The sequence below is a fragment of the Balaenoptera physalus genome (assembly GCF_965194825.1).
Source record: "Balaenoptera physalus genome assembly, chromosome: 1".
In the NCBI taxonomy this organism is placed as follows: domain Eukaryota; kingdom Metazoa; phylum Chordata; class Mammalia; order Artiodactyla; family Balaenopteridae; genus Balaenoptera; species Balaenoptera physalus.
The window spans coordinates 181,148,601-181,639,427 of record NC_138882.1 but is presented as its reverse complement, the minus strand read 5'-3'; the positions used below and the strand labels follow the sequence as shown (position 1 = coordinate 181,639,427).

Here is a 490,827-nt window from a genome sequence, read left to right as displayed (position 1 = left end):
GGGGCACAGGTTCAATCCCTGGTTGGGGAACTGAGATCCCACAAGCCGCACAGCGTGGCCAAAAAAAAAAAGTGTGCTTCAATATGAGTCTGTGGTTATTTTATAAAGACACCTTCCTAAATGGGCTCAGTCTCTCCCGGAATAGGCACATTCCCAGTATCAGAGATCAGAAATTTAGATAAGCCTCAGGACTGGTGGGAAAATGGCTTCTTGGTTGAAGGTCAGTCTCAACTGACATCACACCCAAACTCCTTAAAAAATGAGGAGGTGGGTGTACACATTCTTTATGTTATTATAAACCCTTACTGGAAGGATGGTCTAAATAATACAAGAGAGACTTACCTGAAAGAGTATTCAACTGATCTCATAAAAGTCCCTTGGGCTTCCCTGGTGGCACAGTGGTTGAGAATCTGCCTGCCAATGCAGGGGACACGGGTTCGAGCCCTGGTCTGGGAAGATCCCACATGCCGCGGAGCGACTAGGCCCGTGAGCCACAACTACTGAGCCTACGCGTCTGGAGCCTGTGCTCCGCAACAAGAGAGGCCGCGACGGTGAGAGGCCCGCGCACCGCGATGAAGAGTGGCCCCCGCTCGCCACAACTAGAGAGGGCCCTCGCAAAGAAACGAAGACCCAACACAGCCAAAAATAAATAAATTAATTAATTTTTTTTTAAAAAGTCCCTAATGGTGGGACTTCCCTGGTGGCGCAGTAGTTAAGAATCCGCCTGCCAATGCAGGGAACACGCGTTCGAGCCCTGATCCAGGAAGATCCCACATGCCGTGGAGCAACGAAGCCCATGCACCACAACTACTGAGCCTGTGCTCTAGAGCCCATGAGCCACAACTGCTGAGCCCGTGTGCCACAACAACTGAAGCCTGCGTGCCTGGAGCCCGTGCTCCGCAACAAGAGAAGCCACCACAATGAGAAGCCCACGCACTGCAACAAAGAGTATCCCCTGCTCACAGCAACTAGAGAAAGCCCATGCACAGCAACAAAGACCCAAAGCAGCCAAATAAATAAATTAATTAAATAAATTTATTGAAAAAAATAAATCCCTAATGGAATAATACTTAAGAATTTCAGAGAAAAGACAGTCTCTTCAGTAAGTGGTGCTGTGAAAACTGGACAGCTACAGGTAAACGAATGAAATTAGAACACTCCCTAACACCATACACAAAAATAAACTTAAAATGGATTAAAGACCTAAATATAAGGCTGGATACTATAAAACTCTTAGAGGAAAACATAGGCAGAACGCTGTGACAGAAATCACAGCAAGATCTTTTTCAATCCACCTCCTAGAGTAATGAAAATTAAAACAAAATAAGCAAATGGGACCTAATCAAACATAAAAGGTGTTGCGCAGCAAAGGAAAACAAACAAAATGAAAAGACAGCCCTCAGAAAGAGAGAAAATATTTGCAAACAAAGCAACCGACAAGGGATTAATCTCCAAAATATACAAACAGCTTATGCAGCTCAATATCAAAAAAACAACCCAATCAAAAAATGGGCAGAACAGGGACTTCCCTGGTGGCGCAGTGGTTAAGAATCCACCTGCCAATGCAGGGGACACGGGTTCGAGCCCTGCCCCGGGAAGATCCCACATGCCGCGGAGCGACTAGGCCCGTGTGCCACAACTACTGAGCCTGTGCTCTAGAGCCCGCGAGCCACGACTACTGAACCCTGTGTGCCTAGAGCCCGTGCTCTGCAACAAGAGAAGCCACCGCAATGAGAAGCCCGCGCACCGCAACAAAGAGTAGCCCCCACTCGCCGCAACTAGAGAAAGCCTGCGCACAGCAACAAAGACCCAACACAGCCAAAAATAAATAAATAAATAAACTTATTAAAAAAAAAAATGGGCAGAACAGAATTCCCTGGTGGTTCAGTGGTTAGGACTCCATGCTTTCACTGCTAAGGTTGTGGGTTCAATCCCTAGTTGGGGAACTAAGATCCGGCAAGCCACGGGGCAAGCACAACCAAAAACAAACAAACAAACAAAAAACAATGGGCTGAAGATCTAAATAGACATTTCTCCAAAGAAAACGTATGGATGGCCAAAAAGCACATGAAAAGATGCTCAACATCACTAATTATTAGAGAAATGCAAATCAAAACTATAATGAGGTTATCACCTCACACTGGTCAGAATGGCCATCATCAAAAAACTACAAACAATAAATGCTGGAGAGGGTATGGAGAAAAGGGAACCCTCCTATACTGTTGCTGGGAATGTAAATTGGTACAGCCACTATGGAGAACAGTATGGCACTTCCTTAAAAACTAAAAATAGAGCTATCATATGATCCAGCAATCCCACTCCTGGGCATACATCCGGAGAAAACCATAATTCGAAAAGATACATGCACCCCAATGTTCATTGCAGCACTATTTACAATAGCCAGGACATGGAAGCAACCTAAATGTCCATCAACAGAGGAATGGATAAAGAAGATATGGTACATATATACAGTGGAATATTACTCAGCCACAAAAAAAGAACAAAATAATGCCATTTGCAGCAACATGGATGGACCTAGAGATTGTCATACTGAGTGAAGTAAGTCAGACAGAGAAAGACAAATATCATATGATATCATTTATGTGTGGAATCTAAAAAAAAAAGGTACAAGTGAACTTATTTACAAATCGAGACACAGATGTAGAAAACAAACTTACAGTTACCAGGAAGTAAGGCGGGGGGCAGGGAGGGATAAACTGGGAGATTGGGATTGACATATATACACTAATATAAGATAGATTACTAATAAGGACCTACTGTATAACACAGGGAACTCTACTCAGTACTCTGTAATGGCCTATATGGGAAAAGAATCTAAAGAAGAGTGGATATATGTATATGTATAACATTCACTTTGCTGTACACCTGATACTAACATGACATTGTAAATCAACTATACTCCAATAAAAATTAAAAAAAAAAAAAAAGAATTTCAACCCTGTGGCCACTAAAAACAGGGTGTGGGAGATCTATATTCCTAATATGGAAAGCTCTCCATGATATGTGACATGATAAAATCAAGTTGCAGAACATTATGTGGTCTGGAGAGATGCAAAACAAATTGTTCAGTGGTTACCTCCAGGAAATAGAGGGTTGAGGAAGGTTTTGAAGGGGAGACTCGCCTTAATTTTTTTGGCATTGTTTAAATTTTTTTTAACTTCTATAATCTTTTAAAATAAAGAACTTAGCAGCAAAAATGGAAGCAGTTCATGCATACAAAGTACCAGTATCTCCATTATTGAAAGGTAGATGGTACTTCTCAGTTTACATTTTACAAAAATAAAAGTGCACAATGTTGTCTACCTTGTTTTAATTATGGAATGATAATTGTCAATTTTTGAATGTTAAGGCAGTTGTTATAAAGAATAGTGTTTTCCAAAACCTATTTGGACTTTGAGTCTGAGTAATCAAAGTTCTTTTATTTTGTTTGTTTATATAAGTACATATACATATAATACCAAAAAGATACCTTTCCTTTTTTTAAATATTTATTTATTTATTTATTTTTGGCTGCGTTGGGTCTTTGTTGCTGCGTGCGGGCTTTCTCTAGTAGCGGGGGCTACTCTTCGTTGCGGTGCACGGGCCTCTCATTGCAGAGGCTTCTCTTGTCGCGGAGCACGGGCTCTAGGCACGCGGGCTTCAGTAGTTGTGGCATGCAGGCTCAGTAGTTGTGGCTTGCGGGCTCTAGAGCGCAGGCTCAGCAGTTGTGGCGCACTGGCCTAGCCGCTCTGCGGCATGTGGGATCTTCCCGGACCAGGGCTTGAACCCGTGTCCCCTGCATTGGCAGGTGGATTCCTAACCACTGCGCCACCAGGGAAGCCCAATACCTTTCTTTTTTTTTTTTTTAAACTTTGGGTTTATTTATTTTATTTATTTATTTATTTTTGGGTGTGTTGGGTCTTCGTTTCTGTGCGAGGGCTTTCTCTAGTTGTGGCAAGTGGGGGCCACTCTTCATCGCGGTGCGTGGGCCTCTTCACTATCGCGGCCTCTCTTGTTGCGGAGCACAGGCTCCAGACGCGCAGGCTCAGTAATTGTGTCTCACGGGCCTAGTTGCTCCGCGGCATGTGGGATCTTCCCAGACCAGGGCTCGAACCCGTGTCCCCTGCATTGGCAGGCAGATTCTCAACCACTGTGCCACCAGGGAAGACCCTCCTTTTTAAAATGGAAATTACGGTACCACGAAGCTCATTTCCCATATTGATCTTATGAGCATTTCTTTTAAGTAGTAAAGCAGGGTTTGTCAGAGCTCCAGGCACACCAGGGAAAGGTGGGTAGGACTATCTCTTGGCATTTCAGTCAATGTAAGAATTCCTTACTGAGTCACCAAAGGCACTGTAGAAACTTAAGAAACTAGGGACAAATGTCCTAAGGCTTCTATGAAGAAGGTATAACCATTTGGGGAACTATTTGTCAAGTAGCAGCTTCATGCTTAAGATTGTGGAGAATTCAGAAGACAGTCTTGACAATCCCTGGGAGACACAAAATGACTGAAGTAATAAAATGCTAGGATACATCATTCAGGAAATTGTGTGGTTAGTAGCCAGGAAACTCGGAGGTCCTTGGTAGCCAAAATCAACAGGGAAGGCTTTATGGAGTTTAGATTTCAGACAAACCAGATTTTGAGAAGGGAAGAAAGCATTCCAAGTAAAGAATATAGAGAAAGACAGATTCATGACTTTAAAACAAAATTTAAATGAACAGAAATCTGTAAATAAGTCTTGGGATAATCCTGATAATTGTAGTTTACATAATATGCTCTTACCAGAAAAGGCAATTTATAAAGGAAGTGAAATTACAAATCTGAAATTTCCAAGCTGAAAGACCTTACAGACCATGTAATCTATGCCCTCACACAAATGGTAAAACACACTCAGAGAGGTTAGGTGACTTGCATTGAAGTCTCTAATACAGATGTTAGGACGTCAGTATTTTTTTTCTATCATACTTTGTTCCAGAAAGGATTTAGGGAATCTCTACAAATACATGATGTTTAAGATGCATCAGTTGAGGGCTTCCCTGGTGGCACAGTGGTTGAGAATCTGCCTGCCAATGCAGGGGACACGGGTTCGAGCCCTGGTCTGGGAAGATCCCACATGCCGCGGAGCAACTAGGCCCGTGAGACACAATTACTGAGCCTGCGCGTCTGGAGCCTGTGCTCCTCAACAAGAGGGGCCGCGATAGTGAGAGGCCCGCGCACCGCGATGAAGAGTGGCCCCCCGCTTGCCACAACTAGAGAAAGCCCTCGCACAGAAACGAAGACCCAACACAGCCATAAAAATAAATTAATTAATTTTAAAAAAAAAAGATGCATCAGTTGAAAAAACAAGTAGCAGAATTAAATAGCATGATGCCGTTAAGAAAGAGTATGTATAGGGAATTCCCTGGAAGTCCAATGGTTAGGACTCAGGGCTTTCACTGCCATGGCCCGGGTTCAATCCCTGGTCAGGGAACTAAGATCCCGCAAGCCATGTGGCATGACCAAGAAATAAAAATTAAAAAAAAAAAAGGAAAGAGTATGTATACAAGAACATTAAGCTTGGACTATCAATGCCCTTACGGGTAATCAATATTAGAACTAGTCCATATTAATTTTTGAATTTTAACTTTTTTTTTTTAATAATGTACATTTTCTATTTAAAATCAAGGAAAAGAAGATTTTTTAAAGTGACTTAAGAGATACAACTATTCCTGATACCAAGACAAGAGGGAAATTTCTCTTTGGTGCTCTGCATAATATGATAAACAATGTCCTTAACAGAATAAATGCAGCACCAAGTTCTAAAATCCATTCCTAAGGATAGGCTATGACAAAATACTGTCCCCTCAAATTCAGCCTAGATGCACAGCTAGTTCTCTGCTGGTCTGGCTTCATCTAGGGATTGACTTGGGAGAAGCTTGAAGAAAAGATGGAATATATATAAAACTGTATTAACTGCACATTAGCCTGCTCACTGAATTTCTTTGCTGGGAGAAGGGGAGCAGGTATCACCACTTTTAAAGTGGTGTTAAATCAATAGGTTATAATTTTAAGAGGATCAGTGGGGCATAACACATTATTTCTTAAACCCCTCTTCCAAAAAAATTATCAAAATTTAAAAAGGCCCTTACTGATCCCGAACATTCTAACCACAATTCTACATTTAATTCACGCACGTTCCCCAATTACTGATTACTGTCCAGAGTCAAATGCTAAGGAGAAATTACAGCAATAGCCACAAACCATTCTACATTATTCCCAACAGGGACTGAGAATCATTAAATACTATTCAGTGGCAAAATTTTACACCAAAAGATCTTGTATGCTGACCAAACTAATAAAAAAATGACATAAAAACTACTGAAGAACTTACTTCTCTAAGTGAAACACTCCAGGAGGCGCCCAAATTAACCTATTTAATGAAGGCAGGGGAAAACACATGGCTCTAGGGATACACACAGAAAAAGACAAGGACAAGAAAACACATCAGACAGGAATTCCTGGCAGTCCAGTTTTCAGTGGTTAGGACTTCTCCCTTCCACTGCAGGCGGCGTGGCCAAAAAAAAGAAAGGGGCTTCCCTGGTGGCGCAGTGGTTGGGAGTCTGCCTGCTGATGCAGGGGACACGGGTTCGAGCCCTGGTCTGGGAAGATCCTGCGTGCTGCGGAGCAACTGGGCCCGTGAGCCACAACTGCTGAGCCTGCGTGTCTGGAGCCTGTTCTCCGCAACGAGAGAGGCCGCGATGGTGAGAGGCTCGCGCACCGCGATGAGGAGTGGCCCCCCCCTTGCCGCAACCGGAGAAGGCCCTCGCACAGAAATGAAGACCCAACACAGCCATAAATAAATAAATTAATTAATTAAAAAAAAAAAAGTAACAAATGTTCAAGTACAATTGGTGTCTTTTAAAAAAAATAAGAAAGAAAGAAAACACATCAGAGATCTGAGAGGAAGCAGTTTCAAAGGCCATGGGTAGAGGCTGAGCATAGCTGGTCAGAAGCAAGTGCTGCTTTGAGATTAAGAAAGGTTGAGAACTAAGAAGACTTAGATTTGACCATGCTGTTAGCATTAGCTATTTTAACTGCCTGCTTTGAGGCAACTTTCAGTAAAATAGTTATGATTAAAGCTGAAATAGAGGGAATTTTATGAAAAGGCAGATAACTTCCCTCCCATCAGCTTGTTCTATCAGATTCTGGCACATACATGGGTAAATGAAAACTAGAATCTAGCAGACTTATTGGGCCGTGTAAGCAGAGCAGGCAGCAAGGTAATAGTTAATGATGCAGCTTGCACACATTTATTTAGGACAGGCAAAATTCCAGCCAGGTTTTCTCAAAACTAGGGCAGAATTTTTTTAAGTTGTACTTATTCCCATCTCTCAGATCACTTTAAACAAAATATGTATGCCTTGAGTCAGGATGAATAGATGCCTATTTTTTCTGGAGATACTCAGATGTTCATTCATTCATTAAAATCAATTTCACAATTTTATTTTAAAGTAAAATTATTCTCACTTCTCTTCCTTCTCTACCATCAGCATATGACCACAGAAAGAAAAAATTTTTTTTAAATAACACAACACATATTAAATTGGCATGTTTCCCAATTAAAATACTGCACTCACTCCATTTCTGCACAGCTTTCTGTCCCCCTCCAATGCAGAAGTAGCCTCAATATGATGTTCCAAAGCCACGAAAAAGGACCTGAACAATGTCATTCGTCACTCACTTTATTCAAACACTTAAACTTATCTCTCTCCCAACAGGGCTCTCTGTACATTTCATTTTTCACAGTAAAGAAAAACGCCATCATTCCCCAAATCCATGAACAAGGGAAAATTTTTAGGACATCTTTAGTTTGTAGCAGAGACAACAGCCCAGCCAATCAACAATGCTACCCACAAGATGCCAGTTTCCTACCCCTACCCTTTTCTCTCTTCTTTTTTTAAAGATTTAAAATCTGCTCATTTTAAGAGAAGTAGAGTAACCCATACATTAATTTATAACTAAAAATAATGAGGTTCTTAAAAAAGACCAACTTTCTCTATCTAGGTTCTAAGATGACTAGACCAGCTTGTGGGCGAAATCAGAGATTATGAGGGACTGTGAAACAGGGAGATTTGCCTTCCTCCCTTGAAATCTCTTCAAGGTTCAGACAATTCAGTAGTATTGAAAAGGCCTCAGCTCCGACATATCTGAGGCGAAAAGCCTGGACGACAATGACCAACAAACCAAGACGGTATTATGCACTTGGCTTTCAATAAACTGAATCTAAGACTGGGTGGCCCACTGATGAATGGGAGCATGAAACGAGAGGCAAGTTTCGACACACACATAGACTCCTCGACCCAAAGTTACTTTGGAGAGAAGCCATGAGAGGCTGCATCAGTCCTCAAACTTCAGCTAAGGATGGCTCTTCTTTCTCCCCAGTGTAAAACAGCAAATGCACCTATAAGGTGGAGCTGTCGATAAGCGTTCCCTCCTGACTTTGAAGCAAGGAGCAGGGAAACAATCAGAAGGCTTTCCAGACACACCGGGAAACAGAAGGCAAACCGACATCAATCTAAACAGGCCTCACAAAAGAGAAAAATCTGTTGCAGGTCTTAAAAAAAACACAACATTCATGGATGGGCACAGAAGGGAAAGGCGATGGCCTTGGGACTCCGGGGGAAAGTCCATCAAGATGCTTTGAGATCTCAGCTGAGAGAGTGAGTTCCGCCTTCATCCACCACCAATGACTCCGCATCTGACGTATCCCAAAAGGAGTCTCCACGAGAGCCCATCTTCTTCCAAAGAGCTCTTAACTGAGATGAGTGTCCAACACACATCCTCCCCTGACCTGTCAAACTGCAGCTGCAGCTTCTTGTCTGACCCCCACTCCCCTGGGCTCTCTGCTCTCCGGCAGTGGGTCTCAGGTCTTTACCGCCAGGCGCGATTCAGGAGTTTCACCTGTGCCAGTCTCTTAGTGATCATGGTGGCAAAGACCAGACCAAAGAGGACGCTGCTGATTAGCACATAGTCATAGTCGTCCTTCAGGACATCAAACTGTTTGGATGGGTAGACTCGAGTTTGGTAAATGTCCAAACCGTAGGCCACAACCTGGAAGGCAGAGGGAATGAGAAATCCGTAAGAAAGGCACCAGTGATCCACCACAACCGCAAACTCCGGTCACAAAGGAAACAGACCCCTCAGCTGTTTTCCCAAGGGTGAAAGAAAGAGCAGATGTCGCACAGGGTGGCTGTGGACGAGTTGGCACAGGCCGGGCTGGGGCTCTACTCACCAAACAAGTGGACTCCAGGCCCGAGGGAGCTGTATAGATACCTCGCATTCGAGAAACTGTCTGGTTATAGTTGATGAACCGCTCTGCGTGGATCTGTACGTCTGGAGAATACGGGATCAGGTTCTCCTCTCTGCAAAACATCAACCAGGACCGGCATTCAAAACTGCTGTAAGGGGATCTCCTGGCTGCCCTGAGCCCTGGGAGGTTTCCAGGCCACGTATCAGCCTCATATCTTCTTCCAAGGTCTGTGTGCATCAGGGAATGTTAGGAAGGGCTGCAAGAAAGAATGCTGTATGGAGAGTAAGACAGATCTGGATTCCTACCTCGTTCTGAATCTAAAAAAAACGAAACCACAGATGACCAGTATTTCACACTAGAGGAAGAAAGGGCCATTTTAAAACCAAAACATCGAGCCAGTAGGCCAGTTCCTGCTCTTCACTCCGGAGTGCCTCAGTCCACCAGCTTTAACCTCCCCCCGCTCCAAACCGTCCTCCCTTCCCTACGTGCAAAGACACATCTACTGCCTCCTTGCCCTGCCCACAGCTCCTCACACCCCTCTGCGAAGAGAATTCGGGATGGAGGCAAGAAAATACGCAGAGATGATGGCTGGAAACACAAGAATGAACACTAGGACTTCCCTGGTGGCACAGTGGTTAAGAATCCACCTGCCAGTGCAGGGGACACGGGTTCGAGCCCTGGTCCAGGAAGATCCCACATGCTGCGGAGCAACTAAGCCCGTGCGCCACAACTGCTGAGCCTGCGCTCTAGAGCCCGCGTGCCACAACTACTCAGCCCGCGTGCCACAACTACTGAGCCCACGCACCTAGAGCCCGTGCTCTGCAACAAAAGAAGCCACTGCAATGAGAAGCCCACGCACCACAACGAAGAGTAACCCCCGCTCACCGCAACTAGAGAAAGCTCGCGCGCAGCAACAAAGACCCAATGCAGCCAAAAAAAAAAAAAAACAAAGAAAACGAACACCGACAGCTATTGGCTTCCCATGTGACCCAGGCCCCAGCACCTCCCTCACCTCATTTCCCACCGTCCCCACCATTGGCTGTTCCAGCCGCAGTGGCCTCCAGCCCTCCCTGTAACTTACCAGACATGATCTCAGGGCACTTGTGAAGGCTGTTCCCTCTGCCTGGAACATTCTCCTTCGATATCCACAAGGCCAGCTTCTTACCTCCCTCAAGTCTTTCCTCAAAAGTCACCTTTTCTGAGGGGCTTTCCCAGGCCACCCTCTCAAGTTGCACCCCTCCACACCCTTCCTAGACCCCACCCCTTCTTAGTTTTTTTCTCCTTGCCATTTACAAGCACACTAATACAGCATTATTTCACTTGTTTATCTTATTTATTATCCACCTCGTCGCCGCCACCGGAATGCAAGCTCCATGAGGGCAGATGTGTTCACTGCCACATCCCCAGCAGAGCAGGACAGTGCACAGCAGACCAAGGACCAGACGTAATCAAGATGCTAAGTTCCTTAAGGTCACAGCCTTCAGCACTACCCACAAGGGTCTCACCTGCTTTGTTCTGTTGGGATCTCAGGCCGGCGGGGATCCAGCAAGGCCTTAGGAAGGGAAAGAATTGCTCCGGAAGGCAGCCCAACTACATACACAGAAACAAGTCAACAGAAGTGAGTGTTCACACTGACCTGATCCCCGATTAGGGCTACTTACAAAAATGTCCTTATCACAGAAACTGAAATAGAGTTTAAAACCAAAAAAATGGGTCACTGAGGCTCCCTTAAATGGCCAGAAACAATAATCCAATACACCTGGGTCTGAATGAAGGTTCCCACTTTTGAAGATATGAGTTTCTTCACATATCATCCTGAGACATCAGAAAATAAAGAGCTAGACTCAAGAACTGGGAAATGATGAAAGAGAAGAGCATGGAAACCCACTTGGATCTCTTCATCCTCCTCCTTTCCTCCAGCAATACCTGCCCCAGCTAAGCAGGTCTCCTTGCTGTCAGCCAAACAGGAGCCTATGGTTGGCTGAAGCAGTGACGCTGGTGGGGGATGGGGGTGGGGGGAGGTGGGGGATGGGGGTGGGGGGAGGGCAGCCGGAGGACCGGGCAACATGAGCTCCCAGTGGTTTCAGGAATGGTGGGAATTAAACTCGGGAAATTACCAAGCAGTCTGTCTTCCTCATATCTGAGAGTAAAATAGTAACAGCAAGTGCCTGTCAAATCTGACAGTCCCAAATGTCTTTGGTAAAACCAACTAGACAGAGCGACCCGTCTAGTTGAGTCCTGAACTTGAACTACATGAAGATGAGACCCTACACCTTGCCAGTTTCTGCAGCCCATCTGCACAGGCTACCTGTTGGGTATGGTATCAGGGCTCAGCTTTCCAAACGAGGTGAAAACAGAACAGAGACATGAAAGTGGTTCATCAGAAACAAGGACGAGGAGGGATGTGTCAGCTCTTTTATGGACGGCAAAGCCAGACTAGGGAACTTTTTCTGCTGATATGAAGCCCTCCTCACTGATCCGGCTCCATCCTTCAGTGCGGCTGCCTGAAGGGACCCGGTCACTCACTGAGCAGGTGTCGGCTGGTGATGCCCCGCTCGGTGATGGTGGCCTCCATGGCGCTGATGGCGGAGGGGAAGATGTAGGACTGCTGGAGGACCTGGGGCAGCTGCGGGCGGTCCAGGGAGCTGAAGGCCGTGGCGTTGTACTGCTCGGTGCCCTCGTAGAGCTCCAGCGCGGTGAACTCGTTGCGCCGGGCCTTGGTGTTCCAGTACTGGTACTGCGGAGAGAAGAGGAGGGGGCTGCTTGGGGCTCAGCTGCTGGTTCAGCTGGAAAGGGGAACGTACATGCAAAGGCACGTCCAGGAAGGAAAGAAACAACCAGCACCCTAGCTTCCTTCCTGCTACCAAGTTTACTAACCTTCAGGGTGGCTGTACCTAGACTATCCAAGTTCACCACAAGACAAAGGAATTCTCAAGATTCTTAGAAGTCAGAAGAATAATAGCTAACATCTGAGCGCTTACTACATGCCAGGCGTTGTTCTAAACTCAACTAGAGGTGACTTGTTACCCCTATTTCATATATAATACAACAGAGAAAGCTTAAGTAACTAGTTCAAGGTTGTACAGTCAGGAAATGGAAGAACAGGCAGTCTGATTCCTGAGCCCAACCCCCTACCCAGCACCCACTGGTGCCAGCCAGGAGTTTTGAATTCTATGAAAACGCAAAGTAGCAGCTGGTTTCTGGAACAATAAGCAAGGAAAGGATTTAGGCTGCAGGGAGACCAGCCACGTACTCTCATGCTACGTCAGGCCCCTGGGGGTGCCCTGAGTTCACGCGCCACGCCTTACCACCACCCAGTTCTCCGCGTGCACGATGTGGACGGGGCCCTTGGCCTTCCTCTGCACGGAGGAGTGGATGATGCGCCCGGTGACGCCGTCCACAAGGAAGATGCCGATGAAGGTGCGCTCGTGGTGAACATCTGTGCTCTGTGTCACTACAGCCAGCAGGTTGGGGTTCAGGCTCTGGGGAGACGGAGAGGAAAGCTCCTTCAGAACCACAGCGGCATATCATGAGCGGCGGGGAGGCAGGCCCAGAGCGCTCTGGCTGACAGAGGAAGAGGGTTTTCTGGTTGGAAGAGTTTCCTGTTTAGAGGGCCTCATTGCTGCACTCGTTCAGTGTCTGCTGGAGGCTGGGGGCCACGCCAGGGACTTTGCCTCCATCATTTCATTGAATCCCGTAAACAACCCTGCAAATAGCTGTCACTATCCACGTTTCACAGATGAAATGTCTTGAAGTAGTTAAGCAACTTGCTCAAGTCACAGGCAAGCAAACGGTAACTCAAGATACAACCCGGGCCGGCCCACTCAGTGATGGAAGGACATGGGTCCAGCAACACGATGACTCCACCAGTGCCCTCCTATCACCACACCAATGGATGGGTCTCAGTTCTCATCTCACTTGAGCGACTAGTACCAGGTGACACAGGTGATCACTCCCTTCTTGAGACACCTTCTCTACCTGGCATCCAGGACACCCGTGCCCTGGTTTTCCTTCTGCCTGTCTCAGCCACTCCTTCTCTGCCCCCTCCGTGGGTCCCTCCTCCACTCCCCAGTCTCTGGACGTTTCTGTCTACACCCGCTCTCATGGTGATCTCAGCCAGTCTCATGGCTTTCACACCATCTACAGGTGCTGGCATCGCCTGAGTTTACATATCCAAGCCAGACCTCTCCCTGAACTCCAGACTTGATTAACGGACCGCCACATCAGTATCACTTCTTCGGTGTCTCATCTCAAACTTGACATGCCCCAAACTGAACTCCTGTTCTACCCCTGATAAAACCTGCTCCCCACAAGGTCTCCCGAGTGTCAGTGTCTTACACCTGGGACCTCTGAGTCGTCCTTGACTCCTTTCTCTGTAACACAGACACAAGCACCCCATCCATCAGCATATCCTATTGGTTCTACCTTCACAAGTATCCAGAATCTGATCCCATCTCACCTCCCCCAACCAACCCAGTTGAAGCTGCCATCACCTCACCTGGATTATCACAGCAGCCTGTCTGCCTGCTCCCCTCCTCGGCCCTCTATAGTCTAGTCTCAACAAAGCAGGCAAAAAATCTCCACAACAAGTATGAATCCAAAAAGCCCTACTCCTGGGAATTCCCTGGCGGTCCAGTGGTTAAGACTCCGCGCTTTCACTGCCAAGGGCGCGGGTTCAATCCCTGGTCAGGGAACTAAGATCCCGCAAGCTGTATGGCGTGGCCAAATTTAAAAAAAAAAAAAAAAAAAGGGAAGTTCAAGAAGCCTAAGCAAGTTTCCCACGATGAACAGCAAGTCTGAACCTGGACCATCCAACTGGAGGCTTGTGCTCTGCCTCACGCTTAGTGAAGCGGCTGCCCTGTTGAGTCCCTTGGTCGTGTTGCCCTGTTCTATTACGCCTCCTCCTCCAACTCAGTCTCTGCTCTGCCAGAGGCTGTAATTCATGTTTGTCACCACAATAATTACATTCCCTCATAGGATAGCTCCGCAACCGACTAGTCACTTCTCCGTCTCCCCGCCCTCACCACTAACTAGAGTGTTGGATCACAGAGATGGAGTTTCTGATGGATCGACTAAGGTTTAACCCCAGAAAGGTCTATCAGTACTACCACTAAAAATAACAGCTAACATCTACTGGGTAGTGGCCATATATGCCTGGCACTATGCTAAGCATGAGTGCCTCATGTGATCATCACAACAATCCTAGAAGAAGGGCATATCATGCCCATTTCACAGACAGTAAATTAAGGCTCAAAGGGATTAAATGACTCACTCAAGGTCCCACAGCCACCAAATCCCAGAGCCAGAATTACACCCCGTGCTTCTCTGCGCTACACCAGACGGCTGGCCGTACCTTGTAGAGCACGCTTCGGTCCCCCATCACTCGGCCCTGCGAGTGAACGTGCTCACTGCTGCGCTTCCCCTTCACCTGGACGATGCGCTGCACCTCCGGGGGAATGGTTAGCTCCCAGCTCAGCTCAGTGGTGAGATCCTGGGGTGGGGCAAAAGAGCCAGCACTGGTCATCAGGAAGGTACCCTTAGACCCGCGACAGCTGTGGCTAGACACGTCCTGCAGTTCAGCTGGGGCCTCTGTGCAGGAGGGAACAGGGATCAGAGCTCCCAGAGAGGCAGCAATACGGATCTACTTTGGGAAGAAGTTTGGAACTCTCAGCTCAAGTAAGAAAACTAGTAAAGCCCAGTGTGCTTCGGCTGCAAACAGCAGCCTCCTGGGCAGTGGAGGCACCAGGTGCTTGTCTGGGCTGCCCGAGGGGACCTGGGAGACGGTCCTCTCCAGTGGACATTCATGTCTGACCTCATGCTGTCCCCAGTCTAGGCTCCAGACAGCCCTGCGAGGTGCCTTTGGAAAGCCCCAGGGCCCAGTGGCCAGCCAAGTCATCATATCCATCTGCACCAAGCTGCAGAACAAGGAGCATGTGACTGAGGCCCAACATGGAGCCAAGTTCAAGTTCCCTGGCTGCCAGAAGATCCACATCTCCAAGAAGCGTGGCTTTACTAAGTGTAATAGAGATGAATTTGAAGACTTGGTGGCTGAAAAGCAGCTCCTCCCGGATGGCTGTGCGGTCAAGTACACCCCTAATCTGTGGCGCCCTGTACACATGGCGGGCCCTGCACTCATGGGAGCCTTGGAGCAGCCCCTCCTCACTCACGTCACCAATAAACCCTACTTCTTGTCAAAAAACGGAAAGATACTAAAGCCAGTGAGAAAGGAGAGGAATATTTAATAGTATCCCATTGTTTATCTGAGTAAGAATAATTCAAAGAAAATTTACCACTTATTACTAAAATCTAAGTTCCCTGTACACTGAGCCAGCAGTGAATTACTAAGCTGGCGGGGACCTCAAAATATTACAAGAAGCGTTCTTTACAGTCAAAAGAAACCAATAAAACTGTGTGGTTAAATGCATTATTACACATCCACACTGTGGAATTACACGGAGCCCTGGGGGGGTGAGGGGGTGGGGGCAGTGACTGGAAAGGGGCACAAGGGCTTCCCAGGGCGCTGGTGCTAAACTGCTTCCTGATGTGACTGCCGTGTACACGAGTGTGTTCCTTTTGTGAAGGGCCACTGAGTAGTAACCTCGGGATTTTGCGCTTTTCTCAGTATTATATTTTAATAAGATACGGGTTTAACAAAATAATGAGGTAGAAGACACATAAAGTGAAAAAAGCAGATTTCCTATTAGTTAAATATAGGTCAATTCCATTTCAGGTAAGAAAGAATATATGTGAAGCGCATGTCTGTGTGGTCTGTAAGCTGTTTATCCAGCACTATAGACACAGAGGCAGAGACAGGACAGGGGAAGGCGTGCAGGCCACTGAAAGGCATTCCATCCAGGGAAGCAGCTGGCAATGGGCCTGAAAGTGCCCGTTCACATCTTGCTCCTGTACCTCTGTATCAGTTTAATCTTATACTATGAGAATGTACTCATGTGTTAAATTTTTTGAAATTTAAATGTTTTTGAAATAATAAAAATTTTTATTAAGAACATATAAGGCTCCATTACCAAGGACACCTGTGAAAACATTAGAATTCACTAAAACCTTCCCAGAGAGCAAGGTCACCAGTGAGCCCACTGGAGGTCAGAGACTGGAAGACCACCCCTCACATGGCTGACTTCCCATGTGAGCTCTGCCTCCTTTGCCGTCCCCCCACCATCTGTACGATGACACCCACACTCCAAGTCATGTCCTTCTATCCACAAAGAACTGTCTCTTTCAAGGTCCCCTTTTCATCAACTCAGAAGGACAGTATTTTTTCACCCACAGGGTAAACAGCACGTTTTCTGGACAGACCATTTCCTATGCTATTTATGCTAAAGAATAGCTGTTACAGAATGTCAGGAAAGGACACTGCATTTTTTAAACAGCAGCAGGTAAAACTTGGATGGCATTTACTGTGTAGCAGGCACTGCTTTATGTGACTTACATAAACCAACTCCCCAACAACAACTCGCCAACTCCTCACAACAACCCTCTGATATAGTACTATTACCATTTTGTTTTACAGACGAGAAAACAGGATCAGAGAGAAGTCATCTGCCCAAGGACACAAAATGGGTAAGTGATAAATAAAACTAGGTTTCCCGCACAAGCAGCCAGGTCCAAGCTCTTAACCTCTATGCTGTGGTGTCCCTCCAAAGGCCTTACAGACAAGATGGGAGGGCCCTCTGGGGAGTACGCCACAAATTACCCCTCTACACAGCCCTGCTATCGGAGCCAAGGCCAGCCCTCGTGAAGCTCAGAGCTGGACTTCAGAGCCAGTGTGAATCACTGTTTGCAAGCACTGGACTCAAGTATGTCAGGGTTGGAGTAAGTCGATCCCATTTCTAGAAATAAAATTCAAAGCGCACATTCAATCAAGAGTGGATCAATAGGGACTTCCCTGGTGGCGCAGTGGTTAAGAATCCGCCTGCCAATGCAGGGGACACGGGTTCGAGCCCTGGTCCGAGAAGATCCCACATGCCGCGGAGCAACTAAGCCCGTGCACCACAACTACTGAGCCTGCGTTCTAGAGCCTGCAAGCCACAACCACTGAGCCCACGTGCCACAACTACTGAAGCCTGCGCTGCCTAGAGCCCGTGCTCTGCAACAAGAGAAGCCACTGCAGTGAGAAGCCCGCGCATCGCAACGAAGAGTAGCTGCCGCTCGCCGCAACTTGAGAAAGCCCGCGCACAGCAACGAAGACCCAACGCAGCCAAAAATAAAAAAAAAGAAAAATGAAAGAAAAAAAAAAGAGTGGATCAATAACACCATCTTCACATAGAAAGTACTATTGTTCAATCACCATTCCCACCTCCCGCCCTTCTAAGAATGGAGAAAACGCCGCTTCTCCCTGCTATAGGAGAGGGATGAGGAATGAAAGCTCCACGGGGGCAGAGACTGTTGTGCGCTGCTCCTTCCACGGCAGCTAGAACCGCGCCTGCCATGGAATAGATGAAAATGACTGCCTTTGACATCAGGATTATGCTCTCTAAGTTTACAACACAATGAATAGCATAATTCACTCCTTAGCCAAATAACGAGGAAACATCTACACCCCTCCCACAAAGGGGCCTGCCAGGATGCCCCCTCCTACCTTTCGAAGTCGATAGCCACACAGCCGTCCCTGGTCCGCGTCCACCAAATAGAAGAAGATGGAAGGGGCGAGCTCGTGGAGCTGTCGCAAGACATTCCGAGTGGCCGGGAAAGCTGTGACCTTGAAAACCCCAGAAAAGAGTTAAGGGAAAAGGAATCTCTAAGCACAGTTTCTCCAGACTCATTACTGTTTCCAGTCAAAGAGGGTCTTAAGAAAAGAAACAGCAAATCTTAAAAGAAATAAAGTCTACTAAACTCAATCAGGCCTTAAATTGAGTTCTGTTAAGAGTCCGAGTTTTCACAAGTGCAGAAAGAACAATCGAGTCGCTTAGAGATGCCCTTCAAGCCCAAATGAGTGCTGACGGCAGACGGCTCCCACCTGGGGCCCTCGAGCCGCTGTCTGAGCACCCCGCTCCCACACCTGGTTGGCTGGGCAGTTCTGCAGCCACTCTGCAGACGGCATACCTTGTACTCATCATCTATCAACAGCAGCACCTTGGCATAGTCTTGATCCATGATGGGGAGAAGCAATGATTGCAAGATGGGGCGCTTCAGCACTGGGGGGGCCACCTGACTCCACTTCCCAAAAATGGGATTGAACACATAGAGCGAACTCATTCCCGTCTCCTGAAATGGGCAAGCAAACGGTCAGCCTCCAGCAACGTGAAAAGAATGCAAATCCTAGGGGTAAACCTGGAACGCTGGGACTTGAGCTCAGCTACGGCAGATTCCCTAGTCTTTGCCCTCCTTGCGGAAAATAAAGTCTTGGCTAAAGGTGAAAGTGTCTGAAGGCTGATGTGTCAAAAGGATAAAAGTTTAACTGCCTCTGGGACTTCCCTGGTGGTGCAGTGGTTAAGAATCAGCCTGCCAATGCAGGGGACACGGGTTCAAGCCCCGGTCTGGGAAGATCCCACATGCCACGGAGCAACAAAGCCCGTGTGTCACAACTACTGAGCCTGTGCTCTAGAGCCCACAAGCCACAACTACTGAGCCCACGTGCCATAACTACTGAAGCCTGTGTGCCTAGAGCCTGTGCCCCGTGACAAGAGAAGCCACCGCAATAAGAAGCCCGCGCACCGCAACGAAGAGTAGCCCCCGCTCGCCGCAACTGGAGAAAGTCCGCGTGCAGCAACGAAGACCCAAAGCAGCCAAAAAAATTAATTAATTAATTAATTAATTTAAAAAAAAAAGTTTAACTGCCTCTAGCCCCAAAGCTAAGCAAGAACGGGTCACACTGAGGAATAAACAAAAAAGTCAAGGACCAACTCAGCAACCCCATGGCCGCCATTCCAGAGACTATCTACCAAGTCCCCTTTCTTTTTTTTTTTAAATTTTTATTGGAATATAGTTGCTTTACAATGTTGTGTTAGTTTCTACTGTACGGCAAAGTGAATCAGCTATACGTATACATACATCCCCTCTTTTTCGGATTTCCTTCCCATTTAGGTCACCACAGAGCATTAAGCAGAGTTCCCTGTGCTATACAGTAGGTTCTCATTAGTTATCTATTTTATACATAGTATCAATAGTGTATATATGTCAGCCCCAATCTCCCAATTCATCGCACCCTCCCCGCAAGTCCCCTTTCTGATGATGGCAGAATGAATCTGCAAAAAGCCATCTGCTCCCGGGAGTCAGAGACATAAACAGTTTTGTGTCCTGCCCTCCACCACCTGGAGAAGAGCAAACAGCCATCCAGGTACCAATAGCCACCCATGTCTGGGAAGAAGCGGAGCTGGCTTACTAGGGACCTGGTGACATCACACCTACCCTACAGTCACTTCCACATGGGCCCTGGACAGTCCTTCACTCGGGCAAAAAACTGGAAGAAACAGAGCTCTAAGCCCTGACTACCTGCCTTTAACTCTCAGAGAATTCCAAAGGCCTAGGAGGAACTTAAGTTACAAAACACCAAAAACCACACCCACGTTGGCTCAGATGAGAGGTAGCGGCCTCACCTTGTCCTTCACCAGGAGGGTGCACTGCGGGGGGTGGGGGAAATGGGCAGTAGTCCTCTGGACCATCAGTTTAAAGGAGGAGTCTGGCTTGACGCTGGGGAGATACTGTTTCCACAGGATGGTGCCAGAGCTGCTCTCAATGCCAAAAAGCTGCAAAATAAATACCTGGCTCACTACTAGAAAGGTAAACCCCAAAACTAGTTCTATCCTTGAAAACTAGAACCGGCGCGATCCCCTTCCAAAGGCTTTTTGTTCCCCACTGCCAAAACTTCAGAAGGTTTGGCTTAAGCCCCTCTCACCTTGCCTGAGGCCGTCACCATCACCATCATCTTCTGCAGGTTGAATTCATCCCTGGCCAGGGTGTCAATGTTGATCTCATTCTTAATCTGACTCCGGGGCTTCCGAGCATCGTAAAACATTTTCCAGAGGTGGGAGGTCCATGCCTGCAGCAGGATGAGCTGGGACGAGAGGCGTTTCAGGAACATGCCCAATAAGCCGTCTGGTGTCAAGGGAAAGGTAACGCAGCTGAGGCTCACTCCTCATCAGACCAGGTGTTTCCAGCGAGGGGGCACCTCCTCTTCCTAAGGAGGGCCCTCTCCCTCTGTGGAGCACTCGAGTCACCCACGCCGCAGGCCACAAGCCCCAGGGGCGGTCCTGTGGCGACGCCAACGGTCTCACACTCAGACACAGCCATGCAGGAACCCAAAACCTACTCACCTCGCTCTCAGCACTTCACCGGCCTGAAATCTTGGAATAGGAGACTAAGAGGGCAGGGGTCAGCCATGCAGGATGCAGCCATGCTGTGAATGACTCCACCACAACCCCACGTGTAGAACGGCCAGAGGGAGGCTTCCAGGCACCATGACAAAGCCGGAAGAGGGCGGGGTGCGGGGGTACCAGGGTGCAGGTGTGTGTGTGTCACGGACAGGCACTTCCATTTCCCGCTGCTTTAGGCCTACGCTGTCAACGGTTTAGTCTGCACCCATCTAACCTACTTTCAACCCATTCCCAGGGCTCTCTTTCACTCCACCCCTTCCTCCATCCATGAGGCTACCACCCTCAATTCTCCTCCAGAGACTAGACTGGTCCCCAGAGCAAGGTAGCATGGTAAAAAGCATGGCCCCTGGAGTCTGGCAGACCTGGATTAAAATCCCAGCTCCACTTCTTACCACCTGGATGACCTGGAGAAATGTACTTAACCTTTTAGCCTCTGGTTCCTCATCTGTAAAATGGCAAGTAACCCATCGGGCTGTTGCCAAGATTAGATCACATGATGTACATACAGGATTTCCCAAGGGGTGGGGTACAGGGTAAGTGCTCCCTGAAAAGGAGCGGTGCCTTTGCTTATCCGCTTTTCCATTAACCTCAGCTCAAGGAAGGGAAGTGAGAGGCAAACAGGATGAGTCACAGGCATAGCAGTCCACACACACACGGCATATACCTCATTCATGCAAGTCAGGGAAAATAAATAATTAACCAAAAGCTAGCCGTGTGGGCAGGCAATGAGCAAAAAGCCAGCAGGAAGCAGGTTTTACCTTGAATGGCTGGATCCAGGCAGCGGAAATAAATAGTAAAGTCAAATTAATCCTTGGTTTAAGAAAACCTGCAGTGCCTAGCAGGGTGCCTGGCCCAGAGCAGGCCCTCAGTAAACACCACCTGGCTAGCTAGACGAACGGATGGAGGGAGGAGGGGACAGGACTCAATCAGAGGAGAGTGAACCGAGTTCATCCTGGGTGCTGGGACCATGGCTGGTCTCAGAGGGCACTGGCCTATTACCACAGTAACTGACCAGCCTGGTCACGCTCTCTGGAAAGGTGTGGCTGTTGCTTTGGGGACAACGGGTATACAGTGCCTGACATGGTGCCTGGCAGATCTTAGGTACCCAAACAAGGGTAGCTATTACTACACTAAGTTAAGATTCTTTTTCATCAGGATCTTTCCCTAGAGGGAGTCACAGGTCACTCCTTTCAGATAGAAGAACGGTTACATAAACCATAGGGCCACAAACACACCAGAAACTGGTCACAGAGCTAGTTCAGAACAGACCGGCAAAACAGGTGAGTCCAGGAAGCCAGGGACACGTGAGACAGCATCTCCTGTGGTGCGACTACCAAGCCCAGTCCCAGAGCACCCGCACCGGCAGCTCTGCTTCCCAGCCCCCTCAGTTCGTACCTGCCTTCTTGCCAAATTCCCCTTCCAGCTCGGCCTGCGCCCCCGTCAGGGGGAGGTCCACCATCTCCAGGCACACCGCCTCGGCCAGGGACTCCTCGCGGCTCCACAACACCACCCTCCCTGCTGCAGAAACCAAGGTTACAAAAGTCAGGCCCACCTCCCTCGTCCCCTGAAGGGACTCTTCTCGGTGACTCACGGACCACCACACCTCTTGTGCCAAAAAGAGAAATGGCAGGGCAAGGGGCTGGAATCAGGAGGTCAAGTGAGGGAAGTTCTGTCTCCCAAGAATGCTAAGGAATTTTTCAAAGGCAGGTGACATATGGCTCTGGAAAAAAATATTCAGGATACACTCCGCTTGATTCTTTCCCAGAAGCCTGTCCACAGCCCCAAATAAAGAGTCTGAATGGAACTCATGGGCAGGCCTAAAAAAAAATGGGTTGATGAGGTCCGCTCACCCAGCTGCTGCAGGAAAAGTAGCAGGTGATCCTCCGTCTGTACCAAGGCCCGGTAGCCCACGGAGTCATCCTTCTTCAGGAAGACCTGGATGTACATCTATAAACCAAACAGTCAAGCCCCCTGCAGTCAGCAAGAATCCAGATGCCTCTCAGAGCACCAGACCCCAAGATTCAAAGCATGAGGAGCTGTCAGAAGTCTAGGTCACGGCATTACTGGATGTCCGAACAATACAGCTCTGACCCGGACTCCAATTAGACATCACGTATTCTTAGGAGCTGACACAGCAACAGTGCTAGGCGCTAGCTCAGGCCCCCTCCATGAAGGAACCTGAGTACTTCTCGGCTACCACATCATTCATCTTGCACCGAAAACACCCCACAAAGCGAGCAGCAGGCCCGGATTAGACTTTCCGTTTTAGAGACGAAGAAGCCACAGCCCAGAGAGGCTGAGGAACACCACTGAACGTGCACAGAGGCAATGTCGGGCAGCGACTCTGGATAGGGTCCTAAATCTCACCAGGCACACTTTCCTCGCTTATAAAACGAGGGCAGTAATAACCACATGGCTGTTGAGAGGGTTAAATCAAGCAGTGCATAAGTAAAAAAGCGTAGCGCGGAGCCCGGCTCACTGACGACTTGGCTTAAATGGTACCTGCTTTTACTGTTATTCACAGTCAGTGGCTCAGATAGAACTAGAGTCCACGTCCAGAGAATCCTACTCTGGGACCCATCGCTGTGAAGTGACCCCAACGAAAGCAAGCCCCAGGCTGAGAAGCCCACAAGCCCCGACTCACCCGCTCTGGCCGAGTGCCGTTCTGTTCCAGGCTAAAGGTGATGGTGGTGTCGAGCAGCCGCCGACCTGTCTCCATTAAGTAGAGGTTAATGGTGTAGGTCTGGTTGAAGCAAGCCAGCGAGTCCTAGGGTACAGACAGCAAGGGTCAACTACAGGGATCCCCCAAAAGGAAGTCCAAGAATCTGGGTGAGGGGGGGGGGGAGCAAATACCCTGGAGAAGGACCCAGGCCAGGAGAGGAAACGTACGCAAAGGGACATAAAATAGAAAAGCTAAGTCTTAGGGCAGAAATAAGGTGTCTGAGTAAATAAAAAAAATTGTAACCGCTATACATACTTGTTCCAGAAGGAAGCCAGTACAGTGTAGCAGAGACTTCCCAAAGAGTTAGTAAGACTGTAGGCAGGGAAATCACAACCCCCTTGGGAAACACTTAGGAGATGGAAGCCACAGCAGAAACTGGAGCCTCTGGCCAGGGTCCCACACTCTGCTTCAGTGCAACTGCTCAGACTACCACTCAACTCCACCAGCCAGGACCCCACAAGACATGGAGAGATGGAGGCCAGAGGAGAAAGTAGTTAAGAACAGATTCTAGGGATTCTACTTTCTAATCTCCCAACTAAAAATGATCAAGAGAAACATGGTTTAATTTACTGAACTCAGAAAAGCCCATTTGAGGCTGAGAACTCCAGGAGACCAGCTCACAGCCCTGGTTGCTCCCTCAGCTTCACTGGGGGGCCTCCTGTGTCTCTGGTCTGGCACGCTGCCCAACGCCACACCCTACCTGTGGACCAGACTTCTCCGAAAAGCTCCCCATTGACCCATCTTCAGAACTGCTAGGCTTCTGCTAGGGAAAAGAGAAGGAAAAAAGGAGAAAATTCAGCCAAAGGGTCACTTCCTGGTCACCAAAATGAAGCTTTCACTTCTATGTCTTCTCAGCCCTTGGAAGAAGGCAAATCCCATTTCCCATTTCTGCCCACAAAGCCTACACAACCCTGAACAGTCCCAGATGAACATGAGGTCGTCCCATTCCTGGGGACAAAGGTGTGCAGAAAGCCCTACAGATGAGGTGAGATATTGCTCAACAGCCTCCTGCCCCCGGGTTCAAACTGACTAGGTGAATATGCCCAGACTTTTGGTTCTCAGGGCTCCTAGCAAAGATAAGGAAGGACAACCCCACGTGCTGTTATTCCCGATACTCACCGCCTCATTCCGACAGGTCATGACTGCAGCCACCGTCTTCTCCCCGGTCGTGGCAAAGCTCACTAGGGCAGCCTGCGGATAAAACAAGGTGTCAGATCCTACATAGGGCCTGTCCTAGCCAGCAGCCTTCTCTAAGTCACCTCCACAGGAAGGACCCTTGGCCTTGGAGTTGAAAATACTCCCAACTTTGGAGCATAACGGCCAGGGCATTTGAGAGCAAGGGCGCCCCACTGCAGCCACAGCTGAACACAGCCCTCTCGCCGACCTCCAACACAGGCACAGGTGAATCCTGCATCCCATGCTGCTCTTAGTATCTATAGGCAAACTCTGATTAACGTGGCCACTCTCCTGTGGACTTAGGAAGGCACCAGTTTTACTCTAAAAATCCTCTGTAACTCTCAGAAAAAAAAAAGAAAAAATTCCACTTCTGCTCTAAGGCTAACCCCTCTCAAACCACTCATGGAAAGATGTCTTCTTGCTTGAGCAAATATCTCCAGATTCAAAGGCAGGGATTTCTAGCATCCATATCTCAGCTAGATCCTCCTGAATCCTAGCAAACCATGCTGCCTCCAGTTACCTGTGGGAAGTTTTTGAGCAGACTCAGGACGCCGTGGTGGTAGTGCAGCAGCGCATAGTGGCTTGGAGACAGCTGCAGGAAGAACTGGGCCCGAGTAGGATCCACTGGGTTGGGCTGTGTAGGCAGGACCCGGGGTTGGAATTCACTTGCAAATTCTAGGTCAAGAGACTGGGAGACAAGAAGAAAAAGGATAAGAGCCAGAAGCAGACAAGTCACTGATCGTCCCAGGCTGGTAGCCTCTGCCCCACTTTGCCAGTGAGGGTAACGAGGCCACGGCATGTGGCTCCAGAAGCTCCCATTCAGGTTATCCAAAGAGGAGAGTGGCCCATTTCTTCTCATACCAGTTCAGCCAGAGGCCTGACCTCCCAAGGGCTGCCAAGCCTCAGGAAGGAAGCAGCGACACTGGGAGAAAGGCTTTTCTAAGCAGCAAAAGCAATGCCTCGCACCAGGGGACGCGTCCTCTCACCTGCAGCGGGATCTGCCTCAACTCCCACTCCGTCTCCAGGGCCAAGGTCTGGAGGGACCGTGAGCTCGGGTCAGGGCATACCAGGACTGCCTCATCCACCACACCGCAGGCTCTGGTGAGACTTTGCAGCCAGGGAGTCGACACCCTGACCTGCAGGAAAGACATCAGAACAGGAGGCTCATGGGGATTTTCACATTTCCCTCTCAGCTCATAAGCTACGTCAGCACTGGATCCCACTGGGGGGCCTAAGCTCAGAGGTTCTTCCTGGTGGGTTCCGAAGGAGTTCTCCCCATCCCACCCAGCCTCCCAAGAGCTCCGAAGCTGGAGACAATCAGGATTGGCTTTCTGGTCATTTGAAAAATATACCAGATCCTTTTTAATACTTGACATTTCAGATAAGCATTTCTCTGCTACAATTGTCATACATGGCTTCCTATTATTACCTTACAGTATTATCTTATAAGATACTTGCAGGCAATGAACAGATCTATGCAATTTTTTTAGCCACCCCAGGATAGCACCATGTGCAAATGTGAGGGCTTTAAATAAATGCTTGATGAGCCGAAGGCAGCCTCCAAGTGCCCAGAATCAGGGACCATGAATGGCTTTTGCATCTACCCAGCCGAGTTCCCTGGTCCCCAGGGCAAAGAAGGACTCTATTCCCCTCCACAATTCACGAGGCTCCTCGAGCCAGACCATACCTGCTGAACAATCTCTCCATCTTCCACGTTAAACTTGACAATGTTCACATGGCTGAAGGGAACAACTCCGAGGGCCCACACTACCCCAGAGCCGTAGGAATACACCATCTGGTAATGGATGCTGTCACTGAGAGAGGGAAGGAAACGCAGGGAGAAACAGCTTTAGCCACAGGACAGGGGTATCCTCAGGGGTCTTCCAAAACCAGGCCACCAGGATGTCACAAACTAGCAGTCCCAAATCGGTTTTGTTTGGCTCACAGCTTTTTTTTTAAAATTTGAATTCATTGTCAACATTTAGACCTGATATTTAACATGTAAGAACAAGATTTCTAGTTTTTTCTTAAAAAGTGAGACATAGTAACACTAGGCCTACTTACGTTCCTACAGAGCACCAATCAGCTGAGTAAGGCTGCCCCCTCGAGGTAGGCCAGGCACACTGCAGCTCCCCATAATCCCCACAGGGCCTGCTTTGCTCATGATTGCTATACACCTGGCCCCATAGTAATTTTTTTTTTTTTTTGGCTGCATTGGGTCTTTGCTGCTGCGCTAAGCTTTCTCTAGCTGTGGTGCGTGGGGGCTACTCTTTGTTGTGGCACACGGGCTTCTCATTGCGGTGGCTTCTCTTGTTGTGAAGCATGGGGTCTAGGTGCACGGGCTTCAGTAGTTGTGGCGCATGGGCTTAGTTGCTCCGCGGCATGTGGGATCTTCCCGGAGCAGGGCTCGAACCTGTGTCCCCTGCATTGGCAGGCATATTCTTAACCAATGTGCCACCAGGGAAGTCCCCCCATAGGAATTTGAGTTTGGGGTCCCTGCCAAAGTGAGTGAGCAAATGAGCCACTCGCCTTGCTTGACTGGCTCTCATGCCCAGATGGAGAGTTTTCTCCTCACTGCAAAGGAAACTCCAGAGGCAGCCACAGCCTTGGAATTCAGGCCTAGAGCTAGTGAGGCCAACACGCTACACAGGATGCCAACTTAAGGTAAGCCTGAGCCAAAGCAAACGCTTCAAGCCCCAAAGAGAAAGGCGGGCTTGTAGAGAGCAGGAGGTAGCCGTCACCTGGGGGGAAGGCAGCCTTACCTTTCCGGGAGATGTTCCACCCACTTTAGGTGCCCACTGGAGAGGTGATGGAGGGCAAGAGTGGTCTTCTTCAGGACCGCAATGTACCTCACCGACTCCTGCAGGCCTACCAGCCCAAACGCCTGGAAACTGAGCACAGGGACGGGGTGAGCGCTGCCCAGAGCCTCCTGAGCCTCAGGCTGGACAATCTGGAACACAACCACCATAGCTCGGTAGGTAATGAAACAGGTTTTGGGGTCAAATGCATCTGGATCCTAATCTTGGCTCTGCTTTCCACTAGCTGACTTGAGAGACGGTACTTTCAGCCACTTGGCTGTACTGTTTCCCTGAAACCCCTGTGAATCTCCTAAGGGTTGTTCCCTCCTTCCCCTGGGACCTCACAGCAACCAGGCCTACCCTCTACCGTGGCAGCCATCAGAGATTTCTGTCATTAGCGGGCTGCATGCCCGCCTCACCCAACTGATGATGAGTTCCTTGATGATGGAAACTATCTCACATTCACAAGTGGGTTCCCACTGCCTGGGGGCTCCCCAAGTACTTACCAAATGAATTAGTACCAGAAGATGTATAAGCTAATGCAAGTAAACCCTATAATTTAAACAACTTTAGCAAAGATGTAACAGTAGCTCCAACTGTTCTTAAACATAAAATTAAAACACTAGATGTGTTATATCACGTCCTTATACCTAGAACACTGCAAAGCTCTTGTGTCATGGTGAGATTAGGAAAAGCAGTCAATACAAGAATGAACACTGCACCCAGCACAGAGCTCTGCATCTAACAGGTGCTCAGTAAATGCTGGCTGAGTAAGCACATGTGTCCCATAACCTCAAGAACATCAAAAACTGGGTGTTTGATGCTCTCTGGCTCTTCAGTGGTTTTTCCCCCTGGGAAAAAAGCCAAAAGGCCCAGAGTTGCCATCTATGCAGATCTGTGTTCCAGCAAAGCCTTTAACCAAACCAAGATGAAATTCAGCTTCTTCCCCTCTACCTGCCACTGTCTAAGGTAATCTCCCAGTTCAGGCCCCCGATGTTAGTCTCCCAGGAGCGCATGATCCGGCCTCCATTGGACACAGTGATTGCATCTGGAAGAGAAAAAACCACGTGAGATCATCTCCCAAACTGATGCTCTGTCTGTAGCCTCCTAGGGTCTGTGAGCAGTGGCCTCACCTCTAATGTATAAGTGCAAACAGAAACTATGCCTGTCCTTTCCTGTTGGGAACACCCCTACTCCATTCACTACCAGACCCTGAACAAAGGAAGGAACCAAGGAAAGAGGAGAGGGAGCCGACGCCATCATAGGGACAAAGCAGGACTCTACCTACCCTGTCCACAGAGCAGCATGGCATCCACTGCCCCTTCCACTGTGCCCTTGTCAACATGGCGCCACACTGAGAGACAGGAGAGTCGACGTTACTATGAACCACAACAAGGCATCCAAGAAGCGACGCAGGAGAGGACCGCAGAGGCCTTCGTTTGCACAGAAGTGCCCAATTTTACTTCAAGGGAGGGAAGGATTACAGTTAACTGGCAATGATCCACTCCCACTCACTGGTTAATGAGGGGAGCCACTAATGTCCCAATCTGAGATCTCCGCACTTCCCATCCCCACCACCACCCCATCAAACATATAAACGGACAATGACAAAATTTACAAAATCCATACGACTCACAAGAAAAGTAGTGACTGTAAATTACATTTCCATGATTTTAATGCCTACAAACATCCATAAAAGCAACATAAGTAATGGGGGGGAGGGGCACATCCAAAACTAGTGCAAAATAGAATAATGCGTTTTTTGCAGCAATATCTTATTTAAGAACAGTCAGGACTTGGGCTGAGGAAATAAACTCAAAGGCCAGTTATAGGAATACATTAAATATTCAAAGCTGACAAGACCAAAAAACAAAAAAAACAAAAAAAAATGATCAGGATCCAGTAAGAGATGCAACCTTTGGCCAACTTGTCCCCAAGTGGGGAATCAGCCACGCAGCCTTCACAAGCCACAGGGCATCCTGGATCTACTACAGGCAGCCACGCCATCCCCGGCTACCCCTCTACACAGTTCACTCACAGATCTCCCCAGTTCGAGAATTCAATGCTGCAATCACATTCTTCTCTGTGGCCACAACCAACTTCTTGGATCCAGGGGAAAATTCCAAGGAGGCAAACTTGAGTTTCCCAACATACTGCTGTCTCCTAAAGGAAAGAGTACAGGGAAATGGAAGGGGCCAAAACCATCACTGCACAAAACGCTCTGGAAAAAGACAACTGCACAAATACATGAGGTTATCACCATCGTAACTATCTCAGGACGCATGAGAAATGTTTGTTAACGAAGAGATCTGACCAAAAGCAAGATTTCCAGGCAATGGGAAGAAGAAGAGAGAATACACCCTAATCGATGAGAAATACAACAGTCTTCCTTCTAAATGCAAGCACTTGTTTATCTCAAGATAAGGAACACCCAAAAGAGCCCCTGGCCTAAATCCCACTAGAACAAAATTACAGTCCTCTCTGTACTCATTAATAGTGAGACTAGACACTCACATTACACATGAGAGAAGAGCATACAATCCAACTTTTCCTTCTATTTTCATTGACCTTTGGAGAAAAATTATGCAAATATTCTTACAAAACTTGATAGATCAGGGTCAGGCCTTTGTTCTCTGCAGCCTGTTCTAGCCCACGCTATGTTCAGGATCCATCTGACTCATTACTCCTACTTTCCTTGGAATATACCCCATCGCTTTCAACACTCTAATCTAAGCATAAAGTGAAAGTACTTAGCTTCCTGAGGCATACTACCAAGTACAGAGGAGGTGTGTTGCATATTGCTATTCATGAATTACAACCTCTAGCAAATTAAACACCTGACATTTACACTGAATTTCCCTTGTTATGTTGTTTGGCCTAATTATTTTTAAAAAGAAGAAACTACACTAGTATAGAGAGACAGGTTTATATGACATTTGACAGTTTCTATCTGCATTTCCACATACTTTAATCTCACTGTAGTTACTGAACACTTTATGAAGTACATAGGACAAATAATATCACTCTCATTTTACAGGTGAGTAAACCAAAGTCCGTTGAGGTCAACAAATTACTATCGGAACGAGAATGCAAAATTAAGAACTTCTTAGTCTAAATCCCATGCTCTTTTTTAAAATGCTGTTATCTTTTATCTGGACTATAAAAGTAATGCCTGCTTCTGGTAGAAAACATAAAGGTATAAAAAAAAAGAAAAAATGCCTAAAATACCACCATCCATGAACTTTTTTTCTTCAACCATAAACTTTTCAACATTTTGGTGTATTTCCTTCTGTTTACTTCTCAATTTATAAATTGGATATACCTAGGATTCTGCTAAATTGGAATCACATGCTGTACATATGTAATATATACAGTTAACCCTCGTACAACACAGGTTTGAACTGCACAAGTCCACATATACGCTCGTTGTTTTCTACAGTAAATACTACAAAACTACACAGTCTGTGGTTGGTTGAATCTGCGGATGGAGAACTGCAGATACAGAGGGCTTACCATAGGTTATGCTCAATTTTTGACCGCAGGGAATGTCAGCACCCTCAGCCCCTGCGTTGTTCAAGAGTCAGCTGTACATATTATATTGTGAGCATCTGCCCACATCATTAAAAATGTGACTCATGTTGCATTTGTCACACTGTCTTATATCACATAACTTATATATCTGCCCCCCCTAGACTGAGCTCCTTTCCATCTCTGTGTCCACAGCACCTAGAATGATTGTTGACCCACAACAGGCACTCAACAAACATGCGAATTAATTTGTCTGATACAGAAAAGACTTCACAGAGGAGCTGGGCTTGGAAGGATAAAGTGTTCCCTCAATAGTAATTATTGGTAACAAACTGATTGTACTCAGTGAGCCAGGCACTGTGTTGAGTAATTTAAAAGAATTGTCTTTTTCATCCTTACAACTACTGAAAGAAGTAATGGACTACTAGTAAACCCATTTTACAGATAAAGAAACCAAGGCACAGAGTGGTTAAGTCATTTTCCCAAGATTGCACAATGCTTAAGTGGCAAATTGACATTCAAGCAAAAGTGAGCCAACTCCATGGCCTTAAGGAAGGGGTGGGTGAGTGAATGAATGAGTGAGTGAATGAGCGACTGAATGTGTGAATGAGTGACTGAATAAGAGACTGAATGAAAAGTGAGTGAATGAATGAAAGTTAGTGAATGAAAGAAGAGTGAATGAGTGAGCCAGTGAGTGAGAGAAAGAATGAATGGCACCTCAAGGCTGATGTGAGTCTTGGGTGGTCCTGTTCTGAGCCCATGGCAGGGTTGGGCTAGAGGGGTGGGGAAAGACGGCGTTCACTGAGGGCTGTCGACGTCTGACACCTAGTAGATCAGAAACCTGACAGTCACAGAAATGGAGCCTGATGGAGGAGGAGAAGAGTGACCTGTGACCAGAACTTCAGGCATGCCCGGATGGCAGAGCCCGCTTCACGGGCTTGCGACCTGTACAGTCGCACAGGGACTGGCTCAGAAGGGCCTCCAACTCTCGGTTTAATGCTCTGCCGTCGCCACCTTAAAACTCTTAATTTTTGAACAAGGGGTCTCACATTTCATTTTCCCCTGGGCCCCTCAAGTTATGCAGCCGGCCGTGCTGCATGGTAACCACCACCCATCCTTTTAGACAGAAGACAAGTACTGGGAAAATATTTCCCGAATAGGTCCCCCACGTACGCACCAATCAAACTTGCCCACTTGGTCTTCGTAGACCGCGGCCACAGGGATGAGCAGGGCAGCCCAGAGCCAGAATCGTGAAGCCTCCGCCGCCGCCGCCATGATGGGAGCCCGGGCCCGGCCCGCCGCCGGCCCGGCATGCACTGGGCCGCAGGCTCCGCCTCCGCGGAACCATAGAGTTGGGAACCGCACGCGGAGCTCTCGGTGGGGCGCCCAGGACTCTGGGATCCCCCGCCCGCGCAGGAAGTCGCTCTGGAGACTCGGGAGCGCAGGCGGCGGCCGGGCAGGGAGAGGCGGGCCTCAGAGCAGATTGGGTCAGGCACGCGCAAGGGCAGCCCACGACGGCCGTCCCAGAGGCCCCAGCGCCGCCGAGGTCCTAATAGGCAGCACCGTCTTCCGCCGCACGTGGCTGCAGCGCGATGCCCAAATCCAAGCGCGACAAGAAAGGTGGGCAAAGGGGGTCTTGGGACCCGGTGAGGAATTCGCGGGCTGGCTGTCGCCTGCGGTAGGGGCTTCGCGGGGGAAGCACGGGGGTGGGGGCTGGAGCCGGGTCGGGTCAGGGAGCGGAGACTGCTTTGCCAGGCCTCCAGAGTTTCTCCAAGGCCGGCTGGTCGGGGAACAGCCTCTGAACACCCAGGCTGCGCCCGATCTCGCCTTGGCCCACCTTTTCCTACCTCAGCCCATCTGTCTTAGCTCTCCGCGCTCCCCCCACCCTACCGCCTTTCCCTCAACCCAGATTGATCCCTAAGTATGGTCTTGTGTACTTGAAGTTGCTTCTGTCTGGCATGCTTGTGCTCCGGTTTTCGTATGGCTGGGTCTTTCTCAGTTGGCAGTTCGTAGGATACCTCCTAAGAGAGTATTCCTGACTACTTCTACTATGGTGGGCCTCTCTCACTCCGGCTCTCTAGCACATTCACTCAACAAATTAGAGAGGGGCCTGGCACTCTCTAGGCGTTGAAGGATACAGCAGTTACAACAAGGAAGGTCTAGAGCCCTCATCAAGCTTAATATTTTAGTTATGGGAAGTATATCCTCCCAAGGTACCGAAAATCGAATCAGTAAATTCAGATAGTGATAAGTCCCGTGGAGTAAGAGTGAGAGAAAAAGAAGTTGATATTCTTTTGTGCAGTGTGGCCAGAGAAGGTCTCTGTTGAGATGACAAATGAGCAGGAACTTGAAGAAAGTAAATAAGCAACCCATGGAGTTACCTGGAAGGGTGGTGGTCCCAGGAGAGGGAACACGAAGGGCAAAGGCCCTGAAGCGGGAGCACGTTTGACATGTTCTGGGGCAAGAGGCCAGCGTGGCCAGAGCAGAAAAGGAGGGAGAGGGAATTGGGCAGAGTGTGCGGGGCTTGAAAGACCTTTGCAAGGAATTGGCCTTCACATGAAGGTGAAACGAGAGGAGAGAGCTCGAGCAGAGGAATGATGGGGTTCACCTTTACTTTAAAAAGATCACCCTAGTTGCTTTGTTGAGAATAGACAGGGAAGGTGGGGGCAGTGTGCAGGGGTGGAAGCAGCGAGACTAGCAGTAATCCAAGAGAGCATGGTGCTGGCTAGGTCCACAGTTGTAGCAGTGGAAATGCTGGAAAATGGACAACTGTATTTAGTTTGCCCTCCTGTGCTGCACTTGCCCCTGAATGTTGTGATTACCTTTCTAGATGTGTGCTTCGTGAAGAGGGACTGACTGAGTGCCAGGCAGGATGAATAAGAAGTGGCCTCCTCTTAGGACCCAGGGCTTTGCATTTGATGCTCTGTTAATCGTTTGTGGAATGATTGGGTTCTGTGAGGGAGCCCTGGTCAGATCTGGCAAATGCCAAACCCTTCTGGTTAAGGGGCAAGTTGGGCCCCAGCTGTTGTTAGAGAAGAGGTGCTTGTCCCTCCCCAAAGAGGCGTTGCTGCATCCATGGGTCCAAACTGCAAGACAGCGTGTAGCAGAGGAGATACAGTCCCCAGCCCAGAGCAGCCACAGATGGTCTCTGTGTACCACAGCAGCACAGGGACGCGCCTCAGCCAGCAGCTAGCTCAGCCACAGGCAGGGCCCCCAGAGCCCACACACCTCAGTAGGGGGTTTTCGCTTCGCCTCAGGGGAGCTAAGGAATACCTGGTTTGTCTGAGTAACAGGAAAGGTGGGAAGGGACCTTCAGGCTTGGGAACAGTAGCAAGTAGGCACTCTGGGGACCTGGGAGTAGCCTTGCATGCCAGAAGTGGTGGCCACAAAAGCCGTGCTACCTTTTCTCAGATTGGCTTGGTCCAGCTGGGCTATCAAAGGGGGGAAGAAAGAGTCTCCAGGACATCCAGATTTGTCTCTCATCATCTCCCCTTTTTCTTCTTTGTATTAGTCTCCCTCACCAAAACCGCCAAGAAAGGCTTGGAACTGAAACAGAACTTGATAGAAGAGGTAAGAGCGTGTTCTTTTTATTTTTCCAGACCTTGTATTTAGTTTATAAACGTGGGTGTAGGGCTGTTTGTCAGGGAAACATACTGTTTGGAAAAAAAAAAAAGCCAAGGTGCTGATCCAGCCCTTTTTCCTCCAGCAGCAGCACCAATAAAAACTCCCATAGTGATGGTTTCCAGCTTGATTGAGCCCTTACTCTGCCCTGCACGGCACTGTTTCACATGTGAAGCACCCCTGTGAGGTAGATGCGAGGGGATGTTATCGCTGTTTTGCGGTCCGGTAACTGAAGCTTGCAGAGGTTTGTTAGTCTGCCCGATGTCAGAAAAGCCAGGGAGTTAGCAGGTGTGGGTAAACGCACCAAGCCACTGTCTGCACTGCATCAGGCTGCAGGCTGGGTGAGAGCAGAGTTTCCTCCGGCACAAAGATGCCATTTTCCTTGAGACCACTTCATCGTGGCTGCAGCCAACAACGTGGGCGCCGCAGGGCTGATGAGCCGCCTCCCCTTATGCCTAAATGAGAAGACTTTACATGTTTCCATATAGCAGGAGCCTTCCTAGTGTAGCTAAGCTTCTAGATCGTCAGCAATTACTGGACAAAGCAAAGAGAAGTGGTCGGTTGCACTGGTGGCCACCGTATGTCGGAAACCTGGGGAGACGGTGGGCTCTTGACCCGTGGCTCAGCTTCCCCCGCACTTTGCCATCATGCCTGCTTTGCGTCAGGGCAGCCCCTGTCCTTAGTATCCTGGCTTCAGTAGCAGAGGCAAGGAGGAAACAACCAGGTTAGAGGCTCTAAAAATCCACAGTTGTAAGAGACCTGGAGCAGTCTCTTTCCCACCTGAGGCCAGAGTACTGCCCAACCTCTGCTGCCCCTTGGACTCCAGAGCCCCATGAATTGTCCTGCAGCTTCGGAAATGTGTGGACACATACAAGTACCTCTTCGTCTTCTCCGTGGCCAACATGAGGAACAGCAAGCTGAAGGACGTCCGCAGTGCCTGGAAGCACAGCCGGTGAGTGGGCAGTGGGAGAAGGGCCTGAGTGCGGAGGGGCCAGGCCGCTTGCAAAGCACAGGGGCAGTTAGTGACCTCGGTCACAGGTGGCACCTTAATAAAGACAGAGTGTCACGCCCCCATCCCGCTGAAGGGCGCTTTTTAACTGTTAAAGTTTGTCTCGCGTTGGGGGGGTGGGGGGCGGGATGAGCGGTGACCTCTCCAGGAGAAGGGGCTCCCTGAACCCTGGGGTCTGGTCCCTTAAGGAACATCCCACCCATTCTGGTTCAGACCATTGAACAGGCCTCTTCCACATATCCAGACGCACTCACAGTGCTGAGACAGAATGTGAGTTTCAGGGTCTGTGCAGGAAAATAATGAGAGGGACCCTGGGCTGGCGACAAAGTGAGCAGGGCTGCGTTGAAGAGTGGAGCCTCTGGCCACACCTTCTGCTACAAAACAGCCTGGGCCTTGGCTTGGGCTCCAGGGACTGAAGTTGGTTTGCACTGAAGTGAGGGCAGGGCGGGGCGCTTCCTTCACAGACCCCTCTTTTTCTCTGTAGGATGTTCTTTGGCAAAAACAAAGTGATGATGGTGGCCCTGGGTCGAAGCCCATCTGACGAGTACAAAGACAATCTGCATCAGGTGAGTCTCTGGCCCTCACAGGGAGGGGCCGAGGCCAGGCTGCCTTCTCCGCTGCCGTCACATGATGCACACTGCAGCCATCTGGCCCGGGGTCGGCTTGAAGCTCGGTTCTCCTTTAACCTCCAGACCCAGAGAGTAGTGCTGCCCCCCTCCAGCTGTGACCAAAAATGTCTCCAGGTGTTGCCAGATGAGGGGGGCGGGGCCGGCAAAATCGTCCCCAGTTGAGAACCGCTGCTCTAATGTGACCGACCCCACCCCACTTTGGTTCTGTAGGTCAGCAAGAAGTTGAGGGGTGAAGTTGGTCTCCTTTTCACCAATCGCACTAAGGAGGAAGTGAACGAGTAAGTGCTCTGGAGGAGTGGTGGGAAGGGAAAGGTCGGCGAGGTCTCCGGGGAGGGAATAGCCCAGGACTTTGTACAGTAGAGGCACCGAGTAAAACCTGGTTCCTGGTTCCTGGAATCCTGTTACTGAGTCTCTGTTCTCCCGGGCTCAGAGCTCCAGGCTGAGCTGAGGAGGAAGGGAGGTGAGGCGAGGCCCAGGCGGAAACCTGCCCTCCTGCCCCTTCTCTTTCCCCTCAGGTGGTTCACGAAATACACGGAGGTGGACTACGCCCGAGCTGGGAACAAAGCCACTTTCACCGTGAGCCTGGACCCGGGGCCCCTGGAGCAGTTCCCGCACTCCATGGAGCCACAGCTCAGGCAGCTGGGCCTGCCCACGGCCCTCAAGAAAGGTACAGGGGCGTCCCCAGAGCTGAGAGGTCACAGCTGAGCGGCCGAGAGCGCAGGTTTCCAAGCCAGACAACTCCCCCCCTCAGCCCCAGTTTCCACCAGCCTCCGTTTTCTCATGTGAAAACAGGACTAAGCGCCCGCCTGACAGTTGGGGTGAATGTGCACAGCAACTTACAGCTAGAATACAGCAGTTAGGGGGCACGGAAGGGAGGAGGAGCCGCTGCCCCCCACAAACCCTCCTGGGCGGCTGAATGCTCACTGGTGAACCCCTGCCCTGGTGCTGCTGGAAGCCTGGGGGCGGCCCTGCACAGGCCACTGTGCCAGAGTAACTGCCTGGGGGCCCCCTTCTCTGCAGGTGTGGTGACCCTGCTGTCCGACCACGAGGTGTGCAAGGAGGGCGATGTGCTGACCCCGGAGCAGGCCCGCGTCCTGGTGAGTTCCCCCCGCCCCGGGCGTCCGCAACTGCGGCGGGAGGGGCCGCAGACTCCTCTGACCCCACTCGCTCCTCCTGACCTTTGGGTCCCTTTCCCTCTGGCAGAAGCTTTTCGGGTACGAAATGGCCGAATTCAAGGTGACCATCAAGTACGTGTGGGACGCGCAGTCCGGAAGTTTCCAGCAGATGGGAGATGACTTGCCAGAGAGCGCGCCCGAGTCGGAAGGAGAATCAGAGGAAGACGACGACAGCTGACGTGCACTTGGGACGGGACCTCCGGGCCTGCTCCAGGTCTTGTCTTGACTGGACCGTGTGGGGCTGCCGCTGCCCTCTCGGGGGAGCAGCCGTGTATTTTGCTGTGGATGCACACAAGGGAGGGTGACAGGGACAGACTATTCTTCTATAAATGATGCAACTTTGTCAGCAGGGTGTCTTCTGCAAAAGGGACTTTTCTAGGAAAAAACCCTTGGGTTTGGGCTTTGGTTTGGACCCCCAGGATTCTTAGTTCACCTCAAGCCAGTTTCCAGCACTGGTTGCTGTGTGACCACTGGCTGGGCGGCCCTGGGAGCACAAGAGGAACCGCCTTCTCCTTTACTCTGGCCCTCGGTGCCCCTGGCTTGAAACTGGGATTTGTTTGAGGAAAACAGGCACTCTGCCTGCCGCTCTCCTACCCCTACTCTCTATTCTCTTTCCCACCCCCAACCCCCAAAACCAGGGCCGAGAAACTTGGGGGTGACCAGGAGACAGGAGGTGTTGGCTAAAGCAAGAATAAAGCCACTGCCGAAACTGAATGAATGTAAAAAACATTCCACTGCATCCTGAGAGGTTTTAGTCTTCTGGGTGGTGGCTCCAGGTGGTAGGTTTTTGCCCAGATTGTTCTGTCTATAAGTATTTAATGAGGTAATTCTGAACGAGAGAAAATCTACCTCATGGTGTATGGCCCTCTTTTTCTGTCGCGTGTAGAAGCGTGAGGGCCACCTGCAGCCCCGATGTTGAGAGGTCACACTGGGTTCAGGGCAGGAGGCTGGGAGACCCTCCCACCACCTCTGCCCTTTGAAGACTAATCCCTACTCCTGCCCCCTTCTCACCAAGCCTGTGGGAGGACGAGAAACAGCCTGCAGGCTGCAGAGGAAACAGATTCACCAGGTTCACTGTGGGCCTGGGCTCCAGCCAGGTTAGTGCCTCTTTATTCAGACAGGAAACGCCTGAGTAGATGCAGCCCGGGCCTTTTTACATGATGAAGGCAGCTGGGAGTATTAACAAGAACATAGGAGACAAACAGTCTGTGACCTGGGACTGTGAGGAAAGAACTAGCTACATAAAGCAGCTTAAAGTCAAAACTGACTGGGTGAGAGGATAAAAGACGAGACAGATGAAGTGTGTCCTTTGCCACCCCAAGTCAGGACTAGGCCGAGCGGAAGTAGCTGGGACATTCGTGGGCAGACAGGTGCCAGGCCTGATCAAAGGCCTGCATGACGGCCGGCTCTAGGGGCTCTCCCTCAGCGGCCACCAAGGTCTGTTCTAGCTGCTCCAAGCTGTACATGCCCGGGATGACCACGTCCCCCTGAACGCCCTGCAAGCGGAGATGGCCAGACGTCAACACACTAGTGCACCACAGTGACCCCAGTCACACACACACCCTCCCACCCTGCCCCTGCCAAGACCTGCAATCCAAAGTCTATACCTTATATTATTCTGCACAGAACTTAAATTGCCTTCGAACAGCTCTAAAGCCCTGCTTCCCTAGACGCATGCAGGCAGATCTGAGTTCCCCTCTGCTGCTCAGCAGCTGGGTGGGCTTGGGTTAGTCATGTGACCTCCCTAAGCTTCAGGCTTCCTTTACTTTGCAGGGTGGTTGTGGGATTTTTTTTTTTCTTTTTTTGGCCGTGTCTTGCAGCATGCAGGATCTTGGTTTCCCCAACCAGGGATCGAATCCATGCCCCCTGCAGTGGAAGCGCAGAGCCACTGGACCGCCAGGGAATTCCCTAAAATTTCATAAAGTACTTTGCTTCAGGCCTAGCACTTAACAGGGGCTCAAGAAAGAGGCACCATTAGTATGTGATGCCCAAGTTGGAGGAAGTTGTTGGGAAAGCGTGATGGCAGGGAGAGGGCAGCCCTGCCATGGACACAGAGTTGGCCTCTGCAGAGCAGGCAGCCAGAGACAGATAAATGCTAATGCTGAAAAAATGTAGGTTTCAGCGTCACACATAGCTTCTGCCCTATCTCATGTAGCCACAGTTAGGTGAAGTGGCCTCTGAGCCAGTTTACTCATACGTAAAGTTGGGATAATTATACTTACTAGGGCCAGTAGTGTTTGTAATGTGACACTTAATAAACTTCTCTAAGAACAGGAATACCACCCAAAACACCTGGGCCATGGAGACATTTCAGAAAAGGAAAAGGAGTAATCCAGAAATCACGAAATAATCACGCAGCCCTCTCTTCCACTTCCTCCTTCCTACCTGGAGCTGGGAGTGGTGGTACCTCCACCGGAGGGCAGCCGAGGTCATGCTGGGAGCACTGGTGCCATACGCAGCCTGCAGGGCCTTCCCCACCAAGGCAACAGCCTCGAAGTAGTGCTTCCAGAAGCTGGGTGGGTGGAGAGGGTGGCACGGGTTAGGACGCTGGGATTCCTGCAGGACACTGGTCCCTGAGGCACTGAGGGACCAACATCTCAAATGGAGGTTTTGTTTCCCTGAGCAGCAGAATGCATGTGGGTTTCTGGGCCCCTCACCGGGGTGATTTCAGCCCAGTGGTAGGAGCAGCGGGGATGCAGTGGGCAAGGATCCTTGCATTGAGCGTCCTCACCGGATGCGAACAATACAACTCCCCAAATCAGGACCCAGGAGTGAATACAGCACCACACCTTTGTGCCCCGGGTCACAGACAGGACAAGTCCTGGCTCTGGTCCTAGCTCTGGCCTTGGCTCAGTCACCTGCCTTCGCTTATCTGCTCAGTGAGGAAACACCCCGAGCCAGCCTCACAGGAGTGCAAAATGTAAAGGAGATAATGGACCTGCAGTGCTGTGTCAACTAAGTAGAGCAGAGAAGGTGAAAACCATCAATCAAGATCCTCCAGGGGTGAGGCCTAGGCGCTGGTGGTGTGACAAGCTCCTTGAGACACTGCTTAGGGCAATGGCTCCTAAACCTGGCCAGACAATCAGATACCCTGGCAGGGGACTTCCCTGGTGGTGCAGTGGTTAAGAATCTGCCTGCCAATGCAGGGGACTTCCCTGGTGGTGCAGTGGTTAAGAATCTGCCTGCCAATGCAGGGGACACAGGTTCAATCCCTGGTCCAGGAAGATCCCACATGCCGCGGAGCAACTGGGCCCGTGTGCCACAACTACTGAGCCTGCGCACCTAGAGCCAGTGCTCCACAGCAAGAGAAGCCACCGCAATGAGAAGCCCGAGCACCACAACAAAGAGTAGCCCCCGCTCGCCGCAACTAGAGAAAGCCTACGCGCAGCAACAAAGACCCAACGCAGCCAAAAATTAATTAATTAATTAATTAAAAAAGTCCTGGGCCATTTCAACAAAACTAGCAGTGGAGCCTTGGAAACTCAGCTTCTATAAATCTTGAAAGATTAGGAACTTTCCAGCAGTCCACAGATAATGTCTAAATTTGATAAATTAAGGAATAGCAGTAAAGTGTATGCATCAGAGATCTCACAGTAAACGCCAGAGGGAAGGAAAGCTGTGGGAGTTAAAAAGCATCACCTTGGAGGAGTGTGACTTGGAAAGGGCTTGCTTCTAGCTGTGGGCATGTATTACTTTGATAACTTTTTCAAACTTGCAAAAGTGAAAAAAAGGAAGGGAAGAAGGCTAGTCCCAACAGATGTTCAACTATAACATTAGACGTTGATGACAGTGTTATTGCCAAGAGTTTACAAAACTTAGACTCAGTTGCCCCAGGTGACAGGCCAGCATCAAGCCCCAGGAATCCCAAGATCCAGTCCAAGGTTTCTTCTCCCGCTGTGGGCAGGGGGTAGGCTCTTCCCAGGGAAAAGACATAGTCTTACAGACCTGGTGGAAGGTCCAGAGCTCTACACATTCCCAATCCAGGCCCCCAATCACTCCCCAGAGACACTGGCAAAATTTTAGGGGTAAATTTCTCAGTAAAGCTTGTGGGAATCCAGGGGCAAAGGTCTGAGCACAGGGGGAGGTCCTGGCCCCCAAGGAAGCAGCCCCAGGGACTCCCCATTGCAGACTAAGGGGACCCATGCCACCTCCCACCCTGATGCAGCCCATCCCCAGCTCACCGATTCCTGTAGATCTCTGCCCAATTGGTCCCAAAGAAGTGGCCCACAGGTTGTTTCTCATCCTTGTCCCCATACTTGTACTTGCCAGTCAGCAGGCCCCCTGCAGGAAGGCTGTAATCAGATCCCCTGGCACTGCTCCCAGAGGCTGCTCTGGACCGGAAGTGGGGGTGGTGGTGGGGGACCCAGGAGGGATGGAGAACCCAGCCCAGCCTCCTGTCAAACCCCTCCCTGCTTCCCAGGTCTGGGACCAGGCATCCCCAGGGTCAGGAACAGGCAGAAACATGGCCAGGAAGACCCTTCCACCCCGGGGCGAGCCCGTCCCCACAGCAGCCCATACCCCATACCAGCCAAAGGGTTTTAGGCGTAGAACCTCAGTCCTGAGGCAGGGGAAGAGCTCCGTCTCCACTTGCTGGGTAGTGGCGTTGTACATGCCCTGCAGGCAGAAGGGCCAGCTGGAGAGGGCGCATGGGACCCCAAATTTTCCTGTGGAGAACCTCAGTTCAGACCTTAACAATTAGGCAGATACTTAGTGGTGCTGGTGGAGAGGGCTCATGCCCAAGGAAAATTCATTCCTTCAGCCAACATTTCTGAGCAACACCTGTGGCCTGGATATTGGATTTCCATCCAGAAGACAAAGGACAAAGCTGCTGCGCTCAGAGATTTAATAGTGAGGTAGAGTGTTAACAAACATACTCAACAAAAGAGACAATCATAATACACTAGTAAGTTCTGTGACCAGTGCCTGGCAGCAAGTAGGTGCACAAACATTTGCTGAATGAATGAGGAGGAGAAAAGGAGGACCTGAGATCTCAGGCTCCTCTGGGCTGTCAGTAAAGGCTTCCAGAGGAAGAGGCATCTAAGTGAGACCTGGGCACTCCTTCCAGGGAGAGCAGGGAGGAGTGTTCCAGGCTGACTGCAGAGCGAGAAGCAGGCAGGAAGGGGAGCCAGAGCCGGAGAGAGCAGGCGCCTGTTTGCCAGGCTGAGGGTACCTGGGAGCCATCAGCCTGTAGAGCCGGGGAATGGCTGCTGTGGAGAGGGCACGGGGAGGGGGGAGGCAAGAGGACCCAGGATCAGCAGACACCCAGGAGACAGAGGCCTCTGCAGCCCTGGCCTCACCTGGTACACGGTGGGCAGGATCCAGTTGTTGCTCTTGCACGGGGTACAGATCTCGGCCACTTCCCAGGCGGCATAGTTGGAGAGGCCAAGCTCCACAAACTTGCCCTGCGGGGGAGAGGCCAAGGTCAGAAACCACTGCAGCCCAGAACACCAGGAAGGAGAGACTGGCTGGGGACCCTGGGAGTGGGGTCTGTCCCCAGCTCTGCTCTGGGACAGCCCTGGAGCCTCCACTCTCCTGGGCAACGACAGGCCAAGGAGAGGAGCTGGGGGGCCGCCCTTACCTCCTGGTGCAGCTGGTGGCAGGCACGCAGCGTCTCTTCCATGGGGGTGCCGTGGTCCGGCAGGTGTAGGTAAAAGAGGTCCACTCGGGGGCACTGCAGCTGCTTCAGTGACATCTCCAGCTGGGACCAGAGGCTGTGAGGCTTCAGAGACTTTTCACCCACTGGATTGGCCTTGGTGGTGATTTTCACTTTGGGAGGAGAGAAATGGAAGTCCAAGTCAGTTTACCAAACGCTGGAAAGGATCTAGTGTAATGGTTAAGAGACAGACCTGGGTTCACACCCCAGCTCTGCCAATTCAAGCTCTGTGACCCTAACCAAGTTATTTAACCTCTCTGAGCCTCAATCCCCTCAACTGTAAATTGAGAGTGATATCTTGTCGGGAGGCTCCAAGGATTGATCAGAACTTTGATAGATTTGCTCATTATGAGCTGCTAATGTTATTAAGATGACTATTTACCAGGCAGCTGGGTGTGCCACGCCCGGTGCTAAGGGCTGGATGAGGAAGGCCAGCACTGGATCCCTGCCCTCAAGGGCGCACAGTCTAAGGGGCCACTACAGAGTAAGTGAGGCCGGGGTAAGCACAAGGTGGGAGAGGAGCCCTGGGAGTTCAGGGAAGGCTTTCTTAGGATCTGAATCTCCAAGGGCAGTCTGGGGCCACCCAGAGGCAAGAACGTGGCGTGTGAGGAGCCATGCCTGCGATCCCATGGATCTAGAACACCAGGTCCACGGGGGACACAAGGCAAGAGAAGGGGCCACAGACCAGATGGATACAAAGGGCCCTGAGTGCACCCCTTAGAAGCTGACTTCAGGGGGCCACGGGGAGACTCTGAACACTTTTCAGCCAGCGAGCTAAGTTGTCAGCTTTGCAGTTTTGAAAGATGACTCTGAATGAAGCACAGACAAAAACCTCAGGGACAGGTCTGGAAACAGGGCAAATGGCAAGGAGACTGCGGCAGGAATTCAGGAAAGAGAGCAAGAGGCCTCAACTGGGGCCCCAGGGAAGGAAAGGCAAGATATTTCCATCAGAGAAATAACCCATTGAGAAAAGGCTGGTGTTGTGCCACCTGTGTGAGTCAGGAGTGAGTTAATCAAATACTTTTCTCCCCGCCCCCATTAAGAATCCCAGGTGGGAGCTTCCCTGGTGGCACAGTAGTTGAGAATCCGCCTGCCAATGCAGGGGACATGGACTCGAGCCCTAGTCCGGGAAGATCCCACGTGCCGCGGAGCAACTAAGCCCGTGTGCCACAACTACTGAGCCTGTGGTCTAGAGCCCGCGAGCCACAACTACTGAGCCCACATGGCACAACTACTGAAGTCCGCACGCCTAGAGCCCGAGCTCCGCAACAAGAGAAGCCACCGCAATGAGAAGCCCGCGCACTGCAACGAAGAGCAGCCCCCACTCGCCGCAACTAGAGAAAGCCCGCGCACAGCAACAAAGACCCAATGCAGCCAAAAATAAATAAATAAAATAAATAAATTTATATTAAAAAAAAAAGAATCCCAGGTGGCTGGAGTGATAGGTGAGGGGAAGGTTCTCTGCACGGCTCACACTTGGAGAGTCGCCTCAGCAGGCCAGACCCCTTGAGATGGGAGAGAGCAGGCTGGAGGGTTGGAGGGCTACTCACTGGAATTTTCCCTTCTACCATCTCACCCCCTCAGCCCCCACCCCTTCTTGATGTTAACTTCAGATCTGAGGTTTAAGAACTTTGGCCCAGCTAGTTCCAGCCTGAAGGAGGGAAGAGAAGGAGGAGTTGGAGAAGAAAAAGCAATCAGAAATAAGACCAACCTAAATGTCCATCAACAAATGAATGGATAAAGAAGATGTGGTACATATATGCAATGGAATATTACTCAGCCATAAAAAAGAATGAAATAATGCCATTTACAACAACATGGATGGACCCAGAGACTATCATACTAAGCAAAGTAAGTCAGACAAAGACAAATATGATACCGCTTATATGTGGAATCTAAAAAAAAATGATACAAATGAACTTATTTACAAAACAAATAGACTCACAGACAGAAAACGAACTTATGGTTACCAAAGGGGGAAGGGGTTGGAGTAAATTAGGAGTTTCAGATTAACATATACACACTAATATATATAAAATAGATAACCAGCAAGGACCTACTGTATAGCACAGGGAACTACACTCAATATCTTGTAATAACCTATAATGGAAAGGAATCTGAAAAAGAATATGTATATACATATTTAGTTATACATATATATGTATATGTATAACTAAATCACTTTGCTGTACACCTGAAACTAACACAACATTGTAGAGCAACTAGACTTCAATAAAAATTAAAATTAAATTTATTTTTATTTTATTTTAATTTATGGCTGTGTTGGATCCTCGTTTCTGTGCGAGGGCTTTCTCTAGTTGCGGCAAGTGGGGGCTACTCTTCATCGCGGCGCGCGGGCCTCTCACTATCGCGGCCTCTCCTGTTGCAGAGCACAGGCTCCAGACGCGCAGGCTCAGTAATTGTGGCTCACGGGCCCAGCTGCTCCGCGGCATGTGGGATCCTCCCAGACCAGGGCTCGAACCCGTGTCCCCTGCATTGGCAGGCGGACCCTCAACCACTGAGCCACCAGGGAAGCCCTAAAAATTAAAATTAAAAGAAAGAAAGAAAGAAAGAAGACCAGAGTTGTCACAGAGAGGCATCAGGTGATCTAGATAGCATATGAGATGCATGCATATTCTCATTTTGTTTCAGATCTGTGCTGTGAATCATTTCACTCTGAGGAGCCTCAAAGTAAAAGATGGTACATGGTGCTAATGATACTACTACTACTAATAACAGTAACAGCTAATATTGCTGAGCCCTCACTATGTCCCTGTGAGGCACGTTATAAACACTTCAGATGGCATCAGACTGATGACAGATGTCCCTCTGCCCCCATACACAAACCCTCCACTTAGCAACGTCTGCCTGTTCCAACACCCTCAGCACTGCCAAATCTCATTGTCTTTGCACACACTTTGCACACTCACTGTGCCCACCCGCGCAGCCGGGAATGCCCTTTCTCCTCTTACTCCCCCTGGAAAACTAGCAGTTCTTCAAGGTCTGACGTTCCGTTTTCCGAGTGTTCTTCAGTGTCCCCTCCCAGGAAGTGGTCCCTCTTCTGGGCTCCCCAGCCATCTCTAGACTCTGAGCTCCCTGGAGTGGGTTAGTGTCAATTTCCCTTCTATGGCCTCGGACGGAGGCTGGCACAGAGAGGGCAGTTAGACACCATACCACCCCCCTCTCCCATCCCAGCTACTGCCTATAGCTCCTGCGGCTCCCAGGCGCGGCCACCCTGGTGAAGTGGGAGGCACTGCCAACTGAACGGCGCACCCGGAGCTCCACGGAGCAGTCCACCGCCCAGAGCAACGAGGAAGCAGATCCCCACCGGTTCCAAAGCCTGATCTGGGACTATGCCAGGAAGTGCCAGGGAGATAAGGGCAGGATTCCTGCAGATCAGGACCGCACCGGGCACCTGCGGGGAAGGGGGCAGGGGCTGCACAGCGCCAGACTCCGTTTTCAGTCCCCCCGAGAGGGGCTAGCCAAGTCGTTCCAGGCTAGACCAGGGTTGGGACGCTGCTGAGGGGAGGGAAAAGGAGAGGAAAAGAGTCAAGACAAAGCACTGTCCGGCTGTCCGGGGCTAGATGTGCACGGGGCCTGAGGAGCGGGGTGTTCACAGAGCTGCGGGGTGGCCAGTGGAGGTCGGCGCCCCGGCAGAGGGTGAAGCTGTCGGTCCTGACCTCGGCCGGTGCATGGCTAGGGGGAGGTAAGGGGGACGGGGTCCGGGTGCCAGGAGTTACCTCTGCAGTCGCCACCGCCCAGCCCCAGCCCCAGGCCGCCCAGGATGCTCTCGGACGTACGCTAGGGCCGTGTCTATCTCGGTGTGGCCGCGCTCCCGGAAGAGGCGCACGGCCGCCCCATCTCCATGGTGCCCAGCACGGTATCTGGCCGGCCCAGGGGGACAGAGGCTGCCGGCGGGGTTGACAGCAACCGGGACACTGCGGCGGCGGGGTACCTGCGATGGCCCGGGGGAGCGCACCCGAACATAGCACGAGCCCCTGCGCGCAGTGGGCCCACCGCTTTAAAGAGGGGGTCGGGCCCCGCCCACCGGCGTTGGGGGCGGAGCGCGCGGAGGGCGGGGCAAGGGAAGTACTGCGAAAGGCTGCGCGGCACCCCTGCCCCCCATGCCCGCGGCTCCGCGCCTTCCTCGGCTTGGCTGCTGAGCTGTTCTGGGGTCTACGTAGATGGGGCTTTCCTAAGGGCTAAAGGTCCTAAAATGAGGTCTTGGCCCAGGGGTGGTGCCCTCAGGGGTGTCCCGCCACCTTGCAGGCCCCAGAGGTCGGCTCTGTGGTTCTCTCGTCGGGACTTGCCAAAGGCCCCAGCCCGCGTCAGTATTAAAGTATTGAAAAAGAACTGTCAGCCTCGAATCCTATACCCAAGCGAAAACACCTTTCAAAAAGGAAAGCAAAGTAAAGACTTTGTTCAGACAAAGGTTGGGGAGAATTCATAGTAGCCAGCTCTCACTATAGCAGATACTTAAAAAAATTCTTTAGACGGAAGAAAAGTTGGATTTACACACACAAAAAGTGAAGAGCGCTGGAAACGGTAAACGCGAGGATGAATATAAAAGACTTTCTCATGTTTAACCTTTTAAACAGATAACTGAGTTTTTATAAAGTTAAATATACAATTACTGTATGACTCAGCAAAAACTACACCCCGTTAATCTTCATGAACCTACATATAAAAACGTTTGACCAAGCGAATACAGTGATATATAAAAAGGATAATACATCACTTCTCAGTGAATTTCATCCCAGGAATACAGTGGACTTTATATTTGAAAATCAATCAATATAGTTTACTATACTGACCAAAAAAACCCATATGATCATCGCAATTGATGCAAAAAAAGCATTTAACAAAAATCAATACCTATTCATGAAGAAGGAGGGGGAAAAAAAAAGAAAAAAACTAAGAAGAAAAGGGAATTTCCTCAACCTGATAAAGGGCATATACAAAAAACATATAGCTGACATTATATTTAATAGTGAAAAAACTTTCCCCCTAAGATTGGTAACCAGTCAATGATATCTGCTCTTACCCCTTTTATTCAATGTTGTGCTGGAGATACTAGTTATGCCAACATATTTCAGTGTGCGTGCGTTATAACAGGCAATTTCTTACATAACTACAATGCCATTGTCACACTAAAAAAAATGAACAATTCTTTTGTGTCACTTAATACCACATCCATATTCAAATATCCCTGTTTTAAAAAAAAGTTTCAGTTCGCTTGAATTAGGAACAAACATGGTTTACACATTACATTTGGTTGTTAAATTTCAGAAGTCTATTTTAAACTTCAGCAGTCTCACCCCTTTTTATGCATTTGCTTATGGAAGAGGCCTATTAGTTGGGCTATAGCATGTCCCACATTCTTTTTGCATAGTCATAGTTTCATTTAACTTGTTCCTCATATTTTTTGTCAAATGGAAGGTAGTGCTAACAGCTAGATTATATTCTAGCTCACCTTTTTTTTTTTTTGGTAAGAATGCTGCATCAATGGTACTGTATACTTCCTGATGCATCACATCAGGAAGACACAAACAGCATGGTTGACCCACTCCTAATAATGCTGAGAGCAAGCAGTGGGTTCATGTGGTGTCAACCTGTTCCCCCCACTGTAAAGTTCCCATAGATCTTTCATCTTATGGTTTCATCTATTGATGACCTTTGCCTGAATCAATCAAGATAGAATTTTTAAGTCTCAGATTATGTTGTGTACATCCTAAATACAGATTTTAGGAGTATAAGATTAATATGTATAACCTTCTGACTATAGTTGGCCCTTGAACAACATAGGTTTGAACTGCGCAGGTCCACTTATACGTAGACTTTTTTCAATAGTAAATACTACAATACTGCACAATCCAAGGTTTGTTGAATCTGAGGATGTAGAATCTCTGGTGCAGAAGAGCGAACCATGGATACAGAGGAACCTCATATGCAGAGGGCTGATTATAAGTTATATGCAGATTTTCGACTGTGAGGAGGGTCAGCACCCCAAACCTCCACGTTGTTCAGGGTCAACTGTACTTTTAAATGAGAAGTAAAGTACAGGTATTCCTTTTTTTAATTAAACTTTTTAATTTTTGAGAAAATTTTAGATTCATATGCCATTGTAACAAATAATACAAAGAGATACCTTGTTCCCTTTTCCCAGTTTCCCTCAGTAGCAACATCTTGCAAGATACTATTTTTGTTAGATGGAGTGTCCTATAAATGTTGATTAGATCTGCTGGTTGATGACTCTTGAGTTCTTCTATATCCTTGCTGATTTTCTGGTAGTTGTTCTACCTATTGTTAAGAGATGGGTGTTGAATTCTCCAATTACATTTTTTTTTTAATTTATTTATTTTGGCTGCACCAGGTCTTAGTTGTGGCACATGGGATCTTTAGTTGTGGCACATGGGATCTTTCTTTTAGTTGCAGCATGAGGGATCTAGTTCTCTGACCAGGGATCGAACCCGGGCCCCATGCAATGGGAGCGCAGAGTCTTACCCGCTGGACCACCAGGGAAGTCCCCTCCAATTATAATTGTGGATTTATCTCTTTCTACTTTCAGGTCTATCAATTTTTTCTTCAAATATTTTGGTAGCGCTCTTTGGTGTTTAAACATTTAGGATTGCTATTCCTTGATGGGTTGACTCTTTTCATCTTTATATAACATCCCTCTCTGTCTCTAATAGTTTTCTTTGTTCTGAAGTCTACTTTCTTAGATACCTATATAGCCATGTTGGCTTGCTCTTGATTGATGTTTGCATGATATAACTTTCACCATCCTTTTACTTTCAACCTGCCTATATCATTATATTTTAAGTGAGTTTCTGTAGAAAGCATGTAGTAAGGTCATTTTTTAAAATCCACTCTACTAAGCTCTGTCTTTGAAATGATATATTTAGACCATTTACCATTAATGTAATTATTTACAAGTTAGGGCTTAAGTCTGCCATTTTATTTTTGGTTTTGTTTTATTCTCTTTATTTTTTTTCCCCCCACACCACATGGCTTTAGTTCCCCGACCAGGATTGAACCCAGGCACCCTGCAGTGGAAGCATGGAGTCTTAACCACTGGACCACCAGGGAATTCCTCAGTCTCAGTTTTTTGTTTGTTTCTTTTTTTTTTTTATGCTTTCCTGTAGGTTAACTGAACATTTTTTAAAGAATTATATTTTGATTTAATTACAGTGTTTTTGAGTATTTCTCTTTGTATAGCGTTTTAAAAATAAATTTATTTTATTTATTTATTTTTAGCTGTGTTGGGTCTTGGTTGCTGCGTGCGGGCTTTCTCTAGTTGCAGCAAGCAGGGGCTACTCTTCGTTGTGGTGCACGGGCTCCTCATTGTGGTGGCTTCTCTTGTTGCGGAGCATGGGCTCTAGGCGCGTGGGCTTCAGTAGTTGTGGCTCACAGGCTCTAGGCGTGTGGGCTCAGTAGTTGTGGAACTCGGGCCCAGTAGTTGTGGTGCATGGGCTTAGTTGCTTCGTGACATGTGGGATCTTCCCGGACAGGGAGCAAACCCATGTCCCCTGCATTGGCAGGCGGATTCTTAACCACTGTGCCACCAGGGAAGTACCTGTATCGCTTTTTAAGATTGCTCTAGAGCAACAATCAACTGGTGGCATCATTTTACAAGTTTAAGTGTAGAAACCTTAACTCCCTTTCCATTCCTTCACTCTCCTCTGTTTATAATAGTCTTGAATATTTCTTCTACATGCATTTAGAACCACATTAGTATTATAATTTTTGCTTCAACCATCAAATGTAATTTAGAAAACTTAAGGAAAACCTATTGTATTTACCCATATTTTGCTACCATGTTTTTTCTTCCTTCCTGATGCTCCAAAATTCCTTCTTTCATCATTTTCTATTTGTTTGTTTGTTTAGAGAACTTCCTTTAGCTATTCACTTAGGGTGGATCTGCTGACAACAAAGTTGTAGTTTTTCTTCATCTGAGAATGTCTTGATTCCCCCTTCATTCCAGAAGGATGTATTTGCTGGGTATAGGATTCTGGGTTGATGATTCTTTTCTTTCAGCACTTGAAAAATTGTTGCACCACTTCCTTCTTTTCTCAGTATTTGCTGGCATGGGTGGTAGTAAGGGAGGCCACAGTTTTTATTCTACGATGTTTGGCTGGAATACATTTTTCTGTCTTGCCAGGATGCCCCTTTCCTAGTTCTTTGGCTAGAGAAAGCAGGCTTTTGTTGGGGCTTTTTCTGTCTGTGTCAGTATGCATTTCCAGGTTGTTGGCTTTGTCAGCTTTGAGTTTGGGATATATAAGGAAAAAGAAAACTCAGGAAACTCACCTCTGTCATTCCTTGGGTACTGAGGTCCCTAGCTAGTCTGGGTTCTTCTTTCTGCCTTTCAGAGTCTTCTCATGTTTGTGTTATGCATAGTGTCCAGGGTTTTTATTTGTACTTAGTAGGAGGAATAAGGAAAAGTATGTCTATTTTATCTTCCTGTAAGCAGAGGTCATTTTGGCATGTTAAAAAATAAAGTTACAAATACACTTTACATATGATTTAGCACTCCCACTTCTAGATGTGTACCAAAGAAAAATAACAACATATGTTCAAATACTTACACACAAATGTTTATGTCAGTTCATTCACAAGAGCCCCAAACTGGAAACAACCAATTAACTTGTGGTATACCCAAACAATGGAATATGATATAATCAGCAATAAAAAGGAATGAACTACTGGTATACACAACAACATGGATGAATCTCAGAAATATCATGCTATGGGACTTCGCTGCTGGTCCAGTGGTTAGGACTCCACACTTCCACTGCAGGGGGCACAGGTTTGATCCCTGGTCAGGGAACTAAGATCCTACATGCCACGTGGCAGGGAAAAAAAATCATGCTAAGTGAAAGAATCCAAACACAAAAGACTACGTATTACATGATTCCACTTTTATAAAATTCTAGAAAAGGCAAATTAATACTGACAGAAAGCAGAGTAGTGGTTTCTAGGAGCAGAGTTTGAGGGATGTAACTGACTATAAAGTAGCATAAGTGACCAACTACACACTTAAATTGGTGAATTTTATTGTATGTAAGTTATACCTCAATAAACCTGGTTGTTAAAGATTTATATTATTCCTAAATACAAATTAAAACCACAATGAGATACATTCCCCATGAGAAGAGGTAAAATTAAAATAACTTAAAAAACCAGTTAGTTTACCATCATGGTTGGTGGCTACATTACTCCACTGTTCTGAATCATGCTTTCTTACCCCTGGACAAGTCTTGTACCTAAGGATCCATAGCGCCATTCATCTGGGTAAAGCAGAAGTTGAGATATTCTCTGTCTCTATAGGGTGGACAACTGCTTATTCATGAAAATACCTAAGGACCAGGCTTTGTCCTTGACTGGATCTTCTAATACATCACAATAATTATTTTTTGGACATGACCCAACTTACATGGTTTTGATTCAGAAAGAACTTATTAAGGATGAGAATGTTGAATTAGAGAATTAGAGCTTCCTTTTATTTATTTATTTTATACAGCAAGTAGAGCTTCCTTTTTTTTTTTTTAATAGATTTATTTATTTATTTTTGGCTGCGTTGGGTCTTCGTCGCTGCCCATGGGCTTTCTCTAGTTGCTGCGAGCAGGGGCTACTCTTCGTTGTGATGCACGGGCTTCTCATTGCCGTGGCTTCTGTTTGTTGCGGAGCATGGGCTCTAGGCGCGTGGGCTTCAGTAGTTGTGGTGGGCGGGCTCAGTAGTTGTGGTGCACTGGCTTAGTTGCTCTGCGGCATGTGGGATCTTCCTAGACCAGGGCTCGAACCCGTGTCCCCTGCATTGGCAAGCGGATTCTTAACCACTGTGCCACCAGGGAAGTCCTCACGTATAACTTTTGATCTAGATTATATAATTATTCTTCTCAATTAAATTCGCTCATTTTTCATTCTACGATTTCTTATGCATGTCAGAGGAGTAAAGCAGCAGCTGCTGATGTGTGGTATCAAGAATAGAAATACTTCACAAATAGAAAATAATGCCAGTTTTGTATCAGTGTCAGATACTTCAAATAGAAAATCAGTCAATTCCAATAATAATAAAAAATTTTCCACCCAATTCATGGAATCAAAGTAAAGCTTTTGGAAGTTCGTTTTGTTGAAGGTGACACTACTGTGAATGATATTTTAAATTCAGTTATAAAGTTCAACAATGAAGATAAACATGTTTTTGTAATGGCCATATACTTACAAATCTTCATGCATCACAGTGTTTGTTAAAAATAGTCTTATTAAATTAAAAACCAACAGTGGTTCTCAAACAAGTGTGCATCAGAATTACCTGAAGGGCTGCTTAAAACAAATTGCAGGGCCCCACCCACTAGAGTTTCTGATTTAGTAGGTCAAGCGTGAGGCACAGTAATTTACATTTCTAACAAGTTCCCCAATGATGCTGATGCTGCCGGCTCTGAGACCATATTTTGAGAGCAACTGGCTTACAATTTCACTGTTAGAATCTCTCTATCACTATGTAATTCAGTTCAGACAGTATAGACCAGGAGTCTGCAAACTATCGCCCATGGGCCAAATCTGACTCACTGCCAGTTTTCACAAATAAAGTTTTATTGGAAATTTGGAACAAAGCCATATCTATTTACTTATCATCTGTGGCTGCTTCCTCACTACAAAGGCAGAGTTGAATCACTGCAATAGAGACCATATGGCCTGCTGATATGGACTGAATGTTTGTGGGTTAGTTTAGGGCTAATCCACTAATTGGTTGGGTGGCACTTATAATAGTCACTATACAAATTCACATGTTGATCTAATCACCAAAGTGATGGTATCAGGAGGTGGGGCCTTTGGGAGATTCTTCGGTTATGAGGGTGGAGCCCTCATGAGTGGGATTAGTGCCCTTATAAAAGAAACCCCACAGAGCTCCCTTACCCCTTCTGCCAAATGAGAACACAGCAAGAAGATGGCTGCCTATGAACCAGAAAGCAGGTTCTCACCAGACACCAAATCTGCTGATGCCTTCGTCTTGGACTTCTAGCCTCCAAAACTGAGAAATTTCTATTGTTTATAAGCTACTCAATCTGTCGTATTTTGTTTTAGCAGCACAAATGGACTGACACCCACAAAATATAAAATATTTACTACCTGGCCCTTTACAGAAAAGATTGATGACCTCTGATACAGACCACAGTGGAATTAAGTTTTCCTTATATTATCATGAGACTACAGAATATTGATTTACTTGTATATTCATTGATCATTCTCTACTTCTACAATGCCATTTTCCACTTTGATAACAACCACAAGAAAATTCTTTAACAACTGGTATTTACTATTACTATTAATGTCCCTAGTAAGAGCATTTGTTATCAAGTACAAGTCTCTCCAATATGGAATTGGAAAGATTCTTGGGAAGCAATAAAGATTTTCAAAAAGCTTCTTGTGTGAAAGTTTGGAAAGTCAGGGTTGTTTTATTATACCTAGAAGAGTGCTGAGGCAGAAGCGGTGTTAAAAAAAATTAAAAAATAAAAACCTATGGAGTAGAAATGTATTTTCTCATAAGCAATTAAGGATCTTGACATTCCGACCTTCCTTACTGCTTCTAAAATGTATTCAGAATGCAAATTTGAGACACTGGTGAATTAACCATCACAACCACTAGTAACAAGCAGGCCAGAATGGAGAGGAAGCACATAGGTCAGCCAGATGCCCTCCCTCGAGCCTTTAGCTTCAGGAGTCCCCTTTCTGTCACATCGATTCGAGTACACAAAATCTATACCAACTCATTTTTCCGGTCTTCTATATGGTACACAAGTCTCTAGTTTTTGAGGTTGGTTAAGTATGTTTGTCACTTTCCAACTCTGTTCCTTTGTCTTTTGAAAAAGCTCTTTAGTAGGGACTTCCCTGGTGGTCCAGTGGGTAAGACTCCGTGCTCCCAATGCAGGGAGCCTGGGTTCGATCCCTGGTTGGGGAACTAGATCTCGCGTTCATGCTGCAACTAAGAAGTCTGTATGCCACAACTAAGAAGTCCACATGCCGCAACTAAAGATCTCGTGTGCCGCAACTAAGACCCGGTGCAACCAAAATAAATAAATTAAAAAAAAATAAACATTAAAAAAAAAAAGAAAAAAGGAAAAGCTCTTTAGTAATGAAATGGCTGAATTCAAGTGACCATCAAATATGTGTGAGATACCCTCCCCGAAAGGATCTAACAGACGGGAAATGACCTAGCATATGACGCATCCCTGATGGAGACACTCGGGACTAAAGGTCTCCTGACCAGTCAAGTGGCTCATCTTCTTGACTTGACCACTTAGGACCACTGCTCCCTGAGAAAGAGTTTATCTTCCAAAGATGACCATCTGTTTCTCTCACATCCTCTTTTTACAACATAACTCAGACACTCCTCCATGAGGCAAGAGGGATGCCTGCCCTTGGAAGCTAGCAGCACATGCTGTGGGGAAGCCCAGGCCACATGGAGGGGTCACATGTAAGTGATGACAACAGCTGACAATCAGCATTAATTGTTAGACATGTGAATTAGCCTGCAGGTGATTTTAGCCTCCAGCTGTAATGGTACTTCTCAGACACAGGGGAACAGATGAGTATTCCCCACTGAGCCCTGTCAAAGAGCAGACTTCTGAGCTAAATGACTGTGTGGTTTTTTTTTTAAAAAGAAACAGCTTTAGGACTTCCCTGGTGGCGCAGTGGTTAAGAATCCGCCTGCCAATGCAGGGGACACGGGTTCGAGCCCTGGTCTGGGAAGATCCCACATGCCACGTAGCAACTAAGCTCGTGCGCCACAACTACTGAGCCTGTGTTCTAAGAGAGCTCATGAGCCACAACTACTGAATCCCACGCGTCGAGAGCCCGTGCTCCGCAACAAGAGGAGCCACCACAATGAGAAGCCCGCGCACCACAACGAAGAGTAGCCCCTGCTCGCCACAACTAGAGAAACCCCGTGCGCAACAACGAAGACTCAACACAGCCAAAAATAAATATATATATATATATATATATATATAAAAGCTTTGTTGAGACATAATCTACATTATTATACACCCATTTATGTTATTTTATTTATTTTTATTTTTGGCTGCATTGGGTCTTCGTTGTTGCGCACGGGGTTTCTCTAGTTGCAGTGAGCGGGGGCTACTCTTCATTGTGGTGCGCAGACTTCTCATTGCGGTGGCTTCTCTTGTTGCGGAGCACGGGCTCTAAGCACGCGGGCTTCAGTAGTTGTGGCACGTGGGCTCAGCAGTTGTGGCTCACGGGCTCTAGAGTGCAGGCTCAGTAGTTGTGGCACACGGGCTTAACTGCTCCATGGCATGTGGGATCTTCCTGGATCAGGGATCAAGCCTGTGTCCTCTGCATGGGCAGGTGGATTCTTAACCACTGCGCCACCAGGAAAGTCCCTATACACCCATTTAAAGAGTACAATTCAATGTTTTTTTTTTCTTAGTGTATTCAGCATTGTACAACCATCATAATAAACTTTAGAGCATTTTCATCACCCCCCAAAGAAACCTGTACTCATTAGCAGTTAATCTCCATTTCCTCCCAACACCCCCTCAGCCCTAGGCAACCACTTATCTACTTTCTGTCTCTAATACATTTGCCTATTGCAGACATTTCACGCAAGTCAGATCACACAATATGAGGCCTTTTGGAACTGTCATCTTTCACTTGGGATAACATCTTCAAGGTTCATCCACATTGTAGATGTTTCATTACTTCATTCTTTTTTATCACCAAATAGTAGTCCATGGTATGGATATACCACTTTTTATTTATCCATTTATCAGTTGATGGACATTTGGGCTGTCTCTATTTTTTAGCTATTATGGACTTACCTCTGGACTCTCAATTCTGTTCCATCGATCTATATGTCTACCCTTATGCCAGTCCCATACTGCTTTTATTCTCTAGCTTTGTAGTAAGCTTTGAAATCAGGAATTGGAGGACTTTGTTCTTGTTTAAATTTGTTTTGGCTATTCTGTATCCCTTGAATTTCCATATGAATTTTTAAAAAATTTTGCCAATTTCTGTAAAAAAAAAAAAATCCAGCTGGGGTTTTGATAGGGCTTGCACTGAATCTTATTAGGTCAATTTCAGATTTTGTCATCTTAAGCAACTCAATTTTGGGGTGGCTTGTTGTACAACAATAACTGATACTATTATTAATATGAGTGGGGTAATAACTGGTATTACCCCACTTGGGGAAGCATCCATTTTATTATGGGTGAAGACAAAGGAGGGTGTCTTCATTCTAAATAATAAAACTTCATCTGAAAGCTGTCTCCTTCTAGAAAGCAAGTAGGACTTTCCTTTGAACAAAGAGTCTTTGATTGGCGGTTTTGTCTGCATTTCCAGGTTGAGCCCCTTTCATCACTTGAAGAGACTGGTCCAAATGCTGCCTACTGCTGCTTCCTGGCCCACACCCTACCTCTTGCCCAGGGTGTGATTTTTCTGCCCTGGTAATGTTCAAACAGCAACCACTTGACCTGGGATTTCATTTCTTCTGCAGCCTTGGGTGCCTCTTACTTGGGGTAGGGATTTGCTGAGGGAAATGGGGGTCCTGGCTGCCCACGCCCACTCCCACCAGAAGGAGGCCCAGCAGCAGAGCTGAGAATCTGTGGAAGACCAGAAGACAGGAGGCTTTAGCTAAGAGTAAAGCCACGGCTGAAATGAGTGTGTGTTAAAATGTCCCACAGCATCCTGGAAGGTTTTATTCTTCTTCGTGTGACGCTAACAGTATGTTTTTGCCCAACTTATTCCATTTCTAAGTATTTAATGACGTAATTCTGAATGAGAGAAAATCTACCTCAGGGTATATGACCCTCTTTTCTTCTGTCGCGCGTAGAAGCGTGAGGGCCACCTGCAGCCCCGATGTTGAGAGGTTAGGCTGGGTTCAGGGCAGGAGGCTGGGAGACCCTCCCACCGCCTCTGCCTTTAGACGACTCCAGCTCATGGTTCTACCCCTTTGGCAGGAAGCCCCCAGGCAGGGTGGAAACAAGTCGTAAGCAGTTGAGGAGACAAATTTGTGGGCTTCACTCCGGGCCTGGGCTACAGCCAGGTCAAGTGCCTGCTTTATTCAGACAGGAAATGCATGAATGGGGCTCAGCCCCAGCCTTTACACATTGTGAAGGCAACTGGGAGTGAGGCAGGGATCTAGAAAAATAATGCATGGATCCAGACAATGGAGAAAGACCATGCTAAATCAGCTTAAGGCAAAGACCGGCCAGGGTGAGAGAGCAGAAGAGGTGACAGAAAAGGAAGAAACCTTGGGCAGCTTGAGCTGTGCTGGGGCCTAGCGGAAGTAGCTGGGACATTCATGGGCAACCAGGTGCCAGGCCTGATCAAAGGCCTGCACGATGGCTGGCTCTAGGGGCCCTTCTTCAGTGGCCACCAAGTTCTGTTCCAGCTGCTCCAGGCTGGACATGCCCAGGATGACCGCGTCCCCGTGGGCACCCTGCAAGGGGAGACGGCCAGACGTCAACACACTAGTGCACCACAGTGACCCCAGTCACACACGCTCCCCCCACAGCCTTGCCCCTGCCAAAACTTGGGACCTAATTTTTAAAATTTATACTCTACATAGTTCTAGAGAGCACTTAAGGTACCTTCAACAACTGTAACTATGTGACCCCAAACCCTGTCTTCTTTCCTCCTGCTGCCACACTGCTCATCCTCATTCAGACCTAAGTTCAGAGCCCAGTTCTGCCACTCAGCAGCTGTGTAAACTAGGTTTAGCTATTTAACCCCCCTGAGACTCAAATCTTCTCAATTTTCAGCGTGGTTATGGGAATGAGAAATTATGCAAAGCATTTAGCTCCCATTTATTGAAAACCTACTATATACATGTCAGAGACTATGCAACTATGTAAGGCTGAAGCTGGAGAAAAGTTTTAGCCAGGAAGACAGGGGACACCAAAGAGAGAGGGAAACCCCACCTCCCCCCAGAGGAGCCAGACCAGTGGGTTTTACAGTCAAATCTGTGATAATTTTCTATCCCTTTCACAGCTGTATGAACCCCAGTTTGCTTATCAGTAAAACTGGAATAATCACACTTCATCAGGCCTAGGTAATAATTCAATCCATGTTAGTAAAGCCCTCATTATAGGGCCTGGCACTTGGACAGCTACTCAGAACAACAGAAAGGCTGCCGTGAAAACTGGAACAAAGAGAAATTTCAAGGAGAAAAACTACTTAGGAATCACCTGAAGGTAACGCTGGCTTCCCGAAGAGAGCAGAAGTGGGGCTTCCAGGGACGATGGGTTACCTGGAGCTGGGAGTGGTGGTACATCCACCGGAGGGCGGCTGAGGTCATGCTGGGGGCGCTGGGGCCATACGCAGCCTGCAAGGCCTTCTCCACCAGGGCAATGGCCTTGAAGTGGTGTTCCTTCCAGAAGCTGAGCAGGTGGGGAGGGTAGCACAGGGGTCAGGACCATGGGGTCACACTGGGGGCCACCGCCAAAGAGTCAAACAGGACAGCTGCTCTCACCCCAACCCTGTAGCATGGAGGGGCTGGTATCCCCTCTAGCAATGGGTCTCCTGCTTTACTGAACCACCCAGGATGCTGGCTCCCTCACCAGAGACCTCAATGACATCTTTACCCCTAAGAACGCAAAGTCTGCCCTTACTTTACCTAGGGAAATAGGCAGCAAGTACAGGGGCATGACTCGGCCCCAGGACTGCTGAGCCTCCATCCAGGGCCCTCTCCTTCCCTATTTGCAGGGGATGAGCACTTCTCAGGGAGGAGCTATGACTTGGAAGACCTGGCATAAGGTCCAGGGATCCTCATTCCTCACGGAGGTCCCAAGAAAACAAGAAGAAACCCTATAGAGGGCTTCAGAATTCCTCCAGGAATCAAAAGAGGCAGGTCCAGGCAGCAAGGGATGGTCTAGAGACCCAGGAAAGCAGCCTAGAACTCCTCCATTTCAGATAAAGGGAACCCCCTCCCACTCCACTCATCCTGATGCAACCCATCTCCAGCTCACCGATTCCTGTAGATCTCTGCCCAATTGGTCCCAAAGAAACGGCCCACAGGTTGTTTCCTGTCCTTGTCCTCATACTTGTACTTGCCGGTCAGCAGGCCCCCTGCGGGAAGGCTGTAATCAGATCCCCTGGCACTGCTCCCAGAGGCTGCTCTGGACCGGAAGTGGGGGTGATGGTGGGGGACCCAGGAGGGATGGAGAACCCAGCCCAGCCTCTTGTCAAACCCTTCCCTGCTTCCCAGGTCCGGGGCCGGGCATCTCCCAGGTCAGGAATAGGGAGAAACAGGACCAGAAATGCCCCCCTGGATCTGGGAGGGGAGCCCATCCCCACAGCAGCCCATATCCCATACCAGCCAAAGGGTTGTAGGCGTAGAACCTCAGTCCAAAGTGCCTGATGCAGGGGAAGAGCTCTGTCTCCACCTGCCGGGTGGTGGCGTTGTACATGCCCTGTGGGCAGAAGGGCCAGCTGGAGAGGGTGCATGGGTCAGGGGACCCCAGTCTTCTTTAAAAACCTTCAGTCAAAACCTGCCCAGGACTTCAGCAATGATTTCCAACATCCCTAGTGGTGGCTGGGCGATGGGGAGATGGTGCTGGGCCCCAGGAAAAGACAGTGGACGGGATATGTCATTCCACACATATCTGTAGGCACCAATTGTGGGCTGGACACTGAGTTCCCAAACACCAGCGGATCTAGTAAGGTCTCTGCTTCCAAGAGATGTTAGAGTCGAGTTAAAAACAAAGACAGAGGTCAGGTGATCACATAAAGGTGGGTTCGGTGATCATAGCAGATTCTCCCAAATACTTGCTCAATGTATGAAGATGGGGTTTGGAGATGGGCGGCCCCGCTGGGCTGTTGGGAAAGGCTTCCAGAGGAAGAGGCATCTAAGTGAGACCTGGGCACTCGTTCCCACGAGAAGCGGGGAGGAGTGTTACAGGCTGACTGCAGAGGGAGAAGCAGGCAGGAAGGGGAGCCTGGGCCGGAGAGAGCAGGTGCCTATTGGCTGGGCTGAGGGTACCCGGGAGCCATCTACAGGCTGTGAGCAGGGGAGGCAGGGGAGTGGCTGCTATGGAGAGGGCATGGGGTTGGGGGGGAGATTGCGGGGGGGAGTGGGAGGGGCCAAGAGGACCCGGGACCCAGGACCCAGCAGGCACCCAGGAGACAGAGGTCTCTGCAGCCCTGGTCTCACCTGGTACACGGTGGGCAGGATCCAGTTGTTGCTCTTGCACAGGGTACAGATCTCGGCCACTTCCCAGGAGGCATAGTTGGAGAGGCCAAGCTCCACAAACTTGCCCTGTGGGGGAGAGGCCAAGGTCAGAACCCACTGCAGCCCAGAACACCAGGAAGGAGAGACTGGCTGGGGACCCTGGGAGTGGGGTCTGTCCCCACTCTGCTCTGGGACAGCCCTGGAGCCTCCACTCTCCTGGGCAACGACAGGCCAAGGAGAGGAGCTGGGGGGCCGCCCTCACCTCCTGGTGCAGCTGGTGGCAGGCACGCAGCGTCTCTTCCACGGGGGTGCCGTGGTCCGGTGCATGTAGATAGAAGAGGTCAACCTGGGGACACTGCAGCCGCTTCAGTGACGTCTCCAGCTGGGACCGGAGGCTGTCAGGCTTCAGTGACTTCCCTTCCCAGGGATTGGCCTTGGTAGCGATTTTCACTTTGTGGGAAGAATGTAATGGTTAAGAAACTTATTGTAACCACTTACTAGCCATGTGACCCTGACTAAATTACTTAAGTTCTCTGAGTTTCAGTTCTCTAATCTATAAAGTGGGGATGGTAACAATGGAACTGTCTTCACAGGGAGAGCATGAGGATTGAATAATGTCTCATGTGCGAGTTCCCAATGTTCACTGCTGCTATATTATTAGTCACCAAACTGCTAGCTGTTCCAAGCCCTGTAGTAGAGGCCAAGTGCACAGAGATGAACTAAACACACTCAATTTCTGCCCTCAAGGAGGTCACAAGCCAGAAGGTGATGTTACAATATGTAAGTGCAGTAGAGCCCAGAGGAGAGGTATGTGGCCAACCTGGGAATTCCAGGGAGGGCTTCCTGACCCCGCAATTTGAGTCTCCAAAAAAGCATCCTGGGACTTCCCTGGTGGTCCAGTGGTTAAGACTCTGCACTTCCACTGCAGGGGGCATGGGTTCAATCCCTGTTCGGGGAACTAAGATCCCGCATGCTGCGCGGTGCGGCCAAAAAAATAAAAAAATAAAAAGAGTCCCAGCCAACAAGGAAGGGTGGGAAGCACATTCCAAAGGGTGGGAACTCTTGGACAAAGTCACAAAGGCAAGAAAGCACAGTACGTGAAGGCCACACGTGCAACTCTGAGTTATAAACTCCAGGCAGGGAGCAGTGGTACACGAGACAAGAGAAGGGGGTCCAGACCTAATCCCAGTGGGTTTTCTCAAATACCATCATTCAAAGGTTTTATGAGTGAACTGGTCAGCTGTGTTCGCTCTGGCTGCCGTATAGAGAGAGAAGTCGAGGGGGCAGGCCTGAAGACAGGGGGACAAGTAAAGAGGCTGCTGCAGGAATTCAGGAAAGAGATGCAGCTGCTGAACATAACCACTGGCAGATCCATTTGAGAGAGAGGTAGAAGGCAAAGTGAGCAGACGGCAGTGACAGTTTCCCCCCTCTCCTTCCAGACTCCTGGAAGCGTGCACATCCGCATATCCACTGTAGAGACACACTCTGCCTGAGAACAAGAGAGTGTTCTGCCCTGCAAGCAGCTTGGAAGTGCTATAAAGAATGCTGGCTCTCTGGGGGATTCCCTGGTGGTGCAGTGGTTAAGAATCTGCCTGCCAATCAAAGGGACACAGGTTCGAGCCCTGGCCGGGGAAGATCCCACATGCCGCAGAGTAACTAAGCCCGTGCGCCACAACTACTGAGCCTGAGCTCTAGAGCCCGCGAGCCACAACTACTGAGCCTACGTGCCACAACTACTGAAGCCTGCGTGCTTAGAGCCCGTGCTCCGCAACAAGAGAAGCCACCACAATGAGAAGCCCACGTACCGCAACGAAGAGTAGCCCCCACTCGCTGCAAATAAAGAAAGCCCGCGCACAGCAATAACGACCCAACACAGCCAAAAATAAATAAATAAATAAATTTATATATATATTAAAAAAAAAAAGAACGCTGGCTCTCTGGATTCTGCACTTTCCATACTTGGCAAATGCAACTCAGTAATCCAGAGGGGAGGGAGTCATCAGACCACTTGGATGTTGGAGAGACCAAGTCCCTCAGCTTCTTGTCCAGATTTTTTCCATTCCCCACATTTCTCAAACCCCCTGCATTCTTGGTGTGAACTTTGCCTCAGGTCTGACCTGAGGACTTTGACTCTGTGAGTGCCTGGCCTCAAAGAAGGAAGCAGGGAATGACTGGAGGGGGAGAAACCAATTCAGAAATAAAATCTTCATTAGTCACGAGAGGCACCCAGGTGAACTAGAGAGTGTGGGTCTGAGATGCACATCCCCAAGTCTGTTCCTCCAGATCCACCAAGCTATGAATCTAAGGAGGACCCAGAGGGGGACGCCCCCAACACAAGGGCTGGGAAGAAAGAGCCTCAGGATGGAAAAGAGGAGGCAGAGTGCAGTAGTAATAGTATCAGCTGACTTCACTGGGTCCCACCATGTGCCAGGCACCCTCCTAGGCACTTCCAATGGCATCAGGCTGATGAGGGACCGTCCCTCCACACACACATCCTCCACTCAAGCACACCTGCCTCCTGGCCATCCACACAGCAGTCTTGGCACAGCTATGCCCCCAGCCTCTCATAACACTTTGCCTCATGCTCTGCCCAGCAAACTACTATTGTTCCTTGAAGGCCCAGCCTCAGTGTACTCTGAGCCTTCCCTAGGGCCTCTGCCTGGCCCTATCATGCCTTCCCTAACAGTGCTTCCTCTTCTAGGCTCCTCTGCGATCATTTGCTTCAATCTTCCCCACTAGACTCTGAGCTCCCTGCGGGTGGGTTAGAGACACTTTCCCTCCTATAGCTCCATAAGAAGCTGGCATAGGGCTACAGGAGTGGACAGAAATGCCTTACCCTCTCTCTCACGCCTCTCCACTCTTTACCCCACCACCCCTGCTCCCCCAGCCCGGTCTATGGCAATGCTACAGCTCTCCGTGAGAGAGCCAGGGGTACTGTCAACTGAATAGAGCAAAGTCTAGGGACTGATGAAAGACCTGGATGAGAAAAGGGCTCTCGGGGAGCGCATGGGCATTGAGGACAATGGGGAGAGGGGCATAGGCAGAGCGCCTGGGGACCGGTTATGGGCACCTGGCAGGGTTGGAGGGGGGTACGGCATAGCTCTGGAGACCAGTGCCGCAGAGAGGTGCACTAAGAAAGCAACTGGGGTAGGAAGCCAAGAACTAGATCAGGCTCGGGGGTTACCGAGTTGCAATCCCCAGACGAAGAAGCGGAGGGGAAGGTGGTCAGGATAAAGCGCTGTTCAGCTGTCGGGGCTGGATGTGCAAGGGACTTGAGGAGCGGGGGGTTCACAGAGCTGCGGGATGGCCAGGGGAGGTGGGCGCCCCGGGGGCGGGACGAAGCTGTCGGCCCTGACCGCAGCGTGCGCGTGGCTGGGGTCGGGTCAGCGTCCTGCGGGACGGGTCTGCACTTCACGGTGCAGGGAGAGGACAGGCGGTCGGTGCGCGGGCGCCAGAAGTTACCTTTGCAGTCGCCGCCGCCCAGCCCGAGCCCCAGGCCGCCCAGGATGCTCTCGGACTGGCCGTCGCTGTACATGAAGGCCGTGTCCAGCTCAGTGTGGCCGCGCTCCAGGAAGGCGCGCACTGCCGCGGCGCTGGCGGGCGCGTCCATGCGGCGCCCCACCTCCATGGTGCCCAGCACGGTGGCGGGCCGGATCGGGGAGCCTGAGGTGGCACGCGGGCCCCGGGACATGGCGGCTGCGGTGGCGGCGGTGCGAGCCTCGGGCGGCCTGGGGGTACGAGCGCAGCGGACGGCGGCGCGGGCCACGGCGCGAGACAAGGTGCTCAGCATGAGGTCGGCGCCTGCGCGCTGGATCGCCTCGGGCCCCGCCTCCCTGCCGAGGGGGGAGAAGCGCTGCGCCCCCTCACGCAAGATACGCTCGCTCGCCAGCCACGACTCCCGGAACCTTCCGCCAAGTGCGCGGCGCAAGAGGCGGAGCCGCGCAGCTCCGGGGCGGGGCGGGGCGGGGCGGGGCGGGGTTTCTGGTCAGCTGATGAAGGCAGGAGCTGGAGAAGGCAGGAGCTGGAGAACACAGAAGCCGGGCGGTGGGGAGGCTCTAGACTTGGTAAGCCGAATTTGAGGCTGGGGCTGCTGTTCGGGACTCTGGGCCTTCCCTGCTACATCTTTCCAACACCCTCCTCCAGCCCCTGGATGGTCCTGGGGCTACTGCCCCCACGTCGGCGCGCGAGATCCTGGAGCGAGGCTCTGGGCTGGGATTGGGAGGCCCTCGGCGGGGGCCCAGGTCCCCCTCCTCAAGGGCGACCAGCATGACCCCTCGGGCCGCTCTGACCTAGGACCTGGGGTCTGGGTTCCTTTTTCACCTCTTGTTCTCGGCCGACGGGCCTCTGCGTTTCTGACGACTTTGTTTTCCCCAGGGCGGGCCGGGGGAGGGGGCTTCGCGGCGAATGAGCGCTGACCCCAGCGGCTGCCCTGTTATTATCCCCGCCAAACAGGCGGCCCGTGCTCGGCTGAGTCACTAGGAGGGAGTTGTGACCGAGGACCTGGAGGCCTGGAGTGAGTGGTAGCCCTAAGGCGGGATGCTCCTCCCCTCAGGTGCTCCCCAATTCTGCAGGGAGCCCAGATTGTCCCCTCCCACTCCATGCCTAGGACAGGTTTCCAAGTGTGTACACGGGGAGTCTGTGTTTGGAAGTATGAGGACTGACGCAGTCTTGTCTTTTCAAGGCTTTCTGAAGCTTGCTGTTTGCCAGGAGCCCTGTGGGGGGAGGGGAGAGAGCTGTAGCCAGAACAGAATAATAGCCATCCCCGGTTATTCTACTGAGGGTTTAACCTGTGCCAGGCGCCATTCTAATCCCTCAGCCTAGGTTATCTCATTTAACTCTGCAATAAGCCTAGCAGGTGGATACTTGCATTATTCCCCCGTTTTACAGGTTGGAACTCTGAGACTCAGTCACTTGACCAAGAATTCATTACTAGTAGGCATCAGGCAGGTCAGTTCCAGAGTGCTTTCTCCTCAACCCTAGGCCATCCAAGCTCACAATTAGGTCTCCCATTCTCCCTTCCTTTCTTTGTTTCTCTCTCTCTCTCTCCCTTTCTTCCTTCTTTTCTTTCCTTTCTCTCTCCCTCTCCCCTCCCTCCCTGTCTGTCTCTTGCTGTTTTTTGAACCTTTACTGTGCAGCTGGTGTGTCTGGAGCCTAAGAATAAGTTTACAACTAGGGTGAAGGGAGAGGAGTGGGCTTAAAGGGCAGTAGTGGCTGAGGAGTGCGATGGGCATTCTTCGGGTTTGTGGAGGAGGGTAAGGGAAGAGGTGACAGGTGTTTTCCCGCCAGCTCCTGTGAGGCCCCTCTAAATTGAGATGGCAATTTAGAACTGGGTCTTAGTTTCTCTTTACTATGCCCTCCAGGATGAAAAGGCCAAGCCTAGGGGAAGATACGGCATGGACAGAAGTCAGGAGACCTGGGAATGACCGTCTGACCGTCTGAAGGCCTAGAGGGAGGGACAGGAGATGGGGGGGGAGGGCAGTTCTTGGAGTACCCTGGGGCTCAGTCTCAAGGCATTTGGACTTATCTGGTAGGTAAAGGTGGCCACTTGAGCAGCTTCAGTGGGGAGCATCTCTGTGACTCAGCTTGGGATCTGGAAGAGTTACATGGCTGTGGCAGCCGACGCCATTTCCAGGGCTGCCTTTCTTTTCTTTTTTTTTTTTTTTAATATTTATTTATTTATGTTATGTATTTGGCTGCACCAGGTCTTCGTTGCGGCATGCGGGATCTTTACTTGCGGCATGTGGGCTCTAAGTTGCGGCATGCAGGATCTAGTTCCCTGACCAGGGATTGAACCCGGGCCCCCTGCATTGGGAGTGCAGAGTCTTAGCCACTGGACCACCAGGGAAGTCCCTCCGCCTTTCTTAAAGTGTGGTCACGTGCACAGAATACATGTGGTCAGAATCTACTGGGGGAGCTTCTTAAACCCAAGGTCCCTGATCCCCTGCTCTGACACACTGATCCTGAATTTCAAACATGTGCCCTCCATGATAACAAGGCACCCCTGAATCAACTATATACTTCAATTAAAAAAAAAAAAACAATAAGGCACCCCTGTTGTGGTCTTTGTTACACCTACAGACCTGGTCAACCTTTGTTGCAACCCTGGCCATCCATTTGCTCAGTGCTGTTGCACTAGGAGGTGGGCGCGGTCTCAGAAGCCAGGCCTGGGCCCAGGCTGGGCTGGCTTCCTACTTGGGTAATAACCCATGGGTGACAGGCTCTGTGCACAGTGGCCTTCAGAGGAAAGTGTCTTCTGTTCAGGGCTCAGGTGTGTCTCAAAGTATCCTGAGCTCCGAGCTGCACATGGACAGGGGACCACCCACCCAGGGCCCTGGGCCCTATGAGCCAAGGTACATCCCCCAAGACACCCCGCCCTCCTTCACTGGGCATGTGTCCACTTTCTTTCTTCCCTAACCTGGTGAAAAGAGGGCGTGAGAGTGACCTCAGGGTGCTCGAGATACTGGTCTCTCATTCTCAGTCACTACCATTGTGTCAGGCCCTGGGCTAAGAGCTTTATGTGCATTTTATCTATACAACAACCCTGAGGAGTGAGCGTCATTCTCATTTTATACACAGGCTCTGACTGTTACTTGCACAAGGCCACTCAGCCTTATCTGTGGAATGAGGACAGTTCCCCTCACAGAGAAGTTAACGCGGATGGCGGTACCCGGATGGCGGTACCCTACCGTGCTGACCTGCCGTGGTGTGTTGAGGCTCTACCAGAGGAGGCTTGGCGAAGTGGTCCAGCGGAGGGGTGGCTGGGGAACAAAAGGACTTGATTTGAAATGCCTGAGGCACCACAAAAACCCAGCTCCTACCTGGACTGCGTGTTAACCTGGGGTGGCCTTGCAGCTGCTGGTGGCAGGACAGCAGATAAATGGCTCCAACATCAGCTGTGCTGAAGGTCGGGGGGGGGGGTCACCAAGGTACAGGAAGAGACCTTCAGCCCCCCTTTGCAGAGCCCCAGAGGGACTGCAGTGAACCAAGCAGGCAGTGACCTGGGGTGCCCTTGCCCCCAGCTCTGGGGCTCGCTGTTGAGTCACGTTAGAGCTGAGAGCCTAGAGCTTCCTAAGAAAAGCAGCTGACTCGCTTCCTTTCCCTGCCTGACGCTCCCAGATCGCTGTGGCCTCAGCAGTTCCAAGGGTCCAGCCAGGGTGTCTCAGCCAATTCGGGCCAATGTAACAGAATACCATTTGTCTGGGTGGCTTAGAAACAAGCATTGATTTCTCACAGTTCGGGAGGCTGGGAAGTCCAAGATCAAGGTGCTAGTAGATTCAATGTCTGGTGAGGGTCCACTTCCTAGTTCATAGATGGCTGTCTTCTCGATAAGTCCTCACCTGGCAAAAGGGGCGAAGGAGCTCTCTGGGGTCTTTTTTATAAGGGCACTAATCCCATTCATGAGGGCTCTGCCTTCATGACCTAAATACTCCCCAAAGGCCCCACCTCAAAAATACCATCACATTGGGGGTTAGATTTCAACAGGACAGGAGGGACATAAACATTTGTTCTATGGCATTGTCCGTGGGGCATTGCTTTATGAGGGTCCTGGGTCTTTTGACACAAGCAGAAACTGAAGGTGGCTGGAGAGAGCCTCATCCCAGGTGAGGAAAGCCCCTCTGAGTGCAGTGAGAAAAGGGGAAGCCTGCCTTCTGGCTGCATGAGACCCTGGGCGGCCCTGCCAGACCACAGGAAGGTGCCGCCGTTCCCGGGGACAGAAGCATGGTGGCTATGAGCGCTTCCTGCTTGGGTGGCCCTGGCAAGTCACCTCCCCGGGTCCACGCGGACATATCAGTAGCCCCCACTTCATAGAGTTGATGTGCAGCAAAATGCAGAAAGGCCTACGTAAGGTGCTTTGCACAGGGCTGGTAAAGTGCTCAGCGATCAGGGGCTGTGATGATTCTGCCCAGCAGAGATGCTCCAGCAGCCCCACTTCCTCTCCCTCCTCTGAGACCGTCACACAGGCAGTGACTGCTCTAGGACACCAGGTGGGGACTTCCCTGCCTGCCCCTGCAGCCAGCCAGCTCCTGACTTTGTCGGCAGTGAGAATGGGGAGGTGGCTCCGGACTCTGCCAGCAGGCGTCCTACACAAGCGAGCTGCTGGGAGAATGCGGCTTGAGCACGCCAAGCTTGAATCCCAGCCACGTGTGCAACTCACCTGCTCCTTCTTCGCCACTTGCCTCATCTGACCAATGTACTGGGGGACAGCCATACTTTTTTTTTTTTTTTTTTTTTTGGCCGAGTTGGGTGGCTTGTGAGATCTTAGTTCCCTGACCAGGGATTGAACCCAGTCCCCGGCAGTGAAAGTGCCGAGTCCTAACCACTGGACCACCAGGGGATTCCCAGGATAGCCGTACTTTAAATGAGAGGATGTACTTAGTGGGCCTGGTCTCAGCAGACCCTCGCAGCGTGATTTGCAAGAAGAAAAGATTGGAAACAATCGAAATGTTCAAGAGTTAGGACAAAGGTGGCATTGTTTGAGGGCTCAGTTCTCTACACTAGATTTATGAACTCATTGAACCCTCACAGCTGTATGGGGGAGGCGCTGTTATCGCCCCATCTTGCAGATAAGGAGACTGAGGCACAGCAAGGCTGAGTCACTTGCCCAAAGTCGAGGCGTTAACAGGCAGAGTGGGGATTCAAATGCACCTGTCTCTGACCACACATCCAGTGCCCTCCCTGCATATGTGGTTACTTTGATTTCTGTATTGATCGTGTTCTCTGGTTCAGGGGCTCAGTCCATGCTGGGTGATAAGGCTGGAATGGGCTTAGAGTGGCGGGACCATGACTAGGACCCGGACCTCCCAAGGCTGAAGGCCCCTCTCTTGTTCCCTGTAGAGCCGTCGCCTGCCTCAGCACACCGGCTCCCTCCGTCCCTCCGAAGCCATGGTCTGGAGGAAGTTGGGCTCCAGCAACTTCTCCAGCTGCCCCAATGGCTCCAGCCAGTGGATATGGGACGTGTTTGGCGAGTGTGCCCAGGATGGCTGGGACAAGGCCAGCGTGGGCCTGGGCTTGATCTCCATTTTCTGCTTTGCTGCATCCACCCTCCCGTGAGTAGCATCAGGGTGGTGGGACCAGGGCTGGGTTGCACGGGTGGGGCAAGTGCTCCTGGGGCTGCACCGAAGAGGGGCTCCCTGGCTGGCCTTGGGCCTCTCCAGACTCAAGGCCAAGTGTGCTCCCTCTCCCACCCCCACTCACTGACTTCCAGCCCACCCTGGAGGGCCCTACAGTGAACCTCACTCTAGGCCCCGCCTTATGCTGGACCATGCTGACACACAGGTAATAATAATAACACCTGTTCAGTGAGTGCCCACTGTGTACCTAGCTCATTTCTAAGCACTTGACATGTCTTTACCCTATTTAATCCTCATAACCACTCTGTGAAATAGATACAATCTGTATCCCTACTTTACGAGGAAGTAGAAACCCAGAGAGGTTAACTAACTTGCTGTGAATTGCACAGCTAGCCAGAGAGGAGGCGGAGGAGTGGGAGGGCTGGGGTGCATCGAACTTGGCCTTTGTTCTGTGACAGTCTGGTGGAGGACAAGCAGTGATTACAAAACAGCATGGCCACTGCTGTGATTAGGGAACACGGACACACTGTGACCTAGGCAAGTCCCTTCACTGCTCTGTGCCTCAGTTTTCTCATCTGTAAAATGGGAATGTTTTCCCTACCTCACAGGGTTGCTATGAGGATGGCCTTTACACACCATATGCTCAGTCCCATGGCTGGTCAGAGGAGGGGCCAAAGAGGAGAGATGAGGTCAAAGAGGTCATCCAGGGCCATGTAATGTAAGGGCATTCTCCACTGTTAGGAAATCTTATGCTGTTTCTCCTGAGGGAGAAAGATAACAGTTTAATTGAGAGATAATTCATATACCATTGAGTTAGCCCATTTAAATGTACAAGTCCAAGGTTTTAGTATATGCACAGAGTTGTGTAAGCATTGCCGCAATCAGTTTTAGAACATTTTTGTCACCATAAAAAGAGACCCAGAAAGAAATGAGTCATTCCTCATTTCCCTCTAAATCTCCCGGCCCCAACCACAAATCTACTTTCTGTCTGTAGATTTGCCTATTTTGGACATTTCATATCAATGGATCATACAGTATGTGGCCTTCTGTGACTGGCTTCTTTCACTTAGCATAACATCTTCAAGGTTCATCCACGTCATACGTAGCTAGTGTCAATACTTCATTCTTTTTTACATCCTAATAGTAGTTCGTTGTATGTGTATACATTTTGTTTATTCAGTCGTTCATTGATGGACATTTGGGTGGTTTCTACCTTTTGGCCAGTGTGATTAAGGCTGCTATGTATGTTCATGTACAAGTTTTAGTGGGGACGTGTGTTTACTTCTCCTGGGTATACACCTAAGGGGTGGAATTGCCGGGTCACATGGTAACTCTGTGTTTAATCTTTTGAGGAACTGCCAGACTGTTTTCCAAAGCAGTTGCACCATTTTATATTCCCACCAGCAGCGTATGAAGGTTCCAATTTCTCTAAATCCCCATCAACACTTGTTATTTTCTGTCTTTTTTATTATACCATCCTAGTGGGTGTGAAGTGGTATCTCATAGTTCTGATTTGTATTTCCTTGTTGGCTGGTGATATTAAGTAGCTTTCCACGTGCTTCTTGGCCAAATTATATTCTCTTTGGAAAAAGGTCTATTTAGGTTCTTTGCCCATTTTTCAGTTGGATTATTTGTCTTTTTGTTGTTGCATTATAAGAGTTCTTTATATATTCTAGATATATTTTGCAAATATTTTCTCCCATTCAGTGGGTTGTCTTTTCACTTTCTCAATGGTGTCGCTTGAAGCACAAAAATTCAAAAATTTGTTGATGTCCAATTTTTTTTTTTGGCCGCTCCGTGCAGCATGTGGGATCTTAGTTCCCCGAGCAGGGATCGAACCCGAGCCCCCTGCATGGGAGCTCGGAGTCTTAACCACTGGACCGCCAGGGAAGTCCCTTGATGATGTCCAATTTATGTGTTTTTTTCTTTTGTTACTTGTGCTTTTGATATCATGTCTGGAAACGATAGCTTAACCCAGCTAACAAAGATTCACCCTTATCTTCTAAGAGTTTTATATAGATTTATCCAAGTCTGACACCAATTCTGACACCAATTCTGATGTGTTTTTTTGCCACACCATCAAGTAATCAACCCAATTCTTACACTATCTACACCTGAGACAGCCTCAGATCCCACAGGTTAGGGGCCCAGTCCTACAAGTCCCACAAGAGTGCTCCCTCCTCCCCACTTCTGACACCAATCACAAGTCCAGGTTGTCACCTGTGCTTCTGACCTCCAGCTGTAGATCGGAGATTCCCCCCACCCCTCCTCAGGTTTGATTAGTTTGCTAGAGCAGCTCACAGAACTCAGAGAAATGATTTTTATGGAGGCTTTATTACACAGTCATTGGCCATTAGCGATTGGGCTCAACCTCGAGCCTCTCTCCTCCCCTGAGGTGGGTGAGGGGGGCGGGACAGGGGCCGTGAGACCGAATGTCCCAACCTTCTAATCTTACTGTTGGTTCCCCTGGCAATGAGTCCTTATCCTCAGGTGACCTAAGGGTTTTCCAAAAGTCACCTCATTAACATTACAAAAGACACCTTTTTTTCTCTCTTTCTCTCTCTCACCCCTTAGGACATTCTTAGGAGAGCTCTGTGCAGGGAACAGGGAAGAAGACCAAATATATATATTTCTTATTGTAAATCACAGTATCACAAATTAGCTCTTACATGTAGAGCTTTGATTCAGCTTGAGTTGTATTTTGTATAGGGTGTGAGGTAGGGATCCAACCTCGTTCTTTTGCATGCGGTACCCGGTTGTCCCAGTATCATGTGTTAAAAAGACTACCATTGGGAATTCCCTGGCAGTCCTATGGTTAGGACTCTGTGCTGTCACTGCTGAGGGCCCAGATTCAATCCCTGGTCGGGGAACTAAGATCCCACAAGACGTGCAGCGGCCAAAAAAAAAAAAAAAGACTACCCTTACCTCATCAAGTTCTCCCAACATGCTGTCTAGGGCTTGACATTTTTACTGACTCACCTTGTCCCAGCTGCCATACTAGATGTGGCAGAAGTAAGCAAAACCGACCCCATCCTTGCCTTTGTAGACCTTCTATTAGGGAAGGAGAACTGGAGGGACGGGGGAGAGACTGGAGGCAGGGAGGCTGTGTAAGGCATCCAGCAAGCAATGATGTCTGGGGGATTGGATAGGTGGCCCTTAGTAGGCAAAGCAGACAGGTCTGGGTGATGGGTGGAGGCCAAGGGAAAGAGACTCCCTATCTTGGGGTGAGAGCTTCCCCAGAAGCATGAGGAGCTGGTGGAGCTGGCTGAGGCTTCCCCTTTCCACCAGGGCATAATGCCAGCCCTGCCTGGGCCTGGCTGATTAACCAGGGAGGGGGTGTCAGAGGTCTGGGAGAAGCCCCAGGTGATGGCAGGGAGGGCAACCCCCTTCCTGCTTCTCCTTAGGACTCGGCCTTTCCTGAGTGTGACAAAATCACTTTCCCTGAAATTTATGGAGGCTCTTCAAGTCACAGTATCCTAGAAGGGGGTTCACACAGGGCCACGGGGTAAACCTTAAGGGCCTTCTCCGGGCCAGGCCCATGCTGGGCACTGTCCCTTCCCTCAGGAAGCTTGAGTCCAGGAGGAACTGACCGATGTTGGCAGAGCTCCCTTCTAGGAAGGCCCTGAGGAGGAACTGATATTTCCTGAAAGATACAGAGGAGGGACTGGGTGAGCCGTCTTCTGATGCAGAGTTTGGAGGAAGAGGAGGCAGTCCTGGTGAAGAGGCGGTGGGGGTCAGAGGGACAGGGGACCTGGGGGCCTTGTCGGGATGTGCTCAGGAGGGTGGGGGTCCTTACTGAACAGCAGTGGGAGGCTTTGAAGGATTTTGGCAAGAGAGGGGTTTTAGAGAGATCCTTGAGCGGGAGGATGGAAACAAGGAACACAGGCTTGGGTGGGAGACCTAAAGAGCTGGGGGCGGGGCTCAGCAGGAGATGGAGGTGGAAGGACCACCGTGAAGAACCAGGGCCAGGCCTAGCTTTCCTGGCTTCTGTCTTGGGTGGTAGGTGGGGTGAGGTGCTATTTAGTTACCTTTTACTAATTTAAATACATGCAAATGATTAAAGCGAAATGTAAGCAGCAGATGGCCACTGTGGAATGACTCAGAGCAGGACTGGAACCTCAGGGTCTGGGTGTGAATCCTGGTTCCCTGACTTTTCCATCCCCAAAGAGGCCCATCAAGACTTGACCCCATCCATGGCTTTGTAATCAGACCTCGGGGAGCCACAGCCCCAGGCTTCTCTGTTGCCCTTTGAAGATAACAGGCCCATATTATCATCCATCTCCCCTGGAGATAGGGCAGCGCCCAGGCCTCTGGCCGTAGGGCAACCACCATCCTTCCTTCCAAACATCCCCCCCCACCGCCCCCACCCCCCACCCCCGCTCCTCCATAGAAGAGAGAACCCAGGGTCCCTATGAAGTGGTTCTCAGGGTCTGACACAGAACATCAGGACCCTGTAAAGTCCCCAGGTCCCCACCAAGAGACCGCTGTGGAGGAGAATCTATCAGGCAATGGCTCTCTCTGGAAAGATGCATGTCCCATAGAGCTCCTGGCTTGGAAGGGATCCCCTGGTAAGAATCCCCAAAGGGCAAAGAAAGGCCCATGAGGATCCCGCCGGCGGGAAGGATCAGCTCCCAGGCGACCCCCTGTGCAGACGCTGCCCCGGCCCTGCTATTCCGCGTTGGCTGTTCCCATTTTACCCTCCATGCAGTATCACAGCTGTCGACCCCTTAGCACACGTCTCCCTCCTCCGCCACAGCCAATACATCAAGGCCTGCAAGACGGGCAACATGGACCAGGCCCTGTCCCTGTGGTTCCTCCTGGGCTGGATCGGCGGAGACTCCTGCAATCTCATTGGCTCCTTCCTTGCTGACCAGCTGCCCCTGCAGGTAGGCCAGTCCCCGGGCTGGGTGGGCTGCCAGGGACAGTCTGCAGAGGCTTCCATCTTGTGAGGGCCCCATGCTATAGAGAGAGCCCTCTGCCTGCTGCACAGTGTGACAATGGGCTGTGGGCCTCAGTTCCACCATCTACAAAATGAGCACATCGAACCACAGGATGGCTGGGGTCTTTGACCTCTGAGGTGCTAAGATCCTGACTGAGCTTTCAGGGCATGGGGCCCTGGAGGAGGAAGGTTTTCCCTTGGGAGGCCCAGGTGCCATCATTCTTCTGTGGCTGGGTGGAGCTGGGACTCAAAATCAGGAATCTATTGTCTTCCCAAGGCGGGCTGTAAATTGCCCCTGTATCAGGCCAAATGGTAGTCTCCACTTAACCTCTGAGTTCCATTTTGTCCTGCCTGGTCATGCTAGCCACCGTTTCCTCCCTCTGCCCAGGCGGGCACCTGCCAGGCCCTTGCCTACCTGCTGTCTAGCTCTGCCAGGTAGGAACTGTGATCCCCTCCTTTCCAGATGAGCAAACAGAAGCTCCAGGAGGTGAAGCAACTTGCTCAGGGTCACCCAGCTGGGATGGGGCCGAGCTGCCCGGGTGCTGGGGTGTGGTCCCCGAGCCGGGGACTGCAGCCAGCGCCCTGGGCCCCCTCTTCTCTTGCAGACCTACACAGCCGTGTATTACGTCTTAGCCGACGTGCTGATGCTGTCGCTATACTTTCATTACAAGTTTAAGAAACGCCCCTCTCTGTGTGAGTACGGGGATCCCTCTGTGTCAGGTGCCTGAGGGCAGCCAGGAGGCCTGGAAGCTTGGGAGGAGGAAGGTTTCCCATTGCTGGTGATAAACCAAACCTCAAAAAGGCTTTCTCGGGCCTTATCTGAAAGCTGGGGCCCTGATCCCCTGATGAGCCGAGATAGAGGGCAGTGAGCACATCCGGGCAGGACCACAGGGAGTCCCCTTCACTTAAGTTCTCTCATTCAGCAAACATGGCTTCAGCTGCTCCTCAGTGCCGGGCCCTGGGCTTGGAGCTGAGGAAACAAGGACACAGCACACAGGATTCAGAAGGGGCAGATCCAGGGCTGTACAAGAAACGACCCAGACATCTGGGGGTGGGGCTGTCTCAGCATTTCCACTCTCCATAATCCCCTTCCTGCCCCCACTGCCCTCATCGGTTTACCTTTACAACCTTAGGAGAAGGGTACTCTCATTATACCCATTCTACAGATGAGGAGTGAAAGCTCAGAGAGGTTAGGTCACTTGCCCAAGGTCACACAGCCACTGAGGGACAAGGCCAGGACTCAAAGCCCAGTCTCTCTGCCGCCACTCAGATCCCTAATCTCAGCTTCCCTCCTGCCTCATGTCCAGGGTCTGCCCCCATCAATTCTGTGCTGTTGTTCATCTTGGGGGTGGCGTGTACCGCCCCACTGCTGAGCAGCGCTGGCTCGGTGGCTGCCCCCAGGGAGGTCTTCCGGGGGCGGACGCTCTTGTCTGTGGAGCCGGGCAATAAGGTGAGGTGTGGGCACGTGAGGGTAGAGCGGGGGTGGGGGTCTGGCTCACCCCGAGGGCCCGCCCCTGCGTGACCACGAGGTCAGGGGAATTGCCCTCCAGGAGGGAGCTGGGGCTGTCAAGCTGCACCCCGGCCCTACTGAGCACTGAGCACCCTACTCTGCCCTCTCAGCCCTTCACGCAGCAGGAAACCATTGGCTTCATCATCGGCTCCGTGTCCGGCATGCTGTACCTGCTCTCCCGGCTGCCTCAGATCCGCACCAATGTGAGCCGTGGGCAGGGGCACTGGGGCCAAGGGAAGAGGAGCCGGCTGGCAGCTCGGGCCCCTGGGTTAAGGAGTAGCAGCAGGTCTGGTCCACACTCACTGTTGGCTTGGGTGACTTAATCCACTTCTCCAAGCCTCAGTTTCTGCCTCTGGAAATGGGCATGAGATGCCTGCCATCCAGGGGTACATGTGACCTGCATGTGTCCCAGGGAGGTAGGAGGTCAGGTGAGAGCGAGGGGCTGAGAGCAGAGGAGAAGGTGGGGAGCCAGAGATGGGGGAGCCTTGCTGGGCAGTGAGTCAGCGTAGGGCTGGGGAGCAGGCACCTTGGGGCGAGCAGGGTGGTGCAGCAGCCCTAGTCTCCTGCGACCTGGGCAGGGGGGCCCGGGAGATGATGTTGGGACGGGGATGAGGAGTCAGGCCCTGGAAGGGGCTGGTCTGGGCACCAGGCCCACGTCGGACACTGGTCACACCGTGTGCAGTCTGCTCGGAGCATGCGCAGCGTGACAGGGCAGACGGACACATGGACAGTTACAGCCCAGAGAGACAAGAGGCCCGTTTGAGGTCTCTGACCCTACACCCCTCGCCTCCAGTTCCTGCGGAAGTCGACCCAGGGGATCTCCTACTCGCTGTTCGCCTTGGTGATGCTGGGGAACACGCTGTATGGGCTGAGCGTGCTGCTCAAGAACCCCGAGGTAGGCCAGAGCGAGGGCAGCTATGTGCTGCACCACCTGCCCTGGCTCGTGGGCAGCCTGGGCGTCCTGCTGCTCGACACCATCGTATCCTTCAGGGGGTGGGGGTGGGGGTGGAGGGGTGGGGGGGCCACAGCAGCCTCCACCTGCACGTGGCTTCAGCATCCATCCATCCATCCATCCATCCATCCATCCATTCTTCTATCCATCCATCCATCCATCCTTCCATCCTTCCTTCCATCCATCATCCATCCATCCATCCATCCATCTTTCTATCCATCCATCCATTCTTCTATCCATCCATCCATCCGTCCTTTTATCCATCCTTCCATCCATCCATCCATCCATCCTTCCACCCATCCATCCATCCTTCCATCCATCCTTCTATCCATCCTTCCCTCCAGTCCATCCATCCATCCATCCGTCCGTCCATCCATCCATCCATCCATCCGTCTGTCCATCCATCCATCCATCCATCCATCCAAGAGTCAAACCTCCCATGTGCTGGGCACCCCTCTAGGTACCGGATCTATTTGTGAGCAAGAACAGAATGGTCCTTCCTTCAAGAAGCTCACAGTTCAGTGGGGAGGCAGACAAGATATACATAATCATAAATAATTACTTCATTGTGGTACCACCGAGTAGCACAGAGAAAAACTGCAAGAGTGTGTGACCACGGGGCTGTCTGTCCTGGTTTAGAGGCTCAGCAGAGGCCTCCACTAGTGCCATTGAAAACTTCCCTGAAGAAGAAGTTAGGCACAGGCAAGGGAGGAATGTTTCTGGCACAGCTTGTGCAAAGGGTCTGGGGAACAGGGCATAAATCAGCCCATCCAGGCAGGAGGAAGGAAAGCTGCAATGTGGAGACACACACACGTGAATTAGAGATGGAAAAACTTGAGTTCAAATCCTGGCTCCTGGTGTCCTGTGTGACACAGAGCAAACCGTTAGCCTCTCTGTGCTTCCATGTCTTCATCTTGCTGTCTCACCAAGGTCACGGGGCAATTACATAAGCTAAGGTCTCTGGAAACACCCAGCACCGGATCCAGCACACAGTGAGTGCTCAGTAAATGTTTGCTGGATGGCTGAGCAGGGCATTATTTCCATCTCCTTTGGGAGGAGGTAAACGGGGCCCTTGTTTTGACGTTTGCAGAATTCCTGGTGGGTGCAATGAGAGATGAAGAAAGTTAAGCTCTAGTGCCCCAAAATGGCCCCTGCCACTTGCTGAAACCCCCAGGATGCTGTAGGGTGAGAGGAGGGCAAGATCCTGGGGCTGGGGTCACGGGAGGCTGCCTGGAGAGGAAGACCCAAGCTCTGGACTTGGCAGATAAATGGGGTTTGGCTGGTTGAGGGGTGGGAAGGCAGCAAGAGCAGAGGCCAGGAGGCCATGGCTGACCCTGCCCACCTGGCCGAGTTGCAGGGAGGGAAGAGGGCAGCAGTTCTGGATGGAGCCACAGGCCACCCTGGGGCAGGTCCAACCCAGGCTCTGCTCCGTTTGGCCTTGACGTTGACTCCTTCGGATCTCCATACAGTTCCTGATATACAGGGATGCCGCCACCTCATCAGAGCGCCAGCCACTCCTCCCCAGCTGAGCAGGGCCCAGGCCAAGCCCAGGATGACAGGGACCTGCAGATGCCACACTCAGGAAGGGAGAAGTATGGGCAGTGACGGTGCTGCTGACCCTGGGCTGGGCCGTGGAGGAAGCTGGGGGTGCCTAGAACTCCTGGCCCGACCGCCTACCCCCAACACCTCCGAAACCTCGTGAGCTGACTCTTCCGGAAGCCCTGACTGACGGACTCTTCCAGGAGCAGGTCAGCCCCCAGGGCCAGCCCATGCCGCCTTGGGATTCACCCCCAGGGTCTGAGGCAACTGTCCCTGGAGACTGAAGGGAGGAGCTGCAGCCAAGACCTCAGAAGAGGTCTGGGGACCTTCTGAGCTGCAGCTCAGAAGACAGTGCGGCCGCCCCTCGGCTCACCTACCTCATTCTGCCTGCTTCCCCCACCCAACCGCCTGGGGAGGAGCCCAGCTCAGCCTGGTGCACCCTGGACTATACAGTCGACTGCAGATGGCCTAGTAAACGGTACTCCCAGTGAGGCCTGTTCTGGTGCTCTTTCCCCGAGGGGCCGGGCTCTGGGCTGCTCTGGGGAACAGTGATGGATGGGGATCCGGATCCCACCTACAGGTCCCAGGTGGGGGCCTAAGGGGTCAGGATATGGGAGAGCCAAGCCAGAGGGGACTGTGTCTGCTGGCCCGCCCCTGCCCAGCCTCTTGGGCCTCCGGTTTCTTCAACCTGCTTCTCTGTGACAGGCTCCACACCTGGTGGTGGGGACACAGCAGTGAGAAAGACACTCCTCCAACAGGTTCCCTGCTCCGCGGTGCTCAGCAAGAAGCGGAATAGTTAAGGTTCAGACTTTGGTTCTGCATCTCAACTTCTCTGTGCCACAGTTACCTCATCTGTGCAATGGGATGACAGTATTACCACTTCATACGTCCTTCTAGGGATTAAATAAAATGGTGTGATTATGGATGTTAGCCCTGAAGTCTGGCATGCAGTAGGAGCTCATTGAAGGTTAGCTTTTATCATTTTTAGTTGGAGGAGAAGGACAACCAGATCTCCCTGGAAATCAGGGAGACCTTCCTGGAAGAGATGACATGGCAGAAGGACAGGCAGGAGATAAACAGGGGGAAAGTGCCAGTGTTGCAGGCGGGAAGGGTGGAGAGGAGGGCAGGGCTTAGCCCCAAGCTCTAGTTCCTGTGCCCCAACCTTAGTTTGCCTCCCAGACGCCAACCTGAGTCCACTTTCTTCTTGACCACAACCCCATGGGTGCCTGAGGACAGAGGGGCCAGCTCCCCTCCCTGCTGGCCTGCTGTCTCACCTCCCCCCCACCACACAGCCGGTCCCAGGAGGCCCCCCAGGTCCCAGGAGCCATCGGGGTGGGTGGTGCCAGGTGCGGCTAAGGCTGGTAGGGAGGAGCTGGGCCTCAGTGTGAGCCTCTCTTTTAGAATCTTCCTCTTCCAGCCTCGGAGAAAGGAAGAAGCCCGGCCACAGGGCTGCAGCCTCGGCCGCGAGGAGATGCATGGCCTGGTTTGGTGCCACAAGTATTTGCCAAGCGCATCTCTCCTTCCACCCTGGCCCATGCTGTGCAGGGCGTCTGGGATGGGGGTGACCCAGCTCTGGTCCCTGCCCTCAAGGAGGGGAGACGGTTGCCGGGCCCTAGAGGGAAGGACTGTAACCGGAAGGTACAAAGTGCCGTGGGGATGAGGCGGCTCAACCAGGGAAGGCTTCGTGGAGGAGTGGCCCTGGAGCGGAATCTTGAGAGAGAGGGAAGGGTGTGTGCAAAGGCCTGGAGACGGGAGTCAGGGCTGCTGCCAAGGTGGGGCTGGAGTGAGGACAGGATGGTGGGGGCAGGGCCAGCCGCCAGCGCTCATGGCAGGTGACCTGGTTTGGTTGGGGGAAGCGAAGGAGGGAATGGTCTGGGGGGGGCCAGGGATGGGGGCGCCTCTGAGGTTCAGTTGGGCAGTGGGGCGAGTGGGGTGCGGCGCCTCAGCCCTGTCCTGGGCGGGCCAGCAGAACCCTGGGTGTCACCTGGCCCGCAGCTGATGTTTACTGAGCGCTTGCTGTGTGCGGGGCTGGGCTGTGCCCTCGCTCGGTCCCCACAGCCCCCTCTGAGGTAGGTGGGGCAGGTGCAGTCATCACGGCCATTTTACAGATGGGAAAACAGGCTCTGAGGAACTAAGCAGCTTCCCCGAGTTCCCCCAGCTAGGAGTGACGGCTGTTCTATCCACATTAGGTCCCTCAGCTGCGGGGGGCCATCCCACACCCGGCCCTCGGAGTCCCCTCCCTGCCTCCGCCCTTGGCTGGGGGTCCAGGACTTCAGACCGGGTGCCGTCCAGCCTCACCCTTGTCCTCGGGGGCGGCGCAACCCTGCTGTGCTCAGGGCCCCTCCCCACTGTCCTGAGCGGTGCCTCCCACCCCCAGGGCCCACGCCCGCCCCAGCTGGCTGAGTCCCCTTTGCAGCCAGGATCTGGCTCTACCCAGGGCTGTGACCTGGCTGAGTGCCCTCCCGGCCTGAGGACCTGGGGGCTCAGCTTGGCAGTGTGAACCCAGGTGTGGGCCTGGGCTCGAGCTGGGTGGGGAAGAAAGAACGAGATATCACAGCCCCTGCCCTGGTGGGGGTGATGGGGTGATGGCTCTTGCTTGCAGGCACCACCCAGTCTGCCGAGAGCTGTGGTTCCCTCCTCCTCAGGAAAGCCCCAGTCCGGTGGGGGAGACACGGGCATGCCCTGTCTGATGGAGGACGTCGTGGCAGTGGGTTAACGGGACAGGCCTGCAAGCCTGTCGTGCCGGGTGAAGGCTCATCAGCGTGTCCACCAGTACTGGGACCCTCCCCGTGTTCCTCCCAAATAGCAGAAGTGCCAGTCTGACCATCAGTCAATTCCACTGTCCGGACTGGGCCGTGCTCACCGGCTGGTGGGGTCCCTGAGGTGCAAGGTCCCGGGTGGACTTCCTTTCTCCCCTGGCTGCAGGCAAGCGTTGGTAGGGGCTTCACCTCTAGGTGTGGCCTGAAGGGACCAGAGCCTTCCTCTCGCCTGAAGTGTGGACCTAGCATTTTGGTTTCAGGCCCAGGCTCTGCACTTACCAGTTGCCCTGGTAACTGGTCCAGGAGGATTTCTCCCTCAGGACCCACACGGGGAGCAGGAGGCTGGGCCAGTCATCCCCAAAGATCCCTGCCTTGACAGCTTACATGTTAGCTTTTTTTTTTTTCTTTTTCAATTAATTTATTTATTTGGCTGCATTGGGTCTTTGTTGCTGCAGGCGGGCTTTTCTCTAGTTGTGGCGAGTGGGGGCTAGTCTTCGTTGCGGTGCGCGGGCTTCTCATTGCGGTGGCCTCTCGTTGCAGAGCACGGGCTCTGGGTGTGCGGGCTTCAGTAGTTGTGGCACGTGGGCTCAGCAGTTGTGGCTCACGGGCTGTAGCGTGCAGGCTCAGTAGTTGTGGCACACGGGCTTAGTTGCTCCACGACATGTGGGATCTTCCCGGACCAGGGCTTGAACCCGTGTCCCCTGCATTGGCAGATGGATTCCTAACCACTGTGCCACCAGGGAAGTCCCTTAGCTATTTTTTTTTAAATATTTGTTTATTTATTTATTTATGGCTGTGTTGGGTCTTCGTTTCTGTGCGAGGGCTTTCTCTAGTTGTGGCAAGCGGGGGCCACTCTTCATCGCGGTGTGTGGGCCTCTCACTATCGCGGCCTCTCTTGTTGCGGAGCACAGGCTCCAGACGCGCAGGCTCAGTAATTGTGGCTCACGGGCCCAGCTGCTCCGCAGCACGTGGGATCTTCCCAGACCAGGGCTCGAACCCATGTCCCCTGCACTGGCAGGCAGATTCTCAACCACTGCGCCACCAGGGAAGCCCCCTTAGCTATTTTTTTTTAAATATTTTAATTTTATTGGAGTATAGTTGGCTTACAATGTTGTGTTAGTTTCAGGTGTACAGCAGTGATTGTTATACATGTACATTCTTTTTTTAGATTCTTTTCTCATAGTTTATCACAGAATATTAAAGAGAGTTCCCTGTGCTATACAGTAGGTCCTTGTTGGTTATGTCTTATGTATAGTAGTATGGTGTATGTTCACCCCAAGCTCCTGATTTATTCCTCCCCTTTGGTAACTGTTAAGTTTGTTTTCGATATCTTTAAGTCTGTTTGTTTTGTAAGTAAGTTCATTTGCATCTTTTTTAAAGTTAGATTCCACATGAGTGATAGCATATGGTATTTGTCTGCGTGTTATTGAATGAGATGCCGTCTATGAAAATGCCTGGGGCACCCCAAACCTCAGGGTGGGGGGCAGGCAGGTGGCATCTACAAAGAAGGACTAGCCCACAGACCCATCCTCAGTGCCCGGCCCCAGGCCCTCCCAGCCCAGGGTCCCCTTGGTTACTTAGCGAACCTGCGATTTTTTTTTTTTTTTTTTTGCCACTCGTGGCATGTGGGATCTTAGTTCCATCTTAGTTCCAGGCTGCATATCCCAGTGGGAGCAGGCTGTCTGCCTCTACTTGTTCTGAGGCTTCAGAGCAAAGGCCGCCCCCAGGTCCAGTGTCTGGCTGAGTAGATGCTGGACACAGGTGCCCTTTTTCTTCCAGCCTCTTTAGGGCTCACTGGTTACCAGGAGCAGAAGCCCACTCGCTAAGCAAGCAGCAGAGGCTCTTGGCCGGGTGTGGGCTCACAGGAGGGAGGGTTAAGAGGTGAGCCATCGGTGTCTGGAAGGACAGGCACTACAGCTCCGGGAACCATTCCTGGTGGGAATGAAATGGCACTGTTTCAGCATCAGTCTCTCAAGAGAGAGCATGGTAACTGGCCTACTGTGTGGGTCACCGGTGGGGATGAGGGAACGCCATGGCCACACTGCGCCGAGGCCGCGGGGAGCGGGGTGGCACCAGAGAAGGAAGAGGGGCCGTGAACAGGTCCACAAGGCCTACGCCACCCCTTGGGCGGGTAGGGTCCCACAGAGCAGGAAAAGGACCAGCTGGGAGGTGGCCCCGAGCCAGGGGCACACCTCTTCCGCCACTTGGATCCGCCTGCCCCTCACTGAGGAAACCCGGTCTCAGGGCCCAGTGTCCCTAATCTCACTGGCCTGACTTAGCACCAACAAAAGACAGCAGTGATGGCTCTTCCAGTGATGGAAGATTTTTAGAAGGAAGAGTAAGATCAGGCCTGGCATACGTCACAGTCACAATTTCTGGCTTCCAATTGTTATTTTGGTCACGTGATCGAACACCTGATAAAAATGAACTCATTTATCTGTGCCAAGCACTCTGCTACCACGAGCCCACGAGGATGTCATTTCCATTGTACACGTGTGCAGAAGGGCTCTGGGTCCACTGACAGAGCTCCGGTTTTCACCTGTCCGCCTCCCTCAGCTTCTCCACCTGAAGGTCCTTGAAAGGAACTGCACGCAGGTGTCTCTCCTGTTCCCCGTCTCTATCTCAGGGGTACTCTGCACTCAGTAAAGATGTGCCCCATCTGGGAACTTTCTCATCAGACCACACAGAGAGGAGCTGGCCCCAAGGATTCGGGGACAGGCGTGTCAGGGACCCAGGTACCTCAAACCAGAGGGGCTTCGCCGGGGTGTGGGCCCTACTGCCCTGCCACAGCTGCCCTGGTGTCAGCCTGGAGAGCACGGACTGCAGCTCGGAGGGACCTTGGGCGCGTTAACCCCAACCTGTTTCCCCACGTCACCCAGGGCTGTGAAGATGGCGTGGGACGAGTGCGGACATGCCTGCACAGAGCAGGTGTTTGCTGAAATGAAAGGGGAGGCGGGGGAGAGCCCCCATCCCATCACACCTGATGACGGGACGGCCCCAGCTGTTCAGGACAGGTGGGGCGGGGTCTGCGCGGAGCGGGGGCCCAGAGAAGCGGCTGGGGATTTGCAAGGACCCCCTGCTCGCTCACCACGTGGGCCCCACGCCCCCATTGGGGTCAGCCCTCCCAGCCGAGCTCACACATGGACAGCGAGGCAGGCGAGAAAGAACACAAGGCCAGTGCTAACTGCATCCCAGTTTCTTTTTATTTATTTTGTTCTTTTTTTCTTTTTTTTTTTTTTAAGTATGGAAGCTCAAGTATAAGATGTAGATTTTTTTTTAAGCTTTACAAAAAAACAAAATAAAACAAAAACTCCTTTTGCATTCCATAAAAATTGACAGAAAAGCACCTGGCCAGAAGAGCAGGACGGTCCGCAGGTCCCCGCCCCCCACCGTGTGGTCTCCGCGGGACAGGGGCCAGGCTTGCGGGACGACGCTGAGGGCCACCTCTCCTTTCTCCCAGAGCTGTCCCCTGTCCCCGCCGACCCCCAACCCCAAGCAACTCCCAAACACACGTGGAATCAGATTTCCAGTTTTTCTTCTATCTTTCACACACCACAGTTATTTCATAAAATTTTTTTGTTTTACATTTTTTACACCAATGTAACAAAAGGGTGGGAGGGAAGGGAGGCAGACAGACAGTGTATTTTATGCCTATAAATGGGTGGTGGCGGAGAGACGGGGGGCCGGGGCAAACAGAAAACATGGTTTCTATGGAAATACCGAGTTTTGATAGCAAAATATGGTGGGAAGTAGGCCTCAGAGACAAGAAGGGTGTTTATAGGGTTTATTCTCAGGGAGAGATGGCATTGTGCAGTGGTGATGCAAGTTGTTGTGTGACCTGGGGGGCGGAGGGAAGGGACGAGGGAGGGAGCAGAAAACGAGTTTCTAAGAAAGGAATCTAATGAGCGCACGGCGGCGTGTCCGGTTAGTGGGAAGAAGAGGCTTAACACTGCTGCTTTCTCTTCAAAGCCTCCACCAGGTCATTCTTAAGAGCTTCTTGTTTTGATTTGTCTGCAAAAGTCTGCACAGACCTGCCCGGGGAGAAGAACTGTCATTAGCAGGCTGAACAGGAAGAGTGTAGCCCTGCCCGTGCGTCCAGGGCGAGGGGCTGGGTCACTGGACTGGGTGGCCCCCCCCCCCGCCCCCGATCCTCTGGGAGTGCGAGGTGCAAGCTGTGCGGAAGGGGCCCAGAGCCCGAGGCCGGCCCCGCAGGGGAGGCCACGGCCCACCTCTGCACCAGGCTGGGCGTGACCTGGACGCTGGGCACAGGTCCCAATGTCAGCCTGAACCAGAAGTGGGCCTCCAAGCACGACACAGCAGAGACCGTCTGTGCTTCAGCTCAGCTGTAGACTCAGGCCAGAGGCCAAGAGATAAGGACCCCGTTACAAAGCACGGGGTGCAGGGGCTGGCCACCCAGCGAGCGTTAAGAACCAGCACCTCGGACGTCTGAGCCCGCTGCCTGGGCAGCACCTGCGGGCAGGCACTTTCAGGCTTCTGCGAGGCACCATCAGCTGTTAACTTGGCCAAGAAAATCCCTCAGCCTGAACTTCAAGAGGCAAGAAGGGACAGGTAAGTGGCCCTGGGTCGCTGCTGTCAAATCCTGAATTTGTGGGGAAATGTTCATGGGAGTGCACTTACGCACAGGTTAGAGCGAACAACAGCTAACCTTTGTAGAGGTTGTATAATTTACAGAGTGCTTCTCACGCACACTTCACTCTCACAAGCATCCTGGAGGGGTCTGAGCATTATTCCCAATTTACAGATGAGGAAACTGAGGCTCAGAGAAATGCTCCTGGCAATGACCTTAATGATCACTTTGTCAGATTTCCTCGATGTGTGGGTTAACCAGGAACTTACTATTTATAAACTTCCTAACAGTTTCAAAGCAGTGGAAACAAAGAGTGGAAGGCTGCCTTGCAGGAATGCTGTGGAGCCACGGGAATGTCACGCTTGACACGCACTGGCCGTGAAACAGAATGGGAAGGAGAGACCAAAAAATAATCCCCCAGCGCCGAATATGGGTGAAATACAATGAAGTAGGAGCATCCCACGTGGAATTCTGGCTACTGAGTCCTAGAAACATCATGGGAAGAGTGCCCTCAGGATGGTGAAGAAGGAGGCAGAGACAAGGCTTTGAAAGAGTCTATGTGCAACTACAAAAATTCCCATGAGAAATGCTGACATTTTTGGTTGATGCGGCTGAATACACATTTCTGAGTACTTGCTCTGCTCTGCTCTGTGACGGCCAAAGGAAGGGTCAGGCACCAGCCCTGGTGGCCCTCGGGCTGCAAACCTCAGCCAGCGCACCACGGGCTTCTGGAAAGCTCCCAATGGGAGGCTAACTTGCCCAGTGGGAGGATGCGGTGGGCGAAGTGGTGGCTCCCACGGCACCCCGGCCCGAGTGGGTGCGGGCTCTTCCGGGAAGGAGCACACCAGGCCTGGGCTGTACCCAGCTCCCCGCTACCCCCACAAAGGAGAAATTTCCAGTGTTAGAACCAGGTAAGAAACAGCAGGTTAGGCTTGGAACGGCTGGAGGTGTAAGGAGCAGGGCACTCGTTTAGGGAAAGGAGCTCGGGAAGGTCACTGCCAAGCAACTCGGAACCAAGGCCTGCAGGTGGGAAGGAGGGTCTGTCCTGGACAGAAGGTGCCAGGCTGCCCACTGCTGCAGGGGGTCCATATCAGAAAGCCTCCAGTGGGTGGCCACAGAACTGGCTGAGGTGAGGGATCCAGAAGATTCTAGACCCACCCTAAAAGCTGAGGGGCTGGAGAGAAAACTGCACTACATGGAATGCCTTAAAAGGGGGTTTCTTTTTCTTTTTCTTTTTTTTTTTCCTTTTCTGTGTGACTTATTTCACTTAGAATTGTCGTACCTAAATCCACTCATCATGCTGCTACTAGCCTTATGACATTGATTTCATGGCTGAGTGATATTCCATTGTACATAAGGACCACAACTTCTTTATCCATTAAAAGGGGGTTTCTTAATGCTCTGATGGGCGTGTGACGGTCCGAGCATGAGGCTGGAGGCTGACAGATGCCCCAGGCCTGACGCTGGCACACACGCAGACCAGACTGTGCTGCGGTCCCACGGCTGCAGAAGAGCCGCTCCGCCTGGTTACACAGGTGCCCCACCTCCATCCCCCCCACCGGGCCTCTTCCGGGTCAGGGTCTCCGAGTCCAGCCCCTGGGCCTGGGAAGAAGCCCCTAAGCCCAGGCTCTACAGCCCTGCCCAGCTGGGTTTCCAAACGCCTCTTATTAAAATCAGTTTCCCTCCTCCTCTCCGGGGATGCTGACTGCTTTCACACATCTGTATCTGTCACTAGCTCAACTCATGGTCCTCGGCCATTGTCTACAGCCAGACTACTTCCCCTCCATCGGCGTAAGGCATTTAGGAGGACAGCTGAGCTCGCCAGGGGCAGAGGGTTATGCCGGTCCCGGCGGCTCCAGCGGCACCCGGTCTTGGGGGCACCAGGCCCGGCCCGGGGATTACAGCCCCACTCTGTGTCCCATCCTCAGACTCAGGGCGATACACCGTCCCCTTTTAGGTCGGCTAGCCCCAGTCAATCTCCCACCGAGAAGGGGGCTCATTTGGCTTCTGGGATCCTTGGTGGACAGCTGGCGAAGCCCCGGCTGCATACACAGCAGACAGGCCGCCAAAGCCGCCGGCCGAGCGGGAGGCCACTGGGAGCGGCGCAGGCGAGCGGCTCCTGCCTGAGAGGCGACGGTGATGCCCGGCCGGCCCAGGCTGCTCCGGGGGGCAGAAGCCCAGACGGCCCGCCCTCACACGCAGCCCCGCCCAGAGTGCAAAGCACACACACCGCACGCGTGATGCAGGTCCGTGTAACGCGGGGCGAGTCTGCACGTTAAGGGGGCTGCTCCCAGCCGAGCGGACACGGGGTTAGTGGTGTTTAAGGGTCCGGCGGGGTCTCGGTGGGTTGGTGAGTCCTGTTTAGTGGGGCGGGCGCTCAGGCCTCTCAGGCAGGGTACCTGGAGCGGCTTAATTATCAGGCTGGATGTGGATCTGGCGCTGCGTCAGCACTTGGGAAAGCTCCCTCTGCAGCTGCAGGAACTTGGGGTTGTCGGGGATAACGTCAACAGATCTACAGAGAGTGTGCAGAGGTGAGTGCAGCGGGAGGGGGAGGACGGGACCCAGGAGCACAGGGGGCGACAGCTGAGAGGAAGTGCAGGGGACACACAGGCAGAAGAGAGAGGGGAGTGTCACCAAGGCCGCTGCCGCTCGGGGGCTGTGGTGGGGAGGTTCTGGCCACAGTGCTCTTGCAGGCGGCCGTCACGGTTTTCAGGGGCTCAGACCACCACCCCGCAGGCTCTCTGCAGCTTTCTCTAATTTTTCAGCCACCGCCCGGGGACCCTGCAGGCCAGGCGGGTGCGTGGCTGGCTCAGGGGCCCCAGGCCAGGAAGCTCTGGGCAGAGATGACTTATGAGGCCCCAGGCTCAGCAGCCAGAAGAGAGCAACGCTCTGGGGGTGGAATAAAACCCACCAGGGGCCAGACCACGTTCCCCACAGGCAGGGAGGAAATCAGAAAGATGATGAGTCCAAAGTGGGCCCACTCTTTTAAAACTCTATGAGTGAAAGACTGAAACATCTGTCTCCTGGACAGATTCACAAACCAGAGCTGCTTCCTGCCTCTCCTTGTTCCGAAAGGAGAGATGTGTCCACAGTGGGGGATTAGAGGGCTGGAAGCCAAGGGCAGAGCGGCAGCCCCTGGAGTCGCGTGGTGGTGTAGGGCCGCACGCCGGCCTCCATCCCACCCCCTCCCTTCGGCTGCCCTGCTCCTGGACGGGCGGAGGGCCACTGGGAGGAGTCCCTGGTCGAAGGTCACACGGCTCTGGCTGACAGAGGCTGCATGAGATCCCGGCCTCCCGAATCCAAGGCCCGTCTCGCTCCACAGCGGCCTCCACTGCCCCCAAAGGGGCTCTGGCCTCCTACCCTGCCTACCATGACCCTGAGGACCCGGCGAGCCCCTGAGCCCCCTTCGGCCTTCACTTGGGCCGACGCTGAAGAGCCGAGGGCATAAGACGTGTGGGGAGGGGCAGCCAACAGCCCTGAGAGGACCCCAGGGTGGCGGGTCCCTCTCCAGAAAGCAGCAGGTCGGGGGGCTCTTTCTGTGGGATACTCTGCTGCCCTGGAAACCAGCCAACCAGAAGCCAGTGGTGTCACGCCCTCCTGTGTCTTAGGGTCTGATCTGGAGGTATCCTCAGGCCCAGGAGCCAAAGGGGCCGGGCAGATTCTTTAGGTGGGACTCAGGCTGAGGGACCGAGAGGTGACTCCAGGGACAAGGGCACCGATATTGTTAAGGTGAATGGGCCCCAGGAAAACAAAAATGGTGCAAGTCTACTCTGATTCCCACATCTATCCTGAGTATACACTCTGTATGCCGGGCTTTACCTTGCAAAATCTGCATTAACAACCCTATAAGGAGGATACCTCAGCCCTCGTTTACAAAGGAGGAAACAGAGGCCCAAGGCCATAAGTGACCTAGGATTCAAATCCACATCTGTCTGGTTCCGAAGCCCGTGCTTTGGGGTACATTACCTTAGCCCATTAACGATGTCCTTTGTTTTTCCAAAGTAGATCTCATTCAGCGTACTCCTGATTTTATTTTCCATGTCCTGGAAAAGGAGGCCGGTGAGACTGACGGGAACGCCCTCCCTCCTCCCGCCCAGCACCCCTGCAGTCCCCGCTGTGACCGCAGGGTGGAGGCACGTGAGTGCGCCAAAGCCGGCGAGGGAGCCGCACGGCCAAGACCGCGCGTGTCACGTGTGCTCTGAGCGCCTCCCCATCCTGGCGCCCAGGACGCCAATACCAGGTCCCGGTGTCCCAGGCTGACCCTCACTGGGAGCTGGCCCACCCGGCCCGACCACCCGCCAGCCCTCCCCCCAGCTCTGTGAACAACCCTGTGCAGCTGGAGAGCGCCCCCTTCTTCCAGGTGGCGTGGGGAAGGGGGAGCTGAGGTGCAGCTCAAGCTCCTCCTCCAGAGCCCACTGGTGTTCCCGGGATCTGCTTCCCGTCTGAGCTCAGGTCTCCGCTCGCACCCACTGGACTGGGGGAGACAGGACTTAGGGCCTCCCGAGCTGAGTCTTCTGGGTGCACGTGCTTGGGGGACAGTAGAGGGGGTGCCTCTGGAGCTGGGCCCTGCTTGCGTCCAGATCAGAAGGCTCAGGAAACACGAGGCCAGGGCAAAACATGAGAAATGCGCTGCTGGCTGCTGTGGAGTTGCGAGGGAGCAGCAAGGGAGGCCAGCAGCCGGCAGCCGGGCTCCAGGGGCGAACATCCCGTGCGGTGGAGGTGAACCGCGGCAGCAGGAGGCCCACTCACCTCGACCAGGCGCCCGATGTTGGCTATGTGCGGGGAGCAGTCGCTCACGGTTTCATCCTTCTCCATCTGCAAGAGACAGAAATGTTCCTCTCGGTCAGAGAGCCGGGTGAGGGCGCAGGGCCTGTTCTCCCTGCTGGCAGGGCCGGGGCCAGCTGGCGGGGGTTGAAGGCCACTTTTCCAGTGAGGGAGCCCCAGCACAAAGCAGCCCAAGTTTCAGGTCGCAGACAGTCCAGCCAGCAGAAGCCCCGAGGCCCCGTTTCCAGGGGAGGGTCTTGTTCCGCCCTGTGGAGCACACCCCCCCTCCACTTCCACAGCCCACAGCAGGGAGGGCGCAGGTGGCCACCCCTGCCAGGCACAGGCTCAGCTTGGGGCCTGGTGTCGCAGAGGAGCCCCCAAAGTGCTGTGCCGCTGCCGTGCCTGCGTGGCAGCTACGGAGGGAGGGACCGGCAACCCGGGTGTCAGGAGACTCCGAGGCTCAGACAGATGGGGTGACCCGCCCAAGGTCACACAGGGAGTGACAGCAGAGCCCGGGTCAAAGCCATGCTTACTTCCAAGCCTGCATTCCTTCTACTCTGTGAGGCTGCAGGGCCGGCCGAGTGACCGTGTGGAACTTGAACAAGAGAATCTCAATCCACATCCCTGGTTATGACAGAGGGGGTTTTAGAGGAGGTGGGACCCAGCGAGCCAGTTCTGGCCCAGTGATCAGTACTCTGAGTATTAAAAGGAAAGGGGGCAGGGAGGGGAGAAGGCACTGATGACCCTGACACGAGCACTGAGTCATGACGCACGCAGAGCTCTCCCCCAGCTTCTGCCCTATGTTTAAGGCTTACTTCCCTCACAAGATTATACATTCCTTAAGGGCAGATGTATGTACCGTTTTACACTTCACAGGTGCCTAGCAGAGTGCTAAGTGCATAAACGCTGTTTAAACCGAGTGGAAGCGTAGCTACGGTCACCACTGTTATTTATTTAGAAAGATTTATTTATTATTAATTTATTTAGTTTATTTTTGGCTGCGTCGGGTCTCAGTTGCGGCACGGGCGCTCTTCGTTGCAGCATGCGGGCTTCTCTCTAGTTGTGGCGCGCGCAGGCTCCAGGGTGGGTGGGCTCTGTAGTTAGCGGCACGCAGGCTCTCTAGTTGAGGCACGTGAGCTCAGTAGTTGCAGCGTGCGGGCTTAGTTGCCCCACGGCATATGGGATCTTAGTTCCCTGACAAGGGATTGAACCTGCGTCCCCTGCATTGTAAGGCGGATTCTTTAACACTGGACCACCAGGGAAGTCCCTCACCACTGTTACTGAAATAAAATCTGGAAGCTGAGGCAGTTTGGGGGAGAATGGATACATGTATACGTATGGCTGGGTCGCTTTGCTGTGCACCTGGGACTATCACAACACTGTTAATCAGCTATACTCCAATATGAAATAAAAAGTTTAAAAAAATACAAAAAAAAATCTGGAAGCTGAAATAGGCAATCAAGAAACAGGATGAGAAGACAGGAACTGGATCAGGAAGGCTAGAGCTCAAAATGAATTCAGACTAGTGAAAAAAGCAGAGCAAAGGTGGAAGGTTAACTACCTTCAGAACCGGAAGAACAGGGCAGATGCTTGGGGTGCGTGGTGGTCTGTTCGGAGGCTAAAGGCCTCTGCCCAGTCTCACCTGCTTTTACTTCTCTTACCCATTAGGGAGAGTGACTTCCAGGCTGGGAAAGGTAGAACAGACCCCGTTAGGAGGGAGACAAAGCCGCAGATGGTAGGAGAGAACCAAGTCACTTTGTTTTTTTGTTTTTTTTAATATCTTTTATTTTATTACTTATTTATTTTGGCTGTGTGGGGTTTTCATTGCTGTTGGGCGGGTTTTCTCTAGTTGCGGCGAGCGGGGGCTGCTCTTCGTTGTGGTGAGCGGGCTTCTCATTGCGGTGGCTTCTCTTGTTGCGGAGCACGGGCTCTAGGCGCGCGGGATTCAGTAGTTGTGGCTCGCGGGCTCTAGAGCGCAGGCTCAGTAGTTGTGGCGCACGGACTTAGTTGCTCCGCGGAATGTGGGATCTTCCCGGACCAGGGCTCGAACCCGTGTCCCCTGCGTTGGCAGGCGGATTCTTAACCACTGCGCCACCAGGGACGTCCCCAAGTCACTTTAAATGATTAAGTTTCAGGGTCAAAAAAATCCGATTCTGTGACAGAGACATCCTTGAAAAGTTACGGCACACTTAGAGGTGCCAGAACACTGGGGGAGGGCAGAGGCTGACCCCACTTCCATAACAGAAGGAAGACTGGAGTTGGAAATTAAATACTGGTTTGACACTGATCCAGACAACTATTTTTGATGGGACCGTTAAAAAAAATCATCTGCTGGCACACTTTCACATGAGATACTCCAGGAGCCAGCACGGGCTCGCCATGAACGTGACCTGCTGCGAGACTCTCCAATTTCCTACTGAGAAGGGGATGCTGGGCTGCAGAACAGGGGGCTCCTCTAGGATCACATCACTGTGGCAGGTTCCCATCTAAGATCCTGTGGCCGAGGCTGGACGGCAGCCCGCTCATGTTCCCAAGGTGGCCTCCAGGGCATCTCGCAGGATTCTCTACCTGGCCCTGGGTCTACCTGTTTGTCCAGGACTTAAAGAAAGTTACAGCGCAGAGGGTGCATGGGATCCTACTGCCAGCATCAAGGGTGGAGGTGATGAGAAGGGTCCTTCCAGGACCCGAGACACGGGTCGGCTGCAGACCACAGCACTCCCTGGCGGCAGCCACCTCACTCCGCCTGGTCCTCACGAGAACCACTTTAAACCCGAGGAAACCGAAGCTTAAAGGTGTCAGGTGCTCTGCCCAGATGATAGCCCCGTTCGACCCCGCCACCTCTGCTCCTCCTGCCCCTGTGTGCTGACTACCTTCACCAGGGCAAACGCAAACCACCTACTTTGGCTCAAACATTAATCTCACCGAGAACAAGATGAGGAACAAGCCCAGTGAAGAGACTTGTGGGTTTTAGGTGATTTCAAACTTGACAAGAGTGTGATGGGACCAAAATGAAGCTATATTACTGGGGCCCAGCTCAGGGGCGGCGCGCCCCCCATCATACAACGAAGCTGCAGGGGCGAGGCCGCGTCACTTGCTGAGGGAGGCCCCTCCGTTCCGTCCCAGCCCAGCCACATCCACAGGGCTGGATGCAGTCTGGGTTTTCAGAGAGCCGTGGGCAAACTGGAGTCCTTCTGCTTAAAAGGTCTGAACACCCTGACCCCAAGAAATGGGAAAGAATGTGGATATCTCAGGCCGGGAGGGGAGAGACTCGGGAGGTCCTGGCCATGCTCTGAGGGCCTGCTGTCCAGCAGGGGCGTGTCCGGCAATCCGTGTCATTGCCAAGAGGCGACGGAGCTCTCTGTTATTATATCTGCATCTGCTCACACAGCAATGGGCCCCGGGTCCCTGCAGGTGTCTGGGGAGAAACGGGGTGGCCATGTGTCAAGATGCTACAAGAGGGGGATCCGGAGTAGAGTGATGGTCTGGAACCCACGGCCTTGCAAGGCCCTTTCTAAGTCAGGAGACTAAGTCTGAGAGCGAAGACGCCTGGTCTCTGAGAGTCTCTGAGAGTGAAGACGCCTGGCTCTGGCAAGACCGTCTGGCTGAGGACTGGCCCAACAGGAGAGACTGAGTGAGATGCTAGAATGATCGGCTGCTCTGCCCCCAACACCGGGCCCTGAGCCACCCCGGGCACTCTGGCCAGTGATCCTGAGACTCAGGGGCTGCCACAGAACAGGAGGTGAGCATGCCCACCGACTTCAAAGTGCAGCCACTCCCCACCGTTGCAGGTGGATGGGCACCCCACCCTGGGCGGCGCCGTGGCGTGTGCGGGACGTGCCGGGCCCCGAGCAAAACCCCGCGGCCACGACGACTGGAGCCTGTGCGTGTTGAACAGGGGCTGGGACTGCGCTCCGCCCTGAGGAAGGACGGCGCTTGCCTACCCATTCTTTTTTTTTTTTTTTTTTTTTTTTTTAAAGATTTATTTTTTTTTTATTGATTGATTGATTGATTGATGGATTGATTGCTATGTTGGGTCTTCGTTTCTGTGCCAGGGCTTTCTCCAGTTGCGGCAAGCGGGGGCCACTCTTCATCGCGGTGCGCGGGCCTCTCACCATCGCGGCCTCTCCCGCCGCGGAGCACAGGCTCCAGACGCGCAGGCTCAGCAATTGTGGCTCACGGGCCCAGTCGCTCCGCGGCATGTGGGATCTTCCCAGACCAGGGCGCGAACCCGTGTCCCCTGCATTAGCAGGCAGACTCTCAACCGCTGCGCCACCAGGGAAGCCCCCCTACCCATTCTTAAAAGGCATTTTTGGACACCGACACGCTGGCACTGAGTGTCCTCTCCTCCCACGTGGAAGAGGTTTCTGTGCCCGCCCAGACGGCAGCTCAGGGCTGCTCTTCCGGGCAAGGAGAGGCCTGGGGGGTCTGACCCAAATGAATTACGTCCTCCCACAAACTGGCCTCTCCGCCTCCCCAGCTCCACGCAGACGGCAGACTCCTGGCAACCCCAGGGAAGCAGTGAGGCCCTGAAGCTCAGTGAGGGCCCCATTTTAAACGCGCATCAACCACCCAAAGTTGAGGCCAGAACTGGTGGCAAAGGGCTCAGGGCCATCAGGGAAGCAAAGTCACATCAGATACCCGACCTCTTGGGTGTCACCTCTGCTTCAGAATCAAGAGCCATCCTCCAACAAAGGAAAAGGCTGGAACTGCTGGGCGCTCAAAGATAAAAGAGGTCTGGGCATGGGGGCCAGGGCGGGTGAGCCTCCCCCAGGGAGGACACCAGGGGCCACGAAGCTTGAGGCAGGGAATCTGAGCCCAAGGCAAAGGCCCAGCAGGGCCCGGGGGGAGGGAAGGAAGAAGGTGGGCTGGGGTCGGGGCAGAGGCCCGGCACACAGACACGTCTCCACGGCCCCCCTGCCCGCACCCTTGCCGACTCCCTTCACACCTGGTCAGGGTCAGCTCGCTGGCAAAGCTGACCTGCCAAAAATGGAACTATTTTTGCATTGCAGATATTATTACATCCTTATAAAAGGGGCTGCCAGAGGAAAACATTTTTATGTGCTGTGGTCGCACAGATGTTCCACAAGGTGGTTCCAACCGAGTCTGGAGTCAGAGCCCTGCCCGCCTGTCCCCATCAAGCACCTCGGCTCCTCTCCGTGGCCCGGCGACGTGGAGGACACGGGCGAGTGTGTAGAAAGCAGGCCATTTTCCTCAAAAGGGAAAACGTGAGCATAGTGCCGTGCGGCACTTTCCAGTGAGCAGAGCCCGGAGGGTGGGGACCTGCAGGAAGCCAGCCCCATCTAACGGCTCCTGCTCTGGAGCCCTGGCGGGCGAGGGCCTTCCTTGCCTCTGCACTGTTCTGAAGAACCTAATATGTGCACTAGGCCCAGAACGGCGCCTGGCTGAACGGCAGCTCCGTTCCCGGGACTCTCCCCGGCCTGGTTCCTCCTAGTTACTGGGCTGTGCTCCGGGTCAGAGCGGGGCTGTGAGGCCAGGACTTAACATGCTGTCAAGCCAGAAGACAGTGGTCAGACAGCCTCTCAAGGAAGGTTCGGTTTGCCCAGTTTAGGAAAAATTTAACTGAGCCTAAAACTGTATACATTCTAGAAGATGGAAAAGTCTCTGCTTGCGTGATAGGTGGTAATAGCAGTACACCTATTATTTATTGGGCATGACCCATATGTCAAAATGTTTTTTTATTTCTGCTCTACAACAATCTTGCCAAATGGGCATTATTAAGCTCGACGGTGAAAGTGCTGAATTTCAGAGAAGGGAAGCGGTTCGTCCAGGTCACACAGCTGGAAAGAGACTGGGTTAGGATCTGAACCAAGGTCTGGATGATTCCAAAACCTGTTTTCTTCCAGGAGACTTCTCCATTTTCTCAACTTCATCCACGTTCTTCACTGGAAAACTCAAGGACAAACCGCAGTCCAGGGCTCAGAAATTCCGAGCAGTTTCATCCCTGCCTCACCCGTCTGCCTTCCCCACAACCCTTCCCTTCCTCGGAGCAGCTGCTCCGTTCCTCGCCTGCCCAACCTTCCTAGCGGGGGATGGGCACAGGGAGGCAGCCTCACACCAGCTTTCCCTCTCGACCAGGCTGGGTCATTCCGCCCCAGGTCACCGGACGTAAACCAAAGCATCCCTAGAAGCCACGCCACTCAAGTCTCTCCACCCCTGAACCCAGGAACCTTAGGGAACAAGGGAGCAGCTGGAGCTGGGCCTCTCCGGGTGAGAAAGTCCTCCCTGAACCACCCCGAGTTTGGCCCGGACCCCTCTGTTCCCCACATCTGGAGGGAAGGCCATGGGCTCTTCCCCCTGCAACACGCCGCCTTGCCTGACTGCCAAGCACGAGTCAAAGAGGATTTCCCTGCCTTGACACGCGGGCAAGTGCCTCTGCTGGAGTCTCACTGCTCAAAGACACATCACAAGGGAGCCCGGTGCTGAGCCGGGGGGAGAGCTCGCCTTCCGAGTGTCCGCCCTAATCTCCCAGCTCCACAGGACATTCCACCTCTGTTTCTAAATATTTAGAGTCGGAAAAAAATGTCAAATGAACATCTGCAGGGCCCGGCCCCAGGCTGGAAACCTTGGATCTCTTTCCAGAGATTCACAGTCTTGCCTCTTTCCCACGCCTCCAGCTGTCACATAGAAGTGACCTCTCAGCGCAACTTCCTTTTCAGCACGTTGGTACTTGTCCTGCGGAAAGCAGCCTTCCCACCGGGGCCCAGGTGGCAGCTGCCGCCCTCCTGCCCTCAAGGACTGGCCGTGATGAGCCTCTGCGAAGACGGCCCTCACCTTGCCTCCCACAGCTGCAGGGATCTGCCAAAACACTTTCTCTGCTTGCTTTCCAGGGACGTCCCTAAGAGACATCTTTTGGTGGGGGTGGGGGAACAAAAGGCCGGAGTGGAGGAGATGGGTGAGGGCGCCTTGGTCTGAGCCCCTGGGGCATCTCCACAGCCGGCAGGTCACAACGAGGTGTGAAATGCAGCTCCAGTACATTTACCAAGAGCGGTAAGAAAGTCAGTGACGGGGGGGCTTCCCTGGTGGCGCAGTGGTTAAGAATCTGCCTGCCAACGTAGGGGACACGGGTTCGATCCCTGGTCTGGGAAGATCCCACGTGCCGCGGAGCAATGAAGCCCATGCGCCACAACTGCTGAGCCTGCACTCTAGAGCCCACGAGCCAACTACTGAAGCCCACGTGCCTAGAGCCCGTGCTCCACAACAAGAGAAGCCACCGCAGTGAGAAGCCCGCGCACCGCAACGAAGAGTAGCCCCCGCTCGCCTCACCTACAGAAAGCCCGCGCAGCAACGAAGACCCAACACAGCCAAAAAAAAAAAAAAAAAAGTCGGTGAGGGCGCCTTGAGAGAGGAGAAGATGGAGGCAAAGCCTGGGGAGCCAGGGAAAGGGACTCCTGGGGGAAAATTCCGCCAAGCCCAAGCCATGGCCCTTCCCAGGACAGGCACAGGAAGCAGGAAAGTGGGGGAGCCCTGGGCATCGTGCCAGGGAAGGGTGGCCCCAGCCTATGCAGCTGCGGGGTGGCCAGTATGAGCTGGATGGAAACGGGAGGGCTGGGAGCCCTCGGCCTGGCTGGGTGCTCCCAACCGCTGGCTAGGATGGCTGCCAGGGTCGGGGCCTGGCACTGTGGGCCTGGTGAGATGGCCCCTTCCCTCCTGACACACGTGGGCAAGTGAGTGTGGGGCTGCCACGACGCCTGGGTCACAGCAAGTACCGCTTACTGGAGGAACTCGAGCGAGGAAGACCCACCTGAGCCCAGCGCTCACACCCTGGGGTCACCCCAAGACATCTCCAACCCGTCCCTCCTCTACTCCTCCTGCCTCTGCCCTTCCTCGTTATTTCCTGCCTTGAGGCTCCTTCACTGACCACCCGGCCACAGGCTAGTCACTGCAGCCGCTGCCGGGGCCATCTTTTGAAGACACAAATCTGATCAGATCAGTTAACTACTTAAAAAATCTTAAAGCCCTCCGCACTACCTGTGGTGGTGAAGGCGTCTCATGTGGTCACTTGGGCTCCTGCAAGAGGCACCCAAAGCGTGGCGCTGCGGAACACGCTCCAGGGAGGCCTGGCGCCTCCACTGGACTCCGTGGTTCTGGCCCCGCTTGCGGGGCCTGTTTCTGGGGCCACTGATGCACTGCCGCTGCCCACGCTGCCTGCTCGAGGGGCTGCCAACGGAATGTTCCTGGGCGCGCACAGGGCAGTGTCCTGTTTACACTGAGCCGACTGCTCAATGCATTTCTGTGCAAATGCTTACTGAGCATCTCTTAAATGCCAGGCCTACAGATAGGGGACAGATTAAGACCAAAAAAATGCAGTGTGGCAGAACGCAGCTTTCTTTTTCTTCTAGGCAGACAAACCTGGGTTCACATCCCGGCTCTGCCTGCTACTTAGATAAGTCACCACAGCAAATTACTTAATAGCCTGAACCTCAGTTTCCTCACCTGCTAAATGGGAGTGATAACTCTATGCTGTTGACAACCCAATCAACAGAGACAGCCCACATTACCACACGTGTTCACTCTTGACCACTGATTTGCTCAGCTTTCCCGGAACCCCTTCGCTTCCCATCCAAGAGAACCAGAGATGTTTTCCCAAGGCTCATCTGGGACAAACAGCTAAACCCGCAACCCTCATTTCCCCTGTATGCGCAGAAGCTACGCATCATTAACTTAGATTTGTCACCCTCATTGCTTCCCTGCCCCTCCTTTTGCAGTTACTTACTTTGGAAACCAGCCCCAGATTTAATGCACCTCAGATGAGTTACGCGACCGGCCGCAAGGATGATGACAGAAGCATGAATTTCCTCATGAAAGCCCAAGAGCACAGGCAATCCAAACAGGCCCGCGGGCCAGCGCGGTGCGCTGAGGACAGCCACTCACCAGGCCTGCGTTTGGCTTGGCAGCGGGCGCTGCTCACAGCAAGCCCAGAGCCTGGCCGTGGGCTGACAGCTCTGATTTAAACTATTAGCAAGGCTGAGGATTAAATATTTGTCCAGGTCACTGTAAACCGGGTGGAATTATAAACAGTTCGGAGCGGTAAGTGATGCAGGAAACAGTCTCCGGATACGGGTTTAGGATTTTCCACCACTCCCCAGGTGGCAGGGTGTCGGGGAGGACGGCTGTGAGGGAGCCAGCTGCCTGGGGTTCGGCGGCCCCTCCCTGGTCAGTGGTTCCTGGAAGACAAGGGCCCATTTCCACGCAAAAGGATGGTCTCTGCCCAGTGAGCACTAGCCTCTGGGATGGTGTGGGGACAGCCCTGCCCAGAGGCCAGAGAAGGGGACCCCCGAGATCCCTTGCGGCTCTAGGCCCTGCGACACGGCAGAGGTGGTGCAGGTTCTGCACGGAGAGTGTGTGGCTCCGACACGCGGCCCAGGCACCTGCCTTGCGCTTCTACTGTTCAAGTGCACGGAGATGCTTCTGTGACTGCACTTAAAAAGAGCTACTAAATGTATCCTTTCTGCCACATTTAAAAAAATTAAAGGTTATGAAAAGCGTAATTATTATCTTACTGAAAAAGCCATTTTGATATTAAAAGGAATCCTCATGAAGTCAGGCACTCCCAGGATGAGGATGGTGACGGTCATCTCTGCCAAGGAAGGCTCCCTCCTGAGGCCGTTCTGAGGGACGCTGCGCTGCAGCCAGCACCGGCTTCTCTGAGGCCAAGTCTCAGAGGAGGCTCAGGCCACGCTACCCGCCTGTGCTTCCTCTTCCTGTCACACAGAGGCGCCACTGCCCTGCACCGGCACTGGGTTAAGGCCCTCCCTTCGGGTGGGGCTGTTAAAAGTCCTCAACAGGACTCTTAAACAAGGGTCTTCAACCTGCTCAGAAGCTTCAAGTAGCACGTGAAGCAGAAGTGAAGACAAGTCTGCCCCGGGGGAGGCGGCACCTTCCGGTCCAAGCTCCCAGCTCACCTCACACGCCGGGAAGGGACACCTTGAAGATGGGCTGCTCATGACACCTCAGCCAAAGACGGGCAAGAGAAAGGTACACAGCAGCTGTGATACTGTGATGTATAAGAAATACACAATTTGGTCATTCGGATGACCAAAATACATTTCTCACGTACATCTGGTCTTTATCCATGGTTCCGGGCTCACAGCTCCCAAACCCTTGGAATTTCCTGGGCGATAAGAGCGATGCGAGCATCTTTTGTTATATTTGGTCTCTTGTCCTCAGTTCCTGAAATCAATCGCTTCAGGGCCATAAAGGTGAAATGGGTGCCTTGTCGCTCATAACAAGCCCCTTTCCACCACAACTGGGTTTATGTTAATGAGGTGACTTTTGGAAAGTACCAAAGCATGGGGGCTGGTTGCCAGGGGAACCAACCATAAACAGAGGGGTGGAACTTTTAGTCCTACCTCTGATTTCCAGGCAGGGGAGAAGGGCTGGAGGTTGAATCAATCACCAATTGCCAATGAGTTAATCATCATGCCTATGTAATGAAGTCTCCACAAAACCCCACGAAAGATGGGAATCAGCTTCCAGGCTGGGGAACCAAACTGCTTCCAGGGGCCCCAGAACTCCGTGAGAACGAAGCTCCTTTATTTGAGACCTCGCCCCGCGGATCTCCTCATCTGGCTGTTGATGCGTAACCTTTAAATATCCCTTGGAATAAATCTGCAATCTAATGAGTAAACGGGTTTCCTGCGTTTTGTGAGCAGCTCTAGCAAATTAATCGAACCCAAGTAGGGGGTCATGGGAACCTCTGATTTGTATCCAGTAGGTCAGAAGCACAGGGGACAACCTGGACTTGCCACTAGCGTTGGAAGGTGTGTCTCAGGGGAGGAGGGCAGGCAGTCTTGTGGGACTGAGCCCCGGACCTCTGGGATCTGACGCTATCTCCTCCGGGTAGAGTGTCAGGCTCGTAGGTGAATTGTAGGACACCCTGCTGGTGTCTGGAGTACTGCTTGCTGGTGGCATGGGGAGCCGCCCCCCAAGATAGAATTAGGTGCAGAACCCCAAAGGGTAGCACTCGTCAAATTTTAACGTGCACATAAATTACCTGGAGAATTCTGTGAAATTTAGACCCTGATTTGGTGAGTCTGGGTAGGACCCCACGCTCTCTGCATTTGACAAGCTCTTCCGTGGTGCTGACGCTGGTCCCTCCTGGACTAGACCGTGAGCAGGAAGGTTGCCTCCAGCTGCAGAGCAGAGGCTCTCCGAGAGCCCTCCTGCCTGGCCGGGCTGTTCAGGACCAGAGAGGTGGGAAACAGAGCAAAGCAACGCTCCTCACCACATCAAAGGAGCCTGAAGTGCAGAGACACGCTGAGCGCTGAGGGCGAGGAGAGAGAAGACATGGCCAAGCCTGCGGTCACCTGGTCCTAGCACGGCAGGGAGCCGGCTGGGAAACGGCAGGTGGCGGTCAACCACAGGTGGCTCAAATGGCATCTATCTGGAAATGCGAAGCCCTGCTTAGGCGGTGAATCAGAGCTGGACAAGCTCACCCTGAAGACCAGTGCCCTAGAAAGATGGTTATCAGACTGATGTCTCCCCCCTATGGAAGTCTTTGGTAGCCAGGCTGGAGGGCTCCAAACTTGGCCTTGAACTAATACGAAGACAGAGTCCTCTTAGTTAATGTGCAAGGAAGAAAGCGGAAAGAACAGCTAACACCTGGATGACCAAAACCGAGACTTGACATTATCTGTCCCTGGCAGAATGGACAAACACCAAAACCTGAGTTCACATGTAAAACCTCATTTTAAGAAAAGATCAACTGCACAAGAACAGAAGGGAAATCCCCGACCGTCAGCAGCTCGTGGGAAAAGAGATTGCGGGGAGGGGGGGGGGGAGCGAGTGGGGGGCCATTTAGCCAACTGCACGCCTGTGAGGTGCCAGCAGAGCAGCACGGGGCCCATTCCGGATGCTTCTTTTTATGGAGACTGATGTAAAAGGAACGGGCTATCCCCCAAGGCAGCGAGCTCCCTGGTCCTACCCGAGTAGAGCGGCACAAACTGTCCTGTCATGTTGGGAGATGACCTCTGAACTCTTCCCATGTCAAGACCCTGTGACTCAAGCAGTCTTTGGACTGCTTTGACCAGACATACCCATTTTTTCTGTATGAGGTGAACGAATATTCTGAGTTTTGAAAAGTGCCCTGCTGGGGTGCACAGTGGAGGATGCCGGTGACTATCATTCCGTTGCACCCCTGCATCCCTGGAGCACTGCTGCGGGGGCCAGAGCTGAGCAGAGAGCAGGCGTGTACCACAGGGCACCTGCCTGGGGAGGCCGGTAAACCCGCTTGGATGCTGAAGAGGCTCTCCCTCTTCTGGATCCCTGAAGCTTCTTTTTCAGTCCTTTCTCTCCTTTTTGGGACCCTGGTTACTATCCCCCAGCAGCCTGCTGCCAAGCCCCTAGGCTGACCCCCTGGCTGCCGTCACTCCTCACTGCCCACCCCCATCCACAGATCACGGCCATCCGTTCTCGCTGCAGAAAGCACCTCTCCATTGTCCAGTGGCAGCGGGCTGCCCACACCCAGCCCTCTCGACTGTGAGAAAGCTGCCTGATTTCACTCTAGGAAATCAACACCCACACCCCTGTTCGTCTCCTCGACCATGGGTAGTCACATGACCCTAGCGTCAGGAAGTGATTCTGTCCTGGACAAGTAACCCGACCCGGCAGTGAGACGTTCCTGGGGTTATACGGCAGACCTGCTCTGCGAGAGAGGCTCTCCCCCAGGATGGCCAGAGGCTGCCAGGAGCCCCCGCGTGGAGAGCCAGGGTCCTGCCCACATCATTCGTGTCTTAGACCCGGGTGGGCTGAACGATGTCCGAAGGTCACAATTAGGTGAGCTGATTCATTTCCATTTTCGCTTAAGTCAGTGAGAGTTTCACTTCCGTCACCTGCAACCAAGAGCCCTAATACATCATCTAAGCCACAACCGAGAAATTAATCCATTCTAAAATGTTACCAGCAGTATGCCCTAAACATCACGGGAGCACCTTAACATAAACACACCTTGACCCCAAGTAAAACCTCCTGTGACTGAATGTCGGGAAACACGGACAGGCCTGTGGGGAGATCACGTCAGGCGCAGGGGCTGCCCCAGGACCCTCTGTGGGGCAGCTGCTCACTCATCTCCACACACGGCCAGCCCTGGGGCTGCAGCCGGGGGCACTGACCACCCTACCTGTCTAGTAAGGCTGCCGCCGAGGTTCATGGTGCCAGAGCCGGATTTGTTGGTCTGCAGCCACAGCATCACCGTGGAGGTCAGCTTGTAGTGGGCGGTGCGACCGCTGGACTTCTCCTGCAGGATGAGACAGAGGTCAGAGCCTTGGGCACAACCCTGAGCTGAGGAGAGCCCGAATGGCCCCTGAATTCAGGTCATTCTAACACGTCCCTTCCTAACACGTCACCATGACATGACCTTATAGCATCCCAAATGGTTTTTAAAGGGGCCGAATCTGTGGTCACTGTATCCAAGTTCTTTGGGGATCTTTTTCATCAATGACTACTGCGATCCTGACTTATCTTTATCCACGTGGCTGTGGGCACTTTTAGCAACCAGCAGGGGTTTATACGTCACAACATACCCCCATCAGGAAGCACCTGCTAGGGAACAGGCCGCACCGTTTGGGCTGCCAGCTGCGGGGGGGAGCTGTACCTGCACTTCCACCACGTGGATGGAGTCCCAGCAGCCTTTGATCTTCTTTGATCCATCTCCAGCCTTCTTTATGAGGATCACTCCAGCAAAACCATGATCCAGATCCCAGAGGTAGACAGATGAGACGCCGCCTTCAAAATACCTGCAGGAAACAGGCCCACGTGTCCATGAGATGTTAAGCCCGTCAAATTACAGATCATCATCCCAGGTCCCAGGGGTGGTCGTCTGGCAAAGATGCATCTAATAAATGTCCCTCTGGGATTAACGACGCTCCCTACGGTGGCTCCAGGGTCGATTCTTGCCTGTGTCCTGCTCATTCGCTGGCCAGGGGAGGGGATGGAGCGTCCTTTCGGGTGGGGGGCTCACAGAAAGAACACGGAATTAGGAGTCCAAAAGATGAGTCTGAGTCTGAGCTGCCCTTCCTCTGGCTTTGTGGCCTTTGGCAAGCTGACTCCACTTCTCTGGGCTTCACATTCCTTCCAGACGAAGGATCCAGCAACGTGTGTGACATGTAACAGACCCTCAATGGGGGTCATTACTACTGAGTAATCATTATCGTGTGATACTCCTATCTTTTGGGATGGCTACTTCACAGGCGAAAAACAGAGCAACCACAGTCCAGACTTCTCCCACTGAGAGCAGACAGGGCTCTGTTCCCCCCGGAACGCTCCAGGGCCTGCACACACTGGGGCTTCTGTGGGTTTTTCAGAGCAACCTGCTGCAACACTGTAGCCTGAAACGAAGGGCTAAGGCTGGGACCGAGCTTCCTCCGCAAGTCTGAGGCAATACTGAAAAATTCCTAATTCAGATCAAATGCAGGAGGGAAAGAAAAGGCCAGAGGAGCAAAGGAAATCAGGCAAGGATCCCAAATTCAAGGGCACCAAGGCAGCGGCTGTCCGTACAGGTCCGCGGAGCTCAGAAAGCAGAGGCGGACCACCAGCTCACGTGCAGCACCTCAAATTCTGCTGACGACCAACTACGACTCTGGAAAGATGGCGTCTCTGGTGGCTAATAGCACACTCTACCAGAAAGTCTGTGGCCTCTCTGACCCCATATAACCCTGCATCAATGGTGCGGCAGGTGCACTCCGGGACTCTCCAGGAGGCCCGGGGCCGCGGCCTCGGATGTGAGCAGGCAGGCACCGAGACGCACGGGCTGGGGAGTCAGGCAGGCACGGGTCCCCACGTCCGCCCCGCCAGTCACCAGTTACGTCATGCGCTTATCCGCCCAATGACTACTTATCAAGAGCTACCAGCTGTGCGAACTGGGCCTTAGTTTCTTTATAAAGCAGGGACAGTACTGGGACTTCCCTGGTAGTCCAGCTAAGGTTAAGGCTCCACGCTCCCAATTCAGGGGGCCCGGGTTTGATCCCTGGTCAGGGAACTAGATGTCGCATGCCACGACTAAAAGATCCCACATGCCGCAACTAAAGACCCGGCACAGCCAAATAAATAAATATTTTAAAAAACCAAACAAACAGGGATGGTATCTACTTTCTAGGATTGTTGAAAGACAAAAACTATACAGGAAAGTAGATACCTGACCACAGATGATTATTTTCATAACAAAAACAAGTAATAAAAATAAACACGTATATGAATTACACCTCGATAACGCTGTTACATAATAAAAAATATACATGGTAAATGCTAATATTTAGAGAAATGTAAGCGATGGGTATACCAAGAATTCTTTGTACTCTTTTTTGGATAATTTTGCTGTAAATCAAACTCTTTCAAACTAAAAAGTTTTCGTACAAAGGCCAGTATGTGATATACACCAGGGTGTAACCGAGAGACAATCAGTCGGAAGAGGTAGTCTCTCTTCACGCTGGTGAGCTGCAGGGCCCCGTGGCTGCTTTGTCTCTGGCTCTGACCCACCGCAGGCCCACTAGGCGTGGCGCATGAGGGTCCACACCTAGGCCTGTTCCCCTCGCGTCCTCCCCGCCAGCATTCCTCAGGGAGACTGTCCCCACTGCTCCATCCCGCGCTACCCATTGCGATTAAGCCGTCAAGTGAAATTCACAGCTGTCTCCCCTGGCCAGTCGGCCCCAGAAGGCAGGTGACGGCAGGAGGCTGTATGAGGTGCCAGCCCCGGGGCTAAATGTTGGTCAAAAGAGTGAGGGACTGAGGTTGAGGGATTGAGGGAAAGGAAAGATTGAGGGATTGAGGACTCTGGCTTCCAACCAGGGCAACAGAGCGTAGAACTGCGAGGGGAAAGCACGGGAGAAGGGAGAGACACACCTGCGGGCCCGAGCTCGGCGCCAGCCCAGGGCAACTCCGGGAAACTGGCCAACGCTGGGCACTCGGGGACCCCACTCAGGAAGGCGCTTTCCCTTGTTCTAAATCTCTCCCCAAACCCCAAGTAGGTAAGTGTTCTGGCGTAGAGCCTGAGGCCCCCCCCACTTCCCTCCACAGGGCCACCGTGACCCGGCCCAGCCCTGCAGGGAGCTGGTCGCAAGTCGGGCCACCCTGGAACGCTCCTGGGACATGTGGGGACGCATCAGTCACCTTGGGACCAGACCCCTCGCTCAGGTGAGCGGGTGGCATGGGCTCCGGGGTTTTGGTGCCCCCTCCCCCAATTCCCCGGGAAGCACAGCAGCACTACCGCGGGCGGGAAGGGCAGCCCAGGGCAGACCTGCCAACACCGTCCTTTCGGTGACAGATGGCTGGGTTCCATCGCTTGGTTTTCCCTTTCCGCCTGCTTGTCGGGAGAGCAGCCCCACATCAAAAGGGAAAAAACAACTTTTAAAAATGTGGCTTTTCTTGTGCTGGCAGAAGTGGGCCGCTAATTCCTTCTTTCCTGGAGCGAAGGCGCGAAGCCCAGCGGGCGTGTTCGTCCTTCTGCCCCTCGAAGGCCACGGCCCCCCGCCTCAGGCGCCTTCCAGCCCAGAGTGTTGTTCTTGTCTCTGTGCTGGGACTCGGGGGAGGGCAGGTCAGGCTGCCCTGGGAGGGAACCAGCAGAGGGTCTGGTGGCTTGACAACCCTCCTTGACACCACCTGGCAACCAGTTCAAAAGCACCGGATGGCCTGTGGTTGAGCCCTCTCAGTCCCCTCCCTTAGATTTCTGTTTTCTTCCAGAAAAATAAAACAACAGCATTACCGTTCTGCGGGGCGAAACTGGCCATTTCCACTCCAAAGTCCCACCTCGCGGCCCGGCTCCCCCTCCGGGCAGCTCCTCCCGGCAGCCTCAGCCTCCCTTGTGGGCCACACTGACCAGGCCCAAAGTTACAAAATGTTGGAGACAAAGGAGGTAAAAATGCAAGCTCGACTCTGATGCTCACGTGGGTTACTATTCTTCCCCCAAATTAAAAAATTTATTAGAAGAACATTATTTTAAAAAAAGGAAATTTAAAATTTAGCCCACAACACCATAAATCAGCTTATCCCATAAATCTCATTTTTCCAAATTCCCCTCCGGTCTCTGTCCAGACGCTTACTTTTTATGTAACTGTAGGCACAGCAAGGGGACTGGGCTGGGCTCGGCTTTCCTCACTTGGCCGGAATCACGAGCACCTTTTCCACGGAGCCACGTGACCTCCGTAATTGGTTTCATAGCTGGGACAGTGTCCCGTCGGGTAGTACCCTCACTTACAGGCGGTCTGACTTTCAGTGAAGAGATGAGGGCGGCAGCACCAGAGCGGCCACTGTTCCTCGTGCTGTTCAAGAGCGGACCCACATTCCATTCACCTAAAGGGACCTCTGGGGACGCGTACGGCTGCGAGTCTCAACCTGATGTTCCAGGACAAAGGCACTGGAGGACGCGTGATGAGAAGGGGCCGCTCAGAATCGCCCAGAAGGCCAGCCTCTGTGGCAGAGTGGCCGCGGGGCACGGACAGCCCCCGTCCCACGGTTTATGGCCCTGCTCTGCACGTGAAGCGTTAATTAAAGAGGGACCTCAACAAGTTTTTGGAAATTTATTCTTACCTACTGTACTTTGATCATAATGACATGAAACGGGAAAAAAAATAATTTTTACGTGGTTCACATTTATGAGTTTTTACATAAAGGCTTTTGTGGGTATTTTAAGAATGTGCTAAAATGTTGTCTGAAACCACATAAAGCCATCTGAGGAGTCGCCCGCCAGAACTAACAGCACACACATGGAAGCACTTTAACTGGCCTTTGTATATTTAATGAGTCAAATAGTATTAATACTGTTTAAATGCTAACATGCTATTTCAATAAGGGGGCTCTGCCATCCCTGGCGACTCGCTCTCGGGCCGTGCATGGCAACATGAACGAGGCATCAAGAGTGGCCTGGCGCTGCGAGCGAGCTGCCAACAGGTTCACCCGGCCTCGCCTGTGCTCTGCCCCTGCTCCACAGGGGAGCAAGGGAGGACGGTCCCAGGACCACTGCCATGGCCCAGCTGTGCTGGGCACAAAAGGGAAGGCCCAGAGGTCTCTGGTCAAGGGGGCAGCTTGGGGAACATCTTTACAACGTGGACGCCCAAAGACGAAACCCCTGGGCTCTTCTTAGGCCTGGTACCTTCAGGGAGTGAGGGCTGAAATTCGCACACATGGTGAGGAGGGTGAATGACCTGTTAGCCACAGGGACACAGGGACAGTCTGTGGGGACACTGCAGAGAAGCCGGCTTGGAAAGTCGAACCAGGGAACAGTGGGGCCTTTCAGAGTTCCAGGAACATCAGGAGTAGGGAAACCGATAGACCGACCCAGACCAACCCGAGAACAACGAGAGGAAAACGATGCTCTGATGTCCACCCAAGAGTGAACCCTTTCAACCAAGTGCCATTGGCTCCACAGTTGGTGGCTTTCAAGATCTTCCCAGCAGATTAACATTTTTTTAAGGCAAATGGAACTGCAGAGAATTCAGACAGCTGGCATTAAGGAGATGGGGGCACCTGGATTGGCTCCGTTAAGTCCCACCATCTGAAAAACAGTATGTTGACCACAACCAGGTTTCATAAACTTCAAAAGACCAGGTCACCAGGGCACAGCTCTGCGCTGGATAAGCCAGGAGCCACAGGCAAGCCCCTCGGGTGGGCTGGCTATTTACCCGCACAGCCAATCACACTGAAGCGCCTGGGCGAGTCAGACCCTGAACCTGGATCAGCGAAAAGCCTGGGGTGTCAGTGACTCTCTTTTTCCCAGAGAGCTATGTCGTTTCCCCCTGAAATGCACTCCTCCACTTGACCAAAGTCAGCGTCACACATACAGATTCTATGACCATAACTCTCCAACCTCAGGACTTCTGGGGAGGAGGAGACAAAAGGGAAAACATAATACTTCATACTCAAAATGACCTACTTCACAAAATGGAAAAAAAAAAAAACCCAAACCTATTTCGGCTCCTAAAGCTTTATGGAGTGTTTGAGGCTGAGGTGTGCGTGGAGACCAGGATGGAAGCTTGTCTCAGGAATCTGGGCTGTAACCGGGCTTGGCCAACGCGGGGCTGCGCATGTAACAGGGAAGCTGGGACTGGAATCGGCTTGGAGGTTGGCCCTCCCTCTTTCCCATCAAATCGCCTCCTGGGAGAATAGCTGGACTTGTGGCTCTAATACAGAGGCCCCAACAGGTAATGAGTCACATGCCATGACCCCCACAAAAGAACCACAGCCAGCACAGATCTGCTGGGAGCAGGGTTCATTCAGACGTGGTCCTTTAGCTGAAAGTGGGCTGGGCAGCCTTCCCAGGACTGGGCAGGAGGCCGGAGCGGACGTGGATCTCTGGCAGCATGATGACACCTGCGATTCGGAGGACGGGCAGTCACCCCCAAACCCAGACAAGTCGGTGCGGGGAGGGGGGCAGCACAAGGCCACACCCTTAGGTGCTGGAGTGTGAGCTTCTGCAGTCGGCTTCATTAAACAAAGCCAAGAGGAAGGCAAGGAATATTTATGCAGCACCAATGTGTTTTTCTCATTTGTAAGATGAAAACATTGGCTCTGAGGTTCACTAGGGTCTCTCCCAGCTCTGACACTCCAGGATCAGGTGGCTGCATGAGGGCCGGTGTGAGGCAGACTCTGAGTGCCACAGCGCAGATTCCGAACATCTTAAGTTGACCAAAACTCTGCTTACACACCTCCAGTGACAGCCGTTTCCACCACGGTTTTCGGAACGCGTCCCAGAATCTGCCCACGGACACGGGACAGGTATTCTGTGGACATTCCTTCCAGCACACACAGGTGCAACAACCCCCAGAGCAAACATGCCGATCGGCTTAGGCATGTGCGACTTTAATGCCAGTTGCACTTAGACGTGCACATCTGGACCGTGGCTGCGGCGCTTTACAGCCTCGCTTTACGAGGTTTTTATTTTTTTACTTAAAGAGGAGTAATGAAGGCCTCTCTGGAAACAATGGTTCTGTTGCCGGGGCCGCCGAGCTGGCCTGGCACCTGACCACGCCGTCCGCACTGCATGCCACCCGCGAGCATCCTCTGCCTCTCCGGGCTACCCGTGAACACACTGCCCACCCAGGAGGATGTGGACGGTCAAGGCCTTCTGGAGTCGCCATCACCATCGCCCAAGAGCTGCCGTTTTTGAGAACCCATTCTGTGTCAGGGGCTCTGCATACATTATTCTACAGTTAAGATGGTGGAAACCCAGAGAGCGAAAGGAATGCACCCAAGTCACACAGCTGAGAACTGGGGAGCTGGCTGCCCCAGAGCCACGTCCTGTTCTCATGGCCCTGGTTTAGCCTGTGAGGTTGGACTTAGGTAAATTCTCACACACACACACACACACACACACACACACACACACACACCGCTGTACACAATGCTGCCTCAAGGTACAGGAGAAAGTCAGGGAAGGAAGGAAGGGGTACACCAAGTGGCCAGGAGTCTGGGCAACACCGAGAACCCTGCACTGGGAGTTCTGGAAGGAGGGCCCTCCACTTCAGGGTGGCAGCAGAGGCCTGCTGGCTGAACCGCTGGAAGACCAGCCACCCTCGATCCTTGCACGAAGCAGCTTCCCTGGCAGCACAGGGTGCCCGGCAGGACCAGGGAGCACCACCACCGGAGGAAGCTGGTCCTCGCTTCACCCCAACACGTGCAGCCACACGACCCGAAGCGTGACTGGCTGCCGTGCGGGGACAGAAACCCAGGAATCCTGGAGGAACCAGAGTCCTTGATGCTGACTCGGGGATCATGTTTGTAAATGAGCTTGTTTTCTGCACGCTCCTGTTTTCCATTTAACTTTCTTCCAGCAGATGAAAAGCAGACAGTGCGTGCCAAGGCAAGCAGACCCTGGGCACGGCCTCAGGAGCCTGGCGAAGGGGACCCACGTGGACGCACCATCACTGGCCTCCAGGCTGGGGGGCAACGAGTGGCCTGTCTGGACCCTGAGTGCATGGGCTCTGGGAACCGCGGGAAATGCCCCTGCTTCAGAGCAGGGCTCAGAGCAGCTGAAACTTACACCACGAGAGCAGGAAGCGACTCGACCCAACTCCCCACAAAGCAGACAGGGCTTCTCTCCACGCGTCTCCCACTCGATCAAAACAGAGCAGCTGAGTCGACCCTGGCTTCCCCCTTAGCTGCCTCCAGCACTCTCACACCGGCCCAAGACTGGCAGCCGGAGGCCCACAGCAGGCAGGGCGGGTTCTCAGAGGCCCTCCAAACGCATGGGTGAAGATACAAATAATGTATGTGGAAACCCAAACACTAATTACGCTGCCGACAAGCTCAGAGCCAGACACGACTTCCCCGCCTTTACCCCGCGGTCCCTGGGGCACAGGATGTGTAGCAAGCGGCACTGTGGCAGGGTTCCTCGGGAGACCTTCAGACACGGGAGAGAGGCCCTCCACCTCCGGGCAAGGGGGAAAAGGTTCACACGGCGGGGGCCACCCAGACCTGTGTGAAGGGGCAGGCAGCCAGGCCGATGGCCAATCCCGATGGTCCAGGTCTCACCTGCCCCAGAACCTTCCTGAACGATTCCATCACCTCACGCTTACTCTGCTCAGTGCTTCCACCCATCTCCCAGCTGGGTTCTGACTCTGGACACCAAAGGTAACTTGGCCTGGCTGTTTCTGGTGGTGGGAAACACAGGGTAACCTCAAACCATAGGTGTCGTTCAGCCAGACTAGTGGGAGAGCAGTCAGGACCAAGCAACCAGAATACGAGGAGTCCGGGTCAGGGTCTTCCACCCCAGCCTCCAAACGGCTTCTGGAGGAATCTCTCAGCACGTACAGTCAGAGCTGTCCCACGTACCCCAGGACCCTCCAGACCCTTCCCCAGGCGCTGAGGACTACACCCCAGGCCTGCGCCGGACAAGGGCCCGCGCACCTCTCCCCACGGCTCCTGTCCCCTGGCCACACCAGCGAGCCCCTCCCCACCAGGTTACACGGCTAAGCCTGCCTCCCCACGACCACCCGAGCTTCCAGGATTCGCTAGGAGGACTCACAGGACTCAGAAGAGTCGTGCTCGCAGCCATGAGTTATTCCAGGGAAAGGAGACAGGGCACAAGCCGCTGAGGGAAGGAACCGGGTACAGGCTTCCAAGACCGCCCCCGCCCCGCCCCGGGGAGTCACACCAGGTGCGCCTAATTCCCCAGCGATGGGCCGGGACCACGTGTGAAGTGCTGTCCCCGGGGAGCCCACCACCCCCACCCCGAGCCTCGGTGCCCAGGGTTCTTACTGCTGAGCTCCTCTGCCTGGCACACACCGCAGCTCCAGACTCCAGCACGGAGGCTGCAGTTCTGCATAAACCATAGCGTTTGCGCAACAGTTTCCACATCGTGACTGCTCCTATCAGGGAATGGAACAAAACCTCCCAAATCCAAGTTCCCAGATGCCAGCCAGGCCTGCTCTGACGATGCTCCTCTGCGACAGGGACGGCCGCTCCAGTCAACCCCCGGCCCCTCCCCGGCCACTACTATAGATGCAGCGCCCAGTTTTTGGTCCTTCTCAGCACTTACCAAAGGGTGCGAGTCCTTTGTTCGTTTGTTCACTTCTTTCCCTGTGTACCTCCTCACGCCTGTTGGGCCCAAGGGGCCCGCCTGACCCACCCCCATGGCACCTGCAGTGCTCAGAGCACGGCAGGCTCTCGGGAAGTATTTGTGGCTCCATCCTAAGTACTCTCTCCCGTCACCACAGATGGGAACTACTTCACTCCATTTCTGAAACAGATTTACTCAAGGTCTTGCTGCGGTCTATGGCAGAGCCCCACCAGAACCCGAAGCCTCCTAACGCGGCCTGCTGCCTCGCCATGTGTGCACCAAAACCGCCCCCCAGCCACAATCAAAAACACATCCACACAGGTCGCTGCTGCAAGATGAGGATAATTCTGTCACACTTGAAGGTGCGAGTGGACACCGTGAGTGCAAGGTGAGCCTTGGGAACAGCGCCTGACTGACTGCCCTCACCCCCCACGCCCCCCAAGATGGGCAGTGGCACCTTGCTGACAGATAAGGAAACAGAGGCCAGAAAGTGGACCACTCGCCCCAAGTCAGTGAGTAAGGGCAGAACAGAGCATCAAGGCCAAGTCTCTTTCAAAGCCCAGCGCCTCCCCACTCTGCAGCCTGACCCAGATACAGTGACTTCTGCTGGGAGGTGTCTGTGCCTGCTGCCAGGGTGTCCCCACCGACCACCAGTTATCTGCTTCCCATACGTTGGCTACCTCCATTTCATCAGAAAGCCTCCCACTGCCACCTACGCGTCCCATCAGGACTGAAACACTGAAACTCTCCAGGCCCGATGCTCACATACCAGGAAGGGGTAGCCCCGGGGAGCCCAGGGTAAGAGGTCTGAGAAGGCAGCTGGGAACATGGAGTTTCAAGGACCCAAGAAACCAAGGCAACAAGCTTTTTCCTCACGGGAACATGGATGCCCTGCCCTCGCTGGGCTGGTGTCGCTCAAACGTCATCTGACAGAGGCGCAGAGAATGGAAGGAAGGAGTGGAAACAGCCACAACTGTGACCCGGTCCCAGCGGGGGAGAGGAGGCAGGGAGCCGGGGGAAGGCCCATCTGCCAGCGCCCGGCCGCTGCCGGAGAGGCTTGCGGGCTCTGGGGCTGCCACAGGGACGCCAGCCTTGTTTCACTCTGTAAACGTCTTCCAGACAAGAAGGGCTGATTAGGAAACCTAATTAAGGCTTTTGAAGATTATCTCAGACCCGAAGCAAGGAAGAACACAAAATGCCTTCCCGCCCCGCTCCTCCACCCCCTAGACTCTGGCCTTCGTTAAGCTTTGATTTCAATCAATTGCACACCCACTAAAATTAACTTATAAGGCCAATAAATTGCAACCGCATGTTTGAAGGTATTATCTGCTGCAAGCCAAGAGCCAAGGATCGCAGAGCACGGGGCAAGATGCCTGGCACAGATGGGAGCAATCATCTCTGAAAGAAAGCAGTGCCAGCCCCTTCGGTTAGAACATCTGGTCTCAACAGAACCTGGGCCGACAGAGGACCCAGTGTGAAAGCCAGAGTGGGGAAGGTTTCCCATCTTCTCTGGGAGCCTGAAAACTCAAAGCACTGATCGTGGGGTTCACGGCAGCCAACTGGTGGCTCACACCACAAATAAGATGTTTCTCTGGCAGCTGCAAGTGCTGACCCTCTACTAAGTCTCTCCCAAGAACGATGGCTCACGTAGGTCACGTGATGAGGTTCTGTGACCGACGAGCTACCCCAGGCTTAAGGCCTGAGAAAGCAGGGACAACTCTGCCAAGAAAGCAGTGACCCTGTGAGCCAGCCACCCGAGAGGCGGCCCTTTCTGTGACCTCTCCCTACTCCCCAGGGGCTAACTGAGCCAGCCCATGAATTAGAGCCAGGAAACCATCTTGGGGCTTGGCAGAGAACGAGAGTAGCCTGGATGTCAGCGACCAAGGTGGGAGGGCTTGCGGGGAGAGAAGTGATGACGTCCCAGACGATTGGAGAGCTGATCAGGGCTTCCCCCAGCGCCAGCACTCCAGCAAAACCTGCCCATCATCTCCTGAGCATTTTTGGCAAATGGACTATTTTTAATCTAAAATCAGAGTTGTGCTATCAACGGTTGCTTAACAGTTATTCTCTTGGGGAAAAGTTACCACCACAATCCCTTTCTGTCACTGGTGACAGCAAAGAAGGAAATCAGTAAATGTGGGAGGGATGGGAGGATGGGAGGGTGAGAACGTGGCAGGGACCTGGGAGGAGCAGAGGGGAAGCCAGGAACTGGGGGGCTTCAAAGGAAATCATGCAGGACACACAGCTCACCTCCCTGGGCCCCTACGTGCCACTTGCCCACCTTGGGAAAGGAGTTGTGCTCCAAATTGCTGGCACTTTTAAGCTGTATGGAGAAATGCTGTGCACAGGCAGGAGAGAGGGGGGCCACATCCCCACCGGAGCTGTAAGCCAGAGGGCCTGTTGGTCAGTGTGTCCCTGGCCTGGCCCCTCACTCGGACCATACCAGTTCCATATCCTAATTCCCTACAAAGTCAAAACCTTTACAGCCCCAGGGATCAAAGCCCAGAGCCCGAGGACAGAAGCCAAGGCTTTCCCTCAGGACGCTGGGGAAGAAGCTTTTCTCTCTCACGGCAGAGAGAAGCCTCCGTTGCCTGGCCTGGACTGTGTCTCAGCTGGCTCCATGCTCCCCGAAGTCTCCTTCCACTCATCTTGGTAAGGAGAACATCAGGAGTAAGAACAGGCTGATGGGCCAGGACCAGCCCAGGAGGAAGGGGAACCAGGAAGCTGTCTTCACTACCGTGTCCACAGGTTCAGTCTTAAGGCACAGCCAACAGCTGGGGAGGGGGAGAGGTCCACGCCAGAGGAGGACATGGCAGGAAAGAGCACCTTAGGCCTCTTTTTTTTGTTTTGTTTTTATCCTGTTGGGTTTTTTTTTTTTCCTTTTTTTCCTGTGCCACACAGTTTGTGAGATTTTAGTTCCCCAACCAGGGGGTTGAAGCCGGGCCCTCAGCAGTGAGAGCGCAGAGACCTAACCACTGGACGGCCAGGGAAGTCCCCGTTTTTCTTCTGTCGACCCTCCAGCCCTTCAGAAGCCAACAAATCTCTGTGAGCTGAGTTCAGCGCGGCCTTCCCAGGGTAGAGCGAGGGTCCTTCCTGCCAAGAGTCATGGAACAAGAAGCCCCCGAAGGCTCCTTACAGCAGCTGCTCCACGCAACACAAGGGGTTTCTAATTCTAAGCCCGAGGGCCAGAGTCTGGCAGCTTTCAGTCATTTGAGGGGGGGAGTGGTCGAGAGGCCGGAGCACAAGCCAAACTCAGTCCTAACTCTGCAGTCCATCAGGGTCCCAGAATTCACAAACACCGCGTCGTCAGGAATAAAGTCGGGGTCAGTACAGGGGATGGGCCTGTTCGTCACAGTCCTCAGCCCCCGGGGGGCACAGGCCGAGCCCCACTTCGGAGCAGGGCACCCTGGAGCGGCGGCCGTCCCCATCCAGCCCTCCTGGGAGCGATGGTGTGCCGGTCCTCTCCTGGCAGCGTCCTTTCAGTCACTCTCTCTTCCTTCTGGCAGGGGTGGGGTCTGCCTGAGGCTCCGGCACCCCTTGGCAAGCCCAGGACACAGGCCATCTTCCTGGCTGCTCGGGCGGCAACTCGGCAACCAGAGCCAGCAGACCGTTGAGGCAGTGTCGGGGAGCCTCCCCTCAGAGGAACCGCTGCCTGAGCCCACGTGTCCACGTGAAAGGCAGGCAGGTGGAAGAATCCACAGAGGAGCGCGGTGGCTTCCTTCACTGGGATGACAGCAAAGGAGTCTTCCTTCCTGCGGGAAGAGGTCTATACTGCGGAGGGGCAGGGATGAAGGATAAAGAGGAAGGCATGACCTACTGCCCCTGCCTCCCTTGGAACAATCTGGTCCCTAGAAAACCTGGAGCAACCACTGGCCTGTGCTGCTCAAGGCCTCCGAGCCCCTCGCTAATCTCCGTCTGCTCCAGAACCACAGGGAGAAGAGCTCAGGCTCTGGCCCTGCCAAGGTCACCGACATGGCCACTAACAAGTCACAGGGCACTCTGACGACGGGGACTTCCAGAGGTGAGCAAGGTACTGGGAGGGAGGGGGCAGGGAAGGAGGAAGGGAAAGGAAGGAAAGAAAGAAAAAGGAGACTTGCATTCGTAATTATTAGACCAGAAATGAGTTGGCTCATCAAGTGTGGTCCAGCTGGGAAAACGGTCCTCACGTACGGCCTCAGGAGGGGGCGTCCTCAGGACACTGATAACACAGGGTGCTTTGAAACCGCTGACTCTGGTTGCCCAATGACAGCTCTAGCCAGCCCGGTGGCCTGAGGTTGCTGTGACAGGGAGAACTGGGCCTCCCCTCACATACAAGGGCACGAAGGGCCTCCTGCCCTCCTCTGTGGGCGCCACCCGCAGGCCTTGTACTCTCTCCTCCCCCACAGAAAAGCACACGGATGCCGCTGGGGACAGACGGCATTCTCTGGGCCAGGATTCCACCTCTACAGACCATCCCAGAACCTCCGGGGCTGGCTTGTCCTGTTAGATCTGCCACTGGGTGGAGGAAGCTGTCCTGTCACCCCCCCCCACCCCCGCCAAAGCCCCCGCAGCCCAGCTCACCTTTACAGGAGAGTGCAGGCCCATGCACAGCCCCAGAGAAATACAGGTCATTAAGGCTTAACGCCACCTTCAAAGTGGACGTTCGCCCAGGCAGGGGAGCTTCTCAGGAGGCGGTACAGAGAGTCAGACCTAGGGTATGAGCCCAGCTCCTGCCGTTTCGTAGCGGGTAAACCACCTGGAGGACTTCTCTGAGCAGCGGTTTCATCGTCTGTTAAATGAGGTAACTCCCACTTACCCTACAGAGTCGCTGTAAGGACTGGGGGATCACAGTGAAGACTTTTTAATGGTGATGGGGAAATGCTCACGATGTTAGGCCAGTCAAGACCCCACAGAAGGCACACGTCTAAGACTGACCACGTGTCACTATACACGTGAACCAGCGAGACAGGAGGGAGAAAGGAGTCAGAGACGACACCGGCCTCTTCCCCAGGCCTGGCCCTAAACGGCAGCACAGGGCACCAACACGTCTGCACTGCTTTATTCGGGAAATCACAGCCCAAATGTTTAGCCTCTAAGAAATCAGAACCAGCCTCGTTCTGATCCTTGGAGACGCCGGCACAGGCAGCCCTCTGCCCAGACCGCTCCTTTCCGGCCCAGGCGCCGGCCCTCAGCTCCAGCGTCAGCTCCCGGAGTGGCATTCCCGACCCCCCCCCCCCCAACCCCACCCACTGAAAGCCCGAGTCACTCCCTGTCCCGTCACTGCACCGACTTGTTTGCACTCTATTGTTTGTCCTCCCACAGTGGACGCACCGCGCGGGCAGGGACGTGGTCCTCCGTATTCAAGGCCGGCGCCCCAGGACTTGGCAAGCAAACACTCAAATGTCAGTCAGGTAAATGGATAACTGTTGGACTCCGGAGTTGGATAAGGATGGTTTCATACTGGACCATAACATGCGAAATACGTTACTGGCTGTGTGAAGTTGGGCAAGTGACTTCACCTCCCTGAACCTGTCAACTCATTTGTAAAACAGGGACAATCCTCTTGCACAGGCTGATGTGAAGATCAAACAAGACCGAGAGGCAGTGAACACTGGGCTCGCCCAGCCACTGGCTGGTAACTGCTGTTATCACCACTGCTATCTTATTATCAGTATTGTCACTATCCCATGAAACTGATTCCACTTGGGAATTCTTATTTAGCCGCTGGATAGGCTTCTTGCCAAATGGCCAGGTAAGACCAACTACAAATAAACCAGAGATGACAGCAACGAGGAAATCTCCCAGCATCACTGGAGGAGGAGCTATTCTACCACAGGGCAAAGTTCTAGACATAAGAACTCTTCAATCAGTGAATTCACTCTAATGGTGAAAATCAATAAGTTGTGGAAACTTCAGGCAAATATGGACTCAAGTCCTAGCTCTTCGCCTCTGTGTCCTGTGGTGAGTCATTTAGCCCCTGGGAACCTCAAATCTCATCTGTAAAAAAAGGGAAAATCATCTCCCCCAGAGGTTCTTGAAAGGATTAAAGATAATGTATATACAATACTGGCACATGACAGGTACCGCAGATAAAGCTGAGTCACACAGCGACGCATTCGGGGGCTACCAAAATGTTCAGGGCCATGTGTTCATGGTTTCCTCAGAGCTTCTGCTTGTGTGTTGTGGGTCTTTTTGTCTGTCCGTGTGTCAGACTGAGAAGTGTCACTTTTCCTCCCAAACCAGCTTCTAAAGTAAATTCTTTATTATACGCGTTATATCAAATCCGCTAAAAACTGGAAAACCACGCCAACTGTCTGCAAGATGGAGACCTGAAACTCCTTCTCGAAAGCGTAACAACACCAGCTTTCAGACAATGGTTTCAGCCGTTCAGATGCTTCGTTTCTCTCATTTCCATTTTCTTGCCTATATCCTAGGTCAGGTCAGGGAGGGCACCCTGTAGACCGAAGGCCAATTCCCACCTCCCTCAAGGCTCAAGAGATGGTTTTACATTTTTAAAGGATAATATATACGTAAAAAAGAAAGAACAAAGAAAAAGTGATAGAGACTTGTGTAGCCTGTAAAGCCTAAAATGTTTACTATCTGGCCCTTTACAGAAGGGGATGCCACGCCCTCCCCTAAATGACTGAATTTGTACTGAGGTAGCATTGCATGTATTACAGTGTTGTTACATTCTCAATACAGAACTTAGTTAAAAATGAGATTCTACGGATTAAGAAAAAACGCTTCAGAGGATAACCTGCTTTGGAGCCTTTCCTTGCAAGGCGGATTAATGAAGTGGCCACCTTTCTGGTGGCGAGGAGGGACTGGACGGAAGCAGAAAGCAGACGCAGCGGAAACGCTTCCCAAAGTGCAGGCTGAGGCCCCCAACAACTCGGGAGTCAGCAGACTGTTGGCTCAGAGGTGGCTGCCCAAGGCCCACTGTTTAAGGACCTCGACTCCTCCCGCCCTGGTGACTGGTCTGGGAGCAGGGGCCCTGAGCTCCAGGTAAGAACAGAGGCAGGGCAGGCAGTGCAGTGGAAACCAGAGGGGCCCTCTGGAGACAGACGGAGCCGGGTTTGATTCCCCACTCTGCCTCTTGCCTTGGACGAACACCTTAATCTTTCTGAACTTTGATTTCTTCGTCTGGGAAATGGGGACTAAAACAGTGACCACATTTGTGAGGATTTAAGGATTTACGATGATGTGTATGAAATATCTGGCACTGAGTCTTGCACACAGGAGGTGCTGTCCCAATGGCACCTGCTGTTCCGGAGAGGCACGACGCAGAGTACTGCCCGGGCGAGGCGGCAGCCTCTCACGACTGACCCGATGACCACACTCGGGCCCAGCACCCTGCTGGGGGCGCTCAGAACTTTTACTAGTTAGGCGAGCCAGGCGGCAGGTCTATGGGAGACGACTTGGCCTCGCGTTTCATCTATGAACTACCTATCAAAAGAGCTGCGGGGCAAAGGGCGTCCGTAACTCACAGGTCTCGGTACTGGTCAAAGGCATTATTGGCTTCCACCTCCAGCTTCCTCAGCCGAGCAGAAGGCATGGCCCCGTCTTCCAAAGGGGGGTCATACTTGTTACTCCACGGTGACCTGGCGGGGAGAAGGAGAAGGAGATCACATGAATCGTTCCAGCGAGCCATCGGCCCAAGCCCCAGCTTCTGAAATTCCAGAGCAAAAGCCATTATCCACAGGCCCTGGGCATAGACACGGCTTTCTCAAGGTTTGCAGAGCAACGGCTCAGATTCCATCTGACCTGGGTATGAACCCCAGGCTCCGACTCTCACCAGCTGTGCATCTCCAACAGGTGTCTTGACTTCTCTGAGCCTCCCTTTCCTTATGTGCAAACTGAGACTACTATCTACCCACAGGGCTGCTTTGAGGAGCAAAGGAGAAAAGTATTGATACATCAAGTGCCTAGATTAGAGACGGGCATATAGTAAGTGCTCAACAAATGTGACTTCTTTCTCACCCTTTTTAAAATTTTCCTTTGTTCTCACCATTGTTTTGATCAACAGAGGCCCCTCTCTCCTCCCTGGCCTGCTGGCAGCTCTGGAGAAACTCTTACTCCTCAAAGATCTTCTTACACGATTAAGGATTAAGAAGAGAGCTGTCAGTTATGGAAGCAGCAAGAGAGGCAGAGAGCCAGCCCCATGGGGACAGGCTGACCACACGTAAGAAAGCCTGAGGGACAGAGTTCTCCCCGTGAACAGAGGACGGCCTTCCAGCCTCCAAGGGCTGCGCACACAAAGAAGACTGTGAAGTAATGAGAACCAGTCTCACTTTTTCCAGCCCAAAGTCTTGCTGCATTTTTTAAAATGTATTTTGCCACATCAGGAAAGCATTTAATCACAGAGAGTGCTGGAAGGGGGGTTATAAGGGAAATAGCCACTCATTAATTCCCGCAGGTGGAGTTCACAGAGCTGGGGGTTCAAAGAAAGAGAATTAAAAAGGTGAGGTGCGGGGGCCTGCCTGGTGGCGCAGTGGTTAAGAATCCACCTGCCAATGCAGGGGACATGGGTTCGAGCCCTGGCCCGGGAAGATCCCACATGCCGTGGAGCAACTAGGCCCGTGCGCCACAACTACTGAGCCTGTGCTCTAGAGCCTGCGAGCCACAACTACTGAAGCCCGCGTGCCTAGAGTCCATGCTCCGGAACAAGAGAAGCCACCGCAATGAGAAGCCCGTGCACCGCAACAAAGAGTAGCCTCCACTCGCCGCAACTAGAGAAAGCCTACGCACAGCAACAAAGACCCAACACAGCCAAAAAAAAAAAAAAAAAACAAGGTGAGAGGGTAAAAGAAAGGAGGAGAGGACAATATGGAATTCGGACAAAGTCCTTCACATTGTGGGGCATAAACACCTCGACACGTCCACGGTAAGAAACCCCACTGCCTCTCCCGTGTCCCCCCACTGAAGACACCACTTCACATCACTGAGGACTCCAAAGAACCTTCTGATCTGGGATTGCTGGTAAGGGAAAAAAGGCATCACCGCCTCCTGAAGCCCAGTTTTAGCTAATTCTGTGCACAGACGTCTTTCTTCGCGGTAACTGATGCCTGGCACCTACTGCAGCAGGTCACGTCAAGTCAGCTGGGCGACCTCCGCTCCCAGCCACCCTCAGGCAGGGGTCCCCGCTTTCTTGGCTGCTGGTCCACAAAAGTAAGTGGGGGAAGAGTTGCTGTGCTTGGTGTCCCAAAAGGGCCTCATGCAGCTGCCCAGGCCACCTCAAAGCAGGAGGTGCTTGGTAACCCTTCTTTCCACACCAGCCCCTGACCTCCCTCACCAGTGTCGGGAGAGACTGTGCAGCAGTGGGCTGAGACGCTCCCCACGGCCCCGCGACCAGCAGCCAGCTCTTGTGGTCACACTGGGTTGTGCACAGGCCACAGCAAACCAAGGGCTGTTGGACAAGCCAGGACCCCACCTGGCTCGAGGAGCGGCAGAGAAGCCGGCGCCGGGCACCCTCTCACGCTCCCCGAGGCCTCTCCCTCCCTGGGCAGGGCTGACACGTCCGTTATCGCTGCGTTCACCCCTCAGAACAGTGCTGCCCGACAGAACTTTCCACGACAACAGAAATGTTCTGTATCTGCGCTGTCCAAAACGGTAGCCACGAGCTTCATGTGGCTCCTGAGTGCTTGTGTGACCGAGGAACCGAATTTTAAATTTTACAGAACTTGAATTCGTTTAGACAGCCAACTTTAGAACCTCAGCTCCCAGAGGGCAAGAGCTGTGTCTGTCTTGCTCTCCACTGTTTGCTCAGCGCCTGGAACAGTGCCTGGTGCTCAACCACATGCTCATGAGAAAAAAAAAGGCAGAGGAACGAGTGAATGATTTCACACCCGACACAAAGCAGAAGTGACCACTGCCCCCGCCTGTCCCCGCCTGTCCCCTCACTCCCACAGATGTCGGTTCCTGCAGCGGTCACATCCCCGCCCTTGACAACAAGAGCGCTCCAGGCGGAAGCCTGTGCAGTCTGCCCTCGCGCCCCAGCACCCAACACAAGAGCTCGTGGGCTGAAGCCTTGCAGCGCGGGGTGGGGAGGAAAGGACACCCGGCAATCCTGCTGGTGCTCCTCCAAACCAGCAGAGAGGGAGCAACTTTCTGCTTTTTCTGCTGAGGGACATCTAAGCATTTAAAAAAAAAAAAAAGAAAAAGAAAGAAAAAAGAAAATCAACAAAGACCTCTTGCCAGATCCAGAGACAAAGATGAAGTTGCAGAGTGCTGTCACCACCACTATTTATTTGTAAACTAGGCTTGGTACCTCACCTCCACTCACCAAGGGGAGTGCAGAGGAATCTGAGCGGGAGAATCGAAACTCCCCACCTGCCCTGCGGCTCCTCAAGACCCCAAGACTCTCCTCAGCACACTCCGGGGTCTGACCTTCGTTTCCACGGTTACAGAGCCACTGCTGTCCTGGGGGCCTGGAAGTCCCACCCCTACTGGCTTTCATTTAAAGGCGACCTGATTAGACATAAGAGCCGATCTCTCTTGAAGACTGGGGGTCTGGAATTTTCAAGACACATCTCTCCCTGCTCACAGACGACAGCATTTCAAGCCGTTAGTCCTGGAGCCGGGGTAATTGTAGCTGGGGGAAAAATCATAACATTACCCAGAATATCCTGAGTGGAAGGGGCACTCAGAACACATTTAAGAGCTTAAATGGAGGCCATTTGAAAAAAGACAGATGGACAGGAACGCTTAGATTTCAAAAGTCAGGCCTTTCATTTCCCTCAGAGAATGCTTTTTGTTTCGGCTAACAGGTTTCAAACAGTGCTGCTGCAAACCGTCACACCATAAGGATCTTATTTAAGCAAACGATCAGACACAGGACAGAAATGTGTGGAGAAACTCGGAAGACCTTGAAGTTTTATACCGAGAAGAGAAAAAAAGGAAAGCCCTGTGCCCTGACACCCTGGGCTCCTCTTCAGCTGAAGACCCCCAGGCCCCCTACGGAGCCCCAGGAATGTAGGTGGGAGCCAGCAGGGCGACCTGGAGGTACCACATCCTCGGAAAGCCTGGCCTGGGCATGGACTGGAAATGATTCCAGCCTTCCACAGGCTGCTGGGCAACAGCTGCCTCACACAGCAAGCCCAAATTTTCAGGTGGAAAAAAGAAATACGACGACGATGTTGAAGAAGCAAGACTCAGCTCCAGGCCCCCCTCTTGCAGGGTGCCTCCCCTGAACCCCATGCCTGGTGAAGCCACTCATCCTTTGGCCGTGGGCTCCCTGGCCTGTCAGCCCACGTGGCACCCTCAGGGACCTCTCCCTTGGTGAGGACTAGACCCGGCCCTATGCCCACAACCCGGACAGTGGCTGGCCCTCCCAGGCTGAGCCTGATCTGCCTCAGGGCTTGTCTCACCACGTTGGAGCTGGATGCCCACCTCTGCACCTCCATCTCCACACAGACCTCCGGAAACTCAGACTACCCACAGCCTAGCTGACTCCCCACGTCCACCCGATGGGCATCTGAAGCCTAAAATGCCTCCAAACCAGTCCTTCCTAGAGCCTTCCTCACCTCGATAGTCAGTGACCCCACCTTCCAGCTGCTCATCTGCCCCACCCCCGCACCTGCAAACACTGCTGGCTCTACTTTTAAAACTTGCCTCAAACCCGACTACCTCTCCCCATCTCCGCTCTAGTCTCCAGTCTAGGTTAGACCAAAATACATTCTTTACCTGACCTCCATTTGAAACTAGGAAAGGGACGTGATCACATGACAGTCGTCTAGTCTTGTTTAAATACTATGAATTCTTTGTAATTTCTCCCAAGTTCTGTGCTGTTCAGCCCTTCACACGTGTTATTTCTTTCAACCCCCAAGTGCCCCGAGCCAAGCCCTGTGGCCCTGGCCTTCAAGGCCTCTGGCCTCACCTCCTAGCCCTGGCCTCCCCTCACTGCTGTCTCCCACTTGGGCCTCCCTGCCAGGCTCCATCCTGACAGCTCACCCCACCCAAGGCCTTTAAAGGGGACACTCTTCTCCCAGACCTGCACGGGACTGAACCTTCTCACCCTTAAGTCTCATTTCACACTTGACTGCCAACGCCAGAGCCTTCCCTGTTTACCCCTCCGCCTCTCCCTCCCCTGGTCTTCCATTATTTTCTTTATTTGCTCTTCAACAATATATTCTGTTTATGCAGCTGCTGACTCTCTGGATTCCTCACTAGGACACAAGCGCCACAGAAGAGTGACTCAGTGTCTGACACACGAGTGCCTGCTCACAGAAACGTGTCACTGAGCATCCTGTTAGAAGAATGAACACTATCAGCCTCCACTTAATACATGAGAGAACTAGAGTCCAGAGACAATAAGTAATTTGTCAAAGTTCCCATCTGCTCAAGGGGGCAGTGCTGGTTTGGAGCCCATGTCGGCTACCTCCAGCCAATTTCTCCTACTTTCATTTCTCAGGCCCCAACCCCTCCCCCAAAAGAGCATGAGGCCAAAGCGTTAAGACTCAGCCCAGGTTCTGCGGCTTCTAAAAAAACCTATAGCCTACGGCATTCCTCCACCATTCTCCAAGGTACTGACTACAGCCATCCATCACAGGAATAGTGGATGGGTGGAGGGATTCCCAGTCTTTTTTAATATTAAGAACTCCTAGGCACCCTTAAAAACCTAGCTCGGGCATCATCTCCTCTGGGAAGTCTTCCTGGAGTCAACCTCGGCCTTCTCTATGCTACCCTCAATAAGCTTGGCCCTGGCTGCAGGAATCACGTCACACAGTAATCAGCTCCTGGGTGCATCTCCTGTTCTAGACCGCGGATCACCCAGGGCAGGGATGCAAGTCGACTTAGTTATTCACAGCCCTGGACAGGGTGATGGAGAGAGAAAGGAGAGCTGCACATCAGACAGACGAGCTTCATTCACATGCCCTTAAGCACGCAGGCCCTCCCTGGGCTCGGCATTCCTGTCATGGACACACCCTGGACCTTCTCCTTTGCAGGATTTGATGTGATTTTAATGAAGCAGCTTGCTGGAGGTTCTTTTTTTTTTTTTTTTAATTAATTAATTTATCTTTGGCTGTGTTGGGTCTTTGTTGCTGAGTGTGGGCTTTCTCTACTTGCGGCGACTGGGGGCTACTCTTCGTTGTGGTACGTGGGCCTCTCATTGCGGTGGCTTCTCTTTATTGTGGAGCAAAGTCTCTAGGCACGCGGGCTTCAGTACTTGTGGCATGCAGGCTCTAGAGCACAGGCTCAGTAGTTGTGGCACACGGGCTTAGTTGCTCTGCAGCATATGGGATCTTCCCGGACCAGGGCTCGAACCCATGTCCCCTGCATTGGCAGGCGGACTCTCAACCACTGCGCCTCCAGGGAAGTCCCTGTTGTTGTTGTTTTTTACCAACATCCCTCTCCTATTAGACTGTAAGCCCCACCAGGGCAGGGGCTTCTTGTTCACTGCTGCATCTCCAATGCCCAGTGGGGGTACTCCACAGACATCTTCTGGTCGACTGGATGGAATGATGGATAGAAGGGAAGGAGGGCGGGAGGGAAGGAGAAAAGCCTAGCAGAAGCACAAGCAGAAATAAGGCTGATGGGCTGTCAGATGTCAAAGCTCAGTAGTCCCTTAGCTGCTGAAGCAGTGGCAAGCGGTTGTGGCGGGCGCGGCATGCCTGCTGCATTCGTGGGGCAGGAGCTCACCTATAGGAGTCCCCATCTCTGTTGTAGTCACACAAAAGGTAATCCTTTCCCACCACCTTGTCTCTGGCGATTTTCAGTGGCTGGTCAACAGAAGACAGGAGATCTTCACATAGGCTGGGGACCTGGCAGAGAGAGAGGAAAAGTCAGAACAGAGGTTAAAGTAACACATCAAACCCAGGTTGGCTAACGGCATCTGTAGCCACACCGTGGTCAGCATATTTAACATCTGGCCCTTGGTAGCCTGCCAGAATTATGGGCCTGTTCTTTGCTTTTCCACATGTGTCTGACACCAACTGTGTCCCTCTATAAAGAAACCTGTTCTTGAATTACAGTGGAGCGTGATTTCCAATACAGCCTTCCTTCCAAACTGCGTGCAGCTTTTAATTACCTGGTCGCCAGGGTGGTCTAGTAACGTACGAACGTGCTTGGTATTGGTCTCTGGTGGGCAAAGCACAAGCTGAAGCCCCGAGAAGAAGGTAAACACTTTAAACACACAGGAGTCCAGAGGGCTCTGAGAAGAAGAGCCAGTCCGTGCCGAGAGCTCCCACAGGCTCTCCTGCTGGGTGGAGTTTCCAGTACTTTCCAGGACCCCAGCCAAGCGTTACCAGGTTGGCTGACGGAGTCAACCCTACCTGCTGCAAAGGTAGCTTCCCACGGTGCCGAGCTCCAGCTGCTGTGCTCAGGCTCACCCTCCTGGGCCCCTCACTGAGGAGGGGGGCCCTCGGGTGGGGGGCGGGCAGGGCTGAATCCCAGGGCAGATGCTGCTGAATCGGACACAGAGCCCTGCTAGGAAGCAGGCCTCTGGCCTCCTCCTCCCAACTCAAACATCAATTTCCACCGAAATATTCCAGGAAGGGAGGGCAGCGCTCTCCAAAATGGATTCCTTCAGGCTTGAGTCACTTCCATGCTGTATTTTCAATGTGCTGACTTATTCGTTTCATGGGCCCGGGTTTACGGAGGCCCCACCATATCGTTTACCCGACGAGCGGCTGCCAACTGCACCAATAACCCTTCCAAATGGAAAAGTTAAATCATGTGGCAAGACACCCAAAGAGCAGCTCAGCAGAGGGGCGGCCAGCCACGGCAGTTCCCGTGCTCTGCCGGAAGACCCTCGCCACCACCAGAGAGGCACGGATGGGGCCACAGCCACCTCGGAGACCACCAGCCTCCATGGGCTTCTCGAGGCATCTCTGCTGATGGTGGGGTGCCTCCGAACTCCGCCTGGAAGGCGCCGTCTGGCACACCTGTGAGATGGTGACCTTCCTGGTGACTCACAGCCGTTTCTCATACGCTGAGCAGCACCGGGCAGCCAGCCCCCCGAGACACACACACCATTAACCCCTGTCTACAACGTGCTTATTTCAGAACTCCTTCTGGATGCAACACCCATCTGTGTACTCACCTCCCCAAGTAGAAAGACATACAAACACAAAATGGGGCTGTTTTCAGTTAGTTTGGTGCTGAGAATACCAAGCGTCTGCCACGTATCATGCACTATGCTGGGCCCTTTACAGATGGCATAGTGTCTACCGGAAGCTCATATTCATCTTGTGAAGTAGTTATTTTCCCCGTTTTACAGATTAGAGAACTGAGGCCCGGAGTCGTGAGGTTGCCCAAGGCCCACACAAGAAGAAAGCAGGAGAGAGAGAAGTCTCCCCCTCTGACCGGAACTCTGGTTTAACGGACAGCTAAGAGGAAGAAAGCACACGCCAAAGGCACACTCTGCTGGGAAATGACCCCCTCGCACCCAACCCCTGTTCAGCTATGGAACCCTTCACCTGGAAAAAGTCCTGATCAAGGCAAGGAAGATTTTAACAGCTTCCACCCAAGGCAGCTGGGATTTGAAGTGGCCTTGCTTTCCTGTCGTTGGCCAAGTGCAAGGGCCCTGGGCACCTATGTGCCCGCCTATCACGTTACAGCCTTTCCCTGGCATCACTATTCTGTTGGGCTGATTCCTTGGCTTACCTGTTGGGCCCTGACTTTTGCCTAGAACCCCATTCTAACTGGCTGGGGCCCTGACACTACCGGCCTAATTTATCCTGGAGTATAGTAAAGACCAAGCAAACACGCTCTGAAGTGAGACTTCCTGACTCTACGACTCACTGGCCTCCTGGCCTGGGGCAAGTCACTTTATTTCTCTACCAAGTTGCATTTCCTCACCTGTAGAGTGGGGATAAGAAAAACCAACCCGGTTGGGGATTGCATGTGACGATGATGCATTCAGTACCCAGCAAAGCGCCCAGTGCGGGGCAACGCGTGCACACGAGGAACCGACGCACTGAGGCCCCTGCTTCCCCTCGGTCCCCAACACCACTGCTGCCTGTCATTCTCAGCCCGCAGCTCCAGCCTGGACGGCAGCCCCAGCCTGGACGGCAGCCCCGGCCTGGACGGCAGCCCCGGCCTGGACGGCAGCTCCGGCCTAGACAGCAGCCCCAGCCTAGGCTGCACCTGAATTTGCTGTACTGCCCCAGGCACTGGATGAAAATGCACCACTGAGATCCAGTTCTGCCCAGAGCCATGCTGCCCCTCTCCTGCCAGTCCTGTTGCGGGTGGCTAAGTCCCCCAACAGAAGAAGCTTATAAGATAACGGGATTTAGTATAAAACAGGCTTGACTTCACTCCTATCCAAGAGACTAATCCACGGATCGAAAGTATTTCAATAATTTCTTCCCAGCACTTATACTAACTGAAATGATTTTTAAATTATTTGTGGTCATGTCTCTCTCCCTAGAACGTAGGTTTTACCACGGCGAGGGCTTTGATCCTGTTCACCGCTGAATCCTCAGTGCCCAGGGCAGTGCCTGACACAGAGCAAGTGCCTGACGTATGTGGGAAGGAGGAAGGGAGGAGTTTTACAATACGGAGCCTCCCAAATGCCAATCGGCTTTATTTTTAACTTAATAAATTGGTGTGTAGCAAGGATCTTCACCCAAAGAGTTGTGTAGTCAAGAACTAAACTTTGATGGATACCAATGACAATTTCACCGTGGCTCCAACCAGGAATATGACCTGTGATGTGGTTCCAGAGCAGCAGACAGACAGAGCGGGAGTTTTAGTGAAAGTCCTGGCGTCTGTGTTACTATATGACCCCAAGGAGCACAGCGGCAGTGCGAGACTGAGAACTCAGAGACCTGGGTTCGAGCCCCTGCTCAGCTGTTAACTAGCCACGGAGACCTGGGCTGGGCCCGAGGTTGTTCATCTGGGAAACACAGCAGGTCAGTTGCATCAGACACAGATGGCTGCTGGGCCACTGTAAGAGCCTCACTGCTTCAGTGCAAATAATTCAGGTAAAGAAAGCCTCTAATCAAGACACTATTAGGTTCTTCATATGGTTAAACGTATTCATCCTTTGAGAATGCCCCCTTTTTGGGTTGTTTTTGTTAAGGTGTCTGTAACTTGATGAAACGATAGGTTTTGTTTTTGTTCTAAAGGTTCACAACCAATGACCTATTCATCCTCTTCTCTTTTAAATGTCTCTGGCCTGTGAAATCAAAAAATGTGGCAGCCACTTTTCTAGAAAATGGGATCCAGCCCTCCCTACCTGTCCAAGTAGATCTGGGTACTTTCAAGGCCAGCATAAAGGAGCAGGAGGGACTCCACCCCACCTCCACACCCCACTTTGTACCGCATGTCCTTCGAAGCACAGACAACGCAGATTAAGGCAGCAGCGCAAGGGGTTGATCCGTGGTACCAGCTGTCATCAATGGCCACTCCTGTTGCCTGCCCAGCCTCCTTTCCTATTCTTCTGGTCACAAAGCTCCTCACTCCATATGGTTGGGCAAGGCTGATCTCTACTCCACCACCAGCCATGGGCAACAAGAGGGCCTCAGCCCCTGGCATATGCAGGGAAGAGTCTTCTCCAGGGGCGATGGAGGGATACACGGCTCACCTCCTTTCTGCCAGGGCAGCTGGGTTGGGGGTGCAGGGCCTGGGCTGCAGCAGGCATCGGGAGAGTACCTCCCTGCATTTCTGAGCACTGCAGGGCCGTGGAGATAGTACCTGAGCGTCCGGATCCAGCCACCCTTGAAGATCTGTGCCTGGACTTTTCAAGATCTACGGCCAGGTTCTAACCAACCTAAGGAAAACATACATCTGAACTGTAACTCACAAAGCTACGGCTGTGCACAGAAAAACACAGAGAGCTCATGAATGGCGGATGACTTGCCCCACCACGAAAAGCACCTGGTTGTGATACGGCTGGATGATTCCCCCCCCCAGCAGGTACAATTTTCGCCTTTTGGATAAACTCCCAAGTTGGGCCATATCCTTGTATTCTGTTTCCCTCCACCAGTCCTGTTTCTTTGATCAAAGATAAAATACTCTGTAAAAATAACATTACTGTCGTCATGTGGAACGAGAAGTGTGGACTACACGGTGTGCTCGCAGATTCGTACCAGAGCAGCTGCCAAGGGCGCATTAGTCATGATCTGGCACCACCACCAATTCGTCTCACTCCCACCCCATCCCACCCCTTCCCACCCCTGCGCTTCTGCCTGAACCCTCTCAAACCACCACACTGTCCTACTCAGTGCTTCTAGACATGCGAGTTTGCACCTGTGTTCTTCCACTTAAAAATCCTCCCCACTTAGGGCTGCTGGATAAAATAATGCATTGGCCAGTTAAATTTGTATTTCAGACACATAATGAATAATGTTTTAGTATGTCTCCAGTTTACACACGACATATATTGTTTGTTAAATCTGGCAACCTATCCCCATATAGTCTTAAACCCTACCACCCTTCAGGGCCCAGCCGTAACTCCAACTTCCTTATCAAGATGTCACCTTCTTTGGAATTCCTGCAGTGACGATGGTATCAACTGAATCCTAAATGCTCTGGGGACGGCTGTTCTAACACTGGCCTCAACTATCAGGTTACTCCTTCCTCGAGACTTAACACTCTTCACTGAGCGCTGACTCGGTGCCCACGGAGGCCGGTCCTCCAGACCCAGGCCAGTGACACACACACTGGTGGGTGCTCCGGTGTGTTGGTGTAAGTGGGTATCAATCCTATGATTTAGGGTCACAGTACAGACCCAACCCCACCCCACCTCCTAGTCATGTCAAATGCTTAGAACAGTGGAAGAAATCACATTAAGTCTCATGGATCACAAGTTTGCACAGCAATTTAAATGAAAGGACAGGTCCAAACAAAGCCGGGAGTTCACTTCAGGGTGTGAGTGTCATAGGCTCTGCTGCCTCGGGACCCAAGGAGGGCCTCTGGCGAGAACATGTGGTTGGTGTCGACCACCCGAGGGCTGGACGGTTTCTGTCCAAACTGCCCATCTGACCTGCTTAACAGCCTTTGTAAGGAATGTTCATTTAACACCAAAGGTGTCAGACCAATCCAAGCTGTTGGGGGGATTTAAACCTAATTCCAAGTGACGTGGAATAATAAACAACGTTGCATTGGCCAAGACAGCGTTCCCGTCATTGTTCTGGTGGTGAAGTTCACGCCTCCGTCGGTCTCTCCACTGCCACTCTGTGGCCACACCCCAGGGAGCAGGAACCGCCTCGCCCTTCACCACCGGCACCCCCACCTGGCTGACGAGCGCCCACGGGGCCACAGGAAAGATTGGGTGAAACAGGAATAAAGCGAAGTAGGGCAGGGAGAGGAAAAAATCCAGAAGGTAGAAGGCAGGAGAGAGGCTAGCACGCGACGAGCTACTGCCTCAGGTGACCCCTTAACGATACCGAGAATAAAGAGACGGACACCAGGAGGGGGCGGGGGTGCCAGGCGCTGCACTACGTAAACTCTACCTGCGTCGCCGCCTTGATTTTTTTATTTATTAATTTTTTCATGTAAAAGGCCTTAGTTTATTAATTCTCTCACGAAAAATCTGCACAAACACCGCAGAATCTTTACTCCTTCTGCTGTCCAATCTCCAGCTGACTTCTTTTTGCCAGCACCAAACTGGCCTTTGCAGTCCCCATGACCGTCTTTATTCTGCTCGTGCGTTCCTTTCGCTGCTTTCTTGAGGTCTTCTCGTACAGGCCATGTCTTGCAAGCCTGTGTTTGGGCTCATCCTTCTTCGCGTGACCCAAGGAATCGTAAATCATGCCAAGGCCGGTTGTCTTGCCATCACCAAAATGGGTTCTGAACCCAAACACAAAGATGACGTTTGGTGTGGTCTTGTACATTTTGGCTAGTGTTCCCCAAATTTCTGTCTTAGGTACTGTTGCCTTCCCAGGATGAAGGACATCAGTGACCACTTGTTCCCGCTGAAGTAGTTGGGTGGTCATGAACTTCCTGGTCCGGATAGTTACTGTGTTGTTCATGATGGCATGATGGTGGCTGATCTTCAAGCAGCCAGGGAGAAAAGAGCCTGCATCGCCTCCTTTAATCCTCAAAACAGCCCTGCATATAGATATGATTACTGTCCCTATTTTAAAGAAGGGCGAGGGAATTCCCTGGTGGTCCAGTGGTTAGGGCTCCGCGCCTCCACTGCAGGGGACACGGGTTCAATCTCTGGTCGGGGAACTAAGATCCCACATGCCGCATGGTGCGGCCAAATAAATAAAGGGGGGGTGGTGGCAAAATAGGGCCTTAGAGAAGTAACTTGCCCCAAGTCACACAGCTACTAGCCAATGTCTAAGAAAAGACATGTGACATACAGTATATCTGGGTTAAAAAAATAAAAATTACAGGGACTTCCACTTCCCTGGTGGTCCAGTGGCTAAGACTCTGCACTCCCAATGCTGGGGGCCCGGGTTCGATCCCTGGTCGGGGAACTAGATCCTGCATGCTGCAGCTAAGAGTTCATATGCCGCAACTAAAGGTCCCGCACACCACAACTAAAGATCCCACACGCCGCAACGAAGACCCGACGCAGCCAGATAAATAAATTTTTTAAAAAGCTATACAAAATAACTAAATAAAAATTACATTCACTCTTGCTGTTGCCTCAAACTGAATCCTTTTCTACTATCTAGCCCAACAGCTGATCACATGAAAAGAGATACAAATCAGAACTTTCCGGCCACAAGTGAGGTTTGTGTTTGGGCCGCCATATGGTTCTACTTTGCCTCTTCCCCTTCTCCATTAGTTATTAATGTTGAAAAAAATTGTTCAACCAGAAAAAGAAACTTGAGATGAACCCTTAAAAAAGCACAAAAGCCAGACCAGTTCAACTCCATGGATAATCTAATCCACGGCGCCCTCGTCTTTAAGAAATGCACCCTTGTACCTCGGTTTTTTAAAAAAATGGCCAAATGAACACATTCCGTCTTTTGATCTGCCCGCTGGCTGAGAGCCCGCCACCAGAGAGATAAGAATCGAAAACAGACCGTGTTCGCTGGGTCGCACACTCAGATGAGTAACGTTGTTGAAACCATGGCTGGGCAGAGTGCTGGCTGGCCCCACTTCCCGGCAGACAGCAAAGTATCAGGATGCCAGGGCTCCCTCCCCGTGGCCAGCAGAGGTCTCTGCTTACAATCTGTTCCTTTTATTTTTTCCAAGGCCCCAAACCTTCCCCGCTTTTCTCTAATAAAAATTAAAAAAGAAAATAAGCAGAGTGCTTTCAATGACACACATGCCTGTGTCAGAAACACAACCTACAGGGTGGCATTCTGGAAAACACCAAACTCAAAATCAAACACAAGTTCGAATCCTTGGTCTGCCACTTCCTGGCTGAGTGTAACCTTCCTAAACCTCAGAACTGGGGGCTACAACACCTACCTCAGTAGATCCTGAGTGCCCACCCCAGGCACCTGCCATGGATTCAGCGGCAGACGAGATGCACGGGCACGGCCCTGCTCTCCCAAAGCATGCTCCAGTCGCTGGAAACAGACAAGGCACGAGGAGCCATCCTGAGAGTGGTGAGGGCTGTGACGCGGACCTGATGGGGATGGGAGGGGGACTGCAGGGATTCGGTGGTCTAGGAGGTGGACGGAGCTGACACGTGAGTGGAGGAAAGGAGAGGCACTGTGATGGGACTGAAGAGCCGGCCCCAGGCTCCCCCCGCCCCCACCCCGAGGAGAGTAGAAGAGAGAAGCATCTGTGCGCTGGAGTCCTCGGCCAGGTGGAGCAGTGCCTGTGGGTCCCTTTAAATGTGATGGCAAGCCCCGGCAAACTGTTTTTCATAAAACTTCTTAAAGCCTCCCTCCCACCTCCTCCCCAGACTCCCAGGTTTAAGAAGGATGCACTTGAGGACCCATCCGTGAACGTGGGCCCAGGCGGCCTCCGGAGCCTATGGGAGATGAGGGACACCCCCCCAAGCCCCACCCCCCTGATCAGGGTGGAGGAAACAAAGTCCTCCCCACGACTGCCCAGCAGCAACTTTTTTTTTTTTTTTTAAATATTTATTTATTTGGCTGTGCCGGGTCTTAGTTGCGGCGTGCAGGATCTTTAGTTGCGGCATGCGGGATCTTTAGTTGTGGCATGGGGGATCTTTAGTTGTGGCATGGGGGATCTAGTTCCCTGACCAGGGACGGAACCCGGGCCCCCTGCACTGGGAGCACGAAGTCTTAGCCAATGGACCACCAGGGAAGTCCCAGCCCAGCGGCAGCTCTGTTACCAGGACCTTAGTTGTCACCAGAAACACCTTGGGCCCTGGAAGCAGAGTTTCCAAGTGAACTGATGTAACGCCTCTCCGAGTGTGGGTGCCCCGCACTGGGGACACCTCACCCCGCCCTGTAAACCCACTCAGAGGGTTTGCCTGAGGAAGCAGAGGGGGAGCCCAGGGGACCTTGCTCACCCTGCAGGACCCCACCCTCCCCACCGTGCGGACGGGAAAACCCAAGTGCAGGGAAGCGCCTCACACAGGCGGCTAGGTGGGGGCAGGGCAGAACTGGACTCTGAGTTCCAGACTCTGACCCAGCGATTCCAGAGCACAGGCCCCGCTGGGCCGGCAAGGCGAGGGGCTCCCGCTCCCACTCCCCCTTCCAGTGGGGCCCCGAGGAGAGGGGGTGAAAAAGGAAGAGAATCGGGGGGAACTCGGGGTCTGCACAGTCCCTGCCCGCCCACCCCGACTCCTGCGCTGTGGGCAGGGGCCCGCGCCACTGCCAGCGCCACCACCCAGCACAGCCTGACCCCAGGGCCGCCGGCCCTCCTCGTGTTTCAGATCCGGCCTCTCTTCTAATTAAGCTATCATTGGACTCTGAGAACAATATTCTTTAAGTACAAGTTCAGACCGCTTCCTTCACTTGAAGACTGCGAATTATAAAATGCGCTTTTAAGGAGAACACTGTTCAATGTCCACGACAAGTGTAGGAAGCAATCTCCCAATTCTGGCAACATCATAACGTGTGCGAACCGTGCCCCTCCGATTCGGGCCACTGGCACGGGCTCCTGAGAGTCACACACTGCCAGCCGGGTCTCATCGCTGAGGGTCTAACACATGGGAAGCTGCCAACATTAGGAAAGCGTTTCTGATCAACACGTTTTATTCTGCCTAGAAATCAATTTTTCATGTGCCATTAAGAACAAAGAGCTTTCTCAAGAAACAATAAGCCTCCCGCCGCTCTTTTCTTAGGCAGGTGCCCCAAACCACCCCAGAGATAAATAATAAACAAAGGCAAACTTCCTGGGCTGGGTTTCAGCCATTCATACCCCAAAGCTTTGCCTTCTAGAAGCTTGCAGGCTGGAGTAAGAAGCCAGAAGCCTTTTCTGAAGAAGGGTCAGGAGGGGGCAGGACAAAGAGAAGACAAACTGAAAGGGGAAATTGAAATCACTACATGTGGGTCATCCAGGGGCACACACAAGGCTCCTGTTGTCCACATGTAACCCTAAGCTTCCGGAAGGGGACGAACCAGGTGCTTGGAGCCTAATTAAATTAACTGTTCCCTGGCCGGGAGCGACCGCATCACCTGTGTCTGCGCTGAGAGAAGCTGGGGTCTTTCTAAGCCACCCACTCCTCTTAATGAAGGGCTGGCCCCCGAGGGATAGGACACGATACACAAGCACCTTTAAGAAGCCAGAGGCAGAAAACTCAGTGGGTCTAAGTTACGTGCACTGGCTCCTGAGGGCTTCGCACAGCCACCAGGCTGGTTTCAGGAGCTGCTACACACGGGGCAGCCAACTGCCTCGGCCTGGACGGCCGCAGGCGGAAAGCTCCCCGACCTGGCCTGGGCCCAGCCTCCCGCCGCAGCCCCACATCTCTCCCGCGAGCCCCTCAGCCACCCCTCCAGCCGAAATCCTGACAGTCTCTCCACCAGGATTGCCTGTCCTTCTCCCGGTGCTACCTAGTGACCCCCAGTTATCCTTCAAGGTCCTCTTCTACGCATGCCCAAGGCTTCCTTAGCGAAGGCAATGCCCCTCATCTACGGGCTACGCCCCTGCCGCTCTATATGAGACTGGGTCCCAGGCCGCACGGATTCGGGATGGGGTGTCTTTCCTCAGGGCAGGGATGAGATGTCTGGACGGCCCTGGGCCTAGCGTAAGGCTGGCTGGGCTTCCTAAATGCCGGTGGGACCGTGGTTGAATTGTGGAAAAGGAGGGCCACTCAGGTGGAGCTCTGATCTTTTGAAGCCCATGTCTTGTCTCAGCGGGAAGCGCCCCCCAGTGTTCTTCAGCACCTCTCCTAGAGCTGGACTAGGGATCAGCTGGGTGGGTGGGTGGGGGCGACAGTGAGAGGGTGATGACCTGGGGCGGCACCGCATCACTGTGACCAATGGCCTCCCAAGGCGGATGCAGACTTGAGCTCCTGCACCTTCCCTGGGGTGTGGACCACCACCTTGCGAGGACCTGTGGGGCCGGCCCTTGCCCCTCACACTCCACACAGGCGCCTCCTGAAGCTGGGCCCACAGCCTCCCCTGTGCGAGGAAGGCATGTGTGGACAGAGTGTAGATCTCTTCCCGAACGGCCTGCGGTCCTGCTTTCTCAGGCTGTGTTAAAGCATTATTGCATTGGGTGCATTCTTACAAATCACCTCAAATCTTTCTGGGAAAAAGACCAGGGAAAAATACATTAAAACAACTCGCTTATCACATGGTCTTTTTGCAAAGACAATGTAACTTCACGGGCCGGACAGATGGTCCATCTGTTTTAGTATTACCGTTTTAGCGTTATTAGTATTATTAAAGCAATGATCCTAACAACAGCAAAGATTTTTTTTTTTCTTTAAGTGCCTGCTATGCATGAGACACTCTTCTAAGCACGGAACACACGTCCTCATTTTATCATCATGGCAACCCTGTACGAAGCAGTGGTGCTACTGTTATCCCAATTTATGCCGAGTTCTCATAATTTACAGATGAGGACACTGAGGCACAGGGAGGTTCAGTATAATAACCTGGCTAAGGTCACACAGGTCTCAGGTGGCAGAGCCAGAATTCAAGGAAACCCACGCAATCCCACCCCAGGACTCCTCAGGGCCACCCGGGGAGGCCAAGGACCTTGTGAGGCAGCAGCCGAGGCTCAGAGCCACGCAACCACTGAGTCACATGCCACAGTCCTGGTTCCTTCCACCATACGTTCTCTCCAAACTCTCAAGACCACAGACTTGTAAACAACCCAGACAGCGCAACAGTCCACCAGAACCCAGTGATGCCGCCGGTCCCCTTCAAGTGGAACCGCTCACGCCGTGCGAGCACGTGTGTCTGAGCGGGCGTGGGGGCCAGCACGGATGTGCCACGTTATGTGAGGGATACCCAGAACAAGTCGGTGGCTTTTCTTTCTGCCTTAGCACAAAAATCATCCTGGCTGGCTGGCCGGCCACAACGTTTCACACTGGATTCTTTCCACTGGATGGATGTCTCATCAAGGTTTTGTTTTAACTTCACCAAGTCAGCCAGAGAAAATGACCACGCACGGCCAAAGAAAAATCTGCAACTCTTCCTATTGGGGAAACAGTCAGATCCGCTCAGGAGTAATGGATGTCTCCCCTTCGCTGTCTGTGTCTTCCTGGATCCAGAGCTCCTCTGTTTCTCCACTTTGGCTCATTAGGAAGTAAAACCCAAATCCTCCAGATAAAATCTACCTAACGTATGAAGGATTAAATACAGTGTCCCCATCCTCAAAGTCTCATAGGAGAGAGCGGGGCACAAGTGAAGCCCCAGCATGCTCTGTGCTCTGGACCGGGGAAGTACTGGATGCTATGGAAACTAGGGGGGTTGCCCAGAGCTCCTCTGGAGGGGAAGAGGAGCAGGGGAGGCCGGGGTACATGTCTTGAGGAGCTAACATCTGAGCTCAGTTATAAAAACTGAAGCACGTATGTGGCAGAAGAGGTCACAGAGAAGCCGGCGGGACTGAGAGGCAGGAGTGCCCATCTGGTCAAAGGAGTGCAGCGTGGAACGCCGAACACTGACGGCTACACAACTCTGTGAAGATGCTGAAAAGCCCCTGCACGCTTTAAAAGGGTGAATTTTATAGTACGTGAATTGTATCTACATAATCACAATTTTATCTCCATTGCATATAATAAAAAAAAAAAAGGTGAATTGAGAGAATATTCTAGGCAGAGAGCATAGGCATATTCCAGGGAACTGTAAGTTCAATGCAAATACAAAAAAATTAATTGGGGTTTCCAGCAGATAAGAATATGTTACATGACCTAAGTTTTAGGTTAGTAAAAAGTGACCCCGGGCATCAGGAACCAGGGGCAGGGTTATCTTTCTCTTCACTCTTGTATCTACCTGGTTATTGACCCTTACAACCCAGAGCTTTCTAAATGAGAATAAATTAATGCAGCACATGGTAGGGATGCATCACCAGCCTGGAAGCCAGAGGTGGGTCTTCAGTGAAGTGGGGCTAGATCACCAGATGAGCCGCAGCTGCCCTGGTCCTCAGTTTCCTCAGCTCTAAAATGGACCAGGGACTTCCCCGGCGGTCCAGTGGTTAAGACTTAGCCTTCCAATGCATGGGGTGTGGGTTCGATCCTTGGTCGGGGAGCTAAGATCCCACATGCCTCGGGGTCAAAAAACCAAAACACAAAACAGAAGCAATTATTGTAAAGAATTCAAAAAAGACTTTAAAAATGGTCCACAGCAGAATGTAAATTGATACAACCACTATGGAAAACAGTATGGCGGTTCCTTAAAAAACTAAAAATAGAACTACCATACGACCCAGCAATCCCACTACTGGGCATATACCTTGAGAAAACCATAATTCAAAAAGAGACACGTACCACAATGTTCACTGCAGCACTATTTACAATAGCCAGGACACGGAACCAACCTAAATGCCCATCAACAGATGAATGGATAAAGATGTGGCACATATATGCAATGGAATATTACTCAGCCATAAAAAGAAACGAAATTGAGTTATTTGCAGTGAGGTGGATGTACCTAGAGTCTGTCATACAGAGTGAAGTAAGTCAGAAAGAGAAAAACAAATACCGTATGCTAACACATATATATGGAGTCCAAAAAAAAACACAACAAAATGGTACTGATGAACCTAGTTGCCGGGCAGGAATAAAGAAGGAGACACAGAAAATGGACTTGAGGAAACGGGGTGGGAGGGGGAAGCTGGGGTGAAGTGAGAGTAGCATCGACATATATACACTACTGAATGCAAAGTAGTTGGCTGGTGGGAAGCAGCAGCATAGCACAGGGAGATCAGCTCGGTGCTCTGCGACGACCTAGAGGGGTGGGATAGGGAGGAGGGGAGGGAGGCTCAAGAGGGAGGGGATATGGGGACATGTGTATGCATATGGCTGGTTCACTTTGTTGTGCAACAGAAACTGACACAGTACTGTGAAGCAAGTATACTCCAATAAAGATCTATTTAAAAAAAAAATGGTCCACAACAAAAAAATCTTTTAAAAAAATAAAATAAGATGGACCCAAACTGAACAAGATGGATGTCATGGTTCTCCAAGGCAGAGGAGAGGCACTTGGTGGGGCTCAAGGTGGTAAAAGAGTAAGAGGGGAAGTCTGGGCCCAACACGATCCATTCAAGTTTGCTATAAGATTTAATTTGGGGCTTCCCTGGTGGCGCAGTGGTTAAGAATCCACCTGCCAATGCAGGGGACACGGGTTCGAGCCCTGGTCCGGGAAGATCCCACATGCCGTGGAGCAACTAAGCCCGTGCGCCACAACTACTCAGCCTGCGCTCTAGAGCCCGCAAGCCACAACTACTGAGCTCACATGCCACAACTACTGAAGTCCGCGCACCTAAAGCCCGTGCTCTGCAACAAGAGAAGCCACTGCAGTGAGAAGCTCACGCACTGCAACAAAGAGTAGCCCCCGCTCGCCGCAACTAGAGAAAGCCCGCACGCAGCAACGAAGACCCAACGCAGCCAAAAAAAAAAACTTTATTAAAAAAAAGATTTAGTTTGAAAAGAGGGCTTCACTAATTTTTAAAATGTCTGAAAACCACTAGACTAGATGACCAGTAAGGTTCATTTCAGTGTTAAGATCCTACAAAGTTTCATAGCGCAAAACTTAGTTTATTTACTTATCATCTCTACGACCATCCAGGATATGGCTGTATGAACTCATCAAAAGTTTGTGACATTCTAAAAAAAAAACGCTTGTGACGTTCTTCCTAAAACAAAATGTCTACTGAGCAAGGTACTTGGTGAGACCCCAAACTGACTAAGCCCTGGGCCTGTCTCCAAGATGCACAGGCGTGAATGACCCACGACAGGGGAAGAAGAAAAAAGCTTGTGACTGCATGCGCTTCTCCCCTGAACTCCAGTTCAAATTTAAAATTCTTAGGAAAGTTCTCTATTTGTAAAACCCAAATTACCAACCCCCCTTCTCTCTTCCAGGAGTGCTCTCCTGCCCCCACCCTATTCCCTAAAGGGAAGCCCAGCTTTTCCTGCTCCCCATGGCACAGACCTTTCTTTATCAACTTGAGTGTCCCCTTCACTGATCTGAGGCTCCTGCTGGGTGGCCTCAACCCAGAGCCGGCAGGACCCGCAGCTGCTCCTCACGGACCCTGTTCTCGGCCGACTGCAAAGGTTGGGGAAAGCAGGCCGAGTGTGCCACGCTCTGCTCAAGGGTTTAAATCTGTCTCCCAAACTAGACATGCTCTAAGGGTGTGACCTGGGCACTCCTCCTCCAGGGCCAGTGCCTGCCAGCCTGCACAGGGCTTCCTGACGGCCCTCAGAAAGGAAACGCTTTCTGCCTCTTCTGGTCCTGGGAAGTGGAATCTTTCTCCAACTCACTTGTATCATATTTCTCATCAACCAGAGGGCAGGATCTAACTTAGAGAGAGACCTCTTCATGGAAGCTCTCCGAGCATTTCACAAAACTCTGCTCTCTGAGCCCCCCAGCAACAGGATGCCATACAGTTCCTGAAATGCAGGCGCTAGGCAGACCTCCTACTGGAGAATTCTATCAGGGCAAGGCCAAGGAAGGGGTCTTTGTGCATTTCTGATGAATTGTGCCTCTGGCTCCAGCTGACAAGGACCAGGTATCTTCTCCACCTGGGGAGAGCTTAGCCTCGTGCTAACACGTCCCGATCCTCACCTAGGTCAGATTCCTTCTGAAGTACTTCCCTGGCCTTGCAGCACGGCTCCCATTAAACAGAAGCACGGGAGGACGAAGCTCTTTTGTCCTCATCCACCTAGAAGTTACAACAGCATGGCCACCAGCAGCACCCGCTGCCACCTCCCAGTGCCGTGGTGAGATACAGACAACGAGGTTAACAACAACAAATAACCAAAGAGCATCTGTGCACGCAATTCCAAAGAGACTTAAATTTCCTGTACAGAGGCAGAATAAAAGCCAAAAAGGAAAAAACTTCCCTCAAACAAGAGTGGGGGCTTTCAAGGAGACTTGCTGAGTGGCAAACATTTCGGAAAGATGGAATTTTAAACACAAACACCAAAGGGCAGAGATTTGAGGCAGAAGAGCTATGCACGCAGCTGGGAGGCCCTTTAATTAGGGAAAGATTTGCAAAGCCTGTGGAGCATCGGCAAATCTCCCCGTGGTCTCCGGAATGGGAAGAATGTGGAAAGCAATGGGGTAATCAACAAGTTCCAATTTGCTTGACACTCTCACCCAGAAGGAAGCACGTGGTCTTGTCCCCTGCCACCTTTCAGTGGTCCCAGTGATCCCTTAAAGCAACAGAAGAGGACCACCGGGCCGTGGGAGAAGACAGGCTGGATTTTCTCCTTCCTAAGGGTGTTTCCCACAGACAGCACGCAAGAAAGCTCTTCTGTCAAGGACTTTTAAGGCAAAAACATGATTCAAGGGAAAACTAACCCCTGGGCACCCCCCACCCCCCGCCCAGACCTAGGGACTGTATTTCTGCATGTATTATAGAGCACTCTCACAAGTATTTCCAGTGGACTTAAATATCCTGCACTTGGGCAAATGATCTGTAATAAAATGGAAAAATGATATCCCCTGCTCATCCAAATGGAACACTCGGACTCCCAAGGGGCAGGAGCAGAAACAATGGTTTTCCCCAAATAGCCGACACCCGCGCTGATACTCTTCTTTTGGGACATGGTGACATTCAATGCAGCGCTGGGGCACAGGTAATTAAACTCTCCTTTGGAGGATACCCTGTGTGAGGATTCCCAGCAGTCACAAGAAGAGTTACCAAATCTTAAATTATAAGGGTAACAAGGATCAGGAACAAAGGCACAGACTTTGCACCCCTCTCCACCACCAAAATCTAAGAGTTCAGGAAAAACGGAAAGTCAGGAGTTTACTTTGGGTTCCCTCAGGGGCAGCAGCTGTTACTGACCAGAGCTGCAAAGGAGGCGCCCGGACTTGACAGAACGCCTGACTGATCGGATTCAGAAAGTCCCAGGTCTCTGTGAGATCAGACAAGATAAGGCCGGTGGCACTGGCAGCTCCATAAAGCACTTGGCCAGCAAGCTCACTGCTTCCCAGGAGAGGACTGAGGTGGGCTTTTCCAGAGGCAGACGGGCACGTGGAGTAACCTAAGAAAAAGGCCCATTTCCCAGCCCTAATCTTGAAATTACAGGTAGTCAATTGATCTCCGTCCCCTCCCTCATCCACCTAGAAAGTCTGAGCAGCAACCAACTGCTGATCCTCAGCACAACTGGAGTGTGCGCCCGTCACCTGCTTTTTGGCAAGGGATCCACAAGGCCTGAGCCAGCGCCCACGGCTCATCAGGCATCGGTTCACGGGCTGTGATCGGGACGGAAACACACTGTCCCTGCTCAGTCTTGGCCTGGCTGGTTCCCTTCCTAGCGCCCTGTGAGGCTGTCTCAGGCTCCACCTACTCCGAGGAGCCTTCCCTGGTGCCCCTCGGTGATGCTTCCACAGAACTCTGTGCTCCTCTCATGGGAATCCTTGTAGTGGATCCACCTGGGTATCTGCTCCCCCTCCCGCCCAGGACTGTGCATGCTCTGAAGACAAATCTCATTGCACTTATCACTCTGACCCCAGGGCTTTGGCTCAGGCCCTAGCACTCAGCAGGGGCTCCAACAAGCCTTCCCTGAGTGTCCATCACGTGCCACACACTGGGGATACAAAGGTGAACAGAGCAGACATGAGATCCCTGCCCTCAGAGAGCTGAGTGGGCAGCGGCAGATTCCTATAATTAAGCCATTCCCGCCGAGAGTAAAGGTGAGCGCGTGGCTGGGTGATAAGGTGGGAGGGGGTGGGGAGTGGGGCCCAAGCGGCGGGCTGCCAGACAAGCAGGGTGGATGTGAGATGTGTTCCCAGTAAAGGGGACGGCACAGACAAAGACCCAACGAGACAGGCCACGGGGCCTCTGGGAGACCCTAGAGCAGGTCAGTATGGCTGGAGCAGAGGGGCCGTGGGGAAGGCAGGAGGGGTGGACGGGGCCCGATCAAGAGTTCTCAAACCCAGACCGCTGTCTGGGCTCGGCCCTGATGACACTGCGGAGCCGTGAAGGGCCGCGGAGGGTCATGACAGGCACCACGTGGGCAATGGCTACTCTGGCTGCAGAAAGCGAGCTGGGGCAGGTGGGGGCTATAGGCACGGAGGTCCAGAGGCTGGCAGGGGCAGCCAGTGATCTAGGGTGGGGTAGCAGCAAGAGAGTGTTCACTGGACTGCTCTAACATGAAGATAAACACACCTTCCGCCGACAGGCTGGATGGGGGTGGGCAGCGCTCTTTCCAAGGGACCACTTTGGGCACATGGAACCATGTCTCCCCTAGTCTCCAACTGTCTGAGCCGCACCCAACGCCGCTGGGGCCTGCCTCTCTCCTGGACCCCCAGCCGTCACACGCCTGCTTACTAACGCCTTCACTGTCGAGACCCAAGAGGTGAAGCACTAGAGGTACTGGCGTTAAGACTGAGGAGGCCTGAGCCCGCCTCACTGCCCCCTTCCCGGCGGGGAGCCGGCTGCACCTCCTAGAGCCTGATCAGGAAGCACTCACCCAGCGGCCGGGCCCAGGGGGAAAGCAGACCACTCTGACAAGGGGCACACTCCTTAAAAGGACAGCTGAGCTCTAACGGGCAAGGCCAAGAATTCAAGCTGCTCTGTCACTGAACTTCTCCACTCACTACCTGCTGTCATCAAGGCCACAAGGAGAGCTGGCCAGCATCTTCTTTTTCGTTGTCACAGCAGTTAGCACTGACACTGAGCGCTCACTTGCAACCGGACACCGCCCCAAGCCCCTGAGCCACGCTACTCAGTCCTCACAGCTGCCCTCTTTGAGAATGAGGTAAAGTCATCATTCGCTTCCTTGTATAAACGAGGAAACTGAGGCACAGAGAACTGAAGTCGCCTACTCAAGGTCACCTGGATAATTCGGGGCACACCCAGAGGCCGCTAACTCAGACTCCCGTGGTCTTAAAGACTCAAGACGATTTACCGCCTTTCCGAGTACTGCCACCTGCCAGGGCCACCAGCCCTGGGCATGCGGAGCTGAGGTCTCCTGCGTTACGTCTCAGCTGCACAGCATCTTTGTCTCCCTGCATCTCTCCGCCTCAGATGACGCAGCACAGGAAGCATAATATGCCCCCTCCCCTCGCAGAGTTCGGGGATGGGCGGGTTTATTGGATGGTTAACTAATATTTATTTAGCATCGACGACATGGCCAGGCACTGCGCAGGGTCTGGAGATACGGACGTGCATGGTTACATCCCACAGGTGCTTCCAATCCAGAGGGCCCTTGGGTGCTAATAATACAAAATTACAGCACACCATCAACAGGAAGTGCTCGAAGCCAACCCCTGCTGCATGACACAACTTGGAGATGTGGCTTCCCTAACACACAGTGCTGAGAAACAGGAAGCTCAGTGAAACAGGGAGGAAAATGCTGGGGAGGCAGTAGTAGGTGAGCAACTTACATCGCCTGGTGCACATCCCTACTCCCAACTGCTTTCGACACACAGTCAGAAAGAGAGGAAAACCCACTCGTGTGAAGGATAATCATTTCCAGCCTGGGGCAAATCTCCTGAAGGGTTCTGTTCTGAACCCAGAGTGTTATTTTAGCTTCCAGTCAACAGTAATTAAGTGTGCCTGTACATTCCAGAAAGAGGGGACAGGGAGATTAACGATAATTAAATCTCTTCTGTATTTGGCTTCGAATCCCTCCTCTGAGTAGCCTGCTGTCAAATACTTGTTCCAAAGCCTCCATCTGACATAACTCCTACCACCACCATCTCTAACATCAATTCTGCTCTTAGCTTGAAGGTTTCGATTACATAGAAGGTAACAGGCCCGCTAGGACCCGAAAGTCTGGAGTGTCACAAGTGCCATTCATACCTCTTCTGCTCACCAAACATCCAGAGTTTGGTCGGTAATCGTGTGCAAAGGGGGGCCACAGGCTGGACGGCCCCTTCGTGAGGCCTCTCACAGGCAGGTTCTGTGCATGTTGTGATTGACAGGGTCTCTAATCAACCTTAATTGTGAGTGCGACGGGCCCAGGAAGGCAGCAACAGATGTGGCAAAGGGGCAACCGTGAACCGTCCGACTAATGAATAAAAAGTGTCCGGCCTGATGAGGGCCACTGACCCAAAAATGGAGGAGGGCGGAATCATCCTTCACCCCTGCACCCTTTCAGAAGCTCTTACTCCTTTATGCGAGCAATGGGAAGCCTCCCCCGCCTCCAATCCCCCAACAACAAAAAAAAAAAACAGGGATGGTGGTGCCGCTGGGTGGTGGCAGCCGCTGCCTGGAGGTGGGGACCATGTGAGCATTACCGTGGATGCTTCCGTCTCCGTCAGGATCTCGGCTTAAACCACGGACGCCTGAACAGGACGCCCTTTCAAGGTGGGAAGGGGAAAGCTACACTCTATTGAAGACTGAACAGCGTCTTGCTGGTGCTAATTACTGTGACAATATCTGCATTCAGAGCCAGCCATCCGCTGGTGACCTGCAGTGACAAGGAGAAAGCTGTTCCTGGGGGAGCTGTGGGCAGAGCCAGCAGGCAGGAGAAGGGCAGGATTCTGACTGGATGGGCCTGGGGACCCTGACGCTGCTACTTACTAATCAGCTGTGAGGCTCTGACCAACTCATTAAGCTTCTCAGTTTCTTCATCTGTAAAATGGGGCTATAGAAGACTAACCTTGTGGTAAATGTATAAAGCGTCTAGAACAGTCTCTGGCATCTGATGGTTATCAATTTAAGCCAGGAGACCAGCACGGTTTTTATTCATTTGCACACTGACCACACTGCACTTGTGCAAATCTGATGCGACCTCAGAACTCCGTGCAGCCCCTCTAAGCCAGGTACTATGCTAGCTAAAGCTTTATATACACGATCTCTAGCTTTCGAGGTCAGGGTCGTCAGGCCCACCACCTCCTAGACGGGGAAGTCAAGGCTCCGAGGACACACAGCTAAGATGTGATGAAGATGAGAGCAGAGTTTGGCTGGCGCTTCAGACTGCAAGGCGTTCAACTGAATCACATCCCACTGCTCCTTAGCAGACATGTCGGCCACCCGGTCTCAGACTAAGAGTTGCCCTAAAAACACCTAACCAAGAATTTTACGGAAGCTTGATCTCCAAGTATACGAAAATAGGCTGTTTTAACCTGGCAAATGGTGGGGTAAGGGGGAGAGGAGGGGACGGGGAGAAGGGAACCATTAAATAACCAATCTGTTTCGAAGGAGAGTGCAAAATAAACGGGCACTCTGCTTCCAGCCCACCCCCCAAACTTCCACTCCTTGGCTGGTGGCACATGCATCGAGGATATGAACAGGCAAGAGCAGGTGAGATGCTAAAATAGCTTCCCCACCACGAGAAGCAGATTCAGGAGAGGCTCAAGAGGGGACAAAAACCATGGAATAGAGGACCACTGCCGGTTGACTGTGAAAGAGCCTCAGGTGTGGACTTGGGGGTTCTCCAGCTGGAGAAAAGGGGTGCCTGGGGGTTACACTGGCAGCAGGGAGGAGGAGGATAAAAATTAGAGACGGGGGTTCAAGCCAGGGACAAGAAATGAGCAGTCTTGACAAGGTGCAAGTGTAAAGTGAATGCAAGTGAAGGCATGAGAAAGCACGACACTGGATAATAGAGAAAGGGATCCTGGGGACTCAGAGCTCACAGCTGGCCTGTACGGGATGATATACAGGTGGGTACCTGGGTGGCACCCCTGGATGGCTGGAGTGAAGGTCATGAGGTCAAATGACCTGGGAGGTGACAATGTCAGTTGGCTTGTCCTTGGACATTGAGATCAACCTTAAAACCCCTCTCCACCTCGTAAGACCATCCAGCTACCTGGAGCAGTGAGAAGAGTGGCCGCCCAAGCAATGAGCAAGGGGAGTGGAGGAGACCCACACCACCCAGGGAGCCCACGCCCCGCCAGGGCAGACCAAGAAGTGTGCTCTCAGATTGCCCCCACCTCTGTGGAATGACGGGCCTTGTTACTAGTCACGAAACCCGTCAGCCACAGTCTGACTCTGGCCCGCTCCACTGGCTCTGGGGTGGCTTTGCGGTGCCGGGCAATGGCGTTTCCCAGCTTTCCGTGTAGGGATCCCAACTTGAGAACTCAGGAAAGGTGGCGGGTGAGGGAGCGGCGGGTGTTCAAGCCCATCTAAAATGCCTCGGTGGAGGGTCCTGTCACTGCCTCCCTTCCAGGTGAAACCAATCAAGTCCTTACACTCGTGCACTGGGTCATAACACCCCACCCACACGCAAGTCAAAGCCGGGGCTGTGCCCACTTGTGAAAACAGCCAGGAAGGCTGCTCAGAACGTCAGGGCACAGCCCCCAGGCAGGCAGAACCCGGGGGTTAGCAAACAGGTTCTAGTAAGCCAGTGAAGGTAGTAAAAGCATAAGTGAGCATTTTTTTAAGCACCTGTCTTTCCTGCACACGTTAGCACTTCATACGCACTCCCAAGCCCTCACAACTGCCCCGGGAACGCAGGTTTCTTATGCCAACCTTGTGTGCTGGAGGCAACTCTGGGAGGCGAGGTGACCTGCCTCTCAAAGCTGGAAGGCAGCCGAGGAGGGATTCAAGTCGGGTCCGCCTCGCTCTGTCTGACCGGAGGGGCGGGGGAGGGGTGTGTGCCAGGGGCCCCACCTGCTCGCCTTTCTCCCCAGAGTTACCCTTCGGGGCAGGTTATGTTCTCACAGACCCAAGGGAAATAGATGCCTCTTCTGCCAGCAAAAGGGGATCCTGAAAGTAGTGACATCGACACAAGGGTATCCATGGTGATGTTTTTTAGTGCTGGGCAACAGAACTCAGATTCTGAGCCTGAGACCATCCGGCCCTCACTTCACAGAGGAGGAGCCAGAGACCCAGAGAGACCTGCTGGTCACAGAGCAAGCTGGTGGCACCCAAGGCCACAACCCAGGCCTCCTGGCTTCCAATAAGACTTGCTTAATGTACGCAGCGTGTTCTCTCTCCTATTGAAGGAATTAGTTCTCTATTTGAAAAAAGCAACAAGAAAAGCTATGTTTCTTTCCATGACACTTTACCAAACAGTTATGAAAATTTAAACATCACACTTAGGACCACTGCCCAAAAGGATCTAGAATCCAGGTCATCTGATATGTAGGTTATGAACCTTTCCAGGAAACCAGTGTTTTCCAAAGTGGATTTCATGAAAGTGAGCTAGAGAAATGCTGAGTTAAATGAAAACAGGTTCTTTTCTCCCTTTTCCTTTGCTAACTGCAGGACTTCTCAGAACCTTTAACATGACAAGCTGGAGGAGAAGCTCCTAGAAGGTAATTAGAATGCGCCACGTTTCCTCAATTGTTCGCTGTCTTTGTTCCTCAAGAGGCTCAACACCAAGGTGAGCTGACCAATTTCATGAAAGTCGGGAAAAGTGTAAGTTGCATCCAGGAGGAAATAAAATCCATCCACTGAGCAGAAACAGGGGCCAGCAGTGAAGGAGACTCTCCCAGCCAGCCTATCTTGTCTTGTTTGCGGATTAGGCCTTTGCACGGCCTCCCCCTGTGCATCTTGCTCTGTCCCACACAGTATTCCTACTTTTCTCATTAGTGGAGGCAACGGCGCACAGCGGCTGAGGGCCCTGGGCTGCTTGGGTTCACAGCTTGGCTCCTCCACCACTACCTGGTGACCTTGGACAAGTGGCCGAAGCCCCTGCTGTTGCTTCCGCCTAGTAGGGACGGATGACAGCAACAACCTCAGAAGGTGTTTTCTGAAGATATAAGGAGATACATTCTTGGCCAGAGGCTACAAGTATTTTTCAGCGTTTGTTCTTTGCCTTTTAACTTTTTTTTGATTAAACTTTTAAGTTAAATTTGCATATTTCAAAGCCATCACGTCAGCATTAGCTTCTATGCCTTATAAAGGCCTCCCCCCACCTCAACATCAAACGTTATTGACGTTTTCCCTCTGATTCTTTCATGTTCGTTTAATATTAGTCCCTTAATCCTTCAGGAGTATGAGTACATGCCGTGCAATAGATATTCAGCTTGTTTTCCTTCAAAACTATTAGCTGTTCCAGCAATTTTATTGAAGAATCAATTCTTTCCTCGCAGTGCACCGTGACCATCACTTGTAATACACCCTAAGTTCTTACACCCCGGGGCCTGTTTCTGAGCTCTCGGACCGCATCCGCTCTGCCCTTACTTCCGACCTGTGCAGGCTATTCACGCCTGGCCGACTTGCCTTGTGGGAAGCCTATTCCTAGGTGGCATGTTGTTCTGCTGTTACAAGTGGCATCTTGCCCTCCCATCCCCTGGCACCTTATATATTCTAACCGGTTTATGCTGGTGTGTACGCTGACTTTGGTACATTCGATTTAAAAGCAGTCACTTTCCTGACCCATCCCTTTAGATCCTGCAGTGCAAGAACTTGCTTTTCCTAAAATTTTTAGATTGGCTTAATTAACTGAAAGAAGAGATAGGGACATACTACTTGGGTTTGGGCAACATGCTTTTGTAAGGAGCAGGCCACCCCCCAACACACACAGTGCACACCGTGTGTATGTGTGTATATGTGTGTGTGTGTGTGTGTGTGTGTGTGTGTGTGTGTGTGTGTGTGTGTGTGTGTGTGTGTGTGTGTGTGTGTGTTTTGGGGGGTGGGGGTAGTCACCTCGGCACAGCTGCTCCTTTGCTCATCAAACTCTGAAAGGTCTTCATAGCAGGAGAGATAGAAGAGAGATTCTACACGTCTTTTTTCCTGAGGTACCTAACAAGTTCCACGGTGCCTACCCTGCCCCCATCACAAATGTCTTTTATAGTTTCACCTTAGAAGACAGTCTGGCCCTAGCAGGACCTATGAGAAATGACATACTGTAATGTTTTCATTTTTAAAGACAGCAATTCAACGGACAAGACTCTCCTCTCGGTCACGGATCAGGTATGGGACTCATGGGGTGCCGGAACATTCTCAGTTTCATCTATAAAAGGGGACCCCCCCGCCCGCCACTCGCTTCACAGAGCGGCCGTGGAGATTAAACAAGGTAATGGATAAGATGTATTAATAACGAAGCCCATATATATCAGTGCTTCTGACATTTGATGGATCTCCAGGAAAGCAATTCATTTTCTTATGTCATCCAGTGAAAAAGATTTTATGAAGAATGAAAAGAGGGGAGAAGCAAACTCTAAATCTGAGACCCAACAAAAAATAATTTTTATTTTGAGCTCTATAATATCCTATGAAAAATAACAAAAGCATACTACTGGGTGGCTGACATTAAAGGGGATGGGAGACAACTAACTTTCAAATTTCCTAGCTCTGGAGAATTTCAAGCCCGCAGCCGTAGTGGGTAATCTGCCTCGACTGTTCTAGAGTGCTCAGGACAGTCTCCGGGAGCAAAGCCGCCTCTGCTCCCCGAGGAACACACGCACACAAGAAAGCAAATGACCCTGTACTCTTCTCCTTTATTCACTCGGTTTCAAGTTTTAACAGGTCTGGACTGCATGGTCAGGAGGCAATCCACGTCCTCCTTAACTGGATCAAATGAGGGTCTATTATTCTGCATATAACAGAACTCATCAGAATTTCAAATAACTTCCGGCCATATCTATGGGGGGGGTCGGGTGAGGGCCCCCCAGGAAGCCCCATTTCCTCTTTCTAAGCAAATCATGACATTTAGTCCTAGTTTAGAAGGGCTGCCTAGCGCCACCTTGACATAAATCACCATCAGGTGGCAGAGTCCTCGCCTCAGCAACAGGCTGGGGTCGTGAAAGGCCACCGCCCTCCGCAGAGACACCCTGGGTGGGGAACAGAGGGCCGGTCCAGCACCCTGAGTCCGGGGTCCGCTTTCTCCCTCGGCCTTGCTTCAGTCACTACAGCTGCAGTCCATTCAAGGAGCAAAACGTTTGCATGAAATGGCTCACCACAACGTTCCAAGGAATGGAGTTCATTAAAATACTGCTGGGGGCCCTTGGCTGGAATGCTTTTTGGCCCTGTAAAACCGGAACTGCAGCACAGTCGCCTATAGGAAAGCTCAGAACGAGCTCAGAAACATCAGTGCGACAGACTGTTTTCAGGGGTCCCTGCATAATTACCGACTATTCCATCCATTGCCCTACGCCTGCTCCAGAGACAACATCTGGCCTGGGGGAGAAAACTTCCCTGTAGACCCCACCACAAATGCAAGAGTGGAAGCCAAGCGCTCCCACCTCCAACAGAAACCCACAGGGAACTTGCCCAGGTGCCAGCGAAGGCCCCCTGCTCGCCTGGGCCTGGCGTGCCTACAGAGCCCTGGCCCCAGGGTCGGGAGCCCCTCTCCCCTCGGCTCCCAGGGGCCGGCAGCAGGGAAACGAAACACTGTGGGCAGGCCCGGTCACAAAGCCCGGCTGAGCATCTCCAACGAGGTCCCAGGGCACCAGGGCGTGGGGATGGAGTGCCTGCCCTACTTCCTGGAGCGCCAACTGGACTCGAGGCTTCGGTGAAGAAAGCATTCTTTTTATGTTAAAATGTCTTGCATGTGGGTATGTTATGAACTGGAATGCAATTCTTTTTTAAAAAGACAAAACATAAAATTCTCTGCTAGAGGCAGCCACTTTTGGCTTTGCCCTCAAAACTCCAAAGATAAGTGTTTGCTCTTGTCAGGAATACTTTGTCAGGAATGCTTTGGGAAAAGAATTTGAGAAACAGTAAGAGGCCAGGGGGAAGGTGGCCAGCAAGGAGACAGAAGGGAGGGCGAAACTCACCGGAGAGCCGAGACTACTTCTACGCAGAAGTGAAGACAAATCATCGTGCCTGCTGTGATCTGTGAGGGAGATACAGCGTGCAAAGCTGGCGTGGCCAAGCCTTCCGCCTTCCAGAAAATCTTGCCTGAATTCCCCACTAAACGTCAGCTCTGCGGAGCCAGGCCTTTCATCTCGTACCCGCGGCACCCAGAATGGTGTCTGGCACGGGGAGACGTTAAATGCTTGTAGGAAGAATAACTCAGTTCTGCAACCCTTGACAGCTGTCCTCAGAGCTGACTGGCTGGTCCAGACCCAAGGGCTGAGAGGACCCAGCCAAGGGGTCCTTGGCCTAGCTGCTTTATCACGGATCAAGCTCTAGGCTCCCTGCATTTTTTTTCCCTGTGGAAGAGAAGACGAGGAAGAAAGGCTGCACTTCTTCCCCGGTCAAGCACTGTGTCGGAGTCATAGGAGGTGCTCAGTAAACGTTGACTGAATCCACTCACTTTTCACCTATTTAGTCTAAGACCTCTTCAGAAAGAACACATTTTAAATGCTGTCTTTGAAACAAAGGAGGAAAACATGCTGGTACGAGACTATTTTAAACGGTGACGGTAACTGGGAAGCCAGGCAAGAAGAAAACACGGGCCTGGTCCCTCTTGACCACAGATGAACCAGATCACGTCTGGCCTTAAGGTCCCCAGGCCCAGCACATCTTCATCCTCTGGGGACAGAACTGAGTTTGAGTTGTGAGTTTTACTTCACACAGCTATCACTGGGAAAATCAGTTCCACATTTCCTAGGTTCAGCTGTTAGGGACTGGAAACTAACAATGCTTAGCAGAGATGAGATAGATAATCAATGATATTAATGACTGTTAAATAATAACATCAGCCTCAATTTCAGTCACAAAGGTGTGTGAGCCTGGCTCCACGGGCTGCTTCCCGCACGGGGAGCAGGTCTTGGCAGCACCAGCTGGAGGTCTCCACTCACTGGTTCAGGATCCCCCATGTCTAGGTGCACCCCGTGCACGCCAGCCTTCTAGTCTGTCAAGTGGTAATCTCCCTGCGGACCTTGCACTACCTACAGGTGGACAGTTTCTGCGAGCTGTTCAAAGTACTGGCACTGCCGAGGCTGGCCCTTTCTATTTCTGGGGGGCAATTCTGGTTGCTAAGAAGAACTATGCTGAAATGAAAACCGATCAAGCTCTCAACTCCCTGGTCAGAGCATCAGGATGGCTCTTCCACCTCTAGCCCACAGGCCTGGCGGGACGGCCTGGGTGCTTTCCCTCCCGTTGGGGGACGCCCAAGAGCTGGATCTTCGGGGGGCTATAAGCAAAGTAGAGAGAAGGAATTAAAAAATGAAGTGACCAACGTTTGCAAGCAAAGACTTTTCCACTTGGTTAAACAGATTTAGGTCTATTTTTGGTTTGCTCTTAAAAAGGCAAAGGACGGCGGCCTGCTGGGTGCCAATTTGCAGAAACAAACTCCTTCCTCAGCGCAGGGCTCAAAATACACCCCAGCGGAGAAGTTTTGGCTCTTGCTGCCAGTGTGCAGAGTAAAGCCATAGAAGGTCAAAGTTTAGGAAGCCGAGGGAGCATCTTAACGTCATATGATTCTTGGCCCACATGGACCTGTGGGTATTTCTGAAACAGCTTAACAACGGATTTCGGCTGGCTTCACTCTAGCACAATGGGATTAATATGTAATAAAATGATGTTCTGGCCATCTGCAAAGGAAGGTCATTTCCCACCAATCAGAGCACGCATCATAATCCCAAGCAGCGAAAGCTCTGACAGTGGAAAGAAGAAAGAGAAAAGAAAACCGATCTGGCACGATAAATCGGGCTGCCTCGGCCCAGCTGCCAAGCATACGCCGCATTTCTCTTTAATACTCCCCTGTAATTGGACCACTGGTGGACCGGAAAAGTTCCCCACATTTTCTCTGGCGCCGACGTCTAAGCGAGGCCGTTCCCTTCATGGGGTTTGCTGGCAAATCCGGACATTCTTGTCAGTCTCAGAATGGGAGACTTTGCGTGAAAACCACCTCCACCTCCCCGTCATTACTTGCGGCAGGTGAGCACGGGAGGAGAGACGGCAGTGCTGTGCACCGGGCCAGCGCAGTTAGCGGCTCTGAAAACGTCTGACCGATCCCAGATTACACGGAACAAAGGCCCGGATGCACTGCTTCTAGGAGACCCGTGACAGGGCGAGTTTCCTAAAATTACAGCTTTGGGAAGGAACTAAAACTACAAGTGGACTTCAGAGCCACAGCAGTACACTCAGCACGAACTGACTCTTACAGGAATGGAAGAATTTTGCAAATCCAGTTTAAAAGAAACAACAACAAAAAACAGAACAAAAGGAAAATCAGTCATTCCCAGAGAAAATGGAAGAAAAATAGCAGTGATGAAAGAAAAACATTCAAAGGAGTAATTTCCAGGACTACAAAACCAACCCAGATGCTCCTTATGCATTACAGTGCACAGCAGGGGCCTCAAGTGGCTTTTAGAAGCATGTCAATATAGTTTTAACGAGGCCACGCCTTAACAGACCCTAATTCAGTGAAAAGTCAGGCTCCATTTCCATTTCGACACTCATCATACTTCAAATTTAAAAATTAATGAGAATGCCAACTCCCCAGCCCATCCTGGACGATGGGAATCCATCATGGCCTCTTGCTCAGCCTCTGGAGGTAGATGGGGCCCAAGGCGGGTCCCGTACAACCTGGCGAGGGGAAGTCAGTACCTCCCAGGTCCTCCAGGAAGCAGCGGACCAGAGCGAACTGCGCAGTCTGAGTGGCCCGGCTCAAAGGAGGGAACGTCTTTCAAGTCTCTGGTTTTCTTTTAATCATGTGAACTTTAAATTATTTTCCATAATACATCTATGTTTTAAATATTTCAGATTAGAAATGAATTAAATTATTTAACATTTTCCCCCCAAACAGGAAAGACAGACAGATGAGGGAGACACACCATATTTAATCTGTTGCTCTGAGTGTAAGTGATTCGACCTAAAGGTACCCAGCAGTTATCCCGGCAGGAGGATTCCCCGTGCTGCTTGGTTGGCCAGAGTACCACCCTGCTTCTTCCTCAGAGTCTACAGCATCCAATAAAGGTGCAGTGGTCTTACGTGCATCAGAGGGGTACTGTGAAAACTAGGTGAAATGATAAATAACACAAACAGCAGCATCCAGCTCAGTCCAGAGAACACAGCAGGTGTTCAACAAACGGGAGCTGTCGACCCCACAACCTACATCTGCCTCCATCCCCTCTCCAGTCACATTCTACAGATGACAACGTTACAAGTGGGAAAACAGCACACTCTGACAGTAATCTCTGGGATGTCACATACTACACATCGCACATCAGGGACAGATAAGAGTGCGGGACGTCAACCTGGCTCTACGTGTCCTCCTGCAAACTAAACCCTCAGGACGATTCTCTCACCCAGTATTATCTGGCCAAGGTGAAGGACGGCTCTTTCATTCACCATCAATGCTGTAATTTCCCTGCTGAGCCCAAGTAAAATTGGTATAGACAGCAATTGGTATACCAGCTGACCAGGTTTCCACAGAAGTAGCTACACACACATCCCTGCAACAGCGACGAGCGAGTCACAGAGAAGCGACACAGCTACAGGAAAACACTTCAGTTGCCATAAGAACAAAATAGCCTGTGAAACGCCAAGAAGACTCTACCGAGAAAAATTTGCTCATCTCTTACTTCTATTCTTGGTCTATTTCTAAAATACAGTAATAACTAAATTGGCAAACTAAATTTAAACGCAGCCGGGCACACTGTCGTGCTCAGTGGGAAAGCAGCATCAGCCTCTGCAGCTGACCAGGTTAGGGGCCTGATCCTACCCACGGCTTCTGCCCACCCACTTCCGCACTTGCTCAACCAAAACTCTCCAACCAAGAAAAACAAGCCACACCGCACTTCCCAGGCTGCGTCTTGCGGTGCTACCTGACAGGATCGCTGAGAGTTAAATAAGGCCACGCAAGGAAAACGCTTAGCACAACACGCCGTGTCCAAAGTGCAGGATGTGGGCTGACGGCAACAATTCCACATCAAATCCAAGCCCTCCTGCCGACTTCCAAGGATACCTCCTACCCATCCAACTTTATATTCCATCATTTCCCAACAGAGACTGTTTCTCTGACTCACATTTCACACGACCATCCAATGTTTGAGCCAATGTTTAAAAATTAGGATCTTTCACGTAAAACTCCAAATGTATGTACGGCACCTCCAGAAAAATCTGAGAACAAGCCACAGAGAATCAGACCCCACAGGGCAAGAAGCGACAGGAGCAAAGGGCCTGCCGGCCAGACCTCTTCTTTACATCAAGGCCACTTGAGCCATCTACGTCGCCCTCCCAGGGCTCTGGGTGTGGCATCTCCCCCCCACCCGCCCCCGCCCCGATTCCGAGAATTTGGTGGGTTCGCTCGCATCACAATTCAGCATTCTGTTCTTTAACAGTCATCTAAAACGGCTGGGCAGATAGCTTCAGTGCTTCCATCACGAGCACCTGTAGCTGGCTTTCTCATCAGGGCTATTTACCTTGAGAAACCTCCTCCGCCTCATTTCCTGAATTATTACATGGAAAAGCAAGCAAGTTCACAACTCCATCCACAGGCTCGACTCTGTTCACAGAGCTGCCTCTCACTGGGTGTCTGTGTCTCTATAAATACACAAATAGTTGCACAGTGGACCTTGCAGACTGCTGCGGAGAGTCTTATCTGTGAATGACATGAGTCTCCTGTAGTAACGTCTTCCCCTAGTGAAACTGTTTTGAATGAATACAACGAAACTAAATGTATCACTACAGCATATGAACAAGTTTTCAAGCTACTATTTTAAAAGATATCTAGTTGATGAGCAATGGTTGGCAATTGATAATTACATCCAAGAAGATGGGGGACACGGTGAAAAGAACAGAGGACGACCTGGGAGGGCTCAGGTTCCGACCCGGAGCCAGAACTCACCGGCCAAATGATCTACTAACTCGGCTGGCTCTTGGGGCCTGATTTTATTTTACTTCTTTTCATCATTTACCATAGCTTTATAGGTGTTTTTGAATACTCTGAACATTTTCAAATAACATTATGGTACCAGTTAATCTCTGGCATCATTTTGAGACCAATCATTCCATATATATGCATGAATAAACAAATAAATATTTTAAAAAATAGATGTGATGAGCTCTTAAAAAGCCCATTTTTGTGTTTTATGCCACTTCAAGATAGAAGTGAAGCCACCAAAGCATTTGAGAGGCTAGACTTTTATACTGCTTTGGCTAGAGAAACTTCCACAATGGCAAAGAGACTAGGTAAAGCCTGGAACCAGGCCCTGCTGAACACCTGCTGGATATGTGTGGTCTCTTCTTCCCTAGGCCTAAAGGTAAGCTTCTAAAAGTGAAAAGAAGGCAGCTGGGGGAAAGGGACAGGTAGTATCAACTTCAGAGCTCCTATCTTGGGCTTGATTTACATAGGTGGCACTGAAAGAATGACAATCAGAGGAAACCCATCTCCTCTCTGGAGGAATCTCATAACCCAGTGGTGGTGTCTAGTTGGAGACAGAGGAGGTTTCTTGTGTGATCTGAATTGTGTGTGGAAAAGGGTACACAAAAGCAATCTAGTACGAGCCCCAGCCCCAAATAAAACCATACGAACAAGGCACATACCAGGTCTATCAGGTCGCTGAGGTTTTTCTCGATTTGCTGTGGAGGCAGGCGCCTCATCAAGTCCAAGGCACAGTCCAGCTGCTGATCACTCTGTCAAACGAGAAACAGGAGTGTCTGAGTCATTTTGCCAGTAGAAACACCAAAAACCCCCTTTTCAAAAGCATTTCGCCAGCTGCAACTTGCCCAGGTACCCTGAGACCGAAGAGGTCTACAGTGGGCCCTCTGGCACGGCTCCTGGGGGGAGACTAGCCAGTCCCTCCCGGATGGCAGTGTCTGTCTCAAGTGGAGGCATCCAAAAAACAGTCAAGCATGTGGAAGTGGGCTGGAGAGTTTGGAAAGCTGCCTTGCTCAGTCCACGTCTCAAAGCCTCACCAACTTCCTTCAGCAGCTCTCCAGACCAGCAGATCTATTAACTCCCAAGTGGTTCTGCAGTGAGCAGGCTCGAGGAGCAGGTTAATGATGAAGACCACTGCATGCAACGCTAAGAAGTGCAAGTAAGGCAGGTGGAGCCCCCAACACAACCAACCAGAGGCACTATCTGATTTGTATCCTGAATCTGCTCTGCTCAGACCAATCTCAGGATTTTTGAAAGCCCTAAATCAACACGCTTAAGAATCTTTATAAAGTATACAAGGTAATCCTGGAAATGCCACATTTGGCGGTAATGAAATATAACCTTCGAATCCAACCATCTGCACTTCAAGGTACATCAACCACAAACAGGCTGTGGGACGCAAGGACCCACTTTGTATACACCAGAGACGTAACACATAACACATAAGTTAACTGGAAGCAGTTTCACTCCCAGGTAATCGATGTGGCATATACAGCAGGCTGTTTTTGAAAAAGAAAACAAAAACAAAAGACCTGTCCCCTGCTCAAGATGGTTATCAGTGTCAATTTATCCTGGGACGCACAACAAACTGGCTATACCCTGCAGAGAAACACACACACACTCCAGAAACCTTACAGCACTTGTTTTGCTTAGTGAAACATTCTAGCAACTAGGTATTCCCTACTTGTGCCGTGCCTTCTATGCCAGCCAAGGCCACGGGGACATGGGTCTGGCCAGCTGACATGGGAAGACATTTTAACACCACTTCTAGTGTCAAGAACACAGATAAACTGATTTGACACTAGAGAGACTTATATTCAGTGCTCTGTTCTGCCATTCATTAACTTATAACCTTGGGCAAATTTCTTAACCTCCAGGAACCTCTATTTATCCTGTGAAACCGAATAAAGGAAACCACATTTAAAATGGAGTCAGGAGGCCAGAAGGGGGAGCTCTCGAGCACCAGCACTAGGCATCAATTACACACCCCAACCGGAAGAGAGGGACCTTGTATTGCCAGCAGGAGGAAAGATTTCTCCTTATCCAGCAGCGAGCCCAGGCAATGGGAAGCCATCACCACCCTGAACTCTCGCCTTCCTCTGATGGACATTCCTTCTAAGCAACCACCCCCACCCCAACTTCGTTTTTCTCTATAAAGTAATGTTCCTCTCCTTTGTTTTCTGGACTTGCCTATAGTCTTTGCTATTCCGTCCCTGAATTGCAATTCTCTGCAATTCCTGAATAAATCCATTTTACTGGTAAAATAACTGGTTGTTTTATTTTTAAGGTCAATAATCCATAAAATGGGGATAGTATCTACTTCATAGGGTTGTTGGAATGATTTGATTAATACCTGTGAATTGTTTAATATGCAGTAGTATGCATTTGACTGGGAGTGTTTTCTGTGTATGTGTGCAAACATGTGTTTTAATTTTTAAAATATAAGTATTTTATAACATTTGCCCCACTCGACCCAACCCAGAAATCTTTCCTGTTGCTCTCATCTGGAGCTAGGTATTCAAACTCCATAAACAGCTATGTGCTCCCTTGGACGTGCAAGAAGAGAAATCCCTAAATGATTCAAGTCAAACTACTTAAAAGGTGTAAACTAATGGGCCAAAGACCTTAACAGACATCTCACCAAAGAAGATATACAGATGGCAAATAAGCACATGAAAAGACACTCAACATCACGTCATGAGAGAAATACAAATTAAAATGAGGTGCCATTACACATCTATTAGAACGAATGAAATCCAGAATTCTGTTAACGCCAAAAGCTGAAAAGCAGGTGGTGCAACAGTAACTCTGGTGGGATGCAAAATGGCACAGCCACTTCCAAAGATGGTTTGGCAGTTTCTTACAAAACTAAGCATACTCCTACCACACAATCCAGCAATCACGCTCCGTGGTGTTTACCCAGAGTAGTTGAAAACTAATGTCCAGGAACTTCCCTGGTGGCCAGTGGCTAAGACTCCATGCTCCCAATGCAGGGTGCCCGGGTTCAATCCCTGGTCAGGGAACTAGATCCCACATGCCGTAACTAAGAGTTCGCATGTCGCAATTAAGACCCGGTGCAGAGGAAGGAAGGATGGATGGAAGGGAGGAAGGGAGGGAGGGAGGGATGGAAGGGAGGAAGGGAGGGAGGGAGGGAGGGAGGGAGGAAGGAGGAAAACTAATGTCCACACAAAAACCTGCCCACAACAGTTTATGGCAGCTTTATTCATAACTGCCAAAACTTGGAAACAGTCAAGATGCCTTCAGTAAGTGAATGGATAAAGAAACTGTGGTGCATCCAGACAAGGGAATGTTATCAAACCATGAAAAGATGTGGAGGAAGCTTAAATGTCTACCACTAAGTGAAAGAAACCAATCTGAAAAGGCTACATACTCTATATGAGTCCAGCTATATGACATTCTGGAAAAGACAAAACTATAGAGACAGTAACAAAATCAGTGGTTGCCAGGGGACGGAAGGGAGAGAGGGATGAGAGTAGGCACAGCACAGAGGATTTTTAGGGCAGTGAAACTACACTATATAATACTATATATAATGGTGGGTATGTGTCATTTTAAATTTGTCCAAACCCATAGAATGTACAACACCAAGAGCGAACCCTAATGAAAACTATGGATTTTGAGTGATTATGACATCAGTGTAGATTCATCATTTGTAACTCTCGTAGGGGATGCTGATAGTGGGAGAGATTATCCATGTGCGGGGGGCACAAAGTATATGGGAAATCTCTGTACCTTCTGCTCAATTTTGCTTTGAACCTAAAACTGCTTTAAAAAAAATCAAGTCATTTTTCTTTTTTTCAAAGGTGTGAATTAGTGTTTCTCAACTGGGATCGATTTTGCCCTCCCCACCAACCCGTAGGAACATGTGGAATGTACGGGGACGTTTTCGGTTGTCATCACTGTCTGGAAAGGCAGCTACTGGCATCTAACGGGTAGGGGCCAGGGATGCTTCAAAACATCTGCGATGTACAGGACAGACCCCAACAACCTGGCCCCAAATGTCAGCAGAGCCAAGCTGGAGAAACCTTGGTTTAAAAGGATTGTTTTGGGGACTACAGACTCCCAGACTCTGGTCAAAGATAAGGCCCCAAAAAACGGCACAGAACATTTTACATACAGTTCTAACTCACAGACTACCTGTAACCCTAAAAACGGCTGGTCTTTGGAAACTGTCTCAACTGGATATTAACAATACTCCTGAGAACTAGAAAAAAATTTTAGATACAAGCCTAGCTACACTGAATCTTTAATCCAGAACACAGTGGGATGTTCAGAAGGGATTAACTAGAAACTGAGTATAGTATGTTATCTAGGAAAAGGAAAGTCGTAACTTGACCAGAGAAGGTCAACATGAGAAGACACTATTTTAACCCTTCCAAGGAGCCTGTTCACATGCCCCCAACCCCAATACGCTGACCACGGCCACACCCCCCAAGGGTGCCGGTAGCATGAAGGCTTCCTTCTGGACAGTCCTCTGACTGGATTGAGTTGAAAGCACTAAAATACTACTGCAAAATGGTCTAACTTGTATTTTGCATTAATCCCAACAATCTTAATAGGAAATATTCACTATAAATTTCTAAGGCTAAGGATGTCTAACTAGCATTAAATAAGAAAATGACTAAAAGCTTCCCATAAGCCAAGCAACATGGGAAAGCTTAATGACAGCTTGTGAAAAGTTAAAATTAGAGTTAACTGGAGCCCTTGGCTTGGGGTGGGGGGGGTCATCCCAAATCCTGAGGGTCCCAAACGGGAAATAGCACAAGAGAATGAAGAAAACATGGATGGTCCACAGCTACGTACAACAACATGAGTGGCCCCAGAAACAGAATGATGGTGGGGGAGGGGAAGCAAGTCCAAGGGGACTACCTAGGATGCTCAAAACCCAGCAATACTGAACTGTTATTTAGATACACACACACACGCACAGTGTGCGTGTGTGTGTATGTCTGTATTTTAAACCAATATAGCAAGGCTTTCTTTCTTATTAGCCAAGACGAGAGAATGTTACATACAAAATTCAGAAGAGTGAGAAGAATAGTTATAAGGGAAGAAGCCACTAGGGGAAGACGAAAGTTGATATTCATCTAAGTCTTGCACAGAATAATGGATTCAAGGATGTTCATAATATCATGATGCTTAAACTTACATATATGTTAATATGTTCCTTTATAGTTATCAAGGATCTAAATATTTTTGAGTTGATATTTGTGTATTGTGTAAGACTGGGGTCCAGTTTCATTCTTTTGCATGTGGCTGTCCAATTTTCCCAACACCATTTATTGAAGAGACTATCCTTTCCCCATTGTATATTCTTGGCTCCTCTGTCATAAATTAATTGATCATATATGCATGGGTTTATTTCTGAGCTCTCTGTTTCACTGTCACGGTTTCACTTCACTTAATATTTTTTAAAGGTAATAGAAAAAAATACAAACAAGAGCAAACAAGGACAGAAATTGGGAATTAGGAGCTCAGAGTCCAAAGTTTGCCCTGCCACTGGATGTCTGTGCGAGCTAGTCTGCTCACTTAACCTCATGGTCTGGGATTTGGGGGAGAGGGCCTCTAAGACTCCTTCTAGCGGGCTGTGCACTGTATCCCAGTCTCTGCGCAGATGCACCCACCACACCCACCCTGCCCTTCAACGGCCCCCTGCAGGCCAACAACTAGGTTTCAATTCAACAACCAAGCCTTGAGTGCCGGCCATTGGCCCCGCCCTGAAGCAGGCCCAGTGAATGAAACCTAGTCCTGACCCTCAAGGAACCATCCACAAAAGAGCATATCATGTGAGGCATATGATCATATAAGGCAAGTGTGATGTCTAGCGCAATGGGACATAGAAGCTACAGAGATGAGGCATAGCTCACAATACACTGATGTACACTTTTTCATGTATCAATTATATTCCTAGGATTTCCCGGCTTTCCATTATTTTGTATACTGTCACCTCATGACCAAGGGCTCTCCATGTGATGGCTCCTTTGAAACCCTAACTGATCCTAGACACTTCCCTCATAAAATGAGCTTTCCCAGTTCCACCTTCCATGGGTGGCGTTTTCCAAGTTGAAAGGTAAATAGTAAAAGAATGATGTACTTCCCTGGTGGTCCAGTGGTTAAGAATCCACCTCCCAATGTAGGGGACGAGGGTTCAATCCCTGGTCGGGGAACTAAGACCCCACATGGCGCGGGGCAACTAAGCCGTCGCGCCACAACTACTGAGCTCGCGTGCCTCAACTAGAGAGCTCGCATGCTGCAACTACTGAGCCCATGCGCTCTGGAGCTCACACGCCACAACCAGAGAGAAGCCCGCACACCGCAACGAAGAGCCCGGGCACTGCAACGAAAGATCCCACCTGCCGCAACTAAGACCCAAATGAAGACAAATAAATAAATAAATAACATTTAGGGGGAAAAAAAAAGAATGACCATTTCACTTCACTCTCCATAATTCTCTGCCCATTCAATTAGTCATTCAATAATTATTTGAGGGTTTCCTAGGTAACAAGCACTGTTTTTGACGCTGAATGGTTAACATAACGAAGTCCCTGTCTCCAGGAACTTATGGTGTAGTCAAAATCTGTACAGAAAAAGACAGAAGATGAGTCCTTGTTAGGATGTCAGAATATGGAGGGGACAGTGCCCCTGCTTTAAGCTGGTGAGGCTTCAAGGTGTCGGTTTAGATTTTTGGTTGTGTTTTTTCAGAATATAAACTGAGCTGGGGAATGTTTCACTTTCTGCTCTTTTTTCACATGACTGGAAGAAACACACAAACTGCTTAAAAATCACCTTACAATACAACAAGTAAAACAACTGTTAATACAGACTACAACAACTTTTCAGAATAAGAAGTCAAATAAAACACTACAGCTTAAAAAATCTACTAAGGAATTTTCAGACACTGGGTAATGTTGCCAGCAATTTGCATAACTGTGAAACTTGGCCTACTCAATGAACTAAAAAGGCAGAGACTAATTTGAAAATCATCACCAAACAACAGCTATTCAGTCCCCAGGTGGGGATGCAGAGAACAGGACATGTCCCAAACTACAATAAACTCAAAAAAGCTTAATACAATAAACACACCTATCCACAAAAATGAAAAACGTTTTGCAAAGGTACATATGAATGGTGCAGGGAACCGCAAAAGATGCCTCAGAAGAGGGGGTACATGCACCGGTTATGACGGGCTGGGCAGGGGTGCCCCGGGCAGACACGGAGGCAGCAGGCGCACTGAGACGAGGAGAGGCCAGGAGAGCCGAGGCGCGCTCGGAGGAAGGCAATGCAGTGGGGTGTGGCCCTGGTCCAGGGCCCACAGCAAGGCTGCGTTACAGCCAAACCCTCCCTCAGAGGGCAGTGGTGTCCTCAGCAGGCTCCGGGCTCCACGGAGCTCCCAGGCCTGGGGACAAAACCTCGCTGCTCCCAGTCATCTTGCATTTGTCGACTTTATAGGTACAGCTTGTTTGGCCTTTAAAACTTTAAAATGTGCTTCTCCAGAAGGGATTAGGAGCCCCGGAAGATTTTTCCACAAAGGACTGAGAGGAATACTGTCCTGTCTTAGAAGGTGAAGCGGATTACGGTTTCCAAAACCGGCCTTAGCAAGCTCTCCCACCCCCTCGCCCCGTTACAGTGTGACTCTGTCATTCCTCCACTGCGAGGTGGAGTCCTCGTCCCCGTCCCCGTCCCCTCCCCTTGGAATGGGGAGAGTCTTGTGACTGCTCTTATCGACGCAGAATAGCAGGATTGACCTCTGTCACTCCTGAGCCAGAAAAGAGCATCGTCTTCCGTCTTCCAGCTTGCGTGGTGAACACCCACGTCTGCAGCCCCAAGCGCGATGTAGACGGCGCAACAACTGCCCTGACACGGCCTTGCTGTAAGGAAGAGCAACAGGTGGAAAAGCCACAGGAAGAGCCCCTGTGACTCTCAAGTGAGCCGCCCGGCCAGCCCCGTGCTCCAGGCCCCCACTGCTCCAGCCTTGGCTGTCTGACTGCAACAGCACGGGACCCCAGGCCAGAACCGCCCAGCCAAGGCTCTCCTGAGTTTTTGGCCCCCAAAACCACTGGAGATGCATAATGTGAGGATTACTGTTATCTTCAGTCACTAGGTTTTGGAGTGACTTTGTTAGACACAATAGTAACAGATACAGAAGGATGCCTCTGGTGACTGTGGGGAGGCAGCCTGAGCAGAGATGGGACTGGGGGCAAGAGGGTCAGCAGAGGGGCCGCCACAGCAACCAGGGATCTGGCTGTAGGGCTGGAGAGGAAGGGAGGGTCAAAGACTTTAAGAGGCAGGACAGACAAGTCAAGGGTACCGACTAGAAACGAGAAGTCTGAGATGACTAAGTTTTCCAGTGGGGACCACCTGCTAGAAGATGATGCCGCAGCCTCACTGGTGTGTGTATGTCTGTGTGTGCCCTTTTAAAATAGTGTTTGTAATTTCAAGGACAAGCAGTAACTCAAAACTGCTTGGCTTTCTGAGCATAAGTCTTACGTGGCCTGCTCTAGTGACTGGCTGAGGCAGATCAGTACTTTTCTAAATAAATAAATAAATTTATTTATTTATTTGTTTATATTTTTGGCTGCGTTGGGTCTTCATCGCTGTGCATGGGCTTTCTCTAGCTGCGGCGAGCCGGGGCTACTCTTTGTTGCGGTACGTGGGCTTCTCGTTGCGGTGGCTTCTCTTGTTGCAGAGCACGGGCTCTAGGCACACAGACTCTAGAGCGCAGGCTCAGTAGTTGTGGCGCACGGGCTTAGTTGCTCTGTGGCATGTGGGATCTTCCCGGACCAGGGATCAATCCCGTGTCCTGTGCATTGGCAGGCAGATTCTTAACCACTGCGCCACCAGGGAAGTCCCCAGATCATTACTTAATAGCATCTGTCTAAACATAAACAACCAACCAAAGCTTCAAGGCCTTCACAGTTTGTTCTTAAATTCATCAAGACCTTCACTCGTTTACATTCCCAAGAGGCTTAGAAAATACTTCACAGACAACACAAAGGTAACCTTCACTGGAGCCCAGGCTGATTTATCACAAATTTATGGAGTCTAATCTAACCATGGTTTGTCTTGTATAATCTGTGACCCAACAAGCAACTTTGTTTAAGAGTTGAATCTGTTTTCTGCCATGTGGCTCAGGAAAAATTTGTGCTGGGGGCTATTTGGGAAAGATTCACAGGCCAGCCCAGCCAACCACTCATTTGTAGGTCACTCTGGAAAACTGCACAGTTTGGATTAATAAAAAGAAAAGTGTTTCTCCCACTGACTGAGGGCCCTCTGGTTGAATCTTCTGGAAGGGACACAGAGATGACAGCAGCACATGGAGGCTGATGGCTCACCAAACACAAACACAAGCGTTCCCTTTGGATGACTTTCCTTCCCATGGGAAAATCCAAAACCCTATACCAAGTTAATCAAAACCACAGTGAAAGCCCATTTGGCAGATCAAGCCTCCTTCTACCTTTTGGGGTCCATTGTATATCATCACAGCTGGGCCAAGGTCATCTTCAACATAAAATTAACCATTTCAAGGTGAATTAATTCAGTGCCTTGGGTCAATGTGGTTTTGAGCACTGTGAAAACAATCACTTTACCAGTCTCTGCTTTAAAAAAAAATTCTGCCAGGGGAGTTCCCTGGCTGTCCAGTGGTTAGAACTCAGCATTTTCACTGCCACGGGCCCTGCTTCAATCCCTGGTTGGGGAACTAAGATCCTGCAAGCTGCATGGCATGGCCAAAAAAAAAAAAAGAAAGAAAGAACAGAAAACCAAGTTGTTGACACAATAAAATTCTGGGTCAAAAAAAAAAAATCTGCCAGATCACAGAAATTTAGGTCCGGATATACTTTTCAAGTTTATCTAAACCCTGCCCCATCATCTTACAGACAGCTAATGAGGTTCAGAGAAAGCTGTGCAGGGTCACACAGTCAGTGGCAGAATCAGCACCTGACTCTGTATCACGATGAGAGGTTGCTACTACACCCCTGCCATCTTTCCACTTGATTCAGTCAACTGCTGGGTGACGGGGAGGCACTGGGCACACAGAGCTGAACTACTGAGACGTGGTCCCTGCCCTCCAGGAGCTCGTGACCCAGGGAAGAAGACAGCCAGAAAAAAGATGCGAGAAAGAAGGACTGCACCCTCCTACTCTATATTTAGAGCTATCCCATTATCACAGAGGCACGGGGCACTCCTCCCAGTGACCTTTTCCAGATAAGCAAAGCACAGCTGGCCCTCTGTCTCCAGGGATGCGAAACCCTCGGATACAGAGGGCCGACTGTAATCATTGTTCTATGACATTTTATATAAGGTACTTGAGCGTCCTTGGTTTTGGTCTCTGCAGAGGGTCCTGGAACCAATCCCCCGTGGATATACTGAGGCACAAATGTACCAACTTTCTATTAATCCTAAAAGATGGGACTCCCTCTTAAATGTATTATAAGGTCCATGTTTTTACACAGAGGACAATGCAATGAACACAGTCATACCACTTTTCACTGGCCAAGGACACCGTTAGGAGTGCCCATTCCTGGAACATGGCCCTGTGTCTGCGTTTTAAATTTTTCTACCTCTTGGACAGGCCATCAGCTACACTCCCTCATCTAATCTGCTATGGGTTAGGAAATCAGAAGCCTATTTGTTAAAAACAAAAACAAACAAACAAAAAAACACGGGAAAACCCCCAACTTTGAGAGAAGGAATAAATCACAGATTCATAAATTGGGGTCCAGAGTCATAGTCCCACGGTTTGTGAGCACCTTGACAGTGTAGGGGTGTGTGTGTGTGTGTGTGTGTGTGTGTGTGTGTGTGTGTGTGTGTGTGTGTGTGTGTGTGTGTGTGTGTGTTTCAAGGTTAAGGGCCCACAGTGTAGGGGTGTGTGTGTCTGTGTGTGTGTGTGTGTGTGTGTTTCAAGGTTAAGGGCCCACAGCTTTCGTCCTTTTCTCAAAGAAGTCTAAGCCTGTAAAGGCACAGATGTGATCTAATAATAAAAATTCCTATTCTTCCACTTAACCTGCAGGGTGGAAGTAAGCAAGTCATCACTTAATTCCCTGGAGCTTCAGTTTTTCAAACCTTAAAACATGGGCCTAACCAACGCTCCACCCTGCGGGGGCCGCTGGGAATGAGGTGACGTGTGTGGCGCAGCATCTGACCCTCGAGGGCGTCCCCACAGTCCGTCCTCTACAAGCACTAGGAACTCTCCCAGGATGTGAAGCACATGGCGTATCTGCTAGGACTTTAACATAATAGTTTTTGGGTGCTCAAGGGCCCTTTCCTCCCTGATTTTTTGCTCATTTGACACAAGTTTTCCATTTAGGCTGCCAGGAGTCTCTAGAAAGGCAGGCGGAGTGTTACTTCAGTTTCCAAGTCATTAAGCACCAGCAAACGAGAGCAGATGCCACAACTCTCCCCCACTCACAGCCACCGCGCCCTGTTTACAAGGAGTGCACGGCTCCCCTACAACCAGAGTGGGAGAAGGGACAGAACTCCTGGGCAGAAAACCAGGTAAGAGCTGACCAAAGTCCATATTCACCCACAAAGGATCTTCTGCCCTCTGTTTTTCTGTTCTGTACTATCCTCTCCTTGTTCAGCCTTCTTTCCAAAGTCCTCTGACCCATCTCTCTAGTCCAGAATGACACCAAGAAATATTCCCGCCATTTCGCCTTCTCCCTAGTTACTGGTGTTCCCAAGCCCAGCTGAGGCCATCAGAAACATAAAATTGGGACAGTGCTAGCAGAGACCCAAAAATTACCTCGACTCCCTATCCAGCAATGAGAATTTCCAAAATATATTTATTCTGGAGCAAAACTTAGCAACCTACATTCAGGCTCCGTGTCAAATACTACAACAGCCATCCGCTGATTTTTCCCTTACACGTCCCTTCAGGGAGTGGAGGAATCAAAATGAATGACTCAGGAGGTGGAGCTCTATCTCTGCTACGGGCTGAGGACGAAAAAGGTTTCAGATAACCGATTCAATGTTTACATTCCCCAAATCTGTAACTGCAGAACCGAGAATGGCTTCTCTGCAGGGACAGAGTTTACCTGCTGAGTTTGGTGGAATGGCGAAAACTCTCAACGAGGAGTTAGCCAACTGGGGTCCCAAAGGAGGCACAATGGTGCAAGCACATTCTAACCGCTCAAGCGGTCACTGCTCGGAGCAAGGTGAGCAGTGTATTTTGGGGTCTTCTACCTCCCCTGGAAGCAGAGAGATGCCCCTTCCCTCCGGCATCCTCCACCTCTATCCAGCCCCGCCAGTACCTCAGAAAGCTTGCTGACCCGTTCTACGCATGGAAACTCGGTTCCCAATCAGCACCCAACCTGAAGGCAAGCGCCGCCTGCTCTTTATGACTCTGCCATACAAAGCAGCGGTGATGAGTCTACCCGGGGAAACACCCCAGGTCAGATGACAGCTGACACATCCACGGCTCCGGATGGGATGGACCTCCGTCTGCCAGATTTCTCACGCACTCTTCCTGGCTCTGCTAACAGGCCAGCTGGGTGAACTGGAGCATTGTATCTTGGGTGTGCCTCCCTCTACCTCTCCAGATTTTAAAACAGAATCACAGAAATGTTAAGCTAAAGGGGATCTCAGAAACCATCTAATCGGCAACTTTTAAAAAAAATTTGTTTGTTTGTTTGTTTATTTATTTATTTATTTATTTTGGCTGCGTTGGGTCTTCATTGCTGCAGTGAGGGCTTTCTCTAGTTGCAGCGAGCAGGGGCTGCTCTTCGTTGAGGTGCACGGGCTCTAGGCACACGGGCTTCAGTAGTTGCAGCGTGTGGGCTCAGTAGTTGTGGCTCGTGGGCTTAGTTGCTCCGCGGCATGTGGGATCTTCCCAGACCAGGGCTCAAACCCATGTCCCCTGCATTGGCAGGCGGATTCTTAACCACTGCGCCACCAGGGAAATCCTCTTTTTTTTTTTTTTCTTCTTTAATGAGGAAAACTGAGGCCCAGACTTATCCATAACTAATTAAAACTTACCACATAACTAAACAGCAAATGAGCCAGGACCAGAAGACGAATCTCTTCATTACACAGTTTAGCGCTTTCCATCTGCTTACAGTTTAACTGTAAGTCAAAAGTGAAGAATGGGACTGGATTTACTTTTTAAAAAAATACAGTTTAAAATAAAACTGTATATTATTAGAATTAACAATGGCATCGTTAAGAATACTTACACAGTTGACCCGTGAACGACACGGGTTTGAACTGTGTGAGTCCACTTACACACAGATTTTTTTCAATAAATACATATTTTGTACTGTAAGTGTATTTCTTTTCCTTATGATTTTCTTTTCTCTAGCTTAATTTCTGGGCCGACTGTGGACCAGACACTGCATGTGTGGCTTTTGGGAAAGCATCACAACAGCTCCTTGAGATGGGCACTATTATCCCAGCTTTACAGATAAATAAACCAAGGCTCAGAAGGTTAAGTGACTTGTCCCAGATCCTGGGCACTGAATAACAGAGAAGGACACAGAACAAAACATGTTTTGCTTCCTGTGACCAATCTCTAGAGAATGTTAACCAACCCAAACTAAAAGAAAATTAATTTCAAATGACTTGGAGAACAACTTGCTAGCTCACAAAACCAGACAGGGGCAGGAAGTCTCTTCTTCCAGGTTGGGCAAATTATGGACAGTTCTACCTCCTACCAAATTCTGAAATCTCCTGTCCCCCTGCATTACAGACTCTATTCTCACAAACACTATCACTGATGGGTGGATTTCTCAAAAACGGTAGAGGCTTTTTCAGAGAGTTTCTCTGGTTGATGGTTTCCTGGACCCCTTCAGAAGATCTGCAAGGTGCCATTACCTATTGTCTGATCATCGATGTTTCACAGATGTCTACAGCTGCTGCCTCTGCAGGACCCTGGCTGGTTTCATGTAACAAGAGACTAATCCCTCCACTTTGTCAACTGGTAGTTAGACACCGAAGTAGGGGAGATCCTGAGACGTCTTCAATGGATGCCATGCATGCTGTCCACTTCTACCTCAATGGCACAAGAAATTCAAGAAGTCTTTCACCAGAGTCAAAGATGATTAAAGCAGAGTGCCCCTATATTCCAAAGAAGAGTTAAAGAATTTTCTTTTTTTTTGGAAAAAACATCATCCACATGTTCATTGACGAAGGCTGAGAAAAGTATACTCCCTTTCTCAGAGGAGAAGCAGCCAATTCACGTAAACCTTCCCCCAAGCTGATTTATAAGATGGCCTGGATGAAATCCGTAACATTTGGCCATGGGTTTCCGCCAATAACACGATGCACATGGCTTCCAGAGGTGTGGGGGAGAGCCTGGGTCCAAACTGCAAACAGCACAGATGGACAAGTCATGATGGGAAAGCAGCAAGATTTAAGGGATTTGGAGGAGACAAAGCCTCCATCAACCTAAGTATTTCATCTACAAGAGGGCAGTGCTGCCTTTTAACTTATATCCAAAGGGAGGTTTGAGGAAAAGAAGAACACAGTGTTGACGCGTCAACCAAAGCAGCTGGCCCCTTTCCTCCCTGGGTTCCTGAGCTCTTATTTCAGATGCCAGTGTGAATCAACGTGGAAACCCCCCGAATCCCTGCCTGCCCTACCCAGCTCCAGGGCAGCTCCTTCTTACAGGGCCACACTCTACACCATCAACCACGGGCACAGCCCATCACAGTACAAGCGAATCCCTGCAACAATGCTGGGCCCTCTGGCACCTCCAAATACATCCCCAAAGCTTTCACAGCTTTTGGTGACAGTGAAGGACAATGCAACATTTTACCAGTCTGTGACAAATTTGTAAATTTAACCTAAGACCTGTTACAAAACTTCCAGGTGTCAGGACCCACCAGGCAGGGAGATGCCTAAAAGCGAGGTCCTTCCGGCTTCGATATCTAAGACCTAAGACAGACACCCTTGCTGGGCTGTGAGTGGCAAAACGGACCTTGGAAGTCAGACAGACAAGGGTTTAAATCTTTCACTGCCACCTCCTAGCAATGGAGGTCTGGAAAAGTCCTTCACTTTCCAGAGCCTCATTTCCCTCATCTGTTAAATGAAACTAACAATAATACCTATCTTGCAGCATTGTTTTGAGGACAATATCATAAAGTATGTGTGAAGAAACTAGTAGAGTTTCTAAAACATATTAAGTGCTCAATTAAACAATAGGTACTATCACCATCCTCTTCCACAGAGTTTAGTTTCAGAGGGCACAGGACTCTAACATTCCCACATGGCATTAAAACACACACACACACACACGCACACACCTCTCCCCCCACTTCTGTGGTTAACATTACCTGAAGGCATGCAAGTGGGTAGCCATGGAACAAGAGCCTGAGAAATCAAACTGGACACGGCCACCCCTTTTTCGCTCTTTTGGGCCAGAGGAAACCGATCATTATGAGTGAAAACACCATTCTTCTCTCAACAGACAAGTTTCCTTAGAGAACATCTTGCCAACAAGACATTTTTCACAAGCTCAAAACCTTCTTTCCCTCCATCCTTAACTAAACGTTGAGTGCTACGTCTCAAGAAAGTTGGTGGCTGAGTAAAGGAGCTTAAAGTCCTTCAATGAGCAAAAATAATTAAAGAAAGGGAAGCAACAAGTTCCAATCCCAAGCTATCTTTCTGAAAACCAGAGACTAAGCTCAAGCACTGCACAGCACTATGAGGACCACCTTTCCCTCCACCGTCCAAAGCAGGCCCTGCAGCAACACTACAACCACTGCCAACAACGCCTGTCGCTGGGCGGTTACTCCACGGCAGGCTCAGACTTAAGGGCTCAGAACGCATTAATAAAAACAATAGCTAAAACGTATTAAAACACTGCTCTAAGTGCTTTATATGCCACTGTCTCACCTCATCTTACAAACAGTCCCAGGAGGTAAGTCCTAGTGTTATTCTCAGATGCGGAAACTGCAACACGGTGAGGTTCCACAGGTAATGGCAGTGGGGCTGGGCTTCAAAGGCAGGTCTGACCCCAAAGCCTACCCTGTACTGCCGGCAGCCAGGCCACCTGCTGCCACCATGCTCCCTTCTTGTCCTAAGGATCACAGAAGCCACCTCTTTGTTTTCAAGCCTCCAAAAGAAGAGGAACTTAACGTCCACTTTTGCGCAGCTGAGCAGCAAGGGAGGGACAGCTCTCTAGTTAACAGTACAGGTTTGGGAGAGAGGTCTGCATTCAAATCCTGACTCTGACAGGTTCTAGCAGTGTGACCCTGGACAAGTGACTAAACTCTTCTGAGCCTCAGGTCTCCCCATCTGTAAAACAAGGGTAATCAAACAGCACATGCTTCATAGTGTTATTTTAAAGATCAAGTGGGGTTCATGCTCACAGAGCACTTAGCAATACCTGGTGACATATACATTTTACATGTTAAGTCAAAAGAGAAGAGGAAGGGGAAAAAGGTAGAAGGATATAACCTAAAATTTCAAAATAAAGGCTTCTCTGGCCTTCTGCCAAACTCTAGAAAACAGTGCTGGGCTGTGTGCATCCAGGCACGGCACCAGCAAGTTCTTGGGCCCACAGAGCCTGACGGGTTGGTGGTTTGATCAAAGGAGGGCTAGACCAGGCTCGGTGATTTGGGCTGAGTCTATTTCCACATGCCCGTCTACAGAGTCGAAGTTCAAGGATGGCTTACAATTCTTTATGAATCTGAACACTCAGTTCCTCAGAATAGTGTTTTCCTGTTCCATAGGAGATAAAACTGTACCTCATCCAGATATAGAAATCCACTGACTGACTGCTTTCATTAAAAGCAGTCCTGGGACTTCCCTGGTGGCGCAGTGGTTAGGAATCCGCCTGCCAACGCAGGGGACACAGGTTCAAGCCCTGGTCCGGGAAGATCCCACATGCCGTGGAGCGACTAAGCCCGTGCGCCACAACTACTGAGCCTGCACTCTAGAGCCCGCGAGCCACAACTACTGAAGACTGCGTGCCTAGAGCCCGCGCACTGCAGCAAGAGAAGCCACCACAATGAGAAGCCCGTGCACCGCAATGAAGAGTAGCCCCCGCTCGCCGCAACTAAAGATAGTCTGCGCACAGCAACAAAGACCCAACGCAGCCAAAAATAAATAAATAAATAAATTTAAAAAGCAGTCTTGTAATTTGGAACCTTCACTGAGTAAGGTCTTCCATGAATATAAGAAATATCACTCTGCCTCAGGCCAGAGGCCCTCTCAATGTGTTCTGAGGGCAGGATGGGGAGAAATTTGAGGACAAGGTGCTGGACGACTCAAGGGCGGGGATATTATTACCCTAATCACCTCCAGCTCGGACACTCCTCACCTACAGAGGAAAACTGCAGTCAGAACCACGCAGCACGCCATTAAGCCCCAGGAGACATGCTTTCCTAAATAAGTTTTTGAGTGGGATGCTTGCTGATGTCCAATAAAGGAAATAAATGGTAACGTCAATTACTTCCTGTCTCTCCATCACAGGAATAAATAGACTGCAAAGTCAGCCGGCCTAAGACGCTCACACCCCTTCTGCACAGTCTGAAAGGCTTGATATGAAATGGAGAATCTGCAACTGGAAAAGTGATTTAGAAACAAAACACAATGGGCAGTGAAACTCATCCCCGGTCCTGTCACAGCAAGACACCCTCCTAGGTTTCCAAAGCTAGGAAGGCATTCTCCCCATGTTCCCACCAGCCCAGGGAAACCGAATAAACTGTTTACCAGGGACCTCAGCAAAGTAAGCCTCAACTCTGCAGCGGGAGAGCTTCATGACACAAAGAGAAAACATCTTTGCTGTACTTTGCCAATTTTCTTATACTTAGCTCATAAGTTCTGTGACCAAAACGAATGGGAGGCACCATAGGAGAGCTTAGAAAAGCAAAGGGGGCTGTTTTGTTGGCTCTTGCCTCTAACATGAAGGTAGAAATCAATTGACTTTCCCCTCTAACCCTTGAATCCCAGGAGAACGCCAGTGGTTGGATGGCCTACAAATGCTCAGCTTTCCGGCTGTGCCCCAGACAGGGATCCATCCATCCAAGTATTGTTCTTACCTCCCACCTCCTCCTACATCAGGGGAGGGGACCCGGCACATGGTTCCGAGGTCACGCTCCTCACTTCAAGGATCGTGGGAATGCTTACGGAAACACTTGTTCCAGCTCTGCCAGCTGGATCGCTGCTCCTTAAGAGCCTGGAAAGCTAGGGAGTGCAGGACCAGACGCAGGAGGAAGGGGAGTGCAGGGAGGCAGATGTTAACCCGTTATCATAAAACAACTAGAAACGATCAAATTGTGCACACTTTACATATGTGCCGCTGAGAGTGCTTCAGTGAGACCTCAGTAAAGGTGGGGGAGAAAAGAAAAGAAACAAGAGCCGGCCACTCTTCCTCCACCTCAAAAGTGCACTGCTGCCCAACAGCTTAGGGAATGCAGGTTTTAATGAGAAAATTCAATCAGGAAGGAAACTTACGGAAACCCAGAGCATGCTGAGTGAAAGAGGAGGTTTTTCCCAAGGTCTCAGCACCGAGGTGCTCTGGGAGATGATCCCAGAGGCTTCCCGCGCCCTCCGCGGAATCCGGGGCCCCGTCCAAGCTTCCACGCGGAACTAGAACCCAGACCAGATCTGCCCTACCTCTTCCGTTTTCCTGTGCGGCTTCCCTAGTGAGCCTCAGCACAGGAGCAAGGGGGCCGGGGAGAGCCCAGGATAGGATCTCAGCTCTCAGACACACTGAGCTGTTCAAAGAAGTCAGTACACAGACAGGTCCCCACCAGAGGCTGACAGGCCCTGAGCAGCCTTCAAGGTCACCGGCAAGGGCTGCCCACCCTCCTGCTGGCTTCCCTTGTAACCAACGGCAGGCCGCTGGTCAGTGCTGGGATGTCCTGTGATGGGGGAAAATGGCTTAGCTGATTCTCATAGGAAGATTAAATCCAGAGCAAGGGGGCAGGGGTAGGAATCCATTTCCAATCAGTGATGGAAAACAGATTTCCTCATCGGCCAGGATTCTTTCTTGCAGGATGTAAAAATCAGTGGGTTCCACCCAAGACCACAGAAGTCCAAGGAGGTACGGAGCGTGGTGGCACACGCTGGATAAGAGGCGAGCCCATCAGAGAGACAGGAAACAACATGCCCCTTGGAAGGTATTCCCAAAGCTCCCATAGTGGAAAGGTGAGATAAAGTACGAAACCACCCCCTTCACGTAAATGTTCTACAGAAATAAAAGTTTTAAAACCATCTTAACTACCACCTCCTTCCTGTAGAACATAAGCATGCACATTCGCGTTAATATGGGAAAAGATGGTATCAACTAGTAAAGTCTTTGAGTTAAAGGTCTTTTGTTCTAAAAGAATCCAGAATTTCAGAGTGTTAGTGACCTCAGAGGCCCACTTCCCCCTTACGAAATCCCTAAAGGACTGGGTCTTTTAGCCTCTGCTTGATCGTCACCAGAGGGGGAAAACTCCCCACATTCCAGGGCAGCCTGTTTCCACACGGCACTGGACGAACATCTGCAACTCACCCGCTGTCCATCCTTCTGTCCTCTAGGGCCATCCAAAGATGTACAAGTTCTTGGCCAAGCAACATCCCTTCAGATCCCTGAAGCAAATCATCACATCCTCCCTCACCTCCTGGCCACACACTCCTGGTTCTGCCTGTGCCCTGCATGTGACACAGTTCTGGGACCCCTCACCATCGGGTGTCCCTGGGGTTAATTCCACTGACTCGCTGAGTGTTTTACCGCATGCCACTCATCTTAGATCTTATTCCTGTTAGATTCAGCCCCTGGAGTTTGTTGGTGTTTTTTTTTGTTTTTGTTTTTTTTTTGATGGAATCAAGGCCCTAACACCTAGTACTTCAGCAGTTTCTCCGGCTGCCGTTACACCCTCTGCCCAGGCATGAGAAGGCAGGACAGGGCCGGAGCGCGAGCAGGCAGGGGTGGCTACCCAACTTTCCAACAGCTGAGGGAAAACACACACACACTTTACTGTCACACCCAACAAACTGCTTAGAAAGTACTTCGAGGTATAATCATTCAGAAAACACTTTAATACAAGATTCATTTGTAATGCATATTTGTTAGAAATGATGCTGGGAAAGCTGATGTAACAACAATTTGCTCTCTTATGCAGATTAAGCGTTTCTCCTGAAATGCAACCCTGGCAGCTCAGTCCAACCTTTCCTCACAGTGAAAGGGTAAATCTCGGTCTAGCCTAAGGCCGACTGCTCTGGATGGCAACCACTGGCTCCGAAGCCACGTTGCTGGGACGTGTGGACTGTACCCCAGTGAACGAGGTGAGGAGGAAAAGTCTGCAGACACCCAAGCTGAGGCCCCCCAGGCAGAGTGACTCAGAATCAGTGTCTGGATAGCCGTCACTGCACCCAGCTCTCCTCATTTACTCCAGTTCATCCTTCAGACAGACTGTTACGTTAAAACCACGTTTCCAAAGAATAATGAAATTAGAAAAAACACATAATAATACTCAGGGCTGAAAACTCTAAAAGAGTGAATCCCAGTTAGTTTGTTGTGCATTTCTTGGCTGTGCACTTGTGCTAAGCCTGGGGTCTACCCCTTCGCTGCCTTCAGAGGGTGGGGACACGTGGCACATCGGTGGCCTCAGCATACCAGGAGTTAATCTGCTTGAGGACTTTCCTTGGAAGTGGAGTGAGTGCAGGAGGTGTATTTGGGAGCACTACAGTTTTCTCTGGGACTCAGCTTTGTAACCCGCCCAGCTCAGGGAGAGAAGGGTTTCAAGGCAGAAACGGAAGGCCCTGTTGGCCCAGTGGGAGTGGGGTACAGCACATCCATTTAACGTCACCCCCTGAGCACCGACCACAGATATAAAGAACGAGCCACTGATGGAGGGTGGTGATGGGCGTGCTCAACCCTTCTGTACAACTGGCACCCAGTGTGTCACCAACTCACTCAAACGGCACAGGACCACATCAGACCCTCCCCAGGCTCCAAAGAGGCAGAGGCAACGATGGTTCTGGGCGGGGGGTGGCCAGAGCAGAAGGTACAGACAGCCGCAGCCCTGAAGCATCCACAGGGCCCCTTCAGAATCATCACCATGGGTGTCTCCAGATGGTGGAATTACAGGGGGCTTCATACACCTTTAAGCTTTGTCTGTGATTTCCAATTGTAATGGGCATGCGTTACTTTTTAATCATAAAAAGGGCTAAAAAGTATATAAACTGACAATTTTCAAAAAACAAAAGCCCGTGATCACTCTGGTCGATGAGACCCTGGTACAGTGTGTAGGAGAATTCTGTTCTCAGAATGGAGAGGCCCAGACTGCTCATTAAAATAAAACCAGACGATCTGATTCAAACTAATTTAAGCTGGGAGAGGGTGGAGTGGGTGGGTATAGATGAAACAAGACTGGCCATGGCAACAGGTAAACGGGGTTCATTATATTATGTGCTTGAAATTTTCCATAATAAAAAGTTTTTTAAAAATTTAAATCGGGCACCCCTCCCTTGCGTGAAGTCCCAGGTGCCATCTAAGCCAGGCTCTTGCAGGCTTCAAGGCCTGTTTGAGTCTAATGGTTGCCGGACATTAGGCAACTGCCTCTCGCTTGCACTTGGTCCAGGGAAGCCCTCCTAAAGGAGGAGCAAAAGGAAACCCTAGATGAAACTTTGCAACAGAACAGGTGCTTCAAGGACCGAAAACACAAAGGGTCCTCAAAAATCACCAAAACCCCTTCAACTTGGAAAGCTGTGTTTTCACAGGTTTCCTGTAAAGATGCCACCAGACACTCCAGAATCTGCAACTCTGGTTTGTTTTCAGGAAAGTTCCATTGCTTCTGGCTTTAGTTTGGCCGCCATAAAAATACAGCTCCTTCATGCTGGGGTAACTAACTCTACACCAACTGCACTAAAAGAGGGCTTCGTTATTTGCATTCACCCACCCCATCAGTGTTGAGATGGGTGAACACGTAGACATCTAGCAGTGGTTTGATTTCATACCTTCCCCCTCCCAAACACTTAAAAATAATAATTATACCCTCCTATACAATGAGCATGTCTTACTTTTATCAAAGGATTTTTAAAAATCCATTCCTCATTTTAAAATAAACAAGATACTGTATAACAGAACCACACAACCATCGCCCAACTCAGGGCCCAGCTGTGAGAGATAGGAGGTTACCCACAGGTCGGGACTTCCCTGGTGGCGCAGTGGATAAGACTCTGCTCTCCCAATGCAGGGGGCCCAGGTTCGTTCCCTGGGCAGGGAACTAGATCCCACATGCATGCCGCAACTAAGAGTTCTCATGCTGCAACTAAGGAACCTGTCTTCCGCAACTAAGGAGCCCACCTGCCGCAACTAAGACCCAGTGCAACCAAATAAATACATATTTAAAAAAGAAAAAAAAAAAAAGGTTACCCAGGTCAGTTTCTGGTCCATGGCTGCCTTGAAAACCTTCGTGAGCCAAAAATTCAAGTAATAATTTTGATGTGAATATAAGTGCCTCCGGTGTGCCCAGCACTTCACAAATGAGGAAACTGAAGCACAGAGACGCTAGGTCACCTGACCAAGACCACACAGTGGATGCGTGGTGGCCACAGTGTTGGATGTGCACCAGACACGGTGTTCCTCGTTAAGCAGACCTCCAAGGCAGCTCATGCTTCTTACCCTCTGTGAGGCCAGAGGGAAGGTGATGAAAGTTACAGACCCTCTCCCCAGAGAAATGCACATACATACAAAAGTTTGAATAAGATATCTGGTGGATTCACAGATCCCTCTCATGCCCCAAACATCAAAGGTTTAAAACCTCCATTCAGATTCTGAAGAACTTCTGCGAGCAAGGGGGTCGGGGGGGATAGATGGTGGGGAATGTATACTGGCCTCGACCTCCCCCTCCTTTAGTTGTGTGTCCCCTGAGGCTGCCCCTTCTGGGGTTTTTTGTTGTTGTTGTTGTTGTTGTTGTTTTGTTTTGTTTTTTTGGATCTTAGTTCCCCGACCAGGGATTGAACCCGGGCCCTCAGCAGTGAAAGTGCAGAATCCTAACCACTGGACCCCCAGGGAATTCCCGCCCCTTCTGTTTCCGTGCTGCCATCTCCCCACCCCTTGGCAATTCTGGCTTGAATCTGATCAAAAATCTCTTTGGACCCTCTTAAAACAACCAAAACATTTTCTCACCCATATAAGTACACAAACTTTGCTGAAAACCAAGGATCAACAAAAAAGGACTATTTACAGAAAACACAGCGTGCCTAAACACCGTCCAGATTGCAAGATTTTGTTGAGATAAAGGACATCCTGGCTTCTAAGGGCACCGTCATCTTCAGGAGCCCTGGTTTGGCTCTTCACTCATCTTCCTGCCACTTCCGCCCTGTACTGCAACCTGACATAAAGGAGCCATCTCCAGGAAATTCTGGGGTCAAAGTAAGTCATTTCAAGGAGTAGAAATTCAGAGAAGAATTCTACAAAGCGATTTTGCAAAAACAGTTCCAAACTGGGAGAAAAAAATTTTTCTTCAGGTACAAACCCCCTGGCCCAGAATTCTGCAGAGATCTTACACAAAGCTTTTACAAAGACATTCATTTCAGCACTGTTTATAGTAGCAAAAAGTGAAAACAACCTTAATGCCCAGTGTAAGTAAACTATGGTACAACCATTAAGATGAACCACTTAAAGGGACTTCCCTGGCCGTCCAGTGGTTAAGACTCCGCACTTCCACTGCAGGGGGCACAGGTTCCATCCCTGGTCAGGGAACTAAGATCCTGCATGCCATGCAAAGCAGCCAAAAAAAAAAAAAGGCGAACCACTTAAAATCATTAACAGGAAGTTTGCAAAGGTGTTTTAAGTTAGGTGGGGAAAAGACTTCTGTGATGCCAATGAGAAAAATCAGGATGCAAAATTTTAAATATGAAAGCTGTATTTTAAAAATATGCTCAGAGAAGACTGAAAAAGAAAAACATAAGAAAGTAAAAGTGGTTTTATCCATGAGAGGGGGAATTTTAAGTGACTGTTATCTTTTCATCCTCTTTATACTTTTTGGCATTTTCCACAAATGAAACATACACCTTTTCCCCCCCGACTGTAAATATAATACTGGCTTGCTGTAAAAATTCAAGCATTACAGAAAATAAAAAGTCCTCCTATAATCCCACCACCTAGAGGTAATTACTCCCCAAAGGTAACTACTAATGATAATTTGGCTTCTGCTCTTCCAGATGTTTTCCAACAAGCATTACTTTTACAATCAAATAATTTCCTTAAAAAAAGAACCCAAAAACCAAAAAACAACAATCCAGGGCTTTCTTGGTGGCGCAGTGGTTAAGAATCCGCCTGCCAATACAGGGGACACAGGTTCGATCCCTGGTCCGGGAAGATCCCACATGCCGCGGAGCACCTAAGCCTGTGCGCCACAACTACTGAGCCTGCGCTCTAGAGCCCACGAGCCACAACTACTGAGCCCACGAGCCACAGTTACTGAAGCCCGCGCACCTAGAGCCCGTGCTCCACAACAAGAGAAGCCACCACAATGAGAAGCCCGCACACCTCAGCGAAGATCTAACGCAGCCAAAAATAAATAAACAATTAAAAAAAAAATCCATGTGACGCCATATGTATGGAGTGTCCAGAAAGAAAGATTTGTGGTTGCAGGGGTGGGAACCGGGAGTAACCGCACATGGGTGTGAGGGATCTTTTTGGGGCGATAAAGATGTTGTCAAACTAGATTGTGGGGATGGCTCCACAACTCTAAATTTACTAAAAAAAATTCACAAAATTGAATCACATACTTAAAAACAGGGAGTTTTATGATATGTTAAGTCACACCTCTATAAAGCAGTTGGAAAAAAAAAACCCGAACACCACACACAGCGGCAGGTCTGGAGGAGCGGGCAGTGCTGGCTGCCCCATCTCCGCCCGCGGCTCTGTGCCCTGCTTCTCTCAAGAGCACATGGCAAGACCATGTGGTAGGAAGAGAGGAAGCTGGCAGCCTCTCAGAATCACTGGACAAACAGCCTACATGGAGAGGCTCAGCAGATGATGGGGGGTGGGGGGGGAGGAGGGAGGAGGGAGGAGGTTGGTTCCAGTGTACCTAGAACGCAGAAAAGCACTGGTCCTCAAAAGCCATTCACAAGGCTCAGGCTGAGCTGCCATGCTCGCCTGAAAGACAAGTGGCCGGGGAGACAGAGCACTGGCCCAAATGCCTTCCGGAGCTCAGGATGCCGCTGTGCGGGAGAACTGAGAACACTACTCTCATTCAACAGAAACTGTAAAGCCGCCCCCGACAGGATGTCACTCCCTGGAAGTCCTCAAAGGTGAAAAGAAATGGGCCAAAGTTAAAAATGAGTAATATGACAATAAGCCGTCTGCAAGAGGTGAGTGGAAGATCACTCATTACGTAAAAGGCACAAGGACTACAGACTAGAAAAGCACCTGGGATGCCTGAAAGGTTGCAGGAGAGGACGATTCTCTTAGACAGTTAACTGGCGACTACGTATGCAAAGCTTTTATAGTATTCATACCCTCTCAGGAATCTAACCTAAGAAATCACTCATATTTATGCACAAATATGCCCACTATTTTGTTGCAAAAAAATGGAAATAACTTCCTCAACGATAGGGAAATGATCAAATAGTCTGTATTGTTACCATGTTTGTGTAGAGTGCCCTTGAAAACATGGGGAAGTTATTTTATGTTAAATTAGCAAAGTTGGATATAAAAATTTAATCTCAACTAAGAAAAAAATGTCCAAATCCTGGAGCGAAACAATAAATGAAAATGTTAACAGTGTTTTTCTTTGGGTAGGGAGATTAAGAGATTCTTTTTCTCCTTTTATCTATTTTTCTGAACTTTCCAAATTTTTTATAGAAGTATTTCTCAATCTCTAAAAAATCTGTGATCCATCTGCCAACTGGATTTTGTTAACTTTACCCTCTAGGGTTTGTACTGTGTAGAAACTAGGCTTTACTTTATTTTCCACACATAAAATTCTAACCCTGAATGTGCTTCCTCAAATTACAACCCCACTGATAATACGGTCACACACGTCATGACAGTGAGCCCCCAAGAGGTGTGCTGCCTAGCCCAGCCCTTGCTGAGAATAATCTCTACTAGGAGCATATGAAACTTCTACCACCCTTTGGGAAACAAGGATTTTGTAGTAGTTGTTGCTTTGTTTTATTGTGAGAAAAAAAATACTGACAAATTTAAAACTTAGCCCAGACAGAGTCTTTGGGCAGGACCAGACCGGATCCTTGAGGGAACCCAGCATCACCTAGAAGGAAGATGGAACCACAAGATCTTTGTGCCTTCCTAAGAGTATTCTGTGGACACAACAATCCAGCTAGGGGCTTCCCTGGTGGCGCAGTGGTTAAGAATCCGCCTGCCAATGCAGGGGACACAGGTTCGAGCCCTGGTCCAGGAAGATCCCACATGCCGCAGAGCAACTAAGCCTGTGAGCCACAACTACTGAGCCTGCGCTCTAGAGCCCAAGAGCCACAACTACTGAGCCCACGAGCCACAACTACTAAAGCCCGCATGCCTAGAGCCCGTGCTCTGCAACAAGAGAAGCCACCGCAATGAGAAGCCCGCACACCGCGTCGAAGAGTAGCGCCCGCTCGCCGCAACTAGAGAAAGCCCGCGCGCAGCAACGAAGACCCAATGCAACCAAAAATAAATAAAATAAATAAATTTATTTTTTTAAAAACCCAACAATCCAGCTAAATGAGTTTTATTGATAGCTAGACGTGCCCCAGGGATGGCACCCCAAGTTCAGGGTCAGAGCAGTTGCCCAGAGCTAGCACAGCTGAGAACTGGTGGAGGCAGGCACAGCTCACCAGCCCTGTTCAGCGCAGCCCCAGGAGCTCGCCAGCCTTCTGCTCCTCCAGTAGTGGTCTCAATCCCAATGCTGTGCCACACGGAAGAGCTGGTGCCACCTAACCTATCTGCAAGGACCTGTAGTTAAAGTATAAAGTTTATTCCACGTTTAAGAGTCAGAACAGATTCCATGTTTGCGCTCTAATTACGACCTTCTCACCTGCATTCTAACAAGCTTTCTTGGACGTGGGAAGAAAAGATGGAGACAGAGGTGGCGGAGGTGGGGTGTGGGGACTAAGCAGATCCCAGCCTCTGCTGTGGGGTGGGTGGGGCGTCGGGTGCGTTTTCCTCCTGGAGGTTAAGAGCCTACCCCACCTATCAGTCAATCAAGCATTAAGGGGCCATGGTCTAGAGAGATGGGAAGCCAAACAATCTCCAAGTAATCAAATGTAAGATCGGGGCTGCAGCGCCTTTGCTTCAATAGCACATGGGGGTGTGCCGCTGGCACAGTCAGGAATGCTGGGGCCACTCCAGAGGCGAAAGCAAACACCCAAAAGCCAACTTTCTCCTGGCACTTTCCACCTGGGAGGGGACTCTGTTCCTTTCCAAAGACGCGGAGCTCTGACTCCTCATGGTAAATCAGTTTGAAAGGGCTATCTATCGCCTCTCCTCCTCCCTCCCACCCTTTGGGGCATCTGATGAATATTTTTCTACTCTTGTTGCCCCAAGTTGAAGAGCATTTAGAGACTGAAATAATTAGTTCCCACTCCAGCAACCTCATTAATCCACAAAGCCCAGAGGTAAAAACTCCCAAACTTTCCCTCTCTGAACCACGAATCAAAACCTGGGGCAGCTGTGACAATTTGGACCAAAGAAAGATGCAAAGTGTCTCACCATCTCTTACCTATGCTTTCTATCCTTCATTCAACTGCAAATGATTCACATTAGGAGTTGCCTGGTGGCCTGACCAACTTTACTCCCTAGTCTGCAACAGCTGTCGTCAGCCAACACATGGGGGGGCGGGTGGGGGGGGGGGCGTGGGACGACTGTCTTCAGGGTCTGCCAGTTTGGCCTTGCTCACATCCAAAAATCTCTCCTACCGAGAGTGCCGTGTGCATTGCAGTAACTCTGCTGTTTACTTTCCCTGCCGTCTCCCTTCACCAGAACAGTGAAAGTTTCCACCCTCACGGCCACTCAGCCACCTGTTGCTCCTCTTCTTTCATCAGATCTGACACTTCTCTAGGTTCTGGGTCACGTCTTCTGGGCTGGCCAGGGCCCAGATGGGAGAGCCCCGTATCCTGGAATCCTCTGGGCACTGGAGGAGATGACGGTTACGAGCCACCATCTGCAGCTGGAGAGGCCGGGGCAGCAGAAGGATGACAGGACACAGGACGCTGCTCCAGGCCCCGGCCCGGTGCCCCTCCTGACTCCTCCATCTGGCTTCCGTCTGGCCCAAGCAGCTGGCCAGGTGGTTTTCATTTCCAGATGAAGCCCCAGCAGCTCCACGGCCACAAGCCCCGACCCTTGAGTCGCCGTAAAGCTGACAGGCACGAAGTGCACCTGTGTATCACCAAGTGGGAGTGGAAGGCCACACGCCCCAAGGCCGGAACCGGGGGTTAAAGAACAAAGTGGGGTCTAGGTGCTTGAAAATTCTGACGACAGCCAAGAAAAAGAAATGCGCTGGTGTGACAAGAGGTGACTCAAAGTCTGGCCCTGGAGCTGTGGACACAGGGAGAGGATTTCAAAACGGCCCCACCGCGTCTCACACTGAAGACGCCAGGAAGTCGGACCTTGTCTTGGAGCCATTTTTCCAACACGCCCAAGAGAACAAAGGAATAAGCAGGTCTTCAATGTTAATTATGACATACCTACACAATGTGATATTACGAAACAGCTAAAATCAGGCTTAAAAAGAAAAGGTGATGATCTGCAAAAATGGTGATTACAAGTTACACTGACCAAGGGTTTTCTGTGGGCGGCACCCTGTTCTAAGTGCTTTATTTACATGTGTTAACTCATTCAGTTCTCACAACATGCCTATAAGACAGCTTCTGTTATTAATCCTAGTTCATAGATGAGAGGACTGAGGAACAGAGGGGTCAAGGAACTTGTGAAAGATCACAAAGCTATTAAGTGGCAGGGCATGGCTCCAGAAGCCATGTTTCTGACTCCATGCAATACTGCCACTCACAATATAATACAGACATAATAGTAACTAGGTATATACCCTCCAAAAAATTAAATTATTATAAAAGACCAGAGAGAAATACTCCAAAATAACGAATGTTTTGTCTAAGTAATGGGATTAAGGGGATTTTATTTTGTACTTCGCTATTTTTCTAATTTTCTACAATTTACAAAATCAGAAGGAGACCAAAACTATTATCATTTATATGTTCTTAAAAAAAAAAGATACTCAGTGTGCCGGTACTAGGGATCGTCAGTAATCAGCGCCAGCAAGTCTCATGAAACCCTCACACGGTTACTTAACCACCCACCCTACCAGCGCACAAGTTTCTTAACTTGTGAAATGGGAGGACCACTCCCAACCTCAGAGACTTGTTCGGATGAAATCAGAGCACAGGTAGAGCTCCTGGCACAGAACCTGGCATAACAGCATTACAGCCTTTCCAGGGGGCCCAAAACGTTATTCACAGTAAGAACAGCTACCACTTCTTGAGGGCCACCCTACTAGGCATGTAACATACCTCGAGTCAACTTTTCCTAACTCCCTGGTGGATGAAGGGAAGAAAATGAGGTTCAGGAGCCTGCCCAGAGCTATGGTGCCTGGAAGAGGGTGACCAAGATTCAGGTCATGTTTGCCCACCTCCAGGGCCCACACCCCTTCCAGGGCAAGTTCCAGGTGAAGACGGACAGGCTACCACAATCTTGGGGCTTCTCATCACCACCTTCGTCTCTGGGCTGCTCCCTTTCTTTTCAACGATTTCAGACTTCTTAGAGTTCAGGGAGGAGAGTGCACACCTCATGTTGAAATGATTACAACGCGGTTCTCAGTATCTTTGTTCACACTCGAAACCTAATCCCCCTGGTTCCATAATCCCCCAGCTGCCCTTAACTCAGTCCAAGTTCACGGACAGGTTGATGCTGATGGTCTTGGGAGCGAGCTTCGGCCCTCGCCTCTTAAAGCCGTGCCTAGGAGCAGTCTATTTTTCAGCACTGAATTCAGGGAGGAAGACTTGGTTGCCATTTTGGTACACTCCAGGTCAGAGTGGTGTGGTGATGATTTTTTTTTTTTTTGGCCACACTGTGCGGCTTGTGGGAACTTAGTTCCCCAACCAGGGATCGAACCCGCATCCCCTGCAGTGGAAGCGCAGAGTCTTAACCACTGGACAGCCAGGGAAGTCCTGTGGTGGTCTTTTAATATGCACCTGGCCCACGGACACTGGCCCTACCCAGGTCTCCTAATCAGGACAAAAAGCTCAACCTCACGAGGCTCAGATGGGTAACAGTGACAGTGACGACATCACTGTGGATTACGGTCTGGACCAGTGGAGAACACGTGCCCATTTGCAAAACTGGACAATGGAGCATTTCCCAAGAGGCGCCCTCAGAGGCTGATAGTAAGCCAGGCCACAGCACGACCACGCTCTGCTGCTGCTTCCTGACCCGCTGGTGGGGAGGGGGGCCTGCTTTAGGAAACCAGACCGATGAGCATTCTAGTCCTTCCCCCAACCTCCCCAACAGACCCCCGACCAGGGCTGACCACATGTGGCAGAAGAAGTTTTCTTCTTAAAAAAAATTTTTTAAGTTCATTATATCGACCCTTAGGGTTTGTCTGACCCCCAAAAAGTCAACGTTACTGACTATACACTTCTGGAGCGTTTCTACGGTCTAAGAGCAAAGGCCACCCTAAGAGCAAAGGCCACCCGACAGGATTATCCACCTTGAAGCAGGAGGAGGGAGAGCGCTTGGAGATGCTCAAAGTTCACCCTGTCATTTCACAAACAAGAACCCTGAATCCAAAAAAAAGGGAAGCTGGCCCAAGACCCCTAGGAAGCAAAAACCCTTAAAGACTATCCTTTTACACTTCGGCAATGTCAGCTGATATTTAGGCTTGTGTTGGGAAATCTTGCACGTCTGAAGGATAAAGGGGCCAGGGAGGGAAAGTACCTAAAATGCAGACACTCGCCATGTTTGTTTTGGAAAAGACCAGTCAGGAGTCCACAAGAGGTTATGAAAAACCCCACTGACACCACCACCAAATGCCTGTCTTTGGAATAATAGTAAGGGATGTTTATTATTTGTAAGAATTATCTTTGCTGCTACATGACTCATTCCTGCATGCTAGGAATGCTCTCATCTGGTGCCATGGAAAGACTGCTGAATTATAAAGTTTGCAAAAGTTATCATTGCCCTGTATGTGTCACACTGCAGTGCAGACTGATACGCAGCAAATCAGCCACGTGGAGGGACTGTCACTGTGCCTCGCATCACTACCAGCTGTTCCTATTTTACTTGAAGACCTTAACAACACTTCTATCCAAGAGCTCATCAACCTCAGCAGGTGAACTGCTCAGAAATGCCCACAGAGTCAGCACGGGTTCCCAAGAAGAACCCACCACGGGTTCGGGGCGCTGGTTCATGGCAGGGGAGTGGATCAAGGAAGGAGAGTGGTGGGGGCAGAGGCAGAAACAGGAAAGGAACAGGGAAATGAAGACCACGGGTGAGAGGAAAAGAACTTCCTGACCCAGATGGCATACAAGAAGCCTTGAAGAGCGGAAGTGAACAAACCTAGGAATGGTAACTATGAAAGCCTTTTTTTCCAACTCCCAACTAACACGTGGTGCAAGGATGGAAAGGACCATATGATACCAGACAAAATAATATCCCACCCCGCATGTGTGTAGCACCAAAGAGCCTGCAGAGCGCTCCCAGCTAAGTTCCTGGACCCCAAACAAAGCTGTAAGGTAGGCGACACCAGCCCCACTTACAGAAAAGGGGGCAGAGGCTCTGGGGGGTCAGCGCTCCCAGTGTCACACAGCTGCTCAGTGACAAGGCTGCGGCTAGAAGTGAGCACTTCTGCAGAGGACAGTTTGGAAATACTAGCGAGTGATGCTCGCTCAGTCATCCAATTACTGTTGCCTCCACTTCTCTGGATGACTCAAAAGTGCCTCAGCCTCAATTTATGTAAAGCGAACCTCAGGGTTTTCCTCTACCAAAACCTGTAATTATCATGTAAATAATAGCTAACGTTTACTGAGCATTTTACGTGTCAGTAATAACATCACGAAGCATTTTAACTTATTATTTACTATAATTATTATTTTACTATTATTTCTCTCCATCCCCAATACCAACCCCACCCCACCCCCACCCAAGGCACCATCAGGTCTCACCTGCTCTACCTGTCGTCCCCTGACGGACCCACACCTGTGCCAGCCCCCTCCCTTCTCCACACCTGGTTCAGAGAAAGCTTTTCTAGACTCGAACTCAAACTCACCCCTCACTGCTTACACCCTTCAAGGGCTCCCAGGATAAAGACAGACCCGCCCATCTCTTCATTCTCGTTTTTGGGCCCTCACACTCACTACGCTCCTTCCTGCCTTGGGGCTTTGCACGTGCTGTTCCTTCTGCCCGCTGCTATTCCCTCAGCGCAAGCCTAGCCCTCCCGGCCCGGCCCTCTGTCCCACGGCAGCGTGCCTCCCTCTGGGCACGGCCACTATCTGGTTGGCGTCCATCTCCCCCACCAGGCTACAGGCTCAGGAGAACGAGGGTGATGTCCTTCCCAGCCACCTCTGTATCACCTGGGCCTGGCACAGAGTTTAACTCATGGAGAGTGAATAAATATTCGTGGGACAAATCAATGACTCTGCTATCTGCTTGAGCACCGAGAAGAGGAGGGGCTGCAAGCTGACTCCGGGTCCTGGAGGGCCTTCCAACCACGTGGACGCAGCGGGGAGGCGCAGGAAGAACACTGCATGTGGAGTCTGCATGTCCAACTCGGGAGGCCTCATGGCGACGGTACCCGGTGTCCGTCCCTCAACCCAGACAAACCCCAGGGGCCTGCTAATTGGAATCAATGTCCATCTCCAAGTCCTATGATTCCAAGCAAACCCCAATTCTGTCCGCCTCCACTACACCACCCTCTCTCTCACTGGACATCCTAACTGCTCTCCCTCTGCGCCTACCCTGGCCTCTCATCATCCTTTACCTGCACGGCAGTCAGAATAACCTCTTTTAACATAAGTAATATCACAGTGTTCTCCTGCTTAAAACCCTGTGGCTCCTTGTTACCATTAAAAGCAAGCCTGGAGCACGAGGCCCTGTGTGATCCCGCTGACCTGGCAACCTGACGTGGTGCTCTGCTCACTAGCAGACCCTTCTCCTCCACCCACTGCCCTGACCCCAGCTGTCCCCTCCTCAGATGCCCCCATGGCTGGCTCCCCCTCAGCTGCCCCAGCTCAGCTGCCCAGGGATGGGGCCTTCCCTGCCCTCCCGGCCCGCCCCTCCTCCTAGGTCCTAGCACATGCCCTGCTTTGTTTCTTCACAGCCCTCATTACCGTCCACGCTCCTGCTAAGAAAGTAGGGACTTGGTCTTGCTCACGCTACCGATGAACACTGCCTCTCATGACGTTTATAGCAAACAATTCCCAAGTCCCTCCTGGGGACCAGGCAGTGAAAGCGGCCCTAGAGATGTATCTGCTCACCCCCCAAACAACAACCCTACTCCCCTTTCACAGACGAGGAGAGAGAGGAACAAAGGACACGTGGGACTCACACCCAGGCAGCCAGCTCCAGCACTGCGCTGCTGGCCACCACCCCGGGGGCTGCCTCTCGTGCATTCCCGGATCACAGCTCCGTCTGGCGGGCACCTTGTGTCAACGGCACCTGCTCCCCAGGGCCCGGCCCTCTGATAGGAGGTCCTGGATAAAAGCTTAGAAATAACCGAGGGATGGGGGAAGCCACACAAAGGACAGGCAAGGCCAGCAGCGCAGCTCCCTCTCACCCACACCTGCGAGGAGGCGGCAGCCCTTGGGGGCCACAAGGAACGAGGTACCAGCCGCTACGACGGACCCTCCAAAGAGCAAGTCTGTTCTGTAAGGCCGCCTGTTTCACCCTAAAATAGCTACACTCTGGTCTTTAAAAACTCTTTTCCACAGGAAATGGACATTTGCTTTTCCAAGCAAATGACATTTGGAAGGGGTTTCCTACTGCTTTTATCTTGAAAAGTTACACACGATTACTAACAACTACTATTAATTGTCTTCTACATGTTACACATTCACACACCATCTTCATTCGATCCTTAGAACCCTGCGAGGCTCACACGATCATCCCAACCCACCAGGGAGGCTCAGTGACTGGAGGGAACCTGGCCCAGGCCACACTGCAGGGGGGGCGGGAAATCCAGGCTGTCGGACTGCAAACTTTCGTTCTTTACCAGAAAAGCCGAAAGCTTCGAGAATGCATTTCAGAAACGTGTCCCAGTTTCCTCCAGATGACTTGAAAGTACGCATTCAAGTAGTAGAGCTTTGAGGCTGGAAGGCCCAAGCAGAACCACCTTTGAGTGAAGCCCAGCTCTTCTAAGTGTTGGCTGCAAGCGCCCCATCGCAGCTTAGAGCTCCCCAGGCAAGAAACCTCAGGTGTTAGCAGGAACCCTGGAGGAGAGATAAACTCCTGGTAAAGGGAAGGAGGAGGGGCTGAGAGGGTGAGTTCAAACTGTGAATTCATTTCAAGGAACCGTCCTGCAAAGAGGAAGCCAAACTGCAGACCAAGCAAGTGGCGCGTGTCAGGAGAGCACCGAACACCAACACTGCCAACCAAGAGCATGCAAGAGTCTGATGACAGTCTCTCCCCATTTCTATTTTTTAACTCAATAAATAAACTTCGTTTTCTAAAAGAGGCCTATCTGGGGTGGGAGGAGGAGAAACAGAGGTGAGGGAGATTAAGAGGTACAAACTTTCAGCTGCAAAATAAATGAGTCACTGAAACTAACACAACACTGTAAATTAACTATGCTTCAATTTTTTAAAATCCTATTGTTAAAAAGAGTCTGAGGTAGGAAATGTAACAGTGTGGCGAATATAGTCAATATAGTATGGTGACAGATGACAACTAGACTTATCACTATCATGGTGACCATTTTGAAATTTACAAAGATATCAATTCACTGTTTTGTGCACCAGGAACTAACATAGTGTTGTAGGTCAGCTATACTTCAAAAACAAACTCACTCATGGAAAAAGAGATCAGATTTGTGGCTACCAGAGGCGGGGGTGAGGGAAGGTGGAATTAGACAAGGGTAGTCAACAGGTACAAACCTGAAGTTATAAGAAAAATGTAAAACTGAGCAAAAAATTTAAAAAGAAGCCAATTCAAGAGGGCCTCTGCATGCCCACCAGATGAGAGGCCCAGATGAGCAGGAATCCCTCCCTGATCCTCACGTTATAGCTTGGGACCATTAGTTTTTCACACAGTTTAATTTATCCTGTAACACACTGGCAGTTTCGGACAAGCAGGACATCCATGCTATGTGCCCTTCTGTCTGTCATGGCCCTGCCACTTATTGGGTCTCTTCGGCCAGGTCAGTTCACTGATATCATCTACTTGCCACGATGGCCCTTTGGACTTGCAGTCCAAAAGTCGCCGAGGAGCTACAGAGAAGAGAAGACAACAGCCCCAAGGCCGGAATGTGCTGGTCATCTTAAATTCTTCCCAAAGGGCTGGCAGACGCAGAGGTCCACAGCCACGGCCACATCCAGCACCACAGAGACTACCAGACACTTCGTTTCCAAGCTATGAAGAGGTCACAATATCAGAGCCAGTTATTTATGCAAGAAAAATAAAGACCTATTTTCCGGCATTTTATAGGGTTCTTACATGCAACGTTCATAATTTTCAAAAGAGCAACTGATACAGTGAAATGAACGAGTTACAGAGAGAAGTGAGAGCTTCGAGAAGTAGATGAAAGAAATACAAAAATAATTTTTGAATGCTAATAAAACTTCTCAGAAGAGGGTCCGCTGCAAATCCAAGGCAGGATCAGATATTCTGTAGGAAGCTAGTACGTACACACACACACACGCACGCACGCACGCGCGCGCTCGTGAAACCAGACAGATCTCTGGTTTCACAGAGGCTGGCGTACAGGAACATCTTTCCAACACCACCAGCCTCAAAATCCCAGTCTTGAGTTCCCTTACATGTAGGTACCCTTAGTTCACAAATACACTGCCTTAGGAGGAATGCAGAGCCGCTCCCATCCAGGCACGACTGCGCTGCACAGAAAGGCACACTCCAATTCCCAGGCCCAGCCTGTCTTTCAGTATCAGCCCGTCTGACCATATGACATCCTCAAACAGACTGTACTTCACGTGAGCTGCCCCTGTGGTCTACCTGGGAAGGGAGAACGCAGCGGTCTGACTGCTCTATGATTCTTGTTCAGGCCACGGGAATCCAAAGCCCAGCACAAGACCTCTAGCATTTTAAAGGGAGAAGAAACAGGGATGCTTAGTCTCTACCACGACTTCAGCAAGAGGTGCCACCACACAGGTCATCTCTGTCCCTCCAGGTCACAAGATGGTAAGGGGCACCATTAAGGGTCATTATAGACACCTTAAGGCACTTGAGGATTTTCATCCAGGAAATGGAATAATGACCAGCATTCCAGACTATTAATCAGAGATTAGCTCAATGGGTGGCGGGAGGCGAGAGGGGAGGCCTTAAAGGGTTACATTTAACCCCAGAAAGGCAGGAAGTTCCAGCAAATAGGCTGTCATTCTATCCAAGTTTTGTTTGAACTAAAGCACAGCAGGAAAATAAAGCAACCCAAAGGGGAATTAGAGCCATTCACAAAAGGAGGGGCCTTGGGATTAATGGACTCTTTAATTTCGAATTTCCTGAGGTTTACGGCTAATAAGGCCCTTTAGACATACTGTAATGTGATCAAATTTCAGCTGGGTTCACGGAACAGCCGAAGGTGGAAGACAGCACAGAAACCACCACTGGGCCCCAGAGACTGCAGACAAGGCCCACAGCGCTTGCTTCCAGCCTTGATCCTCACTAATTAGGCACCTCTAATTCCCCAAACAATGGCTCAGGGGGTGGCTGCGTAATCCACCGTATACACTTGGGGAGCTCTGTTCTTACAGTACTACTTACTGGTAACTCCCTAACTTGGGTCAAGCATATACACACATAAGGCTCGAAGGTGGGGAGAAACAACATTGAATGCAACTAGCAAGCGCATATGTGGACAAAAACATTGAAACTTGTTAACCTACAAATGAAAAATAAGCTACTATTTATTGCTTATTAAATTAAAACTCAAGGGAGAAAAACACCCAAGGTTGACAAGGAACCAATAAGATGACAGTCGTACTGCTGGTGGCCTTATGACTTGGCATGACACTTTCTGGAAAACAATTTGGCTGTATTTATCAAGAGTTGTGAAAGTGTTCATACTCTGACACGATAATGTTACCCCTGGGAGTCCATCCTACAAAAGAATCCAAATACAAAGAAAACTGCATCAAGGACCACAGTCACTGTAACACTGTTTATAATGCAAAACCCTGGAAGTGACCTAAAGGTGGAGTATCAGGGAAGTTACTGCTGTGTCTACCTTCTCTTCTCTAAGGAGTACTGGGCAGCCACTAAGGAATCATGGTTATGAAGACTTCCTAGTAGTGTGGAAAAAGGCAAAAGAAATATTAATTTTTTTAATAGACTTATTATAGACGTTTTAGGTTCACAGCAAAATTTAGCAAAAGGTAGAGTTCCCATGTAACTCTCCTCTGACTTGGGCATAACCTCCCCCATTAATCAACACCCCCCACCACTCTGAGTGGTACCCGGGTTATAACTGATGAACCTACACGGACAACACCATTATCACCCAAAGCCCACAGTTTACATTACTTGGTTCCAAGTTCATTCTTGGTTACAGTCTATGGGTTGGGACGAATGTACAGTGACATGTATCCACCCTACAGAGTATCATACAGATTAGTTTCACGGTCCTAAAAATCCTCTGTGCTCTGCCTATTCTTCTCTCTCCTTCTCCCCTAACCTTTGGCAACCACTGATCTTTTTTACTTTCTCCATTGTTTTGTCTTTTCCAGAATGTCATATAGTTGGAATCACACAGTATGTAGCCTTTTCAGACTGGCTGCTTCCACTTAGTGATATGCATTGAAGGTTCCTCCATGTCTTTTCATGGCTTGATAACTCATTTCTTTCTAGTGCTAAATAATATTCCATTGTTTACATGGACCACAGTTTGTTTATCCATTCAACCTGGTCAAGGACATCTTGGTTGCTTCCAAGTTTTGGCAGTGTAGAGTTTTCGGACGTATAGAGTTGTAGTTTTGGACGTGCAGTTTTGGAGTGTAAAGCTGCTTTATAAACATCCGTGTGCAAGATTTTTGCGTGGACACAAGTTTTCAACTCCTTTGGGTAAATACCAAGGAGCACCAATGCTGGATTATATGTTTAGTTAACAGTACATTTAGTTTTGTAAGAAACCATCAAGCTGTCTCCTAAAGCGGTTGCACCGTTTTGCATTCCCACCAGCAACGAATGCGATCTCCTGTTGCTCACATCCTCGCCAGCATTTGGTGGTATTAGTGTTCTGGATTTTGGTCATTCTAACAGGTGTGCGGTGGTATCTCAGTGTTTGGTCATATTTTGAAAAAGGAAGATAAAAAAATATATGTAGCCTATGACTATAACTAGTCAAAAATCACACGTCTATGCAAAAAGAAAGGACTCATAAAAAAATTTTTAAAAAAACGTTACAAGTGATTTTTCCTTCTATGATCCAAACTTCCCCCAATGAAGCTTATTAAGTTGAACCATATGAAATTGCCAACGGTCACCCACTTCTGGCCTACAAAAATGGCAATTTCATATGGTTCAATCTAATAGTTTTATAATTAAAATAAGTTTTAATAACTTCAGACATTCATAGCATTTACCTTTATTCTATACCACCACCCACTCTTTAATATAAAGAAACATTTCCACACACGTGGGCAAACGAGCTGATCGGTCTAAAAGCCAACCTTTAGAATTTTATAATCCAAAAAAGTAAAGAAATCCTTCTAAAAGGACGTGAAATAGCTGATAGAAAAAAACACCTAATGAAGGTTTCACCATATTTAAGCCCAATTCTGAAAGATGCAGGCAGGTTCTCCACCCACTACCATGATGGTACTTCTATGCTATAAATTCAAACAGTTTGCAGAAAGCCTTCACCGGGTCAGGAAAGTCAGGATGTAAAGTCAAACACTGGAGTGATTCTTTGTAGGAGGGTGTGATGGGGGGAAAGTTCTGTCCCTACTGGATTTCCCCTCTCACTTCTGCATGCCCTTCCAGAGGCCTCCTTCATCTTCAACCAGGACCCACTTCTCCAGGCCAGCTGCTTAGAGGATGTTTACTTCCCTTTTCTGGCCTCACGACAAGGCTGATTTTATTCAGCAAAGTACCCTGATTCCTTGTGCCCAGAAAACAGGATCTGAAGGACAGGAAGTCACTCTGTGAAAGAGGCAGACTGAATATCCGTCTATAGAGATGGGACTATTTTTTTTACAGTATAAGCACATGTGCAGAAAATATCTAGAAAAATATGTATATCAAACTCTTAGCAATATCTCTGGGGGTGGAAGTAAGGAGTGCTTTCACTTTGCAAGTTACACATTTCTACGTTGTTCAAATAGAATAAGCATTGCTTTTGTAGTCAGAAAAACACTAAGGAAATAAGAGAGAATGGAGAGATCTGCTTTGACTGACCTCTTTTTTAAACTTCCTACCACTCCTCGCTCAGCTTCTCAGCCCCTACTACACAGTTCCCACGTGGTAGAATTTCTTTATCCAAAAAAAGGGAAAAAAGGGGTTGGAGAAAGAAACACCTAGTACCGGAGACCGCCATGGCTGGGCACCGTGCTAGGTGCTTCCCTCACACCATTTGCCCTTCTGCTGAGCTGGAGCACCCAGCCACTTCGGAACAGCTATGAGGGCAGGCCCAACTGGGCAGCCAAGGACTCCAGCCAAAGATGCACTAACTGACACAGGGTACTAGCCTTGAGGAACCAACCCAGCTAGCTCTGGGGAAGGGTACTGGAAGCTGGGTTAATCAGGTATCTCATTACTCTTCCAAACAATGCCATGAGGCAGGTCCCCGAGGTCCGCGTCCCTATATCAAGGGTGGGAAAAGGAACAATCAGAATGAAGCGTCACGAAGGCACAGCTTCTCTTACTCGCTGCCGGGCTCCCAGCACCCAGAACAGTGTGTGGCTCATGGGAGTCTCCAGAAGTACTGCTGGTGGATGTGGGAGTGAAGCCACCCAGCCTTAGAGAAGTGGAGTGATCTGCACAAGGTCGCCCAGCCAGTAAGCAGGTGGTGGGCAGAGTCAACGTCAGGCTCCAAATCCATGAGCCTTTCTGTGGGCCTCCCTTGCTTGGTGGCACGTGGGAGCAAGAGAATGTTTCAGGTCCAAGCTCTACCTCTTCCCCTCTCTCCCAGGCCACCGCCACTGCCTGCAGCTCCTGGCAGGAGCCGAGCTTTGCCCAGCCTAGGCATCCAGAGGGCATTCCAGCAGAAGCGTGTTCAAAGCAGGCCTTTCATGGATATGCGTGGAGGAGAACACGAGCCTTGCCAGGTGAGCTGGCCTCCACCCACGCCACCTGCTCACCTCACTCCTAAACCCCCGACTTAAGCATAACTGTAAAGTCTATTTAAAAAAAAAACAAAACCAAAAACCTGATTCAATTATTACTTAAAACAAGAATTGTAAATGTTTAAGGAAACAGATCTCTTTTTAAAACAGCCATTGCATAAGTAAAGATTTAACTGAAAATGAGCTCAGAATGAGGCAGACCCAAGTGGGAATCTGAACTCTACAGTTAACTGGCAACATAACGACAGATAAACTACTGTACCTCACCAAGCCTCAATGTCCTCATCTATGAAACTAGGATAACACCTACTTTCACTGGGACCAAATGAAGATTAAATCATTACGTTTAAATGAGATAACGCATTTACTTAGTGTCCTGGATACGATTCCTGGAACACAGGGGTGTTCAATAAATAAATGCTATTGCTATTAAAGACAAGACCATAAAAATGACTGCACAAAAAAGGACTTCAAAAAGCCCATCTTGGGCTTCCCTGGTGGCGCAGTGGTTGAGAATCTGCCTGCCAAGGCAGGGAACACGGGTTCGAGCCCTGGTCTGGGAAGATCCCACATGCCGCGGAGCAACTAGGCCCGTGAGCCACAACTACTGAGCCTGCGCTCCGCAACAAGAGAGGCCGTGATAGTGAGAGGCCCGCACACCGCGATAAGGAGTGGCCCCCGCTCGCCGCCAACTGGAGAAAGCCGTCGCACAGAAACAAAGACCCAACACAGCCAAAAATAAATAAATAAAATAAAGAATTATAAAAAAGAATAATTCACGGAAAAATTATTTATAAAAAAATAAAAAATAAAAAAAGCCCATCTTGTCCAATACTCTCATTACAGATGAGGACACTGAGGTCCAAGGAGGGTAAGTAACTTCGACAACTTCTGATTATCCAATACAGCACTTACCATGGGCCTTATAAATAGTGGGCACCCAGTAAACATACTGTATAAATAATACCCCATATGAAAGAACATATTCACCTAATCTGCTTAAAAATCACTTCGAACAGGTCCAGTGTAAGGGTGTTCCCTATGGTTTCTATCTGGAATAATTTTTTTTCTTTCTTTTTTTTTTTGGCCGCACAGTGCAGCATGTGGGATCTCAGTTCCCAGACCAGGGACTGAACCCGCGCCCCCTGCAGTGGAAGCTCAGAGTTTTAACCACTGGACCACCAGGGAAGTCCCTAGAATAATTTTTTCAATTAAAGAAAATTTCTCAATGGGAGTCAACCTTCATCTGGACCCACACTGTCCAATACAGTAGCCACATGTGATTACTGACGCTTAAGCTAATTAAGTAAAACTAAATATTCAGTTCCTCAGTCACACTACACATATTTCAAGGGCTCAAGAAACACATGTGGCTAGTAATTACAGGATAGCACACAGATAGGGGGCATTTCCAGCATCATGGAAAGTTCTAGTGGACAGTACAGCCACAGGAGAAGACATCCTTAAGTAATGTATCCTTTATTTACTTAAATGGTGGATTTGGTTTCCTAAATCCTACTGTCTGCTAACAGCACTACCAGAAGATAAGAAGGTAAAGACCTCAATAGCCTTCCTTAGCCTTCCTTTTTTAATCCAAATCTGCATATCGTTTATCAAGCCTAATTTCCCTTTAAAAGTTCAAAACAGTATATCCTTGGGGGGCAGAGGGATATTGGGGTCTAGAAGGCAATGGGGACCGGGGACAGGTAAAAGTATGACTTCTAACAAAATGTGCTCTGAGCAAACACAGAATCTGCACCACTGTCCTCCACATCAGTAAACTGAACGTTCTTCAAAATAGGTCAGCAACCCACTCACCCAGCCTCACTTACACAGAAGGGCCGTAAAAGGGTGGGTATTCACCTCTGCTAAGAATCTGTGGTTTTGCAACAGGATGTGATTGGTGCATGAGCTAATTTCCTTTACAATTCTGATGGCAAAATACTCACGTGACCCCATCTAAGCCCAGCACAGCCTCACACTTGCCCTCCTCGATGATCCACAGAGCAAGAAGCCCGATTACACGGAACAAGGCCCAGAGAGCAAACCTCTCTGCAGCCATGCCCATCTCCATCACCTTCTCCGAGGTCCCAGAAGGCTGGCACCCCCTCTCCAGGAGCCAGGAAGACCACCTGGCACCCTTAGTTCCTAGGACTCTAGGACACGTGACCAAATTAGAGACTGGCTACGATCTTCTCATATGATGTTGAGGCCCTTTCAAAAAACAGAGGGTGCCAGAAGCATTTTTATAATATTTCACCCTTTATGTAAAAAAGGGGGGGAGAAACAGAATTTATTTGTATTTGTTTGTTATATCCAAAGAAATGAGGACAGAAAAGAAAATGTCTACACAAAAACTCACCAGTGAAGATCTGTAGCAAAATGATTCGTAACATCCAAAATCTGGAAGCAACCCCAAGTGTCCATCAACTGGTGAATGGACAAACTGTGGTACACCCATGCCATGCAATACTACAGAGTCCCATACGGCACTAAAAAGGAACAAAACAGCAATACATGCAACAACATGGATGAATCTCCAAAAAAAACCATGCTGAGTGAAATCAGTCAAGCACAAAAATCTATGCACTGTGATTCTATTTCTATGAAATTACAGAAAAGGCAGAACCACAGTGACAAAGCAGGTCAGTGGTTGCCTAGGGAAGGGGGTGAGGGAGGAGGGGAGGGAGTACAAAGGGGCACAAGAAAACTATTTGGGGGGAGGGAACTATTCTAAAACTTGACTGTGGTGGAGGTTACAGGATTATTACCAAAACTCATTAAACTGTCCTCTTAAAACTGGTGAGTTTCAGTGTATGTAAATAATGCCTTAATAAACAAAACAAAGAGACACCCTAGAAATACTAACAGTGGTTACCCAGGGCTTAAGGATTTAGGGAGGGAGGGGCAAGCTGGAGGAGACTGGGCAGATGAGGACAAGGGCAGGAGGGAGATTTTTCATTATACAGTGCTTTATGCACATATTTTCACTTCTGGAAGTTGTGACTGTATTGCCTTTTCCAAAACTGAGTTACAATTCTTTCAAAGCCAAACGCAGAGGAGGGCTTTGTGCACGGGCTCAGCTGGGCCAGTATGGTCCAATGGCGGGTTCCTGTGGGTGGGTTCCAGGCATGAAAGGCTTAAAGGGGGTGGGGTTGGGGAGAATGAAAAGTCTGATCCAACCAGAGTCGCAGGTAGAAGAGCAGCCTTGTCCTCTAGGCCCCGAAGCCAGCACTCCCAGTCCGGGGCCTCCTGTCACATGTTAGAAAAACAATAGCTACCATTTATTGAGCACTTACTATATCCCAGATGCTACTACTCATTTGGCATCTATCACCTCATTATTTATGATGAATCAACAACATGGATGGAGCCCTCACTGCGCGCCAGGTACGATGGCGGGCATTTTACCTGCTTTATTTAACTATTTACCTCAAATAGACTCTGTGATGAGGAACCAGTCCCAGAGAGTTAAATGAAGCCCCAAGCTATGTAGCTGAAAGTGGAGGAGCGAGAATTTAAACCCAGGCGGCCTGGCTCCAGAAGCCAAGCTTTACATCTCTGTCCAAGAACAACTCTGTTCTTGGGACAGACGCAACACTAACTTCTACACCCATGCAGGCTGAGGCTGGGGAGGGAACCCACATCAGACACCACCTGGATCTGTGCGCCTGGCCTCCTCCGCAGCACAAGAGCCCTGCCAGGAGGGTCTTCCATTCTCACATCAGAGAGGAGGAGCCAGAAGGATGGAGAGAGTCACGATGCTGCCAGGCTCCAAAACCCTTACTCCATCAAGCTGCTTCCTTGGCTAACAAGCAGTGAGAGCTGAAGCCCAAATAAAAGTAAGAAGTATGTTTGAAGACAAAATGTTCCTGAGCTCCAAAATTTTAGAAGTCTCTATTTCTTCGAGCAAATGAATCACATGTCCAGGTCAGAGTCCTGAGCTGCTGTCGGAGAAGCTAGGAACCACGGAGGTACCACTTGAACAGCGTCCTGCAACTACTCTTCAGCATGGAGAGAGCCGATACTCATCAGCCCAATATGAAGAAAATGAGGCCAGGAGGCAGGAGGGGAACAGTTCAACATCACACAGCAGGTCAGGCGCCAAGATGTGGCCTGCATTCAGGGTTCCAGACTCCTGGAGCAACTGCTCTTTCTGCCCCTCCAGCATTTTCCAGAGTGTGGTATGCAGATCACCAGGGTTCGAGAGAGGTGTTAGAAGGGATATGGACGAATGCAATTTAGTGGTTACCTAATTTTTTAAAAATTAATTAATTAATTTATGGCTGCGTTGGGTCTTCATTGTCGTGCGCGGGCTTTCTCTAGTTCCGGTGAGCAGGGGTTACTCTTCCTTGCGGTGCGTGGGCTTCTCATTGTGGTGGCTTCACTTTGTTGCGGAGCACGGGCTCTAGGCGCGCGGACTCAGAAGTTGTGGCTCGAAGGCTCTAGACCGCAGGCTCAGTAGTTGTGGCTCACGGGCCCAGTTGCTCCGCGGCACGTGGGATCTTCCTGGACCAGGGCTCAAACCCGTGTCCCCTGCATTGGCAGGCGGATTCTTAACTACTGCGCCACCAGGGAAGTCTTAGTGGTTACCTATTTTTAATATGCATAGAAAAAATATAACTAGCGCATCAAACGTGTGATCTTACAGATGTTTTCTCCTTAGAGTAGATTGAGGTGTTAAGCTCAAGACAATTTAAAGACAAACATTAAATAAATAATAATAAACGGTGCTGGCAGATGGTCAAGTAGGGGAACACGTCCTACCCCACCCTGGGCTCACTCTGGCGCAGGCTAAAGCAAGAAAGAATAGAAGGAAAGGATGAAACAAAAGAAGGGAGAACGGAGGAAGCCAGGGGAACAATAGAGGTGTGGAGTGCCGCCTTGGTCCCCGCAGGTGACTCAGCTCTTGCACAGGGACTGAGTGCCCTGCAGCTCAGGACATCAAAGTGCCTCGCTCCCCCCTCCCACCACCCCCACCCCCGCCAAGCCAACCCAGCCTACATTACAGTCTTCCCACCCCAAACACGCTAAGGTCCAAACGCCACACATGAGCCCAGTCAGGGGGAGTAAATGTCCTAAGTAGTCCCCACTCCAAGACTACTGTCAAGGTGACCTCCCTCTGTTCCCTATACTTGAGCCAGCTGTCAGTGTTTAACCCATTTCCTTGCCTCAGTGACTCTCCTTTCTCTTCTGCTGCATGCCAAAAGCCCCCCTCAAAGCCTCCCAGCTCACAAGAGCCCTAATTACCAAGGCTGCCTTGGTTGAAAGGACAATTTGGGTTCGCATGTTTCCATACCAGCATCAGTTGCTGGGAAGTACAGCCGGAAAACACTGCAGGGTAGCTGGGCTCTCCAGAGCTGTGCCTGTCCCACCCCTGTGGGTCCTAAGAATGGGATGCTCGTCTAAAATCGCCAGGGACACAAAGGGCCTTATCATCGAGCTGTAGTTGGACCCCCTCCAAGAGACAGGAGAACACACGTTTTAAGACCGGCAAAAAGTGATTCGCAAACACTCAAGCCTTCTTAGACTTTGAGAAAGACTCACTGGTTTACTAGAAAACTAGGTATCAAATACTCATAGGGATTATACTTTCCTCCACATCACCCTCCTACAAAAAAAAAAAAAAAAACCCAAATTTGTGGAAGAACGCTATTAAAATCTTATTTTTAAAGCAGCCTCACTGTAACTACCTCTACCTCACGAGGTACGTACAACATGGGCCACAAACCAGGCTTGGTGGGCACCTGGCGTGAATAGCCGATTCTGTTTATTTGCATATTCCGTTCTGCAAATTTGCCCGCTTGCTAAGATGTACGTGTAACCCCCAGATCAATACTCAGGGCACTTGCACGGTCATCCAGACACACGCAGAGTGGTGAAGAATCTGGGTCGCCCGACGTGCGCGACCCAGCTGAGTGTGAACGAGGCGATCTCTGCCTTCTTGTTTCAGCTCTTGAGCTGTAAACAGAGCCCTTCTCACAGTCTATTTAGTGCCACATTTTTCACCTTGTTGTTGATTCTGCTGTTTAAAAACGGCCCCCAGCGCAGTGCTGCCCAGCGCCCCAAGCAGCAGAGGGCTGCGATGCACTTACGGAGAAAACACGTGCTGGACAAGCTGCGTTCAGACTTGAGTCACAGAGCTGTCGGCCATGGCTGATGAGTCAACAGTATATATGAAGTAAGGTGTCCTTAAGCAGAAACACACATAAATCAAGGTCTTTTTTTTTTTTCTAATGTTTCACATTAGATCCTCAGATCTTATTCATCTTTGAGCTGAAAATTCACATACTTTTACCAACCTCTCCCTAATTTCCTGACCCATGGCAACCAATTTTCTACTCTGTTTCTATGAGTTTGACTTTTTTTAAAGAATCCACATATAAGTGATACTATGCAGTATTTGTCTTTTCCGGTTATGTATTAATCAGATGATAAAAATGTTGTCACCAGAGCATCCCGGGAACCTTACCATGTTCCCCTAGGAATAATGGTTCAGGATTTGCTAACTCAGTGTTCGTGGTGACTTTACAGAATGACAACCCAGAGCAACAAGAACAAACTGTATACACACAGGCAGGGAGAGCAGGTTCACACCTCCAGACACAAGCTACAGGAGCAGTCATAACAATCAATAAGCAATAAGAGTAGGAAAAAGAACAAAAAGTACTGTACAAAGACCCTCAGTACAGTACAACATACAGAGAAAAATTAGAAACCTCTACTTGTCCAACTTCAGGGGAATGGTAAGTAACAGTATCAACCAGTTGACGTATTAGTCATTTAAAATGTTCTTGAAGGGTTTATAACAAGAAAATTCTTGTGAAAAAAAACCAGGATATAAAAATAGCAGAGACAATATGAACTCAATCACATTAAAAATGTTTATAAACTATACAGACACAAAGCTGCTGAAGCAATATACCAAAAAGTAAACAGTACCTGCTGGCAGGGTAAGATTATGGGCAAATTTGTTTTCTTCTTTCATATTTTCCAACTTTTCTATAATGAACATATTACTCATTTATTTATTTACTGGCCGCGCCATGCGGCTTGCGGGACCTTAGTTCCCCGACCAGGGAGTGAACCCAGGCTCAAGGCAGTGAAAGCGCCAAGTCCTAACCGCTGGGCCGCCAGGGAAGTAAGTCCCCGAATACATTACTCTTATAACAAAGAGAAAACACTGCAAACTTTCTTTTAATAACGTCAGATTCCAAAGGGATCCCTTATATCAGGGAACGAGGTCAGGAAGCTTCCCCGGGTCCCTGCCACTGGTGCTCACGCCCAACTAGAAGGCCACACACCTCCTCCCCTAGGCTGTGAGCAGCTTGAGGCAGGGACCGCCTTTTCTTCAGGCCAGTGTCCCAGGACCTGGCACAGAGCATGGCACACAGGAGACACTCAGCAAATAATGACAAAGAAAGGCGGGGGGGGGCGGGGGGGGGGACGGGGACGGGCAGTGAACTGACAGCAAATAATACCCAAGGAAAGAAAGCCAACTGCTGGGCTGCCTGCGTAAAGGTTGTGTTGTCAGTCTGGTCGGGCCATGGAGAGGGTGCTGAAATGGACAAGGGCAAAATCGAAATCGGAGCCTCCGTCATGGCGTGGGACTTCCTTTGCGAGGTGGCCCTGTCTCCCTGCCCAGTCATATCAAGCTCTCCCACTCTTTTGGCTCCCACAAGTTTAAATTATTGTTGGTTGCCCTGAACATGACGTCTGCGTCTGGCACATGCTGTTCTCTCTACTGCCATGTCTACAGCCGCCCCCTGTCCTCCTGGCAAAGGCGTCCTTTCATCTTGGCTCCAACAAAACACCTCTCCCTTGGGGTCCCTGCCTTGACTCCCCTCAGCCAGACCCCTTCTTCAAGGCACCTGCACACACCCCTTACAGCCATCATCTTCCCTTCCCCAGGTTCTTCTGAGGCCCAGAGACAGGAACGAGCCAGACACCGGGGGTCATCAGACGGTCTCAGGTGGTCACAGATGAGCATCTTTTATTATCAACAGTTACCTAAGTTTATTTCAATGTGTACTTTCTACTCATGGCAATTAATATTGGTTTTCCACTTGTGGTAATGACAAAGTTTCTCTCTTAGGACATTTTTGCAGGGAAGCAAGGAGCTCTCTCGACTTGGTCAGAACAGTGAGCCAGACTGAAGAAGCGAAGTTTGCCAGGCAGGGAGAGTGAGGTCAGATCAGAGGGCCCTGGGGGACACCAGTGAGGTACAGGCTATAGCACTTGTTAGAGAAAAGTGACGGGAAGAATGTGTGGAGACAAAAACACTTGCTCTCTTTAGCCCCACAATCCCACTCCTGAGGAGCTGTCTTAAGGAAGTGACTCAAAAGGAGGGGAGACAAATACATACAACACACGTATGTGTGTGTGTGTGCGTGTGTGTGTGTGTAAAGATATAGACAGATATCCACTGCAAGGAACAGAGAGCACAGTAAAGGGCTTACAAATGGTTCACTTTTTAATCCTCACAACAACCCCAGGAGGTAGGTTTTCTGACGTGAATTTTTGCAGAGTCTGAGGACAGGAGAGGACAGTAGTGTCCTGCACCACTCGACACTCTCACACACCTTTCCATACTGCTACATGGTGCTCCTATCGCACATCTGAACAGCTGCATCACATCCCACTGAACAGCCATACCGCCGTTTCAACCTACTGTTGAACATCCACTTTCCTCAGCGCCCTGTCACTGCCATTCATGCCTCCTGTGTACACTGCAGGAACTCCCAAAAGGACCTGGGTTTGAATCTGGACCTGTCCCCAGATTTCTTCTTTAACTCAGGGTACTGGCTTTCTGCATTGGTCAACCCAGCCGCCATGAAGCTCCCTCACCAGGTCATGCTGGAAAGCATGGTCTTTCTAATGCGTTACTGGAGAAGCACGTTCAAAGATGAGTTTTCAGGGAATTCCCTGGTGGTCCAGTGGTTAGGACTCTGTGCTTTCACTGCTGAGGGCCTGGGTTCAATTCCTGGTCGGGGAACTAAGATCCCGCAAGCCTCGAAGTGTGGCAAAAAAATAAATTAATTAAAATAAAATAAAATAAAAATGGGCCTGAGTTTATGTGGCAGAAAAGACAATGGCCTACTCCAGAGTGTGGCGTCCAGATTCTAGAGTGTTAGACAGAGGACCCCAGTCCCAGCTGCCTGGTGATTCACTGTGGGATCCGGACAAACCACAAGCCCCGTGTGAGTGGTGAAATTCCATGACACAGCAGAGGTGAAGGGCAAAGGCTATAACGTCAGAGCAGCTGGGTTCAAGTCCTGGCTCTGCCACTTATTAGCAATCTCTGTAAAATCTTCAAATTTACACAAAGTCCTGAATTCATAAGACCTCACTCTTAGGAGAATTCTGGAAACTAAATAGGATAATGCATGTAAAGTGCTAAGTAAAGTATGTAGTAACAGATGTACTGCCACCCTTTCCTTATTGACTCGGAGGGCCTGCTGAATGCTTCAGCTGATTTGGAATCTGGCTGTACTTGTTCCAATACACAGCCCATCACCTGAGGCTTAGAAATCATTTTTTTTTTCCTTTCCTTAGAGACTCTGGCATGTAATAGAATTCAACTCAGAATTTTAGCGGTTAATCCAATGCCACACAAGGATGCTGGCCTAAGACTGAAGCCTCACAGGGCACTCTGAGCTCACCACACAAAGGTCCAACACTATTTATATGTCCAGGTTCTGCCAATTAGGCACATGATGGGAGGGCCCTTCCTTGGGGACCACAGCAACCAGTTCTTGTCTGTTATTTCAAGAAATGCTTCCTCGACAATCCATATGTACCAAACAGATCCCACGGAATCAAAATAAAAAGGATCTGGGGGAAAATTCCCAAGATGCTTTTGTGTGCTCTCCATCTGGAATTCAGTAAGCTCAGAAACCACAATCCATCATATGCAAATGTTGAATCATTATGTCGTACACTTGAAACTAATACAGTGTTGTTTGTCAATTATACTTCAATTAAAAAAAAAAAAAAAAAAGGAAAGAAACCAATAGTCCATCAACACAAAAGCCTTATAAAGCCAGCTTTACGGGAGGCAAAAGGACAAGGGAATTCTAGCTAGCAGTTAGATAAATGCCTCTGGAGAAGGTTATTTAAAGGAAAGAATGAAGAAATCAAGGTAGTTAAGGAATTGGGAAGATTGGACCTATTTCCCAGGAACATCACCTAGTGCCAAACGAGATGACAAGTAACAGAGGCTGCCCTGACCCAAGGACGTGGAGACCCTGCCCATCTTGTGCACAGATGCTGACACCCACAGCCCAGCACTCTAACCTCTCTGAGGACAGGAACCTTGTTCAGTACCTTTGTGTGGTTTTGCCTCTTCGGGTCGGAATAATCACTTACCCACTAGTCATCTAGGAGAGCCGCAACCACTGCCTCGCTGCTCATTTCTGGCCCCAGCTGCAGTGTGACACAGCCAGGGCATGCAGCTGGTCCCGAGTTCGAATGCTAGCTTGCTCACTGACAGCTACATTATTTCAGAGTCTGCCTGGATGTGCACAGAGCAGAGGAGATGGTGCAGGGAGGAATAAAGACTATAACAGTGCCCGAGGCCTCAAAAGCAATTCCACACCTGACGTGGGTTAGAAGTTTCTATGCGGGACATGAGGCTTCCTTGTAAACGAAGAACTGCAACTACTGCATGCTTACTCTCCCGCATCTTAAGATGGGCTCCAAGGCATCTAAGCCAAACTAGGAGCAGTCACCTAACAGTCTGCTCTGAGTGGCAAAAAGTACTAAAGAACATTTGTTAGATGTTCAGAGGAAAGTACTCATACTTTCCTCTGTACCTGAAAATGCACCCTTGGACCAGCCTCCAGTGTGTACTGAGGGCTGGATTTTGGAATCAGAAGGATCGAGTGTAAAGGCCACCCCTGCCCCTTACGAGCAGTGTGATCCTCTACAAGATTCACTTTAACCTCTTAGGCCTCCATTTTCACAACAGCAAAATGGGGGCATGACCAGGGCAATGAGAAAGATGACATGAGACAGCACTTGTAAGGTTCAGCACAGAGAGGCTGATGCCATGCAAGTCCCCTTGTGTGATAAATCCTCTAAGCCAACGTGCACAGGCCTGTTCTGTGTAAAGGATCGGCCCAAGAGCAAAGCCCCTGGGAAGCTGGTGGTCAGGGCCTCTCCTTAGTGTCATCATGACACCCGCATTTCAGATTTACAGTATTCCTTAATACAGGGATTTTTAGTCAATCCAATTCTCTTCCCTATGGAATGGTGCTAAACTGCAAGACAAATGATGAGATTCCTGTAGATAATAAGGCGCCATCATATGAGGCCTGAGCTACAGCACTTCATGTGTATTACTCTTATTTAACCCTCTGTGAAGAGGAGGATACTATGTCCATTTCACTGATGAGGAAGTTGAGGCTCAGAGAGATGAAGTAGGTAGTTCAAGCTCACACAGTCCCTAAGCAGCCAGATCCAGGGGTCTCCTCCACTATACTATACCAGGCTGCCTTCCAACAATCATTTTTTCCCCCACTGTATCCTGCCTCCTTCTTATACCCCTAAACCCCAACATTCTACATACCTTAAAATCAAACACATGTTCTTAAAAATAAAACATGAAACCCCTGAGGCAGTGAACTCTGGCGGGTCTGTAGCAGTTCACAAATGCAACACTGGTTAGCAGCAGCTGAGAGCCCCTGGGAAAACATGCCACCTTCAGAAAAGGAGAAAATGGATCAGAACATCCAGGGCGGGTGCGGGGGAGAGGCGGGATGAGGCTCACTGATTAGCACCCTGCCCTGCTCCCCTCAGAGGCTCTGGGCACCATATGTAACTGGCACTCCAGGGTTGGCCACTCATGCCAAGAAAGAAAAAAAAAATTAAGCCATTTTCCAGAAGAGTGACTTTTATTATAACCTAGAACAAAAGCACCATTTCAAGCAACCTGTTCATGCAGAGGCAGGTGTGTGCTCTGCAAGGTCTGTACTAACAAGGGTGTGTTTCCAGCGAGCTCTAGGAGAGACAACGCCTCCTCTGGGAGATGGACACAGACGCAAAGCCCCAACTCTTTCCAACACAAAGCAGAGGGGGGCTTCCCCGGTGGCGCAGTGGTTGAGAGTCTGCTTGCCAGTGCAGGGGACACGGGTTCGAGCCCTGGTCTGGGAAGATCCCACATGCCGCGGAGCAACTGGGCCCGTGAGCCACAACTACTGAGCCTGCGCGTCTGGAGCCGGTGCTCCGCAACAAGAGAGGCTGCGACAGTGAGAGGCCCGCGCACCGCGATGAAGAGTGGCCCCCGCTCGCCACAACCAAAGAAAGCCCTCGCACAGAAACGAAGACTCAACACAGCCAAAAATAAATAAATAAATAAATTTAAGAACAGTTTTTAAAAAAAAAAAAAGCAGAGGGACTTTACACATTTCAAGTCTCTTTCGGCTCTAATAACATGCCAAGAGTCCATGCTGCTGATAATAACATTGTACTGTTAATAAAAGTAGTTAATGTCCTCCTGTGTCTGGATTTACATGTATTAACTCATTTAATCCTCATAAAGTCCACCAGTAATAGATACTCTTATTCCCACTTCACTGTGAGACAAGGAAACTGAGGCAGAGAGTGAAGGAAGCTCCAAGGCTGCAGTTCGGACCGCGACCCAGGCGGTCAGGCTCCAAAACCTGCCCTTCACTGCCCTGGACTCTAGAATCAAGACTGCCTTCAACTCCAAGGACGGCCAGTCGTGTGACTTTGGGCCACGTGGCGGAGCTGCAGTGAATGCCGGCGCAGTTAGGGTCCCCGTTCCCACCAGGCCCTGGTCCCGCTACCGCCGGACCCTCCGAGAGCCTTCGGCGCCAGGAGTGGCCCGACCAGCCGTAGAGCACTGACCCAACCCCAGGGGCAGACCCCACACTCAGCTCCTTCCACTCCTGTTACGCCCACCTCAAGTGACACAGACCTACTAGGAGCCCAACACTGATGTCCTGAGAAGCCAGGTGTGGCCAAGGGCTCATGTCCCAAAGGAGATCTGGACATTTGCTAGAAAGCTTCACTCCGGAATTGCCCTGCCCTAGAGTTTGGTCTGTATTAGGCTGAACCACATGAAATGCTGGTATCCAGCCATTTTTGACCTAGGAAAACAGCAAGTTCATGTGGTTCAACCCAGTGGGGGGGAGGGCACTTACCTTCATTAAGGACCTACTAGACATTCATCAATTCAACACCATGGAGCCACGGCCCACGTGCCAGGAACAGTGGAACACGGCGACAGTACTCACAGCTCTGAACAGGGGACTTAGCATCTGTCTTCCCTCCGAGGACGAGAGACAGGACGTATTAGGCATCGTGAGGGTAACCAGCTCACCCAGCTCAAGGTCATACAACTATTAAAACGGCCAGTATGGTCTTTCCCCTCAGGTTCCTGGGCAACCTGACACTGTCTGTGGTGCCCAGGCTTCACAGGAAAAAGTCCAGGGCACCCTGTATGGTCTCGTCAATGAGGGGCTGTCACAATGACTAGGATGTATGCCAAGAACAACGGTGCTGCCCAGAAAGCCAAGGTGCATCCCTACGCTTTAGCAGGTATCGTTCTAAAAACAGACCGAAGGTTCCAGCTGCTTTCATTTTCAACAACCTGAACCAAAAAACCCTCCGAACTTCTAACCTACACCCAGATTTCTTCAGCCTCCGTGGCTGGACCTATAGGTGAACCTCTTGACCTCAGTTTCCTCATCTGTAAAATAAGCATCCTGGTGGGTCCATGCGTGAGAGGAACAGGACGGCAGAGCTCAACGGGCATGAGTGGATGGACCCGGATCAGAACGCTGACCCTGCCACTAACTCGCCGGGGCCCTTGGGCAAGTTACTAAACCTTTCTGAGCTTCAGTTGCCTCATCTGCACAATGAGGAAACAGACCTCACAGAGCTGGGCTTGAGAGAACTAGAGAGTGACTGTGCATCCAGCAGGAACACAGGCAGAAGGGAGGTGGTACTGTACAGAGTCCAGGAGAGAGACCTGACAACCTATGGGAGGAAGATTGCTGTCTCAGGGCACCTCCAATTCCTGTTCCTCAAGACCAAGTCCGAGGGCTTCCCTGGTGGCGCAGTGGTTAAGAATCCGCCTGTCAATGCGGGGGACACGGGTTCAAGCCCTGGTCCAGGAAGATCCCACATGCCACAGAGCAACTAAGCCCATGCACCACAACTACTGAGCCTGCACTCTAGAGCCCACGAGCCACCACTATTGAGCCCGTCTGAAGCCCGCACGCCTAGAGCCCGTGCTCCACAACAAGAGAAGCCACTGCAAACACAAGCCTGCACACCACAACGAAGAGTAGCCCCTGCTCACCACAACTAGAGAATACCTGCGCACAGCAACGAAGACCCAACGCAGCCAAAGATAAATAAATAAAATAAATACATTTATAAAAAAATAAAAATAAATGATGTTTGTGCTTTAAAAAAAAAAAAAAAAAAAAAAAGACCAAGTCAGAGGCCTCAAATCCCAGGACTACCGGGGCTCCACACCCCCTATGGCTGAGAGATTTCGAGACAGGAGCTGTCTGGAGGAGGAAACAGAAGAAAGCAAGGACAGCACACATCAGAAACTCTCACAGAAGAACTTCCCTGGTGGTCCAGCAGTTAAGACTCCGCACTTCTAAAGCTGGGGACGTGGGTTCAATCCCTGGTTGGGGAACTAAGATCCCACATGCCGCATGGTGCGGCAAAAAAAAGAAAAGAAAAGAAAAGAAAGAAAGAAACTCTCACAGAGCCAAGAACCTGAAGCGGCCCAGCCTGCACTGCTGTGTTGGGTCCACATCCAGCCCCAGGGACCACGCACTGACCAAGCTGCGCTCAGCAGAGAAGCAAAGGACCGATAAAAGACAACGCCACAGGTGAGACAGAGACAAATTCAAGAGTAGGTCTTTCAGTGGCCACAGTACCTTAAATCACTTTTCACCAGGAGTGTGCAGTGGATAGAGCGCTCCTCCTCTCAGTTTCTGAGCACAAAACTGCAGGCAGGAAGCCCATCCACGTGAACTCAGACACACCCCTTCAGGGCCAAAGCCTCATAATGAAGAAGCCTCAAGCAGCAGCACGACATGTGAGCAAGCCAGACCTGAACTGTCTGTCTGCCTCTCAGGGCTGCAACTGACAAGGGAAGAGGGCACTTGGTGGGAGGCTGCTTGTCACTGACCCCAGCAGAAAGAGTATGTGCAAAACCATCTTTACATGACCCTAACATCTTAAACTAAAGATATTTCACTCGGTAACCATAATGAGTCCTCTGCCCAAATCCCATGGAAACTTCTGAGGCAAAAAGCCCAAATCCCGCTAAATAACCATGATTCTAACTCAGAAGGGTCCTGCTGAGTTCAGTGCTAGAAGAGGAAGCTTCGCGGAGCAGTTTTAAGCAGTGGGTGGAGAAGTTCGGGGTCTGAGCCAGTGGAAACGAGCGCTTGCAATCTGCAGTGTGGTAAGAGCTTCGCGGCCAGAAAGCACTGGGCTGGAAGCCCTTCAGATCGCCAGCCGTGGGCCAGGGACTCTGCCTCTCGGGGTCTCAGCAGAACTGGGGGCCACTACCACTTGCATCCAGGCTGCCTGGGAGGTTAAATACAACACCATCTATCAACCATCCATGTTAATAAAATAATCACTCCTGCTGCACCGACGACGTACCAGGCACTGTCTACACTTGCCACACGCAAACTCACTCAATCCTCACAATAACCCCCCTGGGGCAGGTGGGTGTAAACGTCAGGGTTGCTACCTTGGAAGAAATAGGACTACCAGACTGGAAATGTATCGCTAGAAAGTTGCAGACGAAGGCTCCTCCTACAGGTGTCCAGAGCTGCCCGAAAGCCGCGGGGCGGGAACAGGAGGAAGCCGGGAGAAGGGACGTGTTGCTGCCCCTGCACTGATGCCCAGGTCGGGCGGAATCTCAGACCTGCCTGCTGCCATTTGCTCCTCCATTTAACTTGAAGACCCGTGTTCTCATAGGTCTGACTGCTGCGTGAGCGTCCACGGAATGAATGGCCTGATGGAACAAACGTGAGCTGCAGAGGCGCCCGGCGTCCAGAGCTCGGGCTCCGGAGGCAGGCGGGCCTGCGTGATGAGGGCGACGTGAAGGTGGCGCAGGCAGAGCGGGACTCGGGGCCACCCGCCCATGCAGGAGGGCTGGGCGGCTGGGTCACCGGGCTAACCAGACTGAAATCCCCGTTCAGGCGTTAGCAGCATATCAAGGCTTTGCAGGCATCACCATCTGGGATTTAAACTGCCCAAAAATAGTTGTTGGGTCAATGATAAAGCATCCTCTCCAAATGCCTGAACAGGGCAGCTCTGGGGGCAGAAGCTTCCCCCTCAGCCCAGAGGCGATAAATCACGATGGCTGGCTCTGCCTTCCTATCTTTATCTTTTCTCACCCATCCCTTCCTGTCCATCCCCCCGGCGGCCAGGACCCTTAGAACCTCGCAGGCTTACCGCCTGTGAATGCCTCCCTCCAGGGCCCTCCCGCACACCACCGCCAGATGACTCTTCCTAAAATACCACAACTCTGCCAGCCTCCTCAAATTTCTACCTGCCCTGTCAAAAATCTAACTGGCTCCACACTGTCCCAGATCAAATGCAAACTCCCTAGCTTAGCAACTCAGGCGCTCCACAACTCCCTCCAGAGACCGAGGCTCCCCCACTGGCCGTCCACTCTGCGGTTGGTCCCCAAACTCACAAGGCTGACCGTCACCCCAACCTCTGCTCTTGTTCCAGGCCCCTGCACCCACCCCATCCTCTCCGCCTGGGCAAGGTCTCCCCGGGTTCACACCCAGCCCCCACCAAGGCTGCCTGGGGGCTGGAGTGGTCGGCAGGGCTTTGTGGAGGCGGCGGACCGCGAGGCAAGCCTGCAGGGATGGGCAGACGTGTGGCCCTTTTTAAGGCTTTCCTTTTACTCCTTCCTTCCTGCTGCACTTAATTTTCTGGATGCACCTTGCCTCCCCTTCTGGATTAGAGGACAGGGATTACGGCTTCCCTTTGTGTCCTCACTCTGTAGTATGCAGAATAAGACAAATGATAACCCTGGCTACCACTTACTGTGCGCCAAGCACTGGGTTAAGCACATTACAAATTTCACTTCCTTCTCCCAGTATCCCTATAAAATGCCATCCTCACATTACCCGTCAAGAAACCGAGGCCAAGGGAGGGTAAGATCCTCACTGCAGGTCACACAATGAGTCACAGAGACAGGACTCCAAGCCAGATCAGCCCAACCCCAAAGCCCATGTTCTGTGGAGCAGGCAGAAGACAAAAGTGCTCACCACGCACTCATTCAGCGTCTATGAGGCGCTTACCAAGCGCCAGGCGGCCCGTGCAAGGTGTTGGGTGGTTGGTGGGAACCAAACAGACAAAGTCCCTGCTCTCACGGAACTCACAGGCTCTGTCCCTCTTCTTCCAAGCCCGGAAGAGGGCAAGGACTCAGTTCATAAGGGGCTCCACCGGGCACAGACGAGGCATCCAGAGCCTGAGATACAGCAACACGTGGTGTCCACAGCACAGGGAGCCTTGTCTTCTGTGGTGGAGTAGAGCCTCTGGCTCTATCAGGGACTTTCTTCATTCAAGACACAGCCCAAAGCCAAGCAAACTCCAAATACTCCTTCAGCAGGCAGTAAGCAGTGGAGAAAACGGGTCTACCTCTGAAGTCAGAAAACCCAGTTCCTCCACTTAGTAGCTATAGAGGGACTATCCACTTACCCTTTGTACCTCATCTGTAAAATGGTGATAATAATAGTCACTACGTATATAATTATGTGCCAGATGCTGTTCAAAGCACTTGACGAATATTATCTCATTTAATCCTCATAACAGCCTTATGAGAAGGTACTGTTATTAGCCCAAGGCCGTCTGGCTCCTAAGTCCTAACTTTGCCCGCGATGCTGTCTCCCTCCTAAGGCTGCACCTCCCTGTAGGGCTGCTGCACGTGGGTCGGAGCTCGCAGCAGCGGGCAAGGCTCCACTCCTCACACCAGAGCGCTGATCTCTAAAAGCCTCGGTTTGGAAATGGCATTACTCTCACTGGTCTTAACGTGGGTGATCTTGTACCCTTTGGACTTCCACACCCCACTCTCACTGGCGGGATCTGCCTCCAAGAGAAATGGGACAAGAGCCTGTACTGTGGGCCTTACTTCTCACTGTTTCTAGAAACAGAGTGAGCCTCCGGCACAGGAGTCGGGTGGACCCAGAGCCAAGTCCCAGGCCCGCCCCTCACACCAGCCACTCAACCTTTCGAGCGAGCATCCATCACGGGGTGAGGTAGGACCTAAGTCCTACCTCAAGGTTTCTGGATGACGGCAGATCCTCAATCAATGGTAGCTACCCAGGTGAGAAGGGCAGGACTTCTGTGGCACAAACCTTCCCGGCCGGGAGAGCTTCTGGTCTGCAGGGGACAGACCGCGTGTGCAGTGCCATTCACCTCCGTGGTGGTGGCCAAACAAGGGCAGGCGTGCTCAAGGCCGGGGCTGAAGCTGGGCACAGGCCCCAACTTTCTCTGAAGTCTCCTGCATTATGTCATCCAAGTGTGCTTGCAGTTACATTAAACAAGGCTCTGCTTCCTTAAACTGTAGGTAAGAGTGACACGCCTCCCTGCCAAACAACATAAGCTGTGAAGGCGTGGACCCTTGTTTGCCTTGTTTACCATGCTTCCTTGTCCTGAGCACATAAAGCAGCACAGAGAAGGCACTTCATAAATACACCCATGAGCTTCAAGCAACGCCTAACACACCACTGTCTTTGCCTAATGCCAAGAGTTTCCCAGCCTGGGAAGCAGGAGTCTCAATGTTCAAAGTACCTGCCCAGCCACCATTTCCCTGTGCTGCCAGTCATCTGCCCTCTCCCCTCCCCCAAGGAATGTAAAAGAAGAACAGGACTTCTGAGTTATAAATAGGAATATCTGCTTTCAAACATACGATTTAGGGCTTCCCTGGTGCTCCAGTGGTTAAGAATCCGCCTGCCAATGCAGGGGACATGGGTTCGAGCCCTGGTCCGGGAAGATTCCACGTGCCGCGGAGCAACTAAGCCCGTGAGCCACAACTACTGAGCCCGCGTGCCACAACTACTGAAGTCCCCGCGCCTACAGCCCGTGCTCCACAACAAGAGAAGCCACCACAATGAGAAGCCCGTGCACCACAACAAAGAGTAGCCCCTGCTTGCTGCAACTAGAGAAAAAGCCAGTGCACGGCAACAAAAGACGCAAAGCAGCCAAAACTAAAATAAATAAATAAATTGTTAAAACAAACAAACATATGATTTAGCATCTCTTTAATCAAGCTATGGATTGTTGGCTACTTTTTTCAAGCATTCCACCAAAGAGCAGCCAGTTGGGTTTAAATAAACAAGGCTGTATATGCATGTGGGGTCTGAGTGGAGCTAGACCTACACCAGGAGGTCTACACCAGGAGACCAGCCAAAACACCAACTGTATTGTTTCACCTTGTAACAATATAACAGGCTTCTCCTATCATCTCTTGTCAGGCCAAACCATCTGGGAGCTGGAGGGACAACTCATGAGGGGGGCCCGGCCCATCCCTGCATGCTACAGCCCCACCATCCAGCACCAGAATCATAACTCTAAATTAGGACAATAATTCCTAAATTAGATGCTAGAGCTGGGTAAGGAAAAGTGCTTTGAAACTATAAAGCACTTACAGATAGTGGGAGATCATTACCTGCTAGGAGAATGCAAGCAAATTCCATTTGCTTATGCATTCGTAACTGATGCCAACAGAAATCACGGAATTTTCTCCAAAGTCCAGTGCACTTTAGACTCTCAAACTGCTATTTCCCTCTATGGATAACTGAGATCTAGCTGGTTTCTCTACCATCAACCCTACTGAAAATAAAACCACAGTGGTTTTAATACATTTACCTATTACGCAACCCCACACCACCACTTCTGTCCTACTCCAACTGTCTACACTGGTTTATTAGTCAGAATATTCAAGTAGGGGATAAACTGAACAATAAGCAGTCAGAAATTACCTGTAAGCCTAGGGGATACTAAGAACAAGTTACTGAGGGAATGAGTATGAAATCCAAGTGGCTAAGTTCAAGACACACCCCAAGCTATTTCCTTTAGTGCCAGGTACTGTTCTAGGCCCCAGGGATACAGACACGGAAAACAAAAGACAAAAATAAGCCTGCATCACCAACAACATGTAAACAGCCTGGGACGATGGAAAGGATGCAGTTTAGAGCCCATCAGATGTGCTCCCGTCAACTAAGCAACATCTTGAGGAAGTTCCTCCATGCCCTGAGCCTCAGCTTCTTCCCCTGTAAAATGGTAATACACAGCATCCCTCAAAGGGTTCTGTGTGGGTTAAGTAAGTGGAGCACAGAGCACAGTGCCTGGCATCTAGTAGCCGCCCCGCTCCCACTCCCCACAGAGAAGTTAGCCGTTTTCCTCCACCCCTTCCACAGTCCTTACCCGATTACCCAGGTGAGACCCAAACACAGGACTCTCGTGAAGCCTCATGTATCATCCTGTTCTTTCTGGGTCATTACAGGCATTTTCCCATCAGGTCTGGAGACTCTGGCACTGAGGACCAAGGCAAGATGCTCCCCCTCTCCCCACCACTGCCAGAGACGCTGCCTTGAGCAGCCCCACCTGGCCATCCCATCCATCCTCCCCTGCTTTTGTCCTGACAGCAAACTTGTAAAACCTCACTCCAAGTCCTCACCCAAAACTGTCCTGGAGAAGTCCTTCCCCACCCAGGCCTGGGGCTGCTATCGGAGAAGTCCAATAACAATGGCCACGCTTTTCATCAACATACAGGAAGGCATGAAGAAAAAACTCAGCCACTCCGAATTAGTCACCCTAGTTCAGAAGCAACATCCCTTCCTTAAACAAGGAACCGAGAGCCCCAAAACCCTGTGGGGCCCGAAGTCCACATGCAAACATCTGCCAGCACTGGGCCAGAGGAGCAGGCGGTCGCCCTTATTCAGTCCACTCTCCAAAGATGCCTTGGCCACGTGAGGCAGAAGCCCTCTGGCCCTTCCAACCTGGGTGCTGGGCCTGCCCTGCAGAAGGTTCCAAAGTGGAGGAGGGAGGGCGGACCAGGACTCACTGGTCGGGGCCTAGGTGAAACCTCGGGCCAGAGCGCCGCCAGAGCACCTGCCTTCATTACCAAAACAAACAGCACGAGTGGAGCGAGCTCTCTCCCTCGGAGTCTGGCTCACCTGATCCGAGGCACCTCCATAATCAGCAGTTCCAACCCTCACGAGCTGACAGTTAAGGGGGAAAGGGAGGCTGCGCCTGCTGGTGTACATCGTGTCCGGGCCGTCTGTTGGCCTCGGGGCCCGGGGGCTTCCCAACGGCAGCGGCCTCACAAGGGCGATTGTGCGTTCATCCCCGTCCCGCGGCTCCCCCATCCTCATCCCTCGGCTCCCGCACACGCCCCGGCGCCGCGGGTCCCAGCAGGACGCTCCGCCAGCACCGCACCCCGCGGCACCCAGGCGGCGGCCGCGGGAAGCGCCCGCAGAGCGCCGCGCTGCCTTACGGGCATACGGATGCCCGCCCTGCCCTCGCTCGCTCCCAGGCGGCCTCCCAGAAGGGGCACCGCTCCAACTTTAGAAGGCACAGCCTCGGGACCCCCATCCCCACCCGGGCTGGAGAGCTGCTCTCACTTCCCAGGGACGGTAAAGAAGGTTCGCCCTAGGTAGAGGGGAGGGGACCACCTGGGTCAGGGGCAGGGCAGGGAGCCGGGCCCCGGAGGGAGGGTAAAGCCCCGGACAGAGTGGGGCTGACGCAGGCTACGCCGAGAGTGGTGAGAAGTCCTGGGAAAGGGACCAGGGAGTGGGGGGAAGGGAGTGACGTCCAGGCGGGGGCCAGGGGCGGAGGAGGGGGGTCCAGACTTAAGACCATGGAGGGAAGAAAAGATTCAGGCTGAAGCCATGGAGGACACGGGAACAAATGTGGGCTGAAGCCATGGATAAGGGGCTAACGGGGGTCCGGACTGAGGCCATGGAGAAGAGGGGAGGTGGGGGACAGAGGCCTAGCCTGGACCCTGGGAGGAAGAAACGACGGCATAGCCTGGACCGTAGGGGCTGGGGCTGGGGACCTAGCCCGGGCCATGGGGAGGAGAAAGGGGGACTACGCCTGGGTCCCCGGAGGGGGTGCCTGGCCTGGACCACGGGTCCAGGAGGGTCTAGCTTGGGCTACGCGGGAGACTAGCCTGGCCCCACAGGAGGAGTGTGGGAGCCCAGCTTGAGCCAAGGGCGGGGGTTGGGAACGGGAGGCAGGGTCGCTGCCCACCCAAGCCGCCCAGGCCGGCCGCCCCTCCTGAGCGTGCAGGGATGGTGTCTACCTGGGCTCCGGGACCCCGCCCCTCCCCCACCCGGGGGAACCCACCCTTCGCGGGCCGGAGGTGGGTGGGGGAAGGGGGACGCGAGCTCCGGCGGGGCCCCCGGACCTGGGGGAGGGGGACGTCGTGCCTTTACCATTGTGGCGGCGGCGGCGGCGGTCCCGGTCCCGGCGTCTGTGGCTCTCCCCCCCGCAGCAGGGCCCGGCGCTTCCACTTCCCCGGGTGCCCAGGAGTGAACATCCGGGTCAGCACCTCCCTCCTCCCGCTCCGGGCAGCCGCCACCTTCCTTCCCCGCCCCGGCCCAGCCCGGGCCCGCCCCCCACGCAGCCGGCTCTCGGCCAATGAGCGCGCAGGGCCGCAGCGATCGCCAAGTAAGGAGCGCGGCACGGGGGGAGGAGCGCCGAACGGGGAAGTGAGGGGCGGGGACTGCGGGCGGAACGGGGCGGGGCGCGGCGGCCGCAGGATGGGTGGGCGGCCGCAGGATGGGTGGGTCGCCTCAGGGCTCGGGGCGCGGGGTCGGAATGAGGAGTGGAGGCAGGAACCCGGGCCTGGGGGGTACGTTCTACCCGCAGCTAGACCCAACGCCCGGCCCTGTGGATGCAGCAGCGCGGGGCGGCACAGAGACGGTGCCCGTCGGCCTCCGGGCGGGGATGCGGAAGGCGCTGGGTCTGGGAGGGGTCAGTCCCTCCCCGCCCCACCCGGTGCACGCGCTCGCTCTTGCGGCGCACCCGGAACTGGTGCGGCCCGCGGGGCAGGCCCATCCCGGAGAGATAGAGTAGTAAGGAACCTGAGATGGAATCCCAGCACTGCCACTTGCTCCGTGTGGGACCTGGAGCAAGTCGCTGCACCTCGACCCGATCTCTAAAAAAGGAGCCTCGGCCCACATCACTCACTGAGCACCTACCACATACCAGGCCTTGTTTGAGGCACCAAAGATAACAGAGGTGAACAGGACAGGACATAAAGATGCTCTCACAGCTACCTGCTACGGGAATGCTGTGAGGACCACACAGGTAGAAATGAGAAAACCCGGGGCAATAAGTGTTAGATGTTAAGAGTATTTTTACATTTGCTCCAGAGAACCCTCCCATTTGCCGAGTGGGGCTGCCCCATTCCACAGAGTCACTCAGAAATTTTTTTTCTCTTCGTTCAACAAATATTTGTTAAGCTTGGTCTAGAAGGCAGGAGGCCTGGGATGCTAGCCCTGCTAATAATAACTGCCTTCCCTAGTTTGCTCTCTCTCCCTTTTGTGAGATTCAAATCAGGTCACCCGTGAGGGGATTGTAAACTGTAAAGTGTTGTACAAAAGACAGGAAGGAGCACCACGAGCCAGGCCATGTCCTAGACCCCCGTCTTCAGGTAGCTCACAGTCAAGTAAAAGTTGCCACCGGCATAAAGACGATACAGGTAAGCACCACAAGAATGATTCAGACCTGTATTACGGGAATTCAGAAAAGGGCGTGGCACTTTGGAATTTTCACTTGGTAAGTATTTATTGAGCATCTACTGTGTACCAAGCACTGTTCTAGGCTCTAGGGATAGAGCAATGAACAAGACCATCCGTGTTGTTGCAGAGTTTGAACCGGGGGAGGGGAGACAACCAGCTACTAAGTAAAAATAGAGATGGGGAGGAAAAATCAGAGTGAGGGAACGGGCAGGCAGATTAGCAAAGTGGGGCCAGCAGAGAACTAACATTTGATCAGAGGGAGGCACAAGGAACAGCAGGGGCGAAGATCCGATGGGGACAGTCCCTGGTGTGTCGGTGGCACAAGGAGGCAGAGGTGGCTGGCCCAGACTGAACAAGGGGAGAGCCCCAGGAGCTGAGGTCAAAGAGGTGCAGAGCAGTGACAGGATCTGGCCTGGCCTTTCAAAGGATCAGGAGATTGCTGTGTTCTAAATGGACTGTAGGGGGACTAGGGCCGTTAGAAAGCTCTTTCTGTATTGAAGGCATTTTTTATTTATTTCAAAAGCACTTATATGAGGCTTTCTATGTGATGGATGTTGTTATGCACTTTACAAATAATAACTCATTTAATCCTCAGAGGCCCGGGGAGGTAAAACCAAGGTCACACAGCAGAGAGACGCAGATGCTTAGTGGGCATGAGAAGAAGAAAGGAGTTGGATGATGCTAAGATTTTTCGCGTTATCAACACTGGAAGGATTTGCCATTTATTGATCTGTGGAAGATTGTAGGGGGAGGAGCAGGGGTTTAGGTGTTTTTAGGGGGAGGAGCTGGTAACAGTCAGTTTGGGGCAAGTTATGTTTGAGATGTCTTTTGGAGATTTAAATAGAGATGTCAAGTAATCAGATACGAAAGTTTGGAGTTGGTGATAAATTTATGAGAACTGTCAGCTAATAAATGATATTTTGAGGTACTTAAAAGCACGAGACACCTAGGTGAGCTCACTTAGGAGATCCAACGTAGAGAAAAGAGGTCAAGAAGAGAAAGAGGAACCAGCAAGGAGCCTAAGAAGGAGTAGTGACCTAGGAGGAAGGAAGAAGACCACGAGAAGGTGGTGTCCTTCCTGGAAGCTAAGAGATAAAAGCATGAAGGAAAGTTTTGTGAAAGAAGTGACATTTGAACTGTTTAATTGAAGAAAATAAGATTGAAAGGAAGCCTTGCTATTCAAAATGCATTACCTGTATTTTCTCATTTAATCCTCCTTACAACCCTATGAGGGCAGTGCTGTCATTTCTATTTTACAGATGAGGAAACTGAGGCACAGAGAGGTTAAGTAACCTGCCTGAGATCACACAGCTAATTTTTTCAAAGCCAGGCAGTCTGGGACCAGAGCCCACACTCATAACCCCAGGTCTGATTTTGTTGCTCCCCTCCTCAAAAACCTTTAAAAATTAAGTTCCCACATAATAAGCAGGCTCAGGACCAACCCAGAACTCAGAGACAGGTTACTCCATCTCTCTCACACATCCCCATTTCTGCTGCTTTTGATGCATCTGCTGCATTCTTGACTGTCTGGCATCCTCAGCTTGCTTATAGCCCTATTCCCTCAACATTTCAGCCTGCATGGGGTTCATCCTGGTGACCTTGCCCCTCCTTTATCCTCTGCCTCAGCTCATTCTATTAACTGGCAGATTCTTTTGTGTTTCATAGTTCAAATCCCAAGACAGGATCCAGTTAACTCATCTCATCTTTTAATGATGACATCTCATTGGACGGGTCACTGGCCAGCCCACAGATTGGCTGCCCACAGGTCAGATCCCACCCCTTGACCATTCAACTGTTGCTGTGAGCATGGAGGCATGTGGCATTAAACACAGCTGCCTTTGAGGGCCTGTGGGTAGGAGGCAAACGCCATTAATATTTTTAGTACTGTTTCTTCTTTCCTCTTTCCAAAACCTAATCTCCTTGAAGTTCATACTATCATATTTTTCAACCTGCCACTCCTCCTTTTTCTCATGAACTGACCTCCACCTCACCTCCTGCACCTTACTTTATGACTTGAGCATCCGTAAGCATAATCCATGAGATATCTTATTTTTTTCTTTATTTTTAATTGAAGTATAGTTGATTTACAATGTGTTAGTTTCTGGTGTACAGCAAAGTGATTTAGTTATACACATAGGTATTCTTTTTCATTAGAGTTTATTACAAGATATTGAATGTAGTTCCCTGTGCTATACAGTAGGACCTTGTTGTTTATTTTATATATAGTAGTTTGTATCTGCTAATCCCAAACTCCTAGTTTATCTCTCCACCCCTTTCCCTTTTGGTAACCATGAGTTTGTTTTCTCTGTGAGTCTGTTTCTATTGTAAATAAGTTCATTTGTATCATGTTTCAGATTCCACATACAAGTGATATCATATGGCATTTGTCTTTCTCTGTCTGACTTACTTCACTTAGTAGGATAATCTCTAGGTCCATCCATATTGCTGCTGCAAATGACATTATTTTGTTCTTTTTTTTTTGGCCGTGCCACACAGCATGCAAGATCTTAGTTCCCCGACCAGGGATCGAACCCGAGCCCCCTGCAGTGGAAGTGCAGAGTCTTAACCACTGGACTGCCAGGGAAGTCCCTTGTTTTTTTTGGTGGCTGAATAATATTCCAGTGTGTGTGTGTGTGTGTGTGTGTGTGTGTGTGTGTACCAGATCTTCTTTATCCATTAATCTGTCGATGGACATTTATGTTGCTTCCATGTCTTGGCTTTTGTGAATAGTGCTGCTATGAACATTGGGGTGCATGTTATCTTTTCAAATTACAGTTTTCTCTGGATATATGCCCAGGAGTGGGATTGCTGGATCATGTGGTAATTCTAGTTTTAGTTTTTGAAGGAACCTCCATACTTTTTTCCATAATGGCTGCACCAATTTACATTACCACCAACAGTGTAGGAGGGTTCCCTTTCATGAGAAATCTTATTGACTTCTCACCAATTTCTTCCCCACCATTGAGTCCCCCCGCCCCCAAATACCCACTCCCATGGTCTTAAAGCAGACTTATTCTCACCAGGAATTGCACTATCTCAGAAAACACAATCACAGAATCTCAAATCTGACTTTAACATCTTTACTGCAGTATCACACACAAGCATTTCTTCAACCTCATCCAGACCTGCAAATCTTTTGACTCTGCCAGATTTTTGCATTTATTTTCCCACTGGTGCTCACTTCTCTCCTCACCCACTCAGTCATAATCAATATACTCACTTCCTTGCAAAACCCCATAACCCCTTTGCCCCTCTCTTTTCTTCTAGCTTGCCCAGCTCTAGTTAAACAAAGCTCTTCCCCTACTCTTTACCTGTCTCAGAATATCTGAATATTGCTGGAAAATTAAAACTGGCAGATGTCACTTTAAGTTGATGTCCATGAATTTCAACTGAACCCTCAGTCCTGCCTAGCCTTCCTACTGTATTTTCCTGCTGTATTCAATTCCCCACACTCTACAAGGATGATTTTTCAATTGTCTTCCTTTGTCCCCTTCTCATCCTTCACTCTAAGCAGATGAGCTTGCCTCATGCTTCACAGACATGATAGAGTCAGACAGGAACCCTCTCCTCTACCAAAAATTCTGCATCTTGCCCAGGTTTTCTGCCTTCCCTGCTTGCTTTTTTTAATTGAAGTATCGTTGGTTTACAATATTGTGTTAGTTTCAGATGTACAGCAAAGTGATTCACTTATGTGTATATATATATGCCTTTTTTTCAATTCTTTTCCATTACAGGTTATGATAAGATACTGAATATAGTTCCCTGTGCTTTTTTTTTTTTTTTTTCCCCTGTGCTTTTTTAAAAATTTATTTTATTTACGTATAGGTGATTTTCAATGTTGTGTTAATTTCTGCTGTACAGCAAAGTGACTTCATTGTACATTCATATACATTCTTTTCCATTATGTTTCATCACAGGCTATTGAATATACGTCTAGTTCCTTACTCTGGATTCCCTTCCTTAGTCACTCATTTCTCCCCCATCCTGGATCATTCCCACCTGCTTTAAAAAATGCCCCAATATTCTAAAAAAATGTTTTTAACAACAAAAATCTCTTTGATCCCACATCTCCCTCCAGCCACCTCCCCCATTTATTTGCTCCCCTTAGCATCAAAACCTCGTGTGAGTTCTCTGCAGTGGCTGTTTCCACATCAGCTCTGGTTTCTCCTTAAATCAGTCTGGCTCGAGTTTCTGCCTCCACCTGTCGATTTGGAAACTCCATGTTGCAGAAGCCAGTGGTCACTTCGGGGCCTTGTCTTACTGCTGACCTCTTGGTATTATTATTTTTTTTAATATTTATTTAGCTGTGCCAGGTCTTAGTTGTGACACGTGGGATCTTCATTGCCGCGTGCAGGATCTTTAGTTGCGGCATGCAGGATCTTAGTTAGACGACCAGGTATCGAACCCGGGCCCCCTGCACTGGGAGCGCAGAGTCTTAGCCACTGGACCACCAGGTAGGTCCCTGACCTCTTGACATTATTACAGTTGGCCGCTCTCCTCCTTGTTACACCTCTCTTGGGACTCAGGGTTCCTCTGAGTTCCCTTTGATGCCTCCGCTTCCTTTGCTGAGGACTCAGTTCTGGGGTCCCTTCTTTTCTGTATCTAAATGCTCTTTTAGTCACTGTGGGTCTTCAGCACCTGGAACATAATAGGTGTTCAGTGAAGGTCTGTGAAATAAGATAATAGCATCCGCATCATAGGATTATTGCGTGAATAAGTGGACCAAGAATGAATAATAAAGTAGTGGCAACTTTTAATTGAGTGCTTACTATGTGCTAAGCTCTTTTCTTGTATTATCTCACTGAGTCTTCCCAACAGTCCTTTGCACTAGGAATTCCTATTATTACCATTCTTTAGAAGAGGAAGTTGAAGCTTAGACAAATGACTTGCCTAAGTTCACACAGATAATAAGTGGACAGGGAATTCCCTGGCGGTCCAGTGGTTAGGACTCGGTGCTTTCACTGTCGAGGGCGCGGGTTCAATCCCTGGTCAGGGAACTAAGATCCTGCAAGCTTCATGGCTCAGCCAAAAAAATTAAAATAAAAACCTTTAAAAAAAAATAAGTGGATGAACCCATCCTCACTTTGGTCTTTCTGACTCAAAGTCAATTCTCAGAATCACTAAATTGAGATCATATGTAGGAAAGTGCTTTGTAAATAGCAAAAGACGATGTTACTACAGTACATAGCAGCACACAGCATGGCAACTTGCACATAGTAGGTGCCCATGAGTGTTTGCTGAATTGAGGCAGGGTGGGAGGAAGTCCCGCACCAAATAGTACCATCACCCGAGGAAGGAAGAAGCAATCTTGAGGACCTCAGAGACTCAAGTCAACCTTCCACCATACGCTGAATCTTTTGTGATGCTCATCAGCTAATTATAAGACGCGTAAAGTGGGCATTACCCAGACATTTGCCCAACATGGTTTCTATCTTTCCTCCTTCAATTAAGTCTCCACAGCTGGAACTGTTGGGTTAATAAATGCACAATCATTCCAGGGGGCTGGGGCTTGTTTAGCTCCTAAATCACCTCTGATTTTAACAGGCCAGAGCGTGCTCCCTGAGGTGGGGATCTTCTCAGATTACTAACAGTGGTTTTAGATGTTTTACTGTGTGTCTGGAGATAAGAAAGAACCCTAGAATTAGCCAACTTTTGACCCCTCACTACACTGAATTCTACAGACAAGGGGTTTAAACCATATCTGTTTTTAAAAATTTTATTGAAGTATAGTTGATTCACTTTTTTTCTTTTTTAAATTTTATTGACCATATTCCTTGAACATTCTACCTCCACATACTAAAGTTCTAGTGGGATTCAATGTAAGGATCTTCATTAGGAAGAGTACCAGGAGGGAAGATACGTCACCTGGTAATTCCATCTTCCCCATCTTCAGCCGGGTTAGTGGTCTTTTCTACAACTTAACCCTTCCTCATTCTCAGATGTTTAGTTTGCGTGGAGTTGAGCCCACCCCCAGCTCCTGAGGACAGGATCCTGATTGACTGAAGCCAAAGTGTGGCCTTGGTTTGAGGATAGGCCCTTGACCTAATTTGGGCCACAGTGCTCCCTGTAGAACACTAATTAAACTCTGCCTGAAGGGGGATGGTCCATCAGGTAAATGTGGGAAATGCAGTAAACAATATTCCTGCTCGGGGATTCTGTTTTTTTTAGGAACGTCAATTATCCCATCTCTCCCCAGATTGTTGAATTACTCCCTCTCAACTAGATGATTACTGTGGTTTTAAACATGCATAAGTGTCTCATATGTTAAAAAAAAAAAAAGGAAGAAAGAGAAAGAAGGAAAAAGCCTACATGGATCCCTCTAGCCCACCACCCTATCTCCTGTCTTTCTCAGCTACAGAATTGTCAGTATTTCCTCTCTCCACTTCTACTCCCCCTTCTATTCCGTCCCTCCTCCACAGAAATGACCCTCAGGTCACCCCTACCTCCATGTCGAAAAGCGCATGGACGTGTTTCAATCGTCAGCTCCGTTGACTCCGCAGGAGTACTTGACACTATTGGTCACTTCTTCCTCCTTAAAGCACTCTGGTCCACGGGCTTCCATGACATCGCGTGACTCTCCTGGTCTCAGTCCTACCTCTCTGACTGCTCCTTCTCCGTTCTTTGCAGCCTCATCCTCTTCTACGCAACCCCTAAATGATGGGGTTCTCTCCTCCTCTGACTTTGCGGCTTCTCCTTAGACAATTTCATCCACGCTCACGGCCTCAGTTACCAGCAGGCCTCAGTCACGTCCCCACTCCTGGAGCTGGCAGGGATGGGGACCCCGTAATGGGGGAGGGGAGCTGTTTCCCACGTAATGGGGAGGGGAAGCAGGGTACTATTCACAAAAGAAGGAGAAAGGGAGGCTGAAGAGCAGAAAAAAAAAAAACAGATGGTCACTACAAGCATGCATTCTGGGTAATCTCATGCAAATTATCAAAACAGGCTCCTTTTGGGTCTCAGAAATTTCTCATCATTGGAACCCTAAGCAGGACTGAGTACAGGCCCCCAAAATGCTGATTTCCTCTGTAGACAGAACACTGTGTGGTTTGCAAAGGAGGCAGCCTCGGCTAGACCACTAAGATCAACTTTTCCCACCCGCAGCATCCTGAAAGAACACGTAGCAAGAAGGTGGAGGGAGACAGACCACTAGCACTCCACTTCTTTTAAACACACCCCATAGAGACACATATGTAGAGAACAAACGTATGGACACCAAGGGGGGAAAGTGGCAGGGCGGTGGTGTGATGAATTGGGAGATTGGGATTGACGTATATACACTAATATGTATAATATGGATAACTAATAAGAACCTGCTATATAAAATAAATAAATAAAATTCTAAAATTCAAAAAACAAACAAAAACACACCCCAAAGTCATCAGTGCCAAGGGGGTGCTTTGTCTGAGGTTAGACATCATCCTCTCAGGGCTTTTGTTTTTGCTTTTCTTTTTTTTTTTTTTTTAATTAATTTATTTTTAGTTTGGGCTGCATTGGGTCTTCGTTGCTGCGCACGGGCTTTCTCTAGTTGCGGCGAGTGGGGGCTACTCTTCATTGCGGCGCACGGGCTTCTCATTGCGGTGGCTTCTTGTTGCGGAGCATGGGCTCTAGGCGCGTGGGCTTCAGTCGTTGTGGCTCGCGGGCTCTAGAGCGCAGGCTCAGTAGTTGTGGCACACGGGCTTAGTTGCTCCATGGCATGTGGGATCTTCCCGGACCAAGGTTCGAATCCCTGTCCCTTGCATTGGCAGGCGGATTCTTAACCACTGCACCACCAGGGAAGTCCTGTTTTTGCTTTTCTAATAGGTACCTGGAAGAACTCACAGCTGCCTTCTGCTGGACTAGAAGTATTTGTATCCTGACCATCTGCGAGGTCTTGCTCAGAGTTAGAGAACAGCTTCTCAAATGTGGGCCAGCTGTTGGAGCTTTAATATGCATATTTGGGAGAAGTCATATTTAGTTTATTATGCCGGCCGACCAGCTGCCCACTAGGCTTGGGATGACCTCTACAATGCATCTAAGGCTAACCCTTCAGACTCAGAAGAATGGTCACCTCTTCCTTCATGCAGTATTTTCTGCCTGTCCCCTCAAAAGCTGAGTTTGGGGCTTCTTTCTTTGTGTGTCTGTGGAAATGCTGTACTAGGTACACCTTTTCACTTGTAATTTGCCCCTACTACTCTCTGGGCTCCTTGAGGCAGGGACCATGAGTCACATCACAAACAATTAGGACAGAGCTGGAATATGGTGCCCTATGAATGAAGCCCATTGTTCTCTGCATCTGTGTCTCTGTTTCTGCCCTGCAAACCGGTTCATCTGTACCATTTTTCTAGGTTCCACATATATGCGTTAATATACGATATTTGTTTTTCTCTTTCTGACTTAACTTCACTCTGTATGACAGTCTCTAGATCCATCCACGTCTCTACAAATGACCCAATTTCGTTCCTTTTTATGGCTGAGTAATATTCCATTGTATATATGTACCACATCTTTATCCATTCGTCTGTCGATGGGCATTTAGGTTGCTTCCATGTCCTGGCTATTGTAAATAGTGCTGCAATGAACATTGGGGTGCATGTGTCTTTTTGAATTATGGTTTTCTCTGGGTATGTGCCCAGTAGTGGGATTGCTGGGTCATATGGTAGCTCTATTTTTAGTTTAGTTTTTTTTTTTTTTTTTAACTTTGGGTTTATTTATTTATTTATGGCTGTGTTGGGTCTTCGTTTCTGCGCGAGGGCTTTCTCCAGCTGCGGCAAGTGGGGGCCATTCTTCATCGCGGTGCGCAGGCCTCTCATTATCGCGGCCTCTCTTGTTGCGGAGCACAGGCTCCAGACGCGCAGGCTCAGTAATTGTGGCTCACGGGCCCAGTCGCTCCGCGGCATGTGGGATCCTCCCAGACCAGGGCTCGAACCTGTGTCCCCCGCATCGGCAGGCGGACTCTCAACCACTGCGCCACCAGGGAAGCCCTATTTTTAGTTTTTTAAGGAACCTCCGTACTGTTCTCCATAGTGGCTGTTCCAATTTACATTCCCACCAACAGTGTAGGAGGGTTCCCTTTTCTCCACACCCTCTCCAGCATTTACTATTTGTAGGTTTTTTAATGATGGCCATTCTGACCTGTGTGAGGTGATACCTCATTGTAGTTTTGATTGACTTTTCTCTAATTAGTGATGTTGAGCATCTTTTCATGTGCTTTTTGGCCATCTGTATGTCTTCTTTGGAGAAATATCTATTTAGATCTTCTGCCCATTTCTTGATTGGGTTATTTTTTTTTTTTGATATTGAGCTGCATGAGAAGTTTGTATATTTTGGAGATTAATCTCTTGTCAGTTGCTTAATTTGAAAATATTTTCTCCCATTCTGAGGGTTGTTTTTTTGTTTTGTTTATGGTTTCCTTTACTGTGCAAAAGCTTTGAGTTTAATTAGATCCCATTTGTTTATTTTTGTTTTTATTTTCATTCAGCTTTATTTTTTGTTCAAGTGAACCATTGGAGTGCAGAGCATACGAGGACCTTGTTGAGGCTGTTAACGCCTCCGACCAGGCTAGACATGGTAACCTATTTATCTAAGGCAATCAATGCCACTGTAGTCAGAAAGACTCCATATTTGGGCCAGAAAGGAAAGCAAAGGCCAAAGGCAGAGGAGTGATGGCAAGTATTCAGTTTGGTAGGTAAAGTGACTAAGTGGAGAAAATGAACCACCAAGTCTAAAGGTAGGCACACTGAGAGCGAAATGCACAGGGGAAAAGTTCAGGGCATGGTGGGACGGGTGGTTCAGCACAGAGCAATGCCAGTCGTGATGGGACCCATTTCTAATATTCATCGTGCTACCTTCTTTATAGCTTAAAACTGCCAGATAGGATCAGACATACTTGGTCTGAGATCCTGTAAGATCTGGCCCAGTTTAAAACCTGTATGAGAAAACTCTGATCACCAGAGATATCTCTCTGTCAGGCAGCATTGCCTGGACAACTGGCATGGCAGTTCTGTTAGGCTTTATCTTGATGACCTTTTGTTCTCTGCCCCACACTACTCGTGATTGCTACAGGTATGTAGCACTGCCAAGCTACAGGGTCACCTTTTCCATTTCCTCTTCCTGGGCTCAAGCACTGTCTACATTTCCTAGCCTCCCTTGAGTTAGGTTGTGGTCATGTGATGGGGCTGTGACGAATGGAATGTGGGAGGAAGTGAAATGGGCCACCTCCAGGTATGACCATCAAATGCCCCTTGGGACCTACCCCGTACTCTCCCTCTCTCTCTGTTCATCAGCCAGCCGAATGCAGAGGCTCCAAGTTGGAGGAAGCCTGTATTCCATTCAGGAGAGTCTACTGAAAACATCCAGTCAGACTGTATCCTAGGGGGAAAATAAACCTTTGCTGTAAGCCACTAAGCACTGAAGCTTGTTTCAGCAGCTAGCACTCCCCTGACTAATACAGGTCTAAAAAGCTACCCATGATAGCTTCCAACATAGCAGAAAATGATTGGGATGATAATATTGAAGCAGGATTTCCATGAATGTGTTAAGGTTCCACAGGTACCTCAAGGTGGAGCCAGTGAAGATGGACAAAGGTCACATCACTACAGAAAGGTGAGCCAGGATTTGACTGGAGTTTTGTCTGATCCAAAAAGCCTATCCTTTTTTTCACTTCTCCACATTACCCCAAACAAGGAGGTGTTTAGATGTTTTGAGTGATGATCATAATGATGACAGACTCTAGGAGTCTGTGTAATTTACTCCCTGGCATATTTGTGCTACATATTCCTGCAGCACGTCTACCGCTTCCCACAAGCCAGTGAGGTTGGATACAATGACATCCTGTAATCTTCATTTTTATATTGACATCGTGCCCAGGTACTCAAAGGAGGGTAGCTAAAATTATTATTTTCTCCAGCCTGCAACCTAAATGTTTACCGGTCTGGTAGAAGCCTTTGGGGACCATGCCATAGAGGTATATAGGTCTTCCTTCTCCTTGTACTCCTTCCTTCCTGTCCCACCCATTCCAGTCATAAGCTGGGCTCCACACCTCTTCTAGCTGAATAATTGCATCTTCTATCTCTCTGCAATGGTGAGAGAGCAGGTGACTGAACCTCCATATTCTAGTTTCCACATCTGTAAAATGGGTGCATGATACCTACCATGTACAGTTGTCATGAGGTTTAAATAGGACAGGCAATAAGTTGGTGGCATATCATGTGCGCTTTGATTTTATGGATGGTCCCCTCCCCTGCCCCCAACCATCCTCACTGCTGTTACGGAACATCAGACGGTTCTTGGTATTTCGTAAATACATGTGCCGGTCTTACTACATTGTGTGTGTGTTTTATGCCTGGTTATGTCAGCCTTGTATATTTTTGACCTTAAACTCTAAATAGGCCGAAAACCCATGGTTGCTAAATATTTATCGGTCCCAGGTACCATACAATTCATTCATTATCTTCAACCACAATAAGAGATCATTGAGCACTTTCTATCTTATGAGCTGTATGTAAGGAGGCTCCTGGAATAAGAGTCTGTTTCTGCCCACAAAATCCATCAGAGGTGATTTTAAATATGTAAATATTTATTTATTTGGCTGCGCCGGGTCTTAGTTGCGGCACGCGGGATCTTCATTGCCGCGTGCAGGATCTAGTTCCCTGACCAGGGATGGAAGCCAGGCCCCCTGCATTGGGAGTGCAGAGTCTTAACCACTGGAGCACCAGGGAAGTCCCCAGAGGTGATTTTAAAGGCACAGTGGCTTATTCTTCTTCAAAATAGCTTTTTAAACATCTGACTACGGAAATACATGCTCATTGTAAAAATTATAGATACAACAGCAAAACCAGAAAATTATCCAAGGAATAATCACTGCCATCTTTTTAGAACCTATCCTTCTAATCTTTTTCCTTTCCATATACATACATGTTTTACAAAAATGGGATCATACTGCATGCACATTCTTGTTACCTGTTTTTTCTTACCTGAGAACATATCATGAATGTTTTACATGTATTAAAGATTCTCCTGTGGCACAATTTGTAATTCTAGTTTAGTATCCATCGTATGGATAGATGGTGATTTTTTTAAAGCAATCCCTTTGTATTGTACAGTTTGGTTATTTCCATTCTTCCACCATTATTAGCAACAAACGTCTTCATATGTATTCCTCTGCTCACATCCCTAATTATTTTCTTAGAACCCACAAGTAGAAGTTTGCTTCACAGAAAGAGCACACTATCCAGGCTTTTCCTAACCATTGCCAAGTTTTCTATTAGAAAAGTCCTACAAATTCACACTCCCACCAGCAATGTATGAGAATGCTACAATAAAGGCTGTTGGCCAAGATGATGGTTATGAAAAAAATAATCAAGAAGATAAGTATTTGCTAAAGGCTCTCCCCACGCCAGCTGTGTTTATTTGTTGAACTCTATAGCCATGTTCCTTGGACCAAACACTGTAGGTTCTTTAGACTTTTAGTTTATTTAGTGCCTCTTTCAATACTCTGAAACTTTGACCCAAGTTTTATCTGAAGAAAAGGAGAATTCTGGTAAATATGGTTTCCAGTTTGGAAACTCAGCCCAAGTACTTCCATCCCTCATCTCAGCGTGGACCACCTCTGTGGTTTTAACTGCTGGGAATCAGTTAGAAAGTGCTGCTGCTGACTTGGAGCTGAGAAAAGTGCTTAAAAGAAATGAAAGAGCTGGTCTAGGGTGAAAAAGTCATGTTCCAAGGTACAAAGGAAAACCAATAACAACCCAAGGGTTTGGAGTTTCATTTGACCTGCTCTGATAATATCACTATGGTGATGGTCTCCATAAACAGTTGCAAAATAGCAAGATGAAAAAGAACGAGCAAGTTCCACCCAGGCGATCTGGAGTTATTTTAGGGATCAAGGCAATGTCATCTGGGGTAAATATGGAATGCAAGGTCTGTTCTTTTAATAATCATCCCCTTCTTTTGTGAGGCTGAACAAAGGCCTGGCACGTCAGACGTTTGGGCTGAAAGCAGCACTGACCTAGTGTCTTCGGGGCTCAGGAGAAAGCACAGCCAAAGGAATGGAAATAATGGTTCATAACACATGCTGGGATGATTCTTCTCACACCCTTGGCCTCTGAGACTGCTGAGCCTGATGTAGAGTCCAAGGGTGGAACAAGGGTGATGTTCTCGGGAAGGGCTGGCCTGGTTGAGAGGCTGGGATGGGGACCCCAGGGAACTGAGCTTGGTTGTCTGCCCCTGACCTTGATTCCTGGGCCAGAGGGGGTGGAGGGAAGCATCTTCACGTCCACAAATCTGTCTCTGGGGCATTAGCATCTGCTGCAGATGACAACTGCCACTCCCATCCTCATGCTCTTCTCTTTGAACCCCTGACTCAGCCAGCTTCAGTCCGAAAAGCAGAACTAGCTATTTTTTGCACTAAAAAAAAAAAAAAAGTCAGGCAATACAGTTGCTGAACTCCTTCCTGACCCTGAAACTCTTACTCTTTGCACTTAACCCCTTGCTCTCCCCTTATTCTTTTCGCTTCCTTCTCTTCTAGACTCCTAGATTGCAAGCTCCACCATCATCTCTAGCGAAGATCTTCAAAGGAAAGGGTTGTTCTGCGGCCACGGAGGCTGGAACAATGCCTGGCACACAGAAGGTTCTCCATGAGCGTCAGCTGATAGGAAGTGAATCCAAAACCCCGTGCCTACCCTGCCGTGGACATTTCTCCAGCAGGTCTGAGATGATGGCTGTTTGTTTATTCACTCCTTCAGTCAATATTTATTCACCACCTGTGGGGAACCAGGACCACTTCTGGGGACTGGGGCTACAGGGACGAATGAGATCCCAGGGCTCTGTCCGTATGGAGATGACACCCTTGTAGACCCTAATAGCTGAGGGGTGAGCACAGCTGCCATCACAGAGCCTGCTCTGACCATTGGACATAAACTCACCCTTCCGTTTTATTTTTCTTCCCAGAACTTATCATCACAGGGCATATTATACACCTGTTTGTTTGTTTGGCTGTGACACGCGGCATGCGGGATCTTAGTTCCCCGACCAGGGATCGAACCGGTGCCCCCTGCAGTGGAAGCGCGGGACCCTAACCACTGGACTACCAGGTAATTCCCTACTTGTTTGTTTTTTAATCCGTCAGCCTTCTCACGCAAAAATGTATACTCTTGGAGGATAATTTATCCGTGGCATTCACTGCTGAGTCTCCACAACAATGCCTAGCACACAGTAGGCGCTCAACATATACATGTCAAATCAGTTTGTTCAATGTACTCTGCAATCCTCTAGAAGAACTTTCTAGCAAAACTCTCCAGGGAATGAGCTAAGAAGACCTCTAGAGGGTCATAACAACAGATTACAACCGTCCAGGGCCTTACAGTTTACAAAGCAGGGAGGTGCACTGGGGTGAGCACGGGCCTTCACCTTTCAGAGCCCTGATTTCCTCCTTGTAAAGTGGAAATAACAACACCAGCCTTTGGGGACTGTTGTGACTGATGGAAGAGGTGATGGGTGTGAATCGCCCCACCTGGCACCTGGTACTTAACAGGTGCTCCACGCTTGAGAACTGGGCACTATTGTTTCTTTTATTTTTTTTTAATAAATTTATTTATTTATTTATCTGTGGCTGTGTTGGGTCTTCGTTTCTGTGCGAGGGCTTTCTCTACTTGCGGCAAGCAGGGGCCACTCTTCATCGCGGTGCGCGGGCCTCTCATTATCGCGGCCTCTCTTGTTGCGGAGCACAGGCTCCAGACGCGCAGGCTCAGTAGTTGTGGTTCACGGGCACAGTTGCTCCGCGGCATGTGGGATCTTCCCAGACCAGGGCTCGAACCCGTGTCCCCTGCATTGGCAGGCAGATTCTCAACCACTGCGCCACCAGGGAAGCCCTATTGTTTCTTTCTTATTGGAGCTTCTCAATTCCGTGTGGGCATTATTATTCTATCCCCACTTAATCAACAAGGAAAGCCCAACTCACAGAGGCTTAAGAATTTGCTCACGGTAGCTCAGGCAGGACTAGAAGTCCTCAGAGGGACAGAATTCCCTATATTTTAGTGCCTTACCTGTCACCCCGGGGCGGCCAGCTCTGGCAGGAAAGCACATCGTGTAAATCCTCTTATTTCCTCCTCCGCCCTCACTTTGATGTTCCCCATTTTCAGTATGTCACCCATCGCTGTGGGAAAAGAAGAGCTTTGGAGAGAAGCAAAAGCCAAAGGGGAAGCTTGTGCATTTGGTTAGTAGGTGAAAGGCAAATCCCCCTCCTGCCCACCTCTCCAGCCCATTCTGTAGCTTCCCCCAGTGCCTCCCCCGAGTCTCCCCGTAGCCCGCATTTCTCTAAGCCTTAGGGAGCCTCCACGTCCCAGCGTCTAAGTTGACAGGGATTCTGGTCCAAGCAGGTGGGATGGGCCATGAGACTCATTAGCATAAATCAGGAAATTTCTTGCAATTGAGAGGTCCTCAGAACACTGACTAGATTATAAACACTACTAGTAATTGAACTTTCTAAAAAAAACTATAATCTAAAAATATTTATAATAGTGTTATAATTCATGAACATCTCCTAGATTCCGGGCATTGTGGGAGGCAATTTACAAATACCTGACAACAACCTGAAAGGCAGGTATTATTATTCCCATTTTATAGATGAAAAAGTTGAGACTCAGGGAGATGAATGATCTTCTCAGAGGTCATGTAGCTACTAAGTGATGGAGGCCCAGGATCTAAACCCAGGTCTGCCTGCCTTCAAAGCTCATGTTCCTGCTCCACAAAATATGCAGGGGCGGGGAGTTAATGTGCCTTAGGACACCTGTCCCGCCAACCCTCTGAAGAAAATTGGAAATATCCTAAAAAATACAAAAATCAGTGGATGGTTATATGAATTATATAGAGTGAGTGTAACCTGTAGAATATTTTGCAGTTATTGAAAATTACACACAGAATATGATGACACAGAAAAATACTTGTGATAAATGGAAAATGTAGGATACAACATGTATATCCATGGAGGTTATAATTTAAAATGTACGTCCACTACATAAATGAGCATGTGAAGTATAAACAAGCATGTGCAAAAGACTGAAAGGAAATATATAAATATAATCACAACTGTGTGGTGGAATTTAGAGGGATTTTTCCCCCCCTCTGGTTACTAATCTTTCTGTAATGTGGTTAAATTACTTTGCAATTTACATATTAAAAAAATACTCTAAGACAGTCTTCTCTGAAGTCCTGTAGCTTTGCAATAGAGCACATACACCAGCATGCATTGGTTTTTTTTTTCATTGAAGTATAGTTGATTTACAATGTTTCAGATGTACAGCAAAGTGATTCAGTTATATATATATATATATATATATGTATACATATATACATATATTTTCTTTTTCAGATTCTTTTCCATTATAGGTTATTACAAGATATTGAATATAGTTCCCTGTGCTGTATAGTAGGTCCTTGTTGTTTATTTATTTTATGTATAGCAGTGTGTATCTGTTAATCCCAAATCCTTAATTTATCCCTTCCCCTCCTTTCCCCTTTGGTAATCATGAATTTGTTGTCTATGTCTGTTAGTCTATTTCTGTTTTGTAAATAAGTTCCTTTGTATCTTTTTTTTTTTTTAGATTCTACATATAAGTGATATCATGTGATATTTGTCTTTCTCTGACTTACTTCACTTGGTACGATAATCTCTAGGTTTCAGAATACATTGTTTTAAATTGCTAACTAGAGAGATGACTTTCCTTTACCAACTGCTCCAATCCTGGAGTCCCCCTGTCCCCTGCCACTTATAAATTGTAGCTCTTCCTGCACATGTTCCTGGCCAAGCAAGCACTGGGTATTATCCTCACCCACATCTGTGTTTGCTAATGCCGTGCTTTGGTCTAGAGCTGCTCTGTTCAATATGGTAGCCATTGCCACATGTGTATATTTAAATTTAAATTAATTAAATAAATACATAATTGAGCCCTTCGGTCTCACTGACCATATTCCAAGTGGTCAACAGCCACATGCAGCTAGTGGTTATTGTAGTGGACAGCACAGATATAGAATGTTCCTATCATAGCAGAAAGTTCTATTAGACAGCACTGCTCCAGCATCTAGACTGAAGACCATTTCTTTTTTTTTTAAATTAATTAATTAATTTATTTATTTTTGGCTGCATCAGTCTTCGTTGCTGCGGGCGGACTTTCTCTAGTTGCGGCAAGAGGGGGCTACTCTTCGTTGCGGTGTGCGAGCTTCTCATTTCTCATTGCGGTGGCTTCTCTTGTTGCAGAGCACGGGCTCTAGGTGCCTATCCCAGGACCAATCACATTGGAAGAAAAGATTGGCCTAAGTCACTGTCCACCACTGTACCAACAGGGGCAGTGGCTGATGGCTCCATTAGAACCATGGAAGGTCAAGAAAAGGCAGTCACCAAATAGAAAAAAGGATGGAGCACACAGAAACAATGGCAGTCACTGCTTTAACCCCATCACTGTTATTTGCACTGGGCCTACCCACACGCTAATCTCATTAGTTTTCAAAATCATCTCAATGAGAACAGTAATAACAATACTATCTCATATTGAGAGCCGAGGTACAGTGGCACGTGCTTTTTCTGTGCATTATTCTTTTTTTTTTTTTTAATTTATTTATTTTTATGTATTTATTTTTGGCTGCACTGGGTCTTTGTTGCTGCGCGTGGGCTTTCTCTAGTTGCGGCGAGCGGGGGCTACTCTTTGTTGCGGTGCGCAGGCTTCTCATTGTGGTGGCTTCTCTTGTTGCAGAGCATGGGCTCTAGGCGCGCGGGCTTCAGTGTTGTGGCACGTGGGCTCAGTAGTTGTGGCTCGTGGGCTCTAGAGCGCAGACTCAGTAGTTGTGGCACACGGGCTTCGTTGCTCCGCGGCATGTGGGATCTTCCCGGACCAGGGCTCGAACCCGTGTCCCCTGCATTGGCAGGCGGATTCTTAGCCACTGCGCCACCAGGGAAGTCCCTGTGCATTATTCTTTTTTTTTTTTTTTTAATTATTTATTTATTTATCTATTTATTTATGGCTGTGTTGGGTCTTCGTTTCTGTGTGAGGGCTCTCCCTAGTCGCGGCAAGCGGGGGCCACTCTTCATCGCGGTGCGCGGGCCTCTCACCATCGCGGCCTCTCTTGTGGAGCACAGGCTCCAGACGCGCAGGCTCAGCAATTGTGGCTCACGGGCCTAGTTGCTCCGCGGCATGTGGGATCTTCCCAGACCAGGGCTCGAACCCGCGTCCCCTGCATTGGCAGACAGACTCTCAACCACTGCGCCACCAGGGAAGCCCCCCTGTGCATTATTCTTGATCCTCATGCTTGTGCTTGTTCTTCGATAATGTTGGGCTTGTTTTCTTACTTTGGGTAGAAATAGCAGATCTTGTTTCCTGGACACTCAGACTTGACCTTCCTAGGTTCTCCATGGTCTGTTTCCCACAGCTGGCCCACCCCTTGCATTATGCTCCAGAGTAATTCAAGTCATCCACGTATTAAACATCAAATCCTTTGCCCTCAAGCCTATACTCTCTCTTTGGGAGTTAAATGAATAAGACATTCACACACAGGATTACTCGTTAGGTTGGGCGCCAAGGGGCCAGTTCTAAACCAGAACTTAAGTCTACGTAGCCCAGCCTGGGGACTGGACAGTTGACCAGAGGCTGGACTGGATGCCCTCTAGAGGGCCCTGGAGAGCTGAGAGGTCTGTGATTTAATGGTCAGGGGAGAAGAAGGAATGTTCCCGAGCCATGGCTTCTCCTTGAATTGAATCCAGCCTACACAAGAGCTGCTTGGGGCCCAAGTTGTCTAAGTAAACACTGATTCCTTGACGAGTTTCCAAAATCGGGAATAGAGCAACTGTTTGGTTTGAACAGGCTGCGCTCTGTAAACCACTGCCTGCATATCACCAGGGCCCCATGTAAATATTTTAGCTACAGATTGGAAGAACACAACTTTTTTTTTGGAAATCCCATCACTTTGTTGCTAGGCTTATAATGAATTATATGTTGTCTCTGTTGTTAGACTTAAAATGAATGTGTGTTATTTCTATTTATTGGGAGGTCCAATTCTCTAATTTTATTATAAGCATCTTAGATGTGTCTCTACTGGGACTGTTAGGGTTTGGGGAAAACCCAGTAAATAACATGCCACTTTTTCCTGCTTGAATTTGGAACAAAATGAAGGGAAGACAGGAATCAAGTAGGTAGAGATGAAAGAAATTTTATTACCATTAAAGCTGATAATGAAAACGTTGGCTTTTGGTGTCTGACTAAGGGGCCTTCTAATTCTTCACCCTAGAATTAGGCAGACTTAGCCACCCAGTTTGAGATGGCAGTGGACAGGAACAGACCTGTGCCTCAGGGGTAGAGCCTGCTCCTGTTGGACTTACGGCTTGGAGGAGCAGAAGAAGATGTGTGTTGCTAGAGAGAAGCAAGGAGGAAGGCACTGAGCTGAGCATGTCCAGTTCCTTCTCCCAAACCTGCCAATCAGATCGTTACTCCTCCTCCTATGGACAACAGTAAGAGAAGGAACCAAAAGCCGCTGACATGTTACTTTGATGGACCTCCTGCCTCATGGAAACTTGAAGCCAGAGAAAAGGGGGTTCACACCAAAAGACACTTTGATGAAGAATAAGGGCAAACTGAGGACCTGGTCAAGGACCCCCCAGACACAGCCTCTTGGCAGAGAAGATGACCACTGCTTGAATCAGGAAGCAGAACTTGATCTTGAAGAGATAGTTTACCTTCAGGCATAGTTGCAAAAACACTGGTAATACTCAGGCCACATTACTGGTAGAAAAACCGAGACTCAAAAGCATTGCTCCAGTCACCACAATTGACATCATCTGCCAAGAAAACGTCACCCTCTGCCCAACAAAACCTCCCTCTTGACTGTGGCAGGCAAGGCCTGTGCTACCTAAAGAACAATGCATCCAGTGAAAATTGGCATCGTGAATTTCAAACCTGGTCCTTTGTGTGTTTCCTCTCTTGGTTGTGTGGCAGGATAGGTTTCCCTGGGCCCTGCGCTCTCTCTGCTCCTTTCCATTCTCAACCCTGGAAGGAGATGAGAAGGCAGATCTTTTATCATAATAATGCCACAAAGATCTACAAGAGCCTATTAATATTGGTAAGACAGAAATAAGTCTCTTTAGCCTCAATCACAAGGGGTTGTGGCTCGATGGAGCCAGAGGCCCTGGGGGGGGCCAGGGGTAGAAGATGAAAGAGGAGGCAAAGTGGGGAGAAGGTACCAATGCAGAGAGCACAGGAATAGCGAAGATGTTTTACATCATCGTCTTGATGTTGAGAATGTTTGTGATTGGCTGGGGAACTTCCTGGGAGTGGACTCCACCTGCTTGCCCTTCCAGGGGTTGGTGGGCATAAGGGCAGGGTTTTACTTAAATGGCTTCATCATCCTCAATTATCAGTGGCCTCTCTACCACGTTCCTCCCTCCTCTTTGATTACCAAGCCTTGTCCCTTCTTTATCTGGAATGTCTTTCTCTCATCTATCTCCTCATTTCTACTTCCACTGCTCTCACCTCTCAATTGAAAAACCTTTTTACCTAGACTTCCTGCCTTTTTCATTTCCCTTCTGCACCTACTGTTCATTTCCTACCAGACTGATCTTTCTGGAAAACAGATCTGATCTGCTTAAGGCCCTCTGTTATTAAAAAGTCTTTGCTCATTCCTTGTCGCCTATAAAATAAAGTCTAAGATCTGAGATCCTCTGGCAGGCATTCAATTTATTGCCCACTGTGGTCATTCATTCATCCCATACACAAAGACAAGTGTAGCTAAGCAAGTATGGAGTGTGGGATCAGAAAGAAAGAGGTTGGGGGTAAATTGGACAAATGGACCAGTTTTGCAGGACACTGGTGGGAAGGAGAAATCATCTGGTATTTTTAATATTTACTGCGTCTTCTTAAATGTCCAACCAGAGGGGAATGGTGAAGTGATTTATGGAGCCTCTGCTTATATTATATACTTACAGTTTAAAACTACATTTTACAGTTCAAAACTAGAGTGATATATTGGACTTCCCTGGTGGCGCAGTGGTTAAGAATCCGCCTGCCAATGCAGGGGACACGGGTTCGAGCCCTGGTCCGGGAAGATCCCACATGCCACGGAGCATCTAAGCCCATGCGCCACAACTACTGAGCCCGCGTGCTGCAACTACTGAAGCCCGCGCGCCTAGAGCCCGTGCTCCACAACAAGAGAAGCCACTGCAATAAGAAGCCTGCGCACCGCAACGAAGAGCAGCCCCTGCTCGCCACAGCTAGAGAAAGCCTGCGTGCAGCAATGAAGACCCAATGCAGCCAAAAATAAATAAATAAAATAAATAAATTTATGTAAAAAATAGTGATATAAAAAACAAAACCAAAAAATGGGGTGATATGTATTCTAAAAAACTCATGGTATATTCATAGAATAACAAGCCATCTAAAAATAAGATTTTGAAGAATATTTAATGAGATTATAATATAAAAAAGTAGAATAAATATTATTATATTATATCCATGAAAAGAAAACAGACTAGAATGTATTACAAAAACATACTAGTGTGTGGTGGAATCACAGGAGACTTTTCGTTCTTTACACTCTTCTGTATTTTTCAAATGTTCTACAATAAGCATGTATTATTTTTATTTTAAATCAGAAAAGACTATGTTTTCAAGGTTTGTAATAATATGAGGAAATGTAATTTGTTATAATGTTAAATTTTAAGAGCAAAAAAGCAAAATTATGGAGAGCTCAACTATGTTAAAATTTTGTTTTTAAAAGGTAGAGGGAAATATACCCAAATGTTAGCAGAGGTTGTCTTGGAATATTTTCTTTAATATGCAAGTATTATTTTTATTCTGTAGGAGAAAACATTTTATTCAAAAATTTATCATGACAGTGTATCATATTATTCAGGTTTCTCCACAGAAACAGAACCAATAGGATGGATTTATTTATTTGTTTGTTTGTTTATAAGGAATTGAGCCTCACAGTTATGGAGGCTGGTGAGTCCCATATCTTCGGTGTGGGCATTTTCATTTATGGCAGGCATTGTGCTGAGCATTTTACATGTATTACTTCATGTCATCCTCATTATCACCGTTTATAATATAGTCTGCCATTTATTCCCATATTCCAGGGAGGGAAAGTGAGGCACAGAGAGGTCAAGTAACTCTGCCAAGGCCACAGGGTCAGTGAGCAAGGGAATCAGGACACCAGACTGGGCCGACTTCTCCATTAGACATAAGAGGCACATTGCATGAGGTCCATGATATTTTTAGGGGCCCACACATTGTTTTAATTTTCATTTATTTTATTTTATTTTAAAAATTTATTTGGCCGTGCCGGCAGCTTGCAGGATTGAACCCAGGACCTTGGCTGTGAAAGCGTGGAGTCCTAACTGCTGGACTGCCAGGCAATTCCCAATTTTTTTTTTTTTTAATTTTTTAATTTATTTATTTATGGCTGTGTTGGGTCTTTGTTTCTGTGCGAGGGCTTTCTCTAGTTACGGCGAGCGGGGGCCACTCTTCATCGCGGTGCGCGGGCCTCTCACTATCGCAGCCTCTCTTGTTGCGGAGCACAGGCTCCAGACGCGCAGGCTCAGTAGTTGTGGCTCACGGGCCTAGTCGCTCCGCGGCATGTGGGATCTTCCCAGACCAGGGCTCGAACCCGTGTCCCCTGCATTGGCAGGCAGATTCTCAACCACTGCGCCACCAGGGAAGCCCCCAATTTTTTATTTCAAAATTGAGAGGAAAAAAATGAATATAATGATAATAAATATATAACGAATTTAGTCTGGATTTGATTCATCCTTATTCCAACATAGTCCTAAAATATGATTTTAAATATTTTTTTTGGAAGGAAAGGCCCACAAGGGCAGGAGTGCCTCCAGACCCCCTAACTCTAGGCCCCTGCGCTTAAACTATTTATGGCTCACCCCCTCTCCGAACCCTAGTTAACCCACTTTAAGCCTGGATGTCTCTGTGGACTCAGACAAGTCACCCTTTCTGTGCCTCAGCTTCCTCCTCTGTAAAATGGGAATCATAGCTAGTGCAGACTCGTCTACAGCTGTGGGGATGCCCTGAGTGTACGTGCACGACACACAACACCTTAGCTACGTGCCTGACGCTCAGTGAGGGCTCCGTAATGATTAGCCACATCTGACATCATTTCTCGTTGCAGCTCAGGGTCTGGAGTGTCCACACCCCGCAGGGGCTTCTCTGAGAGGCCAGCTGGCTGACAGCCTCGGCAGAGCAACACCTCTTCAGGCCCACCAGGAATTCCACGGCATCTCCACAGCAGCCTTGGGAGAGATGCTGATGAGTTCTTCCACCAACCAGGGGAAAGCCACGCTTATAAAAGCTTCCAGGCCTCAGCGATAATTTCTCCCCTTTCCACACCCCTCCCCGCTCCCCTGGGCCCTTTCCCATCTTAGCTCTGTTTCTGCAGGAAGCAGGACAGAAAGGACTTGGTTTGATGCAAGTGAAGGAGAGAGAGCAATGACTTGGAACTCTCAGGAACTGGCTTTGCAGCCCAGCTCTGCCAAAACAAGTTTGGACAAGTCACTCAACCTCTCAGCCTCAGACAAATAACAGGAACAGACAATTAAAGTAGGAATAATACTTGTGACCATTATTAGTAGTAGAAGTGTAAGGGCTTTGGGGTCAGAGTCCTTTGGGTCAAATCATGGATTCTACCTCTTGACGGTACCTGACTTCACTCCAAGTCTAAGTTTCTCATTTGTGAAATGGGGAACAATAATAGTACCTCAAAGGGTTATTGGGAGGATTAAATGAGATAATTAGATCTAAAGCTCTCTGCAGCAAGGGCACACAGTAAGTGCTCTATAAAGGTCAGCAACGGTCACTTTAATTATAATTGTGCCTCTTCATGAGCCCTATAACATATAGTCCAGATTCCCAACTACACACAGTAGGTGTTAATGGATAGCTGTGGAATGAATAGATGAATGAATGGATGGACGAATGAACAAACTCGCCATCACTTTTGGCCTGGGACTCTTCTTCATGCCTAATCCCCTTTGACCTAAATGCAATAGAAATTTTAGCAGCTTCAAGACTTTCAGTCTTCTTGTTTTTTCGTGACTGGATGAGGCAGTTTAAAATATGTCTGCAACTCTGACACTCCCTTCAGAAGGTGGACCCTAATTCCCCTCCTTGACTATGAACTGAACTTAGTGCCTTGCTTCTAACAAATAGAATAAAGTAGAAGTGACAGTGTGCAACTTTTAAGACCAGATCATAAAAATCATGGAGGTCTCCCTCTTGGATCGCTTGCTCTGGGGGAAGACAGCTGCCATGTCATAAGCATGCTCAAGCAGCTCTGTGGAGGGGTACATGTGATAAGGAACTGAGGCCTCTTGCCAACAGCTATGTGAGTGAGCCATCACGGAAGCAGAGCCCCTGGCCCCAGTCGAGCCTTCAGATGATGCAGCCCCAGTCAAAGATTTGACTGCATCCTCATCAGAGACTCTGAGCAAGGACCACCCACCTGAGCCTCTTCCAATTTCCTGACCCAGAAAAACCATGAGATAATAAGTGCTGGGGTTTTTTAAAAAATATATTTATTTATTTATTTGGCTGCATCGGGTCTTAGTTGCAGCACACGGGATCTTCATTGTGGCGTGCTGGATCTTTAGTTGTGGCGTGTGAACTCTTAGTTGTGGAATGAGGGATCTAGTTCCTTGACCAGGGATCAAACCCGGGCCCCCTGCATTGGGAGCACAGAGTCTTAGCCACTGGACCACCAGGGAAGTCCCAATAAGTGCCATTTTAAGTGGCTATGTTTGGGGATAATTTGTTACAAAGCAACAGATAATAATATACTTTGTATGAATATTCTTGATAAAAGTTTGAAACAAAGGCTTTTCTAATAATACTTGGCTCTTGGAGACTTCTGACTGTTCATTCTACATAGTGTTTTAACACTATTCAGAAAGCCTGAACCCACACTTTTCTTGTGACATTACTATTACTAGACCATGCCTGTTAACTAATTAAGGACCCTTCCCTGCCTGGGATCTCAAGTGGGCTGCATCCTGACATCTGTTGTACAGCAGCCCTCAGTGGGATTGGCACCATTGGATCCCTGGCTGGGAAGGAAGAGTCAGACTCAGTGATAAGCAGGCTTCTGTCCTGTCAGTAGCTCATATTTGAAAGCATCATATTATCAATTTCAGGAGGGTCCATCTCAGAGAGACTATTTCCTTACTGACAGCTCCCATGCTGTTTTAACAGCAGCTAATCCCTTCACCTTATTTGGAGACAACTTCAGAACCCTTTCCCTGGCTAGCCAAGTCTCGGCACTTGCTGGAGAGAACTGTCAGAGGCCTTTGCATCTGGGAAGTCTCTGCCTAATGTGGAAAAGATCCTGGAAAGAGTGTCTGTGACTGATCAGGTTGAGGGCTCAGGGCTGATAAAGACAAGCCAGCTCTTCTTATCTCACCATGAGGATGTTAGCAGTAGAGCTGTCCTGAGGGCATGGTCAGTGTGGCTATAGCAGTCAAGTTCAACAGTCTTTTACTGAGCAACTGCTATGTGCCACTCACTGTAGACAAGACCAGGACACAAAGATGAGTAGACAAGGTCCTTGCCCTCAAAGAATTCACGGTCTAGTTGGGAAGACAGGCAAACCAGTGAATAATTTCAACGCAGAGCAGTAAGCAGAGGTTGATCTGCATACCAGGTGAACTGGGAGCAGGAGAGAGCAAGGAAGGGTTCGCTCCTTGGACATGGAGAGGTTAGGACAGATTCAAGGAATACCAAGGAAGTATGATCAGCCATGAGCCAAGTAGAGGGGAGAAAATCTTATGTTAAGGACTTTGAAGGCTAGGGCAAGGATTCCTCTGACTTCTTGGTCTTAGCTTCTGAGGGCTGGCAGGATTTAATTTATCCCCTTCCAATCTCTCTTAGAGTCTAACTGGATCATTAACCATGAAACCAAACTTGAAATTTAAAGGAAGATCTCCTAAAAAGAGGTAAAAGTAAACTTACACCTGGATTTTAGCAAGGATCCTGAGACAAGGGTTGAGTGCAGATTTCTTATCAAATCTGGAATCTGTTTACTTTGACCATCTGCATTGCCCTCATGCTTGGACTGTTGCAGTAGCCACCTAACTCATCTCCCCATTTCTACTCCCTATCCTAAGTCCAGGCCCTCATGGCAGCTACAGTGATCCTTTAAAATTTTCAGGGAATTTTTCAGGGGGCACGGGTTCAATCTCTGGTCAGGAAACTAAGATCCCACAAGCCTCATGGTGAAGCCAAAAAAAAAAAAAAAAAAAACTGTAAAAATATAAATAAAAATTTTAAAAAATAAATAAAATTTTCAGGTTGGATAAGGTCTCTTCTCTGTTTAAAACCCTTGGAAGGCCTTCTATTATGCTTTGGATAAAATCCACCCACCTTTCTATGCCCCACCAGGCCCATGTGTCTGCCTTCTACCCACCTCTCCAATCTCCTCTCCTGCCCCCCCCACATCTGCTCACCCTGTCGCATGCACTGGCCTTCTGTTGCCCAAACATACCAAGCTCTTTCACACTCAGAGCCATCCACTCGCTCGAAACATGTTTATCAAGCACCTTCTATGTGCCAGACATTGTCCTTGGCACTGAAGATACGACAGGGAACAAAATGTGCACAAATCCTTGCCCTGGGGAAGCTTACATTTTAGTGAGGGGACGCAGACTGTAAACGAGACACATCAATGAACACAGTACGTTGGATGAGAATCAGGACTAAGGGAAAAGAAAGAAAGCTGAGGGAGGGTATCAGAGGTGCTGAGGAGTGGATTTGCAATTTTCAACAGGGTAGCCAGGGATGGTCTCAACGAGAAGGTGACATTTGCGACTTGAAGGTGGTGAGGGAACAGGCCAGGCAGATACGTGGGGGCAGAGTATTCTCAGAAGAAGCAGTATTCGGTGCAAAGGCCCTGAGATTGGGGCGTGTCCAGTATGTTCAAGGAACAATGAGGTGGCCAGAGGGGCTGGAAGAGAGTTAGAGGTGAGATTCAAGAAGTAACAGGAATCTTAATCAGGTGAGTCTGACAGGCTGGCACAAGAACTTTGGTATCTGTAGAAACCTCTACCTGGAACATTCCACCCTGGCTCTTCACATGCTGCCTCCTTCCCATCTTTCAGAACTCAGAGAGACTCTCCTTGATCACCCTCATCCCTCACTGTCACAACACCATCTTTTCTTCATAGTAAGTACCAAAATATGCAATTCTTTGATCTAATTACACATACTTCCCTGTTTACTATAGCACAAGCTCCACTGAGGGCAAAAGTCCTTTCTGCCCTATTGACCATTGCAAACCCAGGGCTTAGCAGACTGTCCAGCACTCAGTGAGTGTTCAATAAATCATTTGTTGAATGAAAGAAATAGGGAGATTCTGTAATTATTATTCCTAGTTTGAACCCTATGGAGTATGAAGAAATACATTTTGACATTGGAGGAACATCCCCAGGAAACTTGTGGGCATTGGCCTGGAGGTCAAAAAGCTTTCAGAGAGAGAAAGAGAGAGAGAGACTGAGAAAAGAAAAACCAAAAACATGCCACATGTATGGACTTGGAAATTAGAACGGCCTTGAACTTCTGAATAATAAATTACATAGAAGCTAGAAAGCAAAGAAACAAAGCCTTCAAAACACTAAGTGAAAAATGTTAAGGTAGAATTCTACGCCTAGCCAATCAATCAGATGTGAGGCAGAATAAACATAATTGCAGATACACAAACTCTCAAAAATTTTACCTCCCATGCACTTTTTCTCAGAAAGTGATTGATGATGTACTCCACCCATGTGAGAGGAAAACACAAGACAAAGACGAGTATCCAGGAGACAGTGGCTCCAACCCAGGCCAAAAGTGAGGGAAACTCCCAAGTTGATGGCAAAAGGAAGACAGCATGACAGCTGTGCAGACAGCTCAGGCCAGATGGGTATAGGAAGGCAGAGGGCTCCGGGGTTGAGGTCTCCTGAAAAATAGGGAAATTCACACATCATCCACTCCATGCAACCAGGATTGCCTGCGTCATTTACAGGACCCAGTGCAAAATGAAACTAAAGAGGCAAGGCCTCTGGCTTGAAACTTATTAAGAATTTCAAGATGGTAAAAGCAGGGCGGTAAAAAAACTGGGTGGGGAACTTCCCTGATGGTTCAGTGGGTAAGACTCCATGCTCCCAGTGCAGGGGGCCCAGTTTCCCTCCCTGGTTGGGGAACTAGATCCTGCATGCTGCAACTAAGACCTGGTGCAGCCAAAATAAATAAATAAATAAACAAATAAAATTAAAAAACAGAAACAAAAACTGCGTGGGCTCTTCTGAGAATGGGGCCCTGTGGAACTGCATGGGTCATACGCCCAGGAAGTCGGCCTTGCATGTGACCATGTGGAAAACTATAGCTGGGGACTTCCCTGGTGGGCGCAGTGGTTAAGATTCTGCGCTCTCAATGCAGGGGGCCCGGGTTTGATCCCTGGCCAGGGAAGTAGATCCTACATGCATACTGCAACCAAGTGTTCGCATACCGCAACTAAGGAGCCAGTGAGCCGCAAGTAAGGAGCCTGCCTGACGCAACTAAGACCTGGCGCAACCAAATAAATAAATAAATATTTTAAAAAGAAAGAAAGAAAGAAAGAAAACTATAGCAATAGCCATCCGCATCTGCAAGCTAAGAGAAACAAACTCTAGTTGACTTATGGAGAAAGGGAATTTATTCAAAGAATATCAGGTGGTCCATAAAATCCCAAGAGGGTTAGAGAACACTCATCATAGCTACCCTACTAGAGGAAACTCCTTAAAGCAGGCTGTAAACTAGTACACTGAAGGTGATGCCACCACTGTCCCCAAATACTAGGCACTGCAGCTTGCAGATCTGATACTGCTGGGTCCCTGGGGATGGTTCAATGTCATTGTCTCGCACTGCTGCCCTGCTGCAACTTCTTCTACCCCAAAAAAGTTTTCTTGTATTTTCTGCTTCTCCAGTCATTAGTTATCTATTCAAAGTCAGAAATGTGTGCATTATGGGACTTCCCTGGTGGTCCAGTGGTTAAGACGCAGTGCTTCCTCTGTAAGGGGCATGGGTTCCATCCCTGGTCAGGGGAGCTCCGCATGCCGTGTGGTGTGGCCAAAAAAGAAAAGAAAAGAAAAGAAAAAAACAAGAGAAAAAAAAAAAAAAAGAAATGTGTGCATCTGATGGGTGGAGCCCAAGCCAAGTGGCCATGCCCTAAGCTGCAAGAGGCTGGGAAAGTAAGCATCTAGAATCTTCCACGTCTATGAAGGAAGTTCTGCTTCCCACAAGTCTCCTAAGGGGGAATTCCCCAAATACAGGAAGGGTTTAAATCTGGGCAGCCAGGAAGAATGACAAATATCTGCTATCGAAGTATAGGAAGAATTCGTACTACATAGACTAAAACAAAACAAAACAACACAAAAACTAAGCAAATGAAACCAAATATAAGACAAGTAGAAATACAGATAAAAATAAAATAAGAAATGTTCAGAAAGGAAACACGATAGTACACTATCTGGCTCACCAGGGTTCTACATTTGCATATTCTGAATAACATCAAAACTGAACGTGGATTTAACCCCCCACATTTCATATTTATCACCTGGTGAAGATGCAAAGCAGAGAGTCAGGGTACTTGATGATTTAAGGATGCTAAAAAAGTCATCTGCCATACTGGGAAGTTAATAGATAATGCCTAAAATAGATACATAAAAAATTAGAAGTAAAATCATATGTAGAAATATGGACATCAATGCCCAAAGAAGCTGCTAAAACAGCAGCTGGGGATTAAGACTAGAAAGTGAGGAGAGGTCAGGTTAGGGGAACTGCATTTTTCTTGTTGTTTGTTTTTGTTATAAGCCTGTTTGTACTTGTTTTGGTCAGGCTATATCATGCTACGCTGCAGTAACAAATAAATCCTGAAACTCTCAGTGGCTTAACAAAATAACAGTTTTTTTGTGGGGTTTTTTCCCCCTCATTCATACAGAATCCAGTGTGGGTTGGGCAGCCCTCTTTAGTCTTGTTTTCCCATCACCTGATCAAGATCATTGCAAAAGGAAGAAAAAACTGGATGGTGAGGTGGCACATTTTGAAGGGCCAGGCCTGGGGATAGCGTACATGGCTTGTAGCCACATTCCACTGCACAGACCTCAGTCACTTGGGGCCAACATAAATAACTCTCAGAGAGCTGGGAAATGTGATCTTCTCAGGAAGATACATAGCATTGTCTTAACCACAATACCATTTACATTTTTTTTAAAATAAATTTATTTATTTATTTTTGGCTGAGCTGGGTCTTTGTTGCTGTGCACGGGCTTTCTCTAGTTGCGGCGAGTGGGGGCTTCTCATTGCAGAGCATGGGCTCTAGGCGCACGGGCTTCAGCAGTTGTGGCACGCAGACTCTAGAGCGTAGGCTCAGTAGTTGTGGCGCAGGGGCTTAGTTGCTCCACGGCATGTGGGATCTTCCCGGACCAGGGCTCGAACCCGTGTCCCCTGCATTGGCAGGCGGATTCTTAACCACAGCACCACCAGGGTATTCCCCCCATTTATATTTTTAAAAATTCATAGACTTTATTATTTAGAGCAGTTTTAGGTTGACAGAAAAATTGGACAGAAAGTATGGAGAGTTTTCACATATCCCATTTTACCCCACCACACATAACAAATTTTTAATGCCTTGCATTGGTGTGGAACACCTCTAATTTTTAATATCTTGCATTGGTGTGGAACACCTCTAAATTTTTAATATCTTGCATTGGTGTGGAACATTTATTACAATTGATGACTCAATATTGATACATTACTATTAACTAAAGTCCATAGTTTACATAGGGTTCACTCTTTGTTAAACAATTCTTTAGATTTTAAGAAATGCATAATATCATGTATCCACGATTATAGTATCATGTAGAATAGTATTACTGCCTTAAGTATCCCGTGCTCCGCCTATTCATCCCCTCCAACACCCATGCTCCCTGAACCCCTGATCTTTTCACTGTCTCTATAGTTTTGCTTTTTCCAGAAAGTTACAGAGTTGGAATCATACAGTAATCGGCCTTTTCAGAATGGCGTCTTTCGTTTAGCAATATGCGTTTTAAGTGTCCTCCATGTCTTTTCATGGCTGAGAGCTCATTTCCTTTTAGCGCTGAATAATAGTCCATTGTCTGGATGTATCAGTGTATGTTTATCCATCCAGCCTACTGAAGAACACCTTGGCTGCTTCTAATTCTTGGCAATTATAAATAAAGCTGCTATAAATATTCATGTGCTGGGTTTTGCATGGACATAATTTTTCAACTCCTTTGGGTGAATAGAGATACATTTGTGGGGATGCAATTGTGCTGAATCTTACGGTAAGACTATGTTTAGCTTTGTTAAAAAAAAAACAAACTACCAAACTGTCTTCCAAAGTGGCTGTACCATTTTGAATTCCCACCAGTAATGAATGGGACTTCCTGTTGTTCCACATCCTTGCCAGAATTTGGTGTCATCAGTGTTTTGGATTTTAGCCATTTTAATAGATGAACAGTATGGTTGTATCACATTGTGGTTTTTTAAAAAAATAAATTTATTTATTTATTTTTGGCTGCGTTGGTCTTCGTTGCTGTTCGCGGGCTTTCTCTAGTTGAGGCGAGTAGGGGCTACTCTTCGTTGTGGTGTGTGGGCTTCTCATTTCTCATTGCGATGGCTTCTCTTGTTGCAGAGCACAGGATCTGGACACACAGATTTCAGTAGTTGTGGCACGCAGGCTCAGTAGTTGTGGCGCACAGGCTTAGTTGCTCCACAGCATGTGAGATCTTCCCCAACCAGGGTTTGAACCCGTGCCCCCTGCATTGGCAGGGTGATTCTTAACCACTGTGCCACCGGGGTAGTCCCAACAAGGGTGAATTTTGAGGACATTATGCTGAGTAAAATAAGCCAGTCAAAGAAAGACAAATACTGTATGATTCTACTTACATGAGGTACCCAGAGTAGTCAAATTCATAGAAACAGAAAGTAGAGTGGTAGTTGCCAGGGTCTGGGGGGTGGGGGAAATGGGGAGTGTTGTTTAATGAGCATAGAGTTTTGGTTTTGCAAGATTGAAAAGTTCTAGAGCTCTGTTGCCCAACAATGTGAATATACTAGACACTACTGAACTATACACTTAAAAATGATTAAGAGGATACAGCACGCGGGATCTTCGTTGTGGCATGCAGGTTCTTTTTTTTTTTTTTTTTTTTTAGTTGCGGCATGTGGGATCTAGTTCCCTGACCAGGGATCGAACCCAGGCCCCCCGCATTGGGAATACGGAGTCTTAACCACTGGACCACCAGGGAAGTCCCAAGAAGGTACATTTTATGTTGTGTGTTTTTCACTACAGTTTTTAAAAAGTTAATGATCTTTCCTTATTAGACTGGAGGGATGAACAAGAAGGCTTTTCAGGTCCCACGAGACCCTGCTAGAAATCTAGCTGTAAGCATATACTTAAACATGCAACAGTATTACTATTTAAATTTTAAATCTTTTGAGTGTTTTAAAGAGGCTCTTTGTAAAAGAAATGATTATTTTGCAGTGAGAGTGGGCAAATCTAATTGATCAGATTTGAAAAGTTGTTTTTTTTCTTGAGTTCTCTTAAGGGCATCAAAAGTATATAGCACTGGGGGCTTCCCTGGTGGCACAGTGGTTAAGAATCTGCCTGCCAATGCAGGGGACACGGTTCGAGCCCTGGTTCAGGAAGATGCCACATGCCGTAGAGCAGCTAAGCTTGTGCGCCACAACTACTGAGAATGCGCTCTAGAGCCGGTGAGCCACAACTACTGAACCTGCTGTGCTGCAACTACTGAAGCCCACGCATCTAGAGCCCGTGCTCTGCAACAAGAGAAGTCACCGAAGCCTGCGCACCGCAACGAAGAGTAGCCCTCGCTCGCCACCGCAGCTAGAGAACGCCCGTGTGCAGCAACAAAGACCCAATGCAGCCAAAAATAAATAAAATAAAATAAATAAATTTTTTAAAAAGTATGAATTTCCAATTGTTTCTTAAAAAGAAAGTATATTGCATTGGACTTCCCTGGTGGTGCAGTGGTTAAGACTCTGAGCTTCCAATGCAGGGGGCCTGGTCAGGGAACTAGATCCCACATGCATGCCACAACTAAGGAGCCGGTGAGCCGCAACTAAGGAGCCCGCCTGCTCCAACTAAGGAGCACACATGCCGCAACTAAGGAGCTGGCCGGCCAAAACTAAGACCCTGTGTGACCAAATAAATAAATAAATAAATAAAATATTTTTTAAAAAGTATATAGCATTTCCTGGGATTAAAAAAGTTTGGTTTTCTGAGCCCAAACAAAACGTACCTATTCAACTACCAATTACTGTGTAAGTAAAAAATTACAACCAGCCATATTATCTGAACAATTTAGTTTGTTTTCTATCTTAAAGGCATTATCAATTATACACCAAAGTGTCTCCCTATTTGCTTTGCCAGCCAGGAAGCTCAGAACAAGATTTGTAGTACATCTCTAAGATCTGCACATAACTATAGACATTATGTGTTAAGGCAACTTTGTGTTCTCATTTGCCTCTTAATTCATCTGATATATTCCCTCCCCTAATTTTTGCTTAGTCCCAGCTTCATCGCTTACTTTATTTATTTATTTATTATTTTTAAAAATTTATTATTTTTGGCTGCATTGGGTCTTCGTTGCTGCATGTGAGTTTTCTCTAGTTGCAGCGAGTGGGGGCTGCTCTTCGTTGCGGTGCACGGGCTTCTCATTGCCGTGGCTTCTCTTGCTGCGGAGCACCAGCTCTAGAGCGCAGGGGCTTCAGTAGGTGCGGTGTGTGGGCTCAGTAGTTGTGGCTCGTGGGCTCTAGAGCTCAGGCTCAGTAGTTGTGGTGCACAGGCTTAGTTGCTCCGTGGCATGTGGGATCTTCCCGGACCAGGGCTTGAACCCGTGTCCCCTGCATTGGCAGGCGGATTCTTAACCACTGCACCACCATGGAAGCCCTATTTTTTTTTTTTTAATCTTTTACACAGCATGCATTTAGTCAATCCTCTTGGGAACAGGGTGGATTATATAAATAAATAAAATACAGATGAATAACATGAATGAGCACCTTACAGATATGGTCTTCTATAGTCATGAATTTCTAAACATCATCAAATCCATTACTTCCAAAGTCAAATAAAACTCCAGGGCCAAGTGAAATTCATCTTGTGAGGCAGAAGGAAGCAGCGAAACACTAGGGGTGGACTCTTCAACTAATATATTTCATATCCCTTTGTAAACAGGAAACACACAGCTGTAACAGCCAAGCAGCTGATGAGGGAAGGATGTGGGGATGAAGGCTGCGACCGTGAATGAACTAGCTCCAGGGGCAGTTATTGTTCACTGCAGTCCTGATTGAACCTTCTAAGAAAGAGGTAGGAAGTTAAAACTATGCAGTGAGGAAACTCTTAAACACACGGATGTATCATAAATCAAGATGACACTAATGACTTCTGTTAGTTGTAATCTGCTTTAGGCTGTTTCTCCAGCAGTTGGAATGAGGGACTTTGAGCTATCCTCACTCTCCCTTCTTGTTTTCTTTCCTAAGAGCCACACAAAATTAAATGAAATTAAGTGCTGCATCAATTAAGCTTCCTGGTTGCAAGCCACAGAAACTGACTCTACCTTAAGCAAAACCAAAATTCATTAGAAGGCTGTTATGGACTGTGTGTTTATGTCCCTCCCAAATTCACATGTTGAAGCCCTATCCCCTGATGTGGTAGTATTTGGAGATGGGCCTTTGGGAGGTAATTAGGATAGGATGAGTCATGAGGGTGGGGACCTCACAATGGGATTAGTGCCCTTATAAGAGGAGGCACCAGGGGGCTAGCTCTCTCTCTCCCCTCACCCTCAGCACACACAAAACAGAGGTCATGGGAGCACACAGTGAGATGGAGGCTACCTACAAACCAAGAGGAGAGGTGTCAGAATGAACCCGCCTTGATAGCACCTTGATGTTGGATTTTCCAGCCTCCAGAATGGTGAGAAATAAATCTTAGTGTTTAAGCCATCCAATCTATGATATTTTGTTATGGCAGCCTGAGTTGACTAAGACTAAGGATATGGGGATTCACAGAATCAAGAGGAAGCTTAGAAAACCAGCAGGAATAAAGGGACCCCCAAGGCCTGGCAGTCATGTTTGTACAATTCCTGTAGTAGAAGACACTCTTCCCATAGACCAGGAATTAGCAAACTGTGACCTACCAGCCAATTCTAGCCTACCACATGTTTTTACAAATAAAGTTTTATTGGAACTACCTCTTTCTTACAACATTGCTGGTTTCTTCCATCAGGGCTGCAGAGAACAACAACTGCCCCCGGAATGCATATCACTTTACATGTTGTCTATGGCCCTCTTTGCACTGTAACAGCAGAGTTGAGTAGCTGTGACAGAGATCATATGGCTCGCAAAGCCTAAAATACTTACAGAAAAAGTTTGCTGACCCCTGCCCTAGACTAAGATAGAATAGCATGAAATGGTGCCCCGCTGGAGTTGTACAGTGCACTGGTAACCTTGTCTGAGGAAGGCTGGGCAGCAGAAACCATAGCTAAGGCTATGCTACTCATGTTCAAGTGCTGTCTCTGTGATGAATCTGGGGTTCCCAAACCCTTTTCCATTCTCTTTGTCTTTGGAGAGTCCACTGGCTGAACTTATGTAACAGGCCCATCCCTAAGGGACAGAGGGTGGAAGGATCTGGCCCTCTCAGCTCCATTTATAAGTGTAAGGGTGTCAGGAATAGCCCGTCCTGTAAGACTCCAAGTGAGTCCCAACAGAGGGCGCTTTGTGTATTAATAGGAGGAAGGTGGGAGTTGGATGCCCTTTGGCCAAAAGTCTGTGGATGTCCTTATGAATAATTACAAATATCCCCATCATTGTCATATGACCCTCAAGGTACACCTGGTTGGTTCATTCATTGTCTTGCCCCACATCCAGACCCGGGCCACTTTTTTTTTTCACTATTAGCACGTGGCCACCTTAGTCGAGGCCAACATTATTTCTTACTTGCATTATTGCAACAGATGCCTGACCTACCTCTCTGCTTCCAGCCTTGCTTACTGCAGTCTGTTCTCCACACAGCTGTCAGAGTATTCCTTCTGCTGTTGGTTGGTTGGTTGGTGGGTGGGATGATTCTTTAAAACCCAAACTCAGGGACTTCCCTGGAGGTCCAGTGGTTAAGCCTCTGTGCTTCCATTGCTGGGGGCACAGGTTCGATCCCTGGTCGGGGAACTAAGATCCCATATGCTGTACAGCGTGGCCAAAAACAACAACAACAACTAAAAAAACCCAAAAAACCCCAAAGTCAGATCATGCTACACCTCTGCTCATGCTGTCCAACAGCTTCCTCTCTAACTCAGGGTAGAAGCTAAAGTTGTCACCATGGCCTACCAGGGCATGATCTGTCCTCCCATTGTCTCTCTGATCTTCCCTCCTACCATTCTTCCCTTCACTCACTCTGTTCCAGCCACACCAGCTTCTGGGCTGTTCTTCCAACAACACCGACATCCTCTGGCCTCAAGGTCTTTGATCTTGCCCTTCCCTCTGTCCAGAACTCTGCTCCCCCAGAGAGTTGCATGGCTCTGAAACAGGAGGGAAGGGGGTAGGACACAACCTTTGAAAGAATGACATAGCCCGAGGACATGACATAAACTGATTAGAACCACATGGCTCCAAGGTGGCAGACAAGTCGACTTCCACTAGACCTTGAGCCTCAGTATACGTTCACTGTAACACATCATCAAGCTAAATGACAGTTCCAAGACCAACAATAGGATCAAAAAGTGGGCAGTGGCCCAATTCCTGGAAAACCCCGCCCCTTCCTGAAATCGCTGGAATACTCCTCCCACTCATTAGCCTATGAAATTACCCACCTGTATAAAAACTGACAACCCCCATACCCTGGTGCCTTTCTCACCTCCTGAGATGGCCCACACTCTGTCTGTGGAGTATGTTTCTCTCTAAATAAATCCACTTCTTACCATCACTTTGTCTCTCACTGAATTCTTTCTGTGATGAGACATCAAGAAACTGAGCTTCATTAAGTCTTGAAACCAGGTGTGTGATCTCAGCTGGAAGACTATGGGTTTTGGCCGGGTTCGAGTCCTAGCCACGTGGGTTCAAGTCCCAACCTGAGGTGCAAGGTTTCAGCTCCATCCCTCAAGTCCTTCAGTCTCTGCTCAAATGTCTTCTCAAAAGAGAGCACTTCCTCGACCACCCTGTGACCATCTTTCCCCCTCACCCTGCTTTATCTTTTGTCATAGCGTTTCTCTCCACCAAACATGTTCTATATGTCTGTTGACTTGTTCCTTATCTGTGCCTCATCATATCGAGCCAACTCTGTGAGGGCTGCAGTATCACCGTGAGCTCTGCCTGAAGCTGGATAGGCACTGGATGGATAATGTGAAATGAAAGCATCCTGACCCAGGGCACTGCTTCACTGAAGCTCCTGGGAAGCTCAGGACCCTGGAGCCCCCTATCATGTGAAAATGAACCTCTTTCCCCACCCCTGGAATGTTGATCCTGAATTCCCTCACTTCACACCCAAGGAATCTCCAGAGTATAAAACTAAAAGCTGATGGCATTGACCTATTAAACCCCAAAATGCCTCAAGAGCAGGGAAAGGGTACTAGTTGCAGAGCAAGGAGGCAAGATTTTCTTTTTCTTGTCCCCATTACCCTACTCTATTTTTCTTCATAGCACTTGCCACTATTTGAAATGGAGCCGAAGCCCCATCTAGCCACTTGACTATTCCTGTATTTTATATCTGTTCTTTCTGAAACCTTCTCCTTCTTCTGATTTGCCTTTGAGGACACCACCCTTCCCCCACTCTCAGTCCATATGACTTGATTGGCATAATTCTCACCCCAGCTCCAGGAACGAGCACGTTGACCAGGCCTACACTTTTCAGTCTACTTTACCCCTCTGGTCACAGTGACAGCTTTGAACACGACCCCATTCAGACAAAAGAGAATTGGGACCAATTCAAGTTAATGGGACTGCCAAGGAAATGGAACATCATCCTCCGGCTGGTTTTAAGAGAGAATAGGATGTAATACTGGAGCTGCTGGTGAAAGTGCCACAACGTAGGAGGACCATTCCTATATAAAGTTCCACAATAAAGAAATATAGAGAGACTAATCTTGATACTTTTGAACCCCTGGATCCAGCCATACCTGAAGCTAGTAGACTTGTCAGATACAAGTGGCCTAAGCCAGTTTGAGTAGGATTTTCTGTTACTTGCCACCAAGGGGTCTTTGCTTTTTTATTCACTCTTCCCTCCCAACTAACTGTTCATTCATTTACTCTAACTCCTCTTCTGTTAGTAGGAGCTGTATCTCTAGGTCAGACATTAAACCCTGAAATAAGATGCAGAAGTACTTCCTGCTCAAAGCCAAAATAATTGCATCAAGAGGAGGAAAGGTCAGTCCATTTTCCCCATGTTTCTAAACATTTGGATGTTGTCAACATTAAGACAGAACTTCTAGCTTTTGATCTGCTAATATTGGAGCTCTGTTAAGGCCAAAGAGCCTAATTCTCATGCTCTCCGTAGAACTGTAAACTTCTCCTTTGACTGAAGTCTTACAAATGTGCAGAATTGGGAGAGAAGGGCCCTGAAGACATTTGCTGAGATATTTGCACAACTTCCTCTTTATCTATTAAAATGATGTCATTGTTTTTAGAACATTTTGAGCTATTTTTCATTTATAATGTTAAAAGAATGCAGTTAGACACATATATAGACTGTAACTTCATTACTTTAAAAAATATTTAACCTTAATCAGTTTTTAAATTCAAGTAATAAATGTCTTAGGAAAATAAAACATTACAGGAATATATAAAGGAGGATATGCAAATTTCCCCATGAGCTGACTGTCTAGAGATGACCACGATTGACAGTTTGGCGGGTATTCTAGTATGTACTAAAACATAAAGTTCTTAGACACAAATGGATTATACCATACATATTGTTTGTGACTTTGTTTTCTTTCATATATCATGGACAAGTCACCACGTCTTTATACAGAGCTATCACAGTCTTTTAAAATGTTGTGTCATATTTCATTGTGTGCAGGGCTATATATGTTATTTGAGTTGCCATCGTATAGAATAGCTTTGACTGTATAGAAATTCCATAATTTATTTTTCCATTTTCTTTTTGATGGACATTTGGATTCTTTCTAAAGAGTGGCTTATAAACAACAGAAATTTATTTCTCAGAGTTCTGAAGGCTGGGAAATCCAAGAGCAAGATGCTGGTAGATTTGGTATCTGGTGAGTGCATGCTTCCTAGTTTATATACCCCCATCTTTTTGCTGTCCTCACTTGTTGGAAGGGACAAGGAAGCTCTCTGGGGTCTCTTTTATAAGGGCACAAATCCCATTCTTGAAGGCTCTACCCCCATGACTTAATTATTTCCCAGAGGCCCCACCTCCAAATACCATCACATTGGGGATTAGATTTCAATATACGAATTTGGGGGGAACACAAACATTCAGTCTATGGAAGTAGGATTGCACTTTTTTTTTTTTCTTGATTAGTCAGTATTAGGGAATGAATGGCAATGAGCCATTTGCTTTCACTTACTTTCATTGTATCAGCCGGAAACCAAACTCTAATCGGCTTGGCAAAAAATGGAGTGAACAGTGAGGTAAATGGCTTCAGGCATGCCTGGATTCAGGGCTCAAATGATGACATTGGAGCTCATTTTCTGTTTCCCACTGGGTTGGCCTTATTCTGTTCTAGGCCATGGCCCCCTGTAGCTCCAGGCGCTCTCTTTTTAGTGGCAACGTGGTTGCAGCAGCTCCAGCCCTCATATCCTCTCAGATTCAAGTTCTGCCCACAAAAACAAGTTTGTTTCCCAATAGTCTGAGTCAAAGTCCTGATAATCACTCTTATTGGACCTCTCATTGAGCCAATCATAGTGGCCCAAGGAATGGGCTGAGTTGATTCACTTGGGCCTGGGGGGTCAAGTTCTCCACCCCTGGGGGAGATAGACCCACTCCCCACCCCACCCCACCCCACCGCCAAAGGAAATGAGAATGGGGGAAAGGCAGAGGCCCTAATGAAAATCTGGGAGTGCTGAATGGTTGCTGGGGAGATCAAACCTTCCTCCAGTTCTGCTGGTCACTACTGACTCCACTGTCATTCTGGGGTAAATTCATTCTCCATACTGCAGCCAGAAAGATGTTCTCTAAAAAGAACAAATCTGAGCCTTGTTTAAAACTCTTCAGTGGTCCTTCCTTGCCCTCAGGGTAAACTCCATTCTCCTTAACAAGGCCTCCAAGATGTGGCTGGCCTCTCCTACCACACCAGCTAGATTTCTCCCCAGTATCCCCTCACACCCCTACACTCTAGCATTCCTTAGTAAAGTCATGCTGAATTGCTTAGTTGTCTGAATACACCCTGTTCTCTCTCCCACTTCTTGGCCTTTGCATAATAGTGCTGGTGATTTATAAAGAACTTACTAAGTGCCAGGCAACGTGCTAAGTATTATATGTGTACTTTACACCCCACTTGAGTACTCACAATAACCCTACGAAAGGCAGTAGAGTGTGCAAGGTAGAAACACACTCCAGAGGCAGTCTGCTGAAGTTCAGTTTCAGGCTCATGTATTAATCATGTTTTTATTTTCTGTATTTATGATGCTTTGACATTTTAGGGCCTTGCTAATCCTGGAGAGACTGCCCCTCCCAGGGCCAGCTAATTCCTAGAGCTAGTAAACAACTTGCCTAAAAACCCGCCTTTCACATGCAAACCAATCAATCCAAAACCAAACACCTGACTATATCCTTTATCAACTCTCACAATCAATATTGCCCCAGCTGTCAATCACCTCAGGGCTGGATACCAGGTAACTAGGGGCCACCCCATAGCCTGGAGCCTGCTGAAATTATTCAAACTAGCCAATCCTGACTTACCTTGCCTCTCTCCTTCCTTCCCATGAAAACCACAATAAAAACTTTTGCCCATGCTTTTATTTCTGTCTTACTGACCCTGTTGCTTTCCCACGCAGCCCTGTGTAGCTGTCATGCCCCACTCCTCTTGAGAATTGTAATACATTCTTCTTTCAAAGGCAGTTGTCTCCATGTCTGTCATCTTACCATACCTGATGAAAATAAAATCTTAGGTACATTTCACAGCAGCTCAGCCTCTTACCAGGTGTGTGACCTTGGGCTCAATCTCTCTCTGCCTTGAATTCTGTTTATCTAAAATAGGGATAATAATAATGTCTACTTAGGGACTTCCCTGGTGGCACAGTGGTTAAGAATCCGCCTGCCAATGCAGGGGACACAGGTTCGAGCCCTGGTCTGGGAAGATCCCACGTGCCGCGGAGCAACGAAGCCCGTGTGCCACAACTACTGAGCCTGCGTGCCATAACTACTGAAGCCTGAGCGCCTAGAGCCCGTGCTCCACAACAAGAGAAGCCACCACAATGAGAAGCTCCCACACCACAATGAAGGGTAGCCCCTGCTCGCCGCAACTAGAGAAAGCCTGTGCTCAGCACAGAAGACCCAGTGCAGCCAAAAATAAATAAATCTTTTTAAATGCCTCCTTAAAAGATGTAGGGGGGCTTCCATGGTGGCACAGTGGTTGAGAATCTGCCTGCCAATGCAGGGGACACGGGTTCGAGCCCTGGTCTGGGAAGATCCCACATGCCGCGGAGCGACTAGGCCCGTGAGCCACAATTGCTGAGCCTGCGCGTCTGGAGCCTGTGCTCCGCAACAAGAGAGGCCGCGATAGTGAGAGGCCCGCGCACCGCGATGAAGAGTGGCCCCCGCTCGCCGCAACTGGAGAAAGCCCTCGCATAGAAACGAAGACCCAACACAGCCATAAATAAATAAAATCAAATTAAAAAAAAAAAAAAATTTGTAGGGAAAAATTGTGAAAGACTTTGAAATGGGGAGAAAAGAAAGAGAGAGAGAAAGAAAGTAGAAAAAACATTAGAGGTATTAACTAACACATCAAGGTTCTTGGCACGTTCCATTATCTTTTTTTTAATAAGTTTATTATTTATTTTTGGCTGTATTGGGTCTTCGTTGCTGTGCGCGGCTTTCTCTAGTTGCAGCGAGTGGGGGCTATTCTTCCTTGTGGTGCGCAGGCTTCTCATTGTGGTGGCTTCTCTTGTTGCAGAGCACGGGCTCTAGGCCCGTGGGCTTCAGTAGTTGTGGCTCACGGGCTCTAGAGCGCAGGCTCAGTAGTTGTGGCACACAGGCTTAGTTGCTCCGTGGTATGTGGGATCTTCCCAGACCAGGTCTCGAACCCGTGTCCCCTGCATTGGCAGGCGGATTCTTAACCACTGCGCCACCAGGGGGGGCCACGTTCCATTGTCTTTGAGTTATTTTACAGCTCTGTAAGTTGTAGCAAACTGATAGTAATGCAATAATTATTGCTAGTAGAAATGCAAATTGTGTCTGGTGAAGTGAAATTTTGTCCAGAGGATATTGACCAGTTTTGTCAGTTTGCATCTGTTTGTAAAGTCATTTCAGCATTCCTTTTCTGACTATAAATGTAATACTTTGAATTTTGCTTTTAATCACTTGTAACCTCATTGTGTAATGAGTTCAATAAAGTCTCAGTCAGGGACTTCCCTGGTGGTCCAGTGGTTAAGAATTCGCCTTCCAATGCCGGGGACATGGGTTTGATCCCTGGTCAGGGAACTAAGATCCCACATGCCGCAGGGCAACTACTGAGCCCACCCGCTCTGGAGCCCATGCCACAACAAGAGAGAAGCCCATGCGCTGCAACAAAAGATCCTGCATGCCGCAACTAAGACCCATGGCAGGCAAATAAATAAATACATAAATATTAAACAAGAAATAAAGTCTTGGTCAATGTTCATTTGTGTCTGTACAAGAGTCATGATTTTATCTTTTTTGAAAATGAGCCTTGAATGTTCCACTGAGATATCCAACAGATCCACCTGACAGAGCCAGGTAAACTGCCTTTACCGAAGTACACCTCGTGGGTGGTTTAAGTACAAGCACATTTTTTCTTGGCTCTCAGAGGTAGATCCCAACTAGCAATAGAGCTTTAACTTTGCTAAGTCTCTGTTTCTATATATTCTTTCTACTAAGTTTGTGTTTTGTTTTTCATTTTGGTTTGTTTACAGTCAATAAATTATTCCTTTAGTGGCAGCAACAATTGGGATTTTGATTTTTATGGTCAGCACATTTACTGATCTCTGTGAAAGGGTTAATGAATTATAGAAATCTATTCTCTGGAGAAAGAGGCAGAGAATCTGGCTTGTTAGTCTTTTTGTTTGTTTATTTGAGCTCAAATCAATTAAGATTTTGACCAGTCAGTTTCATGTATTTTTGAGTTTATTCTTGATCCTTGGCAAAATTGTAGATCTAAAGCTCTGTAAGTTTGTATATGTGTACTACTGAAAGGCCCTTATCTCTTGTTGTGTAAGTGTGTAAAGTTTTCATATCTGTAGAGGATCTTAATAAATTAGATTATGAAGACTCAAAGAAAAGGAGCTCTTCTGAATCTCTTACAGAGATTAAAAAAAAAGATTATAAATATTCTTAAAATTTGAATAAAATGAGGAAATTGAATTTCTAATACTTAAATTGTGTGATAAGTAAAAAAAAAATATTCTTATGGAAACTCAGAAGTGTTTTTAAAACTCAAATGTACTTAATTAAGATAAATCTTTGGCAAATAAGGCTAGCTTAATAATTTTTCTTTGGGACTTCCCTGGTGGCGCATTGGTTGGGAGTCCGCCTGCCAATGCAGGGGACACAGGCTCGAGCCCTGGTCTGGGAGGATCCCACGTGCCGCGGAACCACAACTAGGCCTGTGCGCCACAACTACTGAGCCTGCGCTCTGGAGCCCGCAAGCCACAACTACTGAGCTCGCGTGCTGCATCTATTGAAGCCCGCGCGCCTAGAGCCCATGCTCCACAATAAGAGAAGCCGCCACAGTGAGAAGCCTGCGCACCACAGCAAAGAGTGGCCCTCGCTCGCCGCAACTAGAGAAAGCCCATGTGCAGCAATGCAGACCCAACGCAGCCAAAAATAAATAAATAAATAAATTTATTTTTTAAAAAAATAAATAATTTTGCTTTAATAAAAACAGCTATGTCTGATTTATCAGTGTGACTATAATACCAGTATACATTTTATTCTACTTGGGTTTATTTACCCTGAGTTTATTCAGGTTAATTGATCAAGCTAGCTAACGTTACTCCTGTGTAACATTTACAAAATGAAGAAAGGTAAATTTGTATTCAACTGGATTGAATCATTATTCTGACAAATCTTATTTTAACAGCGATCATGTCTTATAGTATGTTAGCTAATCCAAGATCTTCAGATGACTGAAAACCTTGCACTGATATTAAATTGAGTTATTTAATGAATAATCATTGATACCTAAATAATTTCTAAGACGAACACTGAAACATTGTTAATTAAGCATGATTTTAAGTTTATATATTCTGCATATATGCTATATAAAGGCTATGTTCTGGGTTAAGTTAATGAACATTTTTAAAACGAGTAAAAGGGCTTCCCTGGTGGCGCAGTGGTTGAGAATCTGCCTGCCAATGCAGGGGACACGGGTTCGAGCCCTGGTCTGGGAAGATCCCACATGCCACGGAGCAGCTAGGCCCGTGAGCCACAACTACTGAGCCTGCGCGTCTGGAGCCTGTGCTCCGCAACAAAAGAGGCCACGATAATGAGAGGCCCGCACACTGCGATGAAGAGTGGCCCCCACTTGCCACAACTAGAGAAAGCCCTCGCACAGAAACGAAGACCCAACACAGCCAAAATTAAATAAATAAATTAATTAATTTAAAAAAACGTGTAAAAGAGATACCTGTGACTGTAGAACGTTGCACTGTAAGCTCTGCTTGTCCACTGCAATACTTGGGTAAGGCGGACAGGTTTTCCTTAACTTACCCCACACCCTATTGTTATCTGTGACATAGAAGTTAGTTACTTTGGTGAAAAGTAAAACTTTGGTTAAAAGTAAAAGTTCTATGAGTGGTTGAGATGACACTAAGAGCAGCGGTAACAGAGAACTATAACATGTATGTGAGCAGGTGTTCTCAGGCTTTTTGGGCGGAGCCTCTTGATCTCCTTACATTCTTCAGATTTATTGAGGACTCCAAACAGCTTTGTTTACGCAAATTTTTAAAATATATAGATTTTACTTTTATTTTTTATATACAACTTTTTAAATTTTGTTTATGCAAATTTTAACTGTTAATATTTACCATATTGGAATTTGAGGCTGGGAAAAATTTTTTAACAAATCTTAAAATGTAATATATTGATTCATTTGAAGGTAAAAATGATGTACTCGGGAATTCCCTGGTGGCACAGTGGTTAAGAATCCACCTGCCAATGCAGGGGACACGGGTTTGATCCCTGGTCCCGGAAGATAGCATGTGTGGTGGAGCAACTAAGCCCATGCGCCACAACTACTGAGCCTGCGTTCCAGAGCCCGCGAGCCGCAACTACTGAGTCCGTGTGCTGCAGCTACTGAAGCCCACGCACCTAGAGCCTGTGCTCTGCAACAAGAAAAGCCACTGCAATGAGAAGCCCCCACTTGCCGCAACTAGAGAAAGCCCGCACGCAGCAACGAAGACCCAACACAGCCAGAAAAAAAGAAAAAAAAAAAGGTGTACTCATTGCTTGTTAACATAAATATCATCTTAGCATTAATACGAAAATTGTTCTGGCCTTGTGGGTCACTGAAAGAGAAACACTGTGCTAAGGTAAAGTGTCAGTTTGATTCAGAATATAAAAGAGCATTTATATATATAAATAAATTTTACTTGCTTTGGTTTGTGACACCTGAGTCTGAAAAGAAACTATGAAATATGTTAAAATTATAGCAAAGTTTGCTCAATCTTGACAGGCTTGCTTTCTTGGTTTACTGATAAGTGCTTTCACCTGCTTATGAAAGGTTATTCTTTACTTTCTGTATAATTGCCTAGATAGCAAACTTTCCATGTCTTAATAAGTTTATTCTGATTTTATTGTATCGATTATTTAAGGGGGAAAAAAGAAGAACCACGATTCCTCACTTACAAAAAAGCGAATCTTCTTTACCATCTTGTTACCGTCTATGTTTATTTTTAAATTCTTTGTTATCACGATAGGCACTCATAATCCTCTCTTAATTGAATGTCCAAATCGTCACTGATAACTTTTTTGAATTTTTGCCTTCCCAGACTGGATCCTAAATGTCGAAAAAGAGTAAAATAAAATTTCAAGATATTAGCTACGTCTAAAACGATCTTTGAGCTTTCCCATAGGATCTTTGGAAAATCACAAAGATTTGTTCTTTCACTTTATTTTTTATTTATTCTTAAACAAATATTTATTTTGGTTGTGTTGAGTCTTAGTTGGGGCTCGAGGGCTCCTTAGTTGCGACTTGCCAACTCCTTAGTTGTGGCATGCAAACTCTTAGTTGTGGCATGCATGTGGGATCTAGCTCCTTGACCAGGGATTGAACCCAGGCCCCCAGCATTGGGAGCTCGGAGTCCTAACTGCTGCACCACCAGGGAGGTCCCTTGTTCTTTCACTTTATAAAAAAAGATGCTAGAAATAATTAGATTTGCTTGAAGAGTTGCATGGAAAGAGCTGTCAAATCAGAAGAAATGCTCAGCTTTCTCTAGGTTAAATATATCTAGGCAAAATGTTATTTATACAAATATTTTAAAACTGTATCCTTTATGAGAAGTCCCTGGAACAATGTCTTTGCTCTCCATAGTATGTTTTTACCCTCAAGGAAAGCACTGTTATGAACCAGTTCTCTTAAGAACTAGAACAATTATGAAATAGCTTTGTTGAGTTTTCCTACTTTCATCAGAGTCCTATCAGTGCTTTGCCTGATATTGGCAACAATAGTATAGTGTATCAGTCATGAGCTCAGATATATTTAAAATGTTTACTCTCTGCTATAATACTTGGGTAAGGCTTCCTTCTTTTCTTTTTTCTTTTTTTTTTTCTTTGGCGGCATCATGTGGCGTGATCGAACCAGGCCCCTGGCAGTGAGAGCGCCAAGTCCTAACCACTGGACCGCCAGTGAATTCCCAAGGCTTCTTTCTTTAATTTGAATCTAGCATGGTCTAGGCCAGTGGACTATACATCAGACTTACAGAATAGAGATCTGTAGACATCTACAGATAGTCCTGGTACAAAAAAAAGTCTCAGGATTATTACATGCTATCTCTCAAGATTTTTTCCTCTCTACAAATTATGTTTATCCATTTTTATGAATCAGATGTAACATTGACTGACTTCTTTGAAAATAGGCTTAATCATTACCTTTAGAGATAGTTTGCCTAAATTTTATTCTTTTCCGAATGTTTGATTATCTTTGTTTTACATGCCAGAAACAACGAAATTTCCTTGTCAGTTTCATGATTCTTATTATGCCCTCTCATCAGACCTTTCACATTGGAAAATTATCAGTAATCAATTAACCATATCCATTTTGGTCATTGCCAGCTACGATATCTCTGAGGCTTGCCTGAAGACCCTGCTATAAGCCACAGACCAGAGTTTGTGTTCTCAACAAAAAAGGACAGTTTCAGAGCTTCACAGAAAAGGACTGTACCAGATACTTCAAACTATTGACACTCAAAGCTGAGCTGACCCGGCTCAGACAACTTTTAGGCTCTGCCAGTGGAGTGAGTCAGGATTTCCAGAATGCTATAGTCAAGCAGAAGGTTTCCTAAGACACTACCTCAAGAGTCAGCAGAACTAGAATTAATTACATAGGACTGAATCAACTGACAAGGGAAAGTTTATTGTAATTATTTGTTTGGAATATTGTTGATGTTGTTTTAATGTTCTATTTTCCAGATTTACAAGGAAGCCCTTTGTCTTTCTCCTTAAGCCATCTGTAACCCATAACAATTTAGTAGATTCTGCTTTTGTAAGTGGAACTAAACATTCACTGACCTTGCAGAATTTAGAAACTCTTAATGTACCCCTACTTTTCATGGCAAGAATTATATGCATAGTTTTAATAAGAATATTCCCTCCTTCTTGCCAGGATAAATCGATTGTACACCAAGGCCTGGAGTGTCATATTTGAGAATGATGCTCCTCAAATCAGGTATAACAAGACATTTTAGGGAATAAAATTTGACACTGAACTGAACTTGGGTCTGCTTGCCCATGGGCAGCAAAGCCAATCTAGTGACACTGTGTTGTGGTGAAAGAATGTACAGCATTTATTGATGGGCCAGGCAAGGAGGATGGGCAGCTCATGCCCAAAAGACCAAACTCCCCGAAGACTTTCAGGGAAGGAATTTTAAAGGCAAAATTAGGGGTGAGGGTTGCAGGGTGTGTGATCAGCTCATGGACTTTTTTCTGATTGGTTGGTGGTGAGGTAGCAGGGTGATGTTTCAGGAATCTTAATCATCAACCTTCTGGTTCCAATCAGTCTGAGGTCTACATGCTTGTGGTCAGCATTTAGTCACCATCCTCCACCTGGGTGGGGGTCTTAGTTTCTGCAGAACAACTCAAAGATACGTGTCAGATTGTTATGTATCATCTCCCTTGAGGAGGAACTGGGATTCTGTTTTATCACTGAACTATTGTTTAAGGGATTATTACTTTTCTTGCTGGACTGCTTTTCTTTTGTTTCTGCATCCCATCACTTCTCTAATTAGTAACTGCTTGAGTCTGCTCTTTGGAAGGCCTAGGAGACTACAGCTTTTTTTCTACAAACAAGAAACAGTGGACATGGAGGGCCTTTTGTACCTGGGAGGGCCCTGCAGAGTCCCGCTTCTTTTCAATCCCCCCTTTTCTTTGATACTCCTCAATCCTGAGGAGAACAAGGGCTGGACAAGAAAGGGAATAAAGTTTTGGGTAGAGAGGTTAATCATAAACTCTGCTGGGTAACTTGGTTTTAGGGGACTTGCTTTCAAATTTGGCTGTATTTACAGAATTAATCCCTACAAGGCTCTCCAAGAAAACTGGTCTGGCACCTGGTTTACAGGTACTAAGGAATGATATTTGGGATATTTGGGGGACCTCAAAAAGAAGAATTCACCCAAATTTATAGGTACAACAGATGACAGAAATCTGGTGAAAAAAGTTTCTTGGGCTCGGTTTCTTAACCTATGAATAACAAATAATAGAGCCTTTAAAAATTCCAAGTGGAGTTCCCTTACAAAAATTTCCAGACAAAAGTTAATTTGTAATTGTTTAAAACTGTATGGCTGAAATTAAGGAAACACTCCCATTTACCACTGCAACAAAAAGAATAAAATACCTAGGAATAAACCTACGTAAGGAGACAAAAGACTTGTATACAGAAAACTATAAGACACTGATGAAAGAAATTAAAGATGATACAAACAGATGGAGAGATATACCATGTTCTTGGACTGGAAGAATCAACACTGTGAAAATGACTCTACTACCCAAAGCAATCTACAGATTCAATGCAATCCCTATCAAATTATCAGTGGCATTTTTCAGAGAACTAGAACAAAAAATTTCACAATTTGTATGGAAACACAAAAGACCCCAAATAGCCAAAGCAATCTTGAGAAAGAAAAACAGAACTGGAGGAATCAGGCTCCTGGACTTCAGACTATACTACAAAGCTACAGTAATCAAGTCAGTATGGTACTGGCACAAAAACAGAAATATAGATCAATGGAACAGAATAGAAAGCCCAGAGATAAACCCACACACGTATGGTCACCCACACACATATGGTCACCTTATCTTTGATAAAGGAGGCAAGAATATACAATGGAGAAAAGACAGCCTCTCCAATAAGTGGTGCTGGGAAAACTGGACAGCTACATGTAAAAGAATGAAATTAGAACACTCCCTAACACCATACACAAAAATAAACTCAAAATGGATTAAAGACCTAAATGTAAGGCCAGACACTATAAAACGCGTAGAGGAAAACATAGGCAGAACTCTCTATGACATAAATCTCAGCAAGATCCTTTTTGACCCACCTCCTAGGGAAATGGAAATAAAAACAAAAATAAACAAATGGGACCTAATGAGACTTAAAAACTTTTGCACAGCAAAGGAAACCATAAACAAGACAAAAAGACAACCCTCAGAATGGGAGAAAATATTTGCAAATGAAGCGACTGACAAAGGATTAATCTCCAAAATATACAAGCAGCTCATGCAGCTCAATATCAAAAAAAACAAACAACCCAATCCAAAAATGGGCAGAAGACCTAAATAGACATTTCTCCAAAGAAGATATACAGATTGCCAACAAACACATGAAAGCATGCTCAACATCATTAATCATTAGAGAAATGCAAATCAAAACTACAATGAGGTATCACCTCACACAGGTCAAAATGGCCATCATCACAAAATCTACAAACAATAAATGCTGGAGAGGGTGTGGAGAAAAGGGAACTCTCTTGCACTGTTGGTGGGAATGTAAATTGATACAGCCAGTATGGAGGTTCCTTAAAAAACTAAAAATAGAACTACCATACGACCCAGCAATCCCACTACTGGGCATATACCCTGAGAGAACCATAATTCAAAAAGAGTCATGTACCACAATGTTCATTGCAGCTCTACTTACAATAGCCAGGACATGGAAGCAACCTAAGTGTCCATCAACAGATGAATGGCTAAAGAAGATGTGGCACATATATACAATGGAATATTACTCAGCCATAAAAAGAAATGAAATTGAGTTATTTGTAGTGAGGTGGATGGACCTAGAGTCTGTCATACAGAGTGAAGTAAGTCAGAAAGAGAAAAACAAATACCGTATGCTAACACATATATGTGGAATCTAAAAAAAAAAAAAAAAAAGGTTCTGAAGAACCTAGGGGCAGGATAGGAATAAAGACGCAAACGTAGAGAATGGACTTGAGGACATGGGGAGGGGGAAGGGTAAGCTGGGACGAAGTGAGAGAGTGGCATGGACATATATACACTATCAAATGTAAAATAGCTAGTGGGAAGCAGCAGCATAGCACAGGGAGGTCAGCTTGGTGCTTTGTGACCACCTAGAGGGGTGGGATAGGGAGGGTGGGAGGGAGACGCAAGAGGGAGGAGATATGGGGATATATGTATACGTATAGCTGATTCACTTCGTGATACAGCAGAAACTAACACATCATTGTAAAGCAATTACACTCCAATAAAGATGTTAAAAAAAATAAAATAAAATAAAGAACTGCTAATAATCTAAAAAAACTGTATGGCTTTAAATTTTGCAAAGCAAATTTATCAGACTTGTATGACAAATTAATACTTTCACTGCACTTGTGTAAACAATTAGTACAAATCTAATGAGACCAGCTTTATTTTGTGATCAAGAATAATTTTTCTTTGAGATTATTATGACCATAAGGGGTCTGGGGAGACCATACGGGCGAATTGGAAAGACCCTGAAATTTACTGGGTGTCCTGACTGGCTGTCAGTGAAAGGTTATCTCTCCCTTTCATTATCTTGGAAATACTTTATAGCTCTGTAAGTTATAGAAAACTGACAGTAATGTGAATGATTCTTGTCTATAGAAATGCAGTTGTGTCCAGTGGAATGCAATTTATTATTTATTCTCTAGTGGATATTGACCAACTTTGCCAGTTTTGTAACTATTTATAAATTAAGTTCATTGCTCCTTATCTCACTATAATTGTGGGGTACTTTGATTTCTCCTTTGAACTAGTCAAAACATCTCTCTGGTTCCCTCATTACTTAACAGATTCCATAAAATCTTTGCTACGGGTTCATTTCATATCCATATGAGAGTCAAGTTTTTATTTTTTTTCAAAATTATCAAGAGTTAAGATATGTAAGATGTTGGGCTTCCCTGGTGGTGCAGTGGTTGAGAATACGCCTGCCAATGCAGGGAACACGGGTTCGAGCCCTGGTCTGGGAAGATCCCATATGCCGCGGAGCAACTGGGCCCGTGAGCCACAACTACTGAGCCTGCGTGTCCGGAGCCTGTGCTCCGCAACAAGAGAGGCCGCGATAGTGAGAAGCCCGCACACCGCGATGAAGAGTGGCCCCCACTCGCCGCAACTAGAGAAAGCCCTCGCACAGAAACGAAGACCCAACACAGCCAAAAATTAAAAAAAAAAAAAAAAAAGATATGTAAGATGCTTTGAACAGTGCCTGGCACCCAGTACAGGCTTAGTAAATGTTAGCTTTTGTAAGTAAAGGATTCAGATTATCCCCAGTTTTACAGATGAGGAGAATGAGGTATGGAGAAGGCAGGCACATTTGCTTAAATGACACAACTTGTCAGAGGAGGAAGAGAACTAGAAGTCCAGTCTGTGTGTCTTCAAAGCCTCTGTCTTCTTGTCCCCACCCCACCACACCCCTCTCTTACCCATAGTCCTCTCTGGCTGGGCTTTGCCAACTCCCACTCATTCTTCAGGTTTCATAGTTGGAGTCTCTCTGGATCCTTCTGGGCTAAGTTTAGCAGCGCCACCTCGAACCTTGTATCTTCCCCCATCAAGCTCCTATCGTAAATATGTTGCAACCATCAATCTCTTCATCTAAAAGATGAGCCCCCATAATGACCAGGGACCAAGACTTTCCATCACCATCCAGCACAGAGCCTGGCATGCAGCAAGGGCCAGAAGTGAGGTGTCACGTAGGTGTGGCATTTTCTTCACCTGGGATGGAGAGCAGGGATGCTTTCTGGAGCTGCCTGGAACGCCTCTGCATCTCTGTTCTCTGCCAGCCCCACACTCCTTGGGCTCCTGGCCACTCTAGGGAGTAGCAAGCCCACCTAAAGAGGATGCCCAGAGCCACTAGGCTCTCATGACTTGAGTTTCCGGTTTTCGTTTTTGTGTTTTTCCAAATCAAATTCCAGAAATCCCGGTTTAAAAATAACCAAGAAACGCAATCTTCTCCACCAAGCCGTCTGGCAAAAACAAATCCTCAGCAAAGACCAATGTGCAGTCTCGCTTCACACTTACGCATTTTCAGACGCCAACTCAGCATTTTGGGTGGGGAGGAAAAGGGGAGGCAGGACTCCTTGGGGCCGAAGGACCAGGGCCCAGGAGCAGGGCACAAGCTGGGCTGGATGTGTTGCAGGCACACGCCCTTGTGGGCAGACAGCTGCTTGAAACTGCTGTGAAGTCCGGTTTTCCTTGGAGTCCCAGCCTGCTGGTCCCCAGCCCTGGTTCGGGCAGGAGATCAAAGCAGCCCTGGAAAACGGTCTCCGTTAGTGATCCAGAATTCATTCTCCTTCCCTAGGGAGACATCAGCTTCTGCTGGAGGCTGCCTTTCCCCATCATGACTTAGGGAATAGGCTGGTGATAATAGGGAGTAGCGTTTATACTCACACCGATCAACGACTTCCAACTCCCTCCTCTTTTCTCCATGGTCTATTTTTTGACCTGTCATCTTTCTTAATGCCTGTTTTTGTGGGCGAGAAAAAAAAAAGTGTGATGGAAGAGAGGAAATTTAGGACCAGGGAAGGCCTGGAAAACTGTCAAATTTCATATTTCCTCCTTATTTGAATCAGCATTTATGTCCCTCACTGGGGTTTTCCTGCACATGCTTGTATAACTCCCTTTTAAAACAATTTTTGCTGTTTTTTCCTTTCCCTGCCCCTGGGTGAGTTATTCCAACGACTACTTTCCACCTCAAAAGAAAAGTCGTGGACAGGAAAAAAGTGGTCGTGTGGTCCTTTGGCTACAACAAAAGTGGAGCCAGGAGACTTTGGTTCTATTCTGAGCCTTTTTGGGAACACAGCGAAGGCGAGGGACAAGAGCCCTGCCCTCTTACAGGAGTTCCCGGGACCCAGTGCCAACAGGAGGAAGTTGCTTCCTCCAGATCCAAAGAGGACCAGCAACTAGCATTTATGAAACACCTGCCCAATGCCAGCATTTTACTGACAGGCTCAATGGATCCTCAAAACTTGTGAGACAGGGTTTTTGACTCCTGTGTTACAGTTGGGGAAACCGAGGCTGAGAGAGATTGAGTGGATTGCCCCAGGTAGCCCAGCTTGGCAGCGGCAGCCGACATCAGAGTCTGGTTCTGGTTCTCAGGTCTGAGCTGTTTCACCGTAAAGCGCAACCCGCAACCCGCAACCATGCTTCATTCGTTGATGTACTCAATTTATTGAGCACCTGTTACGCGCCATCCTCTGTTCTCGTAGTGTAGTGAGCAAAATAGAGATCCCTTTCCTTTTTTTTTTGTTTTTTTTGGCTGTGCCGCTTGGCTTGCCGGATCTTAATTACCCGACACTAGGGATGGAACCTTGGACTCTGGCGGTGAGAGCACAAAGTCCTAACCCGTGACCCGGGACAGTCAGGAAACTCTCTCAAAGATCCCTTTCTTGGGACTTCCCTGGCGGTCTAGTGGTTAAGACCAGGTGCTTCCACTGCAGGGGGCACGGGTTCTATCCCTGGTCAGAGTAACAAGATCCTGCATGCCACGCCAGGCCAAAAACAAAAAACAAAAGAAAAGAAAAATCCCTTTCTTTACAGAGCTTATATTCTAGTCGGGGGTGGGTGGAGGAGAGAGGAAGAGAAAATAAACAAAATAAAGAAGTAAATTATGAAACATGATAGGTGGTATATGCTAAGGACAAAAGAAAAATTAGAGCAGGCTAAGGGTTTTGGGAGGGCTGGAGACACTTAGGTAGGGTAATCAAGATAGGCCTCACGGAGGAGGGGACGTTTGAAGACTTAGGTGTGAGAGGGAATTCCCTGGCGGTCCAGTGGTTAGGACTCCGAGCTTGCACTGCGGAGGGGTGGGAGGGTGGGGGGACTGGGGTTGGATACCTAGTTGAGGAATTAAGATCCCGGCAAGGCGCATGGCCCGGCCAAAAAAAAAAAAAAAGAGAGAGAGATGTGAGAGTCAGAGAGAGGCGGCTGATGTTTCAGGGAAGATTATTAGTGTCAGAGGGTACAGTCAGGTCCGTGCAAAGGCCCTCTAAGGCCACACTTGCCTAGCACATTCGAGGAGCAGCAAGGAAGACACAGTAAGTTTGAGATGTGTGATTTCTCTCCATACAGGGCCAAGTAAATAACATCCAAATGCATGACCGAAGAGGCCCATTTATAAGGAGCTTCCAAACAAACTGGCCAATTCCTGACTTTCCCCACTACCGCCTTCCTTTAGACCAGCTGTTTTGAACCCAAAGGCCTGTGAACTTGGATGGGAAAAAGAAGTACAACTGTTTTTTTTTTTTTCCACTAACCTCTTACTTGAGTTTAACGCTTCCTTCAATTATGAGCGCAGGCAACAAACCCCAGTAGACTTAGCAGGACCAGCAACTGACATCAATAGGAATCACAGATATTTTCATTTCACATAACAGGTGCTGTAAATTATCCCCAAATGTCTTTTACCCACTTCACTTTGAACTAGTAGTAGTTATAAAGCCTGCCACTCGGTCTCATGATTCATTGCATTAACAAGTACGTATGTTACTATATCACAAATTCAGATTTAAAACATTTTTGATAATGGTATTGCATTATATTTAGTTTCCTTTGTAACCCTATGAATTTTATTGTTTGTATCTAAAAATCATTCTGAGAAAGGCTGCATCAGCTTCCCTAGACTGCTAAAGAGGTCCATGGCATAAAAGAGTTAAAACCTCTGATCTAAATTCAATATCCTTGACAAGACAGGAAGCAAAAAAATAAATAAGGCACTAAAATTTCTTGATCCATGACAGGAACCATGCCAGGAACTTGTTAGACATTAACCTCGTTTAATCCTTACAGTTGCAAGGTGGGTATGACTATTATTCCCATTTTACAATTGAGGAAATTAAGGCTCAGAGAGGTTAAAGTCACCCAGCCAGTCAGTGGGAAATCAGGCATTCAAACTCAGAGATTTTTCTTTCTTTCTTTTTTTTTTTTTTAATATTTATTTATTTACTTATTTGGCTGCACCAGGTCTTAGCTGCAGCACAAGGGATCTTCCCTGTGGCATACAGGATCTAGTTCCCTGACCAGGGATCAAACCCGGGCCCCCTGCATTGGGAGCACAGAGTCTTAACCACTGGACCACCGGGGAAGTCCCCTCAGGGTTAGTTCTAAAGTCTTAATTTCATCAAAACAAACTGTATCATAAGTTGCAGCCTAAATGCCCGTCTGAATCAGGACAGTGTCATAGCCAAGTGGCAGGGTGGTATTAGTTTAGAGTCTGGAGACTGGAATTAGTTGCCTGGGCTCAAACCCAGCCTGTGCTGTTTGTTTACATGTGACTTTAGGTAAACTACTTCACCTCTCTGTGCCTTCGTTTCTGTGTCTTTAACATAAGGCATGATGGTGATAACAATGCCACCAGCATGGACGTATTGTGGTGTAGAAAGTGTATGATGCCTAGAACAGTACCCGGCATGTAAAAGGTGCTTGCTTTATTTTTCTTAAGGCCTTCTTTTTTTTTAAACGTAGATTTTATTTATTTATTTATTTTTGGCTGCGTTGGGTCTTCGTTGCTGTGCGCGGGCTTTCTCTAGTTGCGGCGAGCAGGGGCTACTCTTCGTTGCGGTGCACAGGCTTCTCATTGCGGTGGCTTCTCTTGTCACAGAGCACGGGCTCTAGGCGTGTGGGCTTCCATAGTTGTGGCATGCGGGCTCAGTAGTTGTGGCTCCCGGGCTCTAGAGCGCAGGCTCAGTAGTTGTGGCGCACGGGCTTAGTTGCTCTGCAGCATGTGGGATCTTCCTGGACCAGGGCTCGAACCCGCATCCCCTGCATTGACAGGCGGATTCTTAACCACTGCGCCACCAGGGAAGTCCAAGGACTTGTTTTTAATAAGAGCTTTGGCTCTAGAGAGAAACAGATTGGGTTTGAGTATCAGCATAACTAGCTGTGTGGTCTTGGGCAACTCACTTAACCTCTCTGAGCTTCAGTTTCCTCATTGTGTAAGTGGGGATCACAATACTTGCCTCATAGGGTGGATATAAGGATTAAATGAGATAATGAATATAGGATATTTAGATATTTACTGACTAGTACAAGCAACCTCTAATAGATACGTGCTCAGTAAGTGCTAACATTAATTAATTATTACTATTATCTATTTCTATTTCTTTTCAACCCCATCAATTTCCCTACTCCTTACCCTTGTCTTTATTAAGCTTTCCCAGCCCTATTCCTTTACTCAAGGATTTCGTGGAATGTCTAATACAATTAATCGAACTATTAAGGTTAAATTCAGACATTTATTACCTAAATGTTTATTGAGCTCTTACCATGTGCCAGACACTGTTCTAGGCACATGGATACATCACTGACCAAGAGTCAAACATCTCTGCCCACAGCAGCTAATATTCTAGACTTTAGATACTCTGCCTCACACGAAGTCCCCTTTACTGATCTAGAGAGAATCAAATTAATAGTTGACAATAATAACTTCATATCAATGTATTGGACATAGGTCTATACTGCCTTTTTCTAGACAGATCCTCCCTAAGGTGAGCTCAGTAGCTCTCCAGCCCCATCCCTTACCACTGAGAACTGTTTTCTTCTCTAGACATGCAATGCCCATTCACAGTTCCGTGATTTTTCACAAGCCTGTCTCTTTGCCTGGAATATCGTTTCCACCTGACAAACTCCTACTTGTTCCTTGGGGTCTGAGTCAAATGACCACTTCCAATAGATACTGTATGATATCACTTATATGTGGAATCTAAAAAATACAACAAGCCAGTGAATATAACAAAACAGAAGCAGACTCAGATATAGAGAACAAACTAGTGGTTACCAGTGGGGAGAGGGAAGGGGGTAGGAGCAATATAGGGGTAGGGGATTAAGAGGTACAAACTATTAGGTATAAAATAAGCTACTACAAAATAGTCAATATTTTATCATCACAATAAATGGAGTATAACCTTTAAAAATTGTGAATCACTATATTGTATACCTGTAACTTATATAATATTGTACATCAACTGTACTTCAATTAAAAAAAAAGTCTACTTTCTCCATGAAGCCTCCCTTGACTCCCAGGGCAGATGGCTACTCTACTTGATCCCTCCAAGGGACATCTGCTTATTTTACCTGATCAGCCTCAATTCCTTAGTTGCCCTTAGTTGTCCTTTAGGGAACCATCCCCACCTTGCTTTCAGCCCAGTGTGCTGATCTTAACCCCACCTCACCCCTCATTCCTGGACTGAGCACGTGAATAGGCCTAGCCAATCAGAGTATTTCATTCTCGAGCCATAGTGACTGGTTCAGGGATGGACATGACCCAAGCCAGATCAATGAGATTCAGGCCTGGGACTGTTTAAGCCAGTTCAAATTGGCTTTCTGTCCCTTGCAATCAAGAGTCCCAACTAGTACAAGCACTCCCTGAGTAGATTGTTTTATGATCTCTCTGTTACCTTCTGTCTTTCTCCCTAGACTATGAAATAACCCAGGGCAAGGATAGGTTTTTATTCATGAGGTGATCCGGAGTCCAAGTCCCTTCGGACAAATGGCAGTTGACATAGTCCTGGGACAAGACTAAATAGATAACTCTTGTCTGTTCCATGTGAACGTGAACGGCTTCTGGTCCTTCTTTCTGAGAGGGATGGAAAAGAATGCATTTGCCAGATCAGTGACCCCATACCATGTATATGAGGCTGTGTTTATCAGCTCTAGCCAAGATACCACATCTGGCATAGCAGCTGCAATTGGTGCTACGCCTTGGCGGAGTTTACAGTAGTCCACAGCATCTTCTGTGATCTGTCTGGGTTTGGTAGGGAACACATTGGTGATTTCACCCTTTATTGGTGATTAATCACTCTCCCCCTTTCATTGTCTTTCTCCGGTGCATTGGTAGCTTCCAGCAATAGCCATCCAATTCCAAAGTCTTTAAAACTCCCAAACACCTGATGGACTGCACCCATCAGTTCATTCTCTTCCTCTCATATCCCATTCCAGTTCACCACCAGTGAAAATCCTTAAAACTGCCCCGTAATTGCATGCCAGAGGCTCCTGGTACTCTACAAACCACCGTTGACGGGGTCTTCACTGCCAGGCAACTGGCAGGTGATCCAGCTCTAAAATCCCATTTTAGTTTGCTTCCAGTATCAACTGACATAGGTTGAGTTCTCTGTGAAACAGGTTCTGAATCTGAAATTTGCATGTAAGAACTCTAGAGGTGGGGTGCTCTCAGGAACTGAACCTTTGAGTAAGAGAATCAGAATCAGAACGCAGAGGGAGAAGCTGCACTCTGATGAAGGTGCTCTGAAGGTTTCAGACAGAACCATGAGGAGCTCTGGGGTTGAAATGGGTTTTCAGAGCTGTCCCGCTTCGAGGCAGGGAGGCTAAGGCATTTATATTCCTTCCTGGACCAGTCATTGGATGCAAGATGCCTTTAGGAAGAGTGCTTGATCTTGGGCAAGGCACCACTCTGTCTGAGAGTGCCTCAGTCCTGAAGTGGGGGATCTGGGCAAACACCGCTGCATCCTCTACGAAGAGTTTGTCTTTTCCATGTTGATGTGCTGGTATTCCACGTACATTTTATTTTATTTTATTTTTTTGTTTGACTGTTAATAGACTTATTTTATTATTTATTTTTATTATTGTAGTAAGAACACTTAACATGAGATTTGCCTTCTTAAATTTTAAGTGCACAATGCAATGTCATTAACTGTAGGTGCAACGTTGTACAGCAGATCTCTAGAACTTATTCCTCTTTCATAACTGAAACTTTATACCTGTCAAGCAGCAACTCTCCATTTCTCCCTCCCCCCTTATTTTTATTTTTTTATTTGTTATTTATTTTTATTGAAGTATAGTTAATTTACAAGGTTGTGTTAGTTTCAAGTGTACAGCAAAGTGATTCAATTATATGTCTATATCTATACCTATTCTTTTTCAGATTCTTTTCCATTATAGGTTATTACAAGATATTGAGTATAGTTCCCTGTGCTATAGAGTAGGTCCTTGTCGTTTACCTATTTCAAATATAGTAGTGTATATATGTTAATCCCAAACTCCTAATTTGTTTCTCGCCACCATGTATATTTTAAATATTAGACTCTTATTAGTTTTAGATATTGCAAATATCTCCTTTCAGTCTGTCATCTGCCTGTTAACTGTCTCTCAGTGTCATTTGTTGAGCAGAATTCCTTAGTTACGATGTAACCAAATTAACAGATTTCTCTCCTTAAGGATTTGTCTCCATTGCCTAGGTCACAAAGATATCCTCCTATGTTCTGTTCATTCGTTGAATATATTTTTACCTTTCATATTTAGGCATTTAATCCTTTCAGAGCCCATTTTGGGTTTTTGTTTTGTTTTGTTTTTTGTTTGTTTGTTTTTAGCCACACTGCGTGGCTTGTGGGATCTTAGTCCCCCAACCAGGGATTGAACCCGGGCCCATGGCACTGAAAGTGCTGAGTCCTGACCATGGACCTCCAGGGAATTCCCTAAGAGTCCACTTTGAATGTTGAGTACTATGTACGCATCTGATTTTCTTCCCTTTTCCTCTGTACAATGAACCAGCTTTCTCGATTTGTCTCGGACTCTCTGCTCTCTGGTTTCTGCTCTCACCACTGGCTCAAGATGTGACATTTGCAGAAAATCATTGACCTCTTGATATTTGTGCTCTGTGGTTTTAAAAAAATTCCCATTCATCTTGCCCTTTATGAAGCCCTGGGCACCTCCCCCTCTTGCAGCTCTGTGTGTGCTCTTTCTAAACTTATTATTTATTCTTATTTCTCTTCTCTTCCTTTGTCTCTTCTTCCTCTTTCATCCCTAGGGCTTCATTGCCTTAACTTCCTCTTGCAGCTCCCAAAAATTGATATAATTTAAGGATCTATCCTGGTCTTTATTTTTATCCCTTGTAATTCCATCTTCTTTGAGAAATTCATCCATTTTCAAGATTTTAATACCTCCAGGTGAGTGAGTCCCCTACTGGCAAATCCTGCCCTGACCTCTCTTGTGAATGCCAGTGACAAATTTCAAACTGAAAGTTGGATAATTTTTAGTATGTCTGAATTCAAATTAATCTTAACCGTGAAAGTGATTTTATACGATTTGCCTATATTTTATACGTTTCCAAATCCTCCAACATTCTGTCGCAGCATCTTCTATAAACTAGGTGTTCAACATACATTTATTCACTGGATAAGAGGATCTCATGTTTAACCATATTAAAAGTAAAAATTATTTTATTCATGGTTCAAAAGATCAGAGTCAAAATTTCAGAGAAAACTTCAGCCTCGAGTCAGCTTATCTTCTTCCTTTGAAACAAGGGAGGTTGGTCACCTCCTGTCTTACAGTGTCCCTCTCACTGAGGGTGGGGAGGGAGGAACAAGGGTTGGCAGTGGCAGAGCCACAGTCACTGTGATGTCCTGGGAAGATCACAGTTTTGGAGTCAGAGGGACCTGCATTGAAATTCCATGTCCTCCACGGACATGGTTTCCTTATCTGTAAGAGTGGGTAAGAAGGCTCAGCCCAGATGGCCATTAGGATAATAAAAGAAACAACACATGGAAAGGTCCTTGCACTCGACAGGTGCTAAACAGAATTGTGAGTTCCCTTTCCTCCTTCCTCCTTGCCTCCCTCTCCCGCATTTGGTTTCAAGCAGAAGACAGAAGTGTCTGAGCTCTCAGGATAAATGGTCCCTGTTAAGAGCATCCTGTTCCCAAAGGGGAAAGTCAGACTGAAAGTATCATTGGTCCACAGAGCATCCCCACGCGTTTGTAGAGTAGGTTGAGGGAACTACATTTGTCTCCTCTTTACAAATTAAGAATTTGAAGTATCAAGTACCATCCTGAGAGCATCAAATGAGCACTTTAAAGTTGACAGCAGCTCAGAACTCAGACTCTCATGAAGGAGCTTACTGTTCACTTTTCAGATGGGCAGTGAGGGAGAAAACATCAAATGGCCCATCCACCATGACGCTTTTATATGACCTGGGCAGCATATTCAAGCCGGTGCAGGGATGAGATATAAAGTCTCCACAAGCATCCCCAGCTTGTCTCTGGACTCCTTCCAGACCACCTCCTTGTCTTTCCACCCTGCTGCTCCTTGTTCATAAACTCTCTTTGTTTTGGCTTCATGCTATGGTTCTTAGCCTCCACCCATCTTTTTGCTAGATGGTTCTCTAGGCTTGACTCACTCTCCTGGCTCTCAGCAACCTCACCCATCCAAGCCATTGTTTTTGGGCTTTGTCCTTCCATCTCCCACCCTGCTCCCATGGGTAAGAAGCAGCCCATCTGTGGGGTCCACTGGAAGCGCCCCACTCCTCACCAGGACCGTAAGGGTCATGATGGCCAGCCAGATTCAAGATGGCAAAGTCGTTTCTCCCCGCCCCATCTTTAAAAATCGCTCAACAAGAAATGAAACAAAAGTATTGTTTACAAAACCAGGAGACAACAGCTGCCCTTAATCACACTAGGTAAAGTAGAGAGAGGAAAGGCAAAGCATCCCAGGTGGTTCTGACAACGGTGGACATCAGGACGCCCTCTGAGAAGCACCAGGCTAGATCTTAACAACAGAGGGTTCGTCTTATGCATCTGTTTATTCCCAGAGCTTAGCACAGGATTGGCCAAATCAAATTTCATGAAACGCTTGTTGAATGAATTACATCATTTTATATATATCATATAAAATGAAAGCACGTGAAAGCATATGAAAGCATATTTTGCTCTAAAAAGAGCTGTTAGAAATGTTTACTACATTGCTCAGTGGAACTGCCATTATTTCTATTAGCCAGAGGGCCCTTCTAAACCCACACGCTGGGACTTCCCTGGCAGTCCAGTGGTTAAGACTCTGTGCTCCCAATGCAGGGAGCACAGGTTCGATCTCTGGTCGGGGAAGTAAGATCCTGCATGCTGCACGGCGCAGTCAAAAAAAAATATGGTAAAAAAGAAAAAAAAATCCAGTATAAACCCACACATTGAGGAAGAGAACTCTAAGAGATTCCCTTGTCCTGATGCTCAGCATTTCATTGCTTCAAATATTTTTTCAAACTTTCTGCTCTTTCATCAGCTCAGTTTTAGTCTTTCATTATTTTAACATGAACTTGGTTCCTATGGAGGTCAGGACTTGATCATTACATTCAGCCCTTTGTAATGATTAGGAACCAGGTAACAGCCCTGACGTTTAATATTTAATTGTTTTTGATCAGCATTAATTAGTCACAGATGCACACCAGATTCCCATTTAATTAAATACTCTTGGGAACACATTGTGAGCTCAGGGATTCCAACCACATCAAAAAGGAAATGTTCAGATTTAAAAGCTGAGCCCTGGAGACCCAGGCATCCATGGAAAGGAAATTCCAGATGTCTAGCAACCTCCCTCTTTCCTCAGAATCAAACCTCCTACTTCCAGCCCCCTGGAATCTAAAAATCTTAGCATTTCTGCTGAGAACTTCAGGCTGCAGCCATCTCCTATCTTGTCTCTCTTGGATCATCAGTTTTACCCGCTATCCTGAATCATCCCCCTCCACACACAAACATGAGTAATTTCTCCCATCCTAAAAACCCGCTAGCAACTCCACCCCTTCTCAAGCTATTGTTCTTTTCCTTTGTCCCTCCTTGGAGCAAACTCCTTGAAAAGACAGGGTACACTTGCTGACTCCAGTCCTCCTCCTCATCTCCCTCAAATCCACTGTCTTAAACTTTGGTTCTGACCCCTCCAAGGAAACTGTCCTTGTCAATGTAACCAAAATAACCTCCTTGATGCTAAATCCAATGGCCAGTTCTTCATCTTCATTTGACCCAGTTAATCATGTTCTTTTTCTTGAAACATTTTCTTCCTTTGGCTTCCAGAAAACCATTCTTTTTGGTTTTTCTCCCAGCCATAGTCATTCTTTCTCATTCTTCTTTGCTGATTCATCCTCAACTCCCCAGCCTCTAAATGTTACAGCGCCACAAAGCTCAGTCCTTGGTCTTCCTTTCTCTCTGTCATACTCCTTCCTTAGGTGATCTTAGAGAAGTGTATATATATATGCATTGAACTCTCCATTTTTATCTCCAGCACAGACCTCTCCCCAGTTCACTCTGTATTTCCACTTGAATATGGACTTAGCCAGGTGCCTTAGAAATGCTCTATTGAAGAAGTGGAATCCCAGGGCAAAGAGTGAGAGAAAGGGAAAATGAGGCCAGGAGTGAAGGTAAGCAAACACAAGGGAGTGCATTATCAAGCTAGTCATATATTCATAAGAAAACACAACTAGTGGTGTGATCACATGGAAACATCTCCAGAGAGGCCAGGGTGGGAGTCAGGGTGGAGGTGGGGAGACACCACGGCACATGGTGCTGCCTCTTAAGAAGGTAAAGTTTATTTCTGGCCTGCAGAAGGAAGTAGAATTCATCTGTTGACTCCTTCTCATCTCTTGTCTCTCAGTGATAATAGTTTACCCCTGCACCTCAGGTTGTAGTCCCTGGCCTTTTGGGGCTTCTTGAGGATGCCCGCTCCCCCAGCCGTGGCTTAGAACTTAATCCTGGACTCAGAAGCGTTGGGAGGAACCATATCCACCATGGTCTGGTCGTTTGGGTCTGATGCCTGGAGCTTTTTCAGCTTCTGTTGCAGCAGGCATGGTGAAAGTGAGCTGGAGCCTGGCCCTCACCCTGGGAGAGACTGAGACAGCCAGTGGTCTTAGCAGGAGACCATTAGGTGTGGTGACCAAGGCTCTTCTTTGAGTAAGCAGTCAAGGGGCCACGGGGGGGGGAGAAAGAGTTGAGGAAATATGGGGCAGCACATAAACTGGGTCTACTAGGCAGCTCCAGACTTCGCCTAGCCAAAATGGAATTCCTGATTCTGTTCCCCCATGCAAGCTTCTTTCTCTCAGTTTTTCCCATCTCAGTGTCAATTCCTGCCTTTCCGCTTGCTCACTCTGAAAATCTTAGAACCATCTTTAACGCCTCTTTCTTTTTCCCTCAAACCCTACACCCCATCTATCAGCAGATCCCATCAGCTCTAACTTCAAAAAACATCCTGATGTCAACCTCTTCTCACTGCCTCCTTTTTCATCATTTTTGGATGATTGCAATATTCTTCTCTCTGATTCTCTGCTTCTGCCTTGCCCCCAACATTCTATTCTCAACACAACGGTCAGAGTGGCCTTGTTAAACACAAGTGAGATGGTGTCACTCCTCTCCTCAAAACCCTCTAATGTCTTCCCACCTCACTCACAGTAAAACCAAAGTCTTTGCTGTGGCCTATAAAGTTCTATACCATCTGCTTCCACCACCCCTCTGACTTCATCTCCTGTTTGCACAATCTGTTCCAGCCATACTGTGCCTCTAAAGGGTCAAGCAAGCTCTCACTCCAGGACCTTTGCACTTGCTCCTCTCTGTGCCTACAAGACTCTCCCCTCAATTATCTTTGTGGTTTGCTTCCTCAGTCTTTCAGAGCCCTTAATGATGCCAAAAGCTTGACCTCTGTGCACTGGTGCCAAATCGAATCTTGGAGACAGAGTTTTGGGTGAAGTAGAAAAGAATAGCTTTATTGCTTTGCTGGGCAAAGGGGGGCACAGCGGGCTCCAGACCCAAAAAACTGGGTCCCAGCCCGGCAGGGTTTTGAGGAGTTTTATAGCAATAGTTCAAGGCTGGGGTTGCTGACAAGATTAGGGTGCGTGCAGGGCCTGCACTCCTCTAATCTGGTCTCGGGTAATCTTCTTGATGAGCTTCTCTGTTTCCTTTAATCTTGCCTCAGGTGTTTTCTTGGCTGCTCCTCCCTTGATTAGCAACTGTTCAAATCTGCCCTTTGGAACTCAGGGAAGGTCATGGAGGCTGAACAGAAAGGCTCCCATGCCCACAGGGTCCTGTTCGGTTTCATTAACACCTCTATGATCCACTGCTTCTCAGCCAGAGAAGGCTCCATGGAGGAAGAAGGGGCTGAAGAATGGGAGAGATTAGGAAAACAGGAAGGAAGGCGTGACCTCTTCAAGAGCTTGTTGGAAGGTCCAAAGTGATTGCAGGAATAATTTGGCCAAGAAGGAGACCTTACATGGAGACCTTATTACTGAACTCAGGTTCAGCTGCTTGCTGCTCAAAAGCCAATACTCAAGAGATGAGTGTTGGTTGGAAAGGAAAAGTTGCTTTATTCAGGAGGCTGGCAACCTGGGGAGAAGGCAGACTTGTGTCCAAAACCCAACTCTGAAGATTCTGCTCGACCATGATAGTTTTTAAAGGGAGAATCATTCGGGGGAGGGGGTCAGAGTGTTCCTTATCTTCCACTGTGTGCAGACTTTCTTCTGATTGGTTGGTGGTGAGGTAACAGGGCAGTGTTCCAGGAATCTTGTGCTCAACCTGAAGTTACCATCTTCCACCTGGGTGGGGGCTTTAATTCTTGCAGCAGAACTCAAAGGTGTTGTTTATGTATATTCCTTCAGGAAGAACTAGGACCCTGCCCCATGGCTGCACTGTTGTTTCTTGACTGCTCCTCCTTTGTTTCTGCATTCCTTCCCTACCTTGATAATCAACTGAATCTTCCCTTTGGAACTCAAGGAAGGTCAAGGAGGCTGAATGAAACCTATTTCCTACAAACGAGAAATGGGGGACACTGAAAGGATATGTACCCAGGAGGGTCCCACAGGGCCCTGCTCCATTTCAACCTCATGTGGGAGAGTAGCAAAAGAGTTGAAGGGGGAGTAGAACCGTTCTCAAAAGGCTTTGAATGCAAAGTTAAGAAGCTAGGTGTTTATCCTATAGGCAAGTGTGTCCAAGTGAGAATCAAGGTCAGTTCATTTAAGTTTCCACTGAAAAATGTATTCCAACCAGGACCTATGAATCAGCATTTGTTCAGGTGGTCTAAACATGTCCATAAAGGAAGCAAGAGAAACCAGCATTGACAAACGAGCAAAAAAGCTTAGAAAAACACGTGTCCTTGAGAAGAATCTTCCAGGCTTGTTCAGGAAGTTGATGGGAGAAGGTTGTCTTCCCCAAAGCCACCGCTTGAGAGTTTATGTATCCCATGATGTGGCAACTGGGGGTTGGAAATGGGATTTCAAAACCAATCCAACAGGAAGAACAGGGAAAGGTTGGTGTTCTTTTTTGGTGCCCTCAGGTCAGCCCTACCTGGCTCACCTTCTTCCATCTCCTTTTTTTTTTTTTTTTTTTTAGCGCTAATGAGCACGTTTTCTTTCTTTTTTTAAAATTTATTTATTTTATTTATTTATTTTTGGCTGCGTTGGGTCTTCGTTGATGTGCGCGGGCTTTCTCTAGTTGCAGTGAGCGGGGGCTACTCTTGGTTGCAGGTTTCTCGTTGCAGTGGCTTCTCTTGTTGCAGAGCATGGGCTCTAGGCGTGTGTGCTTCAGTAGTTGTGGCACGTGGGCTCAGTAGTTGTGGAGCACGGGCTTAGTTGCTTCATAGTATGTGGGATCTTCCCGGACCAGGGCTCAAACTCATGTGCCCTGCATTGGCAGGCGGATTCTTAACGACTGCGCCACCAGGTAAGCCCCCTCTTCCATCTCTTGACAACCAATGTTGTAAGGTCAAGGAGGTCAGTGAATGTGGGAGCCACCGCCCTCTGCTGGAGGGACTGGCCTCATCCCCAGACCTGTATTTGACTCCAGGTCAATAGTTTTCAACCTTATTTGAGAATCAGAAGAAAGCTATAGACTCAAAGAAAAAAAGATATGCACTCCTACATAAAGATTTGCATAGTTTCAGGGATTCATGGAAAGACCCTCTGAAACACATCCATCAACCTCCCAGGTAAAGTTGTGACTTTAGAAGCAGACAGACCGAAGTACAAATTCAGGGCGGAGACACCCACCTCTCTGGCTGTGAGACAGAAGAGAAATTAAGAAGAGGCTACCCAGACTATTTTCTGCCAAAAATGCCGTTTTTTTCTCCTTGGATCCCATGTTTAGAAATATTTTCTCTACCAAAGAGATTGCATTGGCTAAGAAATCATTTTTGCATTCCCTAACTCTTTATTAACCCACAGAATAGACAAGTGATATCCAGTTACCCCATAATGGCTGCGTTCATATAATCCAGGTCAAAATCAAAGGTCACTTGACTTTAAGTTAGCCAGGGGAGCTCTATAGTGGAAAAATGTCTGATTGATTTTGGTTGGCCCTTGAAATATTAATACTCAAGCTATGATGATTACATTTGTACCAACTGTCACTCACTTAGTTCACGTGCTTAAATCCAAACCAGTTCAGTGATGCTATTTGCCTCAAATTCATGCTCTCTCACACATCCACGTCAAATGCAGGTAATGGCAGAAAATGCACCTTCAGTTGCACCTTTTCAAGTGTTCCCTTTAAGGTCAATTCAAACATATAGTTAAAAAAAATATTGGCCACAAAGCTACGCTTAAATCCACTCTGGTTGTTACTCTTCACTTGTGCTTCACACTGGGCCCCTCTGGCACTAAAGGCAGGACCATGTGAGAACATGGAACATCAGCTGAGCACCACTGAGCAGCCGGCATGGATAGTGCTGCAGAGACAAACATGAAGAAGACATCGTTCCTGCTCGTCCTTCCTCCATTCATTCAAGAAATATTAAATGTTTCCAATGTACCAGACACTGCAAGGCACTAAGCATATAGTGATAATGAGACAAGTCAAGTCCTTGCTTTCATGGAACTTACTGTCTGGTGGGAGAAGCAGGGTTGGGTGATGGAGGGGGAGAAGGAAGGAGTAAATAAATAGAGAAGATAATTGCAAATTGTGATATGCTCTAGGAAGGAAACGAAGGGGGTGGGTGGAGTTAGGTAGGGAACGGAGGCGGGGCAAGGACCTCCCATAGGTGTAGGGTCAGGGTCCAGGCAGGAAACACGTGGTCCACTCAAACTGGGAAATGGAGGAGAGTTTGTAAAGTTACTATTTACAAAGTGAGAGGAATGATGTAATACCCTGGAGTTAGTAACAGTGGGAGCCATTGCCAGGATTAGGCCCATTTTTTTTTTTTTAGCATTTCTTCATTTAATAAATAAATAAATAAATAAATAAATAAATAAATAAATAAATTTATTTATTTAGGGCTGTGTTGGGTCTTCGTTGCTGCGCACGGGCTCTCTCTAGTTGCAGCAAGCGGGGGCTACTCTTCACTGCGGTGCGTGGGCTTCTCATTGCAGTGGTTTCTCTTGTTGTGGAGCACGGGCTCTAGAGCGCAGGCTCAGTAGTTGTGGCACACGGGCTTAGTTGCTCCGCGGCATGTGGGATCTTCCTGGACCAGGGATCGAACCCGTGTCCCCTGTCCTCGTGCCTCTCTGGGTCCAACAGCACGGTCGCAATCTCTGTCCCGCTGCAATGTGGCCTCATCTTTCGGCCTGGCCCCGCCTGCTGCTGACGTCCATTAAGCTGGATCTGAGCTACAAGGGGAAGAAGCAAATCCAAGAATCTGAAGAGAGCTGATGGGGAGGCCCATCTGAGGGGAGCTGCTGTGGGTATATCACTACCAGTTAGCGGCAGAGTAGCCTGGGATTCAGCTCTCACGATTTCCAATCTAGTGTGGTGTCTGCTAGTTTAGTTTCCTAGGGCTGCTGTAACAAAGAACCACAGACTGGGTAGCTCAGAACAGCAGGAATTTATTCTCCCTCAGTTCTGGGGGCTAGAAGTCCAAACTCAAAGTGTCGCAGGGTTGGTCTCTTCCTGGTGGCTCAGAGGGAGACTCTGTCCATGCCTCTTTCCTGGCTTCTGGGATTGCTGGCACCCCCTGGCACCCCTTGGCTTTGCAGCCACAGAACTCTGATCTCTGCCTCCATCATCACATAGCCATCTTCCTTCTGTATCTGCCTGTCTCTCTACAACTCTTCCTCTTCTTATGAGGACACCAGTCATTTTGGATTTTGGGTTCCCCTTATTCCATTATGATCGGATCTTAACTAACAACATCTGCAATGATCCTATTTGCAAATAAGGTCACATTCTGAGGTTCCGGGAAGGACATGAATGCGGTGGGGGACACTATTCAACCCAGTACACCTGCTTCAAGGTAGCAAAGCGTCTCTGTCATCTTCTCCTCTTTCAGGGACCCTTTCATTCAGTTCGAATCCCCCATTCCTGCTATTATATATTCAGAACACATGATCTAGTAGCTTAATCACTTGAAAGAGCAAGGATTACCCCAATAAAATGCCACTACATACCTATCAGATTGGCAACAATTTTAGAGTGTAATTTAAAAAAATCAACTCTTGGCGAGGATGTGGAGCAACAGGCGTGATTATACACTGCTGGTGAGGATGTGAATTGGTACAGTCATTTTGGGCTGAAGTTGGCAGTATCTAATGAAGCTGAAGATAAACAAACCCTATTGCCCTCCTTAGTTACATATCATATAAAAACATATGCCGATATGCACCAGGATATATGTACAAGGATGAGAAACCTTGTTGGTAATAATACCCAGCTGGAAACAACCCAAATACCCACGGAGAGTAGAAAAAATAAACAAATTATGAGCCAAGACATGGAAGCAACCTAAATGTCCATCGACAGATTAATGGATAAAGAAGATGTGTTTAATATACACACACACACCCACACCCACACCCACACACACAATGGAATATTACTCAGCCATAAAAAAAGAATGAAATAATGCCATTTGCAGCAACATGTATGGACCTAGAGATTATCATACTAAATCAGACAGAGACGAATACCATATGATATTACTTATTTGTGGAATCTTAAAAAATGATACAAATGAACTTATTTACAAAACAGAAAGAGACCCACAGACATGGAAGACAAACGTATGGTTACCAAAGGGGAAAGGGGGGAAGGATAAATTGGGAATTTGGGATTAACAGATACACACTTCTATATGTAAAATAGATAAACAACAAGACCTACTGTATAGTAGAAGGAACTATATTCAGTGTCTTGTAATAACCCATAATGGAAAAGAATCTGAAAAAGAATATATATAAACATATATTGATATAGATATAAAACTGAATCACTTTACTGTACACCTAAATCATTGTAAATCAACTATACTTCAATAAAAAAAACAAAAAACAAATCATGGATAGAATATAACGGAATACTATATAGCAATGAATCGAGAATGGACTATACATGCAACAACATGAATGAATCATAAGGCATAATAATGAGCAAAAGAAGTCAAGACTGTATGATTCTATTTATATAAAGTTCAAAACCATGCAAAATTAAACCATATTGTTGAAGGATGCATAATCAGATAACAACACTTAAAGAAAAGCAAGGAAATGAATAACATAGAAGTCAGAATAGTGGTTATGCCGGCAGGGAGGGAGGGGATATGATCTGGCAAAGGACACACCAGGGAGTGGGCTTCTGAAGTGCTAGTAGTGTTTGTTTTACAATAATTTATGTGTCACGCTGTATTTATGTTTTTAGCACTTTTCTGTATGCTTGTTGTATTTCACACATATGCATGCTTTTAAAACAACAGCAACAACAACAAAGGATAGCCACCTGGGCTTTGGAAACAAACAAGGAAGCTACTTAGTAGCTGTTTGACTTTGGACACATTACTGAAGTGGCAAGATGATATAAGACTCCTCTTAGAGAAGATAAGAATCAAAAAATGTGAATCTCCCTTTAAGAAAGGAATTAGTTTTTAATTGAAGGGAAATTGAAAAAATAATACTGGAATCTAAAAGACCTTTATATATGCAGGTGCTGTGCTGTAAAATATTCTAATCTGTGTTGTTAATGAAGCTGGATTTACAACCTAGTAAACTAAATAAAGAGTTTATGTTTAGTTGATTAACCAGTCAAGGCTAAAATCTATGCTACTTAAGTGACAGTTTTTTTCACTTTTCTTCTATCCAATGTAAAAAGATACTGGCTCTCTTACTGTGAAATTGCTTTATTACAAGACTCTGTGTTTACCCATTTGAAATGCAAACTTCTATCTTTGTGAAATTTGCTCCATACAATTGGGAGAAGTCCTAATGATGGTAATAATAGCTTACACAAAGGGTTCAAATTAGGAACAAAGCAATTCTTTAGGCAGTTTGTAGTTACTAAAACATTTTGACATGACACTATCATCCTTTGAAGACTTCCTTACTTTGTGAAACAAGAAGATATTCCAGGGTCATCTTGAATTTTCCCTGCTTGAGCCCTGGAGTCTTAGCCAATTTTCCAGGGAGCCCTGGGTCCTTTAAGTAGAGAATGGTATTTAGAAGCCAAGATCTAGGTTTGCTTATTGCTACTGGTATGTCATTGCTTTTAGGCCCTCTCCACAGACGGGACTGGGAAACAAACACACACACACACTTTTATATGTATCTCTATTACATTAAATACCATGAGTTCACACTGATACACTCAATTCCAATCCAAAAGCAAAGAATTCTTTCAAGCTTTTTCCCTTTCCATGTTTGTAACTCCCTTTTCCAACACTGAGAAATCTATTTTTAATCATTTTGAATGTAACTAAGTTTACAGTGAGTGTCTTGCTGGGTTTTTTTTTTTTAATTGCTGTTTAAAAATATATTTTTCCCTCTTGTATTGGTTTTTATTCTCTAAGAACTATAAAAACTCCAGAGTTTTCATTTATTTATTCATTCAATCAACATATTTATCAAGCAAACACTATGTGTCAGATAATGTTCTAGGGGTGGGGCTACAGCAGTGAATAAAGCATCGTATTGGGAAAGGAACCATGGAAAGAGAGAATAATAGATACAAACTAGGAAAAAGCTGGGATCTGAACGCAGACAGCCTGGCTCCAGAATTCATGCTATACCATCTGCCTCTGATTGCTCTCGTAATTTGCTCTCTGCCTTCTACAAAAATTCACAACTCTCTTGAATCCAATAAAAATGCCTCTGTCAGTTTCTAAATCTACACAATGCAGAGCCTTGTGCATCTTCCACATTGCTTAACATCTCTGAGACTGATCAGTCAGCCAATCATTTATATATTCATTCTTACATCCATTCGAAAAGCAGTTATTGAAAATCCAATATATACTAGGCTCTCTCCTGGTCATCAGGATATAGAAATGGCACAGCCCCCATTCTCAAGGAGCTCACAGTCACATCCAAGAGACACACAAACAATTACAATATAGTCTGATATATAGTTCAGATGCGAGCTGGATGAAGGATGGCCACGTCATGGAAAGAAGGCTTCCTGAAGGAAGGGGCTCTGTCATAGCAAGGACTAGAACAGTGGTTCTGCTGTTAAAGATGTCAAGAATAAATAAGTATATGGGTGAATGAATTCAATTCAGTTCATATATTTCGTAGAAGATCCTACTGTCCAAGGCCTTGTGCTCTGAACTGGGAGTGTGCAGATGAAGAAGGGGCAGCTCAGGCCTTTAATGAGCTTCTAGTTTTACTGGCAGATACAAACATCTGTAAAGAGATGTTTCAATACAATGTAGAGAATCCTGTGGGGTAGGTGAGCTCCTGCGACAGTAAGAAGATGGAGGGAGGCTCCATGCTCTATTAGTGGATGGATGAAGGGGGCCTCTAAGTTCTATTAGTGTAGGTTTCCTAGAATTAATTGTTGCAGCTTGAATATAACCAGTAGATGAATAGGAGTCATTGACAGCTTCTAATCAGAGGAATAATAGAGTCAAATCTGTATTTGTTGGTAGGATGGAGGATGGAAACGGGAAGGGAAAACTAAAGGACACCAGCAAAGAGGCTGAATTATGAATAGGAAGCTTGATCTGGAGATAGAATTTGGCACTGTTTGCAATTACTCAGGGAGAGTATGTAAAGAGGATTGATGGAACCCAGCAAACCAACACTTAACTAGCTGCAGAGAAAAACAGCCCTGGATGGACCCCTAAGGAGAAGAGTCAGAAGAGGATAATTAGGAAAGACTGGTGTCCTGGGAGTCAAATGAATAAAGAGAAGGCGGAGACAAGGAGGATCAGGAAAGAGAGACAACAACACACAACATCAGTTGTGTCCAATGCTGTACAGAGATCAAAAAGCGTCCACTTTATTTGGCAATAGGTGACTTTTTTTTTTTTAATATTTATTTACTTATTTAGGCTGCGCCGGGTCTTAGTTGCTGCACGCGGGATCTTCCTTGCTGCATGAGGGCTCTTTCCTTTTGAGTTGTTGCAGGAGGACTCTTAGTTGCGGCATGCATGTGGGATCTAGTTCCCCGGCCAGGGATCGAACCCCACCCCCTGCAATGGAAGCACGTCGTCTTACTCACTGGACCACCAGGGAAGTCCCCGCAATAGGTGACGTTTGCCAGAGCAATTTCTGTGTTAGTGGTGAAGGCGGGAGTTCCACTGCAATAAATGAGTGAATGAGCAAGGAGAAAAAGCCAAGATGAGTAAATGAATCAATAAATCCAGCGTTGTGCCCTCACTTGCCCTGGGAATTTCCAAGGCCAACGTCGGGAGTTGGTGTCGTGGAAGGACCTTCCAGACAGGGCTCTGGATGCCGCCTAGGAAACCTGTCTGCCTCGCAACCCTTAGGTAGGCGCGGCTCCAAGGTCAGGGTCACCTCTGGCCTCCAGGCAACCCGTCACCTTGACGACCAACTGAAAAAAACCGGAAAGTACGGAAGCTGTCAGATCATCTCGCGATATCTGGCGGTACGTCGTCGGCCCTCCGGGCCTGGGAACGGAGGCGGCTCTCGCGAGACTTGCCTGGGGTTTGAGCGCGAGGCCCGACGGTCCGGAAAGCTGGAACTGCGGGTGGGGAACATGTCGGATTCAGAGCTCGGCAGGAAGTGGGACCGGTGCTTGGCGGATGCCGTCGTGAAGATAGGTAAGGGGTTCCTCGTCTCCGGCAGGCCCCACCCGGAGCCGATAAGTTGGCTCAAGGCTCCGCTGACCCGGAGGGCGGAGGAGAAGCCCCGTGAGAGGTCAGGCCGTTCGGCCTGTTCCAGCCCCTCAGGCCACGGAGAGCTGCCCGGGCCCGGGCGGGAGGTCACTACGGCGGCTGGGGACGCGGGCTCCAGGAGCCTGGGTGGCCGCCCGAGGTGGGAGGTGTGGAGATGCAGCCCCGAGGAGTTTGGGGTCGGGTTGGCAGGTGGCAGGAGAGTTGGGGAGCTCTGCGAGTTGAAGCATTATGCAGGGCGCAACCTTGGGCTGGAGGCTGGAAATTCTCCTCCCTCGTGTCACATCTTTCGCACGGGGCGTGCAGCTTGGCCTGGAGGCCACATTCCTCCTCTGCTGAATCAAAAGTGCCCTCTAAGAAGGTCATCGGGAGCATTTTATAGGTACTGTCAGACTCTAATGTGAGTTGCTGTCATTCCCGACTTGTAACGTGGTTTATAGGCATCAGAGTAGCCTGGGGCCTGAAATCCGAAACATAGTGATGGTGATCTGGAATTAGAATTGCCTTGGAAAGTAAGATAGTGATTGGTAACTTTTCAGCCCTTAGTGTAGCTCGGTGTAGCCTTTTAACATGTGCTCAGGGACGACACAAAAATTATGAAGTCACTGCTTGGAGGGGAGAGGGAAAGAGGGAAACTCACTTACTAAGTGCCAGACTCTGTGCTTGGTGTGCAACTTAATACATTATTTAATACAAGTCATGAAATTGAGAGTCAAGTGAAGGGATTTGCCCAGGGCCTAATCAATGGCAAAGTTGGGAATTTAATCCAGGTTTTCTGGTTTCAAGTACCATACATTTCTTCGATACTAATTTTTATTATCTAATTTTGATATTTTTGTATGGAAATCTTAAAAAAGTATTTAAGAGGATTTAGGATTGTGCCCTTGAATGAAAATATTGGAAAAGAAATTTCCAATTGTAAGGTCCATGAGAGCAGGGATGTTTTCTGGTTCATTCACTGCTGTATCCTCAGCTCCCAGAAGAGTGGTTAATAAAAGATGTTAATAAAAGTGCTTAATAAAACATGTTGAGAATGAGTCAGTAAATGAAGAAATTTATCACAGCTACCTCTTTATCCTCGAATTCACCACTTACCGGCTGTGTGATTTAGGGCAAGTAATCTAACCTCTCTTGTGCCTGCTTACTCATTTGTAAATTGGCAATAATATTGCTATCTCACAGAGTTGTTTTGAGGATTAAATGAGTGAGTTTATGTAGAGGCTTCCTAAACTATGAAATGAGGATAAAGAGATAGATTTACCTAAAAGGATTATGAAGACTGAAGGACAGAAAAGTACACAAGATACTTGCACAATGCCTGGCACTTACTATATATTCAGTAAATGGTGGTAGTAATAATTGTTGATATTGATACTGTGCCAGTGATGATCACCTGAGGCAGTAAGTAGTGTGTGTCGTTCATGAGTGGGACATTGGTGGGGCATACACAGGTGGAATAATTAAATGAAGCATGGTGATATATGATTACAGATAAAAACTAAAATAAGTTATTCAGACTTTTTGCTTATTATTATAAATCAAGTAAATGGAGTGGTGGGTTGGGGGAAGTGGGTCTTTAGTAGAGCTTTGGTTAATGACTTGGACTTGGATAGTCAGGGAGAGTGGAAGAACTTGAGCAGAGGCTGGTTGAACTTTTATGGAGGAGGAATTGAAGCACGGAGAGGTTAAGTGGCTAGGAGTGGAGGAGCTGGGGTTAGAACCAGGCATTCTAATTTCAGCACCCGCCTACTCCCTAAACAAGGCTGGTTTGGGTGGAGTCAGAATTGTGAATTACCTTAGAGAGATTCTACTTTATCTTGAAGGCTTTTGAGTTGGCTTTGGCTTTTTCACATGCATTCTGCATATTCAACACCTCTGTCTTAAAAATCTATTGGGACTTCCCTGGTGGCGCAGTGGTTAAGAATCTGCCTGCCAATGCAGGGGACATGGGTTCGAGCCCTGGTCCGGGAAGATCCCACATGCCGCGGAGCAACTAAGCCCATGCACCACAACTACTGGGCCTGTGCTCTAGAACTCGTGAGCCACAACTACTGAGCCTGTGTGCCACAACTACTGAGCCTGCGCTCTAGAGCCCGTGAGCCACAGCTACTGAAGCCCGCGCGCCTAGGGCCCATGCTCCGCAACAAGAGAAGCCACCGCGATGAGAAGCCCACGCACCGCAACGAAGAGTAGCCCCAGCTCACCACAACTAGAGAAAGCCCGCGAGCAGCAACGAAGACCCAACACAGCCAAAAATTTAAAAAAAAAAAAAAAATAAAAATCTATTACTTTCTGCTCCCAGGGCTCAGTAAGTCGAGGCTAGTAGGGAATCATGAGATGGTTTTAAGTAACAAATATGTACTGAGCTATGGGCCAGTCAGTGGGCAGATAGGGAAACAGAAGGCATTTCAGTGCCCTCAACAGGGAACTTATGTGATGTAAATGGAATTTTGGTATGATTGTCCTGGCAGTGTTTTATATAGAACAAATCAGGAGTAGAGGAGGCTAACAGTACTGTGAATGTGAAGTGATAAAAGTCTGAACTGTTAGACCAGAAAGGAATGGGTCTATTTGAGAAACTTCAAACTTTTTCCCCCATTTATAAAAAGGAGATAGTAATACCCACCTCCTGGGCCAGCACAGTGCCAAGTACATAGTAGGAACTCAATAAATGGTATTTTCTTTATCTTCTCTCCAACTGGGTTAACTTTGCCTCATTTCATTTGTTATAAAGATGACTCCAAGGTTAGAACTTAAGTGGTGATGTCATTGATCAGAATTTGGAAGTAAAGCAGGAGGGGTGCATGTGCACCTCATTATACTAAGTTACATATAAGACTTAGTAACTGATCATGTGAAGTGGCAGGAGAGAGACTGTAGTGAGAAAAAAGCTCATAATTTTGATTGTTTTTCTGCTTACATGGTTGAATTTGTTTGAGAATGATAATGAGGTTGAGAAGAAGTTTTTAATTTTGAGGGAGAAGCTGAGTTCAGATTTTGAGGGGGTTGTCCCTGAAGTAATGGACGTAGAGAAAAGGCATATGAGAAATGAAGCATGGAAGTGTAATTTTGGGGGACTTTCGTTTAAGAGGTATTTGAGACTATGGAATGAACACTTTTTTTTTTTTTTGGCTGCCTTCGATCTTAGTTGTGGCATTCAGGATCTTTCGTTGTAGCACGCGGGCTTCTCTCTAGTTGTGGCGCATGGGCTCTAGAGTCTGCGGGCTTAGTTGCCCCGCGGCATGTGGGATCTTAGTTACCCGACCAGGGATTGAACCTGCATCCCTTGCATTGGAAGGCAGATTCTAAACCACTAGATCACCAGGGAAGTCCCTGGAATGAACAGTCTTCTGTAGTGAGTGTGTTAGTTCCTATTCCTATAGGCAGTGAGGTTTTAGAACTCTTTAAACATCTTTGGCTGCTTGCTTTTCTAGTACTTCAAAATGGAGATGGAGACTCAGGAACGGCAGCCTGCCATAATAAGATAGAGGTTTTGTAGATGTAGGCAGGGAAGAAGGGCCAAGGCAGGCTTTCAGCTGCATATTGATAATTTCATGTTCTCTGGCTTCAGAGAGACTGAAGGGAGGTCAAGGTGAGACTGAAGGGAGGTCAAGGTGAATGGACAGCTCCCTTGGTGAGCACTTCTCTGTTTGGCACCTTATAACTAAGTGTTTTCATTCTTTTCCCACTGATTTGCCGAAAAATGACTATTTTAATCGCTCGTGTTTAGCCTAGATATGGTACAGCTGAGTTAAAGAGCCCTCATAAGCATGTACTTTAGGCACAAGTTGTTTTAAAAATTGTTCTTCAAAGATTTACTCTGAAGCTTGAGTAATGTTCTCATATGATTTTGTCCTGTAGGAAGAGCTACATTTATTTATAAATACCACCCCTCCTTTCCTATCATAGGGAAAGCAGTTTTATTTCCCCCATATTCTGGTTTTAAAATATCTATTTATTTGTGTATAATAGGAGTATGTGGGATAGAAGATTTCTAATATGGTTTGACCTGGTGTACTGAGCTCATTGACTCAAAGAAACAAAACAAAACACACGCCTCCCTATAATAGGCGCAATAGGCCATTGTTTGTTAAACATGTTTCTCTCTTCTTTCACTTCTTGTTCCTTTCTTTTCCTTTCTTCCCCTCACATTTTTCCTTTCTCCCTAGTTCATCCATAAGGTTTGAGACTAATGTCTTTAAAAAATAATAATAACATTGTTAGCATTTAAGAAGTTCCTAGGTGTTCTGTTTATTCTCCATCACATCACTAAATTCTTTTAAAGCTTTTTTAAAAAATTTATTTTGTTTTATTTTTGGCTGTGTTGGGTCTTCTTTGCTGTGCACCGTCTTTCTCTAGTTGCAGCGAGCGGGAGCTACTCTTTGTTGCAGTGTCTGGGCTTCTCGTTGCGGTGGCTTCTCTTGTTGCGGTGGCTTCTCTTGTTGCGGAGCACAGGCTCTAGGCGTGCGGGCTTCAGTAGTTGTGGCATGTGGACTCAGTAGTCGTGGCTCGCAGCCTCTAGAGCGCAGGCTCAGTAGTTGTGGCATATGGGCTTAGTTGCTGCGCGGCATATGGGATCTTCCTGGACCAGGGCTCGAACCTGTGTCCCCTGCACTGGCAGGCGTTTTTTTGTGTTTTTTTTAAACATCTTTACTGGAATATAATTGCTTTACAATGGTGTGTTAGTTCCTGCTGTATCACAAAGTGAATCAGCTATACATATACATATATCCCCATATCTCCTCCCTCTTGCGTCTCCCTCCCACCCTCCCTATCCCACCCCTCTAGGTGGTCACAGAGCACTGAGCTGATCTCCCTGTGCTATGTGGCTGCTTCCCACTAGCTATCTATTTTACATTTGGTAGTGTGTATATGTCCATGCCACTCTCTCACTTCGTCCCAGCTTACCCTTCCCCCTCCCTGTGTCCTCAAGTCCATTCTCTACGTTTGCGTCTTTATTCCTATCTTGCTCCGAGGTTCTTCAGAACCTTTTTTTTTTTTTTTTAGATTCCATATATATGTGTTAGCATATGGTATTTGTTTTTCTCCTACTGACTTACTTCACTCTGTATGACAGACTCTAGGTCCATCCACCTCACTACAAATAACTCAATTTTGTTTCTTTTTATGGCTGATTAATATTCCATTGTATATATGTGCCACATCTTCTTTATCATTCACCTGTCAATGGACACTTAGGTTGCTTCCATGTCCTGGCTATTGTAAATAGTGCTGCAATGAACATTGTGGTACATGACTCTTTTTTTTTTTTTTTAATTATCAATTTCTTTTTTTTTTTTAATTAATTTATTTATTTTTGGGTGTGTTGGGTCTTCATTTCTGTGCGAGGGCTTTCTCTAGTTGTGGCAAGCGGGGGCCACTCTTCATCGCGGTGCGCGGGCCTCTCACTATCGCGGCCTCTCTCATTGCGGAGCACAGGCTCCAGACGCGCAGGCTCAGTAATTGTGGCTCACGGGCCTAGTTGCTCCGCGGCATGTGGGATCTTCCCAGACCAGGGCTCGAACCCGTGTCCCCTGCATTGGCAGGCAGATTCTCAACCACTGCGCCACCAGGGAAGCCCACATGACTCTTTTTGAATTATGATTTTCTCAGGGTAGATGGCAGGCAGATTTTGAACCACTGTGCCACCAGGGAAGCCCCACTAATTTTTCTTAATAGCTCCTATCACCATCTGGAATTTGCAGTTTGTTTCTTTACTTGATTGTCCCTCCTCCCTAGAATGTAAACTTCGTGAGAACCAGAGACTGTTTTGTTCACTGTTGACCCCCAGCCCCTGGGATAGAGGAGGCATACAGTAACTATTGTTAAATGAATGATATGTGTTGCTGAGAATTTTGTAGCCTCTGTTCTCAGCCCGTATCTGCTACTCAGTGTCTTTATTAACTGAATGAATTAGCATTTAAATTTTAAAAGTCCAAGTAGGGTACATTTCATGTGAATTTCTGCCAGTTCACACTTTGACCATGTGTCCTTGTACTCTTGGAACTGTTACCAACTTTTAATTTCATCTGGGCATGTAAATTATTGTCAGTAATCTTAATAATAAAGTAGTATTAGAAATATTTGGGAGTAGTCAACCAAGAAACATAAACCAGAGAGCACTTTTTTATTTAAACAAGTAGAGCATGATGTTGGTTTAAGTGGTACTGCCAACGCCTTATTGCAGGAAATTAAAAAGGAGTGAAGAATATTACATTTTATGAATAGCATGTTCCATTAGTTTATGTGAATGCGTCATTAATGGTTTTTGCTAATTTTATGAATTTATTTTTGTTTTATCAGATTTATTGAATGCTCTGGTTTTCTTTCCCACTCTGCTCAAGGGCTGTGCCATTTATTGATATTTTCCTTGTACATACTGACTAGTTAGTCTTGTGTGTACCCACATGAATAAGACACACATTCTTGCTAATGAGAATAGGAATCATAGTATTGTGCTAACACAGGAGTCTTAATAGTTCTGGGACAGAGCTGATGCGCTCACCTTTGCTTGTCACTCGGACTGGATGGGAAGTTTTATCTATTTTCTGTTTCCCAGGGGAAATAAGATCCTAAGAGATGAGAAAATCAGAGTTGATGAGACTTATGGAGGTCCTTCCCTGCAATTTGAGAATATCTAAGCCCTGCGAGTGTAGGTCACAGAAGCATTGTCATTGCCCTTAGAGTGCTGTTACAACTCACTCTCGAATGCAGAAGGCCTGTGCTGGCAGGCTGTGACCTCATGACCAAGTTGATGTCTGTGTGGCAGAGGCTATGGCCCCAGATTTGCTGGAGGAAGCTTTGAGGAGAATCTCGCTCCAGTACTTTGTGAATTCATTTGGAGGCCTTGGGAATCCTTAATGTGAAAAAACTGTGAAATTGGCTATGTCCCTTCTCCCCCACATTTCACTCCCACTTTGAGACCAGAGTAAGGAATATCTAGTCTTTTTTTTTTTTAAATTAATTTATTTATTTTTGGCTGTGTTGGGTCTTAGTTGATGTGCGCGGGCTTTCTCTAGTTGCGGCGAGCAGGGGCTACTCTTCATTGTGGTGCACGAGATTCTCATTGTGGTGGCTTCTCTTGTTGCAGAGCATGGGCTCTAGGCACACGGGCTTCAGTAGTTGCAGCAGGCAAGCTCAGTATTTGTGGCTTGTGGGCTCTAGAGCATAGGCTCAGTAGTTATGGCACACGGGCTTAGTTGTTCCGCGGCATGTGGGGTCTTCCCGGACCAGGGCTTGAACCCATGTCCCCTGCATTGGCAGGCGGATTCTTAACCACTGCACCACCAGGGAAGTCCCAGGAATATCTAGTCTTAATAATCCATGTATTGGCCAGAAAATCTAAAAGAGGGGAAGGAGATGTCATGGTTGGGAGAGGGGTTGACCAATGCCATGATACTTTCCTGAAAAAGGCTGTTCTTGCAAGCCAGGTGTATTAAGCATGAGGAAAAATGCAAGCCATGGACATTTATAAGCAGCTCCTAGAATGTATTCCATTTAATGGACTGTGGTAGCATTCACATGCCTTTCCTTTTCTTTTGCCTGATTTTTTGCATTAGAAATAAATGTACCAATAATTACCTCTCTGTGCCTCAGTTTCCTCAACTATAAAATGGTAGTTGTCTACAAGTGATGATAAAATGAGATAATCTCTGTACAGTGGTTAGTACATTACCTGTACTTGGTAAATACTAGCTGCAGGCATGTGAATGAAGGATAGCAGTTATAAGTTAAAATAACACATTTGCTCCTATCACGGCTATTGTGGGTGGTATGGAAGTCCGACAATTGGTATTCCAGTTTTATATACATAGTAGTAATAATTAATGTATACTTCTCTAAGCAATTTAATACCAGGCATTGTGGAAATCTCGGGGGAGGGGTGCACAGGTGAATAGGCACTGGGCCTACCCTTGAGGGGCTTACCTTCTTGAGGAATGTGAAAAGGAGGTGGAGACTTCGGAATTCCATCTTAGAGAATTCCATCTTAGGTGTTTAGTAGGTGGACCGGGTGGAGGTCTGCATTTCAGGTCTCAGAAACTGTCCAGGCCTCATCCCAGAGGAGAGAGAGACTTTGGCTCCTTTGGGGAGTGATGATAATGGCTACCATTTATTGAGCACTTACCATGTGCCAGACACTGTGCTAAGCATGTTACATTATCTCATTTAATCCTCATAGTCTTGAGGGGTATTTTCCCTCAATTTTTTTTTAATTGTGATAAAATACAAATAAAATTTACCATTTTATGGGGGGGATAAATTAGGAGTTTGAGATTAACATATACACACTACTATATATAAAATAGATGAACAACAAGGACCTACTGTATAGCACAGGGAACTATATTCAATATCTTGTAATAACCTATAATGGAAAAGAACCTGAAAAAGTTATATATATATATACACGCATATATATACACACACATATATATATATATAAAACTGAATCACTTTGCTGTATACCCAAAACTAATACAACGTTGTAAATCAACTATATTTCAATAAAATTTTTAAAATTTTAATTTAAATTAAAACATTTTTAAATTGACCATCTTAACCGTCTTTAGGTGTACCACTAAGGGGTATTAAATATGTTCACAGTGCTGTACACTCATTACCATCATCTATCTCCATAACTCTTCATCTTGTAAAACTGAAACTCTGTACCCAGTTAACAATAACTCTCTACTCCTGCGCATACCTTCCAGCCCCTGGCAACCACCACTCTACTTTCTGTCTCTGTGATTTTGACTACTCTTAAGTACCTCATGTAAGTAGAATCATACAGTATTTGTCTTTTTGAGATTGGCTTATTTTACTTTGTATAATGTCTTCAAGGTTTACTCTATTTATTTATTTAGGCTGTGTTGGGTCTTCCTTGCTGCGCGTGGGCTTTCTTTAGTTGCGGCTGGTGGAGGCTACTCTTTGTTGTGGTGTGTGGGCTTCTCATTGCAGTGGCTTCTCTTGCTGTGGAGCACGGGCTCTAGGCCCGTGGGCTTCAGTAGTTGTGAGTCGTGGGCTCAGTAGTTGTGGCACATGCTCTGCGGCATGTGGGATCTTCCCGGACCAGGACTCGAACCCGTGTCCCCTCCATTGGCAGGCAGATCCTTAACCCCTGTGCCACCAGGGAAGCCCGTTGTGGCTGTACCATTTTACATTCTTACTTACACTGCACAAGAGTCCCAGTTTCTTCACATCCTCAACAACATTTGTTCTTTTCTTTTAAAAAAATTTTTTTAATAGTAGCCATCCTAATCAATGTAAGGTAGTATCTCATTGTAACTTTGATTTGCATTTCTCTAATAATTAGTGATGTTCAGTGCATCTTTCCATATACTTATTGGTCATTTGTATATCTTCTTTGGAGAAATGTCAGTTCAAGTCCTTTGTCCATCTTTTTTTTTTTTTTTAATCATTTATTTTTGGCTGCGCTGGGTCTTCGTTGCTGCGCACAGGCTTTCTCTAGTTGTGGCGAGCGGGGGCTACTCTTCGTTGGGGTGTGCGTGCTTCTCATTGTGGTGGCTTCTCTTGTTGTGGAGCATGGGCTCTAGGCGTGCGGGCTTCAGTAGTTGTGGCATGCGGGCTCAGTAGTTGTGGCTCACGGGCTCTAGAGTGCAGGCTCAGTAGTTGTGGCGCACGGGCTTAGTTGCTCCACGGCATGTGGGATCTTCCTGGACCAGCGTTTGAACCCGTGTCCCCTGCATTGGCAGGCAGATTCTTAACCACTGTGCCACCAGGGAAGCCGTCTTTGTCCATCTTTGAATTATTTTTGTTGTTGTTGCATTTAGGATTTCTCTATATATTCTTTTTTAGAATATTTATTTATTTATTTATTTTTGGTTGCATTGGGTCTTTGTTGCTGCGCGTGGGCTTTCTCTAGTTGTGGTGAGCGGGGGCTACTCTTTGTTGCGGTGCGCGGGCTTCTCGTTGCGGTCACAGGCTTCTAGGCGTGCAGGCTTGTAGTTGCAGCACGCGGGCTCAGTAGTTGTGGCTCTCCAGCTCTAGAGCACAGGCTCGGTAGTTGTGGCACATGGGCTTAGTTGCTCTGCGGCATGCGGGATCTTCCTGGACCAGGGCTTGAACCTGTGTCCCCTGCACTGGCAGGCGGACTCTTAACCATTGTGCCACAAGGGAAGTCCCATCTCTATATATTCTTGATATTAATCCTTTATCGGATCTGTGATTTGCAAATATTTTCTCCCATGTATGTGGGATACCTTTTTGCTCTGCTGGTATTATCTTTTGGTGCACAAAATTAAAAAATTTTTATGAAGTCCAGTTTGTCAATTTTTTCTTTTGTTGACTGTGCTTTTGGTGTCTGAGCAGCAAAAATCTCGTTTCTCATCTACTCTCATACTGACAGTACTTCTGATGGCAGATGTGTTGGTTTTCCACACCAAGATATTCTCTGACACCAGCTGGGTGCTCCATTGCACAATTCAATTCTGACAATAACAGGATAGCACAGACCCTATGAGTTAAGGGCTTAGTCCCCTAAGACTCTCACTTCAGATGCCAATCAGAAGTCCAGATTGTTACCTACGCTTCTGACTGACTGGCTATGAATCAGAGGTTCCCATGATTCCCTCTTAGGGTTCAATAATTTGTTAGAATGGCTCACAGAGCTCGGGAAAACAGTTTGTTTAGTAGATTACCAGTTTATTACCAAGGATACTAAAGAATCTGAATGAACAGCCAGATGAAGAGATACATTTGGTGAGGTCCTGAAGGGTCCCAAGCCAGGAGCTTCTGTTTCTGTGGAGGTGGGGTGCACCTCCCTCCTGGCATGTAGATTTGTTCACCATCCTGGAAGCTCTCAGAACCCCATACTTTTGGGATTTTTTGGAAGCTTCATAATGAAGGCATGATTAATCATTAGCTCAGTCTCCAGCCCCTCTCCCCTTCTTGGAGGATGGGGGATGAGGCTGGAAATTCCAAGCGTGACTTGGTCTTTCTGGTGATCAGCCCTCATCCTGAAGCCATGCAGGAGCCCATCAAGAGTCGCCTCATTAGAGTAAAAGACACGCCTATCACCCAGGAAGTTCTAAGGGATTTAAGAGCTCTCTGCCAGGAACTGGAGGCAGAGACCGATATATGTATTTGTATGATTTCATATCCAAGAAATCATTGCCAAATCCAATGTGATGATGCTTTTGCCCTGTGTTTCCTCTTAGAGTCTTACAGGTTTTTGAGCTGTATTCAGTTAATTTTTGTATATAGTGCCAGATAAGGAGAGTCTGATTTCATTTTTTTTGCATGTGGATATCCAGTTTTCCCAGAACCATTTGTTGAAAACACAGGCCTTTCCCCACTGAATGGTCTTGGCACCCTTGTCAAAAACCATTTGACCATATATGCAAGGGTTTATTTCTGGGCTGTCTATTCCATTGGTCTATCTGTCTGTCTTTATGCCAGTACTACACTGTTTTTTTTTTTTTTTTGACCATGCCGTGCGTTTTCAGAGATCTTAGTTCCCTGACCAGGGGTTGAACCCGGGCCCACGGCAGTGAAAGCTCTGAGTTCTAACCACTGGACCACCAGGGAATTCCCAGTACTACATTGTTTTGATAACTGTAGCTTTGTAGTAAGTTTTGAAATCAGGAAATGTGTCTCTTGGTTTGTTCTTTTTCAAGATTATTTTGGCTATTCAGGGTCCCTTGAGATTCCATATGAATTTTAGGATGGGTTTTATATTTCTGCAGAAAATATCATAGGATTTTGATAGGGATTGCATCGAATCTGTAGCTCCCTTTGGATAGTATTGACATCTGGTAGCAAATAATATTCTATGGTATGGATATACCACATTTTGTTTATCCATTTATCAGTTGATGGACATTTAGGTTGTTTACACTTTTTCGCTCTTATGAATAATGCTGCTGTGACCAAGTATACCAGTTTTTATATGGACATATGTTTTCATTTCTCTTGGGTATGTTCCTAGGAGTGGGATTACTGGATTGTATGGCTCTTTGTGTAGCATTGAGAAAAACCATTAAATGTTAAGCTGAAGAGTGACGTGGTTGAATGTCTGATTTCAGAAAGATCCCTGAAGTATTATGAGAATGAATTGGAAAGGGCCAGAATGAGGGCAAGGGATGTATTAGTATATTATTGCAAAGTCATGTCATAAGTGAAATGATCAGGTTAGAGGAACCCAGAACTAAGATGGGGGCAGAAGAAGTGGAATGGAGACAGATGTAATGGTGACAGTACAGCAGTAATGTTTACAGAACTTGAAATGCAGGCTCACGAGCAGGAGTCGTCAGGGTGATGTCAAACCTACGTAAATGGAGAGTGGAATTGCGGTTGACAAGTAGGAGAGGCAGGAGGGGAGCCCAAGTAACATTTTGCAGTTTATTAATTTCTGTTATGTCTTGAGATTTGTCACTGGGTATATGCAGCTCAGTCAACAGAGATGAAAGTTAATGCTTTGCCATGCATTCATCTTCATGAAAAGAAAGGGTTTGGCCTTGTTCCTTCCTTGCTAAGAAAGTAGGACAGTAAATGATTTAGCAGCTGACCTACCTTAGAATTAACCAGCAGGTTTTGTGTATTCATCTGCTAATCAATTACATGTAGTTAAATTGATTGTTTAAGACCATTTTAATTTTAAAATAATACTATACTGGTCAACTAATCTATAACAAAGGAGGCAAGGATATACAACGGAGAAAAGACAGTCTCTTCAATAAGTGGTGCTGGGAAAACTGGACAGCTACATGTAAAAGAATGAAATTAGAACACTCTCTAACACCATACACAAAAATAAACTCAAAATGGAGTAGAGACCTAAATGTAAGACAAGACACTATAAAACTCTTAGAGAAAAACATAGGAAGAACACTCTTTGACGTAAATCACAGCAAGATCTTTTTTGATCCATCTCCTATAGTAATGGAAATAAAAACAAAAATAAACACAAATGGGACCTGATGAAACTTAAAAGCTTTTGCAAAGCAAAGGAAACTACAAACAAGACGAAAAGGCAACCCTCAGAATGGGAGAAAATATTTGCAAACGAATCAATGGACAAAGGATTAATCTCCAAAATATATAAACAGCTCAAGCAGGTCAATATTAAAAAAACAAACAACCCAATCAAAAAATGGGCAGAAGACCTAAATAGACATTTCTCAAAGAAGATATATAGATGGCCAAGAAGCACGTGAAAAGCTGCTCAACTGCTCAACATCACTAATTATTAGAGAAATGCAAATCAAAACTACAGTGAGGTATCACCTCACACCAGTTAGAATGGTCATCATCAGAAAATCTACAAACAACAAATGCTGGAGAGGGTGTGGAGAAAAGGGAACCCTCTTGCACTGTTGGTGGGAATGTAAATTGATACAGCCACTATGGAGAACAGTATGGAGGTTCCTTAAAAAACTAAAAATAGAATTACCATATGACCCAGCAATCCCACTACTGGGCATATACCCAGAGAAAACCATAATTCAAAAAGGCACATGCGGTAGCACAGGGAGATCAGCTCGGTGGTTTGTGACCACCTAGAGGGGTGGGATAGGGAGGGTGGGAGGGAGGGAGACGAAAGAGGGAAGAGATAGGGGAACATATGTATATGTATAACTGATTTACTTTGTTATAAAGCAGAAACTAACACACCATTGTGAAGCAATTATACTCCAATAAAGATGTTAAGGAAAAAAAAAGGCATATGCGGGACTTCCCTGGTGGCACAGTGGTTAAGAATCCGCCTGCCAATGCAAGGGACATAGGTTCGATCCCTGGTCTGGGAAGATCCCACATGCCACGGAGCAACTAAGCCTGTGCGCCACAACTGCTGAGTCTGCGCTCTGGAGCCCGTGAGCCACAACTACTGAGCCCACGTGCCACAACTACTGAAGCCCGCGCGCCTAGAGCCCGTGCTCCGCAACAAGAGAAGCCACTGCAATGAGAAGCCCACGCACCACAACTAAGAGTAGCCCCCACTCGCTGCAACTAGAGAAAGCCCGTGCGCAGCAACGAAGACCCAACGCAGCCAAAAATAAAAAAAAAAAACAAAAAAAACAAACAGACACATGCACCCCAATGTTCATTGCAGCACTATTTACAATAGCCAGGTCATGGAAGCAACCTAAATGCCCATCGATAGACGAATGGATAAAGATGTGGTACATATATACAGTGGAATATTGCTCAACCATAAAAAGGAATGAAATTGGGTCATTTATAGAGGCGTGGATGGATCTAGAGACTGTCATACAGAGTGAAGTAAGTCAGAAAGAGAAAAACAAATATCGTATACTAACGCATATATGTGGAACCTAGAAAAATGGTACAGATGAACTGGTTTGCAGGGCAGAAATAGAGACACAGATGTAGAGAACAAATGTATGGACACCACGTGGGGAAAGTGGCGGGGGTGTGGTGGTGGTGGTGGGATGAATTGGGAGATTGGGATTGACATGTATACACTAATATGTATAAAATAGATAACTAGTAAGAACCTGCTGTATAAAAAATAAATAAAATTCAAAAATTCAAAAAAAAATACTATACTGAAAGAGGCCATTGAATAGTCATGCAAAAAGAAAGCAAATTACTGTTTTTCTTTAAGTATCAGTTCATCTGATAAATATGGGTTACCACAAAGTATTGGTGGCTCACCAAAAAGTGCCTTTTGGTAGCCTGTGTTTGCTAACTGATACCTCTCCGTTTCATGGAGTGATATCAATTAGGGTAAACTAAAATACTTCAAAGGTTTTTGGTTGTTTATAGGTTTGGGTTTCAAATTAGTACATGTTAATTATTGAATTAGTAGCCATATTTTGTTTGTTATATGTATTTATAAACAATGTTTGGGAGCAGAAATCCTTTTTCCATTTGCGGCAGCAATATGAATAATGGAACATTGTGATCTTCCTAGAGGAGAATTTTCTGTTAGTATTGTAGAATAATGTAATTAGGCACTATATGGAACTTGAAAACATATTTAAATTTTTGTTCTGGCTGTGGTTTTATGCTTTCCTAAAATGTGGCCTGAAACAGTTTATTAGTAAATATGCTGAATTGCTTTTTCTGGCAAGTGCATTTCAGTGTTGAATCCAAGGGAAAATACAAATATTTACTTATAAAAGTCGTTTGGTGTGGTAGTATTTTTACCACGGGCCATTGACCCACTATTGAAATGTTAGGGCATTGCTAGGTTGGATCCTGTTTATTTAAAGGCCAAGAGAGGGAAAGAGAGAGGAAGTTAACAATAATTGAATACCTGTTATGTGCCACCATATTTGGCACACTAATATATTATCCCTTTTTTACTCTCCTAGCAATTCAGTGAGGAAGTTTATATTATCTCTTTTTCAGCAAGAAAGATAATGCTCAAAGATACTTGTAGAAACTGAGAAGTTCATTTAAAAATCCACATGAAAATGTAAACAATCCAAAACAAAGTGATTTTTTTTTGTTTGTTTTGGCTGTGCCCTGAGGCATGCGGGATCTTAGTTCCCCAACCAGGGATGAACCCCTGCCCCCTGCAGTGGAAGTGCGGAGTCTTAACCACTGAACTGCCAGGGAAGTCCCCAAAGTGATTTTTTAAAAGAAAAAAACAAAGTTGGAAGACTAACATTACCTGATTTCAAGACTTACTGTAAAGCTTCAGTAAACAAGACAGTGTGGTGTTGGAGAAGGGATACACGTATAAATCGGTGAGATTGGCTAGTGTCTAGAAATAGACCCATAAATATATTGTTAATTCATTTTTGACACAGATGCCAAGACAGTTTAATGGGGAAAGGAAAATCTTTTCAAGAAATTGTGCTAGAATAACTGGGTATCCATAGAGAGAAAAAAAATGAACCTCATTATCACATATAAAAATTAACTTGAAGAATCACAGACATGTAAAAGCTAAAACTAAATATTTCTAAAAGAAAGCATAGGAGAAAAATCTTTGTGACCTTGAGTTCAAAAAGAGTCCTTAAAAAAGAAAAGATTTCTTAGGTCACAGAAAGCAAAATCACAAAGAAAAAAATTGATATGCTGGATTTGATCAAAATGTAAAACTTGCTCTTTGAAAGACACCATTAAGAGAACAAAAAAAGGCAAGCCACAGAATGGGAGAGAATATTTACAATACATATATCTGATAAAGGACTTGTTTCCAGAATAAAGAATTTTAAAATTTCATCATAAGAAGACAATCCATCTGAGAAAATTGGTTAAATGTTTGAAAAGATTCATTGCAAAAGAAGTTATACTAATGGCAAATAAGAACATGAAAAGATGTTAACATCAATGGGCGTTGGGGAAATGCAAATTAAAATCATAATGAGATACCCCTATACACCCATTAAAATAGTTTAAAAGACTGACAACATTAAAGTTTTCTAGGATGTGGAGCAACTGGAATTCTTGTACACTGTTGTTGGGGAAGTATAATGGCACAATCGTTTTGTAAAACTGGTAGTTTCTTATAAAGTTAAACATACCATCTATTCATTCTACTCCTGGGTATTTATTTACTCAGGAGAAATGAAAACATATGTTCACAAAAAGTCTTATATATATGTCCTTGAAAGGTGTCCTTGATAATCATAAAGTGAGAAAAGCAAATTTTTTTTTTTTTTTAAATTTATTTGTTATTTATTTATTTTTGGCTGTGTTGGGTCTTCGTTTCTGTGTGAGGGCTTTCTCTAGTTGTGGCAAGCGGGGGCCACTCTTCATCGCGGTGCGCGGGCCTCTCACTTTCGCGGCCTCTCTTGTTGCGGAGCACAGGCTCCAGACGCGCAGGCTCAGTAGTTGTGGCTCACGGGCCTAGTTGCTCCGCGGCATGTGGGATCCTCCCAGGCCAGGGCTCGAACCCGTGTCCCCTGCATTGGCAGGCAGATTCTCAACCACTGCGCCACCAGGGAAGCCCCCAGAAAAGCAAATTTTAGAACATCATGTGTGATAAACGATCCTACTTATATAAATGGAATGATAAACAATAAACTTAATCCAAATTACTTCTTGGAATGATAATGATGCTTGGTGGGGAGGATCATTAACTTTGCTCTTTTTATGATGTAAGGAAATAAACATGAGAACAATTTCTGTTCAAAAAATTATTTACTGAGTTCACTTGGTTCCTATAGTTGAGGACTATGAATAATCTTTAAATAAATATGTCAAGTCTAGTTTTGTTATTTAATAGGTTAGTTTAAATAAGCTTTTCACTAACTTTGAAATTACACTGGTAACTATTAATGAAGTTTCTCATTGATTGACAGGTTAATGGGATTTGCTCTTGGTGGACGTGATGTCCCATTGTTGCTTTCCTTGTTTGGCCCCAGTTGAATAACTTCCATGAATACATAGACTTACAGAATGATAGATTATTAGAGCTGGAAGGAGCCTTAGGGATTCATTTGGTCTAGTGGTTTTTAAATGTCTTCCAAAGTACCCTAGTGGTTGCCACTGGCGGAGGGGGACTAGGTACAGAGCAGAAAGGGAAGGCCAAGCAAATGGATTTCTAGTCAGGCTTTCAGCCCAGTCGCCTCCCCCTGCCCGAACAGAGCAACTCTACTTTGATCTGTTGTATTTATATATTTTCTGCATAAGATTTTATTTGGAAAAATAATTTGAATGCTTTGGAGGGAAAAAAGACTGATAACAGTGATTTCAACCCTTTCATTTAACAGGTTGGAAAAATGATGTCTGGAGAATTTGAGAAGTGTTTCCCAGGGTCTGTTCCTATAGAGTGATTTGTTTGGAACCTGTTTCTGTTCTGGATATTGGACAGATTTGTCCACGAGACTGCTGCTTTACAACTCCTCCTGGATTTACCCAGTCACTGGGGTCCCACACACTTGGGGCACACAAACACACACTCTCTCCATTCTCCTACCACTGACAAGTCAGTAACGTAGTTTGGACCTTGGTTTAAGATAACATTTCTGTTGAATGTGTTTGCTTCCTATTTCAGCTAGAGACCATTTCTAACTGAGAAATGGCTATCTAGAATCATATAACTTATATGTTACAACAAACAGGGGAGTTTATTTATCATGTTTTCAAAATGTGGTCTATAGAGCCCTAGAGTTTGTGGGGCCCATCTGGGGGGGACAAGTACGGGGTTCAGGAGGGTAGGGCCTGGATGCTACTTGGACTCCTCAAATAGCAGCTTAGTTTTATCTTTTGAATGTACTGGGCTTTCACAGAAGATTTCTCTGGAAGAAAGGCTTTCTGCTTTGAAAGAAAGAAGAGGAAGAAGGAAGGGAATTGTGTCCAGCCTCTCACTGTAAGGGTGAGGAAACTGAGGGCCTGCAGTGTTAACCTCCTTCAGCTGGAAAAGCAGTGTGTGGGACATTGAAAGAAGAGTCGGCCTTGGGAATTCCCTGGTGGTCTAGTGGTTGGGACTCAGTGCTTTGACTGCTGTGGCCCAGGTTCAGTCCCTGGTCGTGTACCATTTGGCACGGTGCAGCCAAAAAAGAAAGAGTGGGCCTTGAGCCGAGTGAGCTTGGGACAGTCTTCGGCTTCTTTGAGCCTCAGTTTCCTCTTCTGTAAATTTGGGATGCTAATCCCTACATGGTTTTGATGAAGCCCAGGATTAGGTAATAACCTAATGGTTGTGAAAGTATTTTATAAACTGTAAACCCCTAGACTGGGGGTGAAGTACCCCCTCACCCCCAGGGACATGTGGCAATGTTTGGTGCCATGTATGGTTGCCATACTGGGGGATGGGGGAGTGGGGGTACTGACACCTGGTGGGTCGCGGACAGGGATGCCGCTGAAACGACAGCATCCACGACAAAGGAATACCAGCCTCAAATGTCAGCAGTCAAGGTTGGTAAATCCTGCCCGTGACAAATGTAACTTCTCTAGACTTCTCATTCTTTAGGACTCCCCTGCCACAGCCCTGCCAGACTACACTCACCCAACACAGGGTCGAATATTCATACATATAGTACATCTGCACACACAGACTCTTTCAGCAACAAACATAATGGAAAATGAAGTGGAAAAAAAAAGAAAAAGGAACAAACAGAATAATTAGAATGACCTTTTTTTTTTTTTTATATTTGGCCACACCGCACGGCTTCTGGGATCCTAGTTCCCTGACCAGAGATTGAACCCGCGCCCTCAGCAGTGAAATCACGGAGTCCTAACCACTGGACCGCCAGGGAATTCCCTAGAATGACTTTAAAGGAAGCATAGCTTATAATTTTTAGGTCTTTTTTTTTTTTGACTAAATACATACTTGTTAAAAAAAAAAAAACTGTACTACTTAAAGTGAAAGTCCATTGGAATCTAGATAATGATTATTAACAATTTAACTTGTCATTTTTAAAAGAAGTGGAGAAAGTGAATTTGAAATGCTTTTTATTTTTAAAATTATTTATTTATTTATTTTTGGCTGCATCGTGTCTTAGTTGGGGCACTTGGGATCTTTCATTGCGGCGCGAGGGCTTCTCTCTGGTTTTGTGGCACGGGCTCCAGAGCATGTGGGCTCTGTAGTTGCGGCACATGGGCTCTCTAGTTGTGGCACGTGAGCTTAGTTGCCCTGCGGCATGATGGGATCTTAGTTCCCTGACCAGGGATTGAACCCGCATCCCCTACATTGGAAGGCGGATTCTTAACCACTGGACCACCAGGGAAGTCCCTGAAATGCTTTTTAGAAAGCATGATAGGAACAAGAAATAAAGGATAAAGAGGTGAGCTCACTTCGGCAGCACATATACTAAAAAAAATTGGAATGATACAGAGAAGGTTAGCATGGCCCCCGAGCAAGGATGACACACACATTTGTGAAGCATTCCATATTAAAAAAAAGGGGGGGGTACCACTTAGAATAACATTTTGGAAGAATATGGGATATGAAAATATGGTCAATATTAATGGAGGATGGGGAGCCGTTTAGAAAAATGGTACAAGTGAGATGTGTCTGGGAGAGAGGGCAGATGGGGGGGCAGATCGTAGTGTGGCCCAGGTGCTTGTTTAAAATAATAGAGACCCACCACCAAGTTGCTTCAATTGTGTATATCTTCAGGTAGAATTTGATTAATAGTTAACAGTGTATATGGGAGGAATTGAAATCCATTGCTTTTACTTATGTTTTGTTTATCCAACCTAAACCTGCATTAGAATGCTTAGGATAATTTGTAATTATTATAACACTCTGACATAATTGTTGATGGATCTGTAGACCTACATTATTTTGACAAATGTTAGAAACAAATGTTTCTGATTGTTTGTCACAACCTGCACATATAAACTACTCAGAATTCCTTTTTGATAGATTTTAAATGATTAACTGAAGCAAATGATTTGAGCAACATAATTCACTTTTTACTAGGAAGGTAGTCCTAAGAAAGCTGCTAGTTTCTTGGCATCATTTCAGATGACTACATTGAAGTCCATGAGTTGTAGGAATTCTTTTTTTTTTAACCATTTCAGCATAAGCCTGTATGTGAGCTTATAATATCCCCATCTGATTAGAAGCAAAAATACAGTATATTACTGCTCTAATCTTATGTTGTCTTGACATTAGTATAAATGCTACTAATCTTATGTTTTCCCGGAAGAGATTGGCTGTGACCATTGAAAAAAATCACAGCTTTTTTCCCCTTGTTCCAACTGCAACTTGAAGTTCATTGTATTTCAGCACATGGCTTATCTTTAGGAAGAATTTTTTTTTCTTCACTCAGTGTATGAGAACTAAATTTTTGGTTTCTTAATGTATGCAAGCCCAGTGATTTGGAGAGGTTTATTTATGGGGCTTTGTAGAGTACTTATGCCTTTAAGAAAGACTGTAGGCTTCCCTGGTGGCACAGTGATTAAGAATCCGCCTGCCAATGCAGGGGACACGGGTTCGATCCCTGGTCCTGGAAGATCCCACATGCCGCGGAGCAACTAAGCCCGTGCGCCTCAACTACTGAGCCTGTGCTCTAGAGCCCACGAGCCACAACTACTGAAGCTCGCGCACTTAGAGCCTGTGCTCCACAACAAGAGAAGCCACCACAATGAGAAGCCCGCACACCGCAACCAAGAGTAGCCCCCGCTCGCCGCAACTAGAGAAAGCCCGCGCACAGCAATGAAGACCCAATGCAGCCAAAAATAAATAAATAAATAAATTTTAAAAAACAAAAAAAGAATGACTGTAGAATACTACTATAATAGAAAGTCAGCTGGGTGCTGTTTCCTAAACCTCATAGTCTTGGGCACCTTATGAGAGCCAGATTTTTAAGAAGACATTTAAATTAAATTAATTAATTAATTTAAAAAATTTATTTAGGGGCTTCCCTGGTGGTGCAGTGGTTGAGAGTCTGCCTGCCAATGCAGGGGACATGGGTTCGAGCCCTGGTCTGGGAAGATCCCACATGCCACGGAGCAACTGGGCCCGTGAGCCACAACTACTGAGCCTGCGCGTCTGGAGCCTGTGCTCCGCAACAAGAGAGGCCGCGATAGTGAGAGGCCCGCGCACCGCGATGAGGAGAGGCCCATGCTTGCCACAACTAGAGAAAGCCCTCGCACAGAAACGAAGACCCAACACAGCAAAAAAATAAATAAATAAATAAAATTAAGAAGTGTTATAAGAAAGGTTTAATTAAAAAAAAATTATTTATTTTATTTATTTTTGGCTGTGCTGGGTTTTCGTTGCTGTGCATGGGCTTTCTTTAGTTGCGGCGAGTGGGGGCTATTCTTTGTTGCGGTGCATGGGCTTCTCATTGCGGTGGCTTCTCTGGTTGCGGAGCACGGGCTTCAGGTGTGCGGGCTTAAGTAGTTGTGGCTCACGGGCTCTAGAGCGCAGGCTCAGTAGTTGTGGCGCACAGGCTTAGTTGTTCCGCGGCGTGTGGGATCTTCCCAGACCAGGGCTTGAACCCGTGTCTCCTCCATTGGCAGGCGGACTCTTAACCATGGCGTCACCAGGGAAGCCTGAGAGCCAGATTTGAACAGCAAAGAAAAAGTTGCTTGCTCACGGAGGTCCCCGAAATTCAGGCAAGCCATTCCCACACTTTTGTGAATGCTGGTCTGGGATAGTCACCATTTGCACCAATACTACCTTAAATGCAAAACCATTGGTATATTTTTAAAATATTTGACCCCCTTTTCCATCTCTGCATCTCTGTCCATGACTATATCTTTACCTAAGGATCCCTTATCTAAGAATCATCATAAAGTGTGGTCACTCCCACTCCTCAGAAATTCCTAATCCCTGGTCAGAGTCGTGCTTTAACCTGTCCTGCTTACCTTTAGTACCGTCTCTCATTTCTGCTAGACATGGAGTACAGAAAGGCAGGGGGTGGGGGGAGTGTGGTGTTGAGGAGAGACCAAAGTATGTAGGGTCACATTTTTCAGTCAGATAGCAGAGAAGGGAGAATCAGAAGTCTGGACCTAGCTCCCACCTGGCCTACTGCAATGGCTTTCTCCTAACTGGTGTCTCCATCTTTGATGGAGCCTTCTTCAAATCTGTCCTCATTGCTGTGAGTGGGCTGTTGTAAAGTACACATCTGATATGTTGTTACCCTGCTTAATTTCTGCCACTGCTTCCCTACTGCTTGTAATAGAGGCCAAGATCCTTAGTTTGCCATAAAGGACTGTCTTGCTTTGTCTCCCGCTGCACACTTGGTAACTTAGTAACCGGGAGCTCCTCGTAGTCCATTTCTCTCGTCACCTTCTCTCCCACTCCCTTCTCTAACCCTCCAGGATGGTTTGGGTACCCTTCTCAGTGCCCCGAGCACATCCTGTTTCTGTCACTGTTCCTTGTACTTTGAGTTTCTAATTATCAGTAGGCTCTAACACTAAATCATGAACTTACTGAGTGCGGGACCTTATTTCCTGGGGCCTAGCATAGTGCTTGGCACACAGTGGGTGCTCAGTTTGTGTAATGAAGGAAATGCCCACACATAGTGTTGGCTAGGATGAATTTTGGAAGGTATTTCGTTTCCTTTGGTAAGTCAGGTTGATTATAATAACTTTGTATATCTGTGAGGAGGCCACACTGGTGGCAGGGTTAACATGGTGACCAAAGACGAGGCCTCTGGAGTCAGACTGCCTGGGTTCAAATCCCAGACATGTGACCTGAGGCAAGTTACTTAACCTTTCTGTGTCTCAGTTTCTTGGTCTATAAAATGGGGCTAATAAGAGAAGTTTATTGTGAAGATGTAATGAGGTAATTTAATCCTGAAGCATTAGTGCTTAGCAAATGCTCTTCACTTTATGTGATGTTATTTGGTGTTCATGAAAACATTGTAGATGTTGCATTTGTATAAATCAAGTTATATTTTAGATTTGTTAAGGGAATTTGGTATTAAAAGGTTATTTGATGACTTTTAAATAGCACCAATGTTTTATTTATTTATTTATTTATTTATTTATTTATTTATTTATTTATTTATTTATGGCTGCGTTGGGTCTTTGTTGCTGTGTGCGGGCTTTCTAGTTGCGGCAAGCGGGGGCTACTCTTCGTTGTGGTGCGCAGTCTTCTCATTGCAGTGGCCTCTCTTGTTGTGGAGTACGTGCTGTAGGTGCACGGGCTCAGTAGTTGTGGCTCGCAGGCTCTAGAGCGCAGGCTCAGTAGTTGTGACGCACGGGCTTAGTTGCTCTGCGGCATTGGGATCTTCCTGGACCAGGGCTCGAACCTGTGTCTCCTGCATTGGGAGGCGGATTCTTAACCACTGTGCCACCAGGGAAGCCCCAGCACCAATGTTTTTATAATTTTCCAGGTAGAAGTTCTCAGCATTTTCTTCCCCGCTGCACCCCCCCAAAACCCCAGATACACACACACACACTTAATCAGTTCTTAAGTCCTGTAAATTCTGCCAGCAAAATGTCTCTTCTTTTCCAAGTAATCCTACACACCTTAGTCAGATGAATCTTCTTAAAGCACAGCTTCAGTCATGTTACGCCTTTCTAAAAAGTCTTCAGGGAAGCCCCTGCCTCCTGAATTAAGTGCTGTGCAGACTGCTTGGTCCAGCTTCTGGTGCCTTCAGAGGCCCCCGTCCCTTTCTAGCCTTGTCTCCTGCTCTCAGGGACACGCCTAGACCGCCCCCGCTCCCATTTCCCTGCACAAGCCCTGCTTCTCTGCGGCTGCTGGGTAGGGCGCGCCACCCCACCTCCCCAACTCTGGCTGTTAAAAGTCTACCATTTAAGACAACTCAAATGCCACTTCTTTCTTGAAGATTAAAAAAAACAAAAACAAAAACTCTGCTAAATGTGTTCCCACCTTCCTGTCGACCAGCAGAACACTGACCCCCTCCCGGCACCAAGGATCTGCTTTTGTTCAGTTTTCTGGATACCTGACTTCTTATTCCTTCTTGATCCCAAGCTCCCCAGGGAAGAGACTGTCTTATTTATTTCTGACCCTTGTTGAACCCAGTACTCTTGCCCTTCAGTGCTCAGTAAATATTTGTTCTTGAAATGCTTTTTGTGGGAAAAGAAGGCAATTACAATTACTGTGTGCAATGCACTGTTTTTCCAAGCTTTTTACACATTTTATATTGTTTCATCCTTGCTATTCCCCAGCCAGGGATAGGCAATATTAGTATTCCTATTTTTCTATACGAAGAAACTGACCCCTAGAGAAGGTATATAATTTGTCCAGGGACTGAGACATACCACTAGTAAGTAACCTAATCAGTATTCTCAATCATGTTTAACCTATGTTACCCCCAAGTCCACATAACCCTATAACTGAAGTGTAACCACTGGGTAACATTTCCCACTCTTTGAAGAATAAACACTACATACTCTAGTGATGTGCTCCAAGAGGAAAGAAATTTATCCCCAGTGCCTTCTACTTAATAAATGCTAATAAATATAGATCAAGTAAATGTATAAGGAAAAGAAACCATTGGTTCTTGTTTCTCCATTGATTTTTCATTTGAATCAGGAATAGGCAACAACGTAATAGCTATAATGATGTATACATAGGATATAATGAATCCCTGATTCTTATATTTACTTTCACAAAGATGAGAATCCAGTTACTGATATTGATGAGGAGGGGCTGGAGGTATTGAGAGGGAAGGGACTTGCTGGAAAATACCAGTTGAATACTGTTCAACTGTCCCTTTTGAACAGTTTGAATTCATTTTATCTCCAGCCAGTGCACAGAGGGAGGTACATCCCAGCTTGACTTGTTGACTGTTTCTCATTGATTCTAAGTCATTTCAGGGTTTTGTTATCACTCTTGATAAGTCAAACATCTGTGGTTTCTGTTGTTTTCTTGAGGGATTGAAGAGTCACATAGTCATAAATTACCCATGCAGAGCACTACAGTCCAGAAAATCCAGAAAAACACTTTGTGTCATGTAACAATAGACTAGTCTCCCTGCTGCTCTCCTGACCTCTCCCTGAGGTTTATCTCTGCGAATAGGGAAGAGCCATGATTTTGGAGTCAGACAGCTTGGGTTTGAATTCCCCTTTTTAGTTGTGTGTACTTGGGTAAGTCACTTAACCCCTTTACATTGTTTCCTCTTCTGTAAGACAAGATCATAGTATACCTCATAGGTGGTTCTGTAGATCAAATGAAATAATATAGAAACGTTAGTACAGTGCCTGCCACTCTATAAATGTTAGTACCTCCAAATCACCCTCGCCCCCATAAATGTAACACATGGCATCTTTTACTGTGTTTATTGAAACTTAGTAATTCTGCATTTTTTCAATGTCCCTTTAATAATTAATCTTCAGAGCGTCTTCACATTTTCCTACATACTATGCCCACATGTGAATTAACTGACTATATTTTAGTAAAATGTGTACAGCCATGTTTCTTTTTTGCATTCTTGGAAAGTTGTACGACTGTCAGAACTCTGAAAGCTAGGTGATGTGCTATATGCACTCATCTAAAAGGACCCTTTTTGCGAGTTTGGCTTTTCTTCAAGCAGAGCACACCGGTAGTGACTTCCACATTTACCTTCCGTATCTTTTCTGCCTTCTGCTGACTGCTTTACTTGTTCTGATCAGAGTCCCGGTATTTGGTGTCCCCCGGAGAAATTCCTGCAGATGTCTCAGCCTCTGTCTAGTCCGATAGGCAACGGGAAGGTTAAGGTCTTGTAAAATAGCCACCTTCTTAGTCTATTTCCTACATACCCTGCAGCAGTGTTGACTTGTGAGAAGCTGATTAACACAGACCACATTTACCATCTCTGGGCCTTTGGTCTGGCACACTTTCTTGGTTAATTCACATGACTTGGCATTTACACATGGACACCTGGGACAATCTGTCTTTGCCTCAAAGGATTAAGTAACACAGTTTGGAGTTGACTTAAAACTATTTTTTTTCCCCTCATAAATTGGGCCCTGAGCATCTTTCATAAACCAGGAATGTTTCTTGGAAATGTAATTCTCACCAAACTCAGTCCCAAGGGTACTTTTCTGTAAAAGCACGTTCTTGTTTGTCTGTCACAACAAATGCATTTGATGATTGTAATAGTGTTGATAGAAACATGATTGAACAGGAACGCACACCCATTCTAAATAGGCCAGTTTGATATTAATCCATGTTCAAAGCATAAATACAGCTTTATTAAACACAAGACAGCTCTAGGAAAATCTTTATTATATTTTAAAGCAAAATGTTCTAGTTCAGCAGTGAGTCTGAAGGAATCTCCTATTTTTAAAAAATCATGTAGCAAAACCTGATGTATTTCTATAAACAGTTGCTAATGCCTATGAAATAAAGTCAACTATGCGAAGAGTGGGAAAAATAGATTCTGATTTTCAGCTCTGGTTCACCCACAGTGTGATCCTCCGCAAGCCAGGGAGTTGTGTTTTAATAGAGGATTTAACTATTACCTTACAGTTTTGACATCTTTTGAGTTTTTTTAGAAAGGTAGCAGAACTTACTACTATTTATTGAAGTCTGTGTCAGACACTGCAGATACCTTTACATTTTCCTAATACAGCAGCCCCAGGAGATGGTTTTCACTCTACAGATGAGCACGCTGAGGGCGGGCGAGGTTAAAGCACTGACCTAAGGTCAGAGAGCTGGCTGGTGAGGATGGCCCAGTGGTCTGAACTGGGCCTGTCTCGTGACAGCATCGGTGCTCTTGCCATCCCACTCAGTGGGAGAGTAAATCTCTCATTTTTTGGAAGCTGTATCTTTTCTTTCAGACATTCAAGAATAAAGTTGTTTGGCCCATGGCTCCTAGGATCTTGAAAACTTGCTTGTAATTCCTGTAGTTTCTCATATTCATAAACTGCCACTTGAATATGGTAGTTAAGTTTTTGCTCATACATCTTGTTATATTATACAAATTAAAATGGAGTTGCTCTGCAATTTTAATTTTTAGATGCAGATGAAAATCTAGCATTGATAACTATACATTAGACTTATGAATTTAGGAGCTTTGTTTAAAATGTTAACTATAAGCTGGAGTGAGATCTTAATTATATGATCAATTATTGATAAATAAAGTGGGTCTATGGTCTTCTTTCCCCTGTGATCAATCTTTCATAGAAATGTTTTCTAAGTGACTTTCTAAGGATTTTTTTATGCCTCTCCCAACAATGAGTTATTCTTCCTCAGTTGAAAGTCCATTGGCAATTGCAACTTCTACAAAGTTGATTCCACAGGAACCTTTATTGCTCCAACTTGTTCTGCTTAGGGACTGATATCCAAAGTACACTTCTGGGACTTCGCTGGCAATCCAGTGGTTAAGACTCCGCGCTTCCACTGCAGGGGCCCGGGTTTGATCCCTGTTCGGGGAACTAAGATCCTGCCTGTCATCCGGCGCGGCCCCCCCAAAAATTCAAAGTACATTTCTACCCCAGGACTGCAGTCAGATTATGTAGCCTGCTTCTTAATTCTTGCTGATTATGTTTGCTTTCTCAATAATTTCAGTGAAGTCAAGCTTTATGATATATGGCATGGTAAGAGCAAAGACTTTTCTAAAAGTTGCATTGATTAACTAGAAGTGGTCCATATGTCACAGTGATGGCCATCAGCATAGTTCCGCCCACCCCCACACAAAGTGTGGCTTAGGGTATACACTGGTATCCTGCTGTTGGTTGTTATTCTTTTAAATTTGTTATAAAATCCACTTGGGGATGTGATGAGGCAGTATTTTTAATGTAGTTAGTGGAGCAAGTTCTCTGTTGTTTTGTTGCTAAAATAGTATCAGATGGATTGTTAAGGAATTGCTTCTTTCTAAAAATGTGTGTTTATCTACTAGCTGGTTTTATGATGTCCTTTTGGGCACTAAGCATGCCCTAAAGTGCAGGGTTAGCTTGATTCAGAGTAATTTCTTTTTGAAAGAATTTGTGCCAATTCTTTTTCCTCTCCAGAAGAAATGGTTTCAGAGCATGGGCTCCCTGCCTAATGTCAATTCCATAAGGCTTCTCTGTTATGGGGTGGGGTTTTTTTTTGTTGTTTTTTTGGTTTTTTTGCCTTGCTCCCCACCTGCCTTGGTGGACTTTGCCATTAGGGAGATGTGTACCTACAATCAGGCATTTCTTTACTTTAGGGTTATTTGTCATTCCAGACATCGTGGGCCAAAAGAACAGGCTTAAAAGGGGAGGCAGAGTTATATAAATTTTATTCATAGTTAAATATTTGCTTCCAGGGAAGGTGAAAAATGCTTTGTACTTTTTCCTTTGGCTTTTTCTTCTAAGAGAACTTGTCATGCAACAACAAAAAAAAGTGGCCAAAGGCAGAGAAAAACTCTTCTCTTTTCCATGTTGGTTTGTTTTCATTGTAAGACAAACCTTTCATGTTTTATTGTTATGAAGTTTAAACCTGGCCTAGAGGTGCCAATCTTTAGTGGAAACAGCTGCAGAGTTGGTGTCCCCTAATCAGGTGGGACTTTCTTTGAAGCAACATGTTGCCTTTTAAAAGAAAATTGAGCATGTGAGAACTTGAACCTGTAAAACTCATCAGCAGTTCCACCACTGTTTATCTCTTAAATAACCGAGGTAGCTAACTTAAAGTAACACGTTGGCATTTAAACATCATTTTCCATATTATTTTTTCTGAAGAGAACAGACTTGATATTTTGTGTCTTAAAAATATAGAAATGGAGAAGAAAAGTCTCCTAGGAATTGAAGATGTAGCAGCCCAATTTAACTAAGACCGTAGAGTACACTCTGTCTTTGGGCTAGTCTGAACTGTAATTTTGATCTCATATTTATACTTGCAGGTAAATGCCTTTAATCAGAGCAAAACTGGGCGGTCAGGCATATACCTGAACTTAAATGAAGTCTAGAGAGGGAAGATTTTCTGCTCTGTACTGGTTGATGTTGAAGCATTTCTCCTCTTTGTGGTTGAGTGATACTGGTAGCAGTGGGTTTAGCATCGTTCTTGGTCTACTGTTAGGAAAAGTTGAGCATCAGAGAGCTTTCTTTCCTTGGGGGAAAATAGGAGAGACAGGAATGGAATCAGAGGGACAAGAAAAATGCTGAAATATTTTCCTTTTGGGCTTTTGATTTGTTTGCCAAAAAATTGCCTTCCAGATGGAGAAGACCAAAAGCTCTGATTGTAAGCCATTATGTTTTTACTGGCCTAACTCCCCATCCCATTGCCTGGTTTGAAATCTGTAGGCCAGTCCAAATTCTTTACCTCATTTTCTAGTACCAATTTACTGTCTTACTCATCTTCCAGCTGCAAGGGGGTGAGGCAAGTTGCTTTGAAATTGAACCCTGTGCCATTTTATAAACCAAGCAACAGCAGATTCTTGCTGAGGGCTATCGATCGTGATAGTTGCCATTTCCGTGAAGTTCTTGAATCACACCTACCAGGTAGAATTGTGTCTGTGACATGTGCTGTAGGATTAGTCTGGGAATGAATCGGAACAAGCCCATCTGGCCTTGTGCAGACTTGTTACTACCCTGGTTGCCTAGCGTTCTGGGCTGTTGCATAGGAAGCACAATTTGGTTTTTGGCTGTATCCTACTTCATTGGCAGTAGAAATCTTGACACTCCAATTTCCCTTGGAGGTAGTGATTGTTTAGGGGTTGAAGTTGTAGGGGAATCCAGTGTCAGGACATAGTGGGTATAGTGGCTTTGGAGTCTGGCAGACTTGGGCCCAGTTCATTGTTCTTCCACTAACTGAGCATGTCCTTGAGCAAGTTATTTTCTGCGTCTGGAAACTGGGGAGTAATACCATATCAGGGTGTTGTTTGGTTTAAAAGATATATATATATATATTTTTGGTAGAACAGGGAGGGAATGTTGGGTACTCATGGGAAGTACTGATGTTTGTTCCTTTTCCTTCTCTTTATATCAGCCTTGAATAGGTTAACTATTGTGGTCTGTAAACTGACGAGTTTTCCATCATTTTATTAAATTACATGGAAATTAGGATGACATGAGTGATCTTCAAATGTTGCATTTTAAAGTTGGGCGCCAGTACCTAATGCAGGGTCTATTGTACAAAGTAATGATTTTTCATTAAAATTCATATTTGTATAGGATATAGTCATAGGAAGGAAATACACATCATGGCCACCTATAGACTGTAAGAGAAAATTATCAGAAATCATTCTGGATGATAGCATAAACACTTTCTTCAGGCCAGCATCAGCTGGATTGTTGCATAGGTGAAGCAAAAAAGGTGTGGATTAGCTTGTTTGCTCAAGACGAAGTTCTCTGTGTTTGGAGCAGAAAGGTCAGGTTTGCTGACTGAGGAGTACTTTGAATGTTCACACTGCAGTAGCCTAAATTCATGGTTAGACAGCAAAGAAGCTCTTGGGATTTCAACAGCACGTATTCGAAAACCATTAAGGCAAGTGAGAATTGGGACTTTAATGTGGTGCTTAATTGTAAAGAGGTTGGTCGGGGTCTCTGTTGGACCATGGAGCAGACACTTAGTAAAGAGCATCAGAATACTCTGAAAAGTCTGAAAACAATTAATCTGTCAAGTCTGGGGGAAAAAAATCAGATCTTAGCTGTCTTCGTTGGCATGTATAACTTACTTTTTTGATAATGGAAAAATAAGTTTATCTCAAAGTTTGGGACATGTATCTCTACAGTATGTGAGATGATTTTTTTCCCTAAAGTAGTACCACAGGTAAATGTTTTTATTTTAATGGTTCTACATTCATTTTAACACACCTTATGAAAAAAATACAGCTAGCAGTCAAATCTATGATTATACTAATATTATTTAAGTTGAGGTTGAATTTATATAATTAAATACATACATTGATGGTTTTTTCAAAGAAAATAAGTGTGCAGATGAAGTACGCATTAGCAAAAATTATGACTGTAGCAGTGACCAAGGTTTGAGAAATATTGGTCAAAATGAGAATTTAACCTTTTTTTGTTTTTTTTTTAACCCCAAGCTTACGTTCCTATGAAGTTTGATTTAAAATTAGGTATTAAAAATTTTTTTTTCTACCAGATCATTAAAACTGGCTTGCATTTGTTCTTTTATTTTGAAAGATAGTGGTTAAAAATGCCCTGTGAGTAAAATGAGGAGAGGGGATTAATCTTCACATTTGAGAAAGTGCTTTCCCTCTGTCTGGACACTCTGACTTGTGTTTGACTTGTGACAACCTTTGGCAACTGTTCTGGATCACTCCTTTCCATCTTCCTCAAAAAGTAGCCATCACTCAAAGTGCTGAAACGACAAGGGGAGCTTCCTGCTGACATTGTTTACCTGATGTGCTGGCTGTGGCACCCCTGCGGAAGGTGGGTGGGAGAGCCCAAGGTGCTGGACGCTATTCGCAAGCAGCGCAGAGAGCCTCTACTCGGGAACTGTCTCCTGGTTTGTTCCCCCACCCCTAAGACTTGTTTAGACAGAATGGTGAAGAAAGTTCTCATCCCCTATTGGGGCAAAGGGACCAAAGGCATAGATAAAGCCTCTGACAACAAGAAGGAAGGTTAGAAATGAGAAAATCATCTCTCTACCAATTAAAAAATCTGTTTTATAAGTGTTCACATTTATGAAATGTTCGTTTTGTTTTTCTCATTACTATTAAGATATTTAACATGTTTTTCCTCCCTCTTTGTAGGTACTGGTTTTGGATTAGGACTTGTTTTCTCACTTACCTTCTTTAAAAGTAAGTGTGACTCTTCCTACCTTTACAACATAATGTTTAGTGTATAGGTGCACATGGCAGGGACGCTTCCGGAAGGCATGGCTACGTGGCTGCCAGTCCAACCATTTGTGGGTTTAGGTAGAGGCCTCTGTAAAGTGAGCTAGACAAAGACCGAGGGCTCGAAAGAGGTCGAAATGGGTTGGGCATCTCCAGAATTCCCCCTGGGCATTGAGTCACGGTGCCTGATATCGTCATTAAAAAAAGCCTGTACTTTATGCCAGTGAGTCATTTGGCCAAATCTACACTCTCAGATAATTCTAATTAATTATAATTGTTTCTAAAGGAACTTGAAAACGAGAGTCCTGCTGGTAGTAAAAAAGTAGACCAGAAATACCCATGCTTTTTGGCCAAAAATTCTCCTAAGCAAAGGGCAGGAAATGCCCCTTTCATTTTGTGGAAGAACTTCTGCAGTTTGGATATTGAATAGAAGCCAAAGGGGTCACTTTGACCTCTTTCCATGAAGAACTGGTGGGGAATACACAACTAGAGAATTATAATTAACACATAGTGCTGATGTGAAATAATCATGGCATTGGCTTAAGAAAACCTCATGACTTAACTAGAATCAAAATATGTAAATATTGGTGAAATTCTATTTTAAAAAAAATAAATTTATTTCTTTTTGGCTGCGTTGGGTCTTCGTTGCTGTGCGTGGGCCTTCTCTAGTTCCAGTGGGGGCGGCGGGCTGCTCTTTGTTGCGGTGCGCGGGCTTCTCATTGCGGTGGCTTCTCTTGTTGCGGAGCACGGGCTCTAGGCGCGCGGGCTTCAGTAGTTGCAGCACGTGGGCTCAGTAGTTGTGGTGCACGGGCTTAGTTGCTCCGAGGCACGTGGGATTTTCCCGGACCAGGGCTCGAACCCATGTCCCCTGCATTGGCAGGCAGATTCTTAACCACTGCGCCACCAGGGAAGTTCCAGAAATTCTTACATATTTTAAAAATTCAAAGACCTTACCGAAAGGTGGTTTTATTTCTAAGTTTAAGAATTAGTTAAAATGAGCAAATGGTTAGAACTGACACAGAAAAGTTAAGAGGTTCAACTGTGTCTACTGTTTTCATATTGTACCACTTATTAATACCTCAAATCTAGCAGCATGGGTACTTAATAGAGCCCCCTTTCCCATTTTTTGGCTGGTGATTAAACGTTGACAGAAGTGTATGGCATATTATAGTCAACAGTATGATGCATGTTGAGTATTTATTGAACCCTAAGCAAATGTATTTAAGCTGGAGAAAAGCTTTATTTTCTCTTAATGGTTCCCTATTGGGATTTTCCTTTTCTGCTCACCAGGAAGAATGTGGCCATTAGCCTTTGGTTCTGGAATGGGGTTGGGAATGGCCTACTCCAACTGTCAGCATGATTTCCAGGCTCCATATCTTCTACATGGAAAATATGTCAAAGTATGTACAGAATTGATATTTCTCTTTCTTTCTCCTGAGTCCCCGAAGAATTCTTTAGAGTGCATATAATTGATAAATACACTGTCATGTCACTGTGGCACCACTGAGATCCTAAGTGCTCAGCGTTTATCATTAGGGTAAAGTAGATCCGTATTAAATATCTGATATCTATAGGTAGCACTTTTGTTCGAGATCTCAGAGTGCCCTGTACACATCTCACACACATTCAAGCTAAACCTAAAGACTTCTGAACTCAGCCGTTATTCTGCTTTCTACTGAAGAGGGCAGGTTCTTGACTGTGAGTCCCACATGATTCTGCCTTAGTCCTTGTCTACAGATGGGTTTTTAATGATGCAGACAGGATGAAAAAGTGTAACACATGCCTCAAGAGGAAGGAGGTAGCACGGTTCCTAAAGTTTTTGTGTGTAGCAGCCCTTGGACAGAGGTGCTATTCATTTTTGTATCCCCAGGGCCTGGAACAAAGTAGGTGCTCAAATAAATGTAAAATAAATGAATGAAATAAATTGTGTATCTTATTAGATGTGCCTATGACCTCAGGCTTATTAAGGCATGACATTTATAGCAACACAAGCTTCATGAAGAGCTTCACAGTCTCTGGATGTGTAGAATCATCTACTTTCTTGGTTACCCTGGAGCTAGAATCACTGTGGTCTGGGCAGCAGCAGGGGGCCAGTGGAAAGAGCACAGAAGCCAGGACACCCAGATGTGAGTCCTGGTCCATCACTTGCTTTCTATGTGCTCTTGAGTTGTTCACTTCTGAGATTGTTTTCTGTCTGTAAAGTGAGGGTAGTAATTTCTGCCTACAGGGTTGTTGTGAGGATTAAATGTGAAAATGTTTTTAAGCTATGAGGTGCTATCTATATATATATATAAATAGAAATGTTGGTAATTGTAATTGAGGCCAACTAAGAAAGGGTGATTGACTCGTTCATTGTTCCACCATAATAACAAGTAGGGCAGAAAAGGAGGTACAGATGAGTGTCCCAGTTCTGGTCAAAAGCTGTAGCCACAAGGGTGACCGAATCTTAAATGACAGTGTGCCACCACAGCTCGGTCGCCTCTGTCTGAGAACGTGCTCAGACGGTCAGCTGCCTACTGACCAGCCAGTGTGGGCCTGGGGCGAGGACTGGGAGCCGGGGAGTCGGCCAGCGGGAAAGCCTGGCAGGCGTCTCCCAGGCCCTCCGTGGCCATGACCCACCCCTGCACCGGAGCCAGGGTGAGGCAATCAGAGGGACAGCGCGAGTGAGCGGAGGCGCAGCTGCGTGGCATCAGCGCTGACGACCGGCGGTTTCCACTGCTCCCTGGCGCCTCGCTCTTTTGGCGCCACGGCTGAAGTTAGAGGAGAACATAAAGGAACAGGGAGAGGAGCTTCAGGTCTTTTAATTGTTTGAAATGTTTTCATTGTTCCAAACTGAGTTGTCATGGATAATGGCTCGGGGTGATTATATGTGGATGTATTTAATGGCTGGGAGTTACTGTGGAAAATATTGTTACAGTATTTACAGCCTTGCGTGTACTGCTCCAAAATGGCCTTGTAACTTTATCTGAACTGGAGTCTGTGCCTTGATGTCGTCATCCTCCATTCCCTGAAAAGAGGAACAAAATCCCAACTTGGGGCTTTTTCAGTGTAGTCATATCATGGTAATTGCCTGCTGAGTGCCTGCTATGACCTGTGGACCATCCTAGGTGCTTCATCTTTGAGAAAGCCAAATTTTACTGAGGTTAAGAAACTTGCCGAAGTTCCTGTCATTAGTAGGCCATTTGATTCCAGAGCCGTGCTCTTTCCACTCACCTGGGATCCGTCCCTTTGATGGGTTTTGGGAATATGGTTATCCAGGTACCGCCTGTTCAGCCCTGTTCCGTTCCTTTTCTGTTTTCCCCCCTCAAAGATTGAGGAGCCACTCTGAAGAACCTGGGCTGGAAGGATACAGTCCTCTTGTGAGGCAGATTTAAAGCAAACAGAGTGGTTGGTAAGGCTTGGGGCCCGTTGGTCCTCGGTCTGACCTGCGGCAGCAAGTTAGAGAGGGTTGTCAGAATGCTGTGTGCACAGTTCTAACCTGAGTGTCCTTACTTTACAGGAGCAGGAGCAGTGACTTACATCTGAGAACATCCCGGTGGGAGGGAAAGAGAAATCATGTTTATTCCTCAGGAATACTGAAGTGCCCTGGAGTAAGCTGACACTCTTCTGTAACAATGTTATCAGTAATGCTTTAAACTCCAGCACACTGTTTATGTATTTGAAACCAAGTCTGTTTCTTGTTTTGTATTTTCTCTCTGTAAATTGCAAGGAGGTGGTCTTAAAAGAAATAAATTAAACAAAAATAGGCAGCCCAGTGCATTGCCTGTGTTTCTTTGCCTTTGGTCTCTGAGCAGGAGGAAAAGAATATTTGGACTGCCAGCAGCTGTAACCGCCTGGTCCCAGCCTCTCTTTAGAGCCTTCCTGGAACCACAGCCGTTGTGCATTCCTCCCCACTCGCCCCTTAACGTGTAGTTTCAGAGCTGCTTCCACCTCATAAATCGGAGCTTGGAGAGTGCTGCTGCGTTGTCCGAAGAAGGTGACAAATGCCTTGAGGATCCTCGCTTGCTCTGGCCGTTCTTTAAAACCCTGTGTTCTCATCATTGGACCTGGCTGGGCACGTCTCAGCTGTGTCTGCTGCGCTGAGGTCAGCTAGTGGGCTGTCTTGGCAGGTACGGAAACCTCACTGTGTCTGTCAGTGGCTCACTCCGTTGATGTCATGGTTCCCCACAGCTTCAAGGAGCTTGGCACCGTCTGGGCCTCAGCACCGGGGGCTTTGTCCTGGGGGCTGGGGAGAGCTCGTGGCTCACACAGCTGGCCGGAAGGCCATGTTTGGGGTTGATTTCATCTTCACATAGCAGCTGAAGTCTGAGGACAAAAGGGCCACTACTCATTCCCCTCTGTGAATTTATCCCTTTGGTTTCACTTGAACCAGGGAGGCTAGACACAAAAGTAGTATTGTAGCACTTTCTTCTAAAAATGTGCAGAATCTCAGAGCTCAGTCTTTCAGATCTTATTTCTCTCTCTTTATAACAAAATTACGATGGGTGGAACTGGATCCCACTTGTCCCTTTAAATGTTGATTGCGCATCTGCCGTGAGCTGAGCACGGTTATAGGCAGCAGAGATAAATGGATGAGAGACAAGACACAGGCCCCTTTAAGGAGCTTAGAGTCTGAAGCAAAGACAGACACACAAACTCTTTTTGACACTGGACGAGGAGGAGTGTAGACAAAGTGCAGTGACAGCAAAGGAGAAGGAGCAACTAAGTCTCCTTAGGATGGCCTGGCAGAGGAGGAGAGGACATGGACTGAAACTTGAAGTTGATTGGACCTTCCAGACGGACAGGAAGAGAGGGAAGGTAGCTTTTGCAAAGGCTCAGAATCATGGCAGTGTGTTTTACTGTTGGGGAACCACAAGTAGGTCAGTATAGCCAGAGTGTGCAGGGGCAGGAGAGGTGTGGGGGATGGGGTGGGCATCAGGGTGGGGCTGGGGTCTGACCCCAGTTCGGGAACAGTGATTAGACAGTTCTTGCAAGTATAGGTATACCTTCTCCCCTTTTCCTTCCTTGTCCTTCACCCCAGCCCCCTTCCCAGAAAGGTGTGCTAAACTCTGGACCAAAACAGGCAGCAGTGGCTCTCGGCCCTACAAACTGTCCAGGCTCCTCTGCTCTCTGGGCTTTTTCATTTCTTTGGATCAGTTGAAGCCCAGAGATGGGCCTGAGCCCAGGACTGGAAGTCATGGCCCTGGCCTGCCATAGCCATTCCTCTGCTTTTCACTCTGCCCTCTTCATTCCATGATCAAGACACTCATGTAATTAAAAGAAAAATAACCTTACAACCTGTTTCATCTCTTACACTTTTCTCCATATTCGCTTTAAAAGTTACTATTTCCTCCCAATTTTTCCATCTTTATTCAGGCAGAGAGGAGAATAACAGGTCCCCTCCCAAAAAAGACAAAAACAGAAAACACAGCATGCCCACTAGTTCTCTAGATGTGTCAGTAGAATATGGAGTGGAAACGGACACTGGAATCAGACTTCTCTATGTCATTCGTCATTAGGTTTTAGGCATTTATTCGGGTGGACCCCTTTGCCCGGCATCTTTGAAACACCACTTGTGTGTTTTGAGAAACTGAGCTCTGTGAGGGAATAGTTCTGGGCAAAGGCCAGCCAAGGGAAGCATTGGCTGTTTGCTTTAACTCCAGAGTACTTTGTATTCCCGCCTTGTAGCTCTTAGCAGAGACTGGCCCAAAGCACAGTGCTCGATCTTGTCCCCTCTCCCTGCTCCCGTCTCAAATCACCTTTCAGAAAGTCCCAGCTTGTTGGCAAAGGCACACATTCTGTTCTCCTTTAAGTTTCATCAGAAATTCAAGTCCTCTGGGGCCGTATTCCCTTGTGGGCCTGTGAAACTTTGCTTTTTGTCTGCACTTCTGGAACCAAATACAAGGAAATTCATGGGTTTGGGGAGAGAGTGATGGGAACCCAACTGGGCACAGGATACTGGGATAAAGCTGTGGCGCCCCAAAAGTGGCCTGCCTTGCCAACATATATAAATCCATACAGTCTGAACTTGACACTGTATAATTTGGCCCAGAACAATATGTATTTTGAACTCATTTAGGTGAATGGCTTTGGCATTCTGAGAACCCACTGGGGGAGCCTTTATCAGGCTGCATTTGCCTTGTGCAGAAGTATCCTTTGTTCTGAGAAACGGCCTCAGAACACACTCTGTTGAGCTGTCTCCTTGATTGTCATCCTCTCTCACCCATTTCAAAAGATCCACAGATGCAGTCTTGAAATCCTGCTTGCAGGAGATGCAGAAATTGGGAATGAAGGAAATATCTATGTACTTTTGCTTTTAGTTTTCCCAAACCTTACTGTTTACTTTTTTTTTTTTTTAATGTAACCAAGCCATAATTATATTTTACTTGTCATGGTTCAATCTGATTGTATTGTTGAAGGACTATTTTTGAACCTGTCCAAATAAATTCTGCAAAGTCTTTCCACAAGGATGTACTCCGTGGAGCTGGAACAGCCTTCATCCCGAGTGGTGCTGAGACAAACGATCTCCTGTGGCATGCTTTATAATTACATAAATGCCAAGGGGTGGAAGGGGGAAAGTGGAAATTCTCAGTACCGAAAGGAATGTTAAATTTAGAATCACAAGCTCATCTGGAAGTTATCACCACTCTTTTCTCTAAGTGTGCTGCAAGCACCACTTCCCCTCGGACACTAAAGTATGATGCTGGGGTAAACAGACCTGGCAGGAGCAGGACAGACGTTCCCGTGTTTGCTGAGCAGTCTTGTGTGGAACAAGGGTGAGAGTCAGGGTAACTGTGCCAGCAGTAAAGTGCCTCGAAGGGACGGCACGGACAGGGAGCAGGGAACAAGGGAGGGGCAGGGCCTCCACGGGAAGAGCTTAGGGTTCCCAGCTGGACCACCTGGGTCCGAGTCCCTCCTCCACCACTTACTTGCCATGTGACGGTGGGAGTTCCTTAGTCTCTTCAAACTTCAGTTTCCTCATCTGTAAAGAGAGGAAAAGATGATTTCTACCTTACAGACGACATTGAGGGTCAAATATACATGCTAACACAAGTATTTAAAAAGCAGATGCTGCTATTTGAATCAGAATAGAGCACATGGTATTAATGGTAGGTAGTCAGGGAACTGTTCTAGAACAGGAAGGGGGCATAATCCTTGGGCTCAAGGAGTTGGCTCTTAGAGTCTAAGTTAGCAAGATCTGAGGGAGAGAATGGGTGTCTCAAATGAGTTCCTGGTGATAAAAAACCTAAGAATTGTTGGAAAACACTATACTATGCATCTTCATGAATAAGCATCAGTGTCATTTGTTTTCACCCTACTCCGTTGAGACATGCACGAGTAAAGCCTCCTGAAACTCCACCTGAGCTTTTCAAAGACCAGAGTTACTTATTGAGCACACAGCCTCAGTGCTAGGCCAAGAAGGGAAGGAGGGAAAAGGACACTGAAGAAACAACGGGAACCCGAGAGCTCCAGGGACTTCTGGCGTGGTAGGAAACAGGACAAGGACAGAGCATTTGCATTCAGGATAATTGGCTTCAATAGTGTGATTCTCACTTGAGTTCAGAGCCAGAAGATGTAAGTAGGGGAAGATGATGTCAAGAATTCTGGAGGAGTTCAGGAGTGGGCAGAAGATGAGCCTTTTTTTTTTTTTTTTTAACTTTTTGGGTTTATTTATTTATTTTTATGGCTGTGTTGGGTCTTCGTTGCTGTGCACGGGCTTTCTCTAGTTGCGGCAAGCGGGGGCCACTCTTCATCGCGGTGCGCGGGCCTCTCATTATCGTGGCCTCTCTTGTTGCGGAGCACAGGCTCCAGACGCGCAGGCTCAGTAATTGTGGCTCACGGGCCCATTCGCTCCACGGCATATGGGATCCTCCCAGACCAGGGCTCGAACCCGTATCCTCTGCATTGGCAGGCAGATTCTCAACCACTGCGCCACCAGGGAAGCCCAGAAGATGAGCCTTTAATAGGAAAGAAACTGGGACTAGAAAAAGGAGCTCATTATCAACTGTCACTCATCTTTATTCCTGGTCTAGCCAGTTTGAGCCTGGCAGAACTTAATTTGATCACTTCAAAATGAATATATAATAATAGTTTGTATTTACTGGGCACCTACTGTGTGCTAGTTACTATTCTAAGGCTTTATGTATATCATGATACTTAATTTTTACAACAATTCTGTGAGAGAAGTACTATTATCTTCATTTTATAGATGAAGAAACAGATTTTGAAAGGATAAATTAACTTGTTCAGGATAAACAGCTAAGAGGTGGGTGACACAGGCAGGATTTTTACCTGATTCCAGAACCCAGACACTTAACTGCTCTGCTATGCTGGTTGAAAGCTGTTTAAACTGGGAAGGATCATTCAAAGTGGTTTAAGCCAATGTAAACATGATTTGATACAAACCTGATGGAATTAGTTGAAATTAATCAGAGTTTCATTGAGTTTAAATTGATAAGAACAAGTTGATCGAATTTGAAATTAGCTATGTTTGTTAAAATAATTCCTGTGTTTATTAGTTAGAAATATAATTGTCAATCAGAGCTTCAGGTCAGTATTACTGATGAGTTTTGCTAAATCCTTGCAAATGTAATAAAGCATCATGACATTTTATTGACCTATGTATCTTAAAAACTATATACACTTTTCAGGGCTTCCCTGGTGCACAGTGGTTAAGAATCCGCCTGCCATCGCAGCAGACACGGGTTCGAGCCCTGGTCCAGGAAGATCCCACATGCCGCGCAGCAGCTAAGCGCGTGCGCCACAACTACTGAGCCTGCGCTCTAGAGCCTGCGCTCTAGGGCCCGTGAACCACAGCTACGGAAGACCGCACGCCTAAAGCCCATGCTCTGCAACAAGAGAAGCCACTGCAATGAGAAGCCCGCACACTGCAAAGAAGAGTAGCCCCTGCTCGCCGCAACTAGAGAAAGCCCACGCAGCAACGAAGACCCAACACAGCCAAAAAAAAAAAATCAAGCTATATATACTTTTCAATTAGTTTTTTTCGTTTTTTTTAAATAAATTTATTTATTTTTATTTTTGGCTGTGTTGGGTCTTTGTTGATGCGCGTGGGCCCTTTCTAGTTGCATTGAGTGGGGGCTGCTCCTCAGCCTGGTGCGGGGGCCTCTCACTGGGGCGACCTCTCCCGTTGCGGAGCACGGGCTCCAGGCCCGCGGGCTTCGGTAGTTGTGGCTCGTGGGCCCCAGGGTGCAGGCCCAGCAGCTGTGGTGCACAGGCTTAGCTGCTCCGCGGCATGTGGGATCTTCCCGGACCAGGGCTTGAACCCGTGTCCCCTGCATTGGCAGGCAGATTCCCAACCACTGAGCCACCAGGGAAGCTCCCAATTAGTTTTTTTTTTTAAGACATAATTTATGGACAGTAAAATGCACCCCTATCACCAGGTAGAAAATGGAAACACTTTTTATAATGTATACTGGTAATATTCACTACCTTTATGTTTTACTTTTTTTTTTTTATATATGTTTTAGTTTTAAGGGGTTAAATTTTTTGATAACTTTTGATTTTGATGCTCACAGAAAAGTTGTGAAAATAATACAAGGAATCCCTTTGTATCCTTTACCCATGTTTACCAATTGTTCACATTTTTTCTCATTTATCATTCTTGGTGTATGTATAGTATTTTTGAGCCATTTGAGAGAAGTTGGAGATATGCCCATTTACCCCTAAATACTTCAATGTATATTTTCTAAGAATAAGGATATTCTCTTATATAACCACAGTGCAATTATAAAAATCAGGCAATTTTTAAAATATTTATTTATTTATTTATTTTTGGCCGCGTTGGGTCTTCGTTGTGGTGCGTGAGCTTCTCATTGCGGTGGCTTCTCTTGTTGCAGAGCACAGGCTCTAGGCACGCAGGCTTCAGTAGTTGCGGCACGTGGGCTCAGTAGTTTTGGCGCACAGGCTTAGTTGCTCTGCGGCATGTGGGATCTTCCCGGACCAGGTATCAAACCCGTGTCCCCTGCACTGGCAGGTGGACTCTCAACCACTGTGCCACCAGGGAAGTCCAAAAATCAGGCGGTTAACGTTGATAACAATAGTATCTAATCCACAGTACATGTTCAAATTTTGTAAATTGTCAAAACAATATATTGTCTATCGATTTCCCCCAGTCTAGGATCCAATCCAGGATCATGCATTGTATTTAGTTGTCGAGTCTCTTTCTTTAATCCAGAACAGTTCATCAGCTTTTTTTCTTGATCTTGACATTTTTGAAGAGTGCAAGCCAGTTATTTTGTGGAATGTTTCTCAGTTTGGGTTTGTCTGATGTTTCCTCGTGATTAGATTCAGGTTTTGTAATTTTGGCACAGGTGATGTTGTGTCCTTTTCAGTACATCATATCAGGAGGCACATTATGTCCATTTGTCTCAACATTAATGATATGAACTCTGGTCACTTAGTTAAAGTGGTGTTTGCCTGGTTTCTCCACTGTAAATTTATTATTTTTCTCTTTGTAATTTATAAATAAGTTGTGGGGAGATACTTTTGAGGCTGTAAATATCCTGTTCCTTATCAAACTATCATAGTTTTAGCATCCATTGATAATTTTCTAAGTTCATTATTCCTTATTATTTGACATTCTATGAGGAAGACCTTTCCCTTTCCCCCCATTTATATGATCATTAATTTATATCAGTGTGGACTTGTGGATTCTTGTTTTATTGTTTATAATCCATTACTGTCAATATTTATTACTCAAATTGTTCAGATTTGTCTAATAGGAGCTCTCTCAAGCTGTTGCCTGTATCCTTTGGCATATCTAGTCCATTCTTTTTAAGCACGAGATATTCCGGGCTCTTCTTGTATTTGCTTTGCCCCAGCCTTGGAGTCAGCCATTTCTCCAAGGAGCCCTAATTCCTTTCAATGGAGAATGGTAGTTAGAAACCAAGATCAGTAAGTGTGCTCACTGCTATTAGTGTGTCATTGCTTCTAGGTCTCTCAGCACATGGAGCTAGGGAATAGGGGTGTGTGTGTGTGTGTCCTCGAGTTTGTACTGATTTTTTAAAAAAATTAATTTATTTGTTTTTATTTTTGGCTGTGTTGGGTCTTCATTCCTGTGTGCGGGCTTTCTCTAGTTGCGGTGAGTGGGGGCTACTCTTCGTTGCGGTGCGCGGGCTTCTCGTTGTGGCTTCTCTTGCTGCAGAGCACGGGCTCTAGGTGTGTGGGCTTCAGTAGTTGTGGCTCATGGGCTCAGTACTTGTAGCTCGCGGGCTCTAGAGGGCAGGCCCAGTAGTTGTGGTGCATGGGCTTAGTTACTCCGCAGCATGTGGGATCTTCCTGGACTAGGAATCGAACCCGTGTCCCCTGCATTGGCAGGCGGATTCTTAACCACTGCGCCACCAGGGAAGCCCTGTACTGATTTCTTAAGTCCAAAACCTAGCGTTTAGTCTGGCCTTCCCCTCGTCCATAACTCCTTTATCTAACAATGTGAAACTTGGCACTAAGGTATTTAGTTTCCAAAGAGCAGTATTTTATAAATTAGGTCTACTTGTGCATGAGTAGAAATATGCTGTGATTCTTTGAGAGGTAGTCAGTGTGTGTGTGTGTGTGTGTGTGTGTGTGCGCGCGCACGCGTGCGTGTGCTCTCTGGCCTCTCTTAGTCTTTGTCTGCATGTCTTCCAGTGTCTGTCATTCCTTGCTTGTCTGTATCTTTGGATGTGATCAAGACCCATTTTTTATTATTATATTTATGGAATAGTTTTATCCTTGCTATTTTTCAATTAGAAAGTTGCGTTTTATGTTTCTTATATATATATTTTTTAAATTAATTAATGTATTTGTTTTTGGCTGCGTTGGGTCTTCGTTGCTGCGCACGGGCTTTCTCTAGTTGCGGCGAGCAGGGGCTACTCTTCGTTGCGGTGTGTGGGCTTCTCACTGTGGAGCACGGGCTCTTAGGTGCGCAGGCTTCAGTAGTTGTGGCACACGGGCTCAGTAGTTGTGACTCGTGGGCTCTAGAGCGCAGGCTTAGTAGTTGTGGTGCACGGGCTTAGTTGCTCCGCGGCATGTGGGATCTTCCCGGACCAGGGCTCAAACCCGTGTCCCCTGCATTGGCAGGTGGATTCTTAACCACTGCGCCACCAGGGAAGTCCTAATGTTTCCTATATTTTTAAAACCCCTAAATTAACTTACTTTTTAAGTGGGTGGCCCTGACTGGTCATTTCTATGGGTCAGTGACTTTCAATTGGAAGAAAGGCTTCCCAAAATTCTTACCATAGAGCATCCTCTGTTCTCATCTGAGCTGCTTCCCTGGGTCACTACGTAATCATGAGCAAGTCACTTGATCTCTCTGGGCCTCATTGTAAGACAGCTGTAATGATCCCTTCCTGTCACACAGTACAAGTGTGAGGTCAGGCATTCTGTTCTTGAGGAGAAAAGTGAAATAGCCAGCTAAATAAGATTCTCTTATAATCAGTTATGTAACAAATTATGATCAAAAGAATCATCCCCCTTTAAGCTGGAGGTTTATCAATTGTGATATCCCATGACAGACTCTTTCACACCCCAGAAATAAAGAGAAGGCCCACCACTGTTCCAGACTTTACTTTCTCTTTTCTCTATAGTGGACTTCATGGATAAAACCCAAGTTCTGCTTGTTTTACCAGGAAAAGTCCTCTTGTCAAGGAATATCAAGGTAATTATAGATCTTTCCTTAATCTATGTAGATACCCTTCTTGAAGACCAGGAGATAGAGCCAAAGAAGGTGAGGCATAGAACGTGTCAATTAGTGGCCACATCTAATGACACCTCTCCCTTGGCCCCAGAAAGCAGCCATAATACTTCTTTTTGGCCTGGACATGTGATCTGTAAAGCCTCAGTTTAGTTGAGGAAGGGGACCCTTGGGGACTTGCTCTCACTTTGCCAGAATCTCTGCAGATCTTCCAGGGGCCTCCCAGCCTTCAGCCTCTCCCCCTCCTACCAGTTTTAACTCGGTTTAATGCGTGTTGTTTCCTGTTCAGACAATTTCGATGGTTCCCCAATAATGCACAAAATATCGGTCCACATTTCTTAGCCTAGCATTGAAGGTCCTCTACCATGTAGCCCCTATCTCTACCTCCTACTGTATGCCCTCTACTCCATCCATGGAGTAAGATAGAGGCCAGGAACAGGGGCTCTGGAGCCACAGTTTTGGGGTTTGAATCCAATTCTGACACTTACTCGATGCTATGGGGCCTTGGAAGTTGTTTGCTCTGTCCATGCCTCAGTCTCCTCACCTGTAAATGGGAGCAATGATGCTAGTACCCACCTCAAAATGTCATCATGAGAACATATGAAAAGCCTTTTGAGCAGTGCTTGGTGTATAGTGATGTTAGACTATATTATTACTGTTGCCCCCTTTAAAGCTATTCTGCACACGGCAGCCAGTGTTAAAACATAAACTGGGGGGCTTCCCTGGTGGCGCAGAATCTGCCTGCCAATGCAGGGGACACGGGTTCGAGCCCTGGTCCGGGAAGATCCCACATGCCGCGGGGCAACTAGGCCCGTGAGCCACAACTACTGAGCCTGCGCGTCTGGAGCCTGTGCTCCGCAACAAGAGAGGCCGCGATAGTGAGAGGCCCGCGCACCGCGATGAAGAGTGGCCCCCGCTTGCTGCAGCTGGAGGAAGCCCTCGCACAGAAACGAAGACCCAACACAGCCAAATAAATAAATAAATAAATAAATAAATAATAATTAAAGGTACTAATAATTAAAAAAAAAAAAAACATAAACTGGATTATGTCAATCCTCTGCTCAAAGCCTTCATCCCATTTGGCGAAAAAGCCGAAGTCAGTAGAGTGGCCTCTGAGGCCCTACGTGATCTGGCCCTCCTGGTGCCAGTCTGGCCTTGACTCCTACCACCGGCTCCCTTTTCCTCTGCTCCAGCCCTTCTGTCCCTGCTGTGTCTTAGCACATTGGATATTCCCTCTCTTCTCCCGGGTGTCCACACAACTCGCTCCCTCATCTCTTTCAAGTCTTTACTCAGTGTGTGTCAGGGAGACCCTCCCAGACTGCTCTGGTTTTTGTAATCCTCCCCCCACCCCCGTCCCACCCCCCACAACACACTTCTCTGCTTTCTCTCTTTGGCCTTTATCATGATCTCACAGTTTGTATCTTTACCTGCATATTTTGTTGGTTGTCTGTCTCCTCCCACTAAAATGTAAGCTCCCTGAGGGTAGATATTTTTATTATTTTGGAGTTTTCTTTTTTACTGCCGTATCCTTAGTACCTGAATACAGCCTGGCACATAGTAGGCACTCAATAAATATTCACTGAGAAACTGAATGTTAGTCTATTACCTCTATTTCAATCAAACTAGTTATCTATTCCTGAAACACATTTTCCTAGGAGTGACAAATTCATTCAAACAAATACGTTTATTTCACAAGCCAAATGTATCCATTTTGGTGACTGCCTAGAGGAGCTGTGTTAAGAAGGATTCTGAGGCTACATCTGGGCCAATCCAGAAAGTGTGTGTTAATGGTCTCTTCTGTGGTGCTCTGAAGGTCTGAGGGCCACATATTTGTCCAGTGCAAAACCCTTTTTCCGGGCCCTTTCTTTCTTAGTGTGGACGGCTTTCTCGACTTGTCCAAGTCTTGCTCATACCTCAGAGCCCTTGTTTAAATCCCCTTCTTCCAGCAAGCCTTTCCTAGGCATGCCAGCTCCTTGGGACTGCTGCCTTCTCTGAACCCCTATGGCCTCATGCCTGGGCAGCTTCCCTGCCAATGAGCTTGTCCTTTGCTCCTCTGCTTCCCATTGTCAGTGTGTCTGCCCTTTTCCCTTCCAGGGCAGGCCTTATGCCTCACTCTGTTTCCAGTTCCTGATGCTGCGCTGGACACTTAGTAAGTGGTCAAAAAAATAGGTTGTTTTAATCAAGACTTTTGGGGAGGTAGGCAACAAACTCCTTCCAATCAGCTTAAAGTTGTAAGATACTGGAGAAGTTCAGAGAGTTCAGGGAAAGGTGAACATCAAGGGCAGAGGGGCGAGAACCAAGCCCCTCATCAGCTCCTTCAGCAGCCAGAGTTCTCTAGAATTCTGCCCCTAATGCGATTCAGCTCCCTGGCACAGTCCCCATGCCTCTCTGTTTGGATTCCTCAGAGAGAGGACTTGATTGGCCCAGCCTGGGTCAGGTGTTACTCTGGGCCACAGGAGGACAGGTTCATGGAGAACAAACTTGGCTGCGGAGGTACCTTGTGTTGACTGGTGGATGTGGTTGGGAGCCAGTTCCCTGGTAGAGGGGCTGGACGGACACCCAGGTGATATTCTTTTGTGCCTTCCAATTCTCCAATACCCATGTTCCTAACAGGAGGATTTTTCAAAGACTTTATCTGGTGCACAAAAACCTTAAGGAAAAAAAGCTGTTCTGTGGGATATTAAATACAGAAGGACCAACTCTTGAGGAGAGAGAAAAATTCTTCTACTCTCTGTGGATATACATGGGCTGCTGGGAGCTGAGAAATGGAAGAAACAATGGAGAAGGGACATTATAAAAGAATTGACTTGCCTAACGCTGCCCACCACCCTGGCAGCCCTGTTCACCGTGTTTACCACAGCAGCAGGGCAGAGGAATTCCAGGCACAAGGCCCTTTCCTGAGAGCCCGGCTCTGGTGCTGTCACTTGGAGGTGGGTGGGTTGTTACCGTGGGATCAGGCAACCCCAGCTGAAGAAAACAGGGAGAGTGATGGGGGGAGGAAGCAAACAAACAAGGAGCAAAGTGAGGGGTTGGGGATAGCCCCTGGCACCCTGTCCTTGGCATTTAGGTCACATTCCTGGTGACATCGGTATGTTCATTCTTACAGCTGAGGAGACAGCCATAACCACCATTGCCTCTCTGGAGTGGAAAAGGACATTCCTTGGAGTCAGACCGACTTGAGTTTAAATTTCCACTCTGAAATTCCCCGAATTTAGATCTCATCTCTGACCTTCCTCTCTTCTCATCTCCCCCTTCTTAGCACTTGATCCCTCTTGATTTTTGGTCTCCCACCCTACCTACAAAGGGCATTTGACATTTTTCCAGGGGACAAGTTCCCCTTGGGGCCTCATTTCTGCTCTCCAGTCAGGGCCAACGCCATACCTCCCACACCCTCAGTAGCCTTCAGGGGCAGACCCTATAGTGCATTGTCACCTCCTCCTGCTTTCTCTGAGCCCAAGATGGGGCCCAGAGCCTTCCTGAGCCCCCAGGGACAGGGAAAGGCAAGAGCCAGCCCAGGGGGTGGGCTCAAAGTTAGAAGATCTGATTCTGCTCCTGGATCTGCTACTGACTTGCTGAGTGAACCTAGGCAAATCCTTTTCCTCCGTGGGAAAGGAGAAGACGACACTAGTAGTTTTCCCTTCCTAAGGGCCGAGCTGGTGCCAGGCTCTGTGCTTCATGCACACGTCCCTCAGTGAATTCTCCCAGTAAGCGTGCACTTGGGCACTATTAAAATTCCTATTTCACAGATGAAGAAACTGAGGCTCAGGACGTGCATTACTTGAGTGAGGGTGAGAGAAAGCTTTGTGCTAAAGCCTGTGTTTGATCCAGGGACTCTGACTGCCTGCCTTCTCTCTGCTATACACCTCCCTAAAATAGCTTTCATTTTCTGGAGCACGTGCTATTTTCCAGGAACTGTGCCGAGCACTTTGCATCCATTTATCTCCTTGAATCCTGCCTCCTTCTCATCATAATCTTACCTTAAACGTCGCCTCTTTGAGATGTCTTCTGAGGCTTTCCCATCCCATCACTCACTCTGGCTTGCTTAGTTCCTCCGTGACACTTAGATGATGAGAAACCCATTCTCCTCTTTACTCGTACACGCTCCACCTCCCTGTTGCAGAACTGAAGCTTCCTGAGGGCTGGGGCCTTGCTGGTCCAGCCCATTGTTGTGTCCCTGACACCTCTGTGCCTGGCACACAGTCTGCACAAAAGTATTTGTTAAATAAATGAGAGGGACTACCCTGGTGGCGCAGTGGTTGAGAATGTGCCTGCCAATGCAGGGAACACAGGTTCGCTCCCCGGTCTGGGAAGATCCCACATGCCGTGGAGCAGCTAAGCCCGTGCGCCACAACTACTGAGCCCGCGTGCCACAACTACTGAAGCCTGCGCACCTAGAGCCCGTGCTCCGCAACAAGAGAAGCCACTGCAATGAGAAGCCTGTGCGCAGCCATGAAGACGGAACACAGCCAAAAATAAATAAACAAATAAATAAAAGAGTTTATGTTAATAAATAAATAAATGAGAGCCCTGGCAACAACTCTAGAGAGTATATGCCGTTACCAGCTGCACTTTACAGAGAAGGAAACCGAGGCCCAGACAGGAAACAACTGGCACAGAGTCAGTGGGTGATGGGAGCAAGGATTCAAACCCAAGCAGGAAGACTCCAGAACCTTCCGTGATGAGTCCTCACGGCCCCTCCCACCTACACATTTGGACATGTGGACTCTCTTGGTCTTTATCTTGCAGAAGAGGGAGGGGCTGTGGTTGTCCCAGGCCCCAGTACCAACCTTCTGAGTCAGTGGGCCGGACTGGGAGGGAAGGCCTTTTCTTGTTTTCCCTCTTTCTCCGGGAGAGTGCAGAGGTTTGGACCCCTGTTGAGGCCAGGCTGACGGGATTAGAGGAAACAGCTGGCCCAAGCCCGTGCCCTGCGGGAGGGAGCTCACATTCCCAGGACTCGGGGAGGGAGCAGCTCCCCATAGTCCAGTCACATTCCAGGTCGGTCATTTTCCTGAGCCCAGATGTTTGCTAATGAGCTGGGGAGGGAGGCTTTCAGCCCTCTACCCCAGCTCTGGGCCCCACATTACCTCGGCCCCAAGAGGCTGGCCCAGGGCCAGCAGGCTCTGGCTTCAGGCCCGTGCCCAGGGCCAGCCAGGCCTGTTGGGGCAACTGGCGCACCGCTGCCAACCAGGTGCATCTCCGTGTGCTTGGAGACTCTGACGTGACAGGTTCTGCCTTTCCTGCTGGGGCCCCACCACCCTGGGTCCTGGTGGTGCAGCATCCTTGCTGCAGCCTGATGGAGGGGCTCTGAGGCAGTCAAGAGGGTGTGGTGGGCAAAGGAGCATGGGCTTTGGAGTTGACGGGTCTGGATTCAAGTCTGGACTTTGTCCATCACTAGTGGTGTGATCTTGGGCAGGTAACTAGGCTTCTGATGCCTTGATTTTTCTCATCTGTAAAATGGGAATAATGATAGGATTATGGTCAGGTTTCCATACAATAAAGCAGGCATAGTGCTTAGTATAATGCCTGGCACAAAGTGATAGCTGTTGATAGTATTAACAAGTTACCTTCCAGACCCCTTGTTCACATGGTAGCCCTCCTGTAATTACGAGTCTTCACCAGACAGGTGTGACCCAATCCCAAACCCCATGTCCTTGATTAGGTGGTTGGGTGGCTGAACTGTCAAGGGCTTCTACTTCAGGCTGTCGGTATGATTTGACAAACTCATTAGGCTACCCAGTTGGCTTCTTGCAGTGGGGTGGGTTCTTACAAAATGTAGACATCCAGTCCCCACCCCACCTGGGGTGCACAGTGAGAGTGGCAGTGGTGAGCACAATGGTCAGTGTTTCCTGAGTGCCTACTGTGTACCAGGCAGTGAGGCTACACCTGGTGGGATGTGTTCCTCCAACAGACGGTAGCTGGCATCCCCTTTACTGTGTGACTTTAGGCCAGTTACTTAACCTCTCTCTCTTGGTCTTGGTACTTTCACTTATGAAATGGGGATAACAATGCTGTTTATTTCACAGATTTATTGTGTGGGTGGAAAGTGCTTAGAATGGGACCAGGCACGTAGTATAGGAAGGTGCTCAATATGCCTGAGCTATTATGAGCATTATTATAGTTATACTCATGGAAACATTTATGGGGGATGTTAATTACTTAATTCAGCCAAATATATTGTACCCCTTGTTTGCCAAGCCCTGGGGACACTGACACAGGTGATCCCTGCCCTCAAGGAGCCCACAGTCAAGGGGAGGAAAGAGATCTACTCAACTAGTCTAGAGGGAAATTACCATGAACAGAGGGTATGTATCCTGTGCTTCCAGGATCACACCGGAGAAGGGAGGGGTTTATGCTACTTGGGTCTTGGGAAGGCTTTCCAATCTGGTGCTTGAAGAATGCCTTTACCAGGAGAGGAAAGGAGGGCAAGGGAACCCCAGGCAGAGGGAACAGCACAAGCAAGAGCTAGGAGGCATAGAGACGCAGTACTGGGTTTGGAGAGGCAGGTAGGTCAGCGTACACCATGGAATTATCAACAGGCCACTAGGAGCCACCGGGATGCTCAGCAACCTGTGACATTGGATGAGCAGGGCTGCTTCCATCTGGGGCTTCCAGCCAGGCTGGGGCGAGATGCATGGACACCCACCACTGTGGTAGAACGCAAAATTCCGAAATCTTGTCTCAGGACCGGGCTACTACTTTCCAGGAGCAAAGCTATTTTCTCACTTCACTGGCACACCAAACAGAGAGGGCACGACCGAAACCCGCCCGAGTGCCCAAGTACAGGCTGATAAGCTGGGTACCCCCGTACCCAACAGCTGAGGCTGGGAGGCCGCGCTGGGCGCTCTGCTCTTCGCAGGAGTCAGAGAAGTGAGCCCAGGTTCCGACGTTCCGAATAGTCCTCCTCGGGACTCTCAGACCCTTCTCTGCACACTTAAGCCAAGTGCCTGGCGCTGAGGCGAGGCCCGGCGGAGGTCGAGTGACACTAGGGAACTAAGAGCGCGGACCAGCCCCGGGTCGCACGGCCGGGAGCGGATAGGTTGGGCGCACCGCAGGACTGAGGAGGGAGGACAGTCTCCTGGTGCCGCGGGTGGACTGGGGCGCCACACCCTCGGAGCAAGACTGAAGCACCCGGTTCCCACAAAAAGGAACACTTCCATCTTTGTCACCCGGAGGCCTGGCACGGCCCGATGGCCGGGCTGGGGGAAAGTTGGAGAGAAGTCCGAGCGCAGAGAAATCCGGCGGAGGGCGCTTTAGAACGAGCCGGGGCGCCAGGCTCTCTGCCCTGCCCCTAGGGCGCCGACCAGGGCGGCCCCGGTAGCTCCACCGCGCCGTCGGACCGCGCCGGAGCCCGGCCCGGGGCTCGAGGGCGACGGGGAGAAGGGGCCGGGGCCCCGGGCGGCTGAGGCGCCCCCTCCTGCGCGCCCGGAGGGAGCGGCCCAGCGCGCCCGCCCGCTCTTTCTTTTTCGCGTCCCTCCCTCCACTGCCCCCGCCCTCGCTCCCTATTTGGAGCGGAGACACCCCTGACGTCGGAGCCGCTCGGCTCGCCGCTCCCCCGCACCGCGCGCCCGCCCGGGGCCGCAGACAGCGCGCAGCGCAGCCCAGCCGAGCCTCGCGGGGCCGCCGCCAGCCCTGCCGGCCGCCTCCCCGAGCCTCCCGGGGGCGCCGCGCCTGCCTCCCGCGGCCCGCAGACAGCTCCGCAGGAACCGGCGGGCGCGCCGCGCTCCCCACCGCCGCCGCGCGCGCGGTAAGTCCCGCCCGGGCCGGCACGCGGGCGCCCAGCTTCCAGAGGCTTCGGCCGCAGGCGCAGCGCCGCGCCCCCGGCCCTCCCGCCGGCCCAGGGCACCGTGCGGAGGCGCCGCCGCCGAGCCCGGGAGCGCGGGGGGCTCGGGGCGCCGGGGCTGGGGACGTGGGCGCGGCACGGGGTGGCCAGGGAGCACCCCTGCGCCCCGAGCCGGTCCCCCGACTCAACAGGGGTTTCCATTTCTCGGTAGGAGTTCCGCGGCCAAGAGAGAAAGGGAGGGAGATGCGCGGCCGAGAGAAAGCCGGGCGGGTCGAGGGCGGGTCGGGCCGCGCGGCCGCCGGGGCAGCGCCCGGAGCTCGGCCGCGGGGCTCGCGCGTCCCCGCTGCTCTGTCCGGGCCTCGCCGCGCCGCGAGCCTCTCCACTCCCGTACGTTTCTGCCTCCTTTTTGTCTCTCTCTGTGTTTCTTCCCATCTGCCTGTCTCCCCATCTGCCTGTCTATTTCCGTTCCTCTCTTTCTCTGGTTCTGTCCCTTTCTTTCTGTTTCTCCGTTTCTGCCTGTTTTCCATTTCCCTGGGTTTGTGCCTCTGCCTTTATGTTTTCTCTCCGTCTCTCCGCCTGCCCTGCTGTGGGAGTCTCTCTCTGAGTTCCTGCGTCTTCCTGGTCCCCCGCCCTCAATATCGGACAGCGCCCCCAGCCCGTGTCGGAGGCACGGGGCCCCCACCGGGGCTCGTGAATAGTTTCCTAGACCTGGTAAAAGAAGCGAAACCCTCCCCCTACCTTCCGCCTGCCCCGGGGGACTGGCCTGGGTCATCCCCCTGGAATTGAGTCTGGGGCAGGGAAGCCAGCCTTTCCGGGGGCTCAGTTTTCGTAAGAGTTCCACCCCCGCGAGGCGGCCTGGACAACTGGGCCGTGCCGCCGGCCACCTGCCGGCCCCGCTCCCTGGGCGGGGCGATTCTGATCTTTTACAAGCCGCAGTAAAGGGGGCAGCTGGCCGCCTTGGCGTGGCCAGGGGGGTGGCCGGCACCCGGGGAGAAAGGCACATTTTCAGGCTTTCCGAGGTCCTCGCCCAGCTGGAGGACACCAGCCTGTAACTACGGGAACCCCAGGAAAACAGAGGTCAGGGCCGGAGGCCAAAGGCTGGGCGCTGGCGGGGGATGGGGGTGGGGAAGCAATTTGTCAACAAGGAGCCCCTCACCCTTTGTTACTGTGGAAACCACCAGCCTCCTGAAACTCCTCCAGATGCTGGGGCCGCTTGGGTGTGGTTTGCCTTTGGTTGGGGCCAAAGAAAAGGCAAGGCTGGAGCATTTCGTCAGTGACCCCCCCATCCCCACCCTTGCGAGCTGGACCTCCTTCTCTTGGGCCTGTGTGCTGGAGGGTGGGCCCAGGAGGATGTGCTGTGCATTAGCCGCATATATCTTCATCCTTTTAGAGTGAAATTTCCAACTGAGTTCGCTCCTTCTCCCCACCCCCACCCCCCAAGGGTCGCAGGCTGCGGGAGCGGGCAGGGATGCTGGTGAAGTCTGCAGTGGGACTTCTGCTGAGCAGATGTGTAGGCCGGCCCTGCAGCAGCTCATTAGCATCGATTTGTTTTGGAGACAGTTTTCGGTCAGGAGGGTCTGCGGGCAGGCGGGCCGTGGTCTGGGCTGGGGGGCTGTAGCCAGGGAGGTGGGGCTGCTTGGCAGAGATGGGCAGGCCTTTGGGGCATGGGCTTGGCCCTTCGTGTCCGCCCCTGGACGGTTGGTTCATGCTCTGCCAGCGCTGACGGAAGGAAGGAAGCCACCCTGTGGTGACTGGGGTCATGGAATCACAGTGGCCTTAAGCAGCGCGCTGGAGCCAGGCTCCTCTTGAGGGAATCTGCTAAGATGGACTTTCCCAGGCCGTGCTTCCCATTTCACAGGGGCAAATGGGAGGCCTGGGCAGGTGAAGCGAGTGGTCAGTGGCCTCTAAGCACTGTACTGTCCTGCCTCCAGGCGCGCAGGGAGTCAGCGGATGAGCTTGGGCCTGAACTTCTCCTTGGACCCCAGAGTGGGCCTGCTGAGCTGATCAGGGCTGGGGTCTGACCCTGGCTCACCCCTCCCTTCCGTTGCACCATTCAAGGAAGTCCCCTGCACTCATTCCAAGACCTGCGGTGGTTGCCTCACTCCTGCTGATCCCCAAGCCTAGGGCCGCAGCCGCAGATGCCACACCCTCTGCACCCAGCAGCATGTACGGCCCGGCAGCCAGGCCCAGTTTGCTCGAAGTTGCTGGTCTTTCCGGGACCCTTTCCCTTCAGTCAGTGGCCCAAGAATTAGAGTCTGAGTGGGATCTTCCTCTCTGCTCCCACCCTGGCAGCACAGACAGTTCATAAAACCCTCGCCCAGCCATCATCTTGTTTGAGTTTCCCCTAAATCCATTTTCTTCAAGGCAGATGCAACCCTGGGGTTTAGATATTCTCAGGATGCATTCAGGATCCAGTGGGAGGGAGGGGGAGGGGGAGGGGGAGGGGAAAGGAGGGGGAGGGGAGGGGGAAAGAAGGGGAGGGCAAGGGGGGGTTGTGTGGGAAGGGGGGAGGGGGAGACAGAAGGGTGTGGGCAGAGTTCAGGGAGGGTGAGTAGCCCTGGGTGACTCAAAGCTAGCACTCGTAGTGAGGACCTCTGCTGAGGACATCCTGTGACAGGCGTCCTCTCCTGAAATTTCCATGCCCTCTTCAGTTTAATTCTCACAACTGCCCTAAGAGGCGGCTACCCCCACTTTGCAGGTGAGGAAACTGAGGCACAGAAAAGTTAAAAGGGCTGAGCTAGGGTTTGAATTGGGGTCTGTCACAGCCCGTTGTGAATAAAGGAGACCCAGAGCCGGCCCTTTGTGTGTGTCAGGGTGGGGCAGGGGAGGAGGAGAACAGGGAGAGGAAGGGACTGGGAGCATCTGGTCTGATAAGTTTGAAAAACAACTCACCACAAACCCCACATGCTTTCTGTGTGAATCCAGATGTCACCAGAGCCCACAGGTAGAAACTTCCATCTGAATCCGCTGGGGCCTTAGGTGGGAAGGATTTCCAGAGGAGGTTACTGAAAGCAGAAGTTAAAGTTGGGGAGAGGCTTGCCTTCTTCTAACCATTTGCTGACCCTGCCCTCCAGCTGCTCCCACACCAGGCTGGTTGCTGGGAACCGAAGGCCTGGTGTGCGTGTGTGTGTGTGTGTGTGTGTGTGTGTGTGTGTGTTTGGGGGTCAGTGGACCATTGTACCAAGAAAATTCTGGTGTACCTGGCCTTAAGGACCCTGAATATTCAGATTTATCCCAAAGAGGAAACAGGGAGGGTGATTATTCACTTGTTTTACTAAATCGACTCCTTGCTGTGCAATGGATGCTCTACGGTGGGTGCGGATGGGCCAGAGGTCTTCCTTGAAATCTAGGCCCCTCTGGTGAATTTCAGGTTTGATTCCAGGCACTAGGCCTAGGCAGTGGGGTGGGTGGCCCCTGTCTGCATTGCTGTTATGGGAGACCCTTCCCTGGGGAGTTGGGGGGCTCTTGACCTGGCTGGTCCTCAGAATCATGTGGGAGTGGATACAGATGCCTGGGTTGCACCCCACAACCCAGAGTGTGGGGTCGGGATATCTAGGGCTGGGGCCCGGGCTTCTGAGTTGTTGGCAAGCATCTCAGGGAAGATGCTAGGTTCTGGTAGGCGTGAAACGTGGAGAGGACCCCACAGGCCCGACCCCAGAGCCTGTGTTCTTGCTGCCCCACCCCCGTCCTTCCCCAGGAAGCTGCCAGGGCAGGTGCCCTGTGTCTGCTCACTGCCCTCGTCCCCTGCGTGGGAGACATGGGCCGTCACTTCCTTGCTCTGTGCCTCAGTTTCCACGGGGCTGGAGTGGGTCGGCTGTGTCCCCTCCCCTCCCCCAGGGGCCATCTTTCTGTGTTGCTGGCAGCCTCAGATGTGTCAGGTGTCGGCACAAGGCCTCTGAGGATCCGGAGGGCTTGGATTGGGGAGTGGACGGTGGGCTGGTAGGAAGGTACCCACCCTGGGCTGAGGGTGCCCCGATTGTGGCCTCCCCACAACTTGGAGGAAGGGCGGCGCCGTACCTTCCCCAAGGCTCCAGGGAGCCAGGGGTCGGCCTCGGCCGCACGCTCCTCTGCAGGGGAGTCCACGCTGGGATTTGAACTCCGCCCCATGGGGCGCCCATGCTTCCAACTCTGGCTGTGGCTGAGCCCCGCAGTGCTGACGGGGGTAAGAGACGCAGCTGCTGGGGCGGGAAGCCCCGGCCTCTCGCTTGCTCCAGATCGTTCCCTGTCACCTTGTCTTCCTCTTCTGTGAAACTCTTGGTGGTTACCCTGCTGCTGTCCAGTTCAGATCTCAGCTCTAGTGAATGCTAACTGTGTCAGCGTGAGCAAATCTCTTAACCTCCCTGTGCCTCGGTTTCTTCATCTGTAAAATGGGGGAAATACCGTATCTATCTCCTAGTGTTGTTATAAGGACCGAATAAGTGAATATACATAAAAGCCTTAGAACGGTACCTGGCCCACAGTTAGGAGCAGCTCTTACGACTGGGAGGCTGGGAGGGGTGTGCTGGGCGGATACCCGTAAACCTCCTCTCCTGGCCTTGCCCATGCAGTTCCCTCAACCACGGGTAACTAACTGTACTCCTGAGTTCAATCCAGAATTGAGAATCTCTCCTCCCCCGGCCCCTCCAGCTGTCTGACTGCCCCGCACTGAACAGCTGCTTCCTCTTCACCCACCTCCCTCGACCTCCCCTCCAGGCTCTGCGCTCCCCAGGCCCCCACCCTCGCCGCCCTCTCCGCCCTCCTAGAAGGTGCCTGGTAAACCGGTGTCAAACTGCAGGGAACCACCTGGCCTGGGGAAGGGCATTGCTTGGCCTGACTTGCTGGGGGCCTCGGGACAACCCCTCTGCAAAGCAAGAGGATCGGCTTGGGGGATCCCCTTCCCGCCCTGGCGTTCTGGGACTCCCGTGACTTGTCGTGTGACCTTCAGGGCGGGAGGAAGGGATGAGAATCTGGGTGAGGCTCTCGAGTCTCAGGAAGGAAGGTCCGACTGCTGGATCAAATCAAAAAAAAAAAAAAAAATCAGCTGAGCTGCTGCCTGAAAAAACAAAACACAAGCCAACAAAAAATAAAACCTGCTAGCAAAGAGCCGAGTCCAGTGTGAAGGGGGGGCAGCAGGGGTTCTTGGGGGCCGGGTGGGAGGGTGGGCGGCGGGTGGGTGTGTATGCGAGACCGGCCCGGCGTGCCCCCTGGCTCCTGCTCCAGCGTCCAGCTTTGGCTCTGATGCCGGCCCAGCCTCCCCACCATCCCCCAGCGGGAAGGGAACTGGCCTGAGTTGGGTCCCTGCTGGGTGCTGGGTGCTTTCATCGCATCCTCCCAGTCATTTTCAAGGAGAGGGCTCTGCTCCCCATTTTAGGGCTGAGGTAGGTGAGTGCAGAGAGGTGGACTGTACTTCCGGAAGTCACGCAGCTCCTAGGTGGGAGGCCTGGGACTTGAACTTAGGAGGCTCCCGGGGCCATGCTTCGGCTGCAGCTCAGGGCTGCTGGCCTGGGGAGGCTGAGTGCGGCCTGGCCCCTCCTCTGAGGTCACGGCCAGGGCTTGGTGAGAGGCCGGGCCTGGTGGGTTGGGTTATAGCACCCGCTCTGTGGGCCCAGCTGACCTTTAGCTGTGCCCTAGAGAGGGGGGTAGAGGAGGGAGGTGGCCTTCTGCCTCAGTTTATCTCATTTCCCCTCAGCGTCTGCTACAACCTGACGCATGATAACCAGTCCTCACCCTCCAGGCCAGTGACTCCCCTGAAACACTCACCGGTGTCCCGTCTCCCCCTACACCTTGTTATTAACCTCAACCCCCATCTCAACTCCGCTCCCCCTTAGCCTGGTCCGGGCCCGTAGCGTCAGTCCTGACCTCTCCTAATCCCAACCCCAAGCCAGCCCCAGCGCTCATCTCCAGGCTGCTTTCATTACAACCTCAGGCTCCGTTCCCGGTCCTAAGGAAACCTAACATCACCCCCTGCCCCACCTGAGCTGGCCTTCCTGAAGAATCCTGATGGAGTCAGGCACAGGACAAAAGTCCCCGGACCTCTCTGAGGCCTCTAGGGGCCGGTCTCGCCTGGGGAGGCCCAGGGAGCTCTGGCCTTAGGTGGGTCTCCGCTGGTGTGCTACGGTGGTCGGACCCTGGTGCAGAGGCTAATTCCCCAGGGACAGAAAAGGACCTGGTGGGGTGAGAAAGCCTCCTGGATGCTAAGGGTGTTGAAAAATTAGGTTGCCAGTTAGGAACAAGTCCATTCTATTTCCTTAGGATGCGGTTGTAACTGAAAACATGGGCTTTGCTGCCCACCTTGTGAGTGAGACCGGAAATGCGTGAGTGAGAGCCTGGGTCATGACACAGACTCCCTTGGGATGGGGCAGACGGTCTGGACTCACCTCCCACTGCTCTCCCCGCTTCACCCCTCCCCACTGGGCTGGGAGCAGGGGTCACCCAGGCATTGAGATGCAGTGAGATGGGACTTGTCTCTGCTTCTGGAGACCTCCTGCAGGGAGAAGGGGCAGGACCCGAGCAGAACTTGCTGGATGGAGAGAGCGGAGCACTGCGGAGGTGGTCACGGCTCTGCAGGCCGGCCTGGGCCCTCCCTGCAAGCCCAGCTGAGTCAGCCCACGTAGTTAGCCTGCAGGAGCGGGCAAGATCCCCCAACACCTCTCACTTCCCAACTTTTTACCAAATACCTGCCATTTCAGCAGAAGGTGGGCTGAGGGTAGCGTTGTTCTGAATGGGATTTCCAGCCCTGAGCCAGCCTGACTAGTACTGGGCATCTGTGGGACCAGTGGGACCATACTTGGCCCTTGCTCCCAATTCAGCCCCACCCAGGACCCTCTGGGGACTGTCCCAAGACACAGAATCCCAGTCTGACCAAGCTGGACCACTTCTTAAGCCTGGCCTGCATATCAGAACCACCCTGGAAGCTCGTAAAAAAATGCAGAATCCCACCCCACCCTAGAACTTTCACTTCACTAGTCCTCAGGGAATTCTGACGCTCTACCAGGTTTGGAAACCACCAGTTCAGGGCACCCCACTCATTTCACAGGTGGGGACACAGGCCACAGTGTCCAGGGTCCCACAGCCTGTGTGGATTCCAGACTCCCAGTCCAGTGCCTTTTCCCCAATGTCCTGCCCCCAGAGGACCCCTTTGTGAGCATTGCCCTCATTTTCGAATCTCTCTGAAGCCTCCCTCCTCCACAATTCTTGCAGTGGGAGAGTGGGTGAAACCTACAGAAGATGAAGTTGGGGAACATTGGGAAAATCCCCTTTGAGTCAATGCTTGTGACACACACTCTGCCCTGCACCGCCATCTCCTGACAGGTTCTGGTATTGCCTTATTAGTGCCTCGCTCCATCCAATTCACAGAGGGTCAAGCCCTTGGCTTGGATTGCCTTGCCTCTTGTTTGACTCAGGGGTGAGATTGGAACTGGAGATAGTGATGTGTGTGTAGACTCAGGGCTTGGGGCTCTGATGGGGCATCCAAACGAGAAGTACAGTCTAGTTAGGGGTTAGTTTTTTCACCTGAGGTCCACCCATCCAAGGTGGCACAAGAATTCACAGTGACATGAAGATGGTTAGCTTTGCTGACAACCGTGGCAACATGTCCAGGAGACCTGCTGGCTGGCCAGCCCCTCAAGGACCCACAACATCACAGTGAGGAGGGAGCTAATGATTGTTCAATACTCAACAGGGTGCTTGGAAACTGAGTGTCTGGCTTAGTACTTGCAATAATCATTGCCACACACAGCATCACCATCCCCCTTTAGATGAAGCAAGTGAGGCACAGAGATAAAAAGTAACTTGCTCAAAGCTACAAAGTAAGTTATAAAGATAACTAACACGTATGGAATGTGTATTATCTGCCAGTCTCTCTGCTCAGGGCTTTTCATGAAATACCTTGTTTAATCTCCATGATACACATCTGATGCTCGTACTATTAGCAGCCCCAGTTTTGAGGTTCATACAGGAGAAATAACTTGTCCAGGATTGTACTTGGCTAGTAAGTGGTAGAGGTAGGATTTAAACCCAGGCAGTCAGGTGTCAGAGCCCACGCTGTAACACCACTGCCCCCCTGCCCTCTGCCCAGCCTCCTGGACCCTGCTGGCCTCACCTGCAGTCTGTACTCAGTTCAAGGGCTCCAAAGGTCACGGGCACGATGCTTCGGATCCTGGTGGGGGCTGTCCTCCCCGCCATGCTGCTGGCTGCTCCACCGCCCATCAACAAGCTGGCACTGTTCCCGGACAAGAGCGCCTGGTGCGAGGCCAAGAACATCACCCAGATCGTGGGCCACAGCGGCTGTGAGGCCAAGTCCATCCAGAACAGGTGGGATCCCGGGGTGGTGGGTGGAAGGGATGAGGACACGGGCCCAGGGGGGAGGAAGAGGACAGGGCTGCCCATTCTTGCCTCCACCGTGGTGACACAGACGCGGCGGGCTCTCCTCCCACAGGGCGTGCCTGGGACAGTGCTTCAGCTACAGCGTTCCCAATACCTTCCCGCAGTCTACAGAGTCCCTGGTGCACTGCGACTCCTGCATGCCGGCCCAGTCCCTGTGGGAGATCGTGAGTACTGCTGCCCGCTGCTGCCCAGCTCCCGCCCAGAGCCGGCCCCGGCCTTGGCCACAAGCGCTTAGTGAGGCCCCACTGTGTGCAGGGTCCGAGCCTCGTGCTGGAGATACAGACATGGTCCTTGCCACGTGATGGCTCACAAGTCCGACACCAGCATGTACAGGACAAGAGCTCTTTCTGAAGCTCTGTTCTGATGTCAGTCACAGGCTGAAATCCTTTCGGTGGCTTCCCATTGTTATAGGATGAGACCAAAATCTTTGCCAGGCCCCATAAGGCCTGCCCACAAGGCATGGTCTGGCTCACCGGTCTTTCCAGCTTCATCTTGCCTCTCTCACCTTCTTCACTAGCTTGACCCCGACACCAATCCCACCTCCTTTCAGTCTCTCTTACCTACTCCGCTTAGGACCACCATGGGGCCTTTGCACATGCTATTTTCCCTGTTTGGCATACCTTTCTCCTCCTCCCCCCCTAGTTAAATTCTAGTCATTCCTCTGCGCTTGGCTCAGGCATCATTTTCTCAGAACCCCTTTCCTGATCCCCCAGGCACTGTGTACCTCTGCTTTGAGCATCTGTCACACACACAGTTTTTCATCTGCATTTGGGTGATTTTGACAAGTCTGTTTCCTCTGCTAGACTCTGAGTTCCTTGAAGGACCATGCCTGTCCTTGTGTCCCCAGAGCTGGCATGGAGAAGGTGCTCTGTGGAAGGAGGGAGGGAGACACAAGGAGGAAGGAAAGGAAAAAGAAAGGGCAGCTAGTGGTGCGACAACAGGGGAAGAGTGAACGCTAACGGGGCTCGTACAGGGCGAGCCTTGGCTGGGTGGGGTGGGGGGGTGTTGGGAGGGGCTCGTTGAGGAAGTGATGTCTGGGCTCGGGTCCAAAGTTTGAGTAGAAGTTAAGTGGGCAAAGTCTAGGGCGGTGGGGAGGGGACAGGTGGGGCAAGGGCCTCCCAGGCAGAGGGAATGGCATGTGCGAAGTCTCAGGCAGATCAGGCAGGACAGAGTTGGCGGGAGGGGGGCAAGGTCAGGGGTGGAGAGAGAGGTCTGCCGGGGGTCAACCTCAAGGTCCTGGGTGGCCTGAGTCAGGAGTCGGTTTTTCTGCTAGAGCAGAGGGAGCCCTGGGGGTGGGGGGAATTTCAGGCAGGGGCAGACCACTTGGGTCCCCTCAAGGTGCCCTCTGGCTACTGTGGGGGTGGGCAGGAAAGTGGCAGGACGTGAGGAGACAGGTCAGGTGGCTCCTGCAGGGCCTCAGCCCCTCCACCTGGATGGGCCCAGGTGTCCCAGGTGGGCTCAGGCTTCTGGGGTCTCTGGGATTCTTGGTCCCATGAGGAGTGTTACCCTTGGGGCCTTCCTGCCTGCCCCAGGCCCTTGGAAACCTCTCTCCCCTTCTCTCCTGCCCTCCGCAGGTGACCTTGGAGTGCCCTGGCCATGAGGAGGTGCCCAGGGTGGACAAGCTGGTGGAAAAGATCCTGCACTGCAGCTGCCAGGCATGCGGCAAGGAGCCCAGTCACGAGGGGCTGAGCGTCTACGTGCAGGGCGAGGACGCGCAGGGCTCCCAGCCCGGCCTCCACTCCCACCCGCACCCTGGCGGGCAGACCCCCGAGCCCGAGGATCCCCCCGGGGCCCCCCACGCAGAGGAAGAGGAGGCTGAGGACTGAGGCCCCCCGACTCTTCCTCCCCTCTCGTTCCCTGTGGAATGTGGGGTCTCACCCTCCCGGGGAAGAGTTGGGGGAGAGGCTGAAGCCCCCCTTTGGCACTGGATGGACTTGGATTCAGACTTGGACTTGGAACGCTTCCCGGTTGCCACGGAGATCTGAAGGGGGTGGGACTGGCGCCAAGCTGCACAATTTAATATATTCACGAGTTGGGGGGAAGAAGCAGAGGTCTTCAGGGTTCTTTTTCGGAGGGGGGTTCTTTTCTTTTCTGCCTCCTAGACATGTGCCCTGGGGAGGGGGGATAGTTGGCTAAGCTGCTGAGTTGGGGTGAGGCCGTCCAAGACGCGCCAAGGCCCGCACGGCCCCTCGGTGGGGCAGGGCCCTGGGGTGCAGACGGTGGCTCAGGGCCCTGAGCTGAGGTTGGGCGCCTTGTCAGTGGCAGCCCTGAGGCAGGGCTAGGAAGACCACTGGCAGAAGCAGGACACTCCAGCCCCACCGGCTTCCCCAAAGGCCTCGCACCCCCGTCCCCACGGCAGCTTCTCCCTGGTGGCACTGCGGTGGCCCTCCCTCAATGGCATGGTTGGGAGTCAGGCCTGGGCAGGACCCTGCTGACTCACGGCCCTGGAGCTGGGAGCCAGGCTCCCTGCCTGCCTTGGCTTTCCGGGGGGGCGGGGAGGAAGGCGGGGGAGGAGGAGCCTTGCTGGGCCAGGGGGAGGGGATGACGCCCTGGACCAGAGAGCATCCTTCCCTCCTCGCCCTCTCCCAGATCTTAGCGCCTCTCCCTGCCCCCCAGGTTCTAGGCCCCTCAAAGCTGATGGAGCCAGCCTCACCCTCTTGGGAAGCTCTTTCTGAATATCTGATGGTGGGGAGGGGTCTCCCTTACCCAGAGGTTTCCAGGAGGGACCTGGGTGGGATGGATTCTGGATGAGCCTCAAGGAACGAGGAAGAGGAGGGGTGAGGGCTCGTGGGGCGGCTGTGTTCACTGGGGCTCTCCGGCTGCCTAGTCCCCTCCCCCCACTCCTCCCAGCTGCACTTTAGCCCTAGAGGGGGTGCGGGGCCCCGGGGGAGGGCTGGGCAGGCGGGCAGGGAAGAATGCCCCTCAGTACCCACAGCTGCCTGTGTCTGCTCTTCTGTCCCAGGGCCGCTGCCGGCCCCACCAGCCCCTTGCCTGGGGGTGCCCCGGCCCTCACGGCTATTCCGACAAGAGCTTCTGGAGCTTGTAACCAGTAGGATGGACCCCGAGTTTTCTCATGAATAAATTCGTTCAACACCTGTGTTCTCTTCCTCACAGGGCAGCCCTGCTGACTCAGGGCTCCCCAAGGGGAGGGAGTCAGGCTGCGTGCACATGGAGCCCTGAGCGTCCCTCCCCGCATCCTGGTGGTCCTCACTTTCCCGCCGTGACATGCCCCCCCTGGCTCCTGGCTCCCCACCTCCCGCCTCCGTCCTTGGCTGTCTGTTTCTGGCCTCGCATATACGTTGGCTGGGCCTCCAGAACCCCTTTTCTGTCTTTGACCTTTGATCCCTTAGGCCCATGACACCTCCTCACCCTCACGGTGACCCTGCGTCAGCCCTTCCCTGCACCCCAGCTGGCTTGGCCTCTGGAGAAGGGGAAACAGATAAAAACTAATGGTTACAAATTGATATAGGAGGTGGGGTGCTGTACTAAGTACTTTATATCAATTAACTTGCTGAATCCCCACCACCACCCTACGATGCAAATACTGACCTCGTTTTACAGAGGAGGCATCTGAAGTACAGAGGGATGAAGTAATTTGCCCAGGGTTGAGAAGTGTCTCCAGTAGGACTTGAACCCAGGCAGTCTGGCTGAATCAGTCTTCTCGGTATAACCTTGGTAACTGCCATTTGCTGACCACCTACTATGTGCCGGGCTGGGTGCTTGACAACTCTGGAGTCCCTTCCCCTTCACGATGACCTTATGGGTTTGAGATCATCACCTGCATGCAGCTGAGCTCGGGGGCCCCCCAGGTTCTCCATTGAGACAGGGCTGGTGGGATGGGTGAGAGCTATGACTCTCTTTCTTCCTTGCACACATTGCTGTAACCACCAATACCAGGCAATTTATATATATTGTTTCTAATCCACGGAGGATCTTCATTTTGCAAATGTGAACTGAGGCCTTTATGCCCTGGGAGTGATTCCCTCAGGCTGGGAGGCAGCGGTGCGCGCGGATTCCAGTCTAGCGCCCTCTAATGATAACAGTTGCGTACTACACACACGATTTCCTCCGGATACCAAGCCTTCCCTTCATGGCAGCTCTGTACTGTTGTGTAGGTTGTGTACTTCCCAACTACAGAATGGCTGGCGCTTCTTGTGGTCGTGCAGGACACAACTATCCAGGGTTGTCCCGTGTCCTTTGATGTGGAATTGGGTCGGAGAAAAGGATATCTCTCCTGCACACAGACCTCAGGGACCTCTCAGTCAGGCAGGGATAAGCCCTGGCCATATTAACAGTCATTCTATACAGCTGGAGGTGGGAACTGACTGGAGGGCACAGAGAAAGTACTCAGAGACCAGGTCCAAATGAAGGACTTCCTGGGGTGGTGTCCTTGGTACTAGGCCTCTGAGACCTGAGCATCAACTTGGCAGAATGAGTCTTGGTCAGGAGCTGCCTTCATCCTGTGTATGGAACAAGGTGGGGTATTAATGGATAGATATGTAAAGAAATTGATCAGAGCTGGTTGAAAAGGAGGCAGGCAGGTGGGTTGGCACGGCTGGTGGCAGGCCTGGAGTGCTAGCCAGAGTTCAGACTTCACTCTCATTGCAGTAAGAGCCCTGGAGGTGTCTGCACAGAACCGGGTTTCAGAGAGACGAAAAGAAGTCTTGTGGGAGGAGGAGGAGGGGGAGGCTAGAGACTGGCTGGAGACTGCAGTAGTCCAAGCAGGAGGTGATGGAGGCCAGAATTGGGTGGGGGCGGGGGAGGCCTAGGGAGGCAGGGCCATGGTAAAGAGGCGGGGCCACACAGGAGAGGCGCTGCTGATTGGATGTGGGAGCAGCGAGTGGGAAGAGCCAGATCTGCGAGAACAGAGAAGCATCTCTAGTTGTGCCATTTTGCCAACGGGAGTGAGATGTGGATTAGTAACGGCCAATTTTTCTCTTCTCCAACCCCAAACTGAACCACCAAGACAGCCCAGAAGAAAAATTGAAGGTCCCCCTCCACCATTCTCCCCAATCTCCGCAAGGGTGGAGGGATTGAAAATCTTTACAAGGGATAAACACTGACACAGCACTGTCCACGCTGGCCCCTCTCCGGATGGGCGGGTAATTAGTACCGGCTTTCCCTCCTTGTTTGCCTATATAGAGCCGATAACTCCCATCTAGGTTTCCTCCCATGCTCTGAGCCTCTGGGAAAATCTTGTCTGCCTGGGTTCAAATCCTGGTAGGCTACTTCCTAGCTGCGTGATCTTGAGCAAGTCACTTAAGATGTCTGAGGCTCAGTTTTCCCATTAGTAAGTTGGGGAATAATGATCGCACCACCTCATTCCCAGGGTCGTGGGAATGAATCAATGTACATGTAGAGCTTGGAACAGTGCCTGGCATATAATAGAACCTCAATGAATGTCAGCCATTATAATAATAATTATTGAGAGTAAATGATTGGCCCACAACTGCTGGTGGTTGGGCTGATAGTTTTCTTCATTCATTCATTGAACATATATTTATGGCAACCTAATATGTGCTGAGAATACAACAGTGAACAAAGCAGACAAATCCCTACCCTCAGTTAACCAGTTGGTTAATGCCTCCTGCGAGAGCAGCTCTGAGCAGGCCTCACAACCTCCCTGGACCTTGGTTTCTCCATCTCTGTCATGAGGAGCTCTCCTTGGTCCCCTATGTACTGACAGGCATGGCGATCTGGGACAGAGGACTTCCTAAGACTCAGCCGTCCCACTGTGGCACAAGCCTTCTCCTCTAGGGAGGGAGCACCCTGTGGCTAGAAGTAATAAGAAAACACTGAGCATGCCTCTCTACCCTGAAATGTTAAGGACATCCAAGACCGTGTTATTCTACGACCGAAATGACAAATCCAGGTGCGCACGCAGAACTTCTGAAAAGTTCTTAAATTCAACATAATAACTGTGGCCACAAGGTGGCACCACCACACAGGCCCAGTCTCGAAAAATTATTTTTTTTTTGAATTTTATTTTATTTATTATTTTATACAGCAGATTCTTACTAGTTATCCATTTTATACATGTTAGTGTATACATGTCAATCCCAATCTCCCAATTCATCCCACCACCACCACCACACCCCCGCCACTTTCCCCACGTGGTGTCCGTACGTTTGTTCTCTACATCTGTGTCTCTATTTCTGCCCTGCAAACCGGTTCATCTGTACCATTTTTCTAGGTTCCACATATATGCGTTAATATACGATATTTGTTTTTCACTTTCTGACTTACTTCACTCTGTATGACAGTCTCTAGATCCATCCACGTCTCTACAAATGACCCAATTTCGTTCCTTTTTATGGCTGAGTAATATTCCACTGCATATATGTACCACATCTTCTTTATCCATTCATCTATTGATGGGCATTTAGGGTGCTTCCATGTCCTGGCTATTGTAAATAGTGCTTCAATGAACATTGGGGTGCATGTGTCTTTTTTTTTTTTTTTTTAATTTATTTTATTTATTTTTGGCTGCACTGGGTCTTCGTTGCTGCACGCAGGCTCCCTCTAGTTGCGGCGAGCGGGGGCTACTCCGCTGCGGTGCGTGGGCTTCTCACTGCGGTGGCCTCTCCCGTTGCAGAGCACAGGCTCCAGGTGTGCAGGCTTCGGTAGTTGCGGCAGGTGGGCTCAGTAGTTGTGGCGCACGGACTCAGTTGCTCCATGGCATGTGGGATCCTCCCGGACCAGGGCTCGAACCCGCGTCCCCTGCCTAGGCAGGCGGATTCCCAACCACTATGCCACCAGGGAAGCCCTGCATGTGTCTTTTTGAATTATGGTTTTCTCTGGGTATATGCCCAGGAGTAGGATTGCTGGGTCATATGGTAACTCTATTTTTAGTTTTTTAAGGAACCTCCATACTGTTCTCCATAGTGGCTGTATCAATTTACATTCCCACCAACAGTGTAAGAGGGTTCCCTTTTCTCCACACCCTCTCCAGCATTTGTTGTTTGTAGATTTTCTGATGATGACCATTCTAACTGGTGTGAAGTGATACCCCATTGTAGTTTTGATTTGCATTTCTCTAATAATTAGTGATGTTGAGCAGCTTTTCATGTGCTTCTTGGCCATCTGTATGTCTCTTTGGAGAAATGTCTATTTAGGTGTTCTGCCCATTTTTGGATTGGGTTGTTTGTTTTTTTAATATTGAGCTGCATGAGCTGTTTATATATTTTGGAGATTAATCCTTTGTCTGTTGATTCGTTTGCAAATATTTTCTCCCATTCTGAGGGTTATCTTTTCATCTTGTTTGTAGTTTCCTTTGCTGTGCAAAAACTTTTAAGTTTCATTTTAAGTTTTTGCTGTGCAAAAACTTTTAAGTTTCAAGAAACTTTTAAGTTTGAAACTTTTAAGTTTCAAAAGTTCATTAACTTTTAAGATTCAAAGAGTGTTCTTCCTATGTTTTCCTCTAAGAGTTTTATAGTGTCCGGTCTTACATTTAGGTCTCTAATCCATTTTGAGTTTACTTTTGTGTATGGTGTTAGGGAGTGTTCTAATTTCATTCTTTTACATGTAGCTGTCCAGTCTTCCCAGCACCACTTATTGAAGAGACTGTCTTTTCTCCACTGGATATCCTTGCCTCCTTTGTCATAGATTAGGTGACCATAGGTGCGTGGGTTTATCTCTGGGCTTTCTATCCTGTTCCATTGATGTATATTTCTGTTTTTGTGCCAGTACCATATTGTCTTGATTACTGTAGCTTTGTAGTATAGTCTGAAGTCTGGGCGCCTGATTCCTCCAGCTCTGTTTTTTCCCCTCAAGACTGCTTTGGCTATTCGGGGTCTTTTGTGTCTCCATACAAATTTTAAGATTTTTTGTTCTAGTTCTGTAAAAAATGCCATTGGTAATTTGATAGGGATTGCATTGAATCTGTAGATTGCTTTGCGTAGTAGAGTCATTTTCACAATATTGATTCTTCCAATCCAAGAACATGGTATATCTCTCCATCTGTTTGTATCATCTTTAATTTCTTTCATCAGTGTCTTATAGTTTTCTGCATACAGGTCTTTTGTCTCCCTAGGTAGATTTATTCCTAGGTATTTTATTCTTTTAGTTGCAATGGTAAATGGGAGTGTTTGGTGTTGATTATAGCAAAGCACAGCTCATAATATAACAAGCATCTGTTAATCTATCACACAGAATGAACAAATGCTAACATTTTTGGTCATGTTTTCTTTAGTTTTTTTTTCAGCCACGACGCGAGGCTTGCTGGGATCTTGGATCCCCGACGAGGGATCGAACCCAGCCCCAGAAGTGAAAGTGCCGAGTCCTAACCACTGGACCGCCAGGGAATTCCCTAGATTTTAAAAAATTATTCTATTCTATTCTATTTTATTTTATTATTGAAGTGTAGTTGATTTACAATGCTGTGCCAATCTCTGCTGTACAGCAAAGTGATTTAGTTATACACATATAGATGTTCTTTTTTTATATTCTTTTCCATTCTGGTTTATCACAGGATATTGAATATAGTTCCCTGTGCTATATATTAGGACCTTGTTGTATATCCATGCTAAATGTAATAGTTTGCATCTACCAACCCCAAACTCCCAGTCCATCCCTCTCCCTCCCCCTAGTTTTTTGTGTTTTAAATAAAGGAATCAAACTGAAAGAGCTAAAGCAGAGGGACTAATATTCTATTTCACTATATACTTTTAATTTTCACAAAGCTAAAATTTATCAGCCACCTCCTCTGTGCAAAATGGTTTAAATACTCATGCCATGTGTATCTCCACTACCCCAGTTTCATAGCAGCAGAGAAATGAAGAGGCTTTGCCAAGGTCACAGAGCAAGTAGCAGAATCAGGATTGTGAACCCAGGTCACTGGGCTCCAAAGTGTGTTCCACACAGCACTTCTCAGCTTTGCTGTTGCTCACATCAAAAATCCCTGGGCTGAAGGAGTTACTGAAGAGCTGGATGCATTCCCGTTGTACAGATGGGAACATTGAGGCCAATAGCCAGCATTGACACAGCACTGTAAAATTTACAGGTGACACCAACAACCCTGTAAGTGGGTGCTGTATTGTTCTGCTAGTTATTGCAGAGGAGAAAACAGTGGCCCAAGGAGTCGCCAACCCTAAGTCCACAGAGCTGGTTAGCAATGAAGCTGGGATCCCAAGTCTGGTCTTTCTGGTTCTCTGCCCAGTGCTTGGTATCTTGTTCCTTGAGGCACGACAGAAATTGTCACAGTGGTGCAGGTGGCGTTGGGAGGGAGAACAGTCCTCCTCCTGCTGCATAGACCCATCTGCAGGCAGGGCTGGGATTCTGGGTGCCAAATAGTGGTTTGGGGGGAGCATGGGGGTGTGCAGGGTCTTGAAGATTCTCTGCCTTGGGCATTGGGCAGACCCGAGTTTCAGTTCCACTTGATCACTAGCTGCTGGTGACCTTGAGTGAGGCCCTTGGCCTCTCTGAGCCCCAGTTTAACACCTACCTCTTAGCATTATTGTATTGGTAGGAATAGTATAATAAAGTTCCTGGAACACAGCAGGAACCTTAAACATGGGAGGTATTATTTTCCTGCTTCTGTGGAGGGGAAAAGACCCCCTTCTACCCTAGATTGCCTTTACATTCCTTCCCATTTCCTTTTTCTCTATAGCAATTACCACTCTATGACTACTTTAAACATTTATTATGCTTATTATTGTATGTCTCCTTCCAATAGACTGTAAACTCAATGAAGTTGGATCTTTGTTTTGGTTACTGTAGTGTCCAGATTGGGCAAAACAGTGCCTGACACCTCGTAGGTGCTCAGTATAACTGTTTGTTGAATCCACAATATCAATCTGTGACATGTCAGGTAGAGACCCTTCTTAGTTCTGGTTGGGGGTGGGTGGAAAACACAGCAGCGTTGCACAGGGTGTGCCCCGCCCCACCCCTCTACCTGCAGTGACTCCACCCCACCTGGCCAGGGGATTCCCCAATCTGTTCCCACTCTTCGGTAGACTGGGAGTGCCAACACCTCGGGGTCTTCATCCTTAGTACCTGGAGCTGTCGGGGGCAGGATGGCTTCTGCTCGGAAGGACTGTGAGGAGGTAGCCATCTGTTTAAAGGTTTGAAGGAAGTATTATATAGGCTATTGCATATTATATACAATATATATGTACGTATGTGTAGTATTGTATATGTGTACATGTATGTCAAGCAATCTGCCCAGTACCTCCCAACGGGCTCCCCCTGGTAGCGGGCAGGCAGCCCCGCAATGGGGAGCAGTCCTGGGTGAAGGCGGGCCACAGCCCCCTCTTCTGAGTTCCTCCTGCGCCCCGTGTGGGTGGGGAGGGGCATGCGGGGGCTGGAGGCTGCTAGAGCTGGGAGGCCACCTGGCGCAGCCGGAGCGCTCGGATCATCCCTCCGCAGGCCTGGGGGTATCAGGCACCCCGCCCGCCTGCGAGTCCCGGGCTCGGCTCTCCCCGCCCACCGCGGGGCTGGGCGCAGGCTCCGCGGCTCGGGGTCCGCGCGCTCCTGGAAGCAGCCACCCCTCTTCCGTGCGCGCCGGCCCCTCGCGGAGTCTCCCGGTCCCTGGGCGCCTGCCCGGCCCGCGGCCGCTTCTTCCTCTCCTGGCCCCGCGGCTCCTGCCGCAGTCGCCGGCGGCGGAGCAGCGCTCAGCGCCCCAGGTACCGAGCGCGGGAGGGAGCGGGGCCGGAGACGCGCGGCCGGGTGGGGAAGGGGCGGAGGCGCGGCCGCTGCTCCTTTTCTCCCTGCGGGCCGGCCCGGCATCCTCCCTCTCGCCGCGGGGACCGTGTCCGCCCGAGCCCGGGGTGCCTCTGCGCTGGCTCTGAGACCTGCCTTCCCCGCCGGGGGCTTTGCTCTGGCCCGTGGCCCCCCCACCCTGCGACCCCCAGCACCACGGCTCCCCACCTGGCGCACCCCCCCTACGCCCACCTGCCGCGGGGCGGCCTGGATAGCGCCCATTCGCCCTGGGCTGCCACCTCCCCGCGTCCCTGCCCTCGACCCATCTTACCGCCCGCCCCCTCTAGGCGCTCTGCTCCCACCCGGCCAAACGCCCAGAGTCTGCGTCCCGATCCTCCTGACTTTCGGCCGCTCCTCTGGAGGACTGCCCGTCAGGTGCCCCCTCCCAGACTTCTCACCGGTTTGCTCCAGGTGTCCCTACGTCACACCCGAGGGCGCCCAAAGACCCCCTCTCCATCCTCCTCGGGTTGCTGCCCCTTGACCCAGAGCCCCATTCATATCTTCCCACCTGCGGCCCCCGGCGGGGGGGACGGTGGTCTGTTCTCACCGACTACGCCCATCCAGCCTCTGCTCCTGCAGGTCCCTCTCCCCGTCTCCCCGCCCACCCTACCTCGTCCTCCGGACCCCTTTCGGGCCTCACGTCCTCGCGCTCCGCCCTCATGGTCCCAGAGCAGGGCCCCACCACCAACAGCACCCCGGACTGGGAGTCGGGGCCGTCATCGGAGCCGGGGGGCAGCGGCTGGGTGGCGGCCGCGCTGTGTGTGGTCATCACGCTGACGGCGGCGGCCAACTCGCTGCTCATCGCGCTTATCTGCACGCAGCCCACGCTGCGCAACACGTCCAACTTCTTCCTGGTGTCGCTCTTCACGTCGGACCTGATGGTGGGGCTGGTGGTGATGCCGCCGGCCATGCTGAACGCGTTGTACGGGCGCTGGGTGCTGGCGCGGCGCTTCTGCCTGCTCTGGGCCGCCTTCGACGTGATGTGCTGCAGCGCCTCCATCCTCAACCTCTGCCTCATCAGCCTGGACCGCTACCTGCTCATCCTCTCGCCGCTGCGCTACAAGCTGCGCATGACGCCCCCGCGCGCTCTGGCGCTGGTCCTGAGCGCCTGGAGCCTGGCCGCGCTCGCCTCCTTCCTGCCCCTGCTGCTGGGCTGGCACGAGTTGGGCCGCGCGCGGGCGCCCGCCCCGGGCCAGTGCCGCCTGCTGGCCAGCCTGCCCTTCGTCCTGGTGGCGTCGGGCCTCACCTTCTTCCTGCCCTCGGGCGCCATCTGCTTCACCTACTGCAGGATCCTGTTGGCCGCCCGCAAGCAGGCCGTGCAGGTGGCCTCCCTCACCACCGGCATGGCCGTCCAGGCCTTGGAGACGCTGCAGGTACCCGGGGCGCGCAGGGAGACCCGGGCTTGTGGGATGGAGAAGAATGAGCAGCCATTGGGTGCCCACTAGGCATCCGCCACGTAATATACAATTGCTGACGACCTCCAATTGGTCATTCCCAGTTCCCACCTTTCTTCTGAACTCCAGACTCAGTGCCCAACTGTCCACAGGACGCTCCAGGATGTGGGGCAGTCTTCTCGAACGTAACATGTGCAACAGGGAATTCAGGGGGTCCCAACTCTCCCCACCTGCTCGTTCCCCCATCGTCCCCATCGTGGCACATGGCACCATCATGGCATCGCACGCCAGAAACTTAGGATTAATTTCTCTCCCTCATGCTCATGGGATTCATTTGCAAGGCCTGTTGGTGCTGCCTCTAAACATGTGTCATCTCCAATGCCACCTTCCTGATCCAAGCCACCATTGCTTCTTACCTGGGAGCCTTTGATAGTCTCCTGCTGGCTCCCCCTGCCTCCACGCCAGACCCACTCCTATCCATTTGCTGCACAAACAAAAACAGAAGCGTGATCACCTCACTCCCTTGCTGCAAACCCTTCAGTGGCTCCCCATTGCTCTCAAGATAAAGGGGAGACCTGTGTCAGGATCTGGCCTCGGGATCCGGTCGTGACAACCTCTCCAGCTGCACCTCTTCCCCTCCCCATCCCTTTCTCTGCAGCAGTCTTGTGGCCCTTCTGACACTCCTAGTAGGCACCAGACTGATTCTGTGCCCAGGTCTTTGCACTGGCTGTGCCCTCTGCCTGGAATGTTCTTCCCCTGGGGCCGCCCTTGCCTGACTGAGACTCTTCTTCAGCTCACAGGTCACCCCTTCCCAGAGGCCCTCCCTGACCACACTGTCTGCAGACCTCCCCACCCTCCCCCACCCTTTTATTCTTGATCCTGATCCCCAGTTTATTTGTTGATTTGTTCATTGTCTGTCTCCCCCACTGGAGTGTAAGCTCCCACGAGGGCTGGGTGTATCTGAGTGGGTTTTGATCTCCACTGTACATAGTAGGTGCTCACTGATTACTTGTGAATGGGGTAGGTGCTCTTTGCTCAAGGTCTGCAGTGCCTAGAGTGGAGTGGGTCACATGGTGCCCGAGCCCTATTGTTTATGCCAAGGGATGGGACTTTAGACTGACCAGGCCTGAGCCCTAGAGAATTAGGTCACAGGCCCCCAAGAAGATCCCAGATGGGCTCTCCAGCGTCATCTTGGTGTAGCCTCAGGTGGAGGAGGTACCTGCAGGATGGAAGGTACCTTGGTGGGGGGGGTCACTGGATAGATGGGGGCTGAGAGGCTAACACCCTGGTCGGCAGCCCCCCCAGAGCGACTTACCCGTGTCATCCCAGCAGTGAGGCCCATCAAGTAGGAGGACAGGGTCTTGGGTGCACAGGAGGTCCTGGCTGCGGCCCTGCTCTCTCCCCGATCTGTACTCACTGGAGAACGTTCTTAAGTCTCAGCAGGTGGCTGTGACCCTGACTTGGTTCTGCAGCTGTGGGGCAGCTGCCCTGGGCCATCCATCCTCTCTCCCTGGGTTCTTGTAAAGGAGCGTTTCCCAGACTTCAGGCGTTTGAGAACTGCCTTGTGGTGTCTGCCTTGCTACCCCTCCACCCACCCTCACACACTCCTCAAGCCTCTGCATCCGTATGCACTTAGCACTGCCTTGGAGTCATCTCATTTATCTTTTTACTTCCATGAATTTATTTAGAAAGAAAACTTCTTTTCTCTTCTGGAAATGGACAGTCTGTATCCTTGCCATAAATAGAAGGTGATCACAAACACAGCCTCAGTGAGGCTGCAGAAGCACCGGCAGTGTGACTGAAGTCCAGCTTGGATGGCTGGAGATGCTGAGCCTGAGGCCCGCTTTCTCTTTGTTAGATGTTGGAGGGACGTTAAAGACACAGTACCACTGACACGAGACTTTCCCTTTGTGTAACCAGAAGAGCTGGGAGGGAACTGTAAAGGCCTATGTTCCCACTCTGTGACTCAGTTATTTAATGGGGTGTCCATTTACCACCCAAGGGTATCTCCAATTCTCACACTCTGGGGAGCTCTGGCCCGGAGACTAAGGAGGTGAGAAGTTGGCCGGCCTTGGTCTGGATTCTCGGTTCCAGCAGTGTCTGTGATGCATAGATTTTCTTTCCATGAAGCTAACTGGCCAGGATTGTACCTGAGACTCTGGCCTCAGCACCTGGGCAGGTGTCCCCCAAGTGCTAACAGCTGCAGCCCCACAGCCTTTGAGCGCTCTCTACCTGCCCGGCACTGAGCTAAGCGAATCCCCCAAACACCCAACGGGGCAAGTAATCATCATCCCTGTTTGACATCTGGGGAAACCGAGGGGAGGTGACTTGCCCAGCGTTGCACAGCTGGTTAGTGAGGTTCAAGCTCAGGTCTGGCTGATGCCAACGCCTGGATCTGAACGTTGTGCTGCCTGTGGGCGGTGACATGCTCTTAAAACATTGACCTCAGGGACGCCACCCGGTGTGAGACCCTCCACGCCACCGGCTGTGCCGTCTCAGTCTCCTCTACTGGGTCCTCTTGCTCCGCCACCATCCGAGGCATCCCCCGGCCTCAGTCCTCTGACCTCCTTGCTCTTTTCCCACATTCACTCAGTGAGCTGGTCTTGTGCCATGACCAGAAGTAACACCTACACACTGATGACTTCCAGCCTGGGCCACTTACTTACCGCTGCCCGCAACAGAACTCCGGATTTTCCAGGCTCCAGACATAGTCCCTCCCTTGTCTTCCTCATATCGACTAACTGATATCAGTTGCTCAGGCCAGGAACCTTGGAGGCAGGCTGGATGCCTCTCTTTTGCTCACACTGCACACCCAGTGTGCTTTCTGCTTTCAAAACACTTCTTTATGTCTCGGTTGCCTCCCTCGGCCCCCTGGGCTTCTGATGCTGGGGTTATTACAGTGATCACCCACTGGCTTCCTGAGCCCATCCTTGCTCCCTTTTGATCTTACACAGCAGCCACAGTGATCCCTTTAAAATGCAGGTCCTGGGAATTCCCTGGTGGTTCAGTGGTTAGGACTTGGCACTTTCACCGCAAGCTGTGAGGCATGGGCAAAAAAAAAAAAAAAAAAAAAAAAGCAGGTCCTGTTATGTCATTCCTCTGCTCCTTCTCTGGCCTCCTTTCCTTCCACCACCCTCCACACTCCTTCTGTTTCAGCTCCCCTGGCCCCCTTGTTATTCCTTGAGCATACCAAGCACACTTCTGCCTCAGGACCTTTGCACTTGCCGCTCCCTCTGCCTGAAGTGCCGTTTCCTCACATCTCCGCATGGTTCTCCCCCTAACGTCCATCACTTTCTTCTGGCCTCTGCTTGGCTGTCTTCCCTAATCACTTCGTCAAGAGTAGTAACGGCCACACTTGTCCAGACCCCGTCCAGTCCTAATTTCCTAAGTTATTCTCAGCAACAAATACCACCGCCTGACATACTATATACTTTCCCATTTACTGTTTGACTGTTTATTTCCTCCTACTAGAATGTAAGTTCTATGAGGGTGAGGACTTGTCTCGATTGCTATATTCCCAGCACCTAAAACAGTGCCTGGCGTGTCATGAGTGGTCAGTGCACAGTGATGAGAGAAATGAAATGAACAACAGTGCTTCACAGAGCCAGGGATTCAATCCCAACTCACATTTCTCCCTTTTCTCCCACTTTTAGAAGCAGTTCTTGTAGCTGATGAATCCTGCACTTTTTAGTACATTGATTCACTTCCTTGGTACTGTGTTGAGTACCTCCCTTGTGCTGTGGTTGCAGGGATGAGTGGGTCTGAGAAGATCCTGCCCTCTTGGAATCTACTTTCTAGCTGGAGAGAGAGACACTGATCATGAAATCCTATCATGATGAGGGTTCTGGAGCTTATAAGAAGGGTGCCTCCGCCAGTAAACATTCAGGATCTATTATTCCCTGTGCATACGTTTGCAGACTGAAGCAAGGAAGTCACGAAACCAAAGGCTGGGAGGAGTCTTCATGGGTCATTTAGCTGGCAGAATGACCCGCAGCCTCTCAAGCCAGAAATGTGTTTGTGCAAATTCTTCCTACTTCCTGGAAAGACTTTTCTCTTTATTTGAATGAGATAGTGTCAGAATTTACCATTGCCCTTGCTTCCAAACCCACTCAGATCCTAAGCAAGCCTTCTGCAGGGCAATTTTCCTTATTGCCTGGAGAATTGCCTGCATTTGGGGAATTTGCTTCTGGGATGCCGCCTCTACTCTGGCCTCCTGGATTGTGACCCACTTCCCCCACCCAAGCTGGCCTGCCCCAGAGTCCAGCAGCATCCAGCCTGGGGATGGAGGCGTTCTCAGTGCCTGGACCTAAAGGAACTGATGAGAATGAACAGAACTTGGGGGTGTGTTTGTTAGGCCCCTTTCCTCCTCTTCCCAGCCCCACTGAACCCTTAGCTCCTTCTCTGATCCAGCCTCTAGCTTCCCCACAGAGGGAAGGGGGCTGGGCACTAGTCCCTGAAGTCCTGGCTCTTCTGGGGTTTCGGACATGGGAGCTGAGCTGGCTGGAGCATCTTTCTATGCCTCTATCCACCACATCTGCCTATTGATGTGAATGGCCTTTTAAAAAGCCACTGGTTGGCTCAGGGGTTTCAGGCAGGTCTTGCCAGCCCCAGGGGCTGTGAGAAAGAGTTCTGCTTAGAGGTCAGGCAGGGCATATGGGCTGGGGTTGGAGAGAGGGGTGTGAGAGGTGGTGGTGGTGCCAGAGTGAGATGCTGCCAGGGCAGGAGTGTGTGTGTGTGTGTGTATGTGAAAGGTGGGTGCCCATGTGGGGATGGTACGCATCCTTGGGGGATTCCAGAGGGGCCAGTGTGGGTGCTCAGCCTGATGGGGGGCAGCAGGAGGCTCAGCTGGGCGTTCCTGCGTTCTTAGTCTCTTTCTCTCTCTGTCAGGATTCCGGTGTCTCTGTGGTCAAAACCCTTTCCCTATCGTCTTCCTCTCCACCTCGTCTTTTCCCCTTCTCTATCCCCCCTCCCTCCGTTCTAGCTCACCCCTCTCTTCATATCTTCCTTCTCTCCCTCAATTTCTCCTCCTTGTCCTCCTCCCCCAGCTTTTTCACCCTCCATCACCCAGCTATGCATCATTCTGTCCTAGTGATCCATCTTCCCTTCCACCTCTGCTTCCTCCTCCTCAGAGGAGGCTGTGATCACAGAAATATCTTGGAGGGGGAGGAGGGGGCTGAGTGGGAGAGGCTGGCAGAGGAGCAGAGCCGAGCATGACAGCCTTGGCTGCTGCTCAGAACGAGGTTGCCTGGTGCAGCTGGGGCAGGGCACAGGAGCTTGTACGTCTGGCTGAGCACGGGTTCAAATCCTGCTTCTCTCCCATCGCAGCTGGATGACTGTGGATGAGTCACTCACCTCCCTCTATCTCAGGGGTAATGCTATTTGTCATTTGGGGCTGTTTGAAGAATCAATGAGATGATATATATAAACCTGGTGCATAGTAGGTTCTTGACAAATGTTAATTCCCATCCTTTCCTCTTGATGGTAAAAATGCACGGTTCTGGGCAGCTTTCCCCCTTTGAGACTTTCTAGGGGGAAAATCACCCTCGCTGCCATCAGCAGCCTCATTATGAAGGAGTTGAGGTGAACACAAATAACAATAAACAACAACAAGTATCACTAACAATCACACAGTACTTCCTATGTGCTAGGCACTGTTCAAGTAACTTTCTATTATCATATTTAATCCTTACTACAATCCTACGAGGTAGATGCCATTGTAATTGCCATTTTACAGATGAGAAAGCTGAGGCATAGAGAGGTAAAGCACCTTGCTTAAGGTCACTCAGCTAGTTAGTAACAGAGCCATGATTTAAACCCGGCAGTCTGGCTCCAGGGTCTATCCTATTACACTCACACTATGATTAGATGATCGTACAACTTTGAATTTACACGAGGGAATACGTAAGTACAATTTAAAATGAAAATTCATCAATAACGATAAAATAAAAGACCTCTCTGACCCCATCCAATCACCTCCCACTCCTAGGTCTCTCAATGTATTTCCGGTTCTTTTTCTGTGTGTTTCCATATTTGTTTATGTACCTAAAGAGACTTAGTGCTTTGCTTTGTGTATTTTTTTAAACAAAGGGAATCATGCTGTATCTCTTGTTTGTACAACTTGCCGTTATCACTTGATAATGTGTCATGGAGATCCTTCCATTTGATCAATTCATTCTTTTAAACATCTGTGTTGCATTCTATAGTGGTAATGTACCTGGGTTTATTTAACCACTCTCCTTTTGATGGACTTTTGGGCTGTTTCCAACTTTTTTCCTATCACGAATGGTGCTGTGGTACACATTCTTGCCCAAGCCAAGTGTAGAGACACAGGTACGGGTTTTTATGGACATAAGGACTTGTAAGCAGACTTGCCTCCTGGAAGGGCACTGCCCAGTTGTCCTCCAGTAGCTGCCCTCTGACAGTGACAAATGCCACAGACATGTATATGGGACATGCAAACAACAGAATGTGCCATGGGGCCATGAGGTGGCTACAGGGCAGAGAGAAGTGGGAAGGGTGAGGCTGGCATCAGCCAGAACCCAGAGTGTGGCCTGGCGGTTGCCATTGGCTTCTGCTCGATGAGGGCCTCTCAGTGACAGTGGTGGGGTTTTACTTCGGGGTTCCATCCTCCAAAATAGAAGCAGCCTGGTGAAGTGCAGTTTCTGGAGCCAGAGATGACTTTGATTCCCTAACTCAGCACTTGTCTGCTGGGTGACTCCTGGAAAGTTACTTTGCCTCTCTGGACCTCATCTGCAAGATGGAGATTATAATACCTTCCTCCCATAAAGACTCGGTGGCAGAATGAACATCAACTGCTGATGCATAGTAAGTGCTCAATAAGTGGAGATGATCATTTGGGGTCACTGGTGCTTTTGTTTGAGGCTTTGTACTGGCACAATGTGACCTTGGGAAGGATCCCCCACCATCTCTGAGCCTCAATTCCTTCTCTTTTCCCTCTTGCTTGTGTTCTTGGGTCAACTCTTTGGGGAGAAGAGGAGAAAGAGAAATACAGGTTTGCTCCCAGGAAGACTAGAGGGGGACTCTCAGATCATGGTTGTCTCCTCTGGATCACCCTCCCCTGATGACTGCCCCCAAATGTCTCCCTGAATGCCTTGGTACCCTAGTGCCCTAGAGCTCTAGCAAGATCACAGCTGTCTTTTGCCCCCTCCCCGGGTCTTCAGGGGCCAGGGGGTACCTGTGTGGCTAGGGCTTTCTGGAGACGGTGTCTCCCTCTACCCCATATGTCTGTCCCCACTGGTGGCAGCAATTCAAAGTCACGGCAGATCCTAGGAGATTCTTTTGGGGAAGCAGGAGCCTCTCCCTCCAGGTTGAACAGGTGGGGCCACGGGAGCCATATAGAGTTCACTCTGGAGAAGAGAAAATGAGAAGGAGAGAGAAAAGCAGATCCTCTTTTTCTTCCTTGCTATAGCATAGTGGGTCAGAGCATTTGTCCTGACATCTGTGCTGCTTTGGAAAGCTCAAGCTGCTGGCAGAAAAACAGGGCTCCTGAGGGTGCTAAAAACTCCCCCAGCCTCATATTCATACCGCTGAATCGACATCAGGGCTGCTATGTATTTACACTTACTCTTATGTCGGGCACTGTGCATGCATGTATATCCACAGGTTCACAGCAACTCCATAAGGTGAGTATTTTCTCCCATTTTACAGATGTGGAAACAGAGACTGTCAAGATCACAGGGCGAGTAAGTGGTAGAGGCATGATTTGAAGCCAGATCACTTGTCTTAAAACAAGCTCTTGCCTCTGCACAATGCTGCCCCACCAAGACAGAGGGGAGAAATCAAGGGCCTCTTTTAGGCTGCTCTGGGTGTCTTTGATATTTGTCTAACCAGATTTCACTTGGAGAAACACATCGAAGGGTGGGAGTTGCAGTGTGCCTGTCTCCCCTCTCCTGCCCACTGCCACTCCAGATCCTATAGAAAGATATTGTAGGTATGCAGCTGGCTTTTCAGCACCATGGACAGCAACCAAGCCTGGCTACCCTGAGGAGGCGGGGAGAGCAAAAGGGCTGGGAGGGGAATGGGGTAGGGGGTGTGGCTTTGGTGCTCACAGGGCTGACACAACTTGGCTTTGCCTCCTCCACTCCATTTTCATCTGTGAAGGTTGCCTGGGAACCTGGTTCCCTTCCTGCCTCCTTCTCTTTCATCTTCCCATACTCAAGCGATCTTTGGTTGCCTCAAGAGCCAAGCTGGGCTCTCATGCAGTTTAGGAAATGTTGGGGGGAAATCCCTGGCTTTCAAAGCCCAGGTATATTCCCAGGCAGCCCACGTACCCCTTCATAATTCAATAAATTGTGCACACCTCTGCATACCAGTATTTACTTAAAAATTGTCAATATAGGTGGATCTTGCCTGGTGGAAAGCTGATATAAGAAAATCCAAATTGATTACAATACATGGTTCAGAGGAGGGCTTCACATTCCAGCTTTCATGGACCCCTAGGGGTTTCATGGATGGACTTCACAGTGGTCTCTGAACCCTCTGGACATGAGGGAACTTTTTTCTCTGTGTGTATTTATAAAATTTTATAAGCTTTTTGTTTTCTGAGGAGTGGTTTTGTAGATTTCATTAGAGTCTCAATGGACTCACAAAGTTGAAAAAATTAAGAGAACCTCTGGGCTAATGGGTCATGTGGGATCAGAGAGCCTTTTTAATGTTTTGGGACGCCTGCGCTCCCATTTGTGAAGTCGCATTCTAACCCCTCATGCCGTGTTCCCCATGGAGCAGCTCCTAGTTTTTCCCTCCTCCTCTCCCCTAGTTCCCGCTCACATAGTCCACGTGTGGGAATGGAGATGTCTGTCAGTCCACAGTGAAACGTGTGTTTAAAATGCCAAGGTTGCTTGCATCCCTAGTAATTTATACAGATTTAATTGTACACATTTGTTTTGGGCACATATTTTCAAAAATGCACTTTATTTTGTGGAGTATGAGAGTAGTGGTGCAGACAAAACCATCACGCCAAAATATGAAGAGAATCCACAGGCAGAGATTGCCAAGCCCTGGACAGCAACTGCCCTCTTTTGTCAAGTGCTGTTCAATTGCAGCTAATTCTTGTAGTGCCAAAGTGCACTGCAGGACAACACTGCCCCAAACACAAATCCAACAGTTCAGAAGACCCACACTCCTCGCAAAGGACAACATTTGACACTGGCCAACACACATGACCATGAGCCCCAGCACCTCGGAAATCTCACTGTACTTCCTAGAGCTCCTTGTGAAGCGTTGGGTCAGGGTCATAGCTCGGTGCAGGACCAGGACCAAGGCTCCATCTATTTCTGGAATCAGGGCTCAGTCTGGTGCTAAAATTGGGCTCAGTCTGGTCCAGGGCTGAGGCTCAGTTTGAGATCTTGTTTATGTAGGGCTCAACCTATGGTAGGCATCAGGGGTTCAGGGCCATGAGTAGGGCTTAGCTTATTGCTGATGTCAGGGCTCAGTCTGAAGCCAAGGTCAAGGTTCAGTCGGGAGTCAGGGTCAGGCCTCAGTCTAGGACTACAATTGGAGCTCATTCAAGGGTCAGGGCTCAGTTTAATACTGGAACTAGGGCTCAGTCTAGAATTAGGAGTAAGGCTCAGTCTGTGGTTGGGAACAGGGTCAGACCGGGGTTCATTCTTCACTGAATCACGTGGCTTTCCTTTCCGCAGGTGCCCAGGACCCCATGCCCCGAGGTGGAGTCAGCTGACAGCAGGCGTCTAGCCACCAAGCACAGCAGGAAGGCCTTGAAGGCCAGCCTGACACTGGGCATCCTGCTGGGCATGTTCTTTGTGACCTGGCTGCCCTTCTTTGTGGTCAACATAGCCCAGGTAATGCTACCACAAGGGGCAGGTGAGTCCACGCCTTGTTGGGGAGGCCCTGAGCCCCACCCCTGCCCAGACCCGGGGAGGGAGGAGGGTGGGCCGCCTCTCCACGTGTTTATGTGTCTGTCCCATCCATGCTGGGTGGGGTGGCCTGCGTCCCTCCTTCAGGACCAGGCATGACGTGCCCCATCCCTCCAGGCTGTGTGCGACTGTGTCTCCCCGGGGCTCTTTGATGTCCTTACATGGCTGGGTTACTGCAACAGCACCATGAACCCCATCATCTACCCACTCTTCATGCGGGACTTCAAGCGGGCCCTGGGCAGGTTCCTGCCGTGTCCCCACTGCCCCCGGAAGCACCGGCCCAGTCTTGCCTCGCCCTCCATGCGCACCTCTCACAGCGGCCCACGGCCGGGCCTGAGCCTGCAGCACGTGCTGCCCCTGCCCCTGCTGCCGAACGTGGACTCGGACTCGGACCCGGGCTCGGGGGGCTCCTCAGGCCTGCAACTCACGGCCCAGCTGCTGCTGCCTGGAGAGGCCACCCGGGACCCCCTGCCGCTTGCCAGGACCACTGCCACAGTCAACTTCTTCAGCATTGATCCCGCGGAGCCGGAGCTGCAGCTGCATCCGCTTGGTACCCCCACGAACTGATGCAGGCTTGGAGAACTGGACTGGATGGGACCAAGTCCCTGAGGCCTTGGACCAGCTCTTGGCTAAAACCAGGAGGCTACAGGTCTCCCGGGAGCCCACTGAGCTCCAGTGGGCTGCAATGAGCCAGCTCCCCCTGCCCACAACAGGGCTAGTTGCTGGCTCAGTACAGCATAGTGGGGGAAGGCATTCTCCATATAGTGGCATTCTCATAGTGGCATTCTCCAGGATGCCCCACTATTGAGTGTAACTTGTGGATGTGTGTAGAGCAAGGCTGGGGGACTCCAGGGAGTGGGGTAAGGACCTCTTGGTCCAGATTAGGCTGAAGAAAACCATCTCCTTTGCACGTTCTATCAGACTGCATGGGAGGGACACCTCTGTCTGCAGAGGTGGCTTGGCGCTGGGCCAAATTCCTTGCTCCTCAAAGTCTCGTCCATGGGCCACCGCATCAGCTCCCGGGAGTCTGTTAAAAATGCACACCTCTGCCCCACCCCGACCTGCTGATCACCAGGTGGATCCCGCGCACATTACGGTTTGAGATGTGCTGGTTCAGGTGATCGTTAACCCTGAGAATGGTTTGCTAGACAGTTTTCGGACCAGTCAGGTTCTCAGGATACAGCTGCCTGCACATAAAGCATCCGAGCCTGGGAGTCAGGCAGGCATAAATTTGAACCTCTGCTTCACCACTTATCAGTCCTTGTACAAGTTAATTAACCTCTCTGAGCCTACTATTCCACATGCAAAATGGGAGTAATGATGCCTGCTTCATAGGGTGTCTTGAGCGTTAGGATAACGCACACAGAATGCCCAGCGCTCGGCAGGTGGTCGGTTGGTGGTCCCTGCTGTTATAGCTCCTGGCCGTTCAGCCCCCTGGCCTCTGGCTGAGGCCCAGGAAGGGCTATTTGTTCCCACTGTTCTTCCACCTTCCTCCTCCTCTTCAGCCCTGGCCCAGATCCCACAGCCTGACTCTGGTTCCCCAACTCCTGGCTCTGGATGCTGGGTAAGGCCCCCGCCCCAGCTCCCAGGCGGCTGCATTGCGTGTCCTGGAGCCAAAGGGATAGCTGGCGGCTTCTGCTCAGCGCCAGGAATGGTGTTCCTCTACCTGGACTTCCTTGGGCCTAGAAGGGAACCAGCTGATGGGGGCAGAACCAGCCCTTGTCCACCTCCTTCTGGCTTTCCCTGGGGTCTGTGAGGGACGTGGGAGTGGTGGCCATTGTGTCAGCAGAGTTGTAGAGCCGTCCCTGGTGTGGGCTGGTGCCCTCGGGCAGGCAGGTGGACCCTGGCACAGGGGCCTGGTTTTTTCTGAGGGGGGAACTCTTGGTTCCCAAAGTTTACCTGCTTTAGGTTTCTTTTTTTTTTTAATTTAAATTAAATTAAATTAAATTTATTTATTTATGGCTGAGTTGGGTCTTTATTGCTGGGTGCGGGCTTTCTCAAGTTGCGGCGAGCGGGAGCTACTCTTCGTTGCGGTGTGCAGGCTTCTCATTACAATGGCTTCTCTTGTTGCGGAGCACAAGCTCTAGGCGTGCGGGCTTCAGTAGTTGTGGCTCGCGGGCTCCACAGCGCAGGCTCAGTAGTTGTGGCTCACAGGCTTAGTTGGTCCGCGGCATGTGGGATCTTCCCGGACCAGGGATCAAACCCGTGTCCCCTGCAGTGGCAGGTGGATTCTTAACTGCTGTGCCACCAGGGAAGCCCTAGGTTTCTTTTTAGTCTGAGGGTTTTCTTACCCTGCTTCCCACCTCCAAGTTCCATCAACCCAAACTCCCAGGGGCCTCCACTGGCGGCCTGGAGCTCTCCTTGGTGCTGAGTAGACTCAATTCTGGCCATGCCGCTGGCTGTAGAGGGGCCATGGTGCTTACTGGGGCTCCCCCTCTACCCCCAGGCCTGCCCCAGTGGACTCTCAATAAACACTAGCTGAGGCGGTGACCGTGGTGTGAACTGAATTCGCTTGAGGGGCCACTCGGGCTGGAGAAGCAGCTGGTGAGGTGGGAAGAGACTCTGGGTGCAGGTGTCCTGGGTTCTGGTCCAGACTCTGCCCTGAATTTGCTTTGGGACCTCAGCAACGTCATTTCCTCTCTCGGGGCCTCAGTTTTCCATGGGTGACATGAGCTGTTTGGATTAACAGCAGTAGGAGTTCTGTAAATATTTTTTGAAAGAATAAACAAATACATGTACCCCTGAGGACCAATTTGGCTCCAACACTCTAATTCCCCTGCCTCTCCCCACTCCTCGCTGCCTCCCCCCACTCCTCGCTGCCTCCCCTGAGCTTGTCAATATTTTCTCTGCCTGGGCCTTGGTTTCCCCATCTGCACGATGCGGTGGGGGGGGATTATCTCTGGCCCGCTCATTCAGAGACAGTGGGAGGACCAAAGGGGATGGTTCCAGGGATGCAGATACAGTGGCTAAGAGCTTGGGCTCTAGAGGCCGACTGAATGGAGTTTGAGACTGACCATCTGTGTGATCTTGGGCAGCTTACCTAACCTCTCTGGGTCTGCAAGTGAAAATGAAGATAATAATAGTACCTACCTCATAGGGCTGTTGTGAGGGTCAACTGAGACAATCCATGGAAGCACCCTGTACACAGTAAATACCTAACACACGGTAGCTGTTATTATTATTTATTATTAGAATCACCACGCCTCTGTTCCTGCTATAGGAGGTCCTTTCCCACTAATTCATTCTCGTCACAGGCCCAGTCTCCGTCCACACTGCCTGCTGGTCCAGCATTTTTTCACCACGTTCTGTAACAATTATATCCAGGGCCACTACGTGGCATAACCTTGGGGGGGCGCCCTTCACATCACGTCTTTCCGACGCTGCCCCTGTAGTTGTGCGGTGCACAGCCTGTACCGCTGCATGTGGCAGGTCTCATCGGATCTCCCAAGAGCAGAGAGAATAAGCTGCCTGCCCCACTGGTGCCTGCTCTGTAGGTGTGGCAGTGGTGCCTGTGGGCTGGCAGGCAGCCCTGGAGAATGGGTCGGCAGACCCCAGGCTTTTGAGGCTGGGGAGTGTGGCTGGGTGGGAGCCTCGGGCTCCACACAGCTCCTGAGCCACCCGATGGGCGACCAGACCCTGCAGCTCTGCCCCGAAGCACAGGAGGCCCACGGCTGGTCTAGCCCTGGGGCTCTATACCGTGCTTGGTTGACTCTGCAGGGCTCTAGCCTTGCTTCCTTGGGGAGGGGACGATGTCTTCTCACTGTCCCCCTCCTTCCAGTACCAATGTCTTCAATTTCGGAAAAGCAGTGGTAGAAATTCTGCATCTCCAGAGCTCCTGTGAGGGACCCGGTGGAGGGGGGTAAGAGAGCGCTGCATATAGAAATCTGGGAGAGTGACTCTTCCGGGGTCAGTCCAGCCCTGGGCAGGACCCCTGTGTCTCGCTGGCACAGTCGGGGCAGCCCAGTGGGTTGGGGCCCATGCCATGGCTGCAGACGGGGGGGCTCTCAGCAGGGCTGGCAGCAGCAGGGAGGGAGGCCCCTTCAGACTGGTCCAGTCCCACTGGCGCTTGGGCTTGGCTGGGGTCAAGGGATGTGGCTGCTTTGGGAGCGTCTCCCAAAGGGGATGTGGGACCTTGGCTTTGCCCATCCTGGTTGGTGGTCTTATCTGATGAGGAGGGGGCTGCTGCCTGAAGAGGCTCCTCTTGGGGCGGGCTGCCTGGGGCCAGCAAGAGCCCCTTCTCGTCGCAGCTTGGCTTGGTGTGGACGCCCACGGCCTTCAGGATGACGCCCATCTGCCTGGAGTAGTCCAAGTGGCCGCTGACCTGCAGGAGGACAGTGAGTGAGGCCCGCGCGTGGTGGGCAGAGGCCAGTCCTCCCGGGCCTCTCCCCCCGCATCTTCACCAAACAATCACCAATGCCATGCCTCCAACCCTCAACGATTCTCAAGTCCAGAGTGGGTGGGAGGCCTCTGGGTTCAAGGCTGCTCTAAAATTTATTAAATAAAGACGAAGGAAGCTTCTCTATAGAATCTGGGTCCTCTGGGGGCAGGAAAGATCCTCCTGATGGAGTTGGAGTGGAAGTTCCCGTTCTCTGCCTGCAGCTTTAGGTTACAGTGGAAGGGCCCTGTGGCTCACCAGCTGTGGGACCTTGGACAAGCCCCTGTATGCCTCTGACCTCCATGTGCCTCAGCTGTAAAATGGGGACAGTAAGAGTAGTTACATCAGAGGGTTGCTGTGAAGGTTCCTCCAGGAAAAAGCCCCCAAATCTAAAATAGAGCTATGGCTAGAAAGATTGCCAGGTACTTTCTACGATTCACTCTCCCCCTTTCCCTTAGTCATAAGAACTCCAATTTATAGCTGGGTACATTCTCCAGCCTCCCTTGTTGCTAAGTGCACTACGGTGATGAGTTCTGGCCAATGAGATGAAGCAGCAGTGTTATGCGGTGCTCCTTGGAATTCTCTTTAAAAGGGGGAGTGCTTCGCTTTTCCCCCTATTTCCTCTTTCTTGCTGGCTGGAATTCAGACAGGATGGCCAGAGCTGTGGCAGCCACCATGAGCCATGAGTTGGCTCACTAAGGATGGCAGAGTAGCAAGACAGGGAATTTTGGCCCCTGAAGGCTATGGAGCCACCAGCCCTGAACTGCCTCTTCTGGCCTTTGCCTATGGGACAGCATCACCTCTTGTGTGATTAAGCCACTTCATCTGGGCCTTTGTTATGGATGGAATCTTCACTAAGACAAGGGTCAAGAACTCAGAAGTGCCCACCCCCTTCTTGAGAGAAGAGAGACTCCCCTATTTTTGTGTTGGCATACATCAGTGACTGAAAGGGGTGTGATTGGAGTGCCTGATGCCTAACTGTGAAAATGGACAATGGTCGACACACAGTAGGTCCTTAATACATTGTAGGAAATGAGTTTATTGAATATACTCCTTTGACAGGTACTGGCTGCTAACTGGAGATGAAGAAATTGAGGCAGAGAGGTAAAGTGACCTGCCCAAGGTCACCCAGGTGTCAGAGCTGGGGTCTGAATCCAGGCCTGTTCTCTTCATAGAAAATCAGGTGTGTGGTGGGGAAGACTTTAAAAATCATTTTCATTTTACAGATGAGAAAAGAGAAACCCAGAGAGGGGTGGTGGTTTGCTTAATGATACACAGCACATGAAAAGCACAGCCGTGTGCTGTGCTTGAGATGCTGAGAGCGGAGGTGCTTCGCTCAAATCTCCTCCCTGAGATGGAGACTTGCGCTCTCCCCAGCCAGCCTAGGGTGCCTGCTTTAGTGCCAAAGGCAAGCACAAGACAGAACAGTCCTTCAAGGCTGAAGAGGAAGGGTTTTGTCTAAAAAGGAGACAGGAAAGCACTGGGGAGGCTCGTGCTGGGGAGCTTAGGAAGCAACACAAAGGCTCGGCTGGTAACACCTGCATTTCCATTTGAATCACAAATCACACCGGGTTATTCCATTGGCTTTGCAAGAACACAAAAGACAATTCCCTGTACAGTTTTGTTATTTTCTCATAACCTGCTTACTTCTTGTTCTTTTCTTTACAACCACTTTTAAAGAGTGTTCAGTGAAAACACACACATGTATACACACAGAAGAGGCTTTTCAGATCCCTGGGTTCAGGGTGGAGGTCAAGGTAGGGCAGCATCTTTCCATAGCGGGTGGACGTTAGTGGCTGCATGGCGCTAGAAAGAACCTAAGTTTGGAATCAGAGACATGGGGGTTCCAGACTTGGCTCTGTCTCTTTCTAGTAAATGGGTGAGTCTGTACAACGTCCTGAAACCCAGCTTCCCCATCTGTAAAATGAGGATCATGATACCTCATACCTTGAATGTCTGCTATGAGTTCCAAGGGCCTGGGACTTTGTGGGAACTATTCTGTTCCATATATGACCCCAAACACTTTTATAGGGACATTACACAATTAGGGTTAGTGATACCCATCGCATGGGGTTGGTGGGAAGAAATAATACAAACCACAAGGCACAGCACCTGGTACACAGTAGGTGCTCCATAAATATGAGTTCCTTTTAATTTAGTTTTCTTGGAAGGAGGGATAGAAGGTAGGGAGTGAGTTAGGCAGATCCATTCGGGAACCCAAAATGGCTGCTGAAGCTCTAGCCATCACATCTGAATTCAGCCCAGCAGAAACCTAGACCCACAGGGACAAACAAGGATGGCCTCCCAATACCTGTTTAATGTTGGTGAAGGGCTGGTACTAGGGCTGGGTGGAGGCAGGCAGGACAGGAAGTGAGGGAGGTGTTTATGGCTACTGGCTACAGCTGATTCCAGATGGAAATTCCACTGTGCAGCTGCCCTAGAATGCACAGCTCTGGAACTTCTTGGCTACAAGTTGGTCCAGGTCTCAGCCAGCCCTAGTCCCTGAGCTGCCATTCTGCAAAGACCCAGAGGCAGAACTGGCTGGCAGAGTTCCAATTTTACAGGTAGCCAGAGGGATGGGAGAGCAGGAGTGAGGTGGATGGGAAAAGAATCCCTTCTGAGCAGTGGAACATTCCGGCGTGGCTGATGTTGGATAAAGATTTCAGCCCAAGACCGTCTCCCTGGCTGTCTAGATTGAAATCTCAGCTGTCCGGATATGCTGGATGTCCCTGGTGCTGAGAAGCCTCCCTGACCTCCCCACGCTGGTTAGGGACCCTTCCTGGGGCTCCCCTGCCACAGCACTCACTACACACCATCGTCTTCATCTGCTTGCATCTGTCTGTGTTCTGATGGACCGTGTGAGCTGAGGAAGTGCAGGGACCACTTCTAACTCACCTCTACTCCCCACACACAGCCCTGTACACTGTGGGTGCTCAGGGTAACCAGATCCACACAGGATGAATGGGCCTCAGCGCTTCTGGTTTCCTGCCTTGCAAGACACCTTGACTTGCCCAAACCAAAGCTGCTGCCACCTCTCTCTGCCTGGTCAACAATTTCCAAGCCTATCAGGCACCCTGGGGTTCCTTTACCTCTTAGGCCTCAGTTTCCTCCTCTGTAAAATGGGGCTAACAAAGATACATACACCATACACCATGTGGGCTGGTTGTGAGGATTCAACGAGATAATGCACGTCACAGGCTTATTGGCCTAGAGTTGGAGGTCACTGATTGGAAGCCACAGAGATGCGTGAATGCAGACAGTGTGAATGCACTGGTTAAGAGCCCAGGCTCCGAGGTAGGTTCCCTAGTTCATCTGGCTCTGCCACTCACATGCAGTGTCCCTTCCTGCAGCCTCAGTTTCTATACCTGTACAATGGGGTTATTATCCCTACTTCATGGGACAGCTATGGGGATCAAGTGACATAAGGTCTGTAAACCATGCAGAGCAGTGTCTGGCACGCTGGCTATTGTTGTTATTATTGTTATTATTACTGAATGTCTATTGTGTGCCAAGCCCTGTGCTAAGCTCTAGAAGCCAGCTGGCGTTCTTTTGGGACACCAAGACTCCAGAGACCCTGGGCTGGGTCTCTGCGCCCCCAAGAATCCTCATGACGTGGCCCCCGGGGTGGCAGAAACCCCCACCCACTGCAACCCAGTCTCCACACAGGAGAGCCTGAAAGGCAGGCAGGCAGCCTGGCCTTTGTCTGCTCCGTTCACCAGAGATGCCCTCTGCCTGCGACAGGCCTGCCCTGGCTCACTCCTGCTCAGGCTTGTCCTGAGATCAGGAGCCACCACCGACCACGTTTGTGTCGGGTGGCTGATGCTGGGATGATGTTCAGAGGGCCCTGCCCACGTCAGCCCGGCGGGGAGAAGGGAATCCTCCTGTAGAAGGTCCTGTAGGCTTCTGCTCCGAGCACAGGGCAGCCAGTGCTTCGCAACAGCAGTCATGAGGACTCTTTTGCCAGCAACCTCTCTTCCAGCAAGAATTTTCAAGGAAAAGAGGAGGGCAGCACAAAGGCAATGCTAATTACCTCTAATTACCCAGAAGAGGAAAGCACTGCTTTTTGTGATGTGCTCCTAATGCGATAAAGAGCTATTGTTAGGCAGGAGCTGGGAAGCTGCCATGAAGGCAGTCTGAGTGGGGAGAGGAGTGTCTGAAGCTGTGGTCCCAGAGGCAGAACTGAAGGTGGACACAGGGGCAGGAGACGCGGGAACCAGCATTAAATGAGGGCCTACTGTGCACCGACCATCTCGCGTGTGCCCTGGAAGGTAGGTGATATCTCTTGTTTCTAGGATGAGGAAACCGAGGCACAGAGAGGTTCAGTCACTGGCCTAAGGTCACACAGCCAGTAGTATACCAGTGGCAGAGCCCGGATTCTAAGCCAGGCCTCTCCGGCACCAAAGGCTGTGCTCTTCCCACTGTATCCCATTCAGGGGCTTCCCAGGGCAGAAACTATCTTTCAGGGGCTTTGTAGCATTTAAAGGAAATTTTCATTTAAAAGGAACGTTCAGCCATTCCTTTTCACATTTGATTCTTGTGGCAGAGGAAGACCCCTGGAGTGGTGAGGCATCAAGTCACTTCTCCCCTTCACCCCATCAGGGTACAGGGACCCTCAAACAGGACAGAGACCCCTGCACATGGGCCAGGAGGCATCACTGAGTCCTGCGGTTTCCTGGTCTTGTTACCCAGCTCTCCTCACTCCCACAGGGAGGTGTACAGCACAGGCTCTGGACCTGGTTTCAGAGACCAGATCTATGACTCTCTGGCTACACTGAATCTATTCTCTCAAGCCTCAGTTTTCCAGTCTGTGACTTGGGGATGCCTAATACCTACTGTACGGGATTGCTGTGAGGTTGACATCACATGAAGCAAGTCTATCAGGGATAAAGATGATCTAAAGAGATGGCTCTAGGGGTTGAAGCTCATGTCTGTCCTGGGAAGACTGCCTCTTGAATTAGGAGTGATAAGTTTCATGGGTGGATGAGTCTAGAAACTCTTCTTATTCTTGGACCAATACCAGCCCCCAAAGCTGCCGGCCAGGAAGGCACAGGACTGCTTCACTCGTGTTGTCTGGTGGGTCAGGCCTTGTGAGCTAGGGCCCTGGGAGTCTGGGGGAGTGAAGATATAAGCCAGGACAAGTTGGCCCCAGTGACATGGTGGCAGGCTGGGTGGGAGGCCCAGGGGACCTCGGGGCAAGGTCATGGCCCATGAGCTTCAGCGGCAGCAGTGCCTGATAACGTTCTGGTTTTAAGTTTTTGCGCTAGAATCCCCCTGTGCTCTCCTCAACCCTCAGTCAAGTTTCAGTAAGCATGCAACCCAGCATTAGCTGTGCTGGTGTGGGTGGGTCAGGGTGCCCGCTTCCCCTACCACGAGGTGCAGTGTGTGTGTGTGCGTGCGTGTGTGTGCATGCGTGCGTGTGTGCGTGCGTGTGTGTGTGTGTCGTTGGGCCAGGCTGCTGTTGAAGCTGAAGGGAGAAGCCAGGGTCCTCCGGGGTGCCCCTCCCCAGGGGAGTTTTCAGATGCCCAGGGAGGGGCCTGGACTGTCTGCTTTCAGGCAGGATGGTGCGGCTGGCTCAAATTACTTATGTGGTACCTGGGGAAATTGGGTTATGCTCAGGAAATGCTTGGTACTTGATAAATGGCAGCCGGCAATGTAATAATTGGAAAACAAAGTTCCTGTTCTCGTGAACCTTGCAACACAGGAATTTTCACTGGCTGAGTTTGCTTGGGGACATAACTGCAGTCCATTATCCTCACCCTCCTGGCAGCTGGTACCTCTCCCACTGGTTCTCACATCTACCCAACCGGGGGCGATGCCCATTGGCTCAGTCCTGCTGGGCTTGAGTCCTGCTCAGCCATGTTCCTGCTCTGTGACCCTGGGCAAGTCCTTTAGCCTCTCAAAGCCTCAGTGTCCTCATCTGTACAGTGGGGATACGGATACTGCAAAAGGCTTAGGGCAGAGCTGGGCATCAAGTGAGTGTCCACACATGAAGCTATTATTAACTCCCTATGACAGACATGTGGTGGGTGGACGAGGTTCCTTCAAGCCCAAAAGATGGCTCTAGAAACTCAAATTAGGTTTGTGTAGCTGCTGGGGTGGGCTCCCTCGCATTCCATTCCTAGCAAGAATTCTTTTCATTGTCTGCCCTGCCTAGTCTGAGATGTGTAAGAATCCTTGGGGAGTATGTTTAAAATGCGGACTTTCAGGCTCCACTTCCTAGAGACTGATTTAGGAGGTCTGGGCAGGGGGGCTCTGGGATCTGCATTTTAAATAAACTCTCCAGATGATTCCAAGGTGGGGGACCTTGGAACACACTTTCCCTGCTCTGTATTCCATGGTTTCACAGCCTGCCAATTGGGTGCTTCTGCTCTGGTCCAGCCTGAATGCCTCCACTTGTGTCCTCTGGTTGTTCTGGTTACTTCCAGGAGAAACAGACTGTCCTGACTAGTAATGCCGGCTGGGGGAGTGAGTGGGGGCAGTGGGAGGAGGAGTGGGGGGAGGCGTAGTGGGAGGGCAGTAATATAGGGGCAAGAGCATGGGCTCTGGAGGTTCAAATCCAGGCTCTTAGTTGCTGTGTGTGATGGGAACTTTTTTAAGTCTCAGTTTCCTAATCTGTGAAATGGGGATAATAGTGCCCGCCCCAGAGGCCTGGGGACAATGCCCCAGCACAAGGATGGTGCCCCTGAACAGGAGTTACCTCTTCCCAAGTGAATTCTCATGATCTTCCTCCTCTGGGGTGGACTGAGCCTGGGCCAGTGTCCCTGGGACCTGGGTTGCTGGGCTGGAGTAACGAAGTGCCCACCCCTCCAGCCCCAGGAGGGACAGGTGATACTCACCATGGAGGACAGGTCCACATTCTCCACCCTTTTGTCCTGCAGCAGCACAGGCTGTAGGCCGGCCACTCGGAGCTTCACGGAGGACGTGCGGTACACAAAGCTCAAGAGCCAGTCCCCACTGTGGGCAGAGAGGACGGAGTGAGAAGGGGTGGACGTCAGCCTCCGGAGGGCCCTGCCTGGCCCCGGGGGAGCCTGGTGGGATGGGAGCTTCTGTGGGAAACCAGGGCCCCGCTGCACCCGTGTATGATGGTGGGAGCTGCAGCCACTGGCATTGCGGGAGCATTGCCCAGGGTGTGGCAGCTCAAGGGAGGCTGCTTTGTTTCCTGCTGGGCCCCCAGAGCAGAGAACAGTGCTGGTGGGCAATAGACGAATATCTGTTGAGTGAGTGAATGAGGAAGCTGGATGAAGTTCTCCACAGTCTGCATGTGGCTGGGTGAGCTGCTCTCAGCTGGGGAGGGTTTCCAGTTCCCAGGGTGGGGGGTGGAGGCTGGTCCAGGGCTCCCTGGGAGACGAAAGAAAGGCAGCAGGGCGTCTGCCTGGGGGAGAGGACCACAGGGAGCTGGGGCCACCATGCTCCGTGGCTTGGAACTCTGGGTCTGGGGCCCCCCCATCTGTCTTTGAGCTGGAGGGACCAGCTGCGCCTTCTGAGACAGGCCTGGCCCAGCCTGCAGCTAGCTCTCCCTGCCCTCAGCCACCTAGGAGGTGAGCGCGGCCCCCCGAGGCAGGTCACAGCCCTGGAACACTCCTCCACTCTCATGGCTGCTGTGAACACCACACCCTGCACCCTGCCCCCATCCAGACATAAAACCTGCACTCTGGAGAGAAGATAACCCCGGACACTCTGTGGCCCGATTCTTCAGGTACCCCGAGCACTGTCCACGGGAGACGTGGTCTGCGGGGTCCACGGGACAGCCTCGCCCCTTGAACACCTGCGCCCTGTCCGGGGTGAAGCTGGGCCCCTCCCTCAGCAAGTCCATGCACGTGGACGCCTCTGTCCCCCCTCTGCCTCCAGGACTGAGACCCCACTTAGCACACTGGGCGTCTTTTGTTTAGACCGAGTCCGACTCCGGTTGCAGGGCCATTTGAGCCCATTGTTTCTGTGCGCTTGTTTGAAAGAAGGGCCCTCCCTCCCCGCCATGTGGGGGGAATGGGCTGAGAGTCAGGAGTCCCCAGCCTGCCCGCGTGACCCTCTGTGCCCACAGGCGAGGCCCCAAAGCTGTCTGGGACCCAGGGTGTTGTGGGCTCTCCAGGCCTGACCCTCTGGGATCTCTGGCCACATGGGTGCCTGTGTGGTTACCACCCTGGAAGCCTCTAGAAGGCTGGGGTCCAGAGTTGAGGGGCTCTCAACAGACCTTCCTGCTGTGCCCTACCCTGAGCTCATCAGCCTGTGACTCCTTCTCTGAATCGTCCACCAGGTCCCTCGAGCAGAAGCCAGCAAAGCCATGTCCTAGGCCTCCCTTCCCCCCATGGCCAACTTATCATGGAATCCTGCAGATTTGTACTACCTGCCCCTACTCCCCACTCCCCCAAAACCCATCCCTTCTGCTCCAGCCCTGAGATCAGGCAGCTCCCCGCCCAGCCCCCCACGGGCAAATGTAACGGCCTCTTCCTCGCTCCTGGCCTCACCTCTCTCGAGCCACTGGGGTCTTCCTTCAACTCTCATCCGACCATGGCCCTCTCCTCTCAGAAGCCAACCTTGACTCTCCACTACCCACAGGCCTTCTCTTCTAGAAAATTCCCTAACTGCCAGAGAGCAATGTTTGCACGTCCCAATGGTTATCCTAATAGTGAAGGCCCAAGAAACACTGTCCCTCAGAATGATGGCTAAGGGGAGAAGAAAGGAGACTGACTCAAGTTGTTTTATTAACTAATCATGAGACTTACGTGCATCAAATACGGGGTGTGAGGGAGGTCCCTATACGGTGCTGACACAGAAAGCAAAGGAGCAAAGTCAGCATCGTTCCTTCCCAACGATCTGTCTTAATCATGACAACACTCTACTTACAATGTTAAATGCACTTATTCATACACATGTCGGGGCAGGACAGGAACATGTGTTTAGAAGGTTCCACATCCTCGAAACTGTGCTAAGCAAACCACAGGGCCTTTGCTGGCATTCCAGACCCTCTGCACCCAGCATCTGCCTCTTTTGCCTGGGGTGGGCCACGAGCCCACCCTCGGGACCACACAGAGCCAGTCCCACCCTGTCAGTTACCAGCTGTGTGACCTTGGGCAAGTTGCTTGACCCCTCTGAGCCTCAGTCTCCTCGCTGTAACTTACCTTCCGGGGCGGGCAGGAGCGTGCACAGAGATGGCACATCGTGCATCCAGTGCTCACACACATGAGCGCTCAGGAGGCACTGGGTACGATGATACCTCCCGCTCTGGGCCTTCGTGGGCAGTGTGGCCTCTCTCCCGCTCGGCCTACTCTTCCAGGCTCTGATGGGCTCCTATCCATCTTTTCAAAATTCAGCTTGCATGTCACCTCTCCAGGGAGTGCCCCTGAGCCCTTCCGCTTGATAGTATTAACCCTTTGTCCCTCATATGACTGGTGTATGCTCCTCTTGTGACCTTTGTTACATGTCCTCCGTGTGTCCGTCCCTGGGTCTTTTCTTTTTCTGGGCAGAGAGCTTGTTGAGAGCAGGACTGTGCCTTAGGGCTGCACCCTGCGTCCTGAGCAGAATCAGGAACTCCCTTGGGGGTGGGAGGTGGGTGCGGTGCCCCGCAAGCCAGGCCTCAATGGTCCTCCAGGCCAGGCGGATGCATACAACTGAACCTTGACTCACACCACATGACCCGTTGAAGGGTGTGCCGTGGCTCCTCCCAGGCCTGGGACCACTTGTGGGCAGGGGTCCTCCCGGCTCCTTCTACCATTATCCCCGCCCCACACGGCACTGGAGCAGAGACCACACCGGGAGTCCCCCGGGGGCTCAGAACAAAACCCTCTCAGTGCAGATATCCCAACTATCAGGGAGACGGTCTCACCTGAGCTCACATCCTGGCTCTGTTGTGTGACCTTGGTGAGGCACCTGACCCTCTCTGAGCTTCAGTTTCCTCACAGTATAATAGGGAGAAGCACCACTCACCCCGGCTGGCTTCCAGGGGGTTCGTGAAAGCCCAAGCAAGTTAACGAACTTGCAAAGAGCTTTATTAATGTACATTATAAATTTATAAACGTATATAGTTTGGTAGTGTTGGCCTGAAGCTCCCCCCACCCCCTCATTCCACTCCCAGTCTTTAAGTAGGTTTACGGCAACTAAAACACCTTTGGGGGCCAAGAATATGAATTCCTGGTCGGTGCTTAATTTAATCAAGAAATTACAGTTATTGTTTTGGTCTGTGCATTCCTTCCCTCTTCTCTCCTTCCTCCTCCTCTCCCCCTCCTCCTTTTTCTCTCTGGAGAGATGGCTCAGGATCTCACAAAATAATGGAAAACCAAACTTATTAGCCTCAGGTTCTCAACAGAACAGATGGGTTTAATAAGATTTTGCTGCTTTCATATTGCACACATGCAATTTTAATTCTTTCCCTTTGCTGTTTATGAAAGCATCAAAAAAATCGTGTGCTGTGAATATGCCCAGTAATAATAATTATAACCGCTATCGTTTATTGGGCACCTATAAAGTGCCAGCCTTCATCCTACATAATCTCATTTAATCTCCCCAGAACCCCTGTGCAGGAGGGACTGTTATTCCCATCTTATAGGTAGGAATACTGAGCTTCAGATTTGTTTGTCCAAAGCCACCTGAGTGGTAAATGGTGGAGCCAAGATTTTAACTGAGGACTGTCTGACATCAATGTTGTGGCCATTCCTTCTCTTTTCTTGTTTTTAATTAATTAATTTATTTATTCTTAAAGATTTTTATTGGAGCAGAGTTGATTTACAATTTGGGTTAGTTTCTGCTGTACGGCAAAGTGAATCAGTTACACATATACATATATCCACTCTTTTTTAGATTCTTCTCCCATACAGGCCATTACAGAGTATTGAGTAGAGTTCCCTGTGCTATACAGTAGGTCCTTATTAGTTATCTATTTTATCTAGAGTAGTGTGTATATGTCAATCCCAATCTCCCAATTTATCCCTCCCCCCACCCCTTATCCGGTGGTAACCGTAAGTTTATTTTCTACATCTGTAACTCTATTTCTGTTTTGTAGATAAATTCATTTGTACGCCTTTTTTAGATTCCACATATAAGCACTATCTTCATTCAGTATGACAATCTCTAGGTCCATCCATGTTGTTGCAAATGGCATTACTTCATTCTTTTTTATGGCTGAGTAATACTCCATTGTATATATGGACCACAGCTTCTTTATCCATTCCTCTGTTGATGGACATTTAGGATGCTTCCATGTCCTGGCTACTGTGAATAGAGCTGCAATGGACATTAGGGTGCTCTTTTCTTATTTTTTAAACTGTCCTTACTTAAAAAATTAAAGTCTCTTTTATTAATAAATATATATATATATATATATATATATATATATATACATACACATATATAACTGAATCACTTTGCTGTATACCTGAAACTAACACAATGTTGTAAATCAACTACATATCAATTAAAAAAAAGTCTCTTTTAAGCCCTACCTCCAATCCTGTCCACTCTTTAGGGGCGACCACTGTTATTAGTTTCTCATGGTCCCTCTGGACCTGGCTGTCCATTTTCAGACATACAGATACACATATGCACACGCAGAAACGTTTTCCTTCGTAAATGGGATCATAGTACGTATTGTCACACTTGCTTTTATCCCCCTTAACTGTTCCCTTCTTTGCGGTCATTCAGGTTGTTTTAAATTTTTAATTATAAATGAAGCTGCAAGGATCCCCTTTGTGCATCCATCTCTGTGCATGTATCTAGTACAGCAGGATCACAGAAGTCAGAATCTGTGGGATCAGAAGATTGGCACATTAAAAATTTGGATAGATATATTGCCAATTATCCTCCGCTGAATTCAACTGCCACCAACAATGTATGACAGTGCCCATTTCTCCACATCTTCACTGAATGTTATTCATGTTTCAGATGTTCGATAATCTGACAGATGATAAATAGTATTTTACTCATTTTAGTTTGCATTTATTTCATTAATAACGAGGTTGGGTATATTTTCAAAAGTTTATTGACTGTATTTATTCCATGTTTATGTGTAGATATCCTTTGGCCATTTTCTTTCTTTTTATTTTTTTATTTTTTAGGCTGCACCATGAGGCACGTGGGATCTTAGTTCCCTGACCAGGGTTCAAACCGGTGCCCCCTGCATTGGGAACATGGAATCTTAACCACTGGACCGCCAGGGAAGTCCCTGGCTATTTTCTAATTTTTGTTTATTTATTTATTTTTGGCTGTGCCAGGTCTTCGTTGCAGCATGTGGAATCTTGAGTTGTGGCATGCAGACTTCTTAGTTGCAGCATGCATGTGGGATCTAGCTCCCCGACCAGGGATTGAACCCGGGCCCCCTGCATTGGGAGCTCGGGAGTCCTAACCGCTTGACCACCAGGGAAGTCCCTCTGGCCATTTTTCTTATTAGATTTTTTTTCTTATTGATTTGCATGAGCTCTTTGTCTTTGTTTCTTTATTCTTTCTACCATATCCTGATTCTAAGAACTCAGCTTAGAATATGAGTGATAAAGCCCTACTGATTGGCTGAACTCCCGTGTCCCGGTTAATGCCCTCTATCCATGGCTAAAGGCCATCTTTATCTTTAGCTCTGAACTAGACATGGGCTAAATTATCAAAATGATAAAGACTTTCCAAATCTCTTCTATTCACTTGCAGGTTCTACTTGGGATGGTTGGGCTTAGATCAAAATTAAAGTTAACTGGCCTTGTGACTTAACTTCTCTGGGCCTCAGTTTCCTCACTTGTAAGATGGGATTAATAATACGAACCCCTTAGGGTTTGGGGCACGATTAAAGGAGAAAATGACAACAGAGACAGGATCTGGCAGGTGGTAAGAGTCTAATACTTGTCATATCCACTCCCCCATCACTGCATTATTGCATTTTTCATGGTTTTTTTTGAATAATTGTCTGTTTCCATATGTGTCTTTTCTGCTAGACATGAACTCCTCGTCTTGTCCATCTTTGTAGTCCCACGTCCAGCAGGAGGTCTTGGGCATGTATGTTGGATGATTCTGAGTTGCCCTTAACCTCAGGCTGGAGCCTCTCCCTCCTCCCACCCTGACATATATTCCTTAGAATCAGGAACCCAGCACTTTCCTCTTTCTCTAGGCTTTGCCTTTCAAATGATCTCACCTGTCCTTCTGGCTTCAGCTGAAGCTGACATCCCACTGGCCCTCGCTCCAGTTCTCATCTCTCTCAGTTCCAGGGCTGCATCTCCAGCCGCCCTGCTGGACACTTCATGTTCACGGCCCCGTGACTCAGCCGCTTCCCCAACAAGTCTCACCTCCTGTCGCTAAGTGAGTGTGCACCACACTTGGGGAAAAGCATTTGGTTTCAGAGCTTCTGGATTCTGGTGTCGCAGACAAGCTTCCGTATGCCTGCCTGGAGCTGCCTGTTTCCTGCCTATTTGCGCTGCTGAGTGCGAGGTTGCACAGGGCTAGGTGGGGGCTTGTTCCTGTTGAGGTTCCAGCTAGTGCCTGGCACGAGGTTGGCGCTTTGATGCTGATGATGATAAACGGTAACACCATCTATCACTCACAGAGCAGGCACCCACCATGGGCAACTCTGTAAATTGCTGGACTATCATCGCAACCCTGGGGGGAGTCACTACTATTATCCCCCCTTCACTGATGGAGAAACTGAGGCCAATGTTAAGACCCAGGTCTGTGCGATTCCAAATCCCTATTTTCGCGTTTACACTGTCACCTCCCTCCTTTGCCTCATTTGGAGGCTGAAGGGCCCGGGCATCTTCTCAGGCCAATCTCCTGACATCTCAGCGATGGCCTTCATCTTCTCTTCTTCCCGAGAGTCGAGGGCACAGCTTTGGCTGAAACCTCTCAAGTTCTTCTCAAACCCAAGCCCAGGGATGCCTCCTTTCCAGCCCCACAGCTGTCAGTCTTCGCAGCCCCCCTCTCTTGCAGGAGGGTCTGTCGTGTGGTGTGGGTGCTGGCTCCCCCATGGCTGTCAGCCCTGCCCCAAGACACTGCTCTGAAAGCTCAGCCTGGACACTCCCCACTCCCTTCCTGTGCTGCCAGATAACCCACACACGAGCTCCTCAGTCGGCATTCAAAGACCCCCCATTTAGGGCCCAATCTTTGCTTTTCAGTCTCATCCCACTCACCCTCTTCCCCCAGATCACGGTGACCAGCCTGGCCTCTCGTGTCATCCTGTAAACTGGTCTCAGGCCCGACACAGGGAAATCTTTCTTAGGATCCGTCCCTGTTGTCCATCATCCTATGGGGATGGATCCTACCCAGGTCAGAACACCTGGCCCGGGCCTTGCTTCTAGCAGGGCTGGTGTCCTACCGGTCCCTGGGATCCTCCAGGACAAGGGCCTGGCCTCCAACATCTGTGTCCTGGGCACAGGGCCTGGGAACACTAGGTGCTCAGTAAACACTGTCACCTCCTCACAGGCACAAGGTTTGGACAGACCTGCAGTAGCCATTGATGATCCTTCCAGATACCACCTTCCGGAAAGGCTCCCAGTGCTTGGCTTCTCCTTCCACGGGCGCGCCCAGCAGGACAACGTCCTCGATGATCCCTTGGCAATCTGGAGAGAGACCCCGGAAAAGACCGTCAGCACCCCTGGCCACAGCGGGTCCTGAGAGCGACTCTCCAATAGCGGTGGAGGAAATGGATGTCACGTACATGCACACACACGTGCATATGCACACCCACACTCATGCACACATGCACACATATGCTCAGGCACCTGCACAAACACATTTGTGCACACACATTCATGCACACAAACACACACAGGTCCACACAGTACGGTGGTTTCCATTTACTGAGTTCCAGGCCCTCCAGTGTCCGATCTATTCCTGCAAAGCTCATCATCCCCATTTTATAGTTAAGGAAAACCAAAGACATTTTCAAGATCACATGGCCAGTAAGTGGCACGGCCCAAACTGGGACCCAGGTCTATTTCCACCCTCCACGAAGCTCACAACTGGCCGTGGACTCAGATGGGGTGTCTCCCTTTAGAAGGGACTGATGGCCCCTAGCGCATTGCACGTGCCAGGCAGGAGACACCACAGCCTTCCTCTGCAATAGGTTCTCGGGGGTCTGTGGAGCCTGGCGGGAAGGTGGGAGTGGAGAGGAGAGGGGGGCTCAGGATCCTGGGACATGGAGTACATGCAGCAGCTGCACTGACCTAGCGGTTCAGAGTATTTTAGGCCAGGGCTCCTGTGAGCGCAGCTCGTGCATGAGGGCTGGCCCGTGGGCTGTCTGTCTTGTAAGTATAGAGCAGCAAAGCAGCGTTTCTTTGATCTCCTTGCAGACTGGAAACCAACCGCTCACACATGCGAGTGCAGAGCGCACTTTGAGAAGCACTGCTCTAGACCCGTGGGGGTGCACGTGCACCTCCACCCCCAGTCACCCCCTGACCCGGCTCTATTTTTCTTCTTGTCACACCTCACTTGTTTACATCTGTCTCCTCCTCTAATATCTGGGTTCAGGGAGGGCGGGGCTCCAGCTGCCTTGGTCACAGCTGTATAGGACAGTGCCTCGTCTATACTTGGGGCTCAGTAAAGGTGTGAATGAATGAGTGAGTAAATACACTGCCATCCCCTGGGACAGCCAGGATATGTGCTTTGCAGTTGCAAAGCCCTGGGTTCAAATCCCGGCTCAGTGACTTCTGAGCCAAGTCACTTAACTTCTCTGAGCCTACAGGTGGCTATGGTACTGCCTTGGTGGTCTTTATGGGGATGAAGTCATGGTGGGGAAAAACCCAGCGTAGTGAAGGCACAGTGGAAGTTAGCGTCTCCCCGCCCCGTCCCCTGTCCTGTGCCCCTGCCGCTCCGCAGGTTCTGAGCTCCCCCAAATTTGGGGATTAGCACGATCCGTGCCAGTCCTGGGGAGTGGGCCCCCGTGGGAGAGCTCACCCCGTCCTCCCACTCTCTCTTGCTGAGGGACACAGGACAGGTGGCTTCCTCTCTCTGGGCTCCGGTTTCTAACCAGAGTGCGTCTAACCGTCTTCCGTTCGGGCTGCTGGGTCAGAGTTTGTCTGAGTCAAGGGTTCCAGGCTAACAGGAGTTTGAGAACCCCTGTGCTCCTCTGGCTCTGAGTTATAAGATTCCAGGGCACAGAATTCTGATTTCACTCCTCTGCTTCCAGGGATAGGATAGTCTGGCAGAAGGATGGAAAACTTCAGGAAGCTGGTGGTTCGTGTTGAATTGCAAGGATGACTCAGATACTGTTTGATGTAAGGGCTATTTCAGGTGCTTATGCTGTTGGCAAGGCTGTAGCTTTGATTCTGACCCCTTCTCTCGGCAGATGAGGAAACACGGAGTCTCAGAGGGGGTGGGGCATGCCCACGGTCACACGGGTAGTGAGAATACAGCTGGGCCCAGAACCCGGCACGGGGAGCTGTCGGGGCCTGGGGCCATTCTCTCTGCTGTTTACGGTAACAACTCAAGAGCACAGCGATCGCAGGTGGGTTATCATTGCTCCCACGGTGCCAAACGGCTGTGGGCCCAGGGTCGACGACTGAGCTTAGCAGCTCTCTCTGGATGCCGGCCACTCAGGGCACCTGCCCTGTCCCCCAGAATCTCTCCATCTGAGGAGCTGGGACAGCTTTGCAGCCCTGGGTGCCGACGCCTGGAGGGCTGGGACCTCCTTGTGGCCAGCAGGGGAACTGCAGCATTCCTTATCAGGTTACCCTGAGCAGCTGTCAGGATCCTGTGACTAGCGATCGGACAGGTGTTATGAAAAGCAAACAAAGGTAGTTGCCTTTTGCTGAGACTAGTAGCTGAGTCTCACAAAACAGTCCAGAGCACAGTCAAATCAAGTCAGGGTAGGCGGCGAGCTGGAAACACATTTACCTATCTCTGAAGCCTGGCTTTAAACTGCCTTTCTAGACCTCTTCCCCTTTACCCTCAGACTGCTGCCACACTCAGATGTGCCTGTCTTATGTTTGAAAAGATGATTTGCTCTCTAGGAGGCTGCATACCTAGAGATAAGCCACGTGGCAGGCTCTTGGTAATGCACAGGTGTTAGCTTAAAGAAAGTTGGTGAGAATCATTTTAGACCCACCCAAGGGAGAATCCTGTACTGTTCCCGGAATGAGACGGTCCAGGAGGGGAAACCTGAATTAGGAAAACTGGCTGCTGAAGTAGATGCTGGAGAAAAAATGTCAAAATTCACTGTTTGGTCCAAAACCTTATAATACCAGAAGATTTCAGCCTTCCAGGTAAAATACAGAAAATCCTCACTCCGGTACCACTTTTAGTGTCAAGCAGTCCTCTTTCATGGGCACAGATGCTCCGTCACATCATGACATGAGTTCAGCGCAGAATACCCCCGCTTTTCAAGACGAACACAAGAAACTGGCATTTAACATTTTAATAATAACGAACATAAGATGACCTCACTGTCTTTTTCCTGCAGGGACCACGAATGTTTGCTGAAACATGTTGGGATTTATTCCTATATTGCTACCACCAACTTTTCTTCTTGTGAATTTTTAAGGTGTTAAGATATAGTTCCATAGTTTTATAAATAGTCAGGGATCCAAGGTGCATCAGTCACCTTCAAGTTCAGGACTCAAGTTCAGGTTCAGCTTTTGGGCTTGGATTGCTCATTTTTTAAACAGTCTTGTGTATGTTATTAATATAATACTTTTACTGTTGAAGCAGGAGGCCTTTCATTCCTATGACTTTGGCATTAAGGAGGCTCCATCCCTGGGGCAATTAAAAAGAAAAGCTTTATTAGTCCTGTCTTTATCCCTCCACTTTCAGTCCTTTTTGTCACTCACGTACGGTGAGAAACATTACCTTCCCACACTGTCTTTGCTTTTACCTCTTATTTTCATTCCTTTTTTTTTTTTTTTGGCCGCACCCCGTGGCTTGTGGGATCTTAGCTCCTGACCAGGGATTGAACCTGGGACCACGGCAGTGAAAGCGCCGAGTCCTAACCACTGGACTGCCAGGGAAGTCCCTCTTTTTTTATTCTTAACACAGGACCCAAAGAGATCCCTTTAAAATTCAAGTCATAGGCATGAGGTACCTTTTGGGGGTGATGGAAATGTTCTACAACTGGGTCGTGGTGATGGTTTGTACAACTCTGCACATTCGCTAAAAATCACTGAACTGTACACTTAAAATGGGGGGATTGTGTAATTTGTAAATGACACTGCAGGAAAGTCAGATCATTCCACTCCTGTGCTCAGAACTCTCCTGTGGGATCCATCTCTCGTGGAGTCAGAGTCAAAGTCATTTCAACAGCCCTCAAGCCCTGTGTGACTTTCCCCACGCTTTCCCTTTGCTCACTCTCTTCCAGCCACACTGGCCTTGCTGTTCCAGAACATGCCAGGCCTTTCCTTTGCTGATCTCTCCTCCTGATGCGCTTCCCTCCAACATCCACAAGCCTCACCCCCCGAGCTGATCCTTCACCTCTTTGTTGAACGGCCACCCTCCAAAGGGAGGAAGACACAACCTCCCACCCCTACCAGGTGCCCCATCTCCCCTCTCTGATTTATTTTTCTCCATAGCACTTGAGACCATCTGACTTACTACTTATTTTACTTTTACAATCTCTCCTATAATCTGTCTCCTACTACACGTGAGCTCCTCAAGGGTTGAGATTGTTCTTTTTTGTGTTCCCCAGGGAATCCCCAGTGCCTAGAACAGCAACTGGCACAGATGCTCTGCTCAGTAAGTATTTGTGGGATGAAGGAAAGCAAGCTGTGGGACTCAGCAACCCTTCATGTTGAGAATACACGCAAAAAGTTTATTTTTTAAATTTTTAAAATTTTCCTGCCAGTATAACTTCTTCCGAGAGGCTCTAGTTGAGGATCTCTGTAGACTGGATAAAAGCAAATGAAGAGTGCTGACTTGGCTGAAAGTAAATGGAAGAGTATTTAACCAGGGTTCTCAGCTCTTTCAATTGCTGGTTTCCAGAGCTCTGCTCCAGGGGAACGGATGGTACTGTGACTGACCGCAGTCTGCAGTGGGCAAGAATAATGGCCGGTCCTTCCAAAGCTGACTCTGCCTCAGTCTCCTCTGCTGGCTTCCGACAATGTGACCCAGAGGCTCATGGTGACCCTCCCAAGAAGCACCCGACATCACCTGTATTAACAAAAATCCCTTGGGCTTGGCCTACATAATAAGAAGGCTCAGGGTCTCCAGACCCTTCAGATGATTCATGGTACAGCTCAGGGTGCCCCATCTCTGGGGGCAAAGATCCAGAGCAACTTCGAGGGCCTAAGAAACCGCACAATTGCAAACTGCTGTCGGCCAGTTAAATGTCTCCTGTCTCACACAGCAGGTGTCATGATTCTAAGACTGTATCAGATGCTGTTGCAACTCACAGGATTCCTGGATTCAGGTAGTTTTTGGTCATTACATACTTTTTCCTCCAGGAGATGCTGAAAGTGTGATGACTGCCATATGCAGGGCTGTGAAGTGCTTGCCATTAGAAAGGGCTCAGGTTTGAGCCTGCGCGTCTGGAGCCTGTGCTCCACAACAAGAGAGGCCGCGATAATGAGAGGCCCGCGCACCGCGATGAAGAGTGGCCCCCGCTCGCCGCAACTGGAGAGAGCCCTCGCACAGAAACGAAGACCCAACACAGCCATAAATAAATAAAATAAATAAATAAAGATACATGAAATTGCTAAAATTAAAAAAAAAAAAAAAAAAAGAAAGCGCTCAGGTTCAAAAAGGCTGGGAATCACCAGTCCAAGGGAAGTGGCTTGACCTTTGGCACAAGAGAAATCTGTGTTCAAATCTTGGTTTTACGTGAACTGAAGTCAGTTATTTAATAACGTGGAGCCTCAGCTTCCTCATCTTTAAAATGGAGATAATATAATAATACTGATTTCCCAGGGCTGGCGTGAGGTTATATGCTCAGGGCGGTGTCTGGCACACGGCTTGGTCAGTGGTGTCCACTGTTATTCCCGTGCAGATGATCAATTTGGCGACTAGGGAGAAATGGTGGGCGTGAGGCACTGTCTTTGGAGAGGGCTCAGCCATTATAGTCACCGTGCCTGTTTCTAGCCAGTCGCTAATTGCAGGCACTATTTTAGGAGTTAGTTGTGGGAAGTGGTGATGCCAGGCATCTGGTAGCAGTGGACAGTAGCATCGGCCTCCTTCAGAGCACAGCCTCTAGAGAGAAGCAGCTGAAGAGCTGTAAGCAATGGTTAAACACTTCCTCATTTACTTTAATTTTTTTTTTTTTTTGGGCCGAGCCACACGGCTTGAGGGATCTTAGTTCCTCGACCAGGGATTGAACCCACACCCTCGGCGGTGAAAGCTCGGAGTCCTAACCACTGGACCGCCAGGGAATTCCCAAAATTAAAAAAAAAACAATTGTGGTGAAATACACCTAACATAAGATTTTCCATCTTAACCATTTTTCAGTGCACAGTTCAGTAGCATTAAGTACACTCACATGGTTGTGCAACCATCCTCACTTGCTTTTATCACTCAGAATTTAGATAAATCAGTTTCTATCTTGTCAACTGCTCTTATCACTCCTTCAGCAGTTCACAGCCAGATTCCTGATATGACACTTTTACCACCTGGCGCTCCTGGCAGTCTGGAGATCGTCTTAGCTTTTCAAAAGAAAACCCAAGAGTTGAGAATAGGCCGTTCTTCACAACGGGAAGTGTCCCTTTACACTACAGCCTTGGCCTTGAAAATCATATATAAACTGAGTTTTTGTTAAACTAAACATTCTTAAAATGTACCAAGTAGGGCCAGCCCTTTCAAAGTGTCCCACGGAGAATCCTTTTGTACAATGAGGGAGGACCAGCTGTCACTGGGGACAACCAGTCCCAGCTTCCCCTCTGTCATTTTGTCCTTTCCATACAGTGGGCTTTCTGAAAGTGAGGCAGGCCCAGGCAGCGCTTTCCAGGTCTTTCCAAACACCCTCCTCTAGGAGTTACACAGAAATCTCATCAAACGGCCAGAAAGGCAACATCACAAACTCCCATAGGCCTATCACACTGTCAATAATGAGATTCTCCTGGGCTGCAAAGACCAGAGTTTGAGAAGCAAAAAAGAAGGATTTTCTCCCTCCTGGCAGGGGGTCATGTGTGCAGTGAGTGATAAGGTGGGAATGAAGGAGGAAATTATCTCCTGACTTTGAGTCCAGAAAACAGACCTTGAATAAATGATATGAACTGCATCTAACACAAACGAAATCCATTCCAAAGATACACATACGCGCCCATGATAAACACACAGACGTGGCCAAAGGGAGAAGAAGAGGGCAGGAGCCAGGCATAAAGGGAGATGAAGGGAGGCTTTGACTGTCCCCCACCCCTCGACCCCCAGTGGAATGAGGTTCACACTGGAAAGAATCATTTAAGGGAGCCCGTTTGGATATATTATAAGGATTTGGGATGAATTCTTTATGGAAGGAGTAAGCCTTCATCTCTCCCTTTTGATTTCCATCTCTTTCATTTGGCAAAGTGGTAAGGCTGTTACTAGCATCCTGGGACCCAAAAAATTAATCTGCATGCCTGACCTCTCTTCGTTCTCCACCACCCTACCCTGGAGGGCGGGGTGGCTGGGGGGAGCGGTGGGCTAAAGCCGGGTCTGTCTGAGGACAAAGCAACTGACAGATGCAATTCCACAGAAGGGAAAGAAATCCCATCAAATGCAAGGTCTGCTATCATGGAGATGAAAGAGCCAGTTGACTGAATGACAGTCTGTTCTGCATTTCAGCTGGTATCTAGTGACAGCCCAGAAATAGTTTCCAGCTAAGTGAGAATTTAGGAATTCAAGGGTCAGGATGTTTAAATGTATCTGAGCTTAGTGACAAACTCTTTTGCCTTGGCTTTGTCCTTCAAACATCATGGACAGTAATGTTGGTCTAACTTCTTAGAGGCTGGGAATGAAATTGGAGAGAGAGATCTTGCTGCAAAGTTGTTTTTTTTTTAAACAAAGTTCTGGTATTCTATTTCTTAATCCCCCTCCTTCTTTTCTTTATCTTCATCATCATCATCATCACAGCTTACCTCAGGATAGGCTAAGAGCTTTATACATATATTATTTCATCTACTTCTCATAATGATCCTAGGAGTTAAGCAGTACTACTCCCATTTTATGACGGGAAAAGCTTGCCTCAGAGACACTAAGTAACTTGCCCAAGGTCACACAGTAAGTGGCAGAGTGGAATTCAGTTATTCCTACATTTTCTCTCCTACTCTCCTGTCCTACTTCCCTTGGCTATGAAACATAATCTTGACTCAAAACATATGTCTTTTGATAACTGTGACATCTTCTAAAATCGTATATTAAAAACAGAACAACACACGCTGCCAAGATGAACAGTTCCAATTTGGTTGAGTCAAGAGATGCACTAGCAGGCTAGACTTTGCTAGAAGATTAATATCCCGATGTGGGCACCACACTAAAGGCACATGACCTTCTGCATTGGCAATCTCGGGAACATGTGCCAAACCAAGTGGGCGAAAAGATAATGCAAAGAAAAAGAAAAAGGGGTCCACATGAAAGATGACACACTTTCTACTTTTTGATGGAGAGTTATGGCAATCCGCCTACACCTTAACACCCAAACTCAAGTCCCCATCAGAAAGGTCAAACTGACTAAGACGACATAACTTGGAAATACAGCTGCTGGTAAACTGCAGGCTGTGAGCCAGTATAAAACAAGCAATTTCATTATATATATGCATACACATAAATAAAATGTCATATATGTTCTATCAGCTAGCTATTGTTGTGTAACAAATCATCCCCAAACTCAGTGGCTTAAAGTAACCATTTGTTATTTCTCATGATCCTACCAGTGGGCTAGGCAGTTCTGCTGAGATTATCCAGGCATGCTTGATCCCACTGGGCTCACTCATGTGTCTACAACCAGCTGGTAGGTAGGCTGGGGGCTGGCTAAGATAACTTGGCTTTGTTCCATGTGATCTGCCATCCTCCAGTGGGCTAGCCTTGACTTGTTCTTAAGACAATGGCAAGGTTCTAGGAGGGTGGAATCCATGTGCAAGGTCTTCTGAGGCCTAGGCTTGAAACTGACATGATGTCATTTCCTCTACTTTTTTAGTGAATGCAAATCACAAGGCCAGCCCAGATTCAAGGGGTGAAGAAACTGACTCCACTTCTTGATGGGAAGAGTTTCAGGGTCATATTGAAAAGGATGTGGATACAGGGAGGGGTGGAGAAGTAGGGCCATCTTTTGCAATCAGTCTACCACAGATATACATAATATATCTGAAACACTGCAAAGTACTGATTGGTCATGTGCAATAAGCAAGGGGTTAAAAATCCCTGATGATACCAGTACTAGATGAATGGTTCTTTGAATTCTCACTTAGTGAGAAGGGGAAGGAGTGGGAAGAACACTGGGTGGGAATGATGCCAGGGGGCGGGGGTGGCCCAGCCAGGCTGTTTCCAAGTGGCTGTTTTCAGGGATGTGGTTTGGGGACGCTGAGTGAAGGCAGGATCCACCTAGAGAACTGGAAAAGTAGGCCAAGGCAGAACCCTTTAGGCAAGATCAAGGTGGGGTGTTCAAGTACTGATCCTGATCAAGTTCAAGATCAAGCACAAACACCAGATTCAGAGGGCCGGAGGTCACAGCTGCAGAGCAGGGTCTGGAGGCTCTTATTCAATTATGATAAAGGCAGCTAGTGTTTACCAGCATGGCCCTGGATTCTGGGAACAGTGCTATTCTCTCTGTATTATCACAGTAATATTCATTTTTTTTTCATTGTTTTTTGAAGTAGATCTTTGAGTAGTTATTGCAGCAAGGGTCTCTTAAAGGTAAACTTGCTCAGTCTTTGAAAATACCTTTTGGCTTCCATTTTGAATGATAGTTTAGCTGGATATAGAATTTTAGATGGACAGTTCTTTTCCTTTCTTTTCTGGCTTCTATTGTTTTGAGAAGTCTCATCAGTCTAGTTGAGCTTTCTTTGTAAGTAATCATTTAAAAAAATCATTTTTAAAGTAATCATTTAAATAATTTCTCTTTATCTTTGGAGTTCTGCAATTTCACTATGATGTGCGTAGGTGTAAAATATTTATCCTTCTCAAGATTCATGTTCCTTGAACCTCAGGAATCAAGTCTGGAAAACTCTCAGCCAATAAACTGTATCTCTCTCCTACTCTCTTCTTTTTGGAGTTGGTATTAGGCAACTGTTGAACTTAACTTCTCTTTCCTATCTTCTATCTCTTTATCTCTCTGTGATGCATTGTAATTTCTTCAAATCAATCTTCCAGTTCATTATTTCTCTCTTTAGATTTGTCTAATCTGTTGTTTAATTCATCCACCAAGGTTTTAATTTCAATGACTGTATTTTCATTTCTAAAAGTTCCATTTAATTTATTTTAAAATCTCCCTGTTCTTTTTTCAATGTCTTACTCTTTCCACTTATTTTTCAATGTTTTAATTTATATCTTTAATAATTGTAAAGCTGCTTATTTTTTGAGGGGGGAGCTCTTTCAGACTGTTCTATTAGACTGAGCATCTAATCCTGATGTTTGTTTGTTTGTGACTTTCCCACATGGTGCTTTTTTTTTTCCCCGTGTGTTTTTTAAGTCTGGAATAAGAGCTCATCTTTAAAGCTGCTCTTACATGGGAATCTGTGTAGTTTGAATTGAGGACCTATTTTTCCCCAGACTAGTCTGGTGTCAATTTTTTGACTTGGGGAACTCCTGGATCATGCAGGTGGTATAAATGTGAACCCTAAACCCGAGTGAGGCATGGCCCTGTGTCTCTGAATTCCCCAAGGAGACATATTTTCCACCCCCAGTCAGGGCAACATGCTTATTACTCTGATTTTCTGCTCCCTCCTTGTTCCTCACCTCTGGTGATTTCCTTTACTTTTTGGGAGCCCAGCTAAGCATTTAAAGAGGTATGTGCTATAGTTCATCTAGCATTTCTGGAGTATTTGTAGTGAGAGAATTTTCAGGCTGATTAGTTCACACTATTGCCACTCCAGAAATTGCTAATATAGCTCTAATATTTCTCCACTGTATGTTAATCGTCCCCTCTTTAAAAGAAAAAGGATAGGTCTCAGGCTCAGGGCCTTTGGCAGGTGACAACATCATGCTAGATCTTAATAGCATTGTTTTATTTTTAATGTTTTAATTTTTTAATGATTCTTTTCGTGTATGATAATACTCGGTTTCCAGCTGAGGTAATGGTTCCTTACAAAATAAATACATTATGAGTTGATATAAAAATATTAAATTGGGGGGCTTCCCTGGTGGTGCGGTGGTTGGGAGTCCGTCTGCCAATGCAGGGGACACGGGTTCGTGCCCTGGTCTGGGAAGATCCCACATGCCGCGGAGCAACTGGGCCCGTGAGCCACAATTACTGAGCCTGCGCGTCTGGAGCCTGTGCTCTGCAACGGGAGAGGCCACGATAGTGGGAGGTCCGCGCACCGCGATGAGGAGTGGCCCCCACTTGCCACAAGTGGAGAAGGCCCTTGCACAGAGACGAGGACCCAATGCAGCCAAAGATAAATAAATAAATAAATTAATTAAAAAAAATATTAAATTGGAACACCCATGCTAAATAGAAATAACACAAATCATGATCCTGTATGATAATGCCTGTGGTTGGGAACCTGGTTGTGAATCCACAGTGGTTGTTATCATTCTGCTAGCGGTGACAACCTGGTGTCCACAGCATTGGCTATAGTTTAGCAAGTCTGAGTCCACTTAACTTTTGATGTTCTCTGGGCTACAGTGTCAGGTTCGCTTTCTGACAGCAGTTATTTTAAAAGGTGGTCATGTTTCAACTGGGTAATTTACTTAATGTGACTGGATCCAGGTACAAAATAAGATTTCCCCATGGTTGCTTCCTCTTACCCCCTCCCAAGCTTTACAACTCTTTATTCCGTTTCTGAAACAGATGGCCCAGTGACTGCTGGTAAGGAACAGTCAGGGCAGAGATCACTGATAAGGCTGCTGGTAGTAATGTCTTTCTCACAAACTCCGCCATCTCCTTGCATGAATAGCTCTGCCAAACCGTGGAGCCCCAGATCGCTAAGCAGCTCAGATCTGGCAGCAGTCTGCATCTTTGGATGTCCCCGTGAGCATGAGTGTGTGTCCATGGACCTCCTTAGCCTGAGCCCAGGTCCCCGGATGGGTAATGGGAGATACCCATTGCTCTTGGTCATTGTTCTTCCTCTTCTCTGCCAATGACTTTCTCCACATAGTCCTGCCACATGGCAGGGCCCCCCAGTGATGTCTGGGATGCTGTGGAATTCTCAAAAACAACCCCATCTGAGTTCCCTTCCATCTTAAAAAAAAAAAAGTGTCACAGGACCGTGATCTTGTATAGTTTTGGTCATTAAACAAAAAAGATGACATCACTAATGGGATCTGAGTTTTCTTTCTTTTCTTATAAGAAATTCTTTTTCAGATCATTTCCTCCTGATTTTTATCTGGGGATAAAAAAGTTCATTGAAATAACAGCACACTTTGGGCAGCTGCTGCCAGAAAGGTCCAGCCACACTTAGGCGGGCAGAACTTCTGCTCTGATAACGTGTGAGCAGGGGTCTGATGGGCCCTGCACTGCCTGGGCTGGGCCAGACCACGCCTCTCCATTTCCTCATCTGGAAACTGGCCCAAGAATTGCTAACTTGCAGGGCTGCTGGGAAGGGTCCATGGGATGATGTCTGCAACCACCTGTGACAGCAGGTACTTGGTAAATATTAGTTCCTCCTCCTTTTTGTATCTTTTTTTTCTTTTTTTTTGGCCATGACATGCAGCTTGTGGGGTCTTAGTTCCCGTACCAGGGATCGTACCCAGGTCCCTGGCAGTGAAAGTGCCGAATCCTAACCACTGGACTGCCAGGGAACTCCCCTACCCCCCACTTTGTATCTTTGATGCCTAATAAATGCAAACAAGGAGAATGTAGCTGGCTGACATGGAAATTTCTCAGAAAGCAGGAGCAGTTACTCAGTTCTTCACAAGCCCTCAGGCAGCCGGTAGACACTCCCCAGTGAGCTCTTGCTGGAAACCCACTCCAGGCTGGACTTGTGAAGTGCACGCCCCAAGAGTGACCACAAGGTGGTGCTGTGGCAACCACAAATGCTCCAGGTGCCTCCTGGGCCTGGCACTCCTCCAGGACCTTTCTGGATGGCCACCTGCCAAGGGGTGGGCCGACCACAGCCTAGAGCGCCCGCCGCTCCCCGGGGTCCCTGAGAGGAGCCCACTCCAGACCTGACTCTGCCTTTTTTTTTTCCCTGGCCCTGCCTTTTACTAGCTGTGCAGCCTGCACGAGCTGGGTAAACACTCAGCTGTACAATGAAAGGGGAAGGTCCACGGTCCCCATGGGGCGATGGAGAGAGCCCTGCTGGGGGAGTCAGGCAGGCCTAGGGCCTACCCAGGTTGGCTGTGGCCATCAAAGAGACACTTCATGGGAAGGGCCTGGCAGGAAGGGCACTCAATCAACTGGCTTCATTCGGTGCAGTTCAACAAATCCTCTTAAGGGGCATCTAAGGCTGGGCCGAACCGGGGGCTGGAGATCCTGGCCTCAGGAAGCAGAATGAGAGAGAAGGGAGGCCTCCGGGACCAGCAGATGGGCGGGTTTGCGCAGCTGCAGGCAGGATGGCTGGGGATGGAGTGGGGAGCATGCTCAGAAGGGAGTCCCTTCCCACCCGGATTCTCAGCAGGCGGGGATGGGGTCTGGCCGATCTCTGTCCCCTCTGTGCCCTGCACAGGTCCTGGCACGTGGCAGGCCCTCAGAAGATGTCTGCTGATTGATGGATAAATACATCAAGAGAAAGTGCTGATATGAAAGACTCAAGTCAGAGCCGGCGTCCGCCCAACAGTCAAGCCCTGGAATTCTGGACCCTGTTCATCTCTCCCATCTTACTTCTCCCAACTTCCCAGCAGCAACCTTGGCTCAGGTCACCTGCCCTCCCCAGACCGTTCACTTCCTCTCTCTGGATCTTTGCTGTTGCCAGTCTACGGCTCTAAGGCCTCCTGTCTCCCTCACAGACTCTCAAGGCTTACCTGTTCCTCAAGGCCTGCCACCTCCTCCCTGAAGCTTTCCCTGCCACCTGGAAGGAGAAGGCTCCCTCTTCTGAACTGCTCAATGTCTAGGCCCTTGCAGTGAAGCATGTGGTACTGCTATCTACCTTTTTTAAGGCTGGATTCCATTCTCTTACCTAGATTACAGGCAATTTGAGGGTAGCAAGCTTATCATAAGAGGCAGCAGAAAAGAAGGGTCAATAGGAAGTGGTTTAGAGTCAGACGCATCTGGGTTAGAATCCCAGATTTGCTCATTACTGGCTGTGTGCCTTTGGACAAGTCACAAAGCCTCCCTGGGCGTCTGATTCCTCATTCGTAAAAATGGAAAATGTAACACCTGCATCCAGGTGTAGTAATGCTTACACCTCCCAAGGTGACTGGGAACAAGATCAAGATGGATTCTGTTCCTACCTGGCACACAGTAGGTGCTCAATAAACATCAGCTCCCTTCCCCCCTCCCCATCTTGGAACGAAGGCTTCTCATTTTGAAGATGAGCAGCTGTTGTCCATCAAACTTCTGCAGAGAAATGTGGCAGAAAGAATAAAAACCTTGCTCTCTAAGCTGTGAGCCAGGTTCGGCAACAGTCCCCTGAAGCCTCAATCTCCAGCAATTTCTAAATTACAAAATGTAAAATTACCCAAATGAGACTCCAACTTGGGACTTGTCGCCTATTTAACATTCTTCCAAGTACCCAGGTGCTCAAAGCTGAAGACATCATTATCTCCCGTCTGAGTTTCTGCAGACGCCCCTGCTACCACCCTCCTGACAATTAGGCAGCACCTTGGAAAGGTCATTCCCAGCCATGGCGTCATCCACATGGTTCCGGGTTTGTAACCTTTCTAGCTAGCCAAAGGCAGAGCTGTTTGAAGCTCTAATGGCTAATTAAGCCTGAACCTGGGCACTTAGCTCCTAAAAGGAGAGGGTGCAACACTTAGACAGAGTGAGTCAGGTTGAAATGGAAGGTCTTGTTACCCCTGGAGCTGGCATCTCCACATCCCCTCGCAGAAGTGAGAAACAGGCAGTCAGTGCTTTCTGCTTTTGCTTTGATTGCTAGGAAATGAGTAGCTAAAGTCACAGCTCAGGTATAGCAACTGGGTAATAACAAGAGAATATGTAATGACAGTAACAGGGACAAGAGAGTGGTTACTGAATGCCTACTACTTGCCAGCCATTCTGCTAAATGCATTACATATATTATCCCACTTAATCTTTTCAGTCAAGCTCTGAAGAAGGTACTACTAGACCCATTTCACAGGCAAGGAGACTGAGGCACAGTGACTCGGTACATGTACTCAGCTAGTAAGTGGCGGAGCTGGGATTCAGGTCCAGGCCTGGCTGCAGGGTCCACTCTGCTGTGTTTGGGCTCCCCAACTGGCTCATGCCTCCTGTTCATATCTGTGTTTTTTTGGTCCTGATGTTTTATATTTATCTGTATTTCCTGAGAAGTTCTGCAAATCCAGGAGATGGGCTTTGCATAAATAAAGAAATGGATGTCTGAGTAAATGAGTGAACCAAAGATGGAAGACACAAAGAATAAAGAAGAACATAGTAGAGACCTGAAAGGTCAGATTTCACACAGGGATATCTGTGCTGGGGTGGCAGGGATGGAGGCCCCCAAACTCAGACCCTGTCATTAAAACACAAAGTATAGGGAACATACCACCCACAGGCAGGAAGGTTCTAATCTTCTGTCCTGCAAAACAGGCCTGGCAATTTTCTAAAAGACAACCGTTTTGGTGATATTGGCTAAGCAGGCTCGATGGTCACGGACATCTTAGATACAAGGAAACAAACCCCAACAGTTTCCATTACAGAATGCTGTGAACTGAGATGCTTCAGTAATATGTAAATTAAGGAGACCTGTGATGTCTTCCCCTCCTGGAATCCTCAAAGCCCCAGAGGGATGCTCCTTCACTGCAGAGGGTCTGGATTCTTCAGTTACTATCAATTGGGACTCACGCAAGGGACCTGTTTATGCAAAATTCTGAGCAAGGGGGAGGCCCAGGAGGGAAGGAAACTGAGAATGGTCACTGGAGGAGGGATCTGTCCACTAGAGTGGGATGGTCACCAGGGCTCACCATGGCCAGGAAAAGAACTCCCTTCCTCTCCCTGTGGAGAGAAGCTTTGGCAGATAATCTGTTTCCCCAGAAGCTTGGACAGTGAACCCAGACACCTGCTCCATCTGCTTGAAAGTGACAATTATGGTGGACTGAAATGAATCAGCATTTGGTTCTCCACACTGTCTCTTGCGAACTTGCTTAATGGGACTCAGATCAGCTCTGAGTTCAAAATGGATAAAAACATGTTTCTGAAACGCCTACAGCAGATCTGAGGAGGCACTGAAGAACTCGGGGCTCTGTTGCGGTGCCAGAGGCCTCCCTGGAAATAGCTGAACACGAGCCACCTTAACAGGCTCTCTGAGCAGGGCCTGATGTTGCACAGCCCACAGGCCACTGACTCTCAGGTTAAATCGATCTGTTCCTAAGTTCCTAACTACCCTGGGCAGAGTCTAAGCTTCCTGTCACTGGAAGCAAGTAAGCAGACACTAGTAGAGACCTCTGATGGATGATGTTAAGGGGATCCTGTATGTGTAGGGGTCTGAACCAGATGATTCCAAATGTCCGTTGGAACCCTGAGTCTAAGACCCCATAATTTCTGATGTCCATGGGATAAAAGGATGAACCGAGGCCCATCGTATTGACTGACCCCAAGGTGATGTTCTTGAAGTGCCTCTGGATCATCAAACTGTGATTACACTGAGTGCTAAGTGCCCTTTACAGTGTCCTAATGCTTTCAAGACTGCAAACCACCTGCTGTGCAACGATCTTAGCCAATTACCAAGCATCTACTGTGAGCCAGGCCGTGTTAGGTGCCTTACACATGCTATTTTGTCTGTCCTTACAGTATCTTGATGGGTGGGTGTCATTAGATCTATTTTTACTATGAGGAAGGCTTGACGAACTTATATAATTTGCACAGAGTCATAGAGCTCATAAATGGTGGAGCTGAGATTTGAACCAGGCCTTTTTGACCCCCGTGGCGTGGAGAACTGTGGCCTTCTGGGTAATTATTAGCAGACTTTTCTATGACTTCCCTAATGAGGGGTTAACCCACTCCTCATGCCCCGTATACATTTGAGTTAGGAGTAAGAAGTGTGTCTATAGATGGCTTGACAGGTGGTAGGAAAGGCAGGCTAGGGAGACAGGTCTTGGAATAAAGAACCCCAGGGGAGCTTCTGCACAACAGGTCCAGAAGATGCTGATGGTCCTGAGATGGCTGGACAGAGGGCACAGGCTCTGGCCTTGGAGTGAAGGACCTGGGCTCTGTCTGGTCTCACCTGCAGGAGCAGTGAAATTCACAGCCTCTCCTCCTTTTATACCAGCACATCTTTGCCCACCTTCTTCCCAGGCCTCCCACTACTGCCCCCAAGGGAAGAGGGGGTGCTGGTCTGACTGGTCAAGTGCAAGGACACTGATATACTTGTGGGCAGGTCACTGTACATCGGGAAGTCAGGCTGCAGCTCTGCTCCCTCTCCAAGCTGAGTCCCTCGAGGAGGACCGGGACCACATTTTCTCTCTGTGGCCCCGTCTCCATCCCGTTTGGTGGGGACGGTGCCCTCTTTGTCTCCCTCTCTCCTTTGACTCCCTTCTTCCATGCCGCCGGCCAGGACGAGGTAGGTCCCCGCATCAGGAGTGGAGCTTTTGGGGGCTGAGCCTGCGGTGTGACCCAGCACAGCTTCAGCCAAGTTCTTCCCCAGGGGTTTCTGGTGCCAGCCTAGGTGGTGGTCAGTGGTAGGTACCCTGGCCACATTTAGCTAGAGTCTATGTGCTCATCACTCTTGGGAATCCTGTGGGGAGAAGGGAGCTTTTCCAGGGCTAGGATCTGGGCATTTCTGGGTTCCTCTATCATGACAACATCAAACTCCCAACACAAACACCGGTCATCACTGCCTTCAGACCACGTGCTTTCCCAGTCTCCTTTTCCTTGCCTGTAAGATGAAGATGTTAAACAAAGCCATTTCTGGAGGCTCTTCCAGCTCAGACCTGGGGCCCCTGGAAGCTGAGTGGATTTATCTAGCAGGCACGGGGGTCGACGGCCAACCTGCGGGAGGAGGGTGACGTGGGTCAACTGGTGGCTGAGCCCTGAGGGTTTATGGTGGAGCAGCGAGGCCGGGCCCCTGAGAGAGGCCAGAGCAAGCTCCTGAATCCTCGCCTTTACATAGCTGAGACGACCCAGGTTCCATGTGTGAGCAAATGCATTTCAGCAGGTGTGACTGCTAAGGTCAAGGATATCTGCATCACCAAGAGGATGCAGATGCCTTTCAAAGGGGGTTGGCATGGTCTGCAGCCACAGGCCTGTCGGAAAGACCCCGTTAGTTTAGATTAAAGCAGCAAATGAGGGAGTTCCCTGGCAGTCCAGCGGTTAGAACTTGGCACTCTCACTGCCAGGGGCCCGGGTTTGATCCCTGGTCGGGGAGCTAGTATCCCGCAAACCCCACGGAGCAGCCAAAAAAAAAAGCAGCAGCAAATGAATCCCACATTTTGCTCCATTCCCTCCCAGGAGCTGCCAGACTGAAGATGTTTCTGTCTTTTAGTGAGCTCAGAGGCAGTGAGAGCCACAGCCCTGGAAAATCCATCTGGATAAACTAATGGAGAGCGGGAGAAAGGGACTCTAATTTACTGAGGGCTGGCCACACGCCAAGCACCGTGTGGTCACATCTACCTAACCGCAAGGCCAGCTGTGCCATCAGACTGGCTCAAGTTGGGTCCCGGGCCCTCCATATGTACATTATTGTACCTCTTCTCTGTGCCAAATCCTATACCAGGTGCTGGGGATGCAGGGGCGAAGGAAACGGACACAGTCCCCGCCCTCAACCTCTTCATTAGCAAAAGAAACATCCATACCTGCATCTTAGGGTTGTTTGTACATTAAAGGAGAGAAAATATGCAAAGCACTTAGCAGAGTGCCTGGTACATAGTATGTTCAATAAACGGTAGTTATTAAGTCCAGAGCAAGCCCCAAAGGCCTCAGTGCCCCATTTAACTCATCAACCTGAAGCTCAGAGGTGGCGTGATTTGCCTAAGGGCACCTAGACAGTAACCAGCCGGGGCTGGATTTGAACTCAGGTCACAGTCCCTTGCATCCTGAAGACACAAGGAGAAGTAATCGAATGGGGCCAGCTTACAGATGGAGGAGGGACGGGGGAGCCAGGACTGACGTAATGAATGGGCTCCGGTGTCCAGAGTGCAGCAGGCCCTGCAGGCTTTCATTGGATGAGTGAAAACATGCACAGGCGAGCTGGCTTGTCTCGTGATGTCTTGCCAGCTGCATGGACAGGGCCACCAGCCAGAGACAACATGTAATGTCACTTATCAATTCCCTTCACGTCTTTTGGGAATGAAGGGGAGAATCGATGCATAAAAAGCTGAAGCAGAACTGATTTCTCGGTTCATGTGGCCATCTCCTGGCTCAGCTACCATGAGTCAGTCTGAATTGAGCTCTTTCCAACTACTCAATTTTTGAGAACTTTGAAAGTACATACATAGAAAGATGAACAATCCACTGATCTGGGGCCCAGAGTCTCTTGGTGAGTACTTGGATTGTGACTGTTCTTGGCATCAGGCACTGCCCACCACTCTTGCCACCTGCTGGGGCCAGAAATACTCTTGGTCAGAGGATCAGTCACTCCCAAAGCAAATTCATCCTGTCGGCTGGCAGATGGACCATTGTCGGAAGCGGACTGTTCATCTCTGGGAATTCTGGCTGTGTTCATTTCCTGCCCCAAAGCATCACGTTTGGCAGGTGCACGTTTTGTCTTGGTTCTGGGTGGGCAGGAGTCCTACACGGGCCGTGAACATGCTGGCTGATTATGCCTGCCGGGAAGTTGGAGAGTGGAGCGGCCCTGGGTCACTAGGAGGCTTGGGCGACACGCCGATCAGCTGGCTGGGGTCTTGGAGTCGGTGGGGTCCACTGTGATGAGGCAGCTTGAGCCCTTCACCACCCAAAGGCCTCAGCACCGTTCTCTGCAGGCAGCACTCACGGCAAACTTCATGGGTGTCACATCCCTCGTTAATGAATCAACTACTGACATGGCTTCCTTGTATGTGCCAAGTCTAGGCCAGGAGCTGGTGATACAGAGGTGAGCACAACAGACAGTGCCTGACCCAGAGCTGTGAGTGAGTGTGGAGACAGACAGCTGAGTAAGGGTGAGGGAGGGCGCAGGGAGGTGGCTGGACAAAGAAGAGTGACCCAGATTTAGGGGCCGGGCGCTGGGCGCAAATCCCAGCTCTGCCACCTCCCAGCTCTGACTCTGGGCAAATCCCTTTGACTCTCTGAGTCTCAGTGTCCTTGTCCGCTCTCTGTTAAATGTGATGAATCAAATGCCTGCCCCATGAGGGTGCTGCCAGGATCAGAGTTAATAAAACTGTCATCGTCAGGCATCAGCACAGACATCCCATCTGTGGCGACCGACACCAAAACCAAAACCAAACCCACACTTGACCCTCTGAGATAAAGCAAGAATAACAGGGGCACCCTGTCCGGTGCGAGTTCCCAAATGAAGGAGCATTTTGCATAAGTTGCTGACTCCCTAATGAGAATCCTGTCCTCAGTGTTTGGAACGCTGATGTCTGGAGATTCTGGGTGTCCCTGTGGCTTCATGAGAAAGAATAACATTAGAAGAAATGTCTGCTTTTCCATCAAGAACAAACTGATGAAAACTCGGCAACCCTGGTGATTGTGTGTGTTTTCCTTTAAGAACCTGCTGTGTGCGTGTGTGCTTGCATGTGTGTAATTTGGCAAACCAGACCTTCCAAAGTCTAATTAGTTTACACCTTTTTGCAAGAAACTACTTTTCTTTCCTCAATGCTCCCGAGTCTGAGTCTTCCTTCCACATGGAGTATGGAGGAGGGAACTTGCGAGCCACATCTTGAAGGATGTGTCTGAACTGGCTCCATGCCTGGGGTCAGGGGAGGGGAGAGCATTCTGGATAGTGAGAACAAGTGTAAAGGCACGAGAACGTGTGTAAAGGCAAGGGATGCCTGGACCTTAGCAGACAGGAGTCACCCTGAACCCCCTTTTTTCATTCCTGGGGAGAGAAGAGCTCTGGGTGTGGCTGAAGGAAGGGCAGTTGATGGAAATCTCAGGACCTGCAACCAAAAAATCCTAATGGACCCACTTGGGCACATTGCTTTGCTTCACACTGAGCCTTAGCTGTAAAATGGAGATAATTATCCTGACCTTGGGTTACTGTAAGAATTAGAGAACATGTCATGAAAAAGGCATGGCTCAGCCATTGTGGACTCAAATTCCAGTTTCATCATTATTAATCCTGTAAGCATGAGCTAATTACTTCCCCTCTGTAAGCCTCAGTTTCCTCATCTGTAAAATGGGGCTAATTAAAACTTCATAGGCTTATTGGGAGGATTAAATAAAATTAGGCATGCAAAGTGTTTAGCTGTGCCTGGTACATAGTAAGTGCCCAATAATTGTTAGCTGTTGAGATGACGATGATGATGATTAGAATGAATCAATCACGGAAGCAGGTAGGCGGGGTCTCAGTAAACCCCCGTTGAACCTGGGTCTGTCTATTTCTGCATGGAGAAGATTCCTCAGCCACACAAAGCATTCAAATACTCATCCAGAAGGCGAGGGATTCCCACTGGGAGTCAGTCCTTCCCACCACCCACGTCTGAGTATTTGGCAAGACTGCTCTGAGAGTCCGATTAACTGATGGAGGAAGCTTGGCAGATGCGTCCAGCCCCCGAGGTGCCCCTGCAAACCCAAACCACCTACCTGGGCTGTGGGAGGAGCACAGCAGGCCTGGAAGCCTTGCTGAGCATCTGACTGTGTCCTGGGGGGCTGGCTTCTTGTGACTCTTTCTATTTCCTAAGCCAAGTACTTACGTCCTTTAAGTGGTAGAGACAGATGTCTCCACCTAAGGGCAGGAGGTTCACATTAAGGGTGTCAGCCCCAACCAGGCAGCTACCCTAGAACTTGGTATGGAAGGACAGTAAGGCTCCCTTTACTGAGCACCTACTACATGCCAAGTGCTTTTCAGATGACTGACATCCATCACTGCCCACCCCCATAGCCATTCTGCAAGACCCCAACTCATGTCTCAGGGAGGGCAGATTATTTAACAGACTGGACCGTCAGCTCCATGAGGACGGGGGCTGCACTGGCTAGTTTGTTGTCATCTCCCCAAAGCACAGCATGTTGCCTGGCACACAGTAGGTGCTTTATGAATATGAGTTAATGGAGTGAATTTGATTGTGACTAGTTCTCCGTTGGAAAGGTCTGATCTGAGATACTGCTTTGAGTGAAAACATCCAGCCAGAAGGGCTCAAAATAACAATATGAATAGGAGCTCTGGAGTCAGAGAAAGGTATCAAAATCTTAGTTCTAGGGCAAGCTACTCCACCTTTCTCTAAATCTCACTGTTCTCATCTGAAAAACGGGGCAGGATTACTTATCTTATGGGGTTGTTGTGAGGGCTGACAAGAATGTACATAAATCCGTGAGCAAGAACCAGGCAGAGAGCTGGGCCTTCGTAAGTGGCAGCCGTTGCTACTACTATTGCTATGACAGGCATTCCCATTTGTGGGCAGCTCTACCTTTTCAAGGCATTTTCACCAGGTCATCTCCCTTGATTCTCTGGGCCCTGGGCATGGTCTGGAGCCAATCACCATCAACACAGCTCAGACCTTTGTCCACCTGGAGCCTGCTCCCAGCCAGACTGGACCCAGCTCTGGTCCTCTGGTGGGTAACGTGCTGGGGAATCTTTGCTGCTTCTGTCTGTGTGGGGGCCCCTTGGCCGAGCTCCTGGGCTCCTGGGTACCATCAATCGCTGGGGCTCTCACCCAAGCATCCTCTGCCACACTCTGGCTTTCCATCAAGGTGTACATCTATCCTGCAAGCTGTGAGGCAAGGTGGAGGAAGAGAGAAAAGTCCCTATTTTGTAGATAAAGAACCTGAGGCTTCAGCTGAGAATTAATTACAGATGCCAGAATCCATGTAAGGTGTTCTGGCTGGAGCACATGGTAGGAATACATTCACTGGCCCTTCCTGGATGTTAGAAATGTCCACGTGCCTTGCTCTGGCCCATGAAACATGAGTGAAAGTGACATGTTACTTCCAGGTGAAAGTGTTTTAAGAGCCAGTGTGTAACTCACCACAATCTCTGTCTCCTACTGAAGGAGGCTCCATTGGCCTGGATCTCTGAGTGGCTACAAAGATCAGAACCCCCTGCCCACCCACAGTGGACAGATGGCACAAGTGAGAAATGAACCTTTGCTGTGTTACACTGCTAAGATTTGGGGGATGTTTGTTACTGCAGCATAACCTCACCTATCCTGACTGATACAATGTGAATGTTTATAACGTTAGACAATTCACTTATAGAGCACTCTCTGTTGGCTTTATCCCAGGTACAGGAGGCACAGAGGTTGGTCAGACACAATCCCTGCCCTCAAGGGGCTTGTAGTCTAGACACCCATTCGTAAGGAAGCTGCCCACACTGAACTTGAGGGAGGGGCAGGCCCAGGTGAGGGACACCTTGTGAATGGTTGCATATCCCCTAAGCAGTAACCCCATGCTGTTTGCAACATGGCCCAAAAAGGAAATGAAGCTGTGAGATAGTTAATGCTACAGGCAGCTTTTCTTGGGGGAGGGGAAAAAAGGATGGGCTGCAGCTAGGAGGGGGCAGGGGGTGGGGGGAGGCTAGCTGAAGGATTCTGTACTCTGGGTGACTCTAGGATTTATTGCTACATTTCATTACTTGGTCTCAAGGGAATCCAGAAAACAATTAGTGGATTCAACTGCATTAGAGTAATTCCTCTTTTACAGTCCCCTAACTCAGATAATGACAGCTTTCCTGCAATTAGGAGAGGGTCTCCTTCCTGTGCAGATTAATTGGGTGTTAAACAAGCAGGACTGCCTGAAACCAGACAGCTGAGCTGGAATGAATTAGATGTGAAACAGCAGCTCCGGGCAAAGGGTGAATAATTCATTCACAACCACAGCCAGCTGGAGACTTGAAGGTGCCCCATCAGTAACACAAGGCCAGGACTTGGGAGGGGGTTGTCTAGGAAGAGGGGGGAAGGCGGGTGTAGCAACAGAAAGGAACAGGAACTGTGGGCCCCCACTCTGGTGGGAGGTTGATTTTCCCTCAACAAGGTCCAGGGTCAAGGTCACCTATGTGTGTGTGGTGCTCTAACCCTATGTGCCAGCTCCCCGCCCTTTTTTTTTTCTGGCCCTGCCGTGCACGGTTTGTGGGATCTTAGTTCTCAACCAGGGATCAAACCCAGGTGCTCGGCAGTGAAAGCGTGGAGTCTTAACCACTGGACTGCCAGGGAATTCCAAGCCAGCTCCCTTTTATAAAGCTTAAGACAGATTTTAGCATAATATAAATGCTCAATAAGAATTACCAGGCTCTTATATGCCAGCATTTATACGCACTATTGCATTTAATCCTTACAACCTTGATGGCAATACTATTATAATTCCCTGTGTTTCACACGAGTCACCTGGAGTTCAGAGCGGGTAGGTGACCCTAGCAGTGCGTGTGGGATTCGAACCAGATTCCCTGGCTCCACAGCCCACATATTTGCAGCACCTGAGCTGGGATCTTCTTGGTGGGGAAGAGCTGTGTGGCCCCGTCACCTAATGACGCAAAGGCCTGCATCTGTGCCATCCTTCCAGCTGTGTCTGGCCCCCGTCTGTTGATGGGTGGGGACCGGGTGGTAAGTGGTAAAGCCCTGGAGGCCAGAGGCTCGCTGGATGGCTGGCAAGAGGACACGGGGGATGACGGAGAAAGAGAACACAGGAAGATGAGGGCCACACTCAACACGCAGGAATGTAAGCCTATTTTTATGAGTGTGTGTATGTCCATGTTTTTATTCATTTTACTTCGTGGTCTGGGTGGCCTTGGGCCCAGGCCCCCCAGGGGGCCGTCAGGGAAGCCACGCACAAGTGCCCAGCTCTCTGGGTTCAGGACCCCTTGGTTCCCCTCTGCAGGTGGGTGTGTTTTGTTTCCAACTTCCCATTTCTATAAGCCACCAGGAGTTACCTTACATAATCTCCGGAAAGGAAGAGAGAAACTGGGGAAATAAACGGCTCTGAGGCCTGGCATCAGGGGCTCACCGTTCACCTGGAGGAGCTGAGAAGGCCGGCAGGGCAGACAGGGTTAAACAGTGTGCCTGTGCCCCATGGCACGGGGAGCCTTCTTCTGCCCCAGAGAGAAAGTGGGGCCCCAGCTCCCCCCACGTGAGAGCAGCCGCTGTTTACATTTGGAATAAGCCTCAGCCAACCAAGGGGCAGACTCCTTCCTGGAGTGTTCTTGACCAAGGTCAAGGCAAAGGGTTACCAGGGTCCTTTACTACCTGCCATCCAGACACAGGGTGGGATGGGATGTTATTAAGTAGGGGAAACTATCAGGCTGATCAAGACTAAAGACTCTTGTTCAGAGTCTTCTGGCCGTGAGTTCCTCCTTCGGAAGGTGACCAGATGGGGAGAAAACCAGCTGCATTTTTGGCCGCTGGGCTTCTATTCAGATTCCTACCCAATTCTTGTTATTTGGGAAGCTTCCCAGCCATTCAGCAGAGGCCCTTGGGGTCGGCTGAGTTGCTGCCGTGTGTGTGTGTGTGTGTGTGTGTGCGCGCGCGTGCGTGCGTGTGTGTGTGTGTGCGAGCAAGCGAGAGAGAGAGAGAGAGAGAGAGAGAGCGAGAGAGAGAGAGAGAGAGAGAATGTGTGCACAGGGGGAGGGGTGTCAAACACAAGCTGCCCAGCACTGACCACCCCCTGCCCCCAGCGCCTCCCTCTGCAAGACTTGCTCAGCTGTTCATTTGTCCCACAATTCAGAGGCCGAGCGTCTAACCAGTCGGTTCCAACACCTTAACCCGGCATTCGAGACCTGTGCCAGGTCTCTGTCCTAACCATTTCCCACATTCCACCTTGGTCCCCTCTCACAGGCTGCAGAAAAACTAGACTCAACGTTTTCAGACACTCTGAGAGCACTTCCTCTTCCCTGCTGGCCGGACCCTCTGGAATTCCCCTCCCTCTAGGTCCTCTGGAGGAGCCCCACCCATGTTCAAGGTGTGGGTCCTCTGCAAAGTATAGCACAGCTGTTAGGAGTGAGGGCCCTGGAGCCAGACACCCTGGGGTCGAATCCCGGCTCTGGCTCTTAGGATCCGCCTGGCTTTCCCTCGCAGCCTCATTCAGTTTCTCATCCTTGAAGCAGGGAGAATAACAACCTCCCAGGGGGTTGCCGGGAGACCAAGATCCTGCATAGTGCATGGCCCGGCACGTGGGGAGTCTGCACCAGGCTCTTGCGTATGTCAGCCCAAAGTCAAGTCCACCCACCTTCCTGAGCTCTCAGAATGTGCCGTGTGCCAGGGAGATGGTGGGACACAGGCAGATCCCGCCTACCTGGAATTCACCATCTAATGTGTGCGCCAGAAAGTAGACACAAAATGACAAGCGCCTCTATCTACACGACACTTACCATAGTTCCCCGTGCACAGTAGGTCCTCAGATTAGAGGAAGAAGTGTTTACTGAGTGAACCCAAATTGCGGCAGGTACTTTCACATTCATCGTCTCATTTTAATCTCTTGAAGAGCCTTCGAGGTAAGTGTACTAAGCCCCTCGTTCAGATGAGGAAGCTGAGGCTCAGAGAGGTTAAGTGACTTGCCCAAGGTGCCACAGCTCGTCAGTGTTGAAGCTGGGACCCAGATCCAGGTCGGCCTGATACCAAAGCCCCAGTTCTCAGCGGTGGGCTATGAAGGGCCAGGGGAGGGGGCAGTGGCCAGGAAAGAGGCGGGAAGGAAGCTGCTTTGAGAACCACCCCGCCGAAGGCTGAGGGCAGGAACATCTCCCTCCATCAGTTTCCAACCTCACTTGCTGGAGGTAGCTGATGGGCGACCTCAATTCCAATGGCCGTGTCCAAATGATCAACGGTAATTAATTCAATTCGTTCAGGAGGGGAACTGGAGACTTGGCTTGTATTCATGATCTGAAGTTAACATGTAATTTATGCTAACTGGAGCCAAAGACATGCCTTTCTCCTCTAGACCACGTCATCCAGGTAATGAGGAGCCTGGCAGATGGGTCTGCTGCATGGATTGGCGGAAGGATGACCAAGGAAAGGAGCAAAACGATGACAGCACAGAGGATGACAACCTTCCAGGGGCCTCCCTGGGGGCAACAGCTTTAGAGAGCAGGGGGCGAGTGCAGTCACCCCCAACACCAGCAGAGATACTTCAGCCTAAAAGCCGCTGGAGGATGTGTTGACCAGGACCCAGCACTGGGCCGGCTGCCTGACCCCCATGCTCTCTGGCCTTTGACACTGCCCAGAGGTGACATGAACCCCCTGTTGCAAATGGAGAGACCGACGTCCAGGGAGGCTGAGTCCTTACCCAACCCAGGCTCCCCAGCTGAGCAGAGGTAGGACTCAGACCCAGGTCTCAGCTGCCTGCAAAGCCCATGCCCTCCTTTATCCCGAGTCAGAGTCTGGATCACCGTTTGGCAAACATTTGCTCCCCTCCTCCTCCGCTGTGGACAGAAGGAGGAGTATAAGGGGCAGCGGGGACTGCCCCACCCCACTGACCTAGGGCTTGGCTGTCACTTGCTTTGACCAACAAAATGTGCGTTAGATTAAAGACTGCCGAAAATTCTTTGCTACTCGCCCCCATCCAGAGAGGGAATTCTCTCTGCTGCTGCTGTGCTACACCAGGAGAGAGGTTAGCCCGGGTCCCACGCATGGTGGACCACCCCAAGTGCCCTGAGCTCTGCACCTCACCCCCTAACCCCTTGCCATGGCAGCCCCTGGTGACAGATCTGCCCCAAACCGGCATTCAGTCCTGGAGGCCTCACTGACCCGAGACCAGGGTAGGGGCCCTCAAGCTTTCCGCTGCATCAACACTGAAAGTATGTGTTTGGATGGCATGAAACACTCCCAAAGGTGTCTGTAGTGGGTTGAATGGTGGCCCCCTCAAAAGATGTGTCCACTCAGAACCTGTGAGTGAGACCTTACTTGGAAAAGGTGTCTTTGCAGATGTAATTAAATCACACAAATGTAATTAGTGAGGGATCCTGAGATGAGGTCATCCTGGACTTGAGCGGGCCCTAAACCCACTGACACTGTCCTTAGGCGAGAAGAGACGACACAAAGGAGAAGGTGATGTGAAGATGAGGCAGGATGGAATGTCGCGTCTGCAAGCCTAAGACTGTCGGCCACCACCAGAAGCTGGAAGAGGCGAGGCTCTCCGCTAGAGCCTTCAGAGGGAACGCGGCCCTGCCAACACCCCGATTTCGGACTCTTCCACTCCCCTCCCACTCAAGAACCCGCACCAGAACGCAAAGGCCATTATTACAAAACTGTCTCACACCCACTCTAATTTACGTACGGAAGAAATAAACAGTTTTCCAAATGACTAGTTTTTCTTTTTCAAACTGTTTAAACTCTAAGATCTGGGAACACAGTCACAAGACTCGCGACCTCTAGCGCAGAACCTCTGGCCTGGGGGATGGACTCCGGAAGTGTTTTCACCTGTGACAATGGGCCAGCCTTACCTTTCTCCTGAGCCATCTCTTGCAGACAGAAGTAGATGACTCTGGCTCCCAGGCTGAAGCCAATCAAGGTGACAGGCCGCCGGCCCTGGGGGAGAAAGGACACAGGTGTTGGGGGCATGGTGCACAGCCAGTTCTAGAAAACATCAGCCCCGATGACGGTGGCCCTTGCACACTTCTCAGCACCTGCCTCCCGCTTAATGAATCACGCCCGTGCTATTCCCGGCCCCAGGCTCTGATGTCTCCATCAGGAGAGCCTGGGCCCTCATTTATGCAGGAGGGCACCTGCTCAGGAACTGGCTTCTTCCCAGGTTGACAGGCAGCATCTGGCTGGGTTAATTCCCTGGTTTTATCTCAAACCATTACCCAGTGGCCGTCGCTCCTTCCCCATCTACCTGTGGCAAATGACTGAAGTGAAGCGGGGTCCTTCTGGAGCCGAGAGAGGAGGCAGGAGGTACCCCGGGTGTGATGGGGAAAAAAGCAAAGAGTCACATGGCGGGGGGGACACAACTGTTCTGTTCCTACATAGGAAGGGGGGACATGAAATATTGGCCTTATGCTATAAGAGGAGGTTGTAAGTTAGTTGCGAAGAGGAATTTTCTGACTCAAGAACTTGTAGGAAAGGCAACTTGAAAAAGAAAGTCATGAGAGGTATTTGGGTACAACTTCTACATGGAGGGAGAGGGCAGGAGCAGATGAGTTCCAAAGGTCCAGCTGGTCTCAGTACTCCATTGCTTTCCCTTGCTTTTGGGCCGGTATATGTACCCACCCTCCCCCCTCCCTCCCCCCCACCTCCATTTACTGCCATGGAAGACCCTCCGTTAAACAGTATTCCAATTCTGCAGGAACTCTGTGGCAAAGGCTACCAGTCACCACCCTACACCCACTCTCCCTCTGTCCTTGGTAACAGAACTCCTGAGTTTTTCTGGGCCCACAGCCACCCAGCCAAAAATGAAGTTTCTCCAACTGCCCTGTAGCCAGGGATAGCCACAGGGCTGAGTCCTGGCCAAGGGATGTGAAAGGCCCTTCACTTCTACTTTCCTGCCTCGGACTGTCTGGAATGTGGGTGGAACCGTAACCATTTTACGTGGTATTTGGGCCACTGGAGATCTGCTCAGAGGGTAGCTCTATACTTCTGGAAAGGAAGAGCTGGCCTGGTCCACACCTGCAGAGGCCTGTTAGTCAGTTCTCACCTGATTGCTTGCTAGAGATGCACAGTCTGTAATTCTTACTGGTCCATCCTAGGACACTTTTTATCTTTTTGGCCACGCTGCGCTGCTTGCAGGACCTTAGTTCCCTGACTAGGGATCGAACCTGTGCCCCCTGCAGTGGAAGCATGAAGTCTTAACCACTGGACCGCCAGGGAAGTCCCCCTAGGGTGCTTTTATGACTTGAACTGGTGGAGCAATGACGACCACCCCCCACCCCCCCAAAGCCACTGGGCTACCCCCACGTGGGCTTGTCTTAGGTATGATGTCTGTGCACAAGTCAGCCCCCATGCTTCCCTGCTTCCTCGCCCCCTGCCCGCTCCCCCCACTCCCCGCCCCAGCTATTCCCAGGTACCTGCTGCCGGGAGAGCAGGATGTGGGCCAGGTGCTTGCCAACCTCTGCTGATCGATGGAGACACACACCCCAGGGGTTGTCGATGACATTGGCAACACTGAGGAGTGAGGCTGGCCAGGTCAGGGCAGCCACAAGGCCTGGGGAGGAGGGATATCGGTGATGAAGGCCATGGTGGCAGGGGTCGGGGGGGGGCTCCTTCTAGGGAAGTGATTGGCTGGCTAATGGATGCCTGAGTCTCTAACTTGGAATCTGTAAGTTTTCCATGTGTGGTCAAACTGCTAAATACTACAGAAGAAAACTGAAGCTCACGCATTTCTGATACATGGCCTAGATCCCTTATGTTTAAGTATCTGCCATGTGTGAGATTCCAGAGATGGCCCCAATTTGTCACTCCACCCTGTATCCTTCCACTTGGCCTCATAACTCTGCAGTGCCCCCTGCTCCTGCCCTGCCCGTCCACTCTAGACTCAATCATGTGACTTGCTTTGGCCGATGAGATGTTACTGGATGCGAGGCTTGAAATGGACTTGTGCCTCTAGTGCACTTCTATTGTGGGTGTGGGCTAGCCTGCGATCCCAGGACGGGGAGGAGAGACAAATGGAGCAGAGCCGAGTTGCCCTGGTTGCCCCAGGCAAGGCTGGCCTAGATCAGTGGACAGTCAGCTGACCCACAGATGCATGAGCAGGCCCAGCAAAGATCAGCCAAATGAAGCCTCAACACTTCTGAGCTACTGTGATAAACGGTTGTTATTTTAAGTCACTGGGTTATGGGGTTGTTTGTTATGCAGCAATTGCTAACTGACACACTATGTGATAATGTGATGGGCTGTCTATCTGTCTCCTCCCTATGAAGACCATAACCTTTGCCTCTCTGTGTTCTTGGAGACCAGCACTGTGCCTGGCTCACTGGGGGCCTCAGGCATGCAAAGGTACAGAACCAGTGTGGCTTGGGAGTGGTGGGAATGCTGCTGGTGGGGGGAGAGGGGAGGCTTACCAGACAACACTGTGTATTTTAGGGCTTCCTGGGCCACCATGTTGGCAAGACCACTGAGGATGGTCTCCAGGGCGTTGCCAAGCTCCATCAGGTACTTGGCCTCCCAAGCCAGACAGTACTGCTCGCGGCTGTGGGCCAGGGCAGCCCACGGGGCGCTGAAGGTGCCTGGGGAGAGCACAGGTAGGTGGGGTCTCTCCTGGGATAGAGGAGGCCCCCCACCCTTTCCCAGACAGTCGGCGACAGGGGCCCACTCACCCTTGCGGGGAGACAAGAGGCCCACCCCCGCCACTGAACGGCTGCTGATAGCAGAGCAGACGCGCTCCCAGACAGAGCACAGGGCTGTGCTGTGAGACAGCAGGCTGGGGTTCGAGACCCAGCTCCTGCATTCATTAGCAGCTGGGCGACCCTGGGCACCCTGGGTCACTATCCCACGCTAAGCCTCACTTTGCTTAGCTGTCAAGTCGGGAGACTAGTATTTATCTCTCTTCATAGAGTAGTTGTAAGAATTAAGTATTCCAACCACCGTGTATGTAAAGTGTTGTTTTCTCTCACTCTGCAGTAATTCTGGCATCGAGGTGCTACGAGCGCACAAGAGGAACACACGGGGCCACGGGCGGCTCGCTCCCTGAACCGGCTGCGTCTCATTCAACAAACACTGCCTGGGAAACAGTCTGCAAATCTGGAGCAGAGGTGTTTGAGCCCAGCTCTGCCATGAGCTTGCTGGCTCACCCGATTTTTCTGAGCCTCAATTTTCGCACTTAGGGACTGGAAATGGGAGGGTGATGAGAGCACCAACCACGTGACCAGCGTCAAGCAGGAAAGTACAACCATGGCTGTCTGCCTCCCTCTCTCGCTCCCTCCTCGTCCTCCCTCTGCCTTGAGGATGTCGTCACCTCTCCAGCAGGACTCTCAGGCCCCCTGTGACCTGGCCCCTGCCTCCTTCACAGCCTCATCATCCATCAGGTTACTCTCCAGAAACACATGCTTTTGATTTTGTTCGTTCATTCGTTCATTCATTCATTCATACCACAAACCTTAACTGAGTACCTAGACTATGCCAGGCCAGGCGCTTGACCCTGAGGATACAGACACCCATCACTGTAGGAAACATTTAGTGAGCAAGTACTAAGTGCTGGGCAGCTCTGCGCTGAGGGCTTTCCCATGGACTCTCTGATTTACCTCAACACAGCCTCTGAAATGGGGCCCCACTATTAGCCCCATTTTATAGCTGAGGAGACTGAGCCATCTAGATAAAGAGCTCTCAGGCTGGGGAGGGAGAGGGCCATGCAAACATCATGTAGTCACTCATTACTGGGCCGTGGGAGCACCGAGGGGCCCCGTGCATTTCTGCCCATGGCCCGAGTGACCTTCCACCCTTACTTGTCTCTGAGCTTCCAGCTCACTCGCCTTATCCCCGGGGAAGCTTCCCGGCCCCTTTGACAAGGGGGATCTAATGCACCTTGCACTTTTCCATCCTGAGTTCTCGTCACAGTCTGCAATTATCCATTTATTTTTGTGTCATCTGTTTAGTGCACGTCTGTCCTGCAGTCTGTCTGCCAAGCACTCGATTCCCAAAGCCTCGTGAAAACAGGATGAATGAATGAACAGTGGAGCCAGCTTCCCAGAGCCTTCGGGTTCTGGCTCAGCCAGACGCCTCGAGCTGCCCGACCCGAAGGCCTCGTCCCTACCTGAGGGTGCCCTGCTGACATACAGACCACTGAGGGGCTGCTCCCCGCTCGGCAGAGAGCCTGTCACAGCTCTGCAGCAGCTCAGGGATTAACCGTCTCTAGTTATGGAGGAGGAGACGGCCAGCCCGAGACAGGATGCGGGCACAGATGTGTGTGTGTGTGTGTGTGTGTGTGTGTGTGTGTGTGTGTGTGTGGTGGGCTGTGACGCTGGCCCAGGCTCTGGACCCAGCTCGGCAGCTTTCTGGTTGCAAGACTCACCAGCAAGGCACACTGCCCTTCTGAGCCTCGGTTTCTACACCTGTTGAAATGGAATGATGGCATCTGACTCACAGGTGTTGTGGGGACCACGTGAGAGGCTGCACGAAAAGCACTATGTAAACTGTAAAGTGCAGTACTGCATTCTATCACCCTGTGGCCAAGACCATGGGCTATGGAGCCAGACAGAAAGGGGGTGAGTCATGCCCCAGTTCCTGACTAGCGAGGCGACCCTGGGCAGCCCTTATCAGCCTCGGTTTCCTCATCTGTAAAACGGGGGTGATAATGATGTCCACCTCCGTGGCTTGAAGTGAGGGACTAAGTGAGCCAATGCATGCAAAACGCCTGGCTTAGTGGTGAGCTGCAAAGCCATAATCATGATTACAAACAATCCTATTTAATAAAAGGGCAGACCCAAGAAAGCTCATTTATTCCCATCACACACAGAAGCGAGCCTGTGATGCCACGAGACTTCTTTCCTGGTCGCCAAGGAGGCAGGACGAGGTGACTCATTTCCCTCCTGAACTTCATTCACCTAGCCTGGTTACATTTCTTGTAACCACCGCCTCTGCCTAGGGAGCATATTGCACAATAATTCCTCCCCCCCCCCCCCCGCCACCGCCCCTGCCGCAAATGAACTTGATTTTGCCCTGGAGCCAACCCAGCAAGGGGGTGGGTAAAACAACCATAAGGGCTTTGCTTTCCACACTGGTCAGAACTGCAAGTTCCTTCACTTAGACTCTTGCTCCTTCCTTCCTGTCTCAGTCTTTCTGTAGCATGGATGGTATCATGACACAAATGAAGAGAAACCCGTGAACTCTGGGTCAGGAGACCTGGGTTCGAATCCTGCATGTGCCACTTGTCTGCCATGTGATCCCTCTAGGTTTCCTCTTCGTCCAGATCAGGACAAGAACAGCCCTCACCTCAGAGCGTGGATGTGAGGGTCACTCGAGGTAACGTACATCAAGCTCCTAGTGTGTGGGTGAAATGCCTGACTCACGGTGCTAGGTGCTCAGTCACTGTTCGAGAGTTCCCTGTTTGGGGACTGGCTCTGGTGCGCACATACCAATAAGACTCTGGCGCCCAGTAATGCCTCTAAACAGAGCCTGGGCATTTTCTCACCTGCTTCCTCCTGTGCTGTTTAGAAGAGCTGTGGCTTCTGCCCTCGGATCCCAGCAATTTGGGAACCCAGGAGGCTCGGAGCTTGTGTATTTGGTCAGGACGCTCCAGACTCCCTGGCCCACCCTGCTCTCTCTCTGATTGACGACCTGCTTGCTGAGCCTCACACTGGGCACTTGCAAAAGTGAGCCAACAGTAAGCGGACCAGGACCTTATTCCTCAGTGCCACCCTGGTTAGGATCCCCCCAAAACACACACGTTCAAATTAGAGCAGTAAAGGGAGATAACGTTTGTGGAATGTCACTAAAAACCAGGTGCTTTCCACACGTTACCTTGTTTAATTTAATCTTCATAAGTGCCCTGAAAGGCAAGGATAATTTGTTCTACTTTACAAATGAAGCAGCCAAGGCACAGAGAGGTGAAGTAAATTGCTTGAGGTCACACAGCCAAGATGTACTGATTTGTCACTTATGTGTTGAAACTCCTTTGCTATCTTCCACTTGCTCTGAGGATAAATTCAAATTCCTCGCCACAGCTCACGTGCTCCTGTGTGATCCTGTGTGGGCCTCACCCACACTCCTGTCTTCTAGCTCCTTGCTCAAGCCATCCTGTGCTTCTCTTGCACCACTAGGCCTTTCTACATGCTGCCCTTTTGCTTGGTATTCACTTCTTTCTCCTTCCTTCTCTGGCTACTTCCCAGCCAGTCCTTAGCCTAAATGTCACTTCCTCCAATAACTTTTCCCTCACTCCCCAGAAGCACTCTGTGCCTCCCCTATTGTGCCATCCATAAAGCTTCCCTGTAATTACTTGCTCAATGATCTGTCTTCTGCCTTGGACCATATGTTCCATGCGAGCAGAGGCCATGACTGTGCTGCTCACCACTGAATTCCTAGGGCCTGGCTCAGTGTCTGGCACATGCTCTATAAACTCTGTGGAAAGGATGGATTGATGGGTGGGTAGGTGGGTGGTTAAATGCGTGGATGGATGGATGGATGGATGGATAGATAGGTGGATGCGTGGGTGAATGGATGGATGGATGGACAGATAATGGATAGATGGGTAGATGGATGGATGGATAGTTGGATGGATGGATGAACAGATGATGGATGGATGGATGGGAAGACAGATGTGGGATAAAGTCATCTCACCTCTCCAAGTCTCAGTTTCCTCCTCTGAAAAATAGGTCCCCCCTACCCACCTCCTAAAGACATACACAGGCAAGAGCCTAGGCCAGGGTCTGGCCCACAGCAACAGACCCAGCTCAGCCAACATCCACCCCCTTCTGCATCCTTTTCTGCCCCTGGTCCTCACGGTATTTGCCGGATGCCAGCCATCCCGTGATGGCGATGGTGATGTGTAGCTGCCTGCCTTCTGTCAGAGGCAGAAATGTGAACTCTTCAATGGCCCCGACACGCTTCTTCATCTTGTATCCTAAAGACCCAGATACAAAAGTGAGAATGGGGGTCACTGGGGACCCTGGGGAATGTTAGAGTGGCTCTGTGTACTCACACACTCACAGTGACTGCTAACCGTGTGCCCTGTCCCTTGACAAACGTCTCGTTTTTGAACTCATTAAGGTCGGTGCCATTATCGTCCTGACTACAGATGAAGGTAACAGGTTTCCAAAGGCTGGCTAGCCCCCAGCTGGCAGAGCTGGGGTTGAAACTCAGAGCCCAAGTTCGGAACCGCCGCTCTGGCCTGATTCAGTGGGAACTACATCTTCTTCCCGCCCACGAACTTCAGGAGTGTCACACACCCCTCTCAGTGAAAGTGGTGTGAGCTGACCAAGGTCCTCAACGTGGGAAGCAACATGCCACTTAACAGGAAACTCTGTGCGTGACTGGGGAGCTACTGACACACATGATTTGGGAAAACTCCCCCACGGCATGCTGGTAAATGAGGGGTAGCCATGTGCTCTCTTACAAGAGGAAGCTCAACCGTCTCTGAGGCGGCCTGCCTGGGAACTTCTTAGATGGTGACAAACAGGTCCAATCAGACCCTTTCCAAGAAGTCTACACCGGGTGCAGTTTCTCAAACTCAGCCTTCTCCCGAGCCATGCCAAGCCATCCACCCAGTTCTCTGTGAAGCTTTGCTATAAGTTCTGGCAGCGCCAGGACTCAGAGTGAGAAAAGCCACGTCCTCCCCCTCCGTCGCCCGGGGAGCCCTCACTGGTGAGAATCTGGGCCGCCACTTCTTCGGAACCTTACCTGTCAGGCCAGCTCCAGCTGCCCCGAACAGCGAGGTCATGACAGCTATGCCGGCCGCTGAGCCCAGAGCCGCTGCCCCGGCACTGCCAATGATTGTCGCGGCGCCGGCAGCAACGAGAGGGGCAGCCAGACCCCCAGTCACGCCTGCGAGGAAAGCGGCCCGTGGTGGGCAGAGGTGGGAGTGAGGATGGGGCCTGCTGCGTTCTTCCTCCACCGGCCTCCCACTGCCTCTCCTGGACAATACTAGGGAACACACCTACTACGTGCATGCGAGGAGGGGTGGGCTCCCAGCCTGGCATCACCCCTCACTCCGCGCTGCCCTGGCCAGTGCCACCATCGCACCTTACCGATCACTGTCCCGCCTCCCAGAGTTGCCAGGCCTATCAGGAGATAGCGCTTCCACTTCCTCCGGTTTTCTTTCTTCTTCCGGGATGCCTCGGCCGTTCTGGGGGGGGAAGAGGTTGCTCTCTAGGACTGGCTGTGTCTGGGATCCCCTGACACCTCCCCGCCTCACCAACCCCCCAGCTGGGATCAGTGCTGGGTGCTCTGTCATGCAGAGCGAGGTACCAAGGTTACCTTGGACCCATCGATGGTTTTAAAAAGCTGACAACGTTCTAAAACCCAGCTGGGGAATCCCAGTACGTGGGATGTGCTACTTACCCAACGGATCCATCCTAACAGGGTTGCAATTTGAATAATGAAAAGACAAAAAAATAATAATAATAATGGCAAAAGAAGCACAAAAATATCTTTACACAGATGGACCCAGAATGAGTACCAGATAGAGTCACAGACATCATCACCTCACTCCTTCCTTCCCCTCCCCCCACTCCGCCATCTGAGCCCACCTCCCTCTGGAAGGAATCTGGAAACCAATTTCCTTCAGATTTATCTTTTCAAGGAGGCGTTAGACAAAGGTCTGTACTGGAGACCTTGGCCTTGGGGCAATAGCTAGAACGGTTCAGATTTGAAATTTGAAAGTGACAAAATGTAGCAAAAGGGAAGCATTTAGAGTAAACTGGGGTCAGGTGAATCCTGAGAATGGCCCAGGAGAGTCACTAAACCCAACTTTCCTGTCCAACATCTGGCCCCCGGTGCTTTGGGGCAATAAGGAGAAGGATGGGAGACAAGGGTGGGGCAGTGCGGTCACTACCAGTGGGAACTCTGAACTGAACTTGGAGTTTGGACAACAACTCAATGTATAGAGCGATGGCAGATGACGATGACGATAAAAGAAGGGTTAATGTTTATTGAGGACTTCCAACATGCCTGCCACTGTGCTTTGCACTTCGAATGGTTTATCTTATCCTAGAAGCAGTTTTATTATTGTCTGCATATCACAGACGAGGTCACGGATAAGAGTACCCGCCTCCTGAGCGGCAGTGGGGATCAGCAAAAAAAATGTCTGTCAAGCGCAGAGCTTGACAGTTGGCCCTGCGAGTGGGGACCGAAACAGTGGCTGTTGCCATGAAACTCCATCTCCCTGAAACTCACTCAGTTCCCCCTTTTGTAAAAATGGGGACGATAACATCTCCCTCATAAGGCTGTTGGTTTGTAAAGCTTCAATTATTTCCTTCTTCATCCCTTCGATCAACACACTTTTATGGAGAGTGGACAGCAGGCTGGAACTTTTGTGTGTCGGCGAGCAGAACAATGCAGTACTCAACCGGAACTGTTTCCTTCCCATCTCTTGCCTCCTGAACCATACGTGATAGCGAGAAGCAGTTCATCCTCCGGTCAGTGAAAAGAAGTTGGATTTGAGATGGGCTTTCGGAGACCCGCTATGCTTTTTGGTTGTCTGCCCGCTCACCTCAACCAACTTTCCCCTAAGCACCTCCTGGGGGTACAGCACAGCACTTCTCGGTTGCTTCACTACTGAGCAGAAACCAATTCTCCATGATCACAGGTGCTGGGTTTTCATGATTGAAATTCACGCCCTCAGATGTGCGGGAAGAGGCCGAACCACATGCATTTAGCAAAGTGGAAGGCAGGATGGCGACGAAGGGCGTGGGTTCTGGTGTCAGGTTTCAAATCCTGTAAACTAGGCTTGAATCCCCCCTCTGCTGTGGTGGTGCATGACAATCCTCCAGGTGCTCAGTTATCCCTCCTGCACTGGTCCTCCCTACGGAACAATTACACATCTCTGCCCTGTTGAGCTGAGTGGTTCCATGACCCGCTTTAGCCAGTAGCTGGAAGGGATATGAGTCACTTCTGGCAAAATCTTTATGAGTCAGTGCAGCGCCTGGTAAGTCTCCTTTTGCTCTGTCTCGAGACCAGCAACACTCCCAATAGAGGTCACCCTGTCAACTGGGACCCAGAACCAAGAAAGTGTGGACTAAAGCCACAGCCAACTTGCAAGAAATGCACTTTTGTTGCTGTAAGCCATCGAGATGTGGAGGTCATTTGTTACCACAGCAAAACCTAGCCTATCCTGCTGGACAGAGCCACTTACTAACCTTGGGACTATGTACAAATTACTTGTCCTGAGTTTCCTCATCCATGAAGTGGGAATAATAATAGCGCTGAATTCCCAGGGGTATTAGGAGGGCTAAACCTACGGTGACTGGCATACTGTAATCGTTCAATATGTTTATTGCTACCATCATTCCTTCCGTGGTTATGATAATTTCCTCCATAACACAGGCTGGAGACATACTTTGGCCCTTAATTGCTAGTACCAATCGGGGCAAACAGGAAGGGTGGACATTAGTTGCTTTCGGCAGAGTTCAAGGCCTGAGGAGAAATTCCAGCTGCTGAGGGCGTACAAGAGGAACACACAGGGGCTACGAGCAGCTTGCTCTGTGAACCAGCAGCATCTTGTTCAACAAACACTGCCTGGGAAATAGTCTGCAAATCTGGGGTGAGGTCTTTGAGCCCAGCTCTGCCATGATCTCGCTGGCTCCCCTGATTTTTCTGAGCCTCAATTTTCTCACTTAGGGACTGGAAATGGGAGGGTGATGAGAGCACCACCATGTGACCAACGTCAAGCAGGAAAGTACAATCACAACTGTCTGCCCCCCTTTCTCCCTCCCTTCTGGTCCTCCCTCTGCCTTGAGGATAGAGTCACCTCTCCAGCAGGACACTCAGGCCCCCCCGTGACCTGGTCCCTGCCTTCTTCACAGCCTCATCGTTCATCAATTCCTAACTTACACTCTACCCTCCAGAAACACTGAACTGCCTGCAGGCACACTGCCCACGCCTCAGTCCTGTGTTCCTGCTGGCCCTCGGCGGCCAAGGACCTTCTCACCTTCCTTTGTCTGGCTAAACATTACTCATCGTTCCAGAGTCACCTCCTCGCCTGCCTGAGCCTCAGGGTTGCCTACATGCTCCGACTCCAGGCCTCCCTAACCCTCTGTACTGTATTAGCCTGGAATTCTAGACCATTGATTTTCAAAGGGTGGGCTTTGGATCAACTGCATCAGAATCCCCAGGGGGTAGCTGTTAAAAGCACTACTTCCTGGGTGAGGAAACCACCTGTAACAAGCTCTCCAGTTATCTCAAGTTTGAGAATCGCAGGGCTGAACCTTCGGGACACAGATAAAGCCTTTCCTGCGTTCCACCCTCAGCAGCTGGCCCTGGGATTGGCACCTGGATGGGGCTCAGAAGACGTTTTTTGAAAAGAACCTACTCATTCCAGCAAGAATTGGACGTGAACATCTTGCTGGAGGGATCTATTCGCCCACTCACTGTCCGTTTCTATGAAAACCAGAGGGCACATACATTTTGGCTAAATAAAATATTTAGCCAGAGTGTAGGCCAATCACCATCAAGAATGAAATTTCTGGGATAGTAGAACAAATCTAGGATGTTACAACATTTTCGTGATTAGTACAGATTTATTATTAAGAACATAGTCAAATTCTTGAGTGGGTGCCCTTGACATTTCTTAGCACTGTCTGCTTCTAGATTGTTCCTGCAGTGACACCTGCACATCTGGGATACTAGACAGTCATCACTTTTAGCTGAGTTTATGGAGGGGGAAACTCATAGCCTAAAGGGAATAAAATAACTAAAGAGTAAATATTGTTCTTGAAGCTGTTTTATTTAAATGTATAAATGCTAGTATATCAGATCAATTTTATAAAGATTGGATTGATGATATACTCTAATCTCTAGTATTCTGCTTTGTATTATTATTATTATTAAAAAAATTTTTTTTTGGCTGTGTTGGGTCTTCGTTGCTGCACGCGGGCTTTCTCTAGTTGCGGCGGGCGGGGACTACTCTTTGTTGTGGTGTGTGGGCTTCTCATAGAGGTGGCGTCTCTTGTTGCGGAGCACGTGCTCTAGGCACGCGGGCTTCAGTAGCTGTGGCACGTGGGCTCAGTAGTTGTGGCCTGCGGGCTCTAGAGCACAGGCTCAGTAGTTGTGGCGCATGGGCTTAGTTGATCTGCAGCATGTGGGATCTTCCTGGACCAGGGCTGCGAACCCGTGTCCCCTGCATTGGCGGGTGGATTCTTAACCACTGCGCCACCAGGGAAGTCCCTGCTTTGTATTATTATTTGAATGTTTATAAACCCTTGCTGAATCAAAAAGAATATAATATTTTCCCTAAAAGTTATTTAGCTAAGGCACTCTCTCTTAATGTACACCTTAACTGCCAATCGATTTCCTTATTTAAGTACTTGAATGCTCTTAGTAACTGTTTTGTACATAAAATGAATAGCTTTCTCATTAATCATTAATTATCACAGCATTTCACTCCTGCAATAACTTCAGCTGTCTGAATTTCAACCTGTAAAGCACAAGAGGAGAGGCTGGCTCTGAGTTACATCTATGATGCTTCCTATACTGGGAAGTGAGAATTCAGAGCACGACACTAAATCCAAATGAAGCCCTGTTCCTATTACTGACTTTGCCTGCTGGCTAGGCACCATGGCAATCTCTGTCATCACATAGCCTCTGGCCACACTCATGACCTGGGATGCCAGAAGTGACCTTGAGCTGACATTCTATGTCAGCTTCCCAAAGACAGAGGCTGAAGCCAAAATGAAGATTTGGGCCAAATCCCAGGCTGAAGTCACAGATACCTTGTGAAGAGCAAAGACACCCACACTGCTTATCTCATGGGTCCACAAAGAAATTTCCCTCACTGCCACCTTATCTCCCATGAGAGGGTGTTCCTTACCTTTACTGCCTTCACCACCATCCTTTTCTTTTTTTTAAATCACCTTCTCCAGTAGATAGCGAGGGAGTGCTTATCTCTGGGGAGTCTAGAGACACATTCCTAGTAAAAGCTCAGAAAGCCCCATAAAAGAATTATCTTCACTGCCTTCATCAGAATTAAGGATGAAACCTCAGATTCTCAACCATGCCTTGAGGGATGCAGTAAGCAATGTTCAGACTGGATAAGGAGGTTGAATCAGATGGTGCCACTGACCAGCTGGGTGGCCTTGGGTGAGCTACGTCACCCTTCTGACATTCTGTTTCTTCCTCTGCAAAAGCCTCAGGGGATTGTAATGAGAACCCAATGAGATGGTATCTTGTACCTGCATCTAGAGAGCACTCAATAAAGGTTAGATGTAGACCATGTTAATATGATGGGATCAGTATCAACCTCCAGCACTGCATTTGCTAACATTTACTATGTGTCAGGTGCTGTTCCAAGCTTTTGATATGTATTAATTAATTTAACCCTCTCGACAGCCCTACGATGGAGATACTACCACTATCCCTGTGCTAGAGATGAAGAAACTGAGGCACAGAGAAGTGAAGTCACCAAAAAAGTAGGGGAAGCTTGGATGGCCTCAGGGCTCGGCTGGAGACCCAAGAACAGAAAGGTGGTACATCACACCCTGAACTCCAGTTGCAAAGGATCGCCTTGGGGTGCTGAGTGAGAAGCTCACCTTGCAGAAACACAAAACCTTAGAGTTAAAAGAAACCTACATACAATTCGATACTCTACTTGTACAGCTGAAAAAACTGGTGCTGGTGCCCGGAGAGGGAAAGCAACGTGCCCAGGGCCACACAGGGACTTAGCAGCAGAATCAAACAGAGAACCAGGTCCCTTGGCTGACCAGTTCCTATGCTTTCCCTGCGTCTCAGACCCTTCCAGAGACCATAGATAGAATCTGAGAGGTTGCCAAAGTCCCTAAAATTGAGTTAAAAAATGACACCTGTGGAGTATTTTTCTGAGGAAATGGCCCACGTAGTAATAACAGCACTATAGCAAATGTTGATATTTATCAACTAGTAACTCTGTGCAAGGCCTGCTCGAAGCGCTTTACGTGTACAAACTCATTTGAGCCCCACAAGAACCCTATGAAGAGGGTGCTATTATTATCCCCATTTGCAGCTGGGGAAACCGAGGCCCAGAGAAGTTAAATAACTTGCCCAGGATCACACGGCTGGTAAGTGGCAGAGCTGGGCTCTGTTCTACACATTCCCTGAGCTGGCACTACTGGTATTATCAGAACAGACCCTCTGGGTAATGTGTTTCTTTCTGACAATAGATTTCCAAACAATACTTAAGAGTTTCCTTCATTTCAAGGCATACTTGAGGGATCCAGGTGTTGGCCCGGATCCAGGTGTTTCTTTATTGACACAGCTCTGGGAGTCAAAACAAGTCTATTTTCAGGTTATTTCAACAGACCAAGTTTCCTCCTTTCTCAAGGAAACAACCCCCTCCCTTTGCCCTACAAACCCTGGCGGGAGGGCGGCTCCAGTTCTGAACTTGGCTTCAAAGCTAAATTCCCAGCTGGGCTGAACTGGCACAGCCTGGCTGCTCAAAGAAAGCCTTCATGGCCGAACAAAACCCAAGGCTGGGAGATGTGCCCGGTGCAAGGAGCCCGCAATTAGGCTGTGACTGGGACTGATTTATTACCCTGGGATTAGATGCTGTGTAAGGTGTTCTGCAAAGAGCTGAGCTCTGGCCAAGTTACCAGGAAAATTTCCCTCGACACACACCTGACCATACACAGATAGCAAAGCCTCTCGACAGCTGGCAGGTATGGGGGCATGTGGGGGAAGGGAAGGACTCATACTTACTGAGCCCTTGCTACATGCCAGCCCTGGGCTGAGCACTTGATAATACAATTGCATTTGTTTTCCACAATGACCCTAGGAGGATGCTATTCTTATTCCTATTTTACAGATAAGAATATTATGGCTTAGAGAACGGGGGTGGGGGTGGGGGTGGTGGGGTGGGGGTGGGGGGCACCCACCCAAGGTCAAAAAGCAAATAGGTGTCAGAGGTGGGATGTGAACCCAGGCCACTCTGGCCCACAGACAAGGTGTCACAAGAGCTGAGGGGGAGTGGGGTGTTGGGGCCACAGAATGTTGAAGTCACAAACTCATGGCCCTTAGCATTCATCCATTCAATCCCCCCTTCCTACAAATGAGGATGGAGGCCCAGAGAGGAGAAGTGACTTGATAAGGCCACACAGCGAGTCAGGGCTGCACTGGGACTCTCTGTCCAGTGCTCTTCCCACCTCAGTGCACCATCTCTTAATGGGGGGAGGGGACACACAGGATGCTGTTATCTGAAGAGTGGAAGTCCTTGATTCCTGACAGGGGGGCCAGGGTCGCAGGGCACACTTACTCAGATTCCTCCTCTTTGGTTTCCTTCAGGCTCTCGAGGAACATCTCTTCGAGGAGGTCCAGCTCCTCCAAGGGCACTCGGAGGAGGGAGGTCACATGGCAGATGAGAACTCGGGCCCGAGCATCATAGCGCCCTGGAAAGAGAGAAAGAGCACGGGGTCAGTTCAGCTTCTAAGCACAGAGATGTTAACAGCAGCTCAATGGATGAAACCCAAACCTCAGATACATCCTAAGCACACAGCCCCGAGAACCAGTCAGCTGAACAAGAAAACAGCTTCTGGGGCAGAACAGTGTGCAACTATTACCCATATGGATCGGAAGAAAGGTGGCGTTTTTCACCAAATTAGCAAAGATCAAATTTGCACATCCCAAAGCTGTTAAGGATGCGATATCACGATCAGAAGCAAATCCAACTCCATCATGACCTAAAAGGCCTCTGGCCAACTCCACGGCCTCACCTTCTAGAATGTTCCTGCTGTGGAGCCTTTGCACTTGTGTTGTCTCCACCAACGGGAAGGCTCATTCCCCAGATCTTCTTGTGAGGCTCCTCCTCCTCATTCAAGTCTCTGTTCAGACACCTCCTGCCCAGAGATGCCTTCCTGACCCCCGGCCCCCATTACTCTACCCCTTTACCCTGCGTTTTGTTCCACACAGAGCTTGCCCTGCTCTGACATCATATCCGTTTACTTTCGTTTGTCTCTCCCCGTGAAGTATAAACTTTGTAAGTATAAACTCTACACTGCTTTATCTCCAGTCCTTAGGAGAGCGCTCGGCACAAAGAATAAATGTTCAATTAATGACCTGACAGACCTGGGTACGGATACTATTTGTGTGTCTAACCTTGGGCAAAGCTCATCCTCGCTCAGGTGGAAGTGGAAATAGTAAGTTATCTCACAAAGTTTTGAGGAGAGGACTCTGGGTCCATGACGGGTCCTTAATGAATGTTGCAGAACCAGCCTCCTCTGCTGGGTGTCTGCAGTGCTGCACGGTAATTTTATACTAAGGTCGTAGTAGCTACGATGACCTCAGCTTCTGCAAAATAAACCAGTTCCTTCCTCAAACTAGGGTCCTTAGAGCGAGCCGTGGTCTGGCAGCACTTGCCCAGCTGCCCTCGGCCGCCTCCCTGGATGAGGACCTGTCTGTGCGTCGGGAAATAGACACCACAGGCCATGTCTTGGGGTTACTGATCAGCTAAAGTTCCACGAATAAAGGAGCTCCCTGCTCCCTCCTAGGATCACAGACTATTGCACGTAGGCCGTAATCGACCTGTGGAAATTAACAAGCCTTGGCCATGGTGATTAACTAATGGCAGTTATTATCAGCTACTAATTCATACTCCATTGGTCAAGGCTGCCGTGATTCAGTTTCTGGAATATAGACTGCCAGGTGCACAGGTGATTAAAACCTCCCAAGGTATTCTCGGGCACGGGACTCTGGAATGTCAGCCTCGTGTAAGGGTCATTTCAAGGACCTTGACAGCCAGGCTGCTGGACTTGGAGCTGAGGTTCTATTTAAGGCAGGTGGTGAGTGGTGGAGGAGGGGCAGGAGTCCTGGGCTACCCAGGACAACTTGCCGGGTAGCCAACTCACTCCTCAAGGGCCAATCCATCCTGTCTCAATAAAAAGCCCAACTTGGGGTTCAGGCCAAAAGCCTGGGCATCGTTCTTGATTTTTCTTGTTGCCCCTCCTCAGACATCCAATCTACCAGCTAATGTTGACAGCTGCACCTCCAAAATGTATCTTGAGTCTGACCACGGCTCCCCATCTCTGCTGCACGGCCACTGTGACTGCCATCGCTCTTCAAGGACCAGCCATTGCCCTGGTTCCTCTTGCCCCACACTCTATTTGCCACACAGCAGCTTGAAGGATGAAGTCATAAATCTGATTGGGGTTCTCTTCCCCAACTTAAAACTCCCCAATGCACTTAGAATAAAATCCACATTTCTTCCCATGGTCTGCAAGACTGTACATGTTCTAACCCCTTCCTGCCACTCTCTACCACCTCACTTTCTACTGGTCCCTGTTTCCACCAGTATTTGTCCCACCAAGAAGCCAAGCTCATTCCTGCCCCAGGGCCTTTGCACTTGTTGTTCTAACTAGCAAGCTCCTGATCTGAGAAGGTCTGGGTGCATTCATGCCTGGAGGAGGTGGTGTAATCAAGATGACTCCTCCTCCTGCTACCTCTGCAGGGAAGGAAACCAGCACCCACGGTGCTCCTAACAGATAGCCGGGCACCACTCAAGAAGCTTCCATTCCTGATTGCTAATCTTCCCAGTGGTCCTGGGAAGCTGGTATTATGATGCCTCATTTTGCACAAGAGGGAAGAATGGGTGCAGAAAGGCTAAGAAACTTCCTAAATCAGGGGTCCCCAACCCCCAGTCCACAGACCGGTACCGGTCCGCGGCCTGTTAGGAACCGGGCTGCACAGCAGGAGGTGAGCGGCGGGCATCCGCTGCTCCCCACCACTCCCCATCGTTAGCATTACCACCTGAACCATCTCCCCGACCCGAGTCCGTGGAAAAACTGTCTTCCACGAAACCGGTCCCGGGTGCCAGAAAGGTTGGGGACCGCTGTTCTAAATCACACAGCTGAGAGAGCCGTGGAATTTGGCTTAAAACCCAGGATGCCAAAGTTTCTGTTCATTTCACTGTGGCTGCCTTTTAAAGGCAAATCTACTTGAGGGAATTCCCTGGAGGTCCAGTGGTTAGGACTCCGAGCTCTCCTTGTGGAGGGCCCAGGTTCGATCACTGGTCGGGGAACTAAAATCCCACAAGCTGAGTGGTGCAGCCAAAAAAAAAAAAAAAAAAAATAGAATAAGGCAAATCTACTCGAGTGAGTTTTGGGATTCCAGGTCAATCCCATGTGGTCAGCTGTGAATCCTATCTTCTGGGTGCATGGGATATGTGGGGTGCACCCACAATCCCAGGCATAGCCCTAGGCCATGGGCCAGAAACTTCAGCCTTTGTTGCGACACAGACTGGGGTTTGAATTTTCATCTGACTACCTACTAGCTGAATGGCTTCAGGCAAGTTTCTTTACCTCTCTGAGCCTCAGTTTCCTCATCTGTACAATGGGGGCAAGAATACCCTTTTAATCTGGCGTATGTTGAGATGCAGGGAGAAGATGCATGTGATGAGTCTGGCCAGCACCTGGGATGCAGTAAGTGATCAAGAAAGGGTGGCTAATAGTACTCTTTTCATGGTAAATTGTCAAATTTCCTCTATCCTTAGATGCTAAGAAGCCAGGGCTGCTGGGGTGAGGCTGTGAGCTGCTGCTGCTGTGTCAGCACGGGGAACCTTCGTCTCGCCTTTCCCTGCGGTCTGAGGACACTCTCAGGCCATGTTCATTCAACTGATTACCCAGCCTACTGCACTGCCATCCCTCGATGGACCAACTTTCTTTTTTGGCCGTGCTGCGTGCCTTGTGGGATCTTAGTTCCCCGACCAGGGACTGAACCCGGGACCTGGCAGTGAAAGTGCCGAGTCCTAACCACTGAACAACAAGGGAAGTCCCCCAACTTTTCTAATTGTACATTTTATGTAACATTTAGAATATTTATACCCAATTTCACCCTCAATGAATTTTTTTTTCATATAAAGGAAACCACACCTTACTCTAGTCCCACGCTCCTCCCCCCATTGCCCCGCTGGGCACTGGGCTGACTTAAAAGTCTGCCCAGGGTCTTCACTTTGGTGGGCAGAGCGTGGCTGGAGGGGCGGGACTTTTTTTTTCTTTTTAAATTTAATTAATTAATTTATTTTTGGCTGCATTGGGTCCTCATTGCTGCGCACGGGCTTTCTCTAGTTGTGGCGAGCGGGGGCTACTCTTTGTTGCAATGTGCATACTTCTCATTGCGGTGGCTTCTCTTGTTTCGGAGCACAGGCTCTAGGCGTGCGGGCTTCAGTAGTTGTGGCACGTGGGCTCAGTAGTTGTGGCTTGCGGGCTCTAGAGCGCAGGCTCAGTAGTTGTAGTGCAAGAGCTTAGTCGCTCTGTGGCCTGTGGGATCTTCCTGGACCAGGGATAAAACCCGTGTCCCCTGCAATGGCAGTTGGATTCTTAACCGCTGCGCCACCAGGGAAGTCCCAAGGGACAGGACTTCTAAGATGCACCCTGTCTCAGGGCAGGACTTGAACTCAGATGGTTTCGGGTATGACTCCTGCCTTTTCTCTTCACGGCTCATTTTGGGGGGACAATTAAGGGCGTCCAACGTGACAACAAGCTTACTTCAAGGCCAGTGGTCACGGGAGCAAAGGGGGCCCATCTGAGGCCCTCCTCCAGCTCCACCCTCTCAGCTGCTGGCAAGATTGGCCGCTCCTCTGGCCTCTACCACATGGGGTGCCCACTCTTCATTCTGGCCTCATCAAATCCCCTTAAAGTCAGCTGTAAGGATGAGGATTTTATCATTTTATCTCCATGTAGGAAGCAGAACAGCAGTTAAGCATGGACTCTGGAACCACACTGCCTGGGTTCGAATCCTTGCTGTGTGACCTCGGGCAGGTGATTTCACTTTCTGGGCCGCAGCTGCCTCTTTTGTAAAATGAGGGACAGGAATAGCATCTACCTCCCAGGGCTGTTGAGGGGTGTAAACAAGTTGTAAAGCATTTTTCTCGGGGCCTGCACACAGTAGGCACTCAATGAGCATCGGCCCTGGTTAGAACTACTCCCAGCACCTAGCAGACGGCCCGGCACACACAGTGGGGGCTCCGTTCTTATTTGCTGAATGGATGAACCAGCCAGTTTCAATACTGATAGCAAGCTTTACGAATCTTGAGGTTCCTGATGAAGAACGTAGCCACCAGCTGACAACGCGTTCCACCACGACCAACGGCCAACCTCTCAGACCTTTCTGATTCACTGGGGAGGTAGGGTTTGCAACTCAGTAAAAAAGACCAGGTCAGAAAGCAGAGCCAAGTTTGCGGTGAAGGTTGTTAGGTCTCATGCGGCTGCATGTCGTCGGGTTCCATGGCCTGGAGTCAATGTTATCTTTGGATTCAGAGTACAGAGGGCAAGACCATGCTTCAGCTTAAGTCTCCTGCGCACGTTCACCATGAGACTCACTGCCTTAAATGGAATTTGAAACTTACTTTGAAATGCCACCTCGGGTTACTTAACCTCCTGAGCCAAATTTCCTATCAGTGGGGATAACAGTATCTACTCCAGCAGTTGATTTGAGGATTATATACGATGCAATAATTCACCATCTGTGTACAGGACCTAGGAGAGCAACTAGGTAACTTATAAAGATTACCAACTGCAAAGAAACCAGCCCCACCTGAGACGGCCAAATTTTGGGTCCTGAATCCATGGTGCTCAACCAGGGATGTTCTTGCCCCCCGAGGATATCTGGCAAAGTATGGAGACATTTCTGGTTATCACAACTCAGGAAGTGCTACTGGCATCTAGTGAGTAGAAGCCAGGGATTCGGCTAAATCTCCTACATGGCACAGGGTGGTCCCATAACAAAGAATTATCCAGTCCCAAATGTCAACAGTGCCACAGTTGTGAAACCCAGTCTAGAGTTGGCTCAGATTTAGTTTAACCTTCAACATATAAAAGGCTTATTTTTCCCAGTTGTGTGGGCAAGAAGCTTCACGGGTTGTTACTGGATGAGGAGAAGAAAATGATTGGCATGCACAAAAAATTCCACCCAGCTGCCAAGATGGCATCGTTTTGTGACTAAGATCCCAATATTGTCAGTAAGGGTCAACCTTCCAGGAAGTTCAGAGACGTGCGGCTTTTTGTGTTGATTTCTTGGGCTGATTCCATGATTAATCACCCTGTCTCACACCCAGAGAGAAATGCAGTAGCACAGAGAGTCTTCTTCTGTGCTGTGTGTCCTACCCCATCAGTCTCTGTAGAAAAAAGATGTTTTAACCCTCAAGTTCAGACAAACCACCTTGTTAGTATCTAAGCTTGTGCTCTGAGGAAGGGACATCCATCCTTCTTTCTATCCATCCAACCTTCTATCCATTTATCCATCTGTTCCTCCATCCCTTCATCCATTCCTCCATCCCTTCATCCATCCATCCATCCACCCAACAAGTACTAAATGCCCACCACGTGTCCATCAGTGTTGCAGACACTGGGATATGATGGTGAACAAGCCAGACAAGGGCCCTACTCTCATGGAGCTTACGGGAAAGGCCTTGAACAACTGGCCCAACTATGACACTGACCTTCTCCTTACAAGATCCTTGACTGTGTTCTTAGGACCAAAGACAGTTTTGTTTTGCTCTGAAGTAGCTTCTGGCTCTTGCCTCTCATTTGTATTTGAAACTGAAGTTCAGAGAAGTTAAGTGACTTGATCAAGGTCACACAATGAGAGTCTCAGAGACAGGATGAGAGTCCAGGTTTTCTGGTTCCCAGGGCTTTCCCATTTCACCACCACCACCATGCCCCAGTGGCACTCATGGCCTGCTTCCTGCATGCCAGCTCTGCTCTGAGCACTTTACCTGGGTTATTTCATTTAATCCTCACCACTGCCCCATAAGGTAAAAAGTACTGTTTGTTCCCATTTAACACCTGAGAAAACCGAGGCACAGAGACATTCAGGACCTTGCCAAGGTAGAGCTTGAATCTTAACACCAGGCAGCCTGATCCCCAGATGCACCCAGTTCTTGGTCCCTGGTTCTTCATTAATAAGGATAGAGTTGGACATGACAACTGTAGCCACTCCCACTCCAGGCCTCCTTTTCTCATCTACAGACAGACCTCGTTTTACTGCTCTTTGCCTTGACTGTGCTTCGCAGATATTGCATTTTTTTTTGTTTTTTTGTTTTTAACAAATTGAAGGTCTGTGGCAACTCTGCATCCAGCAAGTCTATCAGTGCCATTTTTCCAACAGCATTTTTAAATTAAGGTATGTCCATTGTTTTTTTAGATACAGTGTTACTGTACACTTAAGAGACTACAGTATAGTGTAAATATAACTTTTATATGCACTGAGAAACCAAAAATATTCACGTGACTTGCTTTACTGCGGTGGTCTGGAACTGAACCCGCAATATCTCTGAGGTCTGCCTGTGTCTGATGAGAGGGTCGTCTAGATGGTTTGAGGGGCCACCTACCTCTGACCTCTGGGGAAATTTTGAGCCCTAGCGCCCACTCCCATTGGGGTCCCGGTGTGCCAGTGAAGCTGCTCCTGTTTGTAGATGCCGGCGTCTGGTGGGGCTTTGAGATAAACCAAAGGCACGCCTCAGGTGTTGTCAGAGACTGGTATTCTTTAGATACGAGGTATTATTATATTCCCGTGGGGATGCTGCCACATTCCTCAACCCCCGTGGGTAAAATCTGCTAAGGTTTTTGTTAATAGCACTTGTTTTAGAATGTCCAGCTCTGCCACTTACCAGCTTAGGCCAGTTACTTCACCTCTCTGGGCCTCAGTTTGCTCGTCTGGAAAGTGGGAGTGTCTACATGAAAGGATGGCTATGAGGACGATGTGAAACAATGCTTGACAGGGGTCGGGTACCATGACCAGCATTAACAGGTGCTTAATAAGTGGTGGTTATTCTCAAGAGACATTTCAAAGGCAATGCCGGTTTAGAGGCTGCCTACGAGAACACCCCTGGGAGGGAATGAAGTACCAGGTGATGACATTAGACAGGCTGTTTCAAACCCACTCCAATTATTCTGTGAGAGCCAGGCCAAGGTCACCCACAGCAAAGGGGGTAAGTTAAAGTGTCCTGGGTGCTGCTCCTGGGAGCTCAGGAGGGCTTGTGATTGGCAGGCGGGGGCAGGAAGCAGGCTAGGATGAACGTGGCTCACCGGGTGAGGAAAGGGAGAGAGTGAGGCCGACACAGGCGTGCTGGGGCAGCTTCTTCTCCCCCGTGACAAGGCGGTGGGGCAGAGCGCTGGCCCTGGAGGCCGGAGACTTGGTTCTGACCACCAGGCCACCTCTGCCACTGTGTGCTTCCGGGAAAGCCCCTTCCCCTCTCTGGGCCTCAACCTCTCCACCTGGAAATATGGGTGTCTCATCCAAGATGACCTTGACCTGCAAAATGGTAACGACGACCTCCAGCGCCCCTCAGGGGGCCGAGAGGGCTCCGTGCCTGTACAGCCCTTGGCAGCAGGCTGGGCGCCCAGCGAGCGCTCAAGAACTGGTGCTTTGCTGTTACCGTGATTATCACGTGAGCGTGTGTGTGCTGATGGGCTGCCTTGCTCTCCAGCAACCTGAGACTCAGACCTGCGCGCAAACCCACCCCTCACTCCAACAGCGTCCAGGACGATCGGATATTGTTATTCTTCCCTTACTTCTGTTTGGAAAAGAAAAAAGTGATAGAGCTGAGGATTTTCAGACCAACTCCACCACATCCTCAGACCACAACTCAGCCACGTGGCCTCACCGGCTAAAAGAGAAGTGTTACTTCAGGTGGTGCCCGCCTGAAAGCAGGGGCTGGGCCAGATCACCCTTGGGCTCCCATCTGGCTCTGAGATATGGAGTGAAAGCATTCTGTGCGGCTAGACTAGGGCCAAAAATATACATTGGGGTTTGAGCCTTAGCGCTGCACTTCTCAGACTATAAACTCCACGGGAACAGCCTGGGGTCTCGTGTAGGTGGAGAACCCGCTCGGCCCCGGCCCCCGTGACCCTCCTCTGAGCGTTCTTTCCAGCCGGTGCTCCTGCACACGCTGTTTCTGCTGTTCTGCTGTTCCTAGCCTAGTTCTGTTCTTCCTCCTCTTCTCACCCCTCCCGTCCCCGCCAAGCCAGGGTTCCGGCGGGGAGTGGGGGGGACTTCCCTTACTACACAGTGTAGAGGTGGTTGGGATTTCATTTTCAATTCCGTGCTCCTTCTCCCTGTTTGCCAGCAGAACAGACCTCAGAGGGCAGGAGCCAGACTCCAGAGCTACTCAGAAGGTGGAACCACAGGGCACCGTTGCGGAATCAATAAAACCGCTAAGAAGCACCACCCGGCGCTTGGCGTGAATGGAGAGCTTCCGGCTCCGCAGCTCTACTGGCTTCCCTTTCCTTTCTTGCGCCAAAAAGGCCACTGGGGACGGGACCACAGGGGCAACACCTACCACTGGCTTCGCTGGCTGAGGTGCAGATACGTGCCCCACAACTTATGAAATCAACTCACCATCCTTGAGTGAGAAGCTCAGAAGGTCCTGAGGGAAGAGTAACAGGAATTAGCAATAGGTTGATATGTAACCAGCCTGCTCATTTGACAAATATTTATTGACCCTTAAGAAGTGGGAGAACAAGGCAGACAAAATACCTCTGCCCTACATTCGAGAGGTGAGCCAGACAAACAAGTAAGCAGATAACTGAATAAATGTGTGAGAATTTCAGGGAGTCAGATGAAGGAGGGGAAGGGCTGTTTTAAATCTGCTCTCTTGACCCACCGATAGCCTGTGTCAAGCTTCTGCCTGCTTCAAATGCACACAGAGCAGATGAGTGACATGCCCAAGGGCACACAGCAAAGTTGCTGCTTCCAAAAGGAGGCACCACAGCTTAGCAGTCAGGAGCATGGGCTCTGGAGTAAGACTGCCAAGGTTCAAATCAGCTGTGTGACCTTGAACAAGTTACCTAAAGTCTCTGTGCCTCCATTTATCATCCTACCTACCTAATAAAATTGCTTTGAGAATTAAATGAGTTCATATTAGTAAGGTATTAGCATATAACAAGTACTGTTTAAGTAATAAATCGATAGTAAATATTCAATAATGATAATTCAACATTAGCTATGATCGTCATCATCATATGAAATTATGATGCAATATTTAATCTTCCAATTCCCCCCACGCCACTAGAAGCAAGATTCAGGCTGACTTTGAGAGGAAATTATCTGTTCTACTTTCCCTGGCAGCCGCCACCTGGGCGGTGGGTGTACCTGAGTGATCACCAGTGGGTCGTCCTTCAAGATGGGGTCCTTCAATAAAATCTGAGCAAACATGTCTGCTCCTTCGCCTCCCAGGCCGCTGGCAAAAGCAGTCATGGTTGGCAAGACAGCTTCGGATAAGTCCAGCCACTTCACCAGGCCGGCCACAAAGTCCGTGCAGAAGGATCTGAAAGACAGACACAGCTGAGATCCTGGACCGTGCATCTCACGATATGAGGTGTGTGCAGGGATGTGAAGACCTGGCACTTAAAAAAACCACGGCAACTGTGGCCCATGGAATACGGAAGAGAGCCAAAACCTGATTTCAGGTGTGTGGACTTGAGTTTCTTCCTCCACCAAAACTTTGACCACAGGGCTGATAAACCACAGGAACGAGGGTAACGAGCAGTTACTGACCATATGCCCTGAGGCCGGCCTGCCCTGGGGGCTGTGGAATCAAAAATGAGCAAGATGGGCCTTGGATGAGAAGCTCACAGCGGGGTGGAGACTTGGACGGAACTAACTGATCCAGTGCCGGGGGATATGCTAGGTCAGAGGCAGGAATCAAGCCCCAATGAGTCCAGAGAGTCCAGAGAGGGAGCCCCAAATCCACCTGTGAGGTGAGAGGCAGTGACCAGAAAAGGTTCCCACACATGGAGATTGGCTGCTGTTGGAAATGGCCACGGACATGCTTTCTGGAGACACACTGGCTGCTGTAGAAGTGGATAAAGTGCAGAGAAGTCTGTCCTCCAGCCGTGTCCACCGCCACCATGGGGGCTCTGTCCACAGCAGTCATTTGAGTTGAGTCCCACGGGGGTCCCTGGGTGGGGGATGGATGGGGTGCTCCAGGAGAGAAGGGACCCCAGGAGCTGCAGGAAACACATGGCACCTTGGGGACCCCAGAAGAGTCCACATCAGGCTTTGATTCCAAGCCACCACTGGGATGCGGAACAGGGGAAGCAGATGAGAGGGGATTAGACCAGTGCAGAGAAAAGGCTTCCCAGAGACAAGCAGAGCTCCCTGGTAGAGAGGGCGACCTCAGGAAGCTCCCCGCTTGCACCACTCGGCTCCGGTTCCCGGGGATCCCAGGCAGCCCACCCAACCCATTCTTTAGAGCTGCTGCTGCCAAAGCCCAAGTAGAGAGATCTCTGCAGGCCAGACCTGTGACAGGAGCAGTGCAGGACTCGGGTTCAAATCCTGGCCCTACCACTGTTTTGGTCCAGGTCCCCGGGAAGCAGCTCTGAAATGATTATTGGGGATTCCGTTGCGGTCAACGTCTGTGAATGCGCAGGGAGGATGCAGGACTGGGCAGGGAGATCCAGTCTCAACAGAAGCCTCAGCTGACCCTGCGGGGAGATCTGAAGATGGGGTGACCCTTGAGAACTGCCCCTAGTGGGGCAACAGGGCTGGGCCTTTATACCCTTATTTCAGACAGTCATCGGACAAAGGCCGCCCCAGGAAGGCGGCAGAACCTTGGGTGAAGTGGCTCTCTTCAGCTGAGGCAGGCCCAGGCTGTGCTGGAAAGCCCTCTCAGTAGCTGGGGGAAAGTCCTTCACTCCTTTTTTTTTTTTTTTTTGGCCATGCCACGGGGCATGTGGGATCTTAGTTCCCTGACCAGGGATCAAACCTGTGCCCCCTGCCGTGGAAGCATGGAGTCTTAAACACTGGACCGCCAGGGAAGTCCCAGGAAAGTCCTTCACTCCTGAAGGACATCTGAGCGAGTAACTCGACCTCTCTGTGCCTCAGTTTCCTTATCTGCAAATGGGTCTAAGAAACCAACTTCATAAAATTGTTTGAGGATTAAATGAGATGATACACATAAAGCACCCCGAGCAGGGCTTGGCATGCAGTAGATACTCAACTAATGTTAGTTGGCATCACTATTTTATTTACAAGGTGACCAAGAGAGGCAGTGGAGAAGAGGGTTGAGTCGGGCTCTAATGTCTGACCCCTCGGGGGAGTCCTGGCTCCCTCGGTGACTGGCTTCGTGCCCTACTTCACCTTAGTTTTACTCTCCTCTGTTGTAAAATGAGGATGATAATAAGGCCTGTCTCATAGATTGGCTGGAAAGATTAAATGACATGATAATAGTGCCTGGCAGACGATAACCCTCAATAAACGTTAGCTACTGCTATAACAATTATTGTAACCTACCCCGCTACAATTACTGGGATTACCCTGGGATGATGTGTGAGTGTATATGCGGGGAGGGATGACTAAGTGAACTGAGCATTACTTCGGGGTAAACATATACGTAGTGCCGAGGGCAGCAGCATGGCCTGGCCCTGTGTCCATGAAGGAAGTCCTGGATGTAGAGAAGCATCTCATAACAAGAGTGGAGGGGTAAAGAGCACGAACTCCAGTTCAAATCCCAGCTCTGCCACAAGCTGTGTGATCTTGGACAAGTTACTTAGCCTCTCTGTGCCTCTGTTTCTTTATCTGTAAAACAGTGGCGATAATGATGAAACCTATTTCATAGGGTTGTTGAAAGCTAAGTTAACATTTGTCATGTGCTTAGAGCAAAACCTGGCACATATAAAGCCCTATATAGGTGTTTCTTTAAATGAACAAATGAATTAATAAATATATATGTAAAGTGTCAGTACAGCAATCTATTAAATAAGAAATAGCATTGTAGAATGGCAGGGCCTTGGTAAATGCTTCTAACGTGACTGGTGATCTAGTTGAAGCACATAAAAATCAATAGCAATAATGATAATAAATGGTGATCACAGAGCAACTATCTGTCAGTCCCTGTACTTAGTGCTTCATACACACGGACTCATTTACTTCTCATTACAGCCCCATGAGGGAGGGAGGTACTATTTTTACCCCCATTCTAGAGATAAAGACACCCAGAACCAGAAAGGTGTTTGTTTGTTTTGTTTTTTTTGGCCGTGCCACATGGCTTGTGGGATCTTGGGTCACTCAGCAGTACAATTGCGGAGCCCTAACCACTGGACTGCCAGGGAATTCCCCAGAGAGGTTAAGTGACAGCTCCAGGGTCCAGGATTCTCTCTGACTCCAGAGGCCATGCTTAACCACTGCAGAGATCGTCCCTCTCCAGCAATCACATTCCTTGGCACCCACCGAGTGCTGGGCACCGGCTAGGCTGCTGCATCCATCTCCCCTCTCATCCTTGCCGTGTCTTGAGACGGAGCCCCTGGGCTGTGGAGGTTAAACACCATATCAAGGGTCTCCTGGCTGGGAAAGGGCAAAGCCTCATCTGGAATCCAGGTTCCCGACTCCTAGTCCAAAGCTCCTCCTATTCACTAGGGACTGGAAAACTACACCAGGGGGCTGCAGCCCCCTTTTTTTTTTGAAACTAAGTTTTATTGGAACACAGCACGCCCATTCCTTTACATGCTGTCTCCCGGCTGCTTTTAGCCTACATGCAACAGCAAAGCTGGGTGACTGCAACAGAGACCACAGGGTTTTGCAAGCCTGAAAGATCTAGACTTCACGGACAAAGCTTACTGACTCCTGCTCTACACCATTAATATCTTCATGTTTAATAAACAGAGTTCATTGTAAGGAACAGCGTCTGTGACGCTTACAGCATGGAAGAGAGATAAATAACTTAAAGGCTTGCTTTTATGCCCCATGTGGACATAAACTAACACAGAATGTTTTCTAAAGATTACTGAAACCAACAGCATATCTGGGATTTACAACCCAGATTGAGGTTGGTTTTAAAATGTGTTTTGAAGACTGAGATCAACCAAGTGGAAAGAGGTGGCATACTGCATTGTAACTTTCAGGAAGGAAAGTGCCCCCAAGGCAGATGCTTCCGGCTCAGCCACATGTGCTTAAGGCCATACTTGGATTTTGTGGGGGACACAGAACAATAACTTCTCCATGTGCCCTCCCAGGCGGTGCCCAGCACAGGCCTGGCACACAGTTCAGGTTCATAAATATTTGTTTATGTGAACAAAGTATGCAAAACTCTTCCCCCGCCTATCTACCAGCTTATCAGGTAAGGATTTATCAGATCTGAGAAGCTTCTGGAAAGATAGAGCTTCCCATGTATGGCACAGGTATGGGCTAGAGCAGGGAGAGAGTTGGACCCTTGCAGGAGATGGGACCCTGGCTTGCTTGGGAACAGAACATCCAACGAGATATATACTAACCTCTAGATAGAGAACGTGGTTTCATTATTAATAATGAGAACATCCAACGTTTGTTTGGCAGTAGCTCTGTGCCAGGCTCTGCAGGGGCCATCAACACGTTCCTTCCTCAGGACCACCCTCTCTGATGGATGGCCGTTTCTCAGCAGCAGTGATTCCCCAGCCCCTTCTTCCTGCCCAGTAGAAGCCCCCTCCCATGACGGAGACAGAGAATGTCAAGTGCCTTTATCTTTTCCCTGCCTCCCTTGCAGGTGAGGCGAGGGCATTTGACTAGACCTAGCCAATGACACAAAAGGGGAAGCCTTCTCAGGGTATCCCGCGAAAGAGTTCCTCCCTGATGAGAGACTTGAAGAGAATCCCTGTCCTCCTCTTCCTTGCCTTGGGTCTTGTTCTGTGATGGTGTGATGTATGGCACTGCAGCAGCCATTTTATGATCAGGAGGGGGAGGCTAAGAGAACTGCAGAAAAGCCAACCCAAAGGCTTTTTGAGGTGCTGTATCAATGCTGGAACTCTCTTCCTTTTGATTTCTTGTTAAGTGAGAAAAACAAATCTCTTATTGTTTATTTATTTATTTATATTTTTAATTTAAAAAATTTTTTCACATCTTTATTGGAGTATAAATGCTTTACAATGTTGTGCTAATTTCTGCTGTACAACAAAGTAAATCAGTTATATGTATACATATATCCCCATATCCCTTCCCTCTTGAGCTTCCTTCCCACCCTCCCTATCCCATCCCTCTAGGTCATCACAAAGCTTTGAGTTGATCTCCTTGTGCTATGCAGCAGCTTTCCACTAGCCATCCATTATGCATTTGGTAGTGTATATATGTCAATGCTACTCTCTCACTTCATCCCAGCTTCTCCTTCCCACCCTGTGCCCTCTAGTCTGTTCTCTATGTCTGCCTCTTTATTCCTGCCCTGCCACTAGGTTCATCAGTACCACTTTTTAAAATTCCATATATATGCATTAGCATACGGTATTTGTTTTTCTCTTTCTGACTTACTTTACTCTGTGTGACAGATTCTAGGTCCATCCACCTCACTACAAATAACTCAATTTCATTCCTTTTTATGGCTGAGTAATATTCCATTGTATGAATGCGCCACATCTTCTTTATCCATTCATCTGTTGATGGACATTTAGGTTGCTTCCATGTCCTGGGTATTGTAAATAGTGCTGCAATGAATATTGTGGTACATGTATCTTTTTTTTTTTTTAATAAATTTATTTATTTATTTATTTTTGGCTGTGTTGGGTCTGCATTGCTGCGCACAGGCTTTCTCTAGCTGTGGCAAGTGGGGGCTGCTCTTCGTTGTGGTGTGCGGGCTTCTCATCGCGGTAGCTTGTCTTTGTTGCGGAGCACAGGCCCTAGGCGCGCCGGTTCCAGTAGTTGTGGCTCGTGGGCTCTAGAGCGCAGGCTCAGTAGTTGTGGCGCACGGCCTTAGTTGCTCCGCAGCATGTGGGATCTTCCTGGACCAGGGCTCGAACCCGTTGTCCCCTGCATTGGCAGGCGGATTCTTAACCACTGCACCGCCAGGGAAGTCCCTACATGTATCTTTTTGAGTTATGGTTTTCTCAGGGTATATGCCCAGTAGTGGGATTGCTGGGTCATATGGTAGTTCTATTTTTAGTTTTTTAAGGAACTTCCGTGCTGTTCTCCATAGTGGCTGTATCAATTTACATTCCCACCGACAGTGCAGGAGGGTTCCTTTTTCTCCACACCCTCTCCAGCATTTATTGTTTCCAGATTTTTTGATGATGGTCATTCTAACTTTTATTATTTAAATCTCTTTTAGTACAGTGTACTGTTACTTGCAGCCCAAAGTACCCTGACTGGTAGGGGTAAGTTCCAGGATTGTCTTCATTTTACAGATGAGGAAATTGGACAAATAAAGTAAGTCACAGACTCAGCAAGCACCGCCATTTATTGAGCACCTACTGTGGGCCAAACACTATGCCATGTGCTTTAACTATATTATCTCATTTGATTCTTGTAATCACTCAGCAGGTGGGTATTACTAGCCCTATTCTACAGATGAAGACACTGATGCATAGGGAAGTTAAATAAACTGCCTAAGGCCACATGTAACTGGAAAGTGGCAGGGGCAGGACTTGAACCCAGACCTAAGTCCAAATCCCGTGGAATGTCTCCTGTGCTAAGAAAGTCAGTATTTATCCATCCCTTCTTCTCACAGACCTTTACCGAGGGTATGTGTTGCACCAAGCTGTGTGCCAGGCACTGGAACGCAGAGATGAACGAGGCAGCTCCTGCCCTCCAGGGAAGAGTTACGGTGCAGCACGGTGGCTGTGGTGACAGGTCACTGGACAGACAGGTGGAGAAGCTTCCTGTCTGGGGGGGTGAGGACGGTCTGGGAAGGCTTCCTGGAAGTGACCCCCAAGGAGATGAAAACGCTCAAGGTTCGGGCCAGTGGGAGGGACAAAGAAAAAAAGCAAAACAAACAAAAACCCAGCTAAGACCCAAGGCACGGGGAAGTTTACTCATGGGGACCATGGCTGGGGTTGGGGGCTGCGTTTCTTGAAAACACTGCAGCTGCAAAAACTGCTTGCCATCTCCTGCCCCCAACCCATCGCTCCCTGTCTCAGGAATGATATTTCTGTCCTCCCAGGCCCCCCTCCCCATCTGGACCTTTGGGGTCAAAGTTAGCTCCTCCCTCTGCCCAATCCACAGCACCCAAGCTGTCCCCAAGTCAACTGCATTCTCCCTGAGAAAAACTGCCTCACCTGTGTCCCTCCAGCTCTGGGTCACTGTCCTGGTTTCTCCAAACAACTCCCTCCTCCGGTCTCCAAACTCTCTCCCCGCAAAATCCTTGAAGGCCTTGAAGGCCAAGCCCAAGCTCTTAGCCACTCTACTATTCCGACTCCATATACTGAGTGTCACTGAACCTGATACGCATCGTGGCACTCAGCCCACTTGCCCACTGTTAAAATCACTCATTTGGGTGCCCACCCCACCCCCCACCAGATTGTAAGCACCAGGAGGGCAGAAGCCAGGCCTTGCTTTTCTTTGTTTTCTCCACAGGGCCTTGTACTACACTCAGCACATAGTAGGTGCTCAGTGAATGTAGATATCTTATCCCCCTATTAGGGTGTGTCCTACTTGAGGGCAGGGATAGTGTCGGCCTTGTTTGTCTTACTCATGTCCACTTTCCATGTACTTCAGACGGTGCCTGGTGAAATGCCTGTAGGTGCTCCTTAAATGCTTGGTGAAGGTATAAATAAGTGGGTACTGAATGAGGGATGCCCTAGCCGCCTACCACGTTGTGAGCTCCTCGAAGGCAAGGACAATGGCTTTCTCCTCTTTGTAGTGTCCAGTAACACCTGGCAGGCTGCTTGGCTGCCAAGAATCATCTCCCTGAAGAAGCATGACCGTCCCTCTGTGAGATAAAAGCACTCACCTTTGCTCAGGTTCTGGAAAGAGCTGGGACAGGGAGACGCCACAGAGGGCGGCATAGGCAAAGCGGTTGGTCTCGGTCAGCTCCCGGCCTGTGGGCAGATGCGGCTCCCCTTCCACACCTGGCTCGGCCACCTGGGGCAGCCCCCGGCTCGACCTGTCCCCTGTGGCCATTTCCAGCCCTGCAGGGAGAAATCCCAGTGAAAAATGCTTTCAGCAGGTAGGCAAAGCTTCCTTAAACGGGACACAAAAACTACCACATCATAAAAGAAAAGGTGAATAAATTCGCCTTCATTCAAATTAAAAACTTCTATTCATCATCTTTAAGAGACTGGGGCTGGGGGAGATATTTTCAATGTGTATATCACAAAGGATTTGTATCCATAGTGTCAAAACAACTCCTACAAGTCACTAAGAAAAAGAAACAAGGCAAATTTAAGATGGGCAAAAGACTTGAATAGGTACTTCACAGAAGATATCCAATGGCCAATAAGCACACGCAGAGGTGTTCAACATCACTGGGCATCAGAGAAACAGAAATTAAAACGCCAATGAGACACGGCTACTCACCCATCAGAATGGCTAAAATTAAAAGACTGACAATACCAAGTGCTGACGAAGATAAGGGACAAATAGAACTTCCATACACTGCTGGTGGGAGTGTAAATTAACCATCTGAGACATGGAAATTAAAACTCCAATGAGATACTACCATTCACCTATCAGAAAGGTTAAAATTAAAAAGACCTACGATACTAAGAGAATAAGGAGCAAATAGAACTTTCATACACTGCTGGTGGGAGTGTAAATTGGTACAACCACGTGAAAAATGGTTTGACTTTATCCACTAAATTTAAACATGTGTCTTCCCTACACCCCAGCAACTCCACTCCTGAGAAATGAAGGTTTATGTCCCCCAAAAGACATGAATGCTCATAGGAGCTTCACTCATAATAGTCCCAAATGAAACAACCCACACGTTCACCCACAGCAGAATGGACAACCTATGCAGATTTATACCATGGAATATTACACAGCAATGAAAAGAATGAAGTTTGGCTCACCACAACAACATGAGTGAATCTCAATGGTAAGCAGATGGTCATTCACCAGAGAATATATACTGTAGGATTACGTTTATATGAACTTGAATAATAGGTCAAACCAATCTATAGTGAGAAGAGTCAGAAGAGAGGTTGCCAGTGGGAGGGAATATTGGCTTAGAAGGGGGACAGCAAGGCTTCTGGGTGATGGAAATGTTCTATATCTTGACCCAGGTGGTGATTACATGGGCATAAATATATTTTAAAAATTCACTGAGCTGTACACTTAAGATTTGTGTACTCTATGTATATTATACTTCAGTGAAAGGAAGGAAGGGAGGGAGCAAGGTCTCCTTCCCCTTCCTCTGTCCCTCCCTTTAGTCTCTCTTTTCTTCCCAGGGGCAGAAGGGGAAGAAGGGAAGGGATGGGTGGGGAGGATTGGGGAAGGGACAAACCAAGCCAAGTCAGGCATCCAAGGGCCCTGGGAGCGGGTACTGGGAAGGGTACCAGCCGTGACCATAGGGCACTGTGGATATGAATGCAGGCTCAGGACCAGACAGACAGGGTGTGAATCTAAGTGCCTCCAACTCATAGATGTGGGACCTTGGGCAACTCAACCTCTCTGCACTGAGATTCCTTTGCCTAAAAATGGACTGTAATAGTACATGTCTGGAAGAGCTGTGTAAGCAAGAAATGACATGGCCATGAAGAAATAAACACATAAAAGAATCAACAAACAAATAAATAAGATGCGTAGCACAGTACCTGGCACACAGCAAAGGTGTATAAATAACAGTAAGAGGCAACATTATTGAGCCACTGCTGGATGCGAGGCCCTGGGGCTACAGTTTTTAACATGCACGGTCCCAGCCAACTCTACGAGCCAGGTACTATTGATACCATAGCATCTAGTTTTCAAACCGGGGGGGAACAGCCTCAGAGAAGAAGTAACTGGGCCTGGGTCACATGCCAGTAAATGGCAGACCAGAGCCCAAAGCCAGAGCTCTTGGCCACCATCTCTGTTTCGAACACTCGTCTTATCGCCAAGAGATTTCTAGTCTAATACCCATACTCCACACTGACTTTGGCCCACAAATTCGTTCTCATCCAGCTGAGCAATAAAATCTTTTGTTCTCAAAGTATCACCTCCATGGAGGGATTATTTAAAAATTTGTCCACAACTAATATTGCATCAGTTTTTCAAAATAACTCTGAGGTAGTTAAAAGCCACAAACCAACATCTGGACAGCACGTAACAGTTTACAGAACACTTTAAATCCATTTAATTCTTACAACTACCATGTAAGGTTAAGCAGGATGTGAGGCATTATGACTCTCTCCTTTAACTATAAGCTTCAGAGAGGCCAAGCGATTTCCTCAGAGTTACACAGTAAGTATGTGATGAAAGTCAAACCAGACTTTGGTTCTAAACCCCATGTTCTCTCCTCTACACCCGCACAGGGATTCTCCTTCCCTTGTTTCAGATGGAGAAATTGAGGCCCAGAGAGGTTAAGACCATGCCCAATGTCACCCAGCAAGACTGGCCTCCAATGGTTGCTCCAGGAACCCAAGTTTGAGATCTGTTTGTGGCAGATTTCCCTGGCTCAGATAATCAGCGCAGACCATGTCGGTGGACAAAGAGGACAGCGACAAGCCACGAACTAAGGACATCACCGGGGGCAGCGTCTGGCCTTGATGTCAGCAGGCTTAGCAATTTCCACTACCTTTAAACAACTCCATGTGCCACTTGGCAGCTGGGGTAATTGCCCTTATTACCCAGAAGAACCCAAGATGGTATTTTATTGGGCTGGTATTTGGGGAGCCCCATGTTAGTTCTCAGCTCAAGAAGAAACAGCCTTCTAATCAGAGAAGCATGAGCTGGCCTGTCTCTAACCACGGGGGGAGGGGGTTGTGCTGAGTGCACGAAGAGCTCGGCTCAGGCTAAATTCATTCATTCATTCATTCAACAAAATACTCTCCTGATGTCCTATAATCCATTCTCTACACAGTAGCCTGAGTGGCCTTGTTGTCCTATGTACCAATCATGTCACTCGCCTGCTTAAAGGCCTCCGAAGGCTGCCCATCACCCCAGGATAATACCAATCCTTTCATGATAGTCTACAGAGTCCTGATCTGGCCCCTGCCCGCCTCTAAACTCCAGCTCATGCCCCCAACACCCGCCTTGTTCACTACACTGTAGCCACGCTGGCTGTCTTTCTGCTCCTCAAATATGCAAGCTGATCCTCCCTCTGGGCCTATGCACCTGCCATTCCCCCCAGCCTGGGACACTTTACATTTGACCTCCACATCATTCTGGCCTTAGCCTGAATGTCACCTCCTCTGAGAGGCCTCCCCTGATTCCCCAGGCCAAGCTACTATGCCTCTCTATCCTAGCACCCTGTTCTATTTCTATAAGACTTACTCCTGTCTTAAATAATACATTTTTAAATTATATTGTTTACTTGTGTAAACAAGTAGAACATAAACTTCTTGAGGCAGGCCCCTGGTTGTTTTTTCACTGCTGTAACCCTAGCTTTCTGAGCAGGCCCTGGAGTATTGCAGGCATTCAATAACTACTTGCTGGATGAACGAAGAGGGCCTTGAGGCAAATCAGGGAGCAAAACTGACAAATTCCCTGCTCTCAAGGGGCTTACATTCTGGTGGGAGACAGGCAATAATACACCAATACATCATGATCATAATCATTTAAGTACTTGCCCACGATCACATAGCTATTAAGTGGTAGAACTGAGATTCGCACTCAGAGGATCTGGATGTAACAGTCCACTAACTAAGTAAGTAAGTAAATAAATAAATAAATATACATTCAGTTGGGCAGTGAACAGTTAGGGAGGGGGGATATGCAGTGATCAGGACAGCGGGGGTGACAACAGTATCGGATGAAAGGTGCCATTCCAGCAGAGGCCTGCAGGAAGTATGGGGACAGCCCTGCAGATGGATGGGACAGGGTATTCCAGTAGAAGAAACAGGACAGTGGTAGAGCTAGGTGGACAAGTAAACAGACGATGATAACCCAGTGGGATAAATGTTGTGATGGAGAAAACACAGATAGAGGGATACAAAGAGGGGAACCCAGAATTGGCTTCCCAGAGAAGGTGACATCAGACAGGGGTGGGGTCAGGGGAAGAGAATGTTCTCGGCAGAGGGGATAGCATCTGTCAAGTCCCAGAGGGAGAAGAGAGAGGATGTTTTTGAAGAACCAAAAGGATGCTCAGTGTAGCCAGGGTTTGGACAATGGGTGGGTGCAGAGGTTTGGAGGGAAGAGGTGAGGTTGGAGGGGAAGCTGCCAGGGCCTACACCCTGCAGGACCAAGTCCCCCAGCTAAGGAGTCTGACTTAACCTCAAAGGCAATGGCCATGCGGGGAGCTGAGTCGGGGTACACGGGACCCCTTGGTACGACTTCTGCAACTGCCTGTGAATCTATAATTATTTAAAAAGGAAAGGTGGGATGTCACTAGAGAATATGAAAACCTTAAGTTCTAAGTAAATCCAAAATAGATATTCGCCTCCACTCCAAATCAATCAGTTAGTTAATTTAATAAACATCTACCAGGGAATTCCCTGGCGTTCCAGTGGTTAGGATTCCATGCTTCCACTACTTCCAGGGCACGGGTTCGATCCCTGGTCGGGGAACTAAGATCCCACATGCCACACAGCACAGCTAAACAACCCCACAAAAACCAATAAATAAATAAAGAAACAAATATGTACCAGATACGTACAATAAATATGTACCAGGTGCTGTCTTACATGCTGGGGACACAGTGGTGACTAAGACAGACAGACAACCACCTTCCACCATAGAGATACATTCTAGTCGGGGAGACAGACAACATGTAAACTCACGACATGTAAATGAAGATCATTTTAAATAATGACAAGGGTTCTGAAGAGAAAGAAACCTTAAATAATACTTACCCAGATTTCAAGAAACAACCGTGGGCTTCCCCTCTAAGTCTGAAAACAGGCTGTCCAGCTTCTTGAAGGTTTTTTGGAGAAATATGCAAATTTCCCTGGAGGAGCAAACCAGAAAAACAAGCCCATGGGTCCATAGGGTGTGGGATCTGGAGGAGGCCTGTGGGAAAGAGGGATCGGTTAGCCCGGGGCTCAGGGCTAACCCTACTACCAATACTACCCTACTACCACTACTACCACTCTTCTGGGCCTTTGCCCCCGCAGCTTTGCAGGCAGCTACCATTCACTGGGCACAGCCCTGGCGCTGTGCATGGACTGTCGGTTCTAAGTCCTTGTACCCTGAGCCGTGGGTGCTACACTGGCTCCTTGGTTAGCCTGGCAGTAGAGGGCAGGCACCGGATCTACTCCATATCAGTATTCTGGTGCCCAACCTCTTACCTGCCACAGGATGAGTGCTCAGAAATTGCCTGTGACACGAACGAATGAACTAGTTTTCAGGCTTAAGCAAGAGCTAGATTTTCCTGGTTATTCCCTCCAGAAAGGCACTCCTATTCTTACCCTCCCATCAAGCATCAGATGAGGAAGGGAGAATGGAACAAGGGCCAAGCATCTGGAATTACCCAGGGATGTCCCAGAGCCCAGCAGGAGAAGAGAGAAGATGCTTTTGAAGAACCAAAAAGATGCTCAGGGACCACCTCAAACTTCAAATAACCTGAGCTTCATCCTAATGGGCCATTTGCCATGTTCAAGGAACCAGAGTATTTTCTGCCTCTCAAGCTTCCGTAGGGTTTTTAATCAATTAGTAGTGATAACACCCTTCCCCTGGATGTTATCTTCTTATGAGGCACGAGAATGTATATACTATGCCTACAAACCAGGAGATTCAAGCCACAAGTCCACCCATATTAAAAAGACACAGAAGAAAAATGTCTAGAAGAATAGCCTCTACAGTGATCTCTGAAAGGTGAGATACCAGAGACTTTTCTGGATTTCCCCAATATTCTGTCACAGATATGTATTGCTTTTCAACTCTGAAGTCAGTTATTTTGTTTATATCTCCATCTGTACAGAGGGGACTGCTGGACTTACATTGGGATGGTGACAGTGACTGTCTCTAAGCCGGGGGGGTGGGGCGGTGGTTGTCCAATTCTGGATGATTTTAATTTTTTCTTCATATGTTCAAGTTTTATGAATTTTCAATAATGACTGTGTATTGATTACAAGATCGGAACAAATAGATACGATTTAAAATTATAATATGGTGTACTGATGCCGGTTCATACTGGCATCTCTTCCCAGCTCTGTGTTCAGTGATGCTGGGAGCCTGAAATGGGCCACAGAGGGAGTATTTCCACCACAGAAATGGAAAGTGCTACAAACAAAGGGATTCTATTTTCCAGGGAGGTGGTTAACAGTACACCACTGGATATTCAGTACAATTCCAGTTATGTTTTATTTTTATTTTTGGCTGTGTTGGGTCTTTGTTGCTGTGCGTGGGCTTTCTCTAGTTGCAGCGAGTGGGAGCTACTCTTTGTTGCGGCCCGTGGGCTTCTCATTATGGTGGCTTCTCTTGTTGCGGAGCACAGGCTCTAGGTCCGTGGGCTTCAGTAGTTGTGGCACGCGGGCTCAGTAGTTGTGGCTCGCGGGCTCTAGAGCGCAGGCTCAGTAGTTGTGGCGCACAGGCTTACTTGCTCCGCGGCATGTGGGATCTTCCCAGACCAGGGCTCGAACCTGTGTCTCCTGCATTGGCAGGCGGATTCTTAACTGCTGCGCCACCAGGGAAGCCCTCCAGCTATGTTTTTAAAAAATGTTTCACAGAGCAAAAAGATCATAAGGCAGTACATCAAAATGTTAATGATCCTTGTCTCTTGGTGGTGGGGCTGTGGGCCTAGAAGTAATCAATTTTTATTCTTTCTATTTTTCTGAATTTTTAACATTTTCTGTCGTGAGCTTATTAGAGCCTTTATAATAAAAACATTTTTTTAAAAGAATTAAAAACAGTTGTGTTCTTGATCCCTAGAAGGGGAGCGCTTAGTCTCAGAAAGCCCTGGCCCCATGTGACCCAGCCAAGCCAGTGGGGCTGAGGTCACAGTTAAGTCCCATTCCTCTGACCAACAGGTCTTGTCATCAACAAGATGGACAAGGGCAATTCTCGGCCACCCGTGATGGTGGGATGGAGGGGCCCAGGGTTCCAACGCCATGGACTGTCCAGGCGGAAGCGATGGGCCCCAAACTCTTCCAGCTGAGGGAGTGCGGCGGCAGCCGTGGGTGGGGCGCCACCTAACCTGGGTATGCTGGTCCTCAGGGACCTCCACCCCTCGTTCTGATTAGGGTTCAGGATCCAGTCTGAAGTTGAACTGACATTCTCAAATATGTCTGAGAAGCTGGACTGATTCTGAGAGAGCGAGCTGGGTTCCTGTGGTGAGAAGAAGAGCCCGCTGGTCAGGGCTAGCAGTGTCTGTGTGCCTGGGGCCACCTAATGTGCACAGGGCTCAGGACATCCCTAATGGATGGAGTAAGTCCCAACTCCCTGGGGTCTCCTGGGGGTCTTGTCTCTGCCCAGGTGCCGTGAAGACACCAAGGAACCCCGAGAAAGGTCCACACCTGACCCAGGAGAGCCCCAACTCTCAGGGGAACAACATGTACATGGTGGGGACCCCAGGGAGGACATCGGTCGACGGCTAGGCTGCAAGGCCCAGAAGCGGGACGGAAGCGGTTAGTCTGGAGTGGGACCACGTTCTGATGCACCACAATCATGATTTTTATCTCACCAGTCACGTTGTCTGTCGCCAAAGAGAACACGGACTGGGTTATTTCTGTCAGTAGTGGAGGCAGACGGTCATTCCCAAACATCTGACCTGGGTTCTGCAGGCACCCACAGGAGGTGCTCAACCCACACTTGCTGACAGACACCATAAACGATGCAGTGGGATTTCTTCTTGGAGCAAGAAAAAATTCCAAAGTCAGCACCAAGGAGAAAATCAAATGTGGTCAGTATCATCCTTGAAAATCCTTTAATCATCCTTAAAACTCCGGGACCGTGGGTCTTTAGAAGATCTCATGCAAGAATGAACTTCTTTTGTTTTTCTTACACACGAGTCAGCTGTGGCTTTTTTTTTTTTTTTTAACTTGGAGCAGTCAGCAAAGGCCAAGGTCAAATTTGATGTGTGTGTGTGTGTGTGTGTGTGTGTGTGTTGGAGAGGGGAAGGGAGCCCAGTGGGGGTCAGGGGTGATGTTCTTTTTCTCTCTCTCTTCCTCTTTTTCTGAGTTTACTGGCCACAGCTGCATTTTTTTTTTTTCCCAGAAATTCACGTTCTTTTATTTATTTATTTATTTACTTATGACTGTGTTGAGTCTTCGCCTCTGTGCGAGGGCTCTCCCCAGCTGCGGCAAGTGGGGACCACTCTTCATCGCGGTGCGCGGGCCTCTCACTATCGCGGCCTCTCTTGTTGCGGAGCACAGGCTCCAGACGCGCAGGCTCAGCAATTGTGGCTCACGGGCCCAGTAGCTCCGCGGCATGTGGGATCTTCCCAGACCAGGGCTCGAACCCGTGTCCCCTGCACTGGCAGGCAGACTCCCAGCCACTGCGCCACCAGGGAAGCCCAACACAGCTGCATTTTTTAATGAGTCTGCAGTACAGGGAGATAATCATTACCAGAGAGATAGCTACAGTGTCACAGAAAGGCTGAGGACTAATTATTCTGGAGCCAAGGAGAAGGAAAAGCATCTGGCTGAAGAAATCCTTTATAACAAATACAGTTACAGCACTGTTCTTAAGCCAGAAACTCTGAAGATTGTAGTCCAAAGTTAAAACACACACACACACAATAAGACAATCCTGACATGGTCCTAGAAGTGGAGATTCTACGCAGGCCCAAGTTACTCCCCACTCTCAGCATTTTAGGAGACAAACCCATTCGTTCTATGCCTCTATCTGGAAGTTAAACTGGAGGTTGGTGGTAACTGCAGCATCTCAGGAGGTCTCCATGGCAACAGTTCCAACATAGAAGAACCCAGAGGGTTTTGGACAATCCCACTACAGACCAGACGAAAAAAAAGGATGTTGGCATGGAGGGCAAGTTCCCATCCCAACCTCACTTCAGCAGCCTGGAGGAAGGGCGGGGTGGTGGTGCAGGGAGGGTAACAGCGTGCTATCGGGGTGGATGCCCAGGCTGCAGGACGTTTTGTCCACATTTATCACTGCGCCCTTCCTCCCTGACTCCCATCCTCGTACAAGCTGCCATCATCTCTCTGGCAGGAGCCTCCTCACCAGTCTCCCGCCTCTTTCTGCCCTCACCCCTAGCTATCCACCCCACAGCATCCAGAAAGTTCCACCTCACACTAGAATCAGATCTTGTTTCTTCCCTGCTCCAAACCTTCAGTGACTCCCTTCTCACCCGCAGTCACCATCAAGGCACCCGGGCCACATGTAGCGCACCCTTCTCCTCCCCTCCACTCCACTCATTCTGCTCCAGACACACCATCCTCCTTGCTGCTCCTGGATCCCACCACGCATGCTCCCACCTCAAGGCCTTTGCACTGGCTGTTCCCTCTGCCGGAAATGCTCTTCCCCCGATAACCACATGGCCAACTCCCTTATCTCCTTCCAGTCTTTGCTCAAATCTCACAGCTCAGGGAAGCCACGCTGCCCCCAGCCTCTCATCCCAATCGCTTTTAACTGGCTCCGCTGCTGGGTCCAGAGCACGCATCACTGTCTGACATACTATATCCTTTCCTTGTTTATGTTTATTGCTTATTGTTTATCTCTCCCTCTGCCCACATGGAAGCATAGCAGGCACTTATAAACATTTGCTGAATGAAGGGTGGTTTCCACTAGGGATAATTAAAAAACAATTCAAGAGGGAAGTCTTCCTGGGAAGGAAGGGGGAGAAATGGCAAAATCTCTAATGGTTCATCTGACCTACTGGTTTTCAAACTGCTCCACAGGGCCCCAGGGACTTCTCTTACTCTGATGGGCAAGAGGAGACGCAGTGGGGAGCCATCCATGCCCACCTCCAAATTTCAACAGTGAATGGCCCAGCAATGCCACTTCTGGCTACACACCCAAAAGCACTGAAAGCAGGGTCTCAAAAAGATATTTGTATCCGCATATTCATAGCAGCATTATTCATAATAGCTAAAAGGTGGAGGCAACCCAAGTGTCCATCCATGGATGACTGGATAAACAAAATGTTATATACATACAATGGAACATTATTCAGCCTTAAAAAAGGAAGGAAATTCTAACACACTGCAACATGGCTGAACCTTGAGGACATTATGCCAAGTGAAATCAACCAGTCCCAGAAAGACAAATACTGTATGACTCCACTTACATGAGGTCCTCAGGGAAACCAACATCATAGAGACAGAAAGTAAAGTGGGGGCTGCCAGGGGCTGGGGGAGGGGGAATGGGGAGTTGTTGTTTAGTGGGTAAAGAGTTTCAGATTTGCAAGTTGAAATGGTCTGGAGATCGACTGCAAAACAATGTGATTATACCTAACACTTCTGAACTGCACACTTCAAAATGGTTAAGATGGCAAATTTTATGTTAGTCTATTTCATCACCATTAAAAAAACTGTACCAGTTAATACTTGGTCAATGTTAGTAAATGCCACCCCTTTCCACGCATCATCTCATTTCCTCCCAATAATCCTACTAGGTAGGTGCTATTATCTCTGTTTTACAGATGGAGAAAGAGGCCCTGAGAAATGAATGTCAAGGTCACTGGATAAGTGATGTGGGATTTAAACTTGCACCTGGGTCTTAGCCCAAGGGCAGCCATCTTAACTACGATGCTACACTGTTCCTCTTTGGTCTAGTTTATACATTGAGGTGGCCCAAAAGATTTCAAACACAATTTGAAAACCTCCGAATTAGAATCTCACTAGCTCCATCTGTCCACAGGTTAACACCCTGAACCGAGCAGGACCCTGTGGGGCTTTCCTGCGACAGACCCCTTCCCACATGTCCTCTGCCTGTCTCTTGTTTATGGAAAAGCGGTAGTCTCCCAGGCCTCCCCTGAGTCACAAAAGCCTGGCTCAAGAGTTAATGATTGAAAGGATTGTGTAGTGACAAATGTAGCAGTTGTGCCAGGAGAACTGGTAATAATTTAAACAGTAAATCAGCTGTACGGCAGTCACAGAATCTTCAGTTCCTCTCTGAAGTACCTAAATAACAGTATCTGATGCACATTTCCTGAGTTGTTTTACAGATGCTAAAACCCCCACCAAATAGAAGAAGTTAACTACTTGATGACCATGAGCATGTAGCCCCCCAAACCCACTGGGGCCTGAGGATTGATAACGTTAACACCTGTGACACCCCGTTACCTCACCATCAACCAATCAGAGAATTGTGCACGAGCTGATAACACACCCTGTGGCTCCCCTTCCTCATCTTGCCTTCAAAAATCCTTCTCTGTAAATTGATGTAGCCACTATGGAAAACAGTATGGAGGTTTCTTAAAAAACTAAAAATAGGACTCCTTGGTGGTCCAGTGGTTAAGACTACACGCTCCCACTGTAGGGGATGTGGATTTGATCCCTGGTCAGGGAACTAAGATCCCACATGCTGCATGGTGTGGCCAAAATAAAAAACCACCTAAAAACAGAGTAGCCATATGATCCAGCAATCCCACTCCTGGGCATATATCTGGAGAAAACTATAATTAAAAAAGACACATGCACCCCAATGTTCATAGCAGCATTATTTACAATAGCCAAGACATAGAAGCAACCTAAATGTCCATCGACAGATGAATGGATAAAGAAGATGTGATATATCTACACAATGGAATACTACTCAGCCATAAAAAATGAAATAATGCCATTTGCAGCAACATGGATAGCCTAGAGATTATCATACTAAGTGAAGTAAGTCAGACAGAGAAAGCCAAATACCACATGATATCACTTATACATGGAATCTAAAATATGATAAAAATGAACTTATTTACAACACAGAAACAGACTCACAGACATAGAAAGCAAACTTATGGTTACCAAAGGGGAAAAGGCATGGGAGAGGGATAAATTAGGTGTTTGGGATTAGCAGATACAAACTACTATATATAAAATAGATAAACAACAAGGTACTACTATAACAGGGAACTATATTCAATATCCTGTAATAAACCATAATGGAAAAGAATATGAAAAAGAATATGTAGATATATATGTATAACTGAATCACTTTGCTATACACCAGAAACTAACAACATTGTAAATCAACTATATATCCAAAAAAAAGCTTCCCTGAAACCCATCGGGGAGTTTGGGTTTTTTTGAGCATTGACTTCCCCAGACTCCTTGTCTGGAGCTTTACAATAAACGCTGAGCTTCCCTTCACCACAACCCGGTGTCAGTAGATTGGCTTTACTACGTGTGGGTGAGCAGAGTTGAGCTTGGTTCAGTAACAACCCTACTTTTCAACTTTGTTTTCTTCCACTTCCCTTCTTCCAGCCAGCCTTGCCCCAAACTGAACCATCTGCTGCTTCCAGCCCATGCTGGGTTTCTCATCTAGGGCCTCAGCTCATGCTGTTTTTTTCTCGATGTGGGTCCTCATGTCCAAATGGTGCCCTTCTTCAAAAGCATCCTGATTCCATTTCAGCCTCACAACAACCTTACAAGGAAGAGACTAACACTGTCCCCATCTTACAGATGAGAAAACTGAGGCTCACAGAGGTGAGGGCCATACAGCTGGCAAATGGCAGGACCAGAAAGGACATACCCTCCACAGGCATGTGTGACTTCAAACCCAAGTTCTTCTCCACTTTAGTAAAGGGTATCAGGAGCTGCCATGAGGCTTCCTGGATTTGTCCAGCCTGCCACCTCTGAAGCCGCCCCCAACCTCCCACCAGGCTTTCTCTGGGCTGCCTCACCTCCTCTCAGGTATAACGGCTGGTTGCCCATGTGCCTGTCTCCCCGACAAGGAGGCTCAGGGTGGGAGTGGATGCCACTCAGGCTATCTGTGCTTCCCCACCTCCCCAGCAGAGTTCCCTCCTTATTCATCCAGGTCTAAGACAGCAGGTGCCACCACTGCCTGCTCCCACCAGACCCTGCATGACTTTTCTTTATCAAATTTGCTATCACCTGACAATGGGTTACAGGTTTATTTGTTTGTGGTCTGTCACCCCCACTAGAGAAAGCTCCTTGAAGGCAGTGGCTTTTGTGGCACATTCCCTGATGGCTCCAAGAACAGTGCCTGGCAGAGTAAGTGAAAGGATGAATGAACGAACACCTACCCCCAAAACTAAGAAGTGACTTCAGCGTTTTTTGGGTTTTTTTTTTGATGAAGGACAATACGGTTTTATATAAAGCAAGGTCCCCATATGTGCTCAAGAGCTACTCCTAAAGGTAGCTTTCATTACTGAGCACCTCTGAGCAAACTCAGACTAGTCCTGGAAGTCATGAGGGTTACAGTTGCAAGGTGTGTGTGTGTTGGGGGGGTGGGTGGGTGACAGGGTACAGGCTGAAATTAATCCCAGCAATATACAGTGAATAATTCCACCTTGAGCTAAACCTCCCACATACCCGGGGATGCCCCGGGGCCTGAGGAGCTTGGAATGCAAGTCTAGGTTGGGCTCAGATCTGATGGATGAGGAGGTGTTAACCTGGGGAAAGGGAGATGATGGGGGAGGGACGGTCTAGAAGAGCATGTGCAAAGGCCCTGAGGCTGGAGGGAGCAGCATGCCTGAGCACAGAGGGCTGCTGATAAAGTAATCAGAGATGCAGCTGGAGGCCAGGTGTAGGTGGGGCCCAGACTGCAGGGCCTTATGGGCCGTGTTAAGGTTTTTGTTCTTTACGCTAAGAAAGTGGGAAGCCACAGAAGGATTTTGAGCAGATGGTGGTACCAAGGTGGGTCTGGCTGCCAAGTGGAGGGCGGCTGAGTGGCAAGTGGAGGGCGGCTGAGTGGCAAGTGGATAATATCCTCTCCCCAGTCCCCTTCTGCCCGTTGTAACACATGGCAGCGAGGCCCCTGTTTCATCTGTAGCCCCAGTTTAAAACGTATGGCAATGTTTACAAAACCTTCAGGTCATAAAGGACAGAGTGATGATAAACCACCTAATGACATTTTTCAGGTCCCACATGTGTGGGCCCAGGAGGCTGACCCAGCCACTTGTAGCCTGGTGGTACCAGTGCAGGGAGACATGGTTTCAGGTTCGTGAGAAATTCTCCAGGCTCTGACCCTGATGTACCTCCCCGCCACCCCAACCAGGCCAACACTTGTCTTGTTGACCGCTTGTACCTCCAGCGTCTCAACAGTGCTCATGCTGGTACATGCTGAGCTATGGCAACCTATGCAGTCAACTGTGCCCATCCAACCACTCCTAGGCCTTGGGCTTAAAAACTGAAGAGGCTCCCAGAGTGGCAGCTCTACACAGGGCTGTTTGTGGCTTTGGCCTCTTTCATCCCCATGACAACCTTGGGGACAGGTATTTTACAGATGAGGAAACTGAGGCACAGGTCACTTAGCTTGTTCAAGATGACTCAGGAAGCTGCAAAGTTAGCCACATCTGTCTGATGCAGTACATGTGGCGGCAAGGGTTCTAAAGGTTGAAATGCTGACAGTGACATGAGCGTTCTATTTCCCGAGAGAGCGGAGCAGGGAGCCTCAGGCTCCTCGCCTTGAACTCAGCCACCCTCCCTCTGCCTCATGTACTTCTTTACTGAGAGCACTCACAGGTTATCAACAGGGTCACTAGGGTCTCTAAATAAACATGCTCTAAATAAATACTACCCCCTTGCTTACACCTGATTTGGCAAGGCCTCTGATATGGCCACACTCTGACCCTACTTTACCATTTCTGAAGCATTCTGGCATAGCATCATCAGTGCTATGAAGTATTATGACCCCCATTCTACGATAAGAAAACAGGCCCAGAGAGGTAGAATGACATATCCAAGATCACACAGCTAGGTTTCCAGGCTCTGAGGTCAGTTTAGGGCTTCCTTTGGCCCACTCTCTACCCACCTAGGCCCTCTACCCCAAATCCCTGGGCGGTGGGTCGGGGGAGCTCAGGCTGACAGAGCACCTCAAACCAGGCCCAGGAGGGCTGGAGGCTCAGAGGGCTTGAGGCTGTGAGGTTTGATCTCTCTCCGCCCTCTTCTCAGACTTCACAGTAGAAAAGATACCAACGGTCCCTCCTCTCCGCCCAGCCCTTCCCTGCCTCCCCCTCAGGCTGAAGGGCTGTGTTCTATTCCACCCTCTGGAATGTACCCCCCTCCACACCCCCACCCAGGGCACCACTTGTCTTGTTGACTGCTGTTTCCTCAGTGCCTAAACAGTGCACACACTGGCACACGGCAGGCGTTCAATAAATATTTGCTGGATGCCCCCAAAGCTTAGAGGGTTTCATGTTTCTGCCCTGATATGAACACCGAGTTAGGGAAAAGAGAACTGTTGACTCCTACTCCATGTTAGGCAGTAGTGTCTAGACCAAGGCCCCCAGTCTAGCCCAGCTGTGGTCCTGACTCCCTGTGCCAGGCCGAGCAGGGCAGAGAGGGGGCACTGTGCTGGCCTCCTCTGTGCCAGGCACTGGGTCAGGCTGTGGAGTCGGGGAACCCAGGTTCTTATCGTGCCCTCCTTCCCAGCGGTGTGGTCTTGGGGAAATTCCCTCATCTCTCTGAGCCTCAGCTTACCCAGGTGTAAAATCCACTCCAAAGTTAGTAGCAGTAATTCATCCTCCTCTAACAGCAGGGGTCAGGATGAGGCGACCTGGGCTCCCTGTGACACTGGGGCCGGGGCTTTTCTGCAGAGGTTATGCCCAACCTCCCCCTCCCCCGCCCCCCGGGGAATTCTCAGTTTAGGTGTCTCCTGTGAGCTCAGAGGTCTGGAGGGGCAAGGAGAGAGGGGTGAGGGGCGCTGGAGGGGTCACGTGAGCCAAGTGGAAGCCCAGTGACCCCGGGTGACCTTGGGCAAGTCCCTTCCCCTCCCTGGCCAGAACCAGCGTCCTCATTTATCAGGGGACGCCTGAGTGCTGCGCCCGGCCTCAGTTTCCCCATCTGCTGCCCGGGCGTGTGGTTCCTACGTGCACTTCCGGCTCGGAAGGAAAACAAGCAACCACCCGGAGGCCTTGACTCCGGGGAGGTCGGCGCGGAGGGCGGGGCGGGGGCAAAGAGTCCGCGGGCCGAGCCAGCCGGGGCGGGGGCTCCCCGCGCGGAGCGGGCGCGGTGGCGGCGGGGAGCGGACCTCTTACCTGGAGGTGGCGGCGAAGGCGACGGCGAAGGCGGCCCGGCTGCCCCGGCCCCGCCCCTCCTTCCCTTCCTCCCTCCCTCCCCCCGCGCGGGTCCCGACTGGTCCTGCCGCCGCGCCGCCCGCCCCGTGCGCGCCTGGTCCTTCCGGGCTCCGGGCTCCGAAATGCACGTCTCAAGTCGCTCGCCCCGCCGCCACCCCGCCAGAGGGTGCCGGCTTCAGGAAGTGACGGGCCAGCCCGGCGCGAAACTCGGTTTGTGGGTCTGTTCGCCTTCGGGGAAGCCACAGGGCCGCGGGGTTCGGCTCTGCAGAAACTGCTTGCCAGGGGCTCGGTCGTCAAAAGTAAATCAGGTGCAATCAAAGAACCGGGCACAGAAGCAGTCTTCCCGCGTGTGTATACAGCACTTGGAAGTTTAGTGAGTGATGAGATATCCATGCTTTCCCTGAGTTTTCTTTCAGTTTCTTTAACGCCAAGTTTGGTCTGGTCTCAGGGCCTTTGCGTTTGAGGTTCCCGTGCCTGGCCCTTGTGGCCCCAGCTCTCCACTCCGGTGTCCACTCAGGGTGGCATCTGTGAGTCTTCCCTGACCACCCAGCATGTTCAGTCAGAGAACAAATACTTCCTGAGCACCTACTATGTGCCAGGTACTGTTCTAAGTGCTGGGGAGTCCCACTCCAGGCTCCCAGTCCTGCTCTGTGTCGATCGCAGTACTTCTCACTCAGTGGAATTGTTTGGTTTATCTTCCTGCTGGCAGTTTATTGCCTGCCATCCCCACTAGAATTTAAAAGCCTGGAGAGCCCTCTGCTGTGTGCCCAGACCCGGGGACTGTGCCTGGCACTTGATAGGTGCTCAGAATCATATGATGAATGCATGCATGGACCTCATTCCTCTAGCAATCCTGTGAATCTCATCACACCTGTTCTACACGAAAGGAAACTGAGGCTCAGGTCGAGGCTGTGCAGAAGCCACAGAACTAATGATGAGTGCCAGAGCTGGAGTGTGAATCACTGTGGCCACAAGGTTGTTATTCTTTCTCCAGGTGAAAACAGCCCAGTACCGTGAACAGAAAAGGCACTGGCCAGGGTCAGAGACCAGCTTCCAATGCAAAGTCTGTGACTCATGCTTCTTGTGGAATGCTCTAGGCCTCCGTCTCCTCGTCTCCCCACTGGCCACTCAGGACCAAGAACAGCAGCTCTACCTACCTACAAGGCCATTGTGAGGGTCAAATGGGTTAATAGCGTGCACCCTTCAGGGGCATAGGGGGTATATCTGAGCACGTGGGCCTTGTCAATTGCAGTATTAATAACCACATGAAAGTGGATGCCAGCAGAAAACCTCCAGCCATCCCTCCTTCGCTCAGTGTCTGGTGGCCCCTTCCAGCCAGATTGGCTTTGTGGGAACAGGCACCACTTTGCACAACAGCCTTGCCCTGTCTCTAGTTCGAGAGAGATCCTGTGTTAAACACTCTTGACTCCAGACTTTGGATCCGTTACAGCCCTGCCCAGTGCCCATCCCTCACCCCAGTCCCAGCCACTGAACAGCACACGGGAGCTAATCTGGAATCAAGGCTACAGGAAGGAAAGGTGGAGAAAGTATATTTACCCCTCTGGTGTATGCCTTTGAGATTTTTGAGGTTTGGTGTTGGACACTGAAGAATTTACTCTCCTCCTCTGTAAAATGAGGATAATTATGACCCCTTCAAGTGCTGTCATGAGGATGAAATGAGGACGTGCAGGTAAAGTGCTTTGAATGGTGTCTGGCACACAGGACATGCTCAGTAAAAATTAGCTGCTCTCATTCTTGGTAAAAGATACTTCTGCTAAGAGGTCTTCTATCAGCTCCTCCGGAAGGAATGGGTAGGGGTTTGTGCTGGAAGGAAAAGCCTTTTCATCACCATTAACTAATTCAACCAGAATTTACTGAGTAACTGGTGAGGTTCTAGGCATCACAGATACAGCAAGGAAAGAACCAGAGTGTTTCCAGCAAAGTCACGGAGCTTACAGTCTAGTTTGTGAGGGAGGGGAGATGTACAATAACCAAACAGATAGATAATCCATCAGTGTAAGTGTCACAAAGACAAAGTAAAGCAAGGTGAGGGGAGCCTGGGGGATGGGGTGCGGTGGTCAGGGAGGCTTGCTGGTATCTGCCGTAGACAGAGCATCCCAGGTGTTACTGACCAGGGTTCTCAGCCTCCTTAATCAATAGAAATTGATAAGAGGCCAGACAAGAAATTCAGGCAAGGCTTTACTGGGGTCCCTGCTGCAACAGGGGGGAGCAAGAACAAGCAACAGGTTCCCTTGCTCGATCCCTGAGGGGGGGCAAGCTGGTTCCTTTTGTGGGGTAAAGGTAGGGGCGGGTCCAGGGGTCAGGCCACACGGGTGGCTTAGGTGGTCTGCCCACCCCTTTGGTGGTGTTGAGTGCAGGGGGCATGCGCAGTACCCTGCTTTTGCTCCCGGCTCTTCAGAAGTGGCGGTTGGGCTTTTTGTATCTTGCTGTCCAGAATTTGCCCCAACTGCACACGCATGCAGTTATTTTTAGTCCCTTATAGTTTCTTTATATTTTGTTGCTCCAGGAGCCGTTTGTCCAGGTGCAAACACTGCAGCAAAGGGTCCCAGGTCCCAGGTCCCAGCCTGTCTCACAGGCAGCCAGCAACGGCAAAGCTGTGGAGAGGAGGAAGGTGGTTGACACTTTCAAGGAAAAGGCTGGAGTGGAGAGAGCTGGGGGAGAGGAATAGATGGGCTTAGAGAGGCAATGAGGGCCATGTCACTGTGAGCTTTATAAAAAGGCTGATGCTTGGGCCTAGGGTTGCGAGGCTTAGCAAATGTAAATACAGGATACCCAGTGACATTGGAATTTCAGATACACAAGAAATAAATACTTTTTTAGTACAAGTATGTCCCACTGTTTCCCAGGACATACTTATACTAAAAAGTTATTCATTGGGTATCTGAAATTTCAGTGTAACTGGGTGTCCTCTGTTTTATCTGGCAACCCTACTTGGGCTCCACCCCTAGAGATTCTGATTCTGTTGGTCTGGGGTCAGGCCAGGCCTAGTTATTGTTCACAAGCTCACCAGCTATTTCTAACGTGTGCCCAGGAGCCACTGATGTAAGGCCTTGTTTATGGATTTTATTCTGTATGAAATGGAGAGTTGTATAGGGTTTGGGGCAGCGATGTGACATATTTTCACCTTTTCAAAGGATCCCACTGGCTCCTGGTGGTGGACTAATGGATAAGAGTGGGCACGGGTGACTGCTTCGGAAGCTGTTTCAATGGTCCAGGTTGGGGAAGGGGCCTGTATTTGTTGAGTGCCTACTATGCGCTAGGCACAATAAAAGTATATCATGGAGGCATAGGTTCCTGGGTCCTGCCCCACACCAACCCAGTTTAGAATTTCTCAGGGGTGTGGAAATCTAGAAGTTTATATTTTTAACAAGTTCCCCTGGTGATTCTGGTGTTCAGTCAGGTTTAGAACAACCAATTGATTGGATTTGATTGTCCCAGAAATTACAGAAATAACCATGAATATTGTTCAGGGACCATTATCCTTGTGGCTGGTTCTTCATGTCCCGTACATACTTTATATCATTTAATCCTATGCAGTTTGTGCTATTATTAGCCCCACTTCACAGAGGAAAGAACTGAGGCTCAGTGGGGTTAAATAACTTGGGCAGGGTCACCGAGCTACAAGGTGGCAGAGCCAGGATTTAATCCCAGATCTGGTTGATTCTGCTATCCTGCCATCCCATAGGCTCAAACATCAGTACAGGTTCAAAGATACTTAGATGAGTTTTGGATGATGGCTCCCCGAAAGAAGGAGGCTCCTTTGCTATGCTCTATTGATGTCTGTCCTTCCAGGATGTGAGTGGGGGCTGGCCTGGCACGAGTCTTTGTTGAATGGTACTGAATTCTGGGGGTGACGTCACTGAAAGCAACCCCACATCCCTTCCTGTAGAATATCCTTATCATGCCGTTGTGCTGAACTTGAGGCTGAATGACACAGAAGATCGTTTATGGTCACTTCTTTCCTAATGACACTCAAGTAAACAGGGCTACCATGGGGAGGGACTGGACACAACCACAGAGGAAGGTCAGGGTGGAGGGCGCTGTGGATGGTTTCTGGTTACTATGGATATTGTTACATTGCTGAGCAGTTTCTTGTTTGTTCTAAGGTGTCTTTGACCCAAAGAACTAAACATCTTTCTGTTAATGGGGCTATCAACTAGAATTGGCCAATCTAAGTGGCAGCCATTTAGTGTCAAAGACACTTGGGTTAGTATTTTCCCCCATTGTTCTTGTCTGTTAGGTAATAATTTTGTAGTCTTCTTCCTTGTCTCTTACACAGAAGTTTGAGTGATGACCCTCTACCTGCTTCTCATCTAAGAATGCTTTGCACTTACTCCTGATCTGATCTGCACTGATACGGATCTCAGTGCATGAGACCCATATCACTGGTGGTACACAAGATATCTTCAGCTGGTACATGAACTTGCATTAAATCACCTTGAATCATGCATGAGAAAGTTATTCCCTTTAATCCTTATTCTATTGAGAATACAGTTTGATGCTATTGAATTTTTTTGTTGCGGTACAATTTTTATTTGTTTCTGATAAACTAATAATCAAGGCCATTTATTAAACTCATATTTAAACCATTTTTCTTTGTGACTTACAGGTTCACAAACACAAAAAGTATATATATTTCTTTTTTTAAAAACAACTTTATTGAGATATCTTTGACTTATAAAATTATATATATTTGAGGTATACAATTTGAATTTTTGATAGTATATGTATACCTTGTAAAAGATCATCCCAGTCAAGCTAAATAACTTAATCCATCACGTGTACGTAGTTACCATTTGTGTGTGTGTGTGTGTGTGTGTGTGTGTGTGTGTGTGTTTGCGCGCGCACACGCGCGCATGTTGAGAAGATTTGCTTTAAGGTCTATCCTCTTAGCAAATTTCAAGTATACAATATAGTATTGCTACCTATGGTCACCATGCTGTATATTAGATTTCCAGAACTCATAGTCATTCATCTTGCATAACTGAGACTTTGTACCCTTTGACCAACATGTCCTCATATCTCCCTTCTCCCTCCACCCAAACCCTGGCAACTACCATTCTACGCTCTGCCTCTGTGAGTTTGACTATTTTAGATTACACACATAAGTGAGATCATACAGTATTTGTCTTTCTGTGTCTGGCGTATTTCACTGAGCACAAGGTCCTCCAAGTTCGTCCACGTTGTTGCAAGTGAGGCAATTTCCTTCTTTTTTTAAGGCTGAATAGTATGCCATTGTACTCCTATAACATTTGCTAATCTTCCTTTTTAACGAAGGGAGAACGGGCCTCAGCTCAGAGTCTTCGACTCTCCAAAATACTGAGTTAGGATTTAAACATCCTGTTATTTGTTTATTTAATAACCTTTTTATTTTGGAAGAATTTTAGATTGACAGAAAAGTTCCAAAGACAGTACAGAATTCTTACCTAAGAATCATATAATGCTTCACCTTGTTTCCCCAATGTTAACACCTTACATAACCATGGTACATGTTTCAGGACTGAGAAACCAATGTTGTAATAGGGAAGAACAAATCTGACTCTGTATTGGATCTGTTTCTTTTACTTTAAGCTTTGTATTCTATTGCTTTTGCTACAAGTTAAGAATGTTGCCTATAGCTTGAAATCCACAGGATAGCCCATTCTGGAGGCTCTGACCTTTAAAAGTCTAACACTCTTCCATTCATATAGAGAGAAAAAGTTACAGAGCAGAGAATAACATTTGCCTTGTTGGAGGTTTACAGAAACATCGTGATCTATCCTATGTGGACAGCTGCAAGAATAAAGGATTCTGACACCAAGAAGTTTGCAGCAACTAGACACACCCCCTCCCCTTTTAGTATAAAAGAAGCCTGAATTCTACCTCCGGTAAAGGGTTCTTTGGGACACGAGTCCACCATCTTCTCGGTTTGCTGGCTTTCTGAATAAAATCACTATTCCTTGCCCCGACAACTTGTCTCTCAATTTATTGGCCTGTTGTGCTGTGAGCAGTACGAACTTGGACTTGGTAACAACATTGGTACATTACTGTTAACTAAAGTATAGACTTTATTCATTGGTTTTTCTACTAATGTCCTTTTACAGTCCCAGAAACCCATCTGGGATACCACAATGCACTTAGTGGTTTTTTTTTTTTTAATTTAATTTACTTTTGGCTGCATTGGGTCTTGGTTGCTGTGCGTGGGATTTCTCTAGTTGTGATGAGTGGGAACTACTCTTCACTGTGGTGTGCGGGCTTCTCATTGCTTCTCTTATTGAGGAGCACGGGCTCTAGGCACACGGGCTCAGTAGTTGTGGCTCACGGGCTTAGTTGCTCCACGGCATGTGGGATCTTCCCAGACCAGGGCTCGAACCTGTGTTCCCTGCATTGGCAGGCGGTTTCTTAACCACTGTACCACCAGGGAAGTCCCCAAAAATCTTTTTATTACTTTCTGCAACAGCAAATTGCCTTGGCTTTTTATTTATGATAGAGACATCATTTTAAAACATTAAGCAAAATGAGATTATTTTTTTAAAAAAGTAATAGTAAAAGTAACATGCAGATGTAGCAAAAAATTCTCAATTTCCTCTGGGTTGACTTCACCCATGGGAAAAACCTCCCCATAGGCTGGCAAGATGGCCAGATTGGTTTCTCTCACTAGTCATTAGAATGTATGTTTCTGGAAATTCCCTGGTGGTCCAGTGGTTAGACTCTGCGCTTCCACTGCCAGGGGCCTGGGTTTGATCCCTGATCGGGGAACTAAGATCCTGCAAGCCATGCAGAGCGGTCAAAAAAAAAAAGAATGCATGTTTCCGTTAGGATGGCTGGCCACTGTTGTATCAAACGCTTCCCAATGTGTGGCCAAAATCGTAATGACACTGATGATTTATGGAACATAAAATCCAGAGGTAGATGGTTCCAGAGTTGGCCCCAAAGCTCAAAGACCTAAGCTCTTTCCATCTTTCATCATCCTCAGCATGTTGGCTGTTGCCCTTCACTGTGTCATGCTGTGGCCCAAATGGCTCCCTCAGTGTCAAGCATTCTTAAGCAGTTGTGTTCAAAAGCGGAACAGAGGAAAAGGGAGCTCTCCTCATGAACCTTTCCTCATGGTTTCTCTCCCATGGTCAAGGTGGAAATGATTTCCCAGAAGCCCCTTTGCTGGGATCACATGTCTGGATCACATGATCACCCGTGGTTGCAAGGGAGTCTGGGAAAGCAAGGAATCTGGCAAAGGGGATTGGCTCAGGCCAGTCCTAACATTTGCAGAGCTCAGGGCAAGAACACAAAATGATAAAAAAAAAACATGTCCTAACCTTCCAACCAGACAGACACACCTTCAAACCACATGGAATATCAGGTGTGAATTTAGAAATCCTTCAGCTCCTCAGAGTTCCACACCATGATGTGGCTCCTGGTTTACTGCCCATCTTCCTTCTCTTCCCAGCCCCAATTCCATCCCGTACCACATGAGCTCTCCCATACAGGTGTGTGGACACTCCAGCCCATGCATCCAAGCTCTGAATACCCCTCCTGCAAACAGCTGCCACTTGGCCACTCCTCAAACCTAGGAATGTGTGTAGTGGCTGCACCCTTAGGAGAATGGGTCGGGGAGAGGTTCACTCCTGCAGGCTGGAAGTGGATTTGGGGCAGTTTGGACAGGGAGTATTGGGGTACCAGGTACCCAGAGTGTGGGCTTAGGTGGGCACATCCTCTTGGCCTCGTAGGCTCCTCTCTCCATCAGGATGGAAGAGGCCAGAGGGGGGGCCTCTAAAGGATGGGGCCCAGAGCAGAGACTGCTCTTGCCGGTATTGATGGGGCACATTGCTGCACAGACAAAATCAGGTTTCTCTGAAGGAGAAGGTGGAATGGCGATTGAGCAGGCGGCCCTTAGTGTCCCAGTGTGAGCTCAGTGGGGCCAGGGGTCTTATGTTTCATTGACCCTCATCTCCTTAGGACCTAACCTAATGCCTAGTGTATGGTAGGTGTTTAATACATGCTTACTGATTGAATAAGTGAGTGAATGAATGAATATCTGTGTTAGTACCACTTGAAATTGTCCTGCCTCCCCTCCCACAGGGATGGATGCTGTTGGAGGCCAAGTCCCAAGGAAGTTTATCTGGGGTCTGTAGCAGAGCAAACCCCAGCACTCTGGACACTGTTCCCGCTGCACCCCGACTCCCTACCATGCTCACCTCCGGTGGACAGCCGCAGGGTCTGCCAGCAAGGGTCTGCTGTTGCTATTTCACAGTTTCAGTGCCGCTGGATAACTCTGAGCACTTCCATGGTAAGCCCTTCATGTGCCGTAGTGGACCCCACAGCCTGGTACACCGGACCCTCTGCCACCAGGCCCAGCTTTCTCCCCTGTTCCTGACAAACTCCTGACCTAGACAGGCCCACTCTCTGCCCCTGAATATACTCTGTATTTCCCAACTTCCATGCTTTTCTCACACTATTCCTGCAATACCCTCATTCACCCCATTCTTTCTGTCTGTTCAAATCAAACCTTTCCTTCAAGACCCAGCCAGTTCCCACATCCTTCCCGAGGCTTGCCCTGGCCACCAAAACCCCCTTCCTTATGTCTTCCCTAGGAGTTCACATATGCCATGTCCTGCCCTGGGGCACTCTTCCATTTAACATTCAACAGAGGTTGTAGACCTCACAGAGCATCGAGTCTTAGGGGAGGGGATGAGTAGGTACCGGAATCCTCTGGGTAGCTAGCTTATTTATTTATTTATTTTTAAAATTTTATTTTATTTATATATGTTTGGCTGCGTTGGGTCTTTGTTGCTGTGCGCGGACTTTTCTCTAGTTGCTGCAAGTGGGGGCTACTCTTCGTTGACGTGCGGGGGCTTCTCATTGCGGTGGCTTCCCTTGCTGCGGAGCACGGGCTCTAGATGCACGGGCTTCAGTAGCTGTGATGTGTGGGCTTGGTAGTTGTGGTGCGTGGGCTCTAGAGCGTAGGCTCAGTAGTTGTGGCAAACAGGCTTAGTTGCTCCGCGGCATGTGGGATCTTCCTGGACCAGGGCTTGAACCCATGTACCCTGCATTGGCAGGTGGATTCTTAACCATGACGCCATCAGGGAAGCCCTAGCTACCTTATTTAAAAGAGGGATATTGAAGGATATGACAGGTGGCCTCGGGGACAGACAGGACAAGACTGGCAAATAGCCAGGCCTCACTGAGACTGGCGATTTGGGATATCAGGACCTGAGGCTTTTCTCTTTGCCTCTCAGAGGACACGTGCCCCCTCTTGTCTGCCTCTGTATCAGCTTCATTCATCACTCACATCCAGCTCTCTATTGTACTTTGACATAAATCTGGCTCTGGATTGGCTATCTTAGCTTTCCCTCTATATGACTTCATAACTCAAGCACCCACAAGGGATTGAGTGCTCCTTTGCCTGGAAGTGAAACAACATGGTCAGAAGGGTTTAAGCAAAGAAAAAGAATTTTTTGACCCATGTAACTATTGAGAAGTTCAGAGGAAAGTCAGGTTTCAGGTGTGGCCAGATCTACGTACTCAAATAATATGATTAGAAACCTCTCTCTACCACTGGGCTCAGCTTTGCTCTGGGTTGGCTTCACCCATAGAAAAATCGTTCCCTTGGTGGGGCAAGATGGTAACCGGAAAGTCCAAACATTCTACCAGCCTAGCAACTGTGGCAGAGAATATACTTCCTCCAGGTAGCTCCAGTAATATTCCTGGGTAGAGCTGTCATTGGCTTAGCTTTGAACCAGACCCTGTGGCCAGGGGACATGATGCTTTGATTGGCAGGTTTGGGACACATGCTGTACCCATAAAAGATGAATATGGTATTGTTACTATCAGAACCCACTTGGACTGAGATTGGGTGGGGAGGAGGCAGACCTCTCAAAGAGAGACCCAATCAAGTTGGAGTTCATCTCTAATTAGCTGTGGCGGTGTGGGGATTGGCTCACACCTGCTGCTCTCTCTACTCAACACCTCTCGTTCTTCTGCAAATAGCATTCTCCTTTGTTTGAGGTCCTTCTTCTTCCTAATCACAAGATTCTCTCGGGGCTGCTAGTCACAGCCCTGCGGGTCACAAAGGAGGGCATGTGACCCAAGATGACCAATCAGAGTCCTTCCTTGGGATTTTTCGTCATTTAATCAAAGGAAGAACGTCTGCTCCTTTCTTTCTGGAGGTGAAGCTAGGAAGACATGAGTAGGAGCTGGCCAAGTTTCCAATCTCATGGACAAAGCTGGTCGGTGAGAACAAGACTCAAATGCAGAGAGAACAGGAGATGGAAATGGAGAGAAACAGTCTGAATGAAGCCCCATACCTTAGTTTCATCGTTGCCAAGGCCCAACAGGAAACTGCCTTTGCCACCATTTGGTTAAATGAGCCAATACATTCATCTTTTTGCCTAACTTGGGCAGCTAGTGTTTCTTGGGCACATCCTGTGTGCCGGTACACTGTGCTAAATGGTCTCTACAGGTGATCTCGTTTGATGCTCATAACTCCATCATTATTTCCCCATTTTATAGGTGTGAGAATGGGGATTAGGGAGTTTGAGAGACTCATTCATACAGCCAATAAGTAGCAGAGTCAGGATTCAAACCAGACAAAACCGTCTGCAGAGCAACCCACAAAGCTCTAAAACCCTGGGTGAACTGGTTGTGGATGGGGCAGGCATCTGAATGTGGGATTAGCGCTGGGTACTGGCCTCAGGCCTAGCCTTTGCCCTCAAGTTGCTTAGACTCTATAGCATTGTTAAGTTAGGTTTAAAGTTTTATTTTTTCACTATGAAATATGTACAGAAAAGCACATCCAAGATGTAGGCACTGTTTATAAATAATTAGAAAATAAGTCTCATCTGTGTAACTATCGCCTAAGTCAAGAAATAGAACATGAGCAGCATTCCAGAGCCCCACTGGCTGCCTCTCCCCAGGGAGAACCTCCTCCTCTAGAGCTACCCTTTGTCTTAGACTGTCCTGATCTCACCCTGGGGTCTGATTTTAGCACCTTTGTGCATATCTTGTTTCCCTAGCTAGGGAGAGGCTGACAGGGGTGATGCTGGTAAGGGCCATCCCTTCCCCTGTAGTTTTTTGCTTCCCCCACTTGCCAGGTGAGTAATAAGTGCTCACACACATTTGTTGACAGGTTGACTGGGATGGGCGAGCACCTACTCTATGTTGGGAACTGTGCCAGGTGTTTTACGCATTATCTCATTGAATTGTCACAGAACTTCCCTCAGGTAGGCTTGATTAGCCTGCATTTCCAAACAAGGAAACTAAGGTTCAGGGAAGGCATGTATCACACCCAAGGTCACACAGAGAATAAATGGAGGGACTTGGTTTTGAACCCAGGTGTGTCTGTTACTGAGGGCCCTTCTTTTCTTTTGGTTCCTTTTGATTGGGGCGGGGAAGGTGAGGAAAGAAGGGAGAGAGGTGAGAGTAGGAGGGGGATGGTAAATGCAGTGACTGAATAAGGCAGAGCTGGATTAGACTGCCTGCTTTCAAACCCCAGCTCTGCCACTTACGCAAGTTCCTTACCTTCTCTCTGCCTCAGCTGCCTACCTAAATAGCAGCTCTGTGTCAATTCATTGAGATGACATGTCAAATGTCTAGCATAAAGAATAACAGGGTTGTTGTGAAGAACAAAAGGGTTAAGGAAGCTCTGAGAACAGTAGCCTGAATGTAGTAAGCTCTTGATAAACATTAGCCAGGATGATTGCTGCAGTTGTTTTGGAACTGCTGCACCCACAGCTACTTTGCAGGCTGTTTTCTTTTGCAAACTGACTCCAGTGAAGGACCTCTGGCTGATTGTCTACTAGAGCTTGTTTCTTCTGGGGATTCTGAGGCCAATAGACCAGAGACCAGCCTCCTCCAAAAGTGGCTGGCCTGAGATCCAATGCCGTTTTTTCCTGTCTGACCCCACGTCAGAGCAGAGCTGACCCGGGCACCGTTCTCCTGGGCCTGATATCAGGGCAGCCTCGCCACGAGGTCAGGCTGGCTCTCAGGAGGGCTGAGGGTGGGGGTACCAGAGGGCTTCCACTACCCGGCCTGTGGCATTGCAGCTTTCCTTTCCCAGGCTTTGGAGGGGCTGAAGTTCATGGTGGGATTTTTCAGCAAGCAGGAGCCTGGACAGCTCCTGTATTAGGTCACGAATGTTGGTTGCAAGCAACAGAAACTGATTCTGGCTATCTAAAGAAAAAAATAATAATTGTGGGGAAGGAACCTGAGGGTTTACTGAATCAACCAGTGGCTCAAGGACCAGAGCTATGGGGAGCATCTGCTCTGTTGCTGCCACTTTATTTATTTATTTATTTTAAATGTAAAAAATATGTATTTATTTATTTATTTGGCTGCGTCGGTTCTTGGTTGCAGCATGCGGGCTGGGATCTTCATTGTGGCGTGCGGGATCTTTTAGTTGAGGCATGTGGGAGCTAGTTCCCTGACCAGGGGTCGAACCTGGGCCCCCTGCATTGGGAGCATGAGGTCTTAGCCACTAGACCACCAGGGAAGTCCCATGTTGCTGCCACTTTAAACACTCATCTCTCCTTCGTCACTAGCTCCAGATTCCAGTTCTGGAAAAGATCATATGACATATATCATGTGACTGCTTCAGGTGAAACGGGAGGTGTGTAGAGGAAGGACCAAGTGCCCCAGCTGGTGTAGTGGTTGCTGGTGGAACTCTCCCTTGGGCAAGATGAGCTACAGGGCAGTTTCCTCAGTGAGGGAGGTGGGGGAACAAGGGGGGGTGCAGCTGAATATAAGACAATCAAAGGAAACAAGACAAATGTCCACTTTAGTCCTGCCCTCTTTGAGCAAACAGGCTCTTATGGTGGGTTCCTCAAGCATCCTGAAAGATACGCTTTCCTGCTTCTCAATGCAGACAGGGTGCTAAGAAACAGTGTGGGGCAGTGGGAAGTGCAGACATAGCTTTAGAGTCAAACAGTAGGTTCAAATTCTAGTACCTCACTTACTCGCTTGTGACCTTAAGGTCAGGTATCTTAATGACTTGGGTTTTAACTCTTTAATCTGTGAAATGGGGATAATAATTCAGTAATTCTCATATGGTTGTTGCTAAGATTAAGGGTAATTTAGGAACTGTGGGTCTGATTCCAACTCCATCTCTGACATATTGGGCTCTGTCTGGGGGGAAATCACAGGGCTTCTCTGAGCCTCGATTTCCGATCTACAAAACAGGGGTGAAGAATTAATCTTGGGAATCAATCAGACTTGATTTTGAGCCTGACATTTCTATGTACGTGCTATAAGACTCTGGGCAAGTTATTTAGCTGAACTTGAAGCAGCCCAGCTAAGGGGCCTGTTGCAAGCACAGGCACAGGATAGATGCTGTATTGGTTCCTAGGGCTGCCATACCAAGGTGCCACAATATCTGGTTCCTTAAACAATAGAAACTTATTGTCTCACACAGTTCTGCAGGCTACAAGTTCAAGATCAAGGCGTCGGTAGGATTGGTTCCTGATGAGAGCTCTGAGAGAGAATCTCTTCCGGGCCTCTCTCCTAGCTTCTGGTCATTTTCTGGCCATCTTTGGCATTCCTTGGCTTATAGAAACATAACCCTGGTCTCTGCCTTCACCTTCACATGGCTATCTTCTTCCTGTGTATCTTCATATTGTCTTTCTTCTTTGTATGTCTGTCTCTATGTCTAATTTCCCCCTTTTTATAAGGATACCAGTCATACTGGATTAGGACCCACCCCAATGACTTCATTTTAACTTGATTATCTCTGTAAAAACCCTATTTCCAAATAAGGTCACATTCTGAGGTAGTGGGGGTTAGGACTTCAACATATATTTTGGGGGGAGGGGGGACACAATTCAACTTGCACTTATTAGTTTTCCTTTTTCATCAAAATTCCTTATCAAATAAGGTTAAATATCTTGCTCAGTACCTGGCACAGAGCAGACCTTCAATAAATATTTGTTGAATAAATGCACAGATGGATCTTAGCTTCCATGGTGTCCTGAATTCTTCAGAGAGTTCTCTACTGACCCAGGAAATATTCTGCCTTAAAAAAAGTAACTTCGAGGTTCTTGGACAAGAATATAAAGTTCACATGAATAGCTCCAGGCAGATTCAAGAGCTTGGATCTCATTTCTCTTTGACTGTGCTCTATGCTGTTCCCCTAGCCTGAGAGATTGCAGGAAGGTCCTTCATTCTTGGAAATGTTTTCCATTGCCACAAAGAATTAACTGTTCCAGCAAAGACTGCAAGACTTCCTCCAGTCATTTGAAAAGGGCTTCCAATGATGAACAGGTGCTTTAGGGTGAGATGAGAACATGTCTGTGGGTAACGGGACAGGTGACCTCCACAAACTTCTACCCCTGAGTCCCCCATCCAAAGAGGGGATGCCGTCTCTTCTTAGTTTTCCACCCTTCAGGCCAGGGGCCCACATACCTTGAAGGCTTACAATGTGCTGGGAATGTTTCATCTGATACAGCAAAGTGACTCAAAGCCTAAACTCTGGAGTTGGACCTGGTCTTGGCCTCACCATCACCTCACTGTGTGATCTTGAGCAAGTTACTTGACGTCTCTGTGCCTCAGCATCCCTGTTGGTAATTTGAGGGTAATTGATAATAGCATCTACCTTCTAGCAGATGTAATAACATATGTAATGCACTTTGCATGGTGCATTCAAACCATGTTAGCGATGATTGTTTTCTTTTTTTTTTTTAAAGTATTTGTTTATTTATTTATTTATGGCTGTGTTGGGTCTTTGTTTCTGTGTGAGGGCTTCCTCTAGTTGTGGCAAGCGGGGGCCACTCTTCATCG

The 490,827-nt window shown here is 49.0% G+C and overlaps 10 protein-coding genes, 4 long non-coding RNA genes and 1 pseudogene across 40 annotated transcripts; 6 read left to right on the top strand and 9 right to left on the bottom strand.

Moving 5' to 3' along the window:
- Positions 1 to 7,706: 7,706 nt before the first annotated feature.
- On the bottom strand, positions 7,707 to 32,155 carry EMC1 (ER membrane protein complex subunit 1). 3 transcript variants are annotated; one of them, XM_082448753.1, is made up of 23 exons: positions 32,022 to 32,155; positions 29,355 to 29,479; positions 28,605 to 28,670; positions 28,271 to 28,364; positions 27,281 to 27,409; positions 26,206 to 26,332; positions 25,505 to 25,654; positions 25,039 to 25,206; positions 24,462 to 24,533; positions 24,043 to 24,105; positions 23,265 to 23,387; positions 22,471 to 22,567; positions 22,016 to 22,138; positions 20,143 to 20,342; positions 19,844 to 19,993; positions 18,351 to 18,512; positions 17,887 to 18,006; positions 14,644 to 14,781; positions 12,599 to 12,772; positions 11,817 to 12,027; positions 10,796 to 10,880; positions 9,273 to 9,402; positions 7,707 to 9,091 (listed from the first exon to the last, which is right to left on the bottom strand). In XM_082448753.1, exons 1-23 carry the CDS (start codon positions 32,117 to 32,119, stop codon positions 8,912 to 8,914), a joined length of 2,985 nt encoding a protein of 994 aa, XP_082304879.1. In that variant the 5' UTR covers positions 32,120 to 32,155; the 3' UTR covers positions 7,707 to 8,911. The 3 variants fall into 3 exon arrangements, with proteins under 3 accessions (XP_082304879.1, XP_082304880.1, XP_082304881.1); XM_082448754.1 differs by having other exon boundaries at positions 24,043 to 24,102; XM_082448755.1 differs by having other exon boundaries at positions 22,016 to 22,135; positions 24,043 to 24,102.
- Positions 32,156 to 32,325: 170 nt separating this feature from the next.
- On the top strand, positions 32,326 to 37,992 carry MRTO4 (MRT4 homolog, ribosome maturation factor). Of its 3 annotated transcripts, XM_082449508.1 has the most exons (9): positions 32,384 to 32,464; positions 34,356 to 34,414; positions 34,554 to 34,652; positions 35,314 to 35,417; positions 35,959 to 36,040; positions 36,314 to 36,381; positions 36,619 to 36,770; positions 37,124 to 37,200; positions 37,307 to 37,992. In XM_082449508.1, the coding sequence occupies exons 4-9, from the start codon at positions 35,368 to 35,370 to the stop codon at positions 37,454 to 37,456; spliced, it is 579 nt and encodes a 192-aa protein (XP_082305634.1). In that variant the 5' UTR covers positions 32,384 to 32,464; positions 34,356 to 34,414; positions 34,554 to 34,652; positions 35,314 to 35,367; the 3' UTR covers positions 37,457 to 37,992. The 3 variants fall into 3 exon arrangements, with proteins under 3 accessions (XP_082305633.1, XP_082305634.1, XP_082305635.1); XM_082449507.1 differs by lacking the exon at positions 34,554 to 34,652 and having other exon boundaries at positions 32,326 to 32,464; XM_082449509.1 differs by lacking the exons at positions 32,384 to 32,464; positions 34,554 to 34,652 and having other exon boundaries at positions 35,292 to 35,417.
- A 356-nt stretch (positions 37,993 to 38,348) lies between these two features.
- LOC309658659 (aflatoxin B1 aldehyde reductase member 4-like) lies at positions 38,349 to 48,263 on the bottom strand (annotated as a pseudogene). The gene is made up of 8 exons (XR_014268816.1): positions 48,250 to 48,263; positions 46,672 to 46,950; positions 42,857 to 43,044; positions 42,576 to 42,680; positions 41,804 to 41,892; positions 41,460 to 41,559; positions 39,664 to 39,790; positions 38,349 to 38,774 (listed from the first exon to the last, which is right to left on the bottom strand). The product of XR_014268816.1 is annotated as an aflatoxin B1 aldehyde reductase member 4-like (transcript).
- Positions 48,264 to 57,956: 9,693 nt separating this feature from the next.
- On the bottom strand, positions 57,957 to 65,032 carry AKR7A2 (aldo-keto reductase family 7 member A2). The gene is made up of 7 exons (XM_082449308.1): positions 64,581 to 65,032; positions 61,381 to 61,568; positions 61,101 to 61,205; positions 60,264 to 60,360; positions 59,917 to 60,016; positions 59,199 to 59,328; positions 57,957 to 58,388 (listed from the first exon to the last, which is right to left on the bottom strand). Exons 1-7 carry the CDS (start codon positions 64,906 to 64,908, stop codon positions 58,227 to 58,229), a joined length of 1,110 nt encoding a protein of 369 aa, XP_082305434.1. The 5' UTR covers positions 64,909 to 65,032; the 3' UTR covers positions 57,957 to 58,226.
- Positions 65,033 to 65,052: 20 nt separating this feature from the next.
- SLC66A1 (solute carrier family 66 member 1) lies at positions 65,053 to 80,059 on the top strand. Of its 2 annotated transcripts, none has more exons than XM_082449107.1 (8): positions 65,053 to 65,182; positions 69,954 to 70,165; positions 74,898 to 75,075; positions 75,734 to 75,821; positions 76,436 to 76,578; positions 76,749 to 76,841; positions 77,432 to 77,533; positions 79,060 to 80,059. In XM_082449107.1, the coding sequence occupies exons 1-8, from the start codon at positions 65,111 to 65,113 to the stop codon at positions 79,117 to 79,119; spliced, it is 948 nt and encodes a 315-aa protein (XP_082305233.1). In that variant the 5' UTR covers positions 65,053 to 65,110; the 3' UTR covers positions 79,120 to 80,059. The 2 variants fall into 2 exon arrangements, with proteins under 2 accessions (XP_082305233.1, XP_082305232.1); XM_082449106.1 differs by having other exon boundaries at positions 77,432 to 77,617.
- A 2,585-nt stretch (positions 80,060 to 82,644) lies between these two features.
- Positions 82,645 to 302,280, bottom strand: LOC309655098. Its single transcript, XR_014260619.1, has 3 exons — positions 302,271 to 302,280; positions 240,897 to 241,095; positions 82,645 to 82,742 (listed from the first exon to the last, which is right to left on the bottom strand). It is a non-coding gene; the product is annotated as an uncharacterized lncRNA (long non-coding RNA).
- On the bottom strand, positions 85,070 to 221,880 carry CAPZB (capping actin protein of muscle Z-line subunit beta). 2 transcript variants are annotated; one of them, XM_082449463.1, is made up of 10 exons: positions 221,535 to 221,880; positions 159,387 to 159,476; positions 127,362 to 127,483; positions 121,211 to 121,324; positions 104,853 to 104,994; positions 104,379 to 104,495; positions 91,226 to 91,291; positions 90,443 to 90,519; positions 88,876 to 88,988; positions 85,070 to 85,919 (listed from the first exon to the last, which is right to left on the bottom strand). In XM_082449463.1, the coding sequence occupies exons 1-9, from the start codon at positions 221,535 to 221,537 to the stop codon at positions 88,886 to 88,888; spliced, it is 834 nt and encodes a 277-aa protein (XP_082305589.1). In that variant the 5' UTR covers positions 221,538 to 221,880; the 3' UTR covers positions 85,070 to 85,919; positions 88,876 to 88,885. The 2 variants fall into 2 exon arrangements, with proteins under 2 accessions (XP_082305589.1, XP_082305588.1); XM_082449462.1 differs by lacking the exon at positions 88,876 to 88,988 and having other exon boundaries at positions 221,535 to 221,694.
- LOC309654985 (small ribosomal subunit protein eS24-like) lies at positions 127,495 to 157,882 on the bottom strand. The gene is made up of 2 exons (XM_082449858.1): positions 157,868 to 157,882; positions 127,495 to 133,718 (listed from the first exon to the last, which is right to left on the bottom strand). Coding segments are annotated over exons 1-2 (498 nt in total). The 5' UTR covers positions 157,870 to 157,882; the 3' UTR covers positions 127,495 to 133,222.
- On the bottom strand, positions 178,449 to 189,299 carry LOC309655121. Its single transcript, XR_014260628.1, has 2 exons — positions 185,146 to 189,299; positions 178,449 to 185,086 (listed from the first exon to the last, which is right to left on the bottom strand). It is a non-coding gene; the product is annotated as an uncharacterized lncRNA (long non-coding RNA).
- Positions 226,638 to 247,036, top strand: LOC309655065. 7 transcript variants are annotated; one of them, XR_014260597.1, is made up of 5 exons: positions 226,638 to 227,299; positions 228,648 to 228,742; positions 233,364 to 236,528; positions 236,772 to 236,914; positions 245,979 to 247,036. It is a non-coding gene; the product is annotated as an uncharacterized lncRNA (long non-coding RNA). The 7 variants fall into 7 exon arrangements; XR_014260598.1 differs by having other exon boundaries at positions 226,638 to 228,742; XR_014260599.1 differs by lacking the exons at positions 226,638 to 227,299; positions 228,648 to 228,742 and adding an exon at positions 237,962 to 238,035 and having other exon boundaries at positions 231,504 to 236,528.
- Positions 291,672 to 297,082, bottom strand: LOC309655087. The gene is made up of 2 exons (XR_014260616.1): positions 293,507 to 297,082; positions 291,672 to 292,012 (listed from the first exon to the last, which is right to left on the bottom strand). It is a non-coding gene; the product is annotated as an uncharacterized lncRNA (long non-coding RNA).
- On the top strand, positions 297,265 to 333,212 carry MICOS10 (mitochondrial contact site and cristae organizing system subunit 10). The gene is made up of 4 exons (XM_082449883.1): positions 297,265 to 297,395; positions 329,375 to 329,422; positions 330,749 to 330,858; positions 332,958 to 333,212. Exons 1-4 carry the CDS (start codon positions 297,332 to 297,334, stop codon positions 332,970 to 332,972), a joined length of 237 nt encoding a protein of 78 aa, XP_082306009.1. The 5' UTR covers positions 297,265 to 297,331; the 3' UTR covers positions 332,973 to 333,212.
- NBL1 (NBL1, DAN family BMP antagonist) lies at positions 297,276 to 361,362 on the top strand. 6 transcript variants are annotated; one of them, XM_082449766.1, is made up of 5 exons: positions 297,320 to 297,395; positions 329,375 to 329,422; positions 357,962 to 358,197; positions 358,322 to 358,433; positions 359,844 to 361,362. In XM_082449766.1, exons 3-5 carry the CDS (start codon positions 358,031 to 358,033, stop codon positions 360,093 to 360,095), a joined length of 531 nt encoding a protein of 176 aa, XP_082305892.1. In that variant the 5' UTR covers positions 297,320 to 297,395; positions 329,375 to 329,422; positions 357,962 to 358,030; the 3' UTR covers positions 360,096 to 361,362. The 6 variants fall into 6 exon arrangements, with proteins under 6 accessions (XP_082305893.1, XP_082305892.1, XP_082305896.1 ...); XM_082449767.1 differs by lacking the exon at positions 329,375 to 329,422 and having other exon boundaries at positions 297,276 to 297,395; XM_082449770.1 differs by lacking the exons at positions 297,320 to 297,395; positions 329,375 to 329,422 and adding an exon at positions 349,654 to 349,869 and having other exon boundaries at positions 358,003 to 358,197.
- A 7,550-nt stretch (positions 361,363 to 368,912) lies between these two features.
- On the top strand, positions 368,913 to 383,054 carry HTR6 (5-hydroxytryptamine receptor 6). Of its 2 annotated transcripts, XM_082449910.1 has the most exons (3): positions 368,913 to 370,340; positions 380,021 to 380,179; positions 380,372 to 383,054. In XM_082449910.1, the coding sequence occupies exons 1-3, from the start codon at positions 369,627 to 369,629 to the stop codon at positions 380,819 to 380,821; spliced, it is 1,323 nt and encodes a 440-aa protein (XP_082306036.1). In that variant the 5' UTR covers positions 368,913 to 369,626; the 3' UTR covers positions 380,822 to 383,054. The 2 variants fall into 2 exon arrangements, 1 of the variants encoding a protein (XP_082306036.1); XR_014260544.1 differs by lacking the exon at positions 368,913 to 370,340 and adding an exon at positions 370,988 to 377,186 and having other exon boundaries at positions 380,021 to 380,505.
- A 366-nt stretch (positions 383,055 to 383,420) lies between these two features.
- TMCO4 (transmembrane and coiled-coil domains 4) lies at positions 383,421 to 476,108 on the bottom strand. 8 transcript variants are annotated; one of them, XM_082448921.1, is made up of 16 exons: positions 476,026 to 476,108; positions 468,753 to 468,860; positions 464,828 to 464,984; positions 459,850 to 460,027; positions 452,316 to 452,490; positions 451,563 to 451,590; positions 442,489 to 442,621; positions 435,299 to 435,396; positions 434,952 to 435,095; positions 434,056 to 434,175; positions 429,683 to 429,847; positions 428,690 to 428,826; positions 427,130 to 427,214; positions 399,031 to 399,148; positions 391,466 to 391,583; positions 383,421 to 384,575 (listed from the first exon to the last, which is right to left on the bottom strand). In XM_082448921.1, exons 4-16 carry the CDS (start codon positions 460,017 to 460,019, stop codon positions 384,162 to 384,164), a joined length of 1,905 nt encoding a protein of 634 aa, XP_082305047.1. In that variant the 5' UTR covers positions 460,020 to 460,027; positions 464,828 to 464,984; positions 468,753 to 468,860; positions 476,026 to 476,108; the 3' UTR covers positions 383,421 to 384,161. The 8 variants fall into 8 exon arrangements, with proteins under 8 accessions (XP_082305047.1, XP_082305048.1, XP_082305050.1 ...); XM_082448922.1 differs by having other exon boundaries at positions 464,828 to 464,922; XM_082448926.1 differs by lacking the exon at positions 383,421 to 384,575 and adding an exon at positions 384,665 to 384,942.
- Positions 476,109 to 490,827: the final 14,719 nt, after the last annotated feature.

Coding starts and splice junctions, on each gene's coding strand:
- SLC66A1 (XM_082449106.1), top strand. CDS start 65,111: ATGAAGGCAGGAGCTGGAGAAGGCAGGAGCTGGAGAACACAGAAGCCG. Junction 75,076..75,733: donor CTGACCAGCTGCCCCTGCAG/GTAGGCCAGTCC, acceptor CTTCTCTTGCAG/ACCTACACAGCCGTGTATTA. Junction 76,579..76,748: donor CTGTGGAGCCGGGCAATAAG/GTGAGGTGTGGG, acceptor CTGCCCTCTCAG/CCCTTCACGCAGCAGGAAAC.
- EMC1 (XM_082448753.1), bottom strand. CDS start 32,119: ATGGCGGCGGCGGCGGAGGCTTCACGATTCTGGCTCTGGGCTGCCCTG. Junction 25,655..26,205: donor ATGGAGAGATTGTTCAGCAG/GTATGGTCTGGC, acceptor TCTTTCCTGCAG/GTCAGGGTGTCGACTCCCTG. Junction 23,388..24,042: donor CGGAGAAGTCTGGTCCACAG/GTAGGGTGTGGC, acceptor TCTGTACCCTAG/GACTCGCTGGCTTGCTTCAA.
- NBL1 (XM_082449767.1), top strand. CDS start 358,031: ATGCTTCGGATCCTGGTGGGGGCTGTCCTCCCCGCCATGCTGCTGGCT. Junction 358,198..358,321: donor GCCAAGTCCATCCAGAACAG/GTGGGATCCCGG, acceptor CTCCTCCCACAG/GGCGTGCCTGGGACAGTGCT. Junction 358,434..359,843: donor CCCAGTCCCTGTGGGAGATC/GTGAGTACTGCT, acceptor TGCCCTCCGCAG/GTGACCTTGGAGTGCCCTGG.
- TMCO4 (XM_082448921.1), bottom strand. CDS start 460,019: ATGGCCACAGGGGACAGGTCGAGCCGGGGGCTGCCCCAGGTGGCCGAG. Junction 451,591..452,315: donor ACCCACTGGTGATCACTCAG/GTACACCCACCG, acceptor CTCTTCCCTCAG/GACCTTCTGAGCTTCTCACT. Junction 429,848..434,055: donor GCTGGCATCCGGCAAATACC/GTGAGGACCAGG, acceptor TGCTCTCCCCAG/GCACCTTCAGCGCCCCGTGG.
- CAPZB (XM_082449463.1), bottom strand. Junction 127,484..159,386: donor TCAGCGACCTGATAGACCTG/GTATGTGCCTTG, acceptor TCTCTCTGCCAG/GTCCCCAGCCTATGTGAAGA. Junction 91,292..104,378: donor GCGGCAGCCTTACTAGACAG/GTAGGGTGGTCA, acceptor TGTCTCTTGCAG/ATGGAGAAGGATGAAACCGT.
- MRTO4 (XM_082449507.1), top strand. CDS start 32,437: ATGCCCAAATCCAAGCGCGACAAGAAAG. Junction 36,041..36,313: donor ACAAAGACAATCTGCATCAG/GTGAGTCTCTGG, acceptor TTGGTTCTGTAG/GTCAGCAAGAAGTTGAGGGG. Junction 36,382..36,618: donor ACTAAGGAGGAAGTGAACGA/GTAAGTGCTCTG, acceptor CTTTCCCCTCAG/GTGGTTCACGAAATACACGG.
- AKR7A2 (XM_082449308.1), bottom strand. CDS start 64,908: ATGCTGAGCACCTTGTCTCGCGCCGTGGCCCGCGCCGCCGTCCGCTGC. Junction 61,206..61,380: donor GCCACCAGCTGCACCAGGAG/GTGAGGGCGGCC, acceptor TCTCCCCCACAG/GGCAAGTTTGTGGAGCTTGG. Junction 60,361..61,100: donor TCCTGCCCACCGTGTACCAG/GTGAGACCAGGG, acceptor TTCTGCCCACAG/GGCATGTACAACGCCACCAC.
- HTR6 (XM_082449910.1), top strand. CDS start 369,627: ATGGTCCCAGAGCAGGGCCCCACCACCAACAGCACCCCGGACTGGGAG. Junction 370,341..380,020: donor AGGCCTTGGAGACGCTGCAG/GTACCCGGGGCG, acceptor TCCTTTCCGCAG/GTGCCCAGGACCCCATGCCC. Junction 380,180..380,371: donor TTGTGGTCAACATAGCCCAG/GTAATGCTACCA, acceptor CCATCCCTCCAG/GCTGTGTGCGACTGTGTCTC.
- MICOS10 (XM_082449883.1), top strand. CDS start 297,332: ATGTCGGATTCAGAGCTCGGCAGGAAGTGGGACCGGTGCTTGGCGGAT. Junction 297,396..329,374: donor GGATGCCGTCGTGAAGATAG/GTAAGGGGTTCC, acceptor CCCTCTTTGTAG/GTACTGGTTTTGGATTAGGA. Junction 329,423..330,748: donor CTCACTTACCTTCTTTAAAA/GTAAGTGTGACT, acceptor TCTGCTCACCAG/GAAGAATGTGGCCATTAGCC.